This window comes from Dama dama, chromosome X (assembly GCF_033118175.1).
Source record: "Dama dama isolate Ldn47 chromosome X, ASM3311817v1, whole genome shotgun sequence".
Classification (NCBI taxonomy): domain Eukaryota; kingdom Metazoa; phylum Chordata; class Mammalia; order Artiodactyla; family Cervidae; genus Dama; species Dama dama.
The window spans coordinates 142,754,399-143,331,114 of record NC_083714.1 but is presented as its reverse complement, the minus strand read 5'-3'; the positions used below and the strand labels follow the sequence as shown (position 1 = coordinate 143,331,114).

Genomic DNA, 576,716 nt, shown 5'->3' with positions numbered 1-576,716 from the left:
GTTCCAGAGATGATTCCTAGGGGCCTTGCCCAAAGCCCTTCTTGCAGTGCAAGGTGCCTGCTTGTGCTCCATGGAGACAATGTAGACAGAAGTTCCTGGCACATAATAGTTTTTCAAGCGTCAGCTGTGTGAATGAACCTTAGTAAGCACTTCATTAAGTCAACACATGTTTCAGTTCAGTTCAGTTCAGTTCCGTCGCTCAGTCGTTTCCGACTCTTTGTGACCCCATGAATCGCAGCATTCCAGGCCTCCCTGTCCATCACCAACTCCTGGAGTTCACTCAAACCCATGTCTATCGAGTCGGTGATGCCATCCAACCATCTCATCCTCTGTCGTCCCCTTCTCCTCCTGCGCCCAATCCGTCCCAGCATCAGGGTCTTTTCCAGTGAGTCAACTCTTCGCTTGACATGGCCAAAGTACTGGAGTTTCAGCTTCAGTCCTTCCAATGAACACCCAGGACTGATCTCCTTTAGGATGGACTGGTTGGAGCTCCTTGCAGTCCAAGGGACTCTCAAGAGTCTTCTCCAACACCACAGTTCAAAAGCATCAATTTTTCGGTGCTCAGCTTTCTTCACAGTCCAAATCTCACATCCATACATGACCACTGGAAAAACCATAGCCTTGACCAGACGGACCTATGTTGGCAAAGTAATGTCTCTGCTTTTTAATATGCTATCTAGGTTGGTCATAACTTTCCTTCCAAGCAGTAAGCATCTTTTAATTTCATGGCTGCAATCAGCATCTGCAGTGATTTTGGAGCCCAAAAAATTAAAGTCTGACATTGTTTCCACTCTATCCCCATCTATTTCCCATGAAATGTTGGGATCAGATGCCATGATCTTAGTTTTCTGAATGTTAAGCTTTAAGCCAACTTTTTCACTCTCTTCTTTCACTTTCATCAAGAGGCTTTTTAGTTCATCTTCACTTTCTGCCATAAGAGTGGTGTCATCTGCATATCTGAGGTTATTGATATTTCTCCCAGCATTCTTGATTCCAGCTTGTGCTTCTTCCAGCCCAGCGTTTCTCATGATGTACTCTGCATATAAGTTAAAGAAGCAGGGTGACAATATATAGCCTTGACGTACTCCTTTTCCTATTGAGAACCAGTCTGTTGTTCCAAGTCCAGTTCTAACTGTTGCTTTCTGACCTGTATACAGGTTTTTAAAGAGGCAGGTCAGGTGGTCTGGTATTCCCATCTCTTTCAGAATTTTCCACAGTTTATTGTGATCCACACAGTTGAAGGCTTTGGTGTAGTCAATAAAGCAGAAATAGATGTTTTTTTCTGGAACTCTCTTGCTTTTTCGATGATCCAGCGGATGTTTGTAATTTGATCTCTGGTTCCTTTGCCTTTTCTAAAACCAGCTTGGACGTCTGGAAGTTCACGGTTCACGTATTGCTGAAGCCTGGCTTGGAGAATTTTGAGCATTACTTTTCTAGCGTGTGAGATGAGTGCAATTGTGCGGTAGTTTGAGCATTCTTTGGGATTGCCTTTCTTAGGGACTGGAATGAAAACTGACCTTTTCCAGTCCTGTGGCCACTGCCGAGTTTTCCAAATTTGCTGGCATATTGAGTGCAGCACTTTCACAGCATCATCTTTCAGTATTTGAAATAGCTCAGCTGGAATTCCATCACATCCACTAGCTTTGTTTGTAGTGATGCTTCCTAAGGCCCACTTGACTTCACATTCCAGGATGTCTGGCTCTAGGTGAGTGGCCACACCATCTGGATTATCTGACTCATGACACCTTTTTTGTACAGTCCTTCTGTATATTCTTGCCATCTCTTCTTAATCTCTTCTCCTTCTGTTAGGTCCATACCATTTCTGTCCTTTGTCAATCCCATTTTGCATTAAATGTTCCCTTGGTATCTCTAATTTTCTTGAAGAGATCTCTAGTCTTTCCCATTCTGTTGTTTTCCTCTATTTCTTTGCATTGGTCGCTGAGGAAGGCTTTCTTATCTCTCCTGGCTATTCTCTGGAATATTCTTAAACACATGTTTAAGGAATTCCTAATGCAGAGAAGTTGCTAAGCAGGTTCTGAAATCTCTATTATCAGGGATTTGTTATGTGGCTTCAGCCTCAGTTACTTTCTTTGCAAAGTGATAACAATAATTTCACCCACCTCGAGGGAATGCATGAAGGATAAGTGCAATGACGCCTATTAAGCAGCAGTGAGGTGCCTGGCTTGGAGGAAGAGGTCAATAATGTTACCCATGGAAATGGGATTGATTCTGTGCTCAGTGCTAGGACACAGAAATAAAACACAACTGACTTGGGCTGTGACCTGAGGGAGCTTGTCATGGAAAGGCAGACATTTAAGTAAGGTTCAAGATAGCCTTGGTGGCCCAGGTGGTGCAAGTGGTAAAGAACTTGCCTGCCAATGCAGGTGACATAAGAGATGTGGGTTCAATCCCTGAGTTGGGAAGATTCCCTGGAGGGGGAAATGGCAACCCACTTCAGTATTCTTGCCTGGGAAATCCCATGAACAGAGGAGCCTGATGGGCTACAGTCCATGGGGTCACAAAAGAGTCTGACACAACTGAAGCAACTTAGCACACACAGAGACAGCACAAGATTTACCCTGAGAGAGGAGACAGGACCCCAAGGGGCATGCAACTGGGACACCAAAACCAACCTTGAGGGTGGGTGAAGGGGACAGAGAGGTGGCTTCTTAAACACCAGTGCTAAAAACCAGTTAGCCAAGGACCATCTTCCTGAGAGCTGATTGCCCAGTGGACAAGCCACCTAATGTCTAGTGGCAGATTTATCGGAGTTTAAAAGCTCACAATATACTTACTTTAAAAATATTCTTCTTGAGGCTTAGTCAATTAATGTATTTTCTAACTTGTTGAAAGTTCTAGGTTTTAGGGTGGTTTTGACTTCATGAATGTATTTCCCATTAATGTTCCTATTTATGGAAAACTATACTAGTAAATTTATTATTGGATATATTAATGATTATGAACACTTGAACTGGTGGCTCAACTGGTAAAGAACCTGTCTGCAGTGTGGGGGACCTGGGTTCAATCCCTGGGTTGGGAAGATCCCTTGGAGAAAGGAACAGCTATGCACTCTAGTATTTTGGCCTGGAGAATACCAGACACTGACAGAGCAACTTATACTTTTTCATGAATTACTTTATATTACAAACATGTTGAATTACTTTATATTATAAACATGTTCTAGCTGAGAATAACTGAAAAAAGAAGAGAAGCTAAAGGCAAAGGAGAAAAGGAAAGATATACCCATTTGAATGCAGAGCTCCAAAGAATAGCAAGGAGAGATAAGAAAGCCTTCCTCAAAAAAAAAAAAAAAAAAAAAAAAAAGAAAGAAAGAAAGAAAGAAAGCCTTCCTCAGTGATCAGTGCAAAGAAATAGAGGAAAACAATAGAATGGGAAAGAATAGAGATCTCTTCAAGAAAATTAAAGATACCAGGGGAACATTTCATGCAAAGATGGGCACAATAAAGGACAGAAATGGTATGGCCCTAACAGGAGCAGAAGCTATTGAGAAGAGGTGGCAAGAATACACAGAACTATACAAAAAAGATGTTCATGACCCAGATAACCACGATGGTGTGATCACTCACCTAGAGCCAGACATCCTGGAATGTGAAGTCAAGTGGGCCTTAGAAAGCATCACTACAAAGAAAGCTAGGGGAGGTGATGGAATTACAGTTGAGCTATTTCAAATCCTCAAAGATGATGCTGTGAAAGTGCTGCACTCAGTATGCCAGCAAATCTGGAAAACTCGGCAGTGGCCACGGGACTGGAAAAGGTCAGTTTTCATTCCAATCCCAAAGAAAGGCAATGCCAAAGGATGTTCAGACTACCGCACGATTTCACTCATCTCACAAGCTAGCAAAGTAATGCCCCAAATTCTCCAAGGGAGGCTTCAACAGTTTGTGAACCATGAACTACCAGATGTTCAAACTGGATTTAGAAAAGGCAAAGGAACCAGAGTTCAAATTGCCAACATCCATTGGATCATCGAAAAAGCAAGTGAGTTCCAGAAAAACATCTACTTCTGCTTTATTGACTACACCAAAGCCTTTGTGTGGATCACAACAAACCGTGGAAAATTCTTTTTAAATTTGTTTATTTTATTTGGAGGTTAATTACTTTACAATATTGTAGTGGTTTTTGCCAAACATCGACATGAATCAGCCATGGGTGTACATGTGTTCCCTATCCTGAATCCCCGCCCAACCTTCCTCCCCTTCCAGTCCCTCAGGGTCATCCCAGTGCACCAGCCCTGAGAGCCCTGTCTCATGCATCGAACCTGGACTGGTGATCTATTTCACATATGGTAATATACATGTTTCAATGCTATTCTCTCAAATCTTCCCACCCTTGCCTTCTCCCACAGAGTCTAAAAGTCTGTTCTATACATCTGTGTCTCTTTTGCTGTCTCACATATAGGGTCATCATTACCATCTTTCTAAATTCCATATGTATGCATTAATACACTGTATTTTTGTTTTTCTTTCTGACTTACTTTGCTCTGTATAATAGGCTCCAGTTTCATCCACTTCATTAGAACTGATTCAAATATATTCTTTTTAATACCTGAGTAATATTCCATTGTGTATTTGTACCACGGCTTTCTTATCCATTCATCTGCTGATGGACATTTAGGTTGCTTCCATGTCCTAGCTATTGGAAACAGTGCTGAGAGGAACATTGGGGTACATGTGTCTGTTTCAATTCTGGTTTCCTCAATGTGTATACCCAGCAGTGGGATTGCTGGGTTGTATGGCAGTTTTATTTCCAGTTTTTTAAGGAATCTCCACACTGTTCTCCATAGTGGCTGTACTAGTTTGCATTCCCACCAACAGTATAAGAGGGTTCCCTTTTCTCCACACCCTCTCCCGCATTTATTGTTTGTAGACTTTTGGATAGCAACCATTCTGACTGAAGTGAGATGGTACCTCATTGTGATTTTGATTTGCATTTCTCTGATAATGAGTGATGTTGAGCATCTTTTCATGTGTTTGTTAGCCATCTGTATGTTTTCTTTGGAGAAATGTCTGTTTAGTTCTTTGACCCATTTTTTGATTGGGTCGTTTATTTTTCTGGAATTGAGATGCAGGAGCTGCTTGTATATTTTTGAGATTAATTCTTTGTCAGTTGCTTCATTTGCTATTATTTTCTCCCATTCTGAAGGCTGTCGTTTCACCTTGCTTATAGTTTTCTTCGTTGTGCAAAAGCTTTTAAGTTTAATTAGGTCTCACTTTTTATTTTTGCTTTTATTTCCATTACTCTTGGAGGTGGGCCATAGAGGATCCTGCTGTGATTTATGTCAGAAGGTGTTTTGCCTATGTTTTCCTCTAGGAGTTTTATAGTATCTGGTCTTACGTTTAGATCTTTAATCCATTTTGAGTTTATTTTTGTGTATGGTGTTCTAATTTCATTCTTTTACAAGTGATTGACCAGTTTTCCCAGCACCACTTGTTAAAGAGATTGTCTTTTCTCCATTGTATATTCTTGCCTCCTTTGTCAAAGATAAGGTGTCCAAGGGATGTGGATTTATCTCTGGACTTTCTATTTTGTTCCATTGATCTATATTTCTGTCTTTGTGCCAGTACCATACTCTCTTGATGACTGTAGCTTTGTAGTATAGTCTGAAGTCAGGCAGTTGATTCCTCCAGTTCTGTTCTTCTTTCTCAAGATTGCTTTGGCTATTCGAGGTTTTTTGTATTTCCATACAACTTATGAAATTTTTTGTTCTAGTTCTGTGAAAAATACTATTGGTAGCTTGATAGGGATTGCCTTGAATCTATAGATTGCTTTGGATAGTATACTCATTTTCGCTATTGATTCTTCCAATCCATGAACATGGTATATTTCTCCATCTATGTGTGTCCTCTTTGATTTCTTTCATCAGTATTTTATAGTTTTCTATATATAGGTTTTTTATTTCTTTAGATAGATTTATTCCTAAATATTTTATTCTTTTCGATGCAATGGTGAATGAAATTTTTTCCTTAATTTCTCTTTCTCTTCTCTCTGTTAGTGTATAGGAATGCAAGGGATATTTGTTTATTAATTTTATATCCTGCAGCTTGCTATATTAACTGATTAGCTCTAGTAATTTTCTGGTGGTGTCTTTAGGGTTTTCTATGTAGAGGATCATGTCATCTGCAAACAGTGAGAGTTTTACTTCTTCTTTTCCAATCTGAATTCCTTTTATTGCTTTTTCTTCTCTGACTGCTGTGGCTAAAAATTCCAAAACTAAGTAGAATAGTAGTGGTGAGAGTGGGCACCCTTGTCTTGTTCCTGACTTTAGGGGAAATGCTTTCAATTTTTCACCATTGAAGATAATGTTTGCTGTGGGTTTATCATATATGGCTTTTATTATGTTGAGGTATGTTCCTTCTATGCCTGCTTTCTGGAGGGTTTTTATCATAAATGGATGTTGAATTTTGTCTTTCTCTGAATCTATGGAGATAATCATGTGGTTTTTATCTTTCAATTTGCTAATGTGGTGTATCACATTGATGACTTGTGGATATTAAAGAATCCTTGCATCCCTGGGATAAAGCCCACTTGGTCATGATGTATGATCTTTTTAATATGTTCTTGGATTCTGTTTGCTAGAATTTTGTTAGGGATTTTTTCATCTATGTTCATCAGTGATATAGGCATGTAGTTTTCTTTTTTTGTGGCATCTTTGCCTGGTTTTGGTATTAGGGTGATGGTGGTCTCATAGAATGAGTTTGGAAGTTTACCTTCCTCTCCAATTTTCTGGAAGAGTTTGAATAGGATAGGTGTTAGCTCTTCTCTAAATTTTTGGCTTTGTGAAGCCGTCTGGTCCTGGGCTTTTGTTTGTTGGAAGATTTCTGATTACAGTTTCGATTTCCGTGCTTCTGATGGGTCTGTTAAGATCTTCTATTTCTTCCTGGTTCAGTTTTGGAAAGTTATACTTTTCAAAGAGTTTGTCCATTTCTTCCAAGTTGTCCATTTTATTGGCATATAGTTGCTGATAGTAGTCTCTTATGATCTGTATTTCTGTGTTGTCTGTTGTGATATCTCAATTTTCATTTCTAATTTTGTTGATATGAATCTTATCCCTTTTTTTCTTGATGAGTCTGGTTGATGGTTTTTCTATTATTATTATTATTTTATATTCTCAAGGAACCAGCCTTTACCTTTGTTGATTTTTGCTATGGTCTCCTTGGTTTCTTTTTCATTTATTTCTGCCCTAATATTTATGATTTCTTTCCTTCCACGAACCCTGGGGTTCTTTATTTCTTCCTTTTCTAGTTGCTTTAGGTGTAGAGTTAGGTTATTTATTTGACTTTTCTCTTGTTTCTTGAGGTAATCTTATATTGCTATGAGCCTTCCCCTCAGCACTGCTTTTACTGAGTCCCATAGGTTTTGGGTTGTTGTGTTTTCATTTTCATTCATTTCTATGCATATTTTATTTCTTTTGTGATTTGTTGGTTATTCAGAAGCGTGTTGTTTAGCCTCCATATGTTTGTATTTTTAATAGCTTTCCCCCCTATACTTGACATCTAATCTTACTGCATTTTGATCAGAAAAGATGCTTGGAATGATTTCAATTTTTTTGAATTTACCAAGGCTAGATTTATGGCCCAGGATGTAATCTATCCTGGAGAAGGTTCCATGTGCACTTGAGTAAAAGGTAAAATTCATTGTTTTGGGGTGAAATGTCCTATAGATATCAATTAGGTCTGACTGGTCCATTGTATCATTTAAAGTTTGTGTTTCCTTGCTAATTTTCTGTTTAGTTGATCTATCCATAGGTGTGAGTGGGGTATTAAAGTCTCCCACTATTGTTGGGTTACTGTTAATTTCCCCTTTCATATTTGTTAGCATCTGCCTTACATATTGTGGTGCTCCTATGTTGGGTCCATATATATTGATAATTGTTATATCTTCTTCTTGGATTGATCCTTTGATCATTATGTAGTGTCCTTCTTTGTCTTTCAGAGCCTTTGTTTCAAAGTCTATTTTGTCTGATATAGTATTGCTACTCCTGCTTTCTTTTGGTCTCCATTTGCATGAAATATTTTTTCCAGCTCTTCACTTTCAGTCTGTATATGTCCCTTGTTTTGTGGTGGGTCTCTTGTAGACAGAATATATAGGGATCTTCTTTTTTTATCCATTCAGCCAGTCTTTGTCTTTTGGTTGGGGCAATCAACCCATTTACATTTAAGGTAATTATTGATAAGTATGATCCTGTTGCAATTTACTTTGTTGTTTTGGGTTCAAGTTTATAAACCTTTTCTGTGTTTCTGGTCTAGAGAAGATCCTTTAGCATTTGTTGAAGAGCTGGTTTGGTGGTGCTGAATTCTCTCAGCTTTTGCTTGTGTGTAAAGCTTTTGATTTCTCCTTCATATTTGAATGAGATCCTTGCTGGGTACAGTAATCTGGGTTGTAGGTTTTTCTCTTTCATCACTTTAGATATGTCCTGCCATTGTCTCCTGGCCTAAAGAGTTTGTATTGAAAGATCAGCTGTTATCCATATGGGAATCCCCTTGTGTGTTATTTGTTGTTTTTCCCTTGCTGCTTTTAATACTTGTTCTTTGTGTTTGATCTTTGTTAATTTAATTAATATGTGTCTCAGGGTGTTTCGCCTTGGGTTTATCCTGTTTGGGACTCTCTAGGTTTCTTGGATTTGGGTGGCTATTTCCTTCTCCATTTTAGGGAAATTTTCAAGTATTATCTCCTCAAGTATTTTCTCATGGCCTTTCTTTTAGTCTTCTTCTTCTGGGACTCATATGATTCGAATGTTGGGGCATTTGACATTGTCCCAGAGGTCTCTGAATTTTTCCTCATTTCTTTTAATTCTGTTTTCTTTTTTATCTCTGCTTCATTTATTTCCACCATTCTATCTTCCGCCTCACTTATCCTATCTTCTGCCTCAGTTATTCTACTGTTGGTTTCCTCCAGAGTGTTTTTGATCTCAGTTATCATATTATTCATTATTGATTGACTCTTTTTTATTTCTTCTATGTCCTTGGTAAACATTTCTTGCCTCTTCTCAATCCTTGTCTCCAGACTATTTATCTGTAACTCCATTTTGTTTTCAAGATTTTGGATCATTTTTACTATCATTATTCTGAATTATTTTTCAGGTAGACTCTGTATCTCCTCCTCTTTTGTTTGTTTTGGTGGGCATTTATCATGTTCCTTTACTTGCTGAATATCTCTCTGCTTTTTCATTTTGTTTAGATTGCTGTGTTTGGGGTGGCCTTTCTGTATGCTGGAAGTTTGTGGAGGTGCTTCTCTTTATTGTGGAGGTTCCTCCCTGTAGGTGGGGTTCAATGAGTGGCTTGTCAAGGTTTCCTGGTTAGGGAAGCTTGCGCTGGTGTTCTGGTGAGTGGAGCTGGATTTCTTCTCTCTGGAGTGCAATGAAGTGCCCAGTAGGGAGTTTTGAGGTGTCTATGGGTTTGGTGTGACTTTGGGCAGCCTGTATATTAATGCTCAAGGCTATGTTCCTGCATTACTGGAGAATTAGCATGATATGTCTTTCTCTGGAACTTATTGGCTCTTGGGTGGAGCTTGGTTTCAGTGTAGGAATGGAGACTTTTGGATGAGCTCTTGTCGATTAATGTTCCATGGAGTCAGGAGTTTTCTGGTGTTCTCAAGTTTGGATTTAAACCTCCTGCCTCTGGTTTTCAGTCTTATTCTTACAGTAGCCTTAAGACTTCTCCATCCATACCACACTGATGATAAAACATCTAGGTTGATGGAGAGAAGATTCTCCACAGTGAGGGACACCCAGAGAGGTTTGCAGAGTTACATGGAGAAAAGAAGGATGAGGGAGGTAGAGGTGACCAGGAGGAGAAGAGGGGAAATCAAAAGGGGAGAGAGCAATCTAGCCAGAAATCAATTCTCTGTGTGCTCTCCACAGCCTGGAACACCCAGATAGGTTCCCATAGTTACATAGAGAAGAGAAGAGGGAGGAAGGAGATGGAGGTGACCAGGAGGAGAAGAGGGGGAGTCAAAAGGAGAGAGATGGATATAGCCTGTAATTAGTTCCCTAAGTGTTTTCCACAGCCCAGGATACCCAAAGAGATTCTCAGAGTTGGGTAGAGAAGAGAAGGGGGAGGGAGGAGATAGAGGTGACCTGGGGGAGAAAAAGGAGAGTCAAAAGGAGGAGAGGGCAATCAAGCCAGTAATCACAGCCCTAAGTAAAAATGGGTACTGAATATTGGATTCTTAAAGGTACAAAATTGATAACAAATACCAAAAGCAAAGATTAAAAATCTAGAGTAGAGGTTAGACTCTCAAAAATACAATATCAAAAAAGAAAACAAAATCAGAAAATCTATACAAAATATATATGAAATTTGGTTTAAAAATAGGATCGTTTTTTGCAAGTTAATAGGTTATAAAAATGAAAATTAAAGGCGTAATAAAGGACTTAAAATTTAAAAAAATTAAAAATTTTGAAAAATGATAATAGTAAAATATACCTAGGAATTTCTCTGGAGCTGTTGTGGGCAGTGTGGTGTCAGTTCAGTTTCAGATAGTTCCTTGTTCCAGCTTATACTTCTTTTTGAGGTCTATAGGCCCCTTCCAGTGTAGTTAGTGCTTACTACAGGGTTTTAATCTGTTGCACCTGTCACTTCCAAAGCAATTCCCTCTGTTTATTTTGGCTTCTTCTGTTTGCAAGTCTCTTCAGTGTCTAATTTCTGCCCTGACACAAGGGAGCAGAGGTGGTCACTTATTTAGGCTCACTTTTTCTGTTGTCTTGTGCGGAGGGAGGAACACTGCAAATAAATATCACTGGCATGTGTGGGGAGTGCTCACAGTGTCTTGGCCTCACTGGGTTTGCCCCTACTCAAGGCATGTGTGCTTTCCCGGTCTCAGGCTCCAGGTTGCTCTGCAGAGGAACTGTCTAAAACGGGCCCTGGGTTGTGTGGAGTGGGCTTCCTGTGTGTGTGTGGACGTCCCAGGTCTAAGCCACTCAGGTTCAGGTTCTTGGGTACTCCACAAAGGCACAGACTCGGTTGGGCCTGTGTTTTGTGCCCTTCCCAGATCCGAGGAGCTCAGGCGACCAGGTGCTTGGCGAGCGTACTCTCCATAGGTTGGCGCTGCATCTTATCACCTCCCTGGTCCCAGCTGCTTGGTTTCCTGTGTGCACAATGGGAGTGCCATCTCAGGTGTACTATGTGTCTCCTCTGGGGAGCTGATCTCTGGCTGCGGCCCTCCTGGTGGATGTCAACCATCCAGGATCCCAGGAAGACTTGGTTAGCAACTGGGGGCCTACTCACAGTTTGGTGAAGGATGCCGTCTCTGGGGCTGAGATTGCCCCTCTCCCTCCAGCTCTGGCTGTTGCCCGCCTGCCTCTCTGCCTCTGGTGGGGGATGGGCTGGCCCACAGCTGGGTAGCTCTCCTCTGGTATTTGCTCAGTCCTTTGTTCTGTGAGCGGGCCTGGCAGTGCCTTAGGTACTGCCTAAGCTTTTTGCGGGAAAGTTCTCTCTTTCTCTCTTTCTTTTTTTTTTTTTTCTCTCTGGCTATCCCACAGTTTGGGTTACTATCTCACGTTAGCTCCCTCAGATTTTCCTCAGGGCATTCAGACCTGGTTCTTACCCTAAGCAATACAGTCTGCACCTCCCTGTTCAGTCCCCGTTTGCTAGTGGTGGAGGCAAGTGTCTGGGCTACTTCTTTGCTGGGAGTTGTGGTTAGGCACATAATCTGTGGATTTTATTTATTTATTTATTCCTCCTGGTTATGTTGCCCTCTGAGATTCCAAAACTGCCCACAGACCCACCGGTTGTAGGGTTTCCTGGTGTTTGGAAACATCTCCTCTTTCACGACTCCCTCCCCGGGACTGGTCTCCATCCCTAACTCTTTTGATCTTTTATATTTTGTCTTACCTCCTTTTGAAGAGAATGGGCTGCCTTTCTGGGTGCCTGGTGTCCTCCGCCACCATTCAGAAGTTGTTTCGTGGAATTTGCTCAGTGTTCAAATGATCTTTTGATGAATTTATGGGGGAGGAAGTGGTCTCCCTGTCCTGTTCCTCTGCCATCTTAGGACCACCCCCTTCGTCAACCTTTTTATTTAACTTATATGCAAAGGACATCATGTGAAATGCCAGACTGGTTGAAGCACAAGCTGTATATTGTTACCCTGCTTATTTAACTTACCTGCAGAGTACATCATGTGCAATTCTGTGCCAGATTAAGCACAAGCTGGAATCACGATTGCCTGGAGAAATATCAGTAACCTCAGATACACAGATGACACCACCCTTATGGCAAAAAGAGAATATCTAAAGAGCCTCTTGATGAAAGTGAAAGAGGAGAGTGAAAAAGCTGGCTTAAAACTCAACATTCAAAAAACTAAGATTATGGCATCTGGTCCTATCACTTCATGTCACATAGATGGGAAACAATGGAAATAGAGACTTTATTTTTTGTGAGTCCAAAATCACTGCAGATGGTGACTGCAGCTGTGAAATTAAAAGATGCTTGCTCCTTGGAAGAAAAGCTATGACCAACCTAGATAGCATATTAAAAAGCAGAAACATTACTTTGTGAACAAAGTTCCTTCTAGTCAAATCTGTGGTTTTTCCAGTAGTCATGTGCAGATGTGAGAGTTGGACCATAAAGAAAGCTGAGCACCAAAGGATGGATGCTTTTGAACTGTGGTGTTGGAGAAGACTTTTGAGGGTCCCTTGGACAGCAAGGAGATCCAACCAGTCCACCCTAAAATCCTGAATATTCATTGGAAGTACTCATGCTAAAGCTGAAACTCCAATACTTTGGCCACCTGATGGGAAGAACTGACTCATCGGAAAAGACCCTGATGCTGGGAAAGATTGACGGCAGGAGGAGAAGGGGATGACAGAGGATGAGATGGTTGGATGGCATCACTGACTCAATGGATATGAGTTTGAGCAAGCTCTGGGAGTTGCTGATGGACAGGGAAGCCTGATGTGCTGCAGTCCATGGAGTCAGACATGACTGAGTGACTGAACTGAGCTGACTGATAAATACGTCGAATATATTCTTGATTATATTTGAAAACAGTTATTTATTATTTGTATTTACTATAGTTAAGGAGAACATGATCCTAAAAAAATATTTCATTAAATATATTCAAGAAGACTGTCTTTTAAAGGAAGGTTTTAGACAGTGAATAATTTTGGAGAATTTAATCAGTTGGTCATTTGACAAATCAGTCATTTTGCAAATTAATCCTTCAGTTAGTTGCATTTAGATAAATTGATCACTTGGTATATTGGGCACTTGGCTAGTGTCCATCACTTCTTTCATCTGCTCTTGGTCAGTGCACATGTCCTTCACACACAGCGGTGCATGTAGTTGTGTTGTCTCTTCGTCCCTCAGTGATATACCCACGTGAGAGCCTACAGAGTGGACAGTTGAAAGAGGGCATAGGCCAACAAAAAAGAAAGTGAGACAAAGAAGTGAAGTAATAATTCTGGAAATAAAATGCAAATCAATCATAAGTAGAATTTCAGAAGAAAAAGCTGACTGCAGAAATACTGCCATTTGAGAGACTTGAGGTGTGCAGCCAGAGAAACCTAGTGAAGGGGAACATAGCAGTGTAAAGGAGGAAAGTGGTTGAGATGAAAAGAATGGAGTTGGTTCAGAGGAAGTGATGCTGCCAGGAAGGTTCACACTGAAGGAACTCACAGATCATTCCTGATACTGAAGGGACAAAGAATAGAGTGCTAGAAGCAGAACCACATTTAAAAAGGGGTATGGCAGTGTTCCAAGGTGTAGAAAAGATACTAATCATGAGTTATATGATGAATGGTTCACAAACAAATAAAACACACTTTGATTCTTAATGTTTCTGATGTTTTATTAGAATTACCATGTACCAAATAAATGTTTTGCTATGTTTTATTTCCCTATATACTTATAATAGATAATTAGAGGTGTTAATAGTTTGGCATACACTTTGTAATTCACAGTACAATCATCATTGTCCTGATTGATGGTTAAATTCACTTGGCACAACTCCAGCTTGCCCAGTCATTTCCAGTCCCACACCGCGATGCAGAGGAGCACTGCCCAGGTATCAGCTTAGGCAGAAGGGGGATAAAACCTAGGGCTGTTGTTTGTCTTGCATCCCCTTTGATGTTCCCACTTCAAGAAATAGACAAAATGCAAATATTTTGCATTATAAAGCTTGACTTCTGGGCAATTGCAGAGCAGTGAAATGAACACCATCCTTTCCTGTCTCTTGCAGCTAATTCAAATGAAACAGGTGGTGAGGAACAGAGTACTGTACTTGTGGAAGATGAGAGAGAATTTTGATGGCACCTGGAAGAACGTTATCTGATGTTAATGCTGATTTTTCTCCCATGCTTCATGATTGCCCATCGGTGGAGCTGAGCCGCGCTCTTCACGCTGTCAAGAACAATTTTCTCCTTCAGTGATCTTTTCCAAAAGGGTTCTCACTGATGAGTTATTTTTCATTATTATTAGAATTTAAGTACCACACTTAAGTCAGACCTCTGCATTCTGAGATGTAACCTTTAGCTGTCATTGTAAGAGGATAAACTGAATTGAAACTATACACCTGGTTAAATGAAAGCAAACCAAGAATGAGAACTATTTATGCAAAGATAGTAGTATGAATATTTGTGTGCCTGCTGGAGAAGCCACTGAGCTGGTTCTCCAATATAAAAATTCCTGTATTAATTTTAGGATCACATCTCTCTTAATCACCTGCAGTTATTTCTATTAACCACTTGAAGTTATACTGATTAACTATAAAACTGAATTAGTAGTTCTCAGGGATTTTTCTTTCGGAACTACCTACAGCCCAGGAATTCCTTTCCTGGGTATATATTTAAAAAACCCATTAATTTGAAAAGACACATGCACCCCAATGTTCATAGCACCACTGTGTACAATTGCCAAGATACAGAAACAATCTAAATGTCCATCAACAGATGAATAGATAAAGAAGAGGTGGTATGTGTGTATTGCATGCATACACACACACACACACACACACACATATATATAATGAAATGTATATTAGTACATATATGATGGAATACCATGCTTAGTCACTCAGTCATGTCCGACTCTTTGAGACCCCATGGACTGTAGACAGCCAGGCTATTCTCAGCCATAAAAAAGAATGAAACTTTGTCATTTGTGACAACGTGGATGGACTTGGAGGGTATTATGCTAAGTGAAATTAGAGATAGACAAATACTGTGTGATATCACTTATATATGGAATCTAAGAAATACAACAAATTAGTGACTGTAACTAAAAAGAAGCAGATTCACAACTCTAGAGAACAAACTAGTGGTTACCAGTGGGGAGAGGGAAAGGGGTAGTGGCAAGATAGGGGTAGGGGATTAAGAGGTACAAACTCTTAGGTATAAAATAAACTATAAGGATATATTGTACAGCACAGGGAATGTAGCCAGTATTTTATAGTAACTATAAATGAAGTATAACCTTTAAAAATTGTAACTCACTATACCATAACCTGTAACATAAAATATTACACAGCAACTATACTTCAGTTAAAAAAATTAAAAATATGAGGCACTTCTCTAAAGTGTCTGCCAGCTCTAAAATGCAACGGTTTCAAATTCGACTCTATAACTAAGAGGGAAAAAAATGTTATGCAAATTTATTTTCAATATTATTTTTAAATGCCCTGAAGAAACAGAACAGATAAAAGGTCAGTTTAGGGTTGGAGAAGGAATTAGTAAGCCTAAAAGTTGGGAGTGTGTTGCAAGAGAATCTCCATGAGCTGACTTGATTACTTCATAGCCAAGTTTACTTTCCCCAGCATGGCCAAAGGGCTCAGATGAATTAAGCACTTTAAGGCTTGGCTCTTACAAATATAATAAATGATACTATTTATTGGTTGTGTAGACAATTTAAAGAAGGAGAGTTGACTTAATGACTCAATCTCAGTGTCTCCTACTCCTGAACCCAAGGGGCACAACCAGCATTATGTCCATGTAATGTGGATGTTACCAGTTTGGAGATAATTCTCCATAACTGTTCCCATGTTTCCACCAGGTCCAGGTTTTCTAAGCAAAGGCCTCAGAAGCTAGAGATAGCATTTCCCTAATGTTGGAGAAATTTAGAGCCTGAGCTCAGAGCCATTTGCCTTATGTTGAGGTAAGGAAGCTAGAGGCACCCCCCTCCCCCCCAATCCCTGGCTGGATACGATTTACTTCTTGAGTCTTCTTTCTCTTTTTTGGAGGCAGGGAAGATGGGCAGATGTGCTAGCAGACAGTATAAGCTTTGGGCCTCTGAATTTGGGCGTTCCTCTCAGAGGCTGCAATACTATGTGTGTGCAGGTAACATCTGGCTTTCATTCCATCACCCCGTGGGGATGAGGGCTTCGGAAAGTGGTGCTAGGTTACTGCTCTGGCTGTTTTTGCCTTGAATAATAAATTGCTCTTCAGTCCAGAAAGTCTCATGCCTCCCATCAAGTCAAATAGGATAAGGTCTCCGACTTTTCAGAGTTTCTTTTTTCATCATTGTTGGTTATCCATTTAAATAGAGCAGTGTGTACATGACCTTCCCAAAGTTTCTGACTTCAGATTATGTACTGGGTAGAGTTATTATGGTTATTAAATTAGATCATATAAGCATGGAAGAGCTACAAAATGGTTTCTTTTAGCTTCCCTGCTATGATCTGAATGTTTGTGTCCTCCCCACCACCACCCCCAGGCCATATGTTGAAATCCTAGTCCCCACTATGATGGTATTATGAGGTGGGGCCTTTGGGGGTCACGAGGTCACAGGGGTGGAGCCCTCATGCATGGAGGTTAATGGTCCTATAAAGAGGCCCCAGAGAGCTCCTTTGCTCCTCCCACCACGTGAAGACACAGCTAAAGTGAGCAGTCTGCAACCCTGAAGAGGCCTTTCCCAACCTGATCATTCTGGCACCCTCACCTTGGACTTCTGGCATCTAGAACCAGAAGTCAGGTTCTGTTGTTTGTAAGCCACCCTGTCTGTGGTATTTTGTTACAGCAGCCCATACGAACTGAGACATTCTCTAAGGATAAATTCATAGTACCTAATGAATCTGTCTAGTCAAAGCTATGGTTTTTCCAGTAGTCATGTCTGGATGTGAGAATTGGACTATAAAGAAAGTTCCAGGTTTGATGCATGATACAGGATGCTCAGGGCTGGTGCACTGGGATGACCCAGAGGGATGGGATGGGGAGGGATTTGGGAGGGGGGTTCAGGATGGGGAACACATATACACCCATGGCAGATTCAAGTCAATGTATGGCAAAACCAATACAATGTTGTAAAGTAAAATAAATAAATAATTTAAATAAAAAAAAAAGAAAGTTTAGCGCCAAAGAACTGATGCTGTGGAACTGTGGTGTTGGAGAAGATTCTTGAGAGTCTCTTGAATTGCAAGGAGATCCAACCAGTCCATCTTAAAGGAAATCAGTCCTGAATATTCATTTGAAAGGACTGATGCTGAAGCTGAAACTCCGATACTTTGGCCACCTGATGCGAAGAGCTGACTCATTGGAAAAGACCCTGATGTTGGGAAAGAGGGAAGGCAGGAGGAGAAGGGGATGACAGAGGATGAGACGGTTGGATGGCATCGCTGACTCAATGAAGAAGAGTTTGAGTAAACTCTGGGAGTTGGTGATGGACAGGGAGGCCTGGCATGTCAGTCCATGGGGTCACAAAAAGTCACATGACTGAGTGACTGAACTGAACTAAACTGAATGAATTTTAGGTCTTATTACGGGGCAGACAGTGTGTTCTGCATTTTCCATGCCCCTTCTCATCTCATTCTCAGAACAATACTATGAGGCAAGTAAACCACACCTGGATTTTTTTTATTGTAGACGAAGATACTAAGGCTCAGAGAATTGAATTAACATGCTGAAAGTCACAAGGCTTGTCAGTGGCAAAACAGGAATTCAGCTGCCCTGAGAACACACACCTAAGTCAGAAACCTCTCCAGTGTCCTGTTGCTCCAGATGAAGTGTCTTCTTTCCCCATGTGTTTGTAGGACATGATCTTCTGCCATTCAGTCTAGCCATTTGATGTCATCTTACTCAGTAATTCATTTCCTCTTGTGCACATAGTCATTTACTTACCTAGAGTCTGCTCTGTGGAGTTAATAGGGGTGTAAATCCCTCAAAATCACCATCTGTGCATCTCCCTGTAAGCAGGTGATGCTAAGCTGCTGAGGGCTGATTCCAGTGAGAGAGTCTGTTAAAAAGTCTCCATGACCCTTGCAAAGCTACCAACACTCATGACTGACGTGATACCCTTGGAAAATTGACTTGCTCCCACAAAGTATCGCGATAAGCCCTCTGCCTTGAAAGCTAGGAAAACCTGGTTTGTATGGCCTGGGTCAGGCTTCCCGGGTGGCTCAGATGGTAAAGAATCTGCCTGCAATGCAGGAGACCCAGGTTTGATCTCTGGGTCGAGAAGATCCCCTGGAGAAAGAAATGGCAATCCACCCCAGTATTCTTGCCTGGGGAATTCCATGGACAGAGGAGCCTGGTGGGCTATAGTCCATGAGGTCACAGAAAGTTAGACACGACTCAGCAACTAACACTTTCACTTTCATGGCCTTGGTCAAAGTAGAGGCAGAGAGAGAAAGTGAGAATGAAGAAGACCGAAAAAGAACACGAAAGAGAACGAGAGGAGGAAAGATAAGACAGGAGGGAGCTGACAGGAGAGTGAGTCCACAGACCAGGGAAAGTCTGCACTGATGGCAGATTTGAGGAAGTGGACCAGGGAACAGCAAATTAGGAAATGCATAATGCATAGAGAATGTGCTTTCTGGAGCAGCCCTAGATCAAAGATCCCACAGAAGGGCCTGGAATCCATAAGTTTACTTTTAGTGCCAGAAAATGTTCAGAAAAGCCTGCAAAAAAAAAAAAAAAAAGGCCTGGGAAATTTTCTTTTAGGATCACATTTATCCCCAAAGACATCAGTCAAGTGTTTTCTATAGCACCAGGCAGGATTTCTTCTAGACCCCTCATCTGTCAGAAGATTCTTCTGTCAAATAACACCCAGGATGAAGAGAAAACAGGAGAGAGAGAGACCACAATGGGGAAAGGGAAGTGGGTGGACATTCTTGAAAAATAGCAGAGGAAAACAAGCACAGGAAAACACCAAGTGGTTGGGAGTTACAGGGAATAGACATACTATTAAGAGAAAGAAAGTAGCTCTGTTTGTTAAATTTTTGCATTTCTGTATTGCCGTGGGGACCAGGAGTGGGAGGGTATGGCTGCCCTCAGTTATCTCTTGTGTTTCTTATAGATTGCGACCCAATCTGCTCTATTAAACCACTCCTCTGAGTTGCAGATAAGAGACTTTGCAGATGATGATATGTATTGAAAAGTCCAGGTCATGTTTACATGGAATCTTTGTTTTGAGAGACCCTTATCTGCATACAGGGTAGTAAAAATAGTGACAGAGCTGGGCTTTGGTAGTGTTTACTAGACAGTTTGCCTGGGCATCAGCACAGTCTCCAAATCAACAAACACCTACAAAAAGAGAAATGTGAGGCCTGGAGATTTACATTTCCAAGGCTTTCACTGAAAGGTGTGAGTCACATCAGATTTCTGCATTGTATTAGTTTCCACTGGCTGCTGTAACAAAATACCACAAATTTAGTGGCTTCATGCACTGCAGATTTAGTATCTTACAGTTCCGAAGATCACAAACCTCAAATAGGTTCACAGGCCTGCATACCTCCTGGAGGCTCTGTGGGACAATCTATTTCTTTACCTTTTCTAGCTTCTGGAGGCTGTCCACATTCCTTGACTCAGGATTCCTTCGTCCATCTTCAAAAGCAACAGTGAAGCATTTTCTGTGTCTTTGAACTCTGCTTCTACCCTTGGTGTCTTTCTCTGTCCCTCCCTCTTCTTCTCTCTCTCCTCTGGGTCCCTATGATTACATTCAACCCATTTGAATAATCTGGAATAATGTCTCCATGTCAAGATCCTTAACTTCTTCATATCTGCAGTCCCTTTTGCCATGTTAGGTAAGATAGGTTCAGGGGGTTATGATGTGGCATCTTGGGGTCATTATTCAGCCTATCACATGCTGTCTTTATGTAAGAGCAACTTGTTAAAATGTAAGGTATATGAATCTGTTTATCAATTAAAACCATGTATATATTAATGTCCCATATATTTGATGCAAAAATGAATATCTTCTTTAGCATTTATTATAACTGGTTTAATGTCATTTGGGCCTTAGTTCTCTAGGTAAAAAGCAAGTGATGTGTAGTCCAGAAAATAGAGTTGCTCTATATTATGTTTTCCTAATTCCTTGACCTGCAATTTATTCAGTAAGAAGATCCTTCACAGTCCACATGCCTCATAGAAGAATGGTGGCAGGTCCTCAGTTGTAGGTGTGGGCCTACAGATATCTAAGTATTGGCATATAGGTATACAAATATTGATATACAGAACTAGACTTGGTCATAAATATTGATCTACATCTAGAGATTGACATATAGTACTTTCAATAACAGTAGTAAAAATACAACAGTTCTGTAATTGATCACCCATTCTGCTTGGAACTGGACTGAAGGTTTTCCACAAATATCTCATTCATTATTACTGGTACTTCATTACAACTGGAAGCTGATATAACTACATTGATTTTACGAATGGGGCAACTGAGAGAAGGAGTAAGTAACTTGCTCAAGGCTGAAAACATTAGTTGGTTACAATCTCAAGAGAGCCATCTTCTGTTCTTTCTGAAGAGTGTATGTGAGGAACTCCCCATTCCCATCATGCAAACACAAACACAAGTTCCTGTGTTCTTTCACTTGGCCGACATATTATTGATGTTTGGGAAATCTGAGTTCCCTCATTTTTTTAATTAAAAGTTTTTTATTTTATTAAAATTTTATTTTATTCAAGTATAGCTGATTTACAATGTATTGATTTCTGCTGTGTAGCAAAGTGGCTCAGTTATACATACTTACACATACATTCTCTTTCATATTTTTTCCATTATAGTTTATCATAGGATACTGAATACCCTTGTGCTGTACAGTAGGACCTTGTTTTTTATCCATCTTGTTTATAATGGTTTGCATCTGCTAATCCCAAATTTCCAGTCCATCCCTCCCTGCCATCATTTTTGGCGAGGTGTGTGCAAGATCAGATCAGAATGAGAGCTAACAAGTTGAATTTTGAAAATACAGGGCATCTGAACATGAGATACTTGAAATGCAGTTCATCTGCATTACTTCCTTCTTTATTTTCATTTCATTTCATTTTCAAATTGGCTCAGTTCTTGTAGCTGAAATGACTTCTTGGTCATTACTGTTGTATAAATTTGCTACTAAGTTTATTCCCTCAGTTATTCCCACAGTTGGTGGGAACCTCCTCTCATTGCCTTTCCTTTTCTTTCCTTTTTCTACCTACCAGGAAAAGCCCTCTCTCTGGACATCATGCCACTGGCCCATACTAAGCATGTCGATTTGAAAGAAATAGCTTGAATGTCCCGCCAGCTGGGTGATAGTAAACAGTAGCGAGTGGGGCTCTGCTGGTTCGTGTCAGGGATTGAGTTTGTGGTCTTAGATCTTATTCAGCTCAAATCCCAGGGATCATCAATAACAATGATGAGGATGAAAAAGGAGTAGAGGCCTGTTTACTGAGTTACTTTCAAAGTTCCAGGAAAATTGATAATCCCTCAGGGAGTGCCCCCATGGAGAGCAATTCTGAAAGAAATGTCAGGCTTCTGTTTAGACAGGCTGCCTGGGGAGGCGGGAGAAAGGCTTGAGATGGGGGGGAGGGGAGGTGAAGTAGGGGTGCTCATTCAAAGGAAAATGCTCTTAAATTCCAAATCAGCATTCCATGATCATCATAAACAGGCTCATGTATTTGTGCACCAGTGTCCTCCTGACTGAAGCTTCCTTCAATTGCACTTTTGTTTGATCTTCTGCACATTTGCACATTCTCTCTAATATGTTTCTTTTTTGAAAATTTTTCTGTTTTTTTTTAAATTGGAAGAGAATTGCTTTACAATGTAGTGTTGGTTTATGCCATTAAAGCAATGCAAATCAGCCATTCTCTCAAATTTCACTTAAAATATAACCAAATGTGGGCTAAGAGAGTCCATGCATCTCCTTCTCACTTCCAGAGACCAATTCTTACTCCAAGTCATTATGAGACTCTCAGGTCCTGTGATCTGAGTCCTACTTGCCTTTCTCTGGCAATCAGGACAAAGTCTTGTCATGAATGTTCTAATTTATATTCTTTCTCATCTTGTACAAAATCACACAATGTGTCCTTTTCTGACATTGTAGAGTAGTGAAATGAACACTGGATAAGACAGAATTCCAAAGGATTGAGAAAGAGTGCCTTAAACTAGCCTCTTATTCTACCAATGCAGGAGATGCAAGAGACGCAGGTTTGATCCCTGGATTGAGGAGATCCCCTGGAGGATGAAATGACAACCCACTCCAGTATTCTTGCCTGGAAAATCCCATGGACAGAGGGGCCTGGCGGGCTCCAGTCTGTGGGGTCACATGGAGTCAGATACAACTGAGCACACACACAGTGTATCTACAGATATGTGAGCTCCCAAATATTCATTCAGTTTAAGGTAAGCCTAAGCTTTGGAAAAAGTCCAGAGCTAAGGGTTTATACATTCAGAATGCATTCCTAAGAAAAGGGAATTAATATATTCACTAAACACTTATATTTGAACTCTTGCTTTAATTGCAGAACCATTTTGAAGCTTTCCAAGATGTATGCTACATTACAGGAGACAAAGCTCACAATCTAAGAGGGTGGTGGGATTGTGAGTGATGAGGAGGAATGAGACATGTGCCATATTGATTAGAAAAACAGCATGTTGGGAATGGCATTTAATGAGGCCTTGGACAATGAGCAGGGCTTTCTCTAATAGAATTAAGAGCTAAGAGCGGTCCATTGCATGCATGTGGAAGAGTTGTCTGGCTGGGAAAAGCAAGCAGAGAAGCTGGGGTTTTATTGTTCTGGGAACTAAGGAAAGTACATACAGTAGTTCAAAGCATCATTTGTGGTGTATAGATGAACCACATCTAAAATGCTTTCTCTTGTTACTATTTCTATTTGTTATTCAAAGTCCTGTGGAAAATATATACTATAAATGTGATGTATTGTGGCAATCACAAATTTTGAGCACCTGGCATTTTTGTCCATCTTCCTTTTTCTGGTTCCTGTGTAACTCTTCTCCTCTCTACTGTATGGTTTCAAGGGGATTCTTTGTCACTTATAGGAGAGGAAACATAAATCAAGCTTGACCCATCATGGTACATTACAGTAGATGTGGTGGTTGGTTAATAGATAGGCATGGGGACCGTACCAGATTAATCAGAAACATTTTGAACCAGAGGTCTTAGGAAAAATCAGTGTTTGCTCTTGAGTTTGCTAGAACAGAAGGATATAAATCTTGACTGGCATGTAGAGGGTGAAAAAGATTCTCTCCTGGACCAAACTCTAGTTAGGCTCCTCTGAGCCCTCTTCTCAACTAGGCCTCCACCTTGGTCTTTTATGTCCATCCTTTCCTTACTGGGCCTGCACAGCCCAGACTTAGCAAGAATCTGGCTAAGTTAGTTGGTTAAGAATCTCACCCCCCTCCACTTGATATCTGATCACCTTTGATATCTGACCACGTTTCTGATCCTCCACTTTTGATGCCTAAGTCCTTGGCCCACCTTTAGTAGGAATCTCTTCACCCTTTGTGTTTCTTCTGTGTAATTTTCTACCTACCGATCCCCTCACCCTGCCTTCTAGCTATAAATCCTCACTCGTCCTTATTGTGTTAGGAGTAGAGCCCAATCTCTCTCTCCTATCGCCATAGTCTTGAAAAAATTCTTCTTAATAGTTTTAACAAGTGTCAGAATAATTTTTTCTTTAAAATGAACTAACAGAATTCATTGGAGCTGAGAGATGGGGAAGCAAAGAACTGACCACACTTGAGACACTGTGCCTGAAGCCAGATTCATCCATGGACTTGCCAGTTATATCAGCCAGTTATCACCTTTTTACTTAACCTAGATGGTGTTGGGTTTCTCTCTCTTGCCGTGGAAAAGGCCCTAATAACTACAACTACCTATTCCTCTTAGGAAGATAGCATAGACTAACTGGGTAAAATAGTATTAAATATAGAAATCCCAGAATGTCCAGATTTTCCTCAGGCTCTCCTTATGGTAATGGGAATAGCAGTTGGTATTTCTTATGGGTATTTCATTCTTTGGAAATATTACCATTTTAAAAACTTCTGTTGTACGGCAGCTATGCTAGATGCTTTCATGTATGGAATTTTATTTAATCCGAACTCTGAAAGAAGTCTTTTTTTATCCCTAATACATGGATAAGCAACGGAGGCTCAGTGTGTTTTAAGGAATCTTGGACTGTCTACTAGAAATTACGCAGTGTTTCTTCCATAGTTTTCTAAATATCCTTTGACAAGGAATTCTTTACATAGTTTTTTTCTTTAAGAAAATTGTGGTGAAAATTTACTAAGCATCTTACTTTGTTTCTTGGTTAGTTTTTTCACACTCAAGCAAATATGCTACAAAAGAATAAAACAGTCTTAAATCTCTCATACTTAGTTTCTGTCTATAAATACTTATATTTCTTCAGATACAATTTAATATTTACCTAATAGTATGAAGGGAAGCCTCAGTGGATCAAGACATGAAACGTTCCCTGGAAAAACTCTGTGATGCCACTAGTCTTTTACTGCTTGATTGCTTTGATGTGAAAGTAGCCCAAAATGTAGATGTTTCTACAACAGAGGGACTGCATTTCACAGCTTTCTCATGAAAGCACTCGTACCAACTTTCAAACCAGAGAAGCAGAGTTTCTATTTCATTATTTTTTTTCTAGTAAAAAAATTGTTTACTCCTCTGGAAAGGGGACAACTATTTTGAGACTCTCATGAAACTTCTTGAATCCTAAAGGCATGATGAATCTCACAGTCGGATTCCAAATGATGTTCCTAATCTTAAATGAGAAAGAAGTTACTTATTTTTAATTTAGCTGGGTTTCTAGAAAGATGGGTAACAGATTCATTCTCCCTTGAGCCAAAATGTTTTTTAAAATAGTCTTTTCATAGTTTTCCTCTAGAAGAAAAACATTTTTACTTGTTCCCTTACAAGAAATATTCTTCTTGTTTTCATAAGTGACATCTATAAGAAGAGCAGAATCTGGCATTGTTGTTTGCATTGCCAGACAATTTATTTGGCTTGAGACTGTGAGTAAAATTGGGTTTCCCAGGTGGTGCTAGTGGTAAAGAATCCACCTGCCAAGCAGACCAGAGTTCGATCCCCAGGTTGGGAAGGTCCCCTGGAGGAGGGCATGGTAACCCACTCCAGTATTCTAGCCTGGAAAATCCCGTGGGCAGAGGAGCCTGGTGGGCTACAGTCCATGGGGTCGCAAAGAGTTGGACACAACTGAAGTGACTTAGCACGAACACACTTGAGTAAAATATTGTTCAGATGGCAGTGCAGGTTTTTAAACTTCTGAGGAGGTCTTCTAGTTCATTTTTGAAGGACTGAACACAGCATTTAGCATGGTGCCTTACATATATTATGTACTCAATAAATGAACAACCAGAATCCAGTATATTTTGAGTTGGAATATCTAACAGCAGGAAACAGGATAGAGAAAAAGTGGGTAACAAAGAGATCGTAAGATGACTTACTTTATGATTATAATCACAAGAAATAATTTAAAGTACACAGTATCACAAAATCTGGCAACCTTAACTCATCTGTGGCATTGAGTAAGTTGTTGTTTATAGTTGTTTCTGTTTTCTTGAAAAACAAAGCAGTGCAAATGTAAGCCAAACAAGGCTTTTGCAAGTATGAATATTTTCCCATATTAATACAGTATGAAAGCTTCAAACCGTGGAAATGTAATATTCAAAATTGTTTGCATCTCCCTTTACCTCCCCTTCCATCCTTTGCAAAGTAAAAAAAAGTGTAAAAGCATGTTTCATATTTCAGTATTTGTCAATTCTAGAGATAAACCCAGGGCCCATGAATCACTCCAATATGCAGTTCTAACATGAAACAACCAAATTCACTCCTCTCTTGAAAAAAAAAAACAAAACACTATGGTTACAAGAAGTTTTAAGTTCACAGCAAAATCAAGTGGAAATTACAGAAAGTTCTCAAATACCTCTGGCTTCCATACAGTCTCCTTGACTATCAACATTCCCACCAGAGTGGTGTATTTGTTACAGTTGATGAATCTGTATTGACACGTCATCATCATCCAAAGTCCACAGTTTACATTAGGGATTCACTCTTGGTGTGGTACATTCAGTGGTTTTGACAAATATATAATGACACATATCCACCTTTATAATATCATACAGACTATTTCCCTGCCCTGGAAGTCCTCTGTGTCCTGCCTGTTCATCTCTCCCCCTGCCCCTCAACTAGACCCTGGAAACTACTGATCTTTTTACTGTCTCCATAGCTAACTCCCTTTTAAAGTAGCTCTGGATCACAATAATAAACACAATTGTTTGATGGGTACATATAAAACCAAAAATCATTTATATTTCTCTGCTTGTAAAGATTGCAATCATATTGAATAGGTTAACCATTTTGAGGGGTGGTTCAGTCTTCTTTTTTAAAATTTATTTTATTGAAGTATAGTTGATTTACGATGTTGTGTTAATTTTTGCTGTATAGCAAACTGATTCAATTATACACATACATTCTTTTTAATATTTTTTTTCCATTGTGGTTTATCACATGATATTGAATATAGTTTCCTATTCTCAGGTGGTGCAGCAGTAAAGAATCCTCCTGCCAATGCAGGAGAAGCAGGAGATTTGAGTTTGATCCCTGGGTCGGGAAGATCCCTTGGAGGTAGAAATGGCAAGCCATTCCTGTGTTCTTGCCTGGGAAATCCCGTGAACAGAGGAGCCTGGTGGGCTACAGTCCCTGAGGTTGCAAAGAGTTGGACACAACTGAGCGACCGAGTATGCATGCATGCTATTCAGTAGGACCTTGTTGTTTATTTATTCTCTATGTAATAGTTTGCATCTGTTAATCCCAAACTCCCAATCCTTTCCTCTGGGAAGAGGATGAAGTTAAGTCTTAAACCCTCATTTCTGCTTCCAAAATCAAGACACAGTTGGTTAAGAAATTAATGTCTAGTTCAGGAATGTAAGTTTTTTTAATGAGAGAAAATCAATTAATGTTATTAATTAAGAGGATGAAGGAGAACCATATAATCACATCATTAGATGCATAAAAGGCTTTTAACAAAGTTTAATATTCATGATAAAAGTCTTGGCAAATAAGGAATAAAACAGAACTTAATATTTTGTAAAGAATATTTATAAAGAGATTATATTAATAGCAGATTTCACACATAATGATGACAGGTTGAATGTATTCCTTTTAAAATCATGTGTGAGAAAATTTCTTGTTGTCAGTTTTCTTCATCATTGTATTAGAGATACTGGCCAGTAAAATTTACTATAGGAATTGAAAAAAGAACCCTTATCATTCACAGATAATATGATTATCTATGTAGAAAACTCCAGATCATTTGCAGATAAGTATTTGGAAATGCTGACTATAAAACATACAAAATGAATGCTGTTTAATCTCAGCAGTAACCGAAAAGAAAAAAAAATACAACAGCATCAAAAGTTTAAAGTATTGAGGAATATTTTTCACAGAGCTTTATGGAAAGTGATTTGTTGAATGTCATTAAAGAAGATTAAAAGATTAAAAAATGGAGAGTCATACCATATTCATAGAAATGAACACATGTATTAGTTACCTCTTGGTGCATAGCAAATTACCCCAAACTCAGTATAAGTGATATAAAAATAAGGAGTATAAAACCAAATATTTATTATCTCACAGTTCCTGTAGTTCAGGTACTCGGGGACAGATTAGCTCTGGGATTCCGGCTCAGGTCTTTTGTGGAATTGCAATCAAAATGTCAGCTGGGAGAAGGTAGTGATCTGGGGGCTTGACTTGGGTGTAGGAGTCACTTAGGAGCTCTCATATGTGGCAGTTGGCAGGAGGCATCGGTCCCTAACTGGCTGTTGGCTAGAGGCCTCAGCTCCTCACCACACAGCTCTTTCCAGATGGCAACCTGACAGCTGGCTTCCCTGAGAGAGATCCAACAAAAAGACAGTCTAATGTCACTTCTGCTTTTTTCTATTTATTTGAAACATGTCACTAAGTCAAGCCCACGGTCTGGGGAAGGAGAAATAGTTTCTATATTTTGAAGGGAATGTGAATTTGTAGATATTTTAAACCTTCCAAAACCTCAATATTAGAGATACCAGTTGCCTGCCAATTCCTCAATAGATTCAGAGCCTCCTTTTTCCTTAACTGTAAGTTTTGTATAGTTTTGTATAGATTTCTAAGAATTTTTAAAAATGGAAACCTAAATAATATTTATACAAATATGTGTGTATGTGTGCTCAGTCATGTCCAACTCTTTGCAACACCATGGACTGTAGCCCATCAGGCTCCTCTGTCCATGGGATTCTCCAGGCCAGAATACTGGAGTGGGTTGCCATTCCCTTCTCCAGAGGATCTTCCTGACCCAGGGATTGATCCTTTGTCTCCTGCATTGGCAGGTGGTTTCTTTATTATCTGAGCCACCTGGGAAGCCCCCTTATACAAATATAGGTGATAAAAATGGTCAGCAGCAAACAATAAACACAAAACTCAGGATGATCTTTAGTTCTAGAGCAGTGGTTCTCAAAGAGTGATTTCAGGTTCCATGGGACATGTGGCAATATCTGGAAACATTTGTGGTTTTCTTGTCTGGAGAGGGGCTATTTGGCATTCTAACAGGTAAAAAGCCAGGGATGCTGATGGACATTTTATGATACACAGCACAGCCTCACAGCAAATGCTGAGGTTGAGATACCTTGGAAAAGGGAGTGGGTTTGAGCTGGGGCATGTAGGGGCAATAATAATAATGTTCACTTTTATTAAATTAATGCCATGATGCAAATATGGGGATATATTTCATAATGATTTTAAAAATATGTAGCATAAATAGTCTGTTGTGTTCACTCAGTAAGAAACACAGTCAAAAAGAAAAATTTTTGAATCAACAGAACTTGGAACTCAGCTGGGCTTGGAAGACTTGTGAACTTCTTGTTTTGAACAACTGGATAAACAAGGGTACCATTTAATGCTACATTTTTTCCCCTAAGGTAAAAGCCTCCCCAGAACATAGCTCTGGGCTACTTAGCATTTTATTGAGATGGAAAACAGCTCTACAATATCAATATTTTGAAGTGGACCTTAGACACAGACTGCCTTGGCGAACTCTGACAAATCTCTGAACTTGGCGATCTGTAAGTCACTGTTTGTCTTTTCAAATCCAGCTGGCCCTAAGTCATTGTTCCACCTCCTCTGAGGGAGGGTCAAGAGAATAAGTTCAGCCATGAAGCAGAGACCTTGTAGCCCTGGAAACATCAAGTGAGTGGAGGCCTCCAAGATCTCACAGCTCAGACACCGGGTTAGCTGGCTTTAGCGCCCTGGCAGAATTTTCTGGCAGCCTGAGTCAGCGTCAACCATCGGACACTGGGCAGGTGAAAGCAATTCGCCATGAATCCGAAGCCCAGACCAACCAGATTCTCCTGGGGGCTGGTCTAGGGCATCTCTAGCCTCGCTCTGAACTCCCACATAAGTTCGTGGTTATTCTCGGCTTTAAATGAATGAAAATCAAGTCTTCCATGATTAAAAACAAATGCTGTGTTTGGTGCCACAGTTGCAGAGAGTTGAAGGCCTGCTATGTGTATCCTATACTGGAATGAACTGGAGGAGACAGAATAAGAGATGGAATTTAAGGTAACATGTGATCTTTTTAACTTTTAGATTATGCTCTGACTTCCCCCTTACCATGTAGTTGAATTTTCACACGTGATAACAATATTTTTCCTTGCAGCAGATGGGCCCTGTTATGAAGACGGGTTTTGCACCTTATTTTGTCTTTCATATGTCTAAAAATTATACATAAAAACCCCAAATGTGAGCAATTCGCCTCAACTCTGCCAACCCTTTGTGTTTTTAAACAGCCAACCAGGAGGCAGTGGGGCTATTCGAGTCTTAAAAGTGCGTAATGACCCCCATTACAGAAATTTGAAATGCTGTCCAATCTTAGAGAACCTCCATTTTGTGGGGGGGAGGGGAAACCTGCCCAGTACTAGCTATGTGCACAGAAGGATGACATATTGTGAGTCCAAAGGTCAAGGCAAAAAACAGCCCAACAAAGATGCAGCTCACCACCACTAAGCCCATTTTAAACTTCTGTCATTTTAAGCATATTTTAAAATGGGACCCCAACCTGAGTAAATTTTCCTGGTAGAGGCAGCAGCCATGGCCTTCATCTCATGATTCCCCCCCAGGACTTCAGCAGAGCTCAGGAATGCTGAATGTATGAGATTATAGAAAAAGGGAAGGACTCCTTTTGTTACTGAACCAGGTTCCTTTTGCCTAACTTGGAGCAAGGCAAAATTCTCAGATGCTGAGGTTTGCAGCGGAGAGAGGGTTTATTCACAAGGCAGCCAAGAGAGGAGACAAGAAAACAAGTCTCGTATCCAGCTCTCTGAAGCTCAGGGGCTTGGAGCATTTGTGTGTGTGTTAGTCGCTCAGCCATGTTCGTATCTCTTGTGTCTCCTGCATTGGCAGGTGGATTCTTTTACCACTACACCAGTGCATGTCTTTACAGTGAAAGTGTTAAGTCACTGGGTCGTGTCTGACTCTTTGAGACCCCATGGACTGTAGCCTGCCAGGCTCCTCTGTCCATGGGATTTTCCAGGCAAGAGTACTGGAGTGGGGTGCCATTGCCTTCTCTGATCCATAATACTTAGCCCCCTATAAATTGTACTGTTAGCCCAGTGTGGGTGAAATGGCTGAAATGAGTTTTGGCACATTCCAAATGTGGATTCCAAATGATCCATTCCAATGTGGATCATTGGTGCTTGGAGATGGCAAGTGGTGATGAAGATGGAAGAAACAAGGGGAGAGCTCGTCCCTCTTTCGTATTTAAGGTCCAGTGTATACAGAAAATGATGGATGAATAAGGTTATCTTTCCCATTTTCTACTTCTCTGGGAAAGACAAGACTGTGTATGTACTTTGTACTGGGTCAGGATAATATGACCCCTGCCTCCCCCATGTGTGTTTATTATTCATGTCAAGCAGGTGTAGCTGAACTGCATCACTGCTCATTAATATTAGTTATCTATTGCCACACGACAATATTACCACAAACTTAGCAATATAAAACCATACCCATTTATTATGTCATGGCACGGCTTAGCTGGGTCCTTTGCAAGGCTGCAATCGGGGTGTTGGATATGGTGGTGGCCTTATCTGACATTCAGGATTCCCTTCTCAGCTCCCTCAATTGTTGACAGCATTCAATTCCAGGCAGGGTGCCCGAATGAAGCCCCAGTTTCACCCCGGGTTGGACACCCAATCAATCAACCCTTTCCACCAGTAGCTCTCACCATGGCAGCTTGTGTCTTCGAAGCCAGAAAGAAGAGAGAGGTAGACGTAAGACGGGCCTCCAATTATGTAATCATGTATATGTAATCTCCTACCTCCTGTCACTTTTCCCGCGTTGAATCTCACCTCTCTGTTAGATGCAAGTCACAGGTCCTGCCCACACTCAACCAGCGGGAACTACACAAAGTGGGAACACCAGGGGGCGGGTATCGTGAGGGTTTCCATATCAGCTACTGCCACATTGATCCCTGATAAGTTAATTGGTCATGTGACACACATCTGCTAGGCATTTACCATAGCTTGACCCTGTCCTTGGAGCTAGAGCATAGGACAAAGAAGAGATGCTGTGTACTCTGCCCCTGGGAGCAGTTGCTGGGGGCTGGTAGTGGCGGCGGCAGTGGTACCAGCTCCCTTCCACAGTTCAGTTCTGCTGTCCTGGCCATGGCTTTTCTTCCCATGACATGGCAGCTTGGGCTGAGCCTGTGCTGAGTGCTTTCCTCCATTTGAGGCTGCTGGGCTGGCTGGGAAACAACTTTGACCTTCAGAGTGTGGTCTCTCCACAACCTGCAAAACTTGCAGCTCCTTCTATTTGCCACCCAGGGCAGAATGCTTCTGTTTATCACTGACTCACTTCCCTGTAACCAGCGAGCCCTCCCCAGAGTCCCTTCAGCTACTTTTTTTTTAAATTTTATTGGAGTGTAGTTTTTTTCTTTCTTTCTTTCTTTTTTTTTTTTTTTTACAGTTTCTTGCTTTATTGATTGTAGGTATTTTTTTCATTTATTTTTATTAGTTGGAGGCTGATTACTTTACAATATTGTAGTGGTTTTTGCCATACATTGGCATGAATCAGCCATGGATTTACATGTGTTCCCCATCCCGATCCCCCCTCCCACCTCCCTCTCCATCCCATCCCTCTGGATCTTCCCAGTGCACCAGCCCTGAGCACTTGTCTCATGCAACCAACCTGGGCTGGTGATCTGTTTCACCCTTGACAGTATACTTGTTTCAATGCTTTTCTCTCAGAACATTCCACCCTCGCCTTCTCCCACAGAGTCCAAAAGTCTCTTCTGTACATCTGTGCCTCTTTTTCTGTTTTGCATATAGGGTTATTGTTACCATCTTTCTAAATTCCATATATATGCATTAGTATATTGTATTCGTCTTTATCTTTCTGGCTTACCTCACTCTGTATAATGGGCTCCAGTTTCATCCATCTCATTAGAACTGATTCAAATGAATTCTTTTTAATGGCTGAGTAACATTCCATGGTGTATATGTACCACAGCTTCCTTATCCATTCGTCTGCTGGTGGGCATCTACGTTGCTTCCATGTCCTGGCTATTATAAACAGTGCTGCCATGAACATTGGGGTGCACGTGTCTCTTTCAGATCTGGTTTCCTCAGTGTGTATGCCCAGAAGTGGGATTGCTGGGTCATATGGCAGTTCTACTTCCAGTTTTTAAGGAATCTCCACACTGTTCTCCATAGTGGCTGTACTAGTTTGCATTCCCACCAACAGTGTAAGGAGTGTAGTTGTTTTACAATGTATTTCAGGTATGCACCAGAGTGATTCAGTTATACATATATTCATTCTTTTTCCAATTCTTTACCCATATAGGTTATTATAGAGTATTGAGTAGAGTTCCCTGTGCTATACAGTAGGTCATTGTTGATTATCTATTTTATATATAGTAGTGTGTATATGCTCGTCTCAAGCTCCTAATTTATCCCTCCCTCCCAAGTTTCCACTTTGGTAACTGTAACTCTATATTTTAAATCTGTGAGTCTATTTCTGTTTTATAAGTTCATTTGTATCATTTTAAAAAATTACATTCCATGTATGAGTGATATCATATGATATTTGTTTTTGTCTGACTTACTTAGTATGATAATCTCTAGGTCCATCCATGTTGCTGAAATGACATTATTCCATTCTTTTTTTATAGCCGAGTAATATTCCTTTGTGTATATGAACCACATCTTATCTACCCATCCCTCTGTCTATGAACATTTGGGTTGTTTCCATGTCATGGCTATTGTGACTAATGCTGCTGTGAACATTGGGGTATACGTATCCTTTTGGAGTATGATTTTCTCTGGAGATATGCCCAAGAGTGGGATTGCAGGAACATATGGTAACTCTATTTTTAATTTAAGGACCCTCCTTACTGTTTGCACTTTCTTGGTAGTTCAGTTGGTAAAGAATCTGCCTGCAATGCTGGAGACCCTGGTTCAATTCCTGGGTTGGGAAGATCCCCTGGAGAAGGGATAGGTTACCCACTCCAGTATTCTTGGGCTTCCCTTGTGGCTCAGCTGGTAAAGAATCCACCTGCAATGTGGGAGACCTGGGTTCAATCCCTGGGTTGGGACTATCCCCTGGAAGAGGGCATGGCTACCCACTCCAGTATTCTTGCCTGGAGAATTCCCATGGAGAGAGAAGCCTGGCAGGCTACAGTTCATAGGGTCGCAAAGAGTTGGACATGACAGCAACTAAGTACACCATACTGTTCTCCAGGGTGGCTACACAGATACATCCAGATAGTTCTCATCATCTTTTCCAAGATCTCTGCTGGGATGGTGATCAGAGTGAGGAGCGGGACACAGCACTGGCCTTTGAGTCTTCTCTAGACCCAGTCCATCATTATAAATCATCTCTGTCTTGGGTTAGGTTCCCAAGAGGTAGAGCCAGAGATGAGGACTCATGTAAAGGTGGTTTTGAGGAAAAACCCATCATACAGCAGAAGGGGATGTGGGCCCAAGCTGAGGGGGTGGTGAGGGTGTGGTACCCAGCCAAGCCCCGTGGAAGGAAGCTCTGGAGCCTCTATACCTCAGAGCAGTTAGATACAGACCAGGTGGTCTTGGGGCCTTCTATTCCTGCATCCTTGAGTCATTGGTGAAGAGCAGATCCAAATCCAAAGTGATGTGAATTCCCTTCATGCTTTCTGCTCTCCTTTCTGTTGACTGAGTAGGTTCTAGTAGTCTCAGGGCAGTTATTTGATCAAGAGAAGTAGGTGCTACTTGTGAGTAAAAGACAACTGGGGAGCTTGTGTGCACAAAACATGGTGCAGACGTTCCAGGGGGGTATGTGATATCATCACTCTGATGAAAATCTCCTCAAATTTCAGCATTTTGATTAGCTGCCCGTTTTCTTCCTAAACCCTGACAAATACCTGCCTAGAAATTGATTTCCTGACTTTTCATATCACTCTAAAACCATATTTAAATTCCCCCCGTGCACGAGTTTTAACTTGTTCTTTAGATCAGGATTTCACAACTTTAGCAATGTTGAGATTTGAGGACACATAATTCTTTGTGGTGGGAACTGTTCTGTGTATTTGTGATATTGTGATTTATAAGAAATACGGAACTTCCCTGGTGGTCAAGTGATTGTGACTCTGTGCTTTCACTGTCATGGGCTCAGATTTGACCCCTGGTTGGGGAACTAAGATCCTGCAAATCCTGTGGTGTGGCCAAAAGGAACAAAAAAGAAATGCATGTATATTTGGTCATTCAGATGACTAAATTATATTTTTCATCAATATTTCACCTTCATCCACAATTCCTGATTCACAGCTCCCCAAATCCTTGGAATTTCCTGAATGAAAAAAACAATGGGAGTATCTTTTGTTACAGTACTTGGTTACTTGTCCTCAGTTCCAAAAAACACTTCAGAGCCCCAGAGAATTGGTTGCCTTATTCATAATGAACCCCTTTCCACTACACCTGGGTTTATAATAATGAAGTGACTTTTGGAAATCTCCTAAGGAGAGGGGCTGGTAGCAAGGGGAACCAATCTTGATTAGAGGGTTGGAAATTTCAGTCCCACCCCCTGATTTCTGGGGAGGGAGGTGGGCAGGAGGATAATTCAATCACGGGTGTCCAGTGAGTTAATCAGTCATGCTGTTGACCTGAATGAAACAGACTTCAGAAGTTTTTCTAGCAAAGATGGGTTTATTCAGGATCAGCAGAAAATTTTAATTTGGGATCTGCAACCATAGCAAGGTGCAAGGGAAGGAGAACACTTTATAGGAAGGAAAAGGAAGTTGGGAGGGCTCTAATAAACAAAGAATCTATGGCTTTTCATTGGCTGAATCCTTGCCAGGAAAGAAGAGGAGACTGTCTTCTTTGTGCTGGGCTCTGCTATAGTCATAGGGCATGAGACCTCCCCATTCTGGTCTCCCTTTCTTGAGGTTTCTGTTTATTAATTTTTTAGAATGCCCCCTTTTGATCACGATCTTTCTCTTAAAGCATTGCTGAGCAAGAGTCAGTTTTTCTAGATTCAGTGGTTTGTTTCCCCTCATTTGTCAGGAAGGACCTTTCCTGGGTATAATGTCTCACACTGGAGGGAAAGTACCCAGATTGGAAATGCATGAAGTTCACGTATGAGTTACATGGAAGGGTAGGAGGGAGAACTTCCATGTAATTTTTACCTAAAGTCCATATGTTATCATTATTGTGGACACTGGAGATCATCTGGAACAGTATGTCGCTGTCAGAATTTTGGTGGCAACATTCTACCAGGCCTGGTCCAGATATCTTGTGAAAGCTGTCTCAGTAGATGTCACCTGCTTCAGTTCTGGGAAGTCCTTACTTCTGGTCACCAGATGATGTGCAGATCCAGCCAGAACCTGGCACTTTCTTTAGGAGTGTCATGTGAATCCAAGAGTCCATTCCTTGGAGTTTGGGAGCGGGTGCAGGAGCTGGTTAGCAGTACTTGATAAGGGTCTTTATGGTGAGATTGAAGAGAATTCTTCTGGTCATGTCTTTCCCAGTATATAAAATCTCCAGGTTGCAAAATGTGATGCTTAGGGTTATCTCCCAAAGGCCCATTGTGAAAAGATTGCTCTTCCAAAGCATTGTTATTGACTTGTGTTTTTGAAGTGTGCTTGATTTATGATGGTGTGTTAGTTTTACTGGTTTCACACCAGTAAAACTAACTGTAAACCAGTTTCAGGTGTACTGCAAAGTGATTCAGTTTTATATCTATATCTATAGACTTTTCCTGATTCTTTTCCCTTATATGTTATCACAAAATACTGAGTACAGTTCCCTGTGTTATAGAGTAAGTCCTTATTTATTTTATATATATTAGTTTGTACATGTGAATCCCAGACTCTGAATTTATCCCTCCTCCCTTTCCCCTTTGATAACCATAAGTTTGGTTTCTATGTGTGTGAGTTGCTTTCTGTTTTGTAAACAAGTTAATTTGTGTCTTTTTTTTTTTTTTTAGATTCCACATGTAAGCGATATAATATGATATTTGTCTGGCTTACTTAGTATGATAATCTCTAGGTCCATCCATGTTGCTGCAAATGGCGTTACTTCTTTTTTATGGCTGATACTATTCCATTGTATGCTTGTACTCAATCTTCTTTATCCATTCCATCTGTCGACTAACATTAAAGCATCGTTATTTTTAATAGACGCATTTTAAAAAAATAGGCCTATTTTTAATAAGCCTTTTCAATACCAGAGTATCTCTCTTTTTCAATTGTGGATCCAAAGAAGCAAGAGCCAAGTCCATTGGGCATTCTGCAACTGTCTCAAAGGGTGACAGTTTATGAGCTCCCTAAGGGGTGGATCTGAGATTTAGATGGACCAATGGCATTGCTTTTGGCCAAGGTGTTTGGAGGACCTTGACAGATTTTGCCAGCTTGAATCTTAGTCATGCAATTATCATGGTCAATTAAAGAGGATGGTAAACACAGTGAAAGTGTGGTAAAACCAGCCACACAACACAGACTTGTTGAGGTACTAGGCCTGTAAAAACAGGTTCCTTGATCACTATGAAATTTGAGAGGAGTTCCCCAGGTAAGGATAATATTTTCCAAGAGGATTTTACCCACAGAAGAGGCACTAGCCTTTCTACATGATAGACTTCAGTCCAGTGTAGAAACATACAGATCATGACTAAAACGTATTTAAATCCACTAGGTGGAGGAAGTTGTATGAAATCCATTTGCCAGTCCTCAAAAGGTCCATTAGGCAGTTTCAAATGTCTGGGAGTGGTACCAATAGGCTTCCCTGGGTTGTACTTTGAGCAAACAAGACAAATGAGGTGGATGCTTTTTGTGGCCTTATTAATGTTTCCTCACTACTGCTGAGTCATGAAGGCTGCCATCTTGTCAGCAGACCAATGGTTTAATTCATGTATGGTGGTGACAAGTGGCAGTTTTATACTCTCTGGTAGGACTGGGCTGTTGTTTGGTTCAATTCAGAGCTTTCTCATTTTATCAAACTGATTGCTAAATTTCTAATGTTGTTTTTCCTTTTCTGAGGCCAGTTGTTGGGCCTCTCTTGGCAGTTTTTCTAAATTGTCATTTGAGGATATATCCCCTTGGACCACGACAGAAGTTTGGCTGTCATTTGTCCCTTTTTAAAAATAATTTTCTATTTATTTATTTTTGGCTGTGCTGGGTCTCCATTGCTGCATGGGCTTTTCCCTAGTTGCGACAAGTGGGCTTCTCATTGCAGTGGCTTCTCTTGTTGCTGATCAAGGGCTCAGTAGTTGTTGTGCGTGGGCTTAGTTGTTCTGTGGCATGTGGAATCTTTCTGGACCAGGGATAAAACTTCTGTCCCCTGCATTGGTGGCGGATTCTTTACCACTGAGCCACCAGGGAAGCCCCATTGATCCCTTTAAGGTCAGCATTCCTTGCAGACATATCAGCAAGGTGCTTTCCTTTAGCTTCCAGAGTCAAGTTTCGAATGCCCTGGAATCTTAATAATAGCTGAACAGCAGATAAAAATATTGCAGACAGTAATTCCTGAACATGGAGGACATTTAAAAATTCATTTCCACTAGAAGTAAGGAAACCACATTGCTCCCACAACATTCCAAAATCATGAGCTACTCCAAAAGCATACCTGCTATTAGTATAAATATTGGCAGTTTTGTGTGTGTGTGTGCTCAGTTGCTTCAGTAGTGTCTGCCTGTGGCTCCATGGACTGTAGCCCACCAGGCTCCTCTGTTCATGGGGCTTCTCCAGGCAAGAATACTGGAGTGGATTGCCACTTCCTCCTCCAGGGGATCTTCCCAACCCAGGGATCGAACCCACATCTCCTGCATAGTAGGTAGATTCTTTACTGCTGAGCCACCCGGGAAGCCCCAAATCAACTATACGTCAATTAAAAAATAATAAACAAAACTGTCTCTCTGCAAAATAAGATTTCAAGATTAACTGAGGCAAACCAATGGCTAGAGAAATATAAAACGGCTCCTGAAGCCTCATGCTCTTCTTGAGAGGTAAGAGCATGTGTGTGTGTGTATACCAATCTTCTTTATCCATTTATCTGTCAATGGACATTTAGGTTGCTTCCATGTCCTGACTATTGTAAATAGTGCTGCTATGAACATTGGAGTACATGTGTCTTTTTTTTTAATCCTGAAATCAAAATAGCTTTTATTTATTTATTTAAACTATTTTTATATTGGAGTATAGCTGATTAGCAATGTTGTGGTAGTTTCAGGTGGACAGAAAAGGGACTCAGCCATACATATACACATATTCATTCCCTCTGAAACTCCCTACCCATCCAGGCTGCCATGTAACACTGAACAGAGTTCCCTATGCTCTACAGTAGGTCCTTGTTGATTAACCATTTTAAATATAGCAGTGTATACATGTCCATCCCAAACTCCCTAACTATTTCTTCTCCCCATCCTTCCCCCCTGGTAACCATAAATTCATTCTCCAAGTCTGTGAGTCTGTTTCTATTTTGTAAATAAATTCATTTGTATTATTTATTTTTAGATGTTGCATTTAAGGGATGTCATATGATATTTCTCTTTGTCTGACTTACTTCAGTCACTGTAACAATCGCTAGGTTCATCCATATTGCTGCAAATGACATTATTTCCTTCTTTTTAATGTCTGAGTAATAGTCCGTGTGGGCTTCCCAGGTGACTGAATAGTGAAGAATCCACCTGCCAGTGCAGGAGACAAAAGAGACGTGGATTCGATCCCCTGGAGTAGGAAATGGCAACCTGCTCTAGTATTGTTTGGAAAATTCCATGGACAGAGGAGCCTGGTGGGCTACAATCCATGGGGTCAGAAATAGTCAGACACAACTGAGCGACTGAGCATACACACAGTATGCCACTGTATATGTGTACCATATCCATTTGTCTGTCAGTGGACATTTAGGTTGCTTCCATGTCTTGGCTATTGTAAATAATGCTGCAATGAACATTGGGATACGTGTATCTTTTTGAATTAGAGTTTTCATCTTTTCTGGATACATGCTGAGAGGCAATTTCAGATTTCTGGTAACATTGGAAAGCCTCAAAATTGAAATAAGCATTCCACTAAGTTCTGGAAATTTGAACTATTTAGTCTAATTTGGTTTTAAGGAAATTAAGTTTGGGGATTTCAAAAGTTCTCAGGGCATGAGAGCTCCCTCTTGTGGTGTCCAAACTCTATTCACTTGAGGTTTGTTTTTATTATTACTATTGTTCAGTCATTAAGTCATGTCCAACTCTTTGTAACCTCATGGACTGTAGCATGCTACGCTCCCCTGTCCTTCACCATCTCCTAGAATTTGCTCACACTCATATACATTGAGTTGGTGATGCTATCCAACCATCCCATCCTCTGTCACCCACTTTTCCTGCCCTCAACCTTTCCCAATATCAGGGTCTTTTCTAATAAGTCGGCTCTTTGCATCAGGTGGCCAAAGTATTGGAGCTTCAGCTTCAGCATCAGTCCTTCCAATGAATATTCAGGGTTGATTTCCTTTAGGATTGACTGGTTTGACTATTATTATTGTTATTATTATTTTACAAGGTATAGGTAATGAAAAGTGAAAGAAAGTGAAAGTCGCTCAGTCGTGTCCGACTCTTTGCAATCCCATGGACTATACAGTCATGGAATTCTCCAGACCAGAATACTGGAGTGGGTAGCCTTTCCCTTCTCCAGGAGATCTTCCCAACCCAGGGATCTAACACAGGTCTCCCACATTGCAGGTGGATTCTTTACCAGCTGAGCCACAAGAGAAGCCCAGGAATACTAGAGTGGGTAGCCTATCCCTTCTCTAGGGGATATTCCTGACCCAGGAATTGAATTGGCGTCTCCTGCATTGCAGGCAGATTCCTTACCAACTGAGCTATCAGGGAAGATAATGAAGCCTTTACCAACTGAGCTATCAGGGAAGATAATGAAGCCTTTACTAACTGAGCTATCAGGGAAGATAATGAAGCCTCTATTAAAAGCCCAAAAGAAGGGGGTTCAGAGAGCTTCTAGGTAAGGGGAACCAGAACACTTCCATTTTGCCATCATTCCAGGCCCTAAACTCTACAAGGATAGACGCTCGTTTATTTAGGAACTCACCCTATGTGTCTCTTTGTCTCTTCATTTGGTCGTTGATTTGTATCCTTTAATATTCTTCATAATAAGTTCATAATCTAGTGAGTAGACAGGATTCCTGAGTTCATTCTACCAAATTAATTGAACCCAAGGAGAGGGTTGTGGGAACTTCTGACTTGCAGCCAATTGGTAGAAGTACAGGTGACATCCTGGACTTGAGATTAGCATTCTGAATTGAGGAGGTCATTGGAACCTCCACTTGGAGCTGGTCTTTCAGAAGCACTCAGAAGAACTCAGGTAATAACCTGAGCTTGTGGTGGGTGTTTCAAGTGGAGGGTGGTCTCGTAGAACTGAGTCCTTTACTTCTGGAGTCTGATACTCTCTCCACATAGACAGTTTCAGAGTGGAGCTGGTGTCTGAGAATTTCTTGTTGATAGGGGAAGCCTACACACACACACGCACACACACACACGAACCCCAAAGAGAACTGTAAAATATTTAGCAGCATCCCTGGTCTCGTCCCACTAGACTCCAGAAGCTCCCTCCCAGTTGTGACAAAGATGTCCCCAGACAGTGTCAAATGTCCCAAAGGGACAAAACTGCCGCTGGTTGAGGACCATTGCTTTTGACAGAAAACCTCGCTGAAGCTGTGCTCATGGCTCTGTAAGGGCTCAGGTCGTTTAGTCGCTCAGTTGTGTCTGACTCTCTGTGACCCCATGGATCACAGTAAGCCAGGCTTCCCTGTCCTTCACTGTCTCCCAGAGTTTGCTCAAACTCATGTCCGTTGAGTTGGTGATGCTGTCCAACCATCTCATCCTCTGTCGCCCCCTTTTCCTCCTGCCCTAAAATTTTCCCCAAATCAGAGTCTTTTCCAATGAGTTGGCTCTTTGCATCAAGTGGCCAAAGTTTTGGAGCTTTAGCTTCAGCATCAGTCCTTCCAATGAATATTCAGGACTGATTTCCTTTAGGATTGACTGATTTCATTTCCTTGTTGTCCAAGGGGCTCTCAGGAGTCTTCTCCAGCATCACACTTTGAAAGCATTAGTTCTTCACTCTCAGCTTTCTTTATGGTCCAACTCTCATATCCATACATGACTACTGGAAAAACCATAGCTTTGACTAGACAGACCTTTGTCGGCAAAGTAATGTCTCTGTTTTTTAATATGCTAAGTTGGTCATAGCTTTTCTCCAAGGAGGAAGTGTCTTTTAATTTCACGGCTGCAGTCACCAGAATTGACTCTTTTGAACAATGGTGTTAGAGAAGACTCTTGAGAGTCCCTTGGACTGCAAGGAGATCCAATCAGTCAATCCTAAAGGAAATCAGTCCTGAATATTCATTTGGAAGGACTGATGCTGAAGCTGAAGCTCCAGTACTTTGGCCACCTGATGTGAAGAGCTGACTCATTGGAAAAGACCCTGATGCTGGGAAAGATTGAGGGCAGGAGGAGAAGGGAATGACAGAGGATGAGCTGATTGGATAGCATCACTGACTCAATGAACATGAGTTTGAGTGAGCTCTGGGAGTTGGTGATGGACAGGGAAGCCTGGTGTGCTGCAGTCCATGAGGTCGCAAAGAGTTGGACACAACTGAGCGACTGAGCTTAGCACCATAGGGAGCTTGAGGATAGGGACTAGCAAGTAAGAGGTCAAGCAATGACTGTTAAATATCATGAGAATGATCTTAAAAATCAAGCTTGAGTGGACCAAAAAAAAAAAAAAAAAAAAAGCCAAATATAAAGACACGACTTTGGAGTGGCTGTCAGGGAAACAGGACTCCAGTCCACAAAAAAATCTGGGCCAGACCCTTTCTTATGAAAGGCCCACTGATCACAGGTTGAACTGTTAGCTCTTCTCACATGCTTTCCTCAGAGGTCTCTGTTTCCTTCCTGAACAGGGCTCATAGGTCGAGTCCACATCCAGACTTGGGAACCATTTATGTCATTTCTGTTGTATCTCTGGACACTTTTGTCACTAGATGAAATTACTACAGTGTTCGTGGCCAGTGTGTGGCAAGTCACAGTTTTTGCATTTTTTATTTCCAGAACCTTGTCATCCCCACAACTTTAATAAGGTCCAATTTTTTTTTTTTGCACATTCTCTTGGATACACTTAAAAAGCAGGCAGAACAGTGTACTTAATGACTCAAATCTCCAACTTTGCAAGCAAAGAGAAACCATTTCCTTACTAGACATGTTCAAGAAAAGTGAATCCCTTCTCCATCCCCCTCCTTGGAGGCAGTGCCTTTATCAATGGCTTAGCCAGATGCCCTTTAAATGAAGAGCATGCTGAGAAAAGCCTCTCCTGTGAAAGAAAATTTCATCACCATCCAATGTGATCGAGAGCTCCCTTTTTTTTGAAGTCTGCAAAGCTGAATTTCCAAAGAGCCACCAGATTTGGAGGTGCAGGAGGGGGTGAGACAGGAGGTGTTTCTCCCTTGGCATGGACTGGGGTTGGCATCCTGCCAGGGCCTTCCTCATGCCCAGATGCTGGAGAATCAAAGCTGGGCACCACGTCAGATTTGCATCCCCCCTGCTGGGGACTCAGGTCAATTCTGGATGGGTGCTTTCTACTTCCTATTTAAGCTCCTTTAGTATCATTTCTGGGCATCCAGTTGTACTTGCTTCTTCCAGGCAATGTTTGAGGTAAACACCTGGTGTTTTATTTGAATAGCTAGAACCCAGTCCTCTCCATCAGTCCCACATTTGGCCTCTCCAGCTGGAAAACATGTTTGCTCACGTTGCATTTTTCCCATACAGGAAATCCTCTGGGGAATTCAGGGTCCATGTGGTACCTTTGAAGTACCACAAGCAATTTTCTCTTTCCTACGTTTCCTCTGTGTTTTGTTACATTATTTTAATTGATGTATTTTTTTCTGATGTATTATATTAGGAGAGCTTGAAAGATGATGTGCTTAGCATCCAATGTCTCTTATGATGAAATTTCTCTGCAGAAACCCAACACCTCAATTTTCACTCTGCTCATTATCCCTGGTGCTGGGTGACAACGACGCCAAACAATGCCATGTGCGCCGTGCAGGAAAATCACTCAGACACCCCATCTCTCACGTCCCTGCCCCAGAGCTGGAAATCCATAACTCAGATTTGTTTCAAGTTTAGCAACTCTAATATTTGCAGCACATATTTCCTCCCTTTACGTGTCTTACATGCCCAGTGAAGCCTTTGATGATATAAATTTCTATGTACATTCATATACAAACGTTTGCGGGTAGCAACCAACTTCTTATTATTTAATGATGGAAGGGCACCCCAGCTCTGATAAGGTTGACCCAATTAGCATCGAAGTCCAAGGAAGGTAAAGAGAAATACCTATCCTGCTAACCTGTATTTTTATATTGGCTTAAATTTCATTTCACGGAAAGTTCTTGGAACTTAGACACTGATGTTTTTCTTTCTTCTTCCTGCGTCCATCACTGAAAGTGAAAGTGTTAGTTGCTCAGTCGTGTCTGATTCTTTGTAACCCCATGGACTATAGCCCACAAGGCTCCTCTGTCCCTGGGATTTCCCAGGCAAGAATACTGGAGTGGGTTGCCATTCCCTTCTCCAGGGGATCTTCTTGACCTCAAGATTGATCCCAGATTTTCCGCATTGCACGCAGATTCTTTACCATCTGAGCCATCAGGGAAGCCATCGTGGCTGGAAATAAAACATGTCCAGGAAGAACTGTAGGATTCTCTCTACTTTGCAACTTACTCCAGAGAAGGAAAGTCAGAAAGGCCCCCTTCCTTTCCATGAATGTTTAAATCCAACCAATTCACAAGTCTTTGGAAGTCATTTTAAGAATAAAAGGACACATTTATTTAAAACCATCACAATTTAATCTGAAAGAGAACAGCAAAGAGATAGAGCATCAAATTCTACTTTAGAAGTAATAGGTAGAAATGTGGATAAAAGTAATTCTTTTCTGGCTATTTTGGGAATTTCTTTTGGAATTTCCAAAAGTTGCTTTTTTTCTTTTTTTTTTTTTGCACAAGGAATACATTACCCTCTTTTTCTTTTCCCACTTCCTTTTCCCCCTTTAATATTTAAATTGGGCTTAAATGAAGCCAGAAGCATGAATTTCTCGATAAAAGCTCCAAACAATGAATTTATGATGATCCTCTCTCTGCTTAAGTGGTCAGGGAGTCTCTGACCTTTGCAAGGGTGAAATTGTTTGTTTGTTTTTTTGCTGTGTTAAGTGAAGCGCAAGCCAGAGGCCCGATCAGCCAATTTATGTTTGATTTTATCTCAAGCATGTCAGGGTTGATTCATCTAACCCAGATGAGGGTGAAAGAGAGGCAGGGAATTGCTGAAATTGGAACAAATAAGAGTTGTTTTCAGGCTGAACGATACACAAAATCCATAAAGAATTCTCAGATATATTTTCAGTAAAATGAATGAGTTTCAGAATTTGGTGCAATGGGTTGCCATGAAATATCATTTGCATCGCACAGCACAAAAGGTTCTGGAATTGATGAGACAGATGCACGTGGGTGGGTGCATGTGTGACTGCATGCTCAGTCATATCTGACTCTTTGCAACCCCATAGACTGTAGCCTGCCAGGATCTTCTGTCATGGGATTCTCCAGACAAGAATACTGGAATGGGTTGCCATGCTCTCCTCCAAGGGATCTTCCCAACCCAGGGATCAACCCTGATTCTCTTGCATTGGCAGGCAGATTCTTTACTACCAAGCCACCTGGGAAGCCTGGTTTTATGTATATCATGCCCCAGATGGCCACTTTCAAGTGTGTATTTTAAGAATAGGTGCATCTGGCTCCGTCTTATAGGGTAGAAATCTATACGTTAAAGGGGAGTATTAGTTGTATGTTGTTGTGCAGTCACTCAGTCGTGTCCGACTCTGCAATGCCATGAACTGCAGCACACCAGGCTTCTCTGTCCTTCACCATCTCCCTGAGTTTTCTCAAATTCATGTCCATTGAGTCGGTGATGCCATCCAACCATCTCATCCTCTGTTGTCCCCTTCTCCTCCTGCCTTCAATCTTTCCCAGCATCAGGGTCTTTTCCAATGAGTTGGCTCTTCACATCAGGTGGCCAAAGTATTGGAGCCTCAGCTTTAGGATCAGTCCTTCCAGTAACTATTCAGGGTTATGAGAAAAGGTAAAAGGTTTTTTTTTTTTTCCCATTTTCTGTAGAAATCCTCTGCTGCAATATTTGCTATAAAACCCATGTCCACTGAGGCTCTGGTCCATCATTTTGTGCCATTTTTAGGGTAGGTTGGATCAAGTATTCCACTGGGGACCCTTCTCTGCAGCCCAGAATTTATCAGCTCTTGGTCCCACTGGTCCACACAGCTTCTCCCCGCACCACAGCCCCAGCCTACCTTTCTGTTTAGTTGTCAAGAAGCAGAATGGTTCCAGGGACATCCGGCAACATCACTGGTCAAAGCCAGCTTGTAGGTTGAGTGTGTCTGGGAGCTCTCACAAGAGTAAAATAGGGAAGTAAGAGCATCAGGGTCACAGGCGGGGAAAGGATGGAGGAAGGAAACTGATGAGAGAGTGTGACTCATGGCGACCCAGGCTGTGTTTTTGCTGGCAGCACCATTGTTCCTTTTCCCTCTGCTACAGCATCAACCCTGGCCAGTGGGCTGGTGCAGAGGAGTAGGATCTAGGTTCATGTGTTCCCAAGGAGGCTGATGAGTTTTAATCAATACATTCATCGCCATCCAAATCTATTGTGAAGGTAAAATGCTTTTATTTAGCTAAAGAGATCCAAGTCTATTTTTTATTTCACCCAGGCTGGTTCAGTTTTTCAGTGACTTCAATGCATCCTTCATTTATGAAAATATGGCTATTAAATAACTGAGAGAGATCAGCTTTGAAACTCCCAGCCTGGTTCCCCAACCAACATTTTGGTAAAAATGAGGCTGAATTCTCCTGTTTCCTTCTTCCAGGGAATTTGGAGCCTAGAAAAGCCCTGTTTCTGCAGGGATGTGATGGAGAACATGCAGGGAATAATTGGTTCCATTCATTTTAAAATTCCTTATGAAACCATGAGGAATTCATTCATATTCAAAGAGAGCTAAACAAAGCCTCAGAGGAAGCCATTGTGTTTTCACAGGTTTTTTGGAGGCGTTTGGTGAGAGATGTAACTAGCAGTGTCTTCTGAACGCTGCCCATACAAATGTGTATATATGTGATGTTTGAGTACATTTACACCTGTGGTTCTCAGTCATGGTTGTGTATCATAATTTCACTTCCAAGAATGATTGAATCCTAATAGGATTGACTCTACTGCCCTAACAAGTGGTCCCCAAATCTCATGGCTTACTACAACCAAGACTTAGTTCTTGGTCATGATCTGTTTTCCAGGTGGGTCACCCATGGCCCTGCTCCCTCTTGTGTTCACTGTGACACCATGGTGACAGAATACCTCTAGATGGAATACTGCCAGTTGGCATGGAGGAAAGAGAAGAGAGCCTGGCAAAGTGCCAACTGGCTCTTGCCACCAATGCTCAAATTTCACTGGCCAGGGGGAGTCACATGGCCCAGGTTAACATGGGTTCTAGGAAGTATGATTCTCCCCAGGGAGCCACAATGCATCTTTGTGAATAATAAGACCATCTCTCACAGGAATATTGAAGGGAGGTAAATTCTGATCAACCTCAGATCTGTTAACACATTATTGGCTGGGGGATTTTTGTAGAAACTAATGCCTGTGGCCAGCGATTTGTCATGTAATTCTTCATGAAATACTCCAGTCAATAATGTTCGGGTAACAAAACACGTATTAATATGTCTCTGGTCAATAAGTTATTATCTAAGAGTTTCAGGGTGGGACCTGAAGAACTGTATTTTTAAAAGTTCTCTGGAAAGTATGATGAGTAAGCAAGGCTGGAGAATACAGACTTACATGAGAAAAGCCTGTGTTGGGCCATTGTGGAAATGGTCATCAGTTCTTGGATTTGTTATCTGAAAAAACAGATTTAGTGCAAGTTTTATCCTTACATTACATCTACTTTTGCTTTATTGGCTATGCCAAAGCCTTTGACTGTGTGTATCACAACAAACTGGAAAATTCTTAAAGAGATGGGAATACCAGACCACCTGACCTGTCTCCTGAGAAATTTGAATGCAGGTCAAGAAGCAACAATTAGAACTAGACATGGAACAACAGACTGGTTCCAAATTGGGAAAGGAGTACATCAAGGCTGTATGTTGTCACCTTGCTTATTTAACTTATATGCAGAGTACAGCATGCGAAATGTCGGGCTGCACGAGCTGGAATCAAGATTGCCGGGAGAAATATCAATAATGTCAGATGTGCAGATGACACCACCCTTATGGCAGAGTGAAGAAGAACTAAAGAGCCTCTTGATGAAAGTGAAAGAGGAGAGTGAAAAAGTTGGTTTAAAACTCAACATTCAGAAAACTAAGATCATGGCATCTGGTCCCATCACTTCATGGCAAATAGATAGGGAAACAATGGAAACAGTGAGAGACTTTATTTTGGGGGGCTCCAAAATCACTAGAGATGGTGACTGCAGCCATGAAATTAAAAGACACTTGCTCCTTGGAAGAAAAGCTATGACCAAGCTAGACAGCATATTAAAAAGTAGAGGCATTACTTTGCCAACAAAGGTCTGTCTAGTCAAAGCTATGGTTTTTCCAGTAGTCATGTCTGGATGTGAGAGTTAGAAAAAGAAAGCTGAGCACCAAAGAATGGATGCTTTTGAACTGTGGTGTTGGAGAAGACTTTTGAGAGTCCCTTGGACTGCAAGGAGATCAAACCAGTCAATCCTAGAAGAAATCAGTCCTGAATATTCATTGGAAAGACTGATGCTGAAGCTGAAGTTCCAATACTTTGGCCACCTGATGCAAAGAACCAACTCATTGGAAAAGACCCTGATGCTAGGAAAGATTGAAGGCAGGAGGAGAAGAGGATGACAGAGGGTGAGATGGTTGGATGGCATCACTGACTTGATGAACATGAGTTTGAGTAAGCTCCAGGAGTTGGTGATGGACAGGGAAGCCTGGCATGCTGCAGTCCATGGGGTTGCAAAGAGTCAGACATGACTGAGTGACTGAACTGAACTGAGCTTATCCTTTACATTATCAAATAATTAAATAATTAAGAGAACTGAAATTTTAGAAATTTTCCTTTTTTAAAAGAAGTTTTGAATATCCTTTCTTGACAGGACAGACAATATAGAAGTTGATATTGGCTTCATGGAACATTGTGATTTATTTGACGATAAGGGCACCCTCTGGTTATAAAGTAGGAGACATTCATAATCCAGCGAGGTTCTGTCTGAGAGCTTCGGCCTCAAACACACTCAGAGGTGTTTTGTCAGGTTTGGTGCTAATGTTATAGTGGTGTTTGTGCCATCTGTGGAGGTGAAATGAATCATGTGCTTGTAGACATCAGAGTGGTGTGTGTGCACATGCGCGTGCACTCCCGTGTGTCTGACTTTGTGTGACCCCATGATTTGTAGCCTGCCAGGCTCCTCCATCCATGGGATTCTCCAATGCAAAGAACCCTGGATTCAGATTTCAACTGCACCTTTGAGGTCAACCCTAAAGACTGACTTGTGCTGTCTCCTATGAGTGTTTTCTTTTACTCTGTGTATGAGACATTTCTGTACACTGTAAAGGCTCACTGTGGCAGGCTCCCCAGTATCCATTCTCCTTCATTCCATCAGGTAGGAGCTATCAGCATGCACTGATGGGTCCACTCCAAGTGTCAGTGTGGCACTCCGATTAGATGAAGACCAGTCTCAATCCCCTGGCCTCAGTCACTGGTATAGGCAAATCCCATCAAAGCCAATCAGACTAGGGTAATTCCTAACCACAGAGATGGATTCAAACATTCTCCCATCAAAATGAAGCTGAAGAGTTTTGCTGAGAATCCAGGGAGAGAGTTGGTCTGGTGTCTGTGAGCTGTCAGTGTGTCTGGGAGTATGTTTGCCCACCTGCTCTGCCTCACCTGTCAGAGATGATCAGAAGCTTCTTTCACAGCTTCATCAGCCTCAGAAACACTGGCCTCCTGCTTGTGGTTCAAAGCAGGCAGGAAGGTTCTCTGTTGCTTTCTCCTGCTAATGGTATGGGTTGACTTTGCTAGTGTACGCTGAGGGTGGCTCACATGCACGCTTCTTCTCATCCTGCTATGAGACAACAGGTGTGAGAAGCAGTTATAGTCCTTCAGTCACCTATACTGGCCTATTTTTTGAACCCATGGCATTTTAGGCATGGAGGAGGGGAAGGAGGAGGATTGGAAGGGCCCTCAGATGGTATGCCACTAGCCTGTTAATTTGAGGAAGGCCCAGACCAATGCCTTAGACTGTGGAAGTATCTTTCTCCGGGAGTTGGTGATGGACAGGGAGGCCTTGCATGCTGCAGTTCATGGGGTTGCAGAGAGTCAGACATGACTGAGCAACTGAACTGAACTGAATTCTAGAGCTCATGCTCACCTGTGTGTTCTGATTCTATAGTTACTCCTGATAGGAGATGCCGTGTACTGAGAGCACTCTGGCCCAGGGCACCATCATTCCTTATCAGAACTACTCTGGTGGCCCTAACTGTTGTCTCCATGGCTACCAAAATGCTCCCAATCCATTTTTGGACAGGAGTCCATGCATGCACATGCTCAATCGTGTCTGATTCTTTGCGACCCCGTGGACTGTAGCCCACCAGGCTCCTCTGTCCATGGAATTCTCCAGGCAAGAATACTGGCATGGGTAGCCATGCCCTCCTCCAGTGGATCTTCCTGACCCAGGGAGGGGTCTGAGCCACCATGGAAGCACTGAGGAAGCCTGGTAGGTCAACATTAATCCCTTTGAGTGTCTTTACCTGGTACTAGCATCCTGACACTATGGTCAACCTAGGTAGTCTATCCTGGCCCAGTTCACTGATTGATCTGCATTTTGTATCTGGGACTACATAGGTCCTAGGGCTTCCCTGTGGGTCAGACGCTAAAGAATCTACCTGCAATGCGGGAGACCCAGGTTCAATCCCTGAATTGGGAAAATCCCCTGGAGAAGGGAATGGAACTGTCTCTTGCCTGGAGAATCCCATGGACAGAGGACCCTGGCAGAATACAGTCCATGAGGTCACAAAGAGTCAGACATGACTGAGCGACTGACACACAGGTCCTATGTGTTCACACACCCAGCTGGGCATTGATTTCCACCTCTGTGTGTACTGTTTTCTAGTTTGTCCTATCATTGCATTTCATGGTGAGGTCAGTCATTCTCAAATAATCTCTTGATGCACCTCAAAGTCCTAAGTTATTCATAAGGTTATAAATAACCTTATACTTATAAGATAGCATATATTGATATCTGAGCTTGATGAGCTTTATTGATTTTCAGAGTCGAGATAATTGGCACTCAGATAGCTCATGGAGAGTAAACATAGTGTGGCTTTATCCCAGCTTATGTCACTTTGGGAACATTCAGGTTCCTTGTAGGGTAGACCAGTAGTTCCCAACTTAGGATGGTTTTATTCTCCCAGGGGATATTTGGAGTCTGGAGACATTTTTTATTGTCATAACTTTTGGGAGAATACTGGTGACATCTAGTAGAGGCCAAGGATGCTGCTAATAAACATTCAGGGTACAGGACAATCTCCTCCAACAAAGAATTATCCAGCTCAGAAAGTCAGCAGTGCCAGGGCCAGTAAACCCCAGCATAGATCACATGATTTTGATGCTGGTAAGGTCGAGCATAATGTAGAAGCAGTTACTTTTTATTCCTGATGTTATGTGGTGAATAAATGGGCTCTCTGATTTCAGTCAACTTACTTGGTAGAAAATACAAGTCCATGTGCTGGTAGGAAGAGAGGAGCGAAATATGGAAAGGAGCAGAGTGGAGAGGAAGTTTATAATTTGTAGAAGACAAAAAAATTCATTGAATTAGGGAACTGACAATTCTCCCTCCTCCATGGAAATGAAAGCAGTCAGTTGCTCCAAGAAGTGACTTCTGGAGGGATGGGGAGAGAACCCAGCCAAAGTCTTAGGCTCATGATCTTTAACTTTTCTGGAGCTGAAAATGGCCATGAGCAAGTGTGACCTCAAAATCAATGGTGAGAATCTTCAGGTCACATGTACCCCAGCTGAAAAATCAGGTCATTATGTAGGATTATATGTCTGGGATTTTTTTTGAAACCCCTTTAAGATTTACATACACAATGATTATAATCTCTATTGGAGGTCTTCCTGAAACACAGAGACTCTTTGCTTCTGTCTGGATTTTTCTATAGGTACTTCAAAACAGTAAAATGTGACTCAGCATGGGCAAGCAGAAATAACTTGAAGGATTGGTGGCAGAGAAGGGCAAAGGTGTGGGAATAAACAATCAGGGATGTGGTAGCCAGACTGTGCAGTGGGCAGCAGTGCAGGATTGTTAGAAGTGTCTTGGCCGAAGCCCCCAGGGTGAATGAGCTGCATGAGGCCAGGGCGCTGGGGAGGGGTGGCAAAAGCTGGCAGCAGGAAAGCAGACTTCCTTCATGTTGCAGGAAGCTGAAGGGCTTCTCCTGCCCAGGCAACTGTAGGCAGGCCATCTTGTCAGATACTGTGAAATGTACCCACTCAAACACCTGAAGACAGTGTGGCTTTTTTAGTGTCAGAAATGCTCAACCTTTGGACTTTTTTTTTCCATTTGTATTTCTTCCTTTTTGATACAACAGTTAAGTCCTCATTTTCATACAATGTAACAGTTCCCTTCATTGGAAAGGTCTCTGGACTTTCCATCTTTGTTCCTTGTGGAGGTCTTTGGCCCAGAAGAGGTGCCTATGAAGTTCCAAATGAAAGAAAGCACCTAGTTATCCATGAACATCTTGCTGGGGATTATTTCAGCATCCTGGACCCTGTCTCACAACCAGTGTGACCCAGAAATGCTGGCAGGGCTTCATTCAGTGAAGTCAGGACAGAAGACATACCAGCTTGGAGGCGGGGCAGGTCCTTAAGAGTAAGAGACACATCAGGGGAACCTGCATCTGCAGGGCTTCCTATTTGTGACTCAGCCTTCTTGTTTTGTACATTAGCCTCCAGAGAAGCAAGACATATTGAAATTTCTGTGTTGCAGTGAATTTTCTTTTAATTTTAAAATTGAAATTTAGTTGATTTACAGTATCTTGTTTCAGGTGTACAACTCAGCAATTCAGTTATAGGTTATTACAAAATACTGAGTAGAGTTCCCCGTGCTATACAGTAGGTCCTTGTTGGCTATCCAATTTACATATAGTTGTGTGTATATGTTAATCCCAACCTCCTAATTTATCCCACCCCTACCCCCCTTTCCCCTTTGGTAACCATAAGTTTGTTTTCTATATTTGTGAGTCTCTTTCCGTTTTGTAAAGAAGTTCATATGTATCTTTTTTTTCTTTTAGATTCCATCTATAAGAGATATCATGTGATATTTGTCTTTGCCTGGCTTGCTTCACTTAGTAAGGTAATCTCTAGGTGCATTCATGTTGTTGCAAATGGCATTATTTCACTCTTTTTATGGTTGAGTAATATTCCATTGTATATATTACCACATCTTTACCCATTCATCTGTTGATGGGCATGTAGGTTGCTTCCATGTCTTGACTATTATGAACAGGGCTGCTGAAGTACAGATTTAAACCAAACTTAAAATAAGGCTAGGATGTGTGATCAGACCTGGAGGTCTCCTTTCTGTCAGGGCATCTGCAGTAACTCTCATCATGTAATAAATTATTTTGTGTCTTCAAACACCCCCTCATGCAAATTGGAACAACCTTTTGGGAGGACCATTTCACAGGTATCAGGAGCTTTAAAAGTGTGAAAGTGTTTTTATTGTTTCATTTGAATGAGTGGTTGCTTGTCTAGGAATTCAGCCTAGGGAAAAAAAAAATGTATGTTCATAAAGGTGTATCATCAAAGAATGACATTGAAGCACTGAACACTGGGAAAAGACAAATCCAACAGCCTTTTAAAAATCGGCTAAATTGGTTAAAGAAGTCATGTGCCTTCCTTAGAAGTAATGGCTGTGAGACATGTAAACAGCAAACACATTTTCAAGACCATTCAATGGTGTGAGGCACATTCGTGGAAGTTTTAGTAATGAGGTACCTTATAAAATGGTATCCTTAGTAAATCCCAATTTTTGTGTAAAAATTGGAGGCTGTAAAATCTGCATAGATAAGTGATTACTGGTGCTTCCCTTTAGGCGATAAGAGAATGCTTCTTTTTTATTTTTTGTATTTTTGTATAGTCACTTTGTGTTTTTTTTTTTAAACCCAATGTGAGTTAAAGGAGTTAGAAAAAAATTCTTTCAGAAGTCAACTTTACCTCTTTGATATTGGTTATAAGATTCACAAACTATAGTAGTCTCCTGCCCATTCCAGAGTGATAAGGTAAGGAAATCTATGGGAATATCATTTACTGTCCCAACAGCTCAATGACATAGGTACTATGATTATCTCTATTTTTTTTAATTTTTTATTTATTTATTTTTTTCGTTTATTTTTATTAGTTGGAGGCTAATTACTTCACAACATTGCAATGGGTTTTGTCATACATTGACATGAATCAGCCATGGAGTTACATGTATTCCCCATCCCGATCCCCCCTCCCACCTCCCTCTCCACCCGATTCCTCTGGGTCTTCCCAGTGCACCAGGCCTGAGCCCTTGTCTCATGCATCCCACCTGGGCTGGTGATCTGTTTCACTATAGATAATATGATTATCACTATTTTATGTATGAGGATGCTAAATTTGGAGAAGTTAAGTAATTTTCCTATTACACATACCAAAAAAGTGGCCAAGTTGGGAATCTGAGCCAGGTCTACAAAGCCAGGTATACAATACTCAACTCACAATCACTTTAGAAAATGATCATTTAAGTATGAAGATTGTAATAACTACCTAATCAGTATGGCATCAGTTCTGTTCAGTTGCTCAGTGGTGTACGACTCTTCGTGACCCCATGGACTGCAGCAAGCCAGGCTTCCCAGTCCATCACCAACTCTCAGAGTTACTCAAACTCATGCCCATAGAGTCAGTGATGCCATCCAACCATCTCATCCTCTGTCGTCCCCTTCTCCTCCCACCTTCAATCTTTCCCAGCATCAGAGTCTTTCCAACGAGTCAGTTCTTTGCATCAGAAGGCCAAAGCATAGCATATGTCTTAATAAATGCAGTGAAAGAACATTAACTGTAGAAACAAGCCCTTGAATTTGCAGACAGGTCTTCACAAGTCAGCTAATTCAGCACTGCAGGGAGACATGTAGTTCTGCCTGCAGCTCAAAGCTATTTTCATGAATATGAAAAATGGGACATGAACTTTTGGTTATCTCCTAATCAGTGTAGGGTGGTTTATGCTCCAGGATTGTCTTAGTCTGCAAGGACTACTATACAGTGAAATACTATAGACCAGGGAACTTCAACAACAGACATTTATTTCTGACAGCTCTTGAAGCTGGAAGTTTGATAGCAAGGTGCCAGCCAGATAGGTTTCATCCTGAGATCTCTTCTCTTTGCTTCTAGATAGCTGTCTTATTGCTGTTTGTTCATATGACTTCTTCTTTGTGCATAAGAGAAGAGAGACATCTCTTCATGTCCTTTTAAGGCCACCAAGCCTATTGGATTAGGGCCTCACCCTCATGACCTGATTTAACTTTAATTACCTTCTCACAGGCCCTGTATTCAAATAAAGTCACATCAGGAGTGAAGGCTTCAACATATGAGTTTTGAGTGTGTGGGGGGGCATACAATTCAGTTTGTAGTAGTGATGGATCAGAGGTCTTATGTTTTGGTCCTGTCAACCTTCCCAGGCTGGCAAAATTTAGCTGTCATAACTTGGGCTGCTATAGTAAAAATACCATAGATTGGGTGGTTTAAACAGCAGAAATACATCTTTCAAAGTTCTGGAGACCGAGAAGTCCAAGATCAAGGTGCTGGCAGATTCAGTGTCTGATGATAACCCACTTCCTAGTTCACAGATGCTTGTCTTTTTGCTGTGCCTCACATGGCCTGAGGAGTGAGAGAGTTCCCTGGGAGTCTCCTTTACAAAGGCATTAATTCCATTCATGAAGGCTCTACCCTCATGACCTAAACACCTCCCAAAGACTCCAAATACCATCACAGTGGGAATTAGGATTTTGACATGAATTTTGGGCAGACACTAACATTCAGTGTATAGCAATAACCTTGGCCTTCACATGACTGCATGATTTACCTCACTTCACAATTTGTAGCTAAAAAACCCAAAACCCCAAGACTGTGCATTATCTCTGCAGGGCCCAATGCAGCAAATGCTCTTTTTAAAATGTGCTAAAGATAAAGGTTTAGAAAAAAATCATCAGTTTTGATATTCCCACAAATGAAGATCACAGTGCAGTGTTTGAAGACAGTATAAAACTGCTGCCTAATGTTCATGCATAGAGTTGCTGTTGTTTGTGCAATTTAGGAGAACAGAACAACAAAGAGGAACGTGTCACAAAAAGCTACAAAAAACCTAGGCTCTAAAAAGACCTCTTCTTCAAACTCAGGCAAATAATGTTTTTTATATGCAAATCCCTACTCTTTTGCCCTTAAATCTATTTAGAATGAAAATGAAAGGTGTGGCTTTTCAAGGAAAGTCTCTTGTTGTAGCAACCATGAGTCCTTCATTTATGGAATTTTCTAACTTTTTCCAAGAACTGAGGCAGTGGACATGAATGAGGGCAAACTCTGGGAGATAATGGAGGCCTGGGAAGCCTGCTGTGCTGCAGTTCATGGGGTCACAAAGGGTCAGGTATGACTTAAAATTGAACTACTCCAAGAACAAAGCTTCAAAGCATTTATTGTATTCTGTCTCTGAATAATAAGCAAACTCTTTCTTCCTTTTTTTTGTGGTGGACTTATGGGCAAACTCTACAACTGGTGACATTTCTTCCCAAGCCTATGAAGTATTACCAGCATCTAAGTCATTTGGATGAGAGCTAGTTGGAATCCAGCCATGTTCCCCCAGAAACAGACTCTGAGCCCACAGTTTGAGCATCAGTAGTTTATTTGGGAAGTGGTCTCAGGACACTCTGCTGGGGGAGGGAGAGAAGGGAAGTAATACAGAGAATTGCTGAATATAGAGTTTGATATCAAGTAGATCATCACTGGGCCTCCGTGTTGGCTCAGTGGCAAATAATCCACCTGCCAATGCAGGAGACTTGGGTTCAATCCCTGGGTTGGGAAGATTCCCTGGAGAAGGGAATGGCAACCCATTGCAGTGTTCCTGCCTGGAGAATCTCATGGACAGAGGAGGAGCCTGGTGGGCTGTAGTCCATGAGGTTGCAAAAAAGTCAAACATGACTGAGTGGCTAAACAACAACAGCAAGATCATCACTGCAGGCAACTGTGGCTTGACCCTGCTGGGCACTCCAAAAAACTGGATAAAACACATGCATGGTCACAGTTATCCCACTTGAGGTATTAATACACCAGCTCCTTTGGTTGAGGCTGCTCCCAAGGATGTAAATTTCCCAGTTTGTTCTAATTGTGATTGCTGCCTCCCAACAACAATATTACGTCTAGCAGTGAGAGAATGTTCTCAGGCGAAAAATAAGGCGGGTCTTGGCAGTGGGGAGTTGGCTGGCATTCACTGAAGTGCTGAGTGAGGGGACATGCATGAGGTGCCCATAGCATCTGCTACAGATTCCTTTGCCAAAGTAGTATTTGGATCCAAAACATCTTTTCTCCTGCGGTTCCATGAAGCTAGGAAGCATACCTAGAAAACTTGAGGGCTGTTTCAAAAAGGATGAAATTGTATGATCACACTTGAGAGTAGTTTGTCTAGAAATGAGAGGCATATACTCTGTGTGTGTGCTCACTCAGTCATGTCTGACTCTTTACGACCCCATAGACTGTAGCCCACCAGGCTCCCCTGTCCACGGGATTCTCCAGGCAAGAATACTGGAGCATGTCACCATTTCTCTCTGCAGGGGATCTTTCCAACCCAGGGATGGAACTTGGTCTCTTGAGTCTCCTGCATTTGCAGGTGGATTCTTTACCAGGGCGCCACCAGGGAAGCCCCAAGGTGGACATTTCCATCATATCCTATTTCCCATCATCTGTCTCCTAGTTCAGAGAAAGAGCCTCATGTGTGAAAAGATGGAAGGGGAGAAAACTTTTCTTGCAGCCAATTCTGGTGAAGGGGAAAAAATGGAAATAACACATATGTCCTTCAATAGGAAAGTTGAATGCAAAAAGGAAGCTGTCAAATGATGGATCTAGAATATCATGTCTATACTGTTTTAAGCTTGAAAAACAGCTTTATAGATTGTTTATGAATAACTACCCATGCTGGAAAAGCATAAGGCATGCATGGGAATGATAAACACCCAGTTTATTGGCAGCTCCTTTTTAGAGAGAAAGAAGCAGATGGGATGATGGAAGAGGAACATGGGAGCCTTGAATCTCATCCAAAATTATTAAGCTTTTTAAGAAGAATTATCTGAAGTAAATATGGCAAACATCGAAGGTTTGAGAAAATTTTCTAGTAGGTGCATGGATGTTCTTTAGAATGTTCTCTCTATGTTTGTGTATATCTGAAACATTTCCTACTAAGAAGACAAAGTCACAACAAACAGAAAAAGATGGTTTTTGTAGCATTCATATCTTTGCCATATTTTTCAGAAAAAAAAAATCGTACAATCAAGTGGTGGAATTTGGATTTTTTTTTCCTGGAGTGAAATTTCAGTTGGCATTTTTGAACTCCTGTTTTCAATTTTGAACTTTATACTTTCAATTTTGAATTTTCTAGTTCTAAGTTTGCATTCCAAAGCTGGGCCTGCTGTATGATGCTGCTCACTTAAGAACTCTGCTGACCTTCTTTCCCTTCCCAAGTTTTGGGACCAAGAAATGGAGCTCCTGCAGTGAGGTGCCCAGAACACCAAACAGAAAACACAGGCCCTGAGCAAGAAAAAGAGAAGTACTTGCTGTTTTTAAAGACTTAGATTCAGAAATTTTGTATATTTGAGTGTACAGTAAATTCCTGTCAAAACACAACCATCTGTGACATTCCAAATTTCTGGGTGTAAAGCAATAAAACAAAGAGCCTGTGGATTTTTTGCTGGTTACCTGCCGAGGTCAGGAGGTGGGTTGCAAGGACCATGAATCAGCCCTGGCTGGCCCAGTCTTTCTTGGACAACCTGGCTTCCAGATTTTCCAACCTCCCTCTCTGTCTGGGCTGAGAACAGCCTTAGGCAAACCAAAAAAAAAAGTCAGGTTTGTCTAGGGCACTCCCTCTTCGGCACTTCCCTGTAAGGCCAACCACAAGAAGACAAAGCCTTTTAAAAATAGATCATATATTCACATGGTTTAAAATACAGAAAGTACAAAAGGATTTGCAATGCTAAAGTCTCCCTCTTACATTCCTTCTCCAGGATCCAGATCTTCAACCTGGCGGCAGCTGACACCAACAGAATGTTTTCTGTACCCTTCCAGTAAGAGTTTAGGGCTCTACAAGCAAACATGTGAACGTGTATTTTGTAAAAAAGCATAAAATATACATGATTCTACCCCTTACATTTTGCACTTCTTGAACATATATCTTGGATATTGCCTCACATAAGTGTATTAAAATGTTCTCATTTGTAAAAATAACACATAATGTCCTATTATAAGGATGTACTATAATTTATTGAAATAGTTCCCTGTTAATAGGCATATGTTTTTTCAAACCTTTGCTTATTACAAGTCATGGTGTGGTGAATATGCATCCCATCCTCTAGTATATGTAGAATAAATTCCTAAAAATAGAATTTCTGGATCAAGAGGTATCAGTCAGTCAGTCAGTTCAGTCACTCAGTCGTGTCTGACTCTTTGCGACCCCATGAATCGCAGCACGCCAGGCCTCCCTGTCCATCACCAACTCCCGGAGTCTACCCAAACCCATGCCCATCGAGTCAGTGATGCCATTCAGCCATCTCATCCTCGGTCGTCCCCTTCTCCTCCTGCCCCCCAATCCCTCCCAGCATCAGGATCAAGAGATATATGTATTTATAATTATGACAGAAATGGCTAGATTGCTCTCCCTAAAAGTACCAGTTTTCTACTCTCATCAGCAACATACAGGAGTGCTCATTTCCCCAAATTCTCACCAACAGTTTGTTAAACTTATATTTGCTGACTTAATATGTGAGAAATGGCATCTCAATGTGCATTTAACTTGCATTTATTTTATTACCTTTATACTTGCAGAAAGTCATTTTCAACATGGGAAATTTGCCTTCTGTGGTGCTTAGTTCAGTTCAGTTCAGTTCAGTTCAGTCACGCAGTCATGTCCGACTCTTTGTGACCCCATAAATCACAGCACACCAGACCTCCCTGTCCATTACCAACTCCCGGAGTTTACTCAAACTCATGCCCATCGAGTCGGTGATGCCATCCAGCCATCTCATCCTCTGTCGTCCCCTTCTCCTCCTGCCCCCAATCCCTCCCAGCATCAGGGTCTTTTCCAATGAGTCAACTCTTTGCATGAAGTGGCCAAAGTACTAGAGTTTTAGCTTCATCAGCAGTCCTTCCAATGAACACCCAGGATTGATCTTTAGGATGGACTGGTTGGATCTCCTTGCAGTCCAAGGGACTCTCAAGAGTCTTCTCAAACACCATAGTTCAAAAGCATCAATTTTTCGGTGCTCAGCTTTCTTCACAGTCCAACTCTCACATCCATACATGACCACTGGAAAAACCATAGCCTTGACCAGACAGATCTTTGTTGGCAAAGTAATGTCTTTGCTTTTTAATATGCTATCTAGGTTGGTTATAACTTTCCTTCCAAGGAGTAAGCATCTTTTAATTTCATGGCTTCAGTCACCATCTGCAGTGATTTTGGAGCCCCCAAAAATAAAGTCTGACACTGTTTCCACTGTCTCCCCATCTATTTCCCATGGAAGCTCTAAAAAGCTCTGATGGTATAACACACCCAGATTCTGGAGAAATTGCAATGTATTTTTTTCTGACTACCCAATAAAGGGAAGGAAAATTGTGAAGGAAAAATGGTGATAATGATAATAAAAACAAGCATGATCAAACAAGGCAGGAAAGTAACAAGTTTTGAGATGCCTTTGGCACGAATGCCGCTATTATGGCAGATAGGGTTGAATGGGGGGGGGGGGAGAGAATTGGGTACTAAATCTTGGGCTTCTAGAAAACGGAGGTGCTGGCCCTGAAACTCCTGCACTGAGCCAGGACCCTAGGAGGGGGCTTTGGGTGAAGAATAATGTCCCAAAGATATTAAGAATGATGGTGATGACTGTGAGTCCTCCTTTGTTAATCTGTAACCACAGAACTGATGCTACTTACCTTCCGACGTTCAGGTTTATGTTAGTCCTGAATGTGGATACATTAAAGTAGTTCCAGATAAGTAGCTCCTGGAGTCCATCAGAAGCCAATACAAGTCTTTGCTAGAGGAAATAACAATAAATATGAGCTCACCATAAAAAGCTTACTATATACACGAGGAGACAAGCCAATATGAGTGATTCCACAAAAGCAACTAGAAGATGTTGACTATCAGAACCTAAGACAGTACGATGATCAGATAAAAATCTGTATATCTATGAAATATCTACAGGCAGAATAAAAAGCAAGGAACAGGAAGCAAGAACAAATATTTAGGCAGATTTTCAAAAGAACCAAGTTGAACTTTTAGAAATGAAAAAAAAAATGTAATTAGAAACTCTGGTTACATGCATGCAGAGGTAGTAAAACTATACGTAAAAGTGGGACGCAACTGCAGGATAGGGTAGGAAAGTATTTCCTGTAGTGAGGAAGGAGCAGCAGTGTGATCAAACAGTCATATGTGGAGATTTCTGGAGTACTCATAATGGCTTAATTCTTGACCTGGATGGAGGTTGCACAGATGTTTGACTTATGGTTATATAATTTGATGAATTTTGCTTTACACACTGCTATAGACTGAAATGCTTCCTAAAAATTTGTATATGGAAATCTAATGCACAATGTGAAGGTATTAAGACGTATGACCTTTGGGAAGGTAATTCGGTCATGAGGTCAGAGCCATCGTAAATGGGATTAATGCCCTTATTAAATTAAAAAAAGATGCCAGAGAACCCCCTTGCCACTTCTGCCATGTGAGGATACAACAAGAAGACAACCATCTATGAACTGGGCTTCCAGCCTCCAGAACTGTGAGTAAATACATTTCTGTTGTGTATAAGCCATCAGTCTATGGTGTTTTTGTGGTAGCAACCCAAACAGACTGACACACACACTTTTCTGTATATGTGTGGTATTTCACAATAAAAGTGATTAAATTATATTTAAACAACAGATTAGACATAGATGAAGAAAAACATAGTGAAATTGAATAAAAATCTGAAGAAATTACCCAGAATGAACCAGTGAATAATAAAGGACTAGAAGAGACCTGAAAAAGAGAGGGACTAATATATATCTAATTGGAATTCCATAAAGAGAGAAAGGCTGCAAAGAGTTAAAAGAAATTTTTTTTTGTATTTGTATTTTTTCCTCAATTTTAAATCTAGTACCATGCCAATTTATTGATTAATCTATCTTTTTTTTTCATTGGATTGAGAGGTCATTTTCATCAGATACTAAAATTCTTGGGTGTATTTGGGTCTCTTTCTGGACTTTCTGTTCTGACTCAGTGATCTTTTTGTATTTCCATGCTAAACCCTATTTAAGGTGTTATGGTTTTATAATGTGTTTTAATATATCATGGGGCTAGTCCCCCTTTATTATTCTGTTTTGTTTTTCAAGAGATTTTCAGGTTATTTTTCTTATTTAGTTTTTGACATCAACTGTAACTCTGTTAAAAATACTGGCCTTTCTATTGAGGCAGTTTTATATTTTGGTTTTAATCAAGGGCATAAACATCTTTGGTGGTCTATTCAAAAGTTATTTATTGTGCACCCACTATGTGTCTGCAGTGTTCTGGGTGCAGGGATAAAATGGTGGACAAAATAGAAAAAAAAAATGCCCTGGTAGACATTACATTTTAGGTGGGGAGAGAGGCAATAAATAAGAAAAATGAAGTAAAATATATAGTATGATAAATATTAATAGATGCTAGGGAGGAGATGTAAAACTGAAATGAATTACTGGGGTATGGGGAAGTGGGTTGTCATTTTAGGAAAAGTGGCTGGAGATGGCTTCAGTGTGAAGATGCATTGGAGAGAGACCTGATGGATTGAGGGAGTAAGCCATGTGGGTATTTAGAAAGAGCATTCCAGGCAGAGGAAACAGCCAGTGCAAAGATCTGAAGCTTTAGAGTCTCTGGAGCATTCAAGGAAAAGCAAGGCAGTGGTGTGGCTGGAGCAGAATAAACAAGGGTGAGAGGGGTTGAGCAGATGCAGAAAGAGAACAGGGTCTGCAGTGTTCAAGGACTGGTAGTGGTTTGAAGGACCCCGAGTCTCATTCAAAACCTGAGCTGCAAAGGAGTCTGGAAAGGTTTTCAGCTTTCAAACCTCAATGTTATAGAAAGCTGTGATGGTGGTTTAGTCACTAAAGTCATGTCTCATTCTTGCGACCCCATGGACTGTAGCCCACCAAAGTCCTCTGTCCATTGGATTTTCCAGGCAAGAATGCTGTAGTGGGTTGCCGTTTGTTTCTCCAGGGGATCTTCCTGACCCAGGAATCGAACCCAGGTCTCCTGCACTGCAGGCTGATTCTTTACTGCCTGAGATAGGAGGGAAGCCCGAACAATAGAAAGCTGTGCTGGAAGTCAAATGGAGTGAGTGTTGGAAGGACACGTTTTGGCACCTACCCTACTCCAGTGTGTGGGTGGGTGATGATGGTGGTGGTGGTGGTGGTGAGACAGTTGTTTAAAATGTAAGATCTACTTTAAATCCAATTTAGTTATTGTCAGGTACAAATAGCCTACATAAGAAGTGCAAGGTGACCAGGAAAACTGCACTTTATACCAATAACTATGTGTGAACAGGAACAAACTATGACTCAGGAGTTGGGGAAGAGTGATGAGAAAGGGGGATGAGTCGGTTCATCATAGCTCTGGGTCAGTTGTCCTAGTGACCAATTGGGGCTACAGATGCAAGTTAATTATTCAATTATATAGTTGATTTACAATGTTGTGTTAATTTCTACTATACAGCAAAATGATTCAGTTATACATGTATACATTCTTCTTTATACTCATCATTATAATTTGTCACAGGATATTGAATATAGTTCCCTGTGTTATACCCTGTGTTATACAGTAGGACCTTATTATTTATCCATCTTATATGTAATAGTTTGATCTGCTAACCCCAAACTCCCAATCCATCCCTCTCCCACCTCACCTCCCCCTTGGCAACTGCAAGTGTGCTTTATACATCTGTGAGTCTGTTTCTATTTCTTGATTAGTTCATTTGTGTCATATTTTAGATTCCACACAGAAGTGACATCATATTGTGTTTGTCTTTTTCTTTCTTATTTACTCTACTTAGTATGACAATCTCTAGGTCTATCCATGTTGCTGCATATGATATTATTTCATTCTTTTTTGTGGCTGAGTAATATTCCATTGTATATATGTACCACATCTTCTTTATCCATTCATCTGTTGATGAACACTTAAGTTGTTTTCATGTCTTGGTTATTGTGAATAGTGCTGCTGTGAACATAAAGGCATGTGTATCTTTTTGAATTAGAGTGTTGTCCAGGTACATGCCCAGGAGTGGGATTGCTGGATCATATGAATTACCACAATTTATATTTTCATCAATGTGTATTGATTATTGTAGGGGATAATACACATCATATTTGTGGCTCCACAACACATTTTTCAAACCCTTTCTATACTTGGAGAAAGGCACAGGTTACGAGTTTTCAATTTAGTGACCAGTTGTGCTGGTTTGCCTGGGACTGAGGGTTTTCCTGGGATGTAGGACTTTAATTGCAAAACCAGAAAACTCCTACCCAGGTTGGGATTACTTGGTCACCCTTGGTCTTATCTTCCTAGATGTAGAATCAGAGCTCAAATTCTCAGGCTCTTTTGGGGCTCGGGTGTGGCAAGGCTCTGCCATTTAGAATTTAAAAAAAATTTTAAAAACCGCTGAAGACCTGGGTTCAGAGCTGAGCTGGAAAGAAATGAACTTGCAGCGAGCTTCCATCTTGCTGGCAGGGCTGATGCTTGTGCTGGTTGACTTTCAGGACTGGGGGCAGTGGCTGTAAGATTGAGTTCGTGGTGCAGAAGAGCCAGGGGCTAGAAGCACCATCATTTGCAGTCAAGCTGTAGTCCTGGCACTGGGGGATTGGAGGTGGCAATGGTAAAGCAACAGTGGCATCTCCCCCCAAATCAGGCTAATTTGCAGCATGGTTTTGGCATTTTTCTTGGAAGTTATGCCTTGCATTCATTTCTTCAGCCCTCCTGATGATTCCGGAGCTACTGAATATCTTTCAATAAGCCCTTTTCCTGCTTAACCTCACCTAACCGGGGAGTGGATTCCATTGTTTGCTAGTCAGAATCCTGACCAATAAAATAAAATTTGAGTACTTCATATATGTGATGATGGGTATAGCTCTTTTTTAAGATTTTTTTTCCATTTGACTTTTTTTTTGGGGGGGAGGTAGATATTTGGAGGGAGAGGTGAGATAAACCACTCAAGGGAGATTCTGCCATAATTTCATACTCTTGACACATATTTGTCAAATCTCTAGCACTATAGGTAGAATCACTCATTCTTCTTTGTTACTTTTTTGGCTTTGTTCCTTTTTCATACCCTTGTGCTTCTTTGGGTTTGCTAAGGAAATAGGTATATGCTGTTATGAGATATAGTGAAAAAATATGATGAATATGGAATAAGATACTTCTTTTCATTGCTTTAATTTTTTCCCATGTTTAATATATTTAGCACTTTAAATATTATAATTTGAAAAGTTTTTTGGGGGGACTCATTTTCCTAAGTATGTGTTAGTCGCCCAGTCATGTCTGACTCTCTGCAACCCCAGGGACTATAGCCCACCAGGCTCCTCTGTCCATGGGATTCTCCAGGGAAGAATACTGGAGTGGGTTGCCATTCCCTTCTCCAGGGGATCTTCCTGACCCAGGGACTGAACCTGGGTCTCCTGCACTGCAGGCAGATTCTTTACTGTCTGAGCCAGCAGGGATGGCAAGCCAAATTTTATATTTTTTAAAATGAGCTTTTAATTTTGGAATAATTTTCTATTTATAGAAAAGTTGCAAAGTCGGTACAGAGAGTTCCTATATACCCTTCACCCAGCTTCCCCTCATGTTAGTATCTACATGATCAGGACATGGCTCTTTATACTCCATGGCACCCAAATCATAAAGAAATGTTGGATCTTGAAATACCACATGCTATCAGTACCCTGAGAGCAGCTTCTCATAAATAAATACAGGGCATTTTTATTTTATATTGGAGTACAGCTGATTAACATTGTTGTGATAGTTCCAGGTGAACACCAAAGGGACTCAGCCATACATATACATGTATCCATTCTCCCCCAAACTCCCCTCCCATCCAGGCTGCCACACAACACTGAGCAGAGCTCCCTGTTCTGTGCAGTAGGTCCTTGTTGGTTCTCCACATTAAATACAGCAGTGTGTACATGTCTATCCCAAACTCCCTTCCCCCCATCCTTCCCTCCTGGTAACCATAGGTTATTACAGAGTATTGAGCAGAGTTCCCTGTGCTGGACAGCAGGTCCTTGTTGATTCTCCATGTTAAATACAGCAGTGTGTCCATGTCCATCCCAAACTCTGCAACTACCCCTTCCCTTTATCATTTCCCCCAGTAACCATAAGTTCATTCAAGCACAGAGCATTTGGATTCTTACCAGTGTCTTCCTTTATTCTTTGCATCCAGTCTTGCCATACATTTTGATGCGGAAGTCTCTTCTTCTAGTGGGCTTTGCTTAATGTAGACCTCATTCTGGCCTTGATGTTTCCCATTAGCACCGCTGTCCTTGGATGGTGTATGAAGATCACAGGTAGAACTCCAAGAGCCACCCAAGGATACAGTTGGTTGGAGGTAGGCCCATTATCAGTGTAAGCTCAGCATTTCAGTATCTAGTTTACAGAGCCTGGGCAAAAGGGGGAGCTGACAGTAAAGGTTGGGGATCCAATCCCCCTGGAGTTATAGGCCACCACGGCTTATCCAACATTATCGCACTCGAGAGGCTCTTGTTTGGATGTAGATTCTAATTCAGCAGATCTTGGGGATCTGAGATTCTGCATTTCTTTCAAGCTTCCAGTGATGCTCATGTTGCTGGTCCACAGACCACACTTCAAGTAGGATGGCCATGGAAACTGTGTATTTCATGGGTCATGCCATGGTTGGTACTGACCCCAAGGTCAGAATCTTGTGGAAATCAAAGTGTCATCGTCTTTCTTATAAGGTGAATTTGCATCACAAGCTTGAATATTTCTCTTCGTATAGGAAGTATAGTATAGCATATGTTATATAGTGTACTACAGCATAGTATATCCCTGCTACTGTATAGTGCAGTTTCTGAAAACAGGTAAATATTACAAAAATTGGGGGAAGGGATAATTAGGGAGTTTGGGATGGACATGGACACACTGCTATATTTAAAATGGATAACCAACAGGGACCTACTGTACAGCACAGGGAACTTTGTTCAATGTTATGTGGCAGCCTGGGTAGGAGAAGGGTTTGGGGGAGAAAGGATCAGTTCAGTTCAGTCCAGTCGCTCAGTCATGTCCGACTCTGTGCAACCCCATGGACTGCAGCATGACAGGCCTCCCTGTCCATCACTAATTCCCGGAGTTTACTCAAACTCATGTCCATTGAGTCGGTGATGCCATCCAACCATCTCATCCTCTGTCTTCCCCTTCTTCTCCTGCCTTCAATCCTTCCCAGCATCAGGGTCTTTTCAAATGAGTCAGATCTTTGCATCAGGTGACCAAAGTATTGGAGTTTCAGAGAATGGATACATGTATATATATGGTTGAGTCACTTCCCTCTTCACCTGAAATTATCACAACATTGTTTGTTAATCAGCTATACCTCAATACAAAATAAAAAGTTTAAAAAAAAAGACAATAGAGATGACCATTTAAGTTCAGACTGTAAGATCCTGGAGAGGAAGAAAACTAACATTTCTAGAGAGTTCACTTTGGGACTCGGGAGATGTTGGAATGTTTTCTGGGTTTGTTGAATGTCAGAGTTGAAAATATCCTCCATGGTGTCACACACCACATTAAGGATAAAACATGCACTGGAATGAGTTATTTTGTATTAGGATCTAAACTTGACATTTCATAGAAGACTTTCTTGTGCTTTGATAAGACTCAGCAGTCATTTATTTAAGGAATCCATGACCCTGTGACAGTAGGGCAGAGAGGGAGAATGTGGTATTTGAGGATATTTATAAATCAGATAAGTTCTCAAATGTGGTCAAAAGAATTGACCTTACTACTGTTTTAGATTTTCCAGAGTAGATTAAAAATTTGGCTGAGATCTGCTCATGAGATTTACAATAGAATTTGCTACCCATGATGTAAAAATGTGACTTGAGATTAGGAGTAAAAGAATCATTTTTTATCAGAGCTACTATAAATCTTTTGTGACTATGTGCACTTTATTCTAAAGGACCAAATTATAAAACCATATGCAACATTTCTATTTTTTTGGTAAGCTATTAAATACCAAACTAAGGAAGCTGGAATCTATGTTGAAAAGCAAGTCAAAAGCTACCAGACATGCTGAAGGCTACAGCTCTTTAAAAATTCCTACCTGTTAAATCTCTCTCCTACCTGGGAAAAGGAGAATATTTTCAAACTATAAACTCCTTGAATGCTATGAGAGTTGAGAGGTGGATGTGTGCCTGAGGATAACTTGAGTGCAGTTATAATCAAATTGGATAATCATAAAGGAGTCTGTGTGGATTTATGTTATCCAGAAAATCGGTGGGCTTCTTTCCATGGGCTGCAAGTGAGGAGACCCCCTGGAGGGATTATCCACTCTGCTGAGATGACCTCTGAGCTGTATGCATGTCATTTGTAGGAAAAGAACTATAGGGTGGAAAAGTCCAGCTTCTCTTGTCCACTCACTGTTCAAAGCCCACAACAGATTTCTCTTTCTGAATAGGGCATCCCCCAACTTCTGTTCTATTAGAGAATTAAATGGATGACTAATTAGAGTAATAATATAATGCAATATAGTATTATATGTATGTAGTATTTTATGTATTAGTTTCCTCCTTCTGTGTAACAACTTACCACAAACTTAGAGGCTTCACAAAGCTGCCATCAAGGTACCAACCAGATTGCATTCTCCTCAGAGGCTTGACTGGGGAAGGTTCTGATTCCATGCTCTCTCAGGTTGTTGTAGATTTTGTTTCCTTGTGGTTGTAGAACTGACGTCCCTGTGTCTTCCTGGCTGTTGGTTGGAGGCTACTATAAGGTCTTAGAGCTTGCCTGCAGTGTTCTTCTGTGTGACTCTTTTCGTGGGTAGTTCACATGAATGTGTGCTCCCTGAAGGCCAGTGGGAAAGTGTCTTCCCTAGTCTGCTAAGACAGAGTCTTCTATAATTTAACCATCAGTGTGACATACTGTCACCTTGGACATATACTATTGGCTGGAAACAAATCACAGCTTGCACTCACACTCAAAAGGAGGGAATAATACAACACCATGACTCCTTGGGGGTCACCTTAGGGTGTGTCTAGCATAAATAGTGAGAAATGGGACAAAATATGGGACTCTGAATTACTGTTTTTGTTTGAATGCTTCTGCTTCATATCCTATGGTGCCTCATTTACCATCGAGTGCCTGTTTCATAGCAGGCGTGGCAGGAACTGAGGGACACTCATCCTTCTGGAACAGGCCCCTCTTTTGCTCTCTTCTCTGAGACAAATGCTGGAGGCAAACACCAAAGGAATTAAAGGGAAGATGTTTTCTGTGCTGCCTCCCAAATGAAACTCTGAAAAGTGACAAGATCTATAAAGTTATAAGAAAAGTTCAAAATCATAAACTGCTAATGCCACAGCTTTCATCACCTTGGTGATTAAGTGAATCATTCTATTAGTGTCTGAAGAAATTTTTAAAATTATTATTAAAGGTGACACATAAAATTTTCTTCTACCAACTTCAGTCATGAACTCAGTGAATACGAAGATGACTCTTAGTTCATTTGTGCCATCCTTGAAAATCTGTTCATCATTGTGGCTTTTAGGTGCCACTGAAACCAGGGCATGGGAAGTGAGGCAGCTCAGCATACGGTTGTAGAGGTTGTGCACTGTGCAACCCCAGGATACCATTTAGATAGATGACAATGTCTTTTGCAGCCAGTCCTTTTGAGGGAAGAGGGTCCATCATTCAGTTCTCCCCAGTATTATCCCTGGTAAGAATGTTCTACATATCAATAGACCATTTCCCGTTCAAATGCAACTGAGCCTCAGAGCCACCCAGGCATATTATGCTGATCCAACAGATGAGGAAACTGAGGCTGAGGAAGTACATGTAACTTGCGTAGTGTCTTACAGTGTGAAAAGCAGGGCTGCAACCCAAGACCAGGAATTTTAACACAGTATCTTACTTTCCCCCAAAAGTTTTATTTATTTTTTAAAAAATTATTTATTTATCTGGCTGCACCAGATCTTAGTTGCAGGGTCTTAGATCTTTGTGGCATGTAGAATCTTTAGTTGTGACATGTGGGATCTAGTTCCCTGACCAGGGATGGAACCCTGGCGCCTTGCATTGGGAGCATGGAGTCTTAGCCACTAGGCTGCCAAGGAAGTCCATTTTTTATAGATTTTTAAAAAATCTGTGCTCCCCAGAGCTCTTCTCCAGATCAATCAGAATCATGTACAGAGTCTGCCCTGGGAATTCCATCTATAGGTGTTAAAATCTCTCACCCTGTTAAAAATTCTTCAACTAATTCTAATTCACACACACACAAAATATCTAGGAATCTACACTGCCCCCTTGGCTAGAGTGCCCTTGCCTCCTTCTACACACCCATTGCCTGGTGATGCATTCACTTTGAGTCTCTGGCTCATGGAAGCTGGTTAGACAGAGATCTTTCTGGAACTGACTGGCTTTTGCTCCCCTTTCAATAGGACACTGCCAGTTATTTGGCATCTTGAGCAGAATCCATGCATTTTCCCTTCAACAAATATTTATTGGCCCCAGTGGCCCAGTGAATGAACTCAGGAAATGAAGGCTCTCTCAGTCTGGTCATCAAGGGATTTTCAGTTGCCTTCTCAACCTCCCAGGGTGTGATGGGGTTGCCCCCAATCCTTTAATGATTCCATGTCTGGCACATGATGAATTCTGTTAGTAGTGGCAGGCTTCACTGTATCTTCAGGGAAGATATTTTTCTTTTTGGCTTCTGCCAGTTGAATGTGGTTAGAGAATCACTGATGGGAATTTAAGAGAGTTTTCTTTTAAAAACATAGTAGGAGAGACAAATATTTGGTCAGCTTTTCAAAGTGGAAATAACCATGGGGGAAAATGCTATAGCAGGTATTTCCTTTGATTTTTTTTTAAAGTTCATACTGCATATGTTCTTTAGAAGTAGACGCAGAAAGGAAATCTGGATGGAAATTTGCTGTCCAGGGTTTATCACATGAATATGAAAGAATGACAAAAATTGTCTAAGGGCTGACTGCCACTCTCTTGAACTCTCCGCTATTCTCATTGCAGTACCATTGTTAGCCTAGTAAAATTTAATCACATTCAATAGCTAGCGAGAGCTAACCTGGGCTTATTTACTCTCCCAATGTAGTCTATTACATTTTTGTTGAGCAAATACTCGACTTGCCTATCCACCCATTCACCTGCATGGGAGTGTATTTCTCTCCCCAGTGGGGCTTGGCTGTGTGACTAGCCTGGGCCAATGAAATGAGGGCAGAAGAGGTGACGTCTCAGTTCTGAGCTGCTGTGTTGTGCTCAATCATGTCTGACTCTTTTCGACCCCATGGACTGTAGCCTGCTTGTCTCCTCTGTCCATGGGATTCTCCAGGCAAGAATACTGAAGTGGATTGCCATTGCCTCCTCCAGGGGATCTTCCTGACCCAGGGATCAAACCCGCATTGGCAGGCAGATTCTTTACCAATGCGCCACCTGGGAAGCCCTCTCGCTTCTGAGGCGAGGCCTTAAGAAGACTGGCCCTCCGGGAGTTTCTGACTTCCACCATGAGAATTGATTGCCCAAATAGTGGCCATTCCTCCAGCTGGAGTCCCACAACAAGATGCACGGTCCAAGAGCACATCTGGATCTGACCCGCCCTCTGAAGCTGAGCCCTGCAGCCAGCCTGCGGGAGCAGGGAGCAAACCCCCAGTGAGAAAGAGCTGATTGGAGCTGAGTGCCCCGGAGATGTGGTGGGGACATATTTTGTAACTAATATACCTGGTGATAGCAGAGCACACAAGCTACAAGCTAACTGCAGTTCACCTGTGCCGGCACGTCTCAGACTTAAGCTCACACAGGAGTCCCCTGGCAGGTCTGTGAAACACAGATTCCTGGGTCTAGCCCCGGAGAGCCTGAGTCATGTGGTCTGGGTCAGGGCCCAAGAATTTGCATTTGTACTAGGTTTCCTTTGGTGCTGCTGGTAAATGGTGCTGCACAGTTAGAAATGGTTGAGTTCTTTAGACGGAGCCAGCTCTGGGTGGATGTGATAGAAGCTGGGAACAGGACCATGACCCAGAGAAAACAGACTTCAAGGAAGAGGATATGAGTAGTACCAGTGGTATGAGGGGAACTTATCTTAAAAATGGATTTTGATCTCCAAAGGACTGGAATACAAGGCTCTGAAGACAATAATATACGGGGAGGAGCCCACATAGATCTAGGCATTAAGAGGCCAGATTGGAGGTGGTGATACATCAACTCACATTTTCGTCTTCTTAAGAAACTTTTATGTGTTTTTTCTCCCAGTCTGGAGACATGGAAGCTAAGATGGGAACACTTGGGTTTATTGAAACACTTTAGAAAGTATTCAATAAAGACCGTGAATGTAGGCATCTTTATATGAGGATGAAAAAAGAACAACTTACAGAATCATCTGGAAGTTTTCAAACATCTGCAGACTTGGCCCCATGTTGATTTTGCCTGAGTACAATAAGTGTGTAATTTGGAAATGGGAAGAGACAAGTCTAAAACATTAGCTGTTGGATCGTCTTGTACATTCTGCTCTGGGTATAGATGAGGTCCCAGTGGCCCCATGCTGATGTATTTATTGATACAATGAGAGGCAGGAAGCTGATCCCAGCTTGGCCAGGCACAATTCCTGGGGAAAAAAAGTAATGAAATCAGATCCTTTATTTGTAAAATGCATCCAGCTTTGAACTACATGGATTCCCAAATTATTTATATAACGAAGGATGGCTTATAGGCATCACTTGATAGATAGTCAATTTGATTTTTGAATTGATATTATCCTCATCCATATTTACTAATAATCTCTTTTGAAAACAGTCATTGCTGATCTAACAGCAATCCTCACCTCTTGAACTCAAGAATACTGTCTCTCAAGTTTTACTGCATATTAGAAGCTACTGAATATGCACTGGAAGACTGATGCTGAAGCTGAAGCTCCAATACTTTGGCCATCTGATGCAAAGAGCCAATTCACTGGCAAAGACCCTGAGGCTGGGCAAGATTGAGGGCAGGAGGAGAAGGAGGTGACAGAGGATGAGATGGTTGGATTGCACCACCGACTCAATGGACATGAGTTTGAGCAAGCGCCGGGAGATGGTGAAGGACAGGGAAGCCTGGCGTGCTGCAGTCCATGGGGTTGCAGAGAGTCGGACACGACTTGGCAACTGAACAACAACAAAGAAGCTACTGGGGATCTTTGTATATCCAGATGCCCAGATGATAGACCAGAGCAAGTTTGCCAGAATATTGGAGGACAAGACTCAGTCAGGCATTAGGATTTTTCTTTTAACAATTGCCCAGGGCATTGCATTGAGCAGCCTTATGTGAGGAGCAGTGCTCACCTTGCTATTCAAAGACTGGTGCTTGACCCAGCAGTATTGTCATCTCCTTGGAGTTCATTAGAACTGCAGAGTCTCAAGCTCCAGTTCAGACCTACTGAATCAGAATCTACTTAAAAAAAATAGTTTATTTATTTATGGTTGTGCTGGGTCTTCATTGGGGCTCGCGGGCTTTTCTCTACTTGTGGAGAGTGGGGGCTACTCTTCGTTGTGGTGCATGGGCTTCTCACTGTGATAGCTTCTCTTGTTGTGGAGCACAGGCTCTAGGCACATGGGCTTCTGTCGTTGCAGTGCATAGGCTCAATAGTTTGGTGCACAGGCTTCGATGCCCTGTGGCATGTGGAATCTTCCCAGACCACGGACTGAACCTGTTTCCCCTCCATTGGCAGGTGGATTCTTAATCACTGGACCACCAGGGAAGTTCTAGAATCTACTTTTTAACAAGATCCCAGGTGCTTTGCTTGTACATTAAAGTGTGAACAAAAGTCAGAGGGTAGCACCAGGTTTCCATCCACACCTGGCCCCAACTGTGCAGACCCTTTCTTGACTTCTAAGGAAAGTGGATCTTGTTGCCACCTCTGCTCTTGGCCATGAGCAGAGCACTGATGCCCTCACCTGTCCTGACAGTGTTTTTTCTTCCTTTGTTTACTGAGCAAATAGTGTCATTTTTCAAAGAGAGGGAAAGAAAGAGGAAAGGAAGAGGGGGAGGCAGAGAGAATGAGAGGAACCGTCACCAATGCATATTTCCTATCTTACTTCCAAAATATCTTGAGAGTCCCTTGATAGCGAGGAGATCAAGCCAGTCAATCCTAAAGGAAATCAACCTTGAATAGTCACTGGAAGGACTGATGGTGAAGCTGAAGCGCCAATACTTTGGCCACCTGATGCGAAGAGCCAATTCATTGGAAAAGACTCTGATGCTGGGAAAGATTGATGGAAGGAGGAGAAGGGGGTGACACAGGATGAGATGGCTGGGAGGCATCACCAACTCAATGGACATGAGTTTGAGCAAATTCAGGGAAATAGTGAAGGACAGGGAAGCCTGGCATGCTGCAGTCCATGGGGTCACAAAGAGTCACACACAACTTAGCGACTGAACAACAATGCCCATCAAGTCTTGGCTGTCATAGATTGAAGAAAATCTCTAGTTCCTTTGACCAACAACTAGGCAAAAAGTGGCTTAAGGTATGTACTGTATCAAGATCTTAAGAATGGGAGTAGTATTTCCTCTATCCCAGGGGTCAGCAAATTTTTTCTATCAAGGGCCAAATAGAAAATAGTTTTTGCTTCATGGCCATATTTTCTGTTGTAACCACTCACTCTATTTCTCTGTTGTAACTATTCACCCTATTTCTCTGCTGTAACTATTTCACATTGTAGTGTGAAAGAAGCCATAGAACAATGTATAAATGAATGGGCATGGCTATACTCCAATCAAATTTATTTTATTTTATTTTTTTCCATTTATTTTTATTAGTTGGAGGCCAATTACTTTACAATATTGTAGTGGTTTTTGTCATACATTGATATGAATCAGCCATGGATTTACATGTGTTCCCTATCCTGATCCCCCCTCCCACCTCCCTCTCCACCCAATCCCTCTGGGTCTTCCCAGTGCACCAGGCCCGAGCACTTGTCTCATGCATCCAACCTGGGCTGGTGATCTGTTTCACCCGAGACAATATACATGTTTCGATGCTGTTCTCTCGAAAGATCCCACCCTCGCCTTCTCCCACAGAGTCCAAAAGTCTATTCTGCACGTCTGTGTCTCTTTTTCTGTTTTGCATATAGGGTTATCGTTACCATCTTTCTAAATTCCATATATATGCGTTAGTATACTGTATTGGTCTTTATCTTTCTGGCTTACTTCACTCTGTATAAGGGGCTCCAGTTTCATCCATCTCATTAGAACTGATTCAAATGAATTCTTTTTAATGGCTGAGTAATATTCCATGGTGTATATGTACCACAGCTTCCTTATCCATTCATCTGCTGATGGGCATCTAGGTTGCTTCCATGTCCTGGCTATTATAAACAGTGCTGTGATGAACATTGGGGTGCATGTGTCTCTTTCAGATCTGGTTTCCTCAGTGTGTATGCCCAGAAGTGGGATTGCTGGGTCATATGGCAGTTCTATTTCCAGTTTTTTAAGGAATCTCCACACTGTTCTCCATAGCGGCTGTACTAGTTTGCATTCCCACCAACAGTGTAAGAGGGTTCCCTTTTCTCCACACCCTCTCCAGCATTTATTGCTTGTAGACTTTTGGATAGCCGCCATCCTGACTGATGTGTAACGGTACCTCATTGTGGTTTTGATTTGCATTTCTCTGATAATGAGTGATGTTGAGCATCTTTTCATGTGTTTGTTAGCCATCTGTATGTCTTCTTTGGAGAAATGTCTGTTTAGTTCTCTGGCCCATTTTTTGATTGGGTCATTTATTTTTCTGGAATTGAGCTGCAGGAGCTGCTTATATATTTTTGAGATTAATCCTTTGTCTGTTGCTTCGTTTGCTATTATTTTCTCCCAATCTGAGGGCTGTCTTTTCACCTTGCTTAGAGTTTCCTTTGTTGTGCAAAAGCTTTTAAGTTTAATTAGGTCCCATTTGTTTCTTTTTGCTTTTATTTCCAATATTCTGGGAAGTGGGTCATAGAGGATCCTGCTGTGATTTATGTCGGAGAATGTTTTGCCTATGTTCTCCTCTAGGAGTTTTATAGTTTCTGGTCTTACATTTAGATCTTTAATCCATTTTGAGTTTATTTTTGTATATGGTGTTAGAAAGTGTTCTAGTTTCATTATTTTACAAGCGGTTGACCAGTTTTCCCAGCACCACTTGTTAAAGAGGTTGTCTTTTTTCCATTGTATATCCTTGCCTCCTTTGTCGAAGATAAGGTGTCCATAGGTTCGTGGATTTATCTCTGGGCTTTCTATGCTGTTCCATTGATGTATATTTCTGTCTTTGTGCCAGTACCATACTGTCTTGATGACTGTGGCTTTGTAGTAGAGTCTGAAGTCAGGCAGGTTGATTCCTCCAGTTCCATTCTTCTTTCTCAAGATTACTTTGGCTATTCGAGGTTTTTTGTATTTCCATACAAATTGTGAAATTATTTGTTCTAGTTATGTGAAAAATACCATTGGTAGCTTAATTGTTCTACAGCATGTGGGATCCTCCCCATCAGGGATCAAATCTTTGTCTCCCACATTGGCAGGGAGATTCTTTACCACTGAGCCACCAGGGAAGCCCCCTCCCCAGCCAGCCTTTAAGTTGTGAATCTATCAGCCTTGAGGGCAAACAGACAGACACTCATTATGTCCATTTCCTTTGGAGTCAGTGCTGTCACAGACTTCCTGTTTGTCTTTTCCCAGAGGAAACCTAGTTCAGCTGCTGTTTCTTCTCCAAGGAATGTTAGTTCGTAGGATAATATTCTCTGTAGATTCCTGACCTGCGCCAAGCACATCAAATGACCCAAGCCTTTCCTATGTAAAGGTGGTGTGTGTGTGCGTGTGTGTTCAGTGGCCCATTTGTGTCTGACTCTTTGCAACCCCATGGGCTGTGGCACACCAGGCCTCCCTGTTCCTCACCATCTCCTGGAGTTTGCCCAAGTTCCTATCCATTGCATCAGTGATACCATCCAGTCATCTCATCCTCTGACACCCTCTTCTCCTTCTGCCATGTAAGGGTGAGAAGTCTGCTGAAATAAAGGATAGAAAATCCAGACTTCAGTATCATCCCTGCAAATCCTACCCTTGTGGTCTTTATGTATCATTTAACAAAGCCTGGACTTTTTTTGGTCTCTAAAGAATATCTGATCCTCTTTACTTTTTCTTCAGGTGATATTTGAGTTGGAGGAGTTGATATACATGTAGCAACTGTATAAAAGGTAAAACTCTATGGTAAGTACCAACTGAGGGAGTATTAAGGTTCCTTGGGAAGAAATTTATGGTTTTATATTAAGACTATATTCTTTTTATTTATTTATTTATTTTCTGCTGTGCTGGGTCTTCATTGCTGTGTAGGTTTTTGTCTAGTTGCAGCAAGTGGGGGCTGCTGTCTACTTGTGGTGCACAAGGTCGTTGTGGTGGCTTCTCTTGTTGCAGTGTATAGGCTCAATAGTTTGGTGCACGGGCTTAGGTGCTCTGCGGCATGTGGAATCTTCCCGAACCCAGAATTGAACTCGTGTCTCCTGAATTGGCAGGCGGATTCTTAACAACTGGACCACTAAGGAAGCCCTGAGATTATATTTCAAATGTATTAATAATGGACATATTTCCCCCACTTGAGAGAAATGTCAACCTCCTCATATTGATTAGAGACCACGTGAATCAGAGATGAGTCACTCCACCTAAGGCCTCTTTGACAAACCCACCAGCCACATGAGTGATGGTCAACAAGGTCTACAGAGCAGTGACCCAGCTTGAGCCCTTCTCAAAATACTGAACTGTAGAATCATGAGCTAACAAAAGATTTGCTTTTATTTTAATCCACTACATTTTGAGGTGTTTTATTATGTAACATAGATGGACTGGTACAGCTTCCAAGAAATTTTATATTCCTAGCAAGAAAGAGAAGCCTAAAAGGTTTTGTGAGGTATTTTCAAGGACTAGGGAAGAAAATGGCCTCCATCACTTCCTACCACATTCTGTTGGCCAGAACTTAGTCATGTAACCCCATTTAACTGAAAAGGAGGATGGAAAATGTAGTCTTCCTCCACGCCCAGGAATAAGATATAGCATATTATCTACCATAGCTGTCCATTGTTTTCCCTCCCACTTTCCCTCTGGTGGATGGAACACCTTCTTGGTTCTCTTCCTGTAAGTGGCATGGTGCTGTAGCACTGGAATCACAACCTCATTTCTTGACTGATGCATCTGGCTTGGATTAATTTCAAATATTTATTTGGCTGTGCCAGGTCTTAGTTGTGGCATGTAGGATCTAGTTCTCTAACCAGAGATGCAACCTGGGCCCCCTGCATGAGGCACTGGACCACCGGGGAAGTCTCACTTATATTAATTTCAAAGCGACATCAGGTTAGTGTTGAAAACTCTCCCCCCAAATCAGACTTGACATTTTGACAGTTCAGACCTGGCACTTTCCAGTGGTTGGTATCAGGAAATACAAACAGAAGCAGAGCTATATGGAGTTCCTTTCCACAGAAAACAAAGCTGCCATCTTACTAGTGATTATACCATTAAGTCACCCCATTAACTTCGTGCCCACTTTCCTGACAACCTTAAGATAGTATATCTTACTTTTTGTAGGAAGATTCCATTTTATTTGCCAAAGTAACTTACATACAGACACATTTCCAGTGAACTATTTTATATTTTTAATTCTGAAAAAACAATGAATAGGAAACATACTGGAAGGCTCAAGTCAACATATGATGAGAAAGATTTTGAAGGAGGCCAGTTGAAGATTCAGATTGCACGCTTGCTTCCTGTGCTGTGAAATTCCAAGGTGGGTAACTGACAGCCCTCTTGCTTTCACATGATTTCTCCGTAACTATAGCAACTTATTATTGCATTAAAACAGTAATAGAAAGAGTAAATCCTTTTTCTTGATACTGGGCTCCTTCCCATCTTGTTCCCATAGCATGGTCACTGGTAAAAAGTTGAGGAGATGAGGGGAGAGAATTAGCTCTGGAAAACAAAGTCTATGGATACATTGTTGTTGTTGTTGAGTAGTCACTAAATTATGTTCAACTCTTTGTGACCCCATGGACTATAGCCTGCCAAGCTCCTCTGTCCATGGGATTCTTTAGGCAAGAATACTGGAGTGGGTTGCCATTTCCTTCTCCAGGGGATCGTCTTGACGCAGGGATCAAACCCATGTTGCCTGCATTGGCAGGTGGGTTCTTTACTGCTGAGCCACCAGGGAAGCCCCTATGGATACATAGAAAGTAGCTAACATTAGCATCTTTTCCTAGCGACATCCATTGGGCAGGAAGAATGAAAGTGATTTCTGCTAGAAACCAGCTTGATTCTGTTTCATTCACTTGTAATGAATAGGTATCGTTTCAAAGAGAACTGAAAGAAAAAAAAATGTGGTAAAGTGATAGAAAGACTAAGCCTAAAAGGAACTTTCTGAGGTTTAGCCAATTTCTCTAGCTCAATTCAGTCAGTTTGGTTCAATTCCATTCAATAAAATCAACAAACATTCACCAAGTGTCTGGAATGTATCAGCCACGGAGATGCAGTAAGTAAGATTGAATCTGCCATCAGCTATCTCAGTCCTTGTGTGAAGAAACTTCACCTGGAGATCTGAGGTGACTTATCTGAGTCCTGCAACTAGTCAATGGAGAAAGCAGGGCTAACAACCTTGCCTCATGACTCCTGGATCAGCAAGCAGCCATGCAGACATTTTTTGTCCTATGCTAGATCAGAAATAAGCAACAAAGAACTCAGCCAAGTGCTCACATGCTTCATTTATGCAATCCTCAGAAGTCAGCAGAATGATCTTTGAGGTACTAAATGTGAGAAGTGAGATTTTATAAGAAGGGGTGATGGGAGAAAGACAAAGGAAATAACAATGCCTTAGAAAATGTTAGTGTTTTAGACACTAGAGTCAATTGCAGCTGATAATTGCTGAATTTCCTGGCTTGAGAGGAATTGTGGGTCTCAGTAATAGTTATAGTAATGATATCAGTGGGACTTTCCGGGTGGCTCGGTGGCAAAGAATCTGCCTGCCAGTGCAGGAGACACGGGGGGTGATCCCTGGGTCGGGAAGATCCCTGGAGAAGGAAATGGCAGCTCACTCCAGTATTCTTGTCTGGAAAATCCCATGGAGAGAAGAGGCTGGTGGGCTACAGTCCATGAGGTCACAAAAGTCAGACACAACTGAGAGGCTGAGAATAATATGAGTGGATAATACTTTTTGAGTGCTTACTAGCTTCTAGTGACACCTCTAAGCTGGCCTACTTTTTTAAATTTTGTTTTTGACTGTATTGGGTCCTAGTTGTGGTGGAGTCTTTGTTGTGGCATATTGGTTTCTCTCTAGTTGTGATGTGTGGGTTCAGTAGTTGTGGTGAGTGAGTTTAGTTGCCCCACAGCATGTGGGATCTTAGTTCCCTGACCAGGGATTGAACCTGCGACCCCTGCAGTGGAAGGCGGGTTCCTAACCACTGGACCACCAGGGAAATCTCTAAGATAGGATACCTGAAATAACTCATTTAAGTCTAACACTTATGATGTAATTATAATATTATAATTATTTCCATGTAATCATTAGCTCTTGTCACATGTAATGCTGTATAACAACGTTCCCCCAAACTCAGTGGTTTATAACAACCATTAAGGCTCTTGAGGCTCTGGGGCAGCTGGTGGTTCTGCTGAGCCTGGCTGGGCTCACTCCCTCATCCACAGTTGGCCATGGGTCCCCTGGCAGTAGATCTAGGATGGCCTCAGCTGGGTTGACTCCACTATGTGGTGAGCCTCCTCCATGTCTCTCATGTCTGTTGTGCATGCTAACTCAGGCTTTTTCCCACGGTGGAAGCAGAGGTGCATGAGCGAGTAACAGGACAATAATAAATGCACAAGCACTTTTTAAACATGCTTGTATTTTGCTCTCTCAAAGTCAGGGGAAGAACTGGGGCCATCATTGCAAACATCTACCACAGAGGTTAAGTAACTTTTCTTTTAGTAGGGACAGGAGTTAGCCTGTGTGTGACAGAGATGTGAAACAACAGTGGATTATTACTTGTCCAGAGATATGCAGCCTGGACTTGTGTGTTTGATGACTTCAACAAGGCCTCCAGGTTCCCAGGATCTTTTCATCTGGTTTCTCTGCCTTTCCCCCAAGTGGTGGCCTTATGAATATGGTCTGAGGCTGGTCATCACTTCAACTGAAGTAAAGATGGTTCTCAGGAGGGAATAAAAGGATGCCTCCCCTCCCCTTAAGAATGTGAGTAGAAATCTCAGGATTTCCACCCCTGGTAATTTGAACTAGGTCATGTGGATCAATCTTCTCACAACTAAACAAGCTGTATATGGTGGTGGTTAGCTGCTCAGTTGTGTCTGACTCTTTGTGACTCCATGGACTGCAGCCCATCAGTCTCCTCTGTCCATGGAATTCTCCAGGCAAGAATACTGGAGTGGGTTGCCATTTCATTCTTCCTGGGGTCTTCCTGACACAGGGATCAAACCTATGTCTCCTGCATTGGCAGACGGATTCTTTACCTCTGAGCCACTAGGGAAGCCCCAAACAAACTGTATGGATTATTCTTAAAATCTTGAAAGCACTCAGAAGCTAATACGGTACTAAGCAGCTATTGGTCTGACATCCCAGGGAGGCTGTGAACTCAGAGAAAATGAGCAAAACCTTTGCCCTCGGGGATGCTTACTTGTCCTTTAGATGACCCCAAGGGACTGGGACAAAAATCTGAATCCTCTTCAGCCTTAGCCTGAGAAGATTGTCTCCTAGAAGTGAAAATAAACTGGAAGTAAACTCACCCATCCCTCATCTGAAACATAGTTTTGCAAAAATATGATTTTCCCTCAGCAAAATCTCAGATCTAAAACACAAATCCCAGGTCCTTCACAGAGATCCATAAAACTAAGAAAACGTCACCTAAATCTTCAGTTTGTTGGAGAACATTGAAAAATTTTAATTGGCAGGGAACTGGAAAATATAAAAAGTGATATAACAATTTTGTAAAAGAGCCAAATAGAAATTCTAGATCTGAGAAAGATGACTATTGAAAGTAACATTAACAGCAGATTGAGAATAAGCTACAAGAAACAGTCCTAAAATGAAGCACAGAAAGCCAAAAGGTGAAACTCAGAAAAGGAGAGACAGAAGGTAGCGGTAAAACGTAATATATTTTTAAATCGGCATCTCAGAAACAGGGGGGAGAGACAGAGATAGGGAGAGAAACAATTTTGAAATGATAAAGAATCAGAAACCTTGAGAAATGATGAAAGACATCAATACACAGAAGCCCATTGAATTTCAAGCTGGATTAAAAACTCCATGTGTAAACACATTAAACTGAAAACAGAATTAATAAATCATATCACTTTTGTTCTCGTTGTCCAGGTCTTGGTTATGTAGCTACAACTCTCTGCGGGAAAAGCCGAAAAATGTGTTTTTTATTCCATTGTTTCTTCAGAGCCATGTGCCGCCATGGATACTGAGAGTTTATTACCATAAGAGGGAAGAGAAGCGTCAACATTGACACTGACATGGTTCTTAGGTCACACAGCTCACAAGTGGCAGGTTAGGTATTTGATTCAGCATGGCCAGGCTCCACAGCCTCTGCTTTCAGAAAGTATGCAGAAGGCATAGGTTTGCAACCTTTGACCACAGGTCAACATAATGTATTAATTAAGCAAATTAATTAAAAGCACACTGAAGACATGGTAACCAGACTGGGATCATGCTAGTGAAAAGCTTCCTCTTCTCAAACATTTCAATGTTGTTCATATTCATTAAGAATTTGCTGCCCATAATAGAAGGTCCATAAGTCCACAATAGGCTACAAATACACCAACTCCAGGAGAGTTAAATTTGCATTGGTAACTTTAGGCATCTGATTAGTGTTGATGAGTGCAGGGGACAAGGTTTTGGTCTCTTCACAAGTTAATTCTTTGGGTCTTAAAATGAGAGTCTCAAAAATGCAAGTAAGAGAAGAGGTGAAAAGTTGACTTTTGTCTTTCAGTGTCCAAAATCAATTTTTTCAAATGTGATCTTAGGTATATACTAAATAGAGTTGTGTGTTTTGTTAAGAAGCTGTAAGTTAGGGCCCTTAGCAGACTATAGGCCCTTGGGCCAAATTCTTCCTGCCATCTGTTTTTTTGTTAATAAAGTTTTATTGGTACACAATCACATCCATTTATTTATCTATTTCCTGTGACTGTGATTGCACTTCCATGGGAGAATTTGAGTAACTGTGAACAGAAAACCACATGATTTGCAAAGCCTAAAATATTAACCATCAGGCCCTTTTCAGAAACAATTGGCTGATCCCTGTTCTAAGCCAATGAGAATTTCATACAGCTGGGCAAAGATAAATTCACTTTCATGCTCATCCTTATTTTGAAGGACCATCTAGGCTCTTTATCTCCTCTCAGCCTTCCTTAGTTTCAGGTGAGAGATTTTGGACTGTGTGAAACCTCCTTATGTTAAGTGAACCCCAAGAGTTGAACTTGACAATTTTGGATATGGTTTTTAATAAGCATGCATTTAATAAATTCTCAATTTGTGCTTTGGGGAATTTTAAAAGCTGAATTAAATCATTTTCAAAATTAAATTTGGTCAAACAGCTTGATAAGTATAGGCAAAATAAACCTTGCCATGCAACAAGAAGTCAGTCCCCTAACCCCTAAAATGTCTGTCTAGTATACAAATTTCTCCAAGGAAGTTTTTCTCAACAATGTGTGATTGAAAACCAAAGACATGCTTTTTTAAGGTCAGACCATAAGGAATCATAAAATCAATATTTCTAACATTTATGGATTTGCTCTCATTAGTTTTTGGCAATACACAACTTCTTGATTTTTGAAAGTGGTACAAAATGGTGCAGAAAGCTTCTGGAACATGAATAAAAATGTGTATATATATATATATATATATATATATATATATATATTATAATTTTAGTGTAAACAAATTCCAAGCATATGGATCACATTTCCTTTTAAAAATAAAGGTTTTAACATTTAATGGGAAAAGCGATTTGCAAAATATGCTTTGGATTTTGCCAAAACCGAATCACTCAAAATGTACAATTAACTCTAAACGAAACCAAATTCAACTGTCTTTGCTTTAAATGACTAAAAAAGACAGCTCCCATTGTTGCTCATGCCTCAGAGTTCCCAGGTCGAGAAAGGGAAGTCGGATATGCTGTCAGCTAGGCACTGTTCTTCGTAATGTCTGCCTCAGAGTGTAGTTGAGCAGGAGAGTGTTTCCCAGGGGAATATGTGTGACCTTTTCAAGTGTAAATCAATTTTGACTAGTTACAATGTTTAAGAGGAATTATAGAGAGGAACTGACGCGTTTCCTGGTAAGGAATCAAGTTGTTAATTTTCACCAGCATTGTTGTCCTGAGAACTGAATAATCTAACAAAAGTCTTCTACATTTTGATGACCTTTTGCATTTGTAGTGAGAGCAGTGGAGTGGTCATAAATGTACCATTAAAAAAATGCTTTAGGTTTTTCTCTTAGATCACAATTGTTTGCAGAAACAAACACTGCTGTTTGCAAACCAAATGGGACTGACTGACTAAATGTTAGGCTAATACACCAAGGAGTACTTTGCTACTTGCTATTTCTGGTTAGATTCAGTTGCAGGAATCGAGCTGTTGAGGGAGAGGCAAAAACCAAAACTGGGAGCCAGCCCTCCTGAGAACTTGTCTACCAGTCTCTACTCTGAAATAATGGGCTTCCCTGGTGGCTCAGTGGTAAAGAACATGCCTGCCAATGCAGGAGATGTGGGTTCAATCCCTGGGTCAGGAAGACCCTCTGGAGAAGAAAATGGCAACCCACTCCAGTATTCTAGTCTGGAGAATTCCATGGACAGAGGAGCCTGTCAGGATACAGCCCATGGTATTGCAAAGAGTTGGACACAACGTAGTGACTAAACAGTAACACTCTAAAATAATACAAGTACCTCCTTTGAGGAAACAGAAAATTATGAATTAGCAGTGGGTTTGGAATATGCAAGTGGTTCTTATGAGAATTTAAATTTTAAATGAAACTTACCATCTACAAGCTATTTGCAGAGTTGACAGTGGTAATAAAATTGAGGAATATGAGATAATGATACAAATACATTCTTAGTTCTGGACAGAATGGGGGAAAACATAGGGGCACTATTTAAATATTGAAATCTAGGAGCATAATTAGAACAGAGGCAAAACCACTCTATACACTGAAGAATAAACACTATAAATAAATACGAATGTGAAAGAGAGGAGGAAAATGATCAGAAAATAAAAAGAGGGAAAGAAATGAACCCTCTACTGGCTTCCCTTCCAGCCTTGTGTAACATATTAAAGCATTCATTTTCTTGTCCCACAAAATTTTTCATTTTTCAAAGAACTATCCAGTCAGGAGAGGTATTTCACATTTTCATATCCATTTCTTCAACTCTTTGGTGCAACAGAAAGGGCATCATAGCAAAAGGAAACATGGCAATCTGACATCTCAAAGGTCAACTTATTTCATGTCTCAGAAACATATTCTTATTATATTGGGACTTTTAGAGCTTGGTGTGACTAACAATTCTTCATGCTATACATCCATTTTTAAATTGTACGCTTCTTCCAAACATCACTAAGTTTGTTAATATTTAGGTTTGCCAGTTTCAGTTTCCACCGAAACTGATCTAAATGTGAAACCTACACTGTTGACAGAGCAGCAAGGCTGCAAGAGGCAATAATCACCAGCCTTCCCGTGAATCAAACGCTTTTGCAGTTCAAGAGATTGGTCCCAGTGGTCACATCATTATTTCCTGAGTTGCCCATTATGTGGTTAGCATTTACATAAATATTAGGTCTGCACAGTCCCTTCCCTGTGGCTTTTCCAGAAGGACTGCATTCCTGTATATTTATTAGCCATTTTCAAAGCTTCTTGTTGTTCTAACTTGCAGAAAGGAGAAAGTCAGAAATATAAAGAAGTCTTAGATTTGTGTAAATCAGGGCTGTGTTCTTATAATCTTGTGAAGATTTAATAAGTACATGCATAACTGAACTCTGGAAGGCAAGAGTAGCCTTCTCTATCATTCTTTCTGGAATATATCCATGGGTCCTTCCTGTCTCTCTGGTCATTATACACTTTTTCCTCTCTGCCTTTATTTTTAGGCATTACTTTCCCTCCTGATATTATACCACACAGAACTCTTTGTCACCTTCCATCGAAGTCCTTGGTCTATCGAAATTTGCCTTTTTAAACTTCTCTTTTGGTTCCCCCACCACCACCCAAATTCATTGTATCAGGTCTAGCTCATTTCCTCTGCCTGGCTTACTCTTTCTGGTGCTTTGTGGTGGCATCAATGCAAGGTTCACAAAATTGTTTCCATTTCCTCTTTGCATTGAGTGACCCATCAGATGATGTTGACATGATGGAGCTGGGAACTGGGGTGATGTTTGTCCCATCCAGGCTGGCTTTCTGAGTGGCCCACAGTATCCTCCCCTTCGTCTTCCCTTGATGAATTGGCCAGTTAGAATTCAGCAGTCTGGTCTCTGAGGCTCTAAGTGTTGGTGGAACCCCCAGATAGAAGGAGCCTGGTTGAAAGAGAAGTGCCTGGGATAACCATGTGATGGAGGGTATCCACCTTGGGCTTTGTGTCTGTACAGACATTTCTCTTGTGTTAAGCCACTGAGATTTTGAGCTGATTGTCACAGCAGTTTGCCAATGTAATGCTTCTAGTGATCTTGTATAGGATCTTCAAGATTCAGCTCAGTCGTCACCCCTCTATGGAATCTTCCTTCTATGGACTTCTAGGGCACCTTAATTTGCTATAAGGGTACAGAATTTCTTTAGTTGTATGAGTTGCAACTAATGTTTTACCTCTGGCTCTCTTTCTTAAAAACAGCAACTTTGTACCCTAGTGCCCACTGTAGTGCTTGGCCCAGAGCAGAAAGATGCTCAATAAATCTCATAGACATCACCTCTCCTTGAAAAGAAGGCATGATGAATGGGAGAATTTCAAACATGGTAGTCTAGAGGATGGAGTGGGGTTGGTGGTAATGAATGGGTGGGGAGAATCAGCTACATGTCCTTCAATGCTATCACCTACTCTGTTTATTACACGAGAAGTGCTTTGTCATCATTCACTTTCTTGTGTAAAGAAAGGCAAGGTTACATGATATAATGATGGTGCTTACATAGTCATTCATTCAAGTATCTGTCCTTGACTAGGCATTGTTCTGGGTACTAGGGGAAAGAGGTAAGTATGACAGATCTGGTCCCTGCCTTCACAAGTCTATTTTCTTAACCATTAGCATCATGATGTCATTTCTGATACATATCTTTCCTTTGTGTGAATCATAGGGATGTTGATGAGTTTATGAATCAGAGTGTATCCCCTTTGGGCAAAGCACAGAGACAAGGCAAACAGTAGACAACACTGGAATTCTAGATACTATAAACAAGGTATCCATATAATTGCTCATATCCTAGCTTCTACTGTTCATTTATAAGGGCTTCATTATCTGATTACTAAGGTCACATATGACTTATAATTTAATTTTTCCACTTGGATTTTTTTCTTCAATATTTGAGAGCTCCTTGAGGATGGAGACTAAGTCTTTAATTCAGTTCAACAAACATTTATTGAGCACAATGATCTATTTAATTCCTTTGGGAAAAAAGATTGCAGATTCTTTGAAATTCATTTTATACTACTTACAAATAATCCCTTTCAAGTACTGAGCTTTCTTTGAAGCATTTACTGTTCAAGCCTTCTTTTTTCGCTGCAAAAGATTTTACTTTTCCCAGATTTCTTTTTTCCAATCTTCTGTGCTTATTTACCCAACATTCTGTGTCCATATTAAAAAAAATTCTATCGTTGAATTAGTAAATTAAATCAGATTTTGAGTGTCCAAGGGAAATTCTCTGTATAAAGGAGGCAATCATTTAATTATTCATGTTTTTCCAAAGCAGAACTTAGAAAAAAGGATGAAAATAGCATGTTTACTTTCAGTTTCAGTTCATTTCATTTTCCTAATGTAGGACTTTTCAGAATAAGGTTTCTTATGCTAACCCCACAGCCAATCCTCAACTTGATGCACTTTTGGTGGAAAGAGCAATTAAAAATGTGTCACAGTTACTCAGGAGCATGGCCTACAGTGCTTCAAGGAGAGAGTTGGCACCCGTCTTAGGAGGAGGAGTTGGGAAGTCAAAGGAAGGGAAGAGAAAAGTAGGAAGAAGCTACCAGAAGGAAAAAGAACTCAGAGACTCATACTGACACTGCCCTGAATATATAGGAAATGGAGTTGCCAGATATGGCCAAGGAACAATCAGAAAACACCAAAAAAAAAAAAAACAAAAAAAAAAACACAAAAAACAAAAACAAAAACCCAAACCCAAACAATAACAAAAAACAGGATACTCAGTTAAACTTGAATTTCAATAAACAACAAGTAATTTCTTAGTATATTTCAGTTGCTCAGTCATGTCTGACTCTTGGCAACCCCATGGACTGCAGCACACCAGGCTTCCCTGTCCATCACCAACTCCTGGACCTTGCTGAAACTCATGTCCATTGAGTTGGTGATGCTATCCAACCATCTCATCCTCTTCTCCTCCCCGTTTCAATCTTTCCATCATCAGGGTCTTTTCAAATGAGTCAGTTCTTTGCATCAGGTGGCCAAAGTATTGGAGCTTCAGCTTCAGCATCAGTCCTTTCAATGAATATTCAGGACTGATTTCCTTTAGGATTGACTAGTTGGATCTCCTTGCAATCCAGGGGACTCTCAAGAGTCTTCTCCAACACCACAGTTCAAAAGCATCAATTCTTCGGCCCTCAGCTTTCTTTATAGTCCAGCTCTCATATCCACACATGACTACTGGAAGAACCATAGCTTTGACTAGACAAACCTTTGTTGGCAAAGTAATGTCTCTGCTTTTTAATATGCTGTCTAGGTTGGTCATAGTTTTTCTTTCAAGGAACAAGCATCTTTTACTTTCATGGCTGCAGTCATCATCTGCAGTGATTTTGGAGCCCCAGGAATTAAATACTGTCACTGTTTCCATTGTTTCCCCATCTATTTCCCATGAAGTGATGGGACCAGATCTTAGTTTTTTGAATGTTGAGTTTTACACTAGTGTTTTCACTCTTTCACCTTCATCAAAAGGCTGTTTAGTTTCTCTTTACTTTTTATCACAAGGGTGGTGCCATCTGTGTATCTGAGGTTGATATTTCTCCTGGCAATCTTAATTCCAGCTTGTACTTTATCCAGCCCGGCATTTCACATGATGTACTCTGCATATTAGTTAAATAAGCAAGGTGATAATATACAGCCTTGATGGACTCCTTTCCCAATTTGGAGCCAGTCTGTTGCTCCATATTCGTTTCTAACTGTTGCTTCTTCCCCTGACAACATTGCTGAGATCCTACCATTGCCTCTAGCCACACTGGCCTGCCTGCTGGTCCCACCCCAGGGCCTTTGTCCATGCCATTCTTCCCTGTTGAGGATACTCTCCACAAGGTCTCTGCTCAAAAATGACCTCCTTAAATTTACCACCAGTTTTACCTGACCAATTACCAACCCCTTGTACAACTTACACAAATGCCTCTTACTATGCTTAATTTTTAAAAGATTTTTATTTATTTTTTGGCTGTGCCAGATCTTCACTGTTGTGTGGGCTTTTCTCTGCTTACAGCCACTGGGGGCTCTTCAGTAGTTGCAGTGTGCAGGCTTCTCCTTGTAGTGGCTTCTCTTGTTGCAGAGCATGGGCTCTAGGCTGTTCAGGCTTCGGTAGCTGTGGCTCTTGGGCTCTAGAGCACAGGCTCAGTAGTTGTGGTGCATGGGCTTAGGTGCTCCAAGGATTGTGGGATCTTCCCAGACCAGGGATTGAACCCATGACTCCTCCATTAGCAGGCAGTTCTTTACCACTGAGTCACCAGGGAAGCCCACTATGCTTAATTTTTTCAAAATGTTGATTGAAATAGCATTGATTTACACTGTGGTGTTCGTTTCACGTGTACAGCAAAGTGATTCATACATATTCATATATATATATGTATATATATATATATATATATATATTTGTCTTACATTCTCTTCCATTATAGGTTATTACAAGATATTGAGTATAGCTCCCTGTATTATACAATAAGTCCTTGTTGTTGGTCTATTTTATATATAGTAGTGTGTATCTGTTAATCCCAAAGTTCTAATTTATCCCCCCCTTAGTAACCATGTTTGTTTTCTATGCCTGTGAGTCTATTTCTGTTTTGTAAATAAGTTAATTTGTATAATTTTTTTAGATTCCATATATAAGTGATATCATATGGTATTGTCTTTTTCTGACTTATTTCACTTAGTATGATAGTCTCTAGGTCCATCCATGTTGCTTCAAATGGCATTATTTCATTCTTTTTTATGGCTGAGTAATCCCTGGTGGCTCAGAGGTTAAAGCGTCTGCCTGCAATGCGGGAGACCCGGGTTCGATCCCTGGGTCGGGAAGATCCCCTGGAGAAGGAAATGGCAATCCACTCCAGTATTCTTGCCTGGAGAATCCCATGGACTGAGCCTGGTAGGCTACAGTCTATGGGGTCGCAAAGAGTCTGACACGACTGAGTGACTTCACTCACTAATATTCCACTCACCTCTTGATGGATGTTTAGGTTGCTTCCATGTCTTGAGTATTTTGAATAGTGCTGCTATGAACATTGGGGTGCATGTATCTTTTTGAATTATCATTTTCTCTGGATATATGCCCAGGGCTGGGATGGCTGTGTAATATGGTAGCTCTATTTTTAGTTTTTTAAGAAATCTCCATACTGTTCTTCATAGTGACTGCACCAAGTTACATTTCCACCAACAGTGGAAGTGTAGGAGGATTCCCTTTTCTCTACACCCTTTCCATCATTTGTTATTTGTAGACTTCTTGATGTTGGCTATTCTGACTAGTGTGAGGTGATATCTCACTGTAATTTTGCTTGTATTTCTCTAATAATTAGCAATGCTGAACATCTTTTCATGTGCCTTTTAGCCATCTGTTTTCTTTGGAGAAATGTCTTTTTAGATATTCAGCCCATTTTTTGATTGGGTTTTTTTTATGTTCAGCTATATAAGCTGTTTGTATATTTTGGAGATTAATCTCTTGTCAGTCACTAGGTTTAATTTTTTATAGTATTCATCACTGTTTCTGTTTCATTTATTTTATCCATTTATTCTGTTCAATATTTCTGTACTTATTTTTTTATTGTATATATATTTACAGGGTTATATATGTGGCTCTGTCTACATTTTTAAGGCCTAGAAGAGAGCCTGGTACATTATTGAGCCAGGCAGATCAGTAAATATTTATTGAACAAAAGAGTGACTGGCAATGGACAAAGCTAACTACAGGAATGCTGTAATTAATTTTATATGTTTGAGCATTTGTCAGTGCAGTTAGCACTTCTCAGTTATTCTCCACGGTCTCTTTGTATTTTAAGTACCATTGGAGAACATCAGCTCAGTATCATTTGCCACTTAGGAGGAAGGACTATATCTCCCATAGTGTCCCAGTTTATGCCTGTTGTCCCAGTGGAATTATTAATAGCACTCTCATTCTCAAAAACATCCTCATTTGGACAGTAAGTTAAATGCATACAGGGTACAGATGTGTCTTTTAACTGGTATGGGTGATGAGTCACAGCAGTTGAAACTAAAAAGAGATTGAGTGGGGCCTGGAATTGTCAAGCATGACTTCATGGAAGATTTCAAACTGGCATTGTGCCTGGAAGGATGGCAAGGAAGCAGGAAGGATTATTTGGATGGAGAAAGTCACACGTGCAAAGGGACAAAGATGGGACTGTAATCCAGGCAAATTGTGATGGAAGGTTTAGGTGAGAGAACATTCAGAGGTAAAACACAGAGGCAGATTGTGAATAGACTAGATTCCAAGGCTATGACTCAGGGCTCCACCCCCTAGGTGAAATGTCTATTTAAGGCATTATTATACTCCTGTCAGTAAAGAATCTGCCTGCAATGCAGGAGGCCCAGGTTTGATTCCTGGGTCGGGAAGATCCCCTGGAGAAGGAAATGGCAACCCACTGCAGTAGTCTTGCCTGGAAAATCCCATGGACAGAGGAGCCTGGTGGGTTACAGTCCATGGGGTCACAAGAGTTGGACACAACTTAGCGACTAAACCACCACCACATGCTCCCGTCATGTAAACACAGATATTGATGACTTGGTTGGAATGTCTGACACTCACACTGAAAAAACAATTTCTTAAAAACCAATGACTTTTTCAAATCAGTCCCAGATAAGATGGGAGAGAAGATGATATGGGCTTTATATAGGGAAACCTAGGTGTGGCAGAATTGGCTGGTTAATGGCAGCTGTTTCAACAATTAGAATTAAGTTCAGCACAATGATTTAATTTACTTGAACAAAATCAGGTCTTACATTTCAGCTTCTTAATAGCTTCCACTCTTCCAGCAAGCCAAGAGGGCTTGGCTTTGGTATAAGCTGCTGCCACTTGTGTTTAGTCAACATTAAGACAACAAACCAGGAAGAGAATGTCTGCTCTTGCACTCTTGAGAAAATAATCAAGTCACTAAGTACTTAATTCCAAGCAACTGGAAGAAGGTGGGCATGGCTAATTCATCTGTTGAAGTTAGAAATTTTCATTATTGGGCCAAGTCCTACTTCCCAACATGGTCAACAACATTTTGAATTTCTTGGCCAACCCAATAAGATACAGAGCTGGCTGAGCACCAAAGTTTTGAGCCAGGGTGCCTTGGTTGATTTATGGGTTCAAATGCTGACCCTATTACCTTGGATAATTATCTACCCACTCAACACCTCAGCTTCCTACTTGTAAAATGTGGTTGATGATAACAATAGTACCTTTGAATGGTGGCTGTGAAGTGCACATAAATTCATGTAATGTACCTAGCACACAGCTTGTCAGAGGGTACATACTAAATAAATTTCATTTGTTTTTATTATTAACTAAAATGGCCTATTTGACTTCCCTGGTGACTAAGTAGTAAAGAATCCACCTGCAATGCAGGAGGTGCAGGAGACCTGAGTTCGATCCCTAGGTGGGGAAGATCCCCTGGAGAAGGAAATGGCAACCACTCGAGTATTCTTGCCAGGGAAACCCCATGCACAGAGGAACCTGGTGGCTACAGCCCATGGGGTTGAAAAAGAGTCAGACATGACTGAGCATGCATGCACAAAATGACCCATGGAAACCCACAGGCTCTGGGGCAGAAGTAACCTGTTTACTGACTTAGAAAAATGGACTCTGTATTTGGATAATTAACCAACTCTTCAAAAAAGAATCCTCTCTATGATGGTAAACTGTGAAAAGGAGCAGGCTCGTTCAAAGATGATTTTGGGGAAATAATGTTCTCTGTCTCATGGGTGAAAGGCTTAATGTTTCTTCTAAAAACCCACCAACAGAGAAACAAACATAGAAATGAGTCTTGAGGCGTCTGTGGGAAACTTAACTCTGCTGGGCCCTGGGTAATGTACACTGTACATTCCAGGAATGGCGCTGCCTTGGAAATTTATTATGTGTAACATTTAATAAAGGGAAGAGTTGAACAAAACACCCTGGAGACCTGCGTTCTAATTGAGGATCTGCTTTGATGTCTGACTTAGAGCGAGTCACTGGAGCTCTGTCTCTGATTTCCAGCCACTATAAAACAGGATTATGAGCACATTCAGAGCACCCTGAAACCTGGCAAAATAGAAGAGGGGGATGAGGACCTGGAAATGAGGATGTTTAAGAGCATGGCCAGAAGGTGTGCAGGGTAATACCATTAGCGTCAGGACAAGGGAAGGAGCAGGATGAGGTCCTGGAGGCAGGGCCACCTTCCAGCCTGTTACTTATTGATGTTAGAATGTTCTGAGACTAGAAAGAACCACCTTCTTATCTGCACAGTCAGGTAGTACATATGGGATGTTTGTGTGTATGTGTGTGTGTGTGATATATATCACACACACACACATGTATACATATACCATCTAGTCCATATCCCATATCCAGGTATATGGACATTGGGGTATCTTTTAGAAAACTCCCATTGAAATCATACCCACTTGGTTTTGATCAAACTCAAGCCTCTAAAATCAGTGGAGAATGTGGTTGACAACTTCAAGAGGTCTTTGAAATTCACCTGTAAAAAGTTAAGCTACTGGAGGATTTTATAATGATTGGGAAGGACATGTCTGTTAGATATAATGATGAAGGGGTATCAACTGCTCAGAGCACTGGTCACATTTCACTGGGAGGGACCTCTTCTATTTGGGGAGAATTGCTATTCCAAAGCAATTGCTGACAAATACTTGGCTTCTCTAGAATTTATATTGGAATTCCTATCTCCTAGCTCTTGGTTAGACCTAAATTACCTTGGTTAGCATCATAATTCACCCCTATTTTGGCACATTCTGTTGCAGACTCTCAAAGTCATTGTTGTTGTTCAGTCCCTTAGTCACATCTCACTCTGTGACCCCATGGACTGCAGCATGCTAGAATCCCCTGTCCTTCACATCTCCTGGAGTTTGCTCAAACTTGTGTTCATTGAGTCAGTGATGCCATCCAACCATCTAATCCTCTGTCGACCCCTTCTCCTCCTGCCCTCAGACTTTCCTAGCATCAGGGTTTTTTCCAATGAGTCAGCCTTTCACATGAGGTGGCCAAAGTACTGGAGCTTTAGCTTCAGCATTAGTCCTTCCAGTGAATATTCAGGGTTGATTTCCTTTGGGATTGACTGGTTTGATCTCCTTGCAGCCCAAGGGACTCTCAAAAATCTTCTCCAGCACCACAATTCAAAAGCATCCATTGTTCAGTGCTCATCCTCAGAACATAGTCCAACTCTCAGATTCATATATAACTACTAGAAAAAACATAGCTTTGAAAAACTATGGACAGAGGTTCGTAACATTGTACAGGAGGCAGGGATCAAGACCATCCCCAAGGAAAAGAAATGCAAAAAGGCAAAATGGTTGTCTGAGGAGGTCTTACAAATAGCTGTGAATAGAAGAGAAGTGAAAGGCAAAGGAGAAAAGGAAAGATATACCAATTTGATCCAAAGAATAGCTAGGAGAGATGCAGAGTTCCAAAGAATAGCAAGGAGAGATAAGAAAGCCTTCCTTGGTCATCAGTGCAAAGAAATAGAGGAAAACAACAGAATGGGAAAGTCTAGAGATCTCTTCAAGAAAATTAGAGATACCACGGGAACATTTCATGCAAAGATGGGCTCAATAAAGGAGAGAAATGGTATGGACCTAACAGAAGCAGAAGATATTAAGAAGAAGTGGAAAGAATACACAGAAGAACTATACAAAAAAAGACCTTCATGACCCAGATAATCATGGTGGTATGATCACCAACCTAGAGCCAGACATCCTAGAATGGGAAGTCAAGTGGGCCTTAGGAAGCATCACTACGAACAAAGCTAATGGAAATGATGGAATTCCAGTTGGACTGTTTCAAATCCTAAAAGATGATGCTGTGAAAGTGCTGCACTCAACATGCCAGCAAATTTGGAAAACTCAGCAGTGGCCACAGGACCAGAAAATGTCAGTTTTCATTCCAGTGCCAAAGAGAGTCAATGCCAAAGAATGCTCAAACTACCGTACAATTGCACTCATCTCACACGCTAGTAAAGTAATGCTCAAAATTCTCCAAGCCAGACTTTAACACTATGTGAACTGTGGACTTCCAGATGTTTAAGCTGGATTTAGAAAAGGCAGAGGAACCAGAGATCAAATTGCCAACATCCACTGGATCATTGAAAAAGCAAGAGAGTTCCAGAAAAACATCTATTTCTGCTTTATTGACTATGCCAAAGCCTTTGACTGCATGGACCACAACAAACTGGAAAATTGTCAAGAGATGGGAATACCAGACCACTGGACTTGCCTCTTGAGAAGTCTGTATGCAGGTCGGGAAGCAACAGTTAGAACTGAACATGGAACAACAGACTGGTTCCAAATAGGCAAAGGAGTACGTCAAGGCTGTATATTGTCACCCTGCTTATTTAACTTGTATGCAGAGTACATCATGAGAAATGCTGGGCTGGATGAAGCACAAGCTGGAATCAAGATTGCTGGGAAAAATATCAATAACCTCAGATATGCAGATGACACCACCCTTATGGCAGAAAGCAAAGAAGAAATAAAGAGCCTCTTGATGAAAGTGAAAGAGGACAGTGAAAAGTTGGGTTAAAACTCAACATTGAGAAAACTGAGATCATGGCATCTGGTCCCATCACTTCATGGCAAATAGATGGTGAAACAGTGCCAGACTTTATTTTCTGGGGGTCCAAAATCACTGCAGATGGTGATTGCAGCCATGAAATTAAAAGATGCTTAATCCTTGGAAGAAAAGTTATGACCAAGCATGACAGCATATTAAAAAGCAGAGACATTATTTTGCCAACAAAAGTCCATCTAGTCAAGGCAATGGTTTTTCCAGTAGTCATGTATGGATGTGAAAGCTGGACTATAAAGAAAGCTGAGCGCCAAAGAATTGATGCTTTTGAACTGTGGTGTTGGAGAAGACTTTTGAGAGTCCCTTGAACTGCAAGGAGATCCAACCAGTCCATCCTAAAGGAATTCAGTCCTGAATATTCATTGGAAGGACTGATGCTGAAGCTGAAACTCCAATATTTTGGCCACCTGATGGGAAGAACTGACTCACTGGAAAAGACCCTGATGCTGGGAAAGATTGAAGGCGGGAGGTAAAGGGGACGACAGAGAATGAGATGGTTGGATGGCATCACTGACTCAATGGACATGAGTTTGAGTAAACTCCAGGAGTTGGTGATGTGACAGGGAGGCCTGACGTCCTGCAGTCCATGGGGTCGCAAAGAGTCAGACTTGACTGAGCGACTGAAATGAACTGAACTGAACTGATACAGACCTTTGTCAGCAAAATGATGTCTCTGCTTTTTAATATGTTGCCTAGGTTTGTCATAGCTTTTCTTCCAAGGAGCAAGTGTCTTTTAATTTTGTTATATGTCTTGTCTGAAAGTCATATGTCTCCTCAAATCATATGTGAGTTTAGGGATCAACTGATGTAGAGTTGGAGTAAATAAAAGATGTTCCCATCCCAAGATCTTATGGAGGCAGTTGTTGAAAGCCCCAGGTGGCTCTGAAACTATTAAATAGAGCTAGAGATGGCAGGTCAATGAAGGCAGGGCTAGGCATTTGGTCCTGTTCACAGCAGAAATCCTAGTGCCTAGGACAGTGCATAGAATACAGCAGCACTCCAGAAATAATTGTTAAAAGGATGGTGACCTGAAGGCAGTGCTGGGTCAGAGATATATTATAGCTGTCTAGTGGCGGGTGGTGATGTGAAAAGTGTGTGGCCTTCAGAAGATATTGTTTTGGAATCACTTAAGAGGGCCCAAGAAGTCAAGCCAGGAGCTTATTTGGGGTCTCTGCTCTGATCTTTGGGGGGAGGAAGGGAGACTCTGAGGCAGAGAAATCATGTGGACAGTACACTGAGGGACTTCCAGGTTATGGTTCTGGTGTTTGTGAGTAGAGAGTTGCATCCTGAAATCAAGAAATAAAGGGTTTGTTTCCTGTAGAACACGAGGTCTCAGAGTGACCGTGGGTGTGGGAGCTGATGGCCATGGATACCTGATGTATGTTACACTGAGTTCAGTGGAAAAAACAAGACCCATCTGTATGGTCTGGCCACTCAAGATGGCTATTTTCCTGCTCTTGGTACATCCCCTACTCAACCAGCTCCTGTTTCCTCTACACCTACTCACAAAGTTATGTGTCAGAGAATGGATGTTTTCGAATTGTGGTGCTGGAGAAGACTCTGGAGAGTCCCTTGGACTGCAAGGAGATCAAACCAGTCAACCCTAAAGGAAATCAACCCTGAATATTCACTGGAAGGACTGATGCTGAAGCTGAAGCTCCAATACTTTGGCCACCTGATGCCAGGAGCCAACTAATTGGAAAAGACCCTGATGTGAGGAAAGATGGAAGGCAGAAAGAGAAGAGGATGAGGATGTTTGGATGGCATCACCGACTCAGTGGAATGAATGTGAGCAAGCTCCGGTAGATGGTGAAGGACAGAGGAGCCTGGCGTGCTTGAGGCGTTCATGAGGTCACAAAGAGTGGGACAGGACTGAGTGGCTGAACAACCTTCCCCTTAGGCCACAACGGCTCCACCTGGTGGTTCATGAAAGGAAAGCACCTGCCCTCAGGATGCTTGTTAACCTGAGAGGCCGCGAGGGGCGTGCCTCAGCTACTGGTTTCCCTGGTAACGGATCAGCCTTTCGACGTCATTTCCTCCTACAAATAGTCGCCTCCTGCTCCTTGGGGTGGCGAATAGTGCTAGCTACCATGTCTGGTGTCTATGGGACATGGTGAGGTGCCGCTCCAGGACCTTTCTTCAGGTTTGTAAGATCCCGCCCATCCCCTCCCCGCAATCTATTAAACCATTGATGTCTCGGTCGCTGACTCTGGGCTCTTTGGTTGGTCTTGAGGCTGGGCAAGTATGGCGCTTGCCGACCTGCGGAGTGCAGCCCAACGCCACCCAAATCTCCACATAGCAGCAAAGGAGCATTTCCCCGCAATGGCCCAGTTAGACTGGAAACTAGGGAAAGACGGTGTTTATAAGAGAACAGGCAGAGGACTTCCCCGTTGGGTCACCATCTTGGTTGGGCCACTAAGAAATCAGTTTTTGTAGAGGAACTTTATCATTTATGGCAAAAAAAAAAAAAAGAAAAAAGAAAAAAAAGATCCCCTTGTTCTCTAGTGGAGGTGAAGGGGCTGTTTGAGCAGATGATTGATCTATATTTAACCACTTTGTTGTTGTTCTATTCATTCTCTGGCCTTATCACCTTTCCTTTTGTTAAATCCTTTTAAAAGCATGTTTGGGATGGAAGAATTTAACTGTGTAATATGTGTGGGGCTCTTTATGGATTTGAAAACACTTCCATGCCATTAGCACATCAGATGCTCCACAGAGTAACGTGATAATATAACTGAGTCTGTCAACCTTTTCTCTAAAGGGCAAGATGGTAAATATTTTTAGCTCTGTGGGCCATAATCTCCCTTGTGACTGTTTAGTTCTGTATTGAAGTGTGAATAGCCATTTACAATGCGTGAGAGTGAGCAAGGCTATGTTCTAGTAAAGTTTTATTTACAAAAATAGGCAGTGGGCTGGAATTTGCAGACGGTTGGTCTAGACTGGTGCTTTTTAAAGCATGTTCTGTTGGCAGCATTACCAGTGTCACCTGAGAGGTTCTTAGCAGTGGAGAATCCTGGTCCCAGACCTCTTGAGTCAGAATCTGCTTTTTAACAAGACTCAGGTGAGCATCAGTGAGTCAAATGGCGTAGGGTTATTAAAGGAACGATTGGATTTTCCTCCCTTCATTCCTGCTAAAGTCTACTGGGATTCATCCATCTTCCCCACCCCTATCACATCATATCATATCTCAGATTAGGTTTTTTGATACCTTCTGGGCATTTATAGCTTTTAAGAGGTCTGGGCCAAATCTAAATGGGTACTTTGATGGCAAAAGCAACTCAAAAAGTACTGGCTTTCCCCTCGCACCTGGTCAGCTGGGAGACCTCCGCAAAGAAAAGTCACAGGGTCCCTGCCCCTCACACCCATCTTGAATGTTGCCCTTCTCTCCCACGGTAACCAGCAAGAAGAGGGAAGGAGGTGAGGGAGGGAAGCCTTCTGCTGGTCTGATGCTCTCGCCATGTGGTGTTGGGGTCCTGTTTGGGCAGCCACCCCAAAGTGTGTTCTTTCTCATGTGCGGTGTTGTTGTGGGGGTGTGGGGTATCTGCTCCTGTGGGACCTCAGACACTTGGTGATTTCCTGACTACGCTGTGGCAGGCATGTGCTGGGGCAGGTCCCTCTGGTCTAGCTCCCTTCAGCATCACCTTCTTGGCCTTAAGAAGACACAGCCCTTCTTTTTTTTTTTTTAAGTTTTTATTTTATTTTATTTTATTTTTATTATTATTTTTTTTAATTTTTATTTTTTTTTTAATTTTTTTATTAGTTGGAGGCTAATTACTTCACAACATTTCAGTGGGTTTTGTCATACATTGTTATGAATCAGCCATGGATTTACACGTCTTCCCCATCCCAATCCCCGCTCCCACCTCCCTCTCCACCCGATTCCTCTCGAAACATCCCACCCTCGCCTTCTCCCACAGAGTTCAAAAGTCTGTTCTGTATTTCTGTGTCTCTTTTTCTGTTTTGCATATAGGGTTATCGTTACCATCTTTCTAAATTCCATATATATGTGTTAGTATGCTGTAATATTCTTTGTCTTTCTGGCTTACTTCACTCTGTATAAGGGGCTCCAGCTTCATCCATCTCATTAGGACTGGTTCAAATGAATTCTTTTTAATGGCTGAGTAATATTCCATGGTGTATATGTACCACAGCTTCCTTATCCATTCATCTGCTGATGGGCATCTAGGTTGCTTCCATGTCCTGGCTATTATGAACAATGCTGCAATGAACATTGGGGTGCATGTGTCTCTTTCAGATCTGGTTTCCTCAGTGTGTATGCCCAGAAGTGGGATTGCTGGGTCATATGGCAGTTCTATTTCCAGTTTTTTAAGAAATCTCCACACTGTTTTCCATAGCGGCTGTACTAGTTTGCATTCCCACCAACAGTGTAAGAGGGTTCCCTTTTCTCCACACCCTTTCCAGCATTTATTGCTTGTAGACTTTTGGATAGCAGCCATCCTGACTGGCGGACACAGCCCTTCTAATGAGCAGCCATGTTTAAAGACAACTGACTGTGTGAGGATCTTTTACTTTCATCTAGTTTGTTTCACTTTTTCTATTTATTTCATATTCAGTGCTCCCATTTCATTTAGTTTCTGTTTTCCAATTTCTCCATCTCTTTTTTAGATATTCTTTCTCAAGCCTTTATTGAGCTTAGTAGACAAGCTTTTGTATACATATATGTAAGTAATATGTGTAATATATATTTTAGAAAACTTATGAATTTTTACCTAAATAAAAAAATTTGTGACATTTTGCTTCCAGTTGTTTGACTTAGGGTGAATAGAATGCTAGATTTCTAATTTAGAAAAGTAGATATGAAACAAGCAACAAAGGTTTACTGGGGAACTATTGTCAATATCTTATAATAGCACATAATGGAAAATAATTTCAAAAATAATATATGTGTATATATATAACTGAATCACACACACAAAAATTCTACTTTTTGAAACTTAGTAATGTTTATCTTTTGCCAGTTTTTCTAAATGTCCCATGGAAATCTAATAACAGTGTATGAAATACAAAATTTTAAATACATTTGTGTAAGATATAAGGTCAATATAAATTAATATAAATCTATTATATTAAAATAATGACATCATTCAAGATGCTCCTATTATTTTTTCTGTACTTGATAAAATATTCTCAGAAAAATATTAATATGTCTCACTATATGTTTTTTCTTTTCCCTTTTATTTCTTCTGATTTTTGCTTTATGTAGTTTTGTTTCTTTGTTGTTAGGTGTCTAATGGTTGTGAATTGTACCTTTTATCATTAAAAATATTTATCTTTGTTTCATTAAAAAAAAAAAAAAGACACAGTGCTGCCCAGCTCTGGACATGGGATCTGGGCCAGTCTTGCCCTGCAAGGTCGGAGTCAGGTACCAATCTCCTGGGCCCAAATGTTGGGACACAGGAAAGATCAGAGTCCTTGAGGCCAGCTTCTACCCTGGTAGGAGGCGATGATCACTTGGGTAGGTCTCCCAAAGGGCAGGAGAACTGACTCCTGACCCTCTCCTTCTCTCCGTGCTGGGTCTCCCCTCATTGGCATGCAGGTGGTGGGCAGTAAGGGTCACAGCATCAGTTTGGAGCCATTTAACAAATCCGTCATGGACAACAGACTTACAGCATCCCTCATCTTCAACTTCGGGTTCCAGACAAGGATGTGCCCCCACAACAGCTGGTTGAAGCGAGTTACTTCCAGTGCCTTCACACAGAACAGGACAGTGGTACTTAGTGAAGCTTATTGATCATCACAGAATCCCTTCATTGGTCAGTGGTGAGCCGATGATCCACAGCTCTGATGCCAAGCCTGGGCTCTCCCCTTCCCAAAGCTGATCTCAGAAATAACTTCCTTCCAGTCATTCATTTCACTTAGAAGCAAGTGAACTCAAAGGTCAAAGCCAAGTTGCTAGATTCCCAGCTGAGAACCTTTGCCATCACACCATCTTTCCATCTGGTTGCGGGGGAGGGGGGAGGGTGGGGGGTGGTGCGGGAGAGCAGGAGTAAAGAAAATCCTGCCTTTCACATAACCTTTCTGAGAAACCAGGGATGAGGTGAAGGGGGAAAATGTTAACCATATGAAAAACATAGGTTTCTATATAGAATACATTAAATGATTGCAGTTCTGTTTTAGAAACATACATGTGTGTGGAAATACCCAGAATGGCGTCACATGTTGTCATTCTGGTCAGTGTCCAGGGTTCGATTGGGAGCTCTCCTATGTGTCCATCTGGATGATGCCCTTCTTAGTGTTGGAAGTTTACTTTCATAATAATCAGACACATTTTGACCAAATACAGAAAGCGGGGCTTTTTGTTTTCAGTTGGGGTTCTATTAACTTTCCATTTTGATTTCAGCATCAGCCTGGAGAAGGAGAGCAGTAACCAGCCTTTGGAATTCCGGCAATTTTCTTCCCTGGGATCCATTGTCTCTGTCACGTGAAAATGACAACAGTAAGTCGGATAAAATACAACTTTGGGGGAAAACAACTTATTAAAATCACTTTGGAAGAAAAAGCCCTGAGTATGTTTGGGGGAACACAGTGTTGATGTTGCTTCTGTGACTGGCAGGGCCTCAGGGTCAGAATCTTCTGTGTGTATGTAACTCAGCTGCTGGGAGCCTGATCTGCCTGAAATTCACCTTTGATCAGCAGAGGCCAAGGTTTCCACTGGGAAGTTTATTGATTTATTTCTTGGTTTCCTGGTGTTGGTTTGACAATCACGAGCTCAGTTCAAAAACCACAAACTCGGTTCCAGTTGTCATACTGAAGGCATTTAGATGACAATCCAAATTGGTCGTGAGAACCTTGACATGGGTGGGTCCGTGTAGTATCGAGGGGCAAACACATCCATCTCATTACCCGATCCCAGTGTTCTTCTGTGTGTATCCTCGCTGCTCCCCACTTATTCTTCACTGTATCTTCATTGCAGCTGGTGAAAATCGCCCTTCCCGTTCCAGCTCCTCCACAAAATCATCACGGATAGTTCTTTCAACCTTCCATCTTCAGGAGGAAGTAGTTCTTTATGGTTCTTTTTTCCTTTCGTGTGTGTGTGTTGGCACATGTCTTTACTTCACTTACGTAACAGTGATGCAATAGTGATATATGAGAGCTCAAATTAATGCCTACTTATGATTATTAGCATTTCTTTTTTTGGGGTGATTTAATTTTCATTGGAATATAGTTGCTTTACAGTGTTTCAATTTCTGTGCACAGTGAGTGAATCAGCTTTATGTATTGACACTTGGACTTGGGGCTGTTTACTTGCAGCATGTTTTCCCTCTGTGATGTCAACTCCTTGAGTTTGGAGACTGTTTTTTTTTTTATTAAATTTATTTATTATTTTTAAATGAAACAGAGATGATATTTTTAATGATAAAAGGTACAATTCACAAAGAAGCTAGACATCATAAATCATTAGACACCTAACAACAAAGAAACAAAGATACATAAAGGAAATCAGAAGAAATATAAGGGAAAAGAAAAAAAATTCATGATCATAGTGAGACATATTAACGTTTGAAGACTGTGTTATTAACCATTGGATTCCCCAAACAGTTTGGAACAGGGGCTGTCACAAAATACACACTCAGGAGCCTGTACAAGAAGTACAGTCTAGTCATTGTTATTCTGCAAGTGATGCAGGCACAGAGTTGCAGAAGTTCCGTAGTTCACTAGGTTTGCCCCCTCTAGTAACTTCTGACTCCCTGCTTCCCGCCGGCACTAACCTCAGCTGACTGGAAGCTCATCTTGATGCCTGTAGGTCACACACTTATCTCTCTGCTTCTTAATTTTTTTCTGCATTATCCATTGACTTCCCATTTTGGACGTTGAAGATTGAGCACTTTCTCTCTTTTTTGGTCACCACCTCATTGGCCCCCTGCTCCCCACTGCACATGCACACCTCCTCTCCTCCCATCCTAGACAGAGTCATTCTATAATTTTGAGTAGGTCAAGATTCAGAGTTGGCATGAGGTGATGCTGTTGACAATGGAGCCCTCCCAACTGTTGTTAGAACACTTAGAAGTAGTCTTTTAGTAGAAATAGTAGAAACAGGTAGAAACAGTCTTTTAGTTTTTCTGGTTGGCTTAGTTTTCTGGGCATGTATCAAATGCCTTCTGAAGTCTCACTTCGGTTTTATGTCTCTCCTCTGCTTTCACTTCTTTCTGTGGTGGCGTGTATCCCTTGATTGATTGCCAAGAATGGGTGCATGGGACATAACATTTGAGACAGTGCATGGCTGGAAAGGTGATGCTCTACTGATAACTTTATCTGGCTATGGAATTCCCATGCCAAATGTCATTGTCTCTCAGCAATTGGAAAGCATTGCTTTAGTATCTTTCAGCTTTGATCTGGTGTTGCTCTTGAGAATTTCAGTGCCACTCTGATTCATGATCCTTTATGTCAAAATTAAGGCTTTTTCCTTACTCTTGGTAGGCACTTTGACCATCTTCTCTTGGTGCTTAGTGGTCTTAAATTTCATGATGAGACGACCTGGTGTGAATCTATAGTCAAGCATTTCCCTGGATGCATTGCAGGGAACCTTTGCAAATTGCAAAATGAAGCCTCTTGTTTCTGGAAATTTTTCTCAGATTACTTAATAATTTCCAACTCCCTGTTTTCATTGTTCTCCACTTTATAACCCTGATTTTTTTTTCAGTTTTGTGTTTTTGGACATTTTATGTCACCTCACCCTCATTTTTTCTTCTTCTATTTTCCTTTGTCTTTTAAGGTGACTTTGTGGCACATTTTCTCCACTTCCATTCAAATACTTAAAGTATTTGATTTCTGCTATTATATTTTAAATTTCTAACAGCCATTACTTTTATTTTGAGGGTTCCTTTTTCATAACATCGGTCCTTGTTTCATGCATGTGATGTTTTCTGTCCTTTTCCAAGGATGATAATTTCCTTGAATTTTCCTTTCCCTTGCATAGCTCCAAATTTCTGCCTTTTGTATCATATGCCACTTTCCCCAAATGTTTGGCAGTCCTTCACTGCTGAGGTAGAAGAGTGGGATGCCAAGACTGGCAAGGAAGCTCTTTACTGTAGGCTCAGTTCTAAGGCAACTAGCCTGTTGAAACCTTTTGATGTCAGTCTCTTCAGACATTTTTTTCTGAAATTGATAAGATTTCTCTGAGAGGACTCCTATAGCCCTATGTGGGAGAAGCACACTGAACAGCATTGTGGGAGCTGAATGTGGGAAGCTGGCAGAAGTTATAGTGTTGGTGTCTCAGTATTGAGAATATGTATGTTCATTCCATTCTCTCCAATGTGGAATCCTTTCTCTAACCTCGAGTTTCTCAACCCTGACACTATTGACATTTGGGGCCAGATGATTCTTTATAATGGGGCTGCTCTGTGTGGTGTAGGATGTTGGACAGCATCCTTGATTCCTAGATGCCAATAGCACCCACTCCCCAGTTGGAACAAAGATGTCTCTATACATTGCTGAATGTCCCTTGCGAGGCCAAATCACCCCAAGTTGAGAAGCACTTTCCCAGGCTGGAGACTCCCTGTTTGTCTCTTTTCTAAGAATAAACACTCATTTTGGTTCTGGGTTAAGTGGACATTAGATCCTTAGTTGTTGAGAGGATCTTAGAGTTTAACTGTTTCTTAAATAAACATTCTGGGAACCCTTCTATCATTAGTTCTACATTTATACATTTTTGGTAGAGTGTGGTCTGGGCCAGTCAATTTCTAAGCCTTTGGACATTGGAGTAATACTGGTTTTCCCTTGGCTTTCCCCATTGCTGAGTCAGTTTCCCATTTTCTTGGGCCTAATAAATCAACTAACATCACCATCTGTTGACCAGCTGCTGGAATTTTGTTCCTATTAACTCTTTTCCTTCATTGTCCCGGGTTTTTGCCTTTTTTGAATGTATTTAACTGTCATGAGAGTCAAGGAAAGAATTGGAGGAAGGGGAAGGGGTGCAGGTTTGTGTTAATGGGGAGCTGAACCAACCATTTTCAAGTTGTAGAAATGTTATATATAATTTTGGGGGAGGGGGCACAGGTAGGAAGCTGTCTTCTGAGAATTGGAGAAAGGAGCAGTGGGTAATAGGTGCATTCAATCCACTGTGTTTAAATTTGAGTGCCCACTCAGTGGATATTTGTTGAATGAATAAATGAATGAATGTTGGATATTGTGCATCATATTTTTGTAGTAACTTGAGGAACGTAATTCGACCTATTTCAGTACTCCAAAGACAACCAAAATAGTATGTTTCCACCAAATTACACCGTGGTTATACAAAGCACTTAAAAGGGAGGTGGGCATGGGGAAGAAGCCTACTATGTACTTGACTCCTACCCTGGCTCCGTGATAATATTCCTCAAAGGACAATTTGCTCTTTCCTTGAGGGTGTGGCTCACACCATTGTGTTATTAATCCCCTCATGTTCCATGCTTGGGTCATGAGAGTTTGTCCTTATCTGTCCTGTGTGAGAAAAGGAGAGAAGGAGAATTGAGTCTTGGGAAACATGAACATGGTGGCTGGAACACCTTGATTCCAGTGATCTTAGCCTTTCCCCATGCCCTACCCGCCCCCCCACTCTTGTTAATTACAGGAAAGGTGGGGTGGTTCTTCACTGGTTCTTCACTGGCCCCTTCCTTCCAGAGCTCCAAATTCTTTCCTCTCATTGGTTTACTTTCTCTTCAGATCCAGTCAGAGACATCCGGAATGGAAGGATGAGTCTATTAACTGTGGCTCAACTGCTTTATCCAATTTAGAGTGACAATTTCAGCCAGTCATAGCAGTTTTATGACTAGGTAAATGGCTGACTGAATTTGTCTCCCTAAATTAGGGTTATACCAACTGGTACCCCAGTTACTACTGGTACAGAATACACTCTGTGCCAAAATACAGTCACTGGATGAATCATAAATAATAGTTTGACTTGTTAACCTTATTCTAATAATAATTTGTGGGAAAATTCCTGATACACACTTTATCCTCCTCTAAGATAGTTGCTGTTGTTCAGTGGCTAAGTTGTGTCCGAGTCTTGCAACTCCATGGACTGTAACCCATCAGGCTCCTCTGTCCGTGGAATTCTCTAGGCACGAATATTGGAATGAGTTGCCATTTCCTTCTCCAGGGGATCTTCCCAACCCAGGGATTGAACCTTGTCGCCTGCATTGGCAGGTGGGTTCTTTATCACCAAGCCACCAGGAAAGCCCCTCTAAGATTAGATGATCCCAAACAGAACTTGAAACTACTAAAAACATGTCTCACTTGATTGTAGCTTAAATAACATAGGCAATATAGAGATTTTTTAGTGCTGTCACACATACTCTAATTTTCTTCTCTTTCCTGACATGCCATATGATATCACTCCTCTAATTGTTATGAAGGTAGGCATGACCAAATGACTTGGATTGGTTTAAAAAAAAGTGGGAGGAGATGCTTGAAGGGTCAGTATGTAACTTATTTACCCTTTGCCTAGCTTGTTGATTACGGAAGAATATCCAGATGGAATTTCCATCAAGTTGGCTACCTAAGTGATTGCAATGAGTGTAAATCAGTGCAAACTGTTGTTGGACATATAATAAAAGAAAGAGTGAAATTTTTGTTGAGTAAAGCACTAAGATTTGGGAGCTGTTTGTTGCTGTAGTGTAATCTAGTCTCTATTCACTGATACAAACTTGACGGAGTTTATATAATTCAAAAGTTTTCATAATATCTTCTGGTGTCTGTGTGTGTTGTTCAATCACTAAGTTGTGTCTGACTCTTTGCAACATCCCCATGGACTGCAGCACACCAGGCTTCCCTGTTTATCACCAACTCCTGGAGCTTGCTCAAACTCATGTCCATTGAGTCGGTGATGCCATACTACCATCTCATCCTCTGTCGTCCCCTTCTCCTCCTGCCCTCAATCTTTCCCAGCATCAGGGTCTTTTCCAGTGAGTCATCTCTTCACATCAGGTGGCCAAAGTATTGGAGCTTCAGCATCAGTCCTTCCAATGTGTGTGTTAGATGAAAGCAAATCTGCTTTGCTTGAACCTGGGTTGGTAATCTGGAGACCTAGCTTGGCTTCTCCTTCCCTCCATGTGTCCTCCTAAAACACCTTCTCAAAATCTTATCAGAAGATAGTTGGGAAACCATAACTAAAGAGTCCCAAACAAATATCAAGAACTTTTCATGATGAAAATTTTAGGCTTCCTTTTTATCCAGCAGCAATGGCAAAAATCCCCTTCCTACCCACTAAATAATAAGCTAAAACTAATTATAATCAAGCAAATGAAATAAAAATGAAAACAACAGGGTCTTTTCCCAGTGAATGTTACCATAATCACATACACATGAATTGGATGTGAAGGCAGCACTGTGTGCTTGCATCGCCATATGCAGCAGAACTTTGAAAACAGAGCTGAAGAGTGAAACGCCATGGTAGCTCATCCTGCCCTGGGTCTGCATTTGTCTTCTCTGCCTCACTTAATTCCCCATCTCCAGGGCAGCATGATCTTTTAGTCCAATCTAAAGGTCACAATGCTTTCAAGCACCCTCAAGTGTTGGGGTGTCCTGGTCCTTTGAAAATCTGAATTAAACCATGGACTCAAGGGAAAAAAAATCACATCTGCACACTTAATATATGTATTACATTACAGGACTTTTAAGGCCTGCCTGAACCCCAGCTTAAGAAACCTTGATCAAATGGTTCTCAATATTTGCCCAGTATGAATTTAACCTCTTGAAAATGTGTATATTTCTTTATTGGCTCAAGATGTGTGTGAAATAGGAACACTATATTTAATAGTTTCACATATTGGTTACTGTTTCAAGAGCATCTCAAATGGTAGAATTATTTAATTTTGTATTTTCTTTATGTAGGTAGAAAATAGAAAACATGTGGAATCATGTGGGATCATACAGTATTTGTCCTGTGGCGAATGACTTATTTCACTTAGCATAATACCTTCAAGGTTCATCCATGTTGTAGCCTGTGTCAGAATTTAATTTTTAAGGTTGAGTAATATTCCATTGAGGGTATAGAGCACATTTTGTTTATCTGTACATTGGTTGATAGACACTTCAGTTGCTTCCACCTTCTACATGCTGTGAATAATGCTGTTGTGAACATGGCTTTTCAAATATTCAAACCCCTGCTTTCATTTCTTTCTAATATATATCCAGAAGTGGATTTGATGGAACATGTGGTAATCCTATTTTAAATTTTCTTGAGGAATTGCCACACTGCTTTCCATAGCAGCTGCTCACATTCCCACCAAACCTGAAAGGGGTCTTTCCATATATCTGCCAACACTTACTTCCTGGTTTTCGATAATAGCCATCCTAATACGTGTGAAGTGGTATCTCGTGTTTTTTTCTTCTTATATTATTATTTTTGGTTTTGCTGGTTCTTCATTGCTGCATGTAGGCTTTCTCTAGTTGGGGTTAGTGGGGGCTACCCTTGGTTGTGGTGTGAGCTTTTCATTGTGACTTTGCTTCTCAGAGAACACAGGTGCATGGTCTTCAGTAGTTACAGCATGTGGGCTTCAGTAGTTGCGGTTTGCAGGCTTAGTAGCTGTGGCGCACCTGGCTTTATTTGATCCAAGGCATGTAGAATCTTCCTGGACCAGGGATTGAGCCTGTGTCCCCTGCACTGACACTGTACCACCAGGGAAGTACTTATCATGGTTTTGATTTGCATTTTCTTAATGCTTAGTGATGTTTAGTATCATTGCATGTGCTTATTGGCCATTCATTTCTTTGAGGAAATGTCTATGTCCTTCACCATTTTTTAAATTGTTTCTTTTGTTGTTGTTGAGTTGCAGGAGTCCTTCGTATATTCTGGATATTATAACCCTTTATCAGATAGATAATTTTCAAGTATTTTCTCCCATGCCATAAATTGACTTTTCACTTTGATAGTGTCCTTTGCACAAAAGTTTTGAATTAAAAATATTTTTTTCAATTTAATTTTATTGGAGTATAGTTGACTAACAATGTTGCTAGTTCCAGGTGTACAGCAAAGTGATTCAGTTATAAATATATTCATTCCTTTTTAGATTCTTTTCTCATATAGATTATCACAGAATATTGAGTAGAGTTCCCTGTGCTATATATACAGTAGGTCCTTGTTGTTTATCTATCAAGAAATTTTGGATTTTCATGTTAATCAAATTTCTTTTTTTGGTGTCCTATCCAAAAAATCATTTCCTAATCTAAAGTCATGAAGCTTTTCTTCCATGTTTTCTTCTCTGAGCTATATAGTTTTTTCTCTTATGTTTAAGTCTTTGATCTATTCTGAGTTAAATTTTTGTATATGGTATAAGGTTTCAACTTCATTCTTTTGCATATGGATATCCACTTTTCCCAAAATTATATGTTGAAAAGTCTACCTTTTTTCATTGAATGACCTTGGCACTCCTTTTCAAAGTTCACTTGACCATATATGCAAGGATTTATTTCTGAGCTCTCTCTTCTATTCCATTAGTATATATGTTGGTCTTTATGCTGGTACCACACTGTTTAGATGACTGTAACTTTAGTAAGTTTTGAAATCAGGAGGAATGGGACTTCCAAATTTGTTCTTTGTTTTGAAGATTGTTTTGGCTGTTGGAGTCCCCTGAAATTTGTTATTAATTTTAGAATGGATTTTGCTATGCTGCAAAAAGTTATTGGGATTTTGATAGGGAGTGCACTGAATCTGCAGATCATTTTGGGTAATAGGGACATCTTAACAATATTAAGTCTTCCCAACCCATGAGCGCAGGATATGTTTCCATTTATTTGTGTATTTAAGTTCTTCATTGTTCCATGGTATTCAGTTTAAAAGTCTTTAATCTCCTTGGTTAAGCTTAACCTGAAGTATTTCTTTTTGCTATTATCAATGGAATTGTTTTTTCAGTTTCCTTTTGGATTATTTATAGAAAAAGATCTGATATTTGCAGGCTGATCTTGTATTGGACAATTTTGCTGAATTTGTTTATGGTCTTAATCTGTGGGGTGGAGGGAAATATTTAGGGCTTTATATATATAATATCATGCCATCTGTTAACAGAGGTAATGTTCTTTTTTTTCCAGCTTTTATGTCTTGTATTCCTTTTTCTTGTTTAATTGCTTGGGCTAGAAGTTCCATTACTATGAATAGAATTGAATAGAACTGGTAAAAGTGGGCATCCTTGCCTTTTCTTCTGATTTTAGAGGAAACATTTCCCACCTTTCATTGTATATAATGTTGGCTGCAAGTTTTGAATATATGTCCTTTATTATATTGAAATTATTCCTTCTATTCCTAGGATTTTTTTTTTCGTGGTTTGATCATAAGTGGGAATTGTCAAAAGTCTGCATCATTTGAGATGATCGTATGATTTTTTTTCATTCTTCAATGTGGTGTATTACCTTGACTTCATGTTTTTAATACATAGGGTTAAAAATATTTTCAAATAGAGTCCAGGCTAAAGGAAGCTTTAATACGTGGTCTTATTGCTATGTGTGCACATAGACAAGGCCTTTTCACTTTTACTTCTGAGAAGTCCCCTTAATATCTAGGCTTCTATCTTTTGCTCCTCACTTACCTTGTGGCATCCTCATGAAAATATTCTGAAGTGTAGGAATACTTATTTCTTAAGAAAGATCATAGAAGGTTAAAACTGAAAATGACTTCAGAGTTTATTTTGTCTACCTGCCAAAAGGATGCAGAGCTTGCTGTTAAAAAATGCCATTGAAGTATATTTCAGTAGTCCAGGTTTCATATTTCATTACATGTTTAAGGCTTGGTATATACATAAGAACAAAGAAAAGTGATTATATGGGACTAGCTGTGGGTAGGTTAAAAACTATTCCACTTCAACTAGAAATGTCTTCTTCCCAGTTTTACTTTTGTGAAATCTATTTTATTGGTGTATGCTAATCAAAAAAAAGACAATTTATCAAAAAAGTTTCACTTATCTCATTGAGTCCTTCAAAACAATTCAGTGAGGTAGAGATTATAATTCCCAATAGACATATACAGGCCAAAAGTGATTACCAAATAGTGGTCAAAAAGACATGTGGAGAATTCTAGAAAGGATAGGATTACAACTTGGGAAAGGAGTTAAAAGTGTAAGTTACATTGTACAGAATATGAGGATTAAACACTTAGATGCAAACAAAAATTTTAAAAGGGATTTATTAGTATTAGCATTGTAATAAAAAGAACCATGTGAAGACATGACCTTAAATAGAAAAATCATCCTGGCTCTGTTACTAAAGGAGCCTGGAAACTAACTGCTGGGTCATTCACAGAAGTCCTTACTATGCACTTTGATAGCCCAGATTTAGGCTCCTAATTCTATTTTCCATTAGAAGAGTGTTTTGTGAGTATTGGATTTTATATTTTACCAGAGGGAAAAGCAACATGGGTATGAAATACTTTACCAAAAAAGGTGAGTCTATGGAAGGCTCAATCCATGATGAATACTGGAAAAGAGAATAATTAATATTAAGTGCCCAAAGGAAATCATAATAAAATGAAAGATGACAAGCATGGCAAATATTCCATTCTGTATTTTATTCCCCGAGGGCATATTGATTCAAAAAGGTGCTGGTAAATAAGCTACTGAAATGCCTGAGGTTCCTTTTATCCTCATCAAGAAAACGGAAATGAAATGATTTTATGGTGACTGAGCCAGGATTAGGTTGCCAGCACAGAAGGGATGGACACCATAGAGATTGTCTGTTTCAAAATGGAAGAATTTTGCTGGTATGTCAGTGCTGTTAGGGAGAGGTGAGATTCTCTTTTCACCATCCATCAGAGAGCCTGCTGCAGGTAGGGTCATGAACTGGACCTTGTTGCAAGCTCGCCATCAAGTTTTGCACACCTGAGTATTGGTTCTAAGCTGCAAGCTGGCCCCTGTCCCTAAACCTAGGGTTCCCACCTTTCTTTAGGGGAACAGTCACATACCTTAAGGGCTTCCCTAGTGGCTCATTGGTTTAAAAAAATATTCTGCCTCCAATGCAGGAGACAAAAATTTGATCTCTGAGTTGAAAATATCACCTGGAGAAGGACATGGCAACCCACTCCAGTATTCTTTCCTGGGAAATCCCATGGACAGAGGAGCCTGGCAGGTTACAGTCCATGGGGTCCCAAAGAGTCTGCCATGACTGAGGGACTAAATAACAACACATACCTTAAAGCAACAGGAATTTACTCAGGCAAGAGACCCCACTGGAATAGAGGGATTAGAACTTTCTGGGGACATATGTACCAGGTAAAGCCCCACCCTGTGGTTCCCTCCCCTCTTACTTGGTCAGAGCTGACTGTCAAGAAGCACACTTCTCACCAACTTAATTGCTAGGGTATCACTTTTTGCAATAGTGGAAATAATACTCCACTGAACCAGCATAAAATATATGGTTTCCAAAAGGAACTTTTCATACAAACTTAAAAAAATTGAAAATGAGACATTATGATTTAAGTGATGAAAGTGGAAAATTAAATCATCTTACAAGCTCCCCTCCCTAAGTCCCTAGTTTCTGGGTGTAGATAAAACAATTCCACCAAATTCCGATGAGCTACTGAAGGAGATCAGTGTCATCAATAAAAGGAGTTAGCTTGAAGAGAGCTATTGATATCTTGTGTTGTATTAATCGGGGAATTAAAAGTGTATGAAAGGCCAGTGATTCAAAGCAAACTTATTTTTTTTCTGTAGTGTGCCTAAGCTAGCCATGAAGAATCACCTTTGTTTTGTGTCAAATGCAGTCGATTGCTGTAACTTCATTGGGAAGGTTGCTGAGAAGTACCCTTGCTCAGGGAGGGAGAGCTATTAATTTGAGGCTGACTATCCTAGACACGGAATCCAGTTCCCACACCATGCTAGGGGTTCTTTGCTGTGAAGTGATGAGAAATTATACTTCCCTATGTTTGAATAGCTCGCAATCTGGTTTGGGAATTGAGACACGAGAAGGTGAGAAAATAGAATGTTTCTCAGGCAATAGAGACACTGCTCTAAAGCTTTCCTGTGCCCCCCTCGTGGGACTAATTGCTCCCTTTTTGTTACTTCCATTAGTGTTTTATGGACGCTATTACATGACTACTGTTTTTATGGTAGTTCTTACATGATTATTGCTCCCCTGTTAGTTTGTGATGCCCTCGAGGGTAGTGACTGCACTTCACTGCCTGCGGAGCCCTGGGAACCCTGGTCTGTGCTTCCTGAGCTGAGGGACGTTCACTGACAAAAGGATGAGCCTGTGACAGGGGTTATGAGAAACCAGACGAACAGGGTATAAAATACACTTCTCTCAGTTACCAGGCCTCTCTTGTTCCCTAACTGCCCAGCCCCCGGTTTTCTGGGCCTATTTCTACAGCTGTCCCATTCAGTTGATCAGTTGCATTTTCAACTTCCAGATAAATGTGCCTTCACTTTAGGATGTGCAGAGTTGAGTTTCCCTTGCTTGAAACTATTACTGAACCACATGTGTTTTGGCTTGCCAAGCAGCAAACACTGAGATGCTGAGGTTTGCAGCAAAGAGCCAGTTCACCCTGAATGCAAGGGGCTCAGGGTATTTATGGGATAATGACTAAAGCAGCAGGGCGGTCTGAAGGGGTGGGGAAGGTGGGGGAAGGTGATTTGGAAATAGGTGGAGAGTGTCATTCTGGGCAGGTGTGACTAAGCCACAGGCCTCTGCATGTTCAAACATGGAGGTACTTAGTGTGACTTAACCATGGTGTTTTTGGTCCTCTGATGTCAAGTCATGGACACCTGCGCATGCCCAGTTGGAGGGTCAATGGTCCTATCCAGTCTTAAGCAGTTCAGCTCCAATTGGACACAGTTGATTCCAAATTCCTGGAGAATAACTCAGGCAAACAGCTTATTGTTTAGGCCAGCACTCCCCAGCCTTTTTGGGACCAGGGGCCAGTTTCATGGATGACAATTTTTCCATGGACCAGGGTTGGGGGTGAGGTGGGGAGTGGTTTGAGGATGATTCTGGTGCTGGTGGTAAAGAACCCGCCTGCCAATGTAGGAGACATAAGAGATGTGGGTTGGATTCTGGGGTTGGGAATATCCCCTGGAGGGGGACATGGCAACCCACTCCAGTATTATTGCCTGGAGAATCCCATGGACAGAGGAGCCTGGCGGGCTATAGTCCATGGGGTCACAGAGAGTCAGACATGACTGAAGCGACTTAGCACACACTCATAAGGAGTGAACAGCCTAGATCCCTCACATGTGCAGTTCACAGTAGGATTCATGCTCCTATGAGAATCTAATGCCGCCAGCTATCTGATTGGAAGTGGAGCTGAGGCAGTAATGCGAACAATGGGGAGTGGCTGTAAATACAGATGAATCTTTGCTTGCTCACCCACCACTCACCTCCTGCTGTGCCGCCCGGTTCCTAACAGGTCAGGTATGCTGTCTGCAGTAGGTGCTCAGTGTATGCCTGTAGGTGGAGTGAGTGCTTAGGAGGCATACTTGCTTTACTTCCTTAGCGTTGTGCTCCCTGTGATCTGTGGTCTTGCTGCTGGGTTGGATTTGCAGCCTCAGACCTGGAGGGCCTTCTCGCAGTAACACTGGACAGATTGGAACTGATTTCAGGCTTTCCCTTGAATATTCTTGCCAGCTGGCACTGGACAGTGCTAGTAACCTCCAGACGAAGACCCCTAGGAACACGGTTTGTTGTTCAGTCACTAAGTCATGTCCAACTCTTTGTGACCCCAATGGATTGCAGCACACCAGATTGCTCTGTCCTCCGCTGTTTCCCAGAGCTTGCTCAAATTCATGTTCACTGAGTCAGTGATGCTATCCAACCATCTCATCCTCTGTCACCCCCTTCTCATCCTGCCCTCAACCTTTCTCAGCATCAGGATCTTTTCCAGTGAGTTGACTCTTTGCATCAGGTGGCCAAAGTATTAGAGCTTCAGCTTCAGTCCTTCCAGTGAATATTCAGGGTTGATTTCCTTTAGGATTGACTGGTTTGATTTCCTTGCAATCCAAGGGATTCTCAATAGTCTTCTCCAACGCCACAATTGGAAAGCATCAATTCTTTGGCACTCAGCCTTCTTTATGGTCCAACTCTCACATCCATACATGACTACTGTGGGAAGACCATAGCTTTGACTACATGGACCTTTGTCAGCAAAGTGATGTCTTTGGAGTTGAATGAATTGGGTTACTTACTCACAGAAAGGGACACTGCACACCTTGGGGCCAAGTGGGGCATCTGAGTCAGAGAAACTCCTTGTGCAGAAAGTTAACAAAGCAGGCATGAACCTGCTATTCTTTCAAAAACCTGTTTGCCAGCCTGGTCTTTGGCCTTCATCTGGGAATCCAGTTTGGGAATGTTACCCCCATTCCCACCCTGACAAAAGTGGCATACTGTGCTTCAGCTGTCTGTGCCAGCAGTAAGGTTGATGCTGAGCACTGGTCTGTGTTCAGGGAGTCTGGAATGTCGGTACATGCTAGGCAGGAAGTGCCTGTGTAAGCAGCCCCAATAAAACCATGGGCCACTGAGTCTCTGCGATTCCCTGGTGACAGCATGTCACAGGTGTTGACATAGCTCAGCTGATCCTGAAGGAATTAAGCACATGCTGTGTGAGCCAGTGGGAGAGGACTCTGAAAGTTGGAGCTTGGTTTCCCCTGGACTTCACTCATCCACTTTTCCATTGGCTGATTTTGTATCTTTTCACTGTACCCAATCTCAGCCATGATTATGACTACATGCTGGGTCCTGTGAGTCTTAGTGAATCCCCAGACTTGGGAGTAGTCCTGAGAATCTCTGACATACTTTACTATGGGCTTTGACTTTGAGGTGGGCTTCCCAGGTGGCTCAGCAGTAAAGAATCTGCCTGCCAATGTAAGAGACACAGGTTTGATCGCCGGGTTGGGAAGATCCCCTGGAGGAGGAAATGGAAACCTGCTACAGTATTTTTGCCTGGAGAATCCCGTGGATGGAGGAGCCTGGTGGGCTGCAGTCCATAGGGTCATAAAGAGTTGGACACGACTGAGCATGCACATGAGGACCTGAGTGCACACTCACAGAGCCTGGAGCACTGTTGTACAAGCACACCCACAGCACAAATTGAACTGGAGGTCAGTGACCTTGGAGAGGGTATAAAGCAGCGGGACATGGCACTGGGTGGCATGATCCAGGAAGCAGCAGTCATTCTGGGAGTGGGTGTCAGAGATAAACCTTAGTTGGGGGAAGGACAATGAGAACAAGGCCAAAGCTGTAATTGATAAAGAAGCAGCAATTACTTACATAAGCCGAGAGAGGGGGAGTATTTTTGTTTGTGACTTGGGTGACGTTGGTGTTTTGTCGATGTTCAGATATGACTGCAGAGGACTCTTGTTTTTGCCTTGATCCATCATGGTCACGGGGTGATCTTGACTGATGCTGCTGTTCTGTGAAACCATTCATGTTCAACAGAACAACACCAGGGCCTGGCTGGGAGGGACTTCCAGCTCCTTGATGACAAGGAGCTCTTTTTCTTTTTCTCAACAGTAATTCAACCTGAAATAGTCTCTTCTGTAAGGCTACAGCTTTCATTTATATGGAAAAATTTCTCCATCATGATTTAGGCCTTGATAATTATAGCGTCTCCAATTTCCTGTATCCATTGAGTGAAAATCCTACTTATGGAGACAGTGATGCTGGAGGAGTTTCGACCCATAGGCTGCAGATCAGATAACTTTGCTCTCTGTAATAACTGCTCATCAGTGTCCTGCTTCCCTCTGGTCAGTCGACTTTCCTGCATGCAGCTAAATCTAATTTCATGACTTCTGTCACTGGCACTTACTTCAACAGTCTTGTGTTGAGAATACAGTCCTGTGCATTTTAAGGCAGCAGTGCTACCCAAGGCCATTCACAGCTCCCTTTTCCTAAAACCCAAAGTGAGGATTGTGGCTCTAGCAATCTCTGCAGGTGGTAATTGCAAGACCCAGCACTTTTTTTTTTAAATTGGCCTACAGTTGCTTTACAATGTTGTGTTAATTTCTGCTATACAACAATGTGAATCAGTTAGACATTTACATATAACCACTCTTTTTTTAGATTTCCTTTTTCTTTAGGTCACCACAGATCATTGAGTAGAGTTCTCTGTGCTACACAATAGGTTCTCATTAGTTCTTTTATATGTAGTAGTGTATATATATGTCAATCAGTCTCCCAGTTTGTCTCACCACCCACCTTGGTAACCATCAGTTTGTTCTCTACATCTGTCTCTATTACTGCTTTGCAGATAAAATACATCTGTACCATTTTTTCTAGATTCCACATTAAAGTGGTATTATATGAGATTTGTTTTTCTTTTTCTGACTTACTTCACTGTATGATGATCTGTAGGTTCATCCACATCTCTACAAATGGCACTAGCTCATTCATTTGTAATGGCTGAGTAATATTCCATCATTTACATGTACCACATCTTCTTTATCCACTCTTCTGTCAATGGACATCTAGGTCATTTCCATGTCCTGGCTATTGTAAATAGTACTGCAGTGAACACTGGAGTGCATACATCCTTTTGAATTCTGTTTTTCTCCGGATGTAAGCCCTGGAATGGTATTAAGACCCAGCACTTTTTGACTCCAAACTGCAGCTCCAGGGGCCTTCAGTCCACATCTTTGACCTTTGTTCCAGGCATAGGTGGGATTCCTCTTGCAATTCATCTTGCAAAGGAAGGAACTGCCCCTTTCTTTCTGTTCACATGAATATCCCACCTCTCCCCAGGGCTCCTCTTTCCACCCCTGTGCCCTGGGGCAGGGCTGCAGGTGCAGTAGCTAAGAAATTATTCTACCTCCAAAAGGGATGCTCTCCTGCAGGTGGTTGTGAGAGGGTCTTCAGGTAGCTCTCTCCCCTGGTTTTGGGAAGGAATTGGGTCCAGGAGCTCCACCGCTTCCTGGATGAGAGCACATCATGTCTTTAAACCTGTATCCCTCATCATGGCCTCTTTGGTGTCTTCTGATGTGGGGGTTGTTGAACTGATGGGGCCCCTCTCAGTGCATCCTCTGGGGGGAGAATAAAAAGTCACTGCCAGAAGTCACTGGTCCTCTGAGCTTAAGATATGGAGACCTGGTGCCTTTTCTCTGCAGTGAATTGTGACTACTAGTTCTGGGGAAGGATTCCATGCAGTACTTATTACCAGTCATTCAAATTTCATCAGTCAGCAGTCGTCGAGGACAAGATCTGAATATTAGGGAGCCTGGTTACAATTTTGACAAAGCTTCTTAATTTGTCCTGTCCAAAACAGGAGCCACTAGTGCTTATGGCTCGTGAGCCCTGGGCATGTGACTAGTCTGTATTGAAATGTGCTGCGTTGATAAAACACACACTGGATTCTGAAGACAATAAAACCTAGAATATAAAACATCTCATTAATAATTTCTATATAGACTACATTTGTGATAATATTTTTTGATAATTTTTTATTGAAGTATAGTTGTACAATACTGTGTAAGTTACAGATGTATACTATAGTCATTGATGATTTTTACAGTTTATGCTCCATTTAAAGTTATTATAAATGGGGGATTGTATCCCCCTGGTTGTACAATATATCCTGTTATCTTATTTTTTTACATAATAGTTTGTACTTTTTAATATATTGCCCCGCCCCCACCCCCTGTCCCCACTAGTAACCAGTAGTCTGTTCTCTATATCTGTGAATCTGCTTCTTTTTTGTTATTCACTAGTTTGTTGTATTTTTTAGATTCTACATGTAAGTGATATCATACAATATTTGTCTTTCTCTGACTTATGTCACTTAGTGTAATAGTCTTCAAGTCCATCCATGTTGCTACAAATGGCAAAATTTCAGTCTTTTTTATGTTTGAGTAGCATTCCATCATACATATATGTATATATATACTTCATCTTCATCTGTTCATCTGTTGATGGACACTTAGGTTGCTTCCATGTCTTGGTTATTGTAATTAATTCTGCTATAAAAATTGGGGTGCATGTATCTTTCTGAATTGGCATTTTTTTTTTTCTTTTCAGATATATACCCAGGAGTGGAATTGCTGGGTCATATGGTAGCTCTGTTTTTTTAGTTTTTTGAGAAACCGTCAGCTTACATCTTCACCAGCAGTGAACCACGGTTTCCTTTTCTCCAAATCTTCACCAGCACTTGTTGTTTGGGTCTTTTTGATGATAGCCATTGTCACAGGCGTTGTTATAATATTTTTATATATTGGGTTAAATAAACTATGTTATTGCAATTAATTTTACCTATTTATTTTTAATATTTCTTTTTAAAAATTTTATTTTTGACTGTGCTGTGCCTTCATTGCTGCACTTGGGCTTTCTCTAGTTGCAGTGAGCAGGGGCTACTCTTCCTTGTGATGCTTCAGCTTCTTATTGCAGTCGCTTCTCTTGTTGCAGAGTGAGGGCTCTAGGGTGCTTGGGCTCAGTAGTTGTGTCCCATGGGCCTCTTCCCAGAGCAGGGATCAAACACTGTCCCCAGCGTTGGCAGGCTGATTCTTATCTGCTGTCCCACCAGGGAAGTTCATTATAGAAAATCGATGCACTTAGGTTAATCCTATATTAATCCTATATATATATATTAATATATAAATTATATTATATTAAAATAAACATAATACCTCACTACCCAAATTAGTGGGTAGTAGAGGATTCTCTCTGAGTTTCTCATGCAAGTATCCCTAGTCTGTGCTCCGTTCCTCACTGAAGATCCCTAGCACACAGCAAAGTTAACACATGCTCATGCATTGAAGACAGTCTCGGGGAAAAATCCAGATGACCATGTTCATCTAACTCTGAGTGACAAGCAGGGCTCCCTATCAAGATAAGTGTCCAGTGTGAGTGATAGCCTTGAGGATTAAATGGAAATGCCTGTCTCAGCCTTAAATCATAGCTCGAGGTACACACCAAAATTACAGTTCTGCAGAAACCAATGTCTTGACAGAAGGGAGAGAGGACCATTCCACGTTATCATGGAATCGCATCTAACAACATGTGGTTTCTCTCCCTGAACTTGTGCGGCAGAGCCAGTTGTCGCCATGATTCCACTCCTCATTTCCCTCCTGACCTTTCATCTTTTGTATTCTTGTCAATTTTCCTTGGGAAGCATTACCATTATGGTAGGGGTGTGTATGTCACGAAAGCACGTTCCACATCGCGCTGAAAGTTATGGCTGCAAAGCCTGCTTAAATTACACTCTAATAGTATTTTCTTGGAAGTCATTATGAATTTGGGTTCCTCCTAACCTTTGCCACTGGGGATCACATAGCACAGCTCAACATTTCTGTTGCTGCATTTTATAGTGTTGGTAATGTAAGAATTTACTGGGGACTTTATATACAGAGACAAAAGCACGCCACTTTATGAAGCTATTAAACACCATGGATTTTCCCACATGAGAGATCAAGCTTATTGTATTTCCCAAGCCTCCCAGCAGTCCCTCCCCTTCGCCCTGCCCAGCACAGCTCCATTGTGTGAGAGAGTGTGGTTGGCCCAGTGTCCCTCAGCCCAGGGTTCTCAGCATCTGACTGCAACCCGGCGAGATCCCCAATGCGTAGCCATCAGAGATGGCTCACTCCTCTGTCACCAGGCTTGTTACTGCAGGACACCTGGCCTCTATGCAGGAGAGGTTATTATATTTCCTTCTGACAATTGAAGCTTTTCAAGGGCCAACAATGCCATTTTTTTATAGCAGAGATTAAAGTTAAAAACATGACAAGCTGAGAGCAATGTGCCTTTGTGTATGGACAGCCAGACATTTTTAGCCAGAGACGGCAGTTAGCTGCATGATCAAAATTCTAACTTGAAACTCCCAGGGTTCTCAAATTAGATGCTTATCTTCTCTTTTAGGGAGTGAGGCTTCATTTAAAACAAAAATTTATAATGGGGAAAATATGGTTTCACTCCCCAAATGCGTTTGCTGTGGAAATGGCAGGCTGCTGAGATAGATGAGACATTATTTATATAGAAAATCATCAAACAATATACCTTTCTGTTCATCAGATCTGAAAATTTGGACCCATTTCCATTCAGGGTGGGGAGGCGGTGGTCCTCATTAAGGCTCTCTTTGGAGTAATTTAGTTCTTCAAATCAGTTGTGTTTTATGGAAATGACCAAGAGGTTTCTTTGAATTTGAAGGTTTGTGTGTGTGTGTTTTTTTTTTTTTAAATTAAGAGTTCTCTGAATCTGGAGGTATTTACTGTGTGGTTTTAGTCACTGATATAACTCTAAAAATATGTGAGGCTGCCTCTGAGATGTAAATCATTCAACCGCCAAATGTCCTCATTTCGTCTTCGATTAGGAGAGGTAAGTTTCTGTCTAACAGTGGACCAGGGAGTGAGCCAAGGCACTGTGGCGACATCAGCACCTCTAGATGGAAACAGCAGCTCACTATCTAGAAAAAGCGGGGTATTAGTCATGCATGGTTAAATCCCAGTTGGGCAGAGACTTCTGACCTCTTGGATGGACATTGCACCAATGACATGAAGAGTTGGCTTCTAATTCACTGAGGGCGACAAAGCATAAGAGTCCACTCGGGATATGAATGTACTCATGACTCATTCACATTGTTGGACGGCAGGAACCAACGCAAAATTGTAAAGCAGTTTTCCAATTAAAAAATAAAAGAAAGTTAAAAAAAATCCACTCGTTGACCTTGGCTTCCTCATGCACTTTGCGTGGACCCAGGGCCCCTGGGACCTGGGCTGTGGCCCTGTGAGCACATGGGAAAGGCAGCCCCATGCTGGGTATACTCAACAGTTTGGACTTTATAATCTTCATTCCCATCAGTGTTCCTGGGAACTCCATGTTCATAGTTGAGTCTGAGGTGGGGAGAGCTCAGAGCTGGACGGAGTTGTAGGACTGCAGGGTGGACTGGCTTCCACTGACTGATCCTTGCTGACAGGATGCTCTCAGGGGAATCAAGGTGCTGTATGAAGGACAGACATGGTGAACAGGAAATGTGAGATACTTTAAGGTCCATCTCCTGAAAAAACTAAAGTGAAATGATGGAGGCCCAGACCTGAGCCTCCAAGCACTGTTGAGGCAGGCAGGTCTTTGCAGCATCTGTCATAAAACCTCCCGGTGTTGGGAGGGACTCAGAATGTAATGATGTGTCAATTTTTAGAACTTTCTTGTTACTTCTTAGCTGCTGCACACAAATCTGGTAAACTAGAAGCACAAAGAGGAAAATACAAAGCACTAAATGCTCTAAGTTAATTGCACAGAGAACTTTGTGCTCAGAGAAACATCCTCTTTTTGGCTTGTGGAAATTTCTAGACCCCAGCTGTCCAGGTCCTGATACTACTGTTCTTTTAGCTGCTTCCACCTCTGTCTTTGCACCTACCTTTAGCTGTCCAGACTCACAAAGCCCTGGCTCCTTACACCCCCCAAAGCCGCCCATGTATCTGATCACCCCTGGAGGGGGGAATTCAGTCCTCCCTTGCTCACTCAATTACTCACATGCTTGGGAATGTGGGCAGTTGGATTCAAGGAGAAATGAGAGGAAAATAATTTTTAATTTCAAAGAGAATCCGAGATATCTCTACACTGTGAATATATGAATACAGTACAATTTATGAGGTGCTGGAAAATATACTACATTACACAGTCCAATTTCATGCAACCCATAGAGTTCCAAATGCCCTTCAGAGTGTTGGAAGCCAACGTGTACAAATACAATTTTAAATAGAGGATAACTAAATGGGTGTGATTACTCTGTTCAGAGCCTGCTAACGAATTCTCAAGAACATAGGGTTGTCAAGGTAATGTCTGGGAAGGTGGCAGAAACTGTCATTAAGCCAAGTGGAAAAATTCAACCCCATCAACGTCATATTCCAGGAATTCTCAAGCTAAAAGAAATTCCTGGACACCTCTTGGAGTGCTTTTGTGTTCTCTTCCCTTTCATCCTTCAGTCCTTTTTTCCATTTCCCCATAGATGACCAAATGAAATAGAATGTTCCCCAAGAAAAGTCATTTAAAGAAGTTGAGTTCAGGGTCAGTCTTTTTTATTTTTTATTTTTCCATCCATGAGTCTTTCTTTTAGTTTATACCCTCTGGGCTGATTCAAATTAGAAGAGTATTTTGGACTCTCTGCGGAGGACACATGGTGGAATAACCTAAATTGGAAATGCATGTTTTATGATAACAGACATTTCCACTCTTGCTGGGCATTTCCAATTGCCAGAGAGCACCTCTATGACATGAACTAATCCACAGACCCTCTGGAGACTCGGCAGAGAAACTGAGGCCATGAAAGTGATTATAGGGCCATTAAGTATAAATGGTGGAAAATAAATTACATTTGAATTTTTTTCATGTTCTGCTTTCATATAAATTACCTAAGACAATGGAAAGAAAAGACCATCTGGGTTTGGATTTCATAAAATGAGAGTCACATCTGCTCTGGTATGTCATGTAAATATTCCCTCATTAGAGAGTTCAGTCTATGAAACACTTTCGGTCAAAAAAGCATTAAGAAAAAAGGGGGAGAGATGGCTTTTCATGGATGTTGATTATTTTTAAATCCTCAGTCCTAAATATTAACTGGCGAACACTTCAGAAGATTGTATGGAAATTTATTTTTAGAAAATAAGATACCTTACTCTGTGTCTACTTTGGCCAAGGAATGCACATTTCTTTTTTATTTGTTGAACAGGAGATTTGGTGCTTTTTTCACCCAAGACCAGGGGCCTCTTGTGTTTAGCTCAGCTTTTAAAAAGGGCTGAGGATGGCAAGGTGTACATTCGTAGGTACATCCTTTGGCTTCAGCAATGTGAGATGAATGTTTCTAGCCGTACTAAATTATTTCTCTTTCCAATAGTCTCTTTGCTGCCTTTTTTCTAACCTTCTGTCTCTTGGCTCCATCTCCTTTATGTTGGTTCAACCTTAAACTGCATGTGATAGCAAGATGGTGACAGCAGATCTAGACTTTTGCATTGTTTTAGGTTCAAGCCCATGAGGAAGAGTGAGTGGTGCCTTTTCAGAATCTTGTTGATGCTGAATGGGAGATGTGCCTATCCTGAAATAAATCAGTAATCACAAAGCCTAGGACATGTAGTATTCTGATTGGCCAAGGTCTAATCACATGCCCCACACCTGAATCATGGAAGTCCTACCCAGAACTCGTGGGCCAAGGAAAAAGAGATGATCCCAGTAATAGGCAGTTTCTGAAATGACTCCTTGCCATCCTTGCCTTCTGGTATTTGTGCCTTTGTGTATTCTTGTCCCCTTGAGTCAAGGTTGGGCCTGGTTTCTCGCTTCTAACCAATAGAATAAAGGAAAGGTTATGGTATGTTATTTCTGTGACTATATTACATAGGACAGTGATTTCTTTCTTGCTCTCAAACCCTCTCTATTGTCTTCTGAACTTTTACACTTTGAAGCAAGCTGCCATGTTGGAGGAGCCCATATGGCAGAGAACTGAAGGCAACCTCCAGCCAATAGTGGTTGAAAGAAAGAGGCCATTAGTCTAAGCACTGTCTAGGAACTGAATCCTCCCCTCAACCATGTGACCCTGGAAGCACATCCTTTCCCAGTCCAGCCTTCAGATGATGCCCCAACCTTGGCCAGCCACTCACTTGCAGACTTGGGGCAGGGCATGAAGCAGAGGACTCAACTAAACTGTGCAAAAACTCTTGACTCAAAGAAACCATGATAGCATTTGTTTTCTGCTGCCAAGTTTGTGGTGACTTTTAATGCAGCAATAGACAGCCAATACACTGTACCAGAGGGATGCAGGATGCAGATGTTGGAGAAGGGTAGTGTGTGAAAATGCGGTTGGGGTTTGTTTTAATCAGATAGTACAATAAGATACACAGGCACAGAAATGCTTGTCACAAAGGAAAAAGTTTAAACTCACAGATATTTAGAGACATGAGTCATGCTATAACACAGAGGGCCACACTGGGAAAGACCAGAGCTGGTTAGGAGGTGGAGGGCTAAGGAAAAACCATGGACAAAAGCCTCAGTTGTGGTTTTCACAGCAAGAAGGGGCAAGGCAGGATAAACACACTTGGGATGGGCTTGTTTAAGTAATTTCAGGGACTTTCAGGATATAAGGACCGCCTCTAGTTGCTCAGTAGCTGGCCCTGGGGTGATACTAGGGTGGGGGGATTGTCTTAGTTCCAACTAGGTGCTGTAACAGGATCCCTTAGACCAGGTGGCTTACAAACAACAGAAATTTCTCACTGTTCTGGAAGCTGTAAGTCTGAGATCATAGTTGCCAGTACAGTCAGATTCTGGTTAGGGCCCTTTTCTGGGTTGCATACCCACATGGTGGGAGGGAATAGAGATCTCTTAGGGGATCTCTTTATAAGGGCACTAATACAATCCATGAGGGCCCCACCCTCATGACCTTATTACTTCCCAAGGGTCACACCTCCTAATAACAGGTTGGGGATTAGGATTTCACATTTGAATTTGGAGGCAGTGCATAAACACTCAGATCATGACATGGATAGTGGCTCAGTCAAGGAGGCAGTTGGCAGGTATGGGCTGTACATTGGTTGGTTTGCTGGAATTACCTTTGGTACAGACATTCTTTCAGGATTATGTGTGCATGTTCAGTTATCTCCAACTCTTTGTGAACCTGTGGACTGGAGCCCTCCAGGCTCCTCTGTTCATGAGATTTCCCAGGCAAGAATACTAAAGTGGGTTGTCATTTCTACTCCAGGGGATCTCCCAATGTAGGGATTGAACCCCCATCTCCTGCATTGGCAGGTGGATTCTTTACCACTGAGCCACCTGGGAAGCCCTCTTTCCAGGACCAACAACCCCCAAATGTTGAATCACCATGGAATATAGAAAATCAACACACAATTCATACAAGTAGGTGAAGTTTGGGCAGCAGAATAACAGCTGCCTACCACAGCACCTGATAGGCATGAGTTCATTGTCTCAACAGTCTTGGGAAGTGGGTGGAAATTGCTTTCCCTGTATTTTTGTAAGGTGAAAATACAACAGCACAGAGAAACGACCTGCTCAAAATCAGTAAGTCAGAATAACAAGATGAAAATGAGACTGAATAGGATGGAATGTGCTATTGGCAGAGCACAGTTTAACCTTAAGTTGTGTGAGATATGATTGCTTCCTAGTCTCTGCATAGTTGGTAATAGTCGGGGGATTTCAGATTTTAGATTTTAGGTGCTCTGAAACAGGAACTTTCTCAATATGAGCTGCTGATCTGTACCAAGCAGCCACACAAGGGAAATGAAGAAATCAACGAAACTGCCTGACCCAGTACTGACATGTCATGGTCACTCATTGTCAGTCCTGCCTGCCCTCCCTGGCCAGCCCCTGGAGCTGCCACTGTGTGTTCTTCCTGGAGCAGTTTCTGGGCCAGTCTCAACCGGGGCTGAGAGTGTCTGTGTCGAGTCCATCGGTGACATGATCCAGAAGTGGTTTCGCATTCCTTGACCCAGCTTCTGCATTCCCAGGGCTGGGCCATTCACCCCTCATGACTCCTGTGTTCTAACTCTGGCAGCTCAACACGTATGCGTTGGCAAATGCCTGGTTTCCCTGCCAAAAATTGCATTTTCCTGCCTGAGTAGTATCCCTGGCACATGGTACTCCTGCAAAGAACTAAGAACTCCTATTTTTAGGAATGCAGTCCACAAGGGTAGAGGCTGCACCAGATGGGTTTTAAGGGCTCTTCATGCCTTGAAAAGCCATGACTCTACATTTGGTTGTTTTTTGCTCAATCTTGTATCATGGTACTTCTCATTCTTATATTCTCTCTTATTGATTGCAACCTTTTTGAGATCAATGACTACATAGTTTTAGTTTTAAAACATATCTAAAGCCCTTAGAGTTTCAATAATTCTTGCTTTTGAAATGGAAATTATTTTAGGAAAAGCAACAGTCCAAAGAAAAGTAATCTTAGAAGTAAAAGGAGTCTTTTATTTTTAGAAAAATGTCCCCTTTTATATTGCTCTTTTATAATTCTCCTGTATGATAAACTCAATGAGCACAGAATTCCAATGGCCTGGGCTGTGTCTAATGATGATGGTAATTGTGTTTCAGTTAAAAGCAGACCATCTCACAAAAAAAGGAAAAGGTGTCCATTAACATTGCTGATTACTTCCAGCACATTCTAGAGGTTGTAGTCAAGGTTAGTCATATTGCTTAGTTTTATTTTTAATATAATGTTTGAAAGTGTTCATGCTGCTTAATAGAATGGAATGACCCCAGATATTATTTATTTATTTTTATTTTTATTTAAAATTAAAAATAATTAATTTATTCATTTTTGGCTGCTCTGGGTCTTCATTGCTCTGTGTAGGCTTTCTCTAGTTGTGGCAAGTGGGTGCTACTCTCTAGCTGTGGTGTGTGGGGTCTAGAGCGTGCAGGCTTCAGTAGTTAAGGGCTCAGCAGTTGTGGTGCACAGGCTTAGTTTCCCCTCAGCATGTGGGATCTTCCCAGACCAGGGATTGTACCTGTGTCCCCTGCATTGGCAGGCAGATTCTTAACTACTGGACTACCAGGAAAGTCCCCATATATTGTTAACATAGAGGAGGAGTTGGCAAAATCCTTCAGGCTTTAGGTAAAATCTGGCCCTCTGCTTATATCTGTAAATAAAGTTTTATTGGAACACTGCCATGCTCATCTGTTTACATATTGTCTAGGGCTATTTGTGCACTACAGTGACAGCACTGAGTAGTTGTGACAGAGACTATATGGCTGGCAAAACCAAAAATATTTCTTTTTGTCACTTTACAGAAAACATTTGCAAACGCCACACCTTAACATTAAGGGCAGTTAATAAAGTCTAAGCTTTTATTTTGTTCTGTATTTCATTTCATTTCACTTTCTTTTATGATGCTCATTTCCTTTTGAGCAATGAGCAATTTGGTGGTTTTTCAGTCCATTTATGTGATACCTTCTGCTCAAGAATTTTAAGTCTGTTTGCTTATAGGTTTGCACATCTGGCACAAGGCTTATAAGCTCTTTCTAGACTCAGAGAGGTTAATTTGCCTTCATAAAGTTGCATGTTTGGATGGTAATGGGAGCCCAGAAGAGAGCTCAGGTTTACAATTCAAATCCAGGCCCCATGTGATGACCATTTGTGTTTGAAGTTGTGATTCCTACATTGCACCAAAGCCTGTATAAAAGAAAAATATTTAGTCAACTAATTGGTTTTCTGTCTACCATTTAACCTGAATAATAACAATAGCAAAATCCACATCAGCTATTGTTGTTGTTGTTTAGTCACTCAGTCTTATCTGACTCTTTGCGACCCCATGGATTGTAGCTCACCAGGCTCCTCTGTCCTTGGAATTCTCCGGGCAAGAATACTGGAGTGGGTTGCCATTTTTTCCTCTAGGGGATCTTCCTGACTTGGGTTGATCATGCATCTCCTTCCTTGGCAGATGGATTCATTACCACTCAGCCACCAGGGAAGCCCACCAACAGCTATACTTGCAGACAAATGACTTCTTTGAAAAAGCTGTACAGATCTCCTCTTGTCCGTGATGCCTTTTCTAAGTGGTTGAGTTAGAATAATGCTTCCACTTCATACCCCTTAGTGTGTCTCCCTAGACACCAGTTCTGGACCTCGTCTTATAAGAGTCCTCCTCTGTCTATACTACTCCTCATGTCCAGGGTTCTGTTGGGCTAAGTGAATGTGGCCCCTGTCCCTGCTTTGGACCACATGTCCTGTACACAAGACCTAGGAATTCTCTGCTGAAATGTCCAAGTCCACTTCTAAGCCTGCATGGATTCTTCCCAATATTCATCCTATATCTGAGGGCAGATGGCATTGCTGGGCACAACCTCAGGCCTGAAAGCTGGCCAAGGAGGCAGCTGTTTGAAGGATGTCCAGATGGCTCCTGTCATGTGCCTGAGGCCCTTCATGGTTTGAACCTCATTGAACTTGTGACTGTAGTGATTTCCAAGCCTGGTTATTGGGGGATTTTTACTCTTGGAACCCAGACACCATGCTGTGAGGAAGCACAAGCAGCCACAGAGAGATCATATGTAGTATTCTGGTCCTATTCAAAATTGACCACCCAGTATGTGAATGAATGAGCCTGCAAATGATTCCAGCCTTTGTTGTTGGGTTGCCTCCATCTGAGGCCCTAGATGTTGTAGAGCAGGGACAAGCCACCCTCTCTACCCTTTCCAAAGTCCTGGCCCACAGAGCTGTGAACATAATGAAATGATCATTTTATGGCACCAGGTTTGGGATGGTTTGTAATGCAGCAGTAATCAGGACATTGGCTTACCATGTGGTTGTCAATGTAGTGACATGATGTTATTTCAGTCCTGAAATATCTATCAAGCTCCCCAAATGCCTTAACCACTGTGTGTGGGTATCAGAGATGTGGAATCAACAGAAGAGGTGGCTTTCGCATTCTAAAAGTTGATGGCTGAGCTGGGAGAGACTACTTACAAACCAGTTAGTTCAAGAATAGGTTTTAGGTAACATGGTGAATTTGCAGGACCTGGGCAAGAGTTTAAAAAAGATCTACTTTTCACCACCCTAATGTTTAGAGACGTGGTGAGGAACCTATTGTACTAAAAAGTGTGGACTGCCTCTACGAAGTGAGAGGTCTAAAATGTGCTCCATTTAAAATAATGATTAGTGGCTTGCAGTGGTTTCTTTCCCACTGAGTGGTTGATGATTTCATTGCATTTGCTATGTCCCAGTGGTATAGAGTTTCTTTTATATGAAGTACTAAAATAGCTTTTCAAAAACAAGACAGGAAGTTTCATGCTCTAATGAACTAATATAGTAAAATGTCAATATCATTAACTGGAAAAAAAAGAGCAGATGAATGTTTGAGTTCAGCTCTGCTGTGAAAGTTCTTTTCTTTGGAAAAGTTCTTGTATTGAATAATGCTTAATTTGACATTGTCAAGAATTTATAATCATTACCATTAATGCAGCAAAAAAAATGTATGACAAATAAGCAAAGATTGTATATAAAGATTCCATGAATTTTTGTCCAAATGGTTTCTTCTGAAGTTGGGGCATATGCACAAGATATGATAATTATATGAAGTCTTCATGGGCTTTTTAATGTACATAAATTTAAATTTACAGTGAATTCAAAGAAAGGGAAAAATTTGGATTGATGGAGGCTTTGCTGACACAACATTATAGAAATCCAAACAGAGTAGCTTTCTATAGTTTCTTGAATTTTTTAATTTGATGTGCTTTTTGTAGATTCTGAGAGTGGCTCTTGAGAAATAGAGACAAATACTTCTAAAGCTGGGTCAGAAGTGATTTTGAATGGTGTTTTCCAGAGCCTCCCTTAAAATTATTCTTTCTTCACTGAGTTCAGCCCTCTTCGAGGTTAAGGAAGTCCCCGCTCTCATTTTCTTTGGGGCTCAGGGTGGGCAACCTCTTAGCACCAAAACATCCAGCCTCTTCCAAAGTTGTTTACTTGTTCAGTTGTGTCTGACTCTTTTGCGACCCCATGAACTGTAGCCTGCCAGGCTCCTCTGTCCATGGAGTTTCCCAGGCAAGAATACTGGAGTGGGTTGCCAATTCCTTTTCCAGGGGATCTTCCCAACTCGGGGATTGAACCCAGGTCTCCTGCATTGGCAGATGGATTCTTTACCTCTGAGCCACCAGGGAAGCTCTTCTGCCAAAATATGCTTCTCCAAACACAATTTCTAGGTGTTACATGACAAGTGCCTGCCTTCCAGGGTTTCCAGGGGTGAAGAAGCAGACCAAGTTTATCTTGGAGAATAAATGCTCCCAAAGATGAAGACACAGTGCTGTCCAGTTGGGGAGCCCCATGGTTTTCAAATCTGCTCCATGGTACATCTTCAGTGCCCCGTGGAGGGAAGGAAAGGGGAGTGGCAGATGGAGTTCTCCATGCTCCACCTAAATTGTAATCAGATGTCTCTGGGTTTCTCTGTTTTATAGATCAGACTTCCTTGCAAGTTTTCATCTGAGGAACTTTTGTAAGTCAGTGTAACACTTTACTGTTCACATTTGTCTCACTTGATCCTTAAAAATACTGGTATTGGAGAATGGCTTCCGGGCTTTGCTAAAAAATTTACAGATAACACATTTCAGTTATTCATCTCCCACTCATGGTTTAGCCTAGTTAGACCTTTTTAACACCAAAAATTGAAATCAACAACCCAAAGAGGTTAGTTGTTGGAATCATGAAGAAAGCAATGGTGCCAGATGCTCCGGGTCTCCTGCCTTTGGCTGCAAATAAGATGATTCTTAGGATTTGAATGTTTGTTTTATTAAGTTACTTTGTTGCTCATTCACATCTGACACTTTGTGACCTCGTGGATTGCAGCACACCAGGCTTCCCTGTCCTTGACTGTCTCCTGGAGTTTGCTCACACTCATGTCCATCGAGTCAGTGATGCCATCCAACCATCTCATCCCCTGTCGCCCCCTTCTCCTCCTGCCCCTCATTTAATTGTTTGTGAAAAGCACATAGATGGGAAAAAAACTATAAAAATTAGGCATCCCAACTTAATGACACATGTTGACCTTGACATGGTTCCACCTGGAGCCTCACCATTTTGCTTGTTTCACGAGGTCGTTTGGGCAAAGTAAAGAGGAGAAGCATTGAGAAGGTCACGTTGAATCTCAAGTTTCAGCAGCAGAAGAGTTTGTTGATGATCTGAACAAAAAAATCTATGTCCTGTGGTAGTGTCATCCTTCTGCTAGGACCTTGTCCTGTGGAAGTACTCCCCATCCCCCAGTGTCTTGTTCACGGTCACTCTCTGCTGATTCCTCTGCTGCTACTGCTGCTGCTAAGTCGCTTCAGTCGTCCCTCTACCTTAAGGCAATTACTGTATCATAAAGAGAGAGAGAGGGACTTAAATTTTATTGTTACTCAGTGTGACAGGCTATCTCTAATATGACTCCCAGTGATCCTCACTATGTTATACTCATGTCCCGTGTAACCCCCTTCTCTTGAGTATGGGCTGCCCTAGTGACTTGCTTCTAACTGATAACATATGGCAAACATTATAGGAAGACCCTTTTCTGAGGTGGTCACCTGCAATTTGCCAGCCAGCTAGGGGTGGCCAATAGATGTTTGTGTGGCCCACATAGTTACCCTAGAGCATGTTACCTCATAAGGAGTTCAGGTTTGTGTTAAGGTAGATTAACTGCTATTAACGAAAGGTGACAAAAATGTATATTGGCTCTTACATAACAAAAGTCAATTTCTTTTAGATTTTTAGATTAAATTTTTATTTTATATTGGAGTATAGTTGGTTTACAATGGTGTGTTAGCTTCACATGTACAGCAGAGTGGTTCAATTATATTAATACATATATCTCTTCTTTTTCAGATTCTATTCCCATGTAGGTTATTACAGAATATAGAATAGAGTTCCTTGTGTTGTCCAGTAGGTCCTTGCTGATTATCTGCTTTATACATAGAACTATGTATCTGTTAATCCCAAACTCTAAATTTATCCCACCTATCCCTTTTTCCCATTTGGTAACCATAAGTTTGTTTTCTATGTCTGTGAGTCGTTCTTTTTTTTGTAAATAATTTCCTTTGTATCATTTGTTTAGAGTCCACATGTAAGTGAAATCATATTTGTCTTTCTCTGACTTAGAAATCCATTTGTTGATCATGAAACAGTACTGGGTAAGCAAAAAGGTTGTCAGAATGTCTCTCCCTCCTCCACAGTCATTCAGGCCCCCAGCGTGATGGAAATTCTGCCACTTTTAAGCTAAAACTTCCAAGGTTGCTCTAGATATGGGGGTCATCATGATTCCAGCCAGCTAGAAGGGCAAGAGCCCATGGAGGAATTCCATGTAGAAGATATGTAAGCCAGGCCTAGGAGTGGGGCACGTTGCTTCTGCTCATATCCCTTGCCCAGATCTCAGACGCCTGATGACTCCTCCCTTCAAGGGAGGCTGGGAGAGGCAGCCCTTAGCTGCATGGCCATTTCCTACTGACAACTCTGTATTAAGGAGAACATGTAAGAATTTTTGGTGGACAGCTATATTTTCTGCCCTACTGCTTCTGGAAAATTGAACTCTTTCCAGTGGGGTAGACAGATTAGCAGTCATATATGACTTGACAGGTTTAATAATCTAGCACTCTTCAGCAAGGCCTATTGCTTCCCACCTTTATTATGAGTCCTTCCATTGTTGCTTCTCCCACCCATCAACCAGCCAACCGGATCTTTAGCTCCTGCCCTTGATTCAGTGAAGTCAAAGTGAAAGTGTTAATTGCTAGTCGCGTCTGACTCTTGGTGAACCCATGGACTGTGGCCCACCAGGCTCCTCTGTCCATGAGATTCTCCAGGCAAGAATACTGGAGTGGGTTGCCATTCCCTTCTCCAGAAGATCTTCCCAAACCAGGGTTTGGACTTGGGTCTCCTGCATTGCAGGCAGATTCTTTACTGTCTCAGCCACCACTTGGGCAGTCCCTTAATTCAGTGTTGGAACTAATTCAGGACTTCTGTGTTCCCATCCCAGGAAAAGGAGGAAATGAGATGTTCTTCTTGACTCTACATTGATGGGACTTCTTTTCTCTACTGTGCCTCTGGACCACTTGCACTGGGGTCTGTCAGACTCTGAAGTCTGAATCAGGCTAGTGCTTGACTTGTCCCTTATATATCTGCCTCTGAGATTTGCCTCATCAGAATCCTTTCCTTGGTTTTAACCATCACTTCCTTTGGTTTCCTTGGGTACCACATTTCCCTCGTTCTCTATGATAAGCAGTGATTTAAATTTCTCCTTATGGACTTATGACTTCCAGTTTTCTATCTCTCGCTTTAATGTCTCTGAGCTTCATACTGTCCACTTGACATTTCCAAGTCCATGTCCATGGGCAGTCCACATTGCACATGACTCATGGATGCCATTCCTGACTGCTAGTTGACATTAGCCAGCCTCTCCCACTCCTTGGCAAATGTCCACTTGTATTTTCTCTGTAATGCTTACCACTATCTGAAGTTACTCTTCCATTTACTTGTTTGGCTGTTGATCATCTATCCTGGTATGTATGCTCTCCACAGGAGCCAGGACTTGGTTTTCCTTGGGCAGACTCTAGCACAGTGCCTGGGGAATAGCCAACACAGTGCTCCATGTCTATTTGATAAATGAATACCTGAAGAGTTCATTGTGAGGAGGTCCCCCTGAGGTATAGATGCCACTGTAGGAAAACTCCCGTGGAAGTAGCAGACATATTGACTGGGTGAGTTGGGAATTGCTTTCCCACCAAGACCACTCCCGATGGGGGAGAGGTAATTGCCCATCAGGTTACTGGAGTGCCCTCCTATTGGGGGATAGCGGTAAAGCAGGTGAACCCAACAGATATTTAGTAAAGTTTGTAATTATTGCATAGAAAAAAATAGTGTTGAGTCCCTAGATCAGAGTGGGAAACATTCTTCTATAAAAGGCTAGATAATAGTTTAGGACTTGTGAACCATATGGTTTCTGCTCAAATTGCTCATGTCTGCCATGATAATAGGAGAGTAGCCACAGACATTATGTCGGCAAATGGGCGTGTTGTTGCTGTTCAGTTGCTAAGTGGTGTCCGACTCTTTGTGACCCCATGGACTGCAGCACACCAGGCTTCTCTGTCCTTCACCATCTCCCAGAGTTTGCTCAAACTCAGGTTTGTTGAGTCAGTGATGCCATCCAACCATCTCATCCTCTGTTGCCCCCTTCTCCTCTTGCCTTCAATCTTACCCAGCATTGGGGTCTTTTCCAATGAGTTGACTCATCACATCAGGTGGCCAAAGTATTGGGCATGGCTGTGTTGCAATAAAGCTTTCTTGTAAATGCTGAAATTGGAATTTCATATAATTTTCATTAACATTTGGTATAACATATCACCAAATGTTACTCTTTAAATTTTTTCCACCCATTTAAAAATATAAAAATCATTCTGAGTGCACAAGTCATAGATATCTAGGCATGGGGCCAAATTTGACTTGTAGGATGTAGTTTGGTGACCCCTAACCTAAATGGTCAGACATGCAGCCTTGTATATATTGGGATTTTTTTTTTCCAGCTTTCATGGTTACTTAATAATGTTTCATAAAACAGTCTCAGAGACTTCCCTGGTGGTCCAGTGGTTAGGACTCTGTGCTTTCAATGCAGGGGGTGCAGGTTTGGTCCCTGGATGGGGAATTAAGATCTCACGTACTGTGCAGCACGGTCAAAGAAAAAAGTTAAAACACCTATTTTCTTGTAATCCTTGAACTTGAGTCTCTAGGGGCCCTCTGGAATTGGAGGGTGGGGGGAGGGGAGAAGGAAGAGAGCCTCCCAGGCCTGAATGGTTAATGTTTATATTGCAATATAAATTACTCTTTGCTCCAGATTGCCTGGGCTATCCATGTAGAATGATTAATGTCAAGATGATAAAATGATACAGTCCCTTGAATTTGATTCCAGCTGTTCCTGTCTTTGATATGATTTGTGAATGACATTTGTGTTTTTCACTGGTGATTAGTTAATGCTGGGAAGGACGGCCAGATGATAGCTGTCTAGAAAGCAAAAGCCAAAAGATTTCCTTGGCTGGAAAACTGTTCCATAGAATATCGTTACAACGTTTACCACAAATTCATTTAGCATTTGTCGTTAGAAGGTTCTTAGCATCCGGGAAGTAATCTATAGCCTGAGGGATTTCTGAGACCATTTGATTATACCATGATTACAAAGCAATGGTAACCAAAAAGGGCTTCCATGTACGTGATCCATGGCTCTTGTTTATAAGTCAAGTGAACTCTTAAATGATTCCATTATTTGAGAGCCCTTATTGGCTTGTTCATAGACGACATCTCACCATGAGTCTCAGTTTGGAAGCCAAATATCAAGTTACTGGGTTTAGCCCACGATGATAACAGTGACCATTTATAGAGGCACTTGCAGTTTAGTGTGCCAGGCGTTCAACTATTTCATATTCATTTTGTCTTCACACTAGTGCTTAAAATTTTTTTTTAAAAATTTTGTGTTTATTGGCATAGTTATTTACAATTTTGTATTAGTTTCAGGCGTACAGCAGTGATTTAGGTATACATATAATTCATTCTTCTTCAGATTTTTTTCCCATATAGGTTATTACAAAATATTGAGTATAGTTCCTTGTGCTATATACAGTAGGTCCTTGTAGATTATTTTATACGTAGTAGTGTGTCTCTGTTAATCCCAAACTCCTAATTTATTCCTTTCCCCTACCTTTCCCCTTTGATAACCATAAATTTGTTTTTGTAGTCTATAAGTCTGTTTCTGCTTTGTATATAAATTCACTTGTATCATTTTTTAGATTTCACATATAAGTACTATCACATGATGTTTGTCTTTATCTGACTTAGTTCACTTAGTATGATAATCTATAGGTCCATCCATGTTGCTGCAAATGGCATTATTCCATTATTTTTTTGGCTGAGTAATACTCCATCGTATTTATGTAGCACATCTTCTTTATCTGTCAGTGGACATTTAGGTTGCTTCCATGTCTTGGCTATTGTGAATAGTGCTGCAATGAACACTGGGGTGCATGTATCTTTTCAAAGTACAGTTTTCTCTGGATATGTGCCCAGGAGTGGGGTTGCTGGATTGTATAGTAGCTCTATTTTAGTTTTTTAAGGAATCTCCATACTGTTTTCCATAGTGGCTGTACCAGTTTACATTGCCACCAACAGTGTAGTAGGGTTCACTTTTTTCCACACCCTCTCTCGCATTTATTGTTTGTTTTTAGTATTCTGTTAAATTTTTATTTTTCATTTGCTGGTATCATACAGGATAAGCATATATTCTTGTGAAAGTGTTAGTCACTCAGTTGGGTCTGACTCTTTGTGACGCCATGGACTGTAGCCCACCAGGTTCCTCTGTCCATGGAATTCTCCAGGCAAGAATACTGGAATGGGTTGCATTTCTTTCTCTGGGGGATCTTCCCGATCCAGGGATCAAACCTAGATCTCTTGGATTGCAGGTGAATTCTTTGCTGTCTGAGCCACCAGGGAAGCTAATACTGTATGATCTCTCTCTCTCTCTCTCTCTCTCTCTCTTTTTTTTATTTTTTTGACCATTTACCATGGCATGCATGATCTTAGTCCCCTGAACAGGGATCAAACCTTGCCCCCTGCAGTGGAAGGGCAGGGTCCTAACCAATAGATTTCTGGTACATAGGTACATATTCTTGCACCTTGATTAATTTATTTTTTCTAGTAGTTTTTTTGTTTTACAGTACCTGTAGGATTTTTTTTCATTCCTCTGACATTTTTTATTTTATTTTTTTATTTTTCCATTTATTTTTGTTAGTTGGAGGCTAATTACTTTACAATATTGTAGTGGTTTTTTGCCATACATTGACATGAATTAGCCATGGATTTACATGTGTTCCCCATCCTGATCCCCCCTCCCGCCTCCCTCTCCATTCCATCCCTCTGGGTCTTCCCAGTGCACCAGGCCCGAGCACTTGTCTTATGCATCCAACCTGGGCTGGTGATCTGTTTCACCCTTGATAGTATACTTGTTTCAATGCTGTTCTCTCAGAACATCCCACCCTCGCCTTCTCCCACAGAGTCTAAAAGTCTGTTCTGTGCATCTGTGTCTCTTTTTCTGTTTTGCATATAGGGTTATCGTTACCATCTTTTTAAATTCCAGATTTATGCGTTAGTATACTGTATTGGTCTTTATCTTTCTGGCTTACTTCACTCTGTATAATGGGCTCCAGTTTCATCCATCTCATTAGAACTGATTCAAATGAATTCTTTTTAATGGCTGAGTAATATTCCATGGTGTATATGTACCACAGCTTCCTTATCCATTCATCTGCTGATGGGCATCTAGGTTGCTTCCATGTCCTGGCTATTATAAACAGTGCTGTGATGAACATTGGGGTGCATGTGTCTCTTTCAGATCTGGTTTCCTGGGTGTGTATGCCCAGGAGTGGGATTGCTGGGTCATATGGCAGTTCTATTTCCAGTTTTTTAAGGAATCTCCACACTTTTTTCCATAGTGGCTGTACTAGTTTGCATTCCCACCAACAGTGTAAGAGGGTTCCCTTTTCTCCACACCCTCTCCAGCATTTATTGCTTGTAGACTTTTGGATAGCAGCCATTCTGACTGGCGTGTAATGGTACCTCATTGTGGTTTTGATTTGCATTTCTCTGATAATGAGTGATGTTGAGCATCTTTTCATGTGTTTGTTAGCCATCAGTATGTCTTCTTTGGAGAAATGTCTGTTTAGTTCTCTGGCCCATTTTTTGATTGGGTCATTTATTTTTCTGGAATTGAGCTGCAGGAGTTGCTTGTCTATATTTGAGATTAATCCTTTGTCTTCTGACATTTTAAAAAATTTATTTTTTTTATTAAAACATAGTTCACTTCAGGATTTATTTAAGTAGACTTTTTAGTGATGGTCATTCTGACTGGTGTGAGGTGATACCTCAGTGTGGTTTTGATTTGCTTTTCCCTGATAGCTAGTGATATTTCACACCGGTGCTCTTAAGCATTATGCTACACTGTCACAATATCCATTCACCCACCAGGTCATTGGAAAGGCAGCCCATGTGGTATCTTGTTCTCTCTGCATCCCTGTGGCCTCTTAGATCATGACTCTCTGGGGATAAGGATGGGATGAGTTTAATTGGGAGTTCCTTAGCCTCAGGAGCATTGATACCTGGGGCTGGATCATTCTTTGTTGCCTTGGGGACTCTTCTGTGTGCTGGAGGATGTTGAGCAGCATTTCTGATCTCTACTTCCTAGATGCCAGTATCACCCCCTCTCCAAGTTGTAACAGACAAAAATGGCTCCAGACACTGCCAGTGTCCTCTGGAGGATAAAATCACCCCAAAATGGGAAATACTGGTTTAACTCAATCTCCCCAGCGTATCATTGAGCATATAAAATTGTTCTTGGGGTTCAGCCTGATTTTCACTTCCTGTGTGAGACCATCTTCCAATGAGTTTCTCTTTATTTGAGGAATTGAAATGGAAGCTGTGTCTAATTTATTCTGAATTCTGTTTCATGGAAAATAGAGTTCATTATGATGTTGGCAAGTGACTGAATTCTCTCCTCTGGATCTCCTGATCCAAATTAGTATGAAGAAAGTATCAATTTTTTTTCGAAAGGAACAGAAAATAAAGGAGTGTCTTCTCCCCCCTCCCCCCCCCCATCTCTTCTGGATTGACATCTTCATAACCTTGAACTTGAGGTAAATAAACGAGTGATTTCTCTGCTTGTGAAGTCATGAGCATGGTTTTTTTGTTTTCCTTTGTGCTATTCTTTATTTTCATAACACTCTATAAGAAACAGCATTTTTCAAAAAATCAGATAAAAATCCCTTTAAAAATGAAGTCACTAATCCAAGCTTAGATTTCTAGCTGAAGTTAACAATTTCTTTGGGCAATGTTAGACTTAGCTTTCTGACTGGTACACTCACACCATTGTATCCGCAACAATGAAACTTCTTACTGAGAGCTTGATTGGCCGGACCTATGAAACAAACAATCTATTACTTAATCATGAAAATATAATTAGAGCAACGTCCTGAAAATTTGGAGTGCCAGGGACCTGGAAAAATAAACATCTCACTGCCAGTTTCGAGTTATTGACTATTTTCATTAAAGAACAATGAAGGACAGGAACAGCAGTTGCTTTGAATTACATGCTGTTTGGAATCAGCAACAGTGGATTAACAAGGTTTTACTACATTTCAGATGTTTGTCAATGATTGATGGTCGGCATTCATATCTACATATGCTTACCAGGCTTTGGGGGCACAAGGTCTTCGAGACAGAGGTTGTCTTTTACTGATTGTGCAACAGGTCAGACCACACTGGAGAGCCCCGATAGGTTGGCAGAACATGTTGACCATGATAACAGTGTACAGACTATTTAGCTCAGAATCCCAAGGCCAAGGTGGAAACAGCCTGGGAACAATGCCTGCAAAGGCTTTTTACGACTAAAAAGCCCCAAGCAAGCATATAGCTTTCCCAATCGCAAAGACTCTTGGCTCCAGCCTGTCATTAAAATGTGGGCACAGACCCAGCCCTGGGTCCCAGAAAGCCGCCCCCTTCCAGGCCCAGGAGCAGGCTGCCCTGAACAGAGGAGGAAGCCCTGGCCATGGGCCCCCTGGAAGCTGAGAAGCCTCCTGAGTGGCCCAGACGCCAGCTCCCACCTGGAGAAGTTGGAGAAGTGATGGCTTTCAGGCTGGGGCCTGCAGAAACAGAATTCCCAATTCCCAGCCAAAGAACATAATGCTGAAGTTGAAAAACAAATGAAATTCATACAAACTAAACCCAACAATTCCCTTTCCTCATTGGAAAGGAAATAGTTGGGAGATGGGGTCGTGGACAAACCGTACAGAAGGCCACACTCCTTCCTTCCTTCCTCCTTCTGGCAGAAGCTCAAGGAAACTGAGCTCACAGTTAACAAGGTCAGAAGGTTCCATCTGCTGGTCCCTCTGATTGGCAGCACTCTCTGTGGGGTTCCTTCTGCCATCATCACAGATTTCCTTTGGTGCTGAATTTTTGTTTAGCTTCTGGTTCTTTGTGCGATGGAAGCAATTGGATTTCTTAACCAGAATTAAGTTGTTAAGTCCCTTATTGCACAAGGGAGGAAACGTTCTCAAGTAATTTTCATTCAGATGAAATGGGGGTAAACGGGTCTTGAAATAGAAGGAAAGAATTAAAATATTCAATAGTAACTATTCCCAGGTATGTTTTTCTCCCATAGGAAACAGTGGTTTCAAGTTTATGGAGCAGGTTAATGAGTTGGAGAACCTTGCCTGTTGGCCTGGGTCCTAAAATAAGACTTTTAAACACACTTCAAAAATATACAACACTTCTCATTAATAGCCAATGAAGAATTAGGTCTTGAATCAGAATGTAAAGGCAGAATGATTCATATAATAATATGTAACAGAAATGAGGTTTTTCAGAAATGAAAATTTTCATTGATTACATGATTCCTGGAACAATATGGACATTTATTTTGCTTTGCTTTTTTTGAAGTTCTTTGATATTTTCAAATATCTCTTTAATATATATTGCTAGACTGGAGAAAATAGACTAAATTTGAGAGTCGACAACTTGATGCACTCTAAAGAGAACCTTTCAAGAAGTCATCTTTCCTTCAAACATCTGTAGAAAAGGAAAAAAAATTGTTTTGGCTTTGCTTCAAGGTGGGGTGATGGTTGGGGAGCTTTTATGCCTGTTGTTTTATTTTGTTTCTCCTTTATGTCTCCAGAGCAGAAACATTTGTTCCCTTTACTAATATTAACTTAATGGGAATTAACTGAGCATCTATTGGCTCATCATCATTGGTTATTTTCTCTTGCTATCAGTTTTTATTCTGCCATATCTCTTGTATCACCTCAACCAGCACATCTTTTCTTTTTGTTCTGCCTGAGATGCTGGATCCTGGAAGCGCCACTCCTCTCTGTGTTATATGGTGACAAGTGAGAGTTAGGCCTACCTTCACTTGAACAAATTCTTTACTACTTATAACAAATCTGAATTGTGTACTCCATTAATCTAACATTGCCCTCCTTTTCTTTTTTCCTTCACTTATTTCCCTTTCTTCCTCTCACTCCCTTACCCCCTCCTTCAGATTGAAGTCTTTTCCTTCTTCCTTCCCTCCTTCTTTTTAAAAATACTAAATATCCTAGTATTTTAAAATATCCTAGTATTAGACTGCAAGGAGATCAAACCAGTCAGTCCTAAAGGAAATCAGTCCTGAATATTCATTGAAAGGACTGATGCTGAAGCTGAAACTCCAATACTTTGGCTACCTGATGTGAACAGCTGACTCATTGGAAAAGACCCAGATGCTGGGAAAGATTGAAGGCAGGAGGAGAAGGGCATGACAGAGGGTGAGATGGTTGGATGGCACCACCGACTTGATGGATTTGAGTTTGAGCAAGCTGTGGGAGTTGGTGATGGATAGGGAAGCCTGGTGTGCTGCAGTCCATGGGGATCACAAAGAGTCAGATATGACTGAGCGACTGAACTGAACTGAAGCTGTGTTAGGTACCAGAGATATTAGAAAGTAATAATTAAGCTCAACCCCTCCCTTCAGGGAGCTTATGCTCCAACAGAGGAAAGAATCTCTCAAGGCAGAGCAGAATTTTGTGTAGTCTTCTGAGCTGTGCAAGGAATAACAGCGAGAAAAGATACGATAGTTATGCTTTTTTTAATTGAAATAAGTTGATTTACAAAGTTGTGTTAGTTTCAGGTATACAGCAAAGTGATTCAGTTATACATACATATATATGTATGTATACATATATACATTTCTCAAAATTTTTTCCCTTAGAGGTTATTACAAAATATTGAGTATAGCTTCCTGTGCTATACAGTAGGTCTTTGTTGCTTATTTACTTTATACATCATAGTGTGTATATGTTAATACCAAACTCCTAATTTATCCCTGCCCCTCTTTTCCAAAGTATACAAAAGCTATGCTTTGGAGAAGCCATATCTTTCCCAAAAGCAGTCTCCCACATTAGTTTATGCAGAATATGTCTCCAGGTGTTAGCAACAAAACAAAACAAGTAAAATACCCACCTATTCTCTCAAGTTAGCCTTGGGAAGAGAAACTTATTTCCTGACGGCAGAGCAGTAGTGTGGCAGACATGGCCATGACCCAAAGCAGTGTCTTGCCTTGAAGTCTAATTTGGAAGGTGAGGGTGACAATATTTCCTGTGCTGAAAGAAAGTCTAGAAAGAATCCATTTTTGCAGCGTTATAAAGAAATATTTTGGGAGCTTAAGTAAATTCCTTTGTAGTATTTTTAAAAACACAAATTGTAATCTATTTTTGGCAGTAACAATAATTTTTAAAATATTATCAGTAATTATACCAGGATTTCCTCTGTCTGAATTCTAACTTTATCTGGAATTCAGATCTTTAGGTATTTGCTTTACTTCTTTATTGGAGAACATTTGATGTATGATATGTTACAGGTGTACAAGTAATGATTCAGAATTTTTAAAGGTTATAATCCATTTATGCTTATTATAAAATGTTGGCTCTATTTGCTCTCTTGTACAGTGTATCTTGTAGCTTATTTTATACACAGTAATTTGAACCTCTTAAAGTCCTATGTCTATATTGCCCCTCTGTCCTTCCCTCTCTCTACTGGTGACCAGTACTTTGTTTTCTGTATCTGTGAGTCTGCTTCTTTTGTGTTTTATTCACTAGTTTGTTGAATTTTTTAGATTGCACATATAAATGACATTGTACAATATTTGTCTTATTTCATTTAGCATAATCCCTTCCAAGTCCATCCGTGTTGCTTCAAATGGAAAAATTTCATTCTTCTTTATGGTTGAGTAGTATTCTATTGTATACACACACACTAGAATATATATATTCGGGGGAGGGGAGTGAAAAAAAAAGAATATATATTCATATGTCTCTGTGTGTGTATATAAGTATATACACAAACCACCTTTTCTTTATCCAAAACTCTCTTGATGGATAATTAGGTTGCTTGCTTTCTTTTTTTTTTAAACTTTTTTTTTCCCATTTATTTTTATTAGTTGGAGGCTAATTACTTTACAATATTTTAGTGGTTTTTGCCATACATTGACATGAATCAGCCATGGGTTTACATGTATTCCCCATCCCGATCCCCCCTCCCACCTCCCTCTCCACCCGATCCCTCTGGGTCTTCCCAGTGCACCAGCCCTGAGCACTTGTCTCATGCATCCAACCTTGGCTGGTGATCTGTTTCACCCTAGATAATATACATGTTTCAAATGCAGATAGGTTGCTTTCTTCACTTGGCAATTTAAAATAGTGCTGCTGTGAACATTGGCATGTGTTTGAACTAGTGTTTTTGTTTTTTTCAGGTATTTACCCAGGAGTAGAAATACTGGGTCATATGGTAGTTATATTTTTAGTTTGTTAAGAAACCTCCACACTGGTTTCCATAATGGCTGTATCAATTTACATTCCACCTGGCAGTTCATTTTATTTCTCTCCCTCAGTTCTTGTCTCATTGTGACAAAGATTTGGAACAATGGTCAAAAGGGTTTAAAAAAATAGACAAATTATAGCCAGTTACAGCTCAAGCAGACAGAACTTTTAATAAACAGACACTCCCAAGATGTGGAACAGGCCAACCCCAAAGGAGTCATCATAATTCCTCTTGGCTTCCCATTTTTATACTTCCAATGTCCTCTTGGTTCTTCCCTATACAAAATAGGGTGTGTACCTGCTACTAATCAGGAAAGGGAATGCAAATAGGCATGTGCTCAAGGCTGATCCTCAGTTGCAAGTTAGATAGCAACAGACTCTGTTGTGCATGTCTTCCCCATAATTCAGTCTGTTATAATCAGATGTATGTATGCATAGAATATTTATGAATCCTTAATGGCTCCTACCTGCCTAAGGTTACTTGAGAACACAGCTTTGCACCAAGGGTGCATGTGACAGAGTTGGAGACGCCTCACTTCAGTCCAGTCGCTAAGTCGTATCTGATTCTTTGTGACCCCATGGACTGCAGCATGCCAGGCCTCCCTGTCCATCACCAACTCCTGGAGTTTATTCAAATTCATGTCCATTGAGTCGGTGTTGCCATCCAACCATCTCATCCTCTGTCGTCACCTTCACCTCCCGCCTTCAATCTTTCCCAGCATCATGGTCTTTTCCAATGAGTTGGTTCTTCGCATCAGGTGGCCAAAGTATTGGAGCTTCAGCTTCAATGTCAGTCCTTCCAATGAATATTCAGTACTGATCTCCTTTAGGATGGACTGGTTGGATCTCCTTGCAGTCCAAGGAACTCTCAAGAGTCTTCTCCAACACTACAGTTCAAAAGCATCAATTCTTCGGTGCTTAGCTTTCTTAATAGTCCAACTCTCACATTCATACATGACTACTGGAAAAACCATAGCCTTGACTAGATGGACCTTTGTTGGCAAAGAAGTGTCTCTGCTTTTTAACATGCTGTCTAGGTTGGTCATAGCTTTTCTTCCAAGGAGCAAGCGTCGTTTAATTTCATGGCTGCAGTCACCATTTGCAGCGATTTTGGAGCCCAAGAAAATAAAATCTGTCACTATTTCCATTGTTTCCCCATCTATTTGCCATCAAGTGATGGGACTGGATGCCATGATCTTAGTTTTCTGAATGTTGAATTTTAAGCCAACTTTTTTACTCTCCTCTTTCACTTTCATTAAGAGGCTCTTTAGTTCTTTGCTTTCTGCCATAAGGGTGGTGTCATCCGCGTATCTAAGGTTATTGATATTTCTCCCGGCAATCTTGATTCCAGCTTGTGCTTCTTCCAGCCTGGCATTTTGCATGTTGTATTATTATCTTATAGGCTTGGTTAGCCCCTAATCCAGTTAGTTTCCAGACCCTGCCTTATGAGGAGGCTGCTGAGAAGATCCCCTGGAGGAGGGCATGGCAACCCACTAGAGTAATCTTGCCTGGAGAATCTCATAGACAAGAGCCTGGTGGGCTATGGTCCATAGGGTCACACACAGTCAGGAATGACTGAAGTGACTTTGCATGCATGCATGCATGCATGCCAGGTGCTGAGGAGGCTGACTGTCCCAAGGGAACTCGAGGGCTAGTGCTGTCTCACTGGTGGGTGAAGCCAGGTCCTGGAGTTATTGCTCAACTGCTTGCAGGAAGAGCTGGGTCCTGGAGTTAGGCTGCATGGCCCAGGGATCAGAGCGGGTGTCAGATCACAGTGGGGTGGGGCAGGGGGCGGTTTCTAAGACAGTTGTGTACAGGAAGGGTCCAGGGAGTCCTGAAGCTTATGTTGGCCTGCTTGTGGCCCAGGACAAGTCTTAGCTGGTCCCTGGGCAGGGTCTGGCCTGCTGTGGGCAGACTGGGTCTGTAGGCTGCCGCATTGTGGTTTTCCTGCATCTGGTATCTGCCCCCTGGTGGGTGAGGTTGGTCTAGAGGCTGCTTCAAGCTTCCTAGAGGGCAGAGCCAGTGCCCACTCACTGGTGGGTGGAGCCAGGTTCTGGCATTCTGGTGGGCAGGGCTGTGTTGAAAGTGGCTGTGGGCTCAAGGAAGTCTCTAGGCAGCCTGTCTGCTGATGGCTGGGGCTGTGTCCTACCTAGTTAGTTGCTTGCCCTGAGGTGCCCTAGTGCTGGTTCCTACCAGCTGTTGGGTGGGGTCCGGTCTTGGTACTGATGAGCTAGATGGAGGATTCCATGATGGTGCACTCCTGCACCAGTGTCTGCATGGTAGAAGCAGCTCCCCAGAATGCCTGCTGCTGGGTCTCTGTCCCCAGGGTTATCTGCAGGCCCCTACCCCTCACCCCCCACCCCTTATCCCCATCACCCCCTCCACCTCTCCAGGAGATTCTCTAAGACTAGCTGGTGGGTCTGGCCCAGGTTCCTATCAAAAGAGTGCTTTTATTCTCTGTCCCAGAGCCTTAGATTTTGCATGCACCCTTTAAGAGTGAAGTCTATTTCCCACAGTCCTTTGGGATTCCTGAAATGAAGCCCTGCTGGCCTTCGGAGCCAAGTGTTCCAGGGCTCATCTTCCAGCTGTAGGACCTCAGGCTGGGGAGCCTGATGTGGGACTTGGAGCTCTCACTCCTGTGGGACAACCTCTGCACTGTAGTTATTGTCCAGTTTGTGGGGCACCCATCTGGGTGTATTCATACTTGATTATGTTGTGAGTCCATCCCTCCTTGCCATCTCATTGTGCTTCCTTTTTTATTTTTTTGCTAGAAGAACTTTTCTGGGAGGTTCCAGTCTTTTCCATCAATAGTTTTTGTGCAAAGTTGTGATTTTGGTGTGCTTGTGAGAGGAGGTCTAGATCTTTCTACTCCATCATCTTGGACTCCATCCACAGTCTCTGTATTTGCATGGTTTGAGGCCTCCAGTTCCAGGGAGAAGAAGGAGTTGTTTATTCTTCTGACATCTGTGCCTCCCTCTCTCCCGGCTTAACCATGGGCGGGCCTGGGACATTGAGCCAGTGAGCTGAACAATGCCTGCATTATCAGCAGACTCCCCACAAGTGACCCAGAGGCCTGGCAGTAGAGGAAGGGAGAGAAAATGGGTAGGAAGGTGACATGAGAAGATTCTGTGCACAGAAGGGATGTTGTCATGATAGAAGATGGGTGTCACCATTGAAGTGTTCATTAGGTTGCTGGTTCTCAGAGGCGTGATTGTGCTTCCCCCACCCGGGAGGGACATTTGGCAATGTCTGGTGCCATGGTCGATTGTCATAACTGGGAGGGAGTACTTTTGGTATCTAGTGGTCAGAGGCCAGGGATGTTCCTACACATCCTATAAGGCAGAGGGGAGCTCCACAACCAGGAACTTTTCAACCCTAAAGGGCCATGGTGCCTTGGCAGAGAACTCTTGCTTTAGAGAAGGGACAACTTGAGAAAGGACTGTGTTTGTGTTAGTTGTTCAGTCATGTCCGATTCTTTGCGACCCCATGGACTGTAGCCCACCAGGCTCCTTTGTCCATGGGATTCTCCAGGCAAGAATACTGGAGTGGGTTGCCATTCCCTTCTCCAGGGGATCTTCCCAACCCAGGGATTGAACCTGGGTCTCCTGCGTTGCAGGCAGATTCTTTACCATCTGAGCCACCAGGGAAGGACTGAACAGAGTCAAAAATGGGCATCAGAAGACTGCCCACAAACAAGTGAGATGAGGAAGAAAAAGTATTTCTGGAAATACATTCAAAGATACTGATTTTCCCGTCTTGTGTGTCCACGAGGGTAGAAGATTGTACTTGGCAATCTCATTCAACCCCCAATGTGTAAGCAAACAAAGTTCCTAATATCCTGCCTAAACTGAAAATGAAAACTTGACACCCAGACTGTAATTAGCAAGAATGAACAACTTCCTCATTTTTACCCAATTCACCAGGATATTTTAACACTCTGTCGTCTCATTTCCTCCCAGAGCTGTGAAGGTGTCATGATTTCAATCTCCCCACAGTGGAATTTTTCTGCAACATAGAGTCTGGCCATGGCACTTTGGGGATGTTTTTGACGGCTGTGTCCGACAGCATGAGGGGAAATTGTTCACATTTGTGTCTCAGATGCTGTCTTGAGCTTTGTTGATTTTCCTCCAGTCAGAGCTGTCCCTGAGGACTTCCTGGTTTTCAGGGCAAAAACCTCAGCAAGAGCAAGCTGCCTTTGAAGATTGGCTGCCCCAGCATATGCAGTCACTCAGAAACCATGCAGACAGAAGCCCAGAGTGCTGCTTCTGTGCTGATACAGAAGCATCTCTTTGACCTCAGTCCCCACGAGAAGTGGGAGTCCCATAGCGTTTCTCTGGACGGGATGTCTCCTCGTGGACATCTGCGAGAACCATTGGACTCTCGTCTCTTGCTCAGTAAGTATTAGCATTGCTCAAGCACGTCCACCAAGCAAAGACTGACTGACTTGGAAATTTTCAAAATACGTGTATATAAGAGCCTAGAAATGAAGCCCAGGGGGGAGCAGGCAGCCTTATGTTTTTGGCACCAGTTCCAGTGACATTGCTTAATGAGAACTGCCTGTCTAGTGGGATCAAGGGCTCAGGCTCTGCGGGCTGGTTGGCCCTGTGAACTCTGGGGTCGAGGGTTCACACCCCAGCACTTCTGCTTCTAGTCAATCATTTGAAAGTTGCAAACACTCCTACCAGCAACCCTCTCCATTTCAGGAGGTCCTGAGTGCCAGGTCTGGAATGCAGGGAGAGAGCAAGAGGCAACCATTAACAGATGCTGCGATATGGACGCCCTCCCCTCCTTCCTCTATGTGACCAGCTCCCCAGGGGTTGAAGGGCAGAGGCCTTGATTGGGCTAACTGGCCCATGATGATGACTGGATATTTATTCTTGCTTTAGTCTCTTGCTGCTTCTGAACCTGGCCTCATCAAGAGGGTCTCGCCCCAAGTCTGACATAGAGATTTTAACCCAGTATAGTCATCTGTCATAAACTACAGTAACTTATTGATTGGGAGCTGAAAACAGACTCTAAAATGCAGTGTGGCCAACCAAAATGCATGGCCAACTCCTTTGGGATAGGTTTTCCCCAGATTTTCCAATTTCAGACCCTTCTTGTTGTTCAGTCATTAAGTCCTGTCTGACTCTTTGCGACCCCATGGACTGCAGCACACCAGCCTTCCCTGTCCTTCACTATCTCCCAGAGTTTGCCCAAACTCATGTCCATTGAATTGGTGATGCCATTCAACCATCTCATCCTCTGTCAGCGCCTTCTCCTCCTGCCCTCAAACTTTCCAAGCATCAGGGCCTTTTCCGATGAGTCAGCTCTTTGCATCAGGTGGCCAAAGTATTGTAGTTTCAGCTTCAGCATCAGTCCTTCCAATGAATATTCAGAGTTGATTTCTTTTAGGATTGACTGATTTGATATATTCCTCAACTAACCTTGTTTCCACTCTCTCTTTCTTTCTTCTGGGGGTAAGTGTAAAAGGGAAGAGGAGGGAATCATGGTTTCTTTGTTCAGTGAGTTGACTCCTAGGAAACATTCCTTGTTTGGAAGTCTACTTGGTCTGCTGCTTCTGAACTTCCCAGGCAACAGAAGTTCTCCACTTGGAATGCCACCCAATACCTGTGTTGCCTGCTTGCTCACTTTAATCTTAGGTCACTACCTGGCTGCTCCTGCTAAGAAATGAGAAAGGAGGCTGGGACTTCCTTTTTGGTCCAGTGGTTAGGACTCTGCACTTCCATCACACAGGGCCCAGGTTCTATCTCTGGTTGGGGAACTACGATCCTGCAAGCCATGTGCCAGGCCAAACAAAACAAAACAAAAAACTAGGAAGATAGCTGGGACTCTGTGATACTTTTGTAAATAATAGGGAATCTGGTTTCTAAAAAAATGAGTAGCCCTTCTGCAAAGGTGGTTCACCAAGGTCAGAGGGGACCTTCTCTCAAACTGAAGTTGATCATGATACCCTGGAGCTCATTTTATTTGCACTTGGATTATCTTACAGTGTGGGATGAGTTGAACCAATAAGTAAGAATTGTATAAGCATAACTTCAGACTTTGAATTTAGGGCCAGGGGCCAGGTGGGAGGTGATAAAAGACACTGATGGACCTAATTAAACTTAAAAGCTTTTGCAGAATGAAGGAAACTATAAGCAAGGTAAAAAGACAGCCTTCAGAATGGGAGAAAATAATAGCAAACAAAGCAACTGACAAAGAGTTAATCTCCAAAATATACAAGCAGCTCATGCAGCTCAATACCAGGAAAATAAATGACCCAATAAAAAAATGGGCCAAAGAACTAAACAGACATTTCTCCAAAGAAGACATACAGATGGCTAACGAATACATGAAAAGATGCTCAACATCACTCATTATCAGAGAAATGCAAATCAAAAGCACAATGAGGTACGGAATGGCTGCCATCAAAAAATCTACAAACGATAAATGCTGGAGAGGGTATGGAGAAAAGGGAACCCTCTTACACTGTTGGTGGGAATGCAAGCTAGTACAGCCACTATGGAGAGCAGTGTGGAGATTCCTTAAAAAACTGGAAATAGTGGGCTCCAGCTTCATCCATCTCATTAGGACTGGAGCCCATTATACAGAGTGAAGTAAGCCAGAAAGATAAAGAACATTACAGCATACTAACACATATATATGGAATTTAGAAAGGTGATAACGATAACCCTATATGCAAAACAGAAAAAGAGACACAGAAATACAGAACAGACTTTTGAACTTTGTGGGAGAATGTGAGGGTGGGATATTTCAAAAGAACAGCATGTATATTATCTATGGTGAAACAGATCACCAGCCCAGGTGGGATGCATGAGACAAGTGCTCCGGCCTGGTGCACTGGGAAGACCCAGAGGAATCGGGTGGAGAGGGAGGTGGGAGGGGGGATCGGGATTGGGAATACATGTAAATCCATGGCTGATTCATATCAATGTATGACAAAACCCACTGGAAAAAAATAATAATAATAAAAATAAATAAAAAAGAAAAAAAAAAACTGGAAATAGAACTACCATATGACCCAGCAATCCCACTACTGGGCATATACCCTGAGGAAACCAAAATTGAAAGAGACACATGTACCCCAATGTTCATCGCAGCACTGTTTACAATAGCTAGGACACAGAAGCAACCTAGATGTCTGTCAGCAGATGAACGGATAAGGAAACTGTGGTACATATACACAATGGAATATTACTCGGCTATAAATAAAATGGAATAGGCTCAGTTTTAATGAGGTGGATGAAACTGGAGACTTTTATACAGAGTGAAGCAAGTCAGAAAGAAAAACACCAATACAGTATATTAATGCATATATATGGACTTTAGAAAGATGGTAACAACAACCCTATATGCAAGAGACACAGCAAAAGAGACATAGATGTAAAGAACAGACTTTCGGACTCTATGGGAGAAGGTGAGGGTGGAATGATTTGAGAGAATACCATTGAAACATGTATATTACCATATGTGAAGTAGATCACCAGTCCAGGTTCAATTTGTATGAAACAGGGCACTCAAAGCCAGTGCACTGGGACAACCCAGAAGGATGGGATGAGGAGGGAACTAGGAGGGGGGTTCAGGATGGGGGAACACATGTGCACCTGTGGCTGATTCATGTCATTGTATGGTAAAAACCACTGCAGTACTGTAAAGTAGTTAGCCTCCAACTAAATTAATTAATTAAAAAAGACACTAATGGGCAGATTTATTTGCCCAGTTTTGAGGTTTTCTTTTTGCTTGATGACCTGAGGCTGCTATGAAGAGAGGATGGAATTTGCTGGAAGTTAGATTTTTTAGCCGTTTCCCAGGTGGTTCAGTGCTAAAGAATCTGCCTGTCAATGCAGTAGACTCAGGCTTGATCCCTGGCTCAGAAAGATCCCCTGGAGAAAGAAGTGGTAATCCTCTCCAGTATTCTTGCTTGGGAAATCCCATGGATAGAGGAGCCTGGTGGGATACAGTCTCTGGGGTCCAAAGAGTCCAGCATGACGTAGTGGCTAAACGACTACAGATTGTGTAGCATTTATTTTGATGTTATTTTTCATTCTCTGGGTATATGTGCTTTCTGCCAGTATGAAGCACTCATTTACTTATTTTTAACATGAGTCTTTTAAAGACAATAGCAGATGTTATGGGTGGGTTTAAGTAGAACATCTTCATGAGAAGTGGGAATTCTACTCTACAGATTTCTTGAGCACATACTATGTGGTACACTTGAAGCCAAGCCACTGCTGGTTTCAGACTTCAGAAATACGACAGTCTGATGGTGGCCAAGAAACAGAAGTAGTAAGCAAAATTTACAGATAGAAAAGCTAGGTTGCAGTTATGAAGGAAGGCACAAAGGGCTTTGTGAGTCAGTACTAGGGGTGTTTGGCTCCAGCAGGGAGTTGAGGGGAAGCCTCTGTGGGAAGTGGTGGTTGAGAAGTCATAAAAATATTAGCAGTAGATCTCCTCAAGCAAATTAGAGATACTAAGGGAACAATTCATGCAAAGATGGGCAAAATAAAGGAAAGAAACGGTATGGACCTAACAGAAGCAGATGATATTAATAAGAGATGGCAAGAATACACAGAAGAACTATACAAGAAAGATTTTAATGGCCCAGATAATCACAATGGTGTGATCACCTAGAGCCAGACATCCTGGAGTGTGAAGTTGAGTGGGCCTTAGGAAGCATCACTATGAACAAAGCTAGTGGAAGTGATGGAATTCCAGCTGAGCTATCTCAAATCCTGAAAGATGATGCTGTGTAAGTACTGCACTCAATATGTCATCAAATTTGGAAAACTCAGCAATGGCCACAGGACTGGAAAAGGTCAGTTTTCATTCCAGTCCCAAAGAAAGGCAATGCCAAAGAATGCTCAAACTACCACACAATTGCTCTCATCTCACACACTACCAAAGTAATGCTCAAAATTCTCCAAGCTGTGCTTCAACAGCACACGAACTAAGAAGTTCCAGATGTTCAAGCTGGATTTAGAAAAGGCAGAGGAACTAGAGATTAAGTGGCCATCATCCATTAGGTCATAGAAAAAACAGGAGAATTCCAGAAATAACATCTACTTCTGCTTCATTGACTACACTAAAGCCTTTGACTGTGTGGATCATAACAAACTGTGGAAAATCCTTAAAGAGATGGGAATACCAGACCACCTGACCTGCCTCCTGAGAAATCTGTATGCAGGTCAAGAAGCAACAGTTAGAACTGGACATGGAACAACAGACTGGTTCCAAATTGGGAAAGGAGTATGTCAAAGTATTGTCACCTTGCTTATTTAACTTATATGCAGGGTACATCATGCAAAAATGCTGGACTGGATGAAGTACAAGCTGGAATCAAGATTGCTGGGAGAAATATCAATAACCTCAGATATGCAGATGACAGCACTCTTATGGCAGAAAGTGAAGAGAAACTAAAGAACCTCTTGATGAAGGTGAAAGAGGAGAGTGAAAAAGCTGGCCTAAAACTCAACATTCAGAAAACTAAGATCATGGCATCTGGTCCCATCACTTCATGGCAAATAGATGGGGGAAACAATGGAAACAGTGATAGACTTTATTTTCTTGGGTTCCAAAATCACTGCAGATGGTGACTGCAGCCATGACATTAAACGACGCTTGCTCCTTGGAAGAAAAGCGATGACCAACCTAGACAGCATATTAAGAAACAGAGACATTACTTTGCCAATGAAGGTCCATCTAGTCAAAGCTATGGATTTTCCAGTACGCATCTATGGATGTGAGAGTTGGGCCATGAAGAAAGCTGAGCACTGAAGAACTGATGCTTTTGAACTGTGGTGTTGGAGAAGACTTTTGAGAGTCCCTTGGACTGCAAGGAGATCCAACCAGTCCATCCTAAAGGAAATCAGTCCTGAATATTCATTGGAAGGACTGATGCTGAAGCAGAAACTCCAGTACTTTGGCTACTTGATGTGAAAAACTGACTCATTGGAAAAGACCCTGATGCTGGGAAAGATTGAAGGCGGGAAGAGAAGGGGATGACAGAGGATGAGATGGTTGGATGGCATCAACGACTTAATGGACATGAGTTTGAGCAAGCTCCGAGAGTTGGTGATGGACAGGGAAGCCTGGCATGCTGCACTCCATGGAGTCACAAAGAGTCAGACCTGACTGAGCGACTGAACCAAACTAAGAAGCTAAGGGAAGGGTGGTCCTAGTAGAGGCCTGTGGCGGAGCACAGCATGGCTGCTATATCCAGTGTAGCTGGAGTGTGAGGAGGAAAGGAAGCATGATCTAAGATGATGCTCGGGAAATAGGCAGGAATAAGACCATGGAGGAACTCATAGGCCTTGTGGATGAGTTTCTTGGAAAGTAGATGGAAAACTTTGAAAAAGCTTGTCAGTGTTGGGGGAGGGTCGAAGTGGGGATAAGCATGGTGGAAGAAGTATCTGGGGATATGTGTGATATGATTCTTTCAGAGATTAGCTTGGCTGCTCATGGGCGTTTGTTGAAAGAGAGGATGGAGTGTGGATTACAGGTAGACCAGTTATATCAGCTGTAGAGTGAGAGATGTGAAAGCTTGGGCTTGGAGTTTTTGTGCAGACACAGAGAAGAGGGGGTCAGTTAAAGAGATATTTAACACACTATTGATGGGGGGAATTTTTGAAGAAACTAAATGCCTATGGCTGAGGTTCCATAATGTAAGTGAATATTAAAATGTCTCTGGTAAATAACGTTCGGTAACAAAAGGTGCATGAATATGTTTCTGGTCAACAAGTTGTTGAGAGGGAAAATCAACAGGACTTGGTGGTGGATTGGACATGCAGGGTGTGGAAGATATCAAACATGAGCCTTTGGTTTGTGATTCATGAAACTGGTTGGGGACGGCATGGTTTGGGGAGAGAGACCCCCAGGTGCCATTTTGGACATGTTGAATTTGAGGTGCCCTTTGGGCATCCAAAGGGCTTTCCTGGTGGTTCAGACGATAAAGAATCACCTGCAGTGCAGGAGACCTGGGTTCGATTCCTGGGTCGGAAACTTCCCTGGGGAAAAGAATGGCAACCCACTCCAGTATTCTGGCCTGGGAAATTCCATGGACAGAGGAGCCTGGCAGGCTACAGTCCATGGGGTCACAGAGTCAGACGTGACTGAGTGACTGTCACTTTCACTTAAGCATCCAAAAGCGATGACCAAGCAAGCAGGTCAATATATAGTGCTGAACGCAGTAGAGAAATTATACCTGGAGATAGAGATCTGGAGGGCATCTGCCCAGCATGGTGAAGGAGGGAATGCCATTCCCTCTGGATGTGGATGGCATTGCCTCTGGAGGGATTAAGAAAGAACTGAAGTGGGTTAACATCTCAAAAGTTGCTGCGTGCCAATATGAGACCAGGCCATCATGGGAATATATATCGATGCAGATGGTATTTCTGACATTGCTGAGCACTATTTGGTAGAGTAAAGACAACTGATGGCTGATGTGAGTGAGGGGAGCTGTAATAACAGGCGAGGAAACAAAAACAGAACATGTGACCAGTCCTTTGAGAAGCTTGAGGGAAAAAGAGGGGGCCAGAGAGGGCAGAAGCTGAAAGGAGAATAAGATTGGAGAAGAGGTGAGATAAGCTTTACTATCTGAAATATTTTACTGAACAGCATTTAATGACTGTAATCAAAAACTGAGCTTTGAGGATAAATAGACCGTGCTAAAGAACTAATGTTCATTAAATCATTTTTCTATGTCTCTCCTTAATTGGTAATTGGTTTTTGGCCATGACAGATTTGCTTGTTAATTGCTACACTTCCTATTTAATCATGCTTTTATAGTTCTCTTAGAGAACATGAAGATTCAAAGGGAGACCTGAATTCCTTTCCATAAATCACCCATGTTAAGACAGGACAACTACAAGAAAGGTTTTTCCATAAGCCCTCGACCCTGTTTTTACTTTATGTTCTTGAATGTACATCCCATGGTGAGAATGGTACTCTGGGGGAAGGGATCTTGAACGTTCCACATGACTCTCTTTATGTTTCTGTTATAATCAGAAGCAGTTCTCTTCTTCAACCTGTTTTGCTTCTCTGTTTTACAAAATAATAGTTTGTAAAAAGAAGGGGCTGGGGGCTACTCTCTAGAGTGGATGACATGCCCTTCAGATTGACTTTGAAAGATGATTAATTACAGCAGCATCTGTTCTGTTTCAAAAGTTGAAATGAAACATACATGAAAACTCTTACTAAAGGAAATCTATTTACATACCTATCACTTGTGAGAAGGGCTGATTTAAGTCAGAATTATGAAGGAGGTAAAGCTAATTATTAGAACTGGCACACGCTACTCTGTTGAATGAAAGCATCTTTTAATAGCCTCTTTCATGGTTCTGTCTTAAGCACTCCACAATGAATTCTTAGGAGTTCTGTAATTTCAGAATTGAAGAAATTCATTGTTAGAAGGCTTAGTCGCTTAGTCATGTCCAACTCTTTGCGACCTCATGGACTGTAGTCCTTCCTCCAGGCTCCTCTGTCCATGGGATTTCCCAGGCAAGAATACTGGGGTGGGTAGCCATTTCCTTCTCCAGGGGATCTGCCTGACCCAGGGATTGAACCCGGGGTCTCCTGTATTTCAGGCAGATTCTTTGGAAAAGGACTTGGGAGCTCACAGAGGCCCCAAGCCATGGGGAGACATAGCTGAGACCCCATGAGTGAAGGATAGACAGACAGTGCCCCGGGAGTTTCAGTCCACTGGTCTAGTACTGTATCTGCTGTGGCCAGTCACAGCATGGGACACATGTAGTCTCATGGTTGTTCTTGTAAATAAAGTTTTATTGCAACACAACCACACCCACTTGTTGACACATCCTCTCTGGCTGCTTTCACTCTCCAGCTGCAGAGCTGAGTAGCTGCCAGAGACAATATGGCCTGCAAACCCTAAAATAGTCCCTTTCTGACCTTGACAGAAAAGGAGCTGAGCCCTGTGGTGCTAGACAGCATGGGCTGCTGGTCCTGGCTGCACCTGAGAATCATTTCAGAGAAAAGTGCAGGGTGCTGGCCCACACCAAGGACCTTATCAGCCTATCTTTCAGGATGGGATCCAGAAACTGGCATTTTTTTAATGGAGATTTTTTTCTTTATTGAGAAACTTAAGACTTGGGTACCTCAAATGAATCCAGTTTCTGGGGGAAAAAGTCAAAACCCACAATAGAAAAAAAAATGTTAACACGGTCTGGGCCGTATCTGAACCCAGAGAATATATTTTTTTGATTGAAAAATTCTAGGTGCTTCATGGGCTTCCCTGGTGGCTCAGATGGTAAAGAATCTTCCTGCAATGTGGGAGACCTGGGTTCGGTCCCTAGGTTGGGAAGATCCCCTGGAGGAGGGAATGGCTACCCACTCCAGTATTCTTGGCTGGAGAATTCCATGAACAGAGGAGCCTTGTGGGCTACAGTTCATGGGGTTGCAAAGAGTCAGACACAACTGAGTGACTTAGCACACAGCAGGTGTTTCATAATTCACCTTTTGATACAAAATGACCTATTAAATTTGCAATTTGTGGTTCTTGGCGTTGAGGCCCATAGGATAAGCTGGGAAGTCTTCAGACCTGGAGCTAAAAAAGGGCTTCCCTGGTGGCTGATTCAGTAAAGAGTCTGCCTGCTACATGGAAGACCTGTGTTTGATCCTTGGGTCGGGAAGATCCCCTGGAGAATGGAATGGCAGCCCACTCCAGTATTCTTGCCTGGAGAATCCCATGGACAGAGGAGCCTGGTGGGCTACAGTCCATGGGGTCACAAAGAGTTGGACACGTCTGAGTGTCTAACTTTCACTTTTATTTGCCTTTTGAATCAATCAATTACTCTTGGCTGGAGAATTCCATGGACAGAGGAGCTTGGTGGGCTACAGTCTATGGAGTTGCAAAGAGTCAGACACGAGTGAGTGACTATCACACACACACACATCCTTGTCTAAGAGGTAGCAGTGTGCATGCGTGCTAAGTTGCTTCAGTCATGTCTGACTCTTTGAAACCCCATGGACTGTAGCCCGCCAGGTTCCTCTGTCCATGGGATTCTCCAGACAAGAATACTGGAGTGGGTTGCCATTCCCTCCTCCAGGGGATCTTCCTCACCCAGGGATCAAACCCACATCTGTTATGTCTTTTAAATTGGCAGGTGGGTTCTTTACCACTAGCGCCACCTGCGAAGCAGCAGCAATAGGACAAGATTTTCATATTCAGCCAGATTAAAGTCAGTGTGTTATATCATGGTGCCTCTAAAGCATATGACCTTGAGATGTTTCAGGCTCTACATGCATGTTTCTATGGGATATGAGACTGAAGAAAGCCCCCTAGAGTGGCACTTCACACACATCTGCTTGTAGCAGAATCCCCTGGAGGGCTGGATCCCAGCCCCACAGGTTCTGTCTGGTAGGTGGGTCTGGGGTAGGTAGGGCTGGCACATGTAACAAGTATACAGGTGCCCCTTATGCCTTGAACCCATGACCAAGCCTTCGGAGTGCTGACTCAGGTCCAAAAGGCTTGGGTTGCTTATGAAAGTCAAGTCCTGTTAGCCAGGGGAAGGGTTTGGGGATAGATTTAATAACCAACTGCTGGGGTGGTTCCAGACCATGCTGTCAAGACCCTCACCCATCCACACACATCCTCCTTGCCCTCCTCTTCTCCACCCGCTCTGGAAGTCTAGAAACCAAGCCATTGTTCTGATCTCTGCTCCTGTACAGGTTTTCTCTTACTGTGTCTTTAAATTCCTAGGGGGAGGGGAGGGTGAGATATTATTTTGCATCTTTTCAATTACCTGTATTTTGATTAGGGAGAGGCTGGATGGTGGACACTGGAACCTTTCAGCATAAAAGAAAATGGATTATATGTTGCAAGGTGGTAGAAGGATTAGTAGAAGTTGAATAAATATGTGTAGAAACAGTGAAGGTGAAAACACGCCTTGGTAACAAGGCAACAGACACAGGCAGAGACAGAGGGCGTGGGAACCACAAAAATGATTTTATTTTAAACCAGAAAGCAATAGCAATGGAGAGCTCGGGCTGAGGGTGTGATAGCATGACTCAAGTACCAGGAACTGAACTTGTTCGAGTGAAAAGAGCAGCATACAGAGACTTTCATTTCTTAACCAAGCAAATCACATCTGCATCTTTGTGACACTTGTCAGTGGATTCCCATTTACAAAGGTTTGCATTTTGCATTGCCTTTCAGATTTTCTGAACAATTTTGTAACTATTCTTTTAAAGGTGAAGGTTTTGGTGCCCGCTTTCTTTTTTGATATACCAGGCATTGAATCAATCACGAGTGAAAAAAAAATTAGTGAGAGTTTTGCTTAAAAAATGGTAAGAGTTTCTTATTTGTGGCCCCATTGATATTTTGGGCCAGATAATCCTTCATCATGGGGCTGTGCTGTACACCATAGGATGTTGAGCAGTATTTCTGGTCTCTACCCACTAGATGCCGGGGACACCTTTCCCAAGTTGCACTAACCCAAAATGACTCCACACACTGCCAGATCACCCCCCATGTTCAGAAGCACTATTTGAAAAACATTCTCCCATCCCCATTACCATCTTTGTATCTTTTTTTTTTAAGACATTTTTATAAGAGTAGAGCAGATCATCTGGTTCCCAATACCAAGAGCACATGTACACGAGCATACATGTGTGTTTCCGCAGGCACTGCCCGTGTGCCTGGAGCCGAAATGGAATTCCACATTCGCTGGGGGGCACTGGTTTGGTTCCTCAGAAAGTCTCGAGATCTCAGTACCATAATAAAATGCCTGTTGGTCCTCAGGCCTTTGCCTCTTCTCCAGCAGAAACTCTCATCAACATGTGCAGATTTTGAAGTCACTTTCTTTTAAAGCCAGAAAGAAAATCTTCACCCAAGCCCACTCTCCATCTTAATCCATCTAGATTCCTACTTGAATTATATGGCCAGCCACTTGTGACAGTGGATTCAGGGTTCTTCATTTCTATCCATCAGACGGAGAGAGGTACCATGTTTCAGAGTTCAGTTTTGAGGACTGGCTACATAATTTGCGAGGCCCAGTGCTAAATGAAAGTGTAGAACCCCTTGTCCAGGCATTACTGAGCATTTCAAGATGGTGCCAGCAGTGTTCACACAGCCACGATGTTGGACCTGGCAGCCTTGGTTGGCGTTGCATCAATTTTGTGTATTAATTTAACTGGCACTGCCAGCTCTTTTCCCCCTGTATTGTGATGTCTTCTGTGAAGTAAGAACCTCAAAAACAAAATGCCGTGCCCCCAATCCTTTTAAAGAATTCTACCGCAACAAATGTTGATAGCATATATTTTTCAGACTTTCAAAAAAAATCCACATGGAAATTTTGTCTACATCATTACAGTAATGAAAGTAAACACTGTGGCCTTTCATCATATACATATTTTCCAGTAAATATGACAACATGGAAATAGTAATTGCTACTATCCACAATGTTTTTAAGTTAGCAAAGAGTGAGACTTCCACAACAAAATGATAACATAATCCCTCATCCTTATAAAAATAGCCAAAACATAACCTAAATGGCTTGCAGTGAAAACTGGAGTAGTAACTTCTTTATACTGAAAAAGCATTATAATTCGTGGCAATATTGTCCTCATAAATGCTTTAGATTAACATCATAAGGCAAACTGGAGCATTTATTGTACCTGGAGACCATGATTTAAAAAATCTCAGAAGCTGAGTTTTAGACCCTTTTATTTAAAACCTGTTAGTGTACAAAGTGCATGAAAATATCCATTATTCAGCTACCAAAAATGTTTGTAAAAATTACTAAGCCAACCCTTTTGGTTTATTCAGGGAAGCCTAATGCACATTGTTTTTCTATTGTAAAAAGAAAAAAATTCCATTAAGTTGGCAGAGACTGAGTACTTTTTTTTTCCATTGAGGCATCCATCTTTTAGATGTGAAATTGTCCTAAGTCACTATCAAAATATTCATCTGGGTATAAATAATATAGTAAATATATAGAATCTATCTGTTAAGAAAAAGGAGTGCATCTGCCAGTGTAGAGGCAGAAGCCCTGGGGAAGCTGCCCCTGAAACCCAGACTCACAATCACATAATGCAATGCTGAAACAGTGGACGAATTTCAAAGAAACAATTGGTTGATCTGCTCAAAAACAAAACCAATAAAAACAGTGTCTAAATCCCCCAGTCTGTCAAAACGGCCACCCCAGCAGCCCAGATAAATATTTTAGCAAATGAAATGGTTGAGAGATGTCATGCCCTTCATCAAGGTAGAACCATTGCCAGATTCCTGGTTCAAGTCGAAGGATGGCTTAGTGTGAAAGTGTCAGTCGCTCAGTCATGTCTGACTCTTTGTGACCCCATGGACTGTAGCCCGCCAGGCTCCTCTTTCCAAGGGATTCTCTAGGTGAGAATACTGGAATGGGTTGCCATTCCCTTCTCTAGGGAATCTTCCCGACCCAGGGAGCAAACCTGGGTCTTCCTGCATTGCAGGCAGAGTCTTTACCACTGAGCCACCAGGGAAGGCAAAAAAGCCTTACATCATGGACCACTCCAATGCCTTAGGTCAGCACATTGAACATTCTATCTGACATGGCATTAGCAGGTTCTACTAGCAGGTTCCAAAGTGAGAATAGTGAGTTTGCTTTTTTTTGTTTTTTTTTTTTTTTTTTGTTTGTTTTCTTACAACTCTATTAACTATACTAGAATATAGACGGACTTCTACATCTTTCGAGATGTGTTTAAAGGTCTGTTTATTATAAATTTTGAAGTAGGTATACTAGAGAAGAGTACTTTATGCAATGTCCCTTGTCATCAACTCATAAATACAAATGTTTTTCGGTGACTTATGGTTGGATGTGGTATTGGCAGTTGGGGCCATATGTTGATGTCCTAGAGAGCAAATCGATCCAAAGTGGTGCTGCCATTTGTGACAGAAAATGTTTATTTCCTCAGCCCCAGTGACAAAAATTATTCAGGGGGAGTGGGACACACGACAGCTATTAAACATAGTGAAGAAACTTCACAGGCCTAAAGAAACTAGTAAAAGGAAGAAGGAAATAGATTTCTATCATGACACAGAATCCCACTTCTGAGAAAACACAAATCAGCCTGAATTTTTGAATCATCAGTAGGATTCAAGGTGACTTTTTTTAATTGCAATCTCATTGTTCGTGTTCTCCCAGCATCATTCTACCAGCCATGGAAGGGTAATTACAGGTTTTGCAATAGCAGATCCCAGGCTCCCAAGTCAAGTCTTTCCCTCCTCTGTTGCTCTCTCCACCCTACTTGATCCAATAAATCCTTCTGACATCGCAGAACGCTTCACAAGAAACCGGAGTCAGAAAGCCTGCTTACTTCCCTACTAGGTTAAAAACTAATGTTTTTAGTTTGAAAATAGTGGCATATTGTTACACAGTGTTGGGGTGACAGGACCCGCCATGAGATCTTTAGGAAAGAGGATGTGAGAAGGTGGAGAAACACAAAACTACAGAAGATCTTGTTTCTCAAGCTCAGAGACTTGTGCTGAAAATAAAGGTTGTCAAGAACTGATAAAACTTACGGGCCTCCTAATGTGCAAAACCAGAGATTTTCTAAGAGTTGTAATCCCCGGTTATGTTCCTATTATAAATAATCTATAAATTTTCCTGTAAATACAAAAACAGGGTGAAGAAATTATTAAAGCCTGTACTTAATACAAAACACAGTGAAAGGGGGGGATCGCCCATTGGGAGTCCTATCTTAGCTGATTTCTGGATGCTTTTTAGTGAGATTTAACCACATTCTGGAAGCCTGTGCTTTCTCAGTCCCCGAAATGGTGGCCACCACCCTTTATATCCCCCAGAAACCAGCTCCATGTGCTCAGGGCAGCTGCTCTGTACAGTCTAGATGGTCGGGGATGGGAAGGCCTGTTATGATGGTCAGACATTTGTTCCACACAGTGAAGGTGGGGCACACGGGCTGTGAGAATGTGATGTCGAAAGTGTAGAGGTGGATGGAGTTCAAGGCATCATAGAAAGCAATGGAGCCGTTATCGTAGTCTAGCAGAATGCCGACGCGCCGGAGGTGGGGGGCTGGCTCGATGGGGATCTCCTTGCTGTTGTGTCTTACCACCCAGGTATTGTGGCAGCGGCACAGTGCCCAGGAAGCAGAGTTTTTGCCAATCCACTCATGCTTTGGGGCTGACTTGTATGCGAGGCCAATGGCGTACCTGCAGATGCAAAAGAGCAATGACAAGAACCATGAGCCATGTTGTACACATACATGAAGTCCTTTTTGTGATCCTTGGTCATCCCTGTTCACTCTTTAGTGAAAGCTCAGGCAAGAACCCTGAACCCTCTTCCCCATCTTCTTCCCTTCTGGACATACAGTTGGCAGAAAGGGGCCATTATATTGACTCAAATTCCTATTTACAGTGAAGATGTTACAAGAGAATTGGAACTTTGTATTTGGCTGTCTTTTTTTAATACATTCATAAAGACCCATGCAGTAGATTCTTGAGACCAATGGCATCCAGTAGAACTTTCTGCAATGACTGACATGTTCTGCTCTGTTCAGTATGGTAGCCACAAGCTGCATGTAGCTATTGGGCACTTGAACTGTGGCTGGTGAGACTGAGGAATTGCACTTTTAAGTTAATTATAGTCAAGTTAGTTTCAAGAGCTGCACGTGGCCCATGGCTACCATCTTGGGCAGCACAGCCCTAGACTTCTTCTGACCTTCTAAAGGTCTTCTGACCTTCTTTGAATTTTTCAACTGACATCTTGCCTGTTATCTTCCATGACTTCACAAGGCAAGCATGGAAAATGAGTTTCATTTATGGGGATAGGTTCTTTGTCATCTCCCAGCCTCAGTTTTCTCATCTGTAACACAGGGACAATGATTGTCATTGTGTCTCAGAGTTATTTTGAGGAGTTAAGAAGAGAATATGTGTAAGATCCTGGGCCTAAGACCTGGCATAGAATAGTCAGTAATTGTTATTTTATGACCTTTGCCCAATGACACATGACTAATAACTACCAGAATAGGAATTTGACCTGAGGATGATTTAAAAGGCCACAGACTTAAACAACACTCCCTAATGCCTTTCCTCACCAGAGGAGCCCTTTTGGTTTTATTGCCTACTGTGTTTACAAACATCCTGAATGTCTCTGAGCTTGTGGATGTCCTAGTTAATCTAAATGTTCTCTCACCGCTCAAAAAAAAAAGTTCTGAATTCTCTCTACAGTGTTCTAAGCTTCTTAATCTCTTTTCAGCCTGCTGAAACATGCCTCCATAATGTAGTATTTCTCAGTTATTAAGATAAGCAAGGGCTTCCCAGTGATAAAGAATCTGCCTGTTAATGCAGGAGATGTGGGTTCAATCCCTGGGTCGGGAAGATCCCCTGAAGGAGGAAATGGCAACCAACCCCAGTATTCTTGCCTGGAGAACTCCATGGACAGAGGAGCCTGGTGGGCTGTAGCCACAAAAGAGTTAGACACTACTTAGCAACTAAACAACAAGATAAGGAAAACCCATCATTCTTAGTAAATAGTGAATGATTCAGAGTTCAATTCTTAACATGTTATAGTAGAAACCAGTCTAACTGGATGTTGACATATGGTACCTTACCTGCCGTGGAGAGAAAAACTTCACTGGTCTTTGACATGATGATATTCTTTCAAACATCATGTGCTGGATTTAGAATATAATCACTTAAAGAGTGATGTGTTCAAAAAAGAAAACACACCATGACTGAATTAAGAGAGGATGGAATTGACCCTCTGGTAAGCATAGGGTACCAGCCCATGTGCTGTCAAACCTCTGCACTTCACCCTCGTCAATTCTGTTCAGCATTATAGGGACACTCCTGGGGCTGCATTTCCCAGAATCCGCTCTCCAATATGGAGTCCGGGTCAGATTCTGCCACTGACACCCATCCGTACACAAGATCCAGAAGTTCTAAGAGAGGGGGAAACACTGTTTTCCAGACAGTAGACAGCACACGTGAGGTCTGTGGAAGTTTCTGGGCAGACTCCTGGGTGTACCTTGCCTCTGGGCTGTGAATAGCTTTCCGCCTTCCAGGAGAGGAGTAGCGGGCTCCCAGAAGCCTTGGCCCTCTTTCTGTTGGTGTACCTAGAAAAAGACTTTTCTTTTTCTCTGAACCCTAACAGACACTTTGGAAAGGTTTTTGTTTTTCACTTTTTAGTATTCTCCCGCAAGACGTTCTATCTGTCCCGGCAGACACCATTTCCCTTTTCAGATAATTTGAAACTTGCATTTGAATCACAAAATAGCCAAATGTCTGTATTGTTTCCTTCTTGCTGCTGTACACCATTTTTATTTTTTAGTAAAGAACTTTGACATTCCTTTCCCATTTGAACCTTAATTGAACCTCCTATGGAGTAGCTGTGGCAAGTATTACTGACTGCATTTAGCAAATGGGAAAACCAAGAGAAGGTTAAAATGAGCAAAATCTAGAATCTCGCCCCTTCCCCCTTATGTTGGGTTCCTGTAATCTTTGCATGAACCCACATTTAGTTAACACCATTTCCTAAAATACTGAGAACACATTAACAGCATTAGAGTAAGAAAATAACTACGTGTCTAGTCCATTAAGCAACGGAAAATACCATTATATTATCATTAATCTGTAAAATTATGTGCATATTTCCAGTGAGCTTGAAAGGTGCAGGCAGAAGGCAATGTTCCATTAAGGTATGCAGTGAGACTCAGAGAATTCAAAAAGTATAAAATGATGTTTCTCAGAGCAATGTTAACATGCCCCATAGCATGGATTATAACATACAAGTAAATTTCAAGTCAGCACTATACTTCACAAGAAAGTACATGTGTTATTAGCTATTGCAAATCAAAGTATTACAGGCGTTTGATAGTAAAGGTCACCCTTTCCTCGCTAACACCTCCCAGGAAATGTTAAACTACTTTCTACGTGAGAATTTTCTGAAACGGACATGAGTTTGTAAAGATCTGAAGCATGGCAATTAATGTGAGAATATTTTCCCCCTGCCTCATGAGTTGGTTTTGACATCTGGTGTTTTCAAGGTAATGCTGATCTGTGTTTGTATAACTGAAGTGGTGTGGTGGAATTCCCCGCACCATTCATCAATGGGGATGAGATCATAACGATCAGGTATCATTTATCATAAGTAATTATTAAGGGGGTTGTAATTATTTAGACACTGGATTCTGTCCCAGATTAACAGAGCCCGTTAATTAACTAGAAATGTTTGCTCTTTTGCACCTGCAAAAATTCACTGTATTTTCCTTTGGGCTTTTATCTTGCCCCAGTACAGCTACACATTGTAAATGCCAGCCTGGACCAGAGCCAAATACAGGGGGAGGATCTGTCCTTCAACCTTCAGAGGGATGTTGAAACAGGAATGTTCCGAGCAAAGAGAACCTTGAGGGTCACAAGAGGGGAAAAAACCTACTTGCTTGGCTAATATGCAAACCGTTGTTTGGAAAAAGACAACACCCAAGCTTATGAATGTGTATCAACACTGTAAAGGACTTAGACATGCTGCATTATTTGCACAGAGTTGAACTGAAAGGTTTCTTTTTTTGTGAAATAAGTGTTTTAGCATCTTTATCTTAAAACTAAATACTGTTACCATACTCATCATCTGCAAATTAGGCAGTTTTCAGTTTTAGTTTTTTTTTTTTAAAGCCAAGATTCAACTATCACTTATTAAGTACACCACAGTAAGCCTTAAAGTGTATTTTTTTCCTTTATGGTTTATTACAGGATATATTTTAAAAAATTTCTCTTGGAGCAGCTGATTTGACAATGTTGTGTTAGTTTCAGGTGTACAACAAAGTGAATCAATTGTACACATACACATATTTTGGGAAGATCCCCTGGAGGAGGGCACATCAACCCACTCAAGTATTCTTGCCTGGGGAATCCCATGGACCCAGGAGACTGGTGGGCTCTGGTCCATAGCGTTGCACAGAGTCGGACATGACTGAAGCAACTTAGCACATACATGTATCCACTCTTTTTTAGACTCTTTTCCCATATAGGTCATTACAGAGTATTGAGTAGAGTTCCCTGTGCTATACCATCAGTCTTTATTAGCTATCTGTTTTATATATAGTATAATAATGTGTATGTGTCAATCCCAATTGCCCAATTTAACCCTCCCCTCTTTTGTCCCTGATAACCATAAATTTGTTTTCTACATATGTGACTCTATTTCTGTTCTGTAAATAAGTTCATTTGTATCATCTTTTTAGATTCCACATATAAGTGATATCATATATTGGTTTTTCTCTGTCTGATTTCACTTAGTATGATCATCTCTAGGTCCATCCATGTTGCTGCATATGGCATTAGTTCATTCTTCTTTTTATGACTAATTATTACAGGATATTGAATACAGTTCCCAATGCTATATAATAGGACCTTATTGTTTATCTATTCTATATGTAATAGTTTGCATCTGCTAGTCCCAAACTCCTAGTCCATCCCATCCCCTCCTTCCCTGGCAACCATAAACCTGCTTTCTACCCGAGTCTGTTTCTGCTTCTTAGATAAGTTCACTTGTATCATATTTTAGATTCCACATATAAGTGCTGTCACATGGTATTTGTCTTTCTGACTTACTTCTCTTACTATGATCATCTCTAGGTCCATTCATACTGCTGTGAATGGCATTGTTTCACTCTTTTTTATAGCTGAGTAATATTCCATCGTGTATATAGACCACATCTTCTTTATTCTGTTGATGGACATTTAGGTGGCTTCCATGTCTTGGCTATTGTAACTAGCACTGCTGTGTACTTTGGGGTACATGTATTTTTTCAAAGCATGCTTTTCTGTGGATGTATGCCCAGGGGTGGGATTGCTGGATCATGTGGTACTTCTATTTTTATTAGTTTTTTTTTTTTAAGGAAATTCCATACTGGTTTCCATAGTGGCTGTAGCATTTTACCAAATCTGGCCCTCTGCTTGTTTTTATAAAGTTTTATTTGCACCCATTTGTGAATGTGTGGTCTATGGCTGCTTTCCCCCCACAGCAGTAGAGGTGACCGGTTGGGAGAAAGTCATCTGGCCTGCAAACCAGAAATACTGGCTCTCTGGCCCTTTACAGACAACATTTGTGGACCTTTGGTTAATGGCTTGTACCCTGATTGCACCTATGAGCTGTGTGACCTTGGGCCTCAGTCAGCTCATCTGTAAAATGGGGTATTAGTACTTACATTTCTGGGACTGTTAGGATCAATAAATGAGCTACCATTTGTAAAATGCTCAGGCCAGTGCCTGGCACAGAGTTGTGCTGGATAAAGGCTGGTTAGTAAAAATTATAATTGCTCATAAAGGGAGCTATTTGAGTGGGCATCTATGAGACAGAAGGGCAGGGTATGAGGTACAGTTTGCGGCTGTGGAATAGGCAAGGTCAGTTTTGTAAGGTGAACTTGGCAGAGTTCACTAATTCCCACGTCCTCTGCCCTGACCTCCACCCCTTGGGCTTAGAGAACTCAGTGGGCTCAAGTCACTGGGCTGGATCTAAGGGAGACTTTGAAATGAGTCCTGGCCGAGAATCACTGCTTCCCCCCCAGCAGTGATGGGCCCAGTTTAGAGTCACAAAACATACAAGGCAACAGAAATTAATTTCAGTGATGAAGAGCAGGTATTAAAGTAGGAATTGGTGAATTTTCTCTGTAAAGGCCAGAGAGCTAATATTTTGGCCTCGTGGACCACAGAATTGTGTCTTACCTAATCAACTCTGCTGTGTGGCTCAAAGGTAGCCATAGACAATATGGAAGAGAGTGGGCCTGGCTGTGTTCCCATAAATAGTTTATTTATAAGAACACACAGTGGGTCAGGTTTGGCTGTTGTCGGCTGACCCATGCTTTAAGGCATGAAAGGGCAGTATTAGCATACTAGCTTTCCCAGGGACTGGGGCTCAAGTCTTGCTGCAAATAAAAAATGGATGGAGTTAAAACGAGTTATTTTTCTCATTGGCCGAATGGTAGATTAAATGATTGCTTGGTACATATTCACTCTCTCCTCTCAACTCCATGGGAGGAATATACTTCCCTGTACTACTGGCATTGAGTCTGGCTGTGTGACTGGCTTTGGCCAATGAGAAATTAGTAAGACGTGATACAAGCAGAGGTTTGAAATGTGCTTGCATAGTTGAGTTTTTACTCTCAGATTCCTCAAGAAGGACATGACCTGAGTAGCCCATGTGTCCAAACATGATGAAGAAACCCATGGAACAGACCTAGATCCAACCTGCAGCTTAAAGCAAGGCCCAGTTGAGATTAGCTTCGATCAGCTAACCCAGAGATGTGAGTGTCAGTGAACAGTAGTAAATGATTGTTGGCTGAAGCTACTGAGTTTTGGGGTGTTTATTATGCAGCATTACTATAGCAACAGCTGACTGATAAAGCTTTTGTGCATATTATTCTTCAAGATGGACCTTGGCCTGGGTTGATGTTCTAACAAAGTATAGAATGAGATATGCTTTTTTTTTTATAATTGTAGGACAATATCCATCAATAGTTGAGTGGATAAAGAAGATGTGGTAAAAAAAAAAAAAAGATGATGTGGTACATACACCCAATGGAATACTACTCAGTGATAAAAAAAGAATGAAATAATGCCACTTGCAGCAACATGGATGGACCCAGAGATGATCATACTCAGTGGAGTAAGTCAGACAAATATCATATGATATCACTTATGTGTGGAATCTAAAATATGACACAAATGGACTTATTTACAAAACAAACAGACTCACAGACACAAAAAACAAACTTGTGATAACCAAAGTGGGGAGAGAGGAGGGCTAAATTAGGAGTTTGGGATTGGCAGATGCAAACTACTATGTATAAAATGTGGGGAATAAGGTCATGCTGTGCAGCATAGAGGGCTATGTTCAATCTCTTGTGATCACCTACGGTGGAGGAGAATGTGAAAGAGAATACATTTCGATCAGAGTACCTACCATGTGCTTCCACTTATGACCACTTCCCAGTAATGGCGGCCACTATCAATGAACACATTTCCAGCTACACCATAGCTGCCTTGGCTGGTGAAGCGTTCAGGCGTGTGGCTCTTTTTGGATGACGACTCATCACGTTCTACTGTCAAGTTATCATGGGACACTTTTAGCTTTCGATGTGCAGATTTGGGGTCCAGTTTAAATGGTTGGCCTAGAAACAGGGTTACAAGACACAAAAGAGGTAGATGAAAAGAACTGTGGATTTTAACTTAAGCAAGAACATATTTTCAGAATAAGCTTTAAAAAGTATAGTAAAATCATGGGGACAAACATGTCCCTGCCTCTGAGAGCTCGCAGTCAGTCAGCTCTGAGCTGTGGATGCAAGGTTGCTTCCCTCACTGTTCAACAATAGCATGGGTGAGGATCAAGCAGAGCCTGTGGTATAAGCTTTGCCGGGGATCCCAGCTACACACCAGCAGCACAGTTAATGTGCTGGCTGATGTCATCCTGGAAGGGAGGAGAAAATGAAGACTTAATTTTCATCCATTCCCCTGTTCAGTTGGCTTCAGATGAATTCATGCTTAATAGACCTCAGAAACCAAACACATCAAGACTGCAGGTTTTAATGTACAGAACATTCTAATGGCTTATATTATTTTGAGATTGTTCCAAATTAGAGCAGTATTCTCATGAGCTTAAAATGACAGTCAAATGGGCTATTTTTCAGCCCATAAGATCAGGAGGAAAATGTGACAGGTTACTATCTACCTGGGTTTTTGAGTCCCAAGTTCGTTTATAGATGTAAAAGTTCCTTTATAGACATAATATGGTCCTCTCTGTTTCATTTATTCGTCTTTGTGTTTTGAACATTGAACCATTGTAAAATTCTGGCCAAATCACACCTGAATATCCATCCTCTCATTAACTGTTACTGCTTTGAAAATTCAACACTGGGGTGGGGGCCATCCTGTCATTCAACACCACGGTGGGTACCAGACACTTAAAGGCAGGAAACGGATTACAATGTGATGCAAATACCATGATTTTCAAACTCTACTGCTGTGTTGGAATGCCGCTTCCACACAGTGCTCAGACAATCACCAGAAACATTCTGGTAAGTCTGACTATGGCAATGCAAGATGCTGGCTGAGAAACTGAGGCAGACAGCCTGGAGCAGTTGTGTGTGTTACATCATATGCAGGTAGGCCAAAGGGTGTCACTCCTTGGATAAAAACATGACAATGGCACTTCTAAAATTCTTTCTTATAGATCAGGCAGGGACCAGCATACTTTTTCTGTGAGAGGCCAGATATTTCCTATTTTCGGCTATGCTGGCCATGTGGTTTCTTCTATTTAATCCTGCTGTCAAAACATGGCAGCAGCCAGAGACACAGGGGAACAGACGGGCAGTGCTATGTGTCAATAAAACTTTATTTACAAAAACAGGTAGCTGAATCTGGCCCATGGTTAGTAGTTTGCTGACCCATTTTTAGATTTCTGTTCATATCAAAGAAAACCTTAAAGGGGAGCTGAGAAAATCCTCAAGTGTTGAGCAGGCAGGGGTATTCTCAAAGACTATAAGACCTACTGAAGTCCATGTGTAGTTTAAATTTTGGCATAGCTTGTGAAAAAAAAGAAAAGGTCCTCAGGAATGATCACACCAGCTAAGACAAAAAGAGTCTGAAGATGGATTGGCTTAAAAGGTGTGATAAACCATAATGGAAAAGAATATGAGAAATGAATGTATCTACATGTACAACTGAATCACTTTACAGCAGAAATCAATGCAACATTGTAAATCTGTACTTCCATCAAATTAAAAAAAAAAGACAAAGGTGATGATAGAATGTGCCTTAAAAATAATTGGACCCTAATAGGTGGTTAGGAAGGAATTCCATAAAGGTGCAGCCATCACTAAAGATGAAGGCTGTGTTATTTACCCTTCTCCCAGTGAGGAAGATCAGAATGTCACAGCCATTGAAAAGACTGGCCTTATAATGGTGAGATCCATCGTGTTTTCCTCAGCTCCCACCCCTACCCACACATATGCAGAGCAGGGTCTTGCCATCTGGTGTTAGGTCCAACCCCCTGCCTCCACAGGGAACAAATTCCACTTGTGCCATGGATGTGTTTCTCAAGGAAACTATGACCTACTCTGTCTAGGTTCAAGGCTTTTGCTTTAATGAGGATAGATTAGTTCACAGAAGAAATTAATCATTTACTTGGTTAAAGAATTCAATGCATTGTAAGATCTGTACACCTAAGAGTTCGGCAAACTACAGCCCGCAGGCCATATTGAGCCCACTGCCTGTGTCTTTCAATAAAGTTTTAATGAAGCGTGGCCAGGCCTTGCTTTTCTACCAGAGTTGAACACCTGTAACCAAGATCATCTGACCTGCACAGCCCAGAATAGTTACTATTTGGCACATTACAGAAAAAGTTTACCAACCTCTTGTACATAATTTAATAATGTCTGATCAATGATTGCATGTCTAGAAGTACAAGATTACCTGTCCATATGAAATGAATACATTATCTTTAGTAAAACCGTAAGGCACAAATAAGAAGCCTCAAAGATCCATTCTACAGAATAAACCTCAGTGTATATACTGGGTTGGCCAAAAAGTTCATTCGGGTTTCCCATCCGCTGTTACAGGTTTTTTCCAGTATGTATTCATTTTTCCCCTTATTCTCCAAAGACATTTCCTTCTCTACCAGCAGAACCCTTGAGAAATTAGCTTATGTTTAAGAGTATGTGTCTTAAGGACAAATATGTGGAGTAAAATTAAGTTACTTAACTACTGAAATCACAGATTGGGTTAAATGAGGGTTCTTCTTAAAAAGTAGTTCCTATAGATTGGCTGGCAACCCTAAAGCATGATGTGATGTTGACACTCTCCAATCGACTTTCTCCTGGGAGGTCTTATGCAAACAAATACCATATTATATAGCATAATATTTCTAGACCAAAAAGATGTGGAGAAAGAAGAGGAGGATAAAATAAAACACATGTGGGCAGAGAGAGAGAGCGGGAGATGACAGTGTTACAAGATGCATGCACACATAGCCCAGTTCACTCTTCGTTGTTGGGACCATCCTGGACACAGTGAGAGTTTCCCATCACCCCTGGCATCTAACCACTCGACACCAGTAACACCCAGCTGTGACAACCAGAAATGACTCCAGATGTGGCTTAGTGTCCCTCTGGGGACCACAATCACTTCTGATTGAGAATCACAGACCTAGAAGCTACCTGAAGAAAGACTTAGTAATTTGAGATTCTGCTATTAGGGCAGGAAGATCCCCTGCTGGAAGAAATGGCAAGCCACTCCAGTATTCTTGCCTGGGAAATCCCATGGACAGAGGAGCCTGGCAGGCTACAGTTCATGGGGTCACAAAGAGTTGGACACGACTGAGTGTGCACACACACATGCACATATGGAAAAGAAGACTGCTGGCAATTTACAAAGAGTCCTAGCTCTGTGCCAGGCTTGGAATAGAGGATTGGATGGAAAAACCCTGACTCCATGATGGCTGTCTCAGGTTGTAAGCAATGCCTGGGACAGAGAAAAGGGAAATGAAGGGGGCCAGGGGCAGCTGGAAGGAGAGCAGGTTAGAGATGATAGTTCTTCTGAGTTCATGGCACGTACTGTTCGTCTTCAACTTCCCAGGCTCACTGCTGCGGCTGCCTGCCTGGTTGATGGCCTTGACAATGAAGATGTACTTGGTGCCACTCTGCAGCCCGTGGACCGTGTAGTGGTTCTGCTTGATGTTGGGCACGATCATCCAGCTATCGGCCGAGTTGCACAGACCTGCAAAGCCAAGCAGACGTGGTGAGTTCTTTAGAGCAAGAACGGGGCAAATCTGTATATTAAGGTTGTGGAATTTTCAGTTATTGGGATCAGCAATGAAAAGCTTTGTGACTTCTTCAGGTGCCCACCAATACACTCGAGTGCTCAGTATCTGCTTACAATAAGGACAGCAACCTATATTTATTACTATATATTCCCACCATGTGCTCTAAGTGGAAAGATCAACTAAGATGACTGTTTTGCAAATTCTGTTCCACGTGGATGGGAGCAACAGTATCTTAAGTGCCGTGCTTGGTCATGTGTTACTAGGTGCTGTGGGAGGGAAAGAAAGCAAGTGACCACACATCCCTCCCCCCTGCTCACATCATGATGAACATTCAGTCTTGGATCTCATCAGTTTTGAGACTCACAGAGGGTAAGAACAGACCCAGATCATGTATGAGACATTGACCTCACTAATGGAGATATAGGAGGTTCCATATTTTTGCTTCTCATTCTCCACCCCGCCCAGGATCCATATCTAAGTGACTTTGTGGCTACTCCTTCTAAAGAGATGGGATGGATATGCTGTCTTTTACCTCGTGGCTTCGGATTTGGCTATGTGACCTGCTCTGGCCAAGAAAACGAGGCTGCAGTGACAACACACCAGTGGCAAGAGGAGACACCGACATAAATCAAAGCAAGATCCTCTATGACCCACCTCCCAGAATATTGGAAATAAAAGCAAAACTAAACAAATGGGACCTAATGAAACTTAAAAGCTTTTGCACTACAAAGGAAACTATAAGTAAGGTGAAAAGACAGCCCTCAGATTGGGAGAAAATAATAGCAAATGAAGAAACAGACAAAGGATTAATCTCAAAAATATACAAGCAACTCCTGCAGCTCAATTCCAGAAAAATAAATGACCCAATCAAAAAATGGGCCAAAGAACTAAACAGACATTTCTCCAAAGAAGACATACAGATGGCTAACAAACACATGAAAAGATGCTCAACATCACTCATTATTAGAGAAATGCAAATCAAAACCACAATGAGGTACCATTACACGCCAGTCAGGATGGCTGCTATCCAAAAGTCTACAAGCAATAAATGCTGGAGAGGGTGTGGAGAAAAGGGAACCCTCTTACACTGTTGGTGGGAATGCAAACTAGTACAGCCGCTATGGAAAACAGTGTGGAGATTTCTTAAAAAACTGGAAATAGAACTGCCATATGACCCAGCAATCCCACTTCTGGGCATACACACTGAGGAAACCAGATCTGAAAGAGACACGTGCACCCCAATGTTCATCACAGCACTGTTTATAATAGCCAGGACATGGAAGCAACCTAGATGCCCATCAGCAGATGAATGGATAAGGAAGCTGTGGTACATATACACCATGGAATATTACTCAGCCATTAAAAAGAATTCATTTGAACCAGTCCTAATGAGATGGATGAAGCTGGAGCCCATTATACAGAGTGAAGTAAGCCAGAAAGATAAAGAACATTACAGCATACTGACACATGTATATGGAATTTAGAAAGGTGATAACGATAACCCTATATGCAGAACAGAAAAAGAGACACAGAAATACAGAACAGACTTTTGAACTTTGTGGGAGAATGTGAGGGTGGGATATTTCAAAAGAACAGCATGTATGCTATCTATGGTGAAACAGATCACCAGCCCAGGTGGGATGCACGAGACAAGTGCTCCGGCCTGGTGCACTGGGAAGACCCAGAGGAATCGGGTGGAGAGGGAGGTGGGAGGGGGGATCGGGATTGGGAATACATGTAAATCCATGGCTGATTCATATCAATGTATGACAAAACCCACTGGAAAAAAAAAAAATAATAATAATAAAAAAAAAAAAAAAAAAAAGAGGAGACATCACAAGCCCTTGAGAGTCTGTGGCCCTCTTGGGCCTCTGCCAGGGGAAGAACATTCTGGATAGTCTGCTCATCCCAATGGGAGCAGAGACACAGGGACCAGCTCAACGGCCCAGCCAGTTCAGGACTAAGACCAGCAGAAACTGGCCAACACCAGCCCAACTTTGGACAGGAGAGCTAAGAAAATTATTATGGGGCTTATCTGTCGCCCAGTACTGGTCTGATTGTAATTGATTCAGGTCATGTGTTCCTACGAGAACCCTGGAGCCATGTGGCACCCAAAGGCAACTCAGGGCCCAGTGGAGCTCTGACAAAAGCATCACCAGGGACTGTGACCATCTGCATCCCCAGTATGGCTCGTTCCAGAGCAGAGCAGGGCCAATGCTCTGGATGCATGCTGCAGGATGTGGTTTGAGGAGCAGTTTGTGGATTTACGATGCCAGGAAGAACACGAAGAAAAAGGAAGCTGTTTTGTTGTGCAGCTGTGGCTGATGCTGAAAACATCTCTTTGGTACTGGGCCCGACTCTCGTTTCTCCCCTCTCTGCCCATCAATCTCCACTCTAAGCAAACCTTTGCCCAGCCCCCTGGTGACTGGGCTGTCATGGCTGTTTCCTGACTCTGGTGAATTTCCTTCACTAATTCTCAGTAGAAGGCCGAGTCCTTCCACTTCCTGAGGGGCTTCTCAACTTGCCACCCCTCCTTCCCTTTCAGGGGATTTGCAAGTCAAAGGGTTAGTTCTTTTGATCTTGAGGCAACTTACACCTTAACCATACTTCATCTTACCTCTTTGAGTTTCTAATGAAATGTACAAGGAAATCACAAATGTATATCCATACCAACCCACAAGTAGCTGCATAGCACTTCAAGATGTTCACGCCCCAACAGCTGTCTCTGAATCCTACTAAATACCATCTCCAAGTTTTCCATTCATCATGGTTCATGAATCTCACAGAAGAACTTAATGTTAATTATGAAAATTCACCCCCTAAGATATGTATCTGGGGTACACAGTATTTTCAGCCACACTTCAGTGAGTATTTAACTAAATAAACATACATGTTCACATATATGAGAAACCTTATGAAATTTCTCACACTCTTTTCATTTCCAGATCTCACAGAGTTGCCATAAAGCAAGGAAGCAATGTGAGGCTCAGAGAAGAGGCTGAGGGTGGTATGTCAGTGTTTAGAGATGTACTAGAGAACTAAGGCCCCATTCACCCCTCACCCCCAGCAGCCCCCTCATTCTCCTACCAGTTCTCACCTGTATAAGGCCCAGGTACACATCCACACATAGCTTAGTAACATGGGACTCTCCCACTTACATACCTCTCTTGATCCTTTCTCATTTTCCCTTTTCCCTGAACATAGAGGTAGCAAATTCAACACTTCAGGCTAGTGTCACGACCAAACAGCAGATGTTGATCCAACCAAAGAAGGGTCATTTTGAATTCTGAGCTCTGGGCCCTAAGAAGCCTGTAATTCACTTTAGATATTTAATAATACTATTACAATAGTAATAAAACAACAGACAGAAAACAAACTTAAAGTTATCAAAGGGGAATGGTGAGGAACAAATTAGGAAGTTGGGATTAACTCAGACATACACAAACATATATAAAATAGGTAATCAGTAAGGACCTACTATAGAGCACAGGGACATGTAAGGGAAAAGAATCTGAAAAAAAATATGTATAGCTGAATCACTGTGCTGGTCACCTGAAACTAACACAAATTGTAGATCAACTATACTTCAATAAAAATTTAAAAATGAAAGAATGAGCTTCTCTGTTCTAGGATAAGACACTCATATTCCTAGACCTTTGTCAATAGCAGTCTGGCATGCATGTGAACAATAACAGCTTTCACTAGAATCAAATGAGAATTCTATCAATGTCAGTGCATTTACACTGTTCCTGTTTAATTGCATATGTCACAGCAAAATGACTATTGCGGTCAAAGAAAGCAAATGTAAAAATGTTTCAATAAACTTTACATCACTGTATAACCCTGATGCTGGGTTTCATGTGGTGGGGGAATGCTTTCAGCAACATTGTAAAGCAGATGTCTGAAATTGCTGCAAACTGCAACTTGGCTTACAGTCTGAAGTCTTAACCCAAAACAAAAAGATTGAATGCTTCAGAAACCCTTTCCAAACTAAAAAGGGACCCTGACCATCCTGATTATTTCGAAGAGGTCACTAATTTTTTCTGTGAATATTAAAAGAACAAAATGTTTATAGAGTAGTAAAATGTGATTGGATAACTTTACCCTGGGTCAGTCTGCTTTCATGAATGCTAACTCTTAAAATTTAGGCTTACCTCTATCGCCAAGGTCATAATTGAGAAGTTGATTATAAATGCCAAGAAAGCAACGTCGACCATTCTCTGGTGGGGTCTGGAGTAAGTGGGATGCCTCAAAGTGCACCATTATTACATTGCTAGTGTTGGTCAAGTGCCAGCATCACTTAACTTCTCGCATATGGCGCCAAGCACCAGACTTCTCTGCCTCGATACCCCACTGTGTTGGGACTGATGACCAGGTTTTATTCATCACTTTATGAAACACCCGCATAACTATCCCAACTAAAATGTGTACTTCTCTCTAAAGTCATTTTCAATAATCTTTGATGGGATGCCAACACTCACCTTCTCCAATTCAGCCTGAAATAGTAAAACAACAGTGGAACTTGGAAGATAATTAGTTCATATGGCAACACTCGAGTTAGGTGATTTTGTACTTTTTTTCTCTCATTCACCATGGGTCAGAAGCATCTCCCTACATGATGGTGCTCATTACAAGATCCTAGTTATGTTTGGGATTTCAGAACCTTGTAGAGCAACTGTCTGTCATCTTACAGTAAAACATTATGTATAAAACATTATGCAACAATGGACACCTTTTAGAGAGACTGCATACAAGCTTCTAACACACTTTGTCTCTTCGACCAGACTGGAGAGAAGTGAATGTTCTCTTCCTTCTTCTGAATATGTCTAAAAACCTTCATGAATATTTTCAAAATGACTAAAATAAATTAAATACAGATAACTACTTTGCATGAAAGCCTGAAGACATGGATCCTTTGGCTTTTGCCAATAATAAAATAGGCTGCCGGGAAAAGGTTCCAATTGAAGATTTTCAACGATGCATTAAAAATCGTTTTGGAAAAAACATGGAAATATTGTAAAATTAAATACATATCTATGTCTCAACAAGCAATTCGTTAACATCTATAGTCATAAGCCTGTTCATAAAAATGAAAAATAAAAAATTAACATTGTCATTAATTTTGCATTTGAGTGTATGAATTTAATTACGGATAGTCTTTTTATAAGATTAAAAAGCTTCATAGATAGTATCTAATTCTCCTTCACTAAAGTCAGTTGAGGGCAATTAACTAGAATTTATTATGACAAGTGAAGGAACCATGACTTAGGACAGTAAAAGTCTGCCTCGTGGCACATGGAGCTATAGCCAGCTTTGGAGCATTCTTTCTCCTAATTTTCCATAGAGTTTTATACTCTTAGATCTTATCATTCAGTAGAACATCTGCAAAGGATAGTCTTTTCAACTGACAGGATAGAAGAACAAACAACATTCAATGAAGGCCTTTCATGTGAAGACTGTGTTAAATGCTATTGTGTAGATCAGGGGTCCCCGACACCTGGGCCACAGACTGGTACTGGTCCATGGCCTGTTAGAAACTGGGCCACACAGCAGGAGGTGAGCGGGTTGGCATCCACAAAAATGGTCCCTGGTGCCAAAAAGGTTGGGGACTGCTGATGTAGATGTTCCTAGCAAAGTGCATGACTGACCTTTACCATGTGGCAAAAGATATAATGACAGTGGGTCTAGTCTATATTTTTGTAGGAATAGTAACCTTGAATAGCTATGTGCTAACACTGGCAAACACAGGGCTAAGACCTTTACTTTTAGTATCTCAATGATGTGAAGCTAAAACATTACCTCTTCTTACAGATGAAGAAATAGATTCAGAAGATGTTCAATACTTTGTCCCAAATGATAGTACTAGTGAGGTGAGGACCAAAGCTGGGATTCAAATCCAGGTCTCCTTCAATCATAACAACTATGCATAACAGTTAAGAAAAGAATAATCTATAGCTTAAAACACATGAAACAATGTTCAACATCACTTGTTATTAGAGAAATACAAATCAAAACTACACTGAGGTATCACCTCACACTGGTCAGAATGGCCATCATCAAAAAGTCTACAAATAACAAGTGCTGTAGAGGATGTGGAGAAAAGGGAACCCTCCTACAATGTTGGTGGGAATGAAAATTGGTACAACCACTATGAAGAACTTTATGAAGGTTCCTTAAGAAACTAAATATAGATCTACCATATGATCCAGCAGTCCCCACTCTTGGGCACATATTTGGAGAAAACCATAATTGGAAAAGATACATGCATCCCAGTGTTCACTGTGGCACTATTTACAATAGAGAAGACATGGAGGCAACCTAAATGTCCACCAACAGATAAATTCACAGTGAAGATGTGGTACAGGTATATGGTGGAATATTACTCAGCCATTAAAAATGAAATAACACCATTTGCAGCAACATGGATGGACCTAGAGATGATCATACTAAGTGAAATACGTCAGACAAAGGTAAGTATCATATGGTATCACTTATTTATGGAATCTAAAAAAAACAGCATAAATGAACTTATTTATAAAACAGAAAAACACTTTGAAAACAAATTTGTGGCTACCCATGGGGAGAGGTCAGGGGAGGGATAAATTAGGAGTTTGGGATTAGCATATATCCACTACTATATATATAATAGATATCAACAAAGACCTACTGTGTAACACAGGGAACTATACTCATTCTCTAATAACCTATATGTGACAAGAAACTGTTAAAGGATAGATACGGGTTCATGTATAATGGAATCACTTTCCTGTACACCTGAAATTAACACAACATTGTAAATCAACTATAATACAAACATTAAAATAAAAAATAAAGTGATATAGACCCAAGGTTGGTAACCCAGGTCTCCCACATTGCAGGCAGACGCTTTAACCTCTGAGCCACCAGGGAAGCCCTCAAGGTTGGTAACAACAAAAAAAAAATGATGAAATAACACTCAAAAAGAAAATAATACTAAATGTATGATATAATGACTAAACCATATAATTCCACCAGAAAATGCTATTAACCCCATAAACTCCCATACATTTTCCCCCAGTGGTGCTACTCCCCTCCCATCACAGAGGTAATCATCATCCTAACTTTTATAGTTTTTAGACCATGTGTACATCTCTAAACAAAATAGTTTATTTTTATCTTTAACTTATACATGTATAGATACTCATAGTGCATCGATTCTTTTGTCTCCTGATTTCTTTAACAATATGTTTGTAAGATTCGTCCATATGGTTTGCTAAAGATCAATAGTTTTCAACACTATTTGGCCTATTATTTTTACTAGTATAGTACAAGTGAGTGCTATCATCTTCTTAGTCAGGAAAGACAAGCCAATAAATACTCTGTACTCTCTCCTTCCTTGTCTTCCCTTGATATTTAAATTCAGGAATGCAATCGATCCGAAAGCAGTCGCCCAATAGAGAAATCAATAGGGTGTGCGATACTCACTCACAACATTGGCTTGTCCAGTGAAGATGGTGTACTGGAGCTCATAGGAAACCACACTGAATTCATCATCGGAGGTCCAGTGAACGGTTATGGTGTCATAGGAAGCCGTGCAGAGCTCTTCTCTAATTGTGGGAGGGTTGGGAGCTGTGGGGAACAAGAAGGTCATCAGCAGAGAAGCAGACACGTCTGGGATCCCTTTCAGAGGGGTTGTCTTGATAGTCAAAGCAGGCCTTTTAAAATCTATCCATCAGAACTATTATTCTAGAGACAGTGATCCCAATCCAAAGAACATTTCGTTGGCTGGTTATCACTGTTGATTTTTCCCAGGTGGTGTGACTTCAGCCAGCCAATATCTTCTCTCTGTGTATCATGAAAGCATGTCTATAAGGGTAAGCAAACAAGACTCTTTTATTCATGGAAGAAAGCATTTTAAACAAAAAGTCACCAAGATGAACCTTCGTAATTTAGCCCCCATTGTGGGGATGCAAACTTTTTCGGTAAAGAGCTAGATGGTCGATATTTTAGGCTTTGTGGATCATATGGTCTCTGCTGTTGCTGTTCAGTTGCTAAGTCGTGTCTGACTCTTTGCAACTGCATGGACTGCAGCATGCCAGGCCTCCCTGTCCCTCACTGTCTCCCGGAGTTTGCCCAAGTTCATGTCTGTTGAGTCGGTAATGCTATCCAAGCATTTCATCTTCTGTTGCCTTGGTCTCTGCTGCAACTACTCAATTCTGCCTTTGTACAGAAAGCAGCCAGAGACTATTTGTCCACTGAGAGACATGGCCAGATTCTAGTAGAACTTTATTAACAAAAACAGGTGAAGACCAGATATGGCATGGGAGCCAAACTTAGCCAACTTCTGAGTTCCAACATGCCACAGATTTTTATATGCAGCCACTCATCTGGAAAAATGCTGCTGTTTGTTAACCCTTAACAAATCAGTTAAATAATTCTTCAAAATATTTCTTTTGTTAGATGTGTTAATGCATTATGAAAATGTGTTAGTGGGGTTCTATTTTCCTCTCATTTTTCAGTTTATAGGTGATATTTCAAATTAAGAACATGATTACCAATCAGTCATATCTAAGAAGTACATTCTCTTTCCCCAAGAAAAACAGGATTCCTTGGCATTTGATTAAGTTTATTATTGGGCAAGGCTGCTGTTTTATGTCTTGAACACATTCTGCAGCAGAGAAGTCTAAATCCTACCCAAATGATGATTTTTCAGTTGAGTTCTACTGGATTGATTTCAATAACTGGTTTTATTATGAGTTTTATTATGGTTTATTATGAGTTATTTATGGTTATATTATGAGATGAGTTTGTGAGCAAGAAAAAGCCTAGGCATTGAGTGCTTTGCATGGGCAATAATATTTTAGAGCAGGGGCTGGCAAACTATGGCTATGGGCCAGATCTGGCCCACTGCCTGTTTTTGTAAATAAAGTTTTATTGGAACACGGCCAGGCTCATTCCTTTACGTATTGTCTCTGGCTGCCTTTGTGCAATAGCAGAGTTGAATAGTTGTGACCATATGTCCTGCAGAGCCTAAAATATTTACTATCTGGCCCTTTATAGTTAAAGTTTGCTGAGCCCTGGTTTAAAGAATCGATCTAGGCCTTTATTTTCATTCTACTGTACACCAGAACCTAAATTCAAAAGGAGAAATAATCTGCATCCGACAGATGAGGAGCCATGTTTGCTTACACTGTTAAGAGAATTCTTTACTGCTTGAAACTTTGGTTAGGATGGATGACTCCTAAAGAAACCTGAGGAGGGAGCAAAGTTTATGAAAATGGTAAAATTTAAAATTTTGATTGTTTTAGTAGTCTTCACTTTGCCACCTGAAGATACATGCAGGACAAATATTATATGAAGCCAACTGACTTTTATGTCTGCAACATAAAGTCAGGTAACCCAGCTTAGTCTATTGGTTATTGAATTCCACAAACACTGTAGAGCACTTACATGCAGCAGGCACTGCATTAAGGTGTGCAGTAAGAAATACTACACAGCCATTAAAAAGAATGAAATAATGCCACGTGCCATGGATTTAAGAGATTATCATACTAAGTGCCATATGGAAAAAAATACCATGATATCATTTATATGTGGAATCTAAAATATGACGTAAATGAAACAATCTATGAAACAAACAGGTTCACAGACATAGAGAACAGACTTGTGGTTGCCAAGGGGTGGGAGAGGGATGGAGTGGGAGTTTGGGATTAACAGATGTAAACTATTACTTTTAGAGTAGATAAACAGCAAGGTCCTACTGTAGAGCACAGGGAAATATACTCAATATCCTGTGATAAACCATAATGGAAAAGAATTTTAAAAAGAGTGGATATATGTATATGTATAACTGGATCACTTTGCAGTACACCTAAAACTAATGCAACATTGTGAATCAATTGTACTTGAAAAAAATACAATTTTTAAAAAAGATAACTTGAAAAAAAAGTTGTTCACTAAGATCAAAGGACTCTACAGAGCCCATTTAAAGCATTCTTTCTGCAATATGACTTGATATATCTGTCTCCCAAAGTATCCACGTGCAAGATGTCATGTGCTATGACTTGGATGAAGAGATGACCTTCCACGGGGAAGGCCCAGCTGCATCATAAAACATGCTTGTAACTGTATGTGTGGTCCCTGTTAGTGTGGGATCACCCTGCATGGATCAGTGGAGAAATATTTATTCTCCCATCATCTAAATAGTTCCTGGAATTATTTCTCTGTCAACTACTGTAGAGAGATTTGTTTTTTTCTGCACTGCTATATATGATTACATGTAAAGAAAAGTGTTGGAAATAGGCAGGTAGCTGGGAGACACATGGCTGTAGCTGTAATCAGAGAGGAAATGTCACCTCTTTGGCCTATTCACTTGACATACCATTTAGAGGCATGTCAGGGGCAAAAAAAATCTTGTTTTCAGAGTCAGGCAGGCTAACCCTGCTTTGATTATAAAGCCAATGGCTTTGTCCTAAAAAGTCAATATCCAATTTACTGTAAATGAGAACAGCAGCAGGCTGCCAATTTCAATATTCACGCAACTGGTCCCATAAATGTTATTTTCTTGCTTCTATCATAAACAGGACACAAGCAATGGTGGGCTAATACTTCACAAACACTTCGTTTCCTGCTTACAGATGTCTGATAAACTATTTGGACTTGGCAATATCAGCCAAGCATTGTATGTTATGGCCAGGATTGATGTTATGTCTAGAAATGGTCCAAATTTGTATTGGAGATTGACAGCTAAGGAGGCATAATAACAGGTACCCCATATGGTCTCTCGTTTGGCATAAACAGTCATTGGGATGATATATGGTGTACACATTACAAGTCAGTGCAAACTAAGGTCACAATTTCCCCTGCAGTCAGTACCTTGGCATTCACACACAGATGAGAATGGGCATACGTTTCCTGAAATGCTATTAAACAACTATTGGGAAAGGGGGAGGACACACTCTTATCAATAAGACACTGATTTTGTGCAGAAATGGCCACATGCCCAGCCAAACATTTTGCAGTTGTCTTTGCCCTTAGGCATGACCTTGCAACATGGATCTGGCCCATAAGACAGAAGTGGAAATTTCCTGGATGTGTCTTTTTCACTTTTTTAAAAAAAAGATTTACTTATTATTTTTGGCTCTACTGGGTCTTCATTTCCGCACAGGGGCTTTCTCTAGTTGCAGTGAGCAGGGGCTATTCTCTATTTGCGGAGCACAGGCTTCTCATTGCAGTAGCTTTTCTTGTTGTGGAGCACAGGTGCTAGGGCTCATGGGCTTCCGTAGTTGAGGCACATGGACTTCTTTGCCATGTGGCATGTGGGATCCTACAGAAGCAGGGATCGAACCCATGTCCTCTGCGTTGGCAGGCGATCCTTAACCCCTGGACCACCAGGGAAGCCCTGGATTGGTCTGTCTGCTGAACAAGGTTTTGGTTTTCCTAAATAAAGACAAACCTGGTAGACAGAGCTTTTGGTTATCATTTCCCCTCTTGTCCCTTTCTTTTTGTCTGTAACTTGGGCATAATGCTTGGAGGTGGAGTCGTTATGGAATCATGTGGCAAGATGAGGATAGCAAAGCAGAAAAAGAGAGCCTGGTGTCTGAAGTCATCACAGAACTGCTGTCCAGCCATAAGTGGCACACCTCTGGTATCCTGTTTTCTGTGATAGGAATCCTCTCTGAGGGGTTCAGTCACTGCTCACTGGATTTTCTCTTGTTGCAAACACACCCATTCCCACATGATACAAGAATAAAGGAGACTTTTATTTAATAGGATGCTATAATATAAAGCATTTCAGTGCCAGAAAGACTGACCTGAATGGTCCAATTTAGTAGTCATGAGCTCCATGTGGCTCTTGACATGGCAATTAAATTTTAATTAAAGCAAACTACACGTAAAAACTCAGCACATGTCAAATTTTCAATAACCCTATGTGGCTAGCAGGTACTTGACTGGACAGTATGGATAGAGACTGTTCATACCATCTTAGAAAATTCTATGGAATAGTGTTAGTTTAGATAATCTCAGAGTTATATCCATGAGTGGCTGAAATCAAGTTTGATTCCTTACTGGACATGCTTTCTGAGTCACTTTCTTCCCTTCTTCCTAGGAATTATATGGTTTGAAAGAATTCCCTACGATAAGATGTTTCTGGAGTGACTTGCCTCCCTTGCAGATGCACAAAGGCTGAAAAATAACACCTTGGGTCCAGGTAAGGAAAAAATTGGTCTTCTGGGTACAGCACCCTTTAATATACAAGTCTGCTTTCTAACCATAGACTAGAAAAATACCCATTACCCAATGCTCCCTCTCTCCTGCTTCCCTTTTCCCAGCTGCATGTATGTGCACGCACACTCTCTCTCGCTCTCACACACACATACGCGATGAGAGTGGAGACACTGATGTTGTGCTCAGTTAAGGATGCGGTCTCTTGAAGGTGGTAGATCCTAAGTTCAGTGCACACCTGGCTTCACTGTGTACATAGAGCTTCTCTGAAGTCACAGGCATCTGCAGCCTTGGACAACACAGATAAAGTTGTCTACTCAGTCCACATTCTATCATGTCTGTTTTTGCCTTAGTTGTATAATTGCTCAGTCATGTCCAACTCTTTTGTGATCCCATGGATTATAGCCCACCAGGCTCCTCTGTCCATGGATTCTCCAGGCAAAGATACTGGAGTGGGTTGCCATTTCCTTCTCCAGGGGACCATCCCAACCCAGGGATTGAACCCGAGTCTCCTGAATTGGCAGGTGGTATCTTTACACTGAGCTACCTGGGAAGCCCAGGGGTTGACAACAAAGAAAAATCTGGGAGCATGGTTAGGACTAGGAGTAGCCTAAGGTTTTCTTGTATTATGGCTGATTTTGTTTTTTAAGCTTGACCCCCAAGAAAAAGCCTGCCAGAAACCATAGAACTGAAACATGGCACCAGGAATCCTACTGTGATCTGGGGGACATTTGCTATGGTGACCTTTGCCGAGATGAAATCCAGTCTTTTAGTAGAAAGAGGCGGAGGTCGTTGGAGTGTGTACAGACCTGAGGTATATCCCAATTCTGCCTCTCCCTAGCTCATCTGACCTCCAGCAAGATGCATGACCTCTACTGTTTGCAAAATGAGGATTATAATACCTCCTGACCTCAATTCGATGTTGTGAAGGTTAAACACCAAGAGGTGGAGCAGGGTAGATACCCCATCAGAGTTAGCTGCCACGTTTTTCTCGGCCAAGGTACTGTGAGAGTCATCTGCCTTGTGGACATGAAATGGAAAACAGCCACGCTAACCCTGTACTGGTTGACAGAAGTATCATGTGTGGTAGCCATATTCTGAGAAAAAATGGTGGTAAGTGTGCTTTTAGTGACCTAGATTGTCTTTTTGCCTCTGTCCCCAATGAATCTTGGGCTGTATGATTTTGCTTAGAAAAAAAAAAAGGAATATCAAACATTTTTTACAGGAATATTAGACTTCATTCCTCACCAGAAGTCCACACCTCTGGTTTTAGGAAACTCATCTAGTGGCAAAGTTTTGTATCATTGAATGTACCTGGTATTAAAGAAGACACCAAAGACAATACCTGTAAGGTAATCCAGACATTCTAGCAATTTCTTCTCTCGGGAAAAATCTAAGGCGAAGGTGTCAAATGTGTCATTGAGGTTGATTTCAGGAATGAGGACCTGGGATGATGCTGTTGCCATGGAGACTCTGTAATTGAAACAAAACAATTTTTTAGAAATGTCAAGCCGGCTTTTACCATCATTGCATAGGAATGAAAAAATAAAAGGAAAAGAAATATCATTTAAAAATAGTGTTATTGATGTAAGCTCATATATAGGATGGATAAATGACAGGGTCCTACTGTATAGCACAGGGAATTGTAGAATATTCAATACTGTGTGATAAACCATAATGGAAGAGAATATGAAAAAATATATACATATGTAACTGAGTCATTTTGCTGTACAACAGAAATAAATACAACATTATAAATCTGCTGTACTTCAATTAAAAATAATTTTTTTTAAATGTCAAAAAAAACCCCCACAAAAACCAGTGCCGTTTTTATACATGAGCCTTAAAAAGAATCTCGGAATGGCACAAGCAGCAACACATGCAAATGAGCACAAGCTTCAAGAGAAGGCAGAGGACGTGGGAAAACAGCAGAATGGCTTCCTCCCTTCCTTTTTACTATCGGAAAAAAATTCCCCATGGAGGCGAAAGAATATTCATATTTCACATTGCTGTGTATGTAACTGCCTGGCCCCCGCACATCTAACCCGAGCAAGAAGCACACGGCCCCAGGCATTTCTTCACACATCTGTCTGGGAAACTGTTTGTTCCTTTCAGACCCGACCCTGCTCTACTTCAAAGAGGAGCCTCCCAAATTTCAAGCTGCATAAAAGGCAAAGTGAAGATTAAAAAAGAATGTTCCCAGATATTGGATTAGTTTAATCAATGACTAGCCTCTCTCTAAAATAAACATTAAAAATGGAGTTTTGGTCTGGCTCGTTTTCATTCTCCCTGTCCTCATTTTCTTGTACCATATTCCCAGCAGATGCCGTAGAAAATATGTATGAGCTTTCTCACACATTTCACTGATGGATCCACCGTTTCTCTTCTTCATTAGGGTTGCTAGTTAGACTTCTCATGTATACTCTATAAAGCAAGCTATTGGTATGTATCAATCTCCTGCAATGGACTGTCACATTGATTGGAAAAGTTATCAATAGCAGACCATTTTGACTCATTAAAGAATACAAGTGATCCTTCTAAGAACAAGAAAATTATGGGATGATGTAAACCACTTCTGAGTGCATCAAACTATGCTAGACTCATAATCTTGTTGATTCTGGTATTTCAGGACATTAAACAAACACCACCAAGGGCCTATTATGTGTAGCATGCTAGGAAATTTTGAGCAAAGAAACAACCTTTACCTAGTTACTTATTTTCTAATTAAGGGCACTTACGCTCATGTATACAAGGCCATAAAGCTAGCTGGCAGCAGCCAGGAAGAGAATTCTAGGTCTGTACTCTTCCATTTAGCCTAGAAAAATTTCAGCCAGGTTACTCTATGAGGTAGATCTCTTCTTACATCTCTTAATGGCTCTTAAAGTTTTGGATTTTATAAAGAAACATATCTTGGTTATAAAAATTACATCTGTGGGCATGTCTATACAATGGAATGTTATTTAGTCATAAAAGGGAATGAGATACTGTTAGATGCTATGACGTGGACGAGCCTTGAAAGAATTATGCTAAGTGAAAGAAGCCAGAGACAAAAGGCCACATCTTGTATGATGCAGTTACATGAAATGTTCATAGCAGGCAACTCTGTTGAGATAGAAAGTAAACTGGTGGTTGCCAGGGGTTGGGGGCAAGGGGACAGTAGGTAGTGATTACATAATGGGTGTGGGGTTTTCTTTTGGGGTGAGGAAAATCATTTGGAACTTGATAGAGGCAGCAATTGTACACTGTTGTGAATGTACTGAAGGCTAATAAACTGTTCACTTTAAAATGGTTAATTTTATGTTATGCAAAATTTACCTTGATTAAGAAAAAGTCCTGTAAAATGCTTGAAATCCTTAGAAATAAAGTTTCTATAATTGTACTTCTGGCACATATTCAATGCTACAGAGGGAGGGAAGTAGAGAGGACAATCAACAGTGTCATAACTGGAATGGTACTGAGGTCCACAGATGAAAGTTTGAAGAGGCCTAAACCCTGGAAAGAAAAGTTTCAAGTGTTTGAATGAAGATGGAGAATCTAAATTCACCACTCTAGCTTTTCACCAAGAAACAGTAGATAGCAGAGTTGTGTGATTTTATTAGCTAATTATTGTACTAAAGAGAACAAGACTAATTATTATGACAAGAGCTAATTCAGACTCATGGATAAAGGAATGGTTGCTAGGCAATTTTCACACATGGTCAAACTGAACTTAAGAAATGCTTTCCTTATGACCTATTATCACAAAACTCCTTCAAACTCAGATCTTAGGATTAGTCAACAACTAGTCAATGAATATTGAGTAAGCCCTCCAATTATGTCATTTACTGAAGAGCCCCAAATATTTGCATCCATGCAGAAAAGTACAAAGAAATGCTGCAGTGCCATTTGAACTCCCCAAATAAAAATTTCAAAGTGAAACCCCAGTTATTTCTATTTTATGATGTCCAACAGGGAGAAGTGTGCCAAGCTATTATGAAGCAAGCACTGAACTTTCTGTTGTGCTTCTCTGCTCTTCCCATGTGGCACAGACCTTGTGCGCACCAAGTTAGAGGATCTCAAATGCTCTGAACAAATAATCTCGAGCTGGTACTTCCCCTGTCCTATGGCACCAGCTTCTGTTCACGTTCATCCAAAATAGATTTCATTGCCAAGTTTCTCCTGGTTCTGTTGTCCAGAAATAATCAACTAAACCATGCTTTAGTGAGGGACATTGTTGACAATGCCTGCCATCCTTTTTAAAAAATAATTCTATTTATTTTTTGGCTGTGCTGGGTCTTTGTTGCTATGTGGGCTTTTCTCTAGCTGTGGCGAGCAGGGGCTATTCTCTGTTGCAGTGCACAGGCTTCTCACTGCAGTGGCTTCTCTTGTTGGGGAGCATGGGCTGTATAGCAGAGCATGGGCTATAGGGCGTGCAGTCTTCAGTAGTTGCAGTTCGCAGGCTCTAGGCACAGGCTGAGTAGTTGTGGAGCACAGGTTTAGTTGCCCCATGGCCTGTGGGCTATTTCCAGACCAGGGATCGAACTTGTGTCTCCTTCATTGGCAGGCAGATTCTTTACCATTGAGCCACCAGGGAAGCCCAATGCATGCCATCTTGATGGTGGAGATTTGATAGAGTGGGAACAAAAAGAATGAAAGTTCCTAAGCCTTGGGGGCAAAGACTGACAAAAAGACTCTTGGGAGATGACTGCAGCTTTTAACACCTACACATTTTTTTTTTTTTTTGATGGAAGGAAAGATATTTATCTTTGGCTACAATTTCAAATTCTTATCTGGAGTGACAGGGGAGTGGAGATCTGCCAAATTCAACATTTTAGGCCATGTTTTTATTCCCCAAATCCTTGTTGCCCATCTTTTGGCCTTTCAGATAAATTGCCCAAATCCACCAGGGCCCTCAGACTATACTACTTTCTCAGTTCTGTGCTTTTAGTCATCTCTCTCTCTCTCTCTCTCTCTCTCTCTCTCTCTTTCTCTGTATGGGAATATGTGTGCACATGCTTATAGGTATGTGTGTGTCAAGCTCTTACCATGCTGGAGGAAATAAGGGTATTGCATCCTACCTTGATGCCTCATAGGGTGGGATGCACATTACTTCCTCTTCCTATTTTTTTAAAATTAACTCATTTGGCTGCACCAAGTCTTAGTTGCAGCATGTGGGATCTTGTTCCCTGACCAGGGATTGAACCTGGGCCCCCTGCATTGAGAACACAGAGTCTTAGCGACTGGGCCATCAAGGAAGTCCCTACCTCCTCTTTGTATTTTGACTTCGATGCCCCTAATCTCCATGACACTCAGTTGCTAGGAGCCACTTGGGGCCAGTGTTGTGGAAGGAATACATGTCTAGAGCTACAGTGCTTACAACATTTCTGCCAAACAGTCAATGGGGAAGGTTCTCTACCCTGCTCCCTTAATATTGCCCACATGCCTGACCCCTGACAATGGAATTGAAATGGGTCCCTCACAGGTCGGTGGGCTATGATGCACATCACCATGGGAAAACCTGGTGAGGTCTCATAGTAACAAAATGTGGCTTACTTTCATCAACTCAGGATTTACCAAATGCGTTTGACTCTGGAGCCTTGTTGTTTTCAGACCAATTAACACCCAGTAGAACACATCTCAAAAATCACTCATCAGATGCACTCTGATTCTTATGATGAAATGACATCTTTCCAGTGGATGACTGGCATTCTCGGTTTTGTATTCTGGGGAAGTCTTTTGGATCCTTGAATTGCCCCACTGTAGTGTGGGACAAAGACTTCATCTGATAGAATCTAAGTCCCTCCTAGGGATGGAAGTCAGCCTGGCTCCTCTGTCCATGGGATTCTCCAGGCAAGAATAATGGAGTGGGTTGTCATTCCCTTCTCAAGGGGATCTTCCCGACCCAGGGATCGAACCCTTGGCTCCTGCATCTCCTGCCTTGCAGGCATATTCTTTACTGCTGAGCCACCAGGGAAGCCCCTTGATACAGATAATTTGCTGCTAAATGCGATTTTAATTTTAGATGTCTCATAAGTAGTACACCAACTTTCCTAGGCTTAGATTGAGTAAAGAATTTTGCTTATTTAACATAATTTTAGAAAAGTATACAAAAAACCACTCCAAGAATGATATATTAGCAAGGCTTGAGAATATAGTCCATTATACAATCCATTTGGATCCATTTAGTGAGTGGGAAGGAGAGAAATTAGCATTTGTTGCGCATTTACCTTGAGACAGGATCTCAGTTAATATCTTTGTTAAATTATTTCATTTTATCCCTACAGGAACTGTATTAGGTAGGAATGAATAATCACCCTGTTTTATAGATGTCTTCATGCATTCATTCAGATCAGGCAGCTTGCTGTGTCATGGGGCCTTCATGGTGAAAACAAGATGACTGGGGGTCTTGCCCACTGGGAGCACATAAGGAAACTGTAAGTATCAGGGAGCAGCCCCAAATGCCAGCTGTCACTACTGTTGTTCAGTTGCTTAGTCATGTCTGACTCTTTGTAACCTCATGGGCTGCAGCATTCCAAGGTTCCCTGTCCTTCAGAGCAAACTCCCAGAGTTTGCTCAAACTTATGTCTATTGAGTTGATGATACCATCCAACCATTTCATCTTCTGCCACCCCCTTCTCCTCCTGCCCTCAATCTTTCCCAGCATCAGGGCCTTTTTCAGTGAGTTGGCACTACTCCTGAGCAATTAGCATAGAGCCAAGGGCTTGATTCTAAAGCATATGCATCTCTTACAATGTAAAACTCGAGGCTCTCTCTCCTCTTGGGTTTTTTTTTCTTTCATGTTTCTGAATTGAAAAATCTTTCTGCAGTCTGATTCAGCTTGTAGGCAAACATATGTACTTTAAGTGATGTAAGGATGCAGAAAAATTGCATCCAATTCTAACTTGAGGAAGGCCTGCAGTATTAAGTTTCCTGTGGTCATTCTACCCTTGACTAGAAGAGTAAAGATGGTTTACAAGTACACAGATACCAAAGCCCAAGGCAGACAGACAGGAACAGAGCTGTGAAGTCACGTTTTAGAGAAGAATGTTAAGTAATATGAAAACACAAATCCAAGGAACATTGTGGAGTATCTACAACACCAAAGACATGTTTATAGGAGTGGCCAGCAATGTTATCACAACTGTAGAGAGAGGTAGCTATTAGGAGCCTAGTTTTCTGAGTCAAAAATAGCTCTTGGACAAACCCAAAGAATCACAGTTAAAAGGTGACAGTGCTAGGATTTGAACCCAGGTTTCCAAATTACAAGTTCAAGGTCATCGCCCTTTTACCACATTCTGGTTGCTGGAAAAGGCAAAGGGCTCAAGAATTGACCAAGAGGATTGACAAATAGAGACAGACAGAGATGGGATGAAGAAACAGAGCGACTAGGGCTCCTAGCAAATTTTTACAGGTAATATGCTTTCAAACTTGATGGAAGTTTAAACTTTTCATAAGTACTATGCCAAGTTTCTTATGGATTTAGTGAAGAGTTCTGCTTATTTAACATCATGTTAGCAAAGTGCACATACAATCACACCAAAAATTATGTATTAGTGAGGCTTGAGAATAGAGTATTGGATTGATCAATAAGTTCATTCAGGTGTTTCCATAAGTTGTTATGGAATAAGCCACAGGAACTTTCTGGTGAACCCTATATATGGTAAAATTCATTTGTGGAAAGAGCAATGTGTCACGATTCTATTCTTGACGAGATGGGCCTGTGAGAGGTAGAGTTGAATGGGTCCAGGTATGACCTGCTGGGTCAAAGGGAGATGCCATGTGGGCATCCATGCTCTTGTGTTAGACTTCAAATGCAGATCTTCTTCCAGAACATTCAATCTTAACTGTTATAGGGACATGTTCTCTCTCCTGCTAGGTGAGAATTTATCCATGTTAGACTGGCTCAGACTTTTAAGAAGTGCTGAGAAATTCAACTCATACTAGCCATTTCATCTGGACATTGCACAATTTATAGCTGGAGAAAAGTACTAGTGGATCCCAGTTGGAAACCATGATGTAAGTGTAAATGCTGTCTACTTGAGTGTCCTGGGTGCACTGGAGTATTAGTGCTATTTGCAGTTTTTTAACTTTAACATGAATGTTTCAGGCACCTGGAAGCAGTCCAGATGAGAGCAGTGGAGACAATTAAACACTTGGAACTGACGAGTCCTGAGGAAAGAAGCTGGCTGCCTTTGGAGGAGGGAGTAGATCATCTTAAGGATATAAAAGGGATGATAACCAGCTGTTATCCATGTTCATTGGCAGAGATAAGTATCTAACCAGTCGCAGAGGAAATCTCAAAAAGAAGAAAGAACACAAAGAAACTGGCTGGATACTAGACTAGAGCCATAAAGAGACTATACCCTCCTTCCATTGAAGGGATACTGGAAGCGGAAATACCACTGCTGACCTCTGTGTGGTATTTTGAGAATCAGCACAGTGTGCAATATAAGCAAGCCCTCGATAAGCTGTAGTTTTCTTTCTCTTTCCCTGAAGAAATTCAGGTCAGAAGATGGTAAGTATTTTTTTGCCCTAGGCCAAGGGCTGGCAAAGTCCAGTGTGTGTGCTAAGTCACTTCAGTTGTGTCTAACTCTCTGCAACCCCATGGAATATAGTCTACCAGGCTCTTCTGTCCATGGGATTTTCCAGGCAAGAATACTGGATTGAGTTACCATGCCCTCCTCCAAGGGATCTTCCCAACCCAGCGATCAAACCCATGCTTCCTGCATTGGTGGGTGGGTTCTTTACCACTAAGCGCCACCTGGGAAGCCCTGGCCAAGGGCCAGATCTGACCTGCCACCTGTTTTTGCCAGTGGTCTTATTGGAACACACTGTTGCCCATTCATTTGCATCTATACTAGGCTGCTGGAGACCTATCATGGCTGAGTTGAGTAGTTGTCATGGGGACTAGATAACCTTCACAGCCGAACATATTTACTCTCTGGTCCTTTATAAGCAGAGTTTGCAGAGCCCTGCTTCTGGATAAAGGTCAGGAAGAAGGAGCTGTCTGTGGTCTTCCAGGGATAGGCTTCAATTATTGCTTTGGATAAAGGTGAGTTGACTCTGAAAATTCCACTGAATGAAAAGTCAATGTCAATGGCATTGGCTGGAGATGTCATGCATTTAGGTGGCGGGAGGTGCTTTTCTTGGGCTCCCTAAGAATTGCTATAGTTGTTTGCATCAGTGAAGGCGAGTAATTTTATGCCTATCAAGTATGTGCACTGAAGGCGCAGTGACCCCTGTCAGTTTCACTGCTGAGCTGTCCCTTCAAATCATGTAATGTTTATGTCCCCCACCATAGAATAAAGATGATTTTCAAAGAAGGAGGTATGAAGTTGACAGTTGGGTCCTCTCTCTCCCACATGAGTTGGTCTTGACCTTTGAGGAGAGGCAAAGCTTCTCAACCAAATAAAAACAGGACTCACAGAGAACAACACCTGGGTGGTTTTTAAAACTAGATAAGCCTTGAGATGGAAGAAAAGATTCCCTTTTATGTTTTGGTCTTCATTTTGATTCTTCATTATTAAGTATATGATAAGATCAGGTTTGAGAGTCACAGTAAATGCAGTTTTGTGCCATCATAAGCTTTCTTCCCCAGTAAAAGGAGGCAGATTTTATTCTTTCTAACTGGCAGACTCTTGTTTCAAAGGCCTTGAACTCCCGGCTGATACTGAAAAGGCTTTGACAGGTCAAAGGGAAGCATTTTGAGCTGGAACAAAGCAACTCAAAGCCTCTATTCTCTCTGGTACCCAGCCTTGAAAATGCAAACAAAAGCAAGGCAGGGCAAGGCCAACCAATCACGGCCCAGACACGGGAGCCCAGGCGCTGAGAATTTCCCAGCAGCCCCTGCACTCACCTCTCAGTGATATTCTTAGCGGTCTGTAGGAAACGCGCGTGATCATTCTCCTTCAGAGAGTGTTCTGCTTGGGAGATGAGTGATGCCGACCGCTCGATGCACTGTTTGCAGTTTGCAATCTGCTGAGCCAGTTTGCGAAGCCTCATCACCTGGAACAAAAGAGGCACGGAGATGGTTGGTTACCCGGGTAGGCTTGCTTAGTGAAAATGCATTGTGCTGGACCCTCGCAGTGTGCTAGTTCAGTTGTGTGCAAGTCATCCTTCACTAAAAGTTCAAACAGGAGGCAGAGAAAGCTGCGAACCCCAGTCATGGCACTCTTGTTTGAGCTATTCTTTATCTTCTTGGAGAAGTGTCACTAATTTGTTTCAGGAGGAAGCCCTGAATTGCGAATTGCTTCCCTGTTGATGGGGAAAAAAGGTGTTGCCCAGTGTGAGTTAGAGGGTCACTGGGCCTCTTCCCTCAGCCATTCTAACACAATGACTGTAAGATCACAGGGAACCCTGGAACTTTCTCTATCGTATTTTTTTCAGCCAATGAAAACATAAAACATCACTGTAGGTGCAAAACGTGTGGCTTAAGTCAAATCAAAAGTTCTTTGCCATCCATGTAAGAGAATGGTGATGTAAACACATTAGATAGTACTATTTCCCACACTATCACAAACTCATGTGTTAAATTAACAGAAAGGGAGCATTTTTTCCATTGATTAATATTTTTCCTGTTCCACAGATGAGAGAAAGCCAAAAAAAGCACAGCTGGACCATTTCCCCTCACCGGGAACGTCATTTCCAGGCACTTTGTGCTTGCTTGATAACTAAAACTATTTTGATAAGCAGTTCCCAGTCCGGATAAAAATGCTCATTTGGTTCCAACCTCCATTCCAACTTCTGATTCCGTCTTGCTTGAAAACGACCCTCAAACATAACTGACCATCACCTTAGGGCAGGCTGTGATAAGTCCATGGTAACCCACTTGACCGGTCACTCTGGTGTTTGCAGTGTGCTGGGAGATGAAGCCCTCTGGCCAGAAGCCAGGGGAAAATGAGAGTGCTAATTGGAACAGCAGTGCACCCTGTGCGCACCGCCCCCGCCCCCTCCATCCCAGCTCAAATCTACACAGCCTGGGACAGGTCTTGGCCGGCTTTCTGATCATTCCGGAATGGAAAACAGCCTGGGGTGAAAGGGTAGGGAGGAGGCCAGTTCATCTGTCTTGCAGACAAGGCTGGCTCAGGTTCCCTCCAGAATTCCTGCTAACTCCAAGAAATTCCTCCTTTCTCCAAGTCATCATTATCATCCCTGTGCAAGTCTAATCGAAGTAAAGGAAGGAAGGAGATGTCAGAACTCGAGGTCTCTGAGGACTGTCCAATTTCAGCTCTGTTGTACCAGAGCAGACAAAGGAAATGAATGCTGAACTGTGAGGCGGCAGCCACAAGATTGCAGGCAAGAGTGAGATTCTTGAAAGTCAAGGGTTAGAGAAATGAAGTGTCAAAACTCTGGAGCATAGAGTATGTTATCTTAAGCCCGGTAAAAGATTTACCACATTAGATATAATTACAGTGACCATCACTGCCAATTAACTGTGTTTGTTAGTTGAATAAAATGACACTTATTGTACACCAAATAGAATTTAGCTTCTAACAGCATTATATCCAGAGGTAAAGCTCAGAAAGGTATCGAGTCCAATTCAAGATGTTGGAACACATCCAGAAGAAATTGTCAGAGGAAGGAATACCTAATCACAAGTTACATGGCAGAACTGAAGATATTTAGTATAATTCTAACAGCAACAAAACAAATAAGGTCCAAGTATTCCTTTTGAATAACTTCATGTCCTTTTCAGTATACGTTGTAGTGATCACACAGATTACAAATGGAAAAATGCTTGACCACTTTCTTCTTTAAAATAAAAAACACACAAAATTCTGTCATGATGCTGGAAATTCAAAGTGACATAAGAAGAAAAGGAAAAAAAAGTCCTAAATCATGCATAAGTTGAATTCAAGCCAAAATGAGAGCCACCTTAGAAAATATACAAATGTTTTACAGAAGACAACTTGGTTTAATTTTAATTTTACTTCTGTGTAGAATTCCATCTGATAGACCAGACTGGAGCTTTATAAGCCTGGTGTGCACAAGAATCAGTTGGGGATCTCTTAAAGAAAACCTGTAAATGTCTGGGCCAACACTTCAAAATCCTAGGTGAGGGGTTGTAATTGGCAGGCTGTGGGAATCTGCATTTTAACAAGCAATGGATATTTTTTGATCTGTAGGTGATGAATCACCAGAATGGATGGGATTAGCATTTTAAAAAACTAAATGAAAGAGGAGAGGAGAAAAGACAGTAGCAGAGTGCATTCCTTGTAGAAAGGGTAAGTTGGGTTTTGTAAAACTTACTTCTCTATGTGTCTGTGTGTCAGTGCTGGGTTTGATGCATTTTTTTTACTGTGGGTTTCAGTAAAAAAGAAAGAAAACCACTTTCCTAAGTTAGTTCACAAACTATGGTCTATGGACCATATCCAGCACAAAACCTGTTTGTGTAAATAAAGTTTTATCAGCACAGGGCCACATGCATGTGTTTATGAATCATTTATGGCTGCTTTCACACTATACCATTGGGCAGTGGTGAGCAGTAATGACAGTCTTTAAGTCACAACTGAAAATATTTATTATACCTGGCCCTTTACAAAGTTTGCTGACCTAAATGATTCTAATCAGATGGCCATGATTTAGATCACATTATATGAAACACTGTCCTACATGGTACCACACTTCAGGATCAGACACTGAGTATTTAGCAAACTACAAATGCCTTCATTAGAAAACACCTTTTAAAATATATTACTTAATTTTTTTTTCCAAGTTGGCAGTATTCTTTTTCCCTTGGGGAAGTGTGACTGAATGTTGTAATTTGTGGAGTTCACTTCCACAGTCATCATGGAAATACTTTCTTTGTTGGAATCTCCTTTTATTGGGGACATAAGCGTATTTATATCAATTTACTTGCTGTTTATTTTACCTTACAAATGCTTTTAAAAGTGGCCCTTTATTTTTCTTTAAGTGTTTTTTAAGTGCTTTTATTATCTACATGGGTTCTCACCCCAAAATTGTTTGGTTCAAACCATTGATCCTCAATTAACAGAAGTATCTGAACTGACAATAAGGACTATACTGAGCATTTTTATAAGGCTATACAAAAGCCCTGACATGGACTCCAGGGTAATTACCAGCAACTTTGGAGACTCAGAGCACATAAAAGTAGTGACGAGAAGGGACCCCCTTTTGTTTTTAGCTGCAGCTTTCTCGGATATGTGTCTGAACATAAGTACATTGTTTGCTTAACCTGGAGTCTGCTGTCAGCTTTCCGTGTGTTGATGTGTGGATGTGAAATTTATCCCCTACTGCTGAAGAAATAAGCCAGCTCTTTCTTGGGGAGTCTCAGAGTTTGAGAATTGATATAATCATTGTAAGTCATGTTGATGTATCTAGTTGTGGCATAGATACCTTCAGTCAGTCCAAATATAAAGGCTGTTGAGCTATTATTTCAAAGAAGGCGCAGTGGTCTGAGGGAAGGAATTACCAGTCTGTACTAATGGGTAACAGCATCATCTGATTGGCAGCCTTCCCCACCCCCTGCCCACCGTAGTTGGAGGATACGCAGTGAGTTTGTTTTCTCTGGGTCTAGGGCGTTATGATTGGCACTAAATACAGAGGCAAAGCCAAGAGGTGGGTCAGATTAACCTTTGTGGGCTCCATGATTCTGCTTTCAGCTCCCCACTTTTAAGTGCTGGTTCAAGCGCTTCTTTGGATTGCATGTCATCAGACTTCCCAGTTACCACCCTGGACACCCTCACTGGGCCCCAAGCCCATACTTGGAGATGCTGGGCAGGGAGTTGGCATGCATGCTCTTCTTTTCTTTAAAATGTCTCTCTGACACCCAATTCCCTGGCCAGGGACTTAGTCACTGTAAATTCCCAGGTTAGGGATGAACTAGTCCTTCGGACATGACTGAAGTGACTTAGCAGTAGCAGCAGCAGCAGTCCTTGGTCATGTGCCAAGGTAGTAACTCAATGGAGAGCTGAACTGGGCCCTCATCCTTCTTCTGAGATCACGTCCCTGGGAAAACATGCATTTTTAAGAAGGGATACACCTCAAAAGTACAGTTTTTCAAGTCATGACCAATGTTGCCATACACAGCACCAGCGTTAGCAAATGTCAGTGTTTTCATCATATTAGCATAGGATTTTTCAGAAGGCAGTAAAATATTATTGACGACATTGAAGCCCTTGAATGTCCCTCCCTAATTCCATTCATGTCTCTCTCTAGAGGAAAACACACTTCTGATGACTCCCAAGCATGCTAATGTATGTTTGCCTCAATAGTGTATGCAATTTTTTGTAGTTCCTCAAACTGTATATAATATTTCTTATTCTCTATGAATCATTATAAACCTTGCTTCTCTTTCTGTGACTCGTCCATATAAATATGTATCACCCCAGTTCATTGCTTTTAATTTCTGAAGACTGTTCCATGGTATAAATACACAAGTTCAGTTCAGTCACTCAGTTGTGTCCAACTCTTTGCAACCCCATGGACTGCAGCACACCAGGCCTCCCAGTCCATCACCAGCTCCAAGAGCTTGCTCAAACTCATGTCCATCGAGTCATGAGTGATGCCATCCAACTATCTCATCCTCTGTCACCCCCTTCTCCTCCTGCCCTCAATCTTTCCCAGCATCAAGGTCTTTTCCAATGAGTCAGTTCTTCACATCAGGTGGCCAAAGTATTGGTGCTTCAGCATCAGTCCTTCCAATGAATATTCAGGACTGATTTCCTTTAGAATTGACTGCTTTGATCTCCTTGCTGTCCATGAGAGAGTCCCTATTTTCAAGGTAATGAATATATATATATATATATATACACACACACATATATACACATATATGTATACATGTATATATACATACATGTATATATACACACACGTGTATATATGTGTATCATATATGTATATGTGTATACACATATATATACATGTATGTATCATACCCCCAATTCTCTTCCTGCCCCTTTGTCATTTATCCTGCCCACCCCTCTGTCACTCATCCTTCAGCATTCACTGATTTGTTTTCTGCCACTGTAGCTAATTAGAAAGAGTTGTTTCTGGAATTCTGTATGAATATACTCATGCAGTATATACTATTTTCTGTCTGGCTTTTTTCACTCATGTTGTCACATGGGCTTCCTTGCTGAATAGCATTATATGGAAATGCCACTAATCATTTCTGTATTCATCTATTGATAGCCTTTGGGTCATTTGCAGTCAAGGGCTATTGTTGTTGTTTAGTCATTAAGTTGCGTTTGACTCTTTTGCAACCCCATGAACTGTAGCCCACTGGGCTCCTCTGTCCATGGGATTTCCCAGGCAAGAATGCTGGGGTTGGTTGCCAGTTCCTTCTCTAGGGAATCTTCCTAAACAAGGGATCTCCTACATCTCCTACATTGGCAGTTGAATTCTTCACCGCTAGTGCCACCTGGGAAGTCATTACCCTTAATATTACCATGAAAATTCATGTCCAAATCTATATAAACATCCACTTTCATTTTTCTTGGTAAACACCTAAAATGGCTGGATGAAAGGGTATGTGTATATTTAACTACTGAAGAAACTGTTAAACTGTTTTCTAAAATACGGTTTCCATTCTTAGAACCATGTGTGAGTTAGTTAATCCACATTCTTACCAGCACTTGGCATAGTCCATCTTTTTAATTCAACCATCCTAAGAGGTAAGTAGTTGTATCTCACTGAGGTTTTACTTTGCATTTCCTTAATGACTTAATGATTTTGATCATCTTTTCATGTGCTTATTTGCCATCCTGATACCTTCTTTGGTAAAGTAGTTATTCAAATCTTTTATCCATTGTGGTGAAGGGGTTATCTATTTCCTTAATCATGAGTTTTGAAAATTTGTTATATATTCCGGATACATGTACTTGGTTAAATAAGTCATTTATAAATAGTTTTTCCTAATGTGTGGTTTGTCTTTACACTCACTTAAGAGTGCCTTGAGAAGTTTTTACTTTTGATAATATAAAATGTATAATTATCTCTTTAGTTTGTAAATATTTCTTTTATGTTTTTGCCATTGTATATAATCTTGGGCCAACCCAAGGTCACCAAGATTTCCTCCTGTTTTCTCTTGTAGAGTCTTCATAGTTTTTACATTTAAGTATATCACCCATGTATATTTAATTTTTGTATGTAGTGTGAAGTACAGATCAAGTTACCTATTCTTATGTGTAGAGTCTTGCCCTGTGGAGGCTGAAACTCAGCTTCCAAAACTGCCTTCCAGCTGAGTTTTCTTTGCAACTTCAGTGTAGACATTTTCTCCTCCAAAACTTCTAATTTGTTGTTTTTATATCTATTTTTTCTTATTTCCTATCCTCCTTTTTGTGGTTTCACAACTTTTTGCTCTTCTAAGATAGAAGTTATTCCTCTGTGGATCTCTTTGAACATCTAAATATTTTCCCACCAAATTCCTTTCATCTGAGGTGAGAAAATGTCTTCGTTGATTTTGTTGGGGGTGTTTTAGAAATTCAAGATGTCTTTATATGCTTTGGAATTGTGGTTTGCATTTCAGTTTTCAAAGGGCAGCAGTCATTCATAAGTTTTTTTCCTCCCTCACTCACCTTGCTTAGCCTAGCCTGTCTGTCTTACAGTTGCCCTCACCTCATCCTTGGGGTCCTCATGCAGGAATCTTGTATTATCTCTGCATTGCTGAGGCTCTTGCATTTTGTGTAGGTATCAGAAACAGTAAGTGCAAAGCCAGGCTCCAACCCAACTGAGTTGCTCCAGACCCCCAGGCCTGAAGTTTGCCAAAAGCTCTGACCCAAGGTGGAGGCTGGCAAGAAACTTTTGTCAGTCCCTTTCAGTGAGCTGAGAAGCCTTATCTCGTTTGGGGCCCAGCTGTGTATATCTTTGCTTTTCTCTTTTACTATGTTCTGGATCACAGACACATTATTCAGGGCAGAGTGGGTACACCAGAGCATGAAGCCCACGTATCATCATGGCTGGAACTGGGGACACCCTTTCGCTACTTTAATCTAGTTTATGAGAGTAACCCTCATGCTGCGGAGGTAAGTAAGAGAAACGAGGACCTGCTGGCCAGGAGGTTGTGGTGGAGTCATTGCAGGCTGAATAAGGCCCCCCAAAGATGCCCACATCCTAATCCCAGGAGTTAAAAAAAAAATGTGACCTTACATGTTCCTTTACACAGGAGTCTTGGCAGATGTGACTAAATTCAGAATCTGGAGCTGAGGGAATATTTTCCTGGATTATCTGGGTGATCCCAATGTAATTATAAGGGTCCTGATGAGAGAGAACCGGGAGAGTCTGTGCCAGAGAAAAGAGATCTGAGGCGGGAAGTAATGCTCAGAGTGATGTGATGAAGAAACCACCAGCCAAGGAATGCGGGTGGCTCCTATAAGCCAGAAAAGAAATGAATTCCGCTGTACACCTTCAGAAAGAAACAGCACTGCTGAAATATTGACAGGAGCACAGTTGTGACTGGTTTTAGACTTCTGACCTTTAGAAGGTCAGATAATAAATCTGTGTTGTGTTAAGCCACTAAGTTTGTGGTAATTTGTTTGAGCAGCAATAAGGAAGTAATGTGTATTGAGAGCTGATCCCCGCACATGACCATGTAATGGCAAACAAACTGCCTTCCATATGCATATTAATAATTAATTACAGTTGTTTTCAGGCTCTCATGTGTCTGAGAACCTGGAAGATGTCAGGTATTAGGAAATATACACATGGTGCCTGATGATGGAAGAGGACACAGATCCAGTACAGATTTCAGACTGACAATATAATTTCTACGTGGGGTAAGTAATTGTTTAACACATCTGAGTCCATTCTTGGCCAGGGAATAATTTTTTAAAAAAAACTTGTCATTTTGTATAGGAGTACAGCCGATCAACAATGTTGTGATAATTTGAGTTGAACAGCAAAGGCACTCAGCCATACATATACATGTATCGATTCTCCCCAAAACTCCCCTCCCATCCAGGCTGCCATATGACATTGGGCAGAGTTCCCTGTGCTGTACAGTAGGTCCTTGTTGGTTATCCATTTTAAATATAGCAGGCTGTATATGTCCATGCCAAACTATCTCTTCAAGTCAGGGAATAATTTTATATTAATTTGATAATCCACAACTTCAGGACCTATTTGATTTGACCTTAACTTTTGTGATCATCACAATGTACATGTGTAAATGTTTTTCATTCTACATAGACAAAGCAGTCTAAAACATTATACAATGAGAAGTGTCTTTCAAATTTTGTAGAAAACCAAAGAACATAGACATTTGCTTTTGTAATCTCTATATACTACTTAATTCTTGCTGATTGGATTTAATTTTACATATTTCCTTATAGTTATGAGCACTAATAAGAGAAATTCAAGAATTGATTTGATCGTGACCAAATTTTTTTATTTTTAAATATTTACAAAATTGTCTTGAGGGTGGCAGAGAAATGGGATAAAGTGGATCAAAAATTCATCAATGCAAATATGACTACTGTAAAAATAGAATAAAGTGATTCTAGAATTATCAACATTTTGAAATAAATTGTTGCAGGTGTGTTCAGGAGACCATCACACAAAGAAAGGATGGAGCAAAAATTGGCCCACGAAGGGGCTTTGACCTACATCCTAAAGACTTAAAGAGTACAACCACAGAAAATACAGAAAAAGGAGGCATTCAGACGAGATCGGGCGCGTTCAGGGTGGTATGGCCGTAGACAGATAAAGAACATTACAGCATACTAACACATATATATGGAATTTAGAAAGATGCTAACGATAACCCTATATGCAAAATAGAAAAAGAGACACAGAAATACAGAACAGACTTTTGAACTCTGTGGGAGAATGTGAGGGTGGGATATTTCAAAAGAACAGCATGTATACTATCTATGGTGAAACAGATCGCCAACCCAGGTGGGATGCATGAGACAAGTGCTCGGGCCTGGTGCACTGGGAAGACCCAGAGGAATCGGGTGGAGAGGGAGGTGGGAGGGGGGATCGGGATGGGGAATACGTGTAAATCTATGGCTGATTCATATCAATGTATGACAAAACCCACTGAAATGTTGTGAAGTAATTAGCCTCCAACTAATAAAAAAATTAAAAAAAAAAAAAAAAAAGGAGGCATTTAGTATTTCTTAAGCTATTGGCTTGCATGGGAGTATATTTTCTCCAGGTAGAGAATTTGAAACCTTCTGCCCTAGAAATCGTACCTTTCCTTCTTTGATCTTGGTTCCAATGATTTGTCGTCTTTGCTGAATGATCTCAATAAGAAGATCACATTCCTCCATCAATTTGGCTTCTTGACGTGATGCATTGACCTATGGGATAGATAAAATGGTGAGCATTAATTTAGTGTCTCTTTTCCATTAAATGCTCCCTTTTAAGATGTAGACTAGTAAACTTCTATTAATTGCTGAAAAGATACTTCACTTAAAAATTTTTTGAGGAAAAGTTACTGTACAATCATATATAAGTTAGGCATACAATATAGTGAGTCACAATTTTGAAACGTTATACTCCATGTCTAGTTATTATTAAATACTGGCTATATTCCCTGTGTTATACAATATATCTTTGTAGCTTATCTATTTTATACATAGTAGTTTATACCTCCTGGGTTGGGAAGATCCCCTGGAGAAGGAAATGGCTACCCACTCCAGTATTGTTGCCTGGAGAATACCATGAACAGAAGAGCCTGGCAGCTATAGTCTACAGGGTCACAAAGAGTCCGACACGGGTGAGTAACACACTTTCACAGTTTATACCTCTTAATCCCCTACTACGTCTTCCCTCTCTCCACTGGTAACTACTAGTTTGTTCTCTAAATCTGTGATAAAAAGATGTTTTCAATGTTAACTCTTCTTCCAATTATGCAGGGATGGCAAATATGAGACTTACATGTCTACTCCCTACCTTCAATCCTTGGAAAACATTTATTATCCAATGATAGCCATCTCTTTTTGCTAAGCCATGATCAACCTCAAGATCATTCTTAACACACCATGTATGTAGCTATTACCAATTAATTGAAAAGTGATATTTGCAATTCCTGTTTTTATATTTTGAAGGGAAGTGCAATTTGAGGCTACTAAACAAAAGTTAAACTAAACCTCTTCTTTTATGGAAGATAGATTATGATCAATATCTTTTGGACACATTTTCCAAAAGCAAGCTAGCAAGGTGGCATCACGTTTATTTAACTTGTCTTTTATATACAGATGCAAACTTTGTGTTTAGTCACTATGAAAACATCAAAAAGGAAAAGGATGGTTAAAATTAATCTTATGACATAATTTTAAATGTTATCTCTGGAAGTCTGGGGATCTACCATGAAAGCCTGCCATTCTGCTGGTAAGGTCGATCATTGTCGAATGGCTTGCATTTGAAGTTTGTAAGACTCACTGTATGCAAGAAGGGTTAACATTAGCTCATTCTTGGCAACTGGGCTTGGGAAATACTGTGCACATGCTGTGTCCTCCACCTCATGATGATTCTGAAATGTTATTCATAGAGACCCAAAAACCACAGCTGTGGGAGATGGAGATAGGACAGGCCTGAATTTTATGATTTTAACACAGCACAGGAGAAGTGGCTGTGCTGTTGTTATAAAGAATGCCAATAGACAATTGATGATTCCAGTATAACTCAGGGAGGAGACAGGGCCCAGACATGTAGCCCTTTTGATTGGGCATACTTTATTTAACTAGAGTAATTTCCATCTCTATGAATGAGATAAACTGGAAGTGGGGTCAGGAGTTCTTCTCATTCCTTTTGACTTCACACTGAATTTAATAACTGACGACAACCGAACTATGAAAAGGATGGCAGTCTATTGAAACCATGGATCCATTATGATGGAGAAAGTGAAATTTGTGGAAAATAGCACCTTACACTTGAAAAATATCTCCTGGCATGACCCCTAAGAGCTAAGCTGTATTTGAACATGAACATACAATCAAGGTAAATCTGACTGGAGGCAAGCTCCTTATAGGGATCTTTGGGTGTTGTATGACATGAGGTATCTATTCCAGGCACCTGGAGCCATATTTGACACAGAATAGGCATTCAAAAACTATTTGGCCAATGACTAGATAGTGCAAATGACCTTCCAACAAGAGACAAGGTAACATGTAATCAGGCAAGTAGGTATCCTGATATACCGCAAGTAGGTAATATGCAGGTATTGAACGTGCTGATTTCCTAAGACTGTGTAGACACAGAAGTATGTCTTCATGATTCTTTTTAGCAGGGAGGGTATTTATTTTCCTTATAGGCTTATTGAAATATTCTTTGTATATCATAAAAATCACCCATTTAAAGTGTTCAGTTTGTGGGTTTGAGTGTACTCAGAGTTTTAGAATCATCATCACAATTTAATTTTAGAAAAATTTCCACACCCCCTGAAGAATTCCATACCCATTTGCAGTAACTCCATATTCTGACTACCTACCCTATTTGAGGGCATAGGTAACCACTAGTCTATGATCTGTCTCTTTATGCATTTGCCTGTTCTCTACATTTCATATAAGTGGAATCAAACAATATATGATCCTTTTTGGTCTGGCTGATTTCACTTAGTATAATGTTTTCAAGATTGCTCTGTGTCATACCATGTGTCAGTACTTTATTCCTTTTTATGCCAAATATTATTACAGAAGTAATACACCACATTTTGTTTATCCATCCTCTAGTAGATGGACATTTGGGTTGCTTCTATTTTTTGGTTACTGAGAAACAGTATCACTATGAACATTCATGTATAAATTTCTGTGTGCACATATGTATTCATTCTTCTTGAGTATAGAAGAATTGCTGGGTCACACGTCAACTCTGTTTAACTTTTTGAAGAACTGCCAAACTGGTTTCCAAAGGGGCCGCATCATTTTAGATTCCAAGAACAAGTATGTGAGGCTTCCAATTTCTCAACATCCTTGTCAACACTTGACACTGTCTGTCTTTTCTGTTTTATTCATCATAGTGGGTGTGGAGTAGCATCTTATTGTGGTTTTGAGTTGCATTCCCTGATGGCTAAAGATGTTGAGCATCTTTTCATGTGCTTATGGAACATTTGTGTACCTAATTCAGAGACGACTATTCAGATCTTTTGTTCTTTTTGTAATTGGGCCATTTACCTTATATAGTTAAATTCTAGGATTTCTTTATATATTTTGGGTACACAGTCCCTTATTAGCTATGTGATTAGCAAATGTTTTCTCCCATTCTGTAGGCTGTCTTTTCGTTTTCTTGATGGTGACATTGGAAGCACAAAAGTTTTTAATTTTGATGACATCTAATTGCTTTATTGTCACTTGTGTTTTTGGTATCATAGCTAACAAACCTAATCCAAGGTTGTGAGGATGTATGACTCTGTTTTCTTCTGCAAGTTTTATCTCTTACATATATATCTGTGAGCCATTTTAAAATAAGTTCTATGTATGGTGAGAAATAGGGATCTGACTTTATCCTTTTATTTATGGATATCCAGTTGCTAAAGCACAAAAGACAATTCTTTCCTCCATTGCAGTATCTTAGCACCTGGTCAAAAATCAATTGGCTATACTGTGAGGTCCTCAGGTTTTGACATTGCTGCTAACATATTCTCTGCTTAAAGATTTTTTTCTAGTTTTGACTAAACCTAGTGAGACCATGCTAGTCCCTCTCAAGCAGGTACCATGAAGTGTGATATGGAATACGAGCTCTTCTCACAGGATGATTTTGAGAAAGTCAAGGAGTATCTCTGTTTATAAGTTTCTGTATGTTGTAAATGAGGTGAATATTGCCTGAGTAGGATCATTGTAGTAAATACAATACCACAATATATGAGGAATCATATATGAGGAAATAACTTACATTATGAAGCCATAGACACATGTGAGGTAATACTGTCTGCATGGAGAAGCAGTTTCGGTAAGAGACTATGATACAGTTTGTGATCTATGTCACTCTCCAAATCATTGCAATTTGGGCTACTCTATGGTAGGAAAAGTGTGAAGTTTCCAAATTTTTATAAAACTGCCAATCTTCCATTCCAACAGGTACAATAAAGTGAATTGAATGCTATCCTATATTTCTAAACTCTTTCCACTACAAAGAAGTTTTCCACAGTAGTGCAGTTTGATGTGTTACTTCAAAAATGCTAAGGATTTGATTGGACTTCATTTTTATATAGGCTATTAAATCAAATATGGCTGGGTGTATGGGTTGCCTGCAGTGTGTGCAGGTGTTTCTAGATCTTGGTTTTGGTTTGGAAGTTGGCTGCTCCTGGTTATGATTTTACCTTTTATGTCTGCTTCTGAAACCTGTGCAACATCACAGGAAAAGAAATGCAAATCAAAACTAATGAGATACCACCTCAAAGGGGTAAGAATGGCCATCAACAAAAAATCTACACAAAATATTGTTGGCAGGCATGTCAACTGGTACAGACTCTTGAATAAATAAAGCACTGTCAAGAAAATAAAGTACTTATTAGTAAATTGGGGTTCAATTGAATTAAATTGGAGGAGAAATAAAAAGTATTTGAAATCAACTTGTGCTACTGCAGAGAGGCAATCAGAACACTAGATTATGGAAACTCTCCTTAGCTCTCTTTAGAACACTATATGTGTCAGAGTAAGTAAGTAACTAAGTCTCCTTAGCTTTCCTTAGAACACTATGTGTCAAAGTAAGTAGTCTCCTTAGCTCTATTAGAATACTCTGTGTCAGAAAGTAAGTCAGTCTGCTTAGCTCTCCTTAACACATTATGTGTCAGAGTAACTAGGTCTCCTTTGAAGCCTATGTGTCAGAGTAACTAAGTCTCCTTGGCTCTACTTAGAACACTATGTGTCAGAGTCTGTAAGTGAGTCTCCTTAGCTCTCCTTAGAACATTATAAGAGTCAGAGTAAGTAAGTAGTAGGTAAGTCTCCTTAGCACATTATGTGTCAGTGTAAGTAAGTAAGTCTCTGTAACTCTGCTTTGCTCTCCTTAGTTCTCCTGAAGGTGAGGGTGGGATGTTTCGAAAGAACAGCATGTATATTATCTATGGTGAAACAGATCACCAGCCCAGGTGGGATGCATGAGACAAGTGCTCGGGCCTGGTGCACTGGGAAGACCCAGAGGAATCGGGTGGAGAGGGAGGTGGGAGGGGGGATCAGGATGGGGAATGCGTGTAACTCTGTGGCTGATTCATATCAACGTACGACAAAACCCACTGAAATGTTGTGAAGTAATTAGCCTCCAACTAAAAAAAAAAAAAAAAAAAGAACACTATGTGTCAGAATAAGCAAGTAAGTAAATAAGGAAGTCTGCTTACCTCTCCTTAGCACACAATATGTGTCAGAGTAAGAAGTCTCCTTAGCTCCCCTTAGCACACAATATGTGTCAGAGAAACTAAGTTCTTAACTTTCCTTAGAACACTATATGTGTCAGAGTAAGTAAGAAACTAAGTAGTTCTCCTTAGCTCTTCTCAGAACACTATACATGTCAGAGTAAGGAAGTATGTCTCCTTAGCTCTGTTTAGAACACTGTATGTGTCACAGTAAGTAAGTAACTGAGTAAGTATCCTTAGCTCTCCTTAAAACACTATGCGTGTCAGAGTAAGTAACTAAGTAACTCTCTTAGCTCTCTTTAGGGCTCCTTAGAACACTATATGTGTAAGAGTAAATAAGTAACTAAGTATGTCACTTAGCTCTCCTTAGCTCTACTGAGAATACTATATGTATCAGAGTACCTAAGTAACTAAGTCTCCTTAGACCTCCTTAGCTCTCCTTACAACACTGTGTCAGAGTAAGCAAGTAAGTCTCCATAACTATCCTTACCTCTCCTTAAGCCACTATATGTGTCAGAGTAATTAAGTATGTAAGTAGGTAAGTCTCCTTCTCTCTCCTTAGAACACTGTACCTGTCAGAGTAAGTAGGTAAGTAACTCTCTTAGGTCTTCTTAGCTCCCCTCAGTACACTATATGTGTCAGAGTAAGTAAGTAACTTAAGTCTCTTAGCTCTCCTTAGAACACTATACATGTCACAGTAAGTAAGTAAGTCTTTTTAGCCCTCCTTGGAACACTATTTGTGTCAGAGTTAGTAAGTCTCCTTAGTTTTCCTTAGCTTTGTTTAGAACACTATGTATCAGAGTAAGTAAGTAAGTAGGTAAGTCTCCTTATCACATGCGTCCAAGGAAGTAAGTAAGTATGACTCTGTAGCTCTGATTAGTTCTCCCGAGCTCTCCTTAGAACACTATGTGTCAAGAGTAAGGAAGTATGTCACCTTAGCTCTGCTTAGAACACTATGTGTCCAGTAAGTAAGTCTCCATAGCTCTCCTTGGAATACTGTATGTGTCAGAGAAAGTATGTAAGTCTGCTTAGTTCTCTTTAGCATGCTATATGTGTCAGTGTAAGTAAGTAAGTCTCCATAGCTCTCCTTGGAATACTGTATGTGTCAGAGAAAGTATGTAAGTCTGCTTAGTTCTCTTTAGCATGCTATATGTGTCAGTGTAAGTAAGTAAGTCTCCTTAGCTCTCCTTAGAACACTATATGTGTCAGAGTAAGTAAGTAAGTAGGTCAGAGTCCTTAGCTGCCTTAGATCTCCTTAGCAGATTCTATGTGTCAGAGTAATTATTTAAGTAGGTAAGTCTCCTTATTTCTCCTGAGAACACTATACATGTCAGAGTACCTAAGTAAGTCTCCTTAGCCATCCTTTGCTCTCCTTAGAACACTATGTGTCAGAGTAAGTAATAAATATCCATAGCCCTCCTTAGAACATTGTTATCAGAGTAAATAAGTAACCAACTAAGTAAGTCTCCTTATTTCTCCTTAGAAAACTATGTGTCAGAGTAAATTCTCCTTGGAACACTGTGTGTGTCAGAGTAAGTCAGTCTCCTTACCTCTCCTTCACTCTGCCTAGAACCTTGTATGTGTCAGAGTAAGTAAGAAAATAAGGAATTCTCCTTAGCTCTCCTCAGAACACTATACATGTCAGAGTAAGGAAGTATGTCTCTTTAGCTCTGCTTAGTACACTATGTGTCAGAGTAAGCTCTCCTTAGAATACTGTATGTGTCAGAGAAAGTAACTAAGTCTGCTTAGCTCTCCTTAGCACGCTATATGTTTCAGAGTAAGTAAGTCTCCTTAGCCCTCCTTAGCTCTCCTTATAACACTGTGTCAGAGTAAATATGTAAGCAACTAAGTAAGTCTCCTTATTACTTCTTAGAATACTATATGTGTCAGAGTGTGTAAGGAACTAGGAAAGTCTCCTTAGCTCTCCTTAGAACATTATGTGTCTGAGCTATTAAGTAACCAAGTAAGTCTCGTTAGCTCTTCTTAGAACACTATGTGTCAGAGTAAGTAACTCTCCTTAGCTCACTTTAGAACATTGTATGTGTCAGAGTAAGTAAGTAAGAAGGTAAATATCCTTAAGTATCCTTAGCTCTACTTAGAACACTATATGTGTCAGAGTAATTAAATATGTAAGTAGGTAATTCTCCTTAGCTCTCCTTAGAACACTATACCTGTCAGAATAAGTAACTAAGTAAGTCTTCTCAGCTCTCCTTAGCACAATGTATATGTCAGAGTAACCAAGTAACTAAGTCTCATTTATCCTCCTTAGCTCTCCTTAGAACATGATGTTTCAGAGTACATAAGTCTCTTTAGCTCTCCTTAGCACACAATATGTGAAGGAAAGTTACTGGCTCAAAATAGCCTGGAGTTAAAACTCCCCTCCGGTCCTCCCCACCATTCTATGCAAAACAAAGAACTCTCTCACCCAAAGGGAAAAAAATGGACATTAAGGTTGATCACGCCCAGCTCCCAGCAGGTCCAGCCTCTGGCCGATCTCCAGAATTCCTTGCCCCAGCCATTTAAGAGATAACTACTCTGAAAGACCTTGAGGAAGAACAGGCCCCCTTAAGACAGTAGATTTCTGCATATATGCCTATATATACTTACTCTTTTCTTGGGTTAGTGCAGCAGCTCACTAATCTGACTGCTGCCCCTTCTCACCTCATTAAAGGTGATCTGTTCCTGTAAAGTACCGGTCTCGTCCTTTTTCTGAACCTCGCCTTCTCTAACTCCCTTACCCTACAATATGTGTCAGAGAAACTGAGTACTTAGCTCTTCTTAAAACACTATTATGTGTCAGAGAAAGTAACTAAGTCAGTCTCTTTAGCACACTATATGTGTCAGGGTAGGTAAGTAAGTTTCCTTAGCTGTATTAGAATACTCTGTGTGTAAGAGTAAGTAAGTAAGTCTGCTTAGCTCTCCTTAGCACACTATGGGTCAGAGTAAGTAAGTAAGTAGTTAAGTCTCCTTAGCACATTATGTGTCAGAGTATGTAGGACTCCTTAGAACACTATATGTGTCAGAGTACCTAAGTAACCAAGTAAGTCTCCTTAGCCTACCTTAGGTCTACTTAGAATGCTATATGTGTCAGAGTAATTAAGTAAGTAGGTAAGTCTCCATAGCACATAGTATATCCAAGAAAGTAAGTATGTAAGGATAACTCCATATCTCTGCTTAGCTCTCCTCAGCTCTCCTTAGAACAGTACGTGTCAGAGTAAATAAGTAAATATCCTTAGCTCTCCTTAGAACACTATGTGTCAGTATAAGTAAGTGAAAGTGAAAGTGAAGTCAGTCAGTCTTGTCCGACTCTCTGCAACCCCATGGACTGTAGCCTACCATGCTCCTCCATCCATAGGATTTTCCAGGCAGAGTACTGGAGTGGGTTGCCATTTCCTTCTCCAGGGGATCTTCCCAACCCAGGGATCGAACCCGGGTCTCTTGCATGGTAGGCAGATGCTTTACCGTCTGAGCCACCAGGTAAGTCTAATTAGCATATTACGTGTCAGAGTAAGTTAATAAGTCTCCTTAGCTCTTCTTAGAATACTATACGTGTCAGAGAAAGTAAGAAACCAAGGAAGTCTCCTTAGAACACTATCCATGTCACAGTTAAGGAAGTATGTCTCCTTAGCTCTCATTAGAACACTATATGTATTAGAGAAAGTAAGTACGTCTGCTTAGCTCTACTTAGCACGCTGTATGTGTCAGAGTAAGTAAGTCTCCTTACCTCTCCTTAGTACACTATGTTTCAGAGTAACTCAGTCAGTCTCCTTAGCTCTGCTTAGAACACTGTGTGTCAGATTGAGTCAGTCTCCTTACTTCTCCATAGAATACTATGTGTCAGAGTAAATAAGTCTCCTTAGCTCTCCTTAGAACACTGTATGTGTCAGAGTAAGTAACAAACTCAGTAACTCTCCTTAGCTCTTCTTAGATTTCCTTAGAAGACTATATGTGTCAGAGCAACTAAGTAACCATATAAGTCTCCTTAGCTTTCCTTACCTCTCCTTAGAACAATATATGTGTCACAGAAGTAACAAAGTAAGACTTCTTAGCTCTCCTTAGAACACTGTTTGTGTCAGAGTATGTAACTAAATTGTCTCCTTAACTCTCCTTAGAACACTGTATGTGTCTGAGTAACTAAGTCTCCTTAGCTCTATTAGAATATTATATGTGTCAGAAAAAGTAAGTAAATCTGCTTACCTCTTAGCACACTATGTGTGAGGGTAAGTAGTTAGGTAAGTCTCCTTAGCACATTATGTGTCAGAGTAATTAGGTCTCCTTGGAAGCCTATATGTGTCACAGTAACTAAGTAAGTCTCCTTGGCTCTGCTTAGAACACTATGTGTCAGAGTAAGTAAGTAAGAAGGGAAATCTCCTTAAATATCCTTAGATCTCCTTAGAATACTCTGTGTGTCAGAGTAATTAAGTTTGTAAGTTGGTAAGTCTACTAACTTACCTTAGAACACTCTATGTGTCACACTAAGTAAGTAACTCAGTAACTCTCCTTAGCTTTTCTTAGAAGACTATGTGTGTCAGAGCAACTAAGTAACCAAGTAAGTCTCCTAAGTCTTTACTAAGAAGGTAAATCTCCTTAACTATCCTTAGCTCTCCTTAGAACACTCTATGTGTCACAGTGAATAAGTAACTTAGTAAGGCTCCTTAGAACACTCTGTCAGAGAATATAAGTAACCAAGGAAAGCTCCTTAGCCTTCCTTAGCTCTCCTTAGAACACTATGTGTCAGAGTAAATAAGTAACTGAGTAAGTCTCCATAGCTCTCCTTAGAACACTATATATATTCAGTTCAGTTCAGTTGCTCAGTCGTGTCCAACTCTTTGCGACCCCATGAGTCGCAGTACACCAGGCCTCCCTGTCCATCACCAACTCCCAGAGTCTACCCAAACCCATGTCCATCAAGTTGGGGATGCCATCCAGCCATCTGATCCTCAGTCATCCCCTTCTCCTCCTGCCCCCAATCCTTCCCAGCATCAGGGTCTTTTCCAATGAGTCAACTCTTCACATGAGGTGGCCAAAGTACTGGAGTTTCAGCTTTAGCATCAGTCCTTCCAATGAACACCCAGGACTGAGCTCCTTTAGGATGGACTGGTTGGATCTTCTTGCAGTCCAAGGGACTCTCAAGAGTCTTCTCCAACACCACAGTTCAAAAGCATCAATTTTTCAGCACTCAGCTTTCTTCATCATGTGTAAGAGTAAGTAAATACCTAAGCAACTGTCTTAGCTCTTCTTAGAACACAGCAAGTGTCAGAGTAAATAAGTAACTAAGTCTTCTTAGCCGTTCTTAGCTCTCCTTAGATCACTGAGTCAGAGTAAGTAAGCAACTAAGTAAGTCTACTTATTTCTTCTTAGAACATTATGTGCCAGAGTAAGTAAGTATGTCTACTTAGCACTCCTTAGCTCATTATGTATGTCAGAGTAAGAAAGTAAGTCTCCTTAGCGCTCCTTAGCTCTCTTTAGAACACTACATGAGTCAGAGTAAGTAAGTAGGTAAGTCTCCCTAGCTCTGCTTTGCTCTGCTTAGTTCTCCTGATGTCTCCTTTGAACACTATGTGTCATAGTAAATAAGTAAGTCTCCTTAGCTCTGCTTAGAACACTATGTGTCAGAGTATGTAGGTCTGCTTAGAAGCCTATGTTTCAGAGTAACTAAATATGTCTCCTTAGCCCTCCTTAGCTCTGCTAGAACACTGTATGTGTCAAAGTAAGTCAGTCTCCTTATCTCTCATTAGCTTTGCTTAGAACATTATGTGTCAGAGTAATAAAGCAAGTAGATAAGTCTCCTTACCACATAATATGTCCAAGGAAGTAAGTATGACTCTGTAGCTCTGCTTAGCTCTCCTGAGCTCTCCTTAGAACACTATGTGTCAGCATAAGTCAGTCTCCTTAGCTCTATTAGAATACTATGTGTCAGAGAAAGTAAGTCTCCTTAGAAGCCTATATGTGTCAGAGAACCTAAGTAACTAAGTAAGTCTCCCTAGCCCTCTTTAGCTCTCCTTAGAACACCATATGTGTCAGTATAAGTAAGTCTCCATAGCTCTGCCTAGCTCTCCTTAAAACACCATATGTCAGAGTAAATAAGTAAGTCTCCTTACCTCTCCTTAGCTCTGCTTAGAACACTATTGTCAGCGTAGGTATGTAAGTAAGTAGGTAAATATCCTTAGCTCTGCTTAGGACACTATGTGTAAGAGGCAGTAAGTCTTGTTAGCTCTTTAGAATACTATATGTGTCAGAGAAAGTCAGTCAGTCTGCTTAGCTCTCCTTAGCATGCTATATGTTTCAGAGTAAGTCAGTCTCCCTAGCTCTCCTTAGCACACTATGTGTCAGAGTAAGTCAGCCAGTCTCCTTAGCTCTCCTTAGAACACTATATGTGTCAGAGTCAATAAAAAACGAAGTAAGTCTCCTTAGCTCATCTTACAACACTGTGTGTGTCTGAGAAAATAAGTAATGAAGGAAGTCTCCTTCGCTTTACTTAGCTCTCCTTAGAACAGTATACGTGTCAGAGTAAGGAAGTAAGTAAGTCTCTGCAGCTCTGCTTATGTCTGCTTAGAACACTATATGTGTCAGAGTAAGTAGCTTAGTAAGTCTCCTTAGCTTTCCTTAGTGCTCCTTTCCTCTCCTTAGAACACTACATGTGTCACAGTAAGTAACTAAGTAAGTCTCCTTAGTTCTAGCTCTCCTTAGAACACTATATGTCAGAGTGACTAAGTAACTAAGTCTTCTTACCTCTCCTTAGAACAGTATGTGTGTCAGAGTAAATAACTAAGTAAGTCTCCTTAGCCCTCCTTAGAACACTATATGTGTCAAAGTAAGTAAGTAGGTAAGTCAGTAAGTCTCCTTAGCTCTCCTTAGCACACAATATGTGTCAGAGTAACTAAGTCCTTAGCTCTCCTTCAAACGCTATATGTGTCAGAGTAATGAAGCCAACTAAGTCAGTCTCCTTAGCTTTCCACCAGGAATAAAACCCATGACCCATGCATTGGAAAGCAAAGCCCTAACCCCTACACCCCCTGGAAGTCCAAAACACTTACATTCTGCTTCCCTCCTTACTCTCCCAAATTACCCTCACTTTACTAGAACAGGTTGGCTCCCTGATAAAGTAGAGATATAGCTCAGTTCCTATATATCATACAAGACTTAATCACAGAGAGCTTTAGAGGATGACTGATGAGAAGAAAATATATTGAGTATGCAGATAAACTAGTGGATGTCACTTCTCTCATGACCTCACATACCACTTACCATACTCTTTTACAGTTGTCTCTTGATGGATGGGTCTATTTTTCCCACTAGCAGGTATACACTAATCTCCTACCATAATACCATATTCATATACTGTAAAAATGGTTGCTGAATAAACGTTGAAAAGTAAAAATGATATGTGGGAGCTTAAGAAACTAGTGATGTTACAGAATTTTAGGAGACTTGTTCCTAGAATTTTTAAAGGACTTTAGAACTCAAATATTAACCAACATGTTAAAAATATATGAACCAAATCTATTAATGACACCATGTCCTGTTACCACTGTTACAACTCCTGTTAGTACTGTTATCTTAGTTTCTATGGTTATATATACTTCCTTCCTTTCTTTCCTCCCTCTCTCCAAAGTACTATATTCAATATCCTGTGATAAACCATAATAAAAAGTTAACACAACATTGTAAATAAGCTATATCAATAAAATTAGTTATAAAAACCCCTCCTATTTTCTGCTATGTTGATGTTATTGCTATATTACACAGCCATAAAGAGAAACACATCTGATTCAGTTCTAATGAGGTAGATGAACCTAGAGCCTATTATACACATTGAAGCAAGTCAGAAAGAGAACCATAAATACGATATATGAACAGATATGTTTGCAATCTAGAAAGACAGTACTTATGAACCTAGTTGCAGGGCAGCAATGGAAATGCCGACTTAGAGAACAGACTTATGCACACAGGGCAGAAAGGAGAGGGTAGGATAAATTGAGAGTATCATGGAAACATAAATATTACCATATGTAATGAGAATATGTTATATGATACATGGAACTCAAACTGGTGCTGTTGACAACCTAGAGGGGTGGGAAGGAGGTTCAAGAGGGAGGGGACATATGTTTACCTGTGGGCAAAACCAACACAGTATTGTAAAGCAATTATCCTCCAACTAAAAATAAGTAAATTGAAACATTTGGGCAGAAGAGCTAAGCAGACATTTTCCCAAATATGACGTACACATGGCTAATAAATGCACATTAAAACTACAATGAGACATCACCTTAGAGCAGTCATGATGGGCATCATGAAAATATGTACAAACAATAAATGCTGGAGAGGATGTGGAGAAAAGGGAACCCTTTTGCACTGTTGGTGGGCATGTAAATTGATATAGACACTATGGAGAACAGTAGATTTCTTACAAACTTAGGAATACAATTACCACATGACCCAGCCATTGCACTATTGGGCATATGCCCTGAGGAAACCATAATTCAAAAAGACAGATATACCCCAATGTTCATTCCAGCACTATTTATAATAGCTAGGACATGGAAACAACCTACAGGTCTGTTGACAGATGATTAGATAAAGAAGCTGTGGTATGTGTTTACAATGGAATATTACTCAGCCATAAAAAGAAACACATTTGAATACAAAGTGGACGAACCTAGAGCCTGTTATAGAGAGAAAACCAAATATCGTACATTAACGTATATATGTGCAATCTGGAAACATGGCGCAGATGAACCTATTTGCAGGGCAGGAATAGAGTCAGACACAAACAACAGACTTATGGACACAGCAGGGACAGGAGAGGGTGGGACGCACTGAGAGTAGCACTGGAATATAATTACCATATATAAGATAGATACCTAATGGAAAGTCGACATATGGCACAAATTGCAACATCGCAAAGCAATTATTCTCTAATCAAATTAAAAAAAAACAAAATAATAAATATTTCCCTGATGGTCCAGTGGTTAAGGTTCCCAAGTAGTGCTATGGCAAAGAACCTGCCTGCCAACACAGGAGACATAAGAGATGTGGGTTCAATCCCTGGGTCAGGAAGATTCCCTGGAGGAGGGCATGGCAACCCACCCCAGTATTCTTGCCTGGAGAATCCCATGGACAGAGGAGCCTGGTGGGCTGCAGTCCATGGGGCCGCACAGAGTCGGACACGACTGAAGCAAGTTAAGCACACCAGTGGTTAAAAATCCTCCTTGCAGTGCAGGGGATGCAGGTTTGATCCAAGGTCAGAGAACTAGGATCCCACATGTTGTGGAGCAACTAAGCCCACACACGGCAACTGCTGAGCTTGGGCTCCACAACTGGAAAGCCCGTGTGCAGCAGTGAAAAGACCCAGCACAGCCATAAATAAAAACTTTTGTAAAATAGGGACTTTTGAATCTGCATCCAAACTTCAAGGGATTAATGTTATTGTGTTTTAATAACACTATTATTTCACACTGTTAGACGTTAAAATGTCCATACCAATCCCATCTCGCTCAAAAAGAAATGTCAGAGCCATTGCTCCAGGGCAACTAAACTAACACTGAGCAACAGGTGAGCCGATGATGTGGACAGGAAGATGATGGTACAGGGGCATTTGTGTGCAAACAGGCTCTACGCCCTGCTGCAGACGGCTGACCAGGTGCGAAGAAAAATGTGGAGATTGAGGGTGCTTTAGGTTTTCTTTTCCAAGGCAGTTGTCATGAACATTCCAGACCCTGGGGCAGAAGTTAGCCAGAGCTGGCAGAAGGAACAATGAAAGGGATTCTCATACTTGAGTTTGTATATAAAACCAAGCCAAGGTGAACTGAGAAAGAGCAGACGGTATTACTGTAATTCATCTAATATGTTTACATATAAACTTCATCCTGAAATTCTCTCACACCAAAGTCAAATATTTGTCGACTGAGCTCAAGGAGATGAGAGAGGAAAAGAAATGGCCGTGTCTCGTCTTTGGAGGAGAAATCAGAGCACAGGGTAATCTATTTTAATATTTAGTATGGTAATATAGAACATTTTTGACTGAGACTTTTAGAAGTCCAAGAAAGGCTTTGTAAAAATTCAAAATGGAATCGCTTTTGTTGATGATGACATAGGTAGATGCTACATGGAATCTGACCTTCATTGTAGAGTGACATGGTGGAAAATGATTTGGCCCAGAGGAAACCAATCCTACCTGTTGATTAACTGTCCAGGTGGGGTTTTGCTCTGTTCTGCTATGGGATCAAAAAATAGCTTCCAGGAACTATAAATGCACAATAAATCCTCTTTCCTTGAGGTTTTTAAGATTATGAAGCTTGAATGTTGGAGAAGGAAGCAAGATACCATTAAACACAGCAACACACTGTGGTAAGTTAAGCAATAAAACTCTTCCTCGAAATGAAGCATAACTGTAACAATAGCATAAAACTGTCCGGCAGGTATACCACTGCTAATGCCTAAAACTTGGAAGCATTACCACAAAGATTTTTTTCTTCCAAGAGTAGGAAACACAACACAATGGACATGAGTTTGAGCAAATGCCAGGAGATATGAAGGTCAGGGAAGCCTGGTGTGCTGCGCAGAGAGTCAGACACAACTGAACAGCAGCAGCGGCGGCACACACAACATGCTCGTTGAAGGTGCTGCTGACATTAGCCATTCTGTAGCAAAGCAAAATCGTCAAACAAGGTGAAATGATCTACAGAGCACAAGGAAGGGCTAGGAGAGGCAGAACTCAGAGTCCTGGGGAAGTCTTCCAGGGATTTAATGCCAGGTCTTCCCCACTTGGGCTTCCCTGATAGCTCAGTTGGTAAAGAATCCACCTGCAATGCCGGAGTCCAGTTTGATTCCTGGGTTGGGAAGATCTCCTGGAGAAGGGACAGGCTACGCACTCCAGTATTCTTGGGCTTCCCTTGTGGCTCAGCTGGTAAAGAATCTGCCTGCAATGCAGGAGACCTGGGTTTGATCCCTGGGTTGGGAAGATCCCCTGGAGAAGGGAAAGGCTAACCACTCCAGTATTCTGGCCTGGAGAATGGGGTCACAAAGAGTCAGACACGACTGAGCGACTTTCACTTTCACTTCCTTCCTTACTAGTTATAAGTTATTGGGCATTTGCGTAAACTGTCCATTTCTCAAGTTCCTCATCTGCATAATAAAGAAAATGTCAACTCTTTACCTGGTTGACCAGATGGTCCCCCAGGGGACAATGGCTACATCTGGAGACATTTCCCATTGTCACAGTTGGGGGCAGGGAAGAGGGTATATGAGTAATACTGACATTTAGTGGGTAGAAGTCAGAGATGCTGCTATTAACCATTCTATGATGCTCAGGACAACCCCCAGTAGAAAAGAGAATTATCCAGCCCTAGATATCACTAGTGTTGAAGTAGAAACCCCAGGGCAGACAGTGGTGAGAACTAAATGAATTAGTAGAAAAACATCTATTTCTGCTTCATCGATTATGCAAAGCCTTTGACTGTGTGGATCACAACAAACTGTGGTAAATTCTTAAAAGACATGGGAATACCAGACCACCTGACCTGCCTCCTGAGAAACCTGTATGCAGGTCAAGACGCAACAGTTAGAATGGGACATAGAACAACAGACTGGTTCCAGATTGGGAAAGGAGTATGTTAAGGCTGTATATTTTCACCCTGCTTATTTAACTTATATGCAGAGTACATCATGTGAAATGCTGGGCTGGATGAATCACAAGCTGGAATCAGGATTGCTGGGAAAAATGTCAACAACCTCAGATATGCAGATGATACCTGTCTAATGGCAGAAAGCAAAGAAGAACTAAAGAGCCTCTTGATGAGGGTGAAAGAGAAGAGTGAAAAAGCTGACTTAAAACTCAATATTCAAAAAATGAAGACCATGGCATCCAGTCCCATCACTTCATGGCAAATAGATGGAAAAAACTGGTAACAATGACAGACTTTATTCTTTTGGGCTCCAAAATCAGTGCAGATGGTGACTACAGTCATGAAATCAAAAGACACTTGCTCCTTGGAAGGAAAGCTATGACCAACCTGCTGCCGCTGTTGCTGCTGCTAAGTCGCTTCAGTCATGTCCGACTCTGTGAGACCCCATAGATGGCAGCCTACCAGGCTCCTCTGTCCCTGGGATTCTCCAGGCAAGAACACTGGAGTGGGCTGCCATTGCCTTCTCCGATGACCAACTTAGATAGCGTATTAAAAACCAGACACAACACTTTGCCAACAAACTTTGGCAACAAAGGTCCATACAGTCAAAGCTATGGTTTTTCTAGTAGTCATGTACGGATGCGAGAAAAATGTTGGTCACATAGTAATGTCCGACTCTTTGCAACCCCATGGACTGTAGCCCACCAGGCTCCTCTGTCCATGGGATTCTGCAGGCAAGAATATTGGAGTGGGTTGCCATTCCCTTCTCCAGGGGATCTTTCCAACCCAGGGATCGAAACCAGTTCTCCTGCACTGCAGGCAAATTCTTTACCATCTGAGCCATGTAAGAGGTGGGCCATAAAGAAGACTGAGCACCAAAGAACTGATAGTTTCCAACTGTGGTGCTGGAGAAGACTCTTGAGAGTCCCTTAGACAGCAAGAGGATCACACCAGTCAATCCTAAAGGATATCAACCATGGATATTCATTGGAGATACTGATGCTGAAGCTATAATACTTTGGCCACCTGATGCAAAGAGCCAACTCAATGGAAAAGACCCTGATGCTGGGAAAGGTTGAGAGCAGGAGGAGAAGTGAGTGATAGAGGATGAGATGGATGGATGGAATCATTGACTGAATGGACATGAATTTCAGCAAACTCCAGGAAATAGTGGAGGACAGAGGAGCCTGGCGTGCTACAGTCCATGGGATTGCAAAGAGTTGGACACGACTTAGCACGAACCCAGAGGAAAAGTCTTTGGAGTTTGAAGTCCTAGGGCTTTAGAGTCAAAGGGTTGTGGGTGTGAAAAATGTGTTAAATTTCTGTGAGAATGTTTTCTCATTTTAATGCTTTCAATGAGAACGTTTGTAAACTATCTGGCACTTAATAGGCGCTTGAGAAAAAATAGTTTTCTTCCTTCAGGGCATGAACAGACCCAAAGATGGAAATCAGAGGATGGCAATCTGAAAATAAAAACATCCTTGCAGAATGGTTTTTACTTTACCCACCACGTCCTGCCAACTGCTGTCCCAGTTATAACAAATGCTGCTCTTCCCCTGATGTTTTTCTCAGACTCCACTCAACTGACTTCAATCTTACTTTCTTGGCATGAATACCACTGACTTTTCTTTTTGTGTTTACTGTTAACGCTGTTCAAAGCTGTTCCAAAATGAAGCAGAATGGAAGGTGTTGCTCATAATTCATTCAAAAACAATAAACTCCTCCCTTCCTTTCTCTTATTAATTACACACTTTATAACACAAATGCTCTACACCCTTCCGTTTGGGTTGGGCGCACACACACAGAGAATGACAAAAATGAATATAGTCTGTCATGGGCGCTTGTCTCTATCAAGTCTTTTTCCTACAGTTTCTGGAAAGTGCTATTTTCGATGAAGTGATTTTCAATCAAAGTAGGTGGCAAAAATCAGCTTTTAGACATTGTGGTCAGGGCTAAAAAGCAGCTTCTGGGAGAAGACAGTAGAATGGCAGGGAGTATGGAGGTGATAGGTTTCAGGGAAGGGAAATCATTTCTAATGGAAAGAGGAAGCTTCTACCCCATGACCTTCCATTACTCACTTTCAGTCTTACATGTCATTTCTCATTAAGTGGCATTCTTTTCAGTTGTTGTGCCATGATTCCTGAATAGGAGGGACTGGAAAAATACAAAGCTGGACTCCTATTCAGGCTTGACTTACTCAACTATGGATGCCATCGGCCCTCCTGCAACGTTCCAGAGAGTGAGGGTTGGATCCCTTCTCTTTGGTCTTTCTGACAGTGAGTGAAACAGACATGACCATTTCACTATTAGACTTGCACTTGTAAGTCCAGCTTGGAAACACTGGACTTTGTTCTGGCTTTCTGATGTGTCCACAGGCACCATCTACGAATGATAGTACCTAACTGTTTGTTACTTAGGAATATCAACAGAAGTTGGGAGGTTGATTTTTACATACCTTGAAAGCCTAGTGTTGACATTCTAATTTCTTCAAATACAGCGAAAGAAGGGACACTTGAGAGAAAATGAACATCTGAGCTATGCTTATGATGGGGAAAACAGATTTGGTGCTGTCATTCCATTCAAGAGGAGGTCTGTGGTTCTATTCCCCTCAGAGAGGGGCATGAGACTAGGACGAAGTACTAGTTGTCGCCAGGAAATACCAGTAGGGGTGTGGGGAAGTGAGATAGGAAAGGTATGGAACCAGGCAAGTGTGCTTTTATGAACACCACTGCGGTCAGAAGGTGATGAATCCCAGGGGTAACTTTGGGAACCAGTGCAGAACACACTAGCTGATGGGGAGGAAGAGGAAAATTTATCTACTGACTCCCATCAGTGGCTGGCTGAAGGCTACTGGGGCTGGGTGGGTGTGAACATCCCTCTGAAATTAACTGGTGGGGGTGGGAGGAGCCCCCAGGAAGACGGTTAGCCTCTTGCAGTGGAAGGTCTGAGGCTAGGGGACATGTATGGGACTGGTGAGTGTGCAATAGCCCGGCATGACGCTGAGACAGGAGGGCTAGAGCCTTAGAAGAGACTACCATCTGGGACTTTTTTGTTTTTTGGCCGCTCTGTAGAGCTTATAGAACCTTAGTCCCCCAAAACAAACCCATGCCCCCTGCAATGGAAGCACGGAGTCCTAACCAGTGGACTGCCAGGGAATTTCCTGGCCATTTCTTAAAGAAGAGCTGTCATTGGAGGTCAGAGGACAATGGTGTCACAGTTGTCCCATTTGTCCAATAGCTCCAATGACTTAGGGCTCATTTGCAGAACTAAATAGAGTGCATCCGACAGTGCTTTCTATCCTAACCTTGATCAGTCCTGACATTGGGGCCCACAATCTACCTCCAAACCTCCCTTTGCAACTGCCCATAAATGGGTCTAAATCTGAGCAACGGGTCTCAATTCCAGCAACAAAGTTGGTTGGAAAAGAAAACACATGGAATCTAATGAGACACACTAAAATATATATATTTATACACCCTTCACTTTTCCATCATGTTAACTCATTGTGAAATTATTATTTACTTTACAGTTTCAAGGCTCAGTATGTAATTTTCTGCAGTAAAACTGAATTGTAAACACTTGAGTTAGGGATCTCACGAACTAGGGCTTCTCTCTCTCCCTACTCCCTCCCTCCCTCCATTATCTGCAAGGTCAGCTCTATCTCTATACACAAATCTGACACATGTTGTCTTTGCACCTTCCTACCTAGGAAACAGAATGCTCTGTGTATGTTTGTCAGGATCAGGGGGTGGCAAGATGGCGGCATCCTGCCAGGTAATGGAAACACTGCTTGCTTTAATTTTATTACCAAGAACAAAGCCCTCTTATTGTTTAATAGAACCCTTAAAGGCGGGCCTCATGGGCATAGTTCTCATTTTTTTGAGACCACAAATAAGAGGAATTCTTTAAGGCCATTTCATGAAAAACAGAAGGAAAAAAAAAAAAATATATATATATATATATATATTTTTTTTTTTTTTGCAAAATTAAAGCAATCCTTTGTTGAAGTAACCAGAACCCGACTCCAGGTTAGCATGTGTGTATGCTAGCTTTCTACAGGCATTTGTTGGCTTTGTTCACCCAGGCAATCATTCTTTTATTAAGGTTAAATCAAGCCTATGTCAGAGATACCAAAGAAACAACCTTCCTCTTGGAGATCATCTCTGCCATCATCATTTCCAGATAATATGCTAAAAGAAGGAACATTTTGCACCCAAAACGAATAAGCCAACACTGTCCCCTTGAAAACTCTATTATTTATAAAACTGGGAACCACACAAACCTTAATTCAGTGCTTATTCTGATCCAGCCAGCAAACTCAAATACTCATGCAATCCCTGCTTCTCAACTCCAAGTTTTACTTCTCTCTACTTAAGATTACAAAAGCTACTGGTCTCCAGAGATGTTTGCAATACTCTTAGTAGCTGAGGAACAGAAAGTGAGAAGCAATATGCATGCTCTTATCCCTCCTTGAATGGGCAGGATGTTACCTCTGTACAAATGAAGCGATCCTATAGACTTGGTTGAGTGCCCACAAAGTGCAAAGTACCACACTTAGAAACAGAACTTTGCCTTCTAAAGAAAATGACTATACTAGAAAATAATTAGCAAATCTTCTGACTACATACACAATTAACTGTTAAACCATGGGCTACAGAAATTCTAGCCCATGGAGTCCAATATGGCAACCACTAGCTGCTTTTTGTTTTTGAGCACTTGAAATGTTGCTAGTATGAATTGAGATGTGCTGTGAGGATAAAACATAGGCATTAATCTCTCTTATATTGATCACATATTGAAATGAATATGTTTTGAATTTATTGGGCCCAATGAGTTGTCTTGTTGTTGTTCAGTCGCTCAGTCATGTCCAACTTTTTACGACCCTATGGACTGCAGCATGCCAGGCTTCCCTGTCCTTCACCATCTCCCAGAGCTTGTGCAAACTCATGTGCATTGAGTCGGTGATACCATCCAACTATCTCATCCTCTGTCGTCTCCTTCTCCTCCTGCTTTCCGTCTTTCCCAGCATGAGGGTCTTTTCTAATGAGTCGGCTCATTGTATCAGGTGACCAAAGTATTGGAGCTTCAGCTTCAGCATCATTCCTTCCCATGAATATTCAGGATTGATTTTCTTTAGGATGGACTGGTTTGATCTCCATGCAGTCCAAGGGACTCTCAAGAGTCTAGTAAAATTAATTTTACCTATTTGTTTTTACTTTTTAAAAAATGTGGCTACTTGGAAACTTAACATTACATATGAGGTACCCATTAAATTTTGACCAGACGGTGTGAATTGGGAGGCTTAACTTTGATGGGGGTGGGCATGTGGTCTTTCCTAGACCTCATGTACTTCTAATTGACTTCCTTTGTATCTTTGATCTAGGGGGTCTGCACCATCTCTCTTTGAAGCTAGCCATGCTTACTTACTTTCCTAGGGCATTCTTCCGAAATTGTGGTGGTGGTAAAAGTAATGAAGTGAGTAGGAGGGCAGTTGGGAGGGAAATTATAGAGCATGGTTGCTGTATAAGATGGCCTTTGCTATCAAAAGGACAGTGAAAAATAAATCTGGTCTGGTTGGGAAGAGAAAAGACCATAAAATTCAGATGTCTGGGGTGGGAGGGAGACTCAAGAGGGAGGAGATATGTATGTGTATACACACACACACACATACACACACTTATTGGTGATTCATGTTGTAAGGCAGAAACCAACACAATATTGCAATGCAATTATCCTTCAATTAAAACTAAAAAAAAAAGAGAATTCACATGTCTGTCATTTGCTGATTTTGGGGTTACAGAGTATGTGTGTGTGTTTGGGAATCAACAGAATCTGATATCAAAAATGTCACCCTATAAGCCATCTTCAGAACTAGGTTGATCAGCTATCTTACATCTAAAAGTGTTTAAAAGAACTTCCCTCCACTGAATTCCAAGTGGCTATCTGGTCGTTTTCTAAAGAAAAGAAAGACACACTTCTGCTTCCCAAGGAGTCCAAGCAAGAGGGAATAGACAGGCACTTAAAGACCTTGAGGATTTTTGCCCAAGGACTGTATCTATAACAAATCACTATGCAGTTTTCGTTAAGCTTTCAAGTTGAAATTATGGATCTCATTATTCTATTCATAAATTTGAAAAATTTATAAAACCAAGAATAATCACTCTCAGGGCTCCCTGAATCAATGTTTGATTAACTCAAGTTGAACAAACTCAACTCCATTAAACAGTCAATTCCATCTATAAATTAGTTGATTAAGTTCCTATACACATTTTAAGAACTGAGGCAAAACTTACATATACAGGGGCTTCCCTTGTGGCTCAGCTGATAAAGAATCCGCCTGCAATGTGGGAGACCTGGGTTCAATCCCTGGGTTGGGAAGATTCCCTGGAGAAGGGAAAGGCTACCCACCCCAGTATTCTGGCCTGGAGAATAGTCCATGGGATTGCAAAGAATCAGCACGACTGAGCGACTTTCACTTTCCATATAGGAAAATGCATAAAACTAAAGAGCCTCTTGATGAAAGTGAAAGAGGAGAGTGAAAAAATTGGCTTAAAGCTCAACTTTCAGAAAACTAAGATCATGGCATCTGGTCCCATCACTTCATGGCAAATAAATGGGGAAATAGTGGCTGACTTTAATTTTTGGGCTCCAAAATCACCACAGATAGTGATTGCAGCCATGAAATTAAAAGACACTTACTCCTTAGAAGGCAAGTTATGACCAACCTAGACAGCATATTAAAAAGCAGAGACATTACTTTGTCAACAAAGGTCCATCTAGTCAAGGCTATGGTTTTTCCAGTAGTCATGTATGGATGTGAGAGTTAGACTATAAAGAAAGCTGAGCACCAAAGAATTGATGCTTTTGAACTGTGGTGTTGGAGAAGACTCTTGAGAGTCCTGTGGACTGCCAGGCGATCCAACCATTCCATCCTAAAGGAGATCAGTCCTGGGTGTTCATTGGAAGGACTGATGTTGAAGGGGAAGCTCCAATACTTTGGCCACCTGATGCGAAGAGCTGACTCATTTGAAAAGACCCTGATGCTGGGAAAGATTGAGGGCAGGAGGAGAAGGGGACGACAGAGGATGAGATTGTTGGATGGCATCACCGACTCAGTGGACATGAGTTTGGGTAGACTCCAGGAGTTGGTGATGGACAGGGAGGCCTGGTGTGCTGTGGTTCATGGGGTCGCAAAGAGTCGGACACAACTTAGCGATTGAACTGAACTGAACTAAGGGACAATTCAATAGATTTTGATAACCAACCTGACCAATAGCTTAATCAAGATATAAAATATTCTCATCACCCCAGAAAGTATCTTCAAGACCCTCTTCCAGTCAATTTTCACCCCCATGATTAATCATTGTTCAGATTTTTATCACCAAATTCCTGTATCATTTTAAATTTTGTTTATAAATGTAACATATGCAATTTACTTTATAACCACTTTAAATGCCTAATGGGACAAAAATAAAACCCTAAGTAGGTAAATCTTCCCAAGTCTTTACGTAGCTCTTAGAAATCTAATAAACTTACAAATGTGGAACTCAAGTTCTAGTGAACATTCTAACATTGGTTTGAAACAAAAGATTTTATGCTTTCAATTTAAAATCAGATGTCTAAAATAAATTATATTTCAGATTAGAATCTCAAAGTTAACCTGTCAAATTTCTGTAATATGTCACTCTCTTAAATGCTACAAACCCTTAAAATACAAACATATGTTTTAGTCCTACAGTGTAACACAAAATATTGACTCTGGCTATTATTTAGGTTTTCATTTTTTTACATCATTCACAAACTTCTAGGGGAGGAGGGAAAAAGAACTTTATTTACTTAAGGAAGTAAACTAGTCATCTCAAAGAAGTTGAAGTTACCAGGTCAAGGATTTCTGATCAAATATTTGAGAATTCACAAAACCCAAAGGCCTACTGGTTCTACTGATTAATACCCATTGTGTCCTCATTATCCTGCATTGGACAGGGTTTCCAATTCCCCTGCAGATGGGAATATTTCTGGTTCATGAAAATTCCCCCTTGTAATTAAAAAAAAATATATTGATTTATTTGGTTGTATGGGGTCTTAGTTGCAGCACGCAGGCTCTTTGTTGGATCATGTGGGAATCTTGTTGTGGTGCACAGGGTCTAGTTGTGGCGCGCGGGCTTGGTTGCTCCCTGGCATGTGGGATCTTTGTTCCCTGACCAGGGCTCAAACCCAAGTCCCCTGCATTGCATGGTAGATTCATAATCACTGATTTGCCTGGGAAATCCCCCCGCCCCCTCAACACACTAGGAATTTTAAATCATGTCTTTCAATTCTGTCATCTGGATTGGGTAGCTGAGATTGAATAACCACTCCAGTTGCCTTACTACTCAATTGGATTTAATCCATTTCTTTGCTGGCTGGTTCTTGTTCTGTCTGGCTTCAAGTCAAATTTCTGTGGTCATCTGACATTTACCTCAAAGGACCATAGAGATAATTAAGTCAGGAATTGATAGTAGGAGTTTGTCAAGTGGCCATACTATTTTTCATATATATTTGCATAGTGAGTGAAGTTGCTCAGTCGTGTCTGACTCTTTGCGACCCCATGGACTATAGCCCACCAGGCTCCTCTGTCCATGGGATTCTCCAGGCAAGAATGCTGGAGTGGGTTGCCATTTCCTTCTCCAGGGAATCTTCCCGACCCAGGGATCGAACCCAGGTCTCCCGCATTGCAGGCAGGCGCTTTAACCTATGAGCCACCAGGGAAGCCTATATTTGCATAAGTACACCCTAAACCACAGGCTATTTCTTGCTGTGGCATTGCACCCATTTGATACAGTAATCATCTCTTTCTAATACCTGCAAGAATGGACAAGGCATCATCTTCCCAACCTGTGTAAAATAGATGGAAAGTGTCCTTGAACTCATCATAGCCTAATGCGAACTCAGAAAATTAGGCTATGATGATAATTTTCATCACTTCATAGATATATAAGTCTGATGTTATATATAGTGAAAATGCTTTTATTTTTTTTTATTTATTTTTATTATTATTATTTTTTTTTCCAGTGGGTTTTGTCATACATTAATATGAATCAGCCATGGATTTACATGTATTCCCAATCCCGATCCCCCCTCCCACCTCCCTCTCCACCCGATTCCTCTGGGTCTTCCCAGTGCACCAGGCCGGAGCACTTGTCTCGTGCATCCCACCTGGGCTGGTGATCTGTTTCACCATAGCTAGTATACATGCTGTTCTTTTGAAATATCCCACCCTCACATTCTCCCACAAAGTTCAAAAGTCTGTTGTGTATTTCTGTGTCTCTTTTTCTGTTCTGCATATAGGGTTATCGTTATCACCTTTCTAAATTCCATATAAATGTGTCAGTATGCTGTAATGTTCTTTATCTTTCTGGCTTACTTCACTCTGTATAATGGGCTCCAGCTTCATCCATCTCATTAGGACTGGTTCAAATGAATTCTTTTTAATGGCTGAGTAATATTCCATGGTGTATATGTACCACAGCTTCCTTATCCATTCATCTGCTGATGGGCATCTAGGTTGCTTCCATGTCCTGGCTATTATAAACAGTGCTGCGATGAACATTGGGGTGCACGTGTCTCTTTCAGATCTGGTTTCCTCAGTGTGTATGCCCAGAAGTGGGATTGCTGGGTCATATGGCAGTTCTATTTCCAGTTTTTTAAGAAATCTCCACACTGTTTTCCATAGCGGCTGTACTAGTTTGCATTCCCACCAACAGTGTAAGAGGGTTCCCTTTTCTCCACACCCTCTCCAGCATTTATTGCTTGTAGACTTTTGGATAGCAGCCATCCTGACTGGCGTGTAATGGTACCTCATTGTGGTTTTGATTTGCATTTCTCTAATAATGAGTGATGTTGAGCATCTTTTCATGTGTTTGTTAGCCATCTGTATGTCTTCTTTGGAGAAATGTCTGTTTAGTTCTTTGGCCCATTTTTTGATTGGGTCATTTATTTTTCTGGAATTGAGCTGCAGGAGTTGCTTGTATATTTTTGAGATTAATCCTTTGTCTGTTTCTTCATTTGCTATTATTTTCTCCCAATCTGAGGGCTGTCTTTTCACCTTACTTATAGTTTCCTTTGTAGTGCAAAAGCTTTTAAGTTTCATTAGGTCCCATTTGTTTAGTTTTGCTTTTATTTCCAATATTCTGGGAGGTGGGTCATAGAGGATCTTGCTTTGATTTATGTCGGAAAGTGTTTTGCCTATGTTCTCCTCTAGGAGTTTTATAGTTTCTGGTCTTACATTTAGATCTTTAATCCATTTTGAGTTTATTTTTGTGTATGGTGTTAGAAAGTGTTCTAGTTTCATTCTTTTACAAGTGGTTGACCAGTTTTCCCAGCACCACTTGTTAAAGAGGTTGTCTTTTTTCCATTGTATATCCTTGCCTCCTTTGTCAAAGATAAGGTGTCCATAGGTTCGTGGATTTATCTCTGGGCTTTCTATTCTGTTCCATTGATCTATATTTCTGTCTTTGTGCCAGTACCATACTGTCTTGATGACTGTGGCTTTGTAGTAGAGTCTGAAGTCAGGCAGGTTGATTCCACCAGTTCCATTCTTCTTTCTCAAGATTACTTTGGCTATTTGAGGTTTTTTGTATTTCCATACAAATTGTGAAATTCTTTGGTCTAGTTCTGTGAAAAATACCGTTGGTAGCTTGATAGGGATTGCATTGAATCTATAGACTGCTTTGGGTAGAATAGCCATTTTGACAATATTAATTCTTCCAATCCATGAACACGGTATGTTTCTCCATCTGTTTGTGTCCTCTTTGATTTCTTTCATCAGTGTTTTATAGTTTTCTATGTATAGGTCCTTTGTTTCTTTAGGTAGATATACTCCTAAGTATTTTATTCTTTTTGTTGCAATGGTGAATGGTATTGTTTCCTTAATTTCTCTTTCTGTTTTTTCATTGTTAGTATATAGGAATGCAAGGGATTTCTGTGTGTTAATTTTATATCCTGCAACTTTACTATATTCATTGATTAGCTCTAGTAATTTTCTGGTAGAGTCTTTAGGGTTTTCTATGTAGAGGATCATGTCATCTGCAAACAGTGAGAGTTTTACTTCTTCTTTTCCTATCTGGATTCCTGTGAAAATGCTTTTAAAAGCATAGTAAAAGCTCTATCATAAATTCCTAGGGTGGGAAGTTACCTCACTTGATTGCTAAAATCTCTATTTGTGTTGCTTTTCACTGAAAGCCCTTGTATATTCAGGGGTAGCCTCCAGCTTTTTAAATAGCTGAATTTAAAATTTCATATTTCTGTTTGAAACAAAAATAACCAGCGCTACAATCGTACCCTTGTTAACAAACATTTGATATGCATGACTCAATGATTTTGCTAGGGAATTTCAAAATTAGAACAAAGCTCTTCAGTTTTCCCTATAACATTTAGCAATTAAAAATAGAAGTCAATTGAATGAAGGTAAAAGATGATGTGTCCTGTTTTTTTCTCATCATCTTATATTCAGAGATAATTGCAGCTTGATTATCACAAATAGCAATTTTATATTGAGAAAAATAATTTAAACTAGATAGTTACAATTTTTGAAGTATAGTTGATTTATAATGTTGTGTTAGTTTTGGGGATATGGCAAAGTAAATCAGTTATCTATATACACATATATTCTTTTTCATTATGGTTTATTACAAGATATTAAATATAGTTCCCTGTGCTACACCATAGGGCCTTGTTGTGTAGGACCTTGTTGTGTTTTTTCTTCTTTTTAAAAAAATTTTCTTGGAACTAATTTATAAACTAGATATGAAGACCAAGAAACAAAAGGGGTTGGTTCAGTAACAAAATGATGGCTTGATGGGTCAGGTCATGCGTCTCTGAATGGTAGGCACAGAAGCAATAGTGGGACCCAAACTTCTACCTGAAAAGTCATCTCATCCAGTATCATTTGTCTCAGCTCTGACTCTCTCACCTGAATCTATTCAACTACCACCATCTTAAGTGAAAGCTGAGTTAGAACTATGACGACCATTTAAAAAATCTGTCACAACCTGTTCTTACTATTCTTTATATTATGCCAGAAATATCCCTGCTGCTCTAATAAAGCATCTAAATATTTCAAGATAAGAAGATTATGTGTGGGATAGAGTAGGGGAGATGTGATAAAGAATTCCTGTATTATGGGGAGGAACTATGTTAAGATACATTAGTAAAACTATTGTCTTCACTCCTCATTCCTACTGCTCATCCATTCAGCCTTCCCAATTAAGGCTGATTATTTCATATTTAAGTATTAGCCTTGGAAATCTGCATGACTAAATTCAAACAAGTAAGAAGGACTGTCTTCAGAGGCATGTATGTGAGCATGCACCAATCCAAGCCACCTGGTAGGGTTCTTAATCTGACACAATAGTTCATTCTATCCAAACTGGAAAGATTATAGATGATAAAAGGTTTTGATCATGTTTTTTAAAAAGTTTCAAAGCTGAAATTTGGGAATGTTATTCTGAAAGTAATACCAAATTAACTCTAATATTCATTCATTCATTAGTAAGATTCATCTCTTATTTCTAAATACTGGAAACCATTCTACTGATGTCTTCTCATTATTCCTCATGAATGTACCTAAGAAGGAAACAGGATCCAATGCCCTTTATGAATCAGTTTTTTAAAGACAAGAGCACTGAATCTAAGAGGAGACACTCAAGTATGTGTTGTACACCACCTTAATAAACAGTTAAATTTAATCTCCACCAAGAAAAGCTAAATTTGCTTCATGAATTGTCAATTTTAGCAAATTTGGTGGAGTAAACTGGATACACAGCCATTAAACACATACAGTAGTCAAAAAATGAATCTTCTCATGATGGAAAGATAGCCCATGTTCTTGGATTTGAAGAATAAATATTATTAAAATGGCCATACAACCTAAAACAATCTACAGATATAATGCGATCCCTATCAAATTACCTATGACATTTTTCAGAGGACTGGAAAAAATAATCCTAAAATTCATATGAAACCATAAAAGACCCAGAATTGCTAAAGCAATCCTGAAGAAAAAGAACAAAGCAGGAAGCAAAACTCTCCCAGACTTCAGACAATACTACAAAGCTACAGTAATCAAAATAGCATGGTACTGGCACAAAAACAGACATATGGATCAATGGAACAGAATAGAGGGCCCAGAAATAAACCCACATACCTACAGTCAATCTTCTGCAAAGGAGGCAAGAATATACAATGGGAAAAAGACAGTCTCTTTAGCAAGTGGTGTTGGGAAAGTTGGACAGTGACATGTAAATCAATGAAGTTAGAACACATCCTTTTACCATACACAAAAATAAAGTCAAATTGCCTTAAAGACCTAAAGATAAGATATGACACCATAAAACTCTTAGAAGAGAACATAGGCAAAACATTCTCTGACATAAATTGTACCAATGTTCCCTTAGGTCAGTTTCCTAAGGCATTATAAATTAAAAAATATATATAATCAAACCAACAAGCTTTTGCACAGCAAAGGAAACTATAAAAAAAAAAAGAAAAGAAAAGATATCCAACAGAATGAAGGAAAAAATTTGCAAATGATATAACTGTCAATGGCTTACTTTCCAAAATATACAAACTGTTTGTATAACTCTGCAACAAAAAACAATCAACCCTATCCAAAAATGGGCAGAAGACCTAAATAGACATTTTTCCAAAGAAGACATACAGATGGTGAATAGGCACATGAAAAGATGCTCAACACTGCTAGTTATTAGAGAAATGAAAATCAAAACAACAACAAGGAACGACCTCACACAGGTCAGAATCAGTCAGTTCAGCTCAGTTCAGTTGCTCAGTCGTGTCTGACTCTTTGCAAACCCATGAATCGCAGCACGCCAGGCCTCCCTGTCCATCACCAACTCCCAGAGTTTACTCAAACTCATATCCATTGAGTTGGTGATACCATCCAGCCACAGGTCAGAACAGTCATCATTAAAAAGTCTTCAATAACCAATTTTGGAGAGGATGTGGAGAAAAGGGAACCCTCTTGCACTATTGGTAGGAATATAAATTGGTGTAAGTATGGAGGTTCCTCAGAAACCTAAAAGTAGAATTACCATATGATCCAGAAATCCAACTCCTTGGCATACACTTGGACAAAACTGTAATTCAAAAAGATACATGCACCCCTCCCTATGTTGATGGCAGCAGTATTGACAATAGCCAAGACACGGAAACAACCTAAATGTCCTTCGACAGATGAGTGAATAAACAAGCTGTGATCCATAGATACAATGGAATACCTCTCAGCCATAAAAAGAATGAAATGCCATTTGAAGCAGCATAAGTGCAACTAGAGCTATCGTACTAAGGGAAGTAAGCCAGACAGAGAATGACAAATACCATATGATATCACTTATCTAAAATATGACACAAATGAATCCATCTATGAAACAGAAACAGAATCAGGCACATAGAGAACAGACTGGTGGTTGCCAAGGGGGAGGGGGTTGGGGGGAAGGGTACAGTGGGAGGTTGGGGTTAGCAGATGTGAGCTTTTATATATAGGATAAATAAACAAGGTCCTACTATATAGCACAGAGAACTATATTCAGTATTCTATGATAAACCATAATGGAAAAGAATATATAAAGAAGAATGTGTGTATGTGTGTGTGTGTGTAACTGAATCACCCTGCTGTACAGCAGTGATTAACACAATATTGTAAATCAACAATACTTTAAAAAACAAAAGAATCTTCTCCAGAGAAGATGAAGTTCTGTGTAGTCCAAGAGTTCCTTTTCTCCTTTGTTCTGAGAATACTAAGACTTGAACTTAAGAGATTAATCTTTAGCTTAGTTGGAGAATGAAATGGCAACCCACTCCAGTACTCTGGCCTGGAAAATGCCATGGACGGAGGAGCCTGGTAGGCTGCAGTCCATGGGGTCACAAAGAGTCGGACACGACTGAACAACTTCACTTTCACTTTTCATTTTCATGCACTGGAGAAGGAAATGGCAACTCACTCCAGTGTTCTTGCCTGGAGAATCCCAGGGATGGGGGAGCCTGGTGGGCTGCCGTCTACAGGGTTGCATAGAGTTGGACACGGCTGAAGCAACTTAGCAGCAGCAGCAGCTTTAGCTTAGTGGCTTGTCACAGTCCAGTTTCTGAATGCCACCATAGCTGCACTATCATGTTATCCTTATTCCATAGCTATTTACACAAACAGCCAAGAATGGCTGTGGACTGCCTGATGTGGTTCCAGAGTCTGATTCTAAATATACCTTGAGAACATTCTCACAAGGGCTCGTGTGAGTGGGAATCAAACCCTTATCTGCAAGTGACAATGGATTACAACTTTGGACATTTAAGTTGGCCCCTAGCAGGATACAAGTCATCCAAAATCAGATACCTGTCCACAAGATACAAACACCATGTTTGGTGTCCAGATGCTGGTCTTCATTCAGGGGCTCCAGGCGAAGAAACCGCCAAGGTTTCCATAGAGAGCTAATGCTTTGACATAAAACTACACAGTAAAATTAATTTAAACATAAATGTTCATCTTTCTTTTTAACCTAGCCACTTATTCCTTTTTTCCAGTGTTTACATTTAAATGCTTTTAGGGCTTGGTGACTAGCTGGAAAGTTCTTTTACAGAACCCCATCTGTTTTCCCAAATCATTTTATTACCATTCCTTAAGCTATCCTCTTCCCTTTCAATTTCCAGAGCTCAACATCTAAGCAAAAGTCACATAATACATGGCACTTAACTTATGCACAAGAAATCTGTCACTCCACATGTCACCTAGCATTGGAAGAATCTTTACTCGAAAGCCAGTAAGACAGCAAACTTTCCATTGACAGCAAAGAAAAAAAAATAGTTTAAAGACTTAGGGTGAAAACCAATGGCAAAAGGACACAAAAAGTGATTATAAACAAGGAAACATGAGCCAAAGGAGCTAAAGCTAGGCCTTTGATGTGATGCTGGCTTACAGAATGGCCTGCTAGGATGAACTTGGGCAAGGACGGTGGAGTCAGCTGAACCTGTGATATCTCCAAACTACTATGGCAACTAGTCAACATTTCGTAGCTTTTCTCTACCACCTTACTGTGGATTTAGTCATTGGCTACCTACAATTCCCCAAAGTGCATATACACTGCATGTCCAGGTATTATATTTCCTGTGAAAGAACTTGATTCTCAGAATGTGTGGAGAATATGATATCCATCAGTGATGCTAAGCATTTGCCTAGCTAATAAACTATGCCCTCTGATTTTTAAAAGAAAATGGGGAGGCGGATGAGTTGATGAAGAACAAAAGTCCCTGTTTGACCTAGAACTGTGAATTTCTGTAGCTGACCCAAATTTTGACCACTTTTCATGAACTTGTTCTACATCCCATAACTAATTCCAAACTCATCCCAAGGCAATTTTTGACTGCATTCTTCTCCTGCAGAAAACAAAACTGAGTAGCTAAAACCCACTAATTTTTGGAATTCGACCCAATTACACAAATATTTCTTGGGAGTCTACCTGATGTTGCCTTTCCAATGCCTCCTTCTCTTGAGTCCTAAGCTGCCTTGGCCTCATATCTCTAGTTTTCAAAAGATTTGGTGTTTACTGTCAAAAAGCCATTTCATTTGCTTGCGCTCATTAAAAAAAAAAAAAAGTTGTGAAAACAATGAGGATGGGGGTGGGAGACCTTCAAACTCTTTTCATGCTAAAGAACAGCAGAAGTGAATCCCCGGAAGGAGGTGTGGACTTATAAGGATGTGGCATTTCCTCAGGATTTGGTGTGAATTCATTGATTTAATTTACAACAATTGGGATTTGCCTCTGTGCTTTTGAGTGTTTTTAGCTCCAGCTGGCAGGGGGATTATTTTCCCGTGGAATGCTCAGACCCAAACACAAGGATACCTTCAGAAAGAGGAAAAGGAAGAAATACAGTCTAGGAACCTAGGTTGTGAACTAGGAAATTCTTTTCCACTAAACTGATTTAAAAAAGACTGTCATGCTGGCTGGTGCCTAACCAATCCCACCACCTTTTTTGGAGTTTACTAGTACTGGGACATTCCCCCTTGGATGTGTGGTCATTTTGCATCAAGATATCCATCCTAGTTCCCCAATAACCCAAAAACATCATTTCCTGAAAAGAGCTAGGGATGCTGATGTTAACTGTGGAATTGACACAGTGTTCCTCGAGCCCTCACTAAACCTTCAAAACCAAATCAAGTTCAAACTCAGATGCAATATTAAAGCTCACTGACCCCTCATCTCTCCAAAATCAGTTCCTACTTATCCAGCCTCACACACTTGCATTCCTATAGAATGAACTACCGACTGTGTGTACATACACTCTTCATTTTTCCATCTCCATGCCTTAGTTTGCCCTGAAAGTAGAGCCTCTCCCATCTCTCCATATGTCTGAATGTTACATACCCTTGAAAGCAGGCTCAGAAACTGTACTAACTGTTCCAGTTCCCAGATAGAAGAAATTTCTTCTCTGCAATTCCAAAGTATATCATCCCTAACCCTCTTATGGGCTTTCCTCGCAGCTCAGGCAGTAAAGAATCCACCTGCAATGCAGGAGACCCTGGTTCCATTCCTGGGTCGGAAAGAACCCCTGGAGAAGGGAATGAAAACCCGTTCCAGTATTCTTGCCTGCACAATCCCATGGACAGAGGAGCCTAATGGGCTACAGTCCATGGGGTCGCAAACAGTAGGACTCAGCTGAGTGACTAAGCACACACACACAGAATCCTCTTATGGGAACTCATTTTCCCATTGTGTATTATGGCTCTTTCATCTTAGTTGAGATAGTGAGCTCTGTGTAGGCAGGGTCGTTCCCACCCAGCACAGGGAAACACACACACACAGAGGAGGATCCACAAGCACTCATGGAATGAAGCAGTGTGACCATTTAACAAGCCCAAGTAACTGAGTGCAGGCAAAATTTGACAGACACACTTACCCAGAAATACATGTTTAGCGAATACTGCCAACAGATCAACAGAGTCCAGACCCCAAAGAGCAGAAAGTCAGGTTAAGCTGAATTATCTACATCTTAGAAATAAGGCAAACAGAAGACTGATTCCTTTGGATGACATACTAGATTCCACTCCATTTAGCCAGCTGAAGGAAGGGTCATCTGACTCTCAGTTGTGATGTAAAAGACCTTGATTTTCTATTGACTATTGAGGAGGGCTTCGTCTCTGCTAAGTTTAATGTTAACTTAGAGGAAACTGATGGGATGCAAGGTATTTAGCTCAAATATAATGATTTTATTGCCCCTTAGGTCACAAGAAGATCCCCTGGAGGAAATGACAACCCACTCCAATATTCTTGTCTGGAGAATCCCCATGGATCAAGGACCCTGGTGGGCTACAGTCCACAGGGTCGCAAAGAGTCAGGACATGACTGAGCAACTTCACTTTCACTTTCAGTCACTAACCAGTTCTGCATTGAATTTAGCTGTCTTATTCTAGCACTCTTTTCCCCAACTACCCCCAACCTCCAAATTTGTATGAATCAGTTTCTGATAAAGCCAGCTTTATCATCTCGCTTGTTCCTTTATCAAAGATTAAATAAATTTCAAGGCAGATTCATTTGATTAAAGAATGCTCAAACTACTGCACAATTGCACTCATCTCACATGCTAGTAAAATAACACTCAAAATTCTCCAAGCCAGGCTTCAGCAATATGTGAACCGTGAACTTCCAGATGTTCAAGCTGGTTTTAGAAAAGGCAGAGGAACCAGAGATCAAATTGCCAACATCTGCTGGATCATTGAAAAAGCAAGAGGGTTCCAGAAAAACCATATATTTCTGCTTTATTGACTATGCCAAAGCCTTCGACTGTGTGGATCACAATAAACTGTGGAAAATTCTGAAAGAGATGGGAATACCAGACCACCTGACCTGCCTCTTGAGAAACCTGTATGCAGGTCAGGAAGCAACAGTTAGAACTGGACATGGAACAACAGACTGCTTCCAAATAGGAAAAGGAGTACGTCAAGTCTGTATATTGCCACCCTGCTTATTTAACTTATATGCAGAGTACATCATGAGAAATGCTGGGCTGGAGGAAGCACAAGCTGGAATCAAGATTGCCGGGAGAAATATCAATGACCTCAGATATGCAGATGACACCACCCTATGGCAGAAAGTGAAGAAGAACTGAAGAGCCTCTTGATGAAAGTGAAAGAGGAGAGTGAAAAAGTTGGCTTAAAGCTCAACATTCAGAAAGCTAAGATCATGGCATCTGGTCCCATCACTTCATGGCAAATAGATGGGGAAACAGTGGGAACAGTGGCTGACTTTGTTTGTTTGGGCCAAAATCACTGCAGATGGTGATATTGCAGCCATGAAATTAAAAGACGCTTACTCCTTGGAAGGAAAGTTATGACCAACCTAGACAGCATATTGAAAAGCAGAGACATTACTTTGTCAACAAAGGTCTGTCTAGTCAAAGCTATGGTTTTTCCAGTAGTCATGTATGGATGTGAGAGTTGGACTATAAAGAAAGCTGAGCGCTGAAGAGCTGATGCTTTTGAACTGTGGTGTTGGAGAAGACTCTTGAGAGTCCCTTGGACTGCAAGGAGATCCAACCAGTCCATCCTAAAGGAGATCAGTCCTGGGTGTTCATTGGAAGGACTGATGTTGAAGCTGAAACTCCAATACTTTGGCCACCTGATGCAAAGAGCTGACTCATTTGAAAAGACCCTGATGCTGGGAAAGATTGAGGGCAGGAGGAGAGGGGACGACAGAGGATGAGATGGTTGGATGGCATCACTGACTCAATGGACATGGGTTTGGGTAGACTCTGGGAGTTGGTGATGGACAGGGAGGCCTGGTGTGCTGCGGTTCATGGGGTCGCAAAGAGTTGGACACGACTGAGTGACTGAACTGAACTGATGTGAGATTTTGATGCTCCATTTTTAAAACATTTGCCTTGAAAATGTGAATAACTGAATAAAGAAACACATAAAAATAGGTACTGTTGGCATTATTATTTATCTATTTATAATTAATTTCCCCTGATTTTTATCTAGAAATTTCCTAAATACCAAATTTATTCACCCACACACATTTCATTCCATTCCACACAGTTGATAAAGAAATAACAACAGCAAATGGAATATATTCTTTACTCTTTGTCTAGAATAATTTCTCATGGCATCTATCTGTCTATTTGAAAGTCTGCTACAATCAATTCAGTAATAGTTTCATTTTAAAAGCCTGTATGTCAACTAAATACCTAATCTTTTGAATTAAAAATAGACTCTGCTTGTAAATTTCTTGAATGACACATCTGTCTATCAGTTGAAATTACCAAACATTACAGAATATAATTTTTCATGTTAGGACGAACAGTGTTTTGTAAGTTCAAGCCACACTAATGTTGCATTAGGAGCAACAGTTCTTCTGAAATCGCTAAAGGCCATAATACAAACCAGACACTAATGCTTTAAGAAGTATCTAGCTGAAATGGAATGAAATAATCACTCAATCCATAAAGCATTTGTAAGATTTCACCATAAGAGACAGGTAATTTTTTTTCCATTTTTTTCCCTTAAACTGACAAGAAATAATTCTTTCTTCTGGTCCTTCCTAAACATCAAATGCTGTCACATCATAAAAAGAAAATACAGCACACGGATCATTTTTTGTTCATCCATCTAATTCTATAATACATATTCACTTCACCCTATAATAATGAGAACATCATGCTTTTTCATCATTATTTACAGTGCTATTTAATCAACAAGGCTCCGCATGCTTCCTGGAAAGATTCCTGCCAGAAGCAGTCAAAGACCTGTGTTCCGCAACTTGCCCTTGCTTTTATTGCTGCCTGCATGCTCTTGACTAAATCCCAACATGCTGCAGTTATGGTGAACTTCATGGAAACATATTTGTCAACTAAGATGTATTTATTACACCTGTAGTGAGTTGAATTGTATTGTATCCCACCCCACCCCCCAAAAAAAAGAGTGTGTCCAAGACCTAATCCCTAGTACCTGTAAATATGACCTTATTTGGAAATGGGGTCTTTGCAGATGGAATCAAGTTACAGTGAATTCATACTGAAGTGGGCTTCCCAGTTGGTGCAGTGCCAAAGAATCTACCTGCCAGTGCAGGAGACTTAAGAGATACTGGTTCGATCCCTGGATAGGGAAGATCCCCTGGAGGAGGAAATGGTAACGCACTCCAGTATTCTTGCCTGGGAAATCCTATGGACAGAGGAGCCTGGTGGGCTACAGTCCATGGGGTTGCAAAGAATCTGATGCGACTGAGCACACACACATATTCGAGTAGGGTGGAGCCTAATCCAATGACAGGCATCCTTTTAAGAAGGGGAATTGGATACAGACACAGAGACACACAGGGACAAGGCCATGTGATGACAGAGGCCAAGGTTAGAGTGATGGATCTAGCAGCCAATGGACACCAAGGACTGGGCTGCAAACACTAGGAGGTGGGAAGAGGCATAAAAGAGGCTCCCCAAGAGCCTTCAGAATGAGCAAGGCCTTGCCAACAGCTTGATGTTGGACTTCTGACCTCTAGGAATAGCAAGAAAATCAGTGTCTGTTTTATGCCACCCAAGTGTGCAGTAATTTGTTACAGCTGACATTAGAAACTAATACAACACCTTTTCAATAGTGCTTTTGGTGGGGTGGGGGTGTTGTTTGGAGGGGTGATTCAAATCTACAAATTTAGGAATGCTAAGGTAAGCTGGATTAGGGAGAGCTGTGATAAGAGTGGGGGCAGAGCAAAGCAGTGGATGGGGAGAGATTCTCAAGGGTTCTAGTTCCTTCTTATTTCATCCATCTTAGACATCTGGCTTCTGCAAAAACTAATCTTAAGAAGATTCCCATCAGAAAAATATAAAGGGTGAGGGTATAAAAAACCATGATCAAGCAGTTTTCATATGAAAAATAGCACATAGAGAAACTCACCTCAACATGTTGACATGTTTGGATGAGTTTAGCCAAAAGCGTCTCCAGTTCCGTGTTCCTCTTAATAAGGTTGGTGAGGTTACTCTCCAAGTTTTGCTGTTCAGAAAAAAGAGAGAGAGGAAAATATTATTCTGCACACTTTTAATACTTTAGTATACATAAAATTACTTATACTTGGGAAAATGGATGCATTTTAAAAGAAATCTCAATGAAATCTATACAGTTTCAAGTTCTTGTAGATTTATACTAGATTTTGAAAAATCACATGTAAAAGATTGTTTTAAAAATGTTCACCTCTTACTCTTTTTGTGCCTGCTTTGTGCACAAACTCGGGCATATTTCACTGACTAATTAGTCATAGGTTATTAACCTGGTTGTGCACCAGGGAGAGAAGAGGTAATTGGATTTCTAATTCCTTATCTGAATCAGAAATGGCAGTAACAGAAGGAATACACTCCCATATCAAATCAACCACTGTTGGATTTTTAGATTTACCATCTTATGGGCAGGCTGATGTCAATCCCCTGAACTGTCTGAACTGTCCAGCTATTGCTGACATTATGGTCATTTATAGGCATTTAGAAGAAGTGCTCATGATACATGTTTATTCACTCACAGTACGTTTCACTGTACATGCTTCTATTCTATGCCTATCAGCCTATCAATGCCAAATCAAATTTCCTTGAATGTTACATTTTTCATATTACTATCCTCCTTATGGACTTCCCAGGTGGCACTAGTGGTAAACATCCTGCCTGACAGTGCAGGAGACTTAAGAGATGTGGGTTCGATCTCTGGGTCGGGAAGATCCCCTGGAGGAGGGCATGGGTAGCTACTCCAGTATTTAAGCCTGGAGAATTCCATGGACAGAGGAGTCTGGAGGGCTACAGTCCATAGGGTTGCAGAGTCAGACACAACTGAAGTGACCTAGCACATATCCTCCTTAAGAATCTAGAATTATGCCCTATTCCTTTAGAATATCCATATTTTTTACAATTTATTTTATTGAAGTATAATTGATTTAGAATGTTGTGTTAATTTCTGCTGTATAGGAGATTCAGTTATATATATATATACATATACACACACACATTCTTTTTCATATTCTTTTCCATTATGGTTTATCACAGGATATTACGTATAGTTCCCTGTGCTATACAGTAGGACCATGTTGTTTATTCATCCTATATATAATAGTTTGCATTTGCTAATCCCAAACTTCATGGAAAATAGATGGGGAAACAATAGAAACAGTGACAGACTTTATTTTCTTGGGCTCCAAAGTATCTGCAGATGGTGACTGCAGTCATGAAATTAAAAGACACTTGCTCCTTGGAAGAAAAGCTATGATAAACCTAGACAGCATGTTAAAGAGCAGAGACATTACTTTGCCAACAAAGGTCCGTCTACTCAAAGTTATGGGTTTTCCAGTAGTCATGTATGGATGTGAGAGTTGGACTATGAAGAAAGCTGAGTGCCAAAGAATTGATGCTTTTGAACTGTGGTATTGGAGAAGACTCTTGAGGGTCCCTTGGACAGCAAGGAGATCAAACCAGTCAATCTTAAAGGAAATCAGCCCTGAATATTCATTGGAAGGACTGATACTGAAAAGAAGCTCCAATACTTTGGCCACCTGAGGGGAAGAATTGATTCATTGGAAAAGACCCTGACGCTGGGAAAGACTGAAGGCAGGAGGAGAAGGGGACAACAGAGGATGAGATGGTAGATGGCATCACCAACTTGATGGACATGAGTCTGAGCAAGCTCCAGGAGTTGGTGATGGACAGGGAAGCCTGGCATGCTGCAGTCCATGGGGTCACAAAGAGTTGGACATGACTGAGTGACTGAACTGAATTCCAAACTCCCAATCCACCCTACCACCACCCCAACCTTGGCAACCACAAGTCTGTAGAACATCAAATTTAAAATTCCCCACAATGACTATTAACCTTATTTTCAACCACAGTAACACTCTGTTCTGGATAAGATTCCTTAAGAGTTCTCCATGGCTTCTGATTCTTTATGCTCTTTATTTGTACCATTTTGCCATCGACATGTGTATTGATGAAGCTTCTACCACATGCCAGATCATGACAGAGAAAACTTAAAAGATCTACTCCCTATGTGCAAAGAAACGAGCATAGCACTGGGATAGAGATGCTGTAAACAAGAGAAGGGGAAGAATCAGGCTGCTTCAGAAGGTTTCCAAGACGACACTTTTTTCTCGGAGACTGGGAGGATGGTGAACATGAGTGGGAGTTTCTTGGGAAGAGAGAATGCAGGTGGAGGTGAGCACACAGAAGTTCCCATTGGTGGGGAACAGCACAGTCTCATACAACAAGCTCAGGGAGGCATGAGAGGGCAAAGGATTAGGGCAAGTGTGTTTTTAACATATAACCAATTCCATAGACATGGTGAAGGTACAGAAAGGCAATCTGATGGTAGATCTAAGTTTTGTAATGCCGTCTGAGTAAAAGGATCTGCAAAGAGTATGAGGGAGATTTTGAAAATCAACAATTTCATAAAGGTAATAACAGTTCATTATACTGGGAAATTTATTTCTGAGGATGTTTACTCTTTTAACTTTCCTACATTTGAGATTTAGAAAGGTATAGTCAGGAAAAGGATCACTTTTATTGAATGCTTAAAATGCATAATTTCAAAGCAGAAATCTCTCTGGTCATTCTTAAACAAGTTATGCCTATTCATCGGTGTTTATCCTATTGTCTAACTTTTTTTCAATTTCACTGGCCACATTTTTCATTTCCAGTATGTTCTTTATAACATCTCCCTTTTCTTGTTGAATTACTTTCTGTTCCTGTTCCTGGATGCAACTGTCTCCTCTACAACTTCCAGAGAACTGAATATACTTATACTTAAGCTCTTCTGAGAAAAGGCAATTTCACATTTTCCTGTATTTGCATAACATTTCAAGAGAAATGGGTTTCATCTTAGGTCTTGTAATTTTTGCCTGACAGCTCATCTGACGTGAACTTCGTCCCCTGTGCTGTGAACTGGGGATTGGCACCACACAGGCAGCTGAGGTGCCAATTCAGTCATTAGGGCTTGAGGCTGCTTTCCCAGAGAAGGCGTTCCCACAAGACACCCATGTGCCACAGAGGCACAAGTCCTGGTTTGACTCAGTGCTTCTGCTTCCTTCCATGAGAATTCTCCCTGGCTCTAATCCTAGAGAAGGTGCAAGGTACCATTTGAGCCTGGTGTGTACATGGGGAGTCCTGCCCTCCAGGTGCATGGGGCATCTAAGCCTTCTGCCACGTGTGGGACACACCCCACCAGGTTTACCCTCAGGTCCCCACTGGCCCCTCACCACCCCCCTCTCATTTCTGCATGTCCTTTCATTTCTGGTCCTTGGAGACTTCCCACTTATGTTTAAGCTTGGTTATTTTTCTTTAAAATGCATTAAAAATATTTTGTCTGTAATTCTCATGTGTTCAGAGTTCAGGGGGAGGTTTTGGGAATTATTTCATCTGGACGGGAAGACCAACAGGAAATCTTCCATGTCGGCTTTGAGACACTCAAAGCATCTCAAGTATACATATTTTAAGGGAGAAGAAGAACTGTTTCTCCCCTGAAGGATGGGATACCACAAGAAGTCAGAGAATGCACCAGACAGAGTGATTTATGTGCAACTTAATGATCTCATGTTTGTATAAAAAAAAAAAAAAAAAAAAAAAAACTTGCTTTCAAAGCTCTTTACTGCCAGCACCACAAAAGCCAACTGTTTTTCTACTGTTTGAATTAAAACAAACTGCAACTACTTTATGGTCTGAGACTAGAGAATCATTTCGAGGCCTTCCATTATTCAGTGTCTTTCACGTGGACATGATGACTTTATGGTACATCTGTCCACTTATTTTTGTATGTTCGTCTTAGGGAATCCTTTTGCTTTTCTTTTTGGCTGACCCTTCAGAGCAGGAAATTTCTCAGGAAATGCATCATGAAACTGTTTAAAGTTCAATTGTCATAGGTAAGACTTTGAAAGCTAGTCAGCAAGAGCTCCAAGTAAATGCAATCTAACACATTTAGACTTTACAAACATCTGCTTGCTTTCTCCTCCCTTTATTAAGGATCCATCATGTATAAAATCTGTTTTTAATCAACTAATACGCAGACTAAAGCCTGTGGTTTAAACCCATTGACCTAGCTAGATCCTTTGGGGTTATTCAAATTTAAATAGTACAAGTGTTATTGAAGCCCGCAAAGAATTACCAAGTCACTTAGAAATATAATAAAGGGAAATGAAGCTGAGAGAGAGACTTGATTCCAACAGGTACCACAGGGACTGACAACACTTTTCAAGAGAGTTCGGGGAATGGGAAGGGAACCGAATCCAGTCCTCAGTGAACCATGTATTCATAACTTCCATTACAGGGACTGATATGGAGTTTTCTCAAATTTAACTGTATCACTAACATCCTGCACGGCAGTCAGCAGGGCCTATAACCTCTTGATTTTGACTGTGCTTTGTGCAAAAGAGAGATAATGCTTTTTGGCATCAGAGTCTTGTGACTGAAGTGGATATAAGTATCTACTTCCCTATGGATATCTAAGGAATTCTACAGAATAACCCTCTCAAAAGTTTTAGTTTCCTGTTCTCACCTAAAAAACGTCAATATGTTTCCATTTCCTTATGGAGCTGAACCATGTAGAAGTATAAGTCAGGCATGAGTAACCACATAGGTAGAGCTAAGAACCTGGGGCTACGACCCCAGCTCAGTTCTCCTGGACACATGAGGCTCGGGCTTAGTTTTCTCATCCATAATGTGTAGAAACAATAAATATACCCATTTGTTCTAGTGGGGCTTCCCAGGTGGTTCAGAGGTAAGAACCCTCCTGCCAATGTAGGAGACACAGATTTGATCCTTGGGTCAGAAAGATCCCCTGGAGGAGGAAATGACAACCCACTCCAGTATTCTTGCCTGGGAAGTCCCACGGACAGAGGAACCTGGTGTACTGCAGTCCATGGGGTCACAAAGAGTCAGACATGACTTAGTGAGTGAACAACAACATGCTATTGTTAAGTTCAGTGGAGACGTTGAGCACACACACCAGGAACCATAATAAAAAGGTTTGTTGAAATCATGACTTACAGGATGAAACATTATTTGGGGTCAGCACCAGATACTACAGGAGCCCAACCTCATGTCTCAAGCACCCACCCTTCTCAAGCCTGCTGATGGCTTTTTGCTCAAAGTACCTGTTCCTTTTGGCACCAGGGCTTTTTCTGGCTCCAGGCAGGCAGGGCAGGCTGGGGTGCTGGGGAGAAGGCAGATTGATGCCCCAAGGAGCAGTCCTCAACCAGCAAGTACTGGTAGTTGGTAAACAGCCCAACTTCCTCACCTCCAGGTGGGACCACTCTGAGCTGGGTTTCAGAAAATCTCAGAGTGCCCCACTGGGAGAAGCCCAGTGTCCACAGCAACTGCCTGCTCGTGACCATGCCCTCTTTCTGTCCTGCCATCCCTCTCCCTTCCAGATGCTTCCTGGATCACCTCCCAATTTGAATTCTGCCTTGGGGTCTTCTGGAAGAACTCAACTAAAACTTTTTTTTTCCATAGACATCCTAATCCTTTAGTTTTCAGTATTCCTTCTTATGAGGAATAGCCAAATAAACAGAACATTGGGGACCTCCCTGAAGGTCCAGTGGCTAAAGCTCTGAGCTCCCAACGCAATGAGGTTTGATCAAGGAGGTTTGATCCCTCATCAGGGAACTAGATCCCACATGCTGCAGCTAAGACTTTGCATGCCACAACTAAAAGATGACACATGCATCAACTAAGACCTGGCATAACCAGAAAACAAACCAAACAAACAGAAGACTATTGTTTCAGGAAGATATTTATAACTACAAAAGTTTGTTTTCTGTTCCTTGCATCTTCCCTCTTTCCAACCTTTTCAAGAGACAATAGCCTCCAAATCCTAGGCTCTAAACCAGCACTGTCACTAAAAATATGATTTGAGCCACAAATGGGAGTCACATTGAAAATTTTCTAATAGTTGTTATTTTTTTAAAAAGTGTAAAAGAAACAGGTAAAATTTATTTTAATATATTTGCTGAACTCAATTTTCAAAGTGTTATCATTTCAACATATAATCATTATAAAACTGATGAGATCTTTTATATTCTTTTTCTTTATTTTTACTAAGTCTTTGGCGTGTTTTGCATGTATAACATATCTCAATTCACAAAGCCACACTGCAAACACTCAGCTGCTACATCAGTTTGTGGCTCCATTACTGGACAGCATAGCATCAGAGTCTAGAAAAAGGGTCCGCCAAGTTTTCCTGCAAAGGGCCAGGGAGTAAATAGTTTAGGCTTTGTTGGCCATATGGTCTCTGTTGCAGATACTCAATTCTGCTGCTGTTTTAGTTAGAAAGTGGCCACATGTATACAGGTGGGACTGTGTGCCAATAAAATTTTAGAAGCATTCTGAAGGGATGCTCTACAACTCCATTAGATCACAAGATTTCTGGGAAAGCAAATACTACATTGTTGAATAAACACAGTTTTATCTGAGTCTAGGAATTATCACTGATACATCATTTCACATTTTGTCTAAAACCAAAGTCAGGTTGTGCCTAGCCTTAACTCATCACCTCTTTCCCAGGTGTTTTTTCATAGTCCTCCTCTTCCTCTATGAAGGGAAAGGAAGAGTCTTTGCTGAGAAAGATGAGGCTTTTGTAAGTGTGCGACTCTTTGTGATAACTCAACACGCACCCTCCCACCATGTCACCACGCCACCAAAGAGGAATATAAATCATTCAAGATGGTCCATCCAAAAGGAGACATGCAACAAGTCAGATTTCGTTTTCTTCATATGGAGCAAAAGACTGGGTACCAGTCAAATTTGTGAAAGACACCATGGTCAAACATGTGTTGCTTCAAGAAGGATGCTCCCCTGCATACATTTTACGGAAAGGAGGACTAAGTTTTCCAGCAATTTTTGTTTTAATGCATACATTTCTAATGCATTTGCATGGAGCCAGGCTCAACCTCCTTCATGTTACATAGTTTTCAGTAAGGTTTATTTGAGTTGATCACTGACCAATTTGTGGCAGGATAGCTGATTTTACAACCCATCTCAATATGAGCCTTTAGGCATGGATATGGACACTGGCTGAGAATAGTAAATCCAATTTAACAGATGAGCTTTGTGCTTCTACATATACTGAGACCCAATCATATAGCAAGGTAAGCAGACAAAAATACCCCTCATTTTAGCCTTTGGAGACCTGTACCTAAGAGTCAGATTGCAAGGAATGAGGGACTTGTCATTGAGCACTACTATGAAAATGTATGCCTGAAACAGGAGATTTCAGTAACTCCTTTAGGGTTTGTCCAGGCCTTAAAGAATGTTTGTTCTCATTCTGAAGTCAATGTTTCAGAATGTCTTTAAAGTAGTATTAAGTCTGGATACCTTTCAAGGCAAACACAGATCTGGCTTGTTCCATTCTATAATTTTCAGAGCGACAACTCAGGAACTCTGTTCATAGCCTTGACACCCAACACCAGCCCTCTAGCACCATCAGGATATGAACACGTCGAGTGCCACCATCCGTATATTTTCTTCTAACAAACTTTAATCACAACCCTTAATATAAAAACACACACGTATTAACACATGCCACCTGCACAAAAGCATAAATGCTTAACATGTCACTAAACTCTTAAGATGTTTTAATTATGTTGCAGGAATATGAGGCTATCTTCAGGTTGAGCTCATGACAGACCGCAAATCCGGGTGATTTATGCTGGTTTGAGTTTTTAATGCCTTTTTTCATTGGTTATGATAGTTAACATTTCCAAATGCCCTGGCAAGACAGGTCGCCCAGGGAACTTCAAAAACATAATAAAACCCAATCTGCATACAAATTTAAGTCTAGTGTTCCATGGACAACAATTTAAGCCATTTTGATATGTGATACTGTATTTACCTTGTCAGGTTTTATTTGATATTTCTATATTAACAGCACAGAATCTGCACCATATATTTATAAATTCCACAGTCACTTCAGTGTTTATTATTGTAATCTAGTAGTCAATAATATACAGAAAATAATTTTTAAATACCATTTACAGCCTAGAAGAGCCTTTCAAATGTTAATGGATATAATAAATCTCAGTATAATTATATTCATTTAGCTGTAATGTTAGCAGATCCAATGGCAACTACTTATTTGCAGGTATTAGAGATGTGAGTGGCCTTTCCTGTTCATTCCTCATCCCCAGGCCCTATTTCTGCCTGTAGTAAGAAAGATGAGCAATGGACCAGTAACACATTTGTCAATTTTGAGGATCAATATTGAGTGAAGGAAGCTGAATGACTAGGAAAATTTAAAAGTCTCTAACTTAAAAATAATGATGTCCTACAAACTAGTGGTTACCAGAGGGGAGAGGGGAAAGGGGAGGGGCAACATAGGGGTGAGGGCTGAAAGGGTTACTAAGGGGCTCTATGAAATCGTGTGTGTGAAAGTTTTGAAAACTGTAAAACACTATAGAATCTCAAGAATCTTTCATTCAATAAGAAAGGAAAATCTCAATTATTAAAAGAAAAAGTGATTGCCTAAGAGAAATGTTTTAGAGAACATAACTAGGACTTCTGTCAATGGAGAATACAGGAAGAATCTCGTAAGATGACAGCGTAGGGGTCAGAGCCATGAAGGTCCAATATGGTGGTCATCCTGCTGCCTTCTCTGCTCATTGCTTCCAGTCAGGTTCTCAAATCCTCCTCAACTCAGCACCCTGGGCTACCATAGCAGATCCATGTGGTTAACTCCAGAGAGGTGACCAATTTGTTACTCAAGAATTAGATGGTGAAAAGATTATGGAAATACTTGAAAACAGACTAATTTTTGCTTGAGTGAAAGTTTTCAAGTTGGGGACATATTTAATCTCCTAAACCAGGGGTTGGGAAGCTATAGCCCAAGGGCAAATCCTGCCTGCTGTTTGTTTTTGTATGGCTTGCTAGGTAAGAATGGTTTTTACATGATTTTTTTTTAACCAGAAGAAGGATAAAATTTTGTGACACATGAGAAATATATGACATTCAAATTTCTATATCCATAAAATTTTCTAGGAACACAGATAATCCCATTCATTGATGGTTTGTCTCTGCTTTTATGCTACAATGACAAAAGTTGAGTACTGGTCCTTTACAGGAAATTGCTGTCTCCTTGAAAAAAAAGTTAAAAAATTAATCCACAGCTTTTTTAAAAAATTAATTAATACAGAGTATTTTCTGTATTGGCTCAAATCATTTAAAAATTTAAATGTAACTCAATCTGCTTAACAAGAGAGTGTAAGAGCATAGCTAAACCTTCAATCATTCAGGTACTCAAAATTCTAAAGGAGATCTTTTTGTTGGCTACCAAAATAAATTTTAACCCACAGAAGAAAAAAAAATAGCTTTAAATCACCAGTAAAATATAATGTCTGAATAAATTCCTCTGCAACTTCTGTTCAGAGAAGTAGAAGATTCAGACCAAGAAAAAGTAAGAAAGGATCTTAAGGTCGATCAAGGCTGCTATAGGAAGAACATGGTAAAGAGTGAGTAAAGAAGGCACTGGCCATATATTGGGAGAAAACTCTAATTTGAAAAGATCCATGTACCTCAATGTTCATTGCAAGACTATTTGCAAGAGTCAACACATGGAAGCAACCTAAATGTCCATTCATAGAACCATGGGATAAAGAAGATGTGGTGCGCGTGCGCGCACGCGCACACACACACACACACACACACACACACACACACACACACGGAATACTACTCAGCCACAAAAAAGAATGAAATGCCATTTGCAGTAACATGGATGGACCTAGAGATTATCATACTAAGTAAGTCAGACAGAGAAAGAAAAATATTATATGATATCACTTATAGGTAGAATCTAAAAATATGATACAAATTAAGTTAGTTACAAAACAGAAACAGGCTCACAGACATGGTAAACAAACTTATGGTTACCAAAGGGGAAAGTGTGGGGGAGGGGAGGGATAAATTAGGAGTTTGAGATTGGCAGATGCAAACTACTGTCTATAAAACAGATAAACAATGAAGACCTACTGTATAACACAGGGAGCTATAATCAGTAACATGTAATAACCCATGAGTCTGATCAAGCTCCGGGAGTGAGTGATGGACAGGAAAGTCTGGCGTGCTGCAGTCCATGGGGTCTCAAAGAGTCGGACACAGCTGAGTGACTGAACTGAACTGAATAATCCATAATGGAAAAGAATATGAAAAAGAATATTTATATAGCAACAATGAAACTAACACAACATTATAAACTGACTATACTTCAATTTTTTAAAAAAAGGCACCGCACAAGAATTAGTCAGTTCTTTCCATTCTGCAGTTCTTTCCACTGGGCTTCCCTGGTAGCTCAGCTAGTAAAGAATCCACCTGCAATGCAGGAGACCCCAGTTTGATTCCTGGGTCGGGAATATCCACTGGAGAAGGGATAGATTACCCATTCCAGTATCCTTGGGTTTCCCTTGTGGCTCAGCTGGTAAAGAATCTGCCTGCATTGCGGGAGACCTGGGTTCAAACCCTGGGTTGGAAAGATTGCCTGGAGAATGGAATGGCTAACCACTCCAGTTTTCTGCCCTAGAGAATTTCATGGACTATATAGTCCATGGGGATCACAAAGAGTTGGACTGGACTGAGTGACTTTCACTTTCCATTCTGCAAAGAAGTATAAAGCATTGGGTTTTTGCAAACAAGAGTAAAGTACCGGGTTGTGAGTACACCTCCAATGTGGAAGTACTCATTGTTGTTTCCATCAGTTTTCTTTTTCTCAGTTTCTTTTCTCTTAATCATAAAATACACCTCAAAGGAGAGCTTAGAGCACTGGATAATTAATGTCTATAAAACTGATATTGATGGATGTCAAACATTGTTTGTATATGTCACTTCAAGCTTTACTTCCTTCATCACTCAGAGACTGAATAATTTTGATCTTATCCCCTTTCTTCCGTCTTAAGTAGATGTTGACATTGCCAGATACTCATTAACAAATATGTTCTGGCCTTTCTACTTAAATAGGGTTTTAACTGATACCATCAAACATTTTTTACCAGACCTGAATGTCCCATGATGGATGCTTAGCCTTCGATGAATGGAAATACATTTTTTTTACATTTTTATTTTTAACATACTGTGGGAAGACCAAATCTTTTTCTAAGCCAGTGCCTTACACTCCAAAGATATTTCATGTTGCCTGAAGCAAATATATCGAATGCATTTCAAGCTAAAAGAGTTGAGTCTTTGATCTAATAATTTTGCACAAGTAACTATGATTTGCATTGTTTCTATAGCATCTTCTATCTCCTCAAGTTTTTAGGTTTTAGAGGAATATGCCTTTTCTGGATCACCTGCTAAAAACAAATTAACATTCAATACATGATTCAGGTTTGCTCTTGAATTTTGTGGCATTCCCAGGAAGGGTTCATGTTGTTCACAAAATTCATATCCCCATCAAAATAGTGCAAAAAATATTAAAAGTAAGGGAGGTTACACTCTTCGATTAAAAAAAATAAGACTAAAATTCTATGCAACCCAAAGTGGGTCTGGTCTGTTAAGAATTTATAGAATCAATGTTATGTAAGAGAATTCCCCATTTGGGACAGCCTAGAGAAGGAAGAAAGACTATGAAAGCATGCAATCATTTCTTAGCCCCAAGTAACCTTCAAAGACAGAACCTTCCTTGGGTTTCAGACCTAAAGACTCTCAAATTCCTTAAATTCATTGCATCATTCATCCCTGACTTCACCTTTTACTCAGCCAGCCATTTCCTCTGCTTTTAGTAGCATACGGTGTCTTTGTCCAATCAAAGTGATTTGATTCAAGCCAAATTAAAGCAACATGAAAGTTATGGAAGGAAGCGAGATGACAACAATCTACTGGGTGAGTGGTTCCCACCGTGGTCTGCACTCTGCAAATCAACTAGGGGGCTGTACAAACACCAGGTTTGGTCTCCACCCCCTTCCCAAACAAAAGAGTATGAATTACTTAGACTGGGGTGAGGTTCAGGGGTTGCAATCTTTCAAAGTCCTCAGGAGATCCTAGCATGCAACCAAGTGTGAAAACTGTTGCTCAAAATCAGGTTGCCAAGTTGTTGGATTGACACAATGTACAAAAATTAATCATGTAGTCAGTTTACTAGTTTGACACTTGAAGATTTGTTCAGAATGAAAGGAATATTTTTGTAATGCGGCATATGTATATAAGTATGAGAATAAAACTAGATATAACTGTACCAAAACTGTAAATTTAGGTGAATGTATTGTAGGAAATCCCAGGAACTTTACTGAAATAGTGCTCTGCAGGGGACACTGATTATCACTGATCACAAAGTGAGAAGGCTGTTTTGACTTGAAAATACAGCGGAATACTTTGTTGAATCATTCGAGTATTCCCAATGTCAAAGAATAATCCCTGATGGTCATCTCAGTTTATCATTTGAAACAGTGTTAATATCATAAAAATTTGCTTTGTTGATTTTAACAGTTGTTCTTTCCACAGAAATATAAGAAAATTAGCTTAGATGTTTATGATTCAACAAGATTTTTTATATGGTACATTAAAGATCTAGGGAAAAGATTAAAGGACTCTGAGGACAAAAGAATAGATTCATTCGCCTACCCAGATTTTTTTTTTTTAAGATCAACTCATGTAACACAATTGTCTTGAAGACCAGGAATTCCTCTGTGGTTTAAAAGGTAAAATGCAATATTTGCAATGATGGAAACCACAGTTGTTGTTGTTTAGTTGCTCAGTTGTGTCTGACTATTTTGTGACATTGTAGACTATAGCCCGCCAGGCTCCTCTGTCCATGGGATTTCCTAGGCAAGAATACTGGGTGGGTTGCCATTTCCTTTTCCAGGGGATCTTCCCAACCCAGGGATTGAACTCAAGTCTCCTGCATTGAAAGGTGGATTTTTACCACTGAGTCACCAGGGAATCCTGGAAACCACAATGATAACTTTTAATTCCTTGATTTTTGCTTTGCTTTAGTTGATGGCTTTTCTTTAATTGATGGCCACTGGTCTGCTAGTAAAAACAAAAAACAAAAACCTGGAGAGTGAATTATTTAATTTGCAGTGCTTTACAACAAATTATTATTTTCCCAGAGTTGGTTTATATATACATGACTAAAGACAATTCAAGAGTCACTGTATTTCGAAAATGGACTAACTTTCATTTCCCTGGCATATACTTTAATTTATGTATGTGCGTGCGTGTGTGTGTGTGTGTGTGTGTGTGTGTGTGTGTGTGCGCGCGCGCATAGTGTTCTTGCTACAAGGGGGCTTCCCTGGTGGCTCTGATGGTAAAAAAAGTCTGCCTTTAATGCAGGAGACCTGGGTTCGATCCCTGGGTCAGGAAGTTCTCCTGGAGCAGGAAATGGCAACCCACTCCAGTATCCTTGCCTGGAGAATTCCATGGACAGAGGAGCCTGGTGGGCTACAGTCCATGGGGTCACAGAGTCGGACATGACCGAACACTTTCACTTTTTTTCCTTGCTAAAAGAGAAGGCATTTAATAAATGTCACATAAAAATATTTCTGAAGTCAGTTGCTTTTAACCCAGGGAGAAAAACAGGTCCAATATTCAGAGAACTGGAGGAGACTTGCCAGTTATAACAATCATGGAATGACAAAGTCTCATCTTGTAGATGAGACTTCAAGATGACTCTAGTTTGTAGAGTGTAAAAACGAGACCAGGAATTCATGGATCAACAGGCTCCCCAGGGAGCTGGCTGGAAAGACAAATTCTTGGACGTGCTGAATCAGAAACTCTAGAACTGGGGCCCAGTAACCTGTGGTTTAATAAACCCTTCGGGGATTTGGTGAATGCTCAAATTTGAGAACCACTTATACAAATGTTGTAACATCTTTCCGGGGGGCAGGGGTTGTTGCTTAAAATTTTTAAAGCCAAGAAAAGCTAAGGGTAAGTTATCCGCATGTTGCACTTTCCATCTTCCCTTTCTCATGGATACCTTTGGATCCTGTTGCATAGTCTCTGTCATCAGTCCCTATCCTTGGGCTTTCCCTGGCTCCTTCAGTCCCCACAGGGGAACAGGATGCATAATGGAAGAGGGTGCTAGCCGAGGCAGAGGGACAAAGGAGGGCTGGAGAACTTGGGAAGTAGGGGAAGAGGACCCAATGTCATGGAAGAAGAAAGGTTTGGGAATGGATGGGCATCTCACCCATCCATGCTTTTTACCCCTTTACCCTTGGCCATTCTGAATTGCTTTCTCTAATAAAAAATATACCCAGAACTCACATGTTCAGAATATGCCAGAAAAAAAAGTCTTGGTGAAGTTGCCCTAGTGTATTCTCAATTACGTATAAATGCTGTTAAAAAAATTTTTTTAAAGTGGTGTTGAAAGGGGGAAGAGGGCAGTCAGCCAGCAGAGTACCCAAACTCATCTGTTTATGATGAAAATATTGAATAAAATTCCCCCCACCCCCACTGGCTGGAGTAAGCGTACCTCTTGAAGATGTGGCTTGACATGAAATGTATAAAGCTGAAAGCCAACATGTTAAACTTTGCTCTCAAGATTTTTTCTTTTATATTTTATTTCATGTTAATCTTGCTTACAGGATTTTTTACTGTGATTTTTGCATTTGATTTTCAAGTATCTGTGGCTTGGTCATAAGACATTAGGTTTTCTTTTTTTTTTCCTTTTTTTCTTTTTTTTCCATTTATTTTTATTCATTGGAGGCTAATTACTTTTCAATATTGTAGTGGTTTTTGCCATACATTGACATGAATCAGCCATGGATTTACATGTGTTCCCCATCCCGATCCCCCCTCCCGCCTCCCTCTCCATCCCATCCTTCTGGGTCTTCCCAGTGCACCAGCCCTGAGCACCCGTCTCATGCATCCAACCTGGACTGGTAATCTGTTTCACCCTTGATAGTATACTTGTTTCAATGCTGTTCTCTCAGAACATCCCACCCTCGCCTTCTCCCATAGGGGACATTAGGTTTTCATTCTTCTAATTTTTGCCAGCCAGTCAGGTCCACACATGGCCACAAAAGTCATCATCCTAGTAAACCTGTATTACTACACCATTACATTCTCAGAAGTCCAAAGAAAACTGTCCATTCTTAAAGGATTAAGCTCAAACTCGTGAGTTGGGATGCAAAGCCCTCAAAACTATAGTAGGTTTAATAATTCTGAAAGATAAATGTACCCCAATGTTCTCTGCAGCACTATTCAAATAGCCAGGACACGGAAGCAACCTAAATGTCCATCAACAGAGGAATGGATAAAGAAGATGTGGTGTATATATACATACATACATATATATGTGTGTATATATATATATATATATATATATACACACATATACATACACACACACACATATATGGAGGGGGTGAGGAATAGTACTCAGCCATAAAAAAGACTGAAATAATGTTATTTGCAGCAACATGGATAGACCTTGAGATGATCCTACTAAGTAAAGTCAGTCAGACAAAGATAAATATCATATGATTATCACTTACATGTGGAATCTAAAAGAAAAACAAAGATACAAATGAATTTATATACACAACAGAAACAGACCCACAGACTTCAAAAACTCATTTATGATTACTAAAGGGGAAATGTGGTGGGGAGGGATAAATTGGGAGCTTGTGGTGAAGAGATACACACTATTGTATATAAAACAGATAACCAAATCCCTGTATACCACCGGGAACCTTACTCAATATTCTGTAATAACCTATATGGGGAAAGAATCTGAAGAAGAATGAATATATTTACCTATATGACTGAGTCACTGCGCTGTACACCTGAAACCAGCACAACATTGTAAATTAAATATATGCTAACAAATTGCTTTAAAAAATAAAAAATTTTAAGTACATATATCGATAATATTTTAGTAGGTATTGCCAAATTATGCTACGAAGTTTGATACCAATTTATATAGTGTTTATTTTTCTGCCAACTTGCTAACTTTGAGAACTGCTCATTTTTGTCTTAGCCACTTTTGTTGGTTAAAAAAAAATATGAACCCATTAGATTGACATATACACACTACTATATAAAAAAAGATGACTAGTAAAAACCTACTATATAGCACAAGGAAATCTATTCAGTGCTCCGTCATGACCTATATGGGAAAAGAATCTATAAAAGAGTGGATATATATGCATCTGTATAACTGAATCACTTTGCTGCACATCTGAAACACTCAATGCTGTAAATCGACTAGACTCCAAAATAAAATACAAAATTAAATATACATATATGGTTTAGAATTTCCCCAATAGAAGCCAGCTATAACTATCACCACCCCACACAATGAACATTCAACTTCAGTTACAATGGATTCCTTACTCATCAAGAAATGCCATAGCAGTTGATCCTTCTGAGCCCTTGTCTGCATCTTTGCACCAATCCAGAATTTTTTCATTCCCTCCATGGCATCTCAGAATCTAGCAGAGGGCTAGAGGCACTAATAAACACTCACTTGATAAAGGAGGATACGAATAATATTCATGCAACTAAAGATTTTCTATCTATAACAGAAATCACATCAAGCCAAATCTTAATTCTATTTCAAAATTGGATAGGATTAAATCATACCTTTCCAAAGACATCAATACATATTTGCAACATCAAGCCAGAGTTCACTAAATCATAAAAACACTTTGATTAAATTAGTTTCAGAAATTGCTCTCCAGCCAAGGAGCTATGTACTATGCAATGCATCGGGCAATAAATCTTAAAGTCTATGTGCTGACAGGTATAGGATGATTTATTGAATTGTAAGACAAGGACTTGTGAAGCATTACTAAGAAAATACACACTCGTCCAATGCAACAGGATTTTACTTAACAAGAGCAATTTAGGAGGAAACTGTACTTTAAAATAATAGCAAACGGTTCCCATACACCTCTAATTCTATGTATTAAAAATAATCCAGGAATGAAATCATTAGATTGAGCTGCTGGCTGGAGATCAGACAGATGACTCAATAATGCTCCATCTCCGTCAGATAAAGCTCATCTCTGTCTGGTAATAATCGGAGAATTTATACTACCTGTGACCGCCAAGATTTCTTCGACCACATGTTAGCACTGCGAATTTTCCTCTTTTAGTTAATTTTCCTTTGCAATATTATTCTACTTTACAAAATGATAACTAAAGAAACTTAGCCACATGGTTAACTTTCTCTTCCTGATTAAACCCAGATTACAGCAGCTTCCTGAACTTTAACATTTAATCAGTTTTCCTGAAAATTAACACTGTTTACAACTAAACTTTCCCCAACAACCAAATAATCAGACATTTAAAATGTTTAAAAAAATAAAGGGCGGGGGAGGGATAATTAGGAGTTTGGGGTGGATAGATATACACTATTATATATAAAATAGACAAACAACAAGGTCCTACTGTACAGTACAGGAACTATATACTCAATATTTAGTAATGATCTATAAGGGGACAGAATCTGAAATAACAAAAGATATATACGTTGGAGAACTCAATCACTTTGCTGTACACCTCAAACTGTGATCACACCTCTGTTCACCACCATTGTACAACATTGCAGATTAACTATACTTCAATAAAAATAAATTTTAAAAAATAAAAGTAAGCTGATACACAGGGTCTTGGTAGCCCTGAACAGCCTGTTTCAAAAATCAGGCATTTCTTATATTTTGTAACATTATTAGTACCCTAGAGCACCCATGACCCCAAGGCCTCACCGCAGCCTATCCTGAGCCCAAGGTGTATGTTTAGTCTGTTTGACTGAAATTTAAATAAATAAATGTAAACTCTCCCTCTCAAAAAAGTAAGCTGGTACAAAACTTGAAAAAAAAATTTTTTTAATTATCTAAAGAGAACTTAGATAAGAGTCCCTTATATGAGAACTTAAATGAGAATCCCTTGGGCTGGAAGGAGATCAAACCAGTCAATCCTAAAGAAAATCAGTCCTGAATATTCATTGGAAGGACTGATACTGAAGCTAAAGCTCCAGTACTTTGGCCACCTGATGTGAAGAACTGACTCACTGGAAAAGACCTTGATGCTGGGAAAGATTGAGGGCAGGAGGAGAAGGGAATGACAGAGGATGAGCTGATTGGATAGCATCACTGACTCAATGAACATGAGTTTGAGTGAGCTCTGGGAGTTGGTGATGAACAGGGAAGCCTGGCGTGCTTTAGTCCATGGGGTCACAAAGAGTAGGACATGACTGAGTGACTGAACTGAACTGAAGGGGAACTTTATGTAGGTTTAATGAAACATTACATCTTTGGGGCTCAGGGTACAGAGGTAAACCAGTGTCATGGGAGGGATTGGAACAATTATGCCACAACATGTGCGTAGAACAGCTTGAAGGTAGACCAATGAGAAAGGCTCATTTTGTGTTGTCAGGATGGAAAGATACTGCTGGAGAATTTGATACTCTGCTACTGTTACTAGTATCTAGTCCCCAAGTATATTCTAGAACCACACAAAAATCCTAGGTCTAGAAAAACAGGGCACCTTAGGAGCCCACTCTAAGATGGTGTGCCAGAGAGACTGGATTCTGACTACAGCCAGCCCTTGGAGTCAGAGGGAGGCTGAAAGACAGCAGGTAGGTAGGCTGCTGGCTCCTAGTGGAATCATGGTTTGTTTGCATGACAAGAGTCCTTGTCCAGGATTGTCAGCAGTGTTCTGTATTTGAAACCCGGGTTTGGCCTTTGTTTTTTGACTCAATGGGTTCGATCTCTGGGTTGGGAAGATCCTCTGGAAAAGGGAATGGCAATCGACTCCAGTATTCTTGCCTGGAGAATCCCATGGACAGAGGAGCCTGGTGGGCTACAGTCCAGGGGGTTGCAAAGAGTCAGACATGACTGAGCAACTAACACATAATGACCATTTAGTTCCTGAGACTTTACAGAGGAAAATAGGGCCAGTGGTTACTGGACGCACAACGCCAGAAGTGGGTATATTACACTTGTGATATACAGACAACAGAGTGATCACGCCTCTGTTCACCACCACTATACAAGTGGTTGATGAGATGGGAACAGAAGCTCAGCTAGAGGCAGACCCCACATATTGCCTGCAGGACTTGAGGAAGTAGACACCTTTAGAGGGCCTGTGTAAGCCTCCAAAATCTGGGAAATTCCTAGATCCCTCATAGCACCAAGTACTTCTGAAATCCATCCAGGGTTTTGACTGTGACCTTGGTCTGTTTCTTGGGCTGTCAGTGTTCCACAATGATGGTTGTAACTGTGGTCTGTAGAAGACTCTGTGGTTTCACAGAAAGAGGCTCAGAATGAAATGAGTTCAATTATACAGTCTGATGCATTGCTTCAAAGTGTGTCAGTTTGTTCTTAATCATCTGAGACAGTCTGTCATCTTTGGAGTCACAGACCATGAAGTTGAATATATGGAGAGGGTCAGGAGGATTCCACCTGAAGAATTGATATGGTGACCATTAAGTCTACCAGTGCCAATGCCCTCTAGTAACACATACTGGGCTTCTCTCTGCCTCTTCTTCTAGTGGGAGGACTTCCAATGGAAGAGACATACACTCTCTTGAAGGAAAGCACCATTAGGAAAGGACTCCTTTCTTTTCCTCCCATTGGATTCAAAGCACCTAATGCCATGCTCACTGCATAGCAGATTCTCCACAGATACTTGGTTAAGAAATGGGCAGATGGGTGGGTGACTGGGCAGATGGATGGCAGGGTAGGTGGAGAAGGGTTCCTACAGAGTTGGGGAAAAGAATTCCTCACGTTAGTCCAAAATCCTGAGAATGAATTGAGGGGTTAGAAAGTTTTCCTCCTACAGAGCTAAGCTGGTGAGGCCTGGGAGTTGGAAACTTTCCCAATTCTCTCAAATGGGAACTTCTGATTCTATTGAAAGCTTTCTGGAAGGATCCACTCTGACATTCTATGGAAGATAGGAAAGGCCTTTGTCTCCTTCTCTGTCAAAAACCCTAATTAATTCTTTCCTGCACTTGTGCTGAAAAGAAAGGCCTCACTCCCAGGGCGCCATCTCCTCCTGTTTGCCTACACAGTGACTGGTGCAAGTGAGCAAACGAAAACCAGCAGACATTAGTTTTCAGATTGCAGACAAACAGAAAAATTTTTAGGTGCTAGTAACAGGTTTTTCCCGCCAGTCATTTGGAGCTGGTTATTCCAACTTCTCAATATCTAAAATCACTAACTTTAAAACTTGAATCTGAAGAAAACAGTCTTCAAGTCTTCAATGTACTCTAAAGCACACTATGTGCTTGTCATCCCTTTTGATAACCAATGACATGCGTGAAATGGGAAAAACAGGAAGGAGTTGTCACAAAAGTCATTTTACATGATTTCCATTTTGTACTACAGCCAAGTGTCTCCTTAACACATAGGCTTGAAATGGTAGGTTGATGTCCCTTTTGAGAAGCGTTCAAGAAACTTAAGAGGAAATTGCAGAAATGAGTTCAAATCACAAAATAAAAACCACAAGAGTTAATTTTCTGAGCACAGGCAGAGTAAATGAAGGGATGGAGAGAGGAATTGGGGGGGGTCCTTTAAGGGGAAAAAAATCTTACTTCAAAGACTTCTGGAAACTTCCAGAGCTAGGTATTTCCACTGGGTTTTCCAGGCCTAATCAGACTCCCTAGAACTCTGGTTCAATTACTTCTAGGAAGCCATTTTACCATCATGAGTCAAATCTAACAGGGGAGTTTTTTCACCACTAATGAAACCTAGCATGGGTAATGGTCTTACAGCATATGATGGAATTTGGCAAAATCAATGGCCATTTGACATGGTTAACACACTTCTGGATCATATCAATTAAATCCTTCATAGAATTTTCACCTAAATTAAACACTACAAATGTACAGCTGGAAGGCAGGTTCAAAAGAAAATCTCAGCTATATACATTACAAACATTAATGTGTTTTGCAGTTTTTTTTAAGTTGGGATGAATCCAAATTGACCATGTGTATGCTGTCTTTGGCAATCCTATGGTTTTTCAAAACAACTATAAAAATAAAAGAAACATTTGCTCCTTGCTACTAGTGTATACAATGTCTCCATAGGGCACTTTGTGCTCTTAGAATAAATGCTCAAGACCTTACAAAATGTTGTAGCTCATTATTTACCAATGTCTGCCAGTTTTAAGAAATGAAAGGGCTATGTTGAGGGCTTCTGGGGTGGGAACTTCAAGATTTAACATCGTGATTAACATCAGAAATAGTATCTAAACAAAACGCTGAAGAAAAAAGGGTTGAACTGGTGGCTCAGATGGTAAAGAATCCGCCTGCAATGCAGGAAACCTGGGTTCGATCCCTGGGTTGGGAAGATCCTCTGGAGAATGGAATGGCTACCCACTCCAGTATTCTTGCCTGGAGAATTCCATGGACAGAGGAGCCTGGTGGGCTATGGTCAATGGGGTTGCAAAGAGTCGAATACGACTGAGCAACTAACACTTTGACACTTAACATCAGAAATAGTATTTAGATAGAACACTGAAGAATAAAAGGGTTGAATTGAACCCTTGCTGCTTTAAATACATTCTTTCCTTCAACTATTATAAGTGCATAATGAAAAGAAAAAAGTTTAAATAATCAGAGATTAAACATAGCAGCCCGGTTTACTAGATAGCAACATCCTTAATGACAAAATACCTTTGTGCCAATCTTACTGTCTTCCCAGCTGAACACTGAGTAGGATCAGTAAATACCTGAATTGCAATGGAACATAAATGGACATTGGTGCTGGTAGTGACTGAAGTACTCTACTCCAAACTCAAAAGATTTCAAAGATTCTCTAATCATAGCACATTGAGAGGCATCATCATCATTAGATTTTACTTTACTCTTTTTTTAAAAAAAGAGTTTTTAGGGCAACTCAATTCTAGTTCATTAAGTCAAAGTCTTAGTTCAACTACCATGTACCAAATCTTTCCCATATGACACACTTGGTCTACTAAGTGCTCAAGATAATATCCACACAACAATGGCTACAAACTTCCAACACAATCTGAAGTATGTTATGTATTGATGAGCTTTGAAAGATCAGATAGGGACATGAGATAAATCTCAACACCTCTGACAATTTCCTGACTTTTGTTAGCTCTACTATGTGTATGTAAGAGAAGGTCTTTATTCTTAGGAAATAAATACACAAGTAATTGAAAAAAAAGGAGAACAATTTCACAAAGAGTCCACAGAGAGAAAGAAAGGATGGTAAAGCAATTGGAGTAAAATATAAACCTTTGAGATTTATGGGTATAGGGCACACAAGAATTTCTGTCTCTTTTATTATCTTTTATGTTTGAAACTATGTGAAAGTTTAAATTTTACTTTAATACCCTAGAAAAGAATTTATTTGTAATGCATGTAATTATCAGAGTAGTACATATTATGTATAAAATTTCATGTAAAGTAGTAAGAAAAATATAGTACAAAGGAACAAATGACAAAAATTATGAATAAGCAAACTTAAAAGGGATTAAATGAAGAATTAAAATGTTTTCAAATGCTTAATTACTACTAATCATGGAAATACAAATTAAAACTACTTCATACCCATTAGACTGGCAGAAAGCAAGTGATAATACTAAGTGTAGAGGAGAATATGGGGCAACAAAAACCCTCTGGTACTGCTGGTGGAAATGAAGTTGAGTATGGTCAATGTAGAGAGCAATTTAAGAATATCTAGTCAAGCTCAAGAAACATCTGTGAACCAATGACATTAAAGTAGTTAATTTCTCTTTGTGGGAGGTAGTTGCGGTAGTGGGGAGGGGAATACAAACACTATGGGACAATATCTCAATTTTAAAATTGGTTGGTAGATACATTGTTCGTCATGGTATTACCTCTATTTTTGTATTTCATGATAAAACCAATAAAATACAACTTAATGATCTCTTAAAAAAATCTCAACACCTCTGACAATATTCAATTTCAGAAAAAACAACTTTCACAGCCACACAAAGAGCATTAGAAATGTATTCAAGTTCTCATAGCTTCTATTGTTCTATCATTCTGCAGAAGTTACTCTTGAGTTTTTATTCCAAAGCACTTGGTCATTCTCCTATCCTGGTAGAAAAATGGGCTAGGAAGAGGTTAATGACTCATCTGTTTAGAACCAAAGGAGGTAATTCCTCTTTCCACACAGCCCTCCTCATGCAACAGAAACAATAACAACGGCTGTAGATTAGTAGTAGTAGCAGCCATAACAGCAGCAATAAGAAAGTAGTAGTAACAGTAGTAGTCGTGATAATAGCAGCTGCCATTTACTGAACATATACTATGTGCCAAGTATTTTGCATGTTTGATTTCTAGTCCCCTTAATAATACTGTAACTCTGATCGTTATTGACGGAGATATGCTTACTTTCCCAAATTCACACAGCCAGATCCATTTGATTCCAAAGCCTGTTCTCCTTTTCTACCATCCAACTTCTGAAGTAGGTTCATGTCTTGATTCTTAAGACAACATTGTCTAAGAAGTCAATTTATTTCATTCTTTTTTTTTTTCTTCCTTGTAACATCTTGTAACATTTGTCTCCTGTAACAGCAAGGAGATCAAACTAGTCAGTCCTAAAAGAAATCATTCCTGAATATTCACAGGAAGGGCTGATGCTGAAGCTGAAGCTCTAATACTTTGGCCACCTGATACAAAGAGCTGACTGTTTGGAAAAGACCCTGATGCTGGGAAAGGTTGAGGGCAGGAGGAGAAGAGTGCAACAGAGGATGAGCTGGTTGGATGGCATCACTGACTCAATGAACACGAGTTTGAGCAAACTCCAAGAGGTAGAGAGGGACAGGGAAGCCTGGTGTGCTGCAGTCCACGAGGTCATAAAGAGTTGGACACGACTGAGTAATTGAACAACAACAGGAAAATGCATGTCATGACTACAACATGTTGCACTGGTTTTACCAATTGAGACACCAAAGGAACAGCCAGTGCCCCAAAGGGAAGGTGGCGGTTTCCAAGGCTACACTTAGTGGGGAAGAGCCAATAGCAAGATTCTTCATCTAAGTGACATGGTTTGAACCAAGAGGATCTGAAATCTCAGCAACATTAATTACACCATGTAGAAGGCCCCTCTTTTGGGAAAAGGCCTGTTTAGAATTGCTGACCAGGACGTCATGAAAAGACCTTAATTTGGGACATGTTTTTCTACCATCAACTGAAATCTTTCTCAGAAGACTTTTCAGAAGAAGGGAAATAGTTTCTTTTTCATATCCAATTCATTCTAAATAAAACCACCTCTGGGTCACTGACCCACTTTCAGCTCAGTTCCGTTCAGTTCAGTCGCTCAGTCGTGTCCGACTCTTTGTGAACCCATGAATTGCAGCACTCCAGGCCTCCCTGTCCATCACCAACTCCTGGAGTTTACTCAAACTCATGTCCATCAAGTCGGTGATGCCATCCAGCCATCTTATCCTCTGTCGTTCCCTTCTCCTCCTGCCCCTGATCCCTCCCAGCATCAGGGTCTTTTCCAATGAGTCAACTCTTCGCATGAGGTGGCCAAAGTATTGGAGTTTCAGCTTCAGCATCAGTCCTTCCTATGAATACCCAGGACTGATCTCCTTTAGGATGGACTGGTTGGATCTCCTTGCAGTCCAAGGGATTCTCAAGAGTCTTCTCCAACACCACAGTTCAGAGACATCAATTTTTCGGCGCTCAGCTTTCTTTATAGTCTCACATCCATACATGCCCACTGGAAAAACCATAGCCTTGACTAGATGGACCTTTGTTGACAAAGTAATGTCTCTGCTTTTTAATATGCTATCTAGGTTGGTCATAACTTTCCTCCCAAGGAGTAAGCGTCTTTTAATTTCTTTAGAGTATCATAAACAATAACAGGACTGAGTCCAACTGAAGAGTAGAAATATATATAGGATTCCCTGCCATCATCCTTTTAACCTCATAGGTTTCTCCTAAACTTTTATTACGGGTTCATTCTTATTTAGATCTCTATCAATTATAGGGAGCTCTATTTAACCTGATGAAAGTTTGGGTTCAATTTTGTAAGGAAAGCCTAATAGACGCATTCAGACAAGGTGGAAAATGGTGCTGTCAAATAGAGTACAAATGCAACATAATTATAAACTCAAATTTGTGAAAATATAGACTATCTCCTTTCAAAGCTAAATTTTACATCATTACATATGTACACCATGACTTACTTCAGGATTTTAACCAAAAATAAAATATATATATATATATATATATATATATATATCTGGGTATAAGTGTGTCTACATGATTTCTGGGTGAAAGTGTGAAATTCCCACTTTCACTTTCAAGTGTGTTTGTGAAACCCAAGGGAGAGAACATTATGGAATGTTTCAGCTCTTCTTTCTTAAGAAATGTGGAATCTCGAGCCCAAGACACATAGTAGGCTATCATGATACCAGTTGACAAACTCTGAGGGTAATTTGGGGAGCTTCTATCTGTTGTCATATATGACTGAAATAAGGAAATATTCTTCTTTACCCTTTGCTCAATCTATAATCATAGGAAGGCTTTGTCTCCCTTCAGCACATCTAGTATTTGCTTTGCCTGCCAAAATGATGAAAGGAAAGTGTTAGTCACTCAGTCATGTCTAACTCTTTTGCAACCCCACAGACTGTAGTCGACCAGGCTTCCCTGTCCATGGAATTCTCCAGGCAACAGTACTGGAGTGGGTTGCCATTCTCTTCCCCAGGGGATCTTTCCAACCCAGGGTTTGGACCTGGGTCTCCTGTATTGCAGGCAGATTCTTTAAATCTGAGCCACCAGGGAAGCCAAAAGGATGAAAATCACACCAATATTCAGGTCACAATATTAAAGTGGAGGAAAAGACCCCATGTATACACTTTCAAAGTGGGATGTGTCCCTGCAGTGACAAGATGACTATTTCTGAATGATGGAGGAAGGGGGAGGGCTGGGAACTGGGAGAAAAGAAACCCATTCTAAATAATGCTACTTGAAAGCCCCTCAAACAAGGCTGGGCTCATTTTGTTCTGTTGCTCTTTAAAATCTTTTATCAGTTTAGAACAGTCATGATTCTCATATTTCTGTTATCTTTATTTTTTTCTTTTTTAGTTCTGCTTGCCAGCACTGGCTGTTGGAAGAAACAAATAATACATCTGAATAAACTTACAGTTCAGATTTCCAGAACTTTAAAAAAATATTGAATATTGCCAATGCATTTTAAATGGAATGCCCAAACAACAGCATGTCCTAGAGGGACTTCTATGGTAGTTTGAGACTTTACAAGATAAATGGCCAGGCGCCATGAAGCCATTTCCTGGATCCATCCTGCTGGGGAGTTTCGGGCATGCCTGAAATGTTCTGGCATGACACTCTCTGCTTATTGTCCTTTATTGTGTGGAATTTATGACTTAGGAAAAGTTTCTTAATACTTTAAGGTAATAATTATTCTTTAGGCAGTAACAGCAAAAAAAAAAAAAGGTGAAAGTCGCTCAGTCGTGTCCAACTCTTTTGCAACCCCATGGACTGTAGTCCACCCGGCTCCTCTGTCCATGGGATTTCCCAGACAAGAATACTGGGGTATTCTTGTCTGGAGTGGGGTTGCCACTCCTTCTCCAGGGGATCCTCCTGACCCAGGAATTGAACCTGGGTCTCCTGCACTGGCAGGTAGGTTCTTTTCCATTGAGACACCAGTGTAACAGCAGAACCCCCAAACAAATGAATACTTAGAAAGAGTGAAAGGAAAAACAATTTTGTCTCAATTTGGGGGAAAAAATTCTGAAATGTTTTCATTTTGTTTCATGAAAATTATTTGAATTTCAGAAATTTATAAATTATCAATTAAGGATTTAGTAGCAATTGATGACTTTCTGCTATTTATTTATTTAATGACCTTCTGCTATTATTTCTTTTTTCATTTAATGACCTTCTGCTATTTATTTATTTAAAGACCTTCTAGTCTGCTTTATTGACTATGCCAAAGCCTTTGACTGTGTGGATCACAACAAACTGTGGAAAATTCTGAAAGAGATGGGAATACCAGACCACCTGACCTGCCTCTTGAGAAATCTGTATGCAGGTGAAGAAGCAACAGTTAGAACCGGACATGGAACAACAGACTGGCTCCAAATTGGGAAAAGAGTACATCAAGGCCTGCTTATTTAACTTATGTGCAGAATACATCATGTGAAATGCCGAGCTGGATGAAGCACAAGCTGGAATCAAGATTGCTGAGAGAAATATCAATAACCTCAGATATGCAGATGATACCACCCTTATGGCAGAAAGTGAAGAACTAAAGAGCCTCTTGATGAAAGTGAAAGAGGAGAGTGAAAAAGTTGGCTCAAAACTCAACATTCAGAAAACTAAGATCATGGCATCTGGTCCCATTACTTCATGGCAAATAGATGGGGAAACAGTGGAAACAGTGGCTGACTTTATTTTTCTGGTCTCCAAAATCACCACAGGTGGTGACTGTAGCCATGAAATTAAAAGATGCTTGCTCCTTGGAAGAAAAGCTATGACCAACCTAGACAGCATACTAAAAGCAGAGACATTACTTTGCCAACAAAGGTCCATATAGTTCAAGCTATGATTTTTTCCAGTAGTCATGTATGGATGTGAGAGTTGGACTATAAAGCAAACTGAGCACCAAAGAACTGATGCTTTTGAACTTTGGTGATGGAGAAGTCTCTTGAGGGTCCCTTGGACTGCAAGGAGATCCAACCAGTCCATCCTAAGGAAATCAGTCCTGAATATTCATTGGAAGGACTGATGCTGAAGCTGAAACTCCAATACTTTGGCCACCTGATGCAAAGAACCGACTCACTGGAAAAGACCCTGATGCTGGGAAAGATTGAAGGCAGGAGGAGAAGGGGACAACAGAGGATGAGATGGTTGGATGGCATCACTGACTCAATGGACATGAGTTTGAGTAAGCTCCAGGAGTTGGTGATAGACAGGGAAGCCTGGCGTGCTGCAGCCCATAGGGTCGCAAAGAGTCAGACATGATGGAGCAACCAAACTGAACTGAATGACTGTCTTGAGAATTCTTTTCACAATTATAGTGTAAACAAACACAATTTATTTTTTTGAAACAATTTCCATGCCTCTTGTCCATCCAACAAAGACAACCATGAGTGCAAAGCTTATCTGGGTAAGGATTAGAGCAATCTTTGGCAACTGTCTTAGCACCTAACACTTCCTTGTCTGAAGACATGCTTGGTATTAACACCTACCACTCACCTTCTAGAACAGTCCTTTGGAACACTCTTTCATAAAATCACATAGGGCTATATAACTCTAAACTGCAGGGGGAAAATGACTCACCTTGAGCCCCCAGAATCAAAGATTTAGGCAGCAGTGAAGTTTCACTATGATGGAGTGAGCACAGTGAAGAAAGCAAACCTAGACAGAGCCAGCCTCACATGTGTGGGGGGTCAAAGGGGGGCATCAAAAAGAGGGGGACCATAGAGATGGATGAGGGATTCTTCCTGTGGGAGACCAATTTGATTTTATTTCACCATCTCTGGTGTTTATCCATTCAGAGAAATCATTGTCAGAAAGTCATTTTATCTTTGTAAGTATCATGGTGATATTTTTTCAGGACAGGAGCACTTTTACTGAATATATTGTTTAGACACAAAATGGAAGAGATTGAGTCACTTTCTCTGAAAAATATAGATATGGAGGTAACTATCAAATATAGCTAAATCAATTTCTAAGGAAAATGAGCAGATACAATGGCTTTTGAATATTCCACAAAGCCTGTTCCATGACTGCATTTTGGACAAAGGGCTGCACAAACAGTGAAAAAGACCAAAATTGTCATTAAGGGCCAAACACATAACTCTACAGATTAATTGTGATGGTTTCATCCCCTTCCCCATGGTCACTCACAAGGATTCCTGGGAGGTGTCTCCAGCTCTCAGAGGTAATATTCAAATTAGCTCATATTTATTCAAAAGAAATCAGAATAAAATATCCCTTCACAGATCATCAGAATAATGATAAAGAATTAGAGATTTACAACTGATTTCTTTACTGGTTGAAATGAAAAATCACATCTCATTGTTGCAAAATGTTTTTTTTCCTTCTTGCACTGATGATCATATTGCACCTGATCATACTGTCTTATTTTCTGACTTTCCAGTTGAAAAAAAAAATCCTCTGGACAGAAATATTATTGCCTGGTTATTAGGAGAACAGAGACACTGCGATTATTCTTATCTTAAATATGATAGGTATCTTCAAAATGAAGACCTCTCATAAGAACACAGCTATTCATTGAAACATGTATACTACTATATGTAAAATAGATGACCAGTGCAAGTTTGATGCATAAAGCAGGGCACTCAAAGCTGGTGCTCTGGGACAACCCAGAGGGATGGGGTGGGGACAGAGGTGGGAAGGTGGTTCAGGATGGAGGGACACATGTGCCACCCGTGGCTGATTCATGTTGATGTATGGCAAAACCCACCACAATATTGTAATTATCCTGCAATTTAAATATACAAAGTAATTTTTTTTAAAAAAACACAGCTACTGAAAATTTCTATGCTCTTGACTAAAAGCATCTACACTAAGATACTTGTTTCAACTTAAATAAAGGTATTTGGGCTTCCCAGGTGGCTCAGTGGTAGAGTCTGCCTGCCAATGCAGGAGACAAAGGACACGAGGATTTGATCCCTGGGTTGGGAAGATCCCCTGGAGTAGGAGAAGGTAATGTGCTCCAGTATTTTTGCCTAGGAAATCCCATGGACATAGGAGCCTGGTGGGCTACAGTCCATGGGGTTGCAAAAGAGTTGGACACGACTGAGCATATTAAAAAGCAGGGACATTACTTGGCCAACAAAGGTCCATCTAGTCAAAGCTATGGTTTTTCCAGTGGTCATGTATGGATGTGAGAATTGGACTATAAAGCAAACTGAGCACCAAAGAATTGATGCTTTTGAACTCTGGTGTTGGAGAAGACTCTTGAGAGTCCCTTGGACGGCAAGGAGATCCATACAGTCCATCCTAAAGGAGATCAGTCCCGGGTGTTCATAGGAAGGACTGATGCTGAAGCTGCAACTCCAATACTTTGGCCACCTCATGCGAAGAGCTGATTCATTGGAAAAGACCCTGATGCTGGGAAAGACTGAAGGTGGGAGGAGAAGGGGATGACAGAGGATGAAATGGTTGGATGGCATCACCAACGTGATGGACATGAGTTTGAGTAAGCTCTGGGAGTTGGTGATGGACAGGAAAGCCTGGCATGCTGCAGTTCATGGGGCTGCAAAAGTCGGACATGACTGAGCGACTTTCACAAGCTACACCCCAGAGGATCTTGTTCCATCTGGCTGGGCCCCTGTTCAAGGCGACCTCTGTGCACCAGGGTGAGAACCACTGGACTAGACAATGACAAAGGCATTTCCAGCTCGGGGTTTTCATGATGTGCACCTCTTGTGAAATAAACAGTCTGCCTGCAGGAACAAGCCAAACAATGCCTACATAACCTCTGCCTCGGCACTGAACACTCACATTTGATTCATGCCATTCCAAGTCTCTGCTTGAAGAGCTGAGAGTCTATAGTTTTGCACACATACACACACATGCAGAGGTATATACATATAAACAGCTTCTTTGGAAGACAGATTTAAAATTGACTAACAGATTTAATGAGTCACTTTTGATCTCTGGAAACTATTCACTTTGACTATAATACAATGAAAACTATTATCCATCATATAAAAGCTATTTGGGTGAAACTCTCAGCTGCTGGCCTATTCTCTGCCGACTTCCTACTTGGTAGAAAGCCCCAGGCTGTGTCTGATACAGACAGCTACCCCAGGAAGGTAGTGTAGTCCTGAACATGAACTACCACAACTGGTACATCTGGGGGATAGTAGATAATATCAGTTGCACCTAAATCATGTTTGGAGAAAGGATTAAAAAATATTCAATACGCTTCTGGAGGTTGAAATACTGCTGAAACAGCCCCAAGGGTGGCCTGGGCAGGCCCAAACACCTCAAGCCAGGCCGGGGGCCTGGGGTGGAGGAAGCCTGCCATGCACAGCCTCGGGGCAGCCACCAGCCTGCCACTCAGGGTCTCTACAGATGGAGGGAGGAGATTCAGCAAGGACTGGGCTTTCTAATCTCAAAATAGATTTGGTTTTGGAGGTCACGGCTTCCCTGCTGGCTCAGACGGCAAAGTATCTGTCTACAATGTGGGAGACCTGGGTTCGATAGTTGGGTCAGGAAAAATCCCTGGAGAAGGGAATGGCAACCCACTCCGGTATTCTTGCCTGAAGAATCCCCATGGACAGAGGAGCCTGGTGGGCTACAGTCCATGGGGTCACAAAGAGTCAGACACAACTGAGCGACTAACACTTGGAGATTACATAAAGAAGTCAATGCCTTGTGAAGAGTGAAGCTGAGCTTTCCTCTCTGCATGCCGGCAAAGATGCTTTGGTTAATTACAGATGTCCCAGCACAGACATTTACCACTTGATGATTCCCTGCCGTGGGCTGTCCTGTGTGTTTAAGATACTGAGCAGCATCCCTGGCCTTGATCTGCTAGATGCTCCTAGCCCTTCAAGTTGTCATGATAAGGCAAATGTGTGCCACTAAGTTTACCCGCTAAGGTCTTCACGATTTCTTACCATCCTACCTCAAAGGGGAATTAAAGAGAACTCTGTTTTGCGGCAGTAGAGAACAAAACACATACATAAAAAGTATGCACACAAGAAAATACATATGTATATAGTATTATTTTATCCTTCCCTTGTGAATGACAAATATTTCATCACCTGTGTCTGAACTAAAGTCTTTAAAAATCAAACAGTCTCTTCATAATACTTTCTCATAAGAAATCATTGGCAAGCAATTTGTTGATTCAGAAATGAATGCAGAGACCTACAAGGCAATATTTTGCTGGCTTATGTATTCAAATTTCAAACGAATGTCGGGTGGGCTATGATTTTTCTTGTTTACCTGATGGGTAAATTGCACCATATCATCTCATTAAATTATTAACGGCTGTTCCATTTGTTTCAATAAGTATTTACTACTGATAAAATACCTTGTGGCTTATAAAAAAAAAAAAAAGCCACCTGACGCGAACAGCTGACTCACTGGAAGAGACCCTGATGCTGGGAAAGACTGAAGGCAGGAGAAGGGGATGACAGAGGATGAGCTGGTTGGATGGCATCACCGACTCAATAGACATGAATTTATACAAATTCTGGGAGATAATGAAGGACAGGGAAGCCTGGCTTGCTGTAGTCCATGGGGTCGCAGAGTCAGACACAACTTAGTGACTGAACAACAGCTAGTCACTGGAAAAGGAATAAGGAGATAGAAAACAACTATGAGACACAGTGACTAAGCTTGAGAAATGGACAACCAGTTGAGGCAGGAAGGCTTTTAGCCCAAACAGAAAGTGAAAGTCACTCAGTCATGTCCAACTCTTTGTGACTGCATGGACTGTAGTCTGCCAGGCTCCTCTGTCCATGGGATTCTCCAGGTCAGAATACTGGAGTGGGTAGCTGTTCACTTCTCCAGGGAATCTTCCCAACCCAGGGACTGAACCCAGGTCTCCTGCATTGCAGGATTCTTTACTGTCTCAGCCACCAGGGAAGCCCTTTAGCCCAAAAGTGTTTATATAATAATATGGAAGGCAATGTAATGATGAAGGGGTAGTAGAGCCAACATGGAATGTCTGAGAGAATTTTATGAAAAGCTAACTTAAAGTAGTCCTTGGTGAGCCTATAGTTAGTCCTTTAAGAATCAACCAGAGTTAGTAGAGGAAGAAATAGAAAGCTTGAAGAGGAAGACTATTCACTTTGATTTACATCAACTTTACATTAACTTCTTAAAAGAAACTATATTGTCTTTATAGCTACAGGGAAGGGTTAAAACTTGGAATAAGGGGAGAAAGATTAGCCTTCAGGGTATAACAGTAATGGAAAGAGGAACCTTGGGCTTCCCCAGGGTCAAGCATTACAGGGTTTAACCTTCAATTATACCTCTGTTGCACTGATGAACAAATAAGGCTTAGAGAACTTAGTTGTGGTTTGTTTTCCTTAACCTAAGTTCACACCAATTGAAAATGACAAGGCTAAGGCATAAGTTAAAATCAGACTTCAAACTCATTTCAAACCTGCTGAATGAGAACTTGCATTTTTGTTGTTGTTGTTTTACTTATTTATTTTAATTGGAGGATAATTTTAATAAGATCCCCGAGTATTTCCTGTGTACATTTATATTTGAGCCGTTCTGGTCTAGGAAATTAATGTAAACCTACAATTCTGATAAGCAACCCTGGAAAAAGGAATGGATAATAGACCCCAAACCTTTGTTATTGACTAACATGTGGCGACCATTTTCACATGTATATAGGCTTTGCCAAAAATAACTAAATATGAGTAAGAATTCATTTAGGTCTCTTAAGAGATTTGAAATGTCAAACTCATAGACCAAGATGCTAAATTTACATTTTTAACCACAGCAAATGAATTATCACATTTCAAGTGATGGGATGAATTTAGAGACCATGAGAGACTCATTCATTCCTTCATTTAACACTAATGTATTGAGTAGCTGGTGAATACTGAATAATTCAACATGACTGTAATAAATAAAAATTATTCCATAAGGATTTCCATATTTCATTTTTGTATTTTTACTCCTTTATTTACATCAGAATGGAAAAATAGATCAACCTCAATTTAGTTACTACTTTAAAGGAAATTTCTTGTGTCCAGGCAACCCTTGTGTCAGAAGTTAAGGCAAAAGCACTTTGTCTCTCCATCACTTAAGCTCTTTTTCCTTCTCATTAATTTTCTGAAGTGGGGCATGTTTGGGCCATAGTTCTTTCTGCCTTAATCATAGGTGATGATTAGTTAGGGCCAAGACAGGGTCCCTGGGTCGGAACACCAAACTTCAATTTCTCTAACCACAGTTAATGCTATTTAATTTTTGTGTCCTCACATTCCAAGTGGTTAAGGAGGTTCCTATTTACGCAGCTTCTCCCACCCATTAGATGCTGAGCTAGATACCTGGACCTATATTATCTCATTTAATCCTGCCAAGATCCCTAATGAGCAGGTATTAACATTCTCATATTTTTGCAGGGGATACACGGTTGTTTCAAGAATCAAATAATACTTGAAAGTGCTTTGCAAACTGTCAATCTGGAGATTTGCAAATGCTCATTATTCCTCTTGGTAATAGCTGGTTCTCAGTGTTGAATAAACAAATATGCTTGAACCGCGCCGCAAAACAACTTTAAGCAGCATCTTGAAAGAGTTACCCTTACCTTACCACCCTCCCTTACCACCCCAAGCACTGACCTACAGGACTTTAGTCTAGAGGTACAAAGGCAGCATGGTGGCCTTGCCCAGTGTGTTTCCAGATGAGTTTCTAGAATAAAAGAGAAACTGGAACCACTTCATTTGATGAGCTGAACCATTATAATTGGGTAAGATCCTCATTGGCTGGGACCCTCCAGAGCCTTATTCAGCAGGCCAGGGGCAAGAAAATCACCTCCCTCCTGGGCGAAGTTTGTATGGGGACCTTGGCATGGCATGCATGCTTGGTTGTGTCCAACTCTGCAACCCACGGACTGTAGCACACCAGGCTCTTGTGTCCATGGGGATTCTCCAGGCAAGAATACTGGAGTGGGTTGCCATGCCCTCCTCCAGGGGATCTTCCTGACCCAGGGATTGAACCCACGTCTCTTCGTCTCCTGCCCTGGCAGGTGGATTCTTTACCAGTGAGCCACCTGGGAAGCAGGGACCTTGGGTCTCCTTGATCTTCCAGAAGCAACAGGCCATACTGAGCATGAGTTGGAAAACCTGCCCATTTCACTCCTCTCAGCCTTAAATCTGATGCCACCAACCAAGAGCAGCTGAGCTCTGGACAGCTATGTGAAAGGGTCAAAGGATCGAGAAATAAATCTTTCTACCAAGCCAGGATATTCATCCTAACACCTAAGTTAGCAAAAACTCCCTCACTGATAAAGCTAGCCACGCCCCCAGCTGGCTGGGCCACACAATGGCATTTCCTCTGGTGACCTTTCACACCGTCTTCCTAGAGATGGGTCCTTTCACAGTGGAAATGACATAAATGGTTCCTGAACCTGGATATGGACTCGACCTGTGAGCCCTGTTCAGGAAGGAAACAGAGACCTCTGAGGAAAGCATGTGAGAAGAGCTACAATTCTACCCGTGGTCAGCGGATCTTTCATAAGAAAGGGTCTGGCCTGGATTTTTTCATGGACTGGAGTCCTCCCATGTTGCCCTGACAGCCACTCCAAAGGGACACACAGTGCAAATGTCCCTGCTGTCTTCTCTGAACACTGCTTCTCCTTGAAATGTATTTTCCCTTCAGCTTTTGGAACTAAGCAATTTGCAGAGTAGGCTTTCCTGGTGGCACAGTGGTAAATAACCTGCCTGTCAATGCAGGAGACACAGGAGATGCGGGTTTGATCCCTGGGGTGGGAAGATCCCCTGGAGGAGGAAATGGCAACCCACTCCAGTATTCTTGCCTGGAAAATTCCATGGGCAGAGGAGCCTGGCGGGCTACAGTCCATAGGGTCGCAAAAAAGTCATGCATGACTGAGCAACGGAGCATAAACACAGCACAGTTTCCGAAGAGCAACACCTAAGTCAGCAATCTGGGACTATGAGTCATTTTAAAAACTATCTCATGGACTGAGTTTCATGGACTTCTTTTCCGAGCCCTTTTCTATGCTCTTATCGCATGTTATAATTATGTCTAGACCATGGAAGCAACGACGTGTCTCTGTGACTCATTTCTGCATTGCCAGAGTTTACCCAGGGCTTATCTCCTTAGCCAAACACAAATATCCCTTGGGTGAATAAATAAGAGTTCTTTTCTTTTTCTTTTTTTTTTTAAAGGCAGAATTTGATAAAGCAGACGGGGGGGGGGGGGGGGGAAAGATCATCTATAAAGACACGAAAAAGGTAGAAGCTCTTCAGAATTTTCATATTGTTTCAGGAATAAGAACCCGGTCTATCTCCACATGAATAAAACCCATTATTTTCCTGACTGTTTTCCCCAATAGGCAGCAAAGTAGATACAAGATGCTGACCTCGCTGCTCCATGCATTTTGTCCCAATGGCACAGAACTTCTGGGGCCACTACAGGAGAGGCTGGAGGCCCTCATGTCCTTATGCAAGCTCTTCCCTTTAGGGCTCTCCTCTGCGCCCAACCCTAACCAAGACTGAAACCCCTCCTTCTTCCTATTCTAAGGGCGATGGCTGATCATACAGAGCCCAGGGCTGCCCAGCTCCAACCTTCACTCACACACCCAAGGTGATTTACAACAAAACAGAAAGCTGGCCAATGGAGCTTGTGATTGGCCCAGGCTGCCCTGAACTTCAAAATGGTGCTTGTTTTTAAAAGCCATTTCTTTGAGTCCACCGCTCACTACTTCTTAAGAGTCCATTTTACTACTCGGCTTGGTTTAAAAAGGACAAATCAAAGTTCCCACCCAATTATAATTCCCCCGAGGGTTGTTCAAAATTTCCCATGTCAGCCAGAAACACAAATCGACCCTATAACCACTGAGTAATTTATGATACTGTCAGGAAACCCACGATTGGATTACACCAACGAAGCCTTTATTGTAACAGTAAATGCCCAGATATAATAATACCTCATGTTCATGGAACGCTTACTATGTGCCAATCACTAGGCTAGGCACTTTACAAGCATTTTCCTTTTGATGAGAAATGCAAAATGTATTCTCCTCTGTCAGCTTAAAAGCTATCCTCATGGGTAGGTGAAGTCCTTAAGTAGTGTGCCCCAAAATCTAAAACATAAAGTGAATTAAGTTTTAAGTGGACTTTGTAAATAGTTTTATCAGATTTTTCCAGAATGCCTATGTCACATACAGAGAATCTATCCAGTCTTTAGCTTCATTCACTTTCTCAGGCTACTCTGTGTCCTCTTTATTATTTACCTATCCATTGTCAAAAAATTTACCAGTCTTTCTAAGAATAACCTAGTTTATGATTTGCCAGTGTCAGAGAATGAAATTATTCTGAATATCACAGCCTTTAAAAAAATACTCAGTAAAAGTAATTTCAGAAAATCCTACTAGCTTTAACTTTGTACCTCATCAAGATGAATTGTATTCTTTGAAAACTTTTCAACTTAAATTCAAATGCTATGCACAAACAGTTACTCCTCACTTTTATGGACTCACTTTATATACTTAAATAAAATTGAGGAGGGACTTCCTTAGTGGTACAATGGATAAATATTCACTTGCCAATGCAGGGGTCACTGGTTTGATCCCTAGTCTGGGAAGATCCCACATGTTGCAGAGCAACTAAGCCTGTGCCCCACAACTACTGACCCTGCACTCTAGAGCCCAAGCTCCACAAAAGAAGCCACTGCAATGAGAAGCCTGCATGCTGCAACAAAGAATAGCCCTGACTCACTACAACTAGAGAAAGCCTGCGAGCAGCAACAAAGACCCAGTGCAACCAAAATCAATTAAAAATAAATTATTTTTTAAAATAAAATAAATGAGTTATCTATATATTAGGACATTCAGGAAAAAAAATTACTCTAAGGGGTAAATCAGTGAGCCCATGGAAGCTGCTGTGACAATCCACTGGTTTCCACATGAGCATATCTTTTCTTCTGAGGTGTCCCTGAGGTCATCTCAGATACATCTGTGTGAATTCAGGTCTGGCCCTTCAAGGCAACCCAGTCTAAGTCTATACTGGCTCAGCTGGAGAAAATACTGGCATGGAGATATCTTAAGGCAGCTTTCTAGGTGGCCCTAGAGGCACCTGACTCATTGGAAAAGACCCCAGTGCTGGGAAAGATTGAAGGCAAAAAGAGAAGAGGGTGGCAGAGTATGAGATAGTTGGATGGTATCACCACCTTAAATGAACTTGAACAAACTCTGGGGGATAGTGGAGGACTGGTGTGTTGCAGTCCATGGGGTCGCAGAGTTGGACACGACTTAGTGACTGAACAACAATGACATGAGGCATCAACCACTGTCTATGATGGCCAGGTTTGTGTGTAAAACCACTACCTCAATTAGTCCTGAATATTAATGCAGGACTGATGCTGAAGCTGAAGCTCCAATACTCGGGCCACCTGATGCAAAGAACCGATTCATTGGAAAAGACCCTGATGCTGGGAAGGATTGAAGGCATGAGGAGAAGGGGATGACAGAGGATGAGATGGTTGGATGGCATCACTGACGTGATGGACATGAGTTTGAGCAAGCTCCTGGAGTTGGTGATAGACAAGGAAGCCTGGTGTGCTGCAGTCCATGGGGTTTCAAAGAGTCAGCCATAACTGAGTGACTAATTGAACTGAGTCTCCAAAACCCAAAGGAAACCTCAGAAGTAATGGAATCACTCGAAAAGCTGGAGCCGAAGAGACCCAAAATAAGAGGGCAGCAGGGAGACCTGTGCTCTAGTCCTAGGTCCAAGCCCTCTGGCCAGGTGATGTGGAGCCACCCCTTTTACCACTCTCAGCCCCCATTTCCTCATCTGCAGAATGGGGGTGAAACAACATAAACTTCAAGGTCATATCTGAGCCTAAAATGTTCCTGAGGTTTGAGGTCAGCATTTAGAGATTTGAACACATCTGCCTTAGAGTGGATCAAAAAGCCAGAAGAAATAAGCACACATCATTGCAAGTGTATCTCTGCGCTATGTGTTTGTGTGCTTAGCCACTCAGTCGTGTCCGACTCTTTGCGACCCCATGGACTGTAGCCTGCCAGGCTCCAATGTCCATGGGGATTCTCCAGGCAAGAATACTTGAGTGGGTTGCCATGCCTTCTTCCAGGGGATCTTCCCAATACAGGGATCGAACCCAGGTCTCCTGCATTGCAGGCAGATCCTTTACCATCTGAGCCACCAGGGAAGGAAAGGCAGAAAAGAGTTGCATTCATGTCTGGAGTTAAGAGCCTATCATCAATGATCACTCCTATTCTTGGTCTTCAAGGACAAGACATTGACTCTCACTGGTTTCCATGTTTCTGTTGAGTGTATGTGTGTGTGTGTTGGTGGGGGGGCAGTTTGACCTATGATACTACTTCACTTTGCCTATTAAAAATGAGACCACAAAAATCTAAAGTCATGTGAACAACTTTTCCCCCTTCTATTTCTTCTGTGGGTACAATGACCCTAACTGTTTCTGATACCCTGACTGGACCTTGCCTTCAGAAAATATACATGACATCAGCCTCTCTCTCTCAAAAACAAAATTCCTTCAGTGTTATTCTCTAGAGAAGAAGAAAACTGCCCCAAACTTTAACCTGGCATTCAAAGACTCAAACTCTTCACCCTGCCCCCAGTAGGACTCTTCCGACAGACTCCCTCCTGGGCCCCTCCATTGGCACCCTGGGCTCTAGCCAGCATTGTCTAGAATCCCTAAGCTGTCTTGCCAATTCCTGCCAACAGGTTTCTGCTGGCCCCACTCCCAAAGAATGCCTCGCTCTTCTTTGATGCATAATCCACTGATCTGTCAAGGCGGCTTAAAGCCCACCATCCTGAAGCAAGGTTTCTTGTCTACTCAAAAACCAGAGTCAGTTCTTCCTCCTTCACATCCCAAAGCACTTCTTTAACCCATCAATCATGCACCTGTCCATCAACAAGTGTTTATTCATTCTCATGCCTCTGCCCTTCGCCAGGAGCTTGAGACCCAAGAACTACAAAACCCATGAAAGCAATAATGTGGACCCTTATCTCACATGCAAATAAGACAAGCAGTGGTTAAAAAATAACTGTCAGGCAGTGTGCCCCAAAGGTCCACATTGTAACCATCATGCCATTCTAACCTCCTGGATTATCACGCTGTTTTTACGTTCCAGTACATTGCCAGACACAATGATGATGGTTTGTGTGAAACAATTTATTTTGCTCTCCCATGTTTCTATACAAGTAAGGACATTATTTCTAACTCATTGGGAAAGACCCTGATGCTGGGTTAGATTGAAGGCAGAAGGAGAAGAGAGTGGCAGAGCATGAGATGGTTGGACAGCATCACTGACTCAATGGACATGAGTTTGAGCAAACTCTGGGAGATGGTGAAGGACATGGAAGCCTAGTGTGCTGTAGTCCATGGGGTCACAAACAGTTGGACATGACTTAGTGACTGAACAACAACAAATACATTATTAGCCCTGTTTTACAACTGTGGTGTTGGAGAAGACTCCTGAGAGTCCCTTGGACTGCAAGGAGATCAAACCAGTCAATCCTAAAGGAAATCAATCCTGAATATTCATTAGAAGAACTGATGCTGAAGCTGAAGCTCCAATAGTTTGGTTACCTGATGCAAAGAGCCAACTCATAGGAAAAGACACTGATGCTGGGAAAGATTGAAGGCAAGAGGAGAAGAGGATGACAGAGGACGAGATGGTGGGATGGTATCACAGACTCAATGGACATGAATTTGAGCCAAGTCTGAGAGATGGAAAAGGACAGGGAAGCCTGGTGTACTGCAGTCCATAGGGTTGCAAAGAGTTGAACACAACTGAACAAAGCAACAACAACAACAAATGAACTAAAGCTAAGAAACATGCTCAAGAATTACATTTCTTTATACAGTCAAATGACTAGAAGGTACCTTGTGTACCTGTTTATTTCCCAGAATTCTCTGAACTCCTCAGAAATGATCCCAATAATAAATCATCAGGCAGTAAGACAGTCCTCTCTGCAGGTAAGGGAGGGAGAGGGGATTCATCATGGGGAAGAGATGAAAAGGAGAGAGGAGAAAGATGGAGCTTTAAGTTTACTGTTAAGAACATATCCCTGAAAATGTCTTCTTTTACTCTGTATATCATAAAAAGTTTTTGTACCCAACTAAGAAAATTAAAATACATCTTTAACATATTTCACAAGTATTTGGAAACTGCATTTTGTCACATGGGAAGTTTCTTTAAAAAAATTATATATATATAGACTAAAGAATTGTTCCCATGAAATAAGCATAAGCAGGATAAAAATTTGAAGGGGCTAGTTGGAACAGGTGAGAACTCATATAACCAAAACATTTTGGAAGACATATGTCTGACATTCACATATCCCCAGTGTCATCAGGTGACAACATGTCATGAACTACATGTTAGATTAAAATCTAGCCTAGACTTACTGTGAACCCATTTGAAAAAAGATACAGGGCTCTACAAGGGATGTCATAAGTGGGAAATATAAAAAAGAATACCAAAGAATCTATAGATGTCTACTAAATTTGTCAGTTTTCCAATAAAAAGCTTGGCAATGGTAGATGTAATGGCCTTTATTTCAGGAAGCCTTTCTCTAAAGTCTCTCAGGTCTGGCATTGGTATCCCTCCTTTGGTCACAGTGTACCCAGAGTTTCCTCCCACCAACAGAGGAAATATTTTACCTACTGGAACTCTCTGCTAAACTATAAGCTCCAGGGAGGAAGGGGACTGTTCCTGTCCATATTGCCTTTATGAAGCATACATTAACTTACTTATGCATGACCTCCCCAAAAAATCTACATATCAGATAAGGGAGGATAAAGGAAACAGTAGGTATAATGGGTCTGTCAAGTGTCCATCATATAGGAGCATAAAACAAAGGTGAACAAGTATTTAAGATCTAGTTTATCAAAAATCATACCATTAAATTTAAACCAATGAAATGCAATACAGACCAGAATAATGAGTCATATACAGTTGGATAAAATATAATGTATATCTGGCTCTGCCCTTATTTATAAATTATCTTCAAGTTGAAAGCGTTAGTTGTTCAGTCCTGTCCGACTGTTTGTGATCATGAACTGTAGCCCGCCAGGCTCCTCTGTCCATGGGATTCTCCAGGTAAAAATACTGGAGTGGGCTGCCATTCCCTTCTCCAGGGGATCTTCCTGACTCAAGGATTGAACTCAGATCTCCTGCATTGCAGGCAGATTCTTTACCATCTGAGCCACCAAGGAAGCCCAGAAATTATCTTAAGAAATTGTCTTACAGAATTATTTATCATATATCAGAATGAGTATCTGTAATATTATTATGAGTGTAATTTAAGTTTTCAAGCAGTTGATCATCAGTGAAGCAGCTGACAAATATTTATTGGGAATTCATTACCTTCAAGATCCTATAGTCAGTCTTAGGTGGGTGATGGAGCAGTGGGAGCCAAAGGTCTCTATCTAACTTAGGGTGATTAAATCATCGAGGGAGACATATTGTGTGCTCAACTGACTAGATAACCAGGTATACACTGGAGTAAGTGATTGCTATGAGTTGGACTGTGGCCCCTAAAACTTCGTATGTTGAAGTCTTAACCCAAAATATTTCAGAATGTGACCTTAAAGGTCACTGCAACTATAATTGGCTATGATGAAGTCATACTGGAGTAGAGTGGGCCCTTAATCCAATATGACTGGTGTCCTTCTAAGAAGGAGCAATTTGGGACTTCCTGGGCCATCCAGTGGTTAAGACTCAGGGTTCCCAATGTCAGCGGCATGAGTTCAATCCCTGATGGGGGAACTAAGATCCTGCATGCCATGTGGGGCAACCAAAAAAAATTATGCCAAGAAGGGGAAATTTGAACATGAAGATAAACACGCAGGAAGAATGCCATGTGAAGAGATATAGGGAGAAAACAGCCACCAACAACCCAAGGAGAAAGGCCTGGAACACATCCTTCCCTCACAGCCCTCAAAAGGAATCAACTCTGCTGACACCTTGATTGAGGACTTCCAGCCTCAGCAGTAATGAATTTGCCTGCCAATACAGGAGATACGGGTTCGATCCCTGGGTAGGGACGGTCCCCTGGAGGAGGGCATGGCAACCCACTCCAGTATTCTTGCCTGGAGAATCCCATGGACAGAGGAACCTGGCAGGCTGCAGTTCATTGGGGCGCAAAGAGTCAGACACAACTGAGCAACTAAACAACAACAGTCTCCAGCAATGTACAACAATACATTCCTTTCCTGTAGGTCACCTAGTTTGTGAGCCCTTGCTGCAACAACCCTGGCAAATCAATGCAGTGATAAATGCTAAATTCTTCTCACAGATGAAGGTTTCTTAAGCTGGGCACTGCTGAGATTTGGGACCAGACAACTCTATGTGGTAGGAGCCCATCCTGCACCTTGTAAGATATAGCAGCATCCCCAGCCTCTATCCACATATGCATGTCACACACACACACACACACACACACACACACACACACACACACTCCTCTTTCGCTGGAACCTGTACTCTACCAGTGACTATTTTCAAAGAAGAAACAAGTCACAGAAATTCTAAGGAAAAGGTAAAAAGTCTAGCTCAGATTCCAGTCACAACTTCCCCAATGGCAAATGAAGTAGAAGACTTTCACAAATATAGACCTTCACGATCTATAAATGAAGCCCCAAAGTGAAATCCCATCTTTCCACCTCCAGAAGAGAAGGGCTACATAGGAAGGCTGAGGATTTAACTGGAACCTTTATCAAACTATTATAAAACTACAATGAGATGACCCACTGAAAGGGATTATTTCGCAAAGTAACTCCCGTGGCCAAAAAAAGGCCAATTAGAGTCAGAAGAGCAAAATAGTGATTTGGAACTTCAATTTCAGCTCACTTGAAGTCAGAGTATGCTGAAATTGAAGGGCAAGGAAAGGTCAATTTTTCTGGTTTCGTATATTTTTATGGGTGGAACTAGAGGAAAGAAACAAGAGCTCCAACATTATATGGTGGAACAGAGGAGAAGAAATTACTGTATTGTAATTTCTTGAAAACTCTGGAATGCATTCTATTCAGTTCTCTTATATGTTACTTGGTTCACTAATCAAACTTTTGAGTCAAGTTTGGAGGACTGAGAGGCTTCTTAAAATTCAATTAAAATGATGTGAAAAAAGGTCCACATCATGATAGGCTCCATTTAGAGATGCACTTGCCAGGAAGACTTTTTTCTCTTTTTATCTTAAAACAGAGTTCAGGAAATGCTAGTTTAATTTTCTCTTTGTTTCAATATTTTATGATTATCTCCCAATACATAGTCTGAAAGCATCATTAGATTCTTGACTTGATGCAATTTCAAATGATGTGAAAGATTTTATTTGCATGAATTCTACATGCTGAAAGTTTTCCTTTTTTTTCCTTTTGTGTCTAGAAAAATAGTTGTAGGGTACAAAAGTATATTCCAATCCTCTATATCAACACATGTATACTGAGAACTAATGAAAAAATGTCCCGCTAAGTTATTGAGTGTTATTGAAAGAATTATTCTTCATGATCACTGCAGAATTCCCTTTCTTCAAATAATGGACTTATACTAACAGAAGTAAAAAAAAAATTCAAACAGCAGACACCTGAGTCCTTAAATATTCAAGTAAGTAAAGCAAATCTATCACATTATGAATGAAAGCATCCTCAAATTTCTCCATGCTTTTGTTTCCATATCATCAGAAATCCATTTTTGTAAGTGATGCTAAAGCCTCAGGAAAATATACTAACAGAACTCATTTACTTTCTCAGGTCAAAGTAATTAACAAAAATACAATTTTTGTTTGTTTGTTTTGGTCCTTTCAGTATGCTATTCCTTTCTTCAAAAACCCGATGTTTATACTGTAGTTGGGTTTTGAAATACCATGGACACCCAAATGTCATCTATTCTATGATTTTTTTGTTCTAACATAAGTGGCATATTTTAGAACAAACAGGCTATGCTAGCATGCTATTTGTTTAAATGCTGATAAGCATATTTTGTGAAATGGCTGTAAATAAATGCTTATAAGCATACTTTGTTGAGCAGCTATAAATGTGTTTCAGCCTACTGGGTGCTGTTTATATGCTTATATTTCTGTAATTAGAAGATAAAATCTACCAGGATCATTAATTGTCAGGCCCTCCTGGTGACAGTATAAATGATCACTAGCCTACTGGCTTCATTACACAAGTGTTCAAGGCTCATAATTGAAGAATTTCATTTTCATCACAGAATGGGCTAGAGCACATAAGTGCTTCCTCTTAAATTTGGAGATGTAAATAACTAAGGACTCCTCTTTGATGGGACAAAAGTAATGAGAAGAACTCAAACACCAGGTTTAAATATCAAGTCTTGGAGTTGCTGAATATAGAACCTCAAGTGTGGTGTTTTCACATGTGGTCATTAAGCAGTGTTAATCCAATTAAAGGAACACTTTTTGATAAAGAAAAAAATCCAATCTGGCAGCTTCACATTTTGGAAAGCAAAAACACTTACCTTCTTGAAAACAAACTTCTGCTTACCAAAGGTGAAAGGTTGGGGGGAGGAATAAATTAGGAATTTGGAAGTAACATATACACACTACTGCTGCTGCTAAGTCGCTTCAGTCGTGTCCAACTCTGTGTGACCCCATAGACGGAAGCCCACCAGGCTCCTCTGTCCCTGGGATTCTCTAAGCAAGAACACTGGAGTGGGTTGCCATTTCCTTCTCCAATGCATGAAAGTGAAAAGTGAAAGGGAAGTCACTCAGTCGTGTCTGACTCTTAGCGACCCCATGGACTGCAGCCTACCAGGCTCCTCCATCCATGGGATTTTCCAGGCAAGAGTACTGGAGTAGGGTGCTATTGCCTTCTCCGAACATATACACACCACTATATATAAAATAGACAACCAGCAAGGATCTACTAAAGAGCACAGGGAACACTACTCAATATTTTGTAATAACCTATAAGGGAAAAGAATCTGAAAAAGACAATATATATATATATATATATATATATATATACACACACACACATATATATACACACACACACATATATTATATATAAATATATAAAACTGAATCACTTAGCTGTACATCTGAAACTAGCACAACACTGTAAATAACTATACTTCAGTTTTTTAAAAAGGGAGGGGGAAAAAAGCACCAATGTTCAATCATCCTACACATTCTGTCCCCCACCAAAAAAGGGCAAAAGGATCACCATAGTTTCTAAAATCTGATAGCCACAGCAATTTCTGAAGAATTTTAGCAGCACAATTCACACACACATTGCTTTGCTATTAAGAACTTGGGAGGTGTGCTTTTGGTCACCTTTGTGCATGATACTAGAAATCCAGCCAGCATCTGTCTTCCCTTGTCTGCATTGCCCCCATCCTCGGGCTTAACTTCCTAGATTGATCTGTACCAGTCGTCAATGAATACTTTGAGTGAGGCATACTGCTCAGGTGATAGGTTTGTTCCCCAAATGACGTTTGAAAGCAAGGATCACGACTTGGTCCCCATAAACACAAGCCCACATCAGCGGCGAGAAGAAGTGACAGGAACTATTAGTGAGAGGTGACGATCTGCTCTGAGCGGTAATGCTTTTGATCATGTGATTCATTGTGTTTGCTCAACAACACGGTGTTGTGTGTCCTGAGAGGAAGGACTTCAATATATATATATTTACTCAAAGCTCTTAATTCATACTTCCTTTCCTTTTAATTGGCATCTTATGATCTAAAATTAGCTGGTGAACAGAATCGACAGAAGTGTCTCATGATCAGAGCAAACTTGCTCGGCTGAGTTTGCAATAATTAGACCCACCGCCGCCCGCAGATGAGCAGACACCTGGAGACCTGGCTTATTTCTCCCCTGGAGCCTTCTCTCCGTGTTTAGAGAGTGATTTTTAAAATGTGATGGATAGTCATATTAATTATCATTCCCCGAGCCAGAGTTCGGTTCGGAGTTCCAGGTTAAAAATGAAGTTAAACATACTTGACTCTACCCTTACTGTGTTAAAAAACTTCCACGAAAAGAAATTCTTTTGTAAATCCGAGACAATCGGAACACTCCAGTCCACCAGTAAGCTGGATATCATTTACGCCGGGAATAAAAGGTCATATGTCCTCTAAAATCCCACATTTGCTCTAGGCATTCCTCCTCCCTCTCTTCTTTGTTTGGGCAGTAACTAGATACTAGGACGATGCCAGTGAAATGAATGAGGAAAATAAATGCCCCCCCAAATGCCTAAACCCAGATTTTATCTGCCATTCCTTCTGACGCTCTCTCTCTCTCCCGCTCTTTCTCAACTACAAGGACTGAAAATAACCTAGATTTTTCCGAATTTGCTCTCGCCTTGACAACGCTAACATTACAAGCAGCAGTCAACTTTGACAAGATACTCTTATTGTGTAATATGGCCAGGCTGCCAAAAAAACATGCTACAACGAATCAGATAACAAAAGGCGAAGAGACAAGTTTCACCTGCCACGTAGCTAGCAGTGAATACACTTTTTCTTTCCATGACATTTGCTGGCACAAAGGGGTTTGGCTTAAGGCGGATCGGACTAACCTTCAATTTGTCATAGCGCTCACTCAAAGCTGCCACCTGATGATCTCGGTGCCGCCCGACCAGTTTACACAAGGCACAGATTAACTGGTCATCGGTCACGCAGTACATATTCACCTTCTCATCCTCGTGTTCCAGGCACATCAGCCCCCGGATGTGTGAGTCCGGGATGGGCTCAATGAGACGGTGGCCTGTGAAGGGCTTCTTGTTCGGGTGAGTGGCTTTTAGGCACTCGTCACAGTAGGACACTTCGCAAGTGACACAGGTCTTCACGGCGTCCTGGGCAGGATCCTGGTCACAGAACTGGCAGAGGACTTTCTCGGCCGAGGTCATGCTGTTGGCGTCGAATGCCCGCTCCCGGCGGGTCTCGCTGGGGGAATTGGGCCCACTCACTGAGGCTTTCTGGAACCTGTCGATGATGTTCTGGAGGGTGACGTTGCGCTTGAGCCCGTCTAGACCTCGCTGACTGAGCGTGATGACATGTCGGCAGGTGGGGCACTGGAAGGCGGTGATGGACTCCACGGACTCGTTGGTGGCGCAGTGTGACACCAGGATGCGGTGGGCGCAGTTGAAGCAGAGGCTGTGCGCGCAGGGGAGCAGGAGAGGGTCCTCGAAGAGCTCCAGACAAATAGGGCAGGTCAGCTCCGACTCCAGTGTTTCCATCTTCAGGCAAAGCTCTCCTGGGTCATCAGCGAAATCCAAGGAAGCTGATCAGCTATCTGGAAACAGAACGTAAGATGTGATTAGGCGTGAGGGGGTCAGCCATGGGGGGCTGTCAGCTTTGAGTGCATCTCAGAATAATTCCACACACAGGTCACGGGAGGGTAAATGTGTGTACATTCCAAATAATTCTCTATTCACTGGGGAAATAAGGAGGGGCGGAGAACACCCAAAGCCAGCATATCAGCTAACATCTCCTCAAGGTTCCTGTCGCCCAAAGCAGCATTTTTGAAAATTTAATGTATTTTTCTTTTTTTGCAATTTTGTCCTTTAAAGGGTCTCCCTCCAAACCGGCAAGTTCTTGAAACCATAATTTCCATATCTAATCACAATTATCTTATTGTGTTATGGCCAAGTTTTCCTTGTGTTTTAAAACAAAAATGTAGAAACAGTAATTAATGAACTACAGAGTCTTTCACGACTTTGCATTTATGAGTTGACATGTTAAGTATATGTGCTTTAAGGGCTGCTACTCTGTGATACCGAACCAGGCTTCAGAGGAGAAAGGCAGTTATTGTAGAAGCGGGCATGAAATGCGTACGAAATCAATTGTGTGGTTTCAGTGGCAATCATAACGTTGCAACCGGGGATGTCAGTTTCCCAAATACACCCCCAAGAAAAAAAACAAGTGACTTTCACAAAGATGACTGTGATAGAGGCAACGTTTCTGGCATGTATTTGTTACTCTTCTGAATAATTCTATTGTTTAATCCAGCAGTGGGACGTGGGTGGGCAGAGAGAAGTGGAGAAAAATATCTGGGGGCCTTTTTAGCGGCTGCAGTGAGCTGAGGACCAGTGAGTGCTAGCAATGTGGTTCATGAGAACAAGGATCGTAGTGGCTACAATATTCATTTGCTAAGTTATAACAATGGTGACGATTACAGTTTAGAAAGCACTTGAAGGTAGTCGCGCTCCACCGAGGAAATTTAAAGGGCTGCCGACGGACCACAAGCAACCCTCCCAGCCTAAAATCTCCCATCAAGGGCTTGTCACTGTCGCCAGCGACAGGCCGGGCTAGCAGGAGGTCCAGCCTCACACTCAGAGCCACGTTGGCCTGGGCACGACCTCTGGCAGCTTTGTTGCTCCCCTCCAGGCTGTCTTCGGGTGGCCCAGCTGCACGCTCCCCTTGACGGCAAGACTTGCTGCTTTTCTGAACTCTCGCCTGCCTTCCCTTCAAAAAGGGGAGGGCAAAGAATCCCACATAAACCCTGGCTCATTAGGAGGGAAGAGGCCTCATGCTCATTAGCAGGCCTGGGAACCAAGCCTCTTTGAACCTTCTCCCTTTCAAGGCCATTAGCAGAGGTCTGCGCAACAGTGATGGGCACATTAGATGCAGCTCGCTGCGGACTGTGGGAGAATCGTGCAGTTCACCCAGTAGTGCAGTTCACCCAGTAGAGGCGATGTTCAAATCACCCTCCAGGGGGTTTTCTCAGCCACATTCATGGGAAGGCTTCACATCTGAAGCTCTGTTTAGTGATTCTGACAATCAGCCTTTTTGTATTCACACCTCCATTTATTTACAAAATTCGCTGTTTCTAAAATGCCCTCACCCTCTCTGAAATAGCATCCCTCAGAAATACCATGGTGTGCTTTGGTTAAACCAATGCTCACCTCGTTATCAACCGAATGGTAGCTGATCATTAAAAGCATAAAGGATGAGTCGGCCTTGTGAAAAATTAAAGAGCTGCCGGCTTCATAGAAGCCTGGCATCTTAAAGACCTCTCCAGCCATCTTCTGATATTAACTCTATAAGAAAGGATAAACGGGCAGCTGAGATTTGAAATATTAAAGATTGCTTATCTTTCCACGACCTACAAATGGAAAGCCCAGGGCTGCTGTTTTGAGAAACTTATGACCCACACTCCGTCCTGGCCAACTCCTTCCTACAGATGGCTTAGAATAAATTGAAAGGTTTTACCCATTAATCATCATTTTGGTTAATCATGGGAAAACAGAATAATCTCTCAATCAAATATCTTCTCACTTACCATCAGGAGAAGCATGTCAAGTAAAGGAAAAAGGTAGATCCTTTGGTCTACTATGTTGGCAGGTGAAACAAGAACACCTAATGATAGATCTCACTAGAGGACTGAGCTTGTCTGGAGAGCTTTGATGATTGCATTTTTAGGCAGGTGCCAGAATTTCATCCCAGAGTAGCACAGTCAGATTTTCTAGAGGGGATTCCACCGTGGACCCCAAGGGAAACACTGACATTTTATTCAAGAGACATTTACTGAATGCCAGGCAGTGAGCTGGCTCGAGAAGTTGGAATCAGGCCTCCTCTTCATCCCCTTCCCTCTATGATCATGGGCCAAGCCAACATCCTCCCCTACCTGGATGATCACAGTATTTTTCTAAATGGTCTCCTGGCTTCTTTTCACTGTTGCCCTCCCACCCCCCATAGTCTATCCTCCACTCATAAGAGCCTGTTAACACACGACAGAGCCTGCCTCTCCTCTGCTCAAGCCTCCAGGGGTTTCCCATCTCACTCCGGGAGACGTTCACAGAATAAAACCAGCCCCAGAAAACACAGACTCAGATAGTGACCTCATTTCCTCCCACGCCAGCCCTTCTTTTGCTCTGGGCACATAGCCTCCTTGCAATCTCTCAAACACACCACGCACGTCCTGTCTCCCCTTGGCAAAGTCATTGGAATGACTCTCTGCTCGTCACCTTCTTTGTGAACCCACATGAAATGAATTCCCCTATTCCCACTGTGACCACCCATTTACCCATGCGGCAACCCGTCTTCCCCATCTCCATTTGTTTCCTTCCATAACGTTCACCGACATAGTCTATTAGTTTGTTCACTGCTCCATCTCTCCCCATGGCCCCACCACTAGAGTATCAAGTTCTAGGAGGGCACAGACTTTGCTTTGCTCTTTGAGGGATGTATCACCAGCACCTAGAACAGTGCCTCACACACATTAAGACTCGACCATTCATTGATTGAGTTAATATAAGTACCAACATTGGGGCTGAACCCAGAAACAATAAAACATAACCCTTGCTTTCAATAATCTCTCAATATGTCAGAATAGAGGTCAGCAAACTTTCCCTATCAAGGCCAAGGCAGTACATGTTTCTGGTACTGCAGGCCAGACAGTCTCTGTTGCAGCAACTCAATTTTGCCACTGTAGCAGGCAAAAGCAGTCATATGCAATACAGAGATGAATGATCATGGCTGTCCAATGGGATTATATTTACAAAAGCAGGTAGCAAGCTGGATTTGGCATACATGTCTTATTCTGCTGACCCGTATTTTAGAAGACAGAGACATGTACTGTCAACAAAATAGAAATGAAGAGCACTTTCAGAGAGGTATGAATAAAATGCTGCACTGGCAACAATAGCCATGCCGGCAGGATAAGACCTCAACAAGCACATACAAGTTTCAAGTGCTAATGGGAAATGCTAGATGACAGGATTCCACCCTACCATCCATGGACACAATATGAGTCAAGTCCTCAGGGGCAATTCACCTAAGAATGATTTAATAGCAGCCGCTCAGAAATGGATCATTTTTTCTTTTATTGCCCTGGTGCTTGGCGTGGCGCTTTATACAAGTGTCTATGCTATAAATGCTGTTGGTTAATTGTATTAAGTGATGACAAAATATCGAGATGCAAAGTGAGAAGTGAGATTTGGCCATTTTTCTGAACCTCTGGCCTGTAGGCTGCCAGAAAGGAAGGGATTTTGACTTGTTGTCTACAGCAGATCTCATTTTTATTACTTTTATCCAGATTTTCCCATGGTAGCGATACTCTTATGAAACCATTCAACAATATATTACCACTAAGCACAGATGCCATTCCCTTCTCTTTAAAAAAAAAATGGCATGGCTTATTTTCTAGCTTTCTTTAAAATGATGGTGTTTTTGTTTTGTTTTGTTTTGTTTTGAGACATGAAAATGCCATTCATTCTTTCACCAAATAGTGAACTCCCTCTAGGTAAAGGGTCCTGGGACAACTAATGGTAACACCTGCCTGCCCCCCTCAACCTTCAGTGATCTTATGGTCTATTATGGGAGAGAGAAAACAAATTGTCATCCAAGGTAACAAAAGACTGGGGGAGAAGAGGATGTAGAAGCTTCCTGAAGCAGGCAACATGCAAGGTGGGTTTTAAAGACTAAGAGGGGTCACCAAGCACACAGAAATGTGGGAGTGGGAGTAGATTTTGTGCAAAATGTGATCTTTTTCTTTTTTGAACTCCTGCAATTTAATTTCCAGGCCTCCAATTAAGAGAGAGAGAGACATTGACTCTTAGCCTTCACTACAATGGAAGGAAATCAGATGTGCATATCACCGTCAGGAAATGCTATAGCTCAAGATTTTTCTGAATGGGCTGATTGGTTCTCATTCAAAGGAGGATGTCGGTCATCGTGGGAACCTTTGCAACAAACCAGGGATGAAAAACAATTCACAGTTCACACCTCTGCTCGTCCACCGTTTATGGTCCATAACAGGGCACAGAAGAGTGAGGGGAGAGAGTTGGGCGGGTGGCCAGACAATGGAGTCTGATCCACAGCTCTGCTCTTTCTTAGCTGTGTGTCCCTGGGGTAGCACCCACAGATGGTCTCTCCAATTCTCTCCAATCACAGCCCTCAGTGGTAGTCTTTGGTCACAGGATGCAGCTAAGCACTGGATGCTGGGAAGCACTGGCCGCCAGGCATCTTTTCAAAAAACTTTCTTACAGACTCAAGACTTTGGAGGAAAGCACTTCTTTAAAATGAAAAATTAATAAATTGATATTTATTTTCCACATCTCTCCCTGTCTCCTTTACCTCCCCTTCCCCATTTTGTATAGCACTGAGATGGGGGCGTTTCTGGTTTTCTTCCCTAACCACATCTGACTTTTCCTCCAGCTAAGCAAAGACTGTATGTGTGTGCATGTACAGTCAGTCACCTCCGACTCTGCAACCCCATGGGCTGTAGCCCACCAGGCTCCTCTGTCCATGGAATTTTCCAGGGAAGAATACTGGAACAGGTTGCCATTTCCTACTCCAGGGTATCTTCCTGACCCAGGGATCGAACCAGCACCTCTTGAGTCTTCTGCATTGGCAGGCAGATTCTTTACCAGCTGAGCCACAAAGCCTATGTTTTTAAAAGGGCCAGCCTACCTTCCATAAAAAAGCTGTCCAGGTTGTTTGTTCATCCATGTACTGCCTCTCTGACTCCTAGGCTTGTGAGACTCTCACAGCACCATCTCATAGCATGGACAACTTGCTTCATTTACTATAAGCGCCTCAACTCACAGTGTGCATCTCATGGGACTTAGTAGCTTCTGTTCCAAACCCATCTGCCCTCCAAGCCTCCTGGTATCTCCTCATGATGCTTCCATTCTCCTGCTTAGCACAAGTCAGAGGCTTGCCTCATTTTCTACTCCTCCCTCTAGGGGGAGGCAGAATCATGCCCCCACCCCACCAAAGCTATCTTACGAAGCAAACGGGAATTCAGGTTGCAGAGGGAAATTAAGGCTGCTAAGCAGCTGACCTTGAAACAAAGGGATGAGCCTACATCATCCAACGGGACTCAATATAATCATGAGAGTCCTTAAAAGTGGAAATGGGAAGTAAGAGAGAAGTGTCAGATGACACTACTTGAAAAAGACCTGATAAAGACACTGCTTTGAAGATGGGAGGAGGCCATAAGCCAAAGAATATGGGCAGCCTCCAGAAGATACAGAAAATAAAGAAACAGATTATCCTCTAGATCAGGGGTCCCCAACCTCTGGGATATAATGCTTGATGATCTGAGATGGAGCTGATGTCATACTAAGAGAAAGTGCACCATAAGTGTAATGCACTTGAATCATCCCAAAAACATCCCCCAACCCTGGCCCACAGAAAAATTATCTTCCATAAAACTGGTTCCTGGTGCCAAAAAAGATGGGGACCACAGCTAGAACTTCCAGAAGGAATACAGCCTTGTAGATATCCCTTAATTATAGCCCAGTGAGAACAGTGTCAGACTTAACGACTCCCAGTGTTTTTTAATGCCATGAAGCTTCTGGTACTTTGTCACAGAATCAATAGGAAATCATATACTCACCTTTCCCCAAATCCAAATCATTAGCCAAGACATGTAAATACCAAATCTTAGTAGTTCTTTGACTTCTCTGTTCTTACTGCCTCTGTGTTGACCCAGATCTTTACTGAATTCCCACATTATTGCCCAAAACAAATGAACAAAAACAAACCCAACACAAGAACAAAAATATCTCCTAATTTGACTTATTACCTCCCACTTGTTGTCTTTCAGTTTCACCTTTGCAACATGCTTTGGCATGATCATTTCTTCTGGTGACTTCTCTTAAAGGCACAAAACATTGAGCAGCTCCCTGCTGCCCAAGTCTCAGTCCTGACATCTTATCTTTTAAAAACCTGGCCCAATTTTCTCCCAAGCTGCTTCTTTAATCTTAGTCCCAATCACTAACCTCCTGTACCAGAGACCCAGGAAAACCTCCTGTACCAGAGACCCAGGAAATGGGACCATTTTCTGCTCTTAGCAGTTGTCTTTGCTTTTCTTCCTAGCACAAATCATTTTTTTCTCTTGTCACTTTTTTTTTGTTTGTTTCATGTTCCATTTTCTTTTGTTTTCTGCTTTTTTTAAAAAAATAAGAGACAAACTTCCAAGAGGTCCGAAGAGCCCTGGCTACTATGGTACTGAGGGATTTCACATTCCACAAAGAAGAACATTTTAAAAGATAGCTTTAAATAGCGTGACATGTCTTACATGTTTACCATTAGCCAAGTAAAGCTTTAGCTGAAAGACACAAAACAAAATAACTATCCTCTTCACAAAATAACTAAAATATTTATTTAAAAGAAGTATTTCCTAGTACCCAACAGAGTGATCAGTAATGAGTCGCAGATTTAAATGAGTCATCTTCTTTCATCATTCATTCAATAGAATCAGATTAGCCCTGGGACTGATAATAGGCAGGCATGTGTGAGCACAAACATGAATTTCACATGGAGGTAACATTCATAGTCGAAATTTGAGGCCAATTGTGAATGGATAGCCTGAGCCAAAAGACTACCTCCCCCTTCAAAACTTTGCATGATACAAGTTGGATATAAGACACTCACACGTTTGGGAGTTAAGGAAAAATTATCTATAGATCAACAGAAAATTCATCACCAGTCAGCCTGGTGGCTCAACTGGTAAGAATCTGCATACAATGCAGGAGACCTGGGTTTGATTCCTGGGTCAGGAAGATCACCCGGAGAAGGGAATGGCAATCTACCCCAGTATTCTTGCTTAGAGAATTTCATAGACAGAGGAGCCTGGTGGGCTACAGTCCATGGGGTCACTTTCACTTTCATAAATAGAAAGCCTGCAGGAAAGCTAGCAGTGAGCACTGTAGAGAGACTGCACCTGGACACCCAGGTGATGGTTATGGTGAGCTGGCTGACCCAGGTGCCTCGGAAGAAGCCACCTTGCTCCCTCTGGGCTCCAGGTATCATCATCTTTAACCAGCGCTCATTCCAGGAGGACGACTTTCCCAGAGGGAGAAAGGCCTTCTTTTGTCCAAGGTACAGGATGCGGAAGCAAAGAGAGGGGAGGAGAAAGTTCCCAGTAGAAGACAAGGTCATTGGGACTGAAAGAATTCAGATATGGTATTAGGTTTGAGAAGGGAGATGGCTGGACTCAGAAGGAGTGCCCTTAGGGATCAATATGCTAAAGCAGGGAGACAGAAGTTAAGAGCGTTCCTATCTGTTGGTTTCATCTTTTTTGCCTTCTGCTTTGAAGTAAGAGGCAAAACTATTCATCTGACAAGTCAATGCAGAGAAAACATTTCACTCCCTGCTGTCACAAGCCTTCCCACTGTCCTGCTCGGTAGCTCATTTTAGGGTTTCACAGCTTTAGTCTGTTGTAGTCTCTCCTGACTTCTGCTATGACAAAGATAATCTGCATCTTGAAGAAACACCTAGGACCCCTGTGAAGATGGCATGCATTGCAAAGTTTAATCCCTAGTCAAAGTCAATGAGCAGCCTTTCCAGTTCAAAATCCCATGGTAATTTCACCCATCCATACACACACACACACACATATATATATAAAAATCAAGAAGTGACCAAGGAATCTCCAGACCAAGTGCATTCTATGAATTCAATCACCTGCTAGAATAAGGAGACATTACTGTGAGACAATACTGTGAACTTCTCAAGTGACTCCAGTGGTAAAGAACCTGCCTTAAGAGACTCTATCCCTGGGTCAGGAAGATCCCCTGGAGAAGGGCATGGCAACCCACTCCAACACTCTCTTGGAGAATCCCACGGACAAAGGATCCTGGTGGGCTACAGTCCATGGGGTCGCAAAGAGTCACACATGACTGAGGCGACTTTGCAGGCAGGCAGTTGTCAGCACATCATCCCTGACTTCTTTATTCCCAATTTCTCTTAATAGAGACATTGGTGTCTTAATCATAAGATAAATCCACTCTCAATGCTTCCCTACAGGTATTCTATGTCATGTCTGCATACTCCATCAAAAGTAATCACTTTTCTCATTTGGAGACTGTGAAAAAGAAAATGCATTTTAGCCACCTATAATTTTACTTTTGGGCCTCACTTTGTACAGTTCTGAAAGCCATCACCATGAGGGAAATTAATGAGTCACCAGACCAAGGAAGAAACTTGGATACCAACACTGGGTGACCTGTGGTCAATTGTTAATATCAGGTCACTCTCAGCCACTGCCCAGATGATTCGCAAGGCACTTCCTCCATCTCTCCCCATAAATAGCCTCTGGAAACCAAGGTTGATGTTTTACCAAAATGCAACTGAGAGGACAAACACCGTCAAAACTGCACAACGTTACACCAAGTCACCTAAAACTGGTTTGGAAAAGGAAATTCCTAAAAGTATCAGAAAAAAGAGACAGCTTCGAAAATGCTATGCATACATTTATTTCTTCAAGAGTCATAAATTTCAGAAACAGGATCAAGTCAATTTCCTGTTCATTCTCTTCACATAAGTAATTAAGACTGAGCTGACTTACTGCCATCTGAATTTTTGCTACGGGATTCTCTCTTTTCCAGAGCCATAGGTGGAGTATTTTTTTAAGGATTGTGGAATAATGTTTTCGTCTTGGATCAGCAGAAATACAGACTTTCAGAGGACTAAAAACTTGGGAATTGGAAAATACTGAAACTGAACCTCAGTTGGTGAGTCAGGGTTTGCAAAAGAGACTAAACTCAGAAAGGCCTTGATCTCACGTCAGATAAACTGCATCTCCAAACCCCAAACATGATCTAACAGAAACTCAGTAAAAACTGAGAGCTCCACCAAGATGAATTCACCACAAACTGAGTATTTTTAAAATATAATACAAGCACTCAATATCTGCATATTCAATCCTGGTTTAGTTTTTCATTTTTGAGTTATAAATACCACGCAGTAAAAACACTACCCAAATACTATTTTACTCATTAGAATCCTGGCTGATTTGAGAGGCAGGTGAGTCAGTTAATGCACAATAAAAGAGAACCATAGGATGGAAAGAGGGATTAAGGGAGCTCCAATTGAATGTAAAGGCAACCTGAATGCCTAGAAACTGATACCACAATTTATCCCACCCCAAATTATGGCACAGAACAGTCAAAATGCAAAAGGGCTCTTGAAGCAGCAGTAGAAATAATACATCGAGTAGGAACGGGTGAAAATAAGTGATCCCATAACCTTCTAAAGGTAATCCCTCTGAAGTATCACTGTGGTTAACTTCTGACCATCAGCACACTCAAATTCGTTCACTTCATCACGGCAGACAAGTGAAAATTTCTGCCAACCAAATTGTAGGGGACCAGAGGAACTGATGGGAAAAAAAAGTGACAGGCAGATAAGCACTGAGGCACTAGCCCCAAGTTTTAAAATAACTAATGAGGACAAGAGATATTTTTAATCAGTTGTCATTTCACCTGTATTCTAAGGAGTACTAGAGTTAAAAATGTTTTACCTGATACCTGAACTGAGAACCAGGAAAGATTTTTAATTTCAGTCAACACCCACCTGGTGGAATTCATGCAAATTGAATTAATCTGTTCACAAACCCTTTTCTGTCCATCCACGTCTGTCTAGAACTCACTCATTTTTTAGTAATTGGATCTCCAGGACATTCTTTAAAATAATCACATACTCTCTTGCCCACGCAACCTGATTAATAATGAATGAACATTCCTGAAAAGAATCACTTGGAAGCCTGGCAGATGTCTTTAGGGATATGCAGGCTTTAATGATAAAAATTAAGGAGAAATGGGAGCTAGGTCACACTGTCTGGTTATTTTAATTGAAACCCAGTCTTCCAAATTTACTTAACAGAATGCTTAAATACACCTTCTGGAGTTCATTTATACAAGCAGATAAGCAAAAAGACACAAATGACAATGCAAAAAAAAGCCATCCTGATTTCTCCAGGAACAACTGCTTGATTCTGCCCTGTCTTAAGAGTGAAGAAACCCCCTCGACAGTCTCAGAAATGCCATTCATCCTACTGAAAGACGGATAAACAGGTTAAAAACAGGAAACAGCACAGTTGTCCGAAAGAGTTCTTTTAGCATCTCCACAGATTCTTACGAAAAGATTGCTTTGAATACCCACCAATGGACTGCACCCTAGTTCTTTTTGAAGAAACATCGCCGTAGACAGAGGAGGGGGACTCACGAAATGACACACAGGCCACCGAGACCAGATGGTGGGTGGCAGGCAGTGCTGGAGCAGTCCTGTATGTCTGTGAGAGCGTCAACAGTGAAACACAACAGGAAAATCGACGCGACAATTCCAGGAAGGCCAGCTCCACCTCATCCACCCCGCCAGGCTTGCTGAGCTGAAGAATCAAAACTCTCTGGCTTTTCAAACTGCCCTTTCCTCGGACCCTTTCGTGGCTCCCCTGGGCCCTGGCCCACTCAGGGCTCATCTGAACCAAATGAAAAGGCAGCTCGGGTCAGGTCAATACCCGCTGCCTAGTCCCCCCACCCCCAAAGCATGATTCGCCACTAGGATCTGTACCCTCACTGCTCACAGGGATCAAGAGCGGGTCAGTGTCCGACGGCTGAGCGCCGGATGCCAGCTTTGTATGCTGCCAGTGGAAGTCATGCCTGACCACTGCCTGGGGTTACCAACGGGCACAGGACACCCTTGCATTTTGATCCTCTTGGCCTCCTTCTGAGTACGTGATCACATTATGCTCGGGACACTGCTTTGTTATTTTTTAAAATGATATATGTATTACCTTGCATCTATCTTCTGAATTAAAATACAATATCAAGAAGAAGTTTTTTTTTTTTTTTAATACTATATCAGGAGTCATGATCTCTTGTATAGACATAATAAAGCAGCCATTGTTTCTTTGAGAAAGAGAGATCTAAATCACAATCTGTCATCCTGAGAAACAACTGAAACTATACCTATAAAATATACACATATGTGCATACACCTACAAGCAAGCTTTACATATATACATACATATGTATAGATATTATGTATATATATATTGTATACATATTTTGTACATGCATATCATATGTGTATATGTACATACAAAAGTTAAAGCTGCTCAGTTGTGTCTGATTCTTTGTGACCCCATAGATTGTGGCCCGCCAGGCTCCTCTGTCCAACGGATTCTCCAGGCAGGAATACTGGAGTGGGTTGCCACTCCCTTTTCCAGGGGATCTTCCCAAGCCAGAGATTGAACCTGGGTCTGCTGCACTGCAGGCATATGTACATATAATACAAACATAAACACACACACACACAGCAAATCTGCTATGAGTGTCCCAAATTTCACTCTCCAGAATGGCAAAAAAAGAGTGAATCAAGAATGCAAAGTAATCTTTTAAAAACTGATTGTCTGAAGGAAGAAAGGGAAGTCGTCTTCCCAAAAGCCAAAAAAGCAAAACTTGCCCTGCACTGCAGTTCTTTCAAGGATGTTGCTTATCACACTGCACAAGGCAAGAAATTGCAACAAAAGTAAATCATCAGGAAAGTGTAAAAAAAAAAAAAAAAGAAAATTAAAAACCTACATTGGTTGCAAACCTGCACAATTCAATTCATCAACCAGATATTTGGACTCAACCCAAGAAGCTTAACGAACATTTTTTTTAATGTCAAAGTCTGTCAAACATTTTTTTAAATTATTTTTTTGATGTCAACCATTTTTAAAACCTTAATGGAATTCATTACAATATTGCTTCTGTTTTATGTTTTCAGGTTTTTTGGCCATGAGGCATGTGGGGTATTAGCTCCCTGACCAGGGATCAAACCCACAACCCCTGCATTGGAAGGTGAAGTCTTCACTACTAGACCACCAGGGAGGTCCCTGGAGAACAATCTTGATAAAGGGCAAGCAGCAGGCAAGAACGACTTCCCTGTGTCACCTGGGCTGCATATTGTGACACCTACTTTCATGCCACTGCACCCCTCATGGTAAACCAAAGCACGCCTCGCATGTTTGGACATAAAAATGCAAACATACGTTCTCTAGACTTACGTCTCTGCAAACCATAATTTTGTTTGTCTTTCAACAATAAACAAAGGGGTCACTCAATTTCACCTACAAATGACTTCCCAAAGGAGTCCTCACTCTCCATGGAAGGGACACATGTACATCATCCAATAGAATTAGAAAGACCTGTTCATCAAGAGATTTGAAAGCACTGCTTTTGTTAAAACAACATTAAAATTGTCAAGATTTCTCTGAGACATTTTGGCACTGTTGTGGAAAAATTAGCCTGAGACATCAGGAAACATTTACTCTGTCCCACAAAAGCCAAGGAAAATGATAAACAACAACAAATTCTATCATCTTCTAGAGTGCACAACCCGACCACCTCGATGGGAAATTTCCCACTGTCAGGGGGACTCCGACATTTCAGTTTTTCCAGTTTATGTTAAGAAAGAAAGCATCCGGTTTTAAAGACAAATGGAACCTATTTTACACTAAATTGAAAGTGACTGATGTTTTCCAGGTCTATGCTGTACTGGGTGTCAGGCAAGAATTTGGTTCTGAAGGCCATGAGAGCAGACTTGAAAGAGAAAGAAGGGAGTGAAAATGTGTCACATTTAGTCTCGACAGAAATCTAAATCTAAATCGAACCTTCTGGAAGAGCAGGCCCATCAGTGTGGTTGTGGCAGAAATGGAGGCCACTGAGTCCTGTGAAATCAATCAGATAAAAGGGGCTCCAATACTGCCTTTCTTAAATGCTTTTCCAAGTGTATTCAGAATATAGTAGGCAATTCCACATACATTCAGAGAACTACTTCTATGTCTATATAAAATCCTATGTATACCTACAGTGCAATTAGCTTTTGGAACCATATATACATATGCATGTGGATATATATGTACACACCCACACACATATGGGTATAAAAGCACCTTTGCAAAATTCCTTGGGACTTGCTAGTACTCTTCACATACTTCTTGGTCACAGCATCTGTCCTGCATGAGAAAAAACTTTCCTTCCTGCATGCAAAAACAGAAACCTGTCAATAATTTCTACATGAAAAATCAAAACACACCAACTTTTAAAAGTGACCCCCAAAATCTGTCACTCACATCTGAAAGAGGTGACCCGGAAATGAGCAAAACCATCTAAGAGGTCTAGTCTCTGAAGGACAAGACCAGTGGAGTTGGATTTTTGCAAGAAAATTCTACCTAGAAAAACCCTTGCTCCTTGTACACTCTCCCCTTCCTGCGTCTCATCACCAGGAGGAAAATGTATCAGTAGATAGGTGTGGATGATGGCCAGTATGACAGCGCCCAACTTTTCTCTTAGGTTCGAGGACATGACATGCACAACTGTGTCCTCAGGTAATGACAATGTTACACAGTAACTAATTCTTATTCTAAGAATAGAGAGGGGAATTATCTCCAATATCATAGCTTCTCTTTCTCAAAGGAAACTGCTTTTACTCTCCACTTCAAAGTCAGCCATACACAAAATCCTTGTGTTCACAAGACCCTGAAGCCACTTTGTGATCTTAAAAAATAAAGAAAAGTAACCCTCCTTTACAACTCCTGGTTAACTCTTATGAAGAACATGCTTTCAACACTTGCCGTGATCACTCAAGCCCTACAGTCAGGGAATGAAGTCTTTTTTTTTTTTTTTTAAAGGCAACAGAAAGAGGAGGGACTCTTTTGTTCTGAATTGTTATTGTAAAGCACCACACGAGAGACAGACAGGGAACATGGGAACAGGGCATTGAAAAGGACAAGAGGGCTGACAAACGAAAACAGGATATTAAGAACAGTGGCGGAACTGGGTGTCCCTACAGAACAAAGGCGGGAGGCTTCTTGGGAGAAATTTGAGCACAAATACCTTGAATCAATTTCAGTACTAATGGATGAACTAGTTTTCCAGACAGCAAGAAATCTTTAAGTCTGGGGCAGTAAAATTAGGTTATCATTAATACACACACACACACAGTTTTAAAGTATAAAATTTTTAAATCACACTAATCACTCCCCTTTCAAACCATGATCCACTTTAAAATTTTTAGATCTATGTTTTGCCCAATCTGAAACAAAATACTCTTTTTTTTTTGTTAGATATCTGAGCTAACAGCATATATTCCTAAGAAAAACAATTTTTTCTTGCCAAAAAAATAGAAAAAAGTCTCCATTCAGAGCATGCTTTTACATTTTAAAGATAACCTTTACATAGAGCTTTCCAGAACTCCCAGAGAAGCTAAGGTTCTACTTTGAGAAACAATCACTGCAGCTAACTTGCTAGCAATAACATAACAGCCAGGTTTTGTCAAGTCATGCTTTTATCATCTTATACTTTTCTTCCAATGCAAGTTCTGCTAAAGATGCTAGTAGAATGATACACTTAATAAGATCATCAGTATTTAGTTTAATGGACTTACATAATAAGAATGATTATTGTTATTATTGCAGTTTCTAAGCTGAAGAGGTTCAGAACAGTAAATAATATATCCTATCTGACATTGTAGCTAAAATTGCAGGCTTTTTTCCTCTTCTCTACATTTGCCTTGTATTCTTTTTCCCTTTCCCCATTTTTTCCTTCTATCGTGAGATGAGTTGTTGTTCAGTCGTGTTCACCTCCTTGCAAACCCATGAGAGAGGAACCTAATAGACTTTCCTCTTTTAGACCATGCATTTCATCCACCTTTCTCTTTGATGAGCTGTCAGCAAGCCCCAGTTTGGGATGAGGCCATCAGTGTGATGTTGTGCAGAGAAAGGGGTCCCTCAAAATCCGATAAACTTGAGTTCAAACTCTGCATCCACCATTTCCTAGCAGAGGTGGACAGGAGCCAGCTACCCAATGGACCTTACATTCACAGAGCTGTTTCATATCTTTCTAGAGCTTCCTTATTGAAGAGTCCTTTGAGAATTAAGTGAAACAGAGTCTTAAAAGTGCCTGGCAAAACTGTACCTTTCATACCCTCCTCCTCTTCTTGTCCTGAATCACCTCTTCCCACTCTTCTTTCAATACACAAATGATCTGTTTTTTTCCCCCCACTGGAAATCTCTTCAAACCACGTTTGGAAGCAGGAAGGCTACTGATCCATTTATTCATTGAATAACGTTCATGGAGTATCTTACGTGAAGGAAGAGTCTATGAGTAATAAATTAGCATTCCTATTATTACAGTAACTACTCTGTAATCATCATCTTCATATAGACAATGTTGATTTCCTAGACTTGGACATACCTCTATTCATAACCACTGGTTTGCCTACCATGGTCTTGAGGCTGCAGTTCTCTGCTCCTTAGAGAAGAGCTGTCCCACATGGATCCTTTGCCAGAATTTTTGATTTTGCAGGAAATAAAGGACCTTGGCACAGGATAGGGCATGGGAGACCATCAAGAACAGTGAAGGGTTTCAAGCTACCTGCAAGCTAATCAGTTAGCCTCCTGAAAAGTGCTGGCAGAAGACACGAGACTCCCGAATTAGAGACAAACAAGGGCCCAGGGAGCAGCGTGTATTTCCTGTTCACAAGTCCCCAAGTCCCATGGAACAGGCAGCCTAGGCACAAGTGACACACACAAGGGTTTACATTCCAGCTGAGCAACCCCAAGCTTTGGAAACCTGCATCTTTGATAACAGACTGCAAGCAAACAAGCCCAGCATCTTCCCTGGAGAGCGTCATGTTCTTTATTACAATGGACGACAATCCTGCTTTCTACCCTGGAGGGAGATGTTTTCTTTTGACCTTTGAAGGCTATTCATTGTACAAAAATCCTTAGAAAGATAGCCTGGAACAAAGGCAGTTGGCACCTCAGCTAACGAGGGGTACAGAACTGTAAGAAATCCATGAAGAATTATTCCCCAAGGAAAGCTTCCATCTCCTCCTGGAGATGTGGTCAGTAGTGGTCCCACGAATTGAGATCATCCCTGGGCCTTCTAGCAGTAATGGCAGAGGCAGTGATTGCTGCTTTTCAGTTACCAAGTCATGTCCGACTCTTTGCGATGCCATGGACTGCAGCACGCCAGGCTTCCCTGTTCCTCACCATATCCCAGAGTTTGCCCAAGTTCAGGTCCACTGAATCAGAAATGTCATCCAACCATCTCATCCTCTCTAGCCAGCTAACTTGACACAAATGACTCCTGTACCATGGAAGACCAGAAGTAAGAGGAGTTCATAAGACAGTGTTCCATGTCTCTTATCCCCACCATCCTCTAAGGTCAGCTGACACCAGGAAAACTGGCAGAGAGCAGGTAAGCCTCACCTATAGGTTTTGCCCAGTGCGTGTGAGCATGCTCAGTTGTGACTGACTCTTTGAGACCCATGGACTGTAGCCTGTCAGGCTGCTCTGTCCATGGAGTTTTCCAGGCAAGAATACTGGAGTGGGTTGCCATTTCCTACTCCAAGGGATCTTCCCAACCCAAGGATTGAAGCCAGTGTCTCTTGTGTCTCTCCTGCATTGGCAGGTGGATTCTTTACCACTGCGGGACCTGGGCAACCCAAACAGACTTCTTCATTAATCCTTAATAACTCACCCATTCATCCCAAATCAGCCTTTATCTGGTCTAGAACTTTAACTCTTCACTACTCTAAACCTGAACTCATTTTAAGAGATTGGAAGAGTAAGCTAGTTTTGTACTTTTATGACATTAGGAATCCTTTGTATACATTCATTTGGCTTTCTTTAAGCATTAAAAAAATTCTTTTAGAATGATTTTGGAGCACACCCAGAGAGAAAGTCATTTCTCTGATTATTTTTTCATCCAATGGGTATTTCTGAGGTTTTGCTGTGTGCTAGGCACTGATGGGGCCCTGGGAATGCACTAGTGAATGTGGCAGCAAAGGTATGCCCTGGGAGAAGCTGCATTTTAATGAAGTAGACATAAAATAAACTGGGAAACTGGTGAGAAAATCTGGTAATTTCAAGGAACCATACATAAAATGAAGGAAAAAGAAAGGATGACTTGCTAGAAGGCAGAGGGGTGAGTGCAGGTCAGCTTTGGCTAAGGAGTTATTTCTGCTCAGATCTGTGGAGGCTTTGGCTGATATTTTGTCTTTCTCCTCTGCCAGTAAACAAGCAAAGAACATCTTGATTTCAGGATAAAACTTTCCAGCATTTGAGCAGAGACTTGTGATTCAATCTCTCAGGCTGTTAAATATTTAGTTTCAGATTTCCTTAAGGAATGATCTCTTTCTCAAGGACATTAAAATTCAACTTTGACTATTTCTAACATAAAAAGACAAAATGATGAATTATGGGACTCAGTGACCTCTTTGTTTACTTGGGCAAGGCCATTTGAGAGAGGAAAGTCGCCATCACACAGTGGACCAAAAAAAAAAACAACCAATAACAGGAACTACGGTACTTAGAATTCCCTGAATGTCTGAGTGTTTAGTGGCAGGATATTAACTCAAAGTTGAAAGGAACCATGGACACGCAGTTAGGGTTACACAGAAGAGTGTGAAGGAAATTGAGACATTTCAAGACTCATTGGTTTTCTCCGGTCTTACCTGTTTTTGGCTCTCTAGGAGAAGAAATTTCAGAAAGGAAAAGGAAAGGAAAGAAGTAGGCAAACAGCACAGGGGAAATGAACAGCCAGGGCTTCATGACTGAAGGATCAAAGATAAATTAATACTAAATGGTCCCAGTGCCTGAGAGCTCTGTTGGGGTCTTGCTGACAATAATGGCATTAACAAAAGGTATTTCAACAGAAAGAAATTCACTGGCTAGCGAGAACTGGAATGGCCGTCAGATCATGATCATCAGAGCTCATCTCTTCAAGAAGAGGCCAGAAGGGAGATGACCACAGAGGGAACTCTCCTGGGAGAAAAAAAGAGCTGCTACTGTAGCTGCAGCAGAAACCAAGGCAAGGGCTTGGGGAGTCTGGGTGGTGGGTGCCAACCACTCTGCCCGGAAACACACAAGGTTTAGGAGAAGACAGAGTGGTGGGCAGAGAGGGGGTTATGTAGCCAGCAATTCTCAGACAGTGTGTTATCCCCACCCCAAAGACTTTTTGGCCTAAAAGCCAAGATTTAAACTCTCTGCAGCTTGATAGTTGTGTACAAAATTATGTAAAATATATACATATTTGTGATCCATATGAAAACAAATCCCATAAATGCTATCAGTCTTCTAAAAACACTTTCAAAATTCTCTCAAGGCAGGCGAAACTCTGAGATTTTTCTTGTATTAACAAAATAGGTTTCCTTGTCCTATTTCAGAGAGAGATGATAAATGTAATTTATAAAATGGGAAATCACTATATTACCCTGGAAATAATGTCAAACACTGTGATCTTAGGGTCTTGTTTGTGTTTTCGGATTATGTGACTATTAAAGAAAAAAAAAAGGTCCATTTTAAGTTAATAAGTGTGCATTTCATCTTGCACATTTTATCTTTTCATTGGATCAAATTTTCTAAGAAGCTGGCTTTTTGAATATAAGATAAGGTGATATTTAAAGGGCTCAGTACTTGAGGTGCAACCTAGGGCTTAAAAATTCACACATGAAAAAATGTCTAGTTTTGAAAACAGTGACCTTTCCAGGTGGCTAAGCTATCTTCAAGTGGTGATATATTTATTTTGAAAATAAATACAAAATAATTTTTGGTGTCTGATTTATCAGCTTTATGGTAAGGAGTGCTGGCTTATCATCCCTTGTTATGTAGTTTCCTTATTTAAATCAACAGACACCAATTCAGGGCACAGCTCCAAACAGTTCTGCCTGTTGTCTACATCTATTCACTCCATTACAAATTCTACCAAGTGTCTCTCCCCGGTAAGTGGATGCAAGTATTCCATTTTGCAACTCTATTCATTTTCTTCCTTAGACTACAGATTGGGAAATCGCTCACTCCTGGGGTGCTGAGCAATAGGTGTAAGACGCGGGCAGGGTGACTTTCCAGAAGGGTGCTTTGTTGTGCCCGAGTCACTGCCAGGCAACCTCCCCTCAACATCAACGGCTACAACATCACAGTCCAAAGCGAGGTGCCCTGCATCCCGTGCCCGCCCCAGCCTAGCAGCATCCAGAGGCAATTCTTTGCATGGGTGCTTCTTCATCATGATCCTGACTGGCAGCTCTGAGGATTAAACTCAGGTCCTTTATGCACATTAGCCCCCTGGAGTGTTGAACTCCAAAACCTCTATTTTCCTCCCCTGAGTCTACCCTGTATCTCACAAAACCCTACTTAGCCACTGTGGTATGCAGCTTTTCTCATTCTGGGTTATCAAAAGAAAACACAACAAAACACCAGACCCTACAACAATTTGCTGGAGATGGTAATGATGGCGTGTTTGGGGTAGAGTGGGTCAATCCCAAGTTCTTTCAGAGCTGAGACCTGGGAACCCATTTCCTTCTTTATCATTAAGACTTCGAATTCTCATCAGCAGAGTCCCGCTAACAATGAGACCAACAATCAACTGGCTGAATAAAATCTGTGGGTTTTGTGTGTATACACATATACCCATTTAAAAAAAGGGACCTCAAAATCAGTGAATGAAAATCAAGACCAGCGTCTTCTTAATCAAGCAGAATTTCCTGCTTAGTGACTGCATTAAAAAAAAAAAAAAAACACCATCTGGCCTCTCTGCTACTTGAGGGCTTTCACTCCTTACTTCCTGGTTATCTTTAGCAAAACATTCCAATTTCACTTATAAATTCTTTTTACCATGATGCCATTTCCTTCTGTGTACTACTTCAAGAAACAGAGATAAAATCATTGTTCTGTCTCAAAGAAAATACTCCTTGGTGCTAAATGTCAGGTTTAAAAGGGGAAAAGTATACTTGGGAGAGAAAGATGGAAGTCAAGTTATAGTGAAAGCATTATCTACTCATATTTCTCTAAACATAAACAGTGCTGCCAGGGAGCTCTGCTTCTATCTCTCTATATACAGATTATAGATACATATCAATGTAGATGGATATATATTACTAGTAGTAATTAAAATCCCAAACCAAAAGCCACCACTACCCTGCTCATTCGAGGTATTCATTGTCCTTAAGCACTCTGCAAGAAATAAGTCAGAAAATGGAAGGTGCAAGCCATCATATATAGAACAGATAAACAACCAGGTCCTACTGTATAGCACAGGCAACTATATCCAGTATTCTGTGACAAATTATAATGAAAAAGGATATGAAAAAGAAAGTATAAATAAACATATAACAATCACTGTGTTTTACAGCAGAAATTAACACAACATTGGAAATCAACTATATTTCAATAAAACACATTTTTAAAAAAGAACATGGAATTCACATCTGTGTGGGAAGCAAGGCTACAATAAAAGTACAGTCAAACTCCAAGTAATTGAAATTCTCTGGAAATAGAAGAGTTCTGGTTAATTTAATTTTCTGGTTAACTGAACTCCAAACAGAAACCTTTTTTAGAAAAAAATCCTTGTTGAAACATTCCTAAAATGCTTGAGTCCACTTTACTTGCATAACTTACAAACCGTATCCTGAATCTAATTGGAAGATTCTTAGGTAATCCCAAATTTCGTTGTTCCTTACAATCATGATTATAAAAAGATCTTTTTTTCCCCTTTAATAGTAAATAGAGAAGATTTAAGAGATCAAAGTTGAATGTATATTTGTATCCAAGACAATCAATTTTCACATTAATTCAAAATGTTGCTTTTTTTTTCTTTGGATCGCTTGGAAAAGTATAATATAGAAAATTGTGGTTAATAGGTTGAATTCTTCTGGCAAAATTAGGGTAAGTTGAGGTTTTTGAATGTTTTTGTGCCAAAGGAAACTGAAAAAAATTCTTCCTTCTCTCCCTGATGTTCAAAGTATAAAAAATAATTTTAATATAGTGCTTTCAATTTTATTAACATATATTAAAAGACCACATAAATTGAGAAACTGAGAAAGCACTAGGATTTAGGTTCCACAATGGAACAAAATGGCAGCTCAAAACTGGTCCCAAACGGCCCTCCACAATGTGGTCACCACCAGTCCAGGCCTCACCCCAATTTCCCACACAACTCTACACCACACCACCGCAACCTACAAATAACACCACCATACTGAACCAAACAGAAAGAGACCTCGCATCTTACATCAGGCTTCCTGCCCTTTGTTGAAACTATCTTAGAAGAAGTTTTCCTGCATTGGGTAGGAGATTGGAAAATGTCAGCTAAGATCATTTCCAATTCCAGATGCTCTACACTGAGTGGGAAGATAAGTCTGGGTTCATGCTCCTCCCTCCCTCTCCCATTCCTTCTCCTCTCTCCCTGACCTCACACCTCTTTTTTGGGGAGAAGGAAGAGGTGTTATCATGCACTCACTGTCAAAGTAGCACTAGGCAAAACCTAAAGCATACTGACATCCTGTTATTTGTCAGAAACTCTGTTCATTACTGGGCTCATAGGGTGTATTTTGTATTAATTTTTATTGCAGTAGAGAAGCTTCACAAAGTGTATCAGTTTTTACTGTACAGCAAAGTGAATCAGTTATACATACACATATATCTCCTCTTTTTTGGATTGCCTTCCCATTTAGGTCACCAAGTAGAGTTCACTGTGCTCTACAGGAGGCTATTATTATTTATCTATTTTATACATAGTACCGTATATATGTCAATCACAGAATTATTTTTGTAAAGATTTCCATAAAGGACTGAATGAAGCTGAAGAGATCAGCCACACCTCACTCATGGAGCTACAACATATCCTTATAGGTAGATCAATGATGCCAAAATTTAGTGGCAGTGTTTTGAAAATGGTATAGTCATCAAATCCTAAAAGAGTTTACTGTAAGGCATAAATATACCCATCTACATGTTACTTTTACCAACTAATATGTCTTTGGCACAAATATATTGAGTATATACTGAGGACATGTACACTGAGTAAATGTATTTTAGATCCCAATCTGCAACTCAGTGGAGACTTTGCCCATGATCAGTGGGATTTTCTTCTTGCTCATTTTGCCTTTCTATCTATACTGTCTTCTCTCAGTATCTTTTTACCAAGGCTTGCATTGAAGAAGGGTAATAACATCCAAAACATAAGAACATTCCCCGCTCCCCCTCCAAGGGCACCTCAAGGAATACTACAGATCTAAAAACTTGGAGAGTTCTGCAGAAACTTTCTAAACTGGGATGTTTGTACAGCAATTATACTCCAAAAAGAAAAAGTAAACTGGGATACTCAAAAGCAGTGTTAAGGAACCCGAGGGCAAGTCGGCTCATTGCATTTAAAACTGACACTCTTCCAGCTCATTTGTGGAAGCAGCACCAGGAAGTCCTGTAGATTGTTACCATGTATCTACACTCAAAGTTGTTCTTTTTTTTTTTTCATTTATTTTTATTAGTTGGAGGCTAATTACTTTACAATATTGTAGTGGTTTTTGCCATACATTGACATGAATCAGTTCTTTCATTAAATACTTAAATGGCTTCCTTAGAACAGGGCAGAAAGGTCTCATGATGCCTTACTTAGTTATTATACCCTGATACTTTGGGCACCTGATGAAGGAGCCGATCCACTGGAGAAGACCCTGATGCTGGGAAAGATTGAGGGCAGGAGGAGAAGGGGGCAGCAGAGGATGAGATAGCGGGATGGCATCACCGACTCAATGGACATGAGTCTGAGCAAACTTGATAAAATAGACATGAGTTTGAGCAAACTCATGGTGAAGGACAGAGAAGTCTGGCGTGCTGCAGTCCATGGGGTCGTAAAGAGCAGGATATGACTGAGCAATTGAACAACAACAAACCCTGATAGGCAGGGTCCTTGTATTGATTCCTTACTGCACAAGGAATATCTGTAAAAGGGAATAACTTAATGAAATAATATTTATGTGGGGGGGCTGGAGACTTCCAGACAATAATAAAGAATGCATTAATACACCTAATACCCAAATGTCTGACAGGTAATGCAATTTACAGAGGGTTTCCGTTGAGCTTCCTTTTTTCATCCATTCCCTCACATACACATTGCTGGCATGTTTTATGGTTCAGACAGTAAAGAATCTGCCTGTAATGCAGGAGACTCAGGTTCAATCCCAGGGTTGGAAAGATCTCTTGGAGAAGGGAATGGCAACCCACTCCAGTATTCTTGCCTGGAGCATCCCATGGACAGAGGAGCCTGGCGGTCACAAAAAATTGGACATGACTGAATGACTAATACTTTATATAAATTGTCTCTAATCCCTAAATAGTCTGTATCATTTCCCCCACTTTACAGATGGGGAAACTGAGGCTCGGAATTATGGCATCTTGCCCCAGGCCATCCCTGGAGGAGGGCAACCCACTCCAGCATTCTTGCCTAGAGAACCCCCACGGACAGAGGTGCCTGGTGGGCTACAGACTACAGGGTCGCAAAGAGCCAGACACGCCTGAGTGACTAAGCACACAGCCCTGGGCCACACAGCTGGCAGAGGGCAGAGTCCAGTTTAGAATCTGGATTTTTCTGACTCAAAAGACTTCTTTCCTCAGGAACATACTGCTGCTATATCCACCAGGAGTTGGAAGTTTCTGATGTATAAATGTAAAGAAAATTTGGATGCTGTAAATTCGGGTAGTGCTTCAGCTACTTCTGAACTTAAATAAAAGATGACTAAAACTTATGCAGTGGTCATGTGTCTTCACCAATCTCACAAGCTAAGCACTCCCTAGTCTCCCTGAGAAGGACTGACATCTGGATCATATTGGCAAGTGGATGCTTTAAACAGGAGAGAAAATTAGGACAAAAACCTAACACTGAATTACTTCCACCAGCTCACTCACCAGTATCTCCCCAACTACTCTTTCCTAATGTATAACCAGCTTGTCATACATCCTTTCTAAGCAGTGAACAATGGCTTTGACCTCCCAGTTAGCAAGTTCACAGGAGAAATATATCAGTTATAATTAATGTTTACTAGAATAAATGTAAATATTTAAGAACACACAACTGTTCTAAGCACAGGTGATTTCCATTTTATTTTATGAAACACGAAAAATCCACTTGTCCATCCCATTAATTATAAGCTGCTCTCAGCCCTGACCTGTACATAATTCCCTCTGACGTAAATTGGAACAAGGTGCTCACAATGGAAGCGGCCTATAACTCCAAGTGGGCTACAAAATGTCAAGCGCCCAAACCTGTCAAAAGTTTAACCTGACGTTTTGCTAAGATTAGAAGCAGTTGATGAGTTTAAAAACAGGGCTTAAAAACTCACCACAGTTAAATCCTACAGTAAGTCCTGAAATATCCAAAGTAAACAGGACTAAGGGGACTCTGGGGATACCAAAACCTGGTGAGAAGAGAAGAAATACTCTCTTGTAGGTGGCATTTCTCTGCAGAAAAATGTACATGCCTTCAAGCAGAATTAGGAAGACTACAACAATCAACTTGGAGGCACAAGATCCTCTTGAGAGCTAAAGGAGTCATGAGTGGACCATGCAAAAAATTTCTCTTTCTGCTAACATGTGGATGATCCTGCCCACTCACTTTAAATGTTGAAGGCAAAAAAAAAAGAAGAAGAAGGGTTAACCCTTCTCTAGTAATACTTTTCTTGATGCAACTGTGAGATGAATTCATTTATAAAATTCCCCCAAAGCAAAATGCCTGGAGGAAAACGTAACCACTAAGAAATGGCATTTGGTAGACCAATCTCCCCAGCCAGTTTTCTATACATCTTATCCATAAAAATAGAATCATACTTCACATTTGATTTTGCTAGTTGTTACATTAAATATAAAATATTGGGTGACTTTTCATGTTTAGAGACTCTTCTGATTCCTCAGGATTAATCTTAAGTATGTTTTAGTACAACTGAAGTATTACTGCCAAATGCCAACTCAAATAGACCATGCATACTGAAGATTTAATAAATATTAAAATCTGAGCAATTTCCTTCTTCCCATTACAACACGCACTGTCAGCGAGAGAGATACTGCCTCCAGGGAAAGAAAATTAGTTCTTAGCAGCAAAAAATCTTCTACTTTTTATGCACAAATCACAGATATGTAAATAGACATACAATATAGTTGTAGTGTTAAAATTTCACAGAGGGGGAAATTAGGAAAACATGCTTGAAAAGGCTCCATGGTGGATTAGTAAAGAAAAGAGGTTGTGAAACACGGTACCACACCATCAGGCTTGTAAACGGGGACCTTTACATACCTGGAATTCAAAAGATGAATTTTTCCATTTTAAAGGTCTCACCCTTGAATGAATTCTAGCCCATTTCTAAGTTGGAGAAAATGAGGTTCCAAGAAGCAGATCTTTCGAGAGCTGAGTTTTTGGGGTACACTTATGGTCAGCTCATGTTATATGTGCCATGTTGGGAAAGAAGATGCTTTGAAGACAGATGGACATATCATATCTGAAAGGCCTAGGATCAGAGGAGTCTGCATTTCAACATTTATGAGCTCTTGCTCTGTGCTGCCCTCTTGTGCTGTTTGGGCCTCCAATATGTCTCTTCCCAACAACCCTGAGATACACCAAACTGATGGACCCTCTGGGTGTTTCATGGCACCCACATCCAGGAGGCAGTCATACAGAGAATGCCCAAAGACATAGATTTCCATGCAGGAAGAAGCAAGTGTCGGGGCGGAAGGAAAAGTTACAATGCTTCTCACCTGCCCTTTAACCCTGGAGGAGAGTGGACCGACTTTTATCAGAGGCAACACAGCTTACAAAGGAGTAAAGTAGGAGATGAAAACCTTAGTCATTTTCTGTGGGAGGCAGAATGCCGGAAATGGTGGCCAAAGATGTCTGCCTTAATCCCCAGAACCTAGGGCCATGAGATATTGCTCCCCTGATTGTGTTGTGTTATAAGCACAGTTGACATCAGGGGAAGGAGATGATCCAGATGGGCTTGACCTGACCACACAGGCCCTTAAAAGCTGAGAGAGTTTTCCACTCAAGAGTGGAAGAGGAACTTAGAGAGATTCTAAATACATGAAAGGTTAACAGTGCCATTGCGGCTTTGAGAATGAATGGCCATGTGAGAAGGAACGTAGGTGCCCCCTAGGAAGAAAGAGTGGACCCCACCTGACAGCTGTCAAGGAAATGGAGAGTTCAGTTCTCCAGCTGCAAGAAAATGAATTCTACCAACAACTGGAGTGACCTTGGTAGGAGATTCTTCCCCAGGGCCTCCAGATGAGAGCCTAGCATGGCCAGCACCTTGATTCCAGCTTCATGAGACCCTGAGCAGGCCATCCAGACCTGTGACCTACAGAACCAACAGCTAACAAATAGGTGTGGTTTTAACCCTTAAATTTGTGGTAATTTGTTACATAGCCATACCAAGCTAATACTTTTCTCTACAATCATACCAACAAATGGCATCCTTGCAACATCTGTCTCCCAGGTCACAGACCCTGGTCAATAACAACCATTTCAAATACAGCTTCCAATCTTGGGTCTCATGCTGACCATCCCAAGTGTCTGAGAATCAATCCTGCATGTCAAGTCCTAGCTCTTGATCCCTGCTCTGATCAATTGTACTTTAGCAAGTTTTCATTACCTTCCACATAATGATCACGTATCAAGTTCTCAATGCTTACCTGTCTTCCTACCTTCTACTACCTGGTTTACTGAATGCTCAGCATCTTCACCAGCTCATGCATCCATCTGATGTATTGCACTCCAATTGTCTTTTAGCTGCTTAGAGCTTTTTTCCTACATCTAGAATGTTTCATCTATCTCGCTAAGTCCCCAATGATTTCGTTCTACTATGTAAATGTTATGTAAACAGTTGCCTGCCTGGAAAATTCAGGTTTTGCTTTTTTGGAACTTTCTGGAATTTTCTTTCTTTTTCCAGCATATTTTCAATCTGCAATTGGCTGAACCCATGGAAGCCAGATAAGTGAATGCCAACAGTACTTTATCACCTTTGTACTTGTTGCATGTTTTAATCTTCTGAAGCTTCATTTTACCCATTTGTAAAAGTGATAGGTGGCGCTACTGGTAAAGAACCCGTCTACCAATGCAGGAGACCTAAGAGACACGAGTTTGATCCCTAGATCATGAAGACACCCTGGAGAAGGGCATGGCAATCCACTCCAATATTCTTGCCTGGAGAATCTCATGGACACAGGAGCCTGGCGGGCTACAGTCCATGGGGTCACAAAAAGTCAGACATGACTGAGGTGACTTAGAACACAATAGTAAAATTTAATTCATGAAGCTGCAAAAAAGAAAAAAAAAAAAACAGTGACAGCCCAAATAACAGAAACTGGATTGTGCAAATAGCTAAAAATCACTGTGAGATGAACCCAGGCAATGGCTGGCATGAAATACTTTCAATTTTTCAGGAGGTAGCTTTGTAAATGATCTCTTTATCTCTTCTGTTACCACAAGAACAAAGCCATAGTTAACCTTCTTTAAGACAGACTTTAGCCTTAACAATGGGCTTCCCTGGTGGCTCAGAATCTGCCTGCAATGCGGGAAACTGGTTCGATCCCTGGGTTGGGAAGATCGCCTGGAGGAGGAAATGGCAACCCACTCCAGCATTCTTGCCTGGAGAATCCTATGGACAGATAAGCCTGGTGGGCTACAGTCCATTAGGGTCACAAAAGTGTCAGACATGACTGAGTGACTAACACTTAGTCTTGACAACAGAGCATGCAACAGAGCATGGTAGGATGTGGCAATCATTACCTTTGACCTTAGAATGCCACATTCATTACTCCAACCAATAACAGCAAAAGAGTTTTAGGATTAGGAAGAAAGTTCTGCAGTAGGTATATTTGTTAGGATATTTCTGTTGGTTCAGTGAACCACAAGCCCTCTGAGGACAGAGCCCATGTTCACTTCATCTTAGATATCTATAAGGTCTGCTTAGAACTCTGGCCTCAGTGGGGACTTATTTATGCACCAAAAAATTCAGTTAAAGAGTGAAAGTTCTGCAGAATACTGTGGTGAGCTCAAAAACTGATTATTTTCCTGAATTTTCTATTTACAATCCTAGTGAATATGGGTTTCAATTTTCTTCAAATTAATAGATCTAAAAACTTCTATGACAGAACCGAGGAGGGTTATATGGGGTTGCAGGAAATGGGCCAGACCTCCCCCAAATCTCCATGTTCTGCAACTTGTGACTTGTGCTCAAATCAGAAAATAAACTCAAAAATTATGATATAAAATGGCCAACATATTTCAAACTGCTTTCTTCCTTTTGCATTTCCGGTTCATTACTCAGGAAGTATTTCCAGTGGCCACATCCTGCAGGAGCTGTCTAACACCAACTGCTCCTTCATGGAAAACTGGGGACTTTTACTTCCAGATTTAAGGATATTTGCTGAAGAGCTGTTTTTTCTGTAAATTACTTGTCATTAAAATAACAATGGATGCACTCATTAGTCAAATTAAAGATCATCTTTCTGGAAATGTATCAAATGCAGATAAAGTATAAAGAAGCACTGTTGACTTTTTTTTAATGTGAACTTAATGAATAACTTTGCTGTTACAATTCAGCAGCCAGGGGCAATGAAAAATTCCTAGGACTTTAAATTCATGGCCTTGGCAGACTTCTTAATGGCCTGCATTCAAGATATCCATACCTTCTCTGACTTTAAAATAAAAATCTCAAAACCACACAACATAGCATTAGTATAGTCTTAAAACACTTCAGTAAAGATCCTATTTGCTGATTTTTCTTCCTTTGCTAACAAGCTGACTGTGACAATTAAGTCTCTCAATAGTTCAATCTGCAATCACACGGCATTATTTGTTGCTCTAAGATGTACACTGGCTTAAGGAATTTAACACGCTTCACAACAAACTGCTTTCTAACCCATTACCCTAGAGTCTGCATACCATGACCAGAGAACCACCAGAGGCCAAGTCTAGCCCTCAGCTTGTTCTCTGTATCCTAGAAGCTACAGATGGTCTTTATATTTTGAGGTGGTCAAAAAAAATAAAAAACACTAATATTTGTGATCCAGGAAAATGATATGAAAGTCAAATGTCAGAGTCAACAACATTAAGCTTTTCTGGAGCACAATCACCTCAGATTGCTTACCGACTGTTTATGGCTAAGTTGAGTAGTTTTGACAGAGACTGCATGGCCTGCAAAGCCCAGAATATTTACTATCCAGGCTTTATGAACAAGTTTGCTGATCCCTGGCCTAGATTTAGGTAGTATGAAGATGGTGCAAACACTTCAAAACTCTGCTCCCCTAGGCGTCCGGGGTTGTCCATAGATCTTGGAAATCTCATGACTTGGCTCTGAGCACTACTGCCCTTGTTAACTTATACACACTCACACATTTCCTGATCTGGGGAGAATGAGGAAGGAAGAAATTACCTAATAATAGAGTCCACCTCCGTTCTCTACAGTTGTGGGAATATTCTCTTTAAACCCTTTAGATGCATCAATGGACATGAGTTTGAGCAAACTCCAGGAGATAGTGAAGGACAGGGAAGTCTGGCGTGCTGCAGTCCATGGGTCACAAAGAGTGGGACATGACTGAACAACAACAGCAATACATACATAGGGGCTTCCCAGGTGGCGCTAGTTGTAAACAACCTGCCGGTCAATGCAGGAGACTTAAAGAGACTCTGGTTCAATCCCTGGGTCAGGAAGATCCCCTGGAGGAGGGCATGGCAACCCACTCCAGTATTCTTGCCTGGAGAAGCCCATGGACAGAGAAGTCTGGTGGGCTACAGTCCATAGGATTGCAAAGAGTCATACCCGACTTAGTGACTGAACAACAACCCTCTAGAGAGACAGTATAAAATGAATAGGAGTATTTTTAAAAATCTGGGAGAAATGCTACCAAACAATCAGCAAGTGGTTCCTGATCTTTTAACCACTACCCTCCCCTCCTCTTTTTTATTTTTTTAATACTGAGTGCTGTGCTTATCAGTATTATACTGTTAAAAACAGCTTCGCTGAAATGTAATTCACAGATCACAAACTCAACCATTTAACCTGTACAATTCAGGGGTTTTTGGTGTCGTCACAGAGATGTGCAGCCATCACCATTAATTCCAGAACACTGACATCACCCCTAAAAGAAACACCCACCCAACGTCAGTCACACCACCCAATATCAGTCCCAATTCTTCCCTCCTCCCATCTCCTGACAAAGGACTAATCTACCTTCTGAAAAAAAAAAAATGTTGGCCATGCCCCACAGTATGTGAGGCCTTAGTTCAGTGGAAGCATGGAGTCTCAACCACTGGACCACAAGGGAAATCCTACCTAGTTTAAATTTCTATAAAATTTGCTTATTCTGAACAGTTCATATAAACACATCAGTCAGTATGTGGCTCTTTATGACTGGCTTCTCCCATTTAGCAGAATATTTTTTAAAATCTCTTCACTTAACTTCACAAATTCCCCTAGTCCAGAAGTATCTGATGAAAATAATCACTTCAAAGTAATAACTGTCCAATTGCTTTTTGAAATGATGGAAATAGACCACAGACTTTTCTTACAGCCGAAGGGACACCCATGAGGCTGAGCAATGCCATTCAAGGCATCAGCCAGCCTCCATGTGCTCACCCTATCATTGACCCAATAAATATCTGTAAAGCAGCTGGTGTATGCCCAGCACTGTGCTAGATGAGGAAGAACACACTAGATTTTCAGATTCAGATCTTCACAACTCTACTTTTCATTAGATACTGGCTTGATCTGTCAAACCCCTATACATTGTATAGGCAACATACTGTATTTCTCAGATACTTTTATTTTTAAAAAGTATGTAATTTCTTAAGATGCTCAAAATAAAATTTGCCCTTCAACTTGCTAAATATCTGAAGAAAGCTGCTATTAGCGCACACTCTTCCTACTTATCTGTCCCCTATTTTCTTCCCTTCCATCTTAGCACTCCTTTATTTGATTAACATATTTGAGTTCTGCAACACACATCCACATGATTTTGTGAATATCCACAGAGTACCAGACAAGCTGAGGGAAAAAATTCAAACCTTGTCCATTAATGATTTTTTTCTTGTACCTAAATGTCTGCCATCATGTTATTGCTCGCTTACTAGTACAGACTCAGAATTTCCATTCCAGAAGTAAGCCAGGCAAAGTCCCGATAATCTGGACAGTGAGAATTTAAAATAGCAGCCTTCAGGTCACTGGGTATTGGAAGCCAAATGCTATCTCTTTCCTCCAATCAGGTGAGTCTTTCCCATGGACAGTCTTTCCCTGTTGGACATGTGTACTTATGAACACTGCTTGATCCTGAAGGATACAGTCTAAATCAAACACGTATGGTCTTATTAGCTTTATCGTTGAAGTGTTGTCAGAGAACAGAGTAACTGCAGGTGTTCCGTGCTGTGTAGAGGGACCAAACGTGGGTAAAAACCATCAGGAGACAGAAACAGGTTTCACCTGAAGACAAAAACTGTGTATCCACAAATGATGTCCCAAATTGGAAGGGGTCTCCTTGGCAGAACACCCCTGCCATGGAAGCATCCCTGGGGCCCTTATGTGCTGGTGGCATTACAGGAATTCCAATAGCATAAGGTTCGAAGAGATAGACCAGACCTTTAACTCTTAAGGATGTAGACTCTTTGGCAAGGATGGTGAATGGGAACCCATTCGGACAGATATAGTTTAAAGCAGCTATGATGGTTCAACCCCAAGGGGTGGTATGTTTTTGAAAGTGATAACGAAGAGGTCTCAATGTCAACAGTAACATAATCTTCCCACGATTTATGTCACAAGTTAGCAAATGAAAACGAAAGTTTTAGTCAACATTTATAGGTAAGTGTCAGAGATTTTCACCAGCTAGTTAGTATTATACTCTTTTATAAACAAATATATGATATCACTTACAAGTAGAATCTAAAAAAAATGATACAAATGAACTTATTTACAAAACAGAAACAGACTCACAGACTTAGAAAACAAACTTATGGTTATCAGAGTGAAAAGGTGAGATGGTTGGATGGTATCACTGACTCGATGGACACGAGTTTGAGCAAGTTCTGGGAGTTAGTGATAGACAGGGAAGCCTGGCAGGCTATAGCCCATGGGGTCGCAAAGAGTCAGACATGACTGAACGACTGAACTGAACTGAACTGAAGAGTATTTGAAAACTCCCACAACTTCAATGATGATGTTCCATTACATGGAAGTGAGATTTTTATTCCAAATAACCGATATGTTACATTTAAACAATTTACTTTCTGTTAATTAATTCAGTAACCCATCTATTCAACAGGTAGGTAAATAAGCTTCGGGCTAACACTGGGGAAAATTCCACTGTACAGATTTCAAGGACTCAATTCAAAGAGCTGTTTAAATGAATTGCCAGAAATTGAAGGTTTCTTTTCTTTACTGACATTTTAAGGATCTGAGTGAATGTTCAGCTGCTGTGATTACCTCTGCAAATTAATCACAATCTGTAAGAAGATCATGTAACCCTAAAAGGTCACCTTATACACTTCATGTATATAAAAGAAGTGAAAGTGAAATCACTCAGTCATGTCCAACTCTTTGCGACCCTCCTCTGTCCAGAGGAATCTTCAGGAAAGAATACTGGAGTGGGTTGCCATTTCCTTCTCCAGGAGATCTTTCTGACCCAGGGATGGAACCCTGGTCTCCTGCATTGCAGGTAGACTCTTTACCATCTGAGCTACCAGGGAGTCATATAAAAGAAGGGAAGGCAAATATGAGAATGCTGGGGACCAAGGTCACATGATTAGGTTTATCGCATGGCATCATACGTTTAAAATAGAGCTTGCCAGAAAATATTGGAAATTAGAGGGATGTTACTTTGGATTCAGCAATTCTTTGCTATGTAACTCTCAAAATAAATGAATCTCTTGCTCTGTTCATAAGGACTGTATAGGAAATGGAAGTGTGCATGAAGTTATCATAATATAGATCTTAAATAAAGTTAAATGAAGGATGCCTGAAGTTATAATGTTGTAACTTTAAAGACACTCTTTGAAAGAATGACACATAAAGAACATGGGTATGACTTTCTACAAGGTGGGCGATTTTGGCCTATGTGGAATTTGTATTCTCTCTTTAGATGTAAAAATTCCTCTCTATAATCCTATAAACAAAGGAGGTTCACTTTCTTGGCTCATGCAGATATATTTCTTCTTCCAAAGCCTTCTCTCAGCATAATCTACAAAGCCCTTTGAGCAGTTTTTAAATAAAGCATCTTCAAGTATTTTTGCATATAATTTGTCATACTATGAAACAAATACATTTGCAAATGTATTTGCAAATAATATTGGGGAGTCAATGGTCAATGTGCTTTTACTTGTATATTTTCTTGGTAATTTTTCTTATTAAAACTCATACACCAAGGGAGGGGACATACATATACCTAGGGTTGATTCATGTTGATACATGGCAAAAACCAACACAAAACTGTAAAGCAATTATCTTCCAATTAAAAATAAATAATTAAAAACTACTCATACACTCCCAAGAGCCTCTGCAGTATTTAAGTGTTCCTTGAGTTTAGTCTGTAGGGAACACAAGAGCACAGAAAAGAATAAGAACACTTCAGGCCACGCCTTCACTACAAATAGCAATATCCCTAGGCAGTTTATAATCTCTATTCCTGAAAAAGGAGGACTGCAGCATTTCTGAGGGATTTGTATTACCATACAGCTCAGTGGCATCATTTACAGGTACAGCCACAGTAGCTGTGAATTAATGGTAACTGTGGTCCAAATTCTTAAGCACACTGTAACAAGTTATATGCTATTACTAATAAAATGAAAGTGAAAGTCACTCAGTCATGTCCGACTCTTTGTGACCCCATGGACTGCAGCCCACCAGACTCCTCCATCCATGGGATTCTCCAGGCAAGAATACTGGAGTGGGTTGCCATTTCCTTCTCCAGGGGATCTTTCCGATCCAGGGATCAAACCCAGGTCTCCTACAGGCACATTCTTCACCGTCTGAGCCACTGCTGCTGCTGCTAAGTCACTTCAGTCGTGTCCGACTCTGCGGCCCCATAGACGGCAGCCCACCAGGCTCCCCCATCCCTGGGATTCTCCAGGCAAGAACACTGGAGTGGGTTGCTATTTCCTTCTTCAATGCATGAAAGTGAAAAGTGAAAGTGAAGTCACTCAGTCATGCCCGACTCTTAGCAACCCCATGGACTGCAGCCTACCAGGCTCCTCCGTCCATGGGATTTTCCAGGCAAGAGTACTGGAGTGGGGCGCCATTGCCTTCTCTGGTCTGAGCCACTAGAGAAGCCCAATAAAATGAAGGAAGGGTGAAGAATGAAGTTGAATTGAAATGGTATAACTGATAGAGGAACATTTAATTTTCACAGACGGTTATAGTTTATCCTATTCTCAGTACCCTGTAATTTATATGTATTTATAAAATATAGATTTTAATTCTAATACTAAGAATCTACCACTAATAGTATTTCATACAATAATCGTTTTTACTATCCTTTAATTCTAAAATTAAAATTCTAAAAAGGGCTTCCGTGGTGGCTCAGACAGTAAAGTGTATGCCTGCAATGCGGGAGACCTGGGTTGGGAAGATCCCCTGGAAAAGGAAATGACAACCCACTCCAGTACTCTTGCCTGGAAAATTCCATGGACAGAGGAGACTTGTAGGCTACAGTCCATGGGGTCGCAAAAAGTCGGACATGACTGAGCAACTTCACTTCAATTCTAAAATAGAAAAATATATTTATGTAATATATTAAGATATAATAAGCATAAAGCATACTTGTACCTTATAAATATAACTTAAAGGGGAAAAAAATGGAGTATGGGCTTCCCTGGAGGTTAACCGTGCAATGCAGGACACATGGGTTCAACCTCTGGTCTGGGAAGATTCCACATGATGCCAAGCAACTAAGCCTAGCGTGCCACAACTGCTGGAGCCTGTGAGCCCTACAGCCTGTGCTCCACAGAAAGAGAAGTCACCAGAATCAGAAGCCCCTGGACCGCAACTAGAGAGTACACCCAGTTCTCCACAACTAGGGAAAGCGATGCACAGCAGCAAAGACCCAGCACAGCCAAAAGTGAGTAAAATAAAAATGAGTAAATATTTTTAATGGAGTATGATAAATAATAAATTGTTTTTACCGTATAAGTATGATTCAAATTTTAAAAACCAACTTCATTTTCTCTTGCCTGCTTTAAAGTTCTTTAAATGCCTTAAAACCTCTACTATTAGAGAATTAAGAGAAACAAGTCAGAACAGAAAGTCAAGTCAATTTCTCAGTAAAATTTTCTATGCACGTACAGATGTAACTCATTTTATAAAGATATTTTAATATCTGTTCGATTATATATCTGTTAAAATAATCATGATAATCAGCATAAGTGATAAAAAATCAATACAAAGTAAAACAAAAACCACGCAGATGAAGTCTGATTTCATTTTGTGTGTTCAATTCATATTTTAAAGCACTGAGTATAAGCTACTTAAGAAACAAGAGCTGTTATATTTCTCCATGAAGCACTAATCTTCCACCATAATGTGGAAAAAATTTGAAGAGATTAGTAGTTAGCAGCAGTGCCCAGATGGGCAGCCAAACCTGGGAAATAGGCCCATTTGGGTGTGAGAATTTTACCTGGGAGACATGAACACACCTACACTAGATTATGACATATTTCTGCACCTTTAAAAAAACAAAAACAAATGAGATACTACTATAACACATACTAGAATGGCTAAAATAAAAATAAGGTCGGAACTTGGACCCAGTTTGATTCCTGGTCAGGGAACTAGATCCAGATCTTGCACCACAACTAAAACCTGGCACAGCGATATAAATAAATAAGTAAATATGGCTTCTCTGGTGGCTCAAAGGGTAAAGAATCAGCCTGCAATGCAAGAGACCTGGGTTTGATCCCACGGCTGGGAAGATCCCCTGCAGAAGGAAATGGCAACCCACTCCAGTGTTCTTGCCTGGAGAATCCCATGGACAGAGGAGCCTGGCAGACTACAGTCCATGGGGTTGCAAAGAGTCAGACACAATTCAGTGACTAAACCACCACAACCACGGACAGACACAACAACTTGGATGAACCTCTAGAGAATTATGCTGAGTGAAACAAAAGCCAATCTTATATATGGTTATATTTATATAATATTCTTGAAAGGTCAGAAATCTCCACACTGTTTTCCATAGCGGCTGTACTAGTTTGCATTCCCACCAACAGTGTAAGAGGGTTCCCTTTTCTCCACACCCTCTCCAGCAATTATTGCTTGTAGACTTTTGGATAGCAGCCATCCTGACTGGTGTGTAATGGTACCTCATTGTGGTTTTGATTTGCATTTCTCTAATAATGAGTGATGTTGAGCATCTTTTCATGTGTTTGTTAGCCATCTGTAGGTCTTCTTTGGAGAAATGTCTGTTTAGTTCTTTGGCCCATTTTTTGATTGGGTCATTTATTTTTCTGGAATTGAGCTGCAGGAGTTGCTTGTATATTTTTGAGATTAATCCTTTGTCTGTTTCTTCATTTGCTATTATTTTCTCCCAATCTGAGGGCTGTCTTTTCACCTTACTTATAGTTTCCTTTGTAGTGCAAAAGCTTTTAAGTTTCATTAGGTCCCATTTGTTTAGTTTTGCTTTTATTTCCAATATTCTGGGAGGTGGGTCAGTGTGGAGATTTCTTAAAAAACTGGAAATAGAACTGCCATATGACCCAGCAATCCCACTTCTGGGCATACACACTGAGGAAACCAGATCTGAAAGAGACACGTGCACCCCAATGTTCATCGCAGCACTGTTTATAATAGCCAGGACATGGAAGCAACCTAGATGCCCATCAGCAGATGAATGGATAAGGAAGCTGTGGTACATATACACCATGGAATATTACTCAGCCATTAAAAAGAATTCATTTGAACCAGTCCTAATGAGATGGATGAAGCTGGAGCCCATTATACAGAGTGAAGTAAGCCAGAAAGATAAAGAACATTACAGCATACTGACACATGTATATGGAATTTAGAAAGGTGATAACGATAACCCTATATGCAGAACAGAAAAAGAGACACAGAAATACAGAACAGACTTTTGAACTTTGTGGGAGAATGTGAGGGTGGGATATTTCAAAAGAACAGCATGTATACTAGCTATGGTGAAACAGATCACCAGCCCAGGTGGGATGCACGAGACAAGTGCTCCAGCCTGGTGCACTGGGAAGACCCAGAGGAATCGGGTGGAGAGGGAGGTGGGAGGGGGGATCGGGATTGGGAATACATGTAAATCCATGGCTGATTCATATCAATGTATGACAAAACCCACTGGGAAAAAAAAATCAAATAAAAAAAAATTCTTGAAAGGTCAAAATTATAGAGATGGAGAACAGATTATTGGTTGCCAGAGGTTAAAGATGGGGGATGAGGTGGAGGAAGAGTGCATAGGACTTCCTTGCATATTGTTTTGTAATTTCCTATGGCTCTAGAATTATTTTAAAACAGAATTATTTTAAAACTATCTTTCTATATCAACAGAGCCCTGGGAAACAAGAGCATTCAAAAACCACGTTCACAGTTGTAGGGTTGATCAGTGTTAGAGTCTCAGCTCTAATTTGTGGTAATTCTAGGCACCATGCCCTGTAAAATACATTCTTTTCCATTTCTACCTTTTGTATTTACTATTCCACTCAGTATTTCACTTTTGTTTTCAGGCTATAACTACATAAACAGGAGTGTTAGTGTTTCATTTCTGATAGTTTTAAATATAAGATGTATAATACACAAAAGAATCTAACCACTGTTAAGAATAGAAAAGATGAGGAAGAAAAGCTTTCTCAGGTGATGCTATGTGACAAAGATTTTCCTCAACCAAACTTTAGTCAGCCTTCTCTGAGCCCTCCTCCTGACTAAGCCTCAACCTTGACCTCTGTCCTAGCTGGGCCTGTACATCACAAGTGTTAGCAAGAATTCTGTGCTAAGTCCGTCTAGAGGTAATCCCCCACCCTTGAGACCAGATCACCGTGGCCTGTCTTCAGTAAGAACCCTGTTAAGTTGGTTTAGCAAGAATTCCCCTACCCTTGATGTCCCCTCTTAGTTACCTTTCCATCCACTGATCCCTCTGCTCTGTTCATTGGCTATGAATTCCCAGTTGTCTCTGCTGTATTCAGAGTTGAATTCCGATTTCCCTCCCCTACAGCTATTGCAATAGTCCTGAATAAAATCTTCCTTACTGTTTTAACAAATGTCAGAGTAATTTTTTTTAATCTATGAAAACTAATGATGATTGATCACGTTCATCAATGCAATTTGGTATTATTTCAGCATATTAGGAAAATTTGTCCTACAACGGAATATTTTTCAGCAACAAATGAGTTTTCTCACACTTTACAGGGGTATTTTTATATATGTATGCACACACAGAGGTAGATACTTGCCTGAAGAGATGCCTTGAGAGCATTATTACATCCATATAACCCGCTACCCTACTGCATGTACATGCATCTACATATGCACGTCTCTGTGTGGCTAGGTGCATATTCATTCCATGGCTAAACCAGTGGAAATGTCCATAAAACTAATACTTCTCTGAAACCCTCAGTTTGTTTCCACCAAAAGAGAAAGTAACCAAATGTTTCTTAAATGCCCAATATACAACAAATAGAGACTGTAAGTGCTTTATACTTCATTTTTTATATATCATTTTTCATTTAGTTATTACATAAACCCCAGGAGATGCTAATAGCATCGCCATTTTATATGTAAGGAAACTTGGGAGACTTAAGCCATCAGCCCAAGGTCACAGAGCTAGGAAGTGGTTCATCAGGGGCCTCCCCAAAGGATCTCTGATACTGTGCTTCCCAATCTGCTGCCTGGAGTGATTCTCTCAACGACTTTATCGCTGTCAAAATGTCAAACACCACTGTACTGGACCTGGCATTTTCTTTTTCTTTTTTTTTCTCCCTAAATAAAGATCCCTTTGTTCCAAGGAAGTCTTAACTGGAAGCCCAACATTCTGGGAGAGGAGAAAAGCAGAACACATCTAAGATCTTCTTACTGGAAAAGCAGGAAACTAGAGGATGGTTCTTGCTCTTGTACCTCTTCCCTCTTCCAGCTCTAGGTAGTTCTGCAGAACTCTTAGGGCTCTGAGAAGCAAAGATCCAGATACTTCACTGGACTATCATTGGGAAAAAAATTTCCAGGGCTCCCTTGAGTTTTGCACATCTTAGGAGCAAAGGCGCTGCTGCTGGCTTTTGTTCCAGATGATCTTTTCAACATCTTTTATCTAATGACCCTGGGACATAGAGATCATGTCTGCTCCCAGAGCAATGGGCAGGCATGTGCTTCCTATCAATCACAAGAAATCCAGAGATCCTCAGCTCAGTAGCCCCACCTGGGAGGCAATTCTTCTGTGCACAGGACATCCATCTGGGGTCCTCTGTCCTTTTCTGGGAAACTTGGGGGGCAAGGAGAAAGGACGTGAACACAATGCTCATGCCACTTGCTGTGCTGTGAGTAGTAAGTCCTCTGTCTCTGATCCAGGAGTCTCATGTTTTCTGCCAACAACCAAGAAACAGTGGCAGGCTAAGTTGCTAGTGGGCAAGTGCGATAAAGTCTCAGACTCCACAATTCTTGACAACCAACATTCTTTAACTTTAGTTAACACACACTTGGGACTTCCCTGGTAGTCCAGTGACTAAGATACCATACTCCCGATGCAGAGGGCCCAGGTTTGATCCCTGGTCATGGAACTAGATCCCACAAGCCACAACTAAGTGTTTGCGTCTGCAACTAAAGATCCCGCATGCCACAATGAAGACCCAGCATAGCCATATAAATAAATAATAAATATTTTTTTCAAAACTACACACACACATATAGTACTTACTGACTCTGTATCAGGTGCTATTCTAAGTGGTAAATGAATAGTAACTCAATCTTTACAACAAACTTATAGGTATTATGATTATTGCTTGTATTTTAATTCTATTTTACAGGGCAGTAACTACAATCACACATGATTGAGTAATAGGACCATTTCCATAAAGTGATAAAGACTTTTTCTCCATATTTCTAAGCACTAAATAATCTTCCGTACTAAATGAAAAACAAACACTGAAACCTCAGACCAGCACAAAAATTCTCTCATTGGTCTAAATCACAAAGCCCCAGTCTTCAAAACAGGTGATACAGAACGACACTGTGCAGAAATATTAAAATCATTCTTATCAGTGACGCATCTTGACATTTAGCAATCTGACAGGAAAAGTGGAGACTATTTCCTTAAAGACTTTCCAGGATCTTAAGTATTGCAAGTGGAAGCTCTCATTTCCTTGGAAAATGGTCACAATTCCAACAAACTGAGTACTAACGACAGACGCATCCTCCCCAAAGCAGACCCTCAGTAGCAAGCTTTCCACATGTTGGAGGTTATCTCTGCTTTACAAAGTTCAGCCTCTTGACAGTCGCTGGCTACAGAGTGGAAGAGGAAGTGACCAACTGGCCTAGAAATCCAGACTCTCGCATGAATGTTTGCTGTGAACCAGCCCCACTTCCATTCATAGAAAATCATCAGAATTAGCTACATGACTACAGGATCCCCTTTTGGTTTATTTCAAACATACTTGGGGAAAGTCAACAAGCTAGATCTCCTTGGTGAATGATGATAAAGGTATGTAGCCTGAAAAATGAACATCAAAAGCAATCTGAAGTGGAAGACGTGAACAGACATTGCACAAGAAATGCAAATAGTGCTGAAGTATATGCCCAGATGCTCAACATCACTCAGAAGAGAAATGTACACAGCATGACCTCTTTTCTGGTAGCAAATAGACAAAGATGCCCAAGGTGGACGATGCACTGTCCTGAGGAGGCCCTGAGGAAGCACTCGCATACCCCGAGTAGGCAACTTCACTGACTGATCAAAATTAGAAACTGCAATGTAGCCTTTGACCCAGAAATTCCATTTCTAGGGATTTACAATACAGGTACATCTGTCCCACACAAACAGACCAATGCACGAGGTTTTTCTGTTTTTACGGTAAAAGACCGGACATACAAAGACTGGCAAAAGGCTGGAATCTACAAAATGGTACTGATGAACCCATCTGCAGGGCAGGAATAGAGACACAGATGTAGAGAACGGACCTGTAGATACAGCACGGAAGGAGAAGGTGGGACCAACTAAGACAGTAGCACCGACATAAATATCCTACCATGTGTGAAATAGATAACTAGTGGGAAGTTGCTGTTAACACAGGAAAGTCAGTTTGCTGCTCTGCCACAACCTAGAGGGGTAGGATGGCGGGGTGGGTGGGGTGGGTAGGAAGGAGGCTCAAGAGGGAGGGGTTATATGCATTCTTATGGCTGATTCACACTGTTCTACAGCAGAAACCAACACAACACTGTAGAACAACTGTGTGTGTGTGTGTGTGTGTGTGTGTGTGTGTGTGTGTGACTGAGTCATGCCTGACTCTTTGCGACCCTGTGGACTGTAACCCACCAGGTTCCTCGGTCCATGTAATTTCCCAGGCAAGAATACTGGAGCAGGTTGCCTCCACTTCCTCTTCCAGGGATCTTCCCACCTCAGGGATCGAACCCACGTCTCTTGCATCTCCTGCATTGGCAGACGGGTTCTTTACCGCTAGTGCCACTTGGGAATTATACTCCGATCAAAAATAAATTAAAAAAAAAGATTGGACACAACCAATGTGACCAGTAGGGAAGAATGAAATAAATTATGGTATGCTGTCACTGCAGAATGCTATGCGGTTGTTGAAGCTCTTTGTCCACTGTTATGAAAACATCTCCAGGATAAATTACAAAGTAGAAAAAAATAGGGTGCACATAGGCTATACAGAAGGCACTGTTTCTGTAAGATGAGGGAAATATTTGTATCTGCCTGTGATAATAACAAAAAAATGCTGGGAGTATGCCATCCACACCTAGAAATGAGTATCACCATAGGAGCTGCAGAGTCTATTTCACATTTTAGGTAGCTTATAAGTGACAGTGTTTGTATACCAATTAGGGGTTCCAGAAATCTTCTGAAGAAGTTTTTCTTCAAGATGCTTGTATTCAAATTAGCTTAAGGACCAGTTGAGGAAAAGAATCCTCTGCGTTGACTGTTTCAATCAACTTCTAAAGTGCCCTGGGATCACAGTTAGGGTTTGTGCCTGTCCCAACTACTTTCATACTGTTTCTTTAAATGATCCATAGCTAATCAGCAATTTACCTGGTTAAAATTCAGTGGGTTTGGGAATGCTTTGAAGGGGACGCTCCCTTCTTAGGTTTTCTGCTTTCAGACACCGGATTTGCAAAGGAGCTAACAACAAAGGGATTTCATTAGAAAACAAGAGCAAATGGTCGATTTTTCAAGAGGAACCACGGATACATATTCTTGCGGGCTTTTGCCTGATTACATTTGTTAATAAGGAATGCCAAAACGTACGCACCAAAAACCGTTCAAGGTCTTTTGGTAGCAAATTATACTTGTAAATTCGACGTCAATGGATCAGTGGAAGAACTCACACTCTTTGAAGATTTGAATTCATAAATGTATGAAAGAATTAAACGGTTCTTTCCCCTCGTGATACAAAGTATTAAATGGCAAGGGGGAAATGTGTTTGAAATCAACTGAGGAAATAATTCATTTCGAAAATTATTCAATAAAAATGTTAAATAGGAAAAATATGTCAGGCCAGTTTTGACTGGATGAAGAAAGCAGAAATATGCAATGGACAAACTTAAAGATGATGGGCTGAGAAGTACCCCATCAACCTCCCTGTCTTATTTAATTTTTTTGTTATTCAACTCTGGCACAGTAATCTGAACCATCCCCATAAGACAAAGAAAGGAACCCTACTTGGCCTCTTAGAGCCTTCAAGAGGGCAGTTGTGGCTCCGATCAAGGAGAAATTCATGTCTTTGAAGACTGCATCCTAGATTGTTTTGTTAATACATAAAATCCTCTCTCTTAAGCATGCAGGAGACTCATTTCAAAAGGAAAAGGCAAGTCAATGAGGATTAGTTTGGCTTCTTGGAGGTCAGAACTAAATACACAAGCGAATAAAATGATGCTGAAATAAACAAGAACGTGCAATTGCTCATCCACAGGGATGATGTAACGAATCCTGACATAATTTCCAAGCAGAAAAGCAAAACTAGGTCAAAGCACGTTGGCCTAACATAATAAGCATTTTTGCTCCCAGAATCTTACCATGTAGGCTGTGTCTGCAGGCATTAATGTCTTCTGTTATCAATGTTCGGGCTGTCACAAACTATTCACGTCTTATCACTCTTTGTTAGTTAAACCAAAACAATGTAGTTTACATGTGAACTATTCAATTCTGACAGCTGAAATGTTAGAAAGGGGAACTGTTCAAAATATTCAGAAAGTGTCTCCTCCAGGCTAAGAAGCATTAAGCAATAAATATTCATTATTGAATAGTCTACTATCATGTTTTTCTCTACTCAGAAAGTCATACTCCTCTCCATCAATTATTATAACTTGGTTTCCTTCTTTAGCTCACAGCCATACGCAAAGGGCTGCCTCATCACTATTTCTTTAGAAATCTGCTTGAAACACTGACCAATGAAAAAAACCGAGTCACTTACTGAATAGACAATTTTTCTATTCCACTTTCCCCATAGGTTGATTGAAACAATGCACACTTTCTTCTCCCTTCTAATTGTTCCCATTTCACTTTCCTAAACTATTTCCACAAAGCTCAGCTGACTCATTTGTTAAAAAAAAAGAAGAAAAAAAAAAGAACAAGGACTCATCTCACTCCTTAAACCTTCTTTGGAAACATAATCCACCCAGTTGTTCCTCTCTGACATTTTCATGCGTATCGAAAATCAGAGCCAAGATTATATAGACAAAATAGCACAAAACTAAATATAAGACTACTGGGGGACTCTGGTGGTCCAGGGGTTAAGACTCTGCACTTCCAGTGTAGGGGACACAGGTTCTATCCCTGGTCTAGGAACAAAGACCCTGCATGCCCTGTAGCATGGTCAAAAAAAGAAAAACACAGAACAAGACTACCTGGATTTTTTGGATAGTATTTTCTCCTAAAAGTGATATAATCTTTGCTGATTCTTGACTCATTATAAACCATCAACCTATTAGCCAATTTGTTGGAACTTACTAGCTCATTAAATTAGCACATGATCCCAAAGCATCCAAATTAGAAGGCATGTGGTACAGTCAATAGAGAATAAGATGGGGAATCTAGGAGACATCCGTTCTAAATGTAAACTTTGCTCCCTCATAGAACGTAATGCATTCCTCTGTGCTAACACTTTACCCCACAAATGCTAAACTTTTAATCAGCACTTTTTGTCTGAATTCCTAACACAGCTCCTATAGGAGACTTGATCCTGTGTAGACTTCTAATATTGGGTGATGTCTTTCATTTACATTTCGCCTTATCTGGCCATTCATCTAACTACTGGGAACTCAGCAGGGTACTCAACGAACTCCATTTGTCAAACAGCTCCTTTCCTCCTAATTGTTTAGGGAAGATCACTTCAAAATACATACAACTGAAGGCACACCTCAAAACTGGATAGATAACAGATAACACAGTCTACCATATGGACCCTTTGAAAATGTATTAGTCCTGTTGTCTCCATAAACCACTCAACCTCTCAGAAATTTCTATTTCATCATTTTAACCATAACTCTCAGATAGTCTGTCACACCAGAAACAGTGAAAATGCTGTGTCCAGCATATGACTTGAGTTTCACTGCAGAAAATGTGGCCGCCATATGCATGGGATAAAGTGGAAGGCTTCAGAGTCCTTCCAGAAATAGGCTCTCAGTTGCTGAGTGACCTTGGACATGCCACTCACCTAGCAAAATAAACCCACTGCACGTGGACCAAACGCTAAAATTTCAGCAGGCTTGGCTCAATGAGAGCAAGCAGCAGATTCCGTCTTTGTTTTTAGGCTTTGAGCTGTTGGAGGACGTGTCCCCTTTCTTAATCACTTCCGTAGCCCCATCATGGAGTACATAAGACAAGCTACCTGCCACACTCTGAGTTGTGGCCTCACCCAGAACACAACCGAGAGGACTAGATGGTTAAGCAATGGCAAACTATTTTCATTTTTCTCTGATGGCAGTCCATTCAGTTCATGCTGTTCCCCCAACCTTTCTAATGCCCTTTCTTTCTCATACTCTGTTGATCTTAAAGAGCATTTTTCACTTTCTTTCCTGTCAAAATTCATCCAGGATGCACCTGAAAAATATTGATTATTTTTAAAGTTTTATTTTTTATTGAAGTATAGTTGATTTACAATGTTGTCTTAGTATCAGCCGTACAGCCAAATGAATCATACACACACACACACGTATCACTATTTTTTTTTGAGGTAATGCTCAAAATCCTTCAAGCTAGGCTTCAGCGGTGCATGAACCAAGAACTTCCAGATGTACAAGCTGGATTTAGAAAAGGCAGAGGAACCAGAAATCAAATTGCTAACATCCGTTGGATCATAGAAAAAGCAAGGGAATTCCAGAAAAACATCTACATCTGCTGCACTGACTAAAGCCTTTGACTGTGTAGATCACAAATTGTGGAAAATTCTTCAAGAGATGGGAATACCAGACCACCTTACTGGCCTCCTGAGAAATCTGTATGCAGGTCAAGAAGCAACAGTTAGAACAGGATGTGGAACAACGGACTGGGACTGGAACAAAACTGGGAAAGGAGTATGTCAAGGCTGTATACTGTCACCCTGCTTATTTAACTTATATGCAGAGTATATCATGTGAAATGCCAGGCTGGATGAAGCACAAGCTAGAATCAAGGTTGCTGGGAGAAATATCAATAACCTCAGATATGCAGATGACACCACTCTAATAGAAGAAAGCAAAGAGGAACTAAAGAGCTTCTTGATGCAAGTGAGAGAGGACAGTAAAAAAGCTGGTTTAACACTCAACATTTAAAAAACTAAGATCATGGCATCTGGTCCCATCACTTCATGGCAAATAGATGGGGAAACAGTGGAAACAGTGACAAATTTTATTTTCTTGAGCTCCAAAATCACTGCAGATGGTGACTGCAGCTATGAAATTAAAAGACACTTGCTCCCAGGAAGAAAAGCTATAATGAACCTAGAAAGCATATTAAAAAGCAGAGACATCATTTTGCCAACAAAGGTCCATATAGTTCAAGCTATGGTTTTCCCAGTAGTCATATATGGATGTAAGAGTTGGCCCATAGAAGGCTGAGTTCCAGAAAATTGATACTTTCGAATTGTGGTGCTGGAGAAGATTCTTGAATATCCCTTGGACTTCAAGGAGATCAAACCAGTCAATCCTAAAGGAAATCAACCCTGAATGTTCATTGAAGGGACTCAGCTGAAACTGAAGCTCCACTACTTTGCCTACCTGATGCAAAGAGCTGACTCACTGGAAAAGATTCTGATGCTGGGAAAGATTGAAGGCAGGAGCAGAAGGGGACGACAGAAGAGGAGATGGTTGGGTGGCATCACCGACTCAATGGACCTGAGTTTGAGCAAACTCCAGGAGACGGTGAAAGACAGGGAAGCCTGGTGTGCTGCAGTCTATGAGGTCGCAAAGAGTCAGACATGCCTCAGTGACTAAACAACTATTTTTTTCAGATTCTTTTCCCTTATAGGTTATTACAAAATATTGAGTATAGTTCCCTGTGTTATACAGTAGGGCCTTGCTGATTATCTATTTTATATATAGTCGTGTGTATATATTCATTCCAAACTCCTAATTCATCCCCTCCTTTTCTCTTTTGTAACTAACTGTAAGTTTGTTTTCTATGTCTGTGGGCCTATTTTAGCTTTGTATATAATTTTAAGATTCCACAATGTAAGCAATATCATGATGTTTCTTTCTCTGTCTGGCTGGCTTCACTTAATAGGACAATCCCTAGGTTCATCCATGTTGCTGCAAATGGCAAAAAATATTTATGGATTTTTATTGTGTGTCAGGCACTGTGCTTGGACTTGAGCTTTCAAGGTAATGAACAACTTACTGACCAGAGATGTATGAATACATCTATTGTTACCCAAACATTATTGACTTGAGATGTTTCAACATTCACTTACAAAACAAATCACCAGCCGCAGGCATTAGCTCCTGCAAAAAATCTCCTGGTCAATAATATGTTAAGAGGTATTTTAACTCATGCTCTTGACTAACTCAGTCCCAAGATAGGCAGACAAAGGAATAACTGGAAATAAATATACCATTTCCAATACTTGTGTGGATAAGAGGAAGTTGCAGCTATATCCTTTCCATTTACTCTGATCCAAGTAGACAGTGCTCAGCGTACAAAGCTGTACTTACAAACAACAAACCCAGAAATGACATCACTCCCCTTACTTGGCCCCCTAGGTGTCACTCACAAAGACCCCAGGGAATCCAGAAACTCAGGCAGGATGCTGGGAAAAGAACTAGTGAAGAGGTCTGACCCCTGGGCACACACACCAGCAAGTCCTGTCTGCCCAAGGTATGACCCTGCCCACAAACATTGTCCCTGAAAGGGCATTTGTGATTTCTGCAGCTCCAGGCTCTAGTGCCTGCTATGTCCCCAATTAAAGATTCATCCAGAAAAAAAAAAGATTCATCCTGGGGGTTAAAAGGCAAAGAGTCATGAGCTTTAGCACATTCACATCACTTTTCTCCCAACATCTGGTCAAGACCATTGTCTAGAGGAAACAAGAATGTGGTTTGGAGGGGAGGGAGGGAAGATGAAGCAATGATAGAAGCTCGGTTGATTGGGTATTAGGATATGTCTGGGAGAGATATCCCAGTGCAACCCAGAGGATACCAGAAACATGGAAAAAGGTGAAAACTAGTGCAAACTTTTCCTACCTCAGGTATTTTAAGATTGGCCTATTAGCGAAAGTATACAACCCCTTCTCTATGTTCCATCCTATGCAACGTGGAGGTGTGCCCGCAAAATGCAGAACTCCATCTGTCATTAGTCAGACTGGTTATTTCTTAAAATAGTGTCCCAATTAGGCACGATTTCTCACTGGAAAGTGTTCTGGGTTTCAAACAACGAACTCTGAGAATATCTCGCCTTCCTAGATTTGGAGGACCACCAACTATGAGTTATTTTTCCCTATTGAGAAAAATGAATTAAATGACTGTTTGCTAATTAGCATACATTTATTTAAACTAGGAATTCATACATTCCCACAAATGGATACGTGGGTAAAAATTAAATCTCACAATCACAAATCCTTTCTCAAGCTTTCTCAGTTCAGTAAAGTTTTGGCTACCATCAATTTATTAAGTGGATTCTTAATCATATAAATATAGTTATTAATGAGCAGGCATTTTACCCATGCATAACTTACACTGTGCTATTGGTATAATAAAGTGGACATAAAATTAAAAGCTCTTTGAGTGCAGGGCCTGTATCAAAATCATGTTTGCAACCCCAAAAGTGGCCTGGCATATAATAATCATTTATTGTTGTTGTTGTTGTTGTTAGTCACTAAGTTGTGTTTGACTGTTTCTTGACCCCATGGACTATAGCCCACTGGGCTCCTGCGTCCATTGGATTTTCTGGGCAAGAATACTGGAGTGGTTTGCCATGCCCTCCTCCAGGGGATCTTTCCGACCCAGGGATGGGACCCAAGTCTCCTGCATTGGCAGGTGGATTCTTTACCGCTGAGTCTCCAGGGAATCATTTAGGGTAGTTTTACTGAATGAACTAAATGAATATACTAATTCTGTAAGTACTGAGTAAATGTCCTTGAATAATATAAGAAATGAAGGAGAATCTGTATATTGTTTCTCCTTTTTGTACTATTTCGTCATAGATAGTGGAGAAGGAAATGGCAACCCACTCCAGGATTCTTGTCTGGGAAATCTCATGGACAGAGGAGTCTGGTGGGCTACAGTCCATGGGGTTGCAAAAGAGTCAAACACAACTTAGCAATTAAACAACAACATCATAAATATTTGACTATATATAAAAATCTACTGCTAATGACCAGCACCTCTTCCTTTTTGTTGTTTTTGTTGCTCTTTTTCCTGAGAACTTCTCTTTTATAGCACAAAGCACATAAGTTATTAAGGTTTTGTGGTTTTTCTTTGTTTTACAGCCAAGTCCTCCCTTAGCATTATTTTTTTCCAGTGCCTCAAATTTTCTGACCTCTTTAACATCACATGACCTTCTGTAGGCATTAACTTTCCTGCTCATGTCAATGAAATATCTTTCCCTGGAGGGAAAAAAGTTCATGTGGATCCAGAAGAGTCCCTAATGTTTTGTCCTTCCATTTAAAGAAATTTTTATGCCGCTTCATAAAACAAGGCAAACAATCTTCTACAACAAAACCTCGGAGATGGGTTTCATGTGAAATAAAAGGAGTTGATAATGAGCCAAAAAGCATCGTGTTGATAAACTGTCCCGTATCTTAATGGAGATTAGCTTCCTATTTGACCTGGCTTTTGGAGCCCTTTCTTTAATCACGGTGTATTTGATATTCTCTTCCTTGAATGAACTCAGTTTCATCTATGGCTTTGGTCATAAGATTAAAGAATCACTAACTAACTGTTCCAAAAAAGCTGAGCAATTCTCTCTGACTGATCCCAGTTCCCAGCAGCGGCGTCCAGCACTTGGCCTTCCACCATAGACACTTCAAGCCTGACATCTGCAGGTGGATAACTGAAATGCACACCGCCCAATCAGCTTTGGGTATTTCTTTTTTAAATTCCACCAAGCTCTGAAAATTCATACTATGTAAAACAGGAAAACTGATATAATACTTTGGACTTCCCTTTCATTTTATTAGTAGCTTTTTGAAAATAGCAACCACTTGATTAAAAAAGTATTTAAATTACATCGGCAACATACACTGGTTGCAGTTAGCCAGTCATTCTTTTTGCCTATTGAGAAAAATCTAAATGGTTTGGATGAACTGTGATCCCTAAATCACGAAGGTTTAAAAAAAAAAATGCCCTGATCGGTCCCACCTTTTTCTAATCAAACAAATTACTCTTTGTCCAGTGACCAAATCCCCCTCTTTCACCAATGCACAGCCCAGGTTGCCATGGCTACCTTGGATGTCTATTTACCACACAAGGGATCAAAGCCAGGAGACATCCACATACACACTTAGCCTTAAAACTTGCTGGAATGTCTGAGGATAACATGCAAGTACCAATTAAAGGATTTGCTCACAGCCTATGCGGTCCCTAGTCAAGCTAACTACAAGCACAGGTCCTAACGAATGGCAAGGAAAAGCCAACTCGAAAAAACTATTTCAACACGACCAATAAAGATCTTTAATCTGACAACAAGCTACAATTATAAAATTCCCTGCCAAGGAGAGATAGTAGGGAATAAATGAAGATTCTAAGGTGTGTTGAAGATACTGGACCTCCAAATCATGTGCAATAACTTAAAAACCCTACCGTATCTGGTGAAAGGACCATGTCTCAGATACAGACTTTAAATTCTGGTTAGTTTCAGTATCTGTCTAGGTGATGTCATAAAAACTGCCTGATCTCAATGTTGGGACAAATGAGAACAGAAATGCCTTTTACACTTTTATCGACTTGACTTTCAAATGAAGGAAACCATGAAACACACTTGGGACAATACATGCTGGTTATAGAATAAGAAAAGGGAAGCTGTAAGAGAGTTGCCTTTAATCCCTCCACTCACTGGCCATTCTGAGCTGAGCCTGTGCAAGCTGTCTGTCTTTCCAGCTGGGTAGCATTCATTTCAGGCTTGTACCTACTTTGCCCTATATCTCTCTACTTCACCTTTCTCTGCCTTCACCTCACCATTTTTTTCAATGAGGATCAAATTGCCATCTCATTCTCTCCTGGGGATATGGCAGAGAATAAATAGATCGTGTTTATAAAGGACTCTCTAATCCTCAAAGGAAAGACTAATACAAAGACATTCATTATTAAACCAGATGTCCTCGGGCATTTTAATTCGAATCTGAAGAATGCAAAACTGATCAAACTGAGTCACAACTTCCTTGTAATAGCACTATCCCAGCCATGCAAGAATTTAGCAGCTGCTTAAAGCGCTGGTTAATACCTCATTCTTTCCCTTCATGCTACAGGCAACTGCAATGATTTCAGTCCATGAGAAATAGAGTGAGCACCCACTTTCCTTGGAGTGTTTCCTAAAACCATCACGTATTAAAAACCCAAAATACATCTGGTAGGCAATGTTGTCTGAAGAACCTGATTTTTTCCCCCTAGCTTGAGAGACAATTATTTGGTCTTCTCATCTGCAGGGACAATGGGTGGTGTGCCATTTGAGGAGGGCATCTGCAGTTGTGGGAATGCCACAGGCAAACCTGTTGTTTTTGGCTGGGCTGCTTGAACAGGTGGCCGTGCCTTTCTTTTTGCCTGGGAACACAGCAAATTCCTGCTCAAGGAAGTTTCAGAAGTTTCCCATTTATGATCAGTGGGCAGAGAAAGGTTGGCACACGCTTTAAAAATGACTTCCTGATAGAGGCAAATCAGGTTCACCCTTTCCTTTTGGCCCAACTCAGCGTGACCTTAGGAATCCTCAAAGAACACTATCCCTCTGCACCGGTTCTTTTTCCTCCCACTTGGCAGAAGGCAAAAGCCCTCTGAATCTCATGGCCAGTCAGGCAGCTTTCTAATTCTGCTGGCCATTTCTGGCTACCCGCTGTGGCAGTCAGGGGCGGGGGTCTCTTGGCTGCCACGCTATTGTTCAGAGTCTGTGCAGCCCTAGGGATAGATCACTCCTTGGGGGAAGAGATTGGATTTCATTGCTGAGCTGGTGACACATGGATCTCTTTGATAGTTAACCCTGCAAGCCCAACTGGAGCTGTTGGGCTGAGATGACAAATTCACGGGTGGGTGCGAGTCACCCCACCTGGACACAAGTTTCCCCTGAAGAGAAACTCAAATCAAGTTGGGCTTAATCCAAGCCAGTAACTCCACCATCTCACTCCCCTCCACATTCCTGTTGCAGAACAACGTGTCACATTTCCAAGTCGCTGGAACTGCCTAGATTCTTCCGAAGAGCCCTGACTCCATCCCCCACTTCTCTCCCTGTCTGTCATCCCACCCCTAGTCCACTCTCTTTTCAAGTACCAAACAGGCCAAAAAATTACTGGACATACAGTTATAGGATGAAAAGCTGCCCATTCATTAAATGACTGAGTTACTCCATGTGTACCCTTAAAACTTCACAACTGGGCTGAAGTCCAATTTATGAGAATGCCACAAGGAGCAAGGCATGGGAAAACCTGTGCCAAGCTTCGGACAGCATGCCTCTGGCATCCACAGGGAGTGCCTCCATTCCAGAGGAATTGTGTGGGAACAGGGATTCTGAAAAGTAAGCTCAGATACCAAGAGGACAGGTGGCTCTGCAACGGATCAAATGACTTCTTTGTTCCAGCCCAGGACCTTTGTCAAAAATGTTTTGCGTTCCTTTTTCCTTTGCTTAAATCCTTTCCATTTACGCTTCTTGCTTCTTTCCCTCATCCCATCGGGACTGCTCAACAGAAAAAGAAGGGGGGGTCAAGCCGTGAGTTTGCAGAACTTGAAACTGATCAACGGCCCCAGTCTCCAGCAAGAGGAAGAGCAATTCACTGGAAACACACAAGTGCTTGCTAGTGTAAGCCTGCTTTTCTGCACTCACTGCCACTTGCCAAGCAAGCACACTTGCTTAGTGAGCAGGCAAAGAGGCAAGAAGGCAGAGGGTCTTTTCAAAACCTGACCCTCTGCTTCACTGTCCCAGACTACAGGAAAGGGAAAGTTCTAACCCCCTCACTCCAGCCCCGAAACAGAAAGTTTGCTCCTTATGCAACTCAACTTACCCCAAAGCGTGCAGGGTGGTGAGTGCCCAACCCACTTAGAAGAAAAAAGTGCAGTTTTCCTGGTGGTAACATGGATGCTAACTTTTCCCACCCACGTTTACTTAGAGCTGGCAAAGTCAATATCACCCCTCTTGGAGTTCTCTGCCCTTGCCAGCCTACTAGCATGTTTTTCCAGTTTCTCTGCCCCTTAAATGAGTACAGATCTTGATATTGAAATACTGACATAAGACTCTTCTATAACTTTGGTTGAGTTATAAATCACACCCTTTTCTTGGCTTTGTACACTCACTTTTTCCTTTTCTTACAAGCAGAGCTATAAACCTCGACTTAGGCTGATAAGAAATTTTATCATCATGCCCCGCAGCCACGGAAGAAGCTGCTGGTTTAGAATTCTTTTCAAAGACTCATGGAAGTAATCTCCAAGCCCTTTCTCAGCTCACTACTCTCAGGGCTGTCCTCTCCTGTCCAGAAGCAATAATAGTTTCACAACTGCTAGAACAGAAAAACACAATTTTCCTGGAAGGACTGTCTGTGCTCATTTCGGGCTGGTGCCACCTTCTCAGCCATAAACACAGTAAGTGCTCAGGATGGGGAGCCAAAACGAGATAAGAGGCCCGCTTCAATTCTTTTTCAGGATATTCCGTTGTCTTTATTCTCACCCAAAGCACAGGAAAGAGGCTCAGAGCTTCAGATAGATCCCGAACAATACCTTCCAGCCACCGCAAACTGGAAGTGATCTACATGTTCTACGAACCGCGTTTAAGCCTTTTACAATGACTGCCTGACGTCGCCAATCCCCATTAGAGGCAGAAGTGGGGGGAACCTCAGGAGATCTGCTTCATGGGTTACTGTAGGAAAAGGCAGTCCCGTTCTTCCGCCAAATGGATCCATTCGGCCAGGCATCTGCTCATCCGGCCAGCCCTCCGGAGTCACATCCCAGGGGTCCCACGTTGCGCCCTCCCTCTCCACCCGCCCCTGCAGCCCCCTGAGCTCACCTGCCTCATGTTTAGAGTTCCATCACCCATCCAGCAGGGAGCGAGCCGCCTGGAAGCCCACGCCGCGGTCTTCCGAGGGGAAACACCAAAGCCAGCAGAAGCCCGCAAGACAAAAGCAACTCAGCGAGTTCCCCAGGCAGCTGAGAACACGTTTTCTTTCCCTTTTTTCTTTGATCTGTTGCTACACGCACTCTGCCCAAGACAACGTCAAGTTTCTCAAGCTTCGCTTCCCAGCCTATGAAAAGTCGGGCGCAGGGAAGCGGGGACCGCCTGGCTCTTATTTCAAATCGGGTCTCAGAGACGTCGTAGGTGGCTGGCGGGGGCCCCGGAGGAGCCTCGCCAATCAGGAGAAGGGGGTGGGCCCTGGGAGCCGGAGGGGCTGCCTCCGCGAGGATTAGAGAGCTTTCAGGATTTCAATGACTGGAAGCAGCTGGAAACAGCCTCCCCAGCTCCCGGAGTAAAAGATGCGTTCTATTCTTATCTCACAGCTCCGGCTCGCCTCAAAGCTTAACTAGCTTAAGGCCTGGCCTTTTAAGAGCTCCCTAAAAGCACGCAAGCATTTGAGAGGGACAAAACGACTGCAAGCCGAAAAGTGCCACACGCAGGACCCAGGCGGATTTCGAAAAGGGTATCTCGCACCGAACACTGGGGAGGGAACCTAATTGTTACTCAGAACACCTGAACCGAAACCAGCAGTCGGGGTGGGGGGGGGGGGGGAGGATGTCATCCACCTCGCTTCCATATAGATGAACTGTGCATCTGTCTAAGAGACGGGTCTTAATGGGAACGAGTACGCAAGTCTGCTGAAACACGGCAAATGAACGAGAATCTTTACCCAATAAGGGCCCAAGGCACAATTTTAAATAAAACTGTTATTAGAAAAATAGGCACTGAGGTTTGGTTAAGAAGAAAAAAAAAATTTAAAGACGTGTGTCTACCTTTCCCTCAAGTTCACCTTACCTACAAGGTTGATCTGGTGAACTTATTCAAAGAGACAAGCTGGACAGAATCTCAATAAGAGAGCTGGCTTCTTACACACTTAAACCCTGAAGTTTTAAGTTTGTAATTTAAACTTAAATTCTTTGAAAAAGAATGTCCAAAGTTTGCTTTCTGTATTTTCTATAAACAGGAACACGTTTCACTTCTTAAGCAATATGGTCTCAAGGTCACTCTGTCTTTTGGATGGCCAAAAAAAAAAAAAAAAACAGCACACGCTGAACAAAGCTTTTTCCCAAAGAGGTGGCAAAAATTTTGTGAGAATAATTCAATAAAGAAAAAAAATTGGTATCAGAGGGAAGAAAAAAAAAAACCTTAGCAAATCAATGAATGAGCATCTTCCAGTGTATCGTCTGTATGGATGCAGTAGTTGTCAGCTCTGTCCAGTTCCAAGAAAACTTGGCGGCCCCATATCTGGACATGGAGGTCCATAACCCCATTCCAGCCCCCCGCCTTAGCAAGGTAAGGAACCACCCAGTGACACAACTAGACTTCAGTCCTCTTCATGTATTTACTACAGAGCCCTTGATTATGACTTAGACCAGGGTTTCTGAGCCTCAACCCTATTGACATTTGGGGTCAGATCATTCTCCTTTGGGGGGCACTGTGCTGTGCCCTGGGGGATGTCGAGCAGTGTCTCTGGCCTCAGACTACCAGATACAAGGAACCCTTCCACAGTCATGACAATCAGTAATGTCTCCAGGCAACACCAAGGGAGAAATCATGCCCAGTGAGGAATCACAGATGGACTGGCTTTGAAATACTCATTTTCAAAAACAAAACAAAACAAAAATACTGGCTCTCCAACTTAACTGTCCAAGGAAACTTCTGGGGACATTGTGAAAAATGCCAGTCCCTGGGACTGTTTGTCCAAGGGAATCTAATCAATAGGCTTGAGGAGGAGCCTGGGAATCTGCATTTTATCCCAGTGCAGAGGACTCTGATTCACTTCAAAAAACTACTGTACCTGTTCCTGCCCTAGGTGTACCCTGAGCCCCAGGACACAGGAAATTACCCAGGGCTGCTGCTGTTAAATATCACCAGAGTGAAGTCCCAAGGCGTATCTATTTATCACCTTCAACAGAAGCTTCTCACGACTGCATTTGCCTTCTGCTGTCATCACCTCTGAGGAAAATATGAGCTGGGATTTCCTCTCACAGGCTCTGTGCCCTGTCAAAGTTTCATCCATCTTTCCTCTCCTTTGGCCCATTCCTACTGCATCCTACAAGGTCAGGATGTCACCACTATTTTGTGGCTTCCCCAAATGTCCCAACACAAAGTAATCCCTTCTCTTCACTCTGTAGTTTATAGACACTCAGTGGTGTGCTGGTAAATGTTTAACAACCAGCTCTTTAAAAAATAAAAGCAGCCAAGATTTGTCATCATTGTTGTTGTTTACTCGCTGAGTTGTGTGCTCTTTGTGACCCCATGGACTGTAGCCGACCAGGCTCCTCTGTCCATGGGATACTCCAGGCAAGAATATTGGAGAGGGTTGCCATTTCCTTCTCTAGGGATCTTCCTGACCCAGGGATCGAACCCACGTCTCCTGCCTTGCAGGCATATTCTTTACCGCCTGAGCCACCAGGGAACAGGCTTACACCCAGATTTTTTTTTCTTTAAAATCCTAAAGTAAGTCATGGTGCACATATGTCTGATCTAAAATTTAGCTTTGAAAGGAGATAGCCTATATGTTCACAAATTAGAGTTTATAATTATGTTGCATTTTTACTCTGTGGGACAGCACCATTTTTCACCTTGTCTGAATCCTTTGCCAATTTTTGTAGTGTAAATGTTCCCTCCTTTTTCAAAGTAAGGACCCTAAACACAGAGGTTGGAGGCGATACACTGAGCCAGGAGACGGTAAGCACCAGCTTGAGCAAACCATGCTACATCTCTGCTGTTTCACTTCCATGTGGCACTGTAATCATATCTTCATCTGCCTGTCTCTTCTACCAAACTAGAAAACTCTCAAGAGCAAGAATGATGTCCTATTCATCTTTATAACCCCAGACACTTTCACTGTACCCACACACCAACAGCACAGGAGGAAGTCAACCAATGTGTGTGGAAAGGGAATGAAATACTTTCCTGAGCTATGGACATCAATGGGACTGCAGCCCTGCCACGTTACTAAAGGGAAAAGAATCTCTTGGCAAATTAAACTATTACAGTTACTTTTCTTTTACTGTAATTCAAAATCTGTCCGCACTTACAAAAACAATAAGCATAATACCATCTTTTTTATTTATTTTTTGGTCATACCAGGTGGCTTGCAGGACCTTGTTCCCTCTCCAGGGATTGAACTTGCAGCTATGGCAGTGAAAGCACTGAGTCCTAACCACTGGACCACGGGAAGTCCCCATAATGCCATCTTTATTCTAATACTCCCATGTCCAACCAAAGTCAGAGTGCAAGAGAAGAGATGAGCCTCCTAAAACAGAAGCTTAGCTTCATGGACATATTTGTGAGACAGCCTATTTTCTATATTGTTATATGAAGCCATCGCACACTTCTGCATCTACATAAAAAACATCAGCTCTAGATGACAAGGTCTCTGGAAGAAATGTGTATGATAATCTCTGGGAGGTATATGAAAAGGCAGTTCCAACAGAGACTCAGACTCAGAGAACCGACTTAACGGACACAGCGGCGGGGGGTGAGGGGGGGAGGAATTGCAAGAATAGCATTGAAATAGATACATGAACATATGTGAAACAGACAGCTCATGAGAAGTTGCTGTGTAACACAGGAAGCTCAACCCAGTGCTCTGTGACAACCTAGTGGGGTCGGATGGGATGAGAGGGGGGAAGGAGGTTCAAGAGGGATGGGACATATGTATACCTATGGCTGATTCATGGTGATGTATGGCAGAAACCAGGACGACACTGTAAAGCAATTAAAAACAAAAACCAAAAAAAGGGCACTTCCACCAGTAAGAGATACCATGATGGGTTGAGATACCAAGATGGGTCTCTCCCATCTTCTCATTATGCAGAAGGACAGGAATGCCTACAGGGGTGTTATTAACAAACACTTCTTGTGAGTATCTACTATGAGCCAAGCATTTTGCCAGGCACTTTACAAATATGCACCATTTCATCTGCACCAAAATATAAGAACAGACAGGATCGTTGAGGCAAAATTTTTAACCAAAGGTCTGATCATGACCAATTGCTACAGCAATTAAACTTAAGTGTTTGAAGGGAGAATTACTCTGCTTTTTTAAAAAAGATTTAAAAAAATTTTCTTTTTTATGTTTTGCCCACATGGCACAGCATGAGAGATCTTAGTTCCCCAACCAGGGATCAAGCCTGCACCCCCGGCATTAGAAGTGCAGAGTCTTAACCACTGGACCACCAGGGAAGTCCCTACTCTGCTTTGTGTTATAAAATATGCTATCTCCAGAAATCATCCCTAGAACTCTTTGGAAAAGGGAATCATGTAAATAAATGAAGTCTACTTTTTCATTTACCAATAAACAGACTTCTTCAACATTTCAAATCCAATAAACGGCACTTTAGGGGTTGTCCATTAAGTGAGCTTTAGATCCACTTATTGGAAACAGCATAAGCAAGTAAATTGAAGCAAAGAAAGAAACGTGCTTCACTAAAGGTTTGGATGTTCTGTTCTGGGTCTGTGATTAACAGCATTTGCAAACATCAGCTGAAGGGATGAGGTAGTCTTAGCAGATCTTTCTTAAGACAGCAGCCAAGGTGGTAATCCTGTGTAGTTTAGTGCACATTTGGTCATATAAACAGACCTCTACAGCAAACGTAACATGGATTCCTGGGCCAGTGATCCTGGACAGGCCCTACTAGACATGGATGGATATTGGGGTGACACCTGAGAGGACAATTAGCAGTAATGGTGCCACCTCTTTCAGTGTTCTGTTAGGTCAAAGGATATGGGAATACGTGTATGTAAAAAATGGTTGACTATTAGTAACTTCCTCTAGTTTATTGAAATATGTATCAGGACACATCAAAAGTCAATGAAAACCAAGCTGAAGTTGCCTAATTCAGCCACCTGGTGCAAGGGCACAATCTTGAGGGCCTATGGAAAAACTTTATTCTCCCTCAGAAGTTCCAGAAATCCAGTTGTATACTTATGGCGGCCATGGAAAAGTTGAGGTGATTAGTGAAGGTGATTTACATGGACAGTGACACAAGTCCCTACTTAGAAAAATAAATTAAAAAAAAAGAAAAGAAAACCCCACCTATAGTTCTTCTAGGATGTCATAAAAAAAAAACAAGTTGCTACTCACTGACTACAAGTACTCATTAAGTTAGTTTCTGTCACTTGATTAACGAGAGCAACGTGACATACCACAAGCATGGGTTACAAATACGATTTGGAATCCATTCTTGGAGTTGACCTCCCTGGTGGCTCAGATGGTAAATAATCTGCTTGCAAAGCAGGAGACTTGGGTTCAATTCCTGGGTTGGGAAGATCCCCCGGAGAAGGAAATGGCAACCCATTCCAGTATTTGTGCCTGGAGAATCCCATGGGCAGAGGAGCCTGGTGGGCTACAGTCCATGGGGTTGCAAAGAGTTGGACATGACTGAGCGACAAAGCATGTGGCCACAGAACTGGCTGATACAAATGTATTCTTTTTAATGGCCAAGTAATATTCCATTGTGTATATGTACCACAGCTTTCTTATCCATTCGCCTGCTGATGGGCATCTAGGTTGCTTCCATGTCCTGGCTATTATAAACAGTGCTGCGATGAACATTGGGGTACACATGTCTCTTTCAGATCTGGTTTCCTCAGTGTGTATGCCCAGAAGTGGAATTGCTAGGTCATATGGCAGTTCTATCTCCAGTTTTTAAAGGAATCTCCACACTGTTCTCCATAGTGGCTGTACTAGTTTGCATTCCCACCTGATATTTCATCACTTGAAAATTAATGAGTTAAAGCAATCCATGTTATCTTAAAATTTTAAGTATAACTTACCATTTAATAATTCTATGCTTTTAGAGGTGAACTATTTTGACACTGTTTAGTTTCTGTTGATTAAATATGACTGATCCTTCATTATCTTCCTCTTAGTGATCTGATAAAGATTTATGTATGAATTTAGCAATGGTTTTTGTTTAATCCTCCCACTGTCAAAAATTCTCTACACTCCCAACTGAACTTTCTGCCTCATGTCAACATCATAATATCTTCTCAAGAGTAATTCTTCAATTTCTCAATCATCTACTTTTTTTAAACTATAATCTTACATTTAAATTTGTAAGAGAAAAATGATTTGTAATAGCATATTTTTGACGTGTCTTATTAACCCCTTTTCTAGTTACTGAGGTCATTGAGGCCTTAATCAGTGAGTTCTCCAGCGAATCAGAACCAATGGGATATTTAACATATATATTAAAATGTATTACAAGGACTAGCCTTACATGATTGTGAGTACTGGTAAGTCTGACATTCATAGGGCACATGGACAGGAGATCAATTTACAGTTTTCAGGCAAAATTTCTTCTTCCTCGGGGAAACCTCAGTTTTGCTCTTATGGCCTTCAACTGATTGGATGAAGCCCAGCAACACTATCAAAGATAATCTCCTTTACTTAAAGTCAACCAATTATGCATGTTACCTAAGTCTACAAAATACCTTCATAGCAACACCTAGATCCGTTTCACTGAATAACTGTACTATAGCCTAGCCAAGGGACTGTTGTATATCCCTTCTAACAACTAGCACAGAGGATAGGATCAATTAGTCAATAAAAAATGTTCTCAGAATTGCTGCTAATAATAGTAATAATAATAATAATTTTAAAGTCCAGGTTTGATGCATGAACCCCAAGTGCAATGTCATCATATGATGTGCATACGATCTGATTGCCATTTCCTCTTTCTCCCACCACAGATTTAATGTGCTCAGAGTTTGTGACTGATTTGCCATGTGTAGCAAGAATCATATATATTAGCCCTAATCCAAACTGTTTTCAACTAACATTCCTCTTGAGCTCCAGGAATGAAGATTCTACAACTCAGATGCCTAAATAATTCATTAGGCTAATTAAAACCCCTATTTTTTTCTAACTCCTAATTGGCATCACTCTTGATTTAAATCCTTTTTTTTTTTTTTTGTGGGCTTAAGTATGGCTAGGAATATCTGGTTACTGTTCTTCCTATTATTACCATTTTATTCCTTATTCTTTTATCTGCTACTTTTCTTATACATGAAAATGATTTCTTACTTGTCTCATATATGAAAAGGATTAGTCTCTCAAACCTTTAACATCTTAATGCCAGAGGCTGATTTTTAAATTAACCTTAGAGATTTAAAAAAAATTAAGTTTGTGAATCACAGCTCAGTTTGCATATGTTAGAAGCAGACAAATAAGGCTGGTTCATCGATAATCACATGGAGAGAAGGCGAATAGAAATTTTAATCAAAAGAAGCTTTGAGTAGGATTTGCGCTCCTTGCTTGTACAAAGACAATGCATTATCCTTTAGATTGGCACTTCTCAGACGCACAGAAAGATGGCTAAAATTGCTGTATTGTTTTCTGATTGATGAAAGTCCTCTCCCACTTCACATATAATATCAATACTGGCTTTAAGATGATGGTAAAGATGAAAACTACTTAAGAATCATGGTTTACATATCTCTTTCCTTTGCTAGACACAGATGGGGGTATCTTTTTACTCTATTTTAATAGCCAAGGAAATAATATTTGCCCTTATTTCTTTATAACTAGACAGCTTATCATGAGGTTTTCCTCTGCTGGAAACTACTCGTGAAAAGTCACACATACTGAGATAGCCTTCCCTATACTCTTCTCCTGATGCAAGATAAACATTGAGTTGTAGCAAGAAAAAAAAATTGACTATCGGTGACTTAGCTTTCTCCATATTTATTAAAGAGCTCTAAATGTTCAAGAAACTGCATTCAAAAGGGGCTTCATTATATTTCTCCTTTATTGCCTATTTTGTAGTTATAGTGTTGTTATTTGAAATCATTTTAATGGGAGTGACTTAAATAATATCATACAATGAACAAGATAGCTATACTCCTGTTTGTCGTATTATCTATGTTGTATCAAAAAGACTTACTGATGTTTCTCCTAAACTGTCTCTGTGAGGGGAAAAGATCATTTTGTTATGGGCATCTTTTAGAAACCAACCAACTGGTGACACTTCTCTTCAACTTGGCAAATTAATCTAACCTGAATTAAAGGAATTTAAAACCAGCTGATAGACCACACACTAAGAGGTCTTACATCCTTCCCCAGGTGGCACTAGTGGCCAATTCAGAAGACATAGGAGACACAGGTTCGATCCCTGGGTCAGGAAGATCCCCTGGAGGAGGGCATGGCAATCTACTCCAGCATTCTTGCCTGGGGGAGAATCCCATGGACAGAGGAGCCTAGTGGGCTATGGTCTATGGGGTCGCAAAGAGTCAGACATGACTGAAGTGATTTAGCACTCAAGAGGTCTTTAAATCTTAAATTAAAAAGTGGATACAAGCTATGTCATGAGTATTTATGCTGAGGGAAAAGGGAGGAAATGAAAGTATCCCCCATCTGTCATGGACCAGTGATGCATCAGACCCTCTTGAAGATGAAGCCAGTTTACAGTTTGTATATGGGAATTTGGAACACACCTCTCTAATGCCTAAACCTGTGCTCTTCCTGGCACAATGCTGCCACCCTGGTCCAGATCCACCTGTCATACTGCCTTCAAGATAAGCTAGGAGTTTACCATCACATTTGAAAACAAATGGAGGAAGCACTTCCCTGATTTGTATTTACCTTCAATGGTTCTCTAAATTTAGACAGTATTCATCTGAACATTTGAAGTTGGGGGAAAACCCACATATATGTCCACTGGTGGGAGATCTCTCATGGAAAAAGATGTTGCTGTTGTGCTATGAAGGGCAGGATGTAGGTCGATTTTATGGCTATTTATTTAGAACTGTGAATGAGGTTTTCTTTCTCTATTCAGAATTCCCCAATGGCTTTCTCAATGGAATACATTCCTGTGATTCATTTCCATAGTTAGGAATGCAGTCCATGAAGCATTTTTTTTTCTTATTCAAAGTTAATCTGTACTTTAATGCTATAACCTTTGATTTCATTAGCAACATATAGTAACTGTAGCACTCTATGAATTGATTTTTATTACTCTCAGGGCATCCAGAATTCTCAAGTGTAAAGACAAGGACATCCCATAAGAAAAAGAAGCTGAGGTTGGCACACGTCCACCTTATGGTAACAAACATGCACTGGTACACCTTTGTTATGCTCAAACGGCCAAACATCCACTCAAGTATTTATTGAGTGCCTACTGTGTGTCAGACATTGTTCCAGGTGGTGGACGGGCAGGCAGAAAGGTGCAGACAGGCTGAAGGCTGCCCTCATGAGCATACCTTCTAGTGGCGGGATACAGAGATCAATCAACAAATAAATGTAAAGTGGCTCTGATGGTGATGGGGAAAGGCGGATAGGGAGTGCTGGTTGGGTGGTGTAGGAAAGTTGATATATTACAGGGTGATATTTGAGAAGTGTTCTAAGGAAGTGAGAGGAAGAAGTACTTTCAGCTATGACTGTGGATGGGGCAGAGTTATCCAGGCAGAGGGAACAGTAATTGCAGAAGCTCTGAGGCCAGGGCAAAGTGAAGCCAAGGAGCCTGTGGTGGCTGGAGTGAGTAAGGGTGACAGCAGTAGTGTTATGGGAAACATGGGACTGAAATTGTCCAGGCTGCCCAGGTACCATAGTAACCATTTGTGTGAGTTATTTTACAACAGGAGGTCCTGGTAAGGAACACAGAACTAATAAGCCACCACCAACTGAAGAGTTCAGGAAAGGTCAAAAGGAGACACCATGTGTCCTACCACCTCCCAGAAGCCTCTTTGTTGGCATCCATCTTGACTGAGCAATATGTGCACCACCAGGAAGGAACCTGAGTCAGAATGATTGTCCAGAGACAGCCAGAAACTGACCCCCATCACCATAAAATCCAAGACTTTGAGCCACGTGACAGAGCAGTCCTCCTGGTTTCCCTTATCCTGCTGCTCTCCACCTGGGCTCCCCTTCCCAGTAATTTCTCTTTCTTTGTCAGCACATGTGTCTCCTCAGACAATTTGTTTCTGAGTGTTAGACAAGAGTCCACTCTTGGGGTCTGGAAGGGGTCCCCCTTCCCACTACAGTAGGAACTAGGGCTTTAGGAATGTGTCTGAGTGAGTATGTGTATGTGTGTTGGGGGACAGTGTTTTTGGGTCATTTTGGGTCTAGTAGATCATGGGAAGAGCTGTGGGTTTCTTTTGGAGAAAAAATGGGGAGGCTTGGATGGTTTGGAGCCAAGAAGTGACGATAGCCCACTGACTTTGTAGCATTCAGTGTGACTGATGGGAGGACAGTAGCCTGTCGGCAGAAGCAAAGTCCTTGAGCATGCTCTTGTGGTCAACCAGGTGAGCGATGGTGGTGAACTTGATGGGTGTGGCAGTGGAGGGGGGATCACCTGGCTAGATTCTTGATGGTGATTGTGAAGGTTGAGCCAATGTGATTTGCGGAGTGAATGTGTCAGATAAACAGAGGAGACTAGGATGACTTCCAACTTCTTTGCTGACACAACTAGAAAAATGAAGTCACCATTGACTGAGATGACAGAAGGCTGTCACAGGGAGCTGTGGGGAGAAGGGGCCACCCCACTGCCTCAGTCTCCTATGGGAAGGGGAAGTCTGGAGGCAGTGTAAGATCCATTGTCCAGAAAGAAAGAAGGTCCAGGGGTATGTGAACGAAGCCAAAAAGCTTATGCTACACATGGAAAAAACCACTGCCCATAAATACTTGGCTTATTAATCCCATTCAACACAGTATAGCACACTGGCTAGGAGCAGTGATGCTAGAAACAGCCTCAGTCCAAATATCAACTCTGACACTTTATAACTGTGAATATGGCCCATCTGCTTATTCTCCCTCAAAGTTGTTGTGTTTGAATGAAGTGATTTGTTTACAGTTAATGTTATTTAACTTGTACCAAGTACTCACTAGATGCCAAGTACTTGTGAGCCTGCTGAATTCTCCTTTGCCCCTAGGAGAATAGGCACTCATGTTACTATCCCCACTTTCTGAGAGAGAACAGAGACACAGAGAGGTGAAGTGTCTTGCCAAGGTCACAAAGCTAAGAAGGCACAGATCCTTGTTGATGCACTCAGGCTGACTAGCCCCTGAGAACATGCTCTTAATCACAGAACTATGAGATGCAGCACATAATAAACACCAACAAATCATGTCTTGTATTATGATGACATGACTACTGAAACAATGAAAACACTGAATGGTCATTTGTGCAACTCCACTTGTAAACATCACATGACGGTTTCTACCGTGCCTCACTTTCTCCATCCCTAATATGGGTACACAGCCTGTGTTCTTCCTTCTGTGGAATGTGCAGGTATGCTGAAGCCTTTGCTGAGAAAATCAGAACAAAGGATGCATCAGTTGAAAATTCCTTTTAGAACACTCTGACACTGTTGGTGGGAATACAAATTAGTGTAGCCACTATGGAAAACAGAATAGAGGTTTCTTTAAAAAAGTAAAAATAGAGCTACAATATGATCCAGCAATCCCACCCCTGGGCATATATCCAGAAAAGATGAAAACTCTAATTGGAAAGATAACATGTACCCCAATGTTCATAGTGGCACTATTTACCATAGCTAAGACATGGGAGCAATATAATTCCCCCCAACATAGATAAAGAAGATGTGGTACCTGTATACAATGGAATGTTACTCAGCCATAAAAAATAATGAAACAATGCCATATGGAGCAACATGGATAGACCAAGAAATTATTATTTTTTTTTAGTAGATAAACTGGTGGCAGTTTAGTCGCTAAGTCGTGTCCAACTCTTGAGACCCCATGGACTGTAGCCTTCCAGGCTTCTCTGTCCATGTGATTTCCCAGGCAAGAATACTGGAATGGGTTGCCATTTCTTTCTCCAGAGATTATTATATTAAGCCAGACAGAGACAAATACTATACCATATGACTTATATGTGGAATCTAAAAAATAAGATGAACCTTTACACAAAACAGGAGACTCACAGACATAGAAAACAAACTTACGGTTACCTAAGGGGAAAGAGAAGGGAGGTATAAGTTAGGACTATGGAATTAACAGATACACACTACTACATATAAAATAGGTAAGCAACAAGGATTTACTATATAATACAGGGAACAATATTCAGTATCTTGTAATAACCTATAATGGAAAATAATCTGAAAAAAATAAATCTGAATTACTTTGCTGTATACCTAAATTTAACAGAGCATTGTAAATCAACCATACTTCAATTTAATAAAAAGTTGCCTTTAAAAACATCCAAGGCAGAGGAGTCCTTAAAAGTAAAAACAAAAGAAACTCATCACAAGTGTGCAAATGTTGGTTTCTCACTATCATTAATGACATTCAAGACTGTAACTTACTTGTGCATTCTAGATATGGACTAGGAAACAATGGCTCAGAAACACTGACAAGTAGCTCCAGGGTAGGCAATGACCTTCAGAAGTGCTCAGAGCTTGTCCTTTCTCGGAATCTCGGAGGTCTGGCCTCTGCCCCAAAGTGCTTGCACATGGGCCTGCCCTATGCCTCTGCACCTTATTTCTTCCAATTATAGTTTCTATAACCAGTTCTCATTTTATTGATGGCATATTTCCAGATGTGTTTTTAAATTAATCAGTGCAACTAATAAAAGACAACAGGATCCCTGAAGCTGCTGGCATTACCAAACATACTATTTTAATGCTCATGTATCTAAAAAAGTGTAAGTGGACTACACCATGCCTGTTTCTTGTGCATCTCCGGCAAGTCAAACTCTCTGAACTTCAGTGTCCTTAATTCAACAATAAAAGCATGAATCACTTTGTCTGCCCATGGAAATCACACTGTGATTTTGTTTTGTGAATAAATTCATTTGTGCCTTACTTTAGATTTTGCATATAAGTTATATGGTATTTGTCTTTCTCTTTCTGACTTACTTCACATAGTAAGATAATCTCTATTTGCATCCATGTTGCTGCAAATAGCATTATTTCATTCCTTTTTATGGCTGAGTAATATTCCACTATATATATGTACCACCTCTTTTTTATTCATTCATCTGTTGATGAACATTTAGCTTCTTTCCATGTCTTGGCTATTGTGAATAGTGCTGCTATGAACATACAAATACCATATGATACGTCTTATATGTAGAATCTAAAATATGACACAAAAGAACTTAGCTATGGAACAGAAACAGAATTACAGGTATAGAAAACAGACTGGTATTTTGCCAAGTTGGAGGGGGTTGGGAGAAGGATGGACTGGGAGGTTGGGGTTAGCAGATATTTTGTATATTGGATGGATAAACACCAAGGACCTACTCTATAGCACAAGGAACTATATTCAATATTCTATGATAAACCATAATGAAGGCTGAGTGCCAAAGAATTGATGCTTCCTAATTGTGGTGCTGGAGAAGACCCTCGAGAGTCCCTCAGACAGCAAGGAGATCAAACCAGTCAATCCTAAAGGAAATCAACCCTGAATATTTATTGGGAGGACTGATGCTGAAGCTGAAGCTCCACCTCCAAAGAGACAACCCATTGGAAAAGACCCTGATGCTAGGAAAGACTGAGGGCAGGAGGAGAAGGGGACAGTAGAGGATGAGATGGTTGGATGATATTACTGACTCAATGAACATGAGTTTGAGCAAACTCCAGGAGATGGTGAAGGAAGGGGACGCCTGGTATGCTATAGTCCATGGGGGTCACAAAGAGTCAAACATGACTCAGTGGCTGAACAACAACAACAATGATAAACCATAATGGAAAATATAAACAAAGAATGCATATGTATATGCATACATACATATATATATGCATATATATAATTGAATCACTTTGCCGTACAGCAGTAATTAACACAAAATTGCAAATCAACTATACTTCACTAAAAAAATAAAAGATATTGGTGACTGGGTCTCACTTGCAGAGACTCTGATTTAATTGATCTGGGCTGGGCTTGGGCAGGGAGATGGTTCAAAAGCTCCCTGAGGGAATTAGACTGAGCAGTGGGGAACCAGAGGTCTAGATCAGAGGTTCTCAAATTCAAATAGGCATCAGAATTCCTTTGAGGGATTGTTATTAATAAAGCACAATTACCCAGCCCCACCTCAGAGTTTCAGCAAGTCTGAGGTGGGGCCTGGAAATTTGCATTTCTGACTAGTTCCCATGTGCTGCTGATGCTGCTGGTTTGGAAACCACTTTTCTAGGTCAAGGGCTTCCCTCATAGCTCAGTGGTAAAGAATCTGCCTGCAATGCAGGAGACCCGATTTGATTCCGGGGTTGGGAAGATCCACTGGAGAAGGGATAAGCTACCCACTCCGGTATTCTTGGACTTCCCTTGTGGCTCAGCTGGTAAGGAATCTACCTGCAATGCAGGAGACCTGGGTTCAATCCCTGGGTTGGGAAGATGCTCTGATGAAGGGAAAGGCTTCCTACTCCAGTATTCTGGCCTGGAGAATTCCATGGACTGTATAGTCCATGGGATCACAAAGAGTCGGACACGACTGAGCGACTTTCACTTTCTCTACATCAGCATCCTCTCCAAACTCCTGCTCTCAGGCCACAGTCTACCTATTCTTGGCTGGTCCAATGGTTGAGTATGGCTTTCTACATTTTCAAATGGTTGAAATGAAAATCAAAAGAATTCTATTTCCTGTCAGCTGAAAAGCATAGGAAACCCATATTCAGGGTCCATAAACAAAGTTTTCCTGGAAGGCAGCCACAGATCATTAAACCAAGCTTGGGCCTTTCATAATTGTCTTGCTGCTTATGAAGCCAGCCCTGAATGACACTGGCTATTGCAGGCTCCAAGCTTGATGTGTTTACCTTCTGAAGCAGATCAAAATAGGCCACCACCAAATATACCACTTTACTATCAGAATTATTTTGAGCTAAAGGCAATTGAGAACCAACAGATGTAGGCAGAGTTCTCTGCCCCCCTCTTATCTGTCTAACATCAGGGCATAAAGTTCCCTTTGAGTAAGGTCTCTACCCACCCCCTCTCCAATCCTGACTCGTATCATGGAAAACAGGGTGTCAACACCAAGATGAGTTTGCATAAACAGACTGTACTAAAACAGCGCTTATCTTCTATGAGTTCCTCTCTCTATATATATATATCTCAGCCACTTCCTTATATTTTACTGTTCCTTGAAGTCCATATCCTCTTTTCCTTGTGATAAGAGTACATAAGCCCTCAAGTCTGCTCCGTCTTTGAGTTTTACTCCTTTGTGATGAACTCCAGTGCACATAAATACTGTTAACACTGGGTGTCATTTATCCTGTTAATCTGGCTTTCATTAGTTTAATTCACAGGCCCCAATGAATTAACCTAAGAGAAGACAGAAACTTTTTCCTTCCTGACCCTCCTTCCCCAAGGAGACAGGAGAAGGTGAAATTCTCAGGCTCTCTTTTCTACAGCACCCCTTTTCCTTTACTCACTTTGTCATCAGAGATGATCAAAAGGCCCATTGGCTTCTCCGTGCAACCAATGTCATACAACGTGACCCGATAAAAGGCTACTTCATGAGAGAGAGCCTTTTGGAAACAGGATGGCTTAAGTCAGGTCACCTCACAACAGAAAGATTGTGGAATTTTACATGATCTTGTGTCCTCTCCACAAATACCCGTGAAATGACCACCAAAGATCCAGATGCAGCAGAAACCTCAGGCAAATATCCACTGTGAATGCTCAATGAAAGGTCTTTCTAGAAATGGTAGGCATGCTATGGCCAGGAAGAAGAGTAGCACTGCCATTTCTTCTTAAATATCTGAAACCTAAAGTTATTTCATGGCATTTTAATTAAATAATCCCATATGTAAGAATGCTTTGGTGATAAAGAAGGCATGAAAACACATTCTACTAGAAATAAGCACCTACTTTGTATAACTTTCTTAAAAGCCCCTTCTCCTGAGTCATGCCCATAATTAAATTTAGATCCATATAATATCATCCACAGTTAATGAATATGGTTTTATTTCTCCCTGTTTCTCTGAAAAGATGTGTATCCTTTCAGGTAACTATTCCCTTGACAAAGAGGTTGCTATGGATACATTTTTTTTTTTTCCTAATTGAGTGCTGGTATTTTAAAGCCTGTGCAATTTAGTGAAGTCTACCTGGCCTTAGGGTTATACTAATTTAAGTGCCTGTCTTTAATGCTCACAATTTTATCTTAATACAGCTAACTGCTCTGTGCCTTTGACATGTGGTGTTCAAGAGGGATTGAAAGATGGCGTGGGAGCTCATAAAGGAAAAGCCAAGAAGACAAATATCACACGACCCACCTAACTACTGCTGAATCAGTGGATGTTTCACTTGCCTGGAATTTGTCTGTTCTCTGCATGTTTAGTAGTGAGTCATGCAATGCATTTGCAAGGCGCCCAAGGCCCAGGGCCACGTGATGGTTTTCTGTGGCTAAGTCCCTCGTCTTTGTTCAGACAGGCTGCTAATGCAACCCACAAAGCTGACCTAATGCTACTTCACTGGGTCTCTTTTTCTTCTGTGGTTCAGCCTGAAAGTGACATTTAGGAAGTCGACTGTCAGGCACGCAAATTGAGAGGAAAACATGCCACATTAAATCATAACGGTTTAATAAGGCTCTACTCATGGGCAAAAGACTTTTGGTTCTCTCCAGAGTTGAGACAAGATGACAAACATTAAGTGAAATTGGCCCCAGTTTACATATGGTAGCTGTCATTATTCTACCTGAAAATATAAGTAACTATGTATCCTTTGTTAGTCATGAATTTATTAATTAAGGATCTCTACCATTATGATTACACTAGAAAGGAAATAGCAAACATTTCTGTGAATATTCAATGGCACCAAACATTCAGGAATGTCACCTGGTACTGCAAGAATTTCTTTTCAGAGCAAAAGAAATCTTGAAACTTTCATGTTACTAAAAATAGAAATTGATAAAATATGTATTCATTTTCCTTCAATGTAGTAAGTTCTCTGTAATCTATAGAAAGTGAAGCACATACTTAAATGTGAGAAGACACATACTTAAATGACACCATTTTCAATCAGACATAGAATTTTGTAGCCACCCCCAGGAGAGTCTAGTATTAAAGAACTGTGGTGTTGAAATTGTCCAGATCATCTATGTACTGATGACTTTGCCTGCCACAGAACTATTAGCTTGATATTTGTCATGGCTGTAAAACCTTACATCTTTGAGTAGTAACTTATTCTCATGGGAGTGTACTAATTAGGGTGACAAGTAAAGATAACATAAAACCAGTTGCTTTCCATGGGCTGATGGCTGTCTACCACAATTGGGCCTTTCCTCAAGAAGACTTTTTTTTTTCTTTTTCTTTTTAATTAATTTTCATTAGTTGGAGGCTAATTACTTTACAATATTGTAGTGGTTCTTGCCATACATTGACATGAATCAGCCATGGATCCACATGTGTCCTCATCCTGATCCCCCCTCCCGCCCCGCTCCCCATCCGATCCCTCTGGGTCTTCCCAGTGCACCAGCCCCGAGCACCTGTTTCATGCATCCAACTTGGGCTAGTGATCTATTTCACCCTTAATGGTATACTTGTTTCAATGCTATTCTCTCAGAACATTCCACCCTCGCCTTCTCCCACAGAGTCCCAAAGTCTGTTCTGTACATCTGTGTCTCTTTTTCTGTTTTGCATATAGGGTTATCATTACCATCTTTCTAAATTCCATATATATGTGTTAGTATACTGTATTTGTTTCTATCTTTCTGGCTTACTTCACTCTGTATAATGGGCTCCAGTTTCATCCATCTCATTAGAACTGATTCAAATGAATTCTTTTTAATGGCTGAGTAATATTCCATTGTGTATATGTACCACAGCTTTCTTATCCATTTGTCTGCTGATGGGCTTCTAGGTTGCTTCCATGTCCTGGCAATTATAAATGGTGCTGCAATGAACATTGGGGTGCATGTCTCTCTTTCAGATCTAGTTTCCTCGGTGTGTATGCCCAGGAGTGGGATTGCTGGGTCATATGGCAGTTCTATTTCCAGTTTTTTAAGGAATCTCCACACTGTTGTCCATAGTGGCTGTACTAGTTTGCATTCCCACCAACAGTGTAAGAGGGTTCCCTTTTCTCCACACCCTCTCCAGCATTTATTGCTTGTAGACTTTTGGATAGCAGCCATCCTGACTGGTGTGTAATGGTACCTCATTGTGGTTTTGATTTCATTTCTCTGATAATGAGTGACGTTGAGCATCTTTCCATGTGTTTGTTAGCCATCTGTATGTCTTCTTTGGAGAAATGTCTGTTTAGTTCTTTGCCCCATTTTTTGATTGGGTCATTTATTTTTCTGGAATTGAGCTGCAAGAGTTGCTTGTATATTTTTGAGATTAATCCTTTGTCTGTTGCTTTGTTTGCTATTATTTTCTCCCATTCTGAGGGCTATCTTTTCACCTTGCTTATAGTTTCCTTTGTTGTGCAAAAGCTTTTAAGTTTCATTAGGTCCCATTTGTTTATTTTTACTTTTATTTCCAATATTCTGTGAGGTGGGTTATAAAGGATCCTGCTGTGATTTATGTCAGAGAGTGTTTTGCCTATGTTCTCCTCTAGGAGTTTTATGGTTTCTGGTCTTACATTTAGATCTTTAATCCATTTTGAGTTTACTTTTGTGTATGGTGTTAGAAAGTGTTCTAGTTTCATTCTTTTACAAATGATTGACCAGTTTTCCCAGCACCACTTGTTAAAGAGGTTGTCTTTTTTCCATTGTATAGTCTTGCCTCCTTTGTCTAAGATAAGGTGTCCGTAGGTACGTGGATTTATCTCTGGACTTCCTATTTTGTTCCATTGATCTATATTTCTGTCTTTGTGCCAGTACCATACTATCTTGATGACTGTGGCTTTGTAGTAGAGCCTGAAGTCAGGCAGGTTGATTCCTCCAGTTCCATTCTTCTTTCTCAAGATTGCTTTGGCTATTCAAGGTTTTTTGTATTTCCATACACACTGTGAAATTATTTGTTCTAGTTCTGTGAAAAATACCATTGGTAACTTGATAGGGATTGCATTGAATCTATAGATTGCTTTGGGTAGTATACTCATTTTCACAATATTGATTCTTCCAATCCATGAACACAGTATATTTCTCCATCTATTTGTGTCCTCTTTGATTTCTTTCATCAGTGTTTTATAGTTTTCTATGTATAGGTCTTTTGTTTCTTTAGGTAGATATACTCCTAAGTATTTTATTCTTTTTGTTGCAATGGTGAGTGGAATTGTTTCCTTAATGTCTCTTTCTATTTTCTCATTGTTGGCATATAGGAATGCAAGGGATTTCTGTGTGTTAATTTTATATCCTGCAACATTACTGTATTCATTGTTTAGCTGTAGTAATTTTCTGGTAGAGTCTTTAGGGTTTTCTATGTAGAGGATCATGTCGTCTGCAACCAGTGAGAGTTTTACTTCTTCTTTTCCTATCTGGATTCCTTTTATTTCTTTTTCTGCTCTGATTGCTCTGGCCAACACTTCCAAAGCTATGTTGAATAGTAGTGGTGAGAGTGGACACCCTTAAGAAGACTTAAAGCAATTTTACATGAAGAAACTAGTGTCATTCTTCAATTAACAATTGAAATCAGTGCTCAGTTGTCTGAGATTACAGACAAAATACATTACAGGCACCAAAACCATTTTTAATTGTCTTACTAAATGACAGATACACCTATGTTTAATTTTTGGTTTGTTCTGTTAAAGAAAATGACTTAAAGGAGAAAGACAAAGATTTAAAAAATAAAACAGATGAAACAGCATGAAAGCCACTATAAAATGCTGGTAAAATGTAGAAGAATTTAAACCACATGGAAGTAAGTATTGTGGAATAAAGTTTTAAAAAACATCTTCAGACACCTACTTTGAAAAGATGGTAACAGGGGAAAATGATGAGAAATTAACAGAAGTCAGTAGGAAAGCCTTGCCCAGTTCTCTTTCACTTGAAAAAGAACAAGATTTTCTGAATATATAAAAAAGAGTTTAAAAATAGAAAGGTGAAACAGTAACGCAGAGTTTTTGTCTTCCTTAGTGTCTCTTCTTTACTGTCAGTAATCACCTACACCAACAGCTGACCACCAGGAAATTGTGCTGAGTGAGGACAATTCAGAACAATGGAAGCCAAACCTGTATTTACAAGTCTCCCCATTGGGATTGGACCAAGAAAGCAAGGAGGATAATGATCTCAGAGCAGCCTCTGGTGGCTAAATGTCAAAAGTTCCAGAAGTTAGAGGCTACCTTACTGGTATTCTTAAGATATTGTGCAAACAGAAGCTACTATCTAAACAACTTCAAGGATGATGTTGACCAGTTGTGTGTGAGCTCAATCATGTCTGACTCCTTGCGACACCATGGAATGTAGCCCACCAGGTTCCTCTATCCATGGAATTTTCCAGGCAAGAATACTGGAGTGGGTTGCCATGCCTTCTTCCACTGTATCTTCCCAACCTGAGGATGGAACCCATGTCTCCTGCATGGGCAGGTGAATTCTTTACCATTGAGTCATCTGGCAAACCCACTGACTTGGTTGCAATTGAAATTAATTCATTAGTCTCAAAGACTCTCACAGATGATGGGGAATTTGATGCTGACAAGAAGTAGAGTTTTCCTTATGTCTGCTCATCAACTAAATTAAGAGCTTGGAATTAACATACATGGACATCTATATATAAAATAATCAACAAGGATCTATGGTAAGTATAGCACAGGGAACTCTATTCAGTATTCTGCACTAACCTATATGGGTAAAGAATCTGAAAAAGAATGAATATATATAACTGAATCACTCCGCTGTACACCTGAAATTAACAACATTGTAAAACAATTATACTCCAATAAAAATTTAAAAATAAATAAACAGCATTAAATACAAAATTATCTCCAACTTTCCTAGTATTTCAAATAAAAGATGAACCAGTGGTGACTGATGATGGAAATTTTAATTTTAAGCAATGGATGTTTTTAAGAAATCCAAATATTTTCAATTCTTCAAAAGCTCTGTGTCTGTAGGAATGAGTGAGTGAGTGTGTGTGTGCAGATATCTGTCCATTAGGAGCATTTGGGTGCATTTCCTTGTCACAGCTTTTCCAGCTGGAAAACATCTGTGTAGGACAGAGGCTCATAAATTCCATATGGTAGGTTCCCAGTGAGCTATCTCATCTGGGAGATTTCCAAAGGCCCCCTTTCAAAATCTTGACTCTTACAATGTCACCTGTGTCAACCATCATGTTCCAAAGAGTGCTGCCATCTGGAGCATCCTATTTCTGAGCACATCACATTGACACAACAGATTAGAAGGTTTTGTTCAAAAAGAGATATTGTATGTTCTTAAAAAAGGTCTGAAGCTTTCAAACACAGCTAAGGTGAATATTCAAACATATATTTTAAGATTGGTTCCAATAGGGGTCAGCTGGGATTTCCTGGTGGCTCACATGGTAAAAAATCTGCCTGCAATGCAGGAGATGCAGATTCAATCCCTGTGTTGGGAAGGTCCCATGGAGAAGGAAATAGCTACCCACTCCAGTATTCTTGCCTGGAGAATCCCACAGACAGAGGAGCCTGGCGGGATACAGTCCATGGGGTGGCAAAAGAGTCTGATGCAAGTGAACAACTGAGTGAGTTACTTTTAGCAATAAACCAGCAGTTTCCCAGGTGCTGCAACAGGCTTCCCAGGTAGCGCTAGTGGTAAATAATCCACCTGCCAATGCAGTAGACGCAAGAGACACAGGTGCAGTTTCGATCACTGGGTTGGGAAGATCTCTAGAGAAGGAAAATGGCAAACCATTCCAATATCTTTGCCTGAAAACTTCCATGGGCAAGAGGAGCCTGGTAGGCTATAGTCCATGGACTGTCAAAGAGTTGGACGTGACTGAACACACACACACAACAGTTTCCCAGGGATGTTAGAAGCCATGGAATTCTCATATGACTATTGCAACACGATCAAAGGCTCATGGTAATTTCTGCACATACTAGGGTTGAATTCTAAAGCCCACTCATTCCCAAAGAAATATCCTATTTCAATTAAAAATCACTAGTAGGATGATCTGGGCTTTCCAAAACCAGGTAAGATGGTTCTTTGGACACAAGTCCACGATCTTCTTAGTGTGCTGGCATTCCAAAGAAAGGCTCTATTCCTTGCCTCCCACCCCTTGAAAAAGAATGATCTGGGCTCCTAATTAGTGGCCCCAGATTAGAGAGCATCTGTTTAAAAGTACCACTGGAGAAGGGAACGGCAAACCACCTAAGTATCCATGCCTTGAGAACCCCATGAACAGTATGAAAAGGCAAAAAGATATGACAATGAAAGATGAACTCCCCATGTTGGTAGGTGCCCAATATACTACTGGAGAAGAGTGGAGAAATAACTCCAGAAAGAATGAAGAGATGGAGCCAAAGTGAAAACAATGCCCAGTTGTGGATGTGACTGGTGATGGAAGTAAAGTCTGATACTGTAAAAAACAATATTGCATAGGAACCTGGAATGTTAGGTCCATGAATCAAGGTAAATTGGAAGTGGTCAAACAGGAGATGGCAGGAGTGAACATCGACATTTTAGGAATCAGTGAACTAAAATGGAATAGAATGGGTGAATTTGATTCATATGACCATTGTATCTACTATTGTGGGCAAGAACTCCTCAGAAGAAATGGAGTAGCCCTCATAGTCAACAAAAGAGTCTGAAATGCAGTACTTGGGTGCAATCTCAAAAATGACAGAATGATCTCTGCTCATTTCCAAGGCAAATCATTCAATATAACAGTAATCCAAGTCTTTGCCCCAACCACTAATGCTGAAGAAGTGGAAGTTCAACAGTTCTGTGACAACCTACAAGAACTTCTAGAACTAACTCCAAAAAAAGATGTCCTTTTCATCATAGGGGATTGGAATGCAAAAGAGGGAAGTCAAGAGATACCTGGAGTAACAGGAAAATTTGGCCTTGGAGTACAAAATGAAGCAGGGCAAAGGCTAACAGAGTTTTGCCAAGAGAATGCACTGGTCATAGCAAACACCCTCTTCCAACAACACAAGAGAAGACTCTACACGTGGACATCACCAGATGGTCAATACAGATCAGATTGATTATGTTCTTTGCAGCCAAAGATGGAGAAGCTCTATACAGTCAGGAAAAACAAGACTGGGAGCTGACTGCGGCTCAAATGATGAACTCCTTATTGCCAAATTCAGACTTAAACTGAAGAAAGTAAGGAAGACCACTAGACCATTCAGGTATGACCTAAATCAAATCCCTTGTGATTTTACAGTGGAAGTGACAAATAGATTCAAGGGATTAAATCTGATAGACAGAGTGTCTGAAGAACTATGGACAGAGGTTCATGACATTGTACAGGAGGCAGTGATCAAGACCATCCCCAAGAGAAAGAAATGCAAAAAGGAAAATGGTTGTCTGAGGATGCCTTACAAATAGCTGAGAAAAAAAAAGAGAAATAAAAGACAAAGGAGAAAAGGAAAGAAGTACCCATCTGAATGCAGAGCCCAAAGAAGAGCAAGGAGAGATGAGAAAGTCTTCCTAAGTGATCAATGCAAAGAAACAGAGGAAAACAATAGAATGGGAAAGACCAGAGATCTCTTCAAGAAAATTAGAGATACCAAGGGAACATTTCATGCAAAGATGGGCACAATAAAGGAGAGAAATAGTATGGACTTAACAGAAGCAGAAGATATTAAGAAGAGGTGGCAAGAACACACAGAAGAACTACACAAAAAAAATTTTAATGACCCAGATAACCATGATGCTGTGATCACTCACCTAGAGCCAGACATCCTGGAATGTGAAGTCAAGTGGGTCTTAGAAAGCATCACTATGAACAAAGCTAGTGGAGGTGATGGAATTGCAGTTGATCTATTTCAAATCCTAAAAGATGATGCTGTGAAAGTGTTGCACTCAATATGCCAGCAAATCTGGAAATCTGAGCAGTGGCCACAGGACTGGAAAAGGTCAGTTTTCATTCCAATCCCAAAGATCGGCAATGCCAAAGAATGTTCAAACTACCACACAATTGCACTCATCTCACACGCTAGCAAAGTAATGCTCAAAATTCTCCAAGCCAATTTCAACAGTATGTGAACTAAGAATTCCAAATGTTCAAGCTGGATTTAGAAAAGGCAGAGGAACCAGGGATCAAATTGCCAACATCTGTTGGATCATAGAAAAAGCAAGAAAATTCCAGAAAAACGTCTACTTCTGCTTCATTGACTACACTAAAGCCTTTGACTGTGTGAATCACAACAACTTGTGGAAAATTCTTAAAGAGATGGGAATACCAGACCATCTTACCTGCCTCATGAGAAATCTTTATGCAGGTCAAGAAGCAAAGTTAGAACCAGACATGGAACAATGGACTGGTTCCAAATTGGGAAAGGAGTACGTCAAGGTTGTATATTGTCACCCAGATTATTTAACTTATATGCAGAGTACATCATGTGAAATGCCAGGCTGGATGAAGCACAAGCAGGAATCAAGACTGCCAGGAGAAATATCAGTAACCTCAGATATGCAGATGACACCACCCTTATGGCAGAAAGCAAAGAGGGACTAAAGAGCCTCTAGATGAAAGTGAAAGAGGAGAGTGAAAAAGCTGGCTTAAAACTCAACATTCTGAAAACTAAGATCATGGCATCTGGTCCCATCACTTCATGGCAAATAGATGGGAAAACAATGGAAACTGTGACAAGACTTCATTTTTTGGGGGTTCCAAAATCACCGCAGATGGTCACTGCAGCCATGAAATTAAAAGCTTGTTCCTTGGAAGAAAAGTTATGACCAACCTAGACAGCATATTAAAAAGCAGATACATTACTTTGCTGGCAAAGAACTGTCTAGTCAAGGCTACGTTTTTTCCAGTAGTCATACATGGATGTGAGAGTTGGACCATGAAGAAGGCTGAGCACTGAAGAATTGATGCTTTTGAACTGTGGTGTTGGAGAAGACTCTTGAGAGTCTCTTAGACTGCAAGGAGATCCAACCACTCTACCCTAAAGAAATCAGTCCTGAATATTCATTGGAAGGACTGATGCTGAAGCTCCAATACTTTGGCCACGTGATGTGAAGAACTGACTAACTGGAAAAGACCCTGATGCTGGGAAACACTGGAGGCAGGAGGAGAAGGGGACGACAGAGGATGAGATGGTTGGATAGCATCATCCACTTGATGGACATGAGTCTAAGCAAGCTCTGGGAGTTGGTGATGGACAGGGTGGCCTGGCGTGCTGCAGTCCATGGGGTCGCAAAGGGTCGGGCATGACTTAGTGACTGAACTGAACTGTTTAAAAGTACAAGGAATTAATAGTAATGTATCAGTGATAACTTCTTTTTAAAAAAATATTCATTTATTTTATTTTTGTCCTTCCTAGGTCTTTGTTGCTGCACGGGCTTTTCTCTAGTTGTGGCAAATGAGGGCTACTCTCTAGTTGCAGTACAAGGGCTTCTCATTGCAGTGGCTTCTCTTATTGTGGTGCATAGGCTCTAGGCAGACAGGCCTCAGTATTTGTGGCTTGTGGGCTTTAGTTGCCTTGTGGCATGTGGAATCCTCCCAGACTAGGGATGAAACCCATGTCCCCTGCATTGGCAGGTGGGTTCTTAAGCTCTGGATCACCAGCAAAGCCCCAATGCTAAGTTTTTAGTCCTGATGAGTATATCATGGTAATGTAAGACATACCGTAAGGGGTAGCTGGGTGAAGGGTATGTGGGAACTCTCTTTGTTGTCTCTGCAGCTTTTCTGTAAACCTAAAAATGTTCTAAAATCAAAGGCTTATTTTTTAGAAAGTACAAAAATAATGTGGGTGAATACATTGAGGGGAAGTGGGAAAGGATGGATAAAATTCTCATACAGAAAAAAGGATTACTAGTAGGTAATCATTTGTTCTTTATTTTGTACCAAGCACTAAACTATATACCTTATGTCTTTAAGATGGTGCCCTTTAAGTGCACTGATAAAGGAATACTGTTCCCTACTCTACTCTGATTAACAAAAGAACCAATTCTTAAGGAAAAAAATCCCAGACATGTGGTCCTTACATCTCAGATGGAGAACCTTCTTTTCCCCTTCCTCTCTGTTATCTCCCTATTTTCTCCTTCCCTGGAGTTTTAGACCCCCTCCAAACACTATCTTTATTCCTTCCCTTCATGACATTTCTTTGTCATGACTCATATGTTTCAGTATCAGAATAATCAAATGCACAATTATTTCAATAGGCAAATATTTGAATTTAGAGACGATAAAAACCAACAATCATATTTCAACTTGGAGATCTCTAATACATGACATTATTTTCCATATGTTTTGCAAGGACATGGTCGATGTGTTAACCCTAGTTAGAGTCAACCTCAGTCTGGCCTTGAGGCCCCACTGTGAATTCTCTGGACTTGATGAGTTCCTCTTCAGCATTTATCAAGTAACCTAATTATTATCTCAGCTATTCTTAGCTCCAGAACAGGGTCCAAAGTTCCCCTGATAGTCACACAGCACAATTTCCAAGGCTGACACAAAATCATTACTCCCTTCTACCCTCAAAAGCTGAAAGATGCACAGATTACAAGCGTCAAAGTAGGTCTCCGAAGGCCAGTTTCCTTCTAGACCTCTCTGCCCTCCTTAGAATTCTATTGAGACTCACTGTCTACATCATTCATTTAACTAGTGATCCTATTATAGCTTGCATTAGCTTCTCTGTAGTTATTAACATTACTGAGAGTGGATATCTGTTTTGAACTTCCTCCCAGACTTTGTGGGTATGGCTCTTTGCTCTCAGGCTTTTTAACCACAGCAAGTATGAAGGTGAAGCAGTGCCATGTGGCTGAAAGTCCCAGGGAACAGGCAGTCAGGAGCATGGTTTTCAATTCTTTCTGCCACCAACAAGCTTTGTGCGTCCCAGGGTAAGCAGGTTCACTTCTCAGGGTCTCAAAGTCCTCAGAGGGGGGCAGCGAGGGGTTGGACGTGACCCAGCTAAACCACTAGGGTTCACTGCACTGCCATATGGACGCCTCTTGGGTTCCATGTCATTCCTTTCAATGCCACCTATTCCACCAGCCAATGCCATGGTGACCATTTCTGCATGGGCTTCAACCAGTTTGCCTTGGGTGTACCTAGGGGCCCTCGAGGCCAGGCTTGGGGCTTTCCTGACATCTCAGCTCTCCTGGATGTAAAACCACAAGTACAGAAAGCCATCTCTCACGGGGACACCCAAGACTGCTGGGGTACGTGAGCCTTTTGTCCCAAAGATGAATTCTAAGACCCACTTGATAAGCTCTTCCAAACACCCCTTGGGATAAACCTCCTCATTGCCCATGTAAGAAGGGAACTTGATGATACCGTTGGCCCAGCCTTCCCACTATCTCGGCGCTGCTCCCTGAGACTCCTTCCCATAGAGACTTCCTGCAAGGAGACTGTGATTCAGGATCTGCCCAGGGTGGGATCCAGGCAAAGACAATAGCCTACTCTACATCAGACACTGTCATCCTTTTCTACTCTAAATTTGGATGGTTCTGCAATTATTTGCTGGAAGACTTCAGTTCTGCCCAGTGGTTCCTGTAATAAGAACAGGCTGGTGAGGATGAGTGGCCAGGGTAACTGCAAATTACTTCCAGCTTTTTGCCTGACTTTGACAGGCCACTGGGCATAAGTTTCTGGTATACTCCCCGGGTACATTTGGCTGTATCACATGGTGACCTAATATAAGTGGAAAGGAAATATAAGAGGGAGTAATTTAAACATAAATAGGCTAATGAGAAAGACCCAGAAACGGCTCTTCTTTCTTTCCAGTCCTTGACGTTAAGCAAAATGTTAAAGGAAGGTCACCTGCATTTCTGCTCAAAGTGGAAGTTTTAAAGTTCAGAAGATTTTTTGAAAAAGCACATTTTTGCAAGTTGCCAAAAATGAGGGAAGTGTGTCATCTCTCTCTTTAGAAAAGAACGAAAGGACATGAATCATTGTTGCAAGGGGAGGCAGAGTAATTTTGGTAAATCAAGTTTGGAAAATAAATTAAGCACTCTCTCATTTATAAATGGCAAGTTCTCTTTGAACCTTGGAAATATTAATATGTCTTGTGGTTCTTTGAGAGGGAGACTCAGAAAGCAGCATTTTCCTAATTTTCCCACAGATCATTTTCCAAAACAAGAAGGTATGAAATAGACTTAAAGAAATTAAAAGAAAGTTGTCTTCTTTTGCATGACTTGAATGTCTTAATTGGAGGATGTAACAGGTAAATACTTGAGGCTTCTCTTACTATGATCTGGATATACTTATACTGGATGTGTGTGTGTGTTCAGTTGTGTCTGACTCTTTGTGACTTCATGGACTGTAGCCTGTCAGACTCCTCTGTCCAGGCGATTTCCCAGGCCAGAATATTGGAGTGGGTTACCATTTCCTTCTCCAGGGGATCTTCCCAACCCAGGCATTGAACCCAGGTCTCCTGCCTTGCAGGTGGATCCTACACTGTCTGAACCACCAGGGAAGCCCATATGAGGTTGGCAAGGGTTAAAAATCACCTCTTGAAAACTGTTAAGAGTATTGTGTGCCTCAATTCAACTTCAAATGGAGAATTAGACTAAAGAAGTGTTGATGTAAAAAAGTGCTATTTTGGGGACTTCCCTGGTGCTCCAGTGGTTGGGAAACTAGCTTCCAGTGCATGGGACTTGGGTTTGATCACCGGTCCAGGAACTAAGATCCCACATGTTTCAAGGCTACTGATCCCAAGTTAAGACATGACATGGCAAAATAAGTAAATATATGAATAAATATTTTTAAAGTAATATTTTTTAAAAGACAAAGCTGAAAGGTAAGATGATGAATTGGAAATGGAAGGATCAAAGGTATTTACTACCCATGTTACCAAAAAGAAACAGTTTCTAATTTGGAGGGTAGTTGGGGGCTTAAGGCTACATCTGATTCCACATGTCCAAAGCACGTAGTGAGCCTCATCAGAGGAACCCTGTCCCTCTGTGTAGGTAACTATGGAAAATACAGTCTGTGCCATTCAAGTGTGGTCCTGTGTGAAACCATTGAGCATCGGGATGGTCTCATGTGCAGGTAAGAGAAGCAAAATGATCACAAATGACTCAGCTTCATTCCTCATTCCTTATTTTAGGGAGTCCCTTCAGTTGTCAAAATTTTACCTGTCTTCTCATCCTGCACACATCACTGTGTGTTTCTCTCATCTTTATGAAAAAGGATTGAACAAAATTCCCCAACAATCTCCAGCCACAAGTTCTAAATATTCTAGTTATGATTTTATTTTTACCTTCGACCTCTGGCAAAAAAATATGAGATTCCACTGCCATGAGCATTTCAGATTTCATACATGAACTTGTGAGCAGCAGAAAAAAAGATTTCTCTGAGGTTTTCCCTCTATTGTATATTTGAGCATATGTTTTTGTAGCTATGCCTTACAATGCCTCAGTGACTTTGTAACTTCTGGTAAGCCTCTGCTTCAGTTTCTTCTGCCTCTAAAGGTTAAGGAAAGAATTAAATATAACCAATCATTAAGTAGGGTACAAATATGAAGTTTACTATTCTTTTTTAATTGAAGTATACTTGATTTACAATACTGTGTTAGTTTCACATGTACAGCAAAGTAATTCTGATCTATCTATCGATATAGATAGATATAGATAGCACTGAAGCACTGAAGAACTGATGCTTTCGAATTGTGATGCTGGGAAAAACTCTTCAGAGTCCCCTGGACTGCAAAGAGATCAAACCAGTCAATTCTAAAGGAAATCAGCCCTGAATATTCATTGAAAGGACTGATGTTGAAGCTGAAGCTCCAACACTTTGGCCACCTTATGCGAACAGCCAACTCATTGGAAAAGCCCCTGATGCTGGGAAAGATTGAAGGCAAAAGGAGAAGATGGTGGCAGAGGATGAGATGGTTAGATAGTATCACTGACTCAATGGACATGAGTTTGAATAAACTCCGGGAGATAGTGAAGGACAGGGAAGCCTGGTGTGCTGCAGTCCATGGGGTCGCAGAGAATCAGACACAACTTAGCCACTGAACAACAGCAACAAATAGATGTCTATCTATACCTATATTCTTTTTTAGATTCTTTTCCTATATAGGTTATATAGGATATTTATTATAGTTCCCTGTGCTATACAGTATGTCTTTGTTATTTATCTATTTTATATAGTGTATATATGTTACTCCCAAACTATCCCTGCCCTCCTACTATTCTTGAATATAGGATGTTGTGCTACCCATTGCAGATTCAAAGCTCAGTAAGAGGTTCTTTTCCCTTGACAAGTTCATACCTCATTGGGTGAAAATCTAAAATCAAGTGAGCAAGTGCAATGTATCATAATATTGCGATCAATAGTCTATTTACTATTAAGCAACGATATTTACATACATATGGTAACCTGGCCATCCAAAAATTCCCTTTTAGTCCTACCTGTAGCCTTATCTACCTGTATAAGCTGGAAAAACCAATTAACCTGTTTGAGACTTAAGTTATCTATCCATACATAAAATGAGGGTTGAATTACATGATTTCCAAAGTCCTTTGATTCAAACCCATGCTCTAGCATTTCTCATTTTAGCTCTCATTTCTAGTACTTTTTAGAGATGAGATTGTATCTGGAAGACACTGTTGGTTGACTACCCTGTAGCCACTGGCCCTTTATCTTTGCTAAAAGCAACCTCCCCGAAGTTTGGCCAGGTCTAGGGCAGCAATATATTCAGGGAGTTGTGCTCTCCTTAACTCCAAGGGGGTGAAAAGGGAATGTTGAAGCCACAAAAGGGGGGGATGTGTGAAGAATAACTCCATTTCCTGCCTTTGGATACAGGGACTGAGGAGGTGATGCCTGGAGCTAGGGCAACCATCTTCCCACCACTTGCTGATATAAACTCACTCACTGAGGATGACAGAATGGAAAACTGAGGCACATCAGTTTCCCTGAGTTTCCCTGGAGGTTTAAGCGGTAAAGAATCCACCCGCAATGCAGGAGACCTGGGTTTGATCCCTGTGTCGGGAAGATTCCCTGGAGAAGGGAATGTCAACCTACTCCAGTATTCTTGCATGGAGAATCCCATGGACAAAGAGGAACCTGGTGGGCTGCAGTCCAAAGGGTCGCAAAGAGTCACACATGACTGAGCGATCAACACTTACTTACACTTACTTACATATGTGGGATCTTACTTCCCCAACCAGGGATGGAACCTGTGTTCCCTGCAGTGGAAGTGGGGAGTCTTAACCATTAAACCATCAGGGCCCCCACATGAGGATTCTTGATATCATCATGCCAAGAAATTAATTAGTCCTCGAACTGTGGTTGAATTTGCATGTGTGAGATTAAAAGAAAAAAGAAAATCTGTTTTGTTCAAGCCATTGAAAGTGCCCAACTAAAAACAAACAATCTGAAAAGCTGAATTATGGTACTTTGAAATGTTTACTAATCACAAGCCAAATTTAATACTGTAAGAAAGAGAATTCATTTCAGACCAGTAAGAGGATACGATGAGAGATTCAGAGAAATAAAAGCCCCTTAACAAATCTGATCTTCAATTTCGTCATCTGTATAATAGAATCCAAAGTATATCTACATCACTGAGATGGTAAAGGCATAGTAAGAATACACTATTTATTGACTGTTGAATTATACATGAGAAAGCTGGTATGGCAGAGATTGTTATACGACCACCAAATCCTGTAATATTTTGAGTTTCTTCTTGGACGCACAGGAAGACCATTTCCCCCCAGCTTCCCATGTGAATAGGTTTTGATCATGTGACTCAATTCTGGGTTGTGGGAAAAAGTGATGCAATCAGCTTGTAGTCTGGCTCTCATTAATATCTCACATGATCCTCCTGGTTGCTCTCCTAGTGTCACATTACTGTCAAATTTCAAAGCATGAGACCAAGTTTTCATAGTGGCCACTAGATGGACATTGAGTAGTTTTATTTTATTAAAATATCTACCAAGATTTACAATGATCTCCTTTCACTCATGTTTTTTGCTTTTCATTTAAAAATGAAATGTAATTTAATAATGAAGAAAGCTTGCTCAAAATCTATATCAAAATAAATATGGAAAAATGACTTTAAAATATCAGATAAAGTTTGCAAAATCATGGATAAATTCTTCCCAGGGAAGCCAAGCAGCTACTCCTCTAAGTAGGTACATATAAGCAGGTATTATTTATACCTAAACATTGACTAGAAAGAATGTCTGTAATGTAAATGATGTCCTTAGGCACATACATTTTTTTTTTCCTTTTCTCAAACACAGCCTAGACATCTTATCTTCTCCTATAGTTTTTAACACACATTCTGCATTTCTACTCCATCTGGCAGGGCTGGTTTAAAGGAAGATGTGGTATTGTGGGAAAATGCCGAAGGAGAAATCCACCTCTCCTTGTAGTTGAATCACATTTACCACCAGACATGAGCAAGTAAATGTGTGTGCCTGCTAATGGCAGCATAGTTTCCCTTTTATGAGTTGCATCATGTTTACAGCAACTTCTTTTTGTAAGCAGGCACAATGAGAGTTATAATTTGCATCCATCTGAGAAAGCTGAGCACTGAAAAATTGATGTTTTTGAACTATGGTGTTGGAGAAGACTCTTGAGAGCCCCTTGGACTGCAAGGTGATCCAACCAGTCCATCCTGAAGGAGATTAAGTCCTGGGTGTTCATTGGAAGGACTGATGTTGAAGCTGAAACTCCAATACTTTGGCCACCTCATGCGAAGAGTTGACTCATTGGAAAAGACCCTGATGCTGGGAGGGATTGGGGACACGAGGAGAAGGGGACGACAGAGGATGATATGGCTGGATGGCATCACTGACTCGATGGGCATGAGTTTGAGTAAACTCCAGGAGTTTGTGATGGACAGGGAGGCCTGGCATGCTGCGATTCACGGGGTCGCCAAGAGTTCGACACGACTGAGTGACTGAACTAAACTGAACTGAAGTGGGCTACCTCATGCGAAGAGTTGACTCATTGGAAAAGACCCTGATGCTAGGAGGGATTGGGGGCAGGAGGAGAAGGGGACGACAGAGGATAAGATGGCTGGATGGCATCACCGACTCGACGGGCATGAGTTTGAGTAAGCTCCGGGAGTTGGTGATGGACAGGGAGGCCTGGCGTGCTGCTATTCATGGGATTGCAAAGAGTCAGACATGACTAAGCAACTGAACTGAACTACCTGAAGTAAAAAAAGAAAAAGCCATGAAAATAATTTCTATATGTGTTACCTAGGAGATAAAGAAATCTCCAGCATTTTCAAAAGAACCCTAGTTGGCATTATAATTTTTTACTGTGAACCATGAAATGTGGAATACTATTAACATAGGAAATGATTTAAAATTTTTGGCTTGATGAAAAGTAATGTACATTCTCATTCGAATCTGCTTATCTAGTTTTATATTTCACTTGAAACAAGACTTAAATATGAATTTACTTATTTCCATATAGCTTGATTTTGAAAATAGTAATTTTTGAACATTTGCTTCTAATGGGTCCACTTCACTGGAAGATTGAAAAGAAACAGTCCTCTTCAGTAATGACATGCATTTCATAACTTTTAAAAATATAAAATAAACAGGTACATTAAAATAAGTATACAATAAAAGAAACTGAGAAGAATACAGAAACTGCATTCATGTTTAAGATAAGATTATGGAAACAAAAGACATCAAAGAAAGGTCACTGGAAACTAATGCCCCAATCACTTGGGAGCAAAAGGTCATACCTTAACTATTGATAGGGCTACTTGAGTAGAAAATTTTCAAAAGCACTGTACTAGTTACTTAGTCAAGTCACTTATCTCCAGCTTGATATTTGCCTCAAAAGTTTCACATCTAAATGAGTATACCTGAACAAACCCAGGGACAGGAAACTCATCTCCTTCCTTGCAATTACTTCCACAGTTGGGCAGCTCTGTAAGTTAGAAGGCATATTGTCAGGATAAGTAAATCCCCCTGTTACAACAAAAGATCCCTAACTCTTCACGGTTGGACACAATAAGAGTTAATTTCATATTCATACCACAGAGCAACATGGAGTTCCTGTCCCATTTCAGATTTATTTCATGTTCATACCACAGAGCAACATGGAGTTCCTGTCCTGTTTCAGGTTTATTTCATGTTCATATCACAGTCCAACATGGAGTTCCTGTTCTGTTTCCTCTCATACACCCAGGCCCCTTCCACCCACCATCTTCCAGGGCCTCGGGGTTTTTCCCTGGGTCTCTTGCACCTGACAGGCAGGCCAGGGAACAGAGAGCATGTCAAAAATCTCAAAGGAGGCTTTAGAGGACAGGCCTAGAAGTAGTGTACATCAATCCCACCCATTGGCCTGACATAGGCACATGGCCCCACATGACTAACAAGGGGCACTAGGACAATAAATATTGTAAATTTACTACTGCAATTGACATTACATAAGGTGCTGTTAATGTGTTGAATTTACTCCCCAAACTGCTGTTACCCATGCTGCCAAACTGCATCTCTTCTTTTTTGCACTTAGTTTACTGATGGAAGGACAGATATTCTATTCATTTCATGTTGTTGGATATGAATACCATGACTACCCTAATCAGAAAGTTTTGGATCTTGTCTGTTCCATCTCTGGCCCTTTAAATATATGACCATCTCTAAAAGCAAGTGAGACTTTTAGAGCCAGCCATAAACACAGCCAGATGCTCAGACCAAAATATTTGTAGTTATCCATGGTATGTTTCTTTCTCTCAAATCTGACATAAAATTCATTGGGAAATTCTGTCAGTCTCACCTTCAAAACTAACCCAAAATCTGATGATCTCTTACTACATCCCACTGCTCTGGTCCAAGCCACCACCATTTTTAGATTGCATTCTTGCTGTAGCCCCTAAAGTGTGCCTACTTCTACCCTGAGCTTGCCCCGCACCTCCCCGCCCCAACCCCCACCCCCAGCCTATTGAAAGCTGTCATTCTTTTTAACTCCTCTGCTTAGAACTCTTCTAGGGCTCCCATTCTCACACCAAGTAAAAGTCAAAGTCCACACAATGCCTACAAGCCTCTGAAAGGCCATCACTACTGTGATCTCATCTTCCCTCAATTTAAGTAATGTACATTTGTGGGGTGACACCAGCATGTAGTGGAAAGTCTTGACTTTAGAGTCCAGTTGGCTTGGATCAAAATCTGTTCCATGTTACTTAACAATCTGAGCCTGAATTTCCTCCTTGACAAAATGGGAACAATGACACTTTCATCATAAATGTTTGGGAAGATTGAAACAATATTTGCCAAACCTCTTTTTAAAAATATACCCCTGATGTACAATAAGCACTCAATTACTTTATAACCTGGACTACCTTGCACTATTGGCCATGAGACAGCAAGCTCTGTATGGCTTCCATCTGTGGAAAGAGCTACCCATATTCATCCCCCAACATTCAGGCCAGGACAATCATCTTTATTCTCAGAATTTTTTTAACTGGGCCTAAGAGAAAAGAATACTTTTCTCTCAGGTTATGATGTAGTGAGGATGTGAGCCCAGGAGCTACAAGTGACCAGAGAACTCCTGTCATGTCAAGACAGCTGGCCCAAGAGACTGAAGTGGGTAGAGAATGAATAGAAAAAATAATAAGCAGAGGCTGTTTTCTTTCATTGTTCTATTCATAAATCTGTGGGTCCCCAGCTATCCTTCTCTGGTATATTGCAAAATTTGGCTACTAATTCCATCCAAAAGTATTAGGTTGCCCAAAACGTTTATTTGGGGTTTTCCACAAGATAGTACAAAAAACCCAAATGAACTTTTATGCCAGCACAATAGAATCTAGGGCTTCCCTGGTAGCTCAGTTGTAAAGAACCCTTCTGCCAATGCAGGAGACCTAGGTTCGATCCCTGGGTTGGTATGATCCCTGGGTTGGTATGATCCCCTGAAAAAGGAAATGGCAACCCACTTCCGTATTCTTGCCTGGGAAATCCCATGGACAGAGGAATCTGGTGGGCTATAGTCCATGGGGTCAGAAAGAGTAAGACATGACTTAGCAAATAAACAACAAGACACAACAACAATAGAATCTATCTACTCCTTGAATCTAGACGTGGTTATACACCTCTTGTAGGTCAACAGGACACTAGTGAACATGAAGCAAATAGAGGCTTATAAAGTGTTTGTGCTTTGGGAATTGCCCCCCTGTGCTGCTGGGAGTTTTCCATTAACGTATGAAATGGTGCAGGCTAGCCATCTGAAAAATGAGAGACATGGGCAGTATAGATCATATAGACCATGTAGAAGCATTTTAGCTGATGCTTCCTAGACCAACCAGTCTCCAGATGACCTCCCAGCTGACTGCAGACACATAAGTGACCCCAGATGAGGTAAGCAGAAGAATCACCCAGCTGGCCCACAGAATCATGAACTAATGATTGCTGTCATAAGTCAGTAAGTTTACAGTTAGCTTGTTACACAGCACTGGATAACCGATACACTCCTCACATACACACATACCCAACACAAACAAACTTTCCTTTTTTCCCCCTAAAATGAACTCTTTTTTTTTTTTTTTTTGCCATATACCATCAAAAGAAATCTTGCTAAAATGAAAGGGCTTCCGGTGCCCCTGTCAGTGAATTGGTGCTCTGTCCATTCATTTAACTTATTCTATAACTCAAACTCTGCCCTTAAATCCCAACTTCTCCTCCCAAACCCTATGTTGCTATTACCCACCTATGTTGTGTCCTCTAAAGCTGCAAAAAAAAAATCTCTGCCCTCTGCAGGTTGGACTCCCTCCCATGGCCTTTGCCAAGGGTCTGTACCTGCCACTTCCTGTTGGCTCTTCTTTGTGCCAACTGCTTGATGATGTGACTCTGCATCTATTACTGATCACTGGACCTACTGCTGCCACTCTTCACTTGTCTGCACAGACTTCCTCCTGCAAAGAGGAGAGCTATCCACCTGCCAAAAACTGACAGTCAGCTTCCTCCCTGGATGTTCTGTTCCATTAGGCCCAGATTCCCATGCTCTTATTCTTCCGGTTTATCCTCTGTCTGAGACACAGCTGGGCCTGGGAAGTTAGGCAAATATCCATGAGCTTGCATATCCAGATGACAAATTGTAAACAGCAGAAGGAGATGGTGATTTTTAAAAATAAATTGTAAGGAAATGACCTGTCTTCCTTGTGGAAGGATATTGGCAAGGCTGTTGCGGGGGCCCGTGGAGTGTGAATGCTGCCTTTGGGGTGGGGAGACAGTGAAGTTGGTTCCCAACAGTATGAACCAGATAGGTTAATGCTCAACTCATATTCCCCTACACCTTCCCATTTTCCATTCTGTGCCTGATAGCCTGACAACTGCCAGCCCCTACATCTCCTTCCTAGAGTTGTCTCTGGAGGTTTTGCTTGCTTTGGCAAGACCCAAGGAACTGGAGAATTAAAGTCTCCCAGGACTGATGTTGAAGCTCCAATATTTTGGCCACCTGCTGCAAACAGTTGACAAATTAGAAAAGATTCTGATGCTGGGAAAGACTGAGGGCAGGAGGAGAAGAGGACAACAGAGGATGAGATGGGTGGATGGCATCACTGACTCAATGGGCATGAGTTTGAGTAAACTCCAGGATATGGTGAAGGACAGGGAAGCCTGGCAACTGCAGTTCATGGAGTCTCGGAGAGTTGGACATAACTGGGAAACTGAACAATCACCTATGAGTTTGAGTAAACTTGGGGAGATAGCAAAGGACAGGGAGGCCTGGTATGCTGCAGTCCATGGGGTCACAAAGAGTCAGACAGGACTGAGCCACTGAAAAACAACCTAGAGTTCCCCAGTATGATTAAGCTCTAGGTGTTCAGAGTGGTAACTGACTTGGTAACACATTATTGGTTTCCTTTCCTCCTTTGTCTCTCTCCTCCAAATAAATTACTTGCACTTGAAATTTTGTTTCAAGATCTACATCCAGAAGAACCCAAACAAAGACAGTAACCTACCTACTGGATGCCTTGAAGGACAGGAGTTGGATCTATGGAGATGATGGCAACGATTTAGGGGGGAGAGAAGCTAACAGTGTGATGATGAACAGAATGAGCTACTTGGATGGTAAACAGGATAAAATCTGCCACAGGTCCCATCTACCCTATGTCCAAGAGTCTGGGAGATTTACCTGATAGGCAAGTAATTGAAACAAGACTGAATATAAGGGAAATGTTGGGTCATAACCCACTTCATCTATAACATGGGCATCAGTCACTCTGCCCAATATCCACAGGGCAATAAACTGGTGGAATTTAATTTCTTTTCATGTGGAGCTATTCAAGCATTACTTCGCAGATTTTTATGGGAGAATGATCCTCTAATATGTTTCTTTGTCTAAGAGCTAAGTACAACTTAAAACAGATAACCAGGAGTGTTCCAATAACTATGTTCAAATATTTATGCAACATTGACTTTCTGAGCATAGAGTTAAATTGGTTAGTTCTTTTGCCAAATGCCTTCAGACTTCATTGACTTTTTTTTTGGAATTAGTACAAAAGCAGAGATTATAGCCAACCAAAACTTGTTCAAGGATTCTGTGTGGTCCAGAAAATGATGAGTCTTTACCGGTACATAGGAATTAAATATTGAACATGTTAACTCTTCATCTTTTGGGACAGTGAGCAACCAAGGTGTCTGGACTGACTCAGGAAAGACCTATATATAAATCTCTGACCTATTCTTTTAAAAGAGCAGAAAAATTCTTGATAGTTCAGAATGATGCTAAGAAAAAGAGTAATTTCAGCCATTTAGGAGACAATGCTGAGCATCTGAACAGGTTCCCTTTGCCCACAGCCAGTATTATTGTCACTGCTTTGTCAAGAATTCTGAGATCCTTTGAGCATGAAAGGGAGGGTAGGGAATCAAATCTCTCTACTTCATAGAGAACGTATTAGAACCGCTTCAAAATTAGCCTCGGCTCAGCTTAATGAAATTTCCCCATTGTTTAGCAGCAGCCCACCAAACTCACAGTATTCAAACTTTAGCCCTTTGACTGTAAAAAGACTGGGAAATCAGACAGCCTACAAAATGAAGACGATTATTCCTCTTCCCTAGGTTCACAAAAGGACTCAAACCTGCTCAGCCTCCGGAGGAGGCTAAATATTAGAGGCATCCTGACTGAAGACATGCTTTATTCTCAAATGCACAGTTAAACGCATAAAATGCCTATGTTATTGAGCTAGAAGTTTCTGCTATTAAACTCGCCAACCCTGCTGTGTTCGAGAAATCATTCTTAAGAATGGCAGAGTAACCAAGAGATGTGAAGTGGGATCACTCCCCTCTGTGTCCCTGAAGGGTCTCCAGTGGGATTTTCCTTGGAAGGCCCTCTCCATGGAGACTTCTCCCCAGCTCTGGTTAAATTAATTTGCCTTCACTGGCCTGAGATAAGAAAAGTATAATTACTTTTCCACCCCTCATCCCTTCCACTCTGCACCCACACAAAATCTTTGCATTTCCAATACTCCTGAAAGTATCACTGTGATAGCCACATGACTTTCTGTTTGACATCAATACGTGCATAAAGTCTGACCCTCATAGCTCACCTTTATCACTTACTGTCTGTGTATTCATCTCCCTTTGGCCTGAACAACAGGGCACCTAAACTTACAGTCTTCAGAGCACCAGTCAGTGATGCAATGTAGCAAACAAAGGATCTCTTGATTTAAATTATACCACTGTCAAATGCTGATGTGTGTAAATAATTAATTGTATTTTCACTGGTGAGTCCAGTTTGATCTTTCAATCTCTGGTGACCCCTGGGGTCTGCAGCTCCCCAAGAAGCAGAGACATTTAGGATTTTTTATTATCAGCTCATAACTAATTTATAGATCACTATGGAGTCAGGTGCACAGATTCAGGGCCTCATTTTTCACTCTAAGTAGCTCCAGTGTTAAGGGTTGGCTACTTCCCAGAAATCAATGAAAGGGAACAGAGATGTGGACAAGGCCCGGATGCCATGGCATGGGTATCTTTCAGAAGAAGCATAAATATCTCCAGGTAAAGAGTTTCCTACTTACAAACAACCAGTCTGTCTGTCTGCTAAAAACCCATGTATGTTGTATACTGAAAAAAAAAAGATCATTAAAATTATGTTCTTCATCTCTGATTTGCCTTCTTTAGTGAAGTTTTTATAAAAACAATTCCATTAGACTCAAACTTGGAGGAAGTACTAGGGCTTTTTAAAAAAGAGAAGGGACTTTCTTAACAGGAAAATTTTATCATGCCAGGAAATGAGCTTGAAAGAAAGGGAAAACACTTGAAGGCTAATTACAGCTTTGATATAGCACATGTGCTATGTCTTTTAGACAACAGCATTGAGTATGGAGTTTATTTCCCTATGATTTTTCAAAGTTTATTTTTAAATTAAAAAAAAATTTTTGGCTGTGCCACATGGTATGTGGGATCTTAGTTCCTCGACCAGGGATTGAACCCCCACCCCGTGGATTGGAAGTATGGACTCTTAACCACTGGACCCCCAGGGAAGTTCTCCCTTATGATTTTCTAAAGTGTATAGTATCATATGCACATGTTGATATGTGATAGAAAGAAGAGAAACGTGCAAAGGCTAAAAGGGCCATTTATTACAGACCTTCAAAGAAACCAACAATGACTTAGGGATGTGTATTACATTCCTGACTTTTCTGTGGTTTCCTCGATAGCATCAAGAGTTTTCTGCGAAGATACTCAAGAATTCCATCTCCATCATAGCGAAGTAAGTACTCCCGCCCTCTGACCCTTCATTCGTGTCCACAACTTCGACACACAAAGCTCGTTCTCCCAGAGCTGAGGAAAGATGGGCGGCGTAAAGAAAACCTACACCCAGTGGCATCTGAAACAAGTACTGGTGGAATAAAGAAATCTCTGAACATATTCATAAGGAGTGTTTCTTTAGGGTACTTTTCTCTGTCTTGGGGACAGCACCGAAGCTGTGTCACATTCTGAAACTGTTGCTATGGCAAAGCGTCCTGTTTTATTGACTATGGAGCACATTGTTGTGTTTAAGTCATGTAAATGATCAGGATACAAAGGAAAGGGCCCCCTGGCAGCCCCAGTGCAGGGGTCTCTCCCCCTTGACACACACATTTTCACAGCCTGGGAAGGCATTTCTTTCAAAAAGCCCCACTCCCTGGGTGCTGTGAACTGGTCTTTGGAGACATTTATGAGATCTCCATATCTTTGAGAATTGATTCTGCAAGGGCAAAAGAATTCACAATCATGAAGCCCTTGCTTTTATTTTAAGGCCAGGATCTCTCTATAGAGATTTTGCATTCTCTACCTATTAACACATTTTACTTTCCAGGCTGCTGATCTTGTCTAATATTTCAACTTTCTATCAATTTCTGTCACTTGGAAGCAAAGTAGGAGAGTTTCTCTTTTGTTTCCCCTGTATCTCTCGAATATGTGTTTTTAATTAAGTATTTTACTACAGCATCAATTCACACTGATTAGACATAATTACAGAAACAAAATATGCAGAATACATTTTAATAATGCCTGCCACCTCTGAGGAAACAATGAAGATCTAATTTAATGATCTAAGTGTTTTTTGAAAGCAAGATGGAGTTTAAAAATAGTCATATGTTTTGAAAAGGAGCTTATTAGTATTTTTGATATAAATATAAGCTAAAATGCACCATTATCAGGGTTTCAAAACACATAATTAAAAAAAAACACTGAGGGCAACATTTTTTTACATGAAGAATCAAATCACACTCTTTAATAATAAAAGCTTGATCCAATGAAAACAGTTTCAACTGTGACACTTGAGACAAGCTGTGATAATTTGTAGTCCAATTTCTCAGGGAAATTTACCACTATGAAAATTGATTTTTGATGGTATTCTGTCCAATGTCTATTTCCAGGGTTTAACGCTACTTATGCTTATGAAGAATGTTATCAGTGGGGGAAACTGCATGAAGGGTGCATATGAATTCGCTGTACTAGTTTTACAACCTCTTGTGTCTTAAACTATTTCGAAAAACAAAACAGAAAAAAAAAAACTAGAGCAAAAATCTATTTTTGATGCTGAATAAAAATATATTTTTCCGACTTGTTAAAAAAAACATGCTGTCTCAGTAGATTTTAGATAATTACAGCTACAGAGCCATCTGACATATTATTTCCAGCACTCGTGTAGGCGTCTGGAGTCAAAGGGGTTTTGGACAATAAGTTAACTTTCTCAAGAAAAATTCTATTTATTCCACGTTTTCAATTCACTCAGAAAAGAATTCTGTAAACAATATAAATGAGAGATCTATTTACTTTTACTGCTTCAGATGCCCTTCCAATAGTTATTAAAATATTATTTACAATTCCCATAAACCTAGTTGTGTCACTGAATCTCTCATTTTGTTTAGATTTCTTGTTCTCTTTTGAAAAACTTGGTAGTTAAAGTCCTAGTTTTGCATTCCTCCACTTCATGAGGGAAGTTCAGAGATTAATAAAAGGAATAGGCAACAGCACACATCAAGATTATACATAATGTAAATATCTGTTCATATTTTGCTTGGGTGTAACTGGGTGTGTGTGTGTATGTGTAGGTTTGGGAAAGTGTGTAATCTTGCAATGTCAGGGTCAAGAAGATCATAGGAATTGCCTAATTCAACCTAAATATTAATATGTTAAATATAAATATATTTGATATATATAATGCATACTGCTGGTTACATAATAAATTTTTGCATTTCCATGGCATTCTTTAGGGCTTTCCTCAAGGCTCAGTGGTAAAGACTCTACCTGCTAATGCAGGAGACACAGGTTTAATCCATGGTCAGGGAGATCCCCTAGAGAAGGAAATGGCAACCCACTTCAGTATTCTGGCCTGGAAAATTCCATGGACAGAGGAGCCTGGTGGGCTACAGCCATGGGGTCAGAAAGAGTCAGACACAACTGAACGACTAAGCACACATGCACGGCATTCTTTAAGGGACCATGGCGGCACCACACCTCATTTTATCCTAATATAATTCCGTGAAGTTACAAGAGGTTGTTACCATTATTCTTATGGAGAAAGTGGGCAGCTAACTTAGAAAGATATCCAGCCTCTGGCTTACTCTTACTAGGCATGCTAAAGTGAGATTAGAAATTAAAATCCAGATTCCACACTACTCAGCCATGAAAAAGAATGAAAGAATGCCAACATGGATGGGTCTAGGGATTATCATTACTAAGTAAAGTAAGTCAGACAGAGAAAGACAAATATCATATGATGATCATTTATATGTGAAATCTAAAATATGACACGAAAGTATCTATGAAGCAGAAACAGACTCACAGATGTAGAGAACAGACTTGTGGTTACCAAGGGAGAGGGAGGGAAAGGGAGGGATGGAATGGGAGTTTGGGGTTAGCAGATGTAAGCTTTTATATGTAGAATGATAAATAACGAGGTCCAACTGTATAGCACAGGGAACTATATTCAATAGTCTATGATAAACCATAAAGGGAAAGAATATGAAAAATGTGAAAGCAAAAGTTGCTCAGTTGTGTCTGACTCTCGGCAACCCCATGGACTATACAGTCCATGGAATTCTCCAGGCCAGAATACTGGAGTAGGTAGCCGTTCCCTTCTCCAGGGGATCTTCCCAACCCAGGGATCGAACCCAGGCCTCCCGTATTGCAGGCAGATTCTTTACCAGCTGAAACACCAAGGAAGCCCAATATGAAGAAGGACATATACATAAAACTGAATTACTTTGCTAAAATCGAACACTACATTGTAAATAAACTATACTTTAATAAAAATAAATAAAAAAAAAAAAACAGAATCCACATCTTTGCTCAAGGTACTTCACTCTGAGGCACAGTCTCTAAAGCTACAGCCATGGTTAGATTGTCTCGTTTGACATCTCCAGTAGTGCCACTTGGAGAAAATATTTAATAGGCTGATTCTTGTCAATGTATGGCAAAAACCACTACAATATTGTAAAGTAATTAGCCTCCAATTAAAATTAATTAATTAATTTAAAAAAATAACAGGAGTTAGGTATCTCTTTTTATCAATAAATTGTAACAAGTAAAAGCATTTTGTGCTTCACCTGGGAACACTGGATTCCTTTTCTTTTCCTAACAGCTTCACTGACATATAATTCAACTACCATATAGTTCATTTAATGTGCACCTGTCAAGGTTTTATTTTGAATATCCACAGAGATGTAGAACTATCAGAACAACTTAATTATAGAACAGACTCACTCCCCTTGAAAGAAACCTTGTAGCCATTAGCCATCACTCCCAGCCCCTGATAACCACTAACCTACTTCTTGTTTACACGGAGATTTACCTAATCTGGACATTTCAAAAAAAGAAACATACAATATGTGATCCTGTGTAACTTAGCATAGGATAGCATGTATCAGTACTCCATTCCTTTTTATTGTTGAGTAATATTCCATTCTATGGATATGCTCAGTTCAGTTCAGTTCAGTCACTTAGTCATGTCCAACTCTTTGAGACCCCATGAACTGCAGCATGCCAGGCCTCCCTGTCCATCACCAGCTCCTGGAGTTTACCCAAACTCATGTCCGTGGAGTCAGTATGCCATCCAACCATCTCATTCTCTGTCGTCCCCTTCTTCTTCTGCCCTCAATCTTTCCCAGCATCAGGGTCTTTTCGAATGAGTCAGCTCTTCGCATCAGGTGGCCAAAGTATTGGGGTTTCAGCTTCTGCATCAGTCCTTCCAGTGAATACCCAGGACTGATCTCCTTTAGGATGGACTGGTTGGATCTCCTTGCAGTCCAAGGGACTCTCAAGAGTCTTCTCCAACACCACAGTTCAAAAGCATCAATTCTTTGGCGCTCAGCTTTCTTTATAGTCTCTCACATCCATACATGACCACTGGAAAAACCATAGCCTTGACTAGATGGACCTTTGTTGGCAAAGTAATGTCTCTGCTCTTTAATATGCTATCTAGGTTGGTCATAACTTTCCTTCCAAGGAGTAAGCATCTTTTAATTTCATTGCTGCAATCACCATCTGTGGTGGTTTTGGAGCCCAGAAAAGTATGGATATGCTACATAAAGTATTTATACTTTCATTGGTTGATGGACATTTGGTTCTTTCCATCTTTTGCCTATTGTGAATGATGCTATTATAAGCATTTATGTACAAGGTTTATTTTTTTTAATTGGAGGAAAATTCTTTTATAATGTTATGTTGGTTTCTGCCATACAACCATGCAAATCAGCCATAATTATACATGTATCACCTCCCTCTTGAGGCTCCCTCTCTTTATGTTCAAGTTTTTGTGTGGACATATGTTTTCATTCCTATTGGGTCTATATCTTGAAGTGAAATACTGTGTCATATGTTAACTTTATGTTTAACTTTTTGAGGAACTGCCAGAATATTTCCAAAGTGGCTGCATCATTTTGCACACCACCAATAATTTCTTTCTTTAACCTAAGCTGATCTAACCACTCTGAGGGCTCCTGTCTTTACTACAATTAGTAAACTCCAACGTTTCTTATTTCACACACTACTGAGTCTGGACAGTTGAAAGGTGCCAGAGTGTATTTGCCTCACTGTGATTTCAGCAAAGTGATCAGGCATTAGAATGGGAAGCAAGGAAATGAAGGATGTGTTTATCAATTCTACCTCTAGAGTGTGAACTACATTTTGGCAGGGACAATTAAAATTTGAGACTACAACACACACACACACACACACACACACACACACACACACACACACACACATACACACAACATTCAATCAGCCCTACAAAAATAAAAACAAACTAGATCAACCAACCAGTCAAATAGAAACTCCCCATGTGGAGGCATGTGCTCCTTCACATCCTGAAGGATTAGGAGATACCTGAATGGTTTTTATGGTTTTGTAGTTTTCAGTAGCAAGAGATATTTTTGGCTATAAAGACATCCATGCAAAAGCCCTCACACCTGCTTCCTGCACAGAGACACATAACTATGAAAAAAGTCTCCAAAGATTCATGAATAAACCCTTTATAATCTCAAGGATTCTTAAGTTTCTAGACAGGGATCAATACAGACCTTGGTTTTTAAGGCAAGCTGGGACACCTTCTGGAATTTAAAACACATGCTTGGCCCCTGACAAATCAAGTAAGAGTCTGGAGGTGAAGGAGACTGTTTCTTTTGTGCACAAATCTGGCAATGCTCTGACTGGCTCTTTCTGTGTGGCCACAAAGGTGTGTGCCCCAGAAGATGCAGATGTCCCCTGGCTGGCACTGCTGGGCAGATGAGTCTAAAGTGGGCCATTTTTTTCTCCTTTAGTTTCATTCTCTTTTTTTAAAAAAAAATATTAATTATTTTTATTTGGCTTCATCGGGTCTTAGTCAGAGCATGTGGGATCTAGTTCGCCGATCAGGTATCAAACCTGGGCCCCTGCACTGGGAGTACAGAGTCTTAGCCACTGGACCACCAGGGAAGTCCCTAGCTTGATTCTTATAAGATCCATCAGTTGATGCTTTTGACTTGTTTCTATCTGTGAGCCTCGTGGCTCGATTTCAGCAAAGCCAGTACAAAGCTGGAAGAGAAACTCGTATGGGATGTTTCTCTCATTCCATTGCTGTTCCCCACCTCCCACATGACACAACGTGATAGGCAATCAAACCAACATTCTGGCTGGGGAATCATCTCCAGCAGGGAGAACTGGAAAGTTCTGAGTGAAAATGGAAGAGAAGAGGAAGAAGGGATGAGTAAAAAGAAAGAGCGAGAAAAGGGAGTGTGAAATAGGGAAAGAGTACATCCTGGGACAAAGGTCAGAAAGGAGAGACAGAGAGCAGAGAGCAAAAAATCAAGGAGGCATCCTTGGGCCGAAGGTATTAGCAAGCACTCTTCTCCTGGGACTATACTGGTTCCCGCTGAGGTCTTCATTGCCCTTGGGTGGTACAGTTATTCATTGGTAATGCCCAACTTGGCTTCCCCGGTAGCTCAGTCATAAAGAATCTGCCTGCCAACGGATTTTGATCCCTGGGTTGAAAAGATTCCCCTGGAGGAGAAAATGGCAATCCACTCCAATATTCTTGCCTGGAGAATCCCATGGACAAAGGAGCCTGGCGGGCTATAGTCCATGGGATTGCAAAGAGTTGGACATGACTAAGCATGCACGCACAATGCCCAACTTGAGTTTGCCAATGACTTCAAACCACCACAGGAGTTACCAGTGATTTATAGCTTTGCAAACTGAAATTCAAACTCAAAGTGCTTTTGATAAACTGCAATAAAATATTACAAAGCACAGAGAAGAAATCCCCTCTAGGTTATAGATAACACACAAAGAAGGAAAACAAAACCAAAAAAAATGTTTAACAAGAGAGGAATCAACAAAGCTAGACAGCTAACTAATGGCAAGCACTGATTATCAAAGTAAGGTGAATATGGAAATACACTGAAATGTTAGTTACTCATCCTGAGAAAATGCGGCCATTCAAACTATTTCAGAAGTACTCTGTCTAGTTCTGAGTGCCACCGTTAAAGAGGGGTGTGGTGAACTTGGCAAGAGTTCAGAGGAAAGCCACAAAGAAGATCAAAGAGGTGAAGAAAAGGGACCTGAGAGCAAAGAGTCAGGGAGCTGGAAAAATTCATCCTGGAGAAGAGAAGGTTAAGGAGATAACTGACTTCTGGTCCCCAGCTACAGGAGGAACTTTTCACAGGCGGTGGCCACCTGCCCTCCATCTCCACTATGGATGGATGGACAGAGGCAAGAGGCTTAAACAGGCAGCATGGGAGAATCTCAGTTAAGTATAAGGAATTCCACGACATGAGAAATAGCAAATAATGAAATGGGCTCCTGATTATGGATGGGAATAACAAATGTCCTCGGGTGTCTTAGAAAAGAGGTAAGACCCTCCTGTGTGTGGGATGCCTTGCTACCTGGAGTTGGGGGTGGGATGATGAAGGGCCGCTATTCTCACATTCTAGAATACAATTGTGTATTCATCGTTTGTCTGACCAAATTTCTCACATTTCTCAGCCTTGAAGTAAAATACTTTGCCTGGCATACCACTTTGAGATACAACCATTTCATCTGTGAAAAAGAGGACTGGAAAAAAAAAAATCTTTGAAGGGTGGGAATTTGTTGAAGGAAACAAGTGAGCCAAACAAGACTCACAAGGGTGGGGGTGGGGTAAGGCACCTCGGAGTGCATGCTGGGATTAGGGCTAATTAAGATGTTGACTGAATCTATGCTAGTCATGTCCCACCAGACTCTGCTGGATTAGTATGTAAATTGGCAAACTCTGTTCTGAAATTGCCCTACCAGCTGAGGTCTAATTACTGACTAGACATAACAAATAATAATGGGATTTGTATTTTAGGATGTTTAATTATGGAAATACACGTCTGGAAAAAAAATACCAGTTGTATTGCACAGACAGAGAACTCATAATGTTTTCCCCAAAGTTTATGAAATTTTACACCTTTAATAAGAGCACCACGAATGAGGATGGGTGGGGAACTCCTCACAGAGATCTAGCATTTGTGAAGGGAAACCAGAATCACAATGATTAATTCGCCGCTTGAGTCATTTCCCCAAAGTTTCTCAAAGACTAATTGTTTCATTGCTGATACACAGCATCTTGTGAGCTTTTAGTTCTATCACCAAAAGAACTGGAACTCATCCATGAAGAATAACCAAGATGCTATGGATTTCACTCAACTACTCCGCAGCATGCATTCAGATGGAATTAAAAGCAACAGGCCAACAATGAAATGAAATGAAACCCCTAACATCGTTTTTCTTCCCAGAAATTATTCTACGATATTGAAATCATTAAATTTATAAATCAGAAAATGGTGAGTCCAATTCTGAGGCAAGAGAGTGTATTTCATGGCTTTACAGAAAAACAGCTTAGGTCTAGAATTCACTGGATGGGTATCTGGGGATAGAAACTTCTTTGCAACTATTTATTACATCAGTCTGTGGCCCATCCTTTCCAAAAAGTAACTCACAGAGGAACGGTTATAAACTGAATTTTACACAGAGTTGGAAGAGTTCTGTGTGCCCACTGTATTGCTCTTTCTCCCATAATTTTAAAGGCATATGGGTGATCATTAAATCTTTATTAGGCTTTACATCATAAAATAAATTATTCATGTTCTTCTAATACATTCTGATATCTTTACAGCCCTTCTGCCCACACTTAGCTAAACAAACCTCATTTGCATAACATTTTGATTTTAATTTAGGACAGTTTTGTTATGAAAATATAAAGCTTAAATGTCCATTATGTCCCAATTATGTGTCTATTTCCCACACTTTTCTTGGGTCCATACAGTGCAAGACTAATGAGGAAAAGTTCACATAATTAACAAAGACGATGATTTCCTTTCACTTATAAGAAGTTTTAGAATGTTCTTGCTGCTTGCTGTTCCGTGGTAAGAAGATGGGTTTTATCAAATAAAATTTGATAAAGAACCTCGTGTTTACAGTAGCTTCAAGCCTCTACATATATATATATATATTTAAATTTTTATTGGAATACAGCTGCTTTACAATGTTGTATTAGTTTCTGCTGTACAGCCAAGTGAATCAGCTACATGTACACATGTATTCCCTATTTTTTTGGTTATTTCATTCCCATTCAGGTCACCAAAGATCATTGAGTAGTGTTCCCTGTGCTATATAGTAGGTTCTCTTTAGTTATCTATTTTATATTGAATACATGTATATATATATCAATCCCAATTTCCCTTCTCTCTTGGTGTCCATATGTTTGTTCTCTACATCTGTCTCTACTTCTGCTTCACAAATAGGTTCATCTGTACCATTTTACTAGAGTCCACAAATAAACAACATTATATGATATTTGTTTTTCTCTTACTTCACTCCGTATGAGAGTCTCTAGGTCCATCTATGTCTCTGCAAATGGCATGATTTTGTTCCTTTTTTAAGCCTCTATATATTTGAAGTTACATGAATATATGGAAATTACATTTGTGGATCACCTTGAATTAGTGAAAATAAAGTGTTAACTTATCTTTGCGGTACAGAACGACAGGGAAGAGTGAAGTCACTCAGTCGTGTCCAACTCTTTGCAACCCCATGGACTGTAGCCTTCCAGGCTCCTCCATCCATGGGATTTTCTAGGCAAGAATATTGGAGTGGGTTGCCACTTCCTTCTCCAGGGAATCTTCCCGAGCCAAAGATCGAACCCAGGTCTCCCACATTGCAGGCAGACTCTTTACCACCTGAGCCACCAGGGAATCCCTCTGACCTGAGGATCTCTGAATTAGTGTAACCTGAGGATCTCTGAACTCTGAATGAAAATTCATTGAACACAATAATTTTTCAATGAGAATTCAGGCTTTGCAGATCTTATTGGCATACTGGTAACTGTATTTATTTAGGTTGCAACTGTGGATTTTTAGTTTCTTTTCTCATTAGTCTCAAAAATATAAGACACACCAGGAGATGTTTGATTCCCTAAAGGTGGATGAAAAAAATCTGAACAAACTTTCCCTTTCGATATGATACTGAGTTCTCACTGTTAAGCAGTGCTATTAACTTTGCATGATGACATCTTCCTGTAGGCAATATATCACTGAAACATTATTTTCAGTGCTATATCCCAAAGCCCAAAGGCACCTGTCAGCAATTATGTATTATTTACTATTAAAACTAATCGTGACCTACTCTAAGCATTGAACGCAGGGTCAGGTGCTCTGGGATGATCATTCTAACTCGGTCCCCTTCTTGTCAGGAGTGCTGGGAGAAGTCAATGTGGGGTTAGAACATTTGGAAGGTTCACAGAGAGTGTTTTGCCAACACGTATGTAAGCAGAGTATAAGCCTGAACAGATGTCACACTGAATGTAAATCTCTCAGTGACTGGCTAGCAAACTATTGGGTAAATCTCCTATTCTTTAGAATTCTCACTTTGAAGCCAATTATACAATTACAGTGCATTACCCTTTCAACAAATGGGCTTCAAAATCCTCTTTTATTAAAGCAAGCTACAGATTATTTTGAAAAATAGGAATATTGATCCCAAAATGTGCCTAATATTCATTGGAAAGACTGATGCTGAGGCTGAAGCTCCAGTACTTCGGCCACTTGATGCAAAGAACTGACTCATTGGAAAAGACCCTGATGCTGGGAAAGATGGAGGGCAAGAGGAGAAGGGGGAGACAAAGAATGAGATGGTTGGATAAGATCACCAACTCGATGGACATGAATTTGAGCAAACTCCGGGAAATAGTGAAAGACAGGGAAGCCTGGCGTGCTGCAGTCCATGGGATTGCACAGACTCAGACATGACTTAGCAACTAAACAACAAGAATACTGAACCCATAGGCTTTAAGTACACACTAGCAGAGAGAGAAATGAGACTGTGTAGTTCAAATGTTACTCCACTGATCATCACTTCGTGACCTCAAGCAAGATCCTTAATTTAACTGCTCTCTGCCTCAGTTTCCCCATCCATAAGACAGATGATTTTATAACACTGTGCATGCGTGCTAAGTTGTTTCAGTTGTGTCTGACTATGTGCGACCCCATGGACTGTAGCCCGACAGGCTCCTCTGTCCATAGGATTTCCCAGGCAAGAATACTGGAGTGGGTTGCCATTCCTTCCTCCAGGGGACCTTCCACACCCAGGGATTGAACCCATGTATCTTATGTTCCCTGCATTGGCAGGCAGACTGTAGTAAGAATTAAATGGAAGAATGGACAGAAAGCGCACAGCACATGGAGTCATCAACTCACCTCTGCCTAGAACACCCCTACATTGGACCATATTGACCTTCTCATCACCTTGTTCTTTCCCATTTCCTTTTAGAAAAAGATTATATCCTCATGTCAGATTTATCTAGAGGGCTTTGGAAACGCTTTGTCTGTGATATGTATTTTTTTTTGTGATTGCAATATGGTTTTCTCCACATGGATGTCAATTCATAGAGAGCAAGGAAACAAGATTTTTCTCTAATTTTGCCCTTATGCCCAGTTTAGTGCTCCAGACCAACGTTTTATTTTATCACATATCACATCCTCCTGATGGCCAGGCATCTACAGGAAATTGCCTCAAAAAATTCAGAGTTCTCCTCCATAGCAGTCACTGCTATTCCTATGGTCCTGCCATGGAAATCTGCAGAGACTCCTCATACTAAATAGCCTAGAAAATCATCATTAGTTGTTAAGTGAGGCCGTGGAGTGTTCTAATTAAAGCCATGGGCCCTGAAGCCAGACTACTTGGCTTCAAGTCCCTTCTTTCCTCTTGTGAATTGCTCACACTTGGGCAGATCATATAATCTCTCTAGGAGTCAGTTTCTTCATCTGAAAAATGGGATGATAATGATATCAATATCTACCAAAGACAGTTTGTATGAAGAGTAAATGTAAGATGCTTGGAATGAGATAAAGCATTCAGAAAACATGAGTTCTTGTTATGACTACCACTGATATCTTCCTAACGGGGCTTTGAGCTACATGAGCAAAGAGGTGTTTCTGGCCATCATTGTACTCCCAGCGCCCAGCCCAGTGTACACACATCTGCACAGCAACACCCATCCTCTGGGGCTTCCCATCACCCACCCAAGTCATCCAAGTCACAGACTCTTTCCTCTCAGATGTCCCGCCAACACTCTTTTTCTCTCTCAAACTCTTCCCCCTCCCCTCTGCTACAGACTCTACCACAATTCATGTTCTCAACTCCTCTGTTCCTGCATTCTAGGTGGCATCTTAGTTGTGCCTCCATTTCCATAGGATTCTCTCCATAAGCTGCCTAACAGGGACAGCTGATTATCTCACCTCTCCTCATGAAAGTCTTCCATGGCTCCCCCTGACCTACAAGATCACAGAATAGGGACTTCCCTCGTGGTCCATTGGCTGAGACTCCATCCTCCCAAAGCAGGGGGTCTGGGTTTGATCCTTGGTCAGGGAACTAGATTCCACATGCTGCAACTAAGAGTTCACATGCCCCAACTAAAGATCCCACATGCTGCCACTAAGACTCAGCACAGCCAAATAAATAAATAAAATAAATATTAAAGAAAGAACACAAGTAAATGTCATGTAGCTATAAAGAAATATTCAAAAGGGTAGGGAAATCAGAAGAGTGACTCCCCAGTGCTGTCTATGTTCTGATTCCCCAAACCTGGGACTCTATTATGTTACATGGTCAAGGAAGCTCTGCAGATGTGATTGAAGCTGTTGGGATGGGAAATATCCTTGGATGAGCCAGGTGGGTCCAATGTAATCACAAAGGTCTTTTTAAAGGGAAACCAGGAGGCAAGGGAGTTGAAGTCAGAGAAGGAGATGTGATGATAAACATACAGGTCAGAGGGGTGTGAGGCCACAAGCCAAGGACTGCCGGTGACCTCAAGAAGTGAGGAAAAGCAAGACTCAGATTCTCCCTTAGAAGAATCATTTAAGAAGGAATGAAGCCCTGTTGGAGCCTTGGCTTTAGATCACGGCAGGCTTCAGATCTCCAGGACTGTAAGAATATTAATTTGTGTTGTTTTAAGACACTAGATTTGTGGTCATTTGTTACAGCAGTGATAGGAAACCAATACACAAAGCAGTGGGACAGATAGTGCTGACTAAATAAATGTATTGAGGTGAATCAATGACTATACTATGAATGCACTAGACTAATGCACCATTATATCTAGAAGTTTCATTTTTTCATAACATGCCACTGTTTCCTGTCTCTCATCTTATTGCTTCCAAAGGGAGCAGGGAATGCATTTCCTAGGTTTCTATAACTCTGTCCTTTCCTTAGCTTCTCTTCAGGAGGCTGAAAGTGAGGCCCAGTGGGGATGGAAACCTACGTGCTCATACAAACAGAGAAGACACACTTACCAGCTTGCTTGCAAACTGGGGCCCCTACTAGATAGATGGTGCAAACCAAGGTAGGCATGGCCAAAACCCAAACCAAATTGACTTCTCATTTCCCCTATCCAAGCAAATCTAATATGCTGCCTTCTACAGTTTCATATGCTGTTTCTACTTTGACGTTTCAAAAGCAGTTTTTATAGATAAGTACATATAGCATGTGTTGAATCTGTACTTACATAGGTTGGTTGTCAGCTCATAAAGGAAGTCAGGAAACAGAGTGTAACTGTCAAGGGAGATTCTCTGGAAGCATTAAGTTAAGCTATAGGGAATGATCAGTTGATCCAGGATTTGGGGAGAAAAGGCTTCCCTGGTGGCTCAGACGGTAAAGAGTCTGCCTGCAGTGTGGGAGACCCGGATTCAATCCCTGGGTCGGGAAGATCCCCTGGAGAAGGAAGTAGCAACCCACTCCAGTATTCTTGCCTGGAGAATCCCATGGATGGAGGAACCTGGAAGGCTGCAGTCCGTGGGGTCGCAAAGAGTTGGACACGACTGAGTGACTTCACTCACTCACTTTGGGAGAAAGACATGGGTGTCAAGAAAGCAATATGAGGACTTTCCTGGTAGTGGCTACGACTCCTTGCTCCCAATGCTGGGGGCCCGAGTTTGATCCTTGGTCAAGAAATTAGATTTTGTATGCCACAACTAAGAGTTCACATGCCACAACTAAAGATCCTGCATGCTTCAACTAAGACCCAGCACAGCCAAATAAATAAATATATTTTTACAACACAGAAAAAGAAAACGACATAGATGTGGCTAAAAAGTGCCTTGTGGATCAGGAAACAGATCTGGGTTTTCTATGTTAGTAGTCACACAAGATGATTTCATTCTTAAATTCTTGGGCCTCAGCATTTTCATATTTAAAATGGGCATACTAACACCTATTTTGCAGCACTGTTGAGAAGACTAAATGATACTATGCTTGTGAAGTTGCCAGGGCAGTGTCTGCTACAGGATAGATTCAAGAAAGGTTCCTTTCTTTCCCATGATGCCCTTTTCCTATTGATATTATTGTAAACTATGTACATTATTGTGAGGCATCATTGAACAAAAATATTTAACAAAAGCCATGTAAAATGGAAAAAAGCGAGTAAGTCAAGATGAAAAATGAGAACAAACAGTCATTTATAAACTGCAAAGAGTAAGCTGGCAAAAATATTTTGGTCCATATTTTCCCAACCTGCACCATGGCCAGATTAATTCATCAGAAATTTGACTTCTGAATTCTTCAAATACCCAGCGATGAGAAGGACACACAGTGGATCTTGTGCAGTGTGAAAGAACTATTGGTTAATTCAACTCCCAGATTCTAAGTAGCCAGTCATATATTTTAAGGTATCAATAATTCAGAAGAAGGAGCATTTTCTATGGTTGCTGAAACCACATTTGCAACTGAACCATGTGAACAAGCAAACAATTGTTAGAGTGGTGAAAGTTGGTCTCTTCCTCTGTTAGCCGTGGTCACCTCTGCAGGGAGCCCCAGCAAAACACAGTTTTTATCTCTCACAGCAAATGTGGGTCACACTAGTGACACCCAGACACTCAATAAATATAGGCCAGATGAATGAAAAATGCATAAGGTGGTAGTGAAAAATGACCAGCAAAAGTATTTTAAAAGATCAACCTGGAAAGAAAATCAATTCTAATATACTTGATGCTCTTGGCTCAAATATCATGAAGCTAAATAGTCTTTGAAACTGCAATGAACATGCAGCAGAGAATAGTAAATAACATTGATCAAACCTAAAACCCTCCCAGGCATCCTCACAGCTCACAGATAAATTGATTAACTGTTATCTCACACCCAGGATCCCCAAATTAACTGCCTTCATTCCGTAAATAATTCCTAGGCAAAGACAAAACTGTTTGGTTGAATTAGCATTTTCAGTTGAAAAGGAATGAAAACTGAAATGGAAAGGGAATTGACTTTCATGTTTTTTGTTTGTTTGTTTGTTTTTTTTGCAAAGTATATTTCAATCAAATAATTAGCTCCTTTTAAAGAAAGAGCCTGTATTTTTCAGGCATTCATATTAATATGCATGTGAAGAAACTTTATTTAAATAGTTACAGACTTTAAAAAACTGATTGCTGTTAATGAAATAAATGTCACACATTTTCAATTTTGGAATATTCTGATAACCAGGTCATCTTAAGACTGCAGAATTAAGGGGAAAAAACTCTAGGGGCCCAATCTCAGTTGAGGTTAAAGTTGCAGGACTGGGTAGTCAGCTGCTGTTGAATCATTTTACTTGAGTATCATTTTCATGATGTACAGATTCAACTGGAAGGATACTAGGATTTGGTATATGTGAAGTTTAGAAACTAAACATCTATTTTGCAGAATTTTGCCTAGTTTGCACATTTTTAGTTTTATTTTAATGAGAAGGGGAAAAACTGCCGTGAGGCAGCACCCAAACTTTCTCAGGCAAAAAAACCACAACAAAGATGACTGTCCCCTTCTGAATGGTGGGGGAGGGGCAGCAGGGTTTGGAGGAATTTGGTTCTCAGCTATGGGGGGGTGGGGAACAGGTTTCTGGACTTGTCTGTCACAGAAACCTGTCTGTCACAGAAAGTGACAGTGGTCTGTCACTTATATCTTCTTCAAGCCTATACCAACTTGAAGGACTGTAGTAGTTTGCTTGAGGGAAAAATTGCCTCCAGTTGAAGTAATCTACTTCTAAACTACTCAGGCTTAAGTTTACCAAGATATACTAAAAGGCTATAAAAATATATTTATCAATTCTAAAAATAACAGAATGGAATGAGGGAGTAAGAAATAATGTTTGCCAAATAAGGCTGCATAAGCCAGCCGATCCCTTGAAAATGCTGACGAAGCCTTGGTACCTATTCTTTTTGATTCTGAGGCAGTTTCCTCACTGTCCGATTAGAACACTGGCCGAAGAACAATTGGAAATGGAAATTCTTCACAACGGACTCAAAATTCCATTCTCCTCATTTTAGTGGGATCACTCTCCCTTTATCTCACACTGCCTAGAACTGACTGTGTCAGTGATCAGCAGTGCTGTGGGTCTGCCCGGTCCTCGTTACAGAAAAACAGGTGAAAGGGGCATCCTCATAGGAAAGCGACAATTTTGGAATTTTCCAAGAAGGCCTAGTTTTCTCCCACCGCCATGCGGTTGTATCCTCAAATGAATCAAATTTTGAAATCAATGCTTTAAAATATGATTACCCTACAAATAGGTACATTCAGATACGGAGTCCAGGGTCTGTGTATGTTTTGTTTAAATCAGTTGCTCAAAACTGATGCTAATCAAATTTGGGAAAACTGGCATTATGCTCTGGCTACCAGCCCTTTGTGCAGGAAACAGCGTCTTTCTCACACACTAGCCATACACAATGCAGCGAGATATCCCCCAGCATCGCTAACCAATTTCCTTTTCTTCCAACACAGCGACTTTAATAAAGCAGTTAGACTAGTATCCTAGGAGCAGTAGGAGAGAAAAAAAAAAAAAGAGAGAGAGAGAGAGAGAGAGAGAGAGAGCCTTACCAGTTTCTCCTGCGGTAGATGGTAAACGAAAGAAAACCATCCCCAGCTTCTTTAGGCCAGGCAACTGGGTTTCTCAGAGTCACTTTACTGAGGGGACCAAGACGGCTGAAATCTTCCTTGCTTTTGTTTGGTTTCTCCCCAGCCCTCCCAGGATCTTTCTCACAAAGCACTCTGCTAGTTTCTAATCCCCTCACAAGGAAAACCGGCACACACACCAAATGACTTCTGCAGAAGCGCCTCTCCTGGGGAGTGGGAGGGGAGGGGGTGAAAGAGGGTGTTTGCTGCCCGGGATTCCTGCAAGGCGGATCCTCAGAGAGGCCAGGGACCTGGACATCAAGTACTGACTGAACCCTGACCAGGTTGGAGATGTGCGTTTGCACTTTTGGTACCCTCCCCAGGCTCAGGGATGGGCGAAGCAGCTCAGTGCCAAACTTTTCATCTGACTTCTCAACTCCCTCCCAGATCAGAAGAATTTCAAGCAAGGTGTGTAACAATCAGCTAGAAGCCATCCAAATCTAGCTAGCACTTTCAAGTGCAAATGTCAGTCGCTCTGTCGCCTCCGACTCTTTTCAACCCTGTGGCTCCTCTGTCGACGGGATTTCCCAGGTAAGAATACAGGAGTGGGTAGCCATGCCCTTCTCCAGGGGATCTTCCCTGGGGATCGAACCTGCATGTCCAGCATTGCAGGCTGATTCTTCACTGTCTGACCCACCAGGGAAGCCCCGAGCACTTTCAAAGCCCTTGACGATGTTCAGCAGCTGTTTGCTTTTCATGTGACCCCAAACTGGAAAATCAACTGAAAACATCGAGAAAAGGCAGAATAGCAAATAGGAAAACATGGATCGACATGTGCCAGCCAAAATCCAAAAAATAACTGTGTTGACCCAAAGTCATGTTTCAAAAATATTAATGAAAAGTCAGGTGCTAAATAATAAGGCATGATCTTTTGTAAGCTCTTAAGTTTGCCTTGTCTTCCCAAGGACTGGATTCACCCTTGTACTTCACAACAATATTTACACCTTACAAATGCAAATCTCCTTCCAAACGAAGACAAATATCTTACAGACAATTCAGAGATGCTATAATCAAACTGGAATTCCTCCCTTTCCCCTTGATTTTGAGAAAGACGACTTACCTTTCGACTGTATCATTTAAAAGCCCGAAACGAATAAATCAAAGAGGAGACAAGCAGATGGCACAGTTCTACATTTCGCAATGAGGGCTGTTTGCCTAGGAGTCATTATTTCTAAGGAGACGTTGTGCGGGTGCCTCTGCTCGGCAGCATGCCATTTGGGCCTTTGAAACAAAATGAATCAGCTTCACACTACCAGCTTTACTACAGACTCACACTCCAGAATGCCCCAACTGGGGCAAGCCGCCTCTTTCCGTAGTGACCCTGCACAGAATCAGAGGTGACGGTTTGATGGATGAGTTTCCCAGGAGACAATGCAATCTGTGACATCACGGGTCTGTCTGCAACCCCTGCCCCAGGCCCCCGTCCAGCTTCTCCTCTCCCCTCTCCTTTCTTGATAGAAAACTGCCTCTGCTTGGTGACAATGCCATCTCAATAGCAAAAATGAACCCGGGTTCCAAAGCAATGCTGTAACTTTCTCTGTCATTCACTTCAATTTTCTGATTCCCCTTTGTTGGGGTAATGAAACGAGGACTGAGAGCTGAAGGGACTGGGGAGAGAATTCAGACAAAACCAAACAGAAGTGCAGAATTCAATATTCTGAAAGTTTATCACCTGACAGTAAAATAGTAACCCTTCAAAAGTAACGTTTTATGTTTCCTATCAGAATTAAACACTTCCACAAGGACACTAATGTCTTTCTGTTACATGTGCTTTAAGAGATTTACAATGAAATTATATGTAAACAACTGCAAAGATATTTAAAGTGTCTATGTGAAGACTCAACTGCATTATACTTAATATCACATTTTTCTTGATTGTAAAAGATTTTCCTGACTATCGAGTGATATATATGCTCTTGAATTAACCTTGGCCATTCACTCTATTCTATGTTTCAGTTGCTCCCTGAACCAGTACACATCCCTATAAAGTAATATTCAGTAAATTCATTTGACCTAATACAAACTTACTTGTGAAGAAAAGTTCTAATATCTTTGCAACTCTCATTACCTCCATCCTTTTCACCCAATTAAGTTTCAGATGTACCACTCAAGGACAATAAAAAAAAAACCCCAGAAGATATCTATATTATATCTTTATCTATCTCATTTATATCTTTATCTGTATCATCTTTACATATACTCACTTTCTAGCTTATCTCTCTATCTATGAATAATCAGTAGATCATTCTGTATAAAGATAAAAAAAACTTGGGCTTCTCTGATAGCTCAGTGGTAAAGAGAATCCCCCCACCAGTGCAGGAGACACAGGTTTGATCCCTGATCCAGGAAGATCCCACATGCCACACAGAAGCTAAGCCCATGCACCACACCTACTGAGCCTGTGACCTTGAGCTGAGAGCCTCAACCACTGAGCCTGTGGGATGCAGCTACTGAAGCATGCGCTCCCAGAGCCCATGCTCTGCAATAAGAGATGCCACTGCAATGAGAAACCCACACACCACAACTAGAGGGTAGCCTTCACTCACCACAACTAGGGAAAAAGCCCACGCAAAGTGATGAAGACCCAGCACTGCCAAAGATACGTGAATAAAATTATTTTTAAAAAATTAAAAACTTCTGCATGACAAAATACAGCATAAGACAAGTCAAAAGACAGGAAGAACTGGGACAGAGGGCCTCTGTCCTTTATGCTGAACAAATGTCTAAGCTTTGAAAAGAGAAAAACTTGCCTCCCAAAAGGTTATGAAACAGAGGTGACATATAATTGGATTTAACATGTAATGGAGAGATGTTCTTTCTCACTTGCAGTAAAAGAAATGCAAATTAAAACTACATCAAGATCATTACTTCTTGCCTACAGACTGGACTAAATCCAAATGTTTGACCTCATGTATACCACTGGGGTGGGGAGCACTTTCCAGGTGGCACTACTGGTAAAGAAACCGCCTGCCAACTCAGGAGATGTAAGAGAGGCAGGTTTGATCCCCAGGTCAGGAAGATCCCCTGGAGGAGGGCATGGTAACCCACTCCAGTATTCTTGCCTGGAGAATCCCATGAACAGAGGAGCCTGGCAGGCTACGGTCCATGGGGTCACAAAGAGTTGGACACAACTGAAGGGACTTAACTCGCACACATGCATCCCACTGGGGAGGCCGGGGGGAAGCGGGTAATCTCCTAGGTTGCTGGTAGGAGTACAAAATACTACCACAAACATGGAGGGGATTGGGCAATAAGTAATAAGTTTATGGACACATGAACCCTTCCATCTGGTCATACCACTTCTAGGCATCTATTCCACAGAATCACCAGTACAACGTTCAGGCAAAATAATGGAAAGCACACAGATGCCCAGCAATAGATTGATTATTCCAGAGCACGTACATAGCAAAGCTCTGAACAACTGCCAAAGGGAAGTCAGATCTCTAAGTACTACTGCAACGAATGCCCAGATCATGAAAACAAAGTGTTAGAGAGGCCTGAGTCTGCAAGAAATAAGGAAGGGGCAGTGGGAGGACTAAAAGTCTACAACTGTGCCTATATTTGCCAAAAAAAGGAACTCTGGAAGGATAAATCAGAATCCAATAAAAATAGATTTTCATAGGGAAAGGAACTGAGTGGGGTGGAAAGGGCAGAAATGGACATGGGATTCCTGTGTGTTTACGTGTTTACTTATCTTTTTCTTTTTTTAAAAAAATTAATTTATTTATTTTACTTTACAACATTGTATTGGTTTTGCCATACATTGACTTGAATCTGCCATGGGTGTACATGTGTTCCCCATCCTGAAGCCCCCCTCCCTACTTATCCTTTTCTGTCTGGGGTTGGCAAACTACAGATTCTTCTTGGCTTGTGATGGGCTTCAGTTCAGTTCAGTCACTTAGTCGTGTCCGACTCTTTGCGACCCCATGAACTGCAGCACTCCAGGCCTCCCTGTCCACCACCAACTCCTGGACTCCACCCAAACCCATGTCCATCGAGTCGGTGATGCCATCCAACCATCTCATCCTCTGTCGTCCCCTTCTCCTCCTGCCCTCAATTTTTCCCAGCATCAGGGTCTTTTCAAATGAGTCAGATCTACATCCTGATAAATCCAATATAAGTTGAAAATATCACTAGTAGAAAATGAATTTAATATACCTAACCTACCAAACATCACAGTTTAGCCTAGGCTCCATTAAATGTGCTCAGGACTCTTATTAAGCCTACAGTTGGGCAAAATCATCTAATACCAAGTCTGAACGTGAGAGTGAAATGAAAGTTGCTCAGTTGTGTCTGACTCTTTGTGACACCATGGACCATACAGTCCATGGAATTCTCCAAGCCAGAATACTGGAGTGGGTAGACTTTCCCTTCCCAGGGATCAAACCCAGGTCTCTGGAATTACAGGTGGATTTACCAGCTGAGCCACTAGGGAAAACCAAGAATACTGAAGTGGGTAGCCTATCCCTTGTCCAGCGAATCTTCCTGACCCAGGAATTGAACTGGGGTCTCCTGCAATGCAGGCAGATTCTTTGCCAACTGAGCTATGAGGGAAGCCCAACCCTATAGTCGTAATATAGTATTGAATATCTCATGTAATTTATTGAATAATGTCCTGAAAGTGGGGCTTCCCAGGTGGCTCAGCGGTAAAGACTCCACCTGCCAATGGAGGAAATGTCGGAAATCCAGGATCGATCCCTTGTTTGGGAAGATTCCTTGGAGAAGGAAATGGCTACCCATTCCAGTATTCTTGCCTGGAGAATCCCATGGACAGAAGAGCCTGGCAGGCCACAGTCCATGGGGTCACAAAGAGTTGGACACGACTGAGCAACTGAGCATGCACGCATGTCCTGAAAGTGAAAAGCAGGATGGTTGTCTGGGTTCAGAATGGTTGTAAGGGTAAGAGTCATTCCCCCTTGTGATCATGGGGCTGACTGGGTCCTGTCCCACCCAGCATTACTATAGGGGATCAGACTGCATGTTGCTTGCTGGGGAAAAGATCAAAGTTCAAAATTCAAAGTACGGTTTTTACTGAATCTGTATCACTTCTGCACTATCATAAAGTCGAAAAATTGTTAAGTTGGGGACCGTCTGTGTGGTCTAAGGACTCCAAAGACCCTCTTCCTCTTTTTAAAAATAAAGAATGCAGCCATGCCCATTCATTGCACATTGTCCCTAGCTGCTCTCCTACATCGCTATGTCAGCAGACCTGAGTATTTGCAGTAGTGGACAGAATTGCCCACAAAACCAAAAATGTTTACTATGTGGTCCTTTACAGAAAAAAAAATTGCTGACCCCCCACTCTGTGTGATGAAATGACTTTTAGAATAATGCAAGTGACAGTCATACGAAGATGGAGTTTATGTCCCAGGTTTCTATTTTAAAAGATGTTAAACTGAGATCAGAATACTTGTGTTCAAGTCCTAGATGTCTCTGGTTACTTAACTTCCTTGGAGTTATTTTCATCATCTACAAAGTGATGACCCCTGACTTTGTTGTGAAGATTAAATAAAACAATGAAACAAATATGGAAACACCTTGTAAACTCTAAACTACTATATTGACATAAGATTTATTTTTAATGTAATTGTAATAGAAGGTGATAGGTAATACACAGATACATACACAGATAATCAGTAAAGACAAGTGATATCAGAATAGCCAGGACATTTAAAAATTTTCAGCATTCAACAAGACAACACTGCCTTTAAACTTTTCTCCACTTAACGTTTCTAGTTAATACTTCTATCAGCCACGGCCACAGGATAACGCTTAAGCTCCTGTATATTCTCTACAACCAGTCAAGTCATTGCATCTGATCATCTGACAATACTGACTCAGAGGTAAAATCCTACTCAGGACAAGGTCTTCAGACTAGAATTAGTTGGTCTTCAGAGAGCTCTAGAAACTTCTAAACTTTGAGATATCTTTAAGTTCTAGTAGTTAAAATTAATCTAACATAGTTTATCTTACTATGAAGTATGGCATACTACGTCTATTTGGGGTCCATCTGAGGATAGTACATGACAAATACTTAGAGGAAGAGACTCTCACCCTCAAATTCATGTTTGCAAAGTCACTTTTCTTCTTATTTTAAATATTTGAATGTATTATTTTAATATAAAAGCCAGAACTTCTTTCTGTTAGAACTATCAGGGTTTTTTTCTATACTCAATGATCTTTCCTTTTCAGCTATCAAATTTCTAGTAACTGATTTTGTCAAATTATTTTAACTGTTTCTAAACCATACATATCTGTGAGCCTATAAAAAGTGAACTGCCCCAAAATTATACTAAAAGCCCTTAAAATATGCACATCATTTGACCTGCACCTCTACTTTTGGGAACTAATATTGAGCAAATAATGCTATACATACCATTATGTTCAGAGATATACAGACAAGTGATACTTATATTAAGCTCTTTGTGGTGGCGAAGTGGTAAAGAATACACCTGCCAATGCAGGAGATAAAAGAAATGTGGGTTCGATCCCTGGGTCAGGAAGACCCCCTGGAAAAGGAAATGGCAACCCATTCCATATTCTTGGCTGGGAAATCCCATGGACAGAGGAGCCGGGTGGGCTGAATTCCAAGGGTGAGTTTCCCAATGGAGAGCTTGGCAGAAATCATACCTCCTTTTATGATCTCTCTTGGAAATCATATGGTGTCACATCTGGTGGATTGAGGCAGTTATAGAACCTCACCCAAGTTCAGAATAGAGGATGGAGATTCTACCTCTTGGTGGGGCATGACAAGGTTCAGAAAGTGAAGGGAGTGATGGAAAGGTTGCTGTCATCATTTTGGAAAGTATAATCTGTCATAATTATGCAGCGATTAAGATGATACAGCAGATCCAACTTTATTGACATGGAAAGATATTCAAATGAGAGTGAATGTTGGGTTGCTAGGATAGCCAGTATGATGCTATCCAGTAGAGGTAACAGTGGCACGTAACTGAAACTCAATAAACATAGGTTGAATAAATTGTTGTATAGAAATGAATTATGTTTTATGTTTGTATCTATATTAAAACATTCTAAGATAAGCTACATCAAAATGCAAACACTGGTTATATTTCTGTGATGGGATTAACAATTTCACTTTTTTAAGACAGTGAGTTTATAATATTCTTTGAATGAATGTTCATAAAAAATTAAAAGGTATTTCAAAATGAACCTCAGAGGACAATAACTTGAGTTGATTGTCAGAAAGGTTGACCTATTTTTTTTCAAGATAATTGAAAGCTAATTAGAAATGTTCCCTGCCAAGCACGTTTTCCTTTTTCTGCTTGTTGAAAGAACTGATTGTTTGGGTATCTGTAAGCATTTAATTGATGTAATGTATTTAAGGGACGTAAAAATAGTAACTTTCTTTTGTGATAAGAAAAAAGCACCAGGAACATAAAATACAATTATTTAAAAAAAAAATAAGATATCTAATTACAGCAATTTGTCTCCAAGTTAGTTATTGGTGAGAATAGTAATAGGCTTCCCTGGTGGCTCAGATGGTAAAGCATCTGCCTGCAATGTGGGAGACCTGGGTTCAGTCCCTGGGTTGGGAAGATCCCCTGGAGAAAGAAATGGCAACCCACTCCCCAGTACTCTTGCCTGGAAAATTCCATGGATGGAGGAGCCTGGTAGGCTACAGTCCATCGGATCACAAAGAGTAGGACATGACTGAGCAACTTCACTGGAGAATAGTAATAATAAATTCACACTTTAAACACTGAAATAGTAGGCTACTGTTCAATGGGGACTAGGATATCAAAAAGAAAACCTGTGGTGTGCATGAAAGGCACCATGATAATCAGGACCTTTTTTGTGAGCATTAATGTTTTTAAAATATATGAAAAGAGAACTTATTTTTAGAAGCAAAATTGCTAACTTTCCATATAACAAATAGCTTGAAAGCTCTGTTTAACTAACATGTTACACACGATACAAAAACAAATGTAAGAGAGCAATGAGTGCATGTGTGCTAAGTCACTTTGATCATGTCCCTGCCTCTTTGCAATGCTATGGACTGTAGCCCGCCAGGCTCCTCTGCCCATGATCAGCTCAGTTCAGTTCAGTCGCTCAGTCCTGTGTGACTCTTTATGACTTCATAGCCTGTAGCATGCCAGGCCTCCCTGTCCATCACCATCTCCCAGAGCTTGCTCAAACTCATGTCCATTGAGTTGGTGATGCCATCCAACCATCTCATCTTCTATCACCCCCTTCTCCTCCCCCCTTCAATCTTTGCCAGCATCAGGGTCTTTTCCAATGAGTCAGTTCTTTGCATCAGATGGCCAAAGTACTGGAGTTTCCACTTCAGCATCAGTCCTTTCAATGAATATTCAGGACTTATTTCCTTTAGAATGGATTGGTTTGATCTCCTTTCAGTCCAAGGGACTCTCAAGAGTCTTCTCCAACACCACAGTTCAAAAGCATCAATTCTTCGGTGCTCAGCTTTCCTTATAGTCCAACTCTCACATCTATATATGACTACTGGAAAAACCATAACTTCGAATAGACGGACTTTTGTTGGCAAAGTAACGTCTCTGCTTTTTAATATGCTTTCTAGATTGGTCATAACTTTTCTTCCAAGATAGTCAGTGTCAAATTTGGGGTGTTGGATGAAGCTGGATTACCAACAATCCTGATAGAATGGAGAGTCATTTGTGTGACACTGGAAGGAGAATATAGTTTGAACTGAACACATGAACTGGTTTAACAATCATTAGCTTTTAGTAAGACTTGTCATATTTGCATTCAGTTGTGGTCATTTCCCTTTACTTGACTCCAACTGCAATCTCAAATACTTCCAAGCTGCAGCTCTTACTTCATCCCCTGATAGGTCACTCCTCTAAAAGAATGCATTGATGAACTCATCCCTGATTCTCTAGAAGCTAAAAGAGTTCCACTGTCAACACTTAATGACAAAATCATTAACATCCTGAATAAACACAGTTCATCTTGTCTCTGGAAGCTAGAGTCTCTGATCCTCCTTTTTGGAAGTAGATCATTAATCACTTGAATCGCAGGCGTGCACATACCACACTCACATCTACCCCCTCCCACCCTTATCCCCATTTGCAAGACGTTATTCATCCAAAGAGTCAATCATTCATTATCTAAAGAGTTTTTGGTTTTCAATTTGCAAGTGAATTGCTTCAAGTGGTAAATGCTCAAATGTGGAATTTTGGATATTAAAAAAAAGTCTAATAAAAATCACCTATAATTTAAAAGATGAAGTGATAACCACCATTAATAATTTGCCACACATATTTATAGCTGAATGATAGATAGCACGAGATAACATTCAACAAATTGAGTTCATACTAGATATATATACACTTTCACATCATGTCTTTCAAAAAATGTTATTATTTTTACATCTTTAACAGCTTTACTAAAGCATAGTTTAAGCACAGCACAGTTTAATAAAATTCATCCATTTTAAATGGTCTGAAGTAAATTTATCAAGTTCTGCAGCTATCACCAAAAGTCAGTTTTAGAATATTTCCATCACCCTAGTTCTTATTTATAGTTTATCCCCGTAGCCCCTGGCAACTCCTTCCTGTTACTATGCATTTGTCTTTTCTGGATACTTCTATAAGTCAAGCCATACAATATGTGGTCTTCTGTGAGTGGCTTATTTTACTACAAAAATTGTTTTTGAGCATCAACTATGTGGTAACATATACCGTTACTCCATTGATTTTCATCACAAAATAGCATTTGCAGCTCTTCATTAAACCCAACATAAAAATACTCAGGTTTAACTACTCTTTGGGTCTTCATTTCTTTATGAAGGCTTGTCATGTCAAACTTTTATTCAATAAATATGTATGCTTTTCACTTGTCAATAAGTCTGTTTCAGAGGCCCCAGTGGAAAACTTAGAAGCATAGAAGAAAAAGATATTTTCCTTTCCTCCAAGAATATTTATACTTGGTTGATTTATTCAACAAATATTGATTGTGTCTACTATATGCCAGTCCACTGTCCTAGATGATGAGTCAGTTCACATGAATATATAGGAAATGCAGAGTTGATTCTGCTTTTTTGGAGATTAGGGTTTATTTGGGAAGAAAAACACTCAACTTGAGGACATAATACAGTGAATGAGAACTATGGAATGAGAGGTACAGGTATCATTAGAGCATGGAGTAACAAAACCCAACTTCTTCTATGGTTCTGTGAGCACCCACTTGGAACTCCAAAGTTGGTCTAAAGATTATTTTAAAATGATGACATTTGAGATTCAACAGATACAGAAAGAAAGAAGTCTTCTTGGAGCTTCCCTTATTTGACTAAAAGCAGAAACTTAGCAGAATTGAAGACTTCCATAAATTCTTTCTTCAGGGTGGCTTCTACTCCCAGGAGACAGACCAAGAGTAAACCTACCATAAATCGCCTCTCTGGGGGAGTTTCCCAACCTTGCAGAAGCAAACGTTATCATAAACTTTTAAAATCTCCCATTTGTTTCCCTAAAAACCCATTTGACTTTCCAAAAGAGACCTATTTGTTCTTGCCACAGATGTCTTTACTCCCTACTCCATTTCCTCTACTAAGTTAGGTCTATAACGCCAAGTTTAAGCACTCCTCTGAATGACTCATCACCAAGATCTCCCGTGTCTGTGCTCTACACATGTACATACACTCCATTTGTTCTCCTTTTAACCTGTCTTTGGTCGGTTTAAATTTTCAGTCCTCCCAATCACAAACCTAAGAGGATAGGGCTCAGTTGTGTCTGACTGTTTTGCAGTCTCATGAACTGGAGCGCACCAGTCTCCTCATCCATGGAATTTTCCAGGCAAGAATACTGGAGTGGGTTGCCATTTCCTACTCCAGGAGATCTTCCTGACCCAGGGATCGAATCTGCATCTCTTTCTTCTCCTGCATTGGCAGGCGGGTTCTTTACCACTAGCGCCACCTGGGAAGCCCATAGGAGTTGAAGAAGAGTTTTTCCTCCCCAATAGTTTTTTTCCCCCAGAAGAATCAACTTTGGTGAAAAATAACTAGGAATTTGCAGGTAGTGTAGGAGGGATGATGAAGAGTGTTTCAGGGAGCGACTTGCTACTAAAACCAAGAAATAAGAGAGAACAACCCTTGGACTACAGAAATATACCAAGGCTGGAATGTGGGAAAGTGGGAAAAATAGACGGAGTCTGAGAGATAGGCAGGGGCTAGACTATGCTGTCCAATATGATAGTCATCAGCTCTATGTGGCTAACTGGACAGTTGAGATGTACTGAGTCTGACTGATATGTGCTGAGGATGTAAAAATACACACCAGCATTCAAAAACTTAGCATGAAAAAGAATATAAAACATCTCGTTAATAACTTTAAAAACACTGATCACATGTTGAAATGATAATAACTTGGCTCTATTGTATTCAATAAAATATAGTTCTACACTGAATTTCAACTGTTTTTTCTTTTATTTTTAACTTTGCTGCAGGAAACGTAATTACACAGGCAACTTGCATGTTATTTCTACTGGACAGTGTTGTTCTAGACCAGGGAGGGCCTAGAAAGCCAGATTAGGATTTGTTAGTAGAACAATTCAATTGATGTACTAAAAAATAACATCAGCTCTAAAAGGTCTCTAGCAACTATCTCACCCAACTACACCCTGGCTGGGCTACAATCCATGGGGTCAGAAAGAGTCAGATATGACTTAGTTACTAAACCACCACCATCCATAGCCTGGCTAATAATTGCATGGCCTGGAACAAACAGGAGACTGACCTTTGCCCATAATCGATTCAAGTGTTTTTTTTTTAAAGACCTTTTTTTTGGGGGGGGGGGGGAGTCATTACTAGAACAATTCTCATTGACCTTTACATTTGTTACTAACTCCTGTTTCAAGAAGCAGAGGGCTGGGGACACCCCCCACCCCCTTTCCCCAATACCATTTATCCCATTTTCAAAAGAATTGGGAGATTGGAGGCTCCATTCACTTCAGAAATCTACCAGGTGGTTTTGCTTTTCAGTTACAAAAATCTGCTACTTCCTCCAAGAAATAGAAACAATGGATTAACGGGGCTACTCTCAGCGGGTGAAATGCTGACTTTATTCTACAAAGGGACACCTCAGCCAGCTCTTAATGGCTCTTTAATGATCCAACCGAGGATCAACAGTCAAAGGACTGTATCCCAGAATGCCTCAGGGGATGTTCCCTAAACCCAAATTACAAGTCCAAACAAAACCCACAGAAACACTGAAAGAAACCTACAGAAGCTTGGAGCTGGGGAACTGGGGGATCCGTCTCACAGTTGGCAGGAGCTTTCAAAATAAGGTGAGAGAGATGACTTATACAGGACTGCCCCAGATCACCCATCACTGATGAGATTTTTTTTTCCCCATGAAAAATTCCCTTTGAAATTTGAGTCTAATAAAAAAGAAAAAGTGCAAATATCTTTACTGATGATTCAGTGTGTTTGTTTAAAAGCATGTAAAACTCTTATGAATTGATTGAAGGCTTTGGTCTCTTTCTAAATATCTGATGTGGTGTCCGCGGGGGTCCTGTGGTGGTGGTTTGTTTTTGGAACCGTGGCTGGGAGGTGGGGGTGGGGGTGAGTGTGTTCTGACCTGTGCTGTAGGGTGATGGAAAGCAGTTTTACTCCATCATGGCACTACTGACATTTGGAACTGGATTATTCTCTGTTGTGGGGTGTCCTGTGCATTACAGGCTATTGAGCGGCATCCTTGGCCTCTGCTTACCAGATGCCAGTAGCATCCCCCACATTCTGGTTGTAACAACCAAAAATGTCTCCAGACTTTGCCAGATGTCCCCTGGAGGTCAGAACCGCCTTCCTCCTCCTACTCCTTTTGAGAAGCACTGGTGTAATCCCTTAAAATACAGTGTTTATAGAGAAACAGACTTCAAAGTATTAATGTGCATTTTCCCTGTTGTTTTTTTACCCCTAAGTGCTGTGATGCAGACCTAGATGTGTGGGTTTCTAAAATCTTTCTAACAAGTTGGACGGTGTTGGAGAGAACATGTTTTCCACTGAATCCTGACCCTGTGGGGCAAGTTGAAATTCTAGTCTCAGTCTGGAGGGATCATTTACTGGGGAGACGCTGGTCACATCCTGCCTCTATCCCAAGGAAACAGACACACAAGGTAGTCTCATAACACTGATCTGTGTTCACTCTTGAATGAAATAAAATGGTTCATCATAATTTCTCAAAAATGGATCTCAATTAATTGCACAACCTACATGTTGACAAGTGCACAATTTAATAGTGAGGTACAAAAAGTGACTTAGAAAGGGTAAGGGGTACCATTTATAGTGAGGGTATTAACATCCACAATGTCCCTACTATTCACCTGTACAATCATATAACCATTGAAGAGGATCTGAATATGCTATCCCCAAATATACCACTTTGGCATAATGATTATTTTCAGTCAATGGCAATTGAGAAATAGCAGATAGAGGAAAAGCTCTCTAACCTTCCCTATTTGCCTAAAAGGCAGGGCTTACATTTCCCTCTGGGAAGATGTACCCCTTCCACTCTCTGGTAGCAAGAAGAGGAGATAACATATCACAGGTGATGGTCGTGAAATCTGCATAAACAAATGTTATTGAAATAATCCTCATCTCCATTAGTTTCCTCCATGTGTTCCTCATAATTGTTAGGGGAAGCACTGGTAAAGAACAGGGAACTAATAAGCCTCCACCAACCAGAAGTGTTCGGGAAAGGTCAAAAGGAGACACCACATGTCAACCACCTCCCAGAATCCTTCTCTCTGGCATCCATCTTGGCTGAACAAGGTGTGTACCACCAGGAAGGACTCTGAGTCAGAATGATTGGCTAAAGACAACCCGGAAACTAATCCCATCACCAGAAAACCTGAGACTGCAAGCCATGTGACAGAGCAGTTCTCCTGGGTTCCCTTACCCTCCTGCTCTCCACCCGGGTGCCTTTCCCAATAAAATCTCTTGCTTTGTCAGCACATGTGTCTCCTCAGACAATTCATTTCCGAGTGTTAGACAAGAGCCCAGTTTCGGGCCCTGGAAGGGGTCCCCCTTCTTGCAACACAATGACTGTCCCTAGAATCCTGAAATCCTTTTCCATTGTCTTGGCACATCTCCACCAAATTATAGCACTTTGTTAAAGTAGCATACAAGTCCTCTAGGTTTGATAGACTCTTTGGGGTTTTCACCTTGCTTCTGTGAGCCCCTTATATGCATATTTAATAAACTTTTTTTTTCCTCCTGTTAATCTGTTCATTGTTAGTTTATTTTGCAGGGTGCCAATCAATGGACCTAAGAGGGTTGAAGAATAAGTTTTTTCCCTCCCTGACTCCATGTTGGCACCTGGAAGAGGCCTTCTGCATGGATGTAGAGCAGATTAAAATGACAGGTCATACTGCAATTGCACAAATATGGGGGACTGATACCTCCTATCTAGAACACGTTTTACTAACACCTTTATTCCACCATCTGGGCTTGCCAATTTTAATCATCACTAAATAACTAAATCCTTAGACAATCCACAAAGAGTTGCCCTTTTAAAAAGGAATGAAAGTGAGCCATTTGCAGAGATGTGGATGGACCAAGAGTCTGTTTTACAGAGTGAAGTAAGTCAGAAAGAGAAAAACAAATTTGTGTATTAACAGATATATATGGAATCCAGAAAAATGGTACTGAAGAACCAATTTGTAGAGCAGGAATAGAGATGTAGACATAGATAATAGATTTGCGGACACAGTAGGGGAAGGCGAGGATGGAACAAATTGAGAGAGTAGCACTGACATATACACACTATCCTGTGTAGAATAGATAGCTAGTGGGAAGCTGCTGGTAACTCAGGGAACTCAGCTCGTTGCTCTGTCATAACCTAGAGGGGCAAGATGGGAGTGGGGTGGGAAGGAGGCTCAAGAGGGAGGGGACAATGCATACATATAGCTTATTCACATTGCTGTACAGCAGAAAACACAATGTTATAAAGCAATTATATGCTAAAAAAAAAAAACTAAAAAAAAAGTTGTCCTTTTGAGAAGCAGCTGCATTGCAAACTGGAGTCTGTAGCATGGAGCTCTACCCCTATGACTCAGCCACAGAGGCTCCCATTTGACCCATCACTTGTCTGTAGTCCTGCTTTGATAGGTGTGGCTGGTCTTTTCCCAGAGCTGTGTCTTGCATCTGTCTGTACACTCTGAGGAACTGTACTTTCTAGTGCTGCCACACCCTGCTTCTGTGAGGCAAAATAAATTTCTGGACATCACAGAATCTCTAATTTAAGTCAGATTACTTAGGTGGCGCAGAGGTAAAGAATCTGCCTGAAAATGCAGGAGATGCGGGCAGGAGATGCAGGTTCAGTCCCTGAGTTGGGAAGATCCCCTGGAGAAGGACTGGAAACCCACTCCAGTATTCTTGCCTGGGAAATCCCCTGGACAGAGGAGCCTGGCGGGCTACAGTCCATGGGTTGAAAAAGAGTCAGACACAACTTAGCAGCTAAAAAACAACAACGACAATGACAAATCTACTCTTTGAGTATGTTAAAGGACTGCCTAGATCTTTTCACTTAATAGCATGCAGTTTTTAGATAGACTCTTGGATACAGGTTAGGTAAAGTAACCAGCTTGATATTTCAATCAAGTTGTATTGTAAAGTAGTTGAAAGGTGAATTTATCCTATGATGGATTGAAACACCACATGTTATAATTTTCTTCCTTTTAAATATATTTTATATCTCATGGACTGTGGGAAATATAAGTATAGAAATTGGAATCAAAAGAAAATTTTTTAAAAGTTCTTTACCTTTAGGAAAGTGGGATTTCAAATAATGGATTAAGGGGCAAAATCTTACATAGTAGAGCAAAGAATGAAGGAGACAGCTTTGAGATATCTTAGGGAAAGTGCTTCGCAGGTGGCACTAATGGTGAAGAACTCCCCTGCCAACATAGGAGATGTGAAGAGATGCAGGTTTGATCCCTGGGTCAGGAAGATTCACTGGAAAGAAGTAGATCTGCCTTGGATAGACAGAACTGAAGGAGAATCAATATTTTTCACTAAATAATTAAAAAAAAAACCCAGGTCACTGTTGTTCTATGAAGATGTGAAGTCTATATATGAATTGGAAATGTTCTTTCCCACATCAGTGGGGAAGCTAAATTTGTAGACTTTAGCAGTTTTTAAATTTGTCTACAAAAAACTCTTTTGAAACTATGAAGACAAAGAAAAACCATCATTCTTTAGACAACTAAAGAGTGGCTTGCAAGCCTGAACACAAACCATTAAGAATGCAGTGCTGGAAACTGTTTTTTTTTTTTCTTTTAAATGTAAAACCCAGAACAGGCAGACCATCAAGCTGGAAAAAGAAATTAATATAACCTCACAGGAAAGAAGAAAAGCAAATACTCACTCTAAAGCAGCTGCTGTTGATGCAAGCAAAGGTTAGAGCAACAGGGCTATTTTCTAACAAAGTGTGAATCCCATTAGTGCCGAAGTGTGATCCCCATCTTAGTCCTTACATCTTAGCCAGAAAAGATTTCAGATTTTACTTCCATCTGCATCTGAAGACTGGTAAATAGGACCCGCAGAGACGTGCAAAAATGGTGAGACCATTCAAAAGGCATCTTAGTCTTAGTGTAAGACTTTGACATATACACAAAGGCAGTGGCCAAAGTCTGCCCAAATACCCCTTTTGCATGCATAGGTGGACAGAATAGGGAGCTGGCCTCCCCCAGTTTCCCAGCTTCCCTTGTGGCCCCCATTGTCTCTTCCCAAATACACAATGATGCCATTTCATGATTGGTACATTGGACATGGGGGCATTTGGAAAAGTTTCTCTGGGGAGCTCAGAATTTAAACTTGTTTCATTTAAAGAAGAAGAACCAGGGGAAAGTAGAGGAGATATGGCAGCAGCTTAAAAAAGTAAAACATCTGGAAATTATCAATGACTTACTTTTTTGTGTGTCCAATGCCAAGGTGATACACTAACTTTAATATTGTACTCCAACGGATATTGATTGTTTATTGCAAGGATCTGCATCAAAATCCTTGTATTTGTGTTTTTTTTCCCATATCAAGATCTGTCAAGTATGTCTCCGAAGCCAGATTGTGTCACTGAGCATAACCAAATAAAAATCACAAAATGAAGCTACCTATTCTCCTAAAGAAAAATCCAATGTAAGAAAAGCTTGTACCTTGGCAAAGATTTTCAACATGGTTGCAATCAAGTCATTTTCCAATTGTATAAATAAATAACATTGCCTACATGAAATATTCTGCCAGAAGTATATACAGTTGCTATGATTTTTCTTTATTAAAAGTGTAAAGCTAAGTGCTCAAATTTAAAATTATTGGACTTGGGTTTCAGCAGTTGAAGGTATGTGGTGAATGTGTAGGATAATTATACCACGATGTGTTTAACACAAAGAACATTTCTATCTTGAGGAAAAACTTTCTGATTCCTAACTGCACAAAGCTGTATCAACTTGCCAAGAACGAAGAAATTAAAAAAAACTACTGGAAATAACATTTGGTTGTTCATATCAGCACTGAAGACAACTGTGGTTTAGAAATTTCCCCTTTTTAATTATAACAAGTAAACTATTTTGCCAACTCTCTTTGGGAAGCTCAGTTTTCATCCTAGCTGACTAGCCTGAAAATGAAGCTGTCAAGAATCCTAGGTTGAAATTGTTTTTCTGAAAAGAATGTTTATTATAGCTTGTCTCTCAAAATTGTGGAGGATTTGTTCAGAAAGACACGTCTTCTTCAAACTGAGTTTGATGCATAGTTTTATTACTTAAAATCCATATGAAAAGTTTTTTTTAAACAATTTAACTCACATGTACAACAGGACTTATTTTAGGTATCTTACTTATTTGCCTTTAAGTACACATCATGTTCAGAATCCATGACTAAGCTGAATAAACACCACTGTGTTTTTTGAAAGCAAACTCAGGTTTGCACCAATACAAATTCTTTCCTGACATTCACTTAATCACCAGGAATGTTCTTTGATGGTTATCAAAAATTCTATTGGACAGTTTACTCTTTTATACAATTAATGAATGTTATGAACTGCATGTCTGTGCTCTCCAAATTCATATATTTGAGCCTTAATGCTTACCATGACTATTTGGAGATGGGCTCCTTATGGAAATTGTTAAGGTTTAATGAGCTCATAAGGATGGGGCCCTGACCCAATAGGATTAGTGTCCTTATAAGAAGAGACACTAGAAACCCTGCTCTGTTTCCATGTGCATGCACTGAGGACACAATGAATAGGCGGCAGTTTGAAAGCCAGGAAGACAGCCTTTATCAGAAACCTCATCAGCTAGCACCATTATCTTGGACCTCTCAACTTCCAGAACTGTGAGAAATAAATTTCTGCCATTTCTGTCTTCCAGTCTGTAGTATTCTGTTATGGCAGTCTGAACTGACTATGGGCAACATAATTTAATAGAATAAATATATTTTAGTTAGAATCTTGTCACTACAGTAGGATTCCTGGAGCACAAAGTACGCTGGGATTTAAGAAGGAAAATTAATCCAAAATCATACCATAAGTATTTTTAACCCTTTAGTATTTTTACTATTTCACACTAAAATGGTTCAGTTTACAAAATCCACCAATTAAAAGTGATATTTAGCTATCAGCATATATGATCTCACTAAGTAACAGAAAAAACATAAGGAGATAGTCATAAGTTCACTATATAGAGAGTCAAGACTTATAGCCACTGAAGGCAATGTTTAACACCTTCTTGCAACACAAAATAAAGGTGATGGATAATTCACAAAATAAAACAAGACATGGCCTAAGAATTTTAGAGGTGCTTTGAATCCTCTCTTCTAATATAATTTTCTCATTTAAAAAAATGAGAAAGACTGAAAAGTAGAAACAACCTACTAACTTGTGAATGGATAAATAAAATGTGGTCTATCTATGCAATGGAATATAATTCAGTAGTAACAAGGAATAAACTATGAGATATATAAAACAATATGGATGAACACTGAAACACTATGGTAAGTGAAAGAAGTCAGAAACAAAGAAATACACTGCATGATTCCACTGACTGGAAATGCCCACACAAGGCAAATCTATATAAACAGAAAGTAGGTTAGTGGTTGCCAGGGGCTGGAAACAAGGAGTCACTGGCAGTGGGCAAATAGAATCTTCATGAGTGATGGAAATGTACTAAAAGCTGGATTGTGATGAAGGTTGCACAACTTTGTCAATTTCCTAAACTTACTGAAATGTACACCTAAAATAAGCCAATTTTATGGTATGCAAATGATATTTCAATAAGCTATTTTATAAAAAAATGAAGAGAGAGGGGCTATGAAATGCTGAGAAACATACCATTGGTCCCCCATCGAAATGAAAACGCAGGCCAAAACCTCAGAAGACTCAGAACTTCATTCAGATCCATCAAAACTTCAGATACATTTGGACCTAGTCTATTAACCTACATACTTTTTCTTTACAGTATTTAATTGCTTTACAGTATTGTGTTGGTTTCTGCCAGACAGTAACATGAATCAGCCGTAGGTATACATATGTCCCCTCCCTCTTGAACCTCTCTCCCATCTCCCTCCTCATCCCACCCCTCTAGGTTGTTACAGAGCCCTGGTTTGAGTTCCCTGAGTCACATAGCAAATTTCCACTGGCTACCTATTAACCTACATTCTTGATCTAGCCACTCTTCAACCCAAAACTGAGTAAAGGGAAAACTGAGACAGTGGGTGGTTTTTCTGACTTTGAGTTTTCATTCAGTAACTAGCATATATAACATCTTTTCTGAATTAGAGTAAATATTATTTTACATGGCAAAATCTTGATCAGAGTGTTCTATTAAGAGATTACTAATATAGGTAGGTTACCAATTCTTAAACAAATAACGAAGCATATATTCTTTTTTTTTAATAATTTTTTTTTATTTTTTATTAGTTGGAGGCTAATTACTTCACAACATTTCAGTGGGTTTTGTCATACATTGATATGAATCAGCCATAGAGTTACACGTATTCCCCATCCCGATCCCCCCTCCCACCACCCTCTCCACCCAGTTCCTCTGGGTCTTCCCAGTGCACCAGGCCCGAGCACTTGTCTCATGCATCCCACCTGGGCTGGTGATCTGTTTCACCATAGATAATATACATGCTGTTCTTTCAAAACATCCCACCCTCACCTTCTCCCACAGAGTTCAAAAGTCTGTTCTGTACTTCTGTGTCTCTTTTTCTGTTTTGCATATAGGGTTATCGTTACCATCTTTCTAAATTCCATATATATGTGTTAGTATGCTGTAATGTTCTTTATCTTTCTGGCTTACTTCACTCTGTATAATGGGCTCCAGTTTCATCCATCTCATTAGAACTGATTCAAATGAATTCTTTTTAACGGCTGAGTATATTCCATGGTGTATATGCACCACAGCTTCCTTATCCATTCATCTGCTGATGGGCATCTAGGTTGCTTCCATGTCCTGGCTATTATAAACAGTGCTGCGATGAACATTGGGGTGCACGTGTCTCTTTCAGATCTGGTTTCCTCAGTGTGTATGCCCAGGAGTGGGATTGCTGGGTCATATGGCAGTTCTATTTCCAGTTTTTTAAGAAATCTCCACACTGTTGTCCATAGTGGCTGTACTAGTTTGCATTCCCACCAACAGTGTAAGAGGGTTCCCTTTTCTCCACACCCTCTCCAGCATTTATTGCTTGTAGACTTTTGGATAGCAGCCATCCTGACTGGCGTGTAATGGTACCTCATTGTGGTTTTGATTTCAAAGCATATATTCTTTTAAGATTCCAAGACTGAATAATTTGCAGAGACTTTTCAAATATCCATTAGTAATAGCATGAAAACACATGCTATGTCTCTTTCTTTGTATTGAGATAACACCAAGTTGCTTATACAGAACTCTTACCCACTTTCACTGCATGCACATCTACACACCTACACACACACACACAGACACACACATACCAGGCTGTGTTTTACCTTCGAACCTTGGCTGGCCCTTCTTCCTTGAAAGCTATAATCATCCCCTCCCAATCTCACTTTCCTCCTCATTTCTAGGGAAACCTGCTTTCAGACTCAGGTTTGATACAGCCCTCTCCGGAACTTCGGCTCCTCTTTCCCACCCACGACCTCATTTTCCTTCCTTGGGACAATTGAAACATTTCTCCTCTGGGTACCACTCACATTTGACTGTGCTTACATATGGGGTTGTGGAAAGTGCTGGGATTATATGGTCTTATTCATCTATGCATGCTTAGAGTTGAGGATAGAGCTTAACACACCATGGGTAGTCAATAAATGTCACAAAAGGGTGGGAAGGAGAAGGAAGGGAAGGAGGGGAGGAAGGAAGGAAAGGACTGTGAGGAAATAAATCGTGAATGGCAATCACTGCCTCCAGTATTCTCTCCATCCAAGTATTTATTTGTCTGGCAAGCTTTACCTCAAGCCTTTCTCCTACCCCAGTTGTGATGAGCAAATCACTCTCCGTCCTGCACCTCAGGACCACTACTCATGCCACTGAAGGGGAGACACTGATGACCCTGAGGGAGAGAGGGCTGTCTTGGGGATTCCCACCAAATCAGTGGGGATCTAGGATACCAAGGACTTGGAAAAATACTCTAGAAGCTTCTCAACTTAGGCGGGTGGCAGTTTATAACTGGGAGACAGAGGTCTGGATATGTGAGAGTATGCGGGCAGCAGGGTAAGTGAACTTTGGACGCTATAGGCATATCCTGAGTTTGGCCCAATTTTCCTAGATCCTAAGGCCGTGGAACTCCAGTACTTTGGCCACCTCATTCGAAGAACTGACTCATTGGAAAAGACCCTGACGCTGGGAAGGATTGAGGGCGGGAGGAGAAGGGGACGACAGAGGGTGAGATGGCTGGATGGCATCACCGACTTGATGGGCATGGGTTTGGGTAGACTCCAGGAGTTGGTGATGGACAGGGAGGCTTGGCATGCTACAATTCATGGGGTTGCAAAGAGTCGGACCCAACTGAGCGACTGAACTGAACTGAAGGCCGTGGACTCCAACTTTTTTGGCACCTGGGACCGGTTTTGTGGAAGACAATTTTTCCACTAATGAGAGGACCAGGGGATAGTTTGGGGATGACTCCCTGATAGCTCAGTTGATAAAGAATCTGCTTGCAATGCAGGAGACCCCAGTTCGATTCCTAGGTCCAGAAAATTCACTGGAGAAGGGACAGGCTACCAACTCCAGTATTCTTGGGCATCCCTTGTAGTTCAGCTGGTAGACTCCACCTGCAATGTGGAAAACCTGTATTTGATCCCTGGGTTTGGAAGATCCCCTGGAGAAGGGAAAGGCTACCCACTCCAGTATTCTGGCCTGGAGAACTCCATGGACTATCCATGGGGTCACAAAGAGTTGGACACAACTGAGCAACTTTCACTTTCAAGCACATTACATTTATTGTGAACTTTATTTCTACCTTTATTATATCAGCTCCACCTCGGATTGTTAGGCATTAGATCTCAGGGGTTGGGGACTCCTGTCCTAAGGAACAACCTCAGTAGAGTTGGGGTCCTGATAACTATCATAATGATGACAGTGACAGGAATGTATAGTACTGGCTATAGGTTATGTAAAGGTTTTACATTGCTTATTTCATCAGACCACTCAGTTCAGTTCAGTTCAGCTGCTCAGTTGTGTCTGACTCCCTGTGATCCCATGGACTGCAGCACACCAGGCTTCCCTGTTCATCACCAACTCCCAGAGCTTGCTGAAACTCATGTCCATTGAGTTGGTAATGCCATCCAACAATCTCATCCTCTGTTGCCCCCTTTTCCTCTCCCCTTCAATCTTTCCCAGCATCAGGGTCTTTCCCATTGAGTCAGTTCTTTGCATCAGGTGGCCAAAGTACTGGAGGTTCAGCTTCATCATCAGTCCTTCCAATGAATATTCAGGACTGATTTCCTTTAGGATTGACTGCTTTGATCGCCTTGCAGTCCAAGGGACTCTCAAGAGTCTTCTCCAACACCACAGTTGAAAACCATCAATTCTTCGGTGTTCAACTTTCTTTATGGACCAACTCTCACATCCATACATGACTAATGGAAAAACCATAGCTCTGACTAGAGGGACCTGTGTTGGCAAAGTAATGTCTCTGCTTTTTAATATGCTTTCTAGGTTGGCCATAGCTTTTCTTCCAAGGACCAAGCGTCTTAATTTTATGGCTGCAGTCACCATCTACAATGATTTTGGAGCCCAAGAAAATAAGTCTTCCACAGTTTCCATTGTTTTCCCATCTATTTGCCATGAAGTGATGGGACCAGATGCCACGATCTTAGTTTTTTGAATGTTGAGTTTTAAGCCATATTTTTCATTCTTCTCTTTCACTTTCATCAAGAGGCTTTTCAGTTCTTCTTTGCTCTCTGTCATAAGGGTGGCGACATTTGCATATCTGAGGTTATTGATATTTCTCCCGGCAATCTTGATCCCAACTTGTGCTTCATCCAGCCCGGCATTTCACATGATGTACTCTGCATATAAGTTAAATAAGCAGGGTGACAATATACAGCCTTGACGTACTCCATTCCCAATTTGGAAGCAGTCTGTTGTTCCATGTCTGGTTCTAACTTTGCTTCTTGACCTGCATACAGATTTCTGAGGAGGCAGGTCAGATGGTCTGGTATTCCCATTTCTTCAAGAATTTTCCACAGTTTAGACCACTCAAAATAAATACAATTTTGAGTACAATTTGTTCCCATTTTAAAGATGAAGACACAGATTCAGGTAGGAGCTGTAACCTGCCCAAACTAATGAACTCAGCAAGCCACACTTGGAGCGCTCCTCCCCCATATGCCTACTCACTCTCCCAGGTTTCTTTCCCTCTGCTCCACTGTCCCCTTTCTACAAGCCCCCCTGCCATGATCTTCTTATTTAAAACTGCAGCCTCCCCCACATCCCACCCTTGTGTCATTTTCTTCATTGCACTGACCATCTTCTAATCCTTATGGGGCTTACATATGTATTTTCATATTGTCTAGCCACCGATGATACTGTTCCTCTCCTTGAGATATAAATTCTTCAAAGACAGTCATCTTATTCTCTCTGTGTGTTGAGGACTCTACCCCTGGCATGTAGACTGGTGGCCAGCATACAGAACATTCTCATCAATATCTGCTGAGTAAACGCATAGGATTTTGATTTTGATGCCCGGTCTGTACTCTCTCAATGATTTTTCCTAAAGATAATACACCATTTCACATTCAACTTGTTAATTATATTCTGCTGGCTTTCACCAGTACCAGTGGTTAAATTTATGGTAAAAGACAATATTGGTGCCTTCAGAAGAGGGAGAAGAAAAGAGGATGGCTTAAAACAAAATATTTTGTTCACAATGATTTTTTTCTTTCCCTTGGGTGGGTCCATTTTTCTTTTAAGATCAATACATAAAGACTCAATGCCAGTTTTATTCCATCTCCAAGTTCTGTCAAATGGGAAATGAGATTGATTCTAATATAAATCACTAAAACAAATCTATTGCCAAAACATCTCTTAAATATATTTTGGAGAGCTTTTGTAATACAATTTGTGTTGTGAGACTAGTTATTGCCTGTTGTAGCAAAACCATATGGTATTAGTTTCACAGGAAAAGATATAAATGAATGCTTTCAAATCAGTGCCTAGTCAAATACTGATTCCATTCCCTTTCTTCTCCAGGGCCTTGTCCAACAGACATAGTAAGCTTTCTATCAGGCATCTTGCTTTTTGAAGCAGTTACAAAGTCTTCCCCGTTTACACTTAGTTCTTCCACATAATTATGACATTTAAAAGGTGCATTTAGCTCTAAACTTCACTTATTATATTTGGAGAAGGAAATGGCAACCCACTCCAGTACTCTTGCCTGGGAAATACCATGGAAGAGGAGCCTCGTGGGCTACAATCCATGGGGTTGCAAAGAGTTGGATATGACTTAGTGACTAAACAACAAACATTGTATCTTTAACAGGTCAAAGCTTTTCTAGGAATTTTTTCTAAAGAAAAACAGTTCAATGAGAGCCCAGGGATGACTGCAGTGCTTCAGAGTTTGGTGGCTGTTGATGAGGCATCCAAGGGAACAGCCATATTCCTTGGGAGGGAGGGCCTCCTACCCCTCCCATTACCAGTAGCTTTGCCTCCCTAATCTTTATGAGCCTTCAGACCTTTCTAAAGGTTGTTGTGATTCACTTCTGTGAGGGCAGCAAAGCTCTATCAAGCTGATAGAGCATGTGAATATCAGTAAAAGTAACAAGAGAAACCAAATGTTATTGTACTGACACACGTTACTGAATAAGGAGATGAGTTGATAAATAAACTCAAAGAATGAGAGAAAGAAAGAAAGCTAAAAAAGAAAGATTATAATCACTTAGCCTCCTTTCCTTTATGATTTCATTTTGCGTCTCAAAACATTGTTAAAATTAATTTGCTAAATCTTGTTAAGTATTAGATGAATACTAGATAAGCCTTAATAAGAAATTTGAGGCATTATTAAATCCCTTTGTTAGCATGAAACCATTGTAAGTTTTATAGCACTCTGGGGTGACTTTTTTGCATCTTAAAAATTGAGACAACTATGAAAACTGTATCTAGGTGAGTAAACGTTATTTCTCCCTGGCAGCATGGCAGTAGGTTTGTTCTGAGAAATCTGTACTCAGTCCATGCTAGGAGCATTGGATGACATATTACCACAGAAGAAGTAGAATCCAGTGCATGATTTTAAGAAGCTTAGAACCCAGGAGATAAAACAGGAAAGGCACAAAGTTACAGTAAATCTAGTATATGCAACTTTGATTTTCAAGGAATGGTACAATATAGGATCAATGATTTTATAACATGCTAAATGAGTTGGCTAGAGTTCATTATATGTGAGATGAAAGTTCTAGAAGGTGGGATATTGTCAGTGAGCTCAATAAACATTGTCAATACCATATGAGAGGAACTTTGTAAAGCCAAAAAGGATCACTTTCACACCTTTCGATTTTACAGAAGTCAGTTAGAGTCAGGAGTTTCTCAAAGAGGCCAGTGTATTGTGACATAATGAACCTGGGTTTTGGGGTCTTCTGATTCCTACACTCTTAATAGCTCTGTCATCTTGGGCAGGCTGCTTAATATCCCTAAAACCCAGTTTCCTCTTCAGTGAAATAAAAAGTCCTACTCCATAGATATTGTTGACAAGATTAAATGGGGTGGTGCGTGCATGCTCAGTCACTTCAGTTGTGTCCAACTCTTTACGATTCTATAGACTGCAGCCCACCAGACTCTTCTGTCCATGTGATTCTCCAGGCAAGAATACTACAGTGGGTTGCCATGCCCTCCTCCAGAGGATCTTTCTGACCCAAGGATTGAACCTGCATCTCCTGCTTTGCAGGTGGGTTCTTGACTGCTTAGCCACTGAGGAAGTCCCTAAATGAGGTGGTGGACATCCTTAAGTCTGTACTAGGCACATGACAGAATCACAGAAAATACTGGTTTCTTTCTCTTAATAAAATTTAATATTTATCAGTGGCATCTCAGCTGCTGTGCTGAGCATTGTACATGCCTCATTTCATTTAAACTTTACAACAGCTCCATGAGCTTGGTACTATTATGATCCTCAGCTTACAGATGAGGAAACTGAGACCTAAAAAGGTAGAAAAAGTTGCTCATGAACACATACTTACTGAGCAGGAGGACTAAGTTTCCAACTCTACATTCTACTTTACCCACTACAACTTTGCTAATCAGAAGGGGCTCAGTCCATTAAGTCACTGAACAAATATTACTAAGTACTTTGTTTCAAGCACTTTATGAATGGCTGAAGACGAAGTGATGAATAAAATAGACATGGCCCTTGCCCTCATGAAGCTCACAACCTAGCCTAGGGTTTCTCTACTTCAGCACTATTGCCATTTGGGGCTGGACAGGCCTTTGCTATGGAGACTGTCCTGTGCACTAACGGATGTTGAGCAGCATCCCTGGCCTCCACCAATTAGACAGCAGGTTGTGACAGTCAAAAAAGTCTCCATACATTCCTATAGCTCTTTGGAGGGAGGAAATTGCCCTGAATAAGAACCACTGCTCCTGTGAAGTCAATATTAAGAGTCTTGTACTTAAGGAACTAGGAAACTCCTACTGAGCCAGAGGCTCTTCTAAGACACAATTTCTCTTTAAAAAACAAACAACTCCCCCCCCACCCCAGTCAGAGAGGAGGTAAAGAAAAGGGAATCCTCCTACACTGTTGTTTGGAATGTAAATGAGACCAGCTACTATGGAGAAGAGTATGGCAGTGCCTTAAAAAAAAACCAAAGAATACAGCTAACATATGATCTAGTAATCCTAACTCCTTGGCATATACCTGGAGAAAACCATAATTTGAAAAGATACATGCATCCCAATGTACATTGCAGCACTATTTACAATGGCCAAGACATGGAAGCAGCCCAAGTGCCCACCAACAGATGAATCGGCAAAGAAGATGTGGTACAATTATATAATGGAATATTACTCAGCCATAAAAAAAGAGTGAAATATTGACATTTGTAGCCATATGGATGGACCTGGAGATGATCAAACCAAGTGAAATAAGCCAGACAGAGAAAGACAACTGTCATACAATATCACTTATATGTAGAATCTAAAAAAAAAAATACAAACTTATTTACAAAACAGAAATAGACCTACACATATAGAAAACAGATGGTGATCAAAGGGGAAAGGGAGGGAGTGATAAATTACGAGTTTGGGATTAACATATACACACTGCTAGATATAAAATAAACAAACAATTAGGACCTACTACATAGAACAGGGAAGTATACTCAATATTTTGTAATGACCTATAAGGGAAAAGAACTGGAAAACAAATAGGTATGTAGGACTTCCCTGGTAAACTAGTGGTTAAGAATCCATCTGCCAATGCATGGGATACAGCTTCAATCGCTGGTCTGGGAAGATTCCACATGCCACAAAGCAACTAAGCCTGGGTGCCATAACTACTGAGCCTGTGTACCTGGAGACTGTGCTCCACAATAAGAGAAGCCACCACAATGGGAAATTTGTGCACTGCAACTAGAAAGTAGACATCCCTCTCCAAAACCAGAGAAAAGCCTACACGCAACAATGAAGACCCAGTACAGTCAAAAATAAATAAATAGAAATTAAAAAAATAATAGTTATATATAAATGAATCACTGAGCTGTATACCTGAAACTAACACAACAGTGTAAATCAACCCTACTTCAATAAAAAGAAAAAAGAAACAGCCAGCTGCCATAATGTAGAGTCTGCCATGTAACCACCTCACAAAACAGTTTCACATTCCGTTATTGAAGGCTTTCTTGGTGGAACTATTTCTAGCTTGGAAAAAGAAGTCGATATGATTTGCTCTATAAGGAGTTCCCTGGTGGTCCAACAGTTAGGACTCTGCACTTTCACTATCGGGGGCCTAGGTTCAATCCTTTTTTGGGGAACTAAAACCCACAAGCCACAAGGTGCCACCCAAAAATAAAAAAGATTTGCTCTATAGAAATATGTTTCATAGTCAGCTTACCTGAAACAGAGTATACCATAAATAAATCATCACATTTCCCCACAAAAATGGGAAGGCATATACAGACACATGACTCATACTAGAGTTGGAGCTAACTGTAGCTTTATAATTGGGCAGGTAAGGAAAGAATTGAATTGTGGGGGCAGCTAGAATCAAGGGTTGCCAGGTTTAACACTTCCAAGTTTATCACAGAATTTTCAGGTTACTGGTGGAATTAGCCCTGGTAGGTGAACTGCTGCAATTCAAAAACGACACAGCGAAAACTTAGTTCTCTACACTGAGACACAGGGACCCAGTCTTCCATTGTGTGTGGAGGGTGACAGAGGTTTTTATAGACTGTGACTAGAATATTCCATTCATAAGAACTCAAGTACATAACTACCGCAAGATACCAATACAAGAGAGGCTAGGATATGGAGTCCCACTATGTGTCCAGGACAGAAAGAAGAACTGTTTGGTGAATGGTTGCCCAGACTGCCAATATAGTCAAAATCATTTTCATGGTTCAAGAGTATATGTGGTCTCATTTTCAGATTTATAAAAATCAGAATATTATATACTTTATAAAGATTCTGTGAGGACTAATAAAAGATGTGTAAGCTACATTCTTCCCAAAGATTTTGTGCTATGTATGCATCTGATATCTGGAGAATAATACACTGTGCTAATTTATAGTCCCATTATGAATAGACACATTCTTAATCCCTGGCAGACATCCTGATGTGGTCAATCTGTTATCATTCATTAAAGAAAGGAGAATGTGCTATGTAGTACAAGTTCAAGTCCCTGAGCAGTGCTGTAATATTTTCTTTTGCACTCAACGTGTGAATTATTTTAAAAAAAAGCTAGCTACAATGTCATCATTTTTGATTATATCAAAAATGAAGGCAGAGACAGGACTGCTTCCAATCTGTGAAGTTATTTAGCATTTAATATTCCCTTTGGGAAATCAATATGGTTTGGGGGAGATTATTTATATACCTCGAGTCAAGTGTGGTTTAAATAAATGCAGTGTGTTGCTAGCGCTCTGTGAATGAATCTTTCAATGTCAAGAGCTTACTATTGAATAAAGAGATGTAATCATAAATAAGCTAATGGGAAAATGGTTAGTAGAAATTATCTGGTCATTTTACTGATACAGATGAATATCTTAGGTTCTCTTTTTCCTCGGATTTAGTCAAACCATAAAAACGAACATCTGGGCATTGTACACCAAGCTATTAATATTTATTCATTATTTAAAATGTTTATGGAACTAATCTTATTGTAGGGGAGTGAAATGTAGGCTGGTGGTTCACACATGAATAAATAATTCATGTCTTTTTTTTTTTAATCCCGCAAGGTAAAAAGAAGAATTAATCAAATGACAACAAAATAATTCCAACTTTTTAAGTAGTCAGGGTGCACTCTGAATGATTGAGGATACAAATCAGTTCCTTCCAGGCTTCATGGAAGTTTAGAGCAGAGGGGGATGGTTAGCAGGGCAGAGAGAAGAAGGGCAATGAAGAGAGAAGTCTCAGGTCTCTGAGCTAAAGCACACATTGGTCAATTTCTCCTCATGCGTGCTGTCGCTTCAGTAGTCGCTTCAGTAGTGTCTGACTCTATGCAACCCTATGGACTTTGGCCGCCAGGCTCCTGTGTCTATGGTATTCTCCAGGCAAGAATACTGGAGTGGTTTGCCATTTCCTCCTCCAGGGGATCTTCCTGACCCAGGGATTGAACCCGATTCTCTTACATCTTCTCCATTGGCAAACCAGTTATTTAGCATTAGCGGCATCTGGGAAGCCCTTAGGCTGCTTAATTCCTATCAGAAAACAGAAATTCCTGGCAGAAACAAGAAGAAAATACAACTAAAGAGATCAACATATCCTAAGCAATCCTGGGGGTATTTTGGAGTGAGAACCCACAAGCCTCACTGTGAACATAGAGCCAACACTGGCTTTTCATTTCCTCATTTACCTGTTCACTAGATAACAGGTATGCCCTGCTTTAAGCAGGGAGAACATGGAACCAGAGGGATAAATTCACTTGTCATTATTCAATTTACAAAGTAAAACTAAGATCATAGCATCAAGTCCCATCACTTCATGGCAAATACGGAAACAGTAACAGATTTTATTTTGTTGAGCTCCAAAATCACTGCAGACAGGGACAGCAGCCATGAAATTAAAAGATGCTTGCTCCTTGGAAGAAAAACTATGACAAACCTAGACAGCATATAAAAAGGCAGAGACATTACTTTGTTGACAAAGGTCCGCAGAGTCCAAGCTATTTTTTTCCCATTAGTCATGTATAGATGTGAGAATTGGACTATAAAGAAAGCTGAGTGCCAGAGAATTGATGCTTTTGAACTGTGGTGTTGGAGAAGACTCTTGAGAGTCCCTTGGACAGAAAGGAGACCAAACCAGTCCATCCTAAAGGAAATGAATCCATGATATTCATTGGAAGGACTGATGCTGAAATTGAAGCTCCAATGCTTTGATCACCAGATTCGAAGAACCGACTCCTTGGCAAAGACCCTGATGCTGGGAAAGATTGAGGGCAGGAGGAGAAGAGGGCGACAGAGAATGAGATGGTTGGATGGCATCATTGACTCAATGGACATGAGTTTGAGCAAACTCAGGAAGGTAGTGAAGGACAGGGAAGCCTGGCGTGCTGCAGTCCATGGGGTCACAAAGAGTCAGACATGGCTGAGTGACTGCACAACAGCAACACCCTTCACCCCAACAGTCACTGTAAAATGTGTTTAACTAGTGACTTCCCCCTGGGGCCCACGAAAAACATTTTGGTTAACAAAAATGATTTTCACATATTTACAGTGAACAATATGACACGGTCACTATCTGACCATTCTGACTGGCAAAACGGCAGTTTCTTAAGGTCCAACAATGTTAAGATTTCGGTTTCTGGGAACAAATCTTTTATAAAAAGTAAGCTGTGTCCCACCAGGAAAAACTACAAACAAATTGGATGGGGAAAGATTTAATGGAATAAAATAATTCAGAGGGTATTATTTTGAGGTAACTAAAAATGTCCAATATTCTGACCTCCAACACTCTTTAATGTGAGTGCTCAAAAAGTTTTTTACCTAAAAACTGACATTGTCAAAAAAAATCGACCTTGTCTAACAACTGAGAGATTGCATCAAGTTGTGATAGCAATAACCAAAAAGACAGATCAGTCATTGGTGTCGTGGAAGACATCAAGAAGCTGTTGGCTGATGGTATCTTTCCTTTTCCACTGTTAGAAGAACTGTGTGTGCAATGCACTGCATGGCTGATGTCACAGATCTGAGTCTTTTAATATCTGGGAGAGATGGAACTGCAGGCTGCAGGCGGGTTAGGCGAGTTCTGCCCTTTCTGGCTCATTTGTCTAAGAAAGAATTTGGTGAGTTGACAAGTTTCTGAAAGTAGAGGAAAATGATTTGAGTAAAGGCGGCCAGAGGCAGTTAGCAAATTCTGACCACCATCATAGTTGTCACCCACCGAAATTTAAACTCGAGTCCAAATTTATACAAGTGGATTCACTTACATGGTACAGAATTCACGTGCTATTTATTAACTATCACTGGGGCCTTTCTTCTGAACTCTGTATATTTTTGGATGGCAGGCCATTTTTGGAAGCTGTAATCCTCTTGTGACAGGTTATAAGAGCCAGGTAAAACTTTCTGATTTTGTTCTGACTTAGGAGACTCATCTTTAACTGCAGTGATGATTGTGATTCCAAAGGCAAACCTCAGGAAAGGAAGTGAAAAAGTCAGCAAGTCTGGAGAAGGTTGGAGGAGCAAGTGTGTGTGGGTTGTGAGTAGAGAGGTAGAGGGCAGATTCTTCCCTTTTTCTTTTTTCTAAAGTGATTTTTCACTTCTAAATGAGACAGCTCAATTTAACTACCCCAAATTTATGGGTCTAACGATGGGGAAAGATTATGTGTCTGGAGTCCTCTGGGGAAAGAAGCTACCTGGCGGTCCAACATTCATGGTCAATTGTTATTACAGGTGTGGGGACGCATTGCTGGCAAAGAGAGAATTCCTAGGGCAGGAAATTTAGGTAGGATGCCTTAATGGGGTGGTCAAGAGACAGCCAAAGCTGTATGCCAATAAAAGGTAGAGGTTACTACTGCAGCTAGTATTTTCTGCTCTGCACTTTAGAATTTGGGGGCAATCCATAATTTCTCTATAGAAATCCACAACCAGGGACCTCCCAACTAAGAGCCCGCATGCTGAAAGCAAAAGATCCTACTTGCCACAACTAAGACCTGGCATAGCCAACTAAATTTTTAAAAAATGCATGACTAATTTTTTGTGCTCACTGTCTTAATTTTGCCCAGAAGTTATACTAAAATAAGAAGCAACCAAGTTTTTCTCTTTTTAGAGTGACAAGATTATCTTTTATAGTTTTAACTAATAAGTGACATAAATTATTAAGCACACTATTGGGCAACAATCAACAACTGTGTATAATGAAATGACCTGACAAATGCATGAGTCCCTTAGAATAACTCTTGAGAAAATGCTGTCAGTATATTAACCAGTCAACCACTGAATGATCAGTATAAATGGATGAGGTGGACACACACTGAATTATCTTTAGAATCCTTTTTTTTTTATTTAAAAATTTTAAAATATAATATAAATACTTTTAGGTGGGATTATTCTATATATGGGTGTGTGGATCTGTGCATGTTCAGTTGTGTCTGACTCTTTGCAACCCCATGGACTGTAGCCCACCAGGCTCCTCTGTCCAAGGGATTTTCCAGGCAAGAATACTGGAGTGGGTTGCCATTTCCCTCATATTCTATATATACCACTCTGTAATCTGCCCTTTAAAAACTATGTTATCATTTATAACTGCTATATAATATTCCATGAATGGATATGTATATACCATATATTATTTCAACCAATTCACCAAGTATTGGTCCCTTAGACTGTATAATCTTTCAAGTCTAATATGGATTATTGTTATCAACATCAAATTTTATATTAATGTTAGCAACTTATCTTTCCTTAGGATAAATTCCTACAATTAGGGTTGACTGGTAATAAGATATTTTTTGGTGGACATTTTAATACGGATGATGAAGCACTTTCCTTAAAACTTGTATTTATCTGCAATCTCACCAACCATATGAGAGTTTTCAGCCAGGTCATTCCCTCCTTTGGAGGAGAACAGGGCCTATTTCCTAATTGCCTTCTCTCTTTCCTTCTGTTCCTCCCTCTGACAAACACTGATCCATCACCTATCACTTTCAGGCACTGGACATCAAACCTCTGATCACATTAGATAACATGTGTGGACACGTGATGGTTTCCTAGGATCTCTCCTTTTGGAGCCCTCTTATGGAATCTACATAAATATCATGGTGATTCCACCACGTTGACTTCCAATCTCCCTTTCTCGGATACTTTTCATATCTGGAAGTAGCGCAAATTCTTGTGTCAAACCATGTGCCTTGATTTTACTCTGGAAATACTGTCACTGTAACTGTGGCAGACAGAAACCAGTCATGTCCCATCTCTGGGCTCACTGTGCCACACTTTAAGTAGCTCCTCCTCTTCTCCTGCTCAGGGATAGTTCTGTGGTGTCTCTTTCCCACATCCCCACTCCCCATGCCTGGTCCAAGGCAGTAGAGAAACAAGAGTGCATGGATTATGCTTTGGCATCTCTCAGGGCCCTTCCTCTCTTATGCCAGACTCTCTGTTATATTAAGGAGTTATTTTCCATGATGCTCCAAGAAACCAGGATGAACAGCAGTCTTTTTGTCAAGGAAAGTGACAGTCAATTAATGAGAGTTTTCTATATGGCTGTAACTAAAAAGTCCCTCTTTGCGGCCCCACGGACTGCAGTTCACCAGGCTCCTCTGTCCATGGGATTCTCCAGGCAAGAATACTGGAGTGGGTTGTCATTTCCTACTCCAGGGGATCTTTCTGACCCAGGGATTGAACCCACACCTCTTGTGTCTTCTGCACTGCAGGTGGATTCTTTACCACTGAGCCATTGGGGAAGTTCCAAAAAGCCCCTAATTAACTTTTAAATTAGTGAGAGGGACTTCAGAGCTACCTCTATGCCCAGAATGGTCTGACAAGTTTCCCATATTCATGGACCTCTTTCAACCCCCTGTGATGTTTGGGCTTTTACAGTGACTTCTAAAGGCAAACAAACCACTCCAATAATCATAAATGAATAAAACACATCGAGCTGTACATGATGTGAGATGTGGTTAAAACACTCCCACCCATACTGAGCCCATATACAATATTAGGAGTTTAGGAGTCCTGACCATGCCTCTTTCAAGTGGTCTAAGGTAAAATTACACTGTTTTTTAAACTATGGTTTTCTTCTCTTTTCAACTATTTCCCTTCTTGGAGAGACAGAGAAAGAACAAATGTTAGGATCATTGAACTGATGAGGCAAACAGTCCAGATGCAAAAGGCAGTGTACAAAGGTTTGCACTGGCCAAATGTTGAAAGGGAAGTTCAAGCGAGTTATGGTAGCATGCTCTTAGAAGGGGGCTTCCCAGATGGAGCTAGTGGTAAAGAACCCCCCTGCCAATGCAGGAGAACTAAGAGACGCCTAGTTCAATCCCTGGGTTGGGAAGATCCCCTAAAGGAGAAAATGGCAACCCACTCCAGTATTCTTCTCCGGAAAATCCCATGGACAGAGGAGCCTGGTGGGCTACAGTCCATAGGGTCACAAAGAGTCGGGCACAACTAAAGTGACTTAGCACAAGTTCTTAGAAGAGTACCTTCTAATTTTTTGTTCTACACTTCAGTGACTTTGTTAATGATTTAATTTAGTGGTTCTCCACAAGGGGTGATTTTACTGTGAAGGGGACAGTTGCAAATGTTTGGAACATTTTGGGGAGTCACAGCTGGAATGGAGGTCTATTGGCATGTAAAGGGTAGACACCAGGGATGTCGCTAAACAATCCTGCAAAGTTGAGGGAAACCTCTCACACCAGAGAATTATCAGCCCTAAATGTTAATAGTGCGAAGGTTGAGAAATTCTGATTTAATGGACTTCACATTCAGTTTGTTTGACTCAAGGATCTGAATAATTATTTCAAGCATCGTCAGCTGTCACAACATGCAATTTTAACAAAATTCAAGTCTAGCCAAGATTATAGGTGGAAACCTGCATTTTCCTATCCGGAAAGTTCTACAAAGGGGTAGTTAGTGCCTCAGTAATGTTTGAGTTCTTCTGAAAGACTGCTCATGAAAGAAAACTATGAAGAGGAACAATGAGAAATGTGTCTTTTCTCTTTAAGAAGTGAATGAACACATTTTTAGTTTCTAGAAAAAAATCATGTAAGATTTGGCTGCTCTCTTTTTAAACTCATTCTAATTGTAAGGTGAAGGTTAAGGAGGATTCCTATGGAACGCAATTCCTTCAGATCACCTGAAATTTTCTGTAAGGCCTGAAAGAACAAGAGACTATAGCTCTGTGGTTCTTAAAGTGTGTTCCCTGGAACAGCAACAACACCTGGGAACTTGTTACAGATGCAAAATTCTGAAGCCCTAGCCAGACCTACAGAATCTGAAACTGATGGTGTCTCCCTGTGACTAACCACGTCTTCCAAGAGATGCTGATAACATGACCAAGTTCAAAACAACTTTAGTGGGGAAAAAATGGTAGCAAGACAGAGAAAACAAAGAGAAACAGAATTTTTAAGGACGATCTCAGTTTGTGCTACTCAAGAACAAATCAAGATATTCTCTTAACCTCAACAACGTAATTTAAAAATACAAAATCTGAATTGGAATTTTCACTTAGAATCTCGTTTCCAAGGCAGCCTGTGATCTCATGGGTATGTAGACTTAAAGCTCACAAGCTGAGATAGGGCAAAGATCTTTAGAGGTAAAGTCTTGCCATTTAGTAAGTTTCAGGCCAGAGGGCAATGGGGGACCAAACTCTTGATGATGTTCCTGGACACATTCAGTCTTTTTATGATTAAAGAAGGGAAGAGCTAATACTTCCTATCACACCTGCACTCATCTCAATTTCAAGTTTTTAAAAAACTCATCATTCATTTTGGTATTTTTTGTGCCCTGTGACAATGAGATTCAGAACACAAACAGGGGGAAACCTCCAGTTTCCAGTTACTATTCTAGCACTGCCCTGGTTTAATCCTTCTTTCCTCCCAGGCGCACCACTGTACTTAGAACACCTGGAACTTTATGCTCTGACAAAAGTTCCTTCTTACAGACTCCATATCAAGATGCTTTCAGCTCACATTTTTCAAAAGATTACCTTTAGAAGAAAACAAAAATACAACGAAAGGATGAAGGGAAAGCCTTCTTTTGTGCCAGTCTTTGGGCACCCAAACAATCAGAAACATTCATTATCATGCCAGCAGCCCAGCCTAGTGAAGAATCATGCCTTTCTGGATACAGTTCAAAGTGGAACCCAGGTAAAAATTGAGAAGGAGTGGGCATGGAAGACCCTCAATTTCAAGGGAGGCCTAAGTGAGCAGGGTGCCTGTGAAACCTGAAATCTATACAGATCATGGGGCCTTCATGCCCAAACGAAGAATTCCTTTCTAAAAGAAGTAACACCAATTCATCTTTGATAGTTGCTGATCTTGTGGAAAACTGGCATCAGTCTCTTTACAATTCATGAGCAATCTATCTTTGCTAATCAAATCAGAACAGTCTAACATGGTCTGTGTTTCAATTGCCTTAGTGGCATTGCTGACTAAACTGTAGCTCATGCTTCTAGACAGCCATGGATAAAAGTCAGGCACAGGTAACACACCCAACAGCCTCATTTATGATACTCCAAACATTATGAAAAGAGAATGAAAGTGAAGCCATGTCTGGTAGGGCTTGAAAAGATTTTACATCTAAGGAGCCAGCCAAGTTGTGAAAATAACAGCGACATCACACCTAACGGGAAAAAAGCTATTAAACTGATCAGTGATAATATGTAGAATGCCAAGCTTTCATGAAATAAAATTCTATCATGAAAATATGACAATTTCCAACCATGTTTCTTGTTCTAATTTTACCTAATCAAGATATAATATTCTCTTTTGTATACTGTACATATTGGAATTTTTAAAGAAATAATTTAAATGGCATGCATTAGAAAGTCAGCTTTTTACTAAAAAATGAAGTTTGATGTTGAGATTTTCTTATGTTAAATAGGATTTTCCCTCCCTCCCTCCCTCTCTCTCTCTACATATACATCCCCCGACACATACACCCACATGTGAACAGACTTCTCTATAATCAGAACTAAAGGACAGTTTTCTACAGTGTGAATTAAAGAGTAATTAATCCAATGCCATATGCACAGACCTGAGTAATAACAGATGTAAAAGGTCTGTATGTTTCAAACTCGGAGACAAATTCATATAAACTATAGTTTTTGAGTTTCTGGCTTATCAGATCTAAAGATACAGCCCTCTTTGCTAATGTTTCAGGGACATCAATCAATCAACAAATATTTTCCATGGTCATTCTGTGCCCAAAACACAGGATCAAATTTTCCATCATCCGAAGTTCAACTTAGAATATAACGGTTGTGGGGGCAAAATCTTCTTTAGCAAATGATGCTAGCAAAAATCAAGAATCGCTTTCTTGGACAGATGAGATTAAATCTAAACACATATCTTTCTGAAAATTAAGGCGAAATCAATAGATCTGCATTCAAACTGGAATACTTCCTTTCATAAGATACAGACTTGCTATTTTGGGGATTATGTATAGAAATATTTTCAAATTGCCATGCACACAGTTCTTTGGCCATATATTTACACCTCTGAGTAAATGTACAGTTAGGAAAAACATTTTATCCTATGCCAGGTACAATTTTAAAAGTAATAATGTATGTGCTTAAGTTGCCCAACTCTTTGCGACCCTATGGACTGAAGCCCGCCAGGCTCCTCTATCCATGGGATTCTCCAGGCAAGAAAAAGTGGAGTGGGTTGCCATGCCCTCCTTCAGGGCATCTGCCCCACCCAGGGATCAAACCTGTGTCTCTTATGTCCCCAGCATTGGCAGGGGGTTGCTTTACCACTAGCACCACCTGGCTGCATAAAAATCACATCATAGATGATGATTGTTGTCCAGAGTTGGGAGCAAAGGGATGCAAATTTCTCAAAAGCCCTTTGTAGTTCTTGTATTTTCTTTTGCCATGTAAAAGGATACACTCCACTGGCTTATCCCATGAAGGATAGACTGCTATTATAAATATATAGCAAATTATAAAAGCAAATGTGAATTTGGAATCTCAAAATTTCCTTTAGGAATATATGATATGATCTAGATATTTGGTAATGCTGGTCACCGATTTATTATTAATCAACTGGAGATGATAAATCTTTGAACAGTTCCTGAGGACATAAACGAGCATTCCAACAGGGGGAAAAAAATCTGAGACAAACAGAATCAGCCAATTGTTCTCTACCACCGAAGCAACCACAAAAGCAGCAAAAACACCTTCCCTGGTTGAGAAACATCCTGTAATTTAAGTTACAGGGTTAATGAATATCAGCCCTCCAGGGGAAAACGGAAATTTATCTTATCATACTAGTTTTTATTACTTATTTGCTTGGGTTAGGAAGATCCCCTGGGGGAGGGCACAGCAACCCACTCCAGTATCCTTGCCTGGAGAATCCCATGGACAGAGGAGCCTGGCGGGCTACAGTCCATGGGCTTGCAAACAGTCGGACACGACTGAAGCGAATGAGTGTGCATGCACTAGTTTTTATTACTTATTTACTTATTTAAGCAAAAAAGGAACGCCTTAGATGACTGGAGATCCAACTCAGAAAACGCAGAGGAACAAAGGGAGGCTAGGCAGTCAGAAACTGAGCCTAAATCACGTCTTAAAATTTAGTTTTTTTCTGAGGAGAAATCCCTGCAGCAATCTCTGACACTGAGGGCCTCCATTAGAAATGCAGAAACTGCTGTTTCTGGAGATTATAACTGTCCTTTTCTTGCTGGCCACCCCTTCCCCCAACCTTATCAGAAAGGCTGTGTGTCCAAATTGAGGATCTAAAGAACCTCTGCTTGGGGGTTGCTGAAGTTGAAGACATAAAGAATGGATGGAGGTGTAATGGTGCCCTCTGCTGGAGAAACTCAGTAATGCCGCCCAGTAAGTTTCCTACCGGAGCTCAAGTGATTTTGGGGGGTTAGGGGGTGGGGGAGGGCTCCAGGGTGTTTCTGGAACAAAAAGTCCTGAGAAGTACTCTGCAGAAAAGTAGTTGCAAAACCCCAAACCACATGAAATTAGCTTGATTCTGAGTTGACAGTGGAATTTGAAACCAGCTGTATTTCATCCTAAAATGTTAGCGCTATAAACCCTTCATCAAACCTGGAGACAATTATTTTCTCACTATCTGGACAAGACCACATTTCTAGCGGCTGAATTTTTCCAGGGCAGACTTTGCTTTCCCATTTTCCTTTTGTAGAGCTCCCCTCTTGCAGACTTGCATAAACAAGCCCACTAGAGAAGGAAGGGATGGTCTGAGGTTCAGCCTTATTCGACCGTCTATGATTCGCCTACTAAAAACCATCAGAAGAACTTGTTACATAAAGCACGCATCACAATGGCATTCCCAGGCTTCTGAGAAATACAGAGGAAGGCCAAAAACTGATTTTAAAAAGCCATTTGAGAAAGTTAAGGAAAATAGTGGTATTTCATTCAAAGAGTAGATTCTTTACCTCATTTATCAGTTCTGGATACACAGTTAAAATACTGAAACTACCCATAACCCAAAATAGCCAAAAGTAAATACGGGACAGTAAAATGAGACTGTTGAAACGAACCTCATGCCTATTGAACTTTTGGTAAAGAGCATACTGCTGCTTGGTGATCTTTAATAATGTCTGCTAACCTCTGAGATATTACAGAAACATTGGCTTAAATGAGTTTCCCAGGTGGTGCAGTGGTAAAGAATCTGCCTGCCAATGCAGGAAACACAAAAGACATGGGTTCAATCCCTGGGTCGGGAAGATCCCCTGGAGTAGGAAATGGCAACCCACTCCAGTATCCTTGTCTGGAAAATTCCAAGGACAGAGGAGCCTGGTGGGCTATTGTCCATGGGGTTGCAAAGAGTTGGACACGACTGAGAGACTGAGTGTGCAGCATGCACAAGCACACACATATACAGGCTTAAACAGAAGTAAGGAGTAACAGAGACAAAACATAATTGCATCAAGGAATCAAAACACGTGATCTCCCGGTTAGTCTGGCTGTTTTCTTCTTGTTGTTGCTGTTTGCTTTAAAACTTAAGCCATGACTAGACAACTGAAAACCATGGCTTTGGTTGAGTGAGACGGATGGATTCATTCATTCAGTTACACACCTGTGAGGGTGGCCTCATGAGTGTGCAACCTGGGCAGTTGCATAGGGCTCCATGCTATGAAGGCTCCCCAGCCTGGATGAATGCCTTACTGTCACCACCTTGAAATTCTTAATACTTTTTAAACAAAGGGCTCCATGTCCTCACTTTGTATTGGGCTTTGTAAGTTGGGTGGTGTGTCCCATACATAAGCTTATTTGGCGTGTAGTTTTGAGCACTGTCAGAGTAAGATGCTGGCCTTCCTGGGGAACACAGTGATGTCCAAAGTATGATGTGTTTGTTGAATGAGCTTACCATCTAAGAAAGGAGATGAGACATGTCCAAGGACCATGAAAAAATGCAGCTGAATATAATAATTCAATAAAAGAGGCCTGTAGTTCAGAGGATGATGGCAAGATCATTTCCAGCTGGGAAAACCTGAAATGTCTCATGAATGGGGTGTCATTTGAGTTGGGCTTTTCAAACAGATTCTTTAGTGCTTATTTCTCTGAAGGAAAATAGAAAAACAAAGAAAATAAATAGAGGCGCTTTTCCGTTTTTACCATCTGGGCCACTTTGTGGTTTCACTGGTTCCTTTTTCTCAGTCACCTTAGTTGACTTTGGAGTTCTAAGCATAGGATTTTGGTGTTTTTGTACTCATAAAGTGTCTTCAGTAGAGAAAAAGAGTTTGAATTTTTAAATATTGGAGGATGGGGTCAATGTGTGTGCCTCTTGCAAACCTCATTGGAGATGGCCGATGAATTCAAAATCTGTAGTATCATGTACGCGATTCAGATACCCACAGGGTGGGTAAGTCTTATCATCTCACTACTATCTAGAAAGCCAACTGTATTCACTTCAGGGCCCCAAAGAAGCTCAACAAAAAAAATGAGGCACCAAAGCTAGAATGTGTTGTACCCAGAGGTCCAGATCGTATCTCTCTCAACTGCCACAAGAGCAGTCCTAGCAAACCCTCTGCTTAAAAGATATTTGGTTATCAGGAAAGCCAAGGGCTTCTCTGGTGGCTCAGCAGTAAAGAATCTGCCTGTCAATGCAGGAGATGTGGGTTCAATCCCTGGGTAGGGAAGGCCTCCATTGGAGGAGGGCATGACAACCCACTCCAGTATTCTTCCCTAGAGAATCCCATGAATAGAGGTGTCTGGCCGGGGCTACAGTCCGTGGGGTCACAAAGAGTTGGACATGACTAAGGCAACTCAGCACAAGAGAATACCTGAGTATTCTCTAAGATTGGAGATAAAAATTATACATGGAGGGATAAAGCTGCACGTAACCAATTAAAAAAATATTTTTAGGATATCTTGGCCATCAGTTCAGTTCGGTTCAGTTGCTCAGTCGTGTCCGACTCTTTGTGACCCCATGGAGCACAGCATGCCAGGCCTCCCTGTCCATCACCAATTCCCGGAGTTTACTCAAACTCATCTCCATTTAGTCAGTGATGCCATCCTCTGTCATCCCCTTCTCATCCTGCCCTCAATCTTTCCCAGCATCAGGGTCTTCTCAAATGAGTCAGCTCTTCGCATCAGGTGGCCAAAGTACTGGAGTTTCAGCTTCAACATCAGTCCCTCCTATGAACACTCAGGACTGATCTCCTTTAGGATGGACTGGTTTGATCTCCTTGCAGTCCAAGGGACTCTCAAGAGTCTTCTCCAACACCAGAGTTCAAAAGCATCAATTCTTCGGCACTCAGCTTTCTTTATAGTCCAACTCTCACATCCATACATGACTACTGGAAAAACCTTAGCCTTGACTAGACAGACCTTTGTTGGCAAGGTAATGTCTCTGCTTTTTAGAATGCTGTCTAGGTTGGTCATAACTTTCCTTCCCAGGAGTAAGTGTCTTTAAATTTCATGGCTGCAGTCACCATCTGCAGTGATTTTGGAGCCCCTCAAAATAAACTCAGCCACTGTTTCTACTGTTTCCCCATCTATTTGCCATGAAGTGATGGGACTGGATGCCATGACCTTACTCTTCTGAATGTTGAGCTTTAAGCCAACTTTTTCACTCTCCTCTTTCACTTTCATCAAGAGGTTTTTTAGTTCATCTTCACTTTCTTCCATAAGGGTGGTGTCATCTACATATCTGAGGTTATTGATATTTCTCCCAGCAATCTTGATTCCAGCTTGTGTTTCCTCCAGCCCAGCATTTCTCATGATGTACTCTGCATATAAGTTAAATAAGCAGGGTGACAATATACAGCCTTGAGGTTCTCCTTTCCCTATTTGGAACCAGTCTGTTGTTCCATGTCCAGTGCTAACTGTTGCTTCTTGACCTGCATACAGATTTCTCAGGAGGCAGGTCAGGTGGTCTGGTATTCCCATCTCTTTCAGAATTTGACTGTGTGGATCACAATAAACTGTGGAAAATTCTGAAAGAGATGGGAATACCAGACCACCTGACCTGCCTCTGGAGAAATCTTGGCCACATTCAATATTAAAAGTGAATTTTAAAAATCTTCATACATTAATGGATATAACCACATACCATGCTTTGGGTCAATGTCCTTAGAAAAAGAAGGTACTACACAAAAGAAATAATATAATCAGTGAACGTCACAGGGCCTGCGAACATTTTTTTCTTTCCTGCTGTTTCATAGTTACCCTTAATATGTTCTATATATCTAGAGTTTAGTCTCTTTAATTCCTAGTGGAACAAAGTAGAAGCTTAAAAAATCCCACTATGTCTTTTTAAGCCTCTGATCGTGGATAAAGCTATGCAAGCAAGGGTACAATACAATACATTATATGTTCTGGGTTTTTTTTCCAGTCTTGCCTTATCTAAGCTTAATTTCTCACTAGATATTTAAACCAGAACCAGAAACAGAGATTCTTTGGCTATCAACAAAACAGCATTTGTCATTTCTTACAAAATTGATCATTTTGGCTTGCCCCGTAGAATACAATTAAGAGAGAGCTCCTATTATTTTAAGAAGCTAACAATCTAATTCCCCAGGAGGGAGAATCAATAAACATTGAAATCAAATTATTTGCCTATCCTTTGTGAAAAATTGAGACAGAAAAGTAGGCATTTTTAACACGGTAGGTTTTATGACTCAGGTTAAGATGGAATGTCAGGGATATCAAGTATTCAATTTACAACATCAAATTTAGTTGAGTGTTTCTTTCTCTGAGAAAAGAGAGGAATACTAAAGCTACATTTGACTCCAATTCAACAGTCAAGCCTGCTTGAATGAAACCACCATCTGGCGGAATTTATGAGAGAAAAAGAAAACCGTGTAAGCAGCAGTTAGCTTTTAGCAATGGGTGGCAGAAGAAAGGCATATCCAAGAATATCACGGTTTACCTTTGCCCTCGTTTCCCATTTTTAAGAACTGTGTCACATGTTTTCCACTGGAGCATTCTGGTCCTTATAACAACCATGCTTTGGTGTTCTGGCAACTCCTGACCCACATTTTTGGTGGCCAAACTGTGGTTAGCGTGGGCCAGGGAGCCAGGAACTGCTGATTCGACTCTTTCTGCAGCTTGTGGCTACGTGGGAACAGCGGGCAATGGTTGGATTCCTCTCCTGTGCTCAGAGCACATGCCACAGTGGGACTGGGAAGGGGGACAATCAGCCCATGTCACAGAACTGCTTTCTGGATTCCTGTGGAGTGCTCAGAAGAGCTGAAGCAAAGAACCAGGCTGGCAATCAAACCTCCATGCGTGTAACGTCTCTGTTAACGTGGCACAATGAAGATTCACTGGGTGTATTTCAGGGCTAGTCTTCTTCAACACTGTCTTTTGAATTACGAAGGATGAGCTCATCAGAGCCACGGATTCACCCAAATGAAATGAAAATCGGTCTTCATTCTATTTGAGGAGAGGGGGATTTTGCAACTTTTTTAAAAAAAAGGACTCAAGAACATCATCGTTCTGACTGAAGCAGGGGTTCTCAAAGTGTGGTCCCTGCAGTGGCTGCAGCCTGGGGAGGGGTTAGATGCAGAGAAATGCAGGAGACTTCCTGGCCCCATCTCAGTCCTACGCGTGCACAACTTGAGAACCACTGAGCTAAGGAATCAGTGCAGAGGTGACTTCTGTGACAGTGTCACCTGCCCTGGGAAATGGGCTGCCTGTGAATGTGTTACCAGGGGCACTTCCACTCTGTACTGTGGCCACGGCAGCAGACCATTCTACTTTAGCTGAAGAAAAGCCGTCTGCTCCCTCAACTTGTATCATTTGACGTGTTCAAATTCAAATTGCCCAAGATTTTCCTAAAAGCCCCAAAGCACAAAATAGCATTTGTATGAAAGTCAAAGTGTTAGTTGTTCAGTCGTGTCTGACTCTTCATGCCCCATGGACTGTAGCCCACCAGGCTCCTCTGTCCATGGGATTCTCCAGGCAAGAATACTGGAGTGGGCTGCCATTCCCTTTGTCCCATCATTTGTATGATTGAATAGTAATTTTTGGAACCATACTCCATATACTGTTGTTGGTTTCTGTGCAATTAAAATACTTATTTTTTCTCCAAAATAAATTTTCACAATTCATCGGCTCAAAGAATTTTAGAGTTGGATCTTTACAATTAGTCACAATTTTCTTTTGTTTAAACCCAGGGAGGGAGCAACTCAGGTCACAAGATGCAGACAGTGAGAGGTGACGCAGAGGAATCTTCCTGGGGGTAATGAGAGAAGGTGACCAGTGGCAAAGACAGAAGTTCCTCGACTGGGATCAGAAATCAAGGACCACATCGTATTCATCTCTTATCTCCCTTTCACATCACAGTTCTGGGAACAGTGTTGGCACAGTTTGAGCAACGTTTTTTTTTTTTTTTTTGAAAAAGGATATGAAATAAAAGATGTGTTCCTTTTTTCCCTGCTCCTGCAGGAGGGAAAAAGGCATTTTCTCACAGTCTGCCAAAAGGGACGAGGGAAGATGAAAAATTACTTCGGTTTCTATTAAATAATAGGTTACTTCTTTGAAGTTGCCAACCCGGTAGCCTGTGATTGTATAAAAATGGATTCTATTAACAAGAGACCTAGGACAACGAGCCACAAAGATCCGGACTGAGATGTGTCAGAAAGACTATTTGGAGATGTTTGCGCTGGGCTGGCTCGTTCCTATGTCTGGCTCAAGTCCATTTTATTTAGCACCATAAAAACAGACTTAGCTTATGATATTTTAAGCCTCTTAAACAAAGCGAGATTTATGCCATGGGCTGCAACTTTGGATCTTCCACTGTCCCAGGTTTTCCCCAGGTCAGGAAAGGTGAGAAACTGTTTCTACATCGAGAAGTGCCAAGTGGAAAGCCCCCTCCCTCTCCCTTCTAATATCACCAGGAATGAATAGGCAGCGTGTTTCCCATAATTCAGCAATAACTGGGCTATTATTCTTTAATGCTTCAGTTTATTAATGTAGCCACTGTGTCATTCCGACCATGCCCATGTAATTAAATTACCCGACAGACATTTGATATGAAGCTCTCAATCCCCACAAAAGCCCAGAATTTCTATGCCCCTTTGTGAGTCCCTAATGAATGAGTGGCACACACACTTCTGTCATCCACGTTCACTCACTGTCCTCTCTGACTGCTCTCCTGTGTCGCAGGGGCTGGCTCCTGCAGACACACCGGGAACCGTTCAAAGGCAGGGCGGTCACGTTTCCTCTGACAACAACAAGCACCAGGCAGGCTATCACCTTTCTTTCTGTTTGTCTGGCTAGACTAGAGGCTGACCAAATTAAATTCCAAACCCACTGCCTGGGTGGATCAGTGGTACACTCTTCAACCTTGGCTTCCCAATGTTTATTCTTCTTTGGGTCATAAGTATGAAGGGAAAATAAACTGAAAAAAATTAATTAAAGCCACTGCTGTGTACATCCAAAGATGTCACTGTGTGACTTTGTGAAAAGGAAAACAGATGATTTTACTTAATCATTAAGTGTTTGACTTTAAAATGTTGCAAAGGGAGCTATAATAATGAAGTCCCCTCCAGATGCCATCCTAATCCAGCTTGTGAAAAGTTGTCTGGGATTATTGATAAAATAGTGAATTTTTTTTCCTATATCAACTGTTCAAGATATCAATTACAAAACACAAAGCATGCTAAATGTTGTAGAACTTGGACATGAATTCTTTAAAATAATCACAATAGATTGTACAGTGGGAATTCCTTTATTTCTAGAAATGGCACTTAGAGGCTCTGTCTGTGTACATGCTATGTTGCTCCAGTCCTGTCCAACTCTGCAACCCCATGGACTGTAGCCCCCCAGGCTCCTCTGTCTGTGGGATTCTCCAGGCAAGAATACTGGAGTGGGTTGCCATGCCCTCCTCCAGGGGATCTTCCTGACCCAGGGATCAAACCCGCATCTCATTATGTTTCCTGCATTGGCAGGTGGATTCTTTACTATTAGTGCCACCTGGGAAGCCCAGAGGATCTACGTTTCTAAAGATTTTTTTAAAACTTGCATTTTGCATTTAACAAAATGTAACATGAAGGTGAAACAGGAGAGTGAAAAAGTTGGCTTAAAGCTCAACATTCAGAAAACTAAGATCATGGCATCCAGTCCCATCACTTCATGGCAAATGGATGGGGAAACAGTGGACAGTGGCTGAATTTATTTTGGGGGGCTCCAAAATCACTGCAGATGGTGATTGCAGCCATGAAATTAAAAGACGCTTACTCCTTGGAAGGACAGTTATGACCAACCTAGACAGCATATTAAAAAGCAGAGACATTACTTTGTCAACAAAGGTCCATCTAGTCAAGGCTATGGTTTTTCCAGTAGTCGTGTATGGATGTGAGAGTTGGACTATAAAGAAAGCTGAGTGCGAAGAGTTGATGCTTTTGAACTGTGGTGTTGGATAAGACTTTTGAGAGTTCCTTGAACTGCAAAGAGATCAAACCAGTCCATCCTAAAGGAAATCAGTCCTGGGTGTTCATTGGAAGGACTGATGTTGAAGCCGAAACTCCAATACTTTGGCCACCTGATGAGAAGAACTGACTCATTTGAAAAGACCCTGAGGCTGGGAAAGATTGAGGGCAAGAGGAGAAGGGGATGACAGAGGATGAGATGGTTGGATGGCATCACCAACTCAGTGGACATGAGCTTGGGTGAACTCCGGGAGTTGGTGATGGACAGGGAGTCCTGGTGTGCTGCAGTTCATGGGGTCGCAAAGAGTCAGACACGACTGAGTGACTGAACTGAACTGAACATGATTACCTTAGTATATATTTGTTAGGATAGAGTCAGATTTGACTGCAAACCATGACACGTGATTTTTGAATATTTAATTACATGCTTTATGTATGGCAGGAAGAATATAAGCAAAAGTAAGTGTATAGAAATATAAATTGAGATCTAATCTGAAAAAAAATTACATTGCTTTTGAAACATGAAAGAAGCATGAAATCAAAGTATATGATGCCCATATAAGTAGATTAGAAATGTTTCCAAACAACCAAACTTTGAGATTGGATATTTGAGAGAAAAAAATCATATCTTATGGGAATCTTGAAAATTTAAATGTGGCTAAAATCTGAGTAACAATTCCCTTATTACTTTCACTGTCCTTTAATGTTAAAATTTGTTTATATATGATTAACATAATCTTAATTTATGTGATGTCTCAGCTGCACAGATACACAGAAAAAATATTTAATTTAAATTCTAAAATATTTGAGATGAAAAGAATACTTAAAGTTATTAGTAACTATTCTATTAGTCCCACACTCACGATTTAAAGCAAAATATTACTTCTGGTTAAAATATTTTGAGGGAGATGATCTGAACCACCAATATAAGCTAAGAATTGTTCATTTGTGCATGCATGCTCAGTCGTGTCTGGCTCTTTTGTGAACCCATGAGCTTTAGCCTGCCAGGCTCCTCTGTCCACGGAATTTTCTAGGCAAGAATGGAGTGGGTTGCCATTTACTCCTCCAGGGGATCTCCCTGACCCAGGGATCGAATTCACAACCCCTGCATTTCCTGTATTGTAGGTGGATTCTTTACTGCTGAACCATCAGGGATGCCCTGATAGGATAGTCAATGGATATTTGTGAGAGACAAATAGGAACATTTCATAATGACAGAAGGACAAATCATCAGGATGATATAACAATAATAAATGTGTATGTATAAATTGAATTCAAAATAAAACCTGCCAGAACTAGAGAAGAGAAAGATAAATTCATGCTACTGGTTGGCGATTTTATACCTCTATTTATTTTAAAATTTTTAACCATTTTTATTTGAAGCATAGTTAAATACAATATTGTGTTAGTTTTAGGTATATAGCAAAGTGATTCAGTTATACATCTATCTACCTATCTATTTATCTGAGGGCTTCCAGGTGGCTCAGTGGTAAAGAATCTGCCTGACAATGCAGGGGGCATGGGTTTGATCCTTGGGTCAAGAAGATCCCCTGGAGAATGGGAATGACAACACACTCTAGTATTCTTGCCTGGAGAATCCCATGGACAGAGGAGTCTGGCAGGCTACTTTCCATACCAAAGAGTCGGACACAACTGAACAACTCAACATGCATGCATCTATTTATCTAAGTACCATCTATCTAAATATCTATTTATCAATTTATATATCTATATCTTTATATATCTATTTTTATATCTTTATCCATTCATCTGTCAATAGATATTTAGGTTGCTTCTATGTCTTGGCTACTGTAACTACTGTTACATTGAATATTGGGGCGCATGTGCCTTTTGGAGACAAATTTTTCTCCAGATATATGCCCATGAGTGGGACTGCAGGATCATATGTAACTCTATTTTTAGCTTTTTAAGGAATCTCCATAGTATTCTCTTTAGTGGCTGCTCCAATTTACTCTCCCACTAACAGTGTAGAAGGGTGCCTTTCTCTCTACACCCTCTCCAGCATTTACTATTTCTACAGTTTTTTTTAATTGGAATATAGTTGTATTTGTAGAGTTTTTAATGATGGCCATTCAGTGTGAGGAAATTCTAGTTCTGATTTGTATTTCTCTAATAATTAGCAACATTGAGTAACTTGTCATATGTCTGTTGGCCATCTGTATATCTTCTTTGGAGTAATGTCTATATAGGTCTTCTGCTCATTTTTTGACTGGATTGTTTCTTTGATATTCAGCTGTATGTACTGTTTGTATATTTTGGAAATTAATCCCTTGTTGGTAGCATTGTTTGCAAATATTTTCTCCCAGTCCGTAGGTTGTCTTTTCATTTTGCTTATGGTTTCCTTTGCTGTGCAAAACCTTTTAAGTTTAATTAGGTTACATTTGTTTATTTTTGTTTGTATTTCCATTATTCTAGGAGAAAGATTAAAAAAAATATTGCTGCAACTTATGGCAAAGAATGTTCTGCTTATGTTTTCCTCTAGGAGTTTTATAGTTCTACAGTATATATACTTCTATTTAAGTAATGGATAAAACAACTAAGACAAAAAAGGTCAGATCTTAAAAAAAAGTCCCAAATATTTAAAAAGTAAACATCACACTGCTAAATAACCTATGAAAGTAAAAGAAAAAAAAATCACAGGGAAAATTAGGAAGTAATGTGAACTGAATGAAAAAGAAATATCAATATATCAAAATTTGTGCAATGAAGCTAAAACATGGCTTAGAGGGCAATTTGTACAGTTAAATGTTTATAAAAGAAGAAACATTTAAAATCAGTGATGGGGGTGGGAAGGAGGCTCAAGAGGGATGGATATGTGTATGCTTATGGCTGATTCACATTGTTGTTTGGTAGAAACCAACACAACGTTGCAAAGCAATTATCCTCCAATTAAAAATAAAAGAATAAATCTGAATTGAAACCCTAAAAAATAAAGTCAGTGATCTAAGTTTACACCTTAAGTAGTTAACAAAAGAGCAACAACTTAAATACAAAGTAACAGAAGGAAGGAAAAGTAAACATAAAAAGAGTAAGTGATAAAATAGCTAATAAATAATAGTTATTTAACAAAGCCAAACTTTGTTGTTGTTGTTGTTGTTTACCTTAGTAATAAAATTCACAAACTCTTGGCAATACTGATCAAGGAAAAAGAGAGAAAATAGGAATCATCTGTATCATTCTGCAGGCATCAAAGAAATAAGGTAATATTATAAACAATTTTGTCTTCCCTGGTGGCTCAGCTGGTAAAGAATCTGCTTGTGATGAAGAAGACCCCAGTTCGATTCCTGGGTTGGGAAGATCCCCTGGAGAAGGGATAGGCTACCCACCCCAGTATATTCTTGGGCTTCCCTGGTGGCTCAGATGGTAAAGAATCTGCCTGCAATGTGGGAGACCTGGGTTTGATCCCTCGGTTGGGAAGATGCCTGGAGAAAGGAAAGACTACCCACTCCAGTGTTCTGGCCTGGAGAATTCCATGTACCATACAGTCCATGGGGTGGCAAAGAGTGGGACATGCCTGAGTGACTTTCACTTTCACTTTCATCCTTCCTGAAGAGATACATGACTGTCTTTAACTAAATGTTAGCAATTCAGGCCCAGCAACATGTAAAAAGCATAACACATGACAACCAGGAACATAAGGTTAATTTAACATTTGAAATCAATCAACCAGTATAATTCACCACATTAAGAGGAGAAAGGAGAAAAAACATGATCATTTCAATAATGGCAGACAAGGAGCTTTATAAAATTCAACACCCACTCAATGATAGAAAACTCTGTAAAGTAGGCAGTAAAGTCAATTTTGTCAACCTGATGAAGAGCATCTGTGGAAAAACCTATGGTTCATATAATATTTATAATACATATAAAAGATTGAACACTTTCTCTCAAGATCTGGAAAAAGGTAAAAATGTCTACTTTAAGCACTCATATTCAACAGTGTACTGGATCCTATGGTAGTGTTTGTCTCTAAGTCGTGTATGACTCTTGTGACCCCATGGACTGTAGCCCACCAGGGTCCTCTCTCCATGGAATTTCCTAGGCAAGAATACTGGAGTTGCCATTTCCTTCTACAGGAGACCTTCCTGACCTAGGGATTGAACCCGCATCTTCTGCTTGGTAGGCAAGTTCTTTACCATTAAGTCACTTGGGAAGCCACTGGCTTACTATAGCCAGGGAAATAAAATGAGAATAGTAAATAAAAGACATAAAGTTTTAAAAGGAAGTAAATCTGACCTTTTTCAAAATGCATGATTACTTATATAATAAAATTGAGGCACCAACAAAAAATTGTTCAAGCTAATAAGTAGATTGAACAAAATCATAGAAAGTAAAATTAATATAGAATCAATCATATTTTGTATAATTGTAACAGGATAAAAATGGAGGGGGTTGAAAACTATACATTATAGCTGAGATAAAGTTTAAAAGATAGAAACAAATGAAGATATATATCATGATTATTGCTTAGAAGATTCAATATTGCTAAGATGTCAGTTTTCCTCTAATTGACCTATAGATTCAATATAATTCCTATTAAAAGCCTCAAGCCTGTTTTGTAGAAACAGACAAAACTGATTCCAACATTTATATGAAAATGCAAAGGAACAAGGATGGCCAATCTTTTTGTTTGTTTGATTTTAAGGATGGTCAATCTTTAAAAAAGTACTGAAGTTGGAAAACTCACCCTACTTTATTTGAAAACTATCTATAGAGCTACAGTGGTCAACAGTTTGTTTCTGCCTTAAGGACAGTCTGAGATCAATGAAACAAAACAAAATCTAGAAATATGTCCACATGTATATGGTCAGTAGATTTTCAACAAAGGGTCCAACGTAATCAAATAATGGAAAAGACCAGTTTTTTCATCAAACAGTGCTGGAATAACTGGAAAAATCACATGATAAAAAAATGAACTTTGACCTCTACCTCATATTACACACTGTCAGTAAATCAAGATGTATCATAAACCTAAACCTGAAAGTTAAAATTAAAGGTTCTAGGGAAAAAATCATAAGCAAATATCTCACAACTATAAAGTAGGAAAATGTTTTTTATAGAGGAAACAAAAATAATGAATAGAAAAAAAGGAAATTGTGTTTCATCTAAATTTAAAAGCTCTGCTCATCAAAGACACTGTTAAGAAAATAAAAAGCCAAGATACCGACCAAGAAAAATATTTTATTTATCTATCTATCTACCTACCTACCTACCTACATCTGACACAGTAATTGTATCCAGAATATATATAATAACTCTACAACTCAAAAATAAAAAGATAACCCAATAAAAATGCATCAAAAGTATAAAGAGAAATTTTATAGTGGAAAGTACATGAGCCACCAATAAGTACAGAAAAAAACTTTTTCCACATCACTGTTTGTCATCAGGGAAATTGAAAATAAAAACTCAACAAGATGTCATTTCATACTCCAAGGAATGGTAAAGATGAAAAAAATAAAACACCAAATGTTGGCTAGGACATGAAGCAATCAAAAGAGACTTCATACATTACTGGTGAGAGTGCAAAAGGTTACAAGCACTTTGGAAAACTGTTTTGCGGTTTCTAGTACATCTAAACATACATTTATGCTGTTCCTAGTAATTCTGCTCTCAGGTACTTACCTAAGGGAAATGAAAACACATGTCCTCACAAAGAATTATATGCAAATGTTTGTAGTTGGTAAGTCACTTCAGTTGTGTCTGGCTCTGTGCAACTCCATGGACTGTAGCCCGCCAAGCTCCTCTGTCCATGGGATTCTCCAGGCAAGAATACGGAGTGCATTGTCATGCTCTCCTCCAGGGGAATCTTCCCAATCAGTGGCCAGCCATTATATCCTACTTTACCTCTGTCCTTAATGCTCTTGTTATTTATACCGTATGCCTTTTTTTTTTCTACACTAAAAGAAAATCTATGATTTGTTCTCTCACAGGTTAGGGAATTTTTGTTAAATTTTATGTATAGGTGAGTCTCAGGCTGAAGTTTTGTTTAAATTTCTTATTCTTCATACTTCAAAGTATTCTGCCTTTAAAGGCAAGGAATTCCTGCAGATAATTTTATACACTTAGTTGTGATTCTTGAGGTACACTGTCAGGGTGTTATCTTGTAATATTTTTCTAACCTCTACCATGGGATACATATTAATATTATAAATTAATTAAAATCAGTTCTCAAGACTTAGTTATGATATCCTTCATCTAAAACTGTTGATTTTACCTTAGATATGATGCTCACGTGCATGCGTGCTCAGTTGCTGTTGTATCTGACTCTTTCATGACCCCATGGACTGTAGCCCACCAGGCTCCTCTGTCTATGGGATTCTCTAGGCAAGCATACTGGAGTGGGTTGTCATTTCCTCTTCTAGGGGATCTTCCTGACCCAGGGATAGAATCCATGTCTTCTGTATCTCCTGCATGGCAGGCAGATTCCTTACTACTGAGCCACCTGGGAAGCCCAATGATGCATGCTCACACTGAGTCTGAATTCAGAGGGTTTTTCTGAGGTGGGTGGGAGTGGTTGTTTCTTAAAGTAACACTTCCCAATGGCTCTACTGTTGAGTTTTTCATTAAAAAGAGGTGAGAAACATTTTGTCCACGATATTCATAAGCCACATTTGCTGTTGTTGCTGTTATTTAAGACTCCAACTCCCCACCCCTCCTTCCCCAAAGAGAGCCCAAGATCGGGCCGTTCACAAGTGTCAGGGTTTGATGGTGGAGGTGGCGTGTTGTTCTCAACGTCACCAGGCTCCTCTGAACATGTGGCAGAAAGCAGAAGATATGTCGACATGTGCACTTCACCCATTCATGACCAGGACATCAGACTTCTAAAACATGAGGTGTCCAGGCTTTGCCCAGGGCTGTCTCTTTCAGGTCAGTCTGTTCAGTTCAGTTCAATCCTTTAGTCATGTCCGACTCTTTGCAACCCTATGGACTGCAGCATGCTAGGCCTGCAGTCACCAAGAGTTTACTCAAACTCATGTCCATTGAATCAGTGATGCCATCCAACCATCTCATACTCTGTCATCCCCTTCTCCTCCTGCCCTCACTCTTTCCTAGCATCTGGGTCTTTTCAAATGAGTCAGTTCTTCGCATCAGGTGGCCAAAGTATTGGAGTTTCAGCTTCAGCATCAGTCCTTCCAATGAATATTCAGAACTGATCTCCTTTAGCATGGACTGGTTGGATCTCCTTGCAGTCCAAGGGACTCTCAAGAGTCTTCTCCAACACCATAGTTCAAAAGCATCCATTCTTCAGTGCTCAGCTTTCTTTATAGTCCAACACTCACATACATTCATGACTACTGGAAAAACCATAGCCTTGACTAGATGGACTTTTTCTGGCAATGTAATGTCTCTGCTTTTTAATATGCTGTCTAGGTTGGTCATAACTTTCCTTCCTAGGACTAAGCGTCTTTTAATTTCATGGCTGCAGTCATCATCTGCAGTGATTTTGGAGCCCCCCAAAATAAAGTCTGTCACTGTTTCCATTGTTTCCTCATCTATTTGCCATGAAGTGATGGGACTGGATGCCATGACCTTACTTTTCTGAATGCTGAGCTTTAAGCCAACTTTTCACTCTCATCAAGAGGCTCTTTAGTTCTTCTTTGCTTTCTGCCATAAGGTTGGTGTCATCTGAATATCTGAGGTTATTGATAATTCTTCTGGCAATCTTGATTCCAGCTTGTGCTCCCTCCAGCCCAATGTTTCTCATGATGTACTGTGCATATAAGTTAAATAAGCAGGGTGACAATATACAGCCTTGATGTACTCCTTTTGCTATTTGGAACCAGTCTGTTGTTCCATGTCCAGTTCTAACTGTTGCTTCCTGACCTTCAGGAGGCAGGTAAGGTGGTCTGGTATTCCCGTCTCTTGAAGAACTTTCCACAGTTAGCTGTGATCCACACAGTCAAAGGCTTTGGCATAGTCAATAAAGCAGAAATAGATGTTTTTCTGGAACTCTCTTGCTTTTATGATGATCCAACGGATGTTGGCAATTTGATCTCTGGTTCCTCTGCCTTTTTCAAATCCAGTTTGAACATCTGGAAGTTCACAGTTCACGTATTGCTGAAGCCTGGCTTGGAGAATTTTGAGCATTACTTTACTAGCGTGTGAGATGAGTGCAATTGTGCGGTAGTTTGAGCATTCTTTGGCATTGCCTTTCTTTGTGTCTCTCTTCCCCTGCTACCAAAGAATTCTTTAAGCTAAGGCTCAGTCAGTTCCTCTTTCACTTATTTGTGAGAGCTACTTAAGATACCTTTTTTTTTTTAAACAAAAGTGCTTAAACCTAATTTAAACCTAAACAAAGAAGTGGCATAATATCTTTAAATAAAATCAGAAGCCCCCCAAATTCCTCATTTTTCATTCCTAACCATGCTTCCTGATAACAACCTAAACAGTCTTTTTGTATAATCAGGCATTTATATATAACCACAGGCTTTAAAGAAGGCTGAGCACCAAAGAATTGATGCTTTCAAATTGTGGTGCTGGAGAAGACTCTTGAGAATCCCTTGAACAGCAAGGAGATCCAACCAGTCAATCCTAAAGGAAACCAACCCTGAATATTCACTAGAAGGAGTGATGCTGAAGCTGAAGCTCCAATACTTTGGCCACCTGATGCAGAGTCAAATCATTGAAAAGACCCTGATGCTGGGAAAGATGAAGGCAGGAGGAGAAGGGGATGACAGAGTATGAGATGGTTGGATGGCATCACTGATTCAATGGACATGAATTTGAGCAAACTCTGGGAGATAGTGAAGGACTGGGAAGCCTGGCGTGCTGCAGTCCATGGGGTCACAAAGAGTTGACATGACTTTGCAACTGAACAACAACAATGTATATGTGTACAGTACAGATTTTTGTTCAGATATAGCTTATACATGTAAAATATGTTTTGAAGAAGTACATGTATAGTTATTATATTTACATGGGATATATATGTATGTACATATAGCCTCTTACACACATATGTAAGCAGATTCTTATTTCAAAATAGTCTCTTCATTTCCCTTCCAGATTTGGGGCATAAAGAGCCTAAGAATATTGATTTTCATTCTCAACAAAGAAGTGGGAGACAGCTTATGAAAACCTGATTCTCATCCCATCAAAAATATGCTTAGGAACAAACATAAGCCCCAAGGATAAGAGCAACTTGACAGATTTTCTCAGAATTCTCAAAAAACTGGTTTCTCCCAAACCAAGCAAACCCATCAAATGCACACACTGGGCCAGGGTATATGAGGCCCTTGCTAGAGATGTTCAGTGGATGCTAGAAACTACCCTGTCCCTAGGTTCCGTACATCTGCTCTCTGCATGGACCCTGCAGCCAGCCCCAAATGAAATCAGTTTGGTGTGTACATTTGGGCCAGCCCCTCACAGAAGATGTTGCTGTTCCCAACAGCAACAGTGCAGAAGGTCCCAGCCCACAGTCTTAGGAATGACCCCTCTGTAGCGTGGCCCTGATGGTGATGCAATGCATGAGCCAGACAGTGGGAAAGAAAGAGAGACAGGAAGAAAGGGGGAAGAGATGGGAGAGAGGGACAAAGGCAGTAAAAGGGCAGGATGGGCAAGAAAAGAGGAAGAGCCAGGAATGATGGAATGCGGGGGAGGGCGGAGGAGAGGGAGGCCAGAGAGTGCTTGAGGAGACAACGGAGGGGAGGGATGTAGGAGAGGCAGGGTGGAAAAAGGGCCAAGGGAGACTACAGAGAGACTAAACTAGAACAAAGAGAGGGATGGACAGATAAAAACACTCTTAAAGGAGAAGGAGATAGAAAGATACAAGGGAGAAGACATGCAGATTTACAGAGACACAAGGAGGGAGAGAAAAGGGTCAGAGAGAGGCTGTGCAAGCGGGGATGTTGGTCCACACCCGCACCCCGAGGGTCTGCAAGCCCTGTACCTGCCCAGTTTCGAGACCAAAGAAAGAGCCCAGAATCAGCAACAGAGGTGTCGATGGTCTACTGGAGAGGGACCTTCAATACGTGAAGCAGGATCCTGGAGTCTGTGTGTAGCAGACAGGCAGGACATGGCAGCAGTCTTCACTACTGAGGGGATGGGGGGAGAAGGAGGCTGCCATTTGTAGGGGGAACTGAGGTCAGGGTGGCTTATCGGTTACAAAGGAAACCAGTGGCTGGGGTAGGGGGCAAGCACATGAGCACTTACTAATTAGGCGCCAGTGTAAAGAACCTGCTTGCCAAGGCAGAAGACATGCGTTCAATCCCCGAGTTGGGAAGATTCCCCTGGAGGAGGAAATGGCAACCCACTCCGGTGTTCTTGCCTGGAGCATCCCATGGACAGCGGAGCCTGATGGGCTACAGTCTATGGGGTCGCAGAGTCTGACATGATGGAAGCAATTTAGCACACATAATTAAGAAGACTGGCTAGTGATATGAGTGAATCAGGGACTGGAGGAGCAGGGGATGTACAGAGAGCAAGAGAACAGCCATGTGGAATGACCTCACCATACAGGGGAACCGTGCAGGCAGCTGAGCCACCAAACAAGGCTGCGGCTGGGAGCAGTATGGGGGGGCCCAGCTGCATGGTTGGACAACCCTGTGATCCACCCCTTGGGCTGGTTCTCTTGTGAAATGCAAAATCTCAGTGGGCTGAGTCCAGGGAGCTTGCGGTCACGTCTCGCCTGTCATCAGTAGGCGGTCCTAATCTCAGTGCAAATGTAGAGAGAGCACTGCTCGGCTTTCTCATTGTCCTGATGAGTTACACAAGCAGTATCTTTTCCCTCCCTGGTTACAGCTCAGAAGAGCTCACACAGGACAGAAAATGACAGAGTAAAGGCAGGAGAGCTGCAGGGGGAAGCAGAACCTGTCTTCGTAAGTAGAATCACCCAGAGCAGTCCTTACTGCCTTTCACAAGGTCATGGGCAGATTGTATGAGTCATACCATCTCCAGCTGGTAAAGAAGGAAGCCCAGCCCAGGAAGACCCAGAACTGAAAAGCAAATGACAAAGGCGCTAGTGTCAGGACACTTTTTCTGAAACCTTTCTCTGGAAAGTCAGTGGGCATTTAGCTGAAATTACCACGTTTAGCTGAGACACAGACAGATGTCCAGTTCAACCTGAATGCATAAATAACACTTTGAAAGTGAAGGTGGCTCAGATGGTAAAGAATCTGCCTGCAACACGGGAGGCCAGGGTTTGAGCCCTGGGTCAGGAAGGTCCCCTGGAGAAGGAAATGGCAACCCACTCCAGTATTCATGCCTGGAAAATCCCGTGAACAGAGGAGCCTGGAGGGCTACAGTCCATGGGGTAGCAAAGAGTCGGACACGACTGAGCACACATGCATGCATTAGGATTCACCCTCACAGTATAGAAGTTTTCTGCTAAATGCAAAAAAATTTCCTAAACTTTTGTCCCGTGTGTCAGGGTTTTATTGTGTTTTGTCCTGCTTTTAATTCTAGTATCTCTTTTGGTTCAAGCAATATTTTGTCAGGAGGAAAGGCACTATGTTCGCTTTTTCCAATATCTGAACGCCTGGTCTGTGACAGGAAGGGATACATTGTCGAGTGAAGATCAAGTGAACAGAAATACGATTGAGGAGGGGCCACTGAGGAGATGGAATTGCACAAGCAGACATCCTGTTCCTGTGTGTGGGTAGCATGGATTCCCTGTCCAGGAGCTGTATTACTGCCTTCCTGGAGGAGTGGTGGGTGGAAAGTGAGAATAAATGACCTCTAAGATTCCATCTAACTAGGACTTTCCTGGCATTGATTAGAAAAATGGGCCCCTGTGTACTGTTAAGGGTCTTCTCTTCAATCCAATGAAAAACTCTACCATCGAGGCTCGTGGTACTGTGAAACACCTCCTATTTGACTTTAGATGAAATGAACATAGCTAATTTGGGAAGCAAAAAAAAAAAAAGACGGAGCTACAATTTTAGACTCCCCATCACATATTCTCAGAGAATATCAGGGCACGCTATGGACTCTGGAATGGTGCCAGCATATCTTGGTGAAGTGCCAGTGGGTGCAGTGGAATGTTGAGGTTGTAAGCAGAAAGATAAGCATATGACAGTGTAGCAGCTGAAGAGTAAGAATGGAGAATGAAGATAAGAAAGAATAGCTGGGGCAAAGAGAACTCTGACCATGGGGAAAGAGAAGCCCGATTCAACTTATCTCAACGTGGAGTTCAGTATATACCGCAGCAATATTCGCCCTGCCCCAGTTCAGTTCAGTTCAGTTCAGTTCAGTTCAGTTCAGTCGCTCAGTCGTGTCTGACTCTTTACGACCCCATGAATCACAGCATGCCAGGCCTCCCTACCATCACCAACTCCCGGAGTTTACTCAAACCCATGTCCATCGAGTCAGTGATGCCATCCAGCCATCTCATCCTCTGTCGTCCCCTTCTCCTCCTGCCCCCAACCCCTCCCAGCATCAGGGTCTTTTCCAATGAGCCAACTCTTTGCATGAGGTGGCCAAAGTATTGGAGTTTCAGCTTCAGCATCAGTCCTTCCAATGAACACCCAGGACTGATTTCCTTTAGGGTTGACTGGTTGGATCTCCCTGTAGTCCAAGGAACTCTCAACAGTCTTCTCCAACACCACAGTTCAAAAGCATCCATTCTTCGGTGCTCAGCTTTCTTCACAGTCCAACTCTCACATCCATACATGACCACTGGAAAAACCATAGCCTTGGCTTGACGGACGTTTGTTGGCAATGTAATGTCTCTGCTTTTTAATATGCTATCTAGGTTGGTCATAACTTTCCTTCCAAGGAGTAAGCGTCTTTTAATTTCATGGCTGCAATCACCATCTGCAGTGATTTTGGAGCCACCCCCCCCAAAAAAAAAGTCTGACACTGTTTCCACTGTCTCCCCATCTATTTGCCATGAAGTGATGGGACCAGATGCCATGATCTTAGTTTTCTGAATGTTGAGCTTTCAGCCAACTTTTTCACTCTGCTCTTTTACTTTCATCAAGAGGCTTTTTAGTTCCTCTTCACTTTCTGCCATAAGGGTGGTGTCATCTGCATATCTGAGGTTATTGACATTGCTCCCGGCAATCTTGATTCCAGCTTGTGCTTCTTCCAGCCCAGCATTTTTAATGACGTACTCTGTATATAAGTTAAATAAGCAGGGTGACTATATACAGCCTTGACGTTCTCCTTTTCCTATTTGGAACCAGTCTGTTGTTCCATGTCCAGTTCTAACTGTTGCTTCCTGACTTGCATATAGATTTCTCAAGAGGCAGGTCAGGTGGTCTGGTATTCCCATCTCTTTAAGAATTTTCCACAGTTTATTGTGATCCACACAGTCAAAGGCTTTAGCATAGTCAATAAAGCAGAAATAGATGCTTTTCTGGAACTCTCTTGCTTTTTCAATGATCCAGTGGATGTTGGCAATTTGATCTCTGGTTCCTCTGTCTTTTCTAAAACCAGCTTGAACATCTGGAAGTTCATGGTTCACGTATTACTGAAGCATGGCTTGGAGAATTTTGAGCATTACTTTACTAGCGTGTGAGATGAGTGCAATTGTGTGGTAGTTTGAGCATTCTTTCGGATTGCCTTTCTTTGGGACTGGAATGAAAACTGACCTTTTCCAGTCCTGTGGCCACTGCTGAGTTTTCCAAATTTGCTGGCATATTGAGTGCAGCACTTTCACAGCATCATCTTTCAGGATTTGAAATAGCTCAACTGGAATTCCATCACCTCAACTAGCTTTGTTCATAGTGATGCTTTCTAAGACCCACTTGACTTCACATTCCAGGATGTGTGGCTCTAGGTGAGTGATCACACCATTGTGATTATCTTGGTTGTGAAGATTTTTTTGTACAGTTCTTCTGTGTATTCTTGCCACTTCTTCTTAATATCTTCTGCTTCTGTTAGGTCCATACCATTTCTGTCCTTTATCAAACCCATCTCTGCATGAAATTTCCCTTGGTATCTCTAATTTTCTTGAAGAGATCTCTAGTTTTTCCCATTGTGTTGTTTTCCTCTATTTCTTTGCATTGATTGCTGAGGAAGGCTTTCTTATCTCTCCTTGCTATTCTTTGGAACTCTGCATTCAAACGGGAATATCTTTCCTTTTCTCCTTTGTTTTTTGCTTCTCTTCTTTTCACAGATATTTGTAAGCCCTCCTCAGTCAGCCATTTTGTTTTTTTGCATTTCTTTTTCTTGGGGATGGTCTTGATCCCTGTCTCCTGTACAATGTCACGAACCTGCGTCCATAGTTCATCAGGCTCTCTGTCTATCAGATCTAGTCCCTTAAATCTATTTCTCACTTCCACTGTATAATCATAAGGGATTTGATTTAGGTCATACCTGAATGGTCTAGTGGTTTTCCCTACTTTCTTCAATTTAAGTCTGAATTTGGCAATCAGGATTTTATGGTCTGAGCCACAGTCAGTTCCCAGTCTTGTTTTTGCTGACTGTATAGAGCTTCTCCACCTTTGGCTGCAAAGAATATAATCAATCTGATTTCGGTGTTGACCATCTGGTGATGTCCATGTGTAGAGTCTTCCCTTGTGTTGTTGGAAGAGGGTGTTTGCTATGACCAGTGCGTTCTCTTGGCAAAACTCTATTAGCCTTTGCCCTGCTTCATTCCATACTCCAAGGCCAAATTTGTCTGTTACTCCAGGTGTTTCTTGACTTCCTACTTTTGCATTCCAGTCCCCTATAATGAAAAGGACATCCTTTTTGGGTGTTAGTTCTAAAAGGTCTTGTAAGTCTTCATAGAACTATTCAACTTCAGCTTCTTCAGCATTACTGGTTGGGGCATAGGCTTGGATTACTGTGATATTGAATGGTTTGCCTTGGAAACGAACAGAGATCATTCTGTTGTTTCTGAGATTGCATCCAAGTACTGCATTTCAGACTCTTTTGTTGACTATGATGGCTACTCCATTTCTTCTAAGGGATTCCTGCCCACAGTAGTAGATATAATGGTCATCTGAGTTAAATTAACCCATTCCAGTCCATTTTAGTTCACTGATTCCTAGAATGTCGATGTTCACTCTTGCCATCTCCTGTTGACCACTTCCAATTTGCCTTGATTCATGGACCTAACATTCCAGGTTCCTATGCTATATTGCTCTTTACAGCATCGGACCTTGCTTCTATCACCAGTCAAATTCACAACTGGGTATTGTTTTTGCTTTGGCTCTATCCCATGGACTGTAGCCCACCTGGCTCTCTGTTCCTGGGGTTTTCCAGGCAAGAATACTGAAGTGGGTACCCTTTCCATTCTCCAGCGGATCTTCCAGACCCAGAGATTGAACCCAGGTCTCCTGCATTGCAGGCGGATTCTTTACCAACTGAGCTATGAGGGAAGCCCCGCCCCGCCCCACCCCATCCTAAATGTAGATTCTCTTTTCTGAGCATATACAGCCACAGTACTAGAGAAGTCAGGAAAGAATTAGCCAGAGGCTAGGCCTTGAAGAATAGGTTGCATCTGTTTTGAATATGTTCATGGCCCACACGTGGCACTGACCTCCTGTCAGAGAGGCCTCTGAACTGCAACAGAAGAAGATGTGTTGATGTAGAAAATGCTTACACAAGCACTTACACACTTGAAAAGAAACCTTCTGTGTCTTTGGCATACCAGTTAAAGACATTCTAGAACTGCACTGCCCATCACCTTTTTTTTTTTCTTCCTTATTTTTAGAACTGGGATGCCATAAGGCATGAGGGGCCAAGATAAATGAGGACAGGTGAACTGCAAAGAAGGAATGCTGTTAGCTCTTCCTTAGGTGACCTTGTGCCTGCATACGGTCCATGCTCTTATGGCCCACAGTAGCATAGAGCAGAGGATTCCATTATTATCATTGCATTCTGCCCTTTTTAAAAATATAGAATCTAAACATTAGTAAAACCATGGTAGAGCAATTGCTGTAATATCTTAGGATGTTGCTCTATCTGGAGCCTTTGAAAACAATCTAACTTACTTTCTAAGATTGTGACCGTCCTATGTATATTCTGGAAATTTTCTTATGAATGGGGAAAGCAGGGAAGCAACAATGTATATCACCCATTAAGAAGAAATTTCTAATAAACACAATGTATAGGCAGCAAAAGGCAAAGGTCTTCAGTGCACAGTTCAGGGAGTTTTTACAGAGGAATACATCCATGTATTCCTTCCCAGGTGGTGAAGTGGTAAAGAACCCGCCTGCCAATGCAGGAGAGGCAAGAGACATGTAAACCAGACTTTACACAGGACATGGGGCCCTCCCTACTTTGTGATGATGGAGAAATTATTCATGGAATTTTCAAGATTAGGGAAGAGTAAGGAAGTAATGGCCCAGCCAGGGACCAATAGCAGGGCTTTTAATGTTCAAGTTCCATGCTCTTCTCATCAAACCAAAGGTGCCTTTCACAATACCACATGGCTGATATGAAGCAAATTGACCTTTATGGTCTTTATTTATACTCAGGCAACTTACAGAGGTTAATGAAATGAGAAAGAAGGGTAGCACAGGGACTTCCCAGGTGGCCCAGTGGCTAAGACTCTGTGCTCCCAATGCAGGGGCCTGGGTTCGATCCCTGAAATGAAATTCAATCTCACATGCTGCAACTAAGAGTACACATGATGCAAGTAAAGATCTTGTATGCCACAACTAAGTCCCAGCACAGACAGATCAATAAGGTGAGTAAGTATGAGAAGAACTGTAGTGCAGTGATTCATTCCCAAGTCCTGGAATCAAGTCCTTGTTCCATCATTACTGGCTGTATGTCCAAGACCAAGTTTCTTTCCTCTCCCAGCCTTAGTTTCTCTAATGGTAGAACAGGTTTAAAAATAATCTTTTCACTGAGCTGTTGTGAGGATTAAATAAATTCATGTATGTATAAAACCTTAGTGTAGAAAACTTCTCCACCTGTACTTATGATTTTTAGTATTATTATTATCTCAAGAAGTGGATTATACTCTTTCCTTCAATGTGGACTTGCCCATCAATCTAGGATGCTGCTTGTGGGCTTGCCCTGAGAGCCCTAGGCATTTTGAAAGAAGGGATTAAGAGCTTCACCAAGAAGTAACTCATCTTAAAGTTCAGTCAAAGCAATCCATAGAGATGCTTTCTAATCATTGGTGAGAAATGTGCACAATGATCAGAAATCAAATGCGAGATGTGGAACCAAGCCTATTAGCAACTGAAGCTTGACTTAGAGGAAATGTGCAAAAAAAAAAGAGGAGAAAACAGTTCATTGTGTTCCTGCCAAGGGTATCTATGTCTTGTCAACATCATTTTTGCTTAAATGCCTCCAAATTTCTGAAGCCAAGAAGATAACCTTGGACTTTTACAGCTAGGATTTTGCTGATAGGGTATTAGAAGATGAAGGATTGCATGACACTGTTATTTAATTTGGAGACAAAAGATAAACAGGAAATAAATGAAGACTACCAATTTCAACCCTAAGAGGCTTAAAATATGGAGTTATTCTGGAAATGTTTTGAGATGGCGAGAGACCTACAGTCTAGGAATCTGTGTGCAAACAGAATATGCAGATCAAGACAGTAGCTTTGGGCTCTCAGCTGCACCCTGAATCAATGTAAGTGATAACAAGGTAGGAAAGACAAAGACAGGCTTTCTTTTCTTTTCTTACTTCTTCCCAATACTCTGTTTTCATCTTCTTGTTGCTTAGTCGCTCAGTCATGTCCAACTTTTTGCAACCCTGAGGACTACAGCCCGCCAGGCTCCTCTGTCCATGGGATGCTCCAGTCAAGAATACTAGAGTGAGTTGACATTTCCTTCTCCAGGGGATCTTCCCTCACCAGGGGTTGAACTCAGGTCTCCTGCATTGCAGGCAGATTACCACTGAGCCACCAGGGAAGACTTTTTGTCTTAGTTTATTTAAAAAAAAAAAGATTTCAGTCTTTGAAAATAATTTTTGTTCTTTTTACAGCTGTTAAGAATCTAGAGAAAGGTAGTCCCAAGCCTGTCCACAGGGGAAGGAGACAATTGTTAATATGCTGAGCTTGCAGTAGGAACACCACAGAATAAAGCCAAATGGAAGACTGATTCCTCTGTTGGGGGCAGGGAGACATTCTACTAAATGAGCAACTTGTGAAATGAATTTTGTTAAATGAAGTTTCAAGAAGAAAGCGGATTTAAAAAGAAAAATAGTGACTAACATTTAATTTAGATGCTTTGTTTTTCTAGGGAAATTAGTTTATGAATACATGATACTCAAGGTTATAATTGAGTAGAATATCTGAAGGAAGAAGTGGCTAAAACTAGCTATATTCAAGGTAAAGAAAAAAGTGTGTTATAGGTTTATAAAACTCTTGGTTAAAAAAAAAAAACAGGAGGAATAAGCAAACCTAGGCAACATTTTAAAATAAGATGAATTTGATATTGACACCTCAGTCTTACAACTTTGTTCCCTTTTCCCCTTTCTGGTTCTTGTTGCTCCTAAGAGACCTCACCCCCACCTCTCTCCATGGCCCAGTGCCTTTGTCTCTCCACACCTCCAGTATTTGTTACCAATTACTGATCTCAGATAAGAGTCTTAAACTCTGGCATTAAAAGTTATAAAAACTGATATAAGCTGACCATATTTTACCTCCCCTTTTCCAGAAATGCATTTTAATAGGAATCAGAGATTAATGCCAAAGTAATGATTTTACGTATCACTCAAGGCTGCAGCCAGAAAGTGGGAAGAGGGAATAAGGAGGAAGGAAAGGAAAGGACCAGCAGAAAGGTCTTCGTGAAAGCACACTACGTTAAAAATAAGAATCCCTTCTACACATGTGGAGCACAGACCTGCCAAAGGCACTATGGGCTTACTGTGGAAGGGCAAATTTAGCCCTTCCGCCAACCAACCGAACTAAATCTACTTTTCTCAAAAAGCAAAGAAAGGGAATGTTCTACAATACCTTATTATGACTTTTCTTTGGGAGTACCTTAAAAACACGTTCAATAGTAAAGACAAATTGCTTGTGGTTTAAATATCCAGAGGGCAAGATACTTTATCCCTGACTTCTTGATTTCTTCAAATAATTACAAATTATTCTCAGTAGAAAAATTTGACTCATTTTCTTCACAAGTCTATGAGAGTTTCAAGTCCCCATCCTAACATAAGTGGCCCTGTGGCATTGCAAATCTCCAGTCAGTGGAACAATTGGTTGACTTTGGCAGTCTCTATGACTAATGCGCTAACTCCAGCTGATCGAATGAACTAAAACTGAGCCTGTTTGAATATTTGGTCTACAGATAAGCCTATTGGGGGCATTCAAACAAATGAGGTGAACTTGACTTTTCTGGTCCTTTCAAGATTATGTTCAGAGGAAAGGTTACCCAACAATTCAACAGAGCCAAGCCAAAAACATCCACTCCCAAAGCCTTCCTTTCAACAACAAACTGTCTTTGCATTTTGCTAAAATTTTGTTACTTGGAATTAAAAGCTTATTAGGAGCAAGTCTCCCCTGCAAGCTGACATATTCAATTACAGTCATCTGTTCTAGAGAACAGACTGTGTCTAGACAAAAGAATACCACTGTGGCTTAGAAGGAACACGATGCATTTCAGAGGCTGATTTGAGGGCTGGGTGACCGTTTTTAAGATCTGTGCTGGGAACACCGTCTGATAAACTGTTTTGCAGTTTCCCAAATGCACATAGGGACAAAATGACCTGAATGACTATAGCCGAGAACAAAAAAACGAGAGTAAAGGATGGAAGAAGAAGGCATAAGCCAAAGAGAAATAGGAACCAGAGCATTAAAAGTGCAAAATAAAGGCAAGCAAACAAAACCAGATTAATAGAAATTAAAGCCAAGATTCAAGCTTTGTGAGAGAAAAAATTCTAGTCTTTGTTGCATGTTCCAGGATCTTTGCAACAGTATTTAGGGCCAGGGTGGTGGTGGTGGTGGGGAGCAGGGGTAAGTTATTTATTCCCATGATTGTGGAATAAGAACAAGCAGTTGGCTGGCTATAAGAAATTAAGGATCTGTCCTGGGAACTTCCTCCCCAAACAGAACCATATTGAGAGCACACCACAGGAAAGGGAATAGGCTAGGCGAACTGGCTGGTCCTGATAGAAACTTGTAAGAAAGCAGTCTTCACGGTTTGAAACATTTAGGCTTAAATGCACGTCTAGCACTTTAGTGACTAACAATGCAGTAGACGTGTTCGATCTACTGAACTGAAGAATCTTTAAACTGAAGAATCTCAGTTTAAATCGATTTTCCTAAGACGAGTTTACATGTGCTATAAATCACGTGGGATCTGTGAGGCCATTGCCAATATGGAAGAATAGGACTCTGCTCCCCCATGTATCCCCACCTCCCCCACATCCCCACGTCCCCCGCCCGGCCCAGGAAATTGGTCATCATTCTGAGAGACTGAAAATGCAATCATTGTCAATTTTCTGGTTTCCATGGCTTAGAAATCTGAGAAGGCAGGGGTTCATTTCTTACTACATTTGCCCCCTAGGTTGGAGAAGGAAGACGCAAATAAAAGGAAGGACATGATGTTGGGCGGTTGCTAAGAAACATGCAACTGAACACAGATGGCCACTTAATAATGGCCAGAGGGGGTATGCGCTGTGATAACATCAGCCATGATAGTGCTGCCTGTCAGCCCAGCAGGGGCCAGTGCGGTGGGTAAAATGAAAAGGAAGGCAGTCTTGTTAGGGAAAATGTAAGAAGATCTGGAAAGGGAAATGAAAGCCTGAGGCTACTCTCCTACTGAGATGGTGCCTTGTGGGAAAAGGTAAGCTTTGTGCTATTTTCTACTAGTAATGCGGGTGGGTGAGACTGCTTTCCACTCTGCCACTTGCTCACCTGGTAGCCCAGAGGTCTTTGAAAGAACTGGGCCCCGTGAGTTCATTGCTCAGGACTCCAGGAGCTAACCCATGTGCCTGACTTGACCAGCCTCATCAAGAGGAAAAAGGAGGCTTCCCTGATGGCTCAGTGGTAAAGAATCCACCTGCCAATGATGGAGACACGGGTTTGATCCCTGGTCCAGGAGGATCCCACATGCCACAGAGCAACTAAGCCGATGCGCCACAACTACTCAGCCCACAGGCCGCAATGACTGAAGCCTGCATGCCCTAGAGCCTGTTCTCTGCAACAAGAGAAGCCACCACAATGAGAAGCCCACCCACTGCAACTAGAGAGTAGCCCTCGCTTGCTGCAGCAAACACTCAGCACAGCCAAATATAAATGATAAAATAACACATTTTAAAAAATTGAAAAAGGAAAAAGGGATTTTAGCCCTGAGCTAACTAGTCAACTAGCTCCAAAGAGTCTTAAAATGGATATTCTGTATTATGTACCTGCCGTGATCAGCCCAGCCCAGTGGCCCAGAGTATAGCTTCTGGGGTCTGGCTAACCTGGGTTCAGATTCTGATCCTTCTACCCAACGACCTGGGGAAAGTAACACAAACTTGTCAAGTCTCCGAGTCCTCACTGTGTTTGTGGTGGTGGTATTTTAGTTGCTAAGTTGTGTTCGACTCTTTCGACCCCATGGACTGTAGCCCACCAGGCTCCTCTGTCTATGGGCATTCACCAGGCAAGAATGCTGGAGTGGGTTGCCATTTCCTTCTCCAGCACTGTGTTTAAAGGGGTGTAACAATATACCCTCTGTATAAGCTCTTTTTCAGTCTAGCACCATGTGCCCCTTTTCTTCCAGTAACAGTCCTCCCTGCTCTTATTTCAGAGAAATCCCTAACCAGTGTAGGCTCTAGTGGGGGGTTACAAGTAGAATACCAACACCTGCCAACCTCACCTCTACCTCAGTGACAGTCAATGGTCCAAAGATTTGGGCAATGACTCAACCCGGTTGACCAGAATCCTGCCATTGGGATTGGAACTAGATTGGGGGACAGGGTCCACATATGTCCAGGCAAAGACCCTTTCTTTCCAGTGGTGAAGCTGGCAGGGCTACTGGCAACCACTATTCCCATCACATGGATAAAGTTGGTCTACGGGGGAAGAACATGACACTGACAAGCAAAGACACAGACGGGAGAAAGAAGTTCCTCAGATCATGCAAATACCTGGCTCTAGTTCCTGAGTTCCCTGAGACCACCTTGGTTCTCACCTTTCATGGAGCTACGTGACAGTTAGATGAGAAAATGCCTGTCAAACCTTCAGCACAGTGCCTGATATGGAGTATTTCATAAATGTTTAGATCAATACTCTCTCCCACTCCAGTGAAGAAGTCCATTGGAGTGGTTGCTTCTCACCCCATTTATTAACTGAGTCCTATGGAAAGTGGCCTGTCCAGGATGGAGGAGAGAGGACATGGTGGGGAGACAGAGATCACCCCAACTGTACCACCTGACTCACTGTGGCTGCCCAGATGTCCCGGCCTCCAGATAGATTTAATCGTAGTGGCCAAGAGTTCCTGGTTTTCACTAAGTTAAATCCAAACAGCTCAACGAAAAGGGCTGGACAAAACCATGACAGAGACTAGATCGTGGCCCTGATTCTACCACAGGTAAGGTTAAGACTAAGTATCGCTTTGGCAAGTGGTAGAAACTGAGTTTGCCCTTTGTGTTTACAGCACTATCGAGAAGTTTCCATTCTTGACAAGTACAAACTCTAGAGAGTTTGAGAATGTGTGGAAGAGTTATTAATATTCTCCTAGAGGTGAAGGGAGGGCTTCCCTGGTGGCTCAGTGGTAAAGAATCCACCTGTCAATGCAGGAGATTCAGGAGATATGGGTTCAGTCCCTGGGTTGGGATGATCCCCTGGAGAAGGAAATGGCAACTCACTCCAGTATTCTTGCCTGGAGAATTCCATGGACAGAGGAGCCTGGTGAGCTACAGCCTGGGGCTGCAAAGAGTCTAAACAACAAAAGGGCAAGAGAACTGGTATTGTGATCAAGCCATTTCTATACAGGTAGAAAAGAGAGAGAAGCAGCAGAGATTCAGACCGTCAATTAATGTACAGAGCATCTTCTACATGTCTGCACTGAGCTTAGGGAAGGGAAGTGAAGTGAAGTCGTTCAGTCATGTTCGACTCTTTGCAAACCTGTGGACTGTAGCCTACTAGGCTCCTCTGTCCATGGGATTCTCCAGACAAGAATACTGGAGTGGGTTGCCATTTCCTTCTCCAGGGGATCTTCCCGACCCAGGGACCGAACCCGGGTCTCCTGCATTGCAGGCAGATGCTTTACCCTCTGAGCTACCAGGGAAATTAACCACAATTGCTACTCTTATGGTGTTCGCAGTCCATCCACTGAAACAGACCCAGAGACAATGACTAGGAGAGCAGTCAATTCCCAGAGGAAGACATGATGATTTACATCTGGGAGGAGGCCAGGGAAGGAGACACAATGAGATAATGTTTGATCTGAGCTTTGACTTTCAGCAGGCAGAGAAGAGCTGGGAGGGCTTCCTGAGCAACATACTCATGGAGTCAGGTGGCTAGACAGTGCACAAAGCATGTTTGCGAAGAGCCAGAGAGGCAACAAGGACTGTAGCTAGAACATGAGATACACTGGGCTCGACATCCAGCTATGCAGACAAGGGAGCCATTGAAGATGTTGGGGCTTGGTGGTGAGGGGCTTAATCTGTTAGTGGGCACAGCAGGGAATGGGGAAGGCTGGAAGGGAGAGGGGAGACTAGAGGAAACAAGAACCATCATTATCTTTGAGGACAGAGCTGACGAGGATTACCATGATCATGAGAGTTAATGCAGTGGCAGCTGGGAGATGAGGGTTTGTTTTTCTGTTTTGATTTTAGCAATTTATGAGTCAGAGGATTCCAAAACATTCACAGTCCATTTTAAAACCCAAATATTTGTGAATTTCAAGTGAAAGCAGCTTTTCAAAAATTGCTACTTCAAGACTTCATAGACCTGCTATATGTGCATGTTCTTAGATGTGTCTGACTCTTTGTGACCCCCTGGACTGTAACCTGCCAGGTTTCTCTGTCCATCAGGTTTTCCAGGCAAGAATACTGGAGTGGGGTGCCATTCCTTTCTCCAGAGGATCTTCTCAAACCCAGGGATCGAACCCACCTCTCTTGTGTCTCCTGCATTGGCAGGCAGATTCTTTACCACTACTGCCACCTGGGGAAGCCTGATCTGTTATACAAATTTTCCTAATTAAGGCAAGGGCTATGCATGATAAGACAATAAAGGGATCATTTGTGTTTGTGTGTGTATTAAGAAATTTCTCTAGGCTTTAAACTCATTTCTTCATGGAAGGCTTCCTCATATTCCCTTCCTTCTTGTTTGCACTTCAAAGCAATCCATTATGTAGTCTCTCTTTTGAGCCCCAAATTTGTGAGACTTCTTTTATGAGGAGACACGTTTATGCATGTAAGATCTGCACACATCTTCGGAAAAAAATCCTCCCATCATACCTTTGAAAATCCAAAGCTTCAGACATTAGGCCTGAATTTTCAGGAAAAAAAGAGGAATTTTTTTTTTTTATGTGTATCAGTTCTTCAAGCTTTTGGGATCCATTTAATGAGCTGGAGATGACAGTGTTCATGAGATGTTAGTGGCCCAAATCATGAGGAACTTCCAGTCTTGCTGCCCCCAGGAATCATATATTTCTGTTGACAAATGGCTCCAGCTTTTCCCACTGGGCTGGCCTCTCCCCTGCATGCTGTCCACAAGGCCCTCCTTCAAGCAGTCCCATTGTTCTTCAGCCCCCACCCATCAAGTCAGCTGTCATGATGCTAAGACACAGAGCCAGCAAAGGCAGAGCTGCATGGTTCCAGGCCCAGGTTCAATTTATAGCCCTCTCTCATGGGACAGAAAACAACTAAATGTGAAAACACACCTTTGATTTATGCAGTGCACTCTGTGAAGTCTGAAATTAAACAACAAGCAAGTTGAGATCATGCTGGTCGATGTGGCTAGTCTCAAAGATTTATACACTAGCCTGAACAACTCAGAAGGAGAGCTGAGTTATAGATGAGTGCAGATTTATAGGTTATTGATGCCTTTACAGTAAGACAACTCTTTATTTATATGAAGTGACTCTAATGGTGGGTTGTTCTCACTTGAGTCATTTATTGTTATGAATTAACGCATCCTCCAAAGCTAGTGAAAACTTATCATCACTATAATGAAATCAATGAATGGAAAACAAAGCCGGGTTTAGGGAGATGCAAAGCCAATTTCAAGGTTATCAATACACACCGTGGTGGTCGCATTGCACATATGCGATGTCACCCCAAAGAAAAACAGCTTTATCCACAGTGTGCAGTAGATGGTGGGTTATTGGACAAACAGGGATATGACCACTGGTACATTCACCTTCATTAATTAAATGTGCCAGAGAAACCTGTGACAGGGCATGTGGGTCCCATTGGGGGTGAGACGAACACTCTGGTACTGTCATAAGGGCCAGAGGGTGTTTGCTGCCATGATTGCAGGTGTCCCTTCTTTCTACTGCTCCTCTGCAGTCATCTCTGGGCTCATGTATATTTTTCGTTTCTGCAGAGCAGACTATTTCTGGAAGGTTCCGACCCTATTCTCATGCACAATCACACTATGGGATGGGGAATGTTTCATATATCTTCACTTCCAGAAAGGCCTCTACTGAGAGTTCACCATTTCCCCATCCTCTTTTTCAACTTTGTCTGAAATTCCCATCAGAGGGGATCTTCCTCAATGTTTGATTAGACCTGGAAGAGCCCTGTCTCCACAGGACACTGGTAAATTGTAGACAGTCTGTGGAGAGGAAGGCCCAAAGCATCTGAGCAGATATCATCATTAGAAAAGGTTAAGTGTTGTCCCTGGACCCGCAGCGCTAGCACCTCCTAGGAACTTGGTAGAAATAGGGAATCGTGGGCCTCACCTTAGACCCACTGAGTCAGAGCCTACACTTGGACCAGAGGATCTGAGGGAACGTGACACTTTACACTGACCTTGAAGAAAGAAGAGCAGTGCTGTTTGGAACAAGGATGGTCAAACCAAGATGACTGGAGAGGTGGTTGGAAATAAACTGGCTATTGTGTCAAGGACTCTTCTAGAACAATATTCTACCCCTTGGTTCCCGAAGCAGGTTGAGCATCTGACTATTCACAAGTACACATTTCCAGGTCACATATCAGAGATTCAGGTTCTACTGATCTGAGGAGGTGCCTAGGAATTTCCATTTTTAGCAAGCATCTTTGTGATTCTCCTGGTTGTTGTTGCTTTTTAGTCATTCAGTTGTGTCCGACTCTTTGTGACACCATGGACTGCAACCCGCCGGGCTCCTCTGTCCATGGGATTTCCCAGGCAAGAATACTGGAGTGGGCTACCAGGGGATCTTCCCGACCCAGGGATCAAATCCGCATCTCTTGCGTCTCCTGCACTGGCAAGCAGGTTCTTTACCACTGAGCCACCAGGGAAGCCCAGATACTACCGACCACTGCTTCTAAGCCACCATTCTAACTTCATGGCCATCAGCATCAGATCTGGTTGCTGGGTAACCCAGGACCATTCTCAAATCCATGGCCATCTTCAGATTTACTGCCCATGAAGACTTGAAATTACGGACCTGCATTTGCTGTTGGCTTGACTAGAGTTATGCAAGATAGCTGATGAAGTGGGAGTCTGTATTTAGGAGCCCACTTGTGAGTACACATATGTTGAGGGGAAATGCCAGTGATTCCAAATGGGCAGTGGGCACAGGGTTATGTCACTAATGTAACATTGATGTCTGCTGGTTGATGCTGTCGCTTCAGCTGAAAGAGATCCAATGCAGGATCTCGCTCAGAAAACTTTCTCATTTCAAACAAGGGTCTTTACTGCCTGAAATAAGAGAATTTCAGGTCTGACGTTGACTGACAATTGGCCTTTGTCCTCTCTCTCCTGTCTCCAGGCTTTGGAAGAAACACCCGGCTTTCCACACAGGGGCTTCTCTCACAAAGGATTTTGCCTCATAGAGCAGTGGTTTGGAAAGAGTCTTCCCTAAAAATGCCAAAGTAAGGAGTACTTTCCTGGTAGCTTCCCTGGTGGCTCAGTGGTAAAGAATCCGTCTGCCAATACAGGAGACATGGGTTTGATCCCAGGGTTAGGAAGATCCCCTGGGGAAGGAAATGGCAACCAGCTGCAGTATTCTTGCCTGGAGAATCCTGATGGACAGAGAAACCTGGTGAGCTACAGTTCATGGGGCTGGAAAGAGTCAGACACAACTGAAGCGACTTAGCATGCATGCATGCGTCACAGAGCCGCTGAGAGGATTAAATGGGAAAATACAAGGTGATGTATCTAGTAGAAAGCATTGTCAATCTGCTCCCCAAACAGTCCCTCCACCCAGAAACTTGCAAGAGCAGATGGAGGCCAACTGCCTAGACCTCTTCTTCGACAGCCTCTTGCATATTCAGATTTTTCTATCCTCTTCAGCAAAACTGGCACCCAAGCGGGGACACTGTTTTGTTGAGGACCTGTTTTTTTTTGCCTTTCTCTTGCTTGCCTCACCTCTCAGAGTCTAGAGTCTATTACCGAGTTCTTCATTTTGTTTTCTTCAAAAGGAAATTCTGCAAGGACTTCACTATAACCTGCCCAATCAAAACTCATCTGAGGGCTTCCCTGGTGGCTCAGTGGCAAAGAAATCTGCCTGTCAATGCAGGAGACACGGGTTCAATCCCTGGTCCAGGAAGATCCCACATGCCATGGAGTGACTAAGGCCGGGTGTCACAACTACTGAGCCTGTGCTCTAGAACCTGGGAACCACAACTACTGAGCCCATGGGCCCTAGAGCCTGTGCTCTGTAACAAGAGAAGCCACTGCAGTGAGAAGCCTGTGCACTACAATGAAGAGCAGTCGCTTGCTGCAACTAGAGAAAGCCCATGTGTAGCAACGAAGACCCACTACAACCAAAAATAAATAAACACATAAATAAAATAAATATATATACTTTTAAAAAAATGCATGCATTTTAACTTCCAAAGGCCAGGCTCCTGTCTGCCCAGCAAGGGCCCTTTCATCTGGCAGTTTCTAGTCTAGAAACAGTTAGAATGGCCCCTTTGCCTCTCTAAGTCCTGCCCTTTTTTGCAGACGCCTGTTGAATCTGGCCCGTGTTGCCTCTGTTTGCTCCAACGGCTTTTGTGGTATGAACGGGAAATGGGAATAGGATCTGTGGTGGGAAGGGGCGGGTGGAAACAGAAATCTTAAAAGACAGAACAAATGAGTGCTGAGCCCCCAGCTTCCTTGTGTAACATCAGTGGGAGTCACAAGGTTGCAGAACGGTGGCAGTCATCTGCTAACTAGGAGGGTGAACGGTATGCTCTGTGTTCACTTGGCTGAAAAGGCTCTCTTCCCTAGTAAGCAAATTATTGATTATAAACTGTTATGATTCAATCGGAGCCACTGTGGCCAACTGTATTATTCCATCTGCCTTAAATGTCTGCTGTGTTCCCATGCCAAAACCCTTATGAAATTTCCACTGGAAAAAAAAATGAGTAGCAAATTTGGGTCTCAGTGCTCATATATAATTTCAAATTTCATTAATGGTTATTAAATATATGCCCTGAGGAAGGATAAAGTTCCTCATATGAATGGAAAGAGAATTGAATTTATAAATAAGGTGACTCTGTTTTCAAGGACTATTCATTAGACATATCCAGGACATACTTTAAAAAAAAAAACAAAAAACCTTCAAATGAAAGGCATTTAAAATCTCACAGGATAAAGTGTTGGGAAAATATAGTCTTATTTGAAAAATTCCAAAAAAATCCCATGTCTGAAACATATTTCTCTGCTTGGAATTTGGAAATGAATTTTGGGGAAATTTTTTTAAAGTTGTAAAATATTTTTATATTGTAACTGAAAGATATGCATATTTAGGAAATATGGGTATATCTACTGGTACATAGAAACCTGGATGCTAAAAAGAATGTTGTAATTTTTAAGACATCTCCTTTTAATAACCACAGTTTTAAGGAGATGAAGAGAGGCTATTTATGTAATTTTGACTAAGTGAAGCCCTTTGAAGCTTTAGGCTACTGAAGCCCCATAACCTGGACAATATATTCTTAGGAGCTGTCAAACATCCAAGTAAGAAATTCAAATCTTTTTCAAAACAGTTGCAAATCTCAAATCTGTGAAAAATCTTAGCTTACAGTGAGCAAGTAGATGGCGAATGTTTGGAAGAGACAGTGAAGCTGTCACAAGTTTGGAAGAACGAAGCAGAGCAGTTTGGTATTTTTGTTTTATTATCTTAAGAGGGCAAGTGAAGTATTTGCCTGAGTGCTAAATTCCTAAGGAGAGATATTATTAAACTCAAGACATTTTCTGGGTCACGTGACTTTTCTGACATCTATTTATACTGAATTGTCTGATTAGCACAGAAGAGACAAGATCATTTTGTTGTCGTTGCTAGCCTGAGGCTGCTACACAAGGTATCACGAGAGATATGATATACAGAAGGTCTTCCAGAGTAGTGAGTTCAAATTTCAGCTTTTCTCAGTGAGAAACAAAGATGGGGACATTTTTTAGACACCCCCCCCAAAAAATGACAGCTTTTGTAAATTACCTTAATGCAAATAAACTGTTGAAGCAATGAGGACAATTTTTCTATTTGAATTTTATCTTATAAGATTCCCTGAAGTGGAATTTTATCTTTGAAAACAAATAACTTCAGAGAGCAGCTGAGAAGAATAAAACCTCCTTTCCTGCGCTATTTTGTACTGATTTCTCACGTGAGATGTACTCTGTGAAGGAGCAGATGAGATTAGCCTGACCTGTGGGACCAAAAGGCCATTTTTGGGTGACCCTGTAATCTCCACAGTGAGTCTCAGATCTAGGGAACATTTCCCTTGGAAAGTTCACATCATCGCAAATGAAAAGTCTCATTATTCAAAAATCAGAATTATTCAGTTGTAGAATACATCAAACATAATCCTTATTTTTTTTAAATTTTTTTTCATAATCCTTATTTTGACGGTATTCTATATATCCAAATTCAACAGTTAGCCCCAAACATATGAAAATGTTGAGCTTTACATTATCCTAATTTTTTTTTTCTTTTAAGTCTTCTCAGTCTGAATCTAAGATGAATGATTTATTTTTAACCAGGCTGCTTCTCATACCCAAAGTGCAATGCCAGAGAACTTGTAGGAAAAGTTTGAAAAAGCCATCCTAAAGTGACATTTACATAAGGGGATAAGCTTAAAAATGCTCGTGTAAATCCTATCCATCTGGTTAGAAGGTGGACTGTGGTTGACATTTGTTTGTAGACTAAAGATTTACACAGAAATGCTTTGGAAAAATAAGCAAAAAGCAACATGAATCCAAATATGTCTGATATTAGGCTACAGAGAAGTATAAGGGATTCCTAGAGAATATTGGACAGGGAGGCCTGGTGTGCTGCGGTTCATGGTGTCACAAAGAGTCGGACATGATTGAGCAACTGAATTGAACTGAGAGAATATTGCAGAAAACAAAAATCTCCTTCCTTCCCTGAAATAGTAACGGAAAGTAGAAAAAAATGAAGAATATGGAATCATTTCCATTGTCCAGTGTACAGATTTTTTCCCCCCAGAGTTGCTGATAGGAGATAGTATCTAATCTGGCAACAAGCGTGGAAAAAAAAAACTTTTAAAATCAACAAACTAAATGTCAAATGATGCTATCATGGAGCAAGGGGAGTTACTTGTCATTTCATAGGGAGCAGGAGAAAAAGAACAGATTTATCTGTTTCTTAGCAAAGACATTTGGTACAAGGCAGACTAGAGAGACCCTGGCTAAATCAGAATCTCACCAACCCCCAAGCCAGGGGTCCTTATTGCCTGTATAAAAGCTCAGGTGGCAGTTGTGGAATCTCAGATGAACTAATAAATATGGAGTGAGCAAGCGTTCAGCGAGAAAGAATGTCAGCAATTTACCAGTGGACGCCTCGGAGCATGTTTTGAGTACATCTTGTCACGGTTTTCAGAGAAACCAAGTTCCAGAAACTTCAGAATGGCAGAGATAACCCAGTGAAGTCGAGAAATTCAAGGACAAAAATCAGGCTGGGACAGATGGTGAAAAGGGGACATGGCTTGTTTTTATTCTGTTGCTAAATGCTTTCCCATGCCAGCACACCCAAACTTACTATGAAGAAGCAGACAAAGAAGGTGTACTTTGTCCAAAGTTTGTAATAAGTCGAATTCCACTCTATGATGTGAATCTGTCACTAATTTCCTTGGTGACCTGACACCACCTTAAGAAATGAGTAAGATACCCAGGAGATAATCCTTTTTCGATATTTATGCACACATGGACACATACTGTCTCATATGGAGAAGCAAAATTAAAAACATACAGCAAATAGCCATTTACAACACAGAAGGTTTCTGTAGTCTGTATAAATTAATCTCCTTTGGAAGGAAAAAAAAATCCATGCTACTTATTTATGCAGGTGTTTTCAAACAAGTTTCTCAGATTATCTGATGATAAGTATAATGTTATCATCTACAGACGAGTAGTGAAATTTAAAATCAAGACGTGGCATGTGTGAAGCAAAGCAGAGAAATTTCATGAGGAGCTTTTAGTTTTGGGAGGAACACTGTGAACAGAGTATTAAGATTGACTGTCCCTAATTACAATGCTAAATCATATAGCGAACAAAGACAGACATAGGGAAATACCGGGGTCTGCGGCCTTGCAGTGAAGGCCTTTGGGAGTCCCCAACTCCCTCCCTATGCAGACGAGGAGCCTGAGATCCCGGACATTCCTACCATGTGAAATCACACACACAAGCTCAGGTCAAGGCCACGTGTCCAGTCGTTTACGCATGGATCAGAAGGGGGAGATGTACACACACTCAAATGCATAGAGCAAGAAAGGATGCAAACACAAGGCCACATGCAGGGGTGGGAATGGAGCATCCCCCAGGGAGAAAAGACAAGCACTACAGAGAAAAAGAACTCGTCAAACCACGTTGAGCCTTCCTGGTGCACTGAAAGGCTAAATGGCAGAGTGGGACTCTTAGATGAAGTGAAAATGACAAGGGAGTCCCAGTCACTTGTAAAGGATGCCTGCAACTTCCCAGGGGACCTCCATGGCATGGTCAGCCTACCTCTGTGTTGTCCTATGAAACCAGAGGCCCCTCACCTCATTTAAAAACCACTTCCTCTCTGAAGCTCTCTGGCTGAAAAATCTCCTCTTTGCCTGGAGTGCCTGGACTTTTCAGTCTCCTTTATAACATTTTGACTGCCTCTGGTGTGCACCCAGACACCTCGGCATGGTGGGCTTGTCAAAGCAGTTTCTGGGGTTCCACCTCCCGCGTTTCTGACTCAGTTATTTGGGGCGGGGGTCCTGAAAACCTATATGTCTAACAAGTGTCGCAGTGTGCTGAAACTGGTGATGCACAGGTCACAGTTGGATTCATGACCCTCATTACCGCAGTTGAGGTTGGTTGGAACTGGATTACTGACTTGATGGATGAAAATGATGTCCTTTTATGGGACCACATAAAATATGGTATGTGCCTCTGGCACTAGCAGTGCCATCAGGAAAATGTTGACAAGCAACCCTTAAAACAATTTTCCAAAGATGGGTTTAAATGATCTCTGTATGCAATATCGATGGGATGGAACTTAAAAAAAGTTGTCTCCATAATAAAAGTGAAATGAGTAATTACTATGATTGTTGAGGTGGATGCATGCAGCTCCAAGAAGTGTGGGAAATATTTATGTCATTTTGGGGGTAAATTAAGTATTTCTGAAACTACCTCACTAGAAAAGAACTTTTTAATTATTGAAACTTTACATCTGAACTCTTCCTTTTTTAAAATATTACAGAGTTTAAGCTGGACAGGCTTATTATTGAATTTTACTTTTCAGCAGAGAATGGAACTCTATCCAAATAAAGAAATGAATGTTCTGCTCAAGCCTGCTATTTAGAACCATGTAGTTATCTATAAATCAGGTTTTCTGTTTTGACTAACTTATTATGTACAAGAAAGAAAAATAATAGTCATTCAAATATAGATTTGGGGACAACTCAAAAATTTATTAATCCTGGTAATGGTGTTAAGCTATATTAATGTACATCAACTGCTCTCACAATTCACTTTATATTTTGCATTGAAGATCAGTTTATCTATCAAGACAAGATATAAAGCTTTTTTGTTCTAAACTGATTTATTTATTCTCTTGATTAACCCTCATCTGATTCTGCAGGCTACAGACAAGGAGTTTTGTTAGGTCTCCGAATGGCCGTATGTCTTCTTGAAAACAATCTTTACTGGTACTTTTTACCATGTCAGACTCCTCCACATGTAATTAAAATAGAGTGAACATTTTCTCAAGCTTTAAGAAAAGCTGCTAAAATTTAAAGAATGCAAATCACAAATTCTATCTGCATAACAAGCAGATGAAGTGAACTATTGAAAATCTGTACACAGTTAATTGATTTTGCACTGGCCAGCAGATGGTTACAGATGTTCCCCACACGTAACCTTTCCCAGTTTGCATCTTTCATCCTGTAAAATGCTTGTTTTCTTCGCAGAAGCTCCCAGACAGTAAATACTCCGTTTTCAAGGGATGTGGATAACATATGTGCACATCATTCTAGTTGAATACTGGAGGGAGAGTGAGGTGGTAAGTTCAACTTGCTTGTGCTGCTTTTAGGCTGTGAGGCAACTGGAATTAATGATTTTTTCAGAACTTTCCCCTGCAGTGTGAGATGACTGGAAACACATCAATATGATTTCCAACGTGATGTGAGGTAAGGAAGGCTTGTGGTGAATGATGCCCACGGGCAAGGTCACCTTAGTCACTTTCTGCCCATCTGTGCAGCCACCTTACTTTACCTACTACCCTGGGAGCACCTGTGTAGTCTCCCTGCTCCAGAGAGCACCTTCACCTCACCTTCCACTTCCCTCTCCCGCTGCCATCCCCGGTTTCTCCTAGTCACTTCTGTCACTGACATCACTGTGCTGCCTGCTACATACATGATTCTCTGCACCCATTTCATGTGCACAACTTTGAACTCCTCTCTTCCAGGCCACCTCTGCACTCGGTTCTCTAGTGAAAGAAGTGTCCCTGTGGTTGGTAAAAGTGAAAGTGTTAGCTGCTCAGTCATGTCTGACTCTTTGCAACCCCATGAACTATAACCCACCAGGCTCCTCTGTCCATGGAATTCTCCAGGAATAGTCCACTGGAGTTGGTAAACCATTCCCTTCTCCAGGGTGGCTGGTAAAGTGTAACTTAAAAACAGTCATACTAAGTATTCCAGGCAAGTGAATTCACCTGCTATATATATTAGGCAAGAGGCAGCCCAATGGCAATGCTGGTGGGAATGTAAGTTGGTAGAGCCACCATGGAGGAGAGTATAGAGGTTTCTCAAAAAACTAAACTTAGAACTACCATATGATCTAGGAATTCCACTGCTGGGCATACATCTGGAGAAGACAAGAACTCTAATTTGAAAAGATACACACATCCCCGTGTTCGTAGCAGCACTATTCACAACAGCCAAGACATGGAAACAACATAAGTGTCCATCAACAGATGAATGGATAAAGAATATGTGGTGTGTATATACAATGGAATATTACCCAGCCATTAAAAGGGATGAAACAATGCCATTTAGTAACATGGATGGACCCAGATATTATCACAGTAAATGAAGTCAGACAAATATCATATGATATTGTTTATATGTGAATCTTTAAAAAATGATACAAAGAAGCCTATTTACAAAACAGAAACACATTTGCAGACATAGAAAACAAACTTATGGTTACTAAAGGGGAAAGGGGGTGGGAAGGAACAAATTAGGACTTTGGGATTAACATATACACACTGTTATATCTTCAATATTAACAGATAACCAAAAAGGTCATACTTATAGCAAGGGGAACTCTACTCAATATTTTATAATAACCTATAATGAAAAAGAATCCGAAAAAGAATATGTGCTTATGTAGAAGTGAATCACTTTGCTGTATATCTGAAATACTGTAAATCAATTATATCTCCATTTGAAAAAAGAGGAGGGTTAAGGGAACTCTTGGTTGGACCCTCAGCTGACCCCCGAGGACTCCTGTCCTCTTCAATGTAATCTCACAGTGCCACTGTGCCCACTTAGCACAGGTCTCCCCTTCCAGAATGCCCAGCCTCAAGGGCACAGTCTACATGCCATCCTGGGAAATGCTTTTTCAAACCAATCCATTTTTGAGTTGAACACTTTGCATCAAGTCAACCACCAAGCACATCCCTGACAGATGAAGGCTCAGGCATGACTGTGATGTGAGCCCTGGATAGCCAAGGGTAGGTGAAGGGTTCCACTCAGGAGAAATAAAAGTACACATAGTTCCTTTCATTAATCTATGACTGCACCATCTTTATGTAGTCATGGTAAACACTGCCCTCTGCTCTTCTCCTATCTTTAGGGAGAGGAGGACTAGTTAGGTCTGTGTTACCTAGTTAAGATCTCCTCTCCCTAAAGATACAAGAAGAATGTAATATAACCTACATGCATGCTTATTCACTCAGTTGTGTCCAACTCTTAGCAACTCCCTGGACTTTAGCCCACCAGGCTCCTCTGTACATGAGATTCTCCAGGCAAGAATCCTTGAGCGGGTTGCCATGCCCTCCTCTAGGGGATCTTCCCAACCCAGGGATCAAACTTGAGTCTCCTTTGTCTTCTGCATTGCAGGTGGATTCTTTACCCTCTGAGCCATACTTCATTCAAAAACTGTGAAATGACTTATTTTCTCAGACACTTATTTTCTTCAGAAAACAAAGAAAATGTTAAAATTTACATTTCCTTTTTATGCTGTACCCGTAAACATCTCATGTGCTTTTTTTTTTTTTTTTACTAGATTATTTGGGTGTGTGTGTGTTGGGGGAAGAATGTTAATATGAAGTTGTCTTTGTCTTGTCAAAAAATAAAATGAAATCAAAAAGGGAAAGTGCATTCATCTTGAAAAAACCAGGTTGCTCTAAACTTTGGGTAATCATTGGGAAAAGTCCAGAATTGTCTGCTCTTCCGGCAGGAGGAGAATCTATAGAATATTCTCACCAATCAATACTTCCTGCCTGGAAAATTATTTTCTAAGCTTCATGATCAGTTTTGTTTTCTATTAGTGACTGTGTAAGTACCTGAGAATGGCAGGAAGTTATCTTATCACAAGGCTGGCATCAAACCATTTTCTATTACTCAGAGCAACTAACAGTAAGGAAGTCATTCCTTTTACCAAAATGCAGCCTAGGACTTTCAAGCAAATTGTTACAACAGTCTAATTATGTGGAAGCTGCATTCCGTTCTTTCGCTCCCTGCTCCTTTTTTGCCCTCTCATGTGCACATTTACATATCCACAACATGCACACTGCACTTGTAAATCTTCTATAGGTGGAGAAGTTGCTACTTTCCTTAACTGGTAAAAGTGAAGTCGTTCCGTTGTGTCTGACTCTTTGTGACCCGATGGACAGTAGCCTAACAGGCTCCTCTGTCCATGGGATTTTCCAGGGAAGAATACTGCAGTGGGTTGCCATTTCCTTCTCCAGGAGATCTTCCCAACCCAGAGATTGAACCCGTGTCTTCCACATTGTAGGCAGACACTTTACCATCTGAGCCACCAGGGAAGTCCAATGTGCTCCAACAAGCACCGTTGTGTTCTCTGACCAAGTACAATGAAGTGCTGGCTACTCTCAGGGAAGAGTTTAGTATGAAATAGGACTCAGGTGGTTGAAAAGAGTCCAAGGAACTCTGTGAAGCTGTGTTTCCAGAATTCTCCATGTGCACCTCAGATGTTCCTGTCATGAGGTCTTGGTAGAGAACACTACCTCTTTGGTTACAGGGTAATTACAATGGAAAATAAGCATAATTCTGGACCTGGATTTCAGATAATTCAAATGTATAACATTTGGAATAGTCCTTTTAATTTTAATCAATCTATGAGTGGAAGATTGGCCCTGATCCTTCATTTTTCCCTGCATCCCAGCCCTCTGCCATGGTACACTGGTGGCAGGCCATACTTCTCTGTCTCTTGACCTAGCCATATGATTTGTTTCAGCCTATGGAAGGAGGCAGAAGTGATACAGTGCCAGTCCTAAGCCAAGGACTCAAGAGGCCTTGTGTGTTTCCACCCGCTTTCTTGCAACTCTGCCTTTGCCAGGAAAATGAGATGCCTGGGCTTGCCTGCTGGCCCCAAGAGAAGAATGCAGCAGAGTCTTCCCCAAGCCAAGACCAGTAAGCCAAGACTGATCAGCAGACTTGCTGCTGCTGCTGCTAAGTTGCTTCAGTTGTGTCCGACTCTGTGCGATCCCACAGACGGCAGCCTATCAGGCTCCTCCATCCCTGGGATTCTCCAGGCAAGAACACTGGAGTGGACTTGAGAAACATCATAAATCATACCTGTTCTAATGCACTACATGTGGGGATGGTCTGTTATGTGGTATTAACTGACTGATATATCATTAAATCACTATCAGACAGGTTTGGTTTATGGTATTAAGCAGGAGTGGTCTGTTTGATTATTTTTAAATGTGATATAACAATACAATGTTACACAATATAATCTTAAGAGAATCCTAGTAGAAACAGGTTGACTTTTGAGTCAGATGGCTCGATATTTATTCAGAGGGAAAGTTACCTTGTCTTTCAGAGCTTCACTATGTGCATCTGTAAAGCCAGAATTGTCACACTTGGTAAAGAATCCTCCTGCCAATGCAGGAGATGCAAGAGATGCAGGTTCAATAGCTGGGTCAGGAATATTCCCTGGAGTAGAGAAGTGGCACCCCGATCCAGTATTCTTGCCTGGGAAATCCCATGGGCAGAGAAACCTGGTGGGCATGGAGTCCCGTGGCAGTCCACGGGGTCACAAAAAGTTGGACATGACTGAGCAATTGAGCACAGCACCCCTTGAAGAGTAGGAGTTAATGGGTACAGTATGTAATTTACCTATCATATGGTAGAACAATAAATGTTAGGTGTTACTTTTATTCAGCACAATGTACAAGAGAACATCTATTTATACTTGAGTCACTATTTGTATCCCATGATTTTTTTTCTTTTAATTTTTTGCTCATTTTCTTCTGGTTTCACTTACATAAACTCCTCTCTTTACCTTGCCTTAGGTCTTCTGAAAAATTCAAGTATAGAATCTAACATTCTTTTTGTTCAGAGCCCAAAAACGATGATTTATCAGAAGTTCTAAGTCCCACTGAGCTATTTATATGGCTCTGGACACAAGTTTCATGTTATGGACAAATTTTCAAACATTAAGTTCTTTTGAAAGAAAATCAAGTATGGCAGATCATTAAATGTCCTCCTTTAAAAGTGAACATTTTTTCTTTCCCCTCTTTTCCATAAACTCCTTCAAGTAAGTATTGGATATAACTGATATGTTTTTTTTTTTTTTTTAAATTTTTTTTTATTTATTTTTTCTTTTTTTCTTTTTTAATTTTTATTATTATTATTTTTTTTTCCCAGTGGGTTTTGTCATACATTGATATGAATCAGCCATGGATTTACATGTATTCCCAATCCCGATCCCCCCTCCCACCTCCCTCTCCACCCGATTCCTCTGGGTCTTCCCAGTGCACCAGGCCCGAGCACTTGTCTCGTGCATCCCACCTGGGCTGGTGATCTGTTTCACCATAGATAGTATACATGCTGTTCTTTTCAAATATCCCACCCTCACATTCTCCCACAAAGTTCAAAAGTCTGTTCTGTGTTTCTGTGTCTCTTTTTCTGTTCTGCATATAGGGTTATCGTTATCACCTTTCTAAATTCCATATACATGTGTCAGTATGCTGTAATGTTCTTTATCTTTCTGGCTTACTTCACTCTGTATAATGGGCTCCAGCTTCATCCATCTCATTAGGACTGGTTCAAATGAATTCTTTTTAATGGCTGAGTAATATTCCATGGTGTATATGTACCACAGCTTCCTTATCCATTCATCTGCTGATGGGCATCTAGGTTGCTTCCATGTCCTGGCTATTATAAACAGTGCTGCGATGAACATTGGGGTGCACGTGTCTCTTTCAGATCTGGTTTCCTCAGTGTGTATGCCCAGAAGTGGGATTGCTGGGTCATATGGCAGTTCTATTTCCAGTTTTTTAAGAAATCTCCACACTGTTTTCCATAGCGGCTGTACTAGTTTGCATTCCCACCAACAGTGTAAGAGGGTTCCCTTTTCTCCACACCCTCTCCAGCATTTATTGCTTGTAGACATAACTGATATGTTTTCTAACTAAACCCATGACCCACTCTGTGTAAAGCAATGACAACAAGAAAATGCTCTCCTTCCTTTCTGTCGTAGATACAGAAGTTATCTCAGTTTGCAATGGATCATCAAATGATTTGCTGAGGAGAAAGCAACCTTTTTCTAGAAAGGGCCAAAGAGTACATATTTTCAGCTTTGTGAGCTATATGGTCTCTGTTGAAACTACTAAACTCTGCCTGTTGTAGCACAAAAACAACCACAGACAATATGTAAAAAAATATGTATGGATGTGTTCTAATAAAACCCTGTATTCAAAATCACTTGGGCCATAGTTTGCAGACAGTTATTATAAACAATAAATTATAAGACAAAAGTCATACTGATATTAATGCAAAATAAGGCACAATAAAGTTCAAATATATTCTTTAATATAATATCCACACTATGTAAATATCACTTAGGCTTGCTTTTAAATATTAGAATTTTTTAAACTTTCTGTGTAGGACAATAATAAGGTTGGGATTTATTTATTTTGGGCTTCCCTGATAGCTCAGTGGGTAAAGAATCTGCCTGCAATGCAGGAGATCCTGGTTCAATGCCTGGGTGGGGAAGATCCAATGGAGAAGGGATAGGCTAACCACTCCAGTATTCCTGGGCTTCCCTTGTGGCTCAGCTGGTAAAGAATCTGCCTGCAATGAGGGAAACCTGGGTTCAATTCCTAGGTTGGGAAGATCCCCTGGAGAAGGGAAAGGCTACCCACTCCAGTATTTTGGCCTGGAGAATTCCATGGACTATATAGTCCATGGGGTCATGAAAAGTAGTCAGACGTGACTGAGTGACTTTCAGTTTCACTTTATTTATTTTATGTATCTGCATGGTCCAAAGTTCCCTAGCATTTGCAGGACAGAAATTTGAGTTTAAATTCTGCCAGAAATCTAATTCAATTCCATTCTAATTATTCTGCTTAGGACATTCATTCTGCTATTTTCATATATATTGACACTGGATCTCTGTAGCACCAATATAACAGTATTTCCATCTATTTGCATGTCACTCAGTCCTGTTTTAATGGTGACCATATTAGACAATACATTTTTTGTTTCCCAAATAAGAACATACAAACATACAACAGGAACATTCAAAGGAAATACATATCCCCTGCCCAACTGCCCATTTCATATGGAATCTCCCCCTGGCTTCTGAAAACTCATCATTAAGGTGTACTCCAACACCATGTTTATTTAGCTCCTCCTCATGTTAATAGCAACACACACCAATCCAATAATTGTTCTGGTTCACCCTTGTGAAAACCGACTAACTAACATGCTCAGCCCATAAGAAACACGTTACAGAAAGGCATGCAAGTCCACAGAGTTCACACGAACACAGCTGCCCTGACATGCTAAGGAAGTATTCACGTGCAAGCTGAGTTTGGCATGCAGATGTTGGTGAACGGTTCATGAAGACCTCCATGAGAACATCAAGCTTGCCGCCCAGCAAACTATCTCAAGGTGAATTTCTTCCAGGTTTCCATCATTAAAAACATTTCATTTACTAAGATGGGTTTCAGCAATCTCCCAGTGTGACATTTATTCTATCGGGTAATTTAACCTGCCTTTAATTTCAAAGGGGGAGTATTCTGAGATAAAGCTAGACTCTGGTGTATCTCTTTTGTGAGGCAAGATGCAGGTTCCTCTGGTCTTGGAAAAGAAATGATTTATCATGTACCATGTGATAGATCAAGCTGAAAGATTCCCTTTCATCTCTGAGTCTGTGTGTATTCTCAGTTTTTAAGACTTTGGATTTTCTTTGACTGTCCTGATTTTGATTATTTTGGGTTTCAAACCATCCTAACCAGAAGTGTGGCCAAGGTGGGCTTTGGAAAAAAAATCCAGTTCATCACTGTTAATGTGAAGAAAGACAGAGTCAAGAAATTCACATGAAACTGGAGTCCTGGTTTGGACAATGAGTATGTGTAGAAACCTCAGCATTTCTAAAAGCTCACTTCCTGATACTACATGAAAGTAAATGGATATTTTCAACAGCAGATTTTGAGTAACAATTGTTAATACAAAGTTAAAAGCTGACACGGAACCCTTTCATCTAGGAAGCATGCTGTCTACTGTCATGAAGGCTGAAAGACAAAGACACACACATACATACTCACACACACAATAAATGGTGCTCAATTCCCCAAAGCAGACCTTCCTACCTTAGAGTCTAAGCAGGGTGCAGATAGATACTCAGACACCCAAGGGGAGGCAGGCAAGGAGCCCATCTGAGGGCACTGATAGGTTATAAGAAAGAGAACAACAGAGTCATGGCATAAATGGTCCTATCTCTCTGCCACTGTGTTTGGTAGATAGTCCACCAGCCTGAGCTAGTGGTTCTCAATGTGTGTGTGTGTGTGTGTGTGTGTGTGTGTGTGTGTGTGTGTGTGTGTAGGAGAAGTGGTTTTGCTTACCAGAGGGCATCTTGTAATATCTAGAGACATTTTCAGTGGTCACAATGAGAAGGGGGATGGTACTGGCATTTAGTGGACAGAGGATATTTAGGAAGCTTCCTAGGTAGCACTACTTGGTAAAGAATCTGCCCGCCAATGCATGAGAAACAAGAGATGCAGGTTCGACCCCTGGGTTGGGAAGATCCTCTGGAGGAGGAAATGGCAACCCACTTCAGTATTCTTGCTTGGAAAATCCCATGCATGAGGAGCCTTGGTGGGTGACAGTCCATGGGGTTGCAAAAAGTCAAACATGACTGAACACACACTATTGTATTGTATTGTACATACCCTACAGGACACAGGGAAGTTCCCACAAGAAAGAATGATCTGGTGTTTAATGTCAGCAGTGCTGAGGCTGAGAAATCCTATCTGGTCTTTGAAAGTGTTTTGGGGGCCTGTGGTCAACTGCAGACTCTCAGCTGTCTCCAGGGGCAGCAACTCGAAGGTTCCAGCTGATGTGGGCAGGTGGGAACCTTCCATACAGGAAAAGAACCAAAGAATTAAGGCTAACTCAGATGAACATAGATGTAAAAATCCTTAACAGAATTCTAGCAAACAGAATCCAAAAACATATTAAAAAGATCATACATCATGACTAAGTGGGCTTTATCCCAGGAATGTAAGGATTCTTTAATATCTGCAAATCAATCAATGTAATACACCACATTAACAAATTGAAAGATAAAAAACATATGATTATCTCAATAGATGCAGAAAAAGCCTTTGACAAAATTAAACATCCATTATGATTAAAAACTCTCCAGAAAGTAGGAATAGAAGGAACATACCTCAACATAATAAAAGTTATATACAACAAACCCACAGCAAACATTATCCTCAATAGTGAAAAATTGAAAGCATTTCCCCTAAAGTCAGGAACAAGACAAGGGTACCCACTCTCACCACTACTATTCGACATAGTTTTGGAAGTTTTGGCCACAGCAATCAGAGCAGGAAAAGAAGAAGTAAAACTCTCACTGTTTGCAGATGACATGATCCTCTACATAGAAAACCCTAAAGACTCTACCAGAAAATTACTAAAGCTAATCAATGAATATAGTAAAGTTGCAGGATATAAAATTAACACAGAGAAATCCCTTGCATTCTTATATACTAACAATGATAAAACAGAAAGAGAAATTAAGGAAACAATTCCATTCACCATTGCAACAAAAAGAATAAAATACTTAGGAGTATATCTACCTAAAGAAACAAAAGACCTATACATAGAAAACTATAAAACACTGATGAAAGAAATCAAAGAGGACACAAATAGATGGAGAAATATACTGTGTTCATGGATTGGAAGAATCAATATTGTCAAAATGGCTATTCTACCCAAAGCAATCTATAGATTCAATGCAATCCCTATCAAGCTACCAACGGTATTTTCACAGAACTAGAACAAATAATTTCACAATGTGTATGGAAATACAAAAAACCTCGAAAAGCCAAAGCAATCTTGAGAAAGAAGAATGGAACTGGAGGAATCAACCTGCCTGACTTCAGGCTCTACTACAAAGCCACAGTCATCAAGACAGTATGGTACTGGCACAAAGACAGAAATATAGATCAATGGAACAAAATAGGAAATCCAGAGATAAATCCACATACCTACAGACACCTTATCTTAGACAAAGGAGGCAAGGATATACAATGGTAAAAAGACAACCTCTTTAACAAGTGGTGCTGGGAAAACTGGTCAATCACTTGTAAAAGAATGAAACCAGAACACTTTCTAACACCATACACAAAAATAAACTCAAAATGGATTAAAGATCTAAATGTAAGACCAGAAACTATAAAACTCCTAGAGGAGAACATAGGCAGAACACTCTTTGACATAAATCACAGCATGATCCTCTATGACACACCTCCCAGAATATTGGAAATAAAAGCAAAAATAAACAAATGGGACCTAATGAAACTTAAAAGCTTCTGCACAACAAAGGAAACTATAAGCAAGGTGAAAAGACAGCCCTCAGAATGGGAGAAAATAATAGCAAATGAAGCAACAGACAAAGGATTAATCTCAAAAATATACAAGCAACTCTTGCAGCTCAATTCCAGAAAAATAAATGACCCAATCAAAAAATGAGCCAAAGAACTAAACAGACATTTCTCCAAAGAAGACATACAGATGGGAAAAAAAAAAGAAGACATACAGATGGCTAACAAACACATGAAAAGATGTTCAACATCAGTCATTATCAGAGAAATGCAAATCAAAACCACAATGAGGTACCATTACACGCCAGTCAGGATGGCTGCTATCCAAAAGTCTACAAGCAATAAATGCTGGAGAGGGTGTGGAGAAAAGGGAACCCTCTTACACTGTTGGTGGGAATGCAAACTAGTACAGCCACTATGGAGAACAGTGTGGAGATTCCTTAAAAAACTGGAAATAGAACTGCCATATGACCCAGCAATCCCACTCCTGGGCATACACACCGAGGAAACCAGATCTGAAAGAGACACGTGTACCCCAATGTTCATCGCAGCACTGTTTACAATAGCCAGGACATGTAAGCAACCTAGATGCCCATCAGCAGATGAATGGATAAGAAAGCTATGGTACATATACACAATGGAATATTACTCAGCCATTAAAAAGAATACATATGAATCAGTTCTAATGAGATGGATGAAACTGGAGCCCATTATACAGAGTGAAGTAAGCCAGAAAGATAAACACCAATACAGTATACTAATGCATATATATGGAATTTAGAAAGATGGTAATGATAACCCTATATGGAAGACAGAAAAAGAGACACAGATGTATAGAACAGACTTTGGACTCTATGGGAGAATGCGAGGGTGGGATGTTCTGAGAGAATAGCATTGAAACATATATAGTATCAAGTGTGAAACAGATCGCCAGTCCAGGTTGGATGCATGAGACAAGTGCTCAGGGCTGGTACACTGGGATGACCCAGAGGGATGGGATGGGGAGGGAGGTTGGAGGGGTGTTCAGGATGGGGAACACATGTGGATCCATGGCTGATTCATGTCAATGTATGGCAAAAACCACTACAATATTGTAAAGTAATTAGCCTCCAACTAATAAAAATAAATGAAAAAAAAAAGGGAAAGAAATGTTAAAAAAAAAGACTAACTCAGGATATGATGGAATAATAACTTCAAATTACCTTTAGAGCCAGATCAGAAGAATTAAAATATCTTAAGACTTTTTGCCAGAAAGACAACACAAAGAAAGCCAATTTCTTTCAACCTAAATAAAATTGAAGAAATAGGTAATGAATGGGGAGGGGGTAGGGAGACAGTTGGACTGGGAGTTTGGAGTTAGCAGATGCAAACTATTACATTTAGAATGGTCCTACTATAGAGCACAGGGACCTATACTCAGTATCCTGTGATAAACTATGATGGACAAGAATATAAAAAAGAATGTCTTTATGTGTATAACTGAGTCACTTTCTGTATAGCAGAGAATGGTACAACAATATAAATCATCTATACTCCAATTTAAAAAAGGAGTGATAAAAAAAGAAATGGGTAATGAAATGGATTTAAGATCACAGGTTGACACAGTGATTCTAAAACAAGGATGTTGGTTGCGGCTCAGTGTGGTGTACACCCTGGATCACTGCAGCCTCCATGTCCTACATCCTGCATCAAATCTCCAACCCAGAAGCCACCAAGTTAACAACCTCAGTCAACCCATGATGGAAACTCAATTGAGTTAATAGATGAATTTCATAGGTGTACTGCTGATCCTGTTCGTGACATCAATTGTCTTGCTATTCACACTGTACATACTGTTTGCTGAACCCAGGGTAGGCAAGATGTGAGCTAAGAGGTTGGAAGAAGACTTGAGGAGCCGTAGGAACTCCTATGGCTGGCACGGCAGCCATAACATAGCCTCTCTCCCTGCTGATGCAGCACCTGGAGCAGCAGTCATAACATAACCTCACATAACATAACCATGATGTTGCTCCAATATAACCTCAATGCAACAGCAGCCAGGGCTTTCATGGTGAAGTTCATACAGGCCTACTGCACAAAGTAGCCCATGACCAAGCGAGTACCTCGTGATGCACATGTGCAGTACTATAAGTGATCTCAGCTGTTACATAGTTATTTACAAAACGTGGGGCAAGAGCAAGAGGCCGTTGGGCAAGAGAGCCTGATCACGCCATCTTGACTAACTTTCTTTCCCTACAATAGGGTTAATTCTTTTGTTTTAAATTTAGGAACACATTTAGCAATTGTAATGACAATCTGGGAATGTGATGGAAAGCATTTTTAATTTTTAAGAGCATTTTATAAAATGGACCTATTTGCTTATTCAGTAAATATTTGTCAAATGATTAAATGTATCAGCTTTTTGATTCAAATTTTCATTGTGAAATTGACTTCAGACTTGTGATTGTAAATTAAAAAGTACAACAGAATTTAACTGTTTGGTAAATAATATTGGACTCTCAAGGTGAACTTTCAGTTCTTTAAATAAGTATGGATACTGCAATTTAACAAACTCAACCACTGAAACATTTAAATAATAAAAGTATAAATAGTTTAATATTTTAAAGGTAGTAAGTTGAAACATTTCAAGTTCAAGTGGTAATGAACTTAAATATATGTGCTTATTGAATAAATGAATACATGTATTACATTTGCAAAAATTATTTGAGATTTTTAGAAAGATTTTGCCTATTAGGGTTGTAAGTTTGCCCAGTTAGATAGATACTTGAATGGTTAAACAGAAAACAGAATGTATTAACCTCATAAAAGTAGATTAAAATGTACAAAGAATTTTAGCTAATTAAGTTTAGAAATGAGAGCAATTGTTTGAGTTGAGGTTCAATTAAGTCACCACTAATCAAAACCCTCCACAAAACTATTTATTCTTATTGTATACAAAAATGTTATTTGAATTATAGGCAGAAAAAGAATATCTGCAAGATGAACTTAGAGCTTGAGGGATATTTTTATTTTTGTCACTTTAATAAATTTATCAGTTTCTTTTTTAATTGGAGGATAACTATATTACAATGTTGTGTTGGTTTCTGCCCTACACCAACATGAATCAGACACAGGTATACATATGTCCCCTCTATCTTGAACCTCCCTCCAACCTAATTACCAGTTAAAAGTCCACAAAACTGAAAATAACCCTTTCTGTAACAAAAGAAACAAAAAGAAAATGCCAGCCATAGACATTTCAAAAATCATTAATAACAACCCCACTTGTCTTTTAGCAATCAACAAATAATGTCCCTTTTGAGCAAAGGGGATGTATCAGGAATGTTTGTGACTTTTCAGGTTCCAAAGGTACAGGATTTCCAGAGCCAACTGTATGTTTACCTTCAGGAAATTGGAAAGGATTTTTTTTTTTAGCCCCTGAACAGATAAGGCCATGGTGCTGACTTTAATCCTTTTTGGAAGCTCAATTACCATTAAATAGAATATAAAAATGGTGGTGCTGGTAGTTTAGTCACTAAGTCGTGTCTGACTCTTGCAACCCTGTGGACTGTAGCCTGCCAGGCTCCTCTGTCCATGGGATTTCCCAGGCAAGAATGCTGGAATGGGTTGCCATTTCCTTCTTCAGGGGATCTTCCCTACCCAGGAATCAAACTGGGTGTCCTGCATGGCAAGCAGTTCTTTACCAACTGAGCTATGAGGGAAGCCCTGTTATGCTTGGTCATTCAGTCATGTCAGATTCTTTGCGGCCCCATGGACTGTAGGCTGCTAGCCTCTTCTGTCCATGGGATTTCCCAGGCAAGAATACTGGAGTGGGTTGCCATTTCCTTCTCCAAGAGATCTTCCCAACCAGGGATTGAACTCATGTCATCTGTGTCTCCTGCATTGCAGGTAGATTCCTTACCCGCTGAGCCATGGAGGAAGCCCGCAGCTCAAAAATGTTAGTTCTGGAATGATCCTTAGAGCTCCAGAGCCTCACCCTCCTCCTCACTTCCCCCCAGGGGTGACATGGCAGGACTAGTCCCAGGCACCAACTGTAGAGGACCTTCCCAACAGGGTTACCCACACACCCTTCCCCTCTGTTAATTTGTTAGGATTCATTTTACAATATTTGCCAATTTTTATATAACAGTTTCTATAAACCTCAATGAGTTCCTTTTCTCTGTGAGCAGATGAGCAATGAAGAGCCATGAAACAAACAATATGGCAACAACACACTTTGGAGAACTGACAGTAATGGGTGGGGGTGGGGGGCATCTGTTTGCGTGCAAGAAGGGAAAGTGAAGGCTGGCATCTACTTTTTCTTGGACTTGTTTTATCACTTGAAAATGATACTAAGGCTATAAAAGAGGCCTATGAATTTATTTTCTTTTTTTCTTGCTCTGAACTTAAAAAATGTATTGAGATGACCTGTGAGGACCACCTCCTAACAGCAAGGAGTGGTATTTAGACAGACCTGATGACAGGATCAGGCTTTTGAAAATAAAAGGGAAACTCTCTTTATCTTAGTGCCTTAAGAAAAGAAAACAAAAACCAGGAAGCTCTCAATTTGGTGCTAAACCAAACAGCACCGTCTGCTGGCTGTTTGCTAATAAGCGTTATCTAATCAGGGCCACCAAACAAAGGTAATTGATAGGAAAAAAGGGAGAAGCAGGCTCCCTCCCCACTGTTTCCTGGTACCCTGGGACTCCCTGTCACAAGCCTTCTAAAACCCAAAGATGACAAGGCTGGCTTCTATGAGATAGACTCCCATGCCCACTGGGACCCCTTTTCATCCCTTCTTTCAATGAAGCACACAAGAACCTAGAATACCTTGGATTTGGCTTGGCCATCAATACATACATTTTTAAGCAAACAAAGACTATGTTTAACGCCCTCATTTTCTTTTTCCACTCCTGTTCTTTTCAATAGAGATTATCTAGGAGCTGGCTACCCAATCAACACAAATACACAGAGACTTTGACTCTTTTTCACTGAAGCTCCAGAAGGAAGGCCTGGACAGGAGGTGGCAAAGGTCACTGAGGTCTAGCTACTCTAGCACCAAGCAGGCTGTTTGTTTCTACCCCCTGGTTTAACACTGCCATTCACCATGGCATCCAGGCAAAGTGATATATGACACAACTGGACTGTGGATTGTTTTACCAATCCATAGATGAACTGGCGTGAAAAATATTTACACTTTAGTCAAATACAAATCCACATGCAACTGTCTTTTCCAGAGTTTCTTTCCCTGTGTAAAGAAGTGAAATGAGGGGAAACACTGACCTGACTAATCAGATTCACCACTCCCAAGAAGCTCAAATGTCATCACTATGGCAACAGAACAGTCAGGGTCCACCCTGTCTCTTCCCTCACACTGCGCCCTGGCTAATGAATGAACGTGGCAAACACACTAAAAACAGCGAGTTTGGAGCTATGAGCAGGGTCTTAAGAGTGATCGCCTTCATGAAACATTCTATCCTATTTTTGCTTTTCTTTCTCCGAATTTAATTCACCTCTGAGGACCTGCTTTGCACAAAGGAGGTGCTCATTTGCTGGCTTGCTCTATATTTTCAGAAGAATGCTAAGTTATTGAGCCCTTTGTTCTGGCAAATGACAGGGATCATTTCTACTTTGGAATCCAAACTGGGCTAATCTCAGGGGAAGTAATGCAGAAGGTGAGTCTAGCGTATATACCAGGGAGGTAAATTTAACATGGAAAGAAGGTATGCAAAAGATCCTCTATTCATTCAAAGATCACTTACTGAAAAAACTGAATGAGTTTCTGATTAAACTTCTCCAAGGCTGGTGTTTACGTAGGCAACCAATTAGTTTTAGAACTCAGGAGAAATGTCCCTTTGATCAATTAGGTGCCTGATATTCATGTTCCTTATGAGAGAAAATGAACCTACACAGCTAGTCTAAAGCCTTCATTTTATCATAATTAATCATTTCTTTTTATCCACTCTGAAAATTGTAGAAAATAGCTCAAAACTATCTTCCTTAAGGTTCTTTTCATGTCTTATAAACTTAAGTTAGGATTTCTCTTAGCTTTCACACAAGGTCAATTTGCCAAAAGTTAATTTTCCAGGAAGCCAAAAACACCAAATCTAACCATTGTAGGTTTAATCACTTTAATGGTTTTAAGTGGAATGTTAGATTTTAGTGACTGATACATATTATCTGAAACTTAGGTTAAGTAAAGGTAGCATAAGAATTCTAAATATGCTAAAAGTCTGGCAAAAGAGAAATAAGGTAAACTTCCCATATGGAAAACTATTTTTAATTAAAAAATTGGCATTTTTAATATAAAAAGACTGTTTCAGCTACTTCTGATTTTAGTCCGGATGTTTTTAAAAGACACTCCCCAGTTTTTCTATTTTAAGCAATTTATCTAATTTTTAATGGACTATCAGTCTTTCTGTTACAACAAGCAATTCAAAAAACATTTAAATTGTAAATGAAAGAGAAATGAAACTTTAATAAGTATAAGTAAAATTTTCAATACAAATTAAAAAGCAGATCAGATAGATCGGTATTTAAAATTAAAAATGAAGTTGAAGTTTAATTCATATTAAGTACTGATATTTAGACCAAAAGCAAATATTCATAAATTGCCAAAACAATTCTATTATATGATTTGATTATATATATATATGTATACACATATATATATTTTTTAAATGGTTTACATTTGATATGGGAGGCAAAATCAATTAAAGGAGTGGAAAGTGGTTATGGTAATCCAGGAGGGACATAGGAAGAGTTAAGTGAATGGTAGCTCAGTTTCAAAATACATTAACTGGAAATATGGAATCCAACATGAACGATTACAAAAACAAACTGGTTAAAACAATTGAACATGCTGAAAGATGACTGTAAAACCAAAGTACTTTAATTTAATTTAAACTGAAAAGCAACCAATTCCGATATTTTGATTATTGCTAATGAAATAATACATTTCTGGGCATATTTATTATGCTTTATTAATTACTGACTGTACAGAAAATGTATATGTAACCCATCATCAGATGCTATGGTTGAATAGCTATGTTAAACTTGTTCAGGGTTTCCCTGGTGGCTCAGTGGTAAAGAGTCTGTCTGCCAACACAGGAGACATGGGTTCGATCCCTGGTCTGGGAGAATCCCACACGCCACAGAACAGCTAAGCCCGTGTAGCCACAACTACTGAGCCTGTGCTCTAGAGCCTGGGGACCACAACTACTGAGCCTATGTGCTACAACTACTGAAGCTCATGAGCCCTAGAGCAGTGCTCCTCAACAAGAGAAGCCACCACAATGAGAAGCCTGTGCACCAGTGAAGACCTAGCACAGCCAAACATAAATTAAAAAATTTTTTTTAAAAAGCTGTTTAGGTACCCCTTGGAATGTTCTAATGCCACCTTTTACTAAATCAGGACATTTATATATAAGCTTTTTGATGAATGGACTGAGAGTCACTGTGTGTGTGTGTGCATACATAAGTATGTGTGTGCATATGTGTGCATGTTTTAAATCTAGCTATTTCATACCTCTCCTTTATTTATTGTGTTCTGATCAGTGCAGAGAACAGCAATTCTAATGATTTTTCCATTGTAAATGCTATGATTCTATTAATGTAGCCTCAGAGTACACTGCTTAGTTCCCAAGTCATACTTGCCTCCTATTAGAGCTTTAAGTCAACTGATACTGTCAATTATTTTTTGCTAGAACTGATATAAATTTCAATCACCCTGATTCTACCATTGTAGAACTTTCTACTAGAACTTTCTTGAACTTAAGTACTAGATTTTTTCCCCTGGTTATATTTTTACTTGTTTTACATGCTGTGTTGCATTGCTTGCTGTGCATTAGTTGTCTGCTCAGTTTTATTGAAAACCTCTTGTCATCTCAATCATATTGCTTCTTTCTCCCCATTTCTATGGCTCCATTTTGGTCTAAGGTAGCCTATGTAACAAATCTGTCACTGTGGTAAAGAACCCACCTGGCGATGCAGGAGACATAAGAGACACAGGTTTGATCCCTGGGTCAGGAAGACCCTCTGGAGGAGGGAATGACAACCCACTTCAATATTCTTGCCTGGAGAATTCTATAGACAGAGAAGCCTGCTGGGCTACAGTCCATGGGGCTGCAAAGACTTGGACACGACTGAAGCAACTTAGTATGCACGAGGAGTGACACAGACTTGCTGAACATACTTGTCCTGTGCCCAGAGCAAACACATCTAATACCTTTGAAGATTCCATTTATCCAACCTTTGAAAAGAATATTTTCATCTCTCCTGCCCTCATTTACTTGAAGCTGAATTATTGAAACAGAAGAAAAATGCATTTACAGATGGCATTTTAGTAAAAATTAATGAACAAATCATGCCAAGTTAATTAAAAACGAGATGGAAACAATCTGATAAAATCATTAATTTTCCTGAAAGTGCCTAATTAAAGCACAGAATATATCTTAATTAATATGAATGTCAGAAATATATTAGTTACAGTGATATCTACATACTCAACTCTAAGTTTCAGGCAGCTATCTAAAATAACAAAAAGTTTACATTACTTATATTTTACTGGGGATTTGGGTGTATTGAAATACATGCAGTCCATGGGGTAACAGAGTTGGACATGACTGGGCTACTAAACAAGAACAACAATGGTGCATATACCCAGCGTTCTGAGAACTCACCCTCACTCTAAACAAAATAATACTAATCAAACAATAAAGAGAAGAAAACTTCAAAACCTCAACAATAAGGAAGAGACAACTTCTCTTAGTCAATTCTTTAAGAAGAGAAGAAATCTAGTGTTTTAAGTGACCTTCCCCATCACAAACTCAGAGTTATAAAGAATGCTAAGAAATTACAGACCTATTGAGGGAGTTCTTCTGATGTCTCCTGAGGAGCAATTCCGCATTTTAGCAAATTCTTTCTTGGAGATAATTATGGCCTCAATTCTAAAACTTCATAGGCTTAATAAAAGTTTTAGTGTGTCACTCACGAACTTCAAAATAAAACATTAAAATAAAGCAATAAATAAAATCTTCTAATACTTTAGAATAAAAATAATCCCAAATCCAGGATGATTTGTTTCAGAAATATTAGGATAGCTCAGTAAATGGAAATCCACGGACACAGGATTCTATACTTTAATGAGAAAGAGATCATATGAACATTTCAAGAGGTAACAAAAGAGACAAAAATGAATGCATACTTCCTTAAAGAATTAAAGAATAGAAACAATGCCCATTAGGATGTCACTGTTGACCCCCTTTACACTGAAAGCCAAGAGCCACACCCTAGCACATCATTGTCTAGAACTTTCTATGATGACAGAATTTTTTTCTTTTGCACTGTCCCATATGACAGCCACTAGCTACTTATGGCTACTGAGCACTTGACATGTGGCCACTCTGACTACAGAACTGAATTTTTACCTTTATTTCATTTTTATCCATTTGAATTTAAAAAGTCACATGTGGCTAATAGCCATTATAAAGCACAGTACAGCCCTAGGGGATATTTCTTTATTCAAGGTGAGAGGGAGGGCAATAATATACAGTGTAACCATTATTTTTGATAGTTTAGCAGTTGCTGCTATCAATCACTAAGACTTTTTAAATAAAAATTATAAAATTTAGTATTATAATTTTCTATCTAGACAATTAAAGGGAGTTACCTTTAAAAATATAGCATTAATTAGCATGGTGTAAAAGAGAGAGAGAGGAAAAGTAAATTTACAAAAGTTAGTAGCCCTGATGCCCTAACAGCAGTGATGGAAAGGTAATGCCACTGTCAGCAGCAACGAGAAAAAAGAAAAACCATCTCCAGCTATGAGAGGAGGGCTTCCCAGGTGGCTCAGTGGGAAAGACTTCACCTGCCATTGCAGGAGACGCAGGTTCTATCCCGGGTTAGGAAGATTCCCTGGAGGAGGAAATGGCTACCCACTCCAGTATTCTTGCCTGGGAAATCCCATGCCTGAAAAATCCCCGGTGGGTTACAGACCATGGGGTCACAAAGAGTTGAACATGACTGAGCACACACACAGCTCTAAGAGCACATGAAAAGACTAGAATATGGCTTATCCAGAAATGAGAGCATAAGTCTATCAAAGAATGTCCTACACAAATCTTGGGGGACTTTTCTTCCAGATTTTCAGACTAACACTAACCTTTTCAGGCCACAGAAGAAGAAAGCTAACATTGAGTTGTGGTAGATGATTTTTCTCTCTCTGCTCATTGTAGAAGAACAACTGGATTCATTGCTTATTAATATTTCCCAAGCTACTTTTATGGGTAAAGAAACTGAGGCACAAGACACAGAGCAAATAAATGGCCACCCTGGGGCTTAACTCTTCCTCCAAAGTCAGTCTTCACAGCACGAAAATGTGTCTATTCGGTTTCTCACTTTTTTCCCTCCAATATTTGTCTTATTTATTTCAGATATCTGAGCATCTGATTTAAAATGACTCATTTGGGACCACAGAGGGTGTGAAGGCATAAAAACCAAAAAAAAACTCCTAGTAACGGTTATAGACATTAGTTGAAAAGAAGAGTTTAGTGTTGATGCAAGGTGTAAGTAGGCCTAGCTCACATGCATGCCAATAGCAGGTGTTGACAGTGGTTGTTGGGAGCAGGGAACCCATATTCCATGAAACATCAATATAATGAAGACATAGAACTCCAAGAGTGATTAATAATGCACGTACTGGAACCTATATGTCTAAGTAAGTATTGGTCCTTGGAAAGAGCCATCTTGGAAGCATAAATGTAAATTCTAATTTACCTAAAGTTGTTCAAGAATTTCTGACTTACTCTTATAAAAGTTCCTTTAGAGCTAGTATACAGATAACAACAAAAATAACCTTATAGATTTTCTGTGAGAAAATAAACCAAACAATATTATGAAAGAACAGATAAAATACATGAGGAATACCTTTAAAAAGGACTTTAACTTGAATTCTGGCACTCCAGGAAAAGCAGCTTTGATCAGGAGAGAAAATGGAGGCAGTCAAAGGTTTTCAGCAAATTCTAAAGGGGGCATCCAAGCACTTTCATGGGCTTTAGAGATCAGTATCTGTGACACGTTATGACTTCTAAGTCCATTTCAAATCTCGATAGCTTTTACGTTCTTTGCTAAAGAGGCATAGTTCTAACTACTCCTCTGCTGTGATGGTCTTGAAACTGTCTTCCGGCTTTAGAATGCTCTGAATCTTAGCAAGCAGCAAACTGCAGTGGGATTGTTGTAAAGGTCTTGAATGACAGTGAACAGTGGGGCAGGAGAGGGGGATGGAGTGAGGAAAAAAATGACAGAGACAGGGAGGTGGGGAGGAAGAGAGAAAGAGAAGAAAAGATGACCAGGCAGGAGTTGGGAGTAAGGAAGGACAGCCAATGGGGATTGCAGAGCATGCGTATTAGAACAGATGATCTAGAAGTAACTGAGCTGCAGGAAGGGCCAGTTAGGAAGGGAAGAACAAGGCAGATTGGAAAGAAAGGAGGAAGAGGGAGAATTTGGGTCAAAAAAAATCACACATTAGATAGTCCCCTACATTGGACACCAAAGAACACTCAACTCAGATGTGCTTGAGCCACTGTCTAGCATGGGAGAGGGAAGGGGAAGGGAGGCAAGGAGGCAGGGAGTCAGGTCTAGGACTCATAGAGTCATGCAGGAATGATTAGTTTTGAGATATCACATTGACAGCCTCGTGATGGAAGCACAGCATTAAGCAGTATAAAATAGAATAACTCCAGCATTAAGGAGGGATTCCCTGGTGACTCAGATAGTAAAGCATCTGCCCGTAATGCGGGATACGCGGGTTTGATCCCTGGGTCGGGAAGATCCCCTGGAAAAGGAAATGCCAACCCACTCCAGTATCCTTGCCTGAAAAATCCCATAGACAGAGGAGCCTGGTGGGCTATAGTCCATGGGGGTCACAAGAGTCGGACACGACTAAGCACGCACACTATAGCACTGTAGTGTTAAGGAAGCCCCTGCATCAGACAGACACAGGATAAATGTCCTTCTACCAGTCGAGGGAGTGTATCATAGGGGACCCTGCAAGGAGGCCTTGGCCTTCCTGAAGATGGCAATCCTCTGGATTCCTTATCGTGGGGGATGGCAGCCAATCATGCCGACCTGTATATTCAGGTTGGCTCAAAAAGAAGTGACCCCCAAGAAGAGAGGTATTTCTTCTAATACAATCAGCAAGAGCTTCACGGGTTCTTAAACCTCCCATCTTATACAAACAACTCGTGACAGGCAGACAGTGGAGGAAGCCTGCTGTCTTTGGAAGAGTTGTGAGTTCGAAGGGCCACATAGAAGGAAGATATTCAATTCCCACGGTAACTGCAGGTTATATAGAGGCATTAAGGCTTGTCCTCTATTCTTTCTCCATCAGCATGAAGATGGAGGACTTCCAAGAGCCTGAACTCTCAAGACAAAGCAAAATACCATTTTTTTTCCAAAGCAGAATCCCAACAATAAATTGCACTCAACACAGTCTGCCATTTTTCAAGATGCTCTTCTTCTATCCTGCTTGATCTTGGTAATACTGTGAGGAACAGGCAGGCAAGTTTTCAACATGAGGACATAGATGTTTCAAAAGGCGAAGTGATGAACCTCAGGCCATGCCACACAAGTTCATTATAGAATCCAGACAGAGCTCAGATGGCGTGATGTCTAGTACAATATTCATGACAGCCAGGATATTCAATTTCAGGCTTCTTGCCGGAATTAAACTCTGGTTTAACTTTATCTGAATTAAGTTCTTGCAAAAGGGATGAAGAAAGAGCATCCCATTCAAACCCATACAATTACTGAGCACCTAGGATGCTCTACATGGTTAAGTTAGGTTACAATAAACTAGATGTAGTCCCTATCTTTAAACATATTATTTAGCCTGGGAGACAATTAAACAGGGACATCAGCAGTTAAATGAGTTATATGTTTCCAGGTAGAGAAGATGGCAATGGGTATACCTGTCCATTCACTTATTTTTAATTATGTACTCAATACATTTACATTAAGCAGTCACTACATGCCATGTATTCAACTCTGAATACTCATTGGAAGGACTGGAGCTGAAGCTCCAGTACTTTGGACACCTAATGTGAAGAGTCAACTTATTGGAAAAGACCCTGATGTTGGGAAAGATTGAAGGCAGAAGGAGAAGAGGGTGACAGAGGATGGATAGTTGGATGGCATCACCAATTCAATGGACACGAACTTGGGCAAACACTGGGAGATGGTGGGGGACAGAGAGTTCTGGCGTGTTGCAGTCCATGGGGTCACAAAGAGTTGGACACAACTTAGTGACTAAACAACAACAACATGCCATGTACTTTGTGGCCATGCACTGGGGTCACAGAGATGAAAGGTATGTGATTCCTTCTCCCCAGAATCTAGGAAATAAATACATATGTAATGGCCAACTGTCATACACATGACATGTGCAGCACATACATGACATGAGAGGCACATACAAGAAGCAATGGAATCACAGAGAAAGAAGCTGAAAATCCAACTGGGGGGTGCAAGAAGCTTCCACTGAGCATGCATATGAGAGGAGATTATCTAGATTTAATAGAGCTGCAAGGAAGGCAAGTGGTGGGGGGTGGGGAAAAACAAAGGAGATTGGAAAGGATGGGGAAAGAGGGAGAATTTGGAATCTCACCCTGAAAAGTAGAGTCATAACACCTTGTCTCACTCTTATGAAACATCACATAGCCAGAACAAGCCATATAAACAGAGAACTACCATAAACCATGGTAAGTGCTACTGTATTTACGAAGTGCTGGGCTAACACATCCTCTAGCAATTCCTGTTGAGTGCATGAGCAAGCATCACGGTGCTGAAGACTGAGCGGGCCCTTGGAGCATGGCCAAGTCTAGGAGGGGTAGAAAGGAGAAAGCCATCGCTGGCAGATGGGAACATAGAAATGAAATCTCTGAAGCATGAAAGAGCATGGTACCAGGGATTGGGAAGACTGGAAACAGGAGCTGAGATTTGATTGAATAGGGGAAGAGGACAGGAGGCAGGAAAGCAAATTTGGCTGGTGTTTTATGAGTCCAGGGTAAAAAAGTAGAGAGAGGACATGAAGAGAGGCAGTGATGATTAAGATGGAGGGATTGTATATTTCTGAGGAGGTTCAGCTGCAGAACATGTGGGACCTGGGAAACTTTGCATGTAAGGATGCAAGACAGGAGTGGAAGATGGCTCGAAAGTTTCTAACATTACCAGCTGAGCAGCTGGAGAAGCAGTCACTGAGGTACAAGACCCAGAGAGGAATGGGGTGTGGGTGTGGTCAGCAGAAAAATGGTCCCCAAAGGTGTCCATGTCCTCTTCCCTAGAAACCATGTTACTTTGTATGCAGTGAGGGTGGAGGAGGGGAGAAGGAGGAGAGGCAGAGAAAGAGATAACAATGATAGAAGCAGAAGGGAGAGACATTGATCAAGTTGAAGATGCTTTGCTGCTGGCATTCAAGATGGAGGAAGGGATCTTGAGTGAAGGAATACAGGTGACCACTAGAAGCTAGAAAAGGCAATGAAAGAAATTCTCCCCCAGCACCTTCAGGAGGAAGGCAGGAAAGCTGAACCATTTTGGACTTTTTTCATTGCTTTAAGCCACTAAACTGTGGTAATCTGGTACAGCATCAATAGGAACCTAATGCAGGAAACAAACAGGAAAGTGAAGAATTCAATTTTATTGAATTCTTAACTTGTGGTGTGACTTCTTGGAATTCATAACAAAGCTGGAGTGAAGGTCACGGTGATGTCAAGGGGGTGAAAGGTGTTACCCCTTGCAGCATGAACCAGAAAAAAATGTGGTTTTAAAAAATATCAAATCTCCTTTAGTTTGTAAACCTAAGAGTTTTCAGTGATGTAAAGTATAAACAGTGCATTTTTCACTTTCTGACAAATGTAAGGAGTAAGAGTGATATTTAAATATGAAATATCCTGCTAGTCATCATGGAAATGTGCCCAAACACCTAGGACAGTGATATGCTAAGTGGATCCCTGTGATGTGCAAATCCATTGAAAATAATACTCTTAAGATGGCCATGCTGCTATTTGTAGGTCTAAATCTGATAGATTTGTTATGGATATTGAACAAGAAAGGAAACCATCAAATTCCTTTTAGTGACCTGAGGAGATTTCCCAGAGCCTTTCTAGTGTAGTATATGACATTCATTTGTTGTTGCTAAAATCCCCCAATATTCCATATCTCTTGTGAAATTCGAAGAGAATGTCACCATTTGCTTTTGTGGGTTTAAAATAGTTTCTATCTAGAACTCCATGTGTACATGGCATTGAGGATGAACTTTTGGATAGTTAGTAACATTCCAGTAAGCTTGCTCAGTGTTATCCAGTGTTCCTGGAAATTTGATTTTTTATGTATTAAACAACAATCCATTCTTCTGAATATCAAGACATGGAGTTGCTCTATAAAGCCCTCGAGGTGTTTCAGGAACTCTGGATCACTTTGAAATCTGTGAGCTGCACAGTATTTTTCTTAGGTGATTTGGATTACTTTATTGTTGTTTAGTCACTAAGTTGTTTCCAACTCTTTGTGACCCCATGGACTGTAGCTCACCAGGCTCCTCTGTCCATGGGCTTACCCAGGCAAGAATACTGTAGTGGGTTGCCATCTCCTTCTCCACAGGATCTTCCTAACCTAGCACACTGATTATCTGTGCCATTTTAAATGTCCATCTCACACACAGATAATCATCCTATGAGTCGCTCACCCAACAGGATGCTTTTCTGATGCATGTAATAATGACCTATAAAGTACATCTCTGAAACAAGAGTCCACTAATATCCTAAAGAAAAACCACAGAGGTGAATAAAGCTTCAATTTGATCTGAAGGATAACAAAAAGGGTTTGTACCGGGCTTCTTAGTGGAAAGTGACAGTGGAGCCTTTCGTGTTTCCTGTTTTGGTGAGTGCCACTGTTGCCGGTCCAGTTGCTCAGGATTGAAACCACAAAGTCATCATTACATCTCTCCGCCTCCTCACACCCCACAGCCAATTAGCTGGCCAGTCCTGTTGATTCTATGACCTCAACGTGTTAGGCATCTGACCCCTCCTGTCCACCGCCCATAGTTACTTCTGCCGGAATCCTGTCATGGCCTTGGTATTGTCTGCATCCTTTCCCCACCACGCCTCTCCACTGCTACCCCATTTCTCTGCCTGTGATTTGGATGATATAATTTCCTTGCTTACAAGTCAGGAGGAATTGCTATTACAAACGGCATGAAGGGTAGGATCCTCAAGCTGATATTCCAACTATCACAGTATGGTCCACAAGGACCAGCATGGTTCACCATGAGGAGACACAGACAAATACAGAGTAATCACTGAGAAATCTCTCTAGATGTTTTTTCCTTTTTTCCCTATATTTGTTCTTATTATATTCATGGAAATGTAATTATATATCTGTTGAATCTGCTAATCGAGTTCTCAAGTTTGTAAATTTAAGAATTATTTTAATATTCTTTTCTGAGTAACTCGGTTTTACTCTTGAAAATCATATGTATCAATAGACCAGACAGTGACAATTTAAAACTGATTGAGAAGCACTGTTTTACAGTGGTGTTATACCAAGTGAGGTCCCTGAACTGGCAGTGTCCCCATCACTTGGGAGCTGGTTAGAAAAGCAGAATTTTGGGTCCCACCCCAGACTTAGCAACTCAACACTCTCTGGTGGTGGATCCTGGAAGCCTGTGTTTTAACAAGCCCTCCAGGTGCTGACAAATGTCTGAGAAACACCGATTAACAATCTTTCCACTGCGCCTTCAACCCCCTGTAGCTCCCGGTGGCCACAAAGCACTTCAACTGTGGCTAGTACAATTTAGAAACTGAATCTTTATTTTGTTTCATTGAAACCTACACAGCCACTTGCAGCCAGTGGTTGTCATATTGGACTGCACTGGTCTATTCCCTATATTCTGTCCTTAAAATGACAGCTGCAGTGCCACCTCTGTGCTATATTTTTAAGCTTTCCAGTCCACAAAGGAAGATTTGCTTTCCAAACCCAGCACTCTCATAGTAATCTATTACATTTCAGCTATCTCTTAATATTTTCAACTCTTCCAAGAAGACCTCCAGGATCTTCCATATTTAAATTAGCTTCCTTCCTTGTTTTCTTTCTACAGTGTTCTTCTTTCTCTGACTGTCTTATAAAACTTATTACTCTCTTGCTTTGTGCCCAAGTTATTTAGGGATGGGTTTGTCCTTCCCCAGATGGAAGACTGTTGGTCTCATCATCTTTTATCCCACGGCGGCACCGACCAGATAGTTTGCAAATGGGAGACATTCATCAACCATGTAATCAAATTAAACCTCCATGAAACCAGACAGAAAAGTCTTCAACACCAAAAATGCATCCTAGTGGTCTTAGAAGTCAGGACAGATCAAAATGTTAACATATACAATTTAGATTAGAATAGGAAAAATGTTAAAAGTCATGGTGAAACATTTGTCACAGGATCAAAATACATTGTTATAAAAATAAACACAGTGCCTGCTTCATCATTTCTTTAGCAGCAGGAAAGCATTTTCCCTTGGCAATCCTCTACCTCCATCAGAACTGTTCCTTAACTAAATTTGAGATTAAAAACAGACTTCTAGCTTTAAAAAAAAGCCACTCCTATTGGAGAAGCATATTCTTTGTGATATAAATGCAGTTTTCGTATCAGTTTCCTGAAAGATATTAGACTTTTGAATGGATAGATATTTTGCTGATTAAAAAAAGTAATCTTTATTTTTATAGAAAAGGTGAGGAGAAGACACAATTCACTCTGCTTTATTTCAGAGTTCTATACTTGATCCTGTTTTTACAAAGCTATAAAATTAAAATACATGAAATTAACCACACCAAACCAAACAATAAGGTGGTTAATAGTTAAATATATTCTGCCATCAATGTTATAAACCTCATTAGATTTTTATAGGGATTGCATACCCACACTGACTCACAAATACAGCACTGCAAAGAACGTATACTTCACAATGCCCTCACACAAAAGTGAATGGGAAACGTATGTTACTTTCCAACAATGGGCAATGGCAGCATTCATATTAAATTTGAAAACCTGAATGTCAAATACAATTGACAGTTTTCCGTGTGCCTTTAATTATGGAAACTCACCAACTAACATCAATGCCAACCCCCCTTACAAGTTGCATTTTCAAAATTTTTACATTGTCTGACTGTGCCATGGTGGAAAAGCACACAATTCAACAAGCTCCAAGCATCCACACATGACACATTTGATGTTCTTAATCTTTTCTGAGAAGCTTGGAAGAATACAGGTTTCTAGGCAATACTTTCTATTTATTGTGGGTATGAATTTAGATGAGGAATAGGCTGGTAGTCCAAGATTACATATTTAATGTCAATAATCCACTATTTATTAGAACATAATGGCAAAAAAATTTCAAGACATGTGCATAACTGGAAAAAGATACCACAGTACAAAAAATATATTTCTAGTTATACAAAAAATAAATAAAATATATGTGAAAATACAGAAGAAGAACTTTAACTCCAAACTGTTAAAACTGGATTCCCTTGAGTGAGTAAGTAATGGTGGTGGGGCAATGAAGAATACATTTTCATCTATTTTCTTTATATATTTTTGCTAGTTTGAATCTTTTATAACAAGAATGTTTCCACATACTACTCGTGTAGCTGAAAGTAAGACTTATTTTAAGAAAATAAGAAATTCTATTTATAGAAAAGTGAAAGAAATATTTTTTGCCCTGACAGAATATTTTTCCCCTAAAATGTAATACAACCCAAAGCCAAGTTTTAAATAAATGTTTTGTTAGGAAAACACAATAAAAAGTTAAACAGGGCTCCCAATGAACTGCGATTAGCTCTCATTAATGATAATGAATGTTTATATAGTACTTTATAATTTAGAAATTGCATTTTACATTCATTATCAGATTTATTAATTGAACGATGAGACTGATTTCACCATCATCATTTTACAAACAAGGAACTGAACCTCAGGGGTGTTAAACTATTTGGCTGTTAGCACCCAAGTCATAAGTGGCAGGGCCAGAATTTGACCTAAATTCTGACTCTACTCCCTCAATTCAAGGAGATGCAGCTCAGAGAAACTGACTAACTGAAACTGCCTAGAGAAGTTAAACAACCTAATCTAGACAATTAATGACTTAGTAAAGCTTAATGGATTCATTTGAAACAATTATGTATGAAATAGTAATATTTTATACAAACTAAAAAGTCTTTAATAACTTCCCTCCATAATCTTTCTAGTGATCCTTTCTTTAATCAGAAGAACCAGCAGTGGGAGAAAAATGACAAGTTTCACTGGATCCCAATCCCATGCTCATGGTTATATCACATGTTAGGGCCATTCATTGTTCATTCACATGTCCCACAGAGATGTATTGACCTCCCAATGTGTTGCTTATTGTGTGTGTAGGAAACAGGGTCAGGGAGAAGAATGAAGCATCATCCCTGCTTTTGGGGAACCCCATGTTCCTGGGAAATAGGTATAAAATAATGAACCCCACATGAGATAAAGAAGGGCAATACCAGAGTATGTGCTGTGCTGACTGAAGTAGTTCTCAAGACGGGTGACGGTGCCACCCTGGGGATGTTCACCAATATCTGGACACAGGTTCGTGGTCATACTTGGGGAGTTGGCATGTATCAATAGTAGGCAGAATCCCAAGATGCTATTCAACATCCTATAATGAACAGGACAGCCTCCATCACAAAGATTTTTCTGGTCCCAAGTGCTAATAGTGCCAAGGCTTAGGAATATTTTGTTACATCATATTACTCATTCCAGATTTTAAGTGAAGAAATTTACACTGGCTAAACAAGAGGAATTTATAAGTCCACAATAATAAGTGGACTAAAAATGTAAGTCATCTCTTGTTGAATAAATGCTCTAATCCTATTTTCATCTGTCTGTGAGATTAAGACAAAAGATAACTTTTCTAGAAGTGGGCTAATAATACATGAGAGGCTTTGCCACTTTTGGGGGAATGAATTCCTAGTCTTCTGTCCCACATTTGGCCAAGCTCCCATCACCTCTCCCTTCCGAGATTAATGTACACCAGGATCAGATTGCCTTATGTTTAGCACTCTTAACAAATCCCCCTGCACTGGGGATAGCACTCAACCAGCTTCAACATCTACAGGGTGCCTGTGACCTGGAACCTGACGACCTGGGACCCTCATCATGTTTACTCTGCTTAGACACAGTGATCCCAATTCAAAGGCTTCTGTGTCCTCTAAGTCTCCTCCCCTACCATTAAATCCTTCTGTTTCACATCACAATCTAAATACAGAATAGAACAGAATAGACTATTACACTCTCACTTCATCATGCGTGTGTGGGCTCAGTCGCTCAGTTGTGTCTGAATCTTTGTGACCCCATGGACTGCAGCCTGACAGGGTCCTCTGTCTATGGGATTCTTCAGGCAAGAATACTGGAGTGGGTTGCCATTTCCTCCTCCAGGTGATCTTCACAACTCAGGGATCAAATCAACATCTCTTGTGTCTCCTGCACTGGTAATTGGATTCTTTTACTACTGCACCAATACATGTCTTTAAAGTGAAAGTTTTAGTCACCCAGTCATGCCCAACTCTTTGTGATCCCATGGACTGTAGCCCACCAGGCTTCTCTGTCCATGAGGTTTCCCAGACAAAAATACTAGTGTGGGTTGCCATTTCATTCTCTAGCGGATCTTCCCACCCCAGGTATCGAACCCAGGTCTCCTGCATTGCAGGCAGATTCTTTACTGTCTTTGGGAAGCCCAAAGAGCATGCCCTCAAAAAGGCTTTCACTAACTTCCCATTTTCTTTCATCATCCCTGTCCCTATGCATTCTCCCCACTTCTCTGCCCTACTCTGCACCCCTTGCCCCATTGGCTCTGTATGATGTAAGCACTGTTGCTAGCTGACTCAGGCTTAGATTCAGCCAATGGGAAGCAACGGTAAGAGATCGGAGGGCTGGAGGAGATGGACATCTAAGTATTTCGACCTCCTTTCCTTCTTAGGTGCCTCCTAGGTGCCTCTAGGTGTTTCTTAGATGCCTCTAGGAGAGTATCGCCTGCTAGCACCCCGGCTCTCATTAAGCCTTGGTGCTACATTCTGTCCCTGTATCCCCGCCCTCCTTCCTTCTTTCCTTCATTCCAGAAAACCCTCTTGTTTCTGGTAAAGGTGACATCTCTCCTCTGTCCCCTTCACTGCCCCCACCTCTGCAAATGGCCCCTTCACTAACAAAGTTTCATCTGAATCATCTAAAGTGAATTTTGTTTCAGTGTAAATCAGTACAGATTCTTTGGATTATCTTTCATATAGATACTTCTACAACCCCCAGGCATTTTCCCTCTGAGCCCATATCAGATTTTATCAACATGTGTATGGGTGGCTGTAACAATATTTTGATTCTTTGTGGACTGTCGCTTGACCTTGCACAATTAGGTTTGTTCCACAGGGATTGTGGCTGTTTGGTTAAGGACAGTTGAATGGATGGATTAAAGGGCAGGGCTTGTCATCACTGAAGACAGATACCTGAAATGGCCAGGGAATAAATCTCTATTAAAAAAGAGTGTTAATACAAGGAATTTATGGATGAACAAAACATATGTGAAGGAAAAAGTTTGGAGCTTTAAGTACATTCATGCATGCACTCCACTGACATTTGTCCAGCACCTTGCAGTACCACATTCTTCATTAGGCATGGGAAATAGAGGCATGAAAAGGAAACAGTCTCTTTTCTCAAAGGCTTATAGGCCGATGGGGAAGATAGAAATGTAAAGATAATGGGGCACCTGAGACACCTGAGCTGGGGGTACAGTAAGGTCAAGAAAGAGACTGCTATCAAAGGCAGAAGATTTACAAGGAAAGCATCTGGAAATATATTAAAAAAATAAGAGCATGTTTCAGTTTTGTTCAGAAAACATGAAGGCTAATATGACCATAAATTCTTTGTTCCTCAAATTGAGGGAGGAAGGGGAAGAAGTTGCATCCAAGCCAAAAGGTCGCTCTGGGCTAATGTCTCAGCCCAGATAAAAGGGTCCAGTTTGCATTGGCAGGCGAAAATGCAATGACATGAAAATTGCCTGTATTTTACAAGACTCCAAACATGTGGGTTCTGATCACAATGGGAGCCCAAATGGTGCAATCGTAGAAGCCTTCAGCTAGAGTTCCTGCATTTTCCGAGTTGAGGAAGGCTTAAGTAATTTACCCGCTGTCAAGTTTGATACACATATGTGTACCACTGGGTGGTATATATGGGTGTGCGTGATTACAATATGACATTTATAATCCCCAAGGTAATAGTTACATTCACCAACATTCTTTCTGTCTTGAAATATTAAGAAATAGTCTAACATCTCTTTTCATTGAAGAAATAGGTGTTTACCCTCCTGTTGAGAGGAAAACAGTGACATCGACAAATGATTTTTTCATCTTCATGATTTTTGTCAATGAGTTGCCCTGTCTCAGCTTTCCTGGTGGCTCAGTGCTAAAGAATTCACCTGCCAATGCAATAGACCAGGGTTTGATCCCTGGGTCGGGAATCCCCTGGAGAAGGATATGGCAACCCACTCTAGTGTTCTTGCGTGGAGAACTCCATGAACAGAGGAGCCTGGTGGGCTATAGACTATGGGGTGGCAAAGAGTTGGCCATGACTGAGCGAATAACACTTTGCCCCTGTCCAGAGAGGTCACCATGAGTCACAAATCATTCTGATTAGAACCAAATAAACACTTAGCTTCTGTCGTCCATCAGATGTTATAACTGGGGTTGGCAAACTTTTGTGATAAAGGTCAGTTAGTAAATATTTTAGGTTTTGTAAGCCATATGGTCCCTTTCAACAATTCAACATGGTCACTATAACAGGAAGACAGGCACTGACAAGGCGCACATGAATGGGCATGGTTCTGTTTCAATCAAACTCTGGTAGCAAAAAGAGATGGCAAGCTAGATTTGGCCTCTGGGGAATAGTTTGTCAGCCTTGCGCTAGACTATAAGAAGGAAAGAAAAAAAAAAGTGAACTGGGAACAAAGGAGACAGCTCCAAAACAAGTGGGAAAAATGAAATCACTGATGGAAACACTGCAGGGGTACAAAGGAGATAATGTTCTAGTTGTAAGATACGCTAAGGGAATGGTAATAAATCAATAAACTCTGGCTGGCCATGTGAGAAAATAAAATTGATCATAGAATTTCCTACCAACTATAATCACTGTGCAAAAAGTTCTATTTTAAAAAATATAAATAAATATACAGCTCAGACATAGGAGCTAACTGCAACATGGATGAACCTTGAAAACATGATGCTCAGTGAAAGAAGCCAGACAAAAAAGGCCATGTATTGTATGATTCCACTTACATGAAATGTCCAGAAAAGGCAAATCCAAGGAGACAGAAAGCAAATTAGTGGTTGCCAGGGGCTGGGAAGGAGGAAATGGGGAGTGACTGCTAGTGGGCATATGGTTTCTTTTGGGGGTGATGGAAATGTTCTGAATTAGAGAGTTGTGAGGGTGGTGCAACTTTGTAAATGTACCCCAAAACTCACTGAATTGGACACTTTAAAAGGGTGAATTGGGGCTTCCCTGGTGGCTCAATGGTGAACAATCTGTCTGCCAATGCGGGAGACACAGATTTGATTCCTGGTCCAGGAAGAGTCCACTTGCTGTGAAGCCACTAAGCCTGTGAGCCACAGCTACTGAGACTGTGCTATAGAACCCCGGGTGAGTTTTCCTGGTGGCTCAGATGGTAAAGAATCTGTCTGCAGCGCAGGAGACCTGGGTTCGATCCCTAGGTCGGGGAGATCCCCTGGAGAAGGGAATGTTTACCCACTCTAGTATTCTTGCTTGGAAAATCCCATGGACAGAGGAGTCTAGCAAGATACAGTCCATGGGGCCACAGAGTTGGACCCAACTGAAGCGACTTAGCACATATGCATGCAAAAATATAAGAAGAGAAAGGGAAAGAGGAGTGAAGAGGATGTGGACATGGAAAAACAGCAAATAAATCAATTAATCATGTCAGTTACTGGGATGGTTCTCTGTACATCAGATCGAACACAAAAGGGCCTCTACCAGAACCTGGGAACAATTTAAAGGTAATACTTTACCCTCTCCCCTCCCTGGAAAGTGGTCATGGCTGTGTGATCTGTTTACATGAGTGAACAACAGATTTGCCAGGATAGAAGTTGATTACAGGCACTGGCTGCAAGTTTGTCAGACTTCGTTGATCCTTTCCACAGTTCTGCAGGATGTGCCTCCTAAATCCCATTTCATAGATGAGCAAACCAGTTGTCAAAGGCAGTGTCTTTTCCCCCATCCCTCCTGATCTCACAGATCTCAGGGGACGGTGCTCCTAGCAGGAGGCAGGTATCGGGCTGCACCTCACTTCCTGAATGTCCCTAAGCTGGGCTCTTTCCCTCAAGGGTGGTGCAGACGAGGCCCTGAAGACCAGTTCACAATACTGCCATCTGGATTTTAGCAGTTGGCTCTCAAATGGTCATCCTGTTTCTTCTCCTGCCCATAACTGCCAGAGGGATCTATTTCAATCTGTAGTCATCTCATACCCACTTCTACCTCCCCCCATTCCAACTTTAGCTGAAGAAGTCAAGCTCTTCACCTGGACTTAGAAGTGTCTAGATATAGCCTGGCTCCTTTGGCATCTGTGTGGCATCCCATTCTCGCCCTTCATGCATCAACCTATGGGCCCTCCACATCAAGCCAGGGGCTGGCCTTGGCTGGTCCCTCCACCAGGAATGCCCTTCCCACGGCAGACTCTTTCTTCAGATCACCTCTCACAGACGCTGTCCTCACCTACAGTTCCCAAGGAGAGACAGTCCTTCAATTCCTTCCTCCTTTCCTTCTTCCTTCCATAGAATGTAAGCTCCATGAGAACATGAACTCTGTGCTGTTCACTGAAAGATCATCTGCCCCTACCCATTTGAGACACTCAACTCTTTGTTGAAAGAATTAATGGATGCGGATGAAACCTGGCAAAGGTCCTATGTTTAGCTAAACGATTAAAGATTGAAATCTCACAGCACACAGTCTTGGCTCTGTGGAGCGCTAACCAATAAATGGGTGTTCTAATGACCACAGACTTCAGAAGGTCCTAATCAACACCAGCCATTTACAACTGCCCCCACCCCCAAAGTTCCATGTCTGAGACAAGTTTCTGCCTGGACAGAGTTTTTATTACATACTCATAAAGCCCTGAATCATGTGGTTTACAGGGCAAGTGCTAATACAGTCATAATTATATTGGTGTGAACACATTGTCATAGAAATGTAGCAAACAGAGACACGGGCATTTAAGGGAAAGCAGCTGCTCCCAACACAAGATCACCCGTTGCATAGGAACCAGTTAGCACGCACACAGCTAAGGAACTTGAACCAAATGACTGAAGGTGACACACCCTATAAATCATGGAGTAAAATGACAGTTTGCAGCAACACCTTGTAGTAACCAACTCACTACCCAGAGAGTTATGCATCTGGGGGAAAGCCTGTAAGTCATGGATACCACCTTCCCCCACATGGGGACTGCCATTCATTCTTTTGTTTAATTAACTCAAACACAAAAGAAGGGTAAACTTCAGTCTGTAGGTGATTTCTTTCTTTTCTCTTGGGAAGCAGATCAAGAAACAAGAAGGGACATGACTTCATTATACATTCAGCACTTACCTATTTTTTTTTCCCCTTTTTAATCTTTGAAATAACAGTTGATCCATTAAGAGACTTGAAGGTGAAAAATGTCAAGCCTTTGACCTTTTCTTAATTCAAACGTGTACTGAGCCAATGAAAACATAATCCCCCCCTGCCCCCCACCCCGCACTCCATCTGCCCGCAATTAGTACTTTCCATGGACTCAGTCATGATTCTAGAGTGAGGTTTGTCAGCCTAGGCACTATGGGCGTTTTGGATCAGATAGTTCTCAGGGGCAGAGGCCAGGGGAGAAAGAGCTGTTCTGTGCATTTGGCCTGCGCTCACTAAATGCCAGTGGTGCCCTCACCCCCAGCTGTGACAAACAGACGCCTCTGGACATTGCCCAGGCTTTCCTGGACAGCAGAACACTGTTCAAGAGGCGGTGCATAAGAAACTAGGACAAACAGAACAGCAAATGTTCTCTAATTATTTTCCCCTTTCAACACACACTGACACATTTTCTATCTAGGACGGGCTAAACTTATCAATCTGGAATGTCTACACACATGGTCCCTGTATCATTTGTTGCTGCATTTGAGTCATGGACGTTGCCTGGCATTTGCCAGAAGGCCATGACTGCTCTTGGAGGAAGACTCCCTGAAATTCAATGCACAATTTTCTGCCTTCATCAAGGATTGTAAGCCAAGATGACGCTTTTTAAAAATAACCAGGGTCTGGAAAGGCCTCTAAGATTCAGCAATATTTGCAAGTGGTGGAAGGATCTTCAGACTAGCTTCAAATCAGACATTTAAAGATCATAATATTTGTACAAAGAGCTCTTTAAAGAGAAAGAAGAGAGCTGGCTTCAGTTTGAAACCAATGAAGAAACAAGTCGTTCGTCTCTGCCTTTTGCTAAAGTAACAAACCTCTCTTAATGACGATGTATTTAGATTAACAACAGAAAGAACAGAACTAGCCCTGGTATCAGACTTACGAGATTTTACATTCTGAAAAGGCCATTAATCAGCAAACAATCTATAAAGACAACCTAAAGAAAATGTGTTCCAACTGCCTCATTCCCTTGTCTTGGTTATAATCCAGGAGTAAATCCTCCAAGTCTAAATCTTGCTACCCATAAAACTTCTTATCTGCCTTTACTCAGGAAAGGCCATCAACCAAACCTCTGCACACTGCTTTTCCCATGGAGGAAAGAGGCTGTAAGTTTGTTCACTAAGAGGCACTAGGTGGGAAGGAAGACTAAGCAAGGAATCTTCCATAAATCTTCCTGGGCCTTCTCATGTAAAGCTGACATGGATTTAGACAAAGCTTTTCTTCGGGATTTTCATAAACTGTATTATTTGCCCAGGAATAATTTATCCTAATTGGAAAAGTGCATTTTAAAAGCTGTTGACAGTCATACGTGGCTTATTTCACATTACACAGGAAGATGACCAGCGTAACACTTCGATGGCATCGCCACACTCCCAAGGGATTTTTGTTTGCTTTCATGATTTTCTTCTATGACATTTTATGAGTTTTGATTTAGCACCAGATGCACATTTGGTATAAATGCTATAATTTCTTTAGGAGGGTGTTTAAAGAGAGATGAAAAGTAGATTTGTATCATTTTTAAATCTTTTTCTTAGCTTTTCTATGGGTTAATGACTTTCATGGTGCAAGTCCTACATTTTTATTTGACCGAAGAGAAATATACTTGACATAGTCCATTTCAGTCTAACTGCGGTTTCGCTTTAAACCCTCTGTGAATAGCTTGCATCTTGTGATCTATTTAATACCTTGCCTTTCTTATTAACAAAACCAAAACTAGGCCATGTCCAGGGTGATCAGCTGGAAAGAATGTGGCTCATCAGAGAGGGTGGGTGTGTACCCAGCTTTCTTCTTGAGAACAGAGAACAGTGGGGCTCTCCACAAATATGGAGGGTGGGGAGTATGGAAGGTCTGGGCCCTCAAATTAACTCCTGATTAGGGGCCTTTTGAGCTTTTATTAATTACAATTTAAACACCCTTCATTTCTTTGGATCTCCCATCAACTAATCCAACAGTTGCTTGGGGCTCATACTGGCATCATAGATTCAGCTTAAGAGGAGTCTAAATGCTTACAAGTCACCTTCATGTAATTTCTAAAATAAGTGATCATGCATAATGACCATCTTGTAGCTGTAAATCAAGGAAATTAATGATTTGAATACTACCTAAATAAAGTTGATCGTGTATGTAGATCACAGTATGAAGGCAGCAGAGAAAATCTTATGACAGTTTAAGGTCACAATTAATTCCCTTGGGTTATTTTATAAAAATATCATGCTTGAAACTATCATTACCAAAAAGCATTCATTTACTGAGTTAATCAGGTGAGATATAACAAAAATCACGACAATTCAATAGACTTCCAGGAAATTTAGGGTGGGGTTGAGATACCAAACAGACTGATCAAAGTTTCATTTAGAGCCATGATGGGGGTGAAGAGATAGTAACATGCCATTTACATACCCAACACATGAGAGACCAGCAAGCACACTTCCTACACCTTCACAACAGCTAGGCAAAGCCTGTATCTTTATCTCTGTATCTCCCAAAGGAGAAATTGAGATCTAAGGAAGGTAAGAAACTCTATTCGAGTTTAGACTTAGTAGAAGTAGCTGAGCTGAAATCTATACTCTTCTCTGGAGCTAGAGGTCTTTTTGTTCAGACACAATAGACACCTACTTATACTGTCCTTCAAACCACCAAAATACTATGGTAGGCATGTCTAAAATGGTCTCCAATGGTCTGGACCTGCTGGTATTCATGACTTGGTATTTACCTTCCCTTACGTAATTTTTTGCTATCTAATAGTATAGGGCAATATTAAGGGAAGCCACTTCCATGATTGGTCAGAAAAAGATTGTGATCTCCATCTTGTTGGCAGACTCGCCAGCTGGCTTTGATAAAGCAAGCTGGCATGTTGGAGAGGCCCACATGACAAGGAATGGAGGTGGCCTCTGGGCAACAGCCAAAAGTGAAATAAAGCCCTCAGTCTAATAGACCTCAAGGAGCTGAATCCTGCCAACAACCACGAGTGAGCTTGGAAGCATATTCTTCCCCAGTTGAGCCTCCAGATGAGACTTCAGCTTCAGTAGAAACTTTGATCACATCCTTGTGAAATCCTGAGCAGAGGACTCAACTAAGGTATGCCTGGATTCATGAATAACAAAACCTGTGAGACAAAGAATGTGTATTATTTTAAAGCTATAAGTTCTGAGGTAATTGCTCTAGGAGCAATAGATTCCTAATATAAGGGCCTCACAGAAAGGCTAAATAAAACCAAATGGCTTGACACATGTAGCTACCAGTCTGATACCCATGGAAGATAATGATGCTACTTTTCAAAGTGACAGATAGAAGAACTCCACTAGATCATACCCCCAAAACAGGCTTAAAAACAATACAGTGAACACATTGCCTCCTGGACCCAATACCTTTGCTTAACTCCTGTGTCAATAGTATAAGACAGAAAGGGTGCAACCATTAGGCAGAGAAAAAAGATCAACAAACACATACATGTAACAAATTAATACAAATGAACAAAGAACAAGTACATACTGAAGGACGGGAATTTAGGAAATCACCAGAGAATTCCAATCTACACTGAGATTTAAACTAGTGGATGACCTGAATCATCACCTAAGAAATCATTTTGGTATCCTGGCTGATTGAGCTAGCTCTGCTTGGCTGAGCTTCATCAACAGGAAGCAGTCCTTTGGATTAGAAAGCTTTCATTTTTTTTGGAGCTTTTATCTTTTAACAAATGAATAGTTGAGACTCAAATTCAAAAAATTTGTGGAAATTTATAACTTTCCATTTTGAGGTCAACATGTACTCATCATATTAAGTTATGCTCCATCGGCACGATTTCTTAGTATTTAGAACACAGCCTGAGTTTGAATTCTTGTCAATTCACTTTCTAACCAAGTAGTCTTAACCTCTTAATTCTGTTTTATCATCTGTAAATGGGGATGAATATAAAGTCTTTGAGATGGAGATTTCCATGTAAATTAAATGACATAAGTAAAATGTGTATATTATGCTTGGCACATAAGCAGCTGTTACTGTATTTTAAAGAGTTTCTCCTTGTCTTTGGTTTTCTGAGGTTTGAATATGATATGGCTAGGTATAAACTCTTTGGTATTTATCCTAGTTATGTTTCATGAACTGCTTGGATTTATGGTTTTGTTTCTGCCATTAATTGTGGAAAATTCTCAGTCATTGTTACTTCAATTATTTTTTTTCTGCCCCTTTCTCACTCTCTTTCTCTTCTGATATTCCCATCATGTGTATGTTATATCTTTTATAATTGTCTCACAGTCGTTGGACACTATGTTCCTTTTTTTCTCTTTGCATTTCAGTTTTGGGAGGTTTCTATTGGCGTATCTTTCCATTCACTGGTTCCTTGCTTGTCCATGGACAGTTGACTTATGAGCTCATCAAAGGCATTCTTCATTTCTGTTATAGTACTTTTGATTTCCATCATTTCCTTTTGATTCTTTCTTAGAGTCTCCATTTCTCTGCTTATGATACCTATATGATCTTGCACGTTGTCCATTTTTTCCATTAGAGCCTTTAGCATATCAATCACAGTTATTCTAAATTCCTGATCTGATCATTTTGAAGTCTCTACCATACTTGAGTTTGATTTTGATCCTTACTTTTGTCTCTTCGGATTGTGGTTTTTTTTGCTTTTTAGGTTGTCTTGTAATTTTTTGTTGAAAGTTGGACATGATGTGTTGAATAATAGGAACTGAGGTAGGCTTTACATTGACCTGCCTAGGAATTAGGCTCTATTTTTTTTGTACTTGTAGGTGTCAGAGGTTTTAATTTCCTCAAGTATTCTGGTTTTGTTTCATGTTGTTTCCCTTCTTGTGGTCTTTGTGCTTCCCTAAAAACTCCTTTTTACAGTCTGAGCATCACAGTTACTTTGCTTGTAATCTACTGTCATTAGCCAGGAGCTTTATTAATACAGTGTGTGTGTGTGTGGGGGGGGGGACAGTCTTTAATCCTATGATCAGTTCTTAATTTTTCAGTGTGCCTGTATCCATGGGATGTGACCCTAACAAGTGCTTGTTAGCTTTTGTTTTACCTTCAAGCAAGATACACAGGCTAAAGAGGGCTGAAATTGGGTAATTTCTCTTCTTTCAAATCAGTTAAAGCTCTGGTAAATTCTTTTCCCTTGCTGGTGAGGCTTTTGTTGTAAAGAATGCTCTGACTTTGTTCTAAAATACTTACCTTTCTCCTGGGTTCATTTCAAAATTGTTACTTTTGTATTTCAAAATGGTTTCTTTCCCCCTCTTCTGTCCAAGCACTATAGGATTTTTCTATGATTTTCACCATGAGATATAGTGGGAATCCTAGAGGTGAAACATACAAAAGTGTGGGGCTCCCAATTACATTGAGTCTCCAGTATTTTTAACTCTCAAGATAGTCAATACTCTCAACTATTGGCAATTTACTGAAGTTATAGTTTATGTGTTACTACCAGCTACTGGGTCCAGTGGCTTACATTTTAGGTAAACTGATCTTTATTTCCTATATCTGTCTCTCTCTCCAGTTTTGAGGATGAGACTTTGTCCTGTGATTTCATTTTCTGATGGAGCTAAGTCATTGATTTTTCAGTTTGTTCAGCCTTTTTCTTGTTAAGAGGGCAGAAGTGATGGCAGCTCTTTACGTGCATGAGTGGAAACCAGATGTTTCTTCTGCCAAAATATTTTAAATTTATGAACAAGTTACACTCTTCTCAACTAGAGAGATCTATAAATCTAAAGATCTAGAAATCCAATTGTCCAAATGTGTCTCTATCACGGCACTCAAGTTTCTCACATTATCAACCATATCTTCTTATATGAAACAAATAAGAAATAGGCAAATGACTGCTCCTTTTTTGTAAATACAAATGTTACTGCAGTTCATTCAGACAATATTCTTTTAAGTAATTTAACTGGCAATTAATGATCTGAAAAAGGAAAGAAAAAGTTCTGTCAACTCACAGGGGGAGGGATGGAGAAGGAATTCTTTTCATACTTAGAACTGAGGGGAAAATATTTAGTTAGAATACTCATTTAAAAAAATCAGAAAGAAAAAATACCAATACAGTATATTAATGCATATATATGGACTGTAGAAAGATGGTAACGATGACCCTATATGTGAAATAGCAAAAGAGACACAGGTGTAAAGAACAGACTTTTGGACTCTGTGGGAGAAGGAGAGGGTGGGATGATTTGAGAGAATAGCATTGAAACATGTATATTATCAAGTGTGAAACAGATTGCCAGTCCAGGTTGGATGCATGAGACAAGTGCTCAGGGCTGGTGCACTGGGATGACCCTGAGGGATGGGATGGGGAGGGAGGTGGGAGGGGGGTTCAGGATGGGGGACACATGTAAACCCATGGTGATTCATGTCAATGTATGGCAAAGACCACTACAATATTGTAAAGTAATTAGCCTCCAATTAAAATAAATAAACTTTAAAAAATAAAAAAAAATCAATTCTAGGAACTTTTAAGGAAAGACAGTGACAAATGACATATTAGCATTCTACTGCTACACAACAAATTACAATTAATTTAGTGAATTAAAACAACAGTTTTTAATATCTCACAATTCTGGAGGCTTGAAATATGGACAGGTTCTATTGGGTTCTGTGCTCAGGGTCTCACAAGGGTAAAATTAAAGTGTTGTATAGGTAGGACTCTTATCTGAAGGTTCTGGGAAAGAATTTACTTCCAAGATCATTCAGATTGTTGACCAAATTTAGTTCCTTGTGGTTGTAGGACTGAGAGACCATTTCCTTGTTGGCTGGCAGTGAAGGGTTGCTCAGCTCCTATTGGTTAGTCTTCCATCTTTACACATGGCTCCTTCCATCTTCAAACACAGAAATGGTGCATCAAACCTTTCTCATGCTTTGAATCTCTGTCTTCCTCTTTGCTCCCAGTCAGAAAATGTTCTCTGCTTTTAGGAGCTCATGGGACCAGATCATGCCCAACAGATAAGTTCCCTATTTTAATAGAGGATAACATAATGTAGACATGGAAGTGTTATAACATCACAGATTCCAGGGACTAGGGCAGGACATCTTTGAGGGGGGGTATCCTAAAAATTCTGCCTATCACAAATAGGTATACAGAGGGCTCTTAGAATGGGAAAAGTCAGAAATATCCAGTACATTGGAAATTTTTCTAAGAACTAGGCCAATTCAATCTGCAGAAGAAATGGGGAACAGGTTCTACATTTTTCAAAGGCTATGTGTGGAAGAGATGGTATACATATATGCACCCCACAAACAAGATTAGGTACCTATTATAAGCCAAAGTATGTGTCAGATGTTAAAAAAAAAAAGTAAAAATGAATAATATCATCTCTGGTCTCATGTCCAAAGAAGAGAAGCTGATATGAAAGCTTCTAAGGTATTCCTGTCTGATAGACTTCTCTAGGATGATCCTATGTTGTTCCTTTCTGTGATGAAATTATATATGATAACCATCAAAACTCCCTCCTATGAAGTCCATCTTTGTAATGACTCCATGATGTCCCTTTTTATGATACCCTTATCTGTGATGGACCTCTCTATGATGCGGCCAATCGACAATGCCCTTGTCTACAGTGCCCCTCCTATGGTATGCCTCTTCATTATGCCTATCTATATGAAGCCAGCATATAAGTTGCCTATTTTAAATAAACCCCTCTTTGAGACGCCATGTTTAAAAAAAATTATTGTGGGAGAATATTCGTAACATAAAATTTACCATTTAAAACATTTTAAGTGCAAAAATGGCATTAAGGATGTTCACAACATTGTATTACCATCACTACTATTGATTTCCCTAAGTTTTTCCTCCTCCCAGACCAAAACATCTGTATACATTAAGTAACTACTCCTCACTCTCCATTCCTCCAGCCCCTATTCTCCTTTTTTTTTTTTCATTTTATTTTTAAAAATTTATTATGCTTCTCTTTGATTTTCCTCCCCCAGCTTTACTGAGGTACACTAGACAAATAAAATTGTATATATTTAAAGTGCACAATGTGATTTGACATATGTATACATTGTGAAATGATTACTGCCATTAATGAACACATCCATCACCTCACATGACCTTCTTTGTAGGTCTATGTGTACATGGATAATTCTTAAGATCTACTCACTCTCTTAGGAAATTTCAAGTATACCATATTGTACATTAGATCCTCAGAACTTAATCATCTTAAAACTGAAAGTTTGTACTCTTGACCAACATCTCCCCACTCCCCAACCTACCCCCTCTGTTAATATTTTAACAATATTAATTCTTCCAGGCCAAGGACATGGGAGATATCTTTCCATGTGTATTCTTCAATTCCTTTAATCCATGTCTAACAGTTTTTTAGCACACAGGTCTTTTATCTACTTGGTTAAATTTACTCCTAAGTATTCTATTGTTTTTGATGCTATTGTAAATGGGATATTTCCTTAATTTCTCTTTCAGATAGTGTACTGTTAGTGTATAGAATCACAACTTAATTTTGTGTGTGAATTTGATATTCTGCAACTTCAATGAATTAGTTCAAATAGTTTTTTGATGGAATCTTTAGGATTTTCTGTGTTTACTTTTCCTCTCTCTCTAGCATCCTTCTCTATGGCACCTTATCAGTGGGATAAACTGTCCTATAGGGGATGATATCCTTTTCCTAAAGGCAGCTAAGTGGAGGCAAGATGGCCAGCAGTCATGGTTACGATAAAGGAGAATTCTGAGGCCATTTTTGACTAGATTGTTTGACTAACAAAAGAAGTCCATTGTGACAGTGTGGCTTCAAGTTGTTATTTTAGTATCTGAGATACATTTTCACTGATTCTGCCAGACACCCTCCATATTCGTCCTTTTCTAAGGCCAGTGACACAGTCCATCAAAAAACAACAGGGCCCAGTTTGCTGTGCTATCTTTGATGAGGTAAAGAAAAAATTTTAACCTATTTTTGCTTTTATTTAACCATCATTTTTATAGTGGTTACTCTGAGCCAAGGGCTGTTGTAAGCACTTTATAAATATGAACACATTAAATCCACTTAATTCTAATTTTACAGATGAGGAATTGAGGACAGAGAAGTTGAGAAACATGTCCAAGTTAATATAGCTGCTAAGTGGAGATGCTGGGATTCAAACCGAGGCTGTCTGGCTAAGAATCTACATTCTCCAGCATCGAGCTGAAATGTTAATCATTTTTTTTTTTTTTTGAAGACTGACAAGGTACAAAACAAAGGTACAATTCTTGCACTAATTAAGGAGTCAAATCAAGTCCAAAAAGGGAGAGAGGCTTTCATTAACAGTGATTTTGACACACAGAGTACATGAATGTGAGTGGGGAGAATTATGGGTGGGAGGGTAGGCAAAGCTAGACTGTAAAGAAGACACTTGTCAGGGCTATTGACATTTGAAAACATGAAGGATCAGACTAGGACATGATGATCCTGATGAAGTTTCATATGAAGAGTAGTGAAATGAAGAAAATGTAGGTAATTTAATAATTTGTTCATAAAACTAAATTTATTTAACAGAAATAACTGCTGTTTGAGAGGAATCGGGTGGAGAGGGAGGTGGGAGGGGGGATTGGGATGGGGAATACATGTAACTCCATGGCTGATTCATGTCAATATATGACAAAACCCACTGCAATGTTGTGAAGCAATTAGCCTCCAACTAATAAAAATAAATGAAAAAAAAAACCATTTGAGGGGAAAAAAAATTACAGCCTGCTTATATTTTTCAGTAGTAAAATGTCTATTTTTTTTACTATTTTGTGTGTAAGAAGGTTTTTTTTTTGTTATTGTAATGTGGCAAATTTTAAAGTAAAAAACTCATATTAGTCTCCTGCCATTCAGAAAAAAAACACAAATAAGATACTCAGGAATAAACCTATTTAAGTATGCAAAAGACCTATTTAGAAAACTACAAGATACTGATGAAAGATACCAAAGATGACACAAACAGTTGGAAAGATATACCATGTTCTCAGATTAGAATAATCAATATTGTTAAAATGACTATGCCACTCAAGGCAATCTACACATTCAATGCAATCTGTATCAAATTAGCAATGGCATTTTTTTTTCACAGAATTAGAACAAAAAGTTTTTAAATTTGTATGGAGACACAAGAGACTCCAAATAGCCAAAGCAATCTCGAGAAAGAAAAACGGAGTTACAGGGATCATACTCCCTGACTTCAAACTATATTACAAGTTTACAGTAATCAAAACAGTATGTTACTGGCACAAAAACAGAAATACAGATCAATAGAACAGGCTAGAAAGCCCAGAAATAAACCCACACACCTATGGTCAATATATGTTTAACAAAGGAGGCAAAAATATACAGTGGAGAAAAGACAGTCTCTTCAATAAGTGGTGTTGGAAAAACTGGACAGCTACATGTGAAAGAATGAAATTAGGAAATTCCATGTTGGTCCAGTGGTTAAGACTCCATGTTCCCAATGCAAGGGGCCCAGGTTCAATCCCTAGTTAGGGAATGCCTCCCACATGCTGCAACTAAGAGTTCACATACTGCAATAAAATGTCCACATGTTGCAACTAATAATTGGCATAGTCAAATTAAAAAAAAAAAACAAACCTAAACGAATGGAATTAGAACATTCTCTAACACCACACACAAAAATAAACTCAAAATGGATTACAGTTCTAAATGTAAAATCAGATACTATAAATCTCTTAGAGGAAAACATAGGCAGAAGACTGACATAAATAGCAGGCAATGTCTTTTTGGATCCATCTCCTAGGGTAATGAAAATAAAAACAAAAATAAACAAATGGGGCCTACGTAAACTTAAAAGCTTTTGCACAGAAAAGGAAACCACAAACAAAACAAAAAGATAACATACCGAATGGGAGAAAATATTTGCAAATGATGTGACCTACAGGGGATTAATCTCCAAAATATACACACAGGTCATACAGCTTAATAAAAAAGCAAACAAACAAACAACTCAATCAAAAGAGGGTAGAAAAACTAAATAGACGTTTCTCCAAAGAAGACATAAAGGTGGCCAAAGGTACAAGAAAAGATCCTCAACATCACTAATTGTGAAAGCAAAAGTGTTAGTCACTCAGTCATGTCCAACTCTTTGTAATTCCAAGGACTGTGGCCTAGCAGGCTCCTCTGTCCATGGGATTCTCCGGGCAAGGATAATGGAGTGGGTTGCCATTTCCTTCTCCAGGAGATCTTCCCGACACAGGGATCGGTTCTGGGTCTCCTGCATTGTGGGTGGATTCTTTACCAACTGAGCCACCAGGGAATGAGAGAAATGCAAATCAAAACTACAATGAGGTATCACCTCACACTGATCAGAATGGCCATCATTCAAAAGTTGACAAATAATAAATGCTGGAAAGGGTGTAGAGAAAAAGGAATCCTCCTATACTATTGCTGGGATTGTAAATTGGTGTAGCTACTATAGAGAACAGTATGGAAATTCCTCAAAAAACTAAAAATAGAGCTATCATTTGATCCTGCAATTCCACTCCTGGGAACATATACGGAGAGAATCATAATTTGAAAGCATACATGCACCCCAATGTTCACAGCAGCACTATTTACAATAGCCAAGGCACCTAAATGTCCATCAGTGGAGGAATGGATAAAGAAGACATGGTACATATATATAATGGAATATTGCTGAGCCATTAAAAGAATGAAATAATGCCATTTGCAGCAACATGGATAGACCTAGAGATTGTCATAATAAATGAAGTAAGTCAGACAAAGACAGAGACAGTTTTGACAGAGAAAAAGGGGGTGAGAGGCAGGTTACAGTGGGGATAGATAATTCTCATTTATCATTAGGAAACTAAACTTGAGTGACCACAGGGAAAACATGTATTTTGGCTCATTACATGCATGTAGTTGCATTTTGCTTGTGGTTAGGTTGCCATACCTTTAAGACACATGGGGAGGAGGAATGACATAAAGAAATTAATTTCAACTAAAGCTCAGAAGCAAGAATACTGGCAACTCCAAAATTACTTGTCTCAAAAAAAAAAAAAATCAATCATTCCTCAGCTTTTTTATCACCTCTTTTCCAGTCATGGCAATCTCCCCCTAAATTAGAAACTAGATAAACATCAGCTTCCTAAAAATCCCCCTGGGCTTCCCTGGTGACTCAGTGGTGAAGAATCCACCTGCCAGTGCAGGAGAACACGAGTTCCTCCCTAGTCTGGGAGGATCTCACATGCTGCGGAGCAACTTAGCCCACAAGCTGCAACTCCTGAGCCCAGGTGCTGCAACCACTGAAGTCTTCAGTAGTTGAATGTGCTCTGCAACAGGAGAAGCCACCGCAATGAAAAGCCCGTACACTGCAACTAGACAGTAGCCCCCACTCAACACAACTAGAGAAAAGCCTGTGCAGCAGTGAAAACCCAGCACAGTCAAAAAATATTAAAAATAAATAAATTAAAAAAAGAAAAATCTCCTCCCTGAGTGTCTCTATGAGAGGTCAAAGTAATGATCAGGGATTCAGGTCTCCATTAGCAAGGCAAGCCATTACAGTCCCCCTCTGACTGGACTGGACCAGAGTTGGGAGGACATCTGAGACTGGATTTTATGTCCTTTCCAGTATGTGTGGCAAAAAATACCGGCCTCTCAGTCACCAGCCTAATTTTCCCTAGGAGAAGTCATGTGGGAAGTATGCCTGAGTCCCCTTGAACCAATGCAGAGTTAATCACAAGCAAGGGCACTGTAAATTGAATGCTCACCTGTGATCAACTGGAGATGCCAGTCTCCCTGCATGCTTCCCTTCAGACTGTACGATTGCAGTGAGAAGGTTGTCTCAATAACCTGAAGGCCTGAAAACATTTAAAAAAAAACCTGAATTGGCCTATTCCTGGAGACTAGTGCTGAGCCTACTGGGATATCATCAATCTGCAGGTTTCCCCTAGCACTGAAGACATATTCCATCCTATAATTGAAAAATAGATTTGATCGAGATTTCATTGTGTTAGAGCTTACACTTGGGTCTCTTTGTGGAGGGGTCTGGGCAATAGGGAGATGGTCTAGTTATGAAAAAAGACACTCCATAGACACTTGTGGAGAATGCTGCAAAAATGGGCCAGAGTGATGTTTGAATAAGGATTCTGAGACCTCTTTGGAGACTGTGGGGTTAGACTGAAGGAGGTGATGCATGGAGAACCCAGGCAGGAAACAGAGCAAGTGGTGGCCTCCCATCCTAGAAGTTAGCATTTGTGGAGTCCTACTGTAGACTGGGGGCTTCCTTGGTGGCTCTGTAGTAAAGAATCTGCCTGCCAATGCAAGAGGTGCAGGTTTGATCCCTGGGTCAGGAAGAAGGAAATGGCAACCCACTTCAGTATTCTTGCCTGGAGAATCCCATGGGCAGAGGAACCCAGTGGGCTATAGTCCACAGGGTTGCAAAGAGTTGGACAGGCACACACGCCTGCAAAGAGCAGGCACACATGCCAAAACCATTCTTAGCTTGTGGGCCATACAGGAACAAGTGGAGACCTGGATTTAGCCTGCAGACCACAATTTACCAATACCTGCTGGAGGACCATACTTTATTTTTTCACATACTTTCCATAGTTGACAAAAATATTGGGTTAGCCAAAAAGTTCATATGAGTTTTTCCATTGTATGTTAATGGAAAACCTGAATGACTTTTTGACCAACCCAATAGAACAGATCTGTTGACAACCAGATAGTGAAAACTACTAAGTGTAACTAGGCATTTTACATCATAATAACGCCAATTTTGGGTTTCTAGAGTGGCTCACAAAAAAATGTCATTATGTATGGCTTTTTAAAAAGTTATTTCTTTAGGCTTTTTTAAAATCCAAAGTTTGGATTTATAATTTTATTTATTTATTTTATTGGAGTATAGTTGATTTACATGTGTTAGTTTCAGGTATGTAGCAAAGTGAATCAGTTATACATATACATATCCACTTTTTTTAATATTCTTTTTTTTACACTTATTTTTATTAGTTTTAGGCTAATTACTTTACAATATTGTAGTGGTTTTTGCCATACAACATCACTCATTATCAGAGAAATGCAAATCAAAACCACAATGAGGTACCATTACACGCCAGTCAGGATGGCTGCTATCCACTTTTTTCCATATTCTTTCCCCTTGTAGGTTATTACAGAATACTGAGTACACTGTATTTTTTTTTAAAAAAACCTTTTTTCACTTGAAATTTTCACTGACGTAAATATAAATTCACATGCAATTTTAAGAAATAACACAAAGAAACTCCATGTACCATTTGCCTTATGGTAATAGTTTGTAAAACAATACTATAATATTACAAAGAGGATATTGGCATTGATATAATCTACTGACCTTACTCAGATTTCTCCAGTTTTACTGGTATTAATATGTGTGTGTGTGTGTGTGTGTGTGTGTGTATTTAGTTCTATACAATTTTATCACATGTGCAGATATGTATATTTGCTGCCAGGATCAAGATATAGAATAGTACCATTGCCACAGGGATTACCTGTGCTACCCTTTTGTAACTACATCTGCCTCCCTCCCTTCCTTCCACCCCTAACTGCTGGGCAACCACGAATCTGCTCTTCATTTCTAAAATTTTGTCCTTTAAAGAGCATATATAAATAGAATCATGCAGCATATAACCTTTAGGGATTGGCTTTTATTTGACCCATAATAATTCCCTGGAGATTCATCCAGTTTGTTGAAGACATCAGTAGTCCATTCATTTTTATGGCTGTGTAGTGTTCCTTGATATAGAAGTACCACAGCTTCTTTAATTCTCTTCCTGTTGAAGGACACTTGGGTTCTCTCCAGGTTTAGGCTAACATGAATAAAGTTTCTATGAATGCTTGCATATAGGTTTTTATGTTAACATTCCATTTCTCTGGGATAAAAGTCCAAGAGTGTGATTTCTGGGCTAATTTCATGCTATTACTTATTTAAAATTCTTTTTGAGCATGTTTAAGAAACAGCTGGTGGCTTAAATGGTGAAGAATCTGTCTATAATACAGGAAATCTGGGTTTGTTCCCTGGGTCAGGAAGATCCCCTGGAGGCTCCCAGAGGTTATGGGCTTCCATAATGGCTCAGCAGGTAAAGAATCCTCCTGCAATGCAGGAGACACAGGAGATGCAGGTTCGATCCCTGGGTCAGGAAGATTCCTTGGAGAAGGAAATGGCAACTCACTTCAGTATTCTTGCCTTGAGAATTCCATGGACAGAGGAGCCTGGCATGCTGCAATCCATAGGGTCACAAAGAGTAGAACACAACTGAGCAACTAACCCTTGAGCATGTTTCAAAGTAAGCTTTTCAACATTATTTGAAAAATACTCAGTAACAAGTGATGACATGGTAAAGTTACTTTAAAAATTCCCTGCCAACTTGCATTCTCATTTTATAGACCTAGGAACTCAAGACTAGAGAACTGAACTGGCCCCAAAAGGTCACAAGTTATAGAAGGTCAGGGCAGTCTAAGCCAGGACAAGACATCACTTCCATCTTACCATTTAATGCTCTCTTCCTATCACACTGCACCAGTACAATCACAAATGGAAATGGCCAAAAGAAAAGACTCACTACAAAAGAAAAGACATGATTTTCTTGCGGATGTTGTGAGCTTCCATTCAACCATCCATCCTTGCCAGAGCCTCACTCAATGGGGTCTTGTATGGCCTTTCCACTCAAAATGTGACACCGACTCAAAGCACTGGGGAAGTAATCAGGGATAGCAAAGGGCCAACATGCTAAGAAAGGTTAATAATTCTCCTGGGTGTGTGTGTGTGTGTGTGAAAACCAGAAACTCGAATGCTCTGTGGCCACAGCAAACAAACCCTTTTCATCAGGCTCCCGGAGGTTATGGGCTTCCCTGATAGCTTAGCAGGTAAAGCACCCTCCTGCAATGCAGGAGACACAGGAGACGCAGGTTTGATCCCTGGGTTGGGAAGATTCAATCCCTAGAAAAGGAAATGGCAACCCATTCCAGTATTCTTGCCTGAAGAATCTCATGGACATAGGAGCCTAGTGGGCTACAGTTCAAAGGGTACCAAAGAGTCAGACACGACTGAGTGACTCACATTTTCAAAGTCTGAGTGACTCACATTTTCAAAGTCTTACCAGACAGGTTCTGAGGTCCTGAACGGTCCAGAGAAGGATTCATTTCACTTCTACATAAGTTGGGACAATTTTCATTGCACTGGCCAAGACCAGCAGTGCAGGTTCCTTACATTTTTCACTCTCTCCTCAGGATCTAGGAGGCATTGCAAGTGTGTGTCCATATCTTAAACTGGTTCTATTCAAAATAGGGTCTTTGGACCAGCAGCAGCAGCATCACCTGTACACTTGTTAGGAATGCAGACCCCCAGGTCCCACCCAAGACCAGTAGAACCAAAACTGCTGCAGCAAGAGCCCAACCATCTGCTTCTTCATCAGCTCTAGCCTGGAGATGTTGAAGCTCACTAAAGCTTGAGCACAGGTACAACTACTTCCAAACTACATTTCAAGGAGACAATGGAAACGGAATCCATAGCTTGCAAATAGGTTAAAAAAAAAAAAAACAGCTAGCACAACAGTTTCAGTGCTTTTCTGTCAATTACACAGGCTTTATGAGGTCAATATTGACATCAGCATAAGCCCGAGTTGTTATTTCTGACATTCAACAGATCATAGCTTTCTTCACACATGCTATATGTACGTTATGTTTCTAATGAAAATGTTCTGTTTGTGCTTCTACTTAGCACTTATTTAAAATTCTTTATCAAACTGTAATTTCCTTGAGGGCAGGAAACGTGTGTCTCCATAGCCTAATAAATATGTGCTTAATAAGTGGTTGTTGGACAAATGACTGGTTTGTATTTTATATTATAGTGGCTTCATCCTCCACAAAAGGGTGCACTTTAAGGCTGTAGAAGATGCTGGATTCTCGAAAACATTCTGACTATCCTTAAGTATCCAGCACATTTTCCTGAACATGAAGGATTGGAAGAATTGTAGAATAAACATAAACAACCAATGAAATCACATCTTTGGTATTACTCCATTGACTCCAGATATTTTACAATGGACATTATTTCCACATGCATGTGGGAAAAATGAATTTCATAGGTGCCATCTTGAAAATTGTTTTTGAAAAAAATCATTACCTACAAAATGGAGCTTGAAAGCGTGTCTGGGGTGACTTGTGTTTAAACAAAGGTGCCCTGTGATAAAAGTACCTTCTTTCAGAAAGGTCACTCATGGAACAATAAAGCAGGCAGGCCCCAGCTTCTGCTTTTCCAATTTTTCTCGTTAAGAAGTCAAACAATGCAGTCTTACCAGGCGATCCAAATTCCGGCATTAAGGTAGGGATGTCTTAAGCTCTTTGAAGTGGAGCTTTCAGGTTGTTCTGCTTTGTCGGTTATTCTGTAAGATTAAGAGCAACTGACATGTCCACAGAAAGGTATTATGAGACATAAGCACTCTTGAAAGATCAGATATGTGTAAAGGAAAATACAATATCTATACTTGAGGATCTAAGATCACTTAGCAAGGAAGATTTGAGCTCTTTAGTTTTCATACAGATCATTTGAAGGACAAGAAATTCTACGTGTTTTCCTCAGCATTCTTTGTTATAAAACACTAGAGAGGGATATAAGTTTTGTAATCTACCTTTCAGTAAAACAAGCAAATAAATCATTCATCTATGCCTTGGCATTAAGAGGAGGAAAAACTGAAACTAAGTGTTTATGATACGTAGACTTCAGCAGTGAAGTGCTTTGGAAATAGACAATTATAAAAAATCTTAGGAACACTTCAAAATAGTTTTCTTTCCCATCAAAAGAACATTTCCTTGAGGATGATAGGAAAAGGAAACGGCTACACATATTCATTTCTTTTATCCAACATTGCTGCCATCTTTGCATATTTACAGGAACAGGATTTTGTTGTTGGGTAGGGTTTTTGCCCTCTTGAAGTATGTCTTCAGGACACATATTAACAGATTTCTAAAGGACTAATCTGTTTCTGATCCAGGAGGGAATACAAAACTAAGCTGGGTAAAATAACACCTTCCGAACAAATTTTAATTTTGATTTTAATATGTTCAAGTATTTCACAGAAAAATTGGTCACCAGGCAAAACTCAAAGACTTGTTTTGAGTCAACTTATGTTACAACAGTTGTTGGCAATAACTGAATATATTAGTAGCATTAATTCAAATTTATTGAGTAATGTTTTGCATGCAAAGCTTAAGGCTGATCTAGTCTCAGAAAGATTCTTTAAAGGAATACAGTTGTTCATTGTGAACTGAATATACAGAGTGATAGAAAACAAATGTTCACCTTCAACTCTGACAGGTTACTGTCTCAACATGCTATCAATCCTTTCCGTTAGTTATATTAACTGAGAGAGTCTAGATCCTGCCTAAGTCCCTGAACCTCTGTTGTTGTTCATTCACTAAGTTCTGTCTGACTCTCTGCGACCCCATGGACCTCTGAAGGAAGTCTAAACAATTCTGAGTGCTTTGAAGTAAAAGCAGTACTAACCAACAAAGTCAAAATCTTGTTAATGGGCATCCTCTTCCCTAGAGGCAGTGTGTTTTGCAAGATCGGTCTTTCAGAGTGACAGTTCCATAGTTCACATGTTTATCAAATATCAGGCCATCACTTTCAAGGAATATAGTGGATATGATACTAGCCAGTACTGACTGAACACTTACTCTGTGAAGAACACTGCACATACATCTAATTTACTCTTAGCAAATGACCGTGGCAAAGAGGTGGTAAAAGAAACCAAGGTCAAGGAATCAAGAGTTAAGAGTAGGCAGTTCAGCTAGGAAGTGGCATGACAGAGACTCTACTGCAGATCTGCATGGCTCATAGGCTTATTTTCCCAACCTCAGTGCCCTAGTGCACTTCCTAACAGGGCATCAACAGCCAGTGATGTTCTTCAAAGCAGGTTCTTCTTTTCTGTATCTTTCCTTAGCTGGGATGGGAAATAACATATATGTATTAGTTTCATTTTGGTTTATTTATAGTGGATAATTTGCATCATGTGCACATCTGTGTGTGTGTGGGTGTGAAAGAGAGGGAGAGAGGAAAGGAATACTCAGAAATATTGAAAAGGTTTGAAGACCCCTCACCTAGTCTTTTCAACTAATTAAATGAAATTAATTTGAATTGTAATTAATCTCCCTTCTCACGTCCTTCCATTTGTGACTTATAGAACACTATATTCTTTTTCTTCAACACTACATTGTAGTTATTCCATTTACTCCATGCAATGGCCTCAAATTTCTTCATTCTTCCTATCCCCCCAGTTATGAGGCAGGGGGATGTTTTTCCCCACCCCTAGTTGCTTCCCTTTAGTACACACTCATTTCTTCCCTTCCACTTTCATAAATTCAATATTTGGAACCCAGAGAGAATAAGAAACAAATAGATGTGAAATGGAAAGAAATCATTACAACTTAATATTTCCACATTTGTTCTGTCTGGTCCCTGGGAGTTCCCAATTAGGCCTGTCTTAATTCTTTTGGCAAATTTCAGGAACTTTCATAATCCTTAAATTATCACCTTCCAATATTCTCTCTTGGGAATTCCATGGAAGGTTCCTGTCTCCCTGCAATCCTAGGATATGATTAAGAGCCATATTTTATTTAATGCTTTGACAGTTCTCATCTAGCTGGCCTACTCTGTAACATTCTACAAGCTATAGGATCCAGTATGTTCAGACATGTCCTCCCAAGCTTTTCCAATCAGTGGGTTAAGGAGAGCCATTTTACTATTCGTTGTACCTTTTGCCAATCTTTTTTCAAATCTGAAATCATAAGTGATGGATTCTACTTATCCCATTGGTTGTTGTTTCGTGAGTCTCATTTTCTTGAGCAGTCCCATTGGCTTCAAACCTTCACTTGCCATTAAAAGTAGAGATAAAATTTTTCCTCTCCCAAAAGGCCCTGCATACAGCAGTTCGTTGGAATTTAAGTGACGGTCCTTGTCAGCCTGAAGCTTATCTGTGCTGGATACAAGCACAGTACGGAGGGCAAGTAGATTGCCTGGCACACGGCCAGGTGAAATAAGTATGTAGGGGAGGAAATAGCAAACACTCGCAGAACAAACTTAACTAGGCAAATCCACAAAGCCAGGGTCGGTGAGCACAAACCAGCAGCTTAGCTGCCCCATACTCAGTAAATAGAAACATGAGGTTCCTTTTAACATGACATGCTAATGAAAACCTACAGTGCACACAACCCCAGAAGACAACACATCCCACAGCACCCCAGGGTCCTTGAGTCACAATGTCACCCTTGAAAACAGTCAAGAGAGTAGAAGATGTGATCTCTACAATTTTTGTGTACCTGAAGGGCTCATGATCTATTCAACAAATGTAAGGAGTGATCGTTTCAGAGAAACACTAAGAGTCTTTAAAAATAGGCAGTTGATTCCAATAACTGACATCATCAAGAAATAGACCATCTTAAGGAACACATGGGCCATAAAAGCAGCCAGATGTTTGCATTTTAACCAGGGTACTAATGGAGGTGCTGTAGCATTGTATCAAACTAAGGTTTGCCATCTTCACAGCTGCCCACTGGAGTTTGTACTATGGCTACATAACTTTGACTCGACAACTGGGAAGCCTTCCCGGACCACTCTGAACGCTGCAGGTAAGAATGAATAATTCACTGTTAACATGCTGTGTCAAACTCATTTCCTGCAATGGACCTTGAAACGTGTGAGTGACTGCAAGATCCGAACGTGCCATAAAAACAATTCCTCAGGTTGCTGAATTACAAACATAAGTTATTATGAGCGAAGCACAGTAAAAATAAACGAGCGAGTCCAAACCCACAAGAGACTGGATTTGGAATTTCATGGGTAGGCTCTAAGCCTGGCAATTAGAGAGTCAAGCATCGGGTACTTGGGTAAAGCTTGATGGTGGAAATAGATTCGAATATGACACTCTTCTCCCTCCCACTCCCCTTCAGAAACAAAGTGTTCAATAAATATTAAGCCAGGTACTTCTGGCTCAATTAATGACTCCTGGGAGTGTGAAAAATATTTGGAGGATTAACTCTTTAGGCCACCATCGTCCACTGCCCTAGAATAATCACTTCCTAAATCAGAAATAGCCAGCCTCCTCTGAAGCACCTCACAGCTAAGCAGCCAGAATTCCTGCTGAAAGTGAAACGATTAGTCACTCAGTTGTATCTGACACCCCATGGACTATAACCCATCACGCTCAGTCCATCAGAAGATGTGGGTTCGATCCCTGGGTCGGGAAGATCCTCTGGAGGAGGGCATGGCAACCCACTCCAGTATTCTTGCCTGGAAAATCCCATGGACAGAGGAGCCTTGTAGGCCACAGTCCATGGGGTTGCAAAGAGTCGGACACGATTGAGTGACTAAACAACAACAGACAGGTCATGCTATCTCCAGGGCTCAGTTGCAGTGGAGATGAACCTCTCCAGGACATTATTCTGCAGCCAGTGTCTGGGACATGCCCCTTGGCTGACTGTCTTGTCACGTGGCCCTTTCACCTGATGCTTGCTGTCTTCCACTCCTGCCCACTTTTGTTTCTGGGCCATTTTATCTTCTTTCCCAGTAAGACACCTAGAGAACAATGTCTTCTCAGCCCCACCAGCTCAAGCACCATGACCATTTTTGTCTTGTTCCATATTTCTTGATTTTTAATGTTACCTCCCTGTTTCTTACTTTCTTTAGTTGGCTTTTCCTGCCCATTTGCTTTAGCTTTACAATCATTCACCCTGAAGTATCATTCTCACCCTTTCTTGTGTTCTCTCTCTCTCTCTCTCTGGACCCCAGTATTTTCTAGCAATTTTTAGCTTGCCTCTTTTCTTTAACTATATTAAAAAAAAAAAACTTTCTCCTCTGTGCTGCATGGCATGTGGGATCTTATTTCCCTGACCAGGAATCAAACCCATGCCCCTTGTATTGGAAGCACAGAGTCTTAATCACTGGACCACCAGAGAAGTCCTTTTTCTCCTGATCCCTTTGTCCTTCACCTGCTTGTTTGCTAGGCTTTTGTTTACAGATGGAGGGCAGGCTTGACTGGCGAGGGGAGAGTAGATTTTTGCTGCTTTGAGACTTCCCTTCCTCTCTCATTTTCTGCTTTTCTTTTCTTTCTTTACTCTTTTTTTGTTTTCTTTTTACCCCTGACCTCTTTGGTAACTTCTAAATCATTATACATGGTCTTAAAAAATGTGACATTTTCTGTTCTTATATATTTCATCAGACTTAAAAAAATCAGTCAACAATGCCTACTTATTGTTCTCAATAGGGAGAAACTTTCAAAGGGACATATACATTTGGATATATGTAGCTTGTATATATGTAATAAACATACAGGGCTTCCTTGGTACATAGATACATACACAGATATCTATAGTGTTGCTTTATTACCCATAGTGACTATAATACATAAAACAAGAGCTGGCTGTACTAATGGTAATATGTGGAAATATTCTACAGGAACTATATAAGGACTGAATAGGTCTGGAAAGCAGCAATAAAAATTAATTTTATGATAAAATAAATATACATTGGTATATAACAATATTCACATTTCACTGGAATAACTAGTGTTACATATTGTGAAATTGTGTTATATATGTGAAATATATATATTTCACACACACATATATATATGTATATACATATAAAATCTAAAGTTAACTGTGAAACTCCCAATCAATAGCAATAAATTATACACACACACACACATTACTGTTATTTTCCCCACAGAAGGCAGGTCATTTAAAAATAAACTTTTGGATAATCTAAAACTCACATATTGACTTATGCTACTAAAATACAGCCTGGAGTAAGCAGGGAAACAACTAAATCAAATGGACAAGTATATATAAAATAGACTGTTTCAGAGATAACATAGGACAGGTTTTATTAACTAATTTATGACCTACAATCTGTTGGCAGAGACCTTCCTCCTCCCCAATTTCAGCCTTTCTCAGCAGGATAAACAGACCAGAAGGCCTGATGGTGTGCAAAGCTCACATCTTTATCTTTGCAGGAATTTTATTTAGGGGCCTGGAAACAGAAGTTCTCACCATTTTTCATTCACTGTAATGTTTGATGTGCTTTCTCTATACTGCGACCTTTTCTTTGGATCATTCTGTCAGGTTCCATCTTAATCTTTGAACTATTGGCAAATGATTTACTGGCAGGTAACTACATTCACAGGCAAAGTGAACTCTCTCTTGGTTGACACTGCCTAGCTCTGGCTTCCTGCTACTGCATTGTGACTCCTCAAACATCCAGACTTGGAGCCACTACTACAGCACATGCTAATTAGAAGTTGCTATGGAACACCCCTGCTTTGAACCCAGCAAAACTAAAGCCAACTGGGTCTTTATGAAGTGAAATGGCAGCCCCTCTGGGAGACACAATTTGGATTTAGAAGTGCCTTTTTACATTGCTCTTATATCTTAAAGTGCATTTGCATCCAAATGGACAACATAGAGAAAAAATTATAAAGGCAGGGAAGGTAGTGGAAAGAGGAAGCTCTTAAAAGCCTGCCTAAGACTTCTAATTCAGATATGAGCTTCCACTCCACTTCCTTCTCCACTCCTCCCACACATCCCAATCCCTGCCTGGGTGTATACAGTCAACTCTCAAATATCCAGATGGAGAATCAAGAACAACTTAGTTATCTATGCAAAGACTTTGCTTGCTCAGTCCTGTCCAACTCTTTGCGACCCCATGGACTGTAGCCCATCAGGTGCCTCTGTCCACGGGATTTCCCAGGCAAGAATGCTGGGGTGGGTTGCCAGTTCCTTCTCCAGGGTATTTACCTGACCCAGGGATCAAATCTGTGTTTCTTGTATCTCCTACATTGTCAGGTGAATTCTTTACCACTACTGCCACCTGGGAAGCTATGTGTATATTAATTTAGTTATCCAGAAATTCATACAAATGTGTCACCTTCTTCTACCCCAAACAAGTGAAACAATGAAATAAAATGCCTCCCACTCTCTCCAATCCATTTTTCTATATGGAAATAAGTGTTTCCTGCAAGGAAAAATAACTGAATGAGGTCTGGATGGGAAATAATCTCTCTGATAATTCAGTGAGAGATAAATATGGTTATAAAAAAGACAATAGTGTGGCAAGAACAGAGGGAAAGAAGTGGAGCCAGGCAACAGGGGGAGATGTTTGGTAGTAGTTAGGATCCTGCAAGGTCAAAACACCTGCAGAGAGGGAAGTTAATACCTGGATTCCAGAGGGCTTAACCCCCTCTGCCCCTTCACCTGCCCACTCCAGTGTGTTCCTCAACCACTGGCTGCAGCTTTCACCGCCTAATGGCTCCCTTTAATGAGGGACTATTTGGAAGCCAGAAAGGAATGTGCTGAGGTCACTCAAGGGCATAGGAATTACATATGTTGTATAAAATGCCCTCGCTAAATTGACGCTAGAAAAACAGAATGGGAAAGTCTTCACCCGAAGCCTACAGGGAGTGTGAAGCTAATCGACTGTGCTCATCTGTTAGTGCAAACTCTCAGGTTACATTTTCCTAAATCCTATAGTCCTCTTACGAGCGATAAGGGATCTCAGCTGAGAAAAGCAATGTACCTTCTTCCTCTATGGGTTCCCTTGACCCAGGCTGAGAGAGAGGAGGAGGGGGGTGGGAACAAAATAGAAGGAATTCACCAGACAAATGAAGCTAATAGCTGCCCTGTACATTATCAACAAGGAGAAACTCCACTAAGGTAAACTTACAGAGTGTTGAGATCTCAGCTGTCAAAACTCCTACACACCACTCCACCTCCTAGAAAGTTCTTGAAAATAGCCACTCTGCCTCTAGGCTTCACTGCTGCTCAGTTGAAGTTATGTTGATTGTCCCAGCAACCCTGTGAGGTGAATGTTATGGCTTCATTTTTAAAGATGGAAGAACTGAGGTTCAGAGAAACTTAGCATCACAATGCTAGTAAATGGATGAGCTAGATTTATTTTCCACTTCATCAGACTACAAATGATTCCTCTCTTTATCCTCAAATCAGGTCAACTTTCACTGCTCTCTACATCATTAATGACACCATTTATTCCTCTAGCTTTGTGGACCAAATTCCTGAGAGTTTGTCATGACACTTCCTGGTCCCTCATCATTGCTCATGTCCCATTCATTGCCAATATCTATCTATTTCACCTCTGAAATACAACTAAAAGTCATCCACCTTGCTTTCTCTCCACCTCCATGATACTAGTACAATGAGACATCATCTTCCCCTGGACCCCTTTCTTAGGCTCACTCACATTCACCCTGAAGCTCCCCAGTTGAGTCTCCAGGATACTGTCAATGTAGTCTTCCTGACTGCTGAAAACTCTCAGATACAGTCTGGCCATTTCCTACTCCTCCAAACACTGACTCACATCCTGTCCTACTACCTCTCGGTTGAAGCATCCCTTTCTTGGGGAAGCTTTCTCTGACTTCCCTTGATTATCTAAATCCTTCCAGTACAATCTCATGGCAACATATACTATATAAACATACTTTATAGCTTTTATTCTAGGAAGACTTTTACACTGGTTGGCCTGATACCTCGCCGATGCCTGTCTCCTGCACTAGAAGGGTAGGTAGGTCCTTAAGTGCAGGCACTTTAGTGTCAGCATGTAGGGTGATGCCTGGTTCAGACCAGGGATTTGATAAATTTCATTGAATGAAAGTTGAGCTTCTTCTTTTTCTCTGCTCTTTTTCTGCTCTCTTTCCATTCCTGTATCCTCATCCCCATCCCATTCCTTGTTCCATCTTCACAGGCTCTTGCTCTTACTTCATCTTAATGGGAATGAAACGCATGCCAAAGCAGTAAATACAGCAACTACACATTGCTCTCTCTAGAGTCATTAATTTCTACTAAAACACTCTTGATGCCTTAAAAGACAATTAAATCATTCTCTAATGCTGAGATTTTAGGCATCCCTGTGGGGTGGGAGAGATGCACTCCATTTCCTGAGTTCTCAGGGTAAGTGCTTTCCAGTTTAACCAGGCTGACATTGGGAGGTATCTTACTCTTGCTGCCTTGGAGGCAGTCCTGATATAACTGTCATTGCCCACCCATGAACCTTCTTGGTCACAGAAGTTCATATTTTTCTCACTTCTTTTGAGTTCTAGGCATTATGTGAAATCAGCTCCCCACATCCAGAGAAGAGAAGTCACATGCCTCTCAAAGGAATGAAAAGGAGGAAGGGTTTCCCCCAGGCCAGGGGGAGATCCTCTTTGGGTTCAGGTGGGACTAGAGGAAAGTTGTCTGGGCAGATTATCTAGATCAGTGGAAGCCACCAAGAGCTTCTGAACACATTTGTGGATGTGTGTCGGAAGGGCTAAAGAATTAGCTCGCTGACAAGTGTAGTCACTTGGTGGGTACACCTGCATTCCCAGGTAGGATCATTAGAGAAAGAAATATAGTTCTGGTTGTTTTCTTTTGGTAGAGACTCAGAGACAGTAGAGATGCCCCCTAAAAAGAAATGCTGTCTCCTGGCACAGAGCATGATAGCATGGTGTGGAAAAGCATACACATGACAATTCTGATTGAAACGTGATTTAGGAAAGCTGGAATCTTAAACAGTTTTTCTTGCCACATTTTTCATTTTATGTATGCACAGGAGGAAGACACGATTTTCTTTTAAAAAATTGGTCGAAATAAGCCAGTTTTGTTGTTGTTCAGTCCCTAAGTCATGTCTGACTCTTTGTGACCCATAGACTGCAGCAAGTCAGGCTCCCCTATCCTTCACTATCTCCTGGAGTTTGCTCAGATTCATGTCCATTGAGTCAGTGATGCTATCTAACCATCTCATCCTCTGCTATCCCTGTCTCCATTTTTCCTTCACTCTTTCCCAGCATCAGAGTCTAAAAGAATTCTTTCCATAAATGTAGTATAAAATATTTCAATGCTAAGAAAACACTGTTATGATCTAAAAAGATTTTTCTCTTTCTTAATGATGTATCTTACAATAGATGATATCTCAAGATTAATGAAAATAAGTCAGAAATACAGTCACTTGATCTATGTCTTGATAAAGCCACTTCTGTGGAATGAATTGCGCCCCCACCACCAAGTTCATATGTTGAAACCCTAACCCTCAATGTGATGATATTAGAGATGGGGCCTTGGGGAGATAACTAGGGTGAGATGAGGTCATGAAGGTGGGGCTGCCATGATGAGATTAGTGCCTTTATAAAAAAAGGAAGAGATTGCTGTCTTTCTGTCAAGTGAGGACACAGTGAGTGTGTGTATCCTATCTACAAGCTGGATAAAGAGCTCTCACCAGATACTGAATTTGCTGACACTTTGATCTTGGACTCCCCAACTTCCAGAATTCTGAGAAATAAACACCTGATACTTAACCACCTGTGTGTGCATACTCAGTCACTTCAGTTATGTCCAACTCCTTGTGATCCCAAGGACTATAGCCCACCAGGCCCCTCTGTCCATGGGCTTCTCCAGGCAAGAATACTGGAGTGGGTTGCCATGCCCTCCTCCAGGAGATCTTCCTGACCCCAGGGACCGAACATGCGTCTCCTATGTCTCTTGCATTGGCAGGCAGGTTCTTTACCACTAGCACCACCTGGTAAGCCCATTTAACCACCCAGTCTGTGCTATTTTGTTATAGCAGCCTGAGCTGACTAATACAGCTGCCCTGCTTCTTCATCAAACCAGCACCATTTGGTCCCCACTAACCTTAGCCAGGAGCAAACTCTTGTCAGGGCACATTAGTCCACAGGACACATCCTGTCCACATCATAAGAGCAATATAAGATTAAATGTTATATTCCACTGGAGCAGGATGTAATGAGTGAGAGTGGGACAAAGAAGGTGGGATCTGAGGATAACCTTGGGGTCATAATACCTTAGAGACCCTAACACATCAAGACTCCTGGAAAACCACTGTTATGAACTAAAGCCAGGGAGATGTTCTACTTACTGTCCACAAAATGAGTGAATTTTATCCATGAATTTACTAGTCCAGTCCCTCCCACCAGCACTGTTGGAAAGCTTGCAAGCTGTCAAATTACTGAGTGCAAAATGAGTATTTTTTTGTTTTGCTTCTAAAATGTGTTACTTTGGGGAAAACACCTTAAAGGGGGGGGGGGACTTACATTTGAGATAACATAGATTGCTATAGAAGAAGCCTTTATAACAAGAATCTCAAATGTAAAACCTATAAGGGACAAACAGGTAACACTAAGAAAAGGGGACCTGGTATGAGACATTAGAAAGTATACCATGCTTCACTGAAAAGCATGTTTTAAATCACCGAGTGGGCAAAAATACATAGGGGACACCAGTGGTTGCTTTCTACTTCTTCAACCTCTTAATTGTTTACTTGAGAATGCCTCATGCACTCCCATGCATTTCACATCCAACGAATACTTATTGACTGGCCTCCTGCCCAGCACTGTGCTGGGTGCTGTCAATACTCATAACTGTCCAGTGAACTGTGTATTTATGTCTCCAGTGATGGATGAGGAAATTGAATCCCAGAGAAGTTTAAGATGACTTGGCCAAACCCACCATCCACCACCTTGGAATAAACCTGAGAAACACTGCTATTCTTTTGTTTCTTAGCTTTAAGCCAAGTATATCAGTTTGAATAAACTCGTTATCTGTTCTCTAGTAGTTTATTATATACAGTTTCAGTCCCCAAGGCAATACATGATGAGTGTGTCAGTACAGATCTAAATAACTGCACAATTAGATACTCAGGGTGGGGGGGGGGGGGCGGATGAATTGGGTTTAAATAACCGAGGCCTCTGCTGCAGAACAATACCTATAAATAATGCAGTTATTTCCTGGCTCCGGCCCTTTGACCAAAATTCCTATTCTGTCACGTGTTAAAACTCAAACTGTCAAACTGAGGAGGTTCTGCTTAATTTCATCTCCGTCTCAAGTTTAGACAAGTGAAGAGCAACTTGCAAGAGAGTGGGAGCAGTTATGTTCCACAAAGTGCTGCTATATCCAGTTTTATTTTCTTTTCAAATAAAAAATAAAATTAACTGAACCCTTAGCATTAATATATAAACCAATTTGATTTCTCTGAAAGATTCACTCACAGAAGATTTCCTTATATATGACTGCAAGCAATTAATTAAAAAATGGAAATGCATTTTTACATTTAACTAGAAGTCCTAGTCTAGTCATGTCTATCACCTCACCAGCCAAGCTTTCTTCAAATATAAATCTATTTTAAATTGGTTCTGCTAATGCCTGAGATACTTGCAAAATCCTACTGGTGCAAAAAGTGTGGGTTAGTTGCTCAGTCGTGTCCGACTCTTTGTGACACCATGAAGTGTAGCCCAATAGTCTCCTCTGTCCATGGGATTTTCCAGGCAAGAATACTGGAGTGGGTAGCCATTTCCTTCTCCAGGGGATCTTCCCAACTGAAGGACTGAACCTATGTCTCATGCATTGCAGATGGATTCTTTACCGTCTGAGCCACCAAAGAAACCCCCTACTGGTGCAAACCAGTTATTAATTCACGATCCCGGATTCTAAGCCTTACATCTACAACTTAGCAGTAACAGCAGATGTTCTTGCCTGCTTCTTAAGAATCATCACTGGTCAATTAGTAATTTCCAGTGGGTAAAAGCCAGTATAAAGCTCTGAAGTTACCTAGTACTCTGAAAATCTCTCTTCTTAACATGGTGCCCTAGGATCCCCTCACTATCCAAGAAAATGTGGTCTTGAAAAATACATTAGCAAAACAGAAAAAGGTATCACCCACCTCCCTGTTATCTAGAGATGCTCTGTGGGGAGCAAGGGGGCATATTTCTTCTGTAAGTAATCAGGTTTGTTGGCATCTACTGGACATGTTCTGATGTGGAAATTATCTGGTGAACACCTTGACAGCATGAACATTTTGACCTGTGTGTTAACCTGTTTTCTGCTCACCAGTTGGAAAGCTTTGACTTCAAGAATGTCCCTCAGGATGATCAGCCAAAAAGTGAGTGGTCGAGTAAGTTTGTAGCAAATCGTACTTCACATGCTGCACACCATTCAGGCAATGAGATTACTCTTTGCAGAAATGCTACCAGTTGCATGAAGACTGGGTTTAAATTCATCTGTGTCCTATATACCCGCTTTTCCTTTTGAGTACTTAGCAAAGGACTTCAAAAGGCACTCAATAAATATTTGCTGAATGAATGTAACAGGAATTAATAATGTAAAATGTTTTTGAAAAGATAATTGATGACAAATGGTAGGCAGAGAGAGCCAGAGAAAGTTTACCAGGGATAGGAATGCTGTGTACAAATTTGGTACAGTATCTAAGGAAAGAATTTACATTTAATAAATAACTTTGGAAACCAGGTTCTTTTGTGTCATTGCCTCTGGACCAGGCCACACTGGTGGCAGCAGAATCTTAGCCAAGCAAACTGTGATAGCAGTTTGAGAAAAAGAATAAATGATGACTAAACATTAGAAAGGATCCCAAGAGAAAATCGTTTGCCATCAGCTTTCTAGGAGATCTTTAAGAATAGAAAAACAATGACAATGACAACAACACACACCCCAATACTTCTTTAACTTTGTTATAGGACAAAGGGGGCAAACTGGGTGACATACAGAGGACCTTGGCTTCCCCACGATAACATGAAAGATGATAAAAAAGAATAAGGTTATGTTTCATCAGTGTTGAGCCTCAAGGCTCAGGTTTTAACACAGTAGTTGAATTTTCCCTGGCTGTCTCTGTATTCTGGGCCTGGATTGTCAAAGACCGTTTCCTAACTTTTACATAGAAATTGATCCTATCTGTACAATGCATTGGGGCAAGCTGAGGAAACTAAATGGTCCATAGATAATCCTCAGGGGGATATGCCCATCCCAGGCACAGCTTGATGACCCAGATGCCAAGAGGGATCAACTTCTGGGCATGTCTGAAACTTGCTCATCATCTACCAGTACTCCATGGCCCATCTTTCAGAAAGCTTTGCCTTAGAGAATGTTCCTCAGGATGATCAGGCCAAAAAGGATCCATCAGGTACATTTACGCTGCACTTTTTTAGGGTGTCACAACATATATGAGCAAAGGACAATATTAAGGTTCCATTACTTGCTTTTTCCCTCCCATGATTTTTCAGTCTCCTTAACCAGGACACTTACTAACACCTCACAGACCTAAACACACAGCACCAGTGACTGGGAAACAACTAATGCGGCACCGCTGCACCTTACCTGCCTTTCACTGGTGAATTAGTTCAGACCCTGAAATAACTTTAATCTTCAAGAAGAAATCCTGTTGGGACTCTATGAATACCAAAGTGTTAAGTACAATAATCACTCTTATTACCCCCAAATGAGCTGCCCAGGAAACAGAGGTAAGTAAATTCAGGAGTCAGGGATCCCAGTCACTGACAGTAATTCATCAGCCACTGGCAAGGAGAACTCTAAACATGAGATTCCCCAAACCCAAGCTTACCCCCAGCCCTCCCCACCCCAGGAGACGGATTTATCTTTCTAGTTATATATTCCCTTGGCCGTTGATGTAATTAGTGTATAATAACTGTGTACATATCAACTCACAGAAAAAACAGTGGACGTGCTAGTTGACTTGGCTGGGGGCCATCTCTTTACCAGGGTGAGAAAACCAGGTACAAACATCTGTTATTAACTGTATATTTTAAGAGTGTTTTGTGTCTCCTGGGTTACTGATTCCCATCAAAAGCAGTATAATATCAAGACTCCTATTTTTCTGAGCAGCAGTGAGGAGATAACAAGCTTTAAAACATTTGCATTAGGCTCCTCAGTTCTGCTGCTTGTGTTATAAAATTTATTTACTAAGACATCTACTGTCTTACACACACACTGCTTTTCTTGGTTTCATTCTCATTGAGATGAGCAGGTTTCATTTAAACTGTGTTACTGCAAATAGTAAGGCTTTTGCAAGTTGAGAGTTCTAAATAAAACTGGCCATAGCTTTTGTTTTTATGAATAAGCAGTTGCCAATCCCTGTATTAAACCCATAGCCTCACTACTGAATGGACTATGACTTGCAATTTTTAAAAAAGTGGCCATTCGCTCAAACCTGCTTGTTTGTGCTGGTTACTTTTCTTGAAATTAATTTAAGAAACTAATTTCTTAATATGACAAATTGGAAATTGGGTCTGTGTGCCACTTGCCTGCTCCCCAAACCCTTAGGATTAAGTCACTGTGCATGACAGAAAATGACAATATTTCTCTGCAAGATGAAAAGTCAAATCATTCAAAACAATTATCCAAGCTCACTGAATTAAGAAAATCACCTTGCCAGAAAAAAAAAAATTGTGCTCCATTCCAAAATCAGTTTGGATGGCTATACTAGATTTTTTTTAAAATAAACTTTCTTTTCAAAAGTTTTACCTAAGCCCCAGAACTCAGCTGGAACGGCTTTTTCTTCTTTCTCACTCAGTTGCCTCTTATAATTGAGCATTCCACAGTATTACTAAAATTCCCCTGCAAGTCTGTTAAACACTTTCACATTTCCCTGTTTAATTACATTCAGACTTCAATTTTTGTCCACATATAGAATAGAGCCAAATTTTAACTCAATCGACCACAATGCCTTTGACATAAAGCCTTTCTACATCGTTCCTGCCTTATATATAAGTAGACATATGCTAACTTGTCAAAATGCAAGAGTGGGCTTCTTTACATTGTCTAGAACAAAGAGCTCAGCTCAGCTTCTTTCTTTTCTCAGTGTCTCAGAAGGTGTCCTTTATTACATGTGCAGGATGGAAGGATTTTTGCTGCCACATGAATGAAAAATGATACCTCCAGACTGCCTTTTTTTGTGACAAATTGCACTTCTATAGACTATCACCCCGCCTGTGGTTTTTGGAACCCCACTTAAAGTTACTATTGACATCCTTGGGGGCTCGGAGTTCTCGTGAAGCACCCCGGGGCTCCCTTCCACTCTGTGGAGTGCAACAAAGATGAGAAAGTTTGCTCATCGTGGTAGGAGAGAAACTCCTGAGTAGTAAAAAGAAAAAAAAGCCTACGCCCCCCCCCCACCCCCGCCCAAACCACCAAAACACTCTGTCTAAGGTGCGAAAATCACTGCCTCTGTGGATTCTCGGGGTACAAAACAGGCAGGAAAAGTTGTCTGGAGGTATTCGCGAAGCCTGGTGTTTGTTCAGGAAGGAGCTGTGGGGTGAGAGGCTGAGCGACGCCTCTGCCTCCACTTCCTGGGTGAGACCAGCGAGGCGTGCCCCTGAGCAGCAGCGTTCAGAGAGAGATCGGTAAGACTCACCGGCTTCCCCATTTTTCCCAGGACGGGGTTTTTGTTCCTCAACTGTGATCTGGAAGAGGCAAACCTGTAGGTCCTCCAGGCAGACTGCCTCGGATCAGCTGAATGGCTGGGGCGATCAGGAAGCTTGCTCTGTCCAGCTCGGAATCACTCCCCGTCTCTGGGCTGTGTGCTCACACGCCTCCCAGTCAGCGCAAAAATCCGCCAAACTCAGGTCAGCCTAACAGGTTTCCTTATATAGGTAAACACGAATTGCATTCCTGGTGAAAGAAGTTAACTAGGAAGCCCGGTAACCTGGTTAACTCTACACACGCCAGAGTGGCTCAGCGTCAGCCAGCCTGAGGAGGCTTTGGTTGTAGTACAAAGGGATTTGTGCAATTTAATTAAAATCATCTTTATTCCAGCAGTCTGTAAAATTGGCCCTTCTAGTGTAACTGTGAGTCAACAGCTAGTATTTTATATCATGAGCTATGACCGACCTTCTATTATATAAAGGCACTGTAGGGAGAAAAACCAAAGCATAGGATATTATTGGTTGTCTTTCATGTTTTTAAAACCAGGGTAACTTTTCTTGAAATTATTTTCAAAGAAGTGAATAGAACGTATGATGGGACGAGAATATGAATAAACCTCTATCAAATAAGACCCCAGTGCTTTATAGGAACATAGTAACTGATAGTTATTCAACTTTTCCAGGCCTTTAGTAGATAAAAAATAAGATCATTTAGAGTTTACTCCTTTTACAATGCAGTAATTGCCACTTTTTTTGTGGGCAAAATGACACATAATGATATCTATTTATTCCCTGAAATAACCCTCCTGAGCCCACACATTGAAGTGTTATTTGATGGTTTCAGGAAAGAAATCTAAGACTTGTGAATTTGCATAATTACATGGAAAAAAATTTAAACAACCTCTTAGCCTTAAGAGGATAAGAAAATGTATCTTTAAAAGTACTCTGTGGAAGGTTTAACTCTAGGCTCAAAACAGTTTTTAAATGTAAGTATGTAACACATCCATTGTCTAATAATTGGCTCTTCTCCTCTACATTTATCTACCTTTGAGAAAAGTAATAATTCTTTTTAAGTCTAACCAATTCCACTGAAGTCTCACTATGAAGAACAGACTCAAGACTTAGTACCTGAGTGCTGGAGGCGAAGACTGCCTGCTAAATAAAGCTTATCTTAAAATAAGATAATCATTTGTTCCTATTTCATCCACTGGTTGACTGCTCCTTGAGTAGTGTGGATCTTAGCAAAAATAGCTCAGTGCTGTGTCTTAGGTCTCTGCTCAGGGAAGGGGAGAGAATGAATGTTTACAGGCTACAGAAACCAGCACCGACACAAACCAATCATGAAGGGTTTCTGCTAAGAGCAGGAGACTACAAAAAATAAATAAACAAACAAACCACAGGGGCATTTTCCACTGGCCAAAGACTTTTCCATACAATTTCTCTTTATATCTCTACAGGAAGCATGTGTTATTATTTCCTTTTCAAGATAACAAAATTTAATTGCACTGATAAAGTGACTGGTCTAAAATCTCATGATCCATTTTGTGGCAGATCCAAAATCTCAGATCTTCTAGAGTTTACCTCCAATAGAATTTTCAAAAATAAAATCCATGTGAAGAGACAGAAAAACATTCAAATGGCAGATTTCCATGTTCAAATATCATTTTTAAGAATCATATGTCCAGAGAGTTTAAAGGTAACATACCAACTGATTAAAATACTCTTTTATGAAGTCATAACTTACTGCTAAAATGACTGCCTTTACCTGACTCCAGAATGATCCTAAAATGAGATATTAGGTGCATTTTTATTGAATATAAATTTGGGTTATAAAATATTATGAAAATATAACTTTGCAAATATTGCACACGTTTTTCTGTTCACAGTACACACATTTCTGTGATATCAAGTTAAGATTCATCTTGACTGCCCCACTGGAAGGAATATTAGTGTTTTCTATTTATTGGGTTTTCATTAATCTTAAATAAAACTCTGTGTGCCATGCTAGGTAAATGGCTTTCACTAATATAGTCCATTTATGATCCTGCATCCTTTATGTTCTCATAATTCCCGCTGAAGCAAGTTCTGTTTGTGCAGGAACTTTAGACTTTATTAACATGTTGATGCAAGACAAAGAATGCATTTTTTTTCCAGGGCAGGCTAAACCTTTAAGTGCCTTAAGCTGGCCTCCAAATTTGTTCTTACAATTCTAAGCAAACAATCATTTGGGCTTTAAACATAAAATATCTTAGGCTATAATTATTGAATTGAAAAGTCAAAATGAAATTTGGATCTGAAAGTAGCGTATTTCAAAGTGGGAATATAACCCTCTGCTAAATCCATCTTGGATGCCTCAAGAAATGGTTTGGGAAAGACAGGGTCAGGGAAGCAACATGAATTCAACCTAACCATAGAGGACCCCAATGAGAGAGTACATACAGCTGAATCATTATACCATGCCCCCAAAATAGCATTTATGGGAAACGAAATAAAATATAAGACCTACTTGAAGGGGAGAAAATATCATTGTGGTTTAAAGAAAACATCAGGGGATAGATTTGAGAAATTCCCAATGACGTATAACTAATGAGTAGCTGAGCTGTAATTCAAATCTCAGTCCATCAGGCTCCAGAACATTTGCTCTTTCTACTGAAGCCTGGGTGCACCATGCTACCCAAGAAAGAGCAAATGCCTGAGAAGCTAGTGTGATCTTGGGTAAATTACTTGTAATGTTTCTGAGCTTCACCTCCAAAACAGAAATAAAAAGGGCTGCCTATCTCAAAGATGTTGGAAAGTATCAAATGCAAATCATTCCATGTATTGTTTGATGCTTCTATGGTCCAGGCATTTTGCTAGGTCCCAGGAACACAACCATGAGCAAGTGAGGCATGTCCCAACTACATCTTAAAGAAAGCCTGTGCACATCAATATTATGGAATGTGAAGCTCTAATGTTTCCCTAAATTTCTCCTAACAGAAGGATGTTTCATTGAAACTCCACATCAATACAGAAATGAAAGAAGGAAAGTGTTAGTCACTCAGTCGTGTCTGACTGTGACCCCATGGACTGTAGCCTGCCAGACTCCTCTGTCCACGGGATTCTCCAGGCAAGAATACTGGTGTAGGTAGGTAGCCCTTCCCTCCTCCAGGGGATATTCCAACCCAGGAATCGAACCCATGTCTCCTGCATCTCTTGCACTGCAGGTGGACTCTTTACCATCTGAGCCTCCAGGGAAGCCCCAATACAGAAGCATTAATAGGCAAATGCCCAAGCTCATTCTCTCACTATAGTGAGTGCAGGTTACTCTCAGTGGCCAGAGACCGGTCTTACCATGATTAGAAGTGGTGAATCTGGGCTGAGTTAACCAAAGTAAATATTAGGGAAGGTAAAACCTCCATCATAATGACTATATCCTTATATCAAACAATAGAGGAGAACTAGGGCATTCAATTGAAAAATACCTTGAAGGTGCATAGGAAGCTGGATGTACATGGAGTTGTTTTTATCCTTAATTCATATGTAATACAGCTTCCCAGGTGGCACTAGTGGTAAAGAATCCACCTGCTAATGCAGGAGATGCAAAAGCTGTGGGTTCTATCCCTGATCCGGGAAGATCCCCTGGAGAAAGGAATGGCAACCTACACCAGTATTCTTGCCTGGGAAATCCCATGGCCAGAGGAGCCTGGTGGGCTACAGTTCATGGGGTTGTAAAGAGTTGGACACAACTGAGCACACACACATATATAAAAACAGGACACAAAAGCATAAAAAAGATTCCCTAAATATGTTAGCCAGTTATCTATCAATCTATTATTAAGTAACTTCTATGCAATAAACATTTAAGTGTTATGCACAGTGGATAAGGTTCTGTGAGGGATATACACAGCAAAGGATCCATAGGAAAAGAATGGTCCCGAGCTTTCATGGAGCTTTCTAGAAAAATATTATGGTGCTCAAGAGCTGTTATCAGACAAGATGGGTGAGGTTATGCTCTGGTAACAAGCCACCCCCAGGTCTCAGTGGCTTATAACAACAACGGTGTGTTTCTCACTCGTGCTGCACATCTATGCAGATCTCTAGAGACAGGTCTCTATTCACGGTCACTCAGGAGCCCAACCTGATGAAGGTTCCTTTCAACACGTACTTCCACGGTTGCCAAGACAGGAAACGCGGGCCTGGTGAATCATGAACTGCCTTTCAAAACTTCACTCCCTAAAGGATGCAAACTTCCGCTCACCTTTCACTGGCCAAAGCAAGTCTTCCGGCCCTCCTTAATTTCAGAGCAAGACAGGAGAACCAGAATACATGATGAGCAGACACAACAGGTATGGCAAACCCATCCGCTTAGAGGAATGGGTTCATTAAGGAGGCATGCTCATGACCACTATGGTATCATGACTGGCATCTGAGGTTTGGCATCACTGACTAGATCCAATTTCCAGAGGAGTGGGAGCTTAAAAATGGACTCAGATTATTGATGGTTCTGGCAGAACCTTGAGGGAAACAGTGACATTTTAAAAGGATGTCCTGAGGCAGGCTCTTCTTAATATTTGCATCAGTTACTTGAGTGATGAAATAAAAGACAAGTTGATTTAATTTGCAGATGGTGCCAAATTGGATAGCTAACACCTCAGAGGATTGTGTTATAATTCAAAATGACCTTGAAGAGATGGGGGAAAATAATGTTAAGAAAGAAGCTTGGGTTCGATAGTGATAAATAGAGGATGGGAATGAAAGATCTATGAAACGGATGGGAGAAAAACTATATTGGGCCATTATTAGCCTATAAGCTGAATACATACTGGTAGCTTAACACTTTTACTTGTAAAGCCTGTGGTATGGTGATGTAAGCCATGTAAACATAGGGAAATAGGAATTCTTAAAATATTTCTTTATTGGAGATCCACATTTTTAGAAATAAGAAATCAGAGCAAATTCAGAAGCAAAAGCTGAAATTTCCAAAAGACTTAAATACCCTAGGTCAGGAGTGGGCAAATTTTTTTCTGTGAGGGGCAAGATAGTAAATATTTTTGACTTTGCCAGCTGTACACCTCTCTATTGCAGCTACTCTATTCAGCTACTGTGGTCCAAACCAGCCACAGATAATATGGAAATGAACGTGTGTGGCTGTGTTCCAATAAAACTTTATTCACACAACTGGGCGGCCAACCTTGGGCTACACTTTGCAGACCCCTAGTCTCCATGTTATGAGAATTGTCTCAGAATGGCAAGATACACAAATTTATTGCACGTGCCTAGAGGCAAGAGGAACCCTATTTTGGCCTAGTTCATTTAATAGTCCTTTACACACAGGTGCTAGTGAATAAATTGGTGAAATAAATTAAATTAAATTAAATTAGCCAATAATGTTACTCCACTGGTTTCCTTATTAAATATTCAGAAAGAACTGGACTATGTGATCCTTGAAAATGTCATGGAAATAAAATCTAAAATATAATTAGCCTTTTCAATGTGTTAAATATTTATCAGTTACATTGTTTTTCAGGTATAAAAATATTGATGGTGAAAACATAATGAAATCTAGAAAAGAAGGATTATGATAATGAAATTACAGGGAACAAAAATTTGCAAAGCAGAATATATACATATCTTGCTTTAATTTTTCTTCCCAAGTTCTTTGTAACAAGATGAGGTTGATAAAGCAGATGTTGTCTTTTTTAGTTGTTATTTAGTAGCTAAATCATGCCTGCCAGGTTCCTCTGTCCATGGGATTTTCCAGGCAAGAATACAGGAGCAGGTTTGCCATTTCCTTCCCCAGGAGATCTTCCCCACCCAGGTATAAGAACCTGAGTCTCCTGCATTGGCAGGCAGATTCTTTACCACTGAGCCACCTGGGAAGCCCAGTGGTGAAAATGGAGATAAGGAGAGGTTAAGTCAGTTGTCTGATGTCACCAAGCTAGTGATGATGGAGAATAAAATAGGACCTGGGTTCCCTGGGTTTATAATTCTAGACCATGATAAACACCAAATACATAATAGGAACTAGGACAAGATAGCTGATACAAGATGCAATGGAAGTGCTACAGCGTGTCCTTTTGGCTGCCTGAGGGAAACCCAGCACTGTGAAAATAACCTCTCCTTCCTACCCCTCGCCCATGTGCCCCACACAGCCCCTCCCTCTCCAATCTAATCTGCTTTGAAGTCAACCCCACAGCCTCTTCCTTCTTTGATAAAGCCCTGAAAGCTAAAGCCTAGTTATGGGTGAGTGTGTGTCCAAACCCTGGAGAAGGAAATGGCAACCCACTCCAGTATACTTGCAAGGATAATTCCATGCACAGAGGAGCCTGGCAGGCTACAGTCCACAGGGTTGCTAAGAGTTGGACATGATTGAGCTACACATGCTCTGACCATGTCTTTCCTGTCGCCTCCAGCCCTTCCAGTTTCTCAGCCTCCGCACCACAGGGCAGGATCATTCTTTGTGCTGGGGGCTGCCCTAGGCACTGTAGGATGCTCAGCAGCATCGCTGGCATCTTCCCACTGGATTCCAGTGGTACTCTCTCTCCCCTTAACCACAAGTCACAACCAAGAAGTCTCTTCAGACATAGCCAAATGTTCCCTAGTGGCTCGTGGCACAAAACTGCCTCCTGTTGAGAACCTCTGAACTAGATCACTGTAATTGTCTTTTTTTTTTAGTTGGTGAGACCTTGAATTCCTCGACTGGGCATTGAAACCAGGCCCACAACAGTCAAAGTGCCTGGTTTTAAACACTGGACCGCCAGGGAATCCCCTGTACTTGCTTCTCAATTGTTCTCCCTACATCTGCCCTTGCCTCTCCACAGTTTATTTTCACAGAGCAGCTCAAACCATCTTTTAAAAATATATATCAGCTCATGCCATTCCCTGCTCAAAACCTCTAGTGGTCTCCTCCTATGACCAGAACACAATTTAGTTTTCATACCATGGCCCACTGAGTTCTCCATAATCTGACCTCTGCCAGCCTTCCCCAGACTAACCTCAGAGCATTATGTCCACCCACATTGGTCTTCCTTCTCTTCCCCCATCATACCCATCTTGTTCAGACCTTAGGGCCTTTACATGTTCTTCCACTGCCTGAAATGCTCTGCTTCATGTGGTAGGCAGAATAGTGACCTCCCAAAGATGTCCACATCCAAGTCTCTGGAATCTGCACATATATTAAGTTAAATGAGGAGGAAGAGTTAAGGTTGCAGATGGAATGAAGGTTCCTAAATCACTGACCTTAAGATGATCCGCCTGGATTATCCATGTGGGTCCAAAGAAATCACAAGGTCTTTAAAATGTGGAAGGGTGAGGCAGAAGAATCTGTGTAAGCATAATGTGATATGAGAGACTTGACTAACTACTGGTGGCTTGGAAAATGGAGGAAGGAGACCATGATCCAGGGAATGGGGTCAGACTCTAGAGGCTGGGAACAGACTCTCCTCTAAGGTTTCCAGAAGGAATACAGTCCTGGAGACACCTTGATTTTAGTCCACTGAGACCTGTGTTGGACTTCTGACCTGAAGAACTGTATGAAAATAATTTGAGTTGTTTTAATCCACTGAAGTGTGTCAGTAGCTCAGCTGTGTGACCCCATGGACTGTAGCCTACCAGGCTCCTCTGTCCATGAATTCTCCAGGCAAGAATACGGGAGTGGGTAGCCATTCTCTTCTCCAGGAGATCTTCCCAATCCATGGATCAAACCCGGGTCTCCTGCATTGCAGGCAGATTCTTTCCTGTCTGAGCCACCAGGGAAGCCCCAAGCTAGTGATAATTTGTTACTGCAGCAATAGGAAATGGATACACTTGGCATCTTCACTGCTAACCCCTAAGCCCTCAGAATGTATGCAGAGGTTTCCTCCAAGGAAGAGGCCATCCATGACCAATGACAACCAAGGACACCACCACCCGTCCCACCTCCAGTGGTTCCATCTCAATTGTCTTATGTTATCACCTTCACAGTTTGGATCACTTTCTAAGATGTTACCAAAAGGAGAAAATGATAATAAACTGAAAAAAAAATTAAAATGGGGTGGTCCTTTTATATGCCTCGGAACAAGAATGTTGGAGAAAGAACCAGGTTTGGATTAAGGAAAGAACGTTTATGTTGGATGAAAAGACATTCTTGACGGTAGTTGGAATAATTGCACAATGAAACTGGCTGCCAAGAAGGGCCACGGAGGACGAGATTGTGGCAACACTCACAAAAGAGATTAGATAACTCAAGTCAGGAGAGTGAGTGGAGCTCAGCCGAGAGCATTTACTTGATGACCTGCTTGTTCTTCCTCCAGCTTGAAAATGTGTGGAGCACAAAGCAATGAATCACAGGACAACATCTGCATGTAATTGCATTTCTGTTCCAATAATAAATGTTTCAACTGCTATACTATTTATGAAAGCTGTTATCATAAAGAGCCAAGTGGGGGAAATTTGAAACACAAATGCTTATCTTAAGAAACCTTTCCTGTGCAATTCAGTGTCCAAGTACCCAAACACCCAATTTGCTGGAGCGTATGAATTGTCCTGGGGAGTTTATTTTTTGAAATTCAATTTGAAAGTGATTTTTAGGTATCTGGGTCCCTATAAAAGCCCTCTGTGTCACCCATAGTTTTCTTAATATATTTTGAAACCGAGGAGGAACAAAGGCTAGAAAATCGTTCACTATTTCCCCCACAGACCTATTGTCTGAATTTGGGGCCTATGGACAATGAAGGAGAGAGGGTGTTTTGCACCTTATCTTTAGTCAAGAATGTTTACTCTCAAAACAGAAGACTAGGATGACAGAGTTCCCCACCCACGTCACTCCCACAAAACACCCCACACTTCAGGATTCGCAGCCTTTAAATTGCTTGCAAAATGCCAGGACAGTTTAAAATTATTAACCGCCGATACAGAAAAGACTAGGAAATATGAGAAACTCATGTTTCCTCGGATCAGCCTGCCCCGTCACCTCCCCGGGGTTGGCAGATCATTTTTCTGGAGGCACAGGTCTTGGCACGAGAGAACCCAGCTTTTCTGTTCAACATTCTCTGTGCCCCCAGGGCCACCAGCGAAGGTGAGCGATCATTCTGGCCTTTACCACTTAGCTTGGAGGGAATGAGTGGTCTGAAAACTTCAGCAAGTAGAATTTTTAAACAGTTCACTTTACTCTGCAACCTGCAACTGCATCTGTCAGCAGCGAGAAACCCACTGCTTTGGATAAAATATCAAAACTTGGTGAAACCACAGAGAAAAGAAAGCTAGTGCTCATAAAAGGCTGCCTCTTTCCATGTGGTGAGGCAGGTGTTTTGAGATGATGTTGTTGAGAGTTTCCCTTTTAACGAGATGGCAACTTACCACAAAGGAAGGAACATCCTCAAATGCAATGAAAACAAGCAATTTGACAATACTAATTCTAAAGTGCCTCCGCATTTCCCAAGGTCTGTATTGCTGAACTCCTACATGCTTACCTCTCACTTCATTAGCACTGTTTACAACACTGCAGTCAAATATATAAATCATAAGAAAACCTCCAACATCCTTTTAGGAGGATGAAAACGTACCCCAGTTTTCTGAAGTTATTTTTAATTCATTCTTTAAAACCCAATCAATACGACTGGTTGGACTGTGGACTGGTTAGTATCTAGGTTGCCTAAGATGTTTCTTTTTCCCACCCAGGGTCCCTGACCTATAATAGATGAGGGTGGAGACAGAGAGAGATTCATTCAGTCACCAAGTAATACTGATTACATACATACATACATACATACGTAGGAATGTCACATACACATTCCTATTCTGGGGTAGAGAACGGCAACCTAATTAAGGGTTGGAAGAGCTGCAAAAGTTAGGCTATAGCGCAAATATAAAATATTGCATTTTCTTGTTTTTACATTAAGCGCAATGGGCATTCTGTGGCATTAGAAATCAACTAGACCGCATTAGCAGTGATAAGTGATGCTGATAGCATGTTACAATGTGATGAAAAGGGCACTTCACCTCCTTGGTATCTTTCCCCAAACCCATCACCCCAATCTAATCATGAAAAAACAAGAGATAAACCTAATGTCTTAGTCCATTTGGGCAGCTCTAACAAGATACCACAGACTGGGTGGCTTATAAACAACAGACATTTATTCTTCACAGGTCTGTGGGCTAGAAGTCCCAGATCAGGCTCCCACCATGGTCGGGTGTGATCACCCTCTTCTGAGCTGGAGACTTCGTGTATCCTTACCTGGTGGAAGGGGCTAGGGAACTCTGTGGGGGCCTCTTCTATAAGGGCACTAATTCCAATCATGAGAATTATACCATCACATTGGAGATTAGGATATGCATGTTGAGAAGACAAAAACATTCAGACTGTGGCAGCTCAAGTGACTGACATTCTGTAAAACACCTGATCAGTACTCCTCAAAACAGGGAACATTTTGGAGAGGAAAGCAAAGACAAAGAAACTCACCGCCAAGGGGGGCCTAAAGAGACCTGATGACTAAATACAATGTAGTACTTTGGACAGGATCCTGGAACAGAAAGAAGGCATTTGTGGAAAAAACTCGAGCAACCCAAATAAAGCCTGTAGTTTAGTTAATAGTAATGTATTGATGTTGCTTTCTTACTTTGACAGAAGTGCCATGGTAATGTAAGATATTGACATTAGAGGAAACCAGGTAAATGGTATAGAGGATCACTTTGTACTTATTTCGAAACTTCTTTTGTTAATATAAAATTATTCCCCTCAGTTATTAAAAAACAAAACAAAACAAAACATGGACCTCCCAGGTGGTCCAATGGTTTGAAATCTGCCTGCCAATGCAAGAGACATAGGTTCGATCCCTTGTCCAGAAAGATTCCATATGCTGAGGGGCAAGTAAGCCCGTGTGCCACAATTACTGAGTCCTTGAGAAGAAATAAGAGAAGCCACCGAAAATGAAGAGTCCCCACTCCAAAATTAGATAGTAGCCCCTACTCGCTGAAACTAGAGAAAGCCTGCCACAGCAATGAAGACCCAGCACAGCCAAAAATACAATAAATAAATTAAAAAACAAACAAAAAAAAGACCCAAACAAGAACAATAAAACATAGCACATTCATTTTACACTGTGACCAGAGAAGGAAAAATAAGATGGAGAAAATACCCATCCAAGAAGGACAGAAACCAGGGGCAGGGACATGTGAAGAGCAACAGACAAAGAAATAGACAGGTGGGCTCCAGGAGTGTGTTAAGAGCTCCATTTTCTTGTTATGCGGCTCCCCGCTATTCTCTTAAGCTATAGAGAACAGAGAAAAGGATAATTCTTTAAAAGAACTGAGAGATTTGACGCAGTTTTGAAACATGTGAGCATACGTAGAAACTTCTCTGCCTTTATTTTCAAATATTAGGTCTTTTTTTCTATGTGATTCTCAAGCTTCTGCAGGTGTGTCAAGATAACTTTGGTTTACCAAGTTTTTCAGGAACCTTGAAGAGTGGTGGTGGTTTAGTTGCTTAAGAGTTGTGTCTGACTCTTGTGACCCCATGGATTGTAGCCTCCCAGCCTCCTCTGTCCATGAGATTCTCCGGGCAAGAATACTGGAGTGGGTAGCCATTTCCTTCTCCAGAGTATCTTCCCAACCCAGGAATCAAACTTGGGTCTCCTGCATTGCAGGCATATTCTTTATCGACTGAGCTATGAGGGAAGACCCCTGGGCTTCCCTTGTACCTCAGTCGGTAAAGAATCTGTCTGCAATGCGAGGGACCCAGGTTTGATCCCTGGGTTGGGAAGACCCCCTGGAGAAGGGAAAAGCTACCCACTCCAGTATTCTGGTCTGGAGAATTTCATGGACTGCATAGTCCAAGGGGTTGCAAAGAGTCAGACACAACTGAGCAACTTTCACTCACTCACTCACCTTGGAGACACTGATCACAAAATTTCTGACACTGAAAGCTGTCATTTGCCAAAGAGTTGCTCTTTGAGAATGTTACTCTCTCTAGTGTCCCAATGCCATCAAAGAGACATTTAGAATTGACCTTTGATTTAGTCCTAATAAGCACTTCTATTTAGAAATCAATCTAGTTCTTGGTCTATTTGAGAATATATAGTCAGTTCATTTACTCAGTCATGTCTGACTCTTTGTGATCCCATGAACTGCAGCACGCCAGGCTTCCCTGTCCATCACCAACTCCTGGAGCTTACTCAAACTCATGTCTATCACATCAGTGATGCCATCCAACCATCTCATCCTCTGTCATCCCCTTCTCTTCCTGCCTTCAATCTTTCCCATCATCAGGGTCTTTTCCAATGAGTCAGTTCTTTGCATCAGGTGGCCAAAGTAGTTGGAGTTTCAGCTTCAGCGTCAGTCCTTCCAGTGAACACCTAGGACTGATCTCCTTTAGAATGGACTGGTTGGATCTCCTTGCAGTCCAAGGGACTCTCAAGAGTCTTCTCCAACACCACAGTTCAAAGGCATCAGTTCTTCAGCATGCAGCTTTCTTTATAGTTCAACTCTCACATCCATACATGACTACTGGAAAAACCACAGCTTTGACTAGATGGACCTGGGGGACGCAAAAAAAGAAAAATAGAGAGTTAAAAAAAAGACCCTAAAGTTAGATTATGTTTTTAAGTTGCACACATAAACTCTTTGGGGTTCTCTTAGAAGAGTTGCCCCAGTGTTTCACAGTGGTTTCCCTGACCATCTAACCCCACGGTTCATCGGAATTAATGCACAATAAGAATTTCTGCAGACCAGTGTGCACTTACTTACACTTTGCATGGTATTTTCTAAAAATGATGTGAAACAGTAGCAATATAAATGAGGATAGTCTTAACTAGGTTAAAATGTGAGCTATTAACAGCCAATCAAAAACATTTGATTTGTGTGTGCTCTGTGTGTGTGTATGCTCAGTCGTGTCCAACTCTTTGCAACCCCATGGACTGTAGCCTGCCAGGCTCCCCTATCCATGGAATTTTCTAAGCAAGAATACAAAAGCACGTGGTCATTTCCTACTCCAGGGAATTTTCCCAACCCAGGGAGTGAACTCGCATCTCTTGTGATTCCTGCATTGGCAAGCAGATTCATTACCACTGCACCACCTGGAAACCAGGTCCAAATATGTATTTCATGGGTGGGATACTCACATCTAGCTCTCCAAATCTTTTACTGAGACTGACTGAAGAATCCACATACATACTACATGAAGGAAATCTCTATCTCGAAACTGATTGAGATTTTGGTAATAGGAGCCATGCTGAAAGTGGGAGAAGAGGGAGATAGAGCTGGGAAGACATCTCAGGGGACTGCATATTTCATCTTGAATTAATTTTATATCATAAATGTGAAGTTCTTGTAAGCTTGGATTTAAAATTTAATTCGGCAAATTACATAAACTCTTTAGCAAGAGCCAAAGCTCTAAAGTACCCACTTATATTTGTTTTCCTTTTCCCTTGAAACAGCATACCAAATCTGAATCTGATTAAGTCTGCTGAATTTGTTATCAGTGCTAGGAACTATGTATTCTGTACAGAAAATTAACTTCACTTAGAAATGCATGTTTTGGTAGTTTTACTCCTAAAAAATGCTGATTAGAAAGGCAATAAATCCTGGGAGAGGCCAAACTTCATTTTTCCCAATAATGAAAACAGGGCTGGATTTTGAGGGATGAAGACATATGATGGCTGCACATTAAATTTGCTGTCAATAAGGGATGCTCTGGTTTTTCTCTGCTGAGCCCAGCATGTGGTACTTAGTATATATCTAGCTTTCTTCTTACATATCCACCTATCTAGCTAGCTATCTTTGTATGTATCTATCTCAAAGTTTCTCAGCACTGTGTGTGTGTGTGCGCTTAGTTGCTCAGTTGTGTCCGACTCTTTGTGACCCCATGGACTATAATCCACTAGGCTTCTCAGCACTACTGACATTTTAATCAGACAATTCTGTGTGCGTGTATGTGTAGGGGGCTGTCCTATGCATCGTGACAGCCAAGTATGTGTTTGGATATTGCCAAATATTCTCAGATGGTCTGGACAGAATCTCTCTCACTAAGTATCCCTATCTCTTTGTATCTACATACCTATAAAAGAAATGAATGAACAAATTTTATAGTAAAACATACAGGCTTCAACCTGGCATGATCAACAGAGAAGGTGAGAAAGATTAGTAGGATTTATCTCATATCATACATAGTATATACCTATTATGGTGCGTGTGTGCTCAGTTGTGTCCAACTCTGCAACCCCGTGGACTGAAGCCCGCCAGGTTCCTCTGTCCATGGGATTCTCCAGGCAAGAATACTGGAGTGGGTTGCCACTTCCTTCTCCAGGAGATCTTCCTATTCCAGGGATCAAACCTGGGTCTCATGCATTGCAGGTGGATTCTTTACCACTGCGCCACCTGGGAAATCCTATTATAATAAACTAGAAGACTATGTAACAAATGCAAGACAATATTTTGGGATTCCCCAATAATTCCATCCCCTATGCCTTCCACCTACTACTCTTCTGCATACCAGATGGCAGCACACCTTTTCTGTGCCCACAATATTCAGATATAGCTTAGGACACAGAACTCAATTGTTTTGCTGAATCAAGTTAGTAAATTAACAGCAGATCATAATAATCTGAAGAACAAAGCTCATTTGACATATAAAAGTAGGCTTTTGAGGGGAAAAATAGGACTTTTTATTTTTAAAGTTTTTCTTTAAATATCAACAGCCAGAGCTCCAGGTGATTCAGAGGAAAGAAATTTTACAAAAAGAGAGATTTGGTTTCTGAAGGCAAAGAGAGTAATATCCTATTTCCCATGCAAAACGTGAGGAACAGACAGGTTTACAGATTACCGTGTACCACTATCCCAGTGGCCTGCACACAGTAGGTACTCAATCATTATCATCTAAAATAAATTGCGGCACATTTTTAAAGAATACACAACTGGTATATCACCACTTCATTCTAAACTTTAATCATAAACAAGACCATAATTAGAATAACTTGGATTACTTTCTTTGACTCAAAAGCCCACATTCTGCATTTCCATTATGTGCCAGACTCCTTTACACCACAGCTGAGTAGAACACAGACACTCAACTAGGAAGTAGACAGATGACCTTGGCTATGCCATTAAAACTCTTTGAGGTTCTTTGTTCCCATCATCTGTAAAAAGGGAGAGAGAACAATTTCCACCTTTTAGGGTTTCTCTGAGGATGAAATGAGATCAGTAAGAGCAAGCGCCTTATTATCAACATCTAATCATTTGCTTAATGTTTCCATGGTCAACAGCTTTGAAGGCAGTATCCAGATTAATATTTCTCCTGTGCTTGAATCAAGAATGTATATGTGAAGCCTCATGAGAAGAGTAAAATATATTTATACACAATATAAATGTAAGTAAAGTGGCAGCAGTGTATGCCTTACTCTTCAAGGTAATTCTTCCATCCTATCCCTCTTTACAAAGAAATAAGATGTTGAAATATACGACTCCCTTTTAACCCTGAGCATTGTTTAAGGGACCCCAGGCCACATAATCCCAGGAGGTGGACAGAGTGGAGACCAGTTTCAGCCTAAAGTTAAGACTGAACAGTTTGTCCAGGGCTGCCCTGGCTGACCCAGCTTTCTGACCCTTGTCTATGTCCAAAACATGGGGAATTTGACTATTCCATTCTGGGATAGGTGACCACCATTAACTCGACCCCTGAGGTAATGACCTCCATGGTCTCATTCACTCACTCCCTAATTTATTCACTTGTTCCTTCTCTGATGAACTCTATTCAAGTGACAGTTAAACAGTGACACTCAGTGCTGCAGAAAATCAAAGGATGGTTCAGGAATGCACTGTGTGAATAATATGAATTCACACATACATACACATATAATACATAAGTATGTGACATAAGAAGAGTCTGACTATTAATAATGTTTCTAAAATTCAATGAGAAAAAGATTACAAATAGAGGCATATGTAAGTCTTTGTTGAAGGGTGTCTAATCTGATCTTTGAGGCATGGACAGATTTGGGGCTTAAGGAGAGAATGGCTATATAGGTGTTCATTTTATAGAAATTTGTTAGGCTGAACATATACGCTTAACTTTAAAACATTTCAGCAGACTTTTTAATCATCATGTTTCTAAAATTTGCACTATATTCTCTGCTCTTCTAACCATTCCACACTATGGTATCTGGAATCTATATTTTAATTAGGCTAACAAAATTATTTTGTCAAACTACTTCTAACAATAATTGGGGTGTACTGATTAAATGGAAAACCAGGAATGGGATTCATCCATCTAAGTCACCCAAAACCCTCAAACCAAGATAATTTTCCTGAAGAAATAGAATCTATAGATTGCTTCACCTTCCTTGACTCAATATTTCCTCTCATAACACATGGATAACGTTATTGGTTCCCCTGAGGTGTGTGGCTATTATGGGAGTTACTAGGGTAATTTGTTCAAGTACTTTAATGAGCCCAGTGTATTTGAGATCAGTTCAGAATATCTTTCTTCCATGGGCAGACTGACCAAGGGTTCAGGAACTAGTTCACTCATCACAGCATAACAGGCCTTAGCAGAATCCACCTAATGGGTAGAAGGTGAACTACTTATCCACAGTTCCTTGGGGGAAATTGATAATTAGATTGGTAAGTGGTTTCATGAGCCAGGGGTGGCTGTGGGAAGGACACAGAAGAAGAGGTGGAGTAAAATATAAGAGAAAGTCCAGCTACCAAGTGAGAAAATGTTTCAGTGGCTGATGGCCTTAGAGGGTAAGAGATTAACAATCAGGTGATCCAGGGGTTAAGCCTAAATATGGGGATTTGTATATTCGAGTAATGTTCCAAAATCAACTTATAATGAATGACAAAGACAAAACAGAACTGCTAAAATAAGGATAAAATAGTCAGAAGAAAATAATGAACAAAAGGAAGCAGCTGGATTAGAAAGCAAGTCAGCAGAGTTATTACAACTGAACACAATTACTAGCTCTAAGACCCTGGGAGCCAAGGAATAAAGGGGACCGAGACAAATTACATAGTTCATGTGATAGAAAGAGACAACCATTTCACCAGCATCAAGACACAGATATTTTATTCAATGGATCTTATGGTAGACAGAATAACACCACCCCCCCAAAGATGTTCATAATTTAATCCCTAGACTTGTGAAAGTTACCTTACATGCCAAAAGGGACTTTGTAGACATTATCAAGTTACGGGTCTTGCAATGGAGAAATTCTCTCAAATTACTGTGGTGGAGCCAGTGTAATCCAAGGGTCCTTATATGGGAAAGAAAGAAGTAGAAGGGGCATAGTCAGAGAAGGAGATGTGGCGATGGCAGCAGAGGTCTCAGTGGCAACATTGCTGGAAAGAAACCAGGACCCAAAGAATGCAGGCAGCCTCTAAAAGCTGGAAAAGCAAAGGAAAAAGATTCTCCTCAGAAAATTTCAGAAAGAATTAGCCGTGCTGAAACCTTGATTTTAGGCTTGTGAGATCCATTTTCAGACTTCTAACCACAAAACTATAAGATAACAAATTTATGGTTTCTTTCAAACCACTAAACTTATGGTAATTTGTTAGAGCAGGAATAGAAAATGAATATAGGTAGTTTTTATAATGGACTAAGAGAAAAATCATTAGAATATAACTTTTTGCTCACTTCTGTTGGAATTAAAAATAATGAGGCTGAGATATATAACTTTCTGGTGAGGCTGACTAGGTATAAGAATCAAGACTAGAGAATTTGGAGTGGTTTTTAAACCAGGTACATCACAATCTGAGATGATGGTGAAAAATTCAGATTTCCAAGTCCTTCTCCAGTCCTGCTAAATGGACTTTGTGGCTAGGCCTTGGGACTCTGTATTTTTTTTTAAACAAGTATCTATATTAGTTGTCATCTTTGCAAACAAATTACTATGCATTTAGCAGCTCAAAACAACACAAGTTAATTAATTCCCAGTTTTGGTGGGTTAGAAATCTTGTCATGCCTGAGCTGATTCCACTACTTTAGGGTCTCCTAAGGCTGTAATGGATTCACCAGCTGGGGAGAGAGCCTCATCTGAAAGTTAGACTGTGGAAGGATCTGCTGCCAAACTCACCCAGATTGTTGGTCAAATGCAGTTATTTAAGAGCTGTTTGACTAAGGGTCCAGATTCCTTATTGGCTACTGGTTGGAGGCTACCTTCAGTTCCTTTTTGGATAGACCTCTCCAAGACAGTTTGCCTTCTCAAAGCCAGCCAAAGAGAGAGTCTGCTAGCAAGACAGGGGTTGCAATCTTAGTAATGTTATTGTGGAAGTGAAAGCCCATCACCTTGCCCGTATTCTATTGGTTAGAAGCATGTCACAGGTCCTGCATCCATTCAAGGGAGGGGAATCACACAATGGTGAGAAAACCGGAAGGGGATCAGTGGATGGGTGGTGGTGGGGGCCTCTCCTTAGAGTCTTTCCACCATAGCATTCCAATGATTCGTGTGTACAACCAAGAGAGGAAAAACAGTAGCCAAGGAGAATAAAAGATGAGAAGGAAACAATGATTTCATTTGGGCCTTTGACAGGAAGTGGACATGAAACAATTCAAGACTGTGGTCTCAGTAGTGTCCTTTCCATAACCAATGATATAGGTTAGCACAGTGTTTGAACATTGGAAACAATCATTATCATTACTCCCAGGCCTCTCTCTGCTGCCAGCTCAGTTATTTGCTGTCCCTGAGCTGACCTCAACATCTCAGGGTAGCCGCCTAAGTGGGAGGCAGAGAGATGAAGGAACAAAGGGGGATAAACTGACATGGTAAGGGGGGGTCACTGAAATTCATGAGTTTTGATTATTTTCACTTTCTTGTCAAAAACATGTAAAATCTTCCCTGTTACAATATAAGAGAATCCTTTTCACAATGTATGTGATTGATTTTAAGTACTAATCCTATTTCAAGCTCCATCACATTTCCTCAAATATGGAAATAAGAGTCTGGCAGAAACACTGGCACGTGCTTGCCAAGCCCTCCTGGGCACAAAACTAAACATTTCCCAGCCTCTTGCAGTGAAGTGAGGCAAGGGAATGGAGCTGGCCTGTGCCAAGCGGCCTGTTTCCTCAGGCCTCCTGATTGGTCTTGAACCTCTCTCTGCACTCACCTCTTGGCCAGATGCTGAGAACACAGCAAAGGCCTCTGAGACCCTAGTAGTGATGGAGCCACTAGAATGAAGCAATGTGGATCCTCAGACAACTACTTCCTTTCTACTGTCATTGGCCACCTGTGCTGGAGTCAAATGCGAGTGAGTAATCAACAGTTGTGGGAAGTCCTTGGTTCATTTCATCAGCTGAATTACTTAGCTGACTGAAACAGCTGTAGTATTTTCTTTGTAGGACAAATGTGCCATGCTGGGTATAGAGGGACATGTGTAACAGTATATGTCACAAGGGTGGTGATGGGGGCATACACACTCTGTGTTCTTCCCTGCTAAACTACAGGTTAGCCTGGATCATGCTACATACTGGTTCTTTATCTGTGGAACTTGAAGTCCTTTCTCAAGGAGTCTGTATGACAACAGTGGGCCTCCAATTATGACTCAGACACTGATTCTAAGGGGGCTGACTGCCTGGAACTGACATACTTCACCCATTCGACTTGAAATGACATGGCTAGAAGCTCCTGCCATCAACCTGGATTCCCAGATGGAGTTCTTCTGTCTCTCCCCAGAGAGAGTTTATTTGTTTTTTGTTTTTTTTTTCCCAGTCATTTATTTATTTATTTATTCCATTTATTTTTATTAGTTGGAGGCTAATTACTTTACAATATTGTAGTGGTTTTTGCCATACATTGACATGAATCAGCCATGGATTTACATGTATTCCCCATCCCGATCCCCCCTCCCACCTCCCTCTCCACCCGATCCCTCTGGGTCTTCCCAGTGCACCAGCCCCGAGCACTTGTCTCATGCATCCAACCTGGGCTGGTGATCTGTTTCACCCTTGATAATATACATGTTTCGATGCTGTTCTGAGAATTTATTTTTTAAATATAAAGAACCGTTCTTTATTCCGAGGCCATTTCTTCTCAATCTTCCTTTATTAATTATTAAATTTAATTTATTTATTTTCAATTGGAGGATAATTGCTTGACAATATTGTGTTGGTTTCTGCCATATATCAATATGAATCAGCCATAGGTGTACATACGTCCCCTCTGTAATGAGCCTCCCTCCTATTTCCCAACCCCATCTCTGGTTGTCACAGAGTACTGAGTTGTATGAGCTCCATGCATCATGCAGCAAATTCTCACTACTTATCTATTTTACATATGGTAATGTATATGTTTCCATACTACTCTCTCAATTTGTCCCACTCTCCACCCCCCACTGTGTCCACAAGTCTGTTCTCTATGTCTGTGTCTCCACTGCTGCTTTGCAAATAGGTTCATCAGTACCATCTTTCTAGATTCCATATACATGTGTTTATACATGATATTTGTTTTTCTCTTTCTGACTTACTTCACTCCGTAAATAGGCTCTAGGCTTATCCACCTCATTAAAACTAACTAAAATGCATTCCTTTTTATAGCTGAGTAATATTCCATATTATATATGTACCACAACTTTCTTATTCATTTGTCGATGGGTTTCTTGGTTGGTTCCATGTCCTAGCTATTGTAAATAGTGCTGCAATGAACACTGGGGTACACACATCTTTTTCAATTACAGTTTCCTCTGGGTATATGCCCAGTAGTGGGATTGTTGGGTCATGTGATAGTTTTATTCCTGGTTTTTTAAGGAATCTCCATACTGCTCTCTGTGGTGGCTATATCAATTTACATTCCCGCCAACAATGCAAATAATGCCACTCTGGTCCAAGCAGAGGTTGGCTACACCCTTTGCACACCATGAATTGGAAAGCTCGCTTTCACCTGAAGGTTCAGTGATGGCTCGGGCCCACTGTCATCTCTACATTAATACACTAACTTGTGCCACTAAGGTACTAGCCCGTCTTGTGTCAAGATCTACGACTTGCATTCTTTTAAAAAAGAAAAAGAATGCTGAAGTCATTAAGTTGCAAAGATCTTGATTTGCAATCATGCAGTACTTGGAGGAAGCAACTATTGGAAAATACGTTACTTCCCACTGAGGTTTTTAGACAGTGATAATCACGATCATGATCATAGCAACTCCTATGATAATGTCATTTGTGTGAGGCCTTTGTGCTCAGCATATCATGCTTTGCACAGTTTATTTAAACTTCTGAAATAAAGTATTGGTATTATATTGCCATGTGCTGATAAGAAAAGTGACTTTCAGAGAAGTTGCCACACAGCTAATATGTAGGAGGAGGCAAATCTAATTTCAAAGGTGACATTATTAACTCCGTGTGTGTGCATGTATAATGAATAGATTTTACAATGAATAGACTATGTACATACACACATATATATATGTACTGAATATTTAAATCATATATGTATTTATGTGTATATGTGTAATGAATAGATTTGAAACCATATTTATGTGTATGTGTGTATACATATATGTATTTAATAGAATTTAAACCATATGTGTATGAATATCTGTACATTGAATAGAATTTAAACTATATTTATATGTATGTGAGTGCATGTGTGTCTGTGTATAATCAAACAGAGTGCCCAAGGAGGGGATGCTTACTTGGCCAATGCCCCAATGGTAGTGACAGAGGTGGAAGTCTATACTGAGTTTCTTCTATTTATAAAAGGTGACTTCCTTAAAGTCCAAGTGTTAATCTTGGGGTAACGTCTAATTATTTCACCATTTGAAGTGTTTGGCAAAGGGCCAGAAATAGGCATCTCCCACCTCATGCCAATAGAAAAGGCCATGAGATGATCTAAAACTGGACTGTCCTATGGATTATAAAACATATTAAATATATCTTACATATATATTTAATATATAATATTAAAAATCATTTCTAAAATTTATTATAATACTGTAGTTGAAACACCTATATTGAAAACTGAACACAGGTATCTCATAAACTAATTCAGAACTTGTGGAATTCGTGAATTAGTGTGTATGATAATTTTTAAAAGTACAATTCAATATATAGAAGGTTTAAAAATACATAACATCTTTAATGTTAGCCTGCACATACACAGAGCTTTGGAATTGGTTGTTTGGTTGCTAAGTCCCAACCTGGGAAGCCTGAGCTTTGGAATATCACCTCCTATATCAGTTACAAACAATTATTTGGTAAAGTTAGTCACAGCTTAGGTGGAAAATGCTCTTAGTTGATATTCAACATATGCTTGCTTGCTATTTACTGAATGAATAAACAAATAAATGACTGATACGAGAATCACACTAAACCTGAATGATAATTAAAGGTTATAAAGTATAT

The 576,716-nt window shown here is 40.9% G+C and overlaps 1 protein-coding gene across 4 annotated transcripts; it reads right to left on the bottom strand.

Moving 5' to 3' along the window:
* Positions 1 to 160,166: 160,166 nt before the first annotated feature.
* MID1 (midline 1) lies at positions 160,167 to 554,614 on the bottom strand. 4 transcript variants are annotated; one of them, XM_061137897.1, is made up of 10 exons: positions 554,428 to 554,614; positions 292,215 to 292,930; positions 244,980 to 245,075; positions 206,332 to 206,439; positions 197,031 to 197,179; positions 188,541 to 188,668; positions 182,456 to 182,599; positions 174,784 to 174,945; positions 171,137 to 171,344; positions 160,167 to 164,388 (listed from the first exon to the last, which is right to left on the bottom strand). In XM_061137897.1, exons 2-10 carry the CDS (start codon positions 292,872 to 292,874, stop codon positions 164,040 to 164,042), a joined length of 2,004 nt encoding a protein of 667 aa, XP_060993880.1. In that variant the 5' UTR covers positions 292,875 to 292,930; positions 554,428 to 554,614; the 3' UTR covers positions 160,167 to 164,039. The 4 variants fall into 4 exon arrangements, with proteins under 4 accessions (XP_060993880.1, XP_060993882.1, XP_060993879.1 ...); XM_061137899.1 differs by lacking the exon at positions 554,428 to 554,614 and adding an exon at positions 347,000 to 347,269 and having other exon boundaries at positions 292,329 to 292,930; XM_061137896.1 differs by lacking the exon at positions 554,428 to 554,614 and adding an exon at positions 347,000 to 347,268.
* Between the last annotated feature and the right edge of the window lie 22,102 nt (positions 554,615 to 576,716).

Bases quoted from the DNA above. Each gene is read 5' to 3' on its own strand.
- MID1 (XM_061137897.1), bottom strand. From the start codon at position 292,874: ATGGAAACACTGGAGTCGGAGCTGACCTGCCCTATTTGTCTGGAGCTC. The intron at 245,076-292,214 runs GTTAGTCCGATC...TTTTCTGAACAG, and splicing joins AGCGCTATGACAAATTGAAG to CAAAACTTGGAGAGTAACCT. The intron at 171,345-174,783 runs GTACGTGCCATG...CCCTGTTTCTAG, and splicing joins TGGGAAGTTGAAGACGAACA to GCCAACCATTTAAACTGGAC.